This window comes from Podarcis filfolensis (assembly GCF_964270895.1).
Source record: "Podarcis filfolensis genome assembly, chromosome: 2".
Lineage (NCBI taxonomy): Eukaryota > Metazoa > Chordata > Lepidosauria > Squamata > Lacertidae > Podarcis > Podarcis filfolensis.
The window spans coordinates 61,180,578-61,701,007 of record NC_139605.1 but is presented as its reverse complement, the minus strand read 5'-3'; the positions used below and the strand labels follow the sequence as shown (position 1 = coordinate 61,701,007).

The window sequence follows — 520,430 nt, the reverse complement described above, 5'->3', positions numbered from 1 at the left end:
TTCATCACGGGCCCCCTGTGTCCAAACATTGAAAGTAGTGAATAAAGGTGCAAAAAGCATCTGTAAAAATGACTAGAAGCAAGTCTGACACCAGCAGGCAGCATCCTCAGGCAATTGGGGCTCCTGAGGATGCTCTGACTGGATGCTGTAACAATTGGGCCACAATGCCCAGGAGCAATGTTATGTCGCTCCATGCCTTATGGACAACCACAATGGCATCTAGCTGATGCTGACAGAGCTGCCATCACTATCACCACTGCCACCATCCATCTCTAGTATGCCCCATCCACCTACCACTCTTGTCCTGTGGAAATGACTAATGGCAGGAGGAAGATGGGTGCTGCCTACCATTCAAAAAGTCTCACGCAGCGGACACTGGCATGCTGCTTTAATTCTAGACACAAGGCGACCGCAACATCATGGCTAGTGATTTGCAAAATGTGATGCATATTACAGTGGGGCAGCAAAAAATAATGATAACCTAGCTTTACAAAAAGGAGGTGGTGGTCCGCAACAGTGCAGAGACAGGCAGAACAACGTAAACCAGCCTTCAAATTCCAAGTAGGTTGCCAGGTTTTTCATTCAGTCGGGTCTCCTGTGACTTTTAAAGCATGCAGAACAGGCCAAAATCATCACAGGTTTCCCTATCATAGTGTTGGAAGGGGCCCCCATTGCCATCTGGTCAACCGTCCCCCCGTACCACTAATAAAGCATCCCTGACAGCTTACGTATTCAAAAATACATAACAAAGGAGAGTTCGCCACCTTTCAAGGCAGCTTGAGCAGCTCATACAGTCAGAATTGCTCTTCCAGACCACCACCACCCCTTGCAATTTGAACCCAATGGTTCAGATCCTGTCCTCTGTAGTACAGAAAACCAATTCAATAATAATAATAATAATTTATACCCTGCCCATCTGGCTGGGTTTCCCCAGCCACTCTGGGCGGCTTCCAACAAAATATTAAAATACAATGGTCTATTAAACATTAAAAGCTTCCCTACCCTAAACAGGGCTGTCTTCAGATGTCTTCTAAAAGTCTGGTAGTTGTTTTTCTCTTTGACATCTGGTGGGAGGGTGCCACTACTGAGAAGGCCCTCTGCCTGGTTCCCTGTAACTTGGCTTCTCGCAACGAGGGAACTGCCAGAAGGCCCTCAGCACTGGACCTCAGTGTCCGGGCAGAACGATGGGTGTGGAGACACTCCTTCACTCCATCAAAGAAGCAACTACCTGGCTGTCATATCACCCCTTAATCACCTCTTCTCCAGGCTAAGCACAGCCAACTCCTTCAACCACTTCTATCCACCTTTGTGTCAGGAAACAGCTCAGTGGTTTCTACTTGTCCTGCGATTTGGGAGGCATGCAGGAGTCCTTACCAGAGCCAGAGAGATGAGGATCCTTTTGAAATGCCCCGAAGTGTCAGAACTCAGTGCATCTTCCAAAGACTTACTGTAGGCTGAAAAAAGAGTAGAGGAAGACATCATGATGGGGGTATTAGAAACATACGGCAGAGGACTGATCCTCATCCTACTTCCCACCTGAAGATCGGTTTTGTGCATTTTGTCTTTCCTAATTGTGATCACTGCATACTCACATATTGGCATATGGATGCACAATGCCTCATCTTCACAGGAAACATGGGGGCAAATCTCTCTCTGTCTCTCCCTCCCCCTCTCCCTCCCCCCCCTCACACAGTTTGTGTTTTTAAGTCCACCAATTCCTTAAAGAGGGGTCCTGCACCTCAGAGAACTTTACCGTCTTTATATGCTGTGTTAATTGCTTGGATCTCCTGGTTGTTCCGAGTGGCCAAAATTTCAATGAGAACACTTTCATCAGTTCCAGCCCCCTGAAAGGATTATAAAGACACACGACAGTTGTTAGAATATATTTCGGAGTATCTACAAGCAGGCTACCTATTTTATTTTCTTTTACAGGGGGGGGGGAGCACTGTCTAGAAGTGGCTACATTTCTGGATGCAAGGCATCTCACTGCTGGGGAATACCAGCCCTTGAGCTCACAGGGACCTCCAGAAACCCCCTGCAACTCCTCGATAAAAGGAGGGTGGTTCACGGCTTAGTCAGCTAGAACTGGAATCAGGAACAGCAGGTTATGCTAGGCCAGAAGAAATATCCCTAACAGTCTCACAAGGGCTGAAGAATCTCCTTGAGGGAAAAGCAGAGTAGGGGGTTCCCTACCTCCCTTTCTCCTCATGGAGACCTGAATCCTGGAACTAGCTTTTTTGAGGGGGGTGGGGGTGGATTCCATACTGTTTGATAAGGGTGAGTACCAAAAGGGAATTCCCAGTTTTAGTTTCCAAAGACGGCATGGGGAATTGGCCTCATTCTCTGGGGAATCTTGCTACAAACCTGGGCTATGTGACTCTGAGCCTCTATGGTTTGTAGCCCCCAGGGCAACAAGTGGACTTCCAATTCCCCCCTGTCAAACAAGCCTGCTTGTTCTGGATCTATACTGTAGACACACTTGGAACAGTTTCAACTTGGCCTGCTCCTTACGCATCATTATGTCCTTTGAGTACCAAAGCAAGGGAAAAGTTTCCTTTTCATCTCACTGACGCTTAAAAAGTATCAGTTAGGTGAGTTTCCATTCACAGAACCTAAATCAGAAAGAGAGGGGCCTTCCATGCACCCAGGGCCTGCTGTTATATAACATTAAGCAATAAAGTCACATTTGGGTATATATATCTTACAAAGCTACAATACCTCCATAGCTTTCTTCAGTTGCTTAGCATCATACTGCGCTGGTGTCATCATTAGTCCAAGAATGACCTTTGCCAAGGGCCCCGATATTTCAGATTTCAGGTCAGCTATCAGGTCCTGTCATGGAAAACACAGATCTGAAACCCTGAAGGACTGCTGCCCATCAGGCAGGCAATACTGAGCTAAATGGATCAGTAGTTTTGATTTAACATTCACCCATGACAATGCCCCCTTCATGGATCACTGCCTTGCCCCCTTCATGGATCACTGCCTTGCCGTGGCGAAGGGGCTTGAATAACTCAGAGAAGCTATGAGCTATGCCGTGCAGGGCCACCCAAGATGGACAGGTCATAGTGGAGAGTTTTGACCAAACGTGATCCACCTGGAGCAGGAACCGGCAAGCCACTCCAGTATCCCTGCCAAGTAAACTCCATGGACAAAAGCAACAGGCATATAAAAGTTATGACGCTGGAAGATGAGCCCCTCAGGTCGGAAGGCATCCAACATGCTACTGAGGAAGAGCGGAGGACAAGTACAAGTAGATCCAGAGCTGATGAAGCGGCTGGGCCAAAGCCGAAAGGATGCTCAGTTGCGGATATGCCTGGAAGTGAAAGGAAAGTCCAATGCTGTAAAGAAAAATATTGCATAGGAACCTGGAATGTAAGAACCATGAACCTTGGTAAGTTGGATGTGGTCAAAAATGAGATGGCAAGAATAAATATTGACATTCTGGGCATCAGTGAACTAAAATGGACGGGAATGGGCGAATTCAGTTCGGATGACCATCATATCTACTACTGTGGGCAAGAATCCCGTAAAAGAAATGGAGTGGCCCTCATAGTCAACAAAAGAGTGGCCAAAGCTGTACTGGGATGCAATCTCAAAAATGATAGAATAATCTCGATACGAATCCAAGGCAGACCTTTTAACATCGCAGTAATCCAAGTTTATGCACCAACCACTGGTGCTGAAGAAACTGAAATTGACCAATTCTATGAAGACTTACAACACCTTATAGAAATGACACCAAAGAAGGATGTTCTTCTCATTATAGGGGATTGGAATGCTAAAGTAGGGAGTCAAGAGATAAAAGGAACAACTGGCAAGTTTGGCCTTGGAATTCAAAACGAAGCAGGGCAAAGGCTAATAGAGTTCTGCCAAGAGAACAAGCTGGTCATCACAAACACTCTTTTCCAACAACACAAGAGACGACTCTACACATGGACATCACCAGATGGGCAGCATCAAAATCAGATTGATTATATTCTCTGCAGCCAAAGATGGAGAAGCTCTATACAGTCAGCAAAAACAAGACCTGGAGCTGACTGTGGCTCAGATCATCAGCTTCTTATAGCAAAATTCAAGCTTAAACTGAAGAAAGTAGGAAAAACCACTGGGCCGGTAAGATACAATCTATTTTTTTTTTAAATAATTTTTATTAACTGGCCAATCACATCAAATTAAATCACATCACATAGATTCCAAATTACAAAGCCAAATTTTTAAATTTTGTTGGGGGAACCCATACTTCAAGATCCAAAGGGGGATTCAGATCATCTTCTTATTACTGCGTTAATGTCCAAATCAGTCCCAATCAGTCCAAACAAAATTCATAATTCTATTCAGTCTTATCTTGGTGTTTCCACATCATATCTTGTTCATATAATTTCTATTTTTCCTTTACGATCTCTTCTGTTAGTCTCCTTAAGCTGATAAGCAAAATAATAATCCTGTGTGGATTTCCCGTTCCTCCACTAAGTCCAGATGGTTTCCATATATCTCCTTCGTAGATAACATCGCTCTTTCCATCATAAATTTGGCATTTTTCGCTCTTGAGTCCCACCGAGACGTATGTAAACAACTCTATTTCTCTCTTTCTCCTCCCAGACCCAAGAGCTCCAACAATGCCTCCCAAAATGGCGACGGCATTTTTAACTGCGTCATTCCAAAACTCTTAGCTTTCCAGCTTCGTCTTGAAACATTGCTTTGGTTCGAAAGTTTATCTCCACACAGCCTTAAATCCACAGCTTAAGTCCTTAGTTCCTGACTCATTTGGGGAGGGGATTCTTGTTAAATCACATAATGAAGGGCAGGTTGTTTTTTTTTTTCCCCTCCCCCCTCAAGTCATACCGTATCTTGACGTATCTTCTCATATTTTATTCTTGTCTTGTTATCAGAGATCTCTTCTGTCAGCAGTCTTTACTCCCCTTTTTCCTTGAAGCATGTGCAATTTATCTCGTCCAAATTGTTTCTTTTGAAGATGCTTGCAACTAGAAGCGCGAATCAGGGACGGCGTCCAGGAGTGCCGAAATCCCACAGGAGGGCTTTGTGCCTAGTGCCCCCACCCCCACAAATTCGGGGGTGGTATAGGGCACAGCAGGCAAGGGCCGTCCCCCCCACCATCCTGGGGGGGTTAAGGAGGCTAATTACCCCCATCATAGCCTCCAAATTGCCTCGTGTGGGTCGGAGAGATGTTATTGTCAGCCATCTTCCGATGCGCCACCTAGTGGCCCCCCGGTAAGATACAATCTAAGTCAAATCCCTTATGAATACACAGTGGAAGTGAGGAACAGGTTTAAGGATTTAGATTTGGTGGACAGAGTGCCTGAAGAACTATGGATGGAGGCTCGTAACATTATACAGGAGGCAGCAACTAAAACCATCCCAATGAAAAGGAAATGCAAGAAAGCAAAGTGGCTGTCCAACGAGGCCTTACAAATAGCGGGGGGGGGGGGGGGGGAGAGAAGGCAAGCAAAATGCGAGGGAGATAGTGAAAGATACAGGAAATTGAATGCAGATTTCCAAAAAATAGCAAGGAGAGACAAGAAGGCCTTCTTAAAAAAGCAATGCAAAGAAATAGAGGAAAACAATAGAATGGGAAAAACCAGAGATCTGTTCAAGAAAATTGGAGATATGAAAGGAACATTTCGTACAAAGATTACCATAATAAAAGACAAAGGTGGAAAGGACCTAACAGAAGCAGAAGACATCAAGAAGAGGTGGCAAGAATACACAGAGGAATTATACCAGAAAGAAATGGATGTCTCGTACACCCCAGGTAGTGTGGTTGCTGACCTTGAGCCAGACATCCTGGAGAGTGAAGTCAAATGGGCCTTAGAAAGCACTGCTAATAACAAGGCCAGTGGAAGTGATGATATTCCAGCTGAACTATTTAAAATTTTAAACGATGATGCTGTCAAGGTGCTACACTCAATATGCCAGCAAATATGGAAAACTCAGCAGTGGCCAGAGGATTGGAGAAGATCAGTCTACATCCCAATCCCAAAGAAGGGCAGTGCCAAAGAATGCTTCAACTACCGCACAATTGCACTCATTTCACATGCTAGCAAGGTTATGCTTAAAATTCTACAAGGCAGGCTTAAGCAGTATGTGGACCGAGAACTCCCAGAAGTGCAAGCTGGATTTCGAAGGGGCAGAGGAACCAGAGACCAAATTGCAAACATGCGCTGGATTATGGAGAAAGCTAGAGAGTTCCAGAAAGACATCTACTTCTGCTTCATTGACTATGCAAAAGCCTTTGACTGTGTCGACCACAGCAAACTATGGCAAGTTCTTAAAGAAATGGGAGTACCTGATCACCTCATCTGTCTCCTGAGAAATCTCTATGTGGGACAAGAAGCTACAGTTAGAACTGGATATGGAACAACTGATTGGTTCAAAACTGGGAAAGGAGTACGGCAAGGCTGTATATTGTCTCCCTGGTTATTTAACTTATATGCAGAATTCATCATGCGAAAGGCTGGACTGGATGAATCCCAAGCCGGAATTAAGATCGCCGGAAGAAATATCAACAACCTCAGATATGCAGATGACACAACCTTGATGGCAGAAAGTGAGGAGGAATTAAAGAACCTTTTAATGAGGGTGAAAGAGGAGAGCGCAAAATATGGTCTGAAGCTCAACATCAAAAAAACGAAGATCATGGCCACTGGTCCCATCACCTCCTGGCAAATAGAAGGGGAAGAAATGGAGGCAGTGAGAGATTTTACTTTCTTGGGCTCCATGATCACTGCAGATGGTGACAGCAGTCACGAAATTAAAAGACGCCTGCTCCTTGGGAGAAAGGCGATGGCAAACCTAGGCAGCATCTTAAAAAGCAGAGACATCACCTTGCCAACAAAGGTCTGTATAGTTAAAGCCATGGTTTTCCCAGTAGTGATGTATGGAAGTGAGAGCTGGACCATCAAGAAGGGTGATCGCCGAAGAATTGATGCTTTTGAATTATGGTGCTGGAGGAGACTCCTGAGAGTCCCATGGACTGCAAGAAGATCAAACCTCTCCATTCTTAAGGAAATCGGCCCTGAGTGCTCACTGGAAGGACAGATCGTGAAGCTGAGGCTCCAATACTTTGGCAACCTCATGAGAAGAGAAGACTCCCTGGAAAAGACCCTGATGTTGGGAAAGATGGAGGGCACAAGGAGAAGGGGACGACAGAGGACGAGATGGTTGGACAATGTTCTCGAAGCTACAAACATGAGCCTGACCAAACTGCGGGAGGCAGTGGAAGACAGAAGTGCCTGGCGTGCTCTGGTCCATGGGGTCACGAAGAGTCGGATACGACTAAACGACTAAACAACATGACAATGGGAAAGGAAAACGGGTTTAACCCCTCTCTCCCTGCATTGTTTTCCCAAGCTAATAGTCCAAATTGTCCTACATAAGACACATAATTCTATGCTTTGCTCTACACATGGCAAAGAGAAGGTTCAGAGGGATTTTCACTGGGAAAACAGCAAAGGCTGGAAAGGATAAAAACCCTCCACCCTCTCCAAGTACTTTGCCCTTGATCCACAACCCCATAAACACACATACAGTTATTCTATCCATTGCCTTTTCTTTTTTAAACAAGCAAACATTGGAATTCAGTTTCTGGATTTTCTACCATCTTGTCTAGTTACAAGTAATTAAAAGAGTCAGCTGCTTGGGGTGGGGCTTTTGACTTAAAAGTGGAATATAAGCAAGCAACAGAAAGATGATGGGTGATATTGAACTAAGTTTTAGGCAGATCAGACCTGCTGAAATTAACATGACCATGTTAGGTCCATTAATTCCAACGAGTTTACTCTGCATAAAACTTAGCTAAATACCACTCAATCCATTTTTGTGATGTGCTTTAATTTGCTGGAATCCTATGGGAAGAAGGGTGGTTCAGAAATAAAATAACAGGTGAGATTCACCTAACGAATCCTATTAATGGAAACCTTCTGAAAGGACTTCTGCTTGTGCAATGGGCTTTCCCTCCTCTCTTTGCCCCACATGCCCCCCTCAGCTGGTTCTTTGGTGGGTCAGAAGAAACCCTAGAACAGCACAAGGGTGAAGAGAGGGGAATCATTTCATCTGGCAAGCCAATATGCATGTGCAGATACAATGATTAGAAGAGTTGAATTTCTTCCATAGATTATAATAATGCCAAATTCCTGCTTTTAAAAAGGGATTTATTTATTTTTTAATGACACATCTATGGACATTGGAGGAGACAGCAGCAGATGAAAGGTAAGTACAAATAAATGGTGGTGGTGGAAAGACATACTGGGAAGAACAATAGTAAAATAGAGATAATGCTCTAATTACCCGGCCATAATGAGACTTGTATGCTTGTATGATTTCTTGCCTCTGGGTGTTACTCCGCTGTGTGACAACCTCAATGATAGCATCTTCATCAGTGCCTGAAACCCAACATAAATAAACTATGAGTCATCCAGTTTTTGACAACTCATGAGACTTGACTCTGTTTAGAAATAGTATTTATACTTGACTCCCACATTTTATCCTGGGGAGATACCAACTGACACAGTCCCACTGATACCAATCAAGGGGAGGGAAACTGTTCAAATGAGCATACACCAAGCTGAGATTTTGCTATTCATTCACTGGCAAGAGCAAACATCTTTTCGGGGGGGGGGGGAGAGAGAAAAGGCCAATATTTTCCAGCTTTCTACAAATATGTGAATTTGCTTGTACCATTCCCTCTGCTATTTTGCAAACTGTAAAAAATTGGATGCCCAAATGACCCTGCACAACAAACCAAAGGAACTATAGGCAGTAAACTTCGGTCTCACTCTGTTTAGGCTGAACCAAGATACACAAGAGCACAGAGATTTCTTCTTAACAGCCCCTACACTACATCTTGTAGATGTAGTGGCTCCTAGATACCATGTGGAGGATGCTTAAAGTAAATTGCCTCCAATGATGGACAACTCAATGCTGCAGGAGGCATTATTTTCTTTTCCATATAAAAAATAGACCACACAGCCAAAATTAAGGGATGCCATAGAACGTCAAGACCATCCCTTGGAATTGTCTAAGAGAGGGGTTGTTTACCAAATACATAAGAAAGGCCATACATATATATATTTAGCATCTCTCACCAGAGAATTGGTCCATCAAACTATAATGGGAATCACTGAAATGATAACACAATCCACTAGATATTTCATTTCATCACAGAGCAGTGAGCGAAAGGAGGTAAGAAGTCTCCTCTCCAGTCTCGAAGGGAGTTGCTCTGGAGATGTATCTTGTAGAACAGCCCTTCCCAACTTGGTGCCTTTCAGAGGTTATAATGCCCATCACCCCTCTTGACAATGTTGGCTTGGACTGCTGGGAGTTGTAGTCCAATAACATCTGGAGGGTAATTTGTTGGAGAAGGCCGGTGTTTTAAAAAGTGCTTAAAACACGTTTAAAAAGTGCTTCAGGTAGGACAGATCTCAGTGAAGAAATGTGGGCTTTTAAGACCCTCTGAATTTCCCCCTATCCTGCAAGCCTTGCACAGGATACAGGAGACTGATTTTCCTCACAGTGCATGAATGGCAAAACTCCTTTGCAAAGCCTTACATACCAAAACCTTTCATGGCTTTCCTTAGTACTTTTGCATCACCATCAGCATTGAAATCTGCAGCTGGATAAATGGTTCCTTTCAGCTACAGAAAAACAGAAACAGAAGTTTTGATTAAAACCATGCCTACTGAAGGGAAAGGGGGAACCAGCAGAAAGTTAAGGGCAAAGCAGTTATCCGGGATAGAGCAAGCTGGGAAGTTAACAATCCTCTTGTTTATTAAAAGAAAAATAGCCAAGCCGGGGGGAAAGCGTCGAAGTAATGGCAAAAAAGAATCTCCTAAAAAGGGCTACTGCTTTCCAGAGAAAGAAGGTGTAAAAAATAATAAAAAAGAAAAGAGACAGCATCTAGACACTTTTCATCCCCATGCATTTTCCAAAGTTAGTGGGTGGGAGAGGATGTCCTCATTCAGGTCGCCATTTCCTAGTAGGACAGCCTGGTGGCTTTTCTATGAACTGAGAACATGGTTCCCTCTTTCACATGCAGGGGAAGTAAGGTGAGTTCATACAGTCTGTTCCAGTTATGGCAATTGCCACAGGTTATCGCTACCTCTTGAGTTGCTTCTTGGCGTTAAGCAACTGTATAACATGAGGGGAAAATAATCTGCGACGGCTACAGGCTTAGTTAATAAAGTGATATCTGTAACTATCACATGAAACATGTGATGTGCGAATTCACCCTTTGAAAGAGATTAGTAGGTAACTCAGTATCTTGAATACTCCATAAAAAAGCAGAGTCTGCTTATAGCCAGATGTTGTTAAGAGGCACAGTGGATTGATTCCTTCAAGTTCAGCTCCATTAGCTTAAGGTAGCATGCATAAGGGATGTTTCTCTACCTTTTAGCATTGTACTTGCAGTCCTGAGACTGCACTGATGCACATCAGGGTAATGATACAGTAGGCACCTAACACAAAGCAACCTCATCAGGCTGTCCCCCCTCCCTTTAATCATACCAGTATATTAGTAGAGAGCTATTTCATGCCAGCATCTATTGGGAAGCAACCAGAATCTCAAGGGAGTCAATTCATAGACATTCACAAGACCAGGAGTAAGGAGGAAAGTTGCCATGAAGCCATATCTGTTAAAAATGCATGTTTTAAGGAGGTGTTTGGTTATAGTGGCAGCGCACTGAACAGGAAGGTTAACCAAGAGGCCTAGCAGAAAGGAGTCAGCAGCACGCAGAGTGAAGCAGCTGTGGTTTCGAGCCAGCAAAGGGCAGGCAGAAAAGGGGAGGAGCAGGTTCTGACCTCTATTTTGGCCCTTGCACTAAGCTCCCACATCTGATACGCCACCTGTGCAGCTTCAGGGAAGAACTCACCTGCAGCACTGAAAAGGGAGGGGATAGGATACAAGGTCTATGAACTTCATGGAGACACATGAACATACTATGTAGGCCTTGAATTAGTCAGCTGGTGCCATTCTCACCCACTCACCCCACTGGGACGGAAGAAAAGGTGTGGTTACACTTCTTCTTTGCATTTTAAATGGAATGCCCTGGCAATACCCAATTGCGTCCATTGCCATATCCCTACGCAGGATGGTACCAGCTTTATTGTGGTGCTGGGCCACTAGTGTGGGAACATCAGGAAGAACTTTCGGATAGTAAGAGCTGTTGACAGTGGCACAGACTCCCAAGAGAGGTGGTGGACTCTCCTTCCTTGAAAGTTTTTAGGCAGAGGTTGGATGGCCACCTGGCTTATGGGATTTAGTTGAGATTCCTGCATTGCAGGGGGTTGGACTAGATGACCCCCGAGGTCCCTTCCAACTCTACAATTCCATGATTCTATGGATGGAGGAGAGGCACATTTAACAATGACCATCAGTACACTTTGACCAGGAAGGAAAGGAAAGAATGATCCTCAGGGATGCTGAAGTTGCCCATCCCAGATACAGACTCTCACAGGCTTACCAAAATGAGACTGAAAAACCCTTGGGAGCCCTGCTGTATGAGAAACTTAGTGTACGATGAAAAGGTTCTTTCCTATCCCAGTTTGAAAATATGCCTTTCAACATTGTCAGGAGGTCACTGTCAAATAAATATATATACCTTCTCTCCCTAAGTTTTTTCTTAAAGAGCTTTACTTGTATTCAAAGGAATCTGCATGGTGGTCAACTTTTTAAAATGCTTCCAGCTAAGAAATACATGGTTTTCCCCATAGAAATTGAAGAGGAAATTATTCTAGTGTCCGATACATTTTTAAACTAATACTTGAGTAGTATTTTCAAAAACAGAACTTGAGCATCTTTGCCAATGGAAAACTCCTCCCTGTCTTTGTAGGTCTGTGGTAAACATAAAGTTTAGCAGCATGATAAACTAGGGTGGATTTCCAAGACTATTGTTTTAACTCATCAGGGGCTGGTACCCCACTCAGACAGTAAAACAGCTACTGACTAGCCTTGTTAAGAGAAATAAAAGTCACAGAGCAATGTTTAACTAGTAGTAGAGCTTACTCATCATCTCCCCCACACAGCTTCAGAAGCGCTTTTTTGTATTCACCAGATGTGTCACTCTGCAAAGGCAATAAAAGATGGTCGGTTTGAAATGCACATACACACAAGCACTCAAAGTATCAACTGTTATGGACAAACCATCCACAAGACAAAAAATTCCCAGTTAAGGTGGCCTAAAGTGTTTGGTAATTCTCCCATACCCACAGCAAAGAGCATGAGATTCAAAACTGCAGCTTAAGACAGAGGGTTATGGGAACTCTTTGTTCTGTCCCCAGAAGCAAATATGTTACAACACGCAGACCAAAGGCCAACTAGATGCCTGTGGGAAGCCTGGAAACAGGACCCAAGTTTTCTTCCATTTCAGTGTTTCTTGAACTAGAATTTTGTTTAGAAAATGAAAGAAAACCCCCAAATCCTTTAGTCATGAGGTGGATTCTTATAGAAAAGGGCAAATGAATGCCAAAAACATCAAATAGGCTTCTCAGAAAGTAAAGGTTAGCTCAAGCAACTCTCTAAGGTATGGGTGGGCAGGAGGCAGTTCTTCATCTACTGGCACATTGCTGAGTGATTTGCAGTAGATTGGCAAGTGTTTCTCACTCCCAAAATTTGTTAACAACCCCCAATTTTTTTAAGTGCTACTGAAATGAAGCTTGGGGAAAAACTAGGAATGAACTGTTGTGTGAATGATTACAAGGTCCGCCCTAGTACAGAAAACAAATTCCTGGCTTGATCATGTACTTACATTGAGGCACCCTGCTCCTGAATTTTATTTTATTTACTATTACATTTATATCCCACCTTTAGTCCAGGGAGCTCTTGCCCTTTTCTCAGAGTTTTCATTCCAACCTCCCTTCTATTTCTACACCTGACTCCACTGGTGGGTCTCAAGATTCCAGTGAAAAAACCACAAAGCAGATCCCACAATTCTGAAGTCTGTCCCTACATGCTCTAAGGCTATCCAAGCCTTTCTATGGTGATTATCTTTCCGAAGCATAATGTGAGGTATGAGAGATGGAGCAGGGAAATTCCGTTATGGAGCAGAAGGAAGGATTTCCTCCTCCCCTCATCTCTCCATTGTAGACCAGCTGCAATCCGGTATTTACCTCAATCATGTGATGCAGTGACTTCTCGTATTTAGTCCGGAATATCTCCCGGATGTCCAACATGTCAATCTCACTGCGTGACACCATGATCCGAATCAACGTGTTGTCCCTCGTTCCTAAGCCCTGAATAGATCAAAAAGAGTCACACAAAATATCCCAAAGTGGAGGTGGGTGGAAATCAGGGTTTGCTTAGAAACATTAATGAATGCAAGCACTGTTCCACCATCTTTTGCTTTTTTGTCTGATGTACATTGCCCTGGGCTCTTTTTTGAGGAATGTGATCCAATGAATGAATGAATGAATGAATCTGCTTTGAACAAAGCCCAAATGCGGAGGCCTAAGCACTTTGAAGGTACTTGGACCTCTTTTGGGTCAAGCTGTGTCTTCCCTGAAGTGGAGCTGTCATACAGTTCTGGACCCTTTGGACTTTGATGGCTGCCCTTTGACAGCCTGAGAACAATCCCTGGTAATGCTGACAATGAAGGTGGGTATCAGAACAGCTGTTGCTCCAATGGCCCATGGTGGGGAGTGAGCTTTCTCTCTCCCAGCCATTTTGTAGGAAGTGGGTTGATTCTACCCCCTATGCCTCTATAAGGGTTTTACAGAGTACTAAGAAAGCCTGTATCACCAAAAAGTGTTCCCCATTATCAAGGACACTGGAGATGAAAGGCTAATTCTAGAAATGCTGTATGTTTGTAGTGAAAGCTCTCTGAAATCCATATTACTCAAATATCATTAGAGTAGAGGGGAAATTGGGGGGGGGGGGACTACTGTCAATGGACAGTTATCTCCAGAGGCTAAATGCAAGTTAGATAGGTGGGAATTTAAGCCAGGACCAAAGTGGCAGAGAAAGGACTAAGCCCTTGTCCTCCATAGTCTCAATACTGACAAGCTGTTTTTAGAACAAAAACAACAAGACCAGTTAAATGCAGTAATATATTTAACACAACATCTATAACAAGTACAGTGCAACATGTAGATGATCACAAAGAATTCAAGAGGGGGAGAAATCCACTGTCCAAGGCTCCTGGAATGCCTCTCACCTTCATGGCTTTGAAGAGCCTGTCTGCAAAATACTCTGCTGTACTCCGGATATTCTTCACTGTGGAAAGAAGAATCAAGAGAGAGTGTTAACTAGAGGCTCATGCTCCCTGCCTGCTGGCTAGCAAAATGCGATCGCTTCCTTAGCCCTTCAAAACCCGGGCCAAGACACAAAAGTAAAAATGCTTTTGAATATTCAGAGAACACAACCTGTAAGACAATTATGCTGTGTAGATTGCTCCTGTTCCAGGTTCCAGCAAGTCAGCCAGACCCTCGTATTGGAAACTTCGTTCCATCCCTACCTCTTCTCTGTTCTGCTCCCCAACACTCTTTACCATTCCATGCTGACAAGATCAGTTCTGCCTCTCACCCTTCCTGCACACCTTACATACTGAAAAGTCCCATCCCTTAAATCAAGTCATGTGCCTAATCCAGAACTGAAGTTCAGAGCTAAAGAAAATTTAGGAGTCTGCCTTCTGTTAAAGCACACCCAACATCAACTGGGTTAGCAAAGACCTTGACATCTTTAATTTTGAATTGCCCCACAGATTTAGGCTGAAAGGGTCTGACCTTCAGAGTCACTTCTAGTCTGCCACACCACTTCAAATAACAAGATCTGACCCACTTACCTACAGCTAACATCAGTTTTTCAAAGTCTCCAGACAGCTCTCCCCGGATGCTCACTTCAATGGGCTTGCCAGAGATCTTCAGATACTCATCAAAGACTGAAAGCAAAGCATAGGAGAGGGATAGTCTCGCACACACCAACCTCTGGTTCACTGCTGTGCCCAAAGAAGGCTGCACTCTAGGTCAACCAACAGTCAATGCCACTGAACTGCCATGCCTTAAAAACATTTACAAGTATTCCAATGACAATAGTTTTCAAATTAAACTTTGGATTTGTTTGAATGTGGCATTTAAACCACAACGGCTGCATTTGCAGGAAATAATAATCCAAGAACCTTGGCTTCCCATAGACATCTGGTTGGCCACCACAAGATCCAGCAGGGCTTGTCCTAGGGTGGCTTACTAAATTATACTGTGCTGGTGCATGCAGCCTAATTGCTCCCTCGCTTATCTCATTTGTGTAAGCAGGGAAACAAGTCAGGAAGGGGATAGCTTAGCATTATGTCAGAATTTAAAATTATGGTTTGTTGTTAGCTTAAAGTTGCATCTGAAGAGGGAGTTGTGGTTTGTTGCCCTTTAACATGTTTTTCCCCCAACAAGCCAGGATCAACAGCCAGCCTTAAAACGAGGTTTGTTGTTTGTTTACAAATCCTGGTTTGTTAGGCAGAAACAAGCCACAAACTCAGGTTCAGATGTAACTCTTAAGCTCTTTTCCTGATTTGTTTACCCACTTGCATAAAGAGGGAACTGACTGCACGAGCACATTATGGCTCATTAAGTCAAGGTACCTGTCATTGTTACCTGCAAAGATGGTCACATTTAGGGGTCGCCTTATTGAGTTTTCTGCTCAGCACTGAACTTCTCCCCTAACCAAATAATTCATCCAACAGCAAAAAGTGTTCTTAGGAGCCAAGGTAGCATTATAACAAAATTGCAAAGAACAACTCTGGCAGAACCCCTATAAGGCCTCATCAGTTATATAATTCAGCCACTAGAGGGCAAGTTTATGGACTCCTGTCCATCATAATTAAGGGCTCATCCAGACTTGCCCTTGTCCTGCCATCCCCCAACCTGGGGAAAACCACTCTCAATCAGAGCAAATGTCAATCAGGTTTTCTCCGGATTGATGTCTGTGCCAGTTTATCACTAAAGAGTGGGTTTTCCCAGGGAAAGTGGAGGGGCAAGGGCAAAACTGCTCAGACTCGTGCCTAGAAAATATGAGACAAGCGGAAAACCACTTGGACCTGGACATGGGACAAGCAAAAGTGTGGCTGGGTCTTAACTGGTATGCACTCTGCGAAGACATGTGATAACTGGCTAAAAAGAAGTGTAAGATGTGGTTTTGTAACCTAGTATTTGAATGCAGTGCTCAAGCTCACCCAGCCGAAGATGTTGCTTGCTTCGGCTTCCAAGAATGTAAATGAATTCGGCTTCATCTGTGCCCCATTTTGCTTCCCCAGCGTCCAACAGATTCTTTTAGAAAGCACAAACACACACAAACACAACAGCAGCAGCTTAAAAACAGGGATCAACATGAAGAGGCAAGTATAAAAAAGTCCAGTTAACTTTGAAACTCTACAGGAATTTCTCTTAGAATAATGATGCATGCAACTCAAGAGGAAACTATTGGTGAATTCTCAAAAACAGTAAGCAAAATCTATCAGACTTATGCAATCAGCAAACCAAGTAATAATAGGACATCATCACTGGGTCTTACTTTCAACTAGATGCATTAGGACATACTGGGATGCTATTCAGTCTTTAACAAAACAAAAATCAAATTGTATTATTTACTACTAAAGACTTGAGAAATATGTTTAGCAGGAGATTTGCAATCTTAGTTCTGATCACATAACTTACAATACTTACAAGGAAACCACCACTCTGTGGTTCAAGTTGCTGGGGATATTTATCTTTTATATAAAAGTACCATAAACACCAGTAATTTCTAAACAGGAGCTTTCATAATACCTACATCCCAACAAGTATGTACAGAAGTCTTACAAAGTATTTGAAAGCAGAGCTGACTGCTTTCGGTGGTTCAACAGTTTGATTTCAATAGATGCAGTATTTTAGAACCAGAGACTCTACTTTGGATTCATAAACAAGACATCAATCCAGGAAATGATGAGTTCTCCAATTGGCTCAGAAAAGCATGAAATCGTTGACTGCAGATACCAGATAGGTGGAGAAAATGCACTGTTCAGATCTGAACCTCTCAGGCTAGGAGATGTCATCCCAGGGGTGTCTGTTTTTAGGTCTATATTACTGATGCATTGGGTGTGTGCACGCAGAGAGAACTCATATCAAAACCTGCAAGAATCACCTGGGCAATATATGGGCCAGATTTCCAAGTATACCTATTTCCCCTAAATCTAGATTTCTACCAAGATGAAGCAAAGTTCATTCTTTGGATCATCATTAATTGGGCAAGTTATCATGTAAAGTGCACCAACCTGGGCATCTTGCTGCACTAAGTCTTCACTTACAACATCATCTTCTTCTCGGGTGCCCTGTAGAAAGGACAAGGAATTGAACCCATTAGTACTGCAAACCATTTGAAGGGACAATACTGAGTGCAGGGGCCAACATACCTGAAGGAGGACGACAAGCATCTTCTTGAAGTGTCCAGAGGTGTCTGCTACAACATCTTCCTCCAGGTCCCTCTCATATGCTATGGGAATGTTAAAAAAAAAAGAGAGCGATGAGTTATCAAAACCCATGGCAGAAAGGCATTCATTAGCAGTAGGACTAGAGGGGAAAAATGGGGTCAAAAAATAAGGGTCTAGAGAAGTGGGATATATTGAGGAGAATAAAGCAAGGCAATGGAAGTTGGATGCAGGGTTGAAATGAGACTCCTATGTTCATGTGGCTGGGAGTTTGAGCACTTACATTTTTTAACTCTATTGGAATTTTTAAAACAAAATTATCCTAAGTTGTAACGAGACTCAGGCAGAAGAGGTAAGCAGCCCAAAGCAGGACTTGCCCAAAGCAGGGAAGTGTTTATAAAAGGTATAAATCCTTATAAACAAAGATGGAGGAAGAAACTCATTTTATTTTATGTGCCAATTATATGATACATTCACAATCCTATGCATGCTTGCTCAGAAGCAAGTCCCACTGTGTTCAATAGTTTACTCTCTGCTTCATCACAGGTATCTTTAATATTAGCTGGAGTCTGCTGAAAATCCAGGGAAGTGTCACAGCCCCTGCCCTCTATACTCACCATCCTTGTAGGCCTCCACTAGAGCACGTATCTGCTGATTGGTCCTAGAAGCCAGGATCTCAATGAGGCACTTCTCATCAGTCCCAATACCCTGAGAGTAAGGAAAACAAGTCAGCCGTATGAAATGCAGCACACTGCAACCCAAGAATATGAAATAACCCAAATAACCATCTCTGCAGATCAGTGTGAGCTGAATGTACTCACCAATGGAAAAATGATATCGAAAAGCACAGTGAAAAGAAGGCCAGTGCAGTCATGTGCCCCAAAAGCAATGGCAAACCCTAACCCTCACTCCCCCTTTACCTTGAGAGCATCTTTTATTTCTTTGGCATCAAAGTATTCCAAGGGCCTCATTAGGCCCACAATCAGCCGTTCAAATTTCCCAGTGAGTTCATACTTCAGGTCTGCAATCAGGTCCTAATAAAATGGCAGAAAAGACAGAGGAGGAAAGAGAGAAAACGAGATTGCTTCCTGGGTTCACTTTGTTAGAAGATGTCTCATTGGTCAGAATGGCCCTGTTGTCTAACAAGAAATTTCAAGGTTCAGAGTTCAAGGTTATTGTCAGAGCCAGGTCTACTTATTTTGCTAGATTAACACCCTTGTGGACAGAGCGGCAACAGGAAACTATGGCTTGTAGCCAACCAAGTTGTACTCAGAGAAGACCCACTGAAACTAATGGACCTAAGTTAGTTAAGTCCATCAATTTCAATGGTTCTGCTCCAACTATAACCAACATTGTCCTCATGTACACAGGGTTGTAGCCAATGATATATTTTAGGCTGCTTCCTTTGAACTGCCCCATGCTGTGTCCAATTTTAGAATCTATGGATCACATCTGAAAGGTATCCACTAACTGCGTTCCCCAAAAGTTAAAGAGATTTTTCATTAATCTCCCCAGCCGAGATGAAACTTGCATGTGGTAGTAGCTTGCAAAACAGAACAATCCCTTCTCAAACTTACCTTGCCATAAAGAGCCTTGTATGCCTGGCAGATTTCATGTCTTTGCTTATTGCTTCTGGATGTTATTAGTTCAAGTATGGCTTCCTTGTCACTGCCTGCGGAAGACGAAGAGGATGAGTCATGCCTAAAACAGTAAAGCTATACAGGTCCTATTTGAAACTATTATATATTTATTTATACCCTGACTTTTCCCCCTGACGCGACTCCAGATAAAAATAGGGACCACAGAAAATATAGGAAAAATGAAGCCAAAATCCTGTTAAGGTCACAGTAATTTTAAATTCAAGTGTGCAGAAGACAACTGTTGCAGGACACATACCAAATCCCTTCATAGCATTATAGAGGGCCTCAGCATCCTGGTTGGCATCAAAATCTGGATAATCCTTCACTGAACCCCTGTATCTCCCAGCCTAGAAACAAAGAGAAAAAGACAACGAGGCCGTTACCAATTAGGTGGCCCGATAAGGAAACAATATGCCATGTGCAGAATGTATACAATGGTGGCACGTGGGAGGGCATGTCCAGCAGTTGCTCCACACTTCCCCCTGAAGGATTTCACCACAGCTCAGAACAGAACAATACAGACTCCGAAGCAGCCAGGTTTCAAGTTGCATCAGAGCACAGGTCAGCCAAGGTGGCTTAGCTGGCGTGAGCCAACAGATATTCTTTAAGCTGCCAAGGCCAGACCTAGGTAGGCATTTTGGAACTACGGTGTTTGCCTCCACACTTTTGGAAATCTGGGAACCAAAATGTATGGCAAGACTACATCTGGTAACACCTGTCAGGGTTAACCTTTGCAAAGTAGATTTGATGTTGAGGCAGAGGTATTTAGACTGTTCAACGCATAAATAAAACCGCAATGGAAGTCAGTGGCAGAACCCTGCCCTTGAGCATTTGACGTTCCATCACAAGGACTGAAAGGAAGGATGCCAGAAGCTCAAGGCCAAACAAGCCTTCCCCATCTCTGATCATGGTGCTCAGGTAGTTTTGGGAGAAGACTATCGCCTCCCACAGTCAGAAAGTTGTGCATCATCTTTCAACGTACCCCACTAGACAAAGACTTAAAATCCTTCCTACAAAACTATTTTGGCTGCATGCAACACAGTTACTTTCCTTTTCACATGTGGTGCTGTGGCCAGTGTTTGGCCTCATATATGTATGGAATCAGATGGGGAAGCCTGTAAAAAAAGGTTTATGGACCTAGCACTGGTTTCCATGGCTGCAACTGCCACATCCATGGGAATTCCCATGCTACTTCATGAGTCACAGGTTCAGAGCTTCTCATGCGGGGAAGAAAATAATGGTGGGAAATGGGCCCCTAGATTTTGAAGAAAGCTTAAGAGATCTGAATATCTTAACTGCACAGGCAATTCCTGAAATCAGCTTCTTCTTATCCCTTCCCCCACACCGATGAGTCAGTCTGGCTTCCTGACAGATGGCCAGAGCCCTTGAAGTTATTAATAGAGGCGCTGCTCTGCCCAGAATTCTGCTCTTCAATTCATATTGCCAACTTGGTCTCACAATGACAGTTCCCTACTTGCACATCCACCCCTCTAGAAGTATCAATGCACAAGGAGCTGAGGCACTGCTGCCCATCCCACACTAATCTCTCTGGAAGAACCTTCTGAAATATCTGTCCTGAGATTCCAGGACTTATGACACATCACTTCACAATTATTCCTCTTTCTGGAGAGGGTTGGGAGAATGCTCTCATGTAACAAGATGTGAGAATGATAGATGTCATCTTCCCAGCATCTCCCACACACATACCCAACTGGTTGTTCAGAGGGAAAAACCTTGGCTAACTCTATTCACATCTAGCTCAGGGATTCTCAAGACTTCCCACCCCCCAGACCCACTAGAAACAGCTGGAAATTACTGAGGACCCCCAGTGACAAAATGGCAGCAGATGGAGGCAATTTGGCACAATCCACGCACAATTATCAACATCAGTTTCTACTGATAGCTAAACCAACTTTGGAAATGGCCAAATTTATTTGCCAGAGGGCTTTCCTTCCGGCAAGGAGTTGCACAGCTCAGTTTTCCTCAAGCAAAGTACAGACATTTGCTGTGCAGATTTTGTGAATCACCCTCTTTATTTAGGCAGATTTTGCTGATCCGGAAGTGCTAAGTGAAGAAAGCTTCCCAGTTCCACATCCCTTTCCAAGTTTTTTTCACTCATTTCCCATTCTCCTTTCACACTGAACTGGTTCCTTATTTTCCCTGCAACCACCAGTTTCCTTCACCCTATACATTCACTTCCTCCTATAGCGGTGTCCCTCGCTTATCTACTTCCTTTCTATTCCCAGTTTATTATTTTAACCACCACCTTTTCCCTCACCTTAATTTCCTTTACTACCCCCCTGACTCTTTGCCCTCATTCCCCCTGTAACCTCTCTGGTCCTGAACACCACTGCAAGGAGTTTCTGGTGCTGGCATGGCAGGCAAGTGAGGAGGCACTGGGCAAGAAGTGGTCCTGGTAGGTCCTGGCCCACTGCTTGAAAAACACAGACCTGGAGGATTTCAATCATGTAGGGATCACCAGGAAGTGCAAAAAGGAAAAGGAAAACCCACCCTTGAGAGTTTCCAGAGTCGCATGTGTCATGCGATATGTCCCTGAACAAATCCGTAAATAACTGCCTCACCCTCAAACTGGGAATTGGAAATATTGCCCCCAGGGTCCAAGTGCAACACGCAGTCTTATTACATTACACTAGCTCTGTGAACTGTGCCAGATTTCTGGACTAGCTGTACAAAAAGTGAAAAGCATTACTTCCGCAAAAGTCACTTGCATGTAGGGAAACCACATAAGCCTACGATAAGTGGATCACACTTCCTCCAACAGAGCCCAGAGCCTGTTACAAAGCATAACAGCTAAACTGCATCAATAAGTAAAAACCAATACGAAGCTAAAACACTGCCCTTTCGAACTGAAAAGATCTGGGTACACAGAAATGTCTTCAACAACAAAGGGGACAGGTGCAACTCCAAGGGGAGACGGTTGGGACTAAGACTTGGGAGAGCAGGGTTCAAACCCCCACTCAGTCATGAAGTTCGTTTAGTGACCTTGGGCCAGTCACCATCTCTTAGCCTAACCTACCTCACAGGGTTGTTGTGAGAATGAAATGGAGAGGAGAACCACATGTACACCATCTAGAGATCCTTGGGAGATAAAACTGGTATATAAATATAATAAATAAATCTGTACAAAGAAGGCCTTTTTTGCTCCTGCTCAAGGTTGAGATGGGATAAGACACATTTTCCCAGCTGCTAGGAAAGCACAACATGCCTAATAGTCCAGCTTTAAGAAAAGGCATGTGACAACAAATGTGTAACAGCACATTTGTTGCACTAGAAATTGATTGGGAAAGCATCTGGAATAAACAGATTCTCAGGAAACAGAATCTGCATGACCTAAGAAGCAGCTTCCAAGTCTTATAGTTTTGGCGTTCCATTTTCATGCATTTTTAGAAACGGATAAGACTCCCCAAAGTGCATCTGTGCTTGTCATAAGATCAACACAGATTCCCGTAACTTGAGTACAGAATGTCCTCCTTGTGCCATTCGTATGGTGTTTTTTTTTAAACATCACCTGCCGTAGAAAAGAGACTGTGTTAAGTTCTTAGGCACTATTATTCTACTGCTGACAGATGCCCCCTCTTTTTTGGCCACAAAGTTAGGCCTTTTGTTTAGCATTCAGCTGTGCTTTAACAAATTTCATTCCAACGTTTCATTATTCAACAGAATTACAAAAAACCAGCAACACAAACCCCAAACATTCAGAACCCAATTATGTTATAATACCAGCTTGGTATGGGGAGGAAAAAAGAAAAATACCTCCAGCTACAAGTTTGAAGTATTGGAACAAAGGTTGGTATGCATCTTTGGGAGGTCCATTACCTGTTTTCATGTTTCAGCAGCAGCATGCCCCAAGAACTGATTTTCAAGGATATAAACTGTATTACTATGCAGCATCTCCCTTGCCATGCACTCAGATCTCAGAATGAAAACTAGTATGTGCATTTATGAAGCGTAATCAACCCTCATGCTTATGAAAGCAGATAATATCTTAAGCAAGTCCTCTTGAAAGTTATGTTTTGGTTGTAAGTTACTTAACCAAAGAACACCAGACAAACAAACTAGTAGATGCTAGTGGTTCAGGGTGCATCTACCAACTGAGTTCCACAGTCCATAGTTCCCTTTGTCCTTGCTGATCCATATCGTTGATCAAGGAAGTGGTGGGCAAGCGCTGACTGCACAATCTGCATGGCTGTCCACATATGGAGCCAATGCCCACTATTCCACCAACTTTAAGCATTTCCCGTTTCTGAAATTGCCATATATCTTTAAAGGGTCGTTAACTTTCGGCCTGCAAATGTCTTTTTGTTTCCATCTTTGGAAAGAGCGTTAGGCAACAAAAAAGACTGCATGACAAGAATTGCCCCCTGGAAGGTGTGCCAAAAGCAGCAGCTGTGTGAGGCTTCCATTGGCACCTGCCCTGGGGGATTTCCTCTAAGACTCCCTGAAATATTTAGCAGGGTCCCAGAGCTATTCAAAGTGCATCAGAGGAAAGTTGGGGGGATGCCCACTGTGTGCTGTCAGAATGATTTTCTGCCTGTGGGGAGTTTCTCCTGCATGGCAGCTTCTGGGTTCTAAACATATGAAGTGCCAGGGTGCTTTTTTTGCAGCTTGTCACCCTGTGTGTCAATTAACTAACATAGCAGAAACACGGCCATCTATAGAATGAAGCAACATGGTATTTTTTATTTATTTAAAAAATGCCATCAAGAAACATATGACAATGGGCCAGAGATGGAAATGCACAGGAACCCATTGTTGCAGAGTACCAGAAAGGATTTTGAAGGTCCATTCAATTATCTCAGACTACACTTGCACCTGACTAAGCTTAGGCTGCAGTTTTTTCCAGAGAGATAAACGAAGATTCACTGCTAGTGGTGTATACACTAATATCACTTTCATCTCTAGAAAGTAGGTTTATGCAAGGTTTTGCTGTTTCTAAAACCCACAGCTCACAGCCCCTTTTTAAAGCATGGGCCAGCCTTTGACTACCTGATGCTCTCCAGCTGCTTTGGACTACAACTACCATCAGCCCAGTGACCCAATCTAGTAGGCTTAGGCTCTATTGCCCTTTAGATGATGGGTGGTACAGCTGAAGCCTTCTTTCCCTTGTCAATGCCAGGTTCAGCCCAAGGCATGCTTTCCAAGGTGCAGAATCCATATAGTGTCCTCACTCACCCTGCCCAGCTCACTGATGTCCTTTCACTGCCAACTGGTAAGCTACATATTGCTGCTGGTGTAGCCCAGTTAAATACATTTAATAAACTGTAATAATCCATCACATTAAGAGACATTCAAACCTCAACTGTTCCACGTGTACAAATGGTACAAAGCACTTGTTCTTCTATTTCCCCCCAGAAGGCATGCCACTATGATGATGCAACGTAGAATGAACTGTCTCAGAACACATTAAACCATTGGAGTCTTTCAAATTATGCCCACACGAAAAGAAGAGAAATTCACAACTGCTGGCATCCTTTTTATGGTGAGAGTGTTCATTTAGACTCAGAACCAAAGCATGTGTGAAAAAGAGCCTGGCCACATCATCCAGCAATACCCACTGGCCCATCTACCCTGACCAATATCCTCTGCATGACAAAAAAAATTATTAAGTACAGTACCAAGAGAAAGTCAGTTAAGTAGTATTACATTTAGACTGATTTCACACACAGATGTCTGGCACTTACTGATTTCACAACTCAGGAGATCTTTAAATGCCATCCTAGTCATGCAGGTGCCAGCTTTCTGGAAGCAGCATCCTTGTTGCTTGCATAATATTTAAGTGACCCAATCATGTGCAACCCAGTCAGGTCATTGGCAGCCTCACTCCTGTGTCCAGGTTGTTTAATCATTACTCCAGCAGCCACCCAGGCAAAAGCAGCTCCCACACATCTCAGGCAATGTTTCAAGGAAGATTTCACTTCAGGTTTATTTAACGTGGCAACCCCCTCTCTTTTTTCAACTTTTTAAATTTTGGACTGATTCTGTTCACAATGCTGAAGGCGGTTCCCAGCTCCTTATTTGAAACAGCACTTGTAACGAGTAGCCCAATTAATGAACTCCCTCGCTGCTTCTCCTTTTGCAGCCCTACTGCCTCTCTCAGCTGCCCCCACAGCAAACCGCTAAACACAGCAAACACCTAAAGCGGTGCACTCAGAACAAGGCCTCAACTCAGTCCCTCAATTAAGATGCCCTTGAGGCCAAATATCCCCTAACACAGGCTTCCTCAACCTCAGCCCTCCAGATGTTTTGAGACTACAGTTCCCACCATCCCTGACCACTGGTCCTGCTAGCTAGGGATCATGGGAGTTGTAGGCCAAAAACATCTGGAGGGCCCTAACACATCTGCTATGGAAGCCTCTAGAAATCTGAACTACATCTACTTTTATTGACTGAACGAACAGCGCTCCTCTCTTCCCCCCTATTCTGCTTCATTTTCTATTCCCCCCAGCTCACTCATCCTACTCTGCACTGTAGAGATTTCATTTTTGGAGTTTAGTATACATCTGCTTTTTGTTTAGCTCCAACGCTGGCTGCAGGAGGAAAGAATGTAAACTGTGCTCAAGATCGTATTCTCCGAAAAAAAACCACAGCTGCAAGGGGAAAGATTCGTTCCTTCACTCCTGATATCAAAAGCCTGAGTGACCTTCCCTCACTAGCAGGGTGTTGCAAGATTAGAAACAAGAGATGCCCACCTAGGTTATCACACCAAGGCAAAATTGTCAGTATGGTGGTTGTCACCAACCTGAAGTATCTTAATTGAGCAGGAACTGAAAATGCCTTACCTTTCCGCTGCTTGACATGACTTCTGGATCAGTGTTAACAGAAGAGGTGGCGGATGCTGCATAACAGAAGAAAAGGAGATATATTAACCATGTGGATGCCAGCAAAAAAAAAATCCTTTAATTTTATTACCCCAATGGACCTAAACTTCAGAATACTCCGCACGGGAAACACAAGCAGCTGCTTGGTCCACCCAACTCCAACTATACTGAGAGCAGGTCTCTAGGAATACCTTTCTGCCTCCCAGTGAAGCCTTAGTTAAAAGGGTCCGGCTGTTCAGCTGTCCCTCGACCCCAGGACCTCAGGGGGAAGAAATGACTCCAGAGACTTCTCAGTCGAAGAAAAGAGATTTATTCAGTAGCTCTGCATGCAGGGGCAACTCCTCACACCAGTATTAACAATAAACCACGATGAACAAAACTGTGGTACAAAATAAATATTCTAATTGCTCTATAATACAATATATATATATATATATATATATATATATAATTTAACATAAAAGGGCAGTACATCTTCTAGGAAAAGTCTAAACTCACTTAAATGTGCTTTCACTTAAATGTGCCATACTGAAGATATCAGGGGTGGAATCTGGGGCTTCTGCATGCAAAAGGTGTGCTCCAACACTGAACCATCCTCAGGGGATGCTCCTATGTAAAACTCACCCTTTTGGGGAGGGAGATATATTGAACTTTATGGTACATCAGAAACTGGCCCCTACAGCACCACCCACCAGTTTCCCTGCAAGATCATCCTTGGGCTGGGCTTGGTGAACATCACAGCTCTCAGCCACGACTTTGACGGCGGAGGGAGGGAGGAAGGCCCACATTAAAAGATTGTGAGCGCAGTCCAGATCGCCAATGAGTGGAGGCATTCCAGCTAGTAAAAATGTACGCGAGCTCCTTGCAGACATCTCATCTCTGCACTGCGGTCTGTCTACTGGGCTGAGTTCCAGTAAGAAAGTAACCCTTTAGTATTCGGGAAGCATGCTACTGAGTACCTAAAGCAAGATAAAGGAGCCCAGGGCTGCTTTGGGCATTATGTTTTAATATGTGCTTTCGAAATATTTCTTACATACAAACACATAATTTGGGCATGCAGTAAGATATGCACACACCACAGCGTAAATCAGGGGTCAGCAATTTTTCAGCAGGGGTCCGGTCCACTGTCCCTCAGACCTTGGGGGGGTAGGACTATATTTTGAATAAAAAAAGAACAAATTCCTATGCCCCACAAATAACCCAAGATGCATATTAAATAAAAGGACACATTCTACTCATGTAAAAACATGATGATTCCCGGACCGTCCGCGGATTGGATTTAGAAGGCAATTGGGCTGGATCCGGTCCCCGGACCGTAGTTTGCCTACCCATGGCGTAAATCGTACAGGTACATAACAAGGAGACCGAGATCGGTCACAGATCTCTGACTTGCATATATAATGGGAAGAACACCTGCCATTATATATGGGCTCTGGGTGGTGACACCATGTCCTCAGAAGCAGTTTGCTGCATGGGGCGGAGCCACTGCACTCGTTTCCCAGCTGCTTACAAGGAAGGAGAGGGGTAGGGTGGTGGTGGGACTGGTATGGTGCAAAGACCGGCTGGTCACAGCAGTAACCGCCTGCCCCCTGCAGTGGGCTCTCCATGAAGCTGCCCTAGAAGATAGCACAGAAGTTGCAGCTAGCGTAGAATGTGGCAGCTGCCAGTAGTCTCATATAGAACCCCTGTATCCATATATTCCTGATGTGTTGGGGGGTGGGGAGTTTGTTTCCCATCTGCATCCCATCGCCACATAAATTGGAGACATGGGAAAGAGCCAAGTAACACGTCTGTTACAGAATGACCCTCCCTTGAAGGCCCAGATAACACTAACATTGGGTATATTTTGCATCACATTAAAATCAGAGTGAGGACAATATAACCTGCCTTCTCTTTGCTGCTGCATCACACAGCTGGAGGGGAAGGGGCTGGGGCAGGAGAATAGTGCCAAGCAAGAGTGTGGTCTCTGCTTACAGTAAGTTGAACAAATCCTTTGCCTTGTTCACAGGCCCCACTATGAAGGACTATGAAAAGGTAACCTGCCTCTTTGCAGCTTTGGAAACACAGCCACAAAGCCAGGGATGCTGTTTCAACTTATCCCTAGTTGAAGGCTACATACATAGAGATTTGTACATGATCAGTGGTACTAACACTTCATCATTTGTCCTCGCAGACCCTACAAAAGCTGGAATATATTGAACAAAAATCAGTGTGAAGGGGAACGCATTGGGAACGCTGATGGTTCTGAGGCTAGATATGAGGTGGGGAAGCTTTTCAACCTGAGGGAACAAATGGATGCAACCATCACTTTTTATCATAGGTTACATCCGAGCAGCAATGAAGAAGGCAGAGGTTTCTACACAAGCACACATACCACACTGCCTTGCTTCAGGCAGGCAAGAGGCACTGTGTCACAGTTCAAGGACACATTGCAGCCACACAAAAGTACTCAAAGAGGATGTGGCCTGGGGAGGGGCCCAGGGTAGACGAACAGAAAGCAACCAAGACAAGATCATGAACGGCAGCAACTGACACACACATCCATGGCTAAGGAGAAATGCCTGTGGGAGGGGCATATCCATGCAATACTTTAGCCTGGATCAATAGCCATTCTGCACCTCAGTGTTTCTAAAAGTTAAGAGGACACAGTCCTATTGCTCTTAGTAGAATCTTAGAACGTTGTGGTTATGACAGTAATGCTTATTTGGCAAAATTTATACACTGATGGATTGCTTTAAAAAAAAAAATCTTAACATTGTGGTGTGCATGAAGCCTGCCCCATTTCCTGTCCCAGTAGCCAAGGAGCTCACATCCGGTGTATGCAAAATTTGAGTGCACCGTGTATAAAGTCTCCAGATTGAAAGTTTGCTTTCACCCTGCCATGAAAATGAGATTTCCCCCCTCCATCCTGGGGCCAAGGGAGCAGAGGGAGATCGCATACATTCAGACAAAAATGCACAGAATAATGACAGGAGTGAAGGGTGGCAAGCATACTTTGATGACTAATAACTCTACTTCATTTGACTCTGGAAAGAACAAGTGATGGGTACACAGTTCTTAGCCCAGACATTTTGTACCGACTCAAAATAAGAAGGGCACACCAGTACCAACCCCCCAAGTTTGTGCAGTGCTAGGTTTCCAAAGAACTGCAAGGTTTTCCCCCCATCTCTGATGATGGTGTCATTTTGTCTCCATGACAATAGCTTTTAAAGAACAAACAGACAAAGGCATTTACAACCAGCGGACTTCAGTTGCCTAAAAGCAAACACACGCTATTGAATGGAAAAGTGGTGAAAGAGAGTACAACAAGCAGCAAATGTTTAGTTCAGCAACACATCTAAGGGTGGTGGGTAAGAAGAAATTCCATTCATGCAAAAATGGGGCCTATATGCCATCCCTGAAAACTGCTCTTCAGGCCTAGCATTTCAGCCTTATTGCATGTGCATTATAAAATGTTCCAGTTAGCAGAAGCACTACAGCATTCTGTAGTAGATGAAGCTTCTGGACCAGCTGTAAGGGCAACTCCAGGAAGAGAGAATTACAGTAACCTAATATTAAGGTTACCAATGGATGGATCCCTCTGCCCAGGAATGGTCATCGCTGGCAAACCTGAATCTGGTAAAAGGTTAGGGAAGGCCTTTATTTTGTAGGAGCTTAAAAGAAAAACATTTTGAAAACACCCCATGACAAATGATTTACTAGAGCGAATGAATGAGATTGCAATGCATCCATGTCTCTGAATGGAAAAAACAGAATGAACAAATAGCCTGTTAACATTCTGAGAACTGTTAGAATCTCTTGAGGAAGCTGCAAGGTAGCCTGTTCTCTTCTTTAGTGGCTTCTTAAAAACTGCCTTGCCTTCTCCACTCTTGAAAGAGTGTGCCTGGTGGGTTAGACATAAAGGCAGCTTGCTCACTCGACAACCTTTCCTCACAACAGCTAGAAATCTGCATTTTCAGGTATATATTTTCCTGCTCCAAGAATCCAAAACAGAATGAGCTGAGGGCTATTTTTAAACACTGTAGGCAGTATGCTGTGAAGACAGTTATTAAGCACTAACACTCACACTGTAGCCTGCATCAGAAACATTTCATTCCCAATTTAAACGAATAGCCTATAGCAGAATCTGAAAACATCTATTCAGAAAAAAGCCTCACTGAGTTCAATGGGGTTTATTCCTAGATAGGAGCATAGAACAGCAGCCTAAAAGGCATTTCTGAAACAAAATGGCACAGGCAAGCCCCACCCAGTCCGAAGGTAATAAGGGCTTTTACAAGGCTGGGTAGATCTCATAGCTGTAGCACACATCTTACATGTGTCAAGGGCCTTCCTTTAAGACCCCAGTTGCCAACATAATAGAAATACTTAGGTTCTCAAAAACAGCAGAATCCCACACATGTTTATGTAGAAGTAAGATCCACAGGGCTTACTCCATTGTGCAATTGCCTTCAGGGTTGAAGAAGACTTAAAATCAATACACGAAACAGACTAAAAGCAAAATATTTTAAATGCTACAGTTTGTGCTCACATGATTTTTGAGAAACGACTCGTGACTATTTAAGCCTTAGCTCTCCAATCCTATTTTTGTTCAGGATAATACATATGTTCTATTAAAATTAGATCAGAAGTTACAAAAATGGTCACTGCCCACACCAAAAAAAGAAAAAGCCCCAATCTTTTATATGCTCTTGGACCCAGCCCTGCTTGTCCTGAATCATAAGGACATGATTTTCAAATGTAAGTAAACAGAGCATCAAAATAGCAGTATTCTAGACTCCTGCAACTTCTCATCAAGACAGGAATCATATATAAAACTTTACTCATATTTTATGAATTAAGAAAAGCAGAAATACCTCCCTCCCCACAGGAAAATCGGTAACAGTTTAAACTTTAAACATATGCCTAACATTTTATGCCAACATGTGTTTTGGGGGGAGTGGGTTACTTTGGAAAAAAGATTCTTACATTATTGATTTGCTACCATTTTCACTCTCTGGGTCCATAGCGCCAACATTCCTAATAGCATTTCGCCTTACAAATATGGATTAGCGTTATGAATACAGCTTTAGCGTGGTGCTCAACTTCTGCTCCTACGCTGCATCTACTGCTGTGCAAAGACTGTAGACAGATAGACATGGGCATAGCCAGGGAGGCAGGGGACATCTGCCCCTCTAAATCCATCAGAATCAATACAAATATGAGGTTCTGCCCCCCCCAAAGCCTGCCCCCCCAATCCTGGCTACGCCCATGCAGACAGACAAGACCACCACTGCAGCTCAATCCAAGACTAGTATTTGGGGCAGTGCTAGAAACTGAGATAGAAAAGCTAGGTGGGAAAAGGCACTAGGTTTTCAGTTGGCCCATTTTTTTCTTCTCCACGATTGCAAAGCAAATGAAGACAAGATGGGGAATTTAGCTAAAAATGGAACAAACGTTGTGCACAAAAGACAAGTCCTTTTAGAACAAAGACGCCATCGAGTGCCAAAGCAGCCTAAAGAGATGGGGCTGCAGTTTCACCCCAGCAAAAGTAGAAACTGAACCTCTTTGACTCAAATAGATCAGGCAGTTTGCCCAAACTGGATCTGCCCGGGCCACACCCACCGGCTTCTACAAAGAGCCAAGTCATTGAAAACTCAAGGCAAGTTTCCTAGCTAGTGAGGAGCTTGTATTATGCGGCTCCTGAGGGCTTGCATTGCAAAGCAGAAAGCCATGCTTCTTAAGAGAGAGAAAGTCTGGCTTTAAACGGGCAACGAAAGTGAGTGAAGAGATACCAAGGGACTGTTTATGTATGCAACAACAGCGGCAAGAATCCTTTTAGCCCCAAAATGGAAAGAACAAGAAGTAGCAACGAAAGAAGAGAAGCCGTTGAAAATGATGGTCTTTGCAGAGCTAGCGAAGCTGACGGGAAAAATCCGAAACCAGCAGGATCAAAAGGACTGGTGTGAATTTATACGATATTTGAAAGATTATTTTAAAGCAATTAACATCCCTAGCAGGGTTGACTGAAGACTTGTCGTGAGAAATATTCTCCTTTTTTATATTTATTTAAACTTTGAGGCATTTTGTAATGAGTGCAACTAGAATTGGAAAACGTAGACAATGCAATGATATAAAGGTTAATTTTGAAAGCCACGAGGCGGGAGGGAAGGAGGTCTATGAGCGGTAAAGTGAATCATAATGATGTGATTGTATATTATTAAATGGTAAATTAATAAAAATTATATAAAATAAATAAACGGGCAACGAAACGCAGCACCACACCATTCTGACGGGATCTTGGAGGGATGCTAATGTATTCCTTCCATCTCCCCCACCTCACCTCACCCCGCTCCCCTTTCCCAGCAAGCTAGGGCTGCCCCCGTTTCTTGCCCCCCGTTATTAACTTACTTCACGGGCACCGGGAGACCTCTTTTGCTAGAACCGTTAGGAAGAAGCGCCTCCGTCGGTGCGCAGCCAGGCCGCGGGGCACTCGAGACGCCGGAGGAAACGCTGACCTCGAAGCGCCGCAGCTGTTTCCTTTCCCTCGCCTCGGCTCCGCTCGAGTAGCGACGTCACGCGCTCCGGAGCCGCCCAGTCCCGGGCTGCCTCCCTCCCTCTCGCCCGCCCTGGCCGCCTCCTCAGGTGGGCGACGGAGCGACGCCGGCTGCAGAGGAGGACCTTGGCTGACGCAGGCGCCGCAGGGTGGTGGGAAGGGGGGACTCCCCAAATGGGGCGTCGTTTCAGCTTGCATCTCTATCCTGCCAGACGGTAGCGGCTGGATCACCTTGGCTTGGGTGTTTAGCAAAGAGAGGCAGAGGAGGGAGTTGCTTAAGGCTCAGGTTTATGCGCATTTACGTGGGAATATATTCTGGCGCACGATCAGATTTACTCCTAAGTAAACGTGTATAGGATGAGGTCGCGCTGTGGGTTAAACGACAGAGCCTAGGATTTGCCGATCAGAAGGTCGGCGGTTCGAATCCCTGCGACGGGGGGGGGGGGGGGGTGAGCTCCCGTTGCTCGGTCCCTGCTCCTGCCAACCTAGCAGTTCGAAAGCACGTCAAAAGTGCAAGTAGATAAATAGGTACCGCTCCGGCAGGAAGGTAAACGGGGTTTCCGTCCGCTGCTCTGGTTCGCCTTAGTCATGCTGGCCACATGACCCGGAAGCTGTACACTGGCTCCTTCAGCCAATAAAGCGAGATGAGCGCCGCAACCCTAGAGTCGGTCACAACTGGACCTAACACACAACTGGACTGGTCAGGGGTCCCTTTACCTTTAACTTAAACATGCATAGGATGAGGTTGCGCAGCTGCTGCTGCTGCTGCTGCTGCTGCTGCTGCTTCTTTGGCGATCACTCGTAGTCGAGTAAGATTGTCTTCCATGAACACGGTTTTATCAAAATAAAAAAAAATTCCTTCCAGTAGCACCTTAGAGACCAATTAAGTTTGTTATTGGTATGAGCTTTCATGTGCATGCACACTGTGGAGGCCAGGTCTGGATCCACACGTCCTTCCACAGTGGGGACATAGGTTTCTGGGCGGGAGTTGATCACGGTGTGGATTTGCCAAACCTGCCTTCCTCTTAGCACGTTTCTCCCTTTACAGTGGTACCTCGGGTTAGGAACTTAATTTGTTCCGGAGGTCCATTCTTAACCTGAAACTGTTCTTAACCTGAGGTACCACTTTAGCTAATGGGGCCTCCCGCTGCCGCCATGCGATTTCTGATCTCATCCTGAAGCAAAGTTCTTAACCCGAGGTACTATTTCTGGGTTAGCGGAGTCTGTAACCTGACACGTCTGTAACCCGAGGTACCACTGTATTTGGCCCTTAGGCAGAGGAAAGGAGCTGTATCAGTGCCCCCTGTCCCCAACTCCTTGACAGCTCTATCACCACTTCACACTCTGGGCGATCTCCCCGGAGCCTAAGCGGCACAATTCCCCCCTCCTGCCCCCCCCACATGCTGTGCCACTGAGCCCCCAGGTGAGTGTATGAGGGTGCATCCTAAAACATCATAGTTGTGCACCTAAAAAAAGTCACGTGTTAAGTCATCCTAAATCCCATTTCATTGTTTTTAGTGGGATATGCAACCTGATCCTATGCTTGTCCTCCCTTGCTCAGCAAGTCGTGTTTTATTCACTAGGGAAGTTGAAACCATAATGCTGTTTTAGTCATGGCATTAGTAACTTTTGCTGTCAAAAGTTGAGCTAGACCTACACAAAGAGCAACCTTAGGAACGCTCACCATTTAAATGCATTCAGTAATTGTAATTGGGGCTGGCATCGGCACCTGGCAGCCTTGGGCAGCTGGGTCTAGTCCCCATTTTAATTTCCACAATGTTTCCAGTGTAGCGTCTCTCTGGTGCCTAGGAGGTGGCCAGACTTGGCTGCTTAGTGCTCCCACTGCTTTTCTAGCATGATAATAGCAGAGGTGGAAGCAGATCCTAGGAACAAACGAAGAAAGGAGCAGAAGAAGGACACAATGGGGTCATGTGGCTCACATCCAGAACAGCTGCCATGAAACATAACCATCAGGCCATATATGGCAAAAATAGAGATTGACTTTTTCTTTTCTTTTTTATCCCACTTGGAACAGCTTCTTGTTCTTGCTCGGTGACATATGATCTCTCAGCAATTTTCTAAAGCAGCTTTCCCTGAAAAAAGAAGTGTTACAAAGCATAATATATATATTAAAGTCTCATATAGCATATGCTTCTCCTCTGTTTTCTGAACACTGGGATCTGCAAACTTCAAGGCCCTTTTCAGTGTGAAAGGCAGCCATTTCATGCTCATAGCCTACTAACTGGGAAAAGCTCCCCCTGTGCTTTTCAGGGTGGCTTTTGTTAAACCAGTTGAACATGAGTGCTGGAGCGGGTGATAACCCTATTCATCACGACGAGTGGCTTAGTCCAAGCACCGAACCCTGGAACAGGAAACTCAAGCAGATCTCTGTCAAGATGACATATTGCAGGCACCACTTGCCTTCGCTTCACTTTGCATAGCAGCTGCAACACAAGCTGTTGCCAGAGACACCCAGGCATGCTCACTAGCCCCCAAACAGCTGCCCAGACTTGCTACAATGGAGTCCAGAGACACGATTCCCTTTCCATCACTCTAGACATTTCCAAAAAGTCAAAAAGGCCTGACTGTATCAGTATTCTTTTATACACTTTTTTTGCCAGTGCAGTTTGGCAACAGGGTCCAGGAGTCACGCAGCCTGATCTTATGTATGACTACTCGGTGAATAAGCACCAATGGATTCCAGGGGATTCAGATGTGATCATTCCCAAGTAAATGGTAATGTAGCCTTCTTGAACAAGGTTCAAATGTTCCAGAATTCACCTTGAATTGCCTTTCTAGTTATTCTAACAGAACAACATGAAAGGCTTTCATATAACGGTGATACTGTTTATAGGATCAAAGCAGACAGCACAAGACAGTTTATTATTATTTATTATATTTACATGGTGGTGGTTGTTGTTTTACACTGAAGTGTCTTAAAGTGACTTACATAACAAGCAATGAAATAAAAAAAAAATGCGCATGGATTTTTGGACTCTCTCCAGGACTGCAGTTTTCAGAAAGCCTCAAAGTGCTTTTTCAATGAAAACTACAAATGAACCCTTTCTGTAGATTATTAGGTAAGGCAAGTCTGCAACCTGCTGGTCGAGGCAGGAAGAGCAAATGACCCATATTTCCCAGTCAATACAGTGGTACCTTGGTTCTCGAACTTAGTCCGTTCGACTCCCAAAACCGTTCAAAAACCAAGGCACGGCTTCCGATTGGATGCAGGAGCTTCCTGCACTCAATCGGAAGCTGCGGAAGCCACATTGGATATTCGGCTTCCGAAAAACATTTGCAAACCAGAATACTCACTTCCAGGTTTCAATCATTCGGGAGCCAATTTGTTTGACAGCTAAGCTGTTCAGGAACCAAGGTGCCACTGTATCTGTTTGGGAGACTGTAAGGCTTCTTTATACATGTCATTTCTTTTTGCCTTTGGGGACCATTTTCTGCAACCATTTTCATCATGGTTACCTGTTTCTAACGACTGATGTCATCTCACCCCAAATTAAAACATAGCATGCATTTACGTTGATAAAGAAATCATCACTTGTAAAATAAGCAAAGCATTGTCTCTCCCTTTTGCAAGGCCAACACATTGGTTAACTGTGATGCAGTTTCACAAGGCATTCCACAGTTTCTTTTTGCTTGCAAGTTACACCCTTTCATTGGCTGGGGTGATACTCATATTTATTGACATAATCTGCTGTGTGATGGGGGGAATTGTGTGAGATGAATGTGCAAGACAATCAGTGCTTTGTGAATAACTGCACACGTTTTCAGACTGCCCTCTAGAAAGCAAAACAAAATATTGGCCTCAAAGCTGTGCCTTATTAACAGCATTCTACCACAGCTTGGCCACCAAACATAACATGCTGAAAGTCGGAACAACTGTTATGCTACAGCAATTACAGCTCTACTCCCAAACGAACACCTTTCAGTTTAAAATAGTATACTTTAGAGTTTGATTCGAGAACCCTGGGGGCCTGATGAAAGACCAATCAAGGCTACAGTCCTAAAATGTATTAGTGAGGAGCCCCGTTGAACACCTCTGAACCTTCAGCCACATACTGCCCTTCATATGGGGGATGCACACATTGTACAATCAGATGGGAAGACAGTCATCAGGTGTATCCAGTCATGTGATGAGACATGTTTGCTCATTCTACATGGGTAGGATGTAGGATGCTGGCAGGGGTCATTATCCGGTATATATTTCCAAGGCAGGCAACCTTTCATTTTGTGGAAAGCAAAATGGGAAACTTCAAAGTAACTGCAACAAAAATAACATGTGGTTCCTCATCCTTAGAAATGTATCCTGATCGATATAGAAAGCCTACCAAGATATATCCAAAACCTACCAAGTGGCCAAAGGCCACTATTTTGAAATACAGTGGTACCTCGGGTTAAGTACTTAATTTGTTCCGGAGGTCCATACTTAATCTGAAACTGTTCTTAACCTGAAGCACTACTTTAGCTAATGGGGCCTCCTGCTGCTGCCGCGCCGCCGGAGCCCGATTTCTGTTCTTATTCTGAAGCAAAGTTCTTAACCTGAAGCACTATTTCTAGGTTAGCGGAGTGTGTAACCTGAAGCGTGTGTAACCTGAAGCATATGTAACCCGAGGTACCACTGTACCAGAATTGTTGTTGTTACTCTGAGTGAAATGAACTTTGAAGTGCCAGATAAGGGTGTTGTCAGGGACTCAGGAGCAGGAGCACTGGGGAGAGAGGAAATGGAGAGCGAAGGGGAAGAATCCGAGGGCAGCGTAGGGGAGTATGACAGTGGCCCGAGAGATTCCATGAGCTTCTCCAGCGAATCAGAAGATTCCCAGAAGGGGGCGCCGATGGTCAGGGCAAGGGGGGTCCCAGGGGGGACGCACCAGAAACAAGGAGCCAGAGGGGAACCCCAAAGCAGCAGTGGGGGATCGGGACCAGTTTCCCCACCAGAGCGTAGTGGGGGGGAAGAGTCACATGTGTCAGGGCCAGCGTCTCCTCCAGCGGGGAGAGAAAGTGACCTCCGCCTCCAACGGAGGGGAGGTCAGTTGCAGCTAGCCCCCCCAGAGGGGGAAGCAGTGACAGCAGCAGCAGTGAAACGGTCAGGAGAAAAGTTACCGGCTGGGCGCACGCACCAAGTTCAAATGTACAGGCGCGGGGAACAGCAGGAGACCCGGATGGGGAACCAGCTCCTAAAGCCCGCCGGAGGGAGGGGGAAGGCTCAGGGGACTCAGTGTCAGAAGAGTCTAGAAAGGGTGAGACCCCAACGGCCAGGCGGAACCAGAGGCGGAAGGAACAGAGGAAGAGGTGGAGTAAGGCTAGAGTCTTAAATTGGTGTCTGGGGGGAGGAGACTCAGACGGAGCATCAGCGGTCTGACAGTTGAGACGTAGAGCTGCGCGCTGCGGCTCTGGAAGTGAAACTGAACCTCAATAAAGACTTTTGTACTTAACAACGAAGCAGCGTTGGTCCTTTGTGAGCTGGGACCTTGGGCAGCTCTGACAGGTGTTTAAAAACAAGAACAACAACAACATCGAACTGATACAAAAAAGATTAGGAAAATAAGAAACTGGAAAAATAAAAATGGCAGATTTGCCCATCCCTACCCCAATGCCCTTTTCTCCTTTTTAAAATTTACTTGATCCTATTTTGCTTAATGCCTCAACTCCACTCCTTGCACATATGCTGCCAAATGCTTCCATTCACATTCTCAAAGGCCTCACCCTCTATATGCCAAGGGGAACCGAGGCGGAGAGAAAAGAAGATGGAGAGAGGACAAATTTGTTCAAAAGGGATGGGAGCCCCTATGTCCCGCCAGCCTGGGCAATCCTCAAATGTCAATTAAAGCTTTCCAACAGAGCACTGAGCCGCTTTGAATTTGCATGCAGCCGCAGGAGTGATTTGGAAACTGTTGGGGATGGGGTGGAAATCTGCATAGGTTCCCCATGACCAAAGTGGGGAGAGGAGGGCAGAGGTGGGTGGTTGGAGAGAAAGAAGGTTGGGCTACACATCTTATGAAATGCATTCAAATGAGGCAGAAACAAACCTACACAGTGACTCTGGATTTGCCTCCCTCCCTGCATTTCTGACTCTCAGCATGGAGCTGGTGCAAGTGTCTGGAAAAAGAGCAAAAGTAAGTAGATTAGTTTACAAACTGGGGCCTGGGTGGGGGCCAAGAGGCAAGTCATGCTTTTGCAATTCAATTTTGCCCTGCAAAAGTGCAAAAAGTGTGCAAAAGCACAATTTTCAAAAGTGTGACAAATGTGAGGAGAAAAAAAACTGAACATAGGAACTGGGAAAAGGGCTGGAGTAGGACTGAGGTGTCCTCCAAGAGAGGAGAACGATTCATTGAGAGCCAAAACAAGCGACACACGTTTTGAAAAGGGAAATCCTGAGAAGGGTAAGTGAATGATATTGTAAATTAATGACCTGAGTGTAAGTGCATGATTTTGTTGATTTAAAAGCAACACCTGGTTGGTGCTGTGTTATAATCTATGGTGAAAATGCTTTCTTGTCATTTTAGTTTCACATACTAAGAGAGGTTTGTGCATTGCCTTACATATTTGCCAGTTACACCTGTTAGCTGAATAATAATGCACATCAAAATTGGGATGGGGTGGGGCTAAAGAAAGGAATTCATGAACGGAAAATGATAGTAAACTGCAAGGGCCAGCTACGAAATGATTTTAGGCAGTTTCCAAATTAAGCTGGAATCCCAGAAGGGTTAGGATGCAGTGCACAGCCAGCCCATGGGGCAATAGCCAATGGACATTCCATGGACAGCCAGACTTAATATCTGACAGAGGAGGCAGGAAGAACAACATAGAGACATGAGCTGCCCTGATCAAACTAATGGAGTATGCTGAAATGGCCAAATTAACTGGAAAACTTAGAAATCAAGACCATAACAAATATAAAGAAGAATGGAAAATATTTATTGCTTATGTACAAAAGCATTGTAAGGAAGTTAATACACTAGCAGAATTTTTAAAACACCTTTAAGATTATGGAGAATATTTAAATTTGGAGATAATCAAAGATAAAGATGTTATTGACATGCATAAATTAAGACAATACAAAGGAACCAGGAGGGAGTAGAGCAGGCTTCCTCAACCTCAGCACTCCAGATGTTTTGAGACTACAGTTCCCATCATTCCTGACCACTGGTCCTGTTAGCTAGGGATCATGGGAGTTGTAGGCCAAAAACATCTGGAGGGTCGAGGGTGAGGAAGCCTGGAGTAGAGGGAAGTCGAGGGATTTGAGTAATTCCAAAACATGGATTTCATACTATGTGAATACAGTTGTTTGAAGTTTATTTTATTTTATGTTTTTATTTTTACTTTAATGTGATGGTTTTGTTTAATTGTGAAAATTAATAAAAATATGTATAAAAATAAGAAGAAAGACATGAGCTGCCTTACAGTTTATATTCTTTTTATTTAAAATTGTACAGCACAGCAATATGTTTAAGGAACAGTGTTAGAGAAATAATTTTTACCAAGAGACATCCAGTGTCATACAAATGGACTTCCCTCGGCTCTCCTCCCTCTGCAATCAGCTTTGAAACAACCACGTTTAGAATTCTGCAAGCTGGAGAACTTTCCCTCACAGATGCATTACAATGCGGAACAGTCTGAAGTTCACTGTTAGAATGTTATGTCCCAGGAGGCAAATGTGTGTTCTGGGGACATTTCTTCCCAGACTTTTCTCTGTGGGTGCTCTGTAACTGTGGATTACCTTCCATTTGAGGATTCATTGGCCTCTATCCTCCCACCTATTCACCTTTCTTTCTAGGCTGGCCACCAGTTATGTTATCTAACTCAAAACTCACGTCTGTTCTGAGTCTCTGGCACATTAGGCAGAATCTGTGGTGTGTAATATATGAAGGAATGATATGGTCAGCACCATGTCTCATCTCATTTGATTTCTCCACTTCAGTGGATCCAGTCCCCAGTTATGTGCCAGCTCTTCTGTTAGAGTACGCCAACCACCTCAGGCAACACATGCTGAGGGACAGTGACTGACGCTCCTTAGGTGTTCCTCCTGGTCGTCCTCTTGCATTGGAAGACAAATGTTGGCCTGTCCCAAACTCTCAGAACTAGCCATTACAGAAATAAAATTCAGTAATGAAAGAAGGCAGCCCAAATGGCTTCTGTGCATGGAATGGTGAGGGTGCCATCTTGTCCTTCATCTTGGGCAGAAAAATGTTTTGAATTGGCTCTGGAGCAGCCATGATCGTATAGTAGTTAGTGCTCTGCATTGTGGATTGGCCCTGGAGCCTGCCCATATACCAAACCAGCAATTTTCAAGTGTAATGAATTGTCCTGCCAATTTGCAACAAAAACCGAATTTCCTTAGCTCCTTAACTCTCTGCTAATTGCCTTCATTTGCCTGTCTCCTCCCTTCCACCTCATATATGGGCGGGAAATAGCCTTTAGCTAGTGTGATTATAATTTATCTAGGAGGACTTGGGTGTTATTTTTCAGGTGCAAGGTAATAATACCGGCTCCAAATTGAAAAGTACCCAATTATGTCAGTAGTGGTGGTGATGCAGATCCAAAGATGGGTGGAGGGTTCTCAGCATGTATGAACTGGAGTGTACTAGTCATTGTGTTTCTAAGATGTGTGAAGCAACAGCTCAAGAGTCCACTGGGTCACCCAGCAACGTTAATTCAGTGGTAGTCAATGTGGTATCCTCCAAATATTGTTGGGCTACACCCCCCATCAGCCCTAGACGATATGACCAATGCCATGGACGGTGCAAGCTGGAGTCCAACATCTGGAGGGCACAGGATCAGTTGCCTCTACTCTAAACCCTAAGGAATATGCAAGCCATGTGAACAACTAACCTTTTCATATGACTGCAAATAATTTCATAGTGAATTGCTTTGTTGTCAGCCTCCAGACTCACAGAAAGGCTATAAGCAGCAGATTATCAGATTTGCAGAGGAACAGCCTCTTGGATCCAAAGTTGCAGAGAGGTCCTAGAAGTAACATGTAGAAGAAAGGAATGTTGCACATTTTTCACAGCCAATGTGAAATGATATTAAGGTGGCAAGTGCTGTGGGAAGAGCTTTAGTCTGAAAGCCATAGCCAGGGATATCCAAAAGCTGAAATATGTTTAGATTGTACTTAAGAAAACTTAATTCCCAGGAAGTTTGTCCCATTGGACTCTGAACTGTATGAAGGATTACCTACAGAGTACTACTGTTTCAGGGATGTAGAGCTGGAAGTAGAGCGGATAAATCTGCTCTAGTTTTGTGGGTTCAGAGTAATTTTTTCCTCCTCCTTTCCTTTCCACCACAAGGAAAGTCATGTTTCAGTCTAAGTGCATAGGAAATCAATCATTCAATGCCTGTATAGATCATGAATCAAAACCATTTTGCTATTGAAGACTATGGGTGACAAGCTGGTCCTTGAACTAGTTGCATGTTAGTTAATATCATTGGGGAAAAGTCACCCTGTGATGGTCTGAACTGAACCCCTGATGATAATGCCATTAACTCATGATAGTGCCGTTTCTCTGAAGAAAGAGTTTCAGCCATTGGAGAGTGTTGCATTTTAAGACCGTGAAGAATATGCTTGCTGGAGGGATATTTTGCTTGCTATTTCATTCTCATGGACCTCAAAGGTCATCCAGTCCAAACCACAGCCGAGGCAGATTGTCAGGAAGGTTTGCTGATGTTGTTACTGTTTTTATAGTCGCACCAATGTTTATGATCTCTCTGGATTCTTTCTTTTTCAGATGTCGGTCTCGGATTCCGTGCTCTCCTTCTATCAAATGGTTTCCCGTAGAAAAAGAATAACAGCCGGTGCCTGTAGAGAATCGAACTTGCGTCGCTGCCTTTCCACCTCGGACTTAGTGGCTCTGGGTGTGGGCAGTACGTTGGGTGCAGGGGTGTATCTCTTGGCAGGGGAAGTAGCCAAGACCAGCGCGGGCCCCAGTATCATCATTTCCTTTCTGATTGCTGCTCTGGTGTCCATCCTGGCAGGACTGTGTTACGCTGAGTTTGGAGCCCGGGTGCCTTTAACCGGATCAGCTTATCTCTACAGCTACATAACAGTTGGAGAGCTGTGGGCATTCGTCACCGGTTGGAACCTCCTGCTCTCCTATATAATTGGTATAAACAAGTTTTGGGCTTCTGTGTTTTGATATCTACTGTGTGGTTTCATTGATAAGCCAAAGAGATGGGCCTAAGAAATAATAACTAGGCAGGCAGAACTTTTTTAAAAAAAAGTCGATGTGAGTTGAATTTGTAGCTCAGAGCATGTGTTATGCATGCAAAAAGGTTCCAGGTTCAGACTCTGGTATTTCCAGTAGGGCTGTGAAAGGTCCCATTCTTAATCCCTGGAGCACTGTTGACAGTCAGAGAAGGGTCTAAGGCAGCTTCATGAAAATGATTACGACAACCACATCCACTCATGCCCATTTCATCACTGGAAAACTTGGGTGGCATTCAACTAACTTTTTCTGTTAGTGCAAGGATTAATGCTAGGGCAAGGGGATGTGTGCCCCCAGATCTTCTCTGGAGGCTTGGGAGAACCCGCAGAACAAATTCAGGGGAGAGAACCAGAGAAAGTTCTGCTGCAGAAGGAGAAATCCTTGCACTGACGGACTGTTCACCTAAGCACAATGTTGAACGCAACCCCTAGACTACACACAGTGTGGATGGAAACAAATGCTGAATCTCCTGTCAAGAAATGATCCCTTATTTCTTTTGGGCCTCAGTGTATTTAGTCTGTGGTTTTCCAGCGATGGGCACAAGAACTTCCACTACCAATCGTTGGCAGCCAGTCATTTATTCATTTGAAATAATGATTAGCACAAAACCATGAAGAATCCATATGTGAATACAAAATGGCAGTAGAGGGGAATAGGTCAGTATACACTTATTTAAGATGACCACCCTCCAATGTGATACAGTGACAGGACATCTCTCGTGCAGAGGGTTTTTTTTTTACTGCAAATAATGTGGTCGTTTGAGACACATATTTATCTGGCAGATTTTGTAACCTGCCCTGATCCAATGAAGGTCAGTATAGAAATGTTTTGAATGATAAAATAAAATCCTATCAATGTCTGATACCTAAAAGTTGCTGCTCATTTGACTTCTAAGGGATCTGTCCATGGGAATCTTATATGATAGGAGAGCTTCCACTGCAAGTTCAAATCACGGTGGGTGCATCATTCCCAATTTGCAAAAAAGTGGGTTGAGTGATAGCACACTTAAGCTTTTTATTTTGTGCTTGTTATTTGGCATAACATAGGTGATGTGTCGTCTGGACTGTCCAAAATGCAGTGTTCCCTATAAAAGCAGGATGAGCATAAAAACTGCCCCCCCAATAAACTGAGATGAAAAGACAGAATGAGGAAAAAGAATTATGCAGCCAAGGGGTGAAATGGGTGAGCACGGAGGCAAGAAGAAAGACATGCTCTTTGTAGTGTCATATATAATGTATGTGCTGCCTACACAGCAGTTTAAGGCTGACATACTTCCTTTGAAAGAGAGTGCTAAAAGGGCACAGCTTCATAGTACACAATGGTCATCTTATACCTGAGAATGCTGCTGTTTCGCATGGACCATCAGAGGTCCATAAGCCTTGAAAAGCTGATACTTTATACCTGCGTACATAGAACAGCACACAGGGCCCTGCAATATCCCTCATTTTTAAGGCTCGATGTACTGTACCCATATTTGGCAGTGCTATTTTTAAACTGGCTGATTCTCTACAGGTACCTCCAGTGTAGCCAGAGCATGGAGTGCTACGTTCGATGAGCTCCTGGGCAAACGGATCGGCACCTTTTTCAGCACCCATATGGCCATGACCTCTCCAGGACTAGCTGAATACCCTGATATCTTTGCTGTTTGCCTCATTGTCCTACTGACAGGTATGTTTGTACTGATTTTTTTTTTTACTATTGTAAGGATCCTTGAAACCCACCCTGCACCAATTTTATTGGAGATTGCCCATTAAATTTTATACATGCAAGGAGTTTTTCCCTACCCACCATGGACTTAATGCAACTCTGACAAATTGGTTTTGAATAATACTAGCATCTCAGTATAGTTTCCAAACCCTGTAATTGTAACCCACAGTAGGGTCAGAGGAGAAATTAACTTTGGTTTGCATTTAGCTTACCTAATTCACATTTTCAGACACAATAAGCCCAATTCTGAAACAATACCCAATTTGCACTTTCTGAAGCCATTCATGAGCACAGCAATCCTTTCAAATTCACACTTATCCAAATTTTGCAGTGCAGTTTTCCAGCCAAGTAATGTGAAGAACAAAGTGTGTGTATAAATGCATGAATGACAATAACATCCAAGATGCATTATATATAGGGAAACTGCCTTGCAAAAAGGTAAAATTGCATATAAAAATGTTTATAGTAGGAAAAATTCTTGCAGAAATGCTTATTAATTTTCCTGAGAATTTCTTCTTAAAAGACATATGCAAACTTGCAGGAATGTGGCAAACTGAATTTAAGATTGGAAAAATGAGAAAATGAGAAAAACCAAAACTGGCCTATTCACCCATCCCTACCGACAGGTCTTTTGCATTTACTCTGTTGCTGTCTTTCTTGTTTCTGCTGGACTTGCCACTTGTTCTTTAACAGTTATCCATGGTTTCAAGCTAGGGTCTTTCTCAGCCTTACCTGAGCTTGCCAAGAATTGAACATGGGACCTTCTTCATGCAAAGTCCAGTAGTAAAGGACTAGAGGACATGCTTTGTGGAGCCAGTGTGGTGTAGTGGTTAAGAGCGGTAGATTCGTAATCTGGTGAACCGGGTTTGCGTCTCCGCTCCTCTACATGCATCTGCTGAGTGACCTTGGGCTAGTCATACTTCTCTGAAGTCTCTCAGCCCCACTCACCTCACAGAGTGTTTGTTGTGGGGGAGGAAGGGAAAGGAGAATGTTAGCCGCTTTGAAACTCCTTCAGGTAGTGATAAAGTGGGATATCAAATCCAAAACTCTTCTCTTCTTCTTCTTCTTTCCATGCAGAAGGTCCAATATTCAATTCTTGGCAAGTTCAGGTAAGGCTGGGAAACACCCCTGCTGTCAGATTTTCCATATGGTACAAGCAATTGCTCATATCTACTGTACTTTGCAAAGGACACTGCCTCAGGCCTCCATCCATAACAGTTGTGAGGCCCAAGCAATGAGACATTGTATCCATTGACTCCTTAGGTCTCCTCTCAGTTGGGGTAAAAGAATCCACCACAGTGAATAAAGTCTTCACAGCTGTCAATGTGCTTGTCCTTCTATTCATTATAATCAGTGGATTCATCAAAGGGGACCTGAAGAATTGGAAGATGAGCAAGAATGATCTGTTAATGACTGCTACCCTCAGATTTAGGTAAGAGAATGGCTACACAAGCTCTTGGGCTGCAGTAAACACAGGCCACGCAGGTTACATTTCTACAGAGAAGGATACAAATTATTCAAATATCTATTTGCTGTCCTTTCATGAAATCCCCAAACAGCTACCTGACTTTGCCTAATGGTAGGACAGATCCATGCCCACCTACCATTTTCCTGCCTCCTTTGCTGTACTTGTCTACCAACTATATCCAATCAGATCCTTCTGACATTGACTTCCTTTATGTCACCTTCCTTGACAGGAACCAATCCGGCAATGGAACTTGGGACTTTGGGGCTGGAGGGTTCATGCCCTATGGTTTCAGTGGGACCTTAGCTGGAGCTGCTACCTGCTTCTATGCTTTCATTGGGTTTGACTGCATTGCGACTACAGGTAAGCAAGAAAGAAGGCAATTACAAAATGTCCATGATTGATAACCCCATCCGGCAGCTAATAAAGAAAGGAGAAAATATCTGTTCACCTCACAAGGGAGCCATTTGTTATTAAAGCTCTCCTGTGTCCAATTCCCCTCCTAAGAGGAGTGGAATGTGTTGTGACTTAGGCGTTGCTGTTGTTGGAACAGAAACCCATAGGCAATCCTTTTGGAATAACCGGAGCACCATGTAAATCTTTGCTTAATCTCTACAGTGACAGGTTAACCATATGAGACGACGTGTGGATTTCAGAATGGTGTGACTTCTTGTTTTTATGTTTATCAGGGGAAGAAGTAAAGAACCCCACAAAAGCCATCCCAATGGGGATTGTTCTCTCTCTGCTCATCTGCTTCTTAGCCTATTCCGGTGTTTCAGCTGCCTTGACCCTGATGATGCCTTACCACCTTTTGGACACCATGAGCCCTCTGCCAGTGGCTTTTGAATACAATGGATGGAGCATGGCCAAATATGCTGTGGCTGTGGGGTCCCTCTGTGCTCTGACCACCAGGTAAGGACAGGATGTGCAATTTCCCCCATGCTTGCATTTTAAGTGTTGGAAGTGAGTCAATTACGTCCAGGGGTCCGGCACACTTCCCTGCGCCTCCTCTGACCCTTCCGAAGACCTTTGACTCAGCAGAGTGTAAAACACAGCGGATGTAGAAGCTTGAAACGTTCTGTCGTGTGGTGGCAATAACTCAGGCTGACACGCAGCTCTCCTTATCTTAAAGTCTTTATTCCGTACAGATCAACACATCGTAAATCTTCCCGGTGAGACGCAACTCATGTCGACTCTCTCTCACACTGCGTGCGTCTTTCTCTCTCTCTCTCAGAGATACTGGCCACTCCCAGTGTTCTATCCCCGCCCTCAGAATGTGAGGCGTCATCACTCAGAACTCTTAACCCTGTAAGTTCTGAGCCTCTATTAACACCCCCTCTCGAATCACGTTCTGAGGGGAATTCTGAGTGTTCAACACCTTCCCCATTGCTTTCCGCCCCTTCCTGGCATCGTTGTTAGGCACCTGTTGAACCTCACAAACCTCAGGTTCGCACTGTGCGAAACCAACCCACGCATTTGTGACCTGAAACCTCTCAGGTGGAATTCCCTTTGTTGCCCTTGAAGACCGCCTGGGCACAAACTGGGGTTCTTCTCCTGACCCACTGGGGCCAGCATTTGCGTCTTCCTCATCAGAAGACTCCCCCTCTGACTTGACACGTCTGTGAGCTTTCTCCATTATGCGCACAGGAGATGAGGGCTCACTCTTGGACACTCTTTTAACAACCTGTGGAGACGCCCTACTCTGTTCAGGGACCTGGTCTCCACCAGCAGGTTCGGGCTCTGGCTCTCTTTCCTCCTCAGAGTCAGACAGACAATCTGAGTGAACGTTAGAGCGCGCTTTGCGTCTTGCCCAACCATCCTGCTCAAAGAACTCAGCCTGTTTACTGACCAGAAGCTTGGTCTGATCACCTTCTGGGTATGCGAACCTCCACCCTCTGGTCGCGGGTTCATACCCACAGAAGATCATTTCCTGGTGCTTTGGACCACCCTCTTGCTGCAAACACTTTGGTACAGGCACTATGGCTCTGCAACCAAACGAACGGAAGAAATGCACCTGTGGCTTCTGTCCGTTGAGCAAGAAATATGGGGTGTCACCTACCACTGCATTGTAGCACCTGTTCATCGTGAAATTGGCCGTTTTTACCGCCTCCCCCCAAAAACTGTGAGGCAAACCAGAGTCATCCAGTAGAATCTCGGATGCTCGAACCAGGGCTTTACTCCTAAGCTCTGCCACGCCACTCTCTTGAGGAGAAGTCACCTTGTGACGTATCCCCCTCTGGCGAAAGAAACCCTTTAGAGCAGACCCAGTGACCTCAGAACCACGGTCAAACTGGAAACCTTGCACCTTGGTGGAGAACCTCTGTTCCACCTCCGCAACCCAATCTTTGATCAGTTGCGCTGCTACCTCCTTAGCTTTCAGCGTGAACGCCCATGCGTTCTGCGTATAATCATCTGTCAGCACCATCAGCCACTTGGCCTTGCCCAGACTTGGCTGTGGCATACCTATAAGGTCTGCATGCACAAGCTCAAAAGGCCTTGTGGTCACCCTCTCCACTCTGGGGTGGCTAAATCCCTTGTTTCTGGCTTTCCTGCAAGCCTTGCAATTCAAAGGTTTACCACATTCTTTTACCTTGCAACCTTTGGTGCACTCTGATAACATCTGGACGTCCTCACAGGACCCATGTGACATCCTCTTGTGCCACACGCAAGCACACGACACATGAGTGTGCCCCCTCCCTCTAGAGGTGATTCCAGAACAAAGAGGTTGTTCTGATTTTTCTCAACACGTGCCAGTTCCTTCCCATCTCTGGAAATTGTACAAACATCTTTTTCAAAACTCACAGAATATCCCTCCTGTAAAAGGCACGGTACAGACAGCAGGCTATGTTTTAACTCAGGGAGAACATAAACCTTCAATTCAGCCTGTAAAAAAGAGATAAACATGTTACAAACATGGGTTACACGGCCCTGTGAACCTGTAGCAAATCTAACTGTTTTCTCAGTGGAAACAGCCTTGCAGTTCCACATTTGTCCATCAGGTGGCGCTGATACCAAATGGGCATTCGCAGCTGAGTCAACAACCCAACGAAGCACACTCCCCCCTCTGGAGTTGTCCTTCTTTGTTGCCTTAGCAACTGCCTTCCTGCTGCCCCCGACCTTGGAGCTCTCGTTGCAGGTGGTGTTTTCCAAAATAGCCATCGAAGCAGTCAACGTCTCTTGTTTCTCACGCCTGCCTGCGCTGTTGCCATGGAAACCCGCCTGGTTCCCATGGGAAATGTCCTTGGGACCTTCCTGCCCTTTGTCTCGCTGTGGACAGCTTCTGCGCAGGTGCTCCGGAGAACCGCAAGCAAAACATCGCCTAGTGGAAAACTTTGCAAGTTTGCCTTTGGTCTTCTCTGCCCCCCCAACCTTTCCAGCAGCTCTACTTGAGGCTTTTCTGCTGTTGGGAAAATGGCTTTTGGCTTCCAGCTCTGTGGTTTCTCTGCAAACCCCTTCCAGCTCCTGCCAAACAGCCTGGGCACTCTCAAGACCCTTGGAATGGCCTTCCTGGCCTGCACCCCCAAACTTAGGTGCACAGCCTGCAGAGGAACAGCTTGCCACTGCTTTCCTCTTTCCAGCTTTCAGCAGCTTCCCAGCACACGGCTGCTCATCTCTCTGGCGTGTCAAAGCATCGCAGCAGCTTTCAGACACGGCTTCAGCCCACTTTGGGCTTTCTGGGCATTCCTCAGCCCCTCCTGGACGTCCCTCAGGCTGGCGTCTGGCCCCCTCTGATGTGGCTCCCACTCTTCTCAGTGCCTGCCACTCTCCCCAGGGCTCCTTCCCGTCTGCCTCTTCAAAAGGGACTGCACGCGATTCCTGGCTGTCTGCCATCTCTCCCCCGGGGCCCAGCTTACTTACAGGTACCTCCCGGTCCGGTAGATCTCAGCTCCTCCCAGCTACTCCTTAGCTGGCTTCTGGCTGCAGTTTCCCTTTCCCAGCGTCTCATCAGCTGGCCTTTGGCTGCTCCTCAGCCGATTCTCCCTGCAGTTTCACTTTCCCAGCGTCTCCCTTCGCTTCTGCTGGCACCAGCTTCTCCTTGCTGGCCTTTGGCTGCAGCCCTCTCACACGCACGAACGTTGCTTATCTTTATTGCTGATCTCCATAACCTGTTCTTTGGAAGTGAGTCAATTACGTCCAGGGGTCCGGCACACTTCCCTGCGCCTCCTCTGACCCTTCCGAAGACCTTTGACTCAGCAGAGTGTAAAACACAGCGGATGTAGAAGCTTGAAACGTTCTGTCGTGTGGTGGCAATAACTCAGGCTGACACGCAGCTCTCCTTATCTTAAAGTCTTTATTCCGTACAGATCAACACATCGTAAATCTTCCCGGTGAGACGCAACTCATGTCGACTCTCTCTCACACTGCGTGCGTCTTTCTCTCTCTCTCTCAGAGATACTGGCCACTCCCAGTGTTCTATCCCCGCCCTCAGAATGTGAGGCGTCATCACTCAGAACTCTTAACCCTGTAAGTTCTGAGCCTCTATTAACATTAAGGACATAAGAGGAACATTGCTGGATCAGACCAAGTGTCCATCTAGCTCAACAGTCTGTTTCCAGCAGAGGCCAGAGAGATACTTCCAGGAAGCCCACATACAGAGCATAGAAGCAACACCCCTCTTCCCCACTGTTTGCTCCCCAATTAGTGATATTTAGAGGTTCTGTTTATCTAACATCATACTAATTGACCTTGATAGACTGGTGTTCTATGAAGTCATCTAATTCACTTCCAGGGCTGTCACTGTATCCTGTGGCGGTAAGTTTTATAAATTAATGGTACCTTTTGTACCTTTTGGATCAATGTAATTAGCTGACCCCACACTCTAGTATTATAAGGGAAAAACACAGTAATCTTCCCTCTCTCATTTTCTCTCTCTCTATAATTCATAATTTCATAAAACTCTACTATCATGTCTGCCCTTGGATCCTCTTTCTACAAAGCTCTGGTCCTCTGGGTCATAAAGATTTCCGTTTTATGATTATGATAATCATAACATCTCTTTGTGTGTCAGGCATGTTTTGTGCACCAGCTACCAAGGTGCAAACATGATTTCACTCATGAGCAGAGATGGAGCTTTGGGGTACAATGAACTCCTAAGGCATTGCTTTGACCTCAAGATCTACACTTTGCTAATAGCAATTAATAGTTTTAAGACTCATTTCGACTGAAGCACCAGGTAGATCCTGGAAATTTGTTCTCTATGCTTGATAAAGGTCTGCTTTATTGTGTGTAATGCAAGGTCTCTTTACATCTTGTTGTACAAGAGTCAGGTAAAGAAAAGGAAGAAGAGGCTATGATCTTGAGAATTTTCTTCACTTTCTCTGCCTTCTTGTGTAGCTTGCTAGGTTCTATGTTCCCGATGCCACGGATTTTATTTGCTATGGCCAGGGATGGACTCCTCTTTCAATCTTTGGCCAAAGTGAGCAGCCGACAGAGCCCAGTGATTGCAACTCTGGTGTCTGGAGCTGTTGCAGGTATGCATGGGAAAAGGCTCTAACATTGACTAGACCTCAGAATGAACTTGCCACTAGACAATGGACTAAGAATCCTACTTTGGACTTGATCTAGTTTAAATATGAAATAAGGAACCTAAGAAGACCCCTGCTGGGTCATATTTGGGTGCACACATAGTCCAAAGCAAGTATGGTCAACGTTGTGTCCTCTAGATGTTGTTGGACTCCAGTTCCCATCAGTACCATTCACTGTGGTCAATTGTCAGGGATGATGGGATTTGGAGTCAATAAACATCTGGAAGGCACCATGTTGGTTTTCCCTGCTTGAAAGCAATACTAGTTGCTTTAAAAAAATGTCTGGAAACGGGACATTAGGCTAGCATTTCAACACAAGAGCAGGTCAGCCTGTGGGACTGAATGTTAGACTGCAAGAGTTCCTTGACCTTCCCCATGCCAGAATCAGGTGGATTCCAAGGTGTATCTCCATATGCTTCTAAAATGCAAGCTTTTCATTAGCGACTAGGGCCTGTTCCCCTGCTTGCTTTGCTCACCAGCATTATCTATTCCCACAACCCACCAACCCTCCCACTTCAACCCCTTCCTCCACCCTTCCCACTTGGCCAACTTCTCCTGCCGCTGTACCTAAACAACTCCCATCCACCCCAGGCATAATTCCTCGCCTCTCCTTGATCACATCTTCATCCTCTGGGTCCCTCTTCCTCACCTTGCCTTGGCTGTCTCCTGCTCACCTGCCTGCATCGCCATCCTCTGGTTCCTTCCTTCTCTCCTTGCCCTGCATATCTGTCCTCTGGATCCCTCCTCCTCTCTTCTCCTTTCTTGTGCCACCTGCCTGCCTGATGGTCTGGCAGCTCATCACACTGAAGTTCGCAGTGCCACTTGTCTGTGACTTCCTTATAATTTTATATATTAGAGAAAAACAGAAAGAGACTCCAGCCATGGAGCCCTTCTCCTCATGTAGAATGAATCAATTGAGCCATTTTTGTGGTTCCTTTCTAATATTGTCTTGGATTGAATAAAGACAAGGTAAAGCAATCATTTAAATGCTCCATGTTATAACCTCATATCTCAGTTTCAAGGAGATTGCAGTGGAGTGCCAAACTGGGCACATGAGAGACCACTTAGGTGTACCTTCCACATTTAGCTTGATGAAATGCTATAGCTGACAAAAAAGTCACTATGGATGGATTTATTTTCTTTTTCTCTTTTTTTCTAAACAAGATTATGTAAATTGCCCCTCTGTCAGGATGCTGTCAGCGGCTCCCAGCTGGTTGCCCAGGAAGTATAAAGACAAGGAAAAATTTCTTACTGTCCTTTTTTATTCAGTATTTACAGAGAGAGGCTATAGAACCCAGCTTCTTGGATAATGGTGATGTCCCAAGTGAATCTCCACCCCCTGTCTCTCCCACTTCCTCATTCATCACTTCTACGGGTGCTGCTACGTGCCTTTGAGCTCGTTGTTCTCCTACTTTTAAGGCTCGCCGGGTTCTGGGAGAGTGAGGGGCTGGGATGCTTTCTAATGACACCGTGTCAGCCCGCTGCTGTTCGGATTGTGCCTCCTCCTCCTCTCCCATTATTTCCCAACTTTCCCCCTCATCTACCTCTAAGCTGTGACCTCCCAGAAACCACTGTTGTAAATCTATATACTGTCTTCCTCTTCTTCCTCCCTGGGAGGGTCAGGATGGGGAGGTGGTCTCCACCATTCCTCCTCTGCCCAGTCCCTGACACCCTCGTTGAAAGGAGGTCCCCAGACCTGTATTCTCCTTGACGGGAGGGAAGCTCGCTGGGAAAGGGTTTCTGCAGGAGACCATATCTTCATCTACAAGGCTACAAGAATTAGCAGAAAATATTTGGTGGTGTTTTCTACAGGCCCTCTTCCTTCTTCTCACAGGTTTAATGGCTTTCCTTTTTGATCTGAGGGCCTTGATTGATATGATGTCCATTGGGACATTGCTGGCCTACACACTAGTAGCTGTCTGTGTTCTTCTCCTCAGGTAATGAGTTGTTCGTTATTTATTTCTCTCTGATGCAGATATGGAGTGCTCATCATGACAACATCCCATGTAATATAAATGTCATTCCAGAGAAGTAGCTTCATTGGTCTGTTTTACTTTAAAAAAAAAAGAGATCCTCCACCTATTGTAGGATAAATAAAACACCTTCTGGAGCTGGCTTCTGAGGTAGCTATGGTGAAAATGGAAGCAGGGCAGTCTTTATTTCAGATTAGTTAATCTAGAATACATGTCTGCGGCTCTTTCCATTATCAACACTGTCTGCACTCACCACTGGCATGAGATCTCCAACAGGCTACCCCTGATGAAATGCAGGGGAAATCAAAACTGGCTGGGTAGAATTTCAAACCATGCTTAGACTAGCTTCTATTTTACACATTTTAAACAGCCATGGCATTAATTCAGGGCAGGTCCTTGCCATACTGACAGTGATGCAATTATTTAGCAGCTGTTTAGTCTGCTTTGTAGCACAGCCTTTGGATTTCTCAACCACACACACAAGTAAATGATAAAAGAAGAAAGAACAATTCATCATAAAAGAGATTATTCATTCGCAAGGCACAGTCTGCAAGGCCTCCTTTGGCATCTCTTTGTTCAGAATCTTGTTGCATGTGAGTGAATGTCATCTTTACCTTCTCTGAGGCTTTCTTTGAGCTGGACATTCTTGGAAACCTTGCACTGCCAAGACCTTCTACTGTCAGCTAGTGATGCTGCAGATTCCACTGACAAAGCAACCTGGATGAAAGGCAGATACTAACTGATGTGTTCATTGATGTTTAACTTGCTTTGCAGGTACCAACCTGATCCCAGCTTCCTTGGCCCACCAGAAAAGAAAGGTACAAGCAGAATACCTTGGGTGGACCTCCTCATCCATCCTCAGATGATCCCGAACCACAGCTCCTCCACACTAGTGTCCCATTCTGTGCTTGTCATTGGTGAGTATTGGAGCATCAGTTGGAAGGGGGGGGGGAATGCAGTTTGCATTTACAGGCAAACTTGCCTGATTCAGGCTTTGGGAAATAATACCCGGCCGCTGTAAAATTTTGCACTTCTTTGAATTTTGCAGTGTATACAAGTTATGCAATGACCGAGCAATGTATACATCAATGCATTAGGTAATGGAAAATATAAATATTAGGAAAATGTGCTTTGTAAAAAAAATGTGTATATGAGGCAACTTTGCATTTAAAAAGGTACTATTAGAAGAAAATTCTCACTGAAAAATGCAGGAGAACTTTCATGAGGGTGTAACGAAAGAAATCACAAACTGATGTGGAAATTGAACTTCAGATTGGAAAAATAAGAAATGAGGTCTTGAAGTTAAGGGAGCAGGGTGAAACCAAGCAAGGAGCTGTTAACTATAAAGAATCGCCCTGCTTAGTTATTACAGGCCTCACTTGAAACAAGCACAAATAACTGGTTCATAACATTATCCGGTCAACTGAGCCTTGCCTTTATGATTAGTTCTCTTCCAGTGCACTTGTTGTGGTGCATGAGGTGGTCTTTTGTTCCAGGAAGATGCCCCCTGCTTCCTCACAGCATGGTTTTCAGAGTCCATTTTCTCTCCAGCTGTCCTAGTCTGCATCACATGTGTTCTGAGCACAGCAGGACTGCCATGTTTGTTATCTGGAGGTGCCTGGTGTGTCACCTGCCTTGTTCTCCTCTTCCTGGGGATTCTGGTGGTGTCCCTAATCATCTGGAGGCAGCCACACAGCCAGAAGACAGCAGACTTCACGGTAAGGAAGAGACTTCATAATTGACACTGCCTAGCAAGCCTCATGACTATGTTTGACGTGTTGTGAATGTTCACGGGAAGCATGCATCTACCTGGGAGTAACTCAACACATAGGATTGCACTATAAGGGTACGTAGAGAAATTCCTGTCAACAGGGGGTTTTCTGTGTGGGGTGAGATCCACTTCTTACCACCTTTGCTTCTGACCTGAGGGCTGTTTATCTGCTCCTCATTGTCCTCCTCTTCCCAATGCAGCCTGTGTATTGTGTGTGTGTGTGTGTGTGTGTGTGCATGTGCACGCCAGCTTGCCAATATCCTCCTTAAATTGTGGTAAACTGGGCACAGCACTCCAGGTGTGGGAGTACTTTTCTCCCTGCATGCTCTCTCAGAGTTACCAAGGGCCATAACAGGGAATAATATTCTTTTTCTACCGTTCATGTCTAATCTCAAAATATCTCTGCACGCATTTAGGTTCCCTGTCAGCCATTCTTGCCCATCCTCAGTGTCCTGGTCAATAGCTACCTAATGGTCCAACTCAGCGGTGACACCTGGCTTCGGTACATGGTGTGGATGGCTATTGGTAAGCCTTTAAGAAATGTGCCACAATTCAGGGAACTTCAGGAAATAATAATGATTTGGAAAGTAAGTGTCTTCTGAATTTATTATAAGGCAGTGCTACCTAGCTCTTACCAGGACTAATACAAGATGGGCATCAGGTTTGGCAGTGCCCTGACCACCACGGTGGGTATGTTTGGACCCCCTGCTCTTCCTTCTTTTGCCAGGATTAGGCAGCACAGCAGCAAAGATGCTGGTCTAGCTGCTGAACCAACCATTGCATTTTCTAATATTTTGCTCCTTCTCATGGAATTGGTTCATGCATACCTGGTGGTCACTTGATGACTGCAGTATCAGCACTGTAGCACACCTGAGGTGCAGCCAGGCAGCCGGGTATGTAAATTAAATAAAACTGATGTGTTTAAATGGTCCACCATTGATCTAATGCTAGAGACAGAGCTTTCACATCACACTGTATTGCCTCAAATACAGTGCTTTTCAACAGAGACAGTTCAGATGTTCCACAAGGCAAGTCAGTCAGCAAGTGCCGAGTACCGGTAACTAAGAGAAATCAAATTAAATCCATGCATGTGTGAATGAGTCGGTGAAGGAATTTGTGCCTAGAAAATGACAGTTACAGAAGAGCATTTCATCTATAGGCTGAATCAGGGGTAGCCAACAGGGTGCCTTCCAGCTTTGTAGACTACAACTCCCATAATCCCTGGCATTGCCCATGCTGGTGGGGCTGGTGGGAGTTGTAGTCCAAAACATCCATAGGGCACCAAGTTGGCTAACCTGAGCTAAATGTCCTGATGTGATTTCAAATGAAGGAGCTTTCTCTAATACGGATATATTTGTGAGGGGGAGGGTCTGTCTGGAGCATTGTTGGTTCACCTTGTCCTCTTATGTGCTGTAGGCTTCCTAATTTACTTTGGCTACGGGATCCACCACAGTGCAGAGAGATCCAGCCACAAAGATCCATCCCCAGAGAAGACAAAGCAGGCAACAAGTGACATGGATCCAGCTGTCACCTGGGAAAAATAACTCTGTGGTGTGGAGCAACTATCTTCCCTGGTGAAAGGACTTCATAAGAATGGGATTTCACCCTTCCCTTAACTATCTATAGATGTGTCTATTTGTAGCACTCCAACCTGGTGCTCTCCAGATGTTTTGGACAACAACTCCCATCAGCTCTGGCCAGCGCAACTTGCTGGGATTGATGGGAATTGTAGTCCAAAACACCTGGAAGGTATGAGGTTGAGGAAGGCTACTCTTGAGTGATACAAATAATTGGATACTCACAGTTAAGTAATGCATGCAATTCATATCCATTGGCTGAGCTGGTGTAGCATTGTGGCTGAGTTCACCAAGCTAAGTTACTGGATGCATGGAACAAGGTTCGCTGGTGCAACAGGACCTTTCCCTAACCCCTAAATCTGCTCCGCAGAGTTTGGGGAAGCCACGGAACAGGTTTAGCATGGACCAGGGGGAGAAGTCCCATTGCACAAGTGGATCTTGTTCTGTACCCCCATTTAGCATGGTTTCGTTAGACAAGCTACAGTTCCCACAGCTTTGCTCCTCGCCTCCCCAAATCTGCAATGTGGGGATAATGGCAATAACAGTGGCACATCTGGTTGTGCAGGTTTATAAACCATTCAGGAAGTCTCCCTGCTGCCCAGTTGGCATTGGCCTTCCAAGGTATGGAGAGTAGCTGAGCTGGCAGCAGAGACACCTCTGATGGGCCACATCCCCTCACTCCCTCATGTGATTCTAATTACATGGGGGAAGCTGAATACCCAAAGGGAACTCCACCTAGAGCCCAGCACCAAATACACACACTTCATAAAGGCAATCAAATGGATGGCAGACCCAGCCAATACTTGGCAACGGGTCTTTCCTAGGGCTACCAATTTCCAGTGAGGCTGAGCAAAAACCTGGCTGGACATACTGTACCTGAAAAAGAGAAGGACCTCCTCTTCCTCATGTTCCAGAGAGGGCAAAGCTGGGCACTGTAGTTTATCCCAAGTTTATGCACAACAGCCCTCTGTTTTCTACTGCTCATCCAGTTTCGTTTGCTGAAATTTGAAATGTGCTTTATCCCACAGAAGTGTCTGTAGTTGTCCGTTCCTTTGAGTTTGGGAGCAAACAATGCTAAAGTTGCATCAAAGTTTTTTTTCGACCATTACAAATCCCCCATTTTCACTCATCTAAAACTACAGTAATAAAAAGGAACTTTTATTATTGTTATCATTTATTATCTTACAAGTTGCAGCTTATTGATTGAATGGTGGTGTAACATGCCATTATTTACTTCAGTCTGTTGCTTGTAATGTGCCAAAAAACTTTTCCTGTGTTTTTTGTAGCCATTGCCCCATCAATTAATGAGCAAATATATTGCTACCATTTAACCTTCTGTTCTATTCATGCTCATTACCATTACAAATACTGACTTTGGGTGCGTTCAGGTATCATTCTACAACACTTGCCAAATTTTGACGATCCTAATGGTTTGTTTTAGACCATCAGAATCTGTATGTGTGGTTTCTCATTTAGTGTGCATGAAGCCAGCGACACAGAAAACCGAGAGAGAGAGAGAGAGTTTATAACAAATCAGTTTTTAAATTCTGAAAAATATATATCTGAAGGCTCTTTTTTGATCTGGTCAAATGGAAATCCAGGTAAGAAATAGGGGTGGGATTCACTTCATTGAGTCCAGTCAGAGAAAGCCCTGCTTCACTTGCTAAAAAGGAATTTCCCCTGCCTCCACCTCTACCCTTCTATACCCCAGATTAGCTCTGGGGTGGTCAGGAGTGTGAGGGAAGGAGAGGGAGGATCGTTCCATCTGGCCAGCTGCAATGCTTGCAACAACGAGTTGTCCACCATAGCGTGACGTTTAATTTCACCTTAGATATTCATGTCCCAGACTCCCAGTTGTATAGTCACAGCAATATACTGGTAAGCTGTGTCAGTGGCGTAGCGTGGGTTGTCAGCACCCGGGGCAAGGCAAGTAATTTGCGCCCCCTAACCCATGGATTTGTGCCCCCTAACCCGTGGATTTGTGCCCCCTAACCCGTGGATTTGCCCTAACCCCAGATGTTGCGCCCGGTGCGGCCGGCCCCCCCTGCACCTCCCACGCTACGCCACTGAGCTGTGTGTTTGTGTGTGTGTCTGTGCCAGCGTAACTCCAATTTAAGCAGAGTTTAAGACAGATTTACCAGTTATATGCGCATAATATGTCCAGTATATCAAAAGATCTGCCATAAGACATTCACTTTAAAGATGCTGTAAAGCATTCATATTTTAATTTTTTTGTTACATTTGTAGACTGTCCTTTATTCAAGGATCTCATCTTAGTATTCAGAGGATCTGATGAGTATCTGCAGCTTTACAGCATCTCTGGAGGTGTACTGGGAGGAGGAGGAGGGTGGGAGAATTTTGGTTCAGTTCCTATCTGGTCTAGGGTTCCTGAAACAATATGTATCCTAAAATGCAGCTATACATTAGTGAAAGTAACATAGAAGAAATGCATCGAATTAGGGGAAATTGCTTGGGGGAATAGTATATTGGGCAAAATATACAAAAATGTGTCTCACTATGAGAAATTCAAACTGAAACTCTGAGAAATTTCTATAAGGACTTTAAAAAATAAACAAATCTCATAATGATGTGGAAATGTGGATAAGTGAATATTGGAGAAATGAAGAACTGAGAAAACAGAAATGAAGAGACTCTTCCATCTCTAATGGAGAGAGGCACTGGTCCTCGCCTGAGCTACTTTCATTAAACCTAAGAAACATCAACTACTTTCTCTGCCCACCCCCCACTGCTTTCTGCGGAATGCATCTGAAAAGGGATCAGCCATAATATTTTGTAATTGGAAATTGTTGGTTTTAAGCCTGGAGCGCGTCTGACAGAGTGCTGCACTGAATAGGCCTATTCACCTCCCCTGTAGGATCCTGACCCCTTGCGGCATTCATGTGTGAAAGGGGTTTTGTTGAAAGGGGCAAGCCATGAGTTTGCTTTGCTTTGAAATCTCCTTCCTACCCTGTACTGCCCACCCCCTCGCCTTCCCCGCCCACCAAGGAGAACACTTTGGTGTGAGATTTCTTCTAAGCTGTGGAAGTTGCAGCAGCACGTAGCAACTTTGCCACTTGTAAATTGGCTGTGCAGAGACATATTTTCTTGTCTCTGGTTCGTCCCAGGATGAATTTCAAAGTGCTGGCTGTTTTGAGCTGTTTCACCCTCCTCTTTGTTTGGGGTAAGTCATGTTTTCCTTTGTCCTTTGTCCCTCTGTGTTCCTACGATTCCTCTCCCTTCTCTAGCAGAAAAATAAATGTTAAAATGCTCAGGGCATTTCTCCATTTCCCACACAAGGAATTTCTTGCGGGGAGCATGAACACCCACAGCCTCTCATTGCTGCTGTACACCAGGAGCCAATCTGGGGTAGAGATCAGCTCCTGAGCTTTGACCTGGCCTTGGACTAGATTGCAAGTGCAGATTTCCTACATGTCCAAACAACTGGGAACACTGCTATAAATATGGGAAGGGTAGAGGCATACCTAGGCTCCTTTGAACCCTTGGCAAGGAGCTGTATTGGCACCCTCCTACAGAAAATACCCACTTTACCGCAATAATCACATTAGAAATTACTACATTTTACATGACCCAAATACTCAAAGCATCCAGAATGAGGGCAATGCGAGGAGGAAGGGCAAAACAACCCCAAATGCCCTTGTGTCGTGGTGCAAGAAGGATAGGAAGCTTCTCCCGCTTTTGATCTTATCATTGCAGCATCACTGTGTTGTCACACAGTGACACTCCATAGTCTGATAGGTCCTTTTTAGGTACCTGCCCTTGCCCCGAACCAACCCCTAGGTACACCTCTGGTGAAGGGGCAGATCAGAGAGCAAAGCTACTCAGCAAACTTGCAGAATCAACATTCGCCAGAAGATTTGCTGAACATGATATATCAGGACCGTTTGAGAATGTCATGGTTTGGGTGGACTATACTTGCAGATACATGCATTTTGCAAAGAATCCAAAATTTTAACTGAGGTTTTTTAGAGCAGGAGAAATTCATTCTGCAGGCAAAGATAGGAAGCCTCCTTTAAGGCAAGATGTTCTGTGAAGCCCTAGGCTGCCAACTGGTTCCAGTGCTTGTGGGTCTCATTTGAGCTCGAGTCCAGAGAAGCAATAGCAGATGGTGTGGTGGGACCAAGGTACTTACCTGACCTCCTGTCAGGTGAGTCGCTGGCTGCTGCTTGCCAGGAGGGGCAAGGTGGCAGCAAGGTCTGTGGGGTGCAAATGTACCAGTGGAGCCAACTGGGGGCTCTTGCCCATGCATGTGCACCATGCCACCACCAGTTTTGGACTACAACTCCAGCAGTTTTGGACTACAACTCCCATCAGTCCCAGCCAGCACAGCAGCGCTGACAAGGGCTGATGGGAGTTGTAGTCCAAAGCAGTTGGAGAGCATGCACTTGGGAGAAGCTTAATATCTGTTAGTGTATTGTGTACAGTGGTACCTTGGAAGTCGAATGGAATCTGTTCTGGAAGTCCGTTGGACTTCCAAAACATTCGGAAACCAAGGCGCGGCTTCTGATTGACTGCAGGAAGCTGCAGTCAATCGGAAGCCGTGGAAGTCACATTGGACGTTTGGGTTCCAAAGAATGTTCACAAACTGGAACACTCACTTCCGGGTTTGCGGTGTTTGGGAGCCTAAATGTTTGACTCGCAAGGCATTTGACTTCCGAGGTAACTCTTTGTATTCAATTGGCAATAGTCCTGATAGGTGCGGCAAGATGACCTTCATAAATAGAAAGTTTAAAAAAATAGGATTGGTGCAAGAGACTGGTGACACCAGTCCTATATCATGTATATATGAAATGAAGGTTAAGGCCACTACTGTGATGTTTCATATAAATGTTTCTCTTCATAGCTGAATGCCAAAAAGAAAAGCCTTCCAAAGCTTTGGAGAAGGCAGCCACGAAGGAGCTGAAAGTTGGTGGCTCCAAATTTCCCAAAGTGCCAAGTAAAAAACTTAAACAGGGGACTCCAAAGTTTCTAAAGAAAAGCCAAGTTAAAGCCACGACTGTTCCCAGGGAAGGCAAGCCGACCATTCTGACCAGGGCAGTGGCGAAGGGGCAGTTCCAGAAGGTGTCCAACACGCTGGTGCTAAGAGCAGGCGAAGCCCTCGACTTGCGCTGCAAAGGAAAGGCGGTCAAATGGAGATACCCTCCCTACTTGGATGACGACGACGTGGAGAGGCGACTGCGGTGAGCATATTGATGGCAACTGTTTGTGTTGGGTAGATGTGACGTGGTCTTGCGTTCAGTGGTGAATGTGCTTATGGATGGAATGTCCCAGGTCTGGAGGGGAAAGCTCTTCCTTGCCTCATCTTCGCCCTTGTCTCTTTCAGAATCAAACACTTTGAGAGGCACAGTCAGCTGACCGTCGCCAATTCCACCGCAGCAGACATGGGCGAGTACAGCTGCTGGTCCTTCCAGTGCCGTGACAGCGAGTGTCGTGATGGAGAGGACAAGATGGGCAAAACATTCATCTTCTTCACAGGCTAGGCTTTTTTCTTGGTTTATGGTCGTGGGGGGTAGACCTCTTCCTCCCTGCTTCTGGTCTCCCCTTTCCTAGTCATTACAGTGCTATCTCAGGTTAAGTACTTAATTCGTTCTGGAGGTCCGTTCTTAACCTGAAACTGTTCTTAACCTGAATCACCACTTTAGCTAATGGGGCCTCCTGCTGCTGCCGTGCCACCGGAGCAAGATTTCTGTTCTCATCCTGAAGCAAAGTTCTTAACCTGAAGCACTATTTCTGAGTTAGCAGAATCTGTAACCTGAAGCGTATGTAACCTGAAGCGTATGTAACCCGAAGTAGCACTGTATTTCCTAAGACACCCCCACACACTTATGAAGGTCACTTGACAATACTGGGCAGGGCCAGAAGAAAACTGGGTGGAGCTGCAAATGTGAATATTGCGTCTGTGCTACTTTTAAACACACTTACAGCACCAGCAGCCATCCTCGGTCCATGCATATTCCATCAGGAGGGTGAGAGGAGGGCTGGTAAATGAAATGGCTGTAGAGGGGGTTGGGTATGGCCTGGAGATTAGTCCAAAGGCGCCATTTCAAAAGCTGGGAACCCTTTTCACTGAGAGGCAGCATCTTTTTTGACAAATGATCGCACGTGGATTTTATAGAGAGGCTATAGATGACAATAATGTATGGCCCTGCCCAGGAGAAGACGCTGTCTCTGCACATCCAAACGCCCCTTTTTGCTTCCCCCTCAGACCCTCAGGAGCTATTTGTGCCCACAGAAGATTACTATGAAGTGATTCAGCTGCGTACAAACCACCCCACCCTCCTGCCATGCCAGGTGACAAATCCAGCAGCCAAAGTGACGCTGCACCGGGAGTTCCCCCCCGAGAAAGTGCTTGTGGATGGACTAGACATCTCACATGATGTGAAGAGGGGCTTCATCATCCACCGCCCACAACCTTCCCATGCTGGCTCCCTCTTCTGCATGGCCAGTGTGGATGGGGTGAGGCAGATCTCCACAAAATACATGCTGATTTATGTGAACTGTAAGTTGCCTTAACAATTCATGATCTATCTCTCTATCTCCCAAGTGTGTGTATGTGTATAAGAGAGAGAGGGAGAAAGAAAAGTCCACCAATCTGCTTGCCTTTTTCATTTTAATGTTTTTTAAAACTCAACTTGTCAAATTCAGATTAATTCAGCCCAAACTGTCCCCAAAGGATATGTGGCTGCTTTAGAGATAAAAGAAGTTCATCTAATCCAGCAGTTATCAACCTGTGGGCCCCCCGATGTTGTTGGACTACAACTCCCATCATCCTTTAGCTCTGGCCTTGCTAGCTAGGGGTAATGGGAGTTGCAGTTCAACAACATCTGGGGACCCACAAGTTGAGAAAGGCTGAATCAAACAGTTCCATTCTTTTGCAAAAGGGAATGTGACTATGAGAATGCAGGTGTGTTCATTCTATCCAAGGGATGTGCTTATGATCAGGGAGATTCAGTCATGCCGATCAAGGGAAAGGAGTCTTGCTTTGCTGACCACAGGTTGCAAAGTAATGCCCAAAACTGATTCTAACCTAATTTAAAATGATTTATATATAACTCCCAGGCAATCAGGACCCAGGCAGAATCTGGGAGAGCCAATGAGAAGGGAGTGGGAAGTATTGTCACTTTCCATGACGTCCACTGAATGAGGCCTTTTTTTCAGGCAAGAAGTAATTCTGATTCAGCAGGGAGTTGGCGGCACCTGTCAAAGTTTGGAGTCATTATTCTATCAGTGACACCTTGATGCAAATCTTTGCCCATTGCTGGACTTGCACAAAGGCTACCAGTCGGATTTAGAAGGCTTCACAGGCAAGGCCTTGTCGCAGAGCATCACTAAGGCCAGAGAGAGTGTGGGAGAGGCCTCAGACTCAGTATCCACTGTCCCATTTCCATTCAGCCTGTGCTCCAAGTAGGAGAACTGTAGAATTTCGCCATGCCATGCCTATCTAACAACTCCACAAGGAGCAATGGGGCAGTGGCATAAACTGATGTCTATATGCTGATTTCTTTTGGTGTGTGTTTTATTTCCAACTCTGCAGATCCTTCTTCAGTTCCCAAGCCAGCTATCAGAGCTTCAGTGGCCTCCTTCCGTGTTGGAGACAATTTCAATGTCACGTGCACTGTCTTTGGGGAACCAGAAATTGCTGTCGATTTCACGTGGGAATATCCAGGACAGCAAGTAGGTAACAGGTTGCTGATGGGGTGAGTGGGTGTGGGATAAGAAAAGTGGCTTGTACTGTAACAGTACAGGTCTTTTAAGCCCGTCTCCTTTCCTGCTGATCTGTGGAATTTCCCCCTTAGAAATTGAACAAAGGCTAGCCCAACCCACAAACCTAGCCAATGAGAGTGTACAAAGCCAAGCTGAATAATGATTGGCCTGACCTCCTCAAATGAGTAGGCCAGAATGAAAACATAAATTGTTCCTCTGCAGATAAACACCAGGCAACCTTGTCATGCGCTTTGCTTGCACCTGAATAATTTCCAAGTTACAGGAGTGGGTGCCGCTAGAATTCCACACACTGGGAAAAGCCACTGCTAAACTCTCTTGTGCACTGACTACCATGTGGTCTGCCATGTTTCTCAAATAATGTCCTTTCTCACTTTCAGATTGGCAGACCACCCTACGTTCGCGAACGCACAGATTTGGTGCGACGTGGTGGGCAGGTGCAGCAGGAATCTGAGAGCATCCTTTACGTTGATGAAGCACGTGCTGTGGATGATGGTTTGTACACCTGCACTGCTGAAAATCTGCAAGGAGGCACTGCAGTGTCCACCCACATTCGCTTGGTTCCAGCCTCACCAGCCCCAAAGAAGGCAAAGTCTGGGTAACCGCCTCTGGTCCTGCATTGCTGAAAGTCCAGGTCCTACTGGAAATCCAAAGACTAGAGGCTGCCATCAAAAACCGAGGGATAAACAGTTGCCTTCTTTTATTTTGTCCTTTACCCTTTCATGTTTGACTCATTAAAGTAGCATGAATCTTTTTGAAGCAGAGACAGAGTACCTTTTTTGCTCGCAGGGATATTGTGAAAGACAGGAAAACGCTCAAAGATATTCATGACTATTGCCAGAAAAATGCTATCTTGGGAATTCTGGCTCTGTGTGAACATCTTCATTCACAGGGTCAAACAAGATTATTGAGATCTATGATCAGATGACACCTCTCTTTAAATGTTATATATATCAGCCTGGAGAGACTCCAGACGGGATTGAGACCATTTGTCTGGTTACAGAGGGTTAACCCTGCAATTTTCCCAATTAAGATCCCTGCCAGCAGCTATACGCCCTGTTACGGCATATATGCATGTACATGCAACAGCAGTTTCAAAGGCAGATATGCATGAGCAGAATTTCAGTAAGTAGGTGATTTATTTATTTTTTAAAGTCCTCCAGCACTACAGTCCAAATCTGTAATACCCACATCCATATCTACCCCGTAGGTCCTATTGGACAAAATGTAGAGCTGGGAGTTCTTGCCATCTCATCTGCTCTGGCCCTTGCGGAGATGGTAAAACCTTTATCAGGTAGCAATTTGCATCACTGAATGCTTCTTTAAAAAAAAAGGAAAGGAAAAAAGGCCTTCACAAAGAAAACTTAAGAGAGAAAATTAGAGGTAGAACAACCAGAGATTTTCTAGGAAGGCACTGAAGGCATTTTGGCAACATCAGTTAATTTTATTTTATTTTTATGACTTTACCCAGTTGTTTATGATGTCCATTTTCATTTGTACTTCTTAACTGGTTCTAAGTAACGTTCCAGGGTGCCAGTTTTTCCTCTCTAGGTCTAAGTAGCCAATTTTAGGTGCAGGCCCAGTGATTTTCCACTGAACTGAAATGCTCTTCACTATAAAGTTTTTTACTAGAGGCTGCAGAGTCTTCAGAAGCATCACCCATCCGAGAAGGGTATTTAAATTCTTTGGCTTGGATCCAAGTGTTCCATGTGTGTAGCAGTGGGCTCCTATAAACCATCTCCCCAGACTAAATAGCCAGATGGAGTAGTCAGGGCTGTATGTACACAGTTGTGCAGGTCCCAAGCATGTACTCAGATGTCCTGCTTAATTCAGAAGGCCCCACCTTCTATTGCATATGTGTAGGACCATAGCCATAGGAAGCTTGCAGTTACATGTTGGGAGGCAACTGAGAGAACAGCTTTCAGCCTCCCCCTCCCAATTCTCATGACCTCCCCACCCCACTTTCTGCAAGAGCACACACACACACACACACACACACACACACACACACACACACAACATTGTTGCCAACAATCAGCATCACCCTACAGTCCCATAATCAAGAAAGAAGGATATGTACCAGGGGACCAAGAAATAAATCAAGACGTTATGAGGATGGCAATGAAGGAGGCCAAACATTCCCCCCCCCCATATAAAGAACAAGTATACTTCAGAAATGGGAGGGAAAGTACATTTCATTCATTTGTACGCTGCAAGAAATTACATTCATTTTGCAACACTGGAAAATTTCCACCAGCCGCCATTTTACAACTTTCTCATGCTATTGCAGCAGGCTGAATAATATAATAATAAAACCTGTTATCATTAAGTGAACAAAAACACAAAACACCCTTCCCTGTTTGCTAACATAGAAATGAGAGCGCCAACGCCTGGATCAGATCCCCAAACTCTCATCAAAATAAGCACCCTCCTTTGTTAATAACTGTAAACAGAGCTCCTGCCCTTTGTCTCCTTCGCTAAGGCGTATTTCACGTATTTCATTAGCCAGTGATTTCAAGGTGCGCTTCTATGACAGAGGCCGCAATCCTCTACACACTTACTTGGGTGTAAGAATCAGTGAACTCAAGGGGGCTTACTTCTGAGTATACACTTTTAGGCTTATCCACTGGCCGCTTTGCAAAGTATTGAAAGCTGACATAAGTAATGGAGTGGGTCCTCTATTCTTCTGAAAAACAAGTGAGAGGTTTTATTCCTGTCATCCTTTCTTGGCCTGCTTCCAGCTCTGATTCTGGACTGGGCGGTTGAAGGCTTATGGTAAGAAACACCTTGCCTGATGGTGGCCACTACAAGGGGTGAGTCAAGAAAACCAGCTCAATAGATTGAAAGAGCCACCTGGTTAATGCTACTCTATGCTATTTGTATCACCTCCTAAAGGTGCCTGGCAGGGTTTGGATCTGGTGTCAACTCTGGCTCCCTTCCCTGGGACTGCAGAGCCATTGGGGAGTTTCTCTCCTGAGAACTGTTGGCTCAGAAGCCTTCCTCTTCTGTGCTATGTGCTGCTTCACTTCCAGGAAGAGTTGGCAGAGGTGCCTCTGCAGGCTGTCTCAGGCCTTCAAGTGCTCTGGGCATTATGCCTCTGAATACCAGTTGTTGGAAATCACAGGTGGGCAGAGTGGGGTTGTGTTCATGTCCAGCTTGAGACTTCTCACAGGCATCTGGCTGACCACATGAGGACAGGATGGAGGACTAGATGGGTCATTGGCTCTACATTCTTTCAGCTGGCTAGAGGCAACCCTCCAAAAAGTGTTGCTCTTGCCCTTTTCCCCCTCACAAGTCCTCTGAGACATACAGTACAGACCCAGCACTATGGTCACCAGGGCCGTCTTTAGCAGATGCGGCGCCGGGGTGCAAATATCCGCCCAGTGCTCCCAAATTACCACGGATGGTGTTGGGGTAGCCGTAGCTGCACACTGCCAGCCATGGGGGGCCGGCGCAACTCTCCCCCATGCCGCTGTGGGAGAGCGATCCCCACAGAGGCTTGGGAGGGAAGCTGCACGCCTGCTAGCCTTATGGTTGGCGGGGCGCAGTTGGCGGGTGTGCAGGGAAAGGGAAGGCTGCCGGCAAAGCTGCACAGCTCCCCCACTTGCTAGGGCGCCCTAGAGAGGCTGGCGCCCTGACGTGACGCACCACTAAGCTCTATGGGAAAGGCGGCTCTGATGGTCACATCTACATCCTATGTTCAACCCGTTCTTACACAAGTTTTTGTGAAGAATCCTGGGAACTGTAGTTTGTTAAGGGTGCTGCTGGTTACCATAGGTCTGTGTGGCCAGCTGTTGGTTTCTGCTTTCCTTCACTGTGCAGCGAAAGGGTTTGTCACGAGACAGGTGTTTACATTCCACAGTCTGTACTGTTGGAGTTTTCTCACGGGAAAGGGAGACTGGATGTGACGTACACTGGTTTCCTGTTTTTCACTGTTCTTTGCAGTTTCACTTTGGTGATTCTCTCCGAGCTGTCGAGGAGAGAGGATGCATTTCTCTGCTCCGGCAGAGGCAAGATGTCTTTCTGTAATATAATTGCTTTGAACTATAAATAAAGCAATATAGAGTATGCAGCACGTAATCCTCATCCTTCTGCTGTGCACGGGACTCTGCTTTAAACTAACACGTGGTTATGGGCCCAGAAGTCGAATCGGAGTGCCGGCAAGGGATCGGAATGCAGAGGGACAGATCGGATCGGAATCTGCTCTGCGTGTCAAGATGATTGATGAGGTATGTGCTACTGCTCCGGGCAGCCTGCCAGCTTCTAGTTAATGGCCTTATGGCTGGACTTTTAACTTTAAAGCCGTTTTGCTGGGAATAGGCAAAAGGCTCCCAGGCACAAGTTACTATGCTGGGGAAATCGAAAGTAACTTTTAAGTGCGCTTTTGGAATAAGGCAGCTGCAGCAGTGACGCAGCAAGATTTAAAGCAGCATATATGACGCTGAAGGCTAATGCCAGAGTCATGATGGCCCTTCAGGATGCTTGTGGGATTCCAAAGCTCAATAAGAAGAATTACGCGGACTGGGTTTTGTATGCAGAGGCAATTCTGCGGAAAGAGGGTTTGTTTGAGGTGATTACAGACAACCCCCCAGCTCCAGTTACAGATGTATGGGCAGCTAAGGATTCCAAAGCAAGAGGAACTCTTACATTGATAGTATCCCCGGAAGAGCTCTGTCTGTTGCGTGATAAGACCTCAGCCAGAGAAATTTGGGACGCTTTGAGAGAGGCTCACTTAAGGACAGAAGCTGGATCCACTATGTTTTACTCCAACATGAGCTGCAACAGAGAGGACTCAACTTTCCAGAGGCTGTGTATTCTTTCATGATACTACAATCTTTGGGTTCAGGTTGGGAGTCTGTTGCAACCCAGATTGCTGTGCAACCAACAGCTCAGCTAACAGTGGATTATGTTACTGCCGTGATTTTAAATGAAGCAGATCGCCGGGGTGCTAGCTGCATGGGCAAGGGGGAGTCTTCACAGACGTCGTCCCATAGTGCAGTGGAACCACCAGATGGCGCCAAAGCTTTGAAGGCAGTGAAATGCTACTCGTGTGGACGTCTAGGCCATATGAAGAGGGAATGCAGATATCCCAGGGCCAAGACAGAGCAGCGCAGCGAAAGCTCATCGCGCGGAAAAGGCCGAGGCAAAGGCAAAGGTCCGGTGTCAAGGACAACGCAGCACAAGGCTATGGTTTCACGCTTCACTCCAAAGGTTGCAGAGGTCCAGAAGACGTCTAGATCTTTCTTCGTTGTTGATTCAGCGGCGACCCACCACATGTGCAACGATAAGAGACTGTTTGTGTCTTTTACACCGCAGGAAGGTGCGATTCACCAGGCGGATGACCACACAATTCCCAGTAAAGGCTACGGAACTGTTGTTCTTCACAGTTTGGACTTATCGATACAGAATGTGCTTTACGTGCCAGATGCCAAACATAATCTGCTCAGCGTTGGACAGCTGAATGAGCGGAACATTGACGTTTCCTTCAAGAACAGGAAGTGCATCATCACAAAGAAAAATGATTATGTATTGCATGCTGAATATGTTGATCGTTTGTTTGTTTTGTATTATGATGATGTTGTGCAGGATGACACTTGTTGCATTGCAGGTTCTAACAAAAGTTTGCATGCAGAATGTATTCATGATTTTCATAGAAGATTTGGTCATTTGCATTTTGAGGCAGTATCTAAAATGCCTGCCTTGGTTGAAGGTATGACTATTAAACCCTGCAGGTACCACATGAAGTGCAAAGCATGCGCAGCAAACAAGGTAAAAATGGCTGCGAAAGGTAAGGTGTCTAGTAGGCAAGCTACGGAACCATACCAGATTGTTCATGCAGATTTGGTTGGACCACTAGCGCCCTCTTTGGGTGGCAATAGGTACTTCATGGTTCTCATTGATGCATTTTCCAGATATATTTTTGTGTACAATCTCAAGCAGAAATCAGAGGCTTTTCCTAGGTTCAAGGAATTCTGTGCTTGGTTGGAAAATGTGCATGGTAAGAAGATAAAGACTCTTTTCAGTGATCGCGGGGGAGAATTCACTTCTCAGCAGTTTGAAGCTTTTCTGACTGAGAAAGGAATTCAACACGATTTGTCTAGTCCTCGCTCGCCATGGCAGAATGGACTTGCGGAAAGGGCAAATCAGACATTGCTTCAAGGGTTAAAAACCTTGCTGCATGATGCCAATCTTCCAGAGAGTTATTGGGCCGAATCTCTCTCGTGTTTTGTTTACAGTTACAATCGCAGGTTATCTTCAGCGATTGGTTGTACCCCCTATGAGAAGATGTTTGGCAAGAAGCCATACATTAAACACATGAAAATTTTTGGTTCTGACATGTGGGTTCATTCACCACAAAATTCCAAGTTAGACAAGCGTGGATTGCATGGTATCTTTCTAGGTTATCAGAAAGGGTCTTACAGAATAATGATGACTGACTCTAAGGCAATTAAGCTCACGAGAAGTGTTGAGTACAATGCAAAGTGGGGGGAGAATGTGGGAATTTTCCAATGTTATCCTGATGACGGTGATGAGACTGAGGATAGTCAAAAGCAGCCACAACAACCCACACCCACTGATGAAGGTTCTGAGTCTGAATCTGAAACTGAATCGGGTGATTCAGAGGATTTCAAGAGTGCGAAAGCCTCTATGCGACCCTCTGAAAGCTCTGATCAAGAATTGGAGGAACCATTGTTCACAATAGGTCGTTTTTCTCCTAAAAAGGAAGAGGAGAGTGTTGAAGACTTAAGGCTAATTCGTAGGTCACAGAGAGCCACAAAAGGCAGACCTCCAAAGAGATTTGCTGATGAATTTGCTACGATAGCAGTAACAGCTGTTAAAAGCTCCAAGAAGGTATTTGAACCTTCTAGTTTCCAAGAAATCCAGGGTTTGGATTCAAAGGAAGCTGAGCCATGGTTAAATGCCATGAAAGCTGAACTTGATTCCTTAGAAAGGAACAAAACATGGGAGCTAGTTCCAGTAGTTCCAGGAATGAAACTGCTTGGAAGCAAATGGGTCTTCAAAGCGAAGACAGATCAAAATGGCAAGATAGTCAGACACAAAGCCAGATTGGTAGCCAGAGGTTTTGCACAGGTACCAGGTGAAGACTATCACGAGACCTACTCACCCACAGTGAGGTATGAAAGCATAAGGCTTATGCTCAAGCTAGCTGCAGAGGAAAATCTACACATTAGTCACCATGATATTAATACAGCTTTTCTGTACGGATCTCTAGATGAATCACTTTATATGCTTCCACCTGATGGCGTACAGGTAAAACAGGGATTTGTTTGTGCTCTGAAGAAATCCCTTTATGGTCTCAAACAAAGTGCACGGTGTTGGCACACAAAACTCACTGAAGTATTGTTTTCTCTAGGTTTTCAGCAAGGGAAAGCTGATCCATGTGTATTTGTCAAAGAGGAGGGGCAAAAGAAACTGTACTGTTTGTTTTATGTTGATGATTTATTATTCTTTTGGAAAGATGTCGCAATGTACAATAACGCCCTAGCTCAACTGAAAGAGCACTTTGACATGAAAGATCTTGGTGAGGTAAACAACTACCTATCTCTGGAAATAGAGAGAGATCAAGATGGTAACATTCTAGTACACCAGTCACGGAAAATTGCTGATGTGTTAAGCAAACTAAATCTGATGGATGCTAACCCTGTAGACACACCGATGACAACAGGTTATCAGATAGATGACACTGAAGAAGCATTTTCTGACACTACATTGTACAGAAGTGTGCTAGGCAAGCTAAACTTCATTGCCAGATGTTCAAGACCAGACATTGCTGTTAGCTGTAATTTGCTGAGCAGACAAGTCAACAATCCTAGTATCAAGGATTGGAAAGCTCTGAAACGCATAGCGCGGTATTTGAAAGGCACTATGCATTACAGACTGAGATTTAACAATCGAAAGTCTGGTGGTCTTGAGATATTTGCAGATGCAAGTTTTGGAAGTGACACTACAGACAAGAAAAGTACGTCTGGAGTTTGCTACATGTACAATCAGGGTCTGTTTGATTGGTCATGCAAGAAGCAAACAACAGTTAGCTTAAGTTCTTGTGAAGCCGAACTGAATGCACTGTCTTATTCACTTAAGGATTGTGAATGGTTAATACAATTGTGCAAAGATATGAAAATTCCTGTCAAATGTCCAATCCGGGTTTACCAGGACAACAAAGCATGTTTAGCTTTGCTGAAGTCTGAAGGTTGTAAGCAAAGCACAAAGCACTTGCAATTAAAGTTGCAGCATGCTAGGAAATGTATTCAGAAGGGACTCGTAACGGTGTCCTATATGCCAGGTAATGAAATTCCTGCTGATGTATTGTCCAAGATTGTATCCAGGGATCAACACTGTACCTATGTGCAGAAGTTGGGTTTGTACTGATATTGTACGAACACGCTGCCCAGTGATGTTCACAGAAAGGGGGAGGATGTTGGTTTCTGCTTTCCTTCACTGTGCAGCGAAAGGGTTTGTCACGAGACAGGTGTTTACATTCCACAGTCTGTACTGTTGGAGTTTTCTCACGGGAAAGGGAGACTGGATGTGACGTACACTGGTTTCCTGTTTTTCACTGTTCTTTGCAGTTTCACTTTGGTGATTCTCTCCGAGCTGTCGAGGAGAGAGGATGCATTTCTCTGCTCCGGCAGAGGCAAGATGTCTTTCTGTAATATAATTGCTTTGAACTATAAATAAAGCAATATAGAGTATGCAGCACGTAATCCTCATCCTTCTGCTGTGCACGGGACTCTGCTTTAAACTAACACCAGCACCCTTAACAAACTACAGTTCCCAGGATCCTTTGGCGAAAACCATGGCTGTCGTCTAAGAGTGCTTTAAATGTATGGTGTGGATAGATCTCAAATTTTGGACATCTTTGGGAAAGGGTACATTGGTGAGGCTCTGTGGTCCCAATAGCCTACAACAGCAAAACAAGAAGAATATTTACCTTTTCCCAACCCCTGCTGCCGCTACAAGCGACACATAACATGCTCAGCAGTGCTTACTCTCTGAAGAAGTGAGTTGTTCAGGGAGAGGGTGAGCAACCTCCTTGTATTCGCAGGGCTATATGAAGTTTCGTCTGAGGAAGAGCATAGCTCAGTGGTTGAAAACATCTACTTTACATGCAGTAGATCCCAGGTTCAATCCTTAACATCTCCAGGTAGGTCTGGGAATGGTTCTACTTCGAGGGCTGCTGCCGGTCAGTGTAGACAATATTGAGCTAGACTTATTATAACACAGCTTCCCAAGTTCTTTATGCCAAGTCGGATTACTGGTCCATCTAGTCCATATTGCCTATTCTGACTGGCAGCAGCTCTCAGGTAAGGATCTTTTCCATTCTGACTACCTTTACCTGGAAACTGGGATTGAACTGGGACCTTCTGCATGCATGTGCTTTTCGACTGACACAATAGCCCTACCCCCATGCCTCAGAATCCCTTTAGCAGCACTAAGGCCAGATCAGAAAAGTGCTGGCTTAACTACAGTACCAGAAACTCGGTCACTTCGATTATTTCCACCCCCTTTGCCAATTCCCTAAAATCCACACAGAATTTGCTTCATAACTTACATAATAAATGCAAAAGAGAGAGAGAAAATCACTTAAAAAAAATAATAAAGCGGGTGAGAGGTTTTCACCAACACACACATATGAGATATTTACTGTGATCACTAGTTAGCAGTTTCTCACTCCCACTTATCATCACTCTGTCATACAGTAGTGACAGATTTTCCAACTGATACCATACCAAAATTTTGTGGAAAGCCTCAATTAGATATTAGATATACACAAGCTAGCTGTGTTTCTCCAAGATAAAACCATTTCACTGCTGCAGACAGAGCTGCATTATACGTGAGGAATGACAAATAAAGGTTTGCCAAGACTGAGGGTTGGGTGGGATCCAATTGTTGGTTGGCCGAATGATGATTTCAGGAACTGAACATGTTAGCAAACAAATGTCACTGTCGCCAAGCCCTCCTGCAGAAGCGGAACCCACACCTTTGAGCTAGGCCTCCACAGCTCGCAACCCACTGGCTGTGACACAGCCCACCGGCTGTGAACAGTCTCCTAGTTTTGTCGTCTATCGGGTACTTCAAAAATGGGTGTGTGCATATGTCTGTGGGAAACACCTGGCTGACCACCAGACACAGGCGGTGGGGCTGCATTCGGCTGGGTGGCCCACACATTGCAGAGATCTGTGTGACGTTCTCTCAAGGCAACAACCAGCGGTTCACTGGTTTTTCTTGAGCGTCGCTACTGCAATGTGCCACTGTTTGTGTACTACATGCTACATTCACATACACAGTACAAACCACCGTTTCCACGCAGGGAAGTATAAAATGCTTCTTGATTAGAATCAAGACATTTTACACACCCTTTGTCTCAATTCAAATCATCTTTTCTTTTTTAAAACAAAAACCCATAAAATAACCATTACGTGCACCTGCTATCTATTTAGCCTCTAGTTTCTCCAGCCTGGAGCAACTTCCGTTTCTCTGCAACTACTAGCACTGCTTCATCACAACCAGTGGAGGGCACCATCTTCCTTTTCAGCTTCTCAAGAAGCTAAATTGCCTTTTTAAAAAAGAAAAAAAAATCCCTTGGTTTCCAAAGGCTTGCAATTTTAAGGCCATTTTTAATCTGTTGTTTTCTAAACTGACAAAGAACTCATAAAAGCAAGCAAAAATACCTTCTATTGAAAAAATATTTTTTTTGAAAGGAACCGAGCCCAAGGAGGTGCCCGTTCAATTCTCTCCCAAGCCGTGTCAGCAGCTGCTTATCTGATGCAGCAGTTTCAACATGGAAATGATGGCAGCCATGTGGGCAGGGATTGAACACATCATGGAGGAGGGTATATAAAAAAGATTATGGTCATCGAGCAGAGAAAATGACACAGCAGAGTCATTTTCTGGAGGGAGAGAAAGTTCTCCCATCAACGCAGGAGCTGATTGTGGTAGATAAGTAGCTCCTTTGTGACTGGGTGAACATCTAGAATGCACCTCAACCACAGAAGTTTGTATCCATATTTTTGCCCGAGTTCTCCAAAGTTTTGCATTTAGGAATCAAAATGCATGTTTGTGGTCTGCCTCTTCCAGCTCAGACCAAAACAGTTGTGGGCATGCAAACTCTGGTTCCTCCAAAACCTGGCAGATGAAAGGACATTCGGATCTGGGCCTGCGCCTTCAAACTTCCATTGCCTCTCTTCTATCCTATGGCTTCTTCTCACCTACAGCTTTTCTACTGAAATCTTAAATTGTGAGTCACTCGGATGCCCACTGTATCTCCGCCATTTCCATCATGGCCTAATATATATGAGGTAGCAAGTCTTGCTACCTCCCTGAGGGGGTGGGGTGGGGCAAGACCCTTAGTCAGTGCTTAGTGGCATACACAGAAACGTCTTGGCTAGCATTAAAGCTGACCTCTTTTTGTGTGTGTGTGGGGGGGTGAGGAGTACCCCCCTTATTCCTAAGGCAGGCCAGTTCAACCTCTTCAAGTGTCACAAAACAACGAGGCCACCTATGGGAGAAAATCAAAGCACACAGAACCTCCAGAACCTTCCTTGCACCCGAGTGCCACTCAGCATGAGAGTTCTAGGTCTAGTCGACAATAGAGAGGCCTAGAACAAAAGGAAGGAGCCACCTCTCCCCTCCCTGCCCCACCCCAGTCTTTCTGGCCTATCCGAATGCTACGTAGCGATGAGCGTTGCCTCCGTGGAGATAGGGAACGGGTGGGGAGAGTCGCCATTCAGCACTCGGTACAGCAGCTCTTCCTTCTCCCGATGAGCTTGCGCTCGCAGCTGCGACTCCTTCTCCAGGGACTCGCGGAGAGTGAGGAGCTCCTCGGACAGTTGCCTGCAGGGCAGAAGCACAGAGTCAAATGACTTTAGAGTCCTAGAACCGGTGGAGAGACGGAGGCTGATGGGGCCAACTTGGACATGTAGCAGGCAACTGCGTTTCCCCTCATCTTCGTCCCCAACTGTTTGCCGCTATGAAGACAGGAGGGAAGACTCCCTCTACTGAGATCAAAATGACAATCACAACACCCCCAAGTGGGGCCTATGGGGAGGGGAAATTCCATATTGGTGCCAAGCTTTGTGGAGGGACCAATCTCCATTTAGGCCCCGGGGGGAGGTGAAGAGATATGCCTCCACTTCCATAGAGCCCCCACTTCCCATAGGCTGTCTTCACAATGGGAATCAGGCTCCCTTGCCCCTGTAAGTAAAAATAAACACATAGCAGGCAGCTACACATCTTAAGTGAGTGACCCTCGGTTTTCATCATGCGCACTTTCTCACCTCTGTCAAATGAAGTGGGAAGATGTAATACTGTGGGGAAATGTAATGGTACTGAAATTAGGGGTATGGGGAACATGAAATGCACACACTACAAATGTTTTTAAAAAATGCTTTTATAAACCACCAAAGACTCCCTTAACAGAGCCCTCCCTCCCTCCCTCCCTTCCTTTCTTTCTATAGCAACTTTTCCAATCACAATAGCACACTAACACAGGAAGTTGAGCAGGAAGCGCATCAGAGAAGAGGTCCTCTCTAGCACACAGATTTGCTACTATGGTAGCTGGTTTGGCACTGCCACAGCTATGCTGTCTGTGCTGATCCTATCACCATTGTTGTAATTATTATTTTGATTTATAGGGTTTCTTACCCACCCTTCTCTAGAAGGCCCAATGGCGGGTTACAACAATATAAAAACACAATTATTAGCGTCACTTAGAACAATGTACAGTCTCTGGTGGGCTGCATCTGATTATGCAGGACAAGCACACTGAATCTAGGTCCTGACCCATAGGCTTTCACTGGGCCTTCTTTAGGTGCACCGTCCCAAGGGCCCTTCACCAAGGTGAAGTGGGAAATAGATGCTTACTGCAGCTGAAGGTCTCACCTTGTCACTGCCATGTGGTTCTGCATCCGAACTTGGAGATCTTCATTCTCCTGTTGAAGGGTTTTAACTTTCTCCTCAAGCAACAAATTTCTCTCCATCTGTAAGCAGGCCATGGGTGTGATCAAACACCAAATGCAATTGCAACACAGTTCACCCCAGCTACAAGTATTCCACGCATGCAATAACATCAAGAAATCTCCCAATTAGGTATTTTAAAACTTTGTAGTCTGCAAGAGGCACCAAACCTGGTGTCTGCCCTGTCTCTGATTGCTATGGCAATCAGTCTCTGCCAATTCAGGCTCATGTATCTCTTTTAGTTCAGAGCTATCTACCCATATGATCCATCTACCAAAAAGAATTTCAGTAGTACAGCAGAACCCCGGTTTGTTTTTCAAGAGAGTTGCAGATGCTCAGCTCACTTCACAAGCAACTGAGCTGCAGTGGTGGCCATTTTGGCCCAGTAAGCATTTTCTGAACATGGAATTGCTTCCGTCAAACACAGCCATGCTCCATCCACCTAGATGTTTCTTCCCACAGACCTTAAAGGATTAATACACCTATAATCAAGTTTTGTCTTTAGAATACTCTTTGGTCCACTCCAGACATCCTTCATCCATGATGATTTGTGCTCATGATGCTATCAGGAGAGTTTAATCCTTCCCCTTCTGCTGTGGTCCCAACAAAAATTCCCCACCTGAAGTGGCTAGTTGCACTAGAAGGGATGTTTCCACACTGATGTTGATGGGAGTTTCTCTCCCAGGATAACAGCTTCCAAGAAAGTGGCCAATATTGTTGGGATAGTAACAGGATGGGGAAGCATATGAAATGAACCCCAAGTCTTCTCATGCATTATGCTCCTAATCCCAATTAAAAGAATATTCTCCACAGCTGCTATCCACATTTGAACTCACAAATCGTGAATTTCAATCAAGACACTTAGCACTGTGTGTAATTTGGCCCTGGTCTTGGATCCTGGTCTTGCTGGGGGAGGGGGGCAGTTTAAAGGCCAGGATGCAGGACTTGGAATGTGTTGTCTTCTGCAGGAAGCCACAGAAGTCTGGTGATCGTGGTTCTGAAGGGTTTGTGGCCCTCCAGATGTTATTGGGACTCTAACTCCCATCAGCCCCAGCAGGCATAGCCAATGGTCAGGGATGATGAGAGATGTCATCCCCAAACAACTGGAGGGTCACAGGTTCTCCATCCCTGCTCAAGAGAAAGTGTTTGTGGTACTCAGAAATTAGCTAGTTTTGAACGGCAGACCACAAGGTCCTCTCTGCAAGACCCCACCAAGTCTTAGGAATAGCTATGAAAATGAGTACATCGAACCCACCACCGTTTCCAGGTTGAGCAGCTTTTTGTCCAAGTTGTGAATGCGTTCATTCTTCATCTCAATGACAAAATGTAGACTCTCTAGTTCCTGTTCCCAGAACTGGCTGGGACTCCCATAATCCTAGAAAACAACAGGGGAAATGTCAAAATGCACCCTTAACTAGAAAGCTGGCAAAGTAGAACTTCACGGAGAACTACATTAGCAGCAGCAACAACAACAAAACAACAACAATTTATACCTCACCCATCTGGCTGGGTTTCCCTAGCCACTCTGGGTGGCTTCCAGCAAAATATATTCATCAGATATTAAAAGCTTCCCTAAACAGGGCTGCTTTCAGATGTCTTCTAAAAGTCAGATAGTTGTTTATTTCTTTGACATTTGGTGGGATGGCATTCCACAGGGCGGGCGCCACTACCAAGACTACATCCAGGGACTCACTGTCTCCCCAGTCATGTGAGAGACTACGCCTACAATTCTAGATCCTATGGCTGAGAATAAACTCCATGGAACTCACTGGGACGTCTCTCTACCCATGATTACAATTGCACTACAAGGGCTAATTTGCTCATGCAAGTACATTATTCAATGACTCAGAGATTAGTGAGTGCACCCCCTCCACTGGGAAGCACTGCATTGAACAATGTTCTCCTTGTGGTGTTTTGTTCCATTACAACTGCTTTCACACATTCAAGTCATCACTCCATGTTGCATTCATTGGGTGAGAGATCAAGTATTGCTTTCACTTGTAGAGGTGTCAAGTGGACTTTATTTGTGCTTATGGTACGACAATGCCAAATGGATGCTTAGAACAGAAGTAGGGGTAAGCACTCTCCTCTTTCCCATTTTTCTGTTCAATAAGCATTGTTCTTTGGACCCATACATTGGCCTGGTTTGCACATCACACTAAGGACTCATCCACACTTCCATTTGCCCTACTGCTTCCTCTCGGAAAATCCACTGTTTACTGCCAAATCAGAGCAAGCATCTATCGTATTTAGAGCTAACGAGTGTGTTTTCCATGGGATCATGGAGCAAAGGCAAAACTGCTTGGACCAGTTCCTAGAAAGCATGGGAAAAGCAGAGAACCACTTGGACCTCTGCTTTCCAAGCATGGGACAAGCATAAGTGTGGACAAGCCCTAAGTTGAACCACAACTTAGCTGGGATGCACAAGCAGGGATTATCATGGTTGCTCTGCTCCTTCCTGGTTTGTTTTGCTACTATGCTGAGCTAAGCTATGGCTTGGCTTAGCAGGTTTCCTGAAACCAGGATCATGGTTTAGCTCCCCTTGACAAACCATGAGCCAAAAACCATAGTACAGGCTTTGGTTCCAACTTAGGGTTAGTCTAGAGAGAGCTAAATAAGTCCCAGTTCAGAGGACACACTAAGCCAAGCCATGGCTGAGCTCAAGAATGCTCAAGGAGGAGCAAAGCAGCCACGATCTCCTCACACATGGTTTTATGTTAAATCATGGTTTGGCTTAGCATTACATGTAAACTATGCCACCCATCATTGTCTTTGTTTTCCCAGCAGTGAGAGAAGGAGGTAAACTTCTATGTCTTGATTAATAAACAGGTGGAGAAATCCCATCTAACTGATCGTGGCTGGTTTTGTTTTTTGGCACCTGGATGTGTTTCTTATAATCTCTGCTCAGGATTGACTCTTCCACCCGTTTCATTTTCTCTTGGAAGGACTTCATCTGGGAACTTAATCTGTCTACAGTCTCCTGGAGAAGAAATATGAGGCAGAATAAATCAGTGCTCCAGCAAGCATACTGACCCAACCACCCTGAGCACGTGTGCACTATTCTGTATACATTAATAACATTAATTGTATTCCAACACATTTTAGTGGGTTTATAGCTAGTAACAGATATAACTCCTAATGGCCAGGTAGCTATTAAATCCAGCAGGTCCCAGCCAGGATGACCCGGAATTATAAGTCCACAAAATCTGGAGGGAACCATGTTGGCTGCCTCTGACTTGGAGCAATTACAGCGTGGCAGCACCTGCAAAGATGACTGGGACTTTTGGTAGGATTCGGTCAGGAGCACTTTCTCTTGGTCATGTGCTTTCTGGAGTTCTGCAAGAGAAACAACAGACTATGGTCAGAAGAAACCAGTGGGAGACACAAGCCCTGCTCCAATCTAGCCAGGGGTTCTCTTCAATACACAGCTGAGCACTAACACATCACACTGTTTGTCGCGAGTATATTCAGAGAACAAGAAGGACAGAACGTGAATGGAACTCAATCTTGAAATCTTTGTGGTCATGTCTCTCTTCCCTTATTTGCACGTACCGGTAATTCTAAGCCAAACCAAATGAGCAAATCCTGCACGATCTCTCCCAGACAAACTACAAGTGGCAAAACCACAATTTCAACATGTGGTCTGCCTGGAGAGAGCTAAACCAGATGATGGGACACTAAGCCAGGCCATGCCTTAGAGCAGCACAGCAGCGGAAGGACTAGGAAGGATTCTCGCATTCTCTCTCTCCCTCTCCCTCCTTCTGACAGAGATGCTCAGCATTTAGACAGAGAGGAAGTGAAAAATTAAATAAGCGACATAGAGAGCCTAAAATGAATATGGAGTACCCAGCAGAGAATTGAAGCTTAACAATGGAAAATTGATTTAGGAACACGTTACAACATGGCATTGCTGAATGGCAGGATGGAAAAAGTAGAGTCTCATGGACACACAATATTTTAACAGTGGTGTCTTTTCTTGCAATGCATCTATGACCAAAGTATTTCCAGAGGCCACAAATTCATTAATGACACTAACATTTAGTAGCTGGGAGCTGAGCACTTGGCGTGCCATTATTTCTGTAATCCTTCCTCTGGTCATTCGCTTTCCTCTAGACACTTGCTGTCTTTATTCCTTTTGTCAATCTACTTTCCGATTTGAAGATGCTTCCCATCATACCGCAGGGAGGGCACTTTCTTTCCCCATCCATGTTGCTGCTACTACAGTGGTGTAGCATGGGTTGCTGGTGCCCAGGGCAGGCAGGACAAGTGCAGAGGGTGAACGGAGCCCACATCCAACAGGCTCCTCGCCCGCTGCCTCCATCCACCTGCCCACTGGACCAACCTGCCTGCTGCCACACCTCAGCTGCCAGAGCTCCGTGCTAGTCATGGGGGTACCTGGTTGCACCCCTCAAAAATGGTCCCCCTGCCCCCCACGCTACACTTCTGTGCTATTGCCACTTTCGAAAAGGGAAGTGGGGCACAGCAAGGGAGCCATGAGGAGGCAACAACAATTCTGGGAATGCTTGTGGACAACTATGCCCGTGAACAAGTTCTTTCATACCTGGCCCAGTGGTGCTACAATGCCAACATAAAGCTCGCCAAGGGAGGGAGCAGAAGTAACTTCACCAATATTTGCTGTAGAAATGAGTTTCCAAACAGCATGTAGGATTGTCTTCCTTTCTCCCTCACTCTGACAGGGGCCCTGTGCCCATGAATATCTACCTGTCACATAGTACTGTAGTCTGTATCCAGATTAGGCCTCCACCACCAGGGTTGTGGGTCGGGAGCGGCCTTCTCAACACTGTAGTGAGATTTGCATACCATAGTGCAGGGGTGGGGAAACCACAGCTCTCCATATGATGTTAGGTACCGTAGGAACTCCCATTGTTCCTGACTGTTTGATAGGAGTTGGAGTCCAATGACATCTGGAGGACCACAGGTTTCCCAAATGCTTTGATGCAAACGGAACAAAGCTTACATGTTTTGCAAGCAGGTTTTTTGGCTCTCACCTTGGAGTCTCTCTTCCTGTTCTTTTTTCAGCAAGTCATGCTGCTCAGAGAGTTGTTGCTTGCATTGTAAATCCTTCTCCTTTTCTATCTGTGGGTGGGGGGAAGGCACAGGCAATATTGCAATACTGTTAACAAATAATACTTTACTGCCAGCATTCTGCATGATATTTCACATCCCACACAGAGGAGTTTACATCATTTTAAGGCTGGAGACAGGCAGCAGTGTTCAAGGGGCCTGACTGAGAAATGCTAGCAAGAAGCATTGTTTACTGACTGTGGTGTCTGCACAGGGAAGTCACCCCCTTATTGCTTCTAGTCAAAGAGGGTGGGCAGGTCTCAGAAGCATGACAATAGTGGCAAAACCCCATTTGACGTGAGACTATTGCAGGGCATGTCTACACCTCACGGGAAGAAACAGAGTGGTGTAGTGAGTGGACCATCAGTCTTGGATTGAGAAGTCAAATCTCTGTTCAGGCAGCGACCTTGGGCCAATCACTATCTCTCAGTGTATGGGATGGTTGTAGAGTGTGAATATCAAGATGGAGGTGGGGGCACTCGTGGTTGCAATTTTGAATGCCTCAGAAAAAGATGGAGTTAAAACTAATAATTTGATCATGATGATGGTGATGATGGTGTCACCTTCATTTCCCCCCTATTTTCCCCCTTTCCTCAGGCTCCATATCAAACTGGAGAACTGGAATATAGGAATATGGCAGAAAAAGAAAGGACCTGGATGTCAAGGATGTGATCATATGGCTAGAGTTGAGTGTACATATGCAGCCCTATCTTATATATGTTTACTTATTCCAGTGATATTTATTCCCAAGTTAAGTGTGCAGAGGATGGTAGCCCTGTGGTACAATCCTACACATGTCTGCTCAGAAGTAACCACCAATGAGTTTTAGGGGATTTATTCCCAAGTTAAGTGTGGAGCGAGAGAATATTCACTGTACGTCACTTTAAATTGTCATAATATGCACATATATTATGGCAAGGACCATAAGAATGAGCATTCAGTGAAAGGAATAGATGCTCTCCTACATCTGCATAGCGCTGTTGAACATTGGAAATGGTGGCAAACTGTGTTTCAGGGAAGCTTGTCTACCTTGCCAGTTTTCTTCTTGGCAAGGCCGCGATGGTCTTCCAATGCATCACCTCAGTGTTCTCTGAAGCACAGTTTGAATTCCACTGGCCTGTAGGTGATTTGGGAGGAGGTTCTAGCACCTGTTTCCTTCCCCTTTTCTAAGTGGTACATTCCATTCTATAGGCACTGAACTATGCAGATTCTAAAACTATTGCCTTGTTTCTTTAAACGGGTTCTGAATTCTTGTATGGAGATCACCACATCCATGCTGCTGACTTGCTGCCAGAAATCTGTCAGGGTAAAAATCTGTGCAGTCCAATCTTCCATACACATTGGCTGCCGGCTGAATACATTGCTGTTCATTCTTCAAGCAAGTAACCAGGATCAAGTCAAATCTCCAGGAAGAATCTAGCACCTTCTGAGGACTTGCTGACCTATTCGTGACACACTTGGCTATGTGAGTGCCTGTTGTTTGTTAGTGCAGGTGTAAAACTACACTTAACACCTGATCCTAGCAACATTCACTCAACAGAAAGTCCCACTGTGTTCATTGTGGCAGACTCCCAAGAACATGTGCATATGATAAAAGTCCTCTTGCTAGGAATGGACAAATCAGTCTAATTCTGGTTCATGTTGCTTTCACATGTGTTCATTATTAAGTCTGTTCCCCCCATTTTCTGCATTAATGAAATTCTTATTAAAATATGTACTTCCACTATTACAGGGTGGTCCAAGGGCTGCCTTTCAAAAAACCATTTCCCTTCTTGTTTTACAGGTACAGTCAAACCTCGGTTGTTGAACGCAATCCATTCGGCTTCCAAAATATTTGACAACCGAGGTGTGGCTTCCGATTGGTTCCAGGAGCCTCCTGTACTTTAGCGGAAGCTATGTTGGACATTTGGCTTCTGAAAAATGTTCGAAAACCAGAGCATTTACTTCCGGGGTTTTGGCATTCAGGAGCCAAAACGTTCCAAAATGGAGGCATTCAGGATACAAGCTTTGACTGTAATAGACTCTTCAAGAAAACTCAGCTGCCCCTGCAATTAGCATGCAAATGTTTTAATGGGGCTGCAAATGAAATTCAAGAGAATGTGATGGCCGTGCTGCTCCTTCCAGGGATATTGTAGGCGGTGGGGAGGATGTTTGCCCTCATGGGTCCATGGGGGCAGCCATCTCCCCCCCCCCATACAAAGTCCCCAGGATGGCTGGCACATCATCACATCCTGGCAGTCTCAGAGGCATTTGTGATTCCATTTTGAATGCCATCACAGCAGTAACTGGACTTTTTGGCTGCTTGGAACAGCTCAGCTGCTGCCTGCAAAGGAAGCCGGGAAACATTTTTAAAAGGCAGACCTTCTAGCAATAGTGTAAGTTAGCTCCCCACCACAGTTTGCAAAAATCCAAAAATCTGAGGGATAAGCATGCTCTGATTTGTACAGCAGCCCAGGAGGTATGGATCAAGCCAATTCAATAGGAAGATAAACTAAGGGAATTCCTCAAGCATCTGCATCCCTCCTTGTTGAATCTTAGATGCCTAAGGATCAATCAATCAGCTACTAAAGCTACAATCATATTTGGGGAAAATAAGCCTAACTGAACACAGTGAGAGCAAAGATTTATCAGACTGAACTATACGCATTAATTCACAATTTACATTTTGAATTCAATACAAAATACACTCAAGATTAAATGGCAAAAAATGTGTTGTGGCACTGTACATTGTGAATGACACATGCATATTAAGATATCCAGGTCTCCCCACAATATATTTTGAATGGGGAGCTTGACCCTTTCCTAATTTTTGCTTCTTGAGTTATTGCAGGGTGACCTAACCATTTCAGTGAATGAGCTGGCACATGAATCTTGTAATTTACATTCAGGGCTTTAAAATAAATATCTGCTCAAAACCAGCACACAGGCAAGACACTGCATTTTCATTTAGATAAGTTGGATTTTCAGGGATACCAACAGAACAGATTCAACATAAACCTTTTGAAACATGAAGCTCTTTTAAAATTGTAATATCCATTCCTTTCCCAGGGAACTTTACAGTTATTAACCAGTCAATTATCTGATTTTCTGCAAAATGGAAATACAGGGATAGCCATAAACAAAATAATATTTTTAATTATGTTGCTAAATAATTACTCGTCCACACATACGTACAGAAATTTATCAAAATTCTGTACCTGCTAACAAGACTTCAAGATCTGGTTTCAGTTAATGCTGACATTTAGTAAAGCTATGATTTAGTGGGCAATGAATTACACCAAGGCTGTAAGATACGCTAGAGATGAGTAATATAACAGCATGGGGCAATTCTTTACCACTCATTCCCATTGTGGTTGTGCACTAGTTTAGCATACACAACACTGTGTACCTGGTGAAGAATTAGTTGCACATTCAACCCACTGGACCTGCATGACTGCTTGCTAGTGTCTTGCTAGCGTGTGGTTTCTCCAAACAACATTTTAGGCTCTGAAACTGTGAGCCATTAGAATACTGCTCCGCAAAAGAGAAGTGTCTGGTCTGACAACGAGTCAGGCGTCATCGCTTCAAAAGGGCAAGAATAAGACAGCTCCAACCTGGATTTTAATGTCTTGGCTAAGTTTCTCAGTCTCAGCGCGGTGAGCTTCCTCCAGACACACTTTCTCCTCCTGGTGTTGTTGTTGGAGCCTTGTGATCTCATTTCTCTGCTTCTCCAGCAGCTCTGCCTTCCCTTTCTCTGCTTCCTCATGTAAACAGGCTTCTTCAATGTGGAGGAAAGAAGGAGAAAGCACGTGGACATGAGTGGCTTTCTGTAGTATTGGTTTGCTTCCACCCCCCACCTCCCCAAGCGCTGACTGTGTAGTGCATTAGTTCCAATACCCGGCTGACTTGCCATTCAGTGTGTTAATCTAAATTTCACTTCACACTTTGGAAGGGGCAGTTTTACAAATGCAACTGACGTACTTGCATTCCAGAGAGGCCTCTTGAGATATATGTGCCGGAGAGTGCTAGATATGGCCTATCCAGGATGCAGGCATGCACTATTTTTGGACTCCCTCTAGAAGAGAATTGGGATTAAGAGCATGAGGTGTGAACTGGTTTGTTTACAGGTTTGTCCTAAGGATTAATAAAGCAGTGTTTGTGGATCTGCGATGGGCCCCCAGAGCTCGCTGGCCCTTTAAGTAGACCATGACCCACACCACCAGACCCTAAAAAGGCAGTGAATGCTCAGAAGACTTTTGGGCATTGCCTGGAAATGCCACCTGTGGGAGATGATCACAACTGTGGAAGGATCGTGGCTGCCTTTGGAGTCCTTTCAACTAATATTTGTTAAGCTATTTGGTACAGCTTCCTTATTGGGCAACTAAAACTGGCTTACAGGGTTCATATTTAGCACAAAGGATGAACACAATACCATGTAAGTAATATGCATGTAGTGCTTTGAACACTTTAAACGAAACTTGCGTATATTAAGCACTTGCATCAAATAATAACATGGATGACTGATCAAACAGTTTTGCTCTTTCCGATTCTAGGAGCAGCAAGATGTTTCAGGGGAAAATGGCTCGCTTGTCTCCTTTTGAATAAGAGCCCTGGAGGGTTATAGTGTTTTGTAACATCTGCGTGTACTAACAAATATACAGGCTGAGCATAGACTGAGGCTCCAAAGTCTGCCGTTCTCACATCAAGGCTGCTGGCAGAACAGCCTGCATCCTAGGACAGTCCAAAGTCCCAGATCATGTCTCTTCTCTTTCTTAAAAGCGGCCGATTCACACAGCTTGCTGGCATCATCCTCAACCAAAACAAGGGTGGAAAGGTATGAGAAGACAGACATGCCCTCTTGACCCTTGCCAACTTTGCTATCCAAATTCCAGCTATTGAGAGCCATCAGCTAATCTCCTTAAAAAGGGGAAGATAGGTACCTGTCAAGATTACTCACAAACCCAGGTATTTAACAGAAAACTAGAGCTGAGCCAAAGTGTCTCAAAAGACATTTTCCTGAGAAAATTCCAGAGGGTTTACTTCCATCATCCCCTCAAAAGGGTGCTCGCTTTGCAGAATTCTGGCCAAATATTCTCTGCCATTTTTTGTGGAGGCCACCATTCCTTCTCTTCCCCCTTTCCTTCCACATGCACTGCCCTGCCCTGGAGCAACACCTGGGACATTGTGGAAAATACAAAATGGTGGCCAGGCTGCCAATACTTCTTCCTGCCACTTGTGGTGGTGGTGGCAAATAGATGATAGATAGATAATAAATAGATAGATAGATAGATAGATAGATAGATAGATGATATAGATATATAGGAAGGGGAAGAAGGTATTGCCACTGCTAGTGCTGAGCCCCTTCTCTGAGAAACTGTTGTAAAACTCCTCCTCCCTCTGGAGAAATTTGGTGACATGTTAAGTCCAATTTGTCTGCACACAAATAAGAGAACTTTGAAAGGCCATTTCCACATACAGCTCTACAAATAAAAACCATTCACCCATCTGAGTCAAAAATCAATGAGTTGAAAGGGACCCCAAGAGAGATTCTGCCCTACTGCTCAACAGCTACAGGGCAGGAATGGTGCGCCCAAATTCATGGTTTGTTTTGGGACTGTATTGCTTGTAAGATCTGCACTGTGACACAGGCCAGTGTGTGCTGGTTTGTAAGCAATGCCTTTGAGAGCAGAATGTCAGTCTGGCACAGTTAGTGGAGAAATGCACAGATTACTCTTTTGCTCAAGTAATTGGAGTAAACCTTGCTACTCCAATAGCGCTATGCTCTCCCTAAAACATATCAGGAGCATAGTTGCACATTTAACAGCTATAAAGGCAGTTATACAGATAAATGTTGACTCTTTTTACATCCTCTGCTGGAACCACCCTCTCCTTCAAGATATTGCTGCTTCCCCCTCCTGACTGGACTGGACTTCACTGTTCGTTAAATGGAGGTGTTGCTTATTTAGGGGAAATTCCTTGGCTAAGTGAGACAGCGAAGCTGCCAAAACTTTAGACCACGGTCAGTTTTTCACCTCACTCAACAAATACATAATTCATCTCAATAAATTCTACCTGCCTACAACAAGTAATATCAGGACAGGCTCGTATCATGGGCATCACACAGAATGTAGACTTATACGCTACATGGATGAAATTAGTTTCTCATAGGAATTTTAGAAAGTAATTCTATTTATGTTCCACCTGGGAGTAGCTTATGCAGATGCTGCTAGCATTACTAATGCTCTGTTGTTTAGGGAGAAACGTGCCTGTCCTGCTCAGTTCCTTGCACCTATATTGCCTAAAGCCTCAGTTTAATATGTACAGGGGAATCTATGTTATCCAGTGTTGCACAGTTGTTCCAGTCTAACTAAGCAGATCTGGATATATAAGAAACCTCCCAAACATGCATCATTTCCTGAGTCTGGGTACCACCTGTCTACACTGCGTTGCTTTTAATGAGATGCACATTTGAAAGTGAATCCCCAATTCATACTCTGGGACAGTTAGTCACTTGTAAATATCATTTTAAAATGAAACTAGAGCTGGATTTGATGGGCTGGATTTGCCTCAGATCCAGAAATCCTGGATTAAAATCCCTATTCCATGTTGAAATTTAGGGTGATATTTTGTTCTGTTTTTTTAAAAAAATATTTGAAATATTACAAGAAAAGAAATGTTGGCTAGCCTAACTGATTTTCCATTGCCATTTGTAAAGCCAGAATATTAAATAATCAGATTGCAGGACTGTAAAATGCTTGGTAAATGTCCACACCATCTATTTCCCTAGGATTTAATCACTGGCCATTCCGGCTGCTTAACGCAACAAACTGGCACATCCACCCAAAACAAGTCTACTCATCAGTTAACAGTCCAGCCTGTACACATCTGTCAGCAGACCCCAGACTACATATCAAGGCAAGCTGGAAGTTCTACCAGGAAAAGATCTACTCATGAATAAGCACCTCAGTTTGCTGCTTGTCATAGCAGGTGGAAGCACTTACCCACTGAAGGCTGAACTCATAAGTTACCATTTCTGAAGCCTTTGTTTCTGCAGCTAGATGTACCTGTCATTACCTTTTCATGTGTTCAGTGCCTGCCCTTGTGAATGCATGGCCAGGAATGGTTGGGACTCTTTACATATTACCAGTGCTATTTTCCTAGAAAAAGAGGTGCTGCAACCAGGGCTTTTTTTCAGGGGGAACTCACAAGAACTCAGTTCTGGCACCTCACCTTTGCCATTCTAAGAGAACGAGGGAGGTGTTCATAGTGAGTTCTGGCACCTCTTTTTCTAGAAAAATAGCACTGGCTGGAACTCACCAGGAACTCACCCTTGATCCCTTATACTGGCAATGGTGCTCATCTGAGGGGTGCTTCAACTGAGTTCTTGTGAGTTCCCCCTGAAAAAAAGCCCTGTATATTATATACCTTTAAAAAACAAAATAGACATTACTGATTTTAAAATGGAGAAGCTTCAAGATGCTTTATGTCTGTTTGTATCTTACCATTTTCTGTCTTCAGTGCCTTTAGTTCACAGGATGCCTGTCCTCTTTCATGCTGAATTTTGATCTTTTTCTGTAGAAAAGACACAAACAGGATCACATCTCTCTTTTTTTTCCATTCGTGAATGCTGAACCAAAACCGGGAAAGAACTATGCATTTCTGAGAAACCTTTATGCTGGCCGGTATTGGGACATTTCCTCCTGGTTTCCTGAGACACTAAAATAATTCAGCAATTCTTTGACACGGGAGCTGCGGCACAATTAAAATCTCAGCTCCTCAGGCAGACATGTGACCCCCCCACCTCCCAGAGGACTGCCCTAGTGTGCCAGGAACAGCTACTGCATTGAAGGGTGTTTCACAATCCACTGCCAGGCTTAATTTCTCTTAGCATGAGAACATGCCACTGTGGCAGAGGGTTGGTGGGGCAGGGCCTCGATTCACCCCAATGAACCGGCTGTCTGATGGTGTGAACAGGGGAGATCTTGCTGTGGCCTCGGACACTCCTCTTTCCTGCTGCCAACTCACACGATGAAGCAGAGAGAGTTAAAAGAAAGATCCCCTCATGTCTCGGAATGCACATAGATCATAACACCCACCCCACTCCCTTGAGATTTATGAACCTTCCTCCTCCTTCTACCTAGCTTTCTGCTTTGCATCCTTGCAGCTGGCGTTCCCGACTCCAAGCCTCCACCTTTGCAGAGCAAGGAGCACATTGGGCCCCTCGCTCCCTCGAGGGGAAGGAACAGCTGGAAAACATGAAGGAGGCTTAAAGAACTGACAAACAAGGAGTGTGTCTGGCATCAAACTGCACAGCGCTGGGGTGTGCAGAACACACTTTCCAACGGCCTTGCCATGCACCTCCCCTTCACCCGAACTTCACACCGCAGATGCCCCGTTCTGCAAGAGCAACTGGATGGTCAATCGCGACGTCAGGCAACTGGGGGAAGCTTAGTTTGCTACTCCTGCAGATCCACAGCTCTGGGGATGCTTTTTATAGCCAGCTCTGGAGCCTAGAAATAGCCTGTTCCAGGGCGCAGAGTGAGCGCAGGAATGAGAAGGGTTTGTGTGCGCATATTTTTTAAAAAAGGGGCAATAAATCACAGGCAATTACAAGGATAAAGCCCAGTCCTAATAACTCCTCCAAATATCTGGCACAAGCAAACCTCGCTTAGGCTGCCGTTCAAGCAGTTACATCATCACCCAAGGAATGCTTTGTTAGAGCGTCAACTGCTGCTACCATCCCCACTTGAGCTCTGGTCCTGTCAGAGTTTCCATCCCAGCCTCGGTTTTAAATAGGGGTTTATATAAAAATGGGATTTAGGACCTTGCTTGGTAATATGGACTTGGCAGTCCTCCTCATAGCCTCAGGCGGGTCAAGTTTATTTGCATTAACAACAATGGAAGAAGGAAAACAATTATATTTAGTTATTTCTAAATGGCCCAAGAAGGATGGGTTTTTCTCCCTTCCCCACTAACCCCAGCAGGCAAGGGGGCTCTTCACACATTCCACAAGGGGCTCCCTCCTTGATCACTGTTGTGTTTCTGTGACTCCAGGCCTGTCTTTTAGCAGCTTGACAGCAATGGTAGCTGGTGCTCAGCAGTGCTGGTGGAGTGGAAGGCCGAGAGACCAACAGTAGGTGGAAGCCGATTCTGGCTTTGTCGCCATCTTCCTCCCTGCTGAGTCCTACAGGGCTCCTTCACACTTTGTTTGCCCCACGCCTAGAAAGCACAGGTCTAGCTAGTTTTATGCTTGTTGTCTGCTTTCAGCTCAGGTCCAAATGGTCTTCTGTTTGCCCCACCGCTTTCCCTGGGAAAACAGTCTCTTTACTGAATTGGAGCAAACATCAACCTGTGGACAAACAGGTTGACATTCCTGGGTTTTTATATTATTATTTTGGTCATTCAGAGGTCACAGTGTGTCCCTAGAGATCTCTGCACTCAGCTCACCTCTGCATAGTGGGCAAGCATCCCACTATTTGTTTATATAATCCTGTATCTCACACTCAAAGACAGAGTTGACTAGAACAGGCAGGATTTTTCCAGGTGTTATCCATATAAGTATTGTGCTGGTCTCAATTTCGATTCATGCTAGTCCAAACAGCAAAGGTAAGGTAAAGGTAAAGGACCCCTGGATGGTTACGTCCGGTCAAAGGCGACTATGGGGTTGCGGTGCTCATCTTGCTTTCAGGCTGAGGGAGCCGGTGTTTGTCCACAGACAGCTTTTTGGGTCATGTGGCCAGCATCTGGTGCAACGGAACACCGTGACGGAAGCCAGAGCTCATGGAAACACCGTTTACCTTCCCGCCACAGCGGTGTCTATTTATCGACTTGCACTGGTGTGCTTTTGAAGGGCTAGGTTGACAGAAGAGCAATAGGAGCTCACCCCATTGTGCCATCAACCTTCCGATCAGCAAGCCCAAGAGGCTCAGTGGTTTAGACCACAGCGCCACCTGCTCCCTAGCAGACTGAGGAGGTGAAGTGGGTGAGCACAGGCAGACCTGTTCGTATTAAGAGTCCCAAATATTGTTACAATAGTACTCTTTTTTAAAAAAATCCTCACAAGGTTGGCATGCAACCTATTTTGGTACAAATTAAATGCAAGTCTCTGGTGCTTGTGAGATTTAAGGGAGCAGGAAAGGCCTGTCACCTTGGCCCCCCTTGTGTGGTGTAGTGGTTAGAGTGTTGGACCAGAACCTGGGAGACCTGGGTTCAAATCCCCACTCAGCCATGAGGTACATTTGGAGACCTCAGGCCAGTCACTGCCTCTTAGCCTAGATTACCTCACAGGTTGTGAGGGAGAGCCACCTTCAACTCCTTGGAAGAAAGGTGGGATATGTAATAAATAAATACCCCCAAGAGCAAGGGTGGAGAGGAAAGAACAGTCAGTGAATGGGTCTTTTGCTTCCTTCATGGACTACCAAAGGCATTGGGGTCTTTTGCCATTCATTTCTTCTGATCTCATATAGCAGGAATGGTGAATCTGTTGCTTTATCTATTGTAGGGCTGGAAGGGACCCTAGTGCAGGAATATGCAACTGCCCCATACAGGAATCGAACCTGCAACTTTGGTGTTGTTGGACTCCAGCTCACATCAGCCCCAGTCAGCACAGGGATGATGGGAGTTGTAGTTCAGGAACATCTGCAGGGTTATAGCTCATCCCTGCTCACAACTCCAGCCAGTATAAAGAATGCAAGAAAGAGCCACGGGTAAATTGGGGAGGGAGAATTAGTACAGCTCCTTTAAAACTCATCCTGGCACTTGGATTTTCTGCAATTATTTCGCAAAACAGACTTCGAAGGATTTGCTGTCCGCTGCTATGTCTCTAAAGGAAGAAGTTCATGCAAAATGTTTTTTGGGAAGCTACGGGCTGCAAAAGGACTTTAAAAAACATAATGATGTGGGCATCAGTGCCCAGGGAGACAAAGCAGAGAGTTTTGGGCACTGCTTGTTCTGTACATGATCACACTGTCCTACATTTGCTGCACTAACTACAAGAGCCAATCTCTGCCAGGTTTTCTCTTTGTAGAATGCTATGTATGCGGTGGAGGAGGAAAGATGTTTCAAGATATAAAATAGCTGCATAGCGTCTGCTTATAATCAAAGGTAGCATCCAAATTCAGAGAGCAGTAGAGTGAGGTTGGGCACTGCTTTGGGGATGGGATATAGATGTTAGGGAGTGCTGCAGTAACCCTATGAGTCTGGGTGGGTTGTTTTTTTAAATACAGTGTGTGTAAAGATAGATAGCTGGGTAAGAAAGAAGGGCACATGTATCTGTTGTGTGTATTACAGTGACTAACAAAAAAAGAGAGATTAATTTCTGATAGCAAAATGCCTTCCTCAGCTGCTCTGCCATGAATCAAAGGGTCCTGTCAACAGATGGTTTTTAAAGCATCAAACAGCACTTCAGACAAGTTTGTGCTCTGGGATCCTGGAAGGATGCAGGTTGTTGTTGTTGTTGTTTATAAATATTTTTAATTAATTAGGCAAGAATTTCAATCACATTCAGGAATAAATGAATAATGGGGAGAAATACAGTTGAATGAAAATGAAAATGAAACACACACACACGCAGTGCAAATTTGGGTTGTTTCATACACAATCCCTGGAAAAATAATCATCTTCTGTATCTGTGATCTCTGCAATGTTATTTGGAACTGAAGCAAGTTATCTTGGTTTAAATGGGTATCTCTGCCAGCTCCACCCACTATGCGTGGGGTTGAAGATTAAGACATACAAGGAGTTAATATGGCTTTTGTGGAGCTTTATAAAGCCATGATTTTCTACAGTACATGCATCCATACATGTTTTCTTCTGTGGCGCAATCGCCATAATTAAAAAAATAAAACGCATATGGCAAGTCAAAGAGAGAAGGGGAGAGCCTCATTCCTGGAGTTGCCTGTCTCCCTGACAATGTGCTGTTAAAGCTGGAAGGCTCCCAGTCATTTCCTTAGCTTTACAGCAGTGGTTTGGGAAGTGGTATGGAAGTTTTACTTAATCACAAACTTGGCAGAAGGCACGAGACACCACATGGAAAGCCCTTTCCCTCCAACTTGCTAGCCCTACTCTTTCTAGGCCAATGGTTCCAATTAGCCAAGAACTGCAGACTCCAAAACTTGGAAATTAATCAATACCCAACTGGAATGCTCTATTGATTAGATTTAGAGATGGAAGAAAGAACACTGGTTTTTGTGTGTGTAAATGTAGACATAACCAAACAATTACTGTACATGTAATGGACATGATGTAGGGTTAAACTTAGGCTGCAATCCTAACTACAGTTTCTAAGAACTACTTCCACTCTGAGCCCGGCTTTGGCTGGAGGGCAGGATATAAATAATTTATTATTATTATTATTATTATTATTATTATTATTATTATTATTATTTACTTTGCTGTGTAAACATGTGCTGATGCTGAGCACTTTGTGGATCAATCAGGCCCTATACTGTAATTAGTGACCAGCTTTATGAAATGTGTGAGCTTGTGAAACATTTAGAATTGTGCAGCAACCATCTTTCTTTCTTTTTTTTTTCATTTTATTTGGCAATATGGAAAGAAATATGGAATTAAAATTAAGTAAAAACATATGCCCTGGACCTCTGCGGATAGAACATTTAACAACCTCATGAACCCCAAACCACTGCCAAGTTTCATCTTTTCAGCTTGTCTGGTAGGCAAAATTTAGTTACAACACCTTTTATCCTATTATCATCATGGCTTAGGACTTAACATACTACCATATTTTTCGCGCTATAAGACGCACCAGACCATAAGACGCACCTAGTTTTTGGAGGAGGAAAACAAGAAAAAAAAATATTCTGAATCTCAGAAGCCAGAACAAGAGGGATCGCTGCGCAGCGAAAGCAGCGATCCCTCTTGCTGTTCTGGCTTCTGGGATAGCTGCACAGCCTGCATTCACTCCATAAGATGCACACACATTTCCCCTTACTTTTTAGGAGGGAAAAAGTGAGTCTTATAGAGCAAAAAATACGGTAACTTGTCCTGGCCCAATCAAGCTCTAGATTTCTGTTATCTGACACCCCAATATAGAGCAGGAAGTTATGGCTAATCCCAGTTTCTATATTATACAGTGTATACCTGTGAAAACACAGGCCCAGTTCTCTGTCTCAACAAAATATAGCACCAATTTTTAGAGCAAACAGAGTTGCAAAAGGTGCTTCCTTTCTGCAGGAACCTGTGTGTTCCTTTATGCTTCTCATTTCCCCTTTTCTCCTCAATCCCAGCTACAGCACTAGAAGTGCGCTTGACTAGGACTAGGGTTCAGCTCATCCACAAAGCACACCCCCAAAATTTGGCCAGTGGTACAATTAGGTAATTTTAGACTCTGGAGTGAATGGTTTTACCAGAAGGAAAAAGATTCTCCTTTCATTAAAAATATGAATTATAGTAGTACCTCGGGTTAAGAACTTAATTCGTTCCAGAGGTCCATTCTTAACCTGAAACTGTTCTTAACCTGAGGTACCACTTTAGCTAATGGGGCCCATCGCGCTGCCACCGCACAATTTCTGTTCTCATCCTGAAGCAAAGTTCTTAACCCGAGGTACTATTTCTGGGTTAGCAGAGTCTGTGACCTGAAGCGTCTGTAACCCGAGGTACCACTGTACTCTGCTGACTTCAAAAAATGCAGTAACCCAGCCCTGTTGCTGCGTCTGAGGCCCCTCCTGCCCATTCTACTCAATGGGGACCTGCCCTGCACCATACTTTACCCACCTCATTTAAGCCCAGATCTCCTCTCTTACTAGAGCAGGATCAGATTTACCGTAAATGATCCTGTCAGATTTGCTGTGACTCCAGACCTTCCAAGTGTCCCTGTTTTCCAGGAACGTCCCTGATTTAGAGAAGCTGTCCCGTTTTCTGATTTGATCTCAGAATGGAATGGGGCATCCCTATTTTCATCAGATAAATGTTGGAGGGTATGTGACTCCATTGGGTGGTTTCCCGGTAACTCATCCTGGCAGCGCAAGGATTACTGCTTCCTCCGCCTCCCACTGTAGGCACCCAGTGCCCTCCCCACATCTGCTCTGGAAACCTGCAAGTGGAGTGGGGGGAATTGTGCAAGCAGAAATCTTTGTGCTGATGAAACTGTGTACTTGGTGCCATGTTGCATACAACCCATTTTATTTATTTTACGCAACATGGTTTATTGTTTATTGTGGGTGTCTTGTGTGAGTTTATAACTGTGCTAATAGACTTTTCTGATTTTGTGACTTCACTGAGAGTTGCTGTGTGCACTGCTAAACAAAAAGGTAGCATACCAATCTCTTGAGTCCTGGAGAGGGCTCCTATGAGGGAATGTTTTCCCATAGGTTCTCACACACATAGAAGACTAGAACCTTTCCCCCTGACGTTCTGGGTTCCCTATTTCTTAAAAAAACAAAAAACAAAAACATGTAGGGCATTTTCATGTATGTGGCAGAAGTATCTAGGTAGCATGTGAACCTCCACCTACTGTCAGGAAGAGTCACCAAGAAACAGGCTTAATGCTGTTAAGTTCTTATTTCATATAAAAAAGGATTATTCACTTTGCAGACCCAGAAAGAGGGACCGTTTATCGATTAACACAGTGGTTTTCAACCAGTGTGCTGTGGCACCCTGGGGTGCCATGAATGATGGTCAGGGGTGCCGCAGGCAACACTGGTCTCTGTCCCTCTTTCCTTCCCTCCCTCCTCTGATGCCCTCTTGTGTCTCTGCCTCCCAAAGGCTTGTGTGGCTGTTTGTTACAGAAGCCCTGGCTACAAATTCCCCAGGCAAATGGGGGAATCCTCTTCCTAGGCCCCTGTGGAGGCACCTCTCTTTGGGGCGGGCAGGGGCTCAGAGACCAGGAGCAGTGGTGGTAGCTGTCCAGAGGACTCCCAAGGAGAAGGGAGAGGAGAGGAGGCTGAGGGAACACTCCACAAGGGCGGGTGTTTGGAAAAGGGTATGGGGCTGCAGGCTCTGCAAGCAAGGGGTGATCTAACTGGGCTCCTGAGCCCCACAAGGGTGCTGCAGAAAGAAAGTAGTTGGTCAAGGGAGCCATGGACTCAAAAAGATTGAAAACCTCTGGAGGTTAACGCAATTTGATGGGAAAATGAAAGTAACTGCATAACATACTAAAGGGTGGAGCAGCAACTCATAATATTTACAGACAATGTTTAACTCCATACTACCCATTATTATAGTTGTCCTCATGTGCTGCTTCTAAGAATGAGAACTTAGGCTTTGTGTAAAACACGGGCTTGCTGCTATGGGGTTCTGTGTGTGCGCGCATGTCTATAGAATACATATTTGGAAAAGTTGTTGTTTCATCTGTTCTCTATGCATTTGGACACTGCGTAAGACATCGCAACTAAATTTTGCATGATGGTGCCTGAGATCAATGAGCAGTTTTTTGTCTATGTTTGGATATAACTGGACACCATTTTTAGGGTTGCCGTATTTCAAAAAGTATAAAACCAGGACACCCTGAGAGTTGTTAAGCTTTACAAAACGCCAAAAAAACACCCACAATTTTTTTGATTGACAAAACACCACCTTTCAGAAATTCCACCAGTTCCGCCTTTGAAATCCCGGTAATGTCCGGGGAAATCTGGACATGTGGCACCCCTAACCATTTTGAAACATGGTGGTGTAACTTAACTTTTCAAAACTGTACTGATTGGGGGGGGGGTTCTTATAATTCCTGAGCAATGCATGTGACCTACACACATCTAGAGGAATTGATTTTGTTGAGTTCCCTTGGGATCACCTGCTGTGCAATCATGCACATCCCATAATGGTCCAGTCAAGGCTTCTAGTACAACTCTTGCAGCTTGAGTCTCTGTGCCTGTTTGCTACATTTTTAAACGAGTCACTGCATTTGCAATGCAGCTGTATTGAGAGAATGTTACGATATTCTTGCAGAAGACAAGAAGGTAATGGAGATGCAGAAGAGCAGCCGAACCCTCCACATATGCTAACAATCAGTCTCCATTTCCTGGCCTCTGTTCATGCCTCTGGGGCTGCAGTCCAGTAAACACTTCCCTGGGAGCATGTCCCATGGAACTAAATGGGACTTACTTCTGAACAGAGATGCATAATAGTGCACTGTTAGTGACTGTTTCCTCTTTTAGGACAGGTGTCTGGTTTTGACACAGGGTGTGTTCCTAACCGCAGTTGCAGATGGAAAGATGACCCAAAGGGAGGGACAACAGTAGAAGAAGTATTCCTTTGTCTGAATTTCTGGCTGCTTGCAAAGTAGGCTTCATATACTTTTCCTCCAAGATATGTATCCCTAGAGGAACCCTGGAAAATTCATGTATTCACCATCACATCTAATGTGCACCTCAATTTTCAGAACCTTGAAACCAAAAAAAGTACAGTATTTGCTGGCGAATGCAAATGTGCCATAGAATCTAATGTGCACCTTAATTTTTGCAACGTAATTTGGCCAAAAAAGGTGAGCGTTAGATTCGTTGTTATTGTGGCTTTTTATATTGGATCAGATCGTTGCTATTAATGTTTGGTGTTTTATTATGTTTTTATATGTTTTGGAGTTGCTTGGGTAACCCAGCCAGATGGGTGGAGTATAAATAAATTACTACTACTACTACTTCTACTATGATGCAACCTTGTTAATGCATATTCTTCAATGGATACTTGGAGGATGAATGTTACATCAGCATCAGCTCATATAAGTGGGTTAAAGGGTAGTTTTCCTTCAGACCTTTCTCAAATATATAAAGCTCACTGGACTGTTTTGTTATGACCATTGGCATATAAAATATTGTAATATATAACAGGTTTTATGTACAAATTAACTGCAGGTGTGACACAAGTATTACTTGGACTTGGACAGTTTACTAGGACACACTATTCAAGCAGTCTCTTCTGAACTGAGCTGCTTCTCAAACACTTCTTCTCCAACCCCAGAAGCAGCTCATTCAAGGCATTTCCTATTAAGGAAAAGACTGTGGGTTCTTCTTTTCCATCTGATCAGTCGTCCTCCAGATGGAACTCCAGTTCCCATCAGCCTCGGGCAGCATAGCCAATGATCAGGGATGATGGGAGTTGTAGTTCAGCAAGATCTGAAACGCCACAGGCCACACTTCTGCCTCATATGATAGTTACTTCTCTCTCAGGCAGACCACCATACTAATACAGAAGGTGAGAGAGCACAGCAATCAAAACATGGAAAGAAGAAAGAAGAAGTCGATAGCCATCTTCCCACTCTGAAAACTGGTTGGAAGTGCTGTCCATGTAGCAGTTGTTGAAAAAAACACACCTTCTGTTGACAATTTGTGGCCTGGCTTCTTCAGCTGCTTAATATATGCCTGGGAAGATCACTGATGATCATTCCAGGGGGGGAATTGTTGGGAATGGGCTGTAGCTCAGTGGTTAAGCACCTGATTTGCTTGCAAAAGGTCACAGGTTCAATCCCCAGGATCTCCAGGTCAGGCCAGAGGGGACTCCTACCTGAAATCCTAGAAAGCCACTACTCTGTCACCAATGCTGAGCTAGAAAGATAGACCAATGTTCTGACTTCCTATGCAAAGTTGATGATCAAGGCTACTATCACTTTAAAGTATGGCCAACCCTCACAGGTCGCAGCACAAAGAGATGGTTAACTGCAACCCAAGAATGCATGAAAAGCCCCCACCGAACGCCCTCTTATTCCCACACAATTATGCCCAGTGTTTCCTCTTCCTTGTACATTGTTCTAGCCTGCTGATCAGGTTCTGCTTCCTTACATTTTATATAACTTGTCGCATAGGGTGGCCACTTAATGCACCACCACAAAACCCAAGAGGATTCAACCTGAGGAGCCATTACTATAATGTAAATAGAAGTACAGTATATCTCAACATGGTGCTTGTGTGCCTCCTTAGTCCCTTGTCCTCACACCAACTGTTGCCGGCCACATTCTAGTAACCTGCTCTCCTGCCTTTGGGTTGTATCCCCTCAGGTTAAGATGACCTGGTCTGGTTGTCAAGATGAAGAGTCGCAGAGTAGACCCATGAAACTGATGGACATGACTTATGACCCAAGTTAAGTCATGCCCATCAGTTTCAGGGGTCTACACTCTATGACTCTTCATCTTGACAACTGAACTTAGACCATACAACCCTTAAAAGAGAGGACTTATTCAAGCAGAGGAAATGGCCTCTTTCAAGTCGAATATGTGGTCACCCAATGGTTGTAGTGTTGTCCTCCGAACAGTGCAATATGTTCAATCCGGGTCTGGGGTGGGGAAGCCAGGGCTCAGCCCCGATCTTCCAAGACAGCAAGGTATCTCCCAGCCTTCCTCTCCATCAGAGATCAGACTGCAAGAACAGAGCGTGTGTCGTCCTGTGCCAGGAGGAGGAATTCCACACCCCGATATAATGTGTCTCTGCAATGTCCTGGCAGCGCACAGCAGCATTCTTACTGAACACATCCCCACAGGATTCTGGTGTGCTGCACCAAGACAATCGCTTCCTTATCTTCTCACTCTTGGGAGAAACAAAAATAAATGACAGGAAAGGCTGAGGCCTACCAGAGCCCACAGGCCTGAAATGGCAAAGCAGCAGCTGAACAGCTCCACCTGAGCAGATTAACACTGGCTAGGATCCCACAGTCAAAACCTTCTCCACTCGGAGGGTATCCAAGGGGTGGTGGTGTAAGTTTCCAACCTCAATTCTTGCACATGTGCAAGAAGCACGGGCTTTAGGTTACTGCGTGGTCAGAGACAAAGCTTTTGAATAGCCCTCTCTGTGATGTGTGGGGAAGCTGCCTTCTACAGAGCCAAGCCATTGGTCAACAGAGCTCAGTATTGTATATAGACAGGCGTCTTTCTAAATCCTACCTGGAGATGCTGGGGATTGTTGAACCCGAGACATTTAGCGTGGACACTGTATTCTTTGTGCTACACTGTTAAAACCTTTTTATGTGCACTGGGCAATTTAGATTGTGATAGTTTTAGCTGGTTTCATGTTTCACCTCTCTTAATTTTATCATATTTTTGGTTTGTATTATAATATAATGCATTTGTAGTTTTAAATTTATTTCCATGCCACCGTAAAATCTATTATTGGACTCGGTGCAGTTTATAATTTTTAATATAAATAAATAAAATACTATCCTGAAGAAACCTCAGATAGGTATCGAATGTTGTTTGCTTCTTTTCAAAGGAGCCGTTTAAGTGAATTCATATTTCCCAAACCAGTACACAAACCCAAATGCAGCTGTTTTTCAAAATTCAGACTTCTCCAAATTTTGGCATGCAGTTCTCCAACCAAACAACATATATTGGGGGGGAAGTGTGCATATATTTGTGAAAATAATATACAAAAATTGGGGAAAATTCCTAGCAAAAATGTGTAGATTAGGAAAAACGCACATACAAATGTGTGTTGATTTTCACACTGACTTTTAAGAAGAACATTCACAAACCAATGTGGAAAGCTGATTTTAAGATTGAAAAATTGGGAAACTGACAGATTCGTCTAGCTTAGTGTAGAGACAGAATACTTTAAGATGATATTCATGGTGTGAAATTTGTGAGAAGCTGTCACTCAGATTTGCTCGGTGGAAGTTCTCCTAAGTATGGATAGTAGTAATTCGAGTGCATGGTATGTTCCCATTCTAGTTCTTTCCATATCTCTGAAAGTAATCTCCCAAACACTGTCCCTCCTGCTCACTGCAATTTTAAAATGTAGTGCAAACTGGAGAAAAGTTCTGACTGGTCTGATAGGAAATTGTTTGACTTTGCTTATAAGGGGATTAACGTACTTTGCAATACAGTTAAGCATATTTATTGAGTAGAGACAGGTGCACGCTGAAACAAAAAAGAAAAAAGGAAAGGAAGAAAAGAGCAACAGTCACAGATGTTCTTTAGTAAACCTTCCCACAGAATTCAAACATATAGAATAGCATGTTTGTCCTCTGAGATCTCTTTTTCCCTGAGAAATGAGCAAAAATGTGTGTCAAGAAAGGAATGTTTATGGACAGTGAAAGCTTATGAATATTTACTTGCAGAAATATTAAGTTATATGCTGGGGTTTGCCCCATCATTTTGGCAAGGCTTCATTTGAGCCAAGCTCACCAGGCTTCAGCCCTAGAAAAATGTGCTCATCGTGCCATATTGAAAGCAAGGGCACTTCTGAGCATAGGCAAAGCGTGTTTTCTTTGCCAGTCTGTAACAATGGCCCATCCCTTCTGCGAACAGAAGGCAGAGTTTTGTGATCAGTGGCTTGAGAATGTACATTTCTCTTAGAAATTATCAACGGCACATTGTGAAATCTGTTGTTATAGCAATCTGTCTGAATCAGGAAGCAGAAACAGTCACACCTGACCGTGGCAATCAGAGACAGACTTATTTAAACAACATGATTCAAAAGAGAATTCGTCTTACTTGGTCATGTAAAATGTCCTGAAATGTTGGGTATGTACAGCTACTCTGTAACCTTTATAGACAAACTGTGCAATCCTACACATGTTCAATGGGACTTACTCCCAGGTAAGTGTGTTCTGTATGCTGTTGTATATTATGCAGCTTTAATGGTCTATTCCAGGGTTGGGAACCTGTAGTGCAAGGATTGTATGTAGCCCTCAGCCTAATTTCATGTGGATAACCAAAGGGTGTGTGTGTGGAGGTAAGGCATGAGCATAGCCAAGGGAGGGCAGAGGGGCAGCTGTCCACCCCCCCAGCAAGTAAATCAATAAAAATACTTAACTAACTGAGGTTCTGCCCCTACTGACATGAAGCCTGACCCCTCCCCAACATAAATCCTGGCTATGCCCACGGGGTAAGGAGTGGCAAATAGAAAGGCAGGTGGCACTGTCTACTTTGAGCTTGGTGCCCACCTATTGCCAGCATGTGCCCCCAAATTTATCCTCAAGGCAGCTCTTGGAAGAAAAAAAAGGTCCCCAACACCAGAGAATATATTAAAATTCAGAGGACTAGGATGTAAACATTAATCAGAATATGCCAGCTCCTGAACAGCCAGCATAAATATTCCAGCAAAGCTGTGGGTTGTTTTGTGGCGGTGGTTTTTTTAACAGGAAATTGCCAATATCAACATTTTATCATACATTTCGCCATCAAACACACACACACACACACACACACACACACACACACACACACGCATGAGAACAAGAGGCTATTTACAAGAATGAAGACATTGTCCTGATTTCGGATTTTGAGAAGCTTGAAATGTACACCAGAGCTTCAGGGTAGCTTAGCCTGATCTCTCACTTGAGTTTAACAGCACACAACTGGAACGCAAAAAAGTACCCAAAACCTGTCTTTATACAATGCTGGATAGAACCTCACCTCTAACCCAGAGACAGCACCCTGAATCTGCACACTCCCATTCTATCTCCCAAACAAGCCTCACATTTGCTTTGACTTAAGCTGAAGATTGCCAAAACATCTTCCTTCTTTCTGGGACAATAATTGGGAAAGTATTTTATTTTCTTAAAAACAAAGTAGCAAAGGAGAATATGAGTGGAGATTTCCGCTGCCTTTCATGGAATGCACTCCCTTTTAAAGACGTGGGATCTAGCACTTGCCAGGAGCGACCCTGGAGATTTACAGGCAGATGCTTTGGGAAGACCACACATAACTTTTTGCCGAGTTTTCAGAAACTCAGCATATGACCTCGGCAACCAGAAGCGATTTAGGATACACGACCCACGTTATAGCCCCGGATCACTTGATCCAGAATTACTACCCCCACCCTACCCCACCCAGGGTCTAGTGTCAGCCAACCTGCAGGACCATTCATTCCTGCATAAATACGCGCGGACTACTTTCCCTGCGTCATCACCTATTTCTTTATTTGTGATTATTATATTATTATCATTTGGTTACCGCGCTTCATCTGTAGATCTCAGGGGGCTCACAACATAGAACTACAAGATAAAAAACACAAAATTCATAATAAAAACGAGAGCCAAAACAAACCACCACCCGGAGAAATCCTTTCTCCTCTGTGGCAGCTTTGCACACCCAACCTCCACCCTTCCACCCCCCAGGGAAAGGCCAGAGAACGAGATCGTTCACACGTGACGCGAGTTTGAGCATGCCCCACGTGTACACGCCAGTCGAACAGCGGCAACCCGGGTCTACAGACACTTCACAGCCCCCTTCCCCTCCCCAGGTACGAAAATCCCCCACACTCCTTCCAGCCAATCGCGCGTTCCCAAAGTTGCCCCGCGCTCCCCTCCCTTTCAGATTATACTTCGGAAGAAATCTCTTTGTTTGGAAGCGGCTGGAGGGCAACGCGCCTCCCCAGCCGCCCCCCTTCCCAAAGAAAGGACTTTAGTGACCGCTGGGCTCCAGCTTGGCTCCTCGACTTGCTTCTTTTTTGCGCGCGGGGGGTGCGGGGCGGGCTCGCGTCTCTAACTTTTCCTCCCACGCAAGGAGCCTTGTCTCCGGGGCAGTCGAGCACGGTGGCTCGGTTGCTAACTGCTCCTTCCTTCCTCTCTCTCTCTTTCTTGCAGGCTAAAAGTCTCTCTCCCCGCTCTGACCCGCTCACCGATTAGATGCGGGGTGTCTAGCGCGCCAGACCCGCTGCCCTTTGGTTCCCCTCCGGGTGCCTGTCAAAGGAAACCCGTCCGACAAAACTTCAACTCCCCTTAAAAAACTTCGCGCCCCCCGCCGCCGTTACCTTTCTTCCCGATTCGCAGCAGCCCATTTTGCTCCCCTTGCAGCCCATCCCTCTCGCAGCGCGGCGCGGGGAAAGCTCTCCGCGGAATGCCAGGGGTTAAGAGCCGCCGCCGCCGCGGGACAGGGAGGTCTCCCTCATCCCGCGCGCTGCCTCCTCCGACGACAAGACCCCGAAAGTGAACCTGACAACAGCCTGCATGAACTTCATGCGGAGACCGTCGCACGCCGTAAGTCTCCGAAGAGATGCCCCTTCGAATGGTTCCCTTGCAAAAGAAAGAAAGGGAAACTAGATAAAACTCCAGCTGCTGGAGAGTTAAGAGAAGCACCGGCGGTTGTTGATTATACGCGGGTGCAAGAGGGAGTCCGAAATGCAGGGGTTACTCCTCCTCCCAGTCACTTCCATCGCCAAAGAAGAAGAATTATCATTGAATCATCGAATCATAAAATTGTAGCGTTAGAAGGGATCCTGAGGATCATTCTAGTCCAAGCATAGGCAACTTGGCCCTCCAGATGTTTTGGGACTACAACTCCCATCATCCCTAGCTAACAGAACCAGTAGTCAGGAATGATGGGAATTGTAGTCCAAAACATCTGGAGGGCCGAGTTTGCCTATGCCTCTTATAGTCCAACCCACTGCAATGCAGGAATATATAGCTGTCCCATACCCGGATAGAACTTGCAACCATGCCTTATCAGCACCATGCTCTAAAATCATATCATATCTTATCAATTACAGTGGTACCTCGGGTTACATACTCTTCAGGTTACAGACTCTGCTAACCCAGAAATAGTGCTTCAGGTTAAGAACTTTGCTTCAGGATGATAACAGAAGTTGTACTCTGGTGGCACAGCGGCAGCAGGAGGCTCCATGAGCTAAAGTGGTGCTTCAGGTTGAGAACAGTTTCAGGTTAAGTACAGACCTCCGGAACAAATTAAATACTTAACCCAAGGTACCACTGTACATTTGTCAGTCACTTTATCTTGCCTGGAGCAACCCAAAGCAACTTACAGCCAAACAGACGGACAGGCAGTCAACAACAACAACCCCAGCATACAGTAGATATATTAAAACTGAGAGGAAAAAGAAGTAGCTTTTAAAAATCCCACCCACTTCCCGGGGCATAGCTAGCTGCTCCGGCACACAGAGTGGCAGGGCAGGGGTGATCCGCCCAGGGGGGCAGTGCGGCGAGCTGCCCATAGAGTCTGCCTGGCGGACGCAAGCCCCACACTGCCATTTTGGGCAGTGCAGGGCCCTGAGTCACTGCTTCACTCCCAGGAGAGACGCGTGGGTCGGGCGCGCTGCAGGACAGGCCCCGCATTAAGTGCCCCCCCCGTGGTGAGCCATTTTGTCACCCCCTCAGGGATAACACCCAGGGCTGCCGCACCCCCCGCACCCCCCTTCCTATGTCCCTGCCCACTTCTAAAAGGCAAGTAGTTGTAATGAATTAATTAATTTTATTAGTTTCTCTTTTTTGCCATGGTAACTCAAAGAGATTTATAATATTTTAAGGAAAATACAAACACAAACATGGATACATTAAAACCGGCATTAGAAGAACAATTTAAAAAGACAATTCTATTTTTTGTTGTTGTTAAACTAAATTAAAACATCCCACCCATGCAAAAAAGAAAAGAAAAGAAAAGCCACAAATAATATACGCCCTATGTATGCATGTAAACTAGGCCTATGTGTTTCATGGCTGGGTAGGGGTTTGGACGCAGGTCTCTCCACACCTACTGTGACATTCGAACCATTACACCACACTGGCTGTGATTTTATAGAGTTGGAATGGTCAATCCAAGAGTCATCGAGTCCAGCTCTCTGCAATGCAGAAATATGCAGGTAGCCCATATGGGGATCAAACCTGCAACCTTGGCTTGATCAGCACCACATTCTAACCGAGTGAGCTAACCGGAGTTTCTTCTTCTTAGATTTGTATCCTGCCTTTCCTTAAAAGCCCAAGACGGTGATGTTGCACTTTCTGCTTTTGGCCCCATTTTAAACAGGATATGAGTGGGTTGGTGGAATATATGCATTTGGAGTTGCATATGCCTGGCATCTTTTTTTAAACTGGGCCCTCAGCTCCGAAGCATGTACAGTTACAGCGCTATACTATGCAAGTATCTGCTCAGAAGGAAGTCCTGTTGAATTTAATGGAGCTTAATCCCAGCAGTAGCCATGAAATTAAAAGACGCCTGCTTCTTGGGAGAAAAGCAATGACAAACCTAGACAGCATCTTAAAAAGTAGAGACATCACCTTGCCAACAAAGGTCCGTATAGTAAAAGCTATGGTTTTCCCAGTAGTGATGTATGGAAGTGAGAGCTGGACCATAAAGAAGGCTGATTGCTGAAGAATTGATGCTTTTGAATTATGGTGCTGGAGGAGACTCTTGAGAGTCCCATGGACTGCAAGAAGATCAAACCTCTCTATTCTGAAGGAAATCAGCCCTGAGTCCTCCTGGAAGGACAGATCGTGAAGCTGAGGCTCCAATACTTTGGCCACCTCATGAGAAGAGAAGACTCCCTGGAAAAGACCCTGATGTTGGGAAAGATGGAGGGCACAAGGAGAAGGGGACAACAGAGGACGAGATGGTTGGACAGTGTTCTCGAAGCTACAAACATGAGTCTGACCAAACTGCGGGAGGCAGTGGAAGAGAGGAGTGCCTGGCGTGCTCTGGTCCATGGGGTCACAAAGAGTCGGACACGACTAAACGACTAAACAACAACAACAATCCCAGGTAAAGAGCTCTAGGATGACAGCTACAGAATCCCAAGCATCTGCAGCCCAAACACACACAAATAGTGGCTGACGGCCTTGCTCAAACCCGGCAACATTGCACAGGTACATACATTCCTCTTTCCCACTTGTGTGGTGTTTCCCGTCTGGATTTAAGGGCAGCGCTGCAGCGGGTTTTGTGGCATGTTGTGGTTTTGGCTGTTCCTCAGCCCTGCCGTCTCCTTTCCCTCAGAGCAGCCCAGTATTAGCTGTAATACGATAACCTTTTCGGATATGTTGATAGGGCGGGCTTCCTGCTTTCTGGGCAGCAGCATGGCAGGGAGTGTTGTGGTTACAGACTTCAGTTACAGCACATGTTTGTTTTTAAAATGTTGCCATTTAAATCGGGGGGCCCTGGGCGAGATTCGGTTACATCCCTTAAGACCCTTCCCTCAGTAAGAAGAATGGCAAATGCTTGGCTGGGAGGAATCCAGATAAATGGACACGTTTGTTGCCTCCTCCTTGGAAGGAAAAAAATATCTGATAAACTAGCTGGCTGTAAATAATTACAGGGGCATCCATATTTGCATGGTGCCTGGTACCTGGGATACAGTATATCCTAGTGTGCAGCAAAGGGTTTTTGCTGCAGAGATCTAGTTCATTCAGCTGGCTGGCTGTATCCAAAGACATGGAAACTGGGAGCCTTTGGCGTCCATCCATAATATGGCTCTTGAGGCAAGTGCACTGCTTTTCCAGGGATATCGTGAGCCTGTTCCTTCTCCTCCCACAAGTGGCTGGCTGGCCACTGTCAGAAGAGGATGCTGGACTAGATGAGCCTGATCCGGGCTTTTCTTAAGTTCTTAGGTTCTCCAGGACTTCTGGTACAATGCCGTCTGGGCCAGGGAGAGCAACAGACCTCCACTTTATTCTGCCTCTTCACACATGTCTTTGCCTGTGAGGTTCACCTGGCTTGAGAGCAGGCTCTTCCAACAAAATGTTGCAGCGCTCCGGTTAGCATCGCTCTTCGAGGATATCCCATTCCATTCACCTTCCCTGACACTCTTATTGCATGGTGTGATTCCTTTCGTGTGGTGCAATGGTTAGAGTGTTGGACTAGGACCTGGGAGAGTGGAGTTCTAATCCTCACTCAGCCAGGAAGCTCACTGGACGACCTTGGGCCAGTCAACGTCTCTTAACCTGACCTACCTCACAGGGTTGTTGTGAGGTTGAAACGGGGAGGAGGACCATGTCCACCACCTTGAGAGCCTTGGAAGACAAAAGTGGTATATAAATGTCAACAACAATGGCCAATGATCAGTCCCACCACTTTGACCATAATACAGCACCTGACTTCATTATTTATATGTATGATTTATGGGAAGGCGGAAGGAGGATGCCTCTTTCAGACTCAAGGTAAGTGGCTGACAGAGGAAACAGCTACTTCCTGTTGTTGTTGCTGCTGCTGCCTCCTCCTTTCCTCTCCACCCCATCTTGGATCCTGCATCTGAGGGGCATTCACATGCCTCTTGAACTCCCCCAGCTTAACAAGCAGATATTTAAACTCAGGGCATGTCTTGTTAGCAGTGCCCCACAATTTCAGTCTGGCCTTGGTGTGCCAAACCTGAATAGCAGGAAGCAAACACAAAGCAAATATCCCGGGAAAGCCGCTGCAGCTTCTAGCATGACACTTGCTATGTAAACTGCACAACCAGCTCTGGGCCTTCAAGTGCTACTGCTTAAAGAAGGGGTGTCCAACCATTTGGGGCACATTTGAGAATCTAAGGAACTCTCATGGGCAGCACAAAAACGCCATGTCACACGCAGAGGAAAAACTAGTGATGGTCAGACCAAAAATGAATAAACTAAAAAGCAAGACCCTCCCTACAAAAAATAGGCAACCTGCTCCCAAGCAAACAATCCCCAAAGACACAAATACTCATTTTAAAAATAAATTAAATAAATAAAAATAAAGATTGTAATCTGAGGGTGTTGTGGTGCCCATTGGCACCACCTTGGGAACCCCAGACCTAAACATACAAAGGATGTCAGATCAGAATTGCAAAAATAATGGGGGGGGGGGCTCTTGTGTCTGAAGTAATACGAAGTATCAGTTAGATGAATGGGTAATGTTTAGGCAAGACTGCCCAGACACCTTTACTGCTCATTTTAATGATCTTTAAGGGTTTTTAATTTTACAACTGTTTTCCTTAATAACTTTAATATTTCTAGTAAACCCCTTTTAGAGGTTTCATTATAATTAAGTGATATACTTAATTTCTGTTAGTTAAATAAAGTGCTGAAATAATGGCTTTGTGTGGGTTATTAACTATAGGAACGTGATGTCTTGCTCTATAATAAAATTGTAAGTCTGTTGTCATGCTGCATTTTGCATGGCTGCCAACAGGCAGCTCCAACATGATGACAGACTGGCAGGGAGGCAGGCAGGTGAGCAAGCAAGCAGTGTGGGAGGCAGGTGGCCCAGGAGAGCTGCTTAAAGGGAGGGGAGGCACTTCAGGAGGCACTTGGGCTCTCTGAAGTGCCTCTTAACCTCTGTAAAAGGAGTTGGGTCAAGTTATGAGGGAGGGGTGGTAGTGGTTTGGGACAAGCTGAGAGGGGATGGGGAGTAGGTGGGTGAAGTATAACGGGAGAAGGAGTTAGCCGGGTGCAGAGGAAGGGGGCTTGGCAGGTAGGGGGATTGTCAAGCAGAGCAAGCAGGGTGGCAGCCCAATTAAGAATGTAAGTGTATAATAACTACCAGAGTTCCACTTTGTCTCACAAAGTTCACAAGTATGGCAAGATGGAGACAGACATTTCAAGAGCACTTCAATTAGGAGCAAGGTGTGGAAACAAGGCAACCTTTTGTTGCCAGTGTCACTTGTCACTTCAGTGCTCAGTTGAATCTATGCTTCGGTTTGCGGAGATGGACTCCCCTAAGTAGGTTCAAATTGCCGTGACAGAGTGAGCTCCCATTGCTCTGTCCCAGCTCCTGCCAACCGATCAGTTCGAAAGCACACCAGTGCAAGTAGATAAATAGGTACCACTGTGGCAGGAAGGTAAACAGTATTCCTGTGCGTTCTGGTTTCTGTCATGGTGTTCTGTTGCACCAGAAGTGGTTTAGTCATGCTGGCCACATGACCCAGAAAGCTGTCTGCATACAGCCCTCGGCTCCCTCGGCCTGAAGCGATATGAGCGCCGCAACCCCATAGTTGCCTTTGACTGGACTTAACCGTCCATGGGTCATTTACCTTTTTACTTTTATATTCAGTAGCACAGATGCCCTTCAAAATTGGAGTCCTCTGGCAGCCCCAAGCAATTAAGTTGTGCTGCAGTCACCCAGATGTGGCTGCCAGGCATTGGTGGAGCAGGTAGTGACACTGCAAACCTTCATGGGACCTGATTCTTATCCATCAATCAAACTACTGTACTCTGCAATGTGTACAGCATGAGCAGCCTGAAGCTGCTAAACCAGCTGCCTGAGTATGGTACTCTGGAGTTTGGGGCCCCGCCTGCTGGATAGAAAATGGAAGTGCATTTCTATATGGGCTGGGAAAAGTTCCTTCCAAGCTCTTTCCTCTAGAATTGGAATCATTCGTTTCACCTAGCTGTCACTGTCAAGCTGCTGCATTCCTGTACCTGTTGTGTGGTGTTTTTTTTTTCCAGAAGTGGTGACTTGCAGCAGATTTTTTTCCTGACTTAGGATGCAATTGCTGCTCTCCGCGAACGAACGAAGCATCGCTGACGCATTTGACAGGACAAGCGGGCCATGCTGACACAGGCTGCACGATGTGTTTCTCCATTGCTTACAACCCGGAAATGATTAAAAGGAAAGAGCCAGGGTCATGAGCAGAGCGGTCAGGAGACGTGGAAGCCACTTGAAGCCACACCAAATGGGGACATCGCTGCTAGTTGAAAACTGCAATCCTTGATAGCACAAGGATGGAAGAATGAGGAAATCCCGACGAAAGAACAGTGGCAATAAAAATGGATGAGTTATGCAGAACTGGCTAAATTGGCATACAAACTGCGGGACAAGGACAACTGTGACTTTAAGGAAGAATGGGAGCTTTTTACAAATTCTCTAAAAAGACAACAAAATGAACTGGACTCCTTGGCAGGGTTTGAATAAACATATACAAATTTATTGGTTGATAACATGATAGATAGATAACATAAGGATATGTATAATTTTATAATATGTGCTGAGAGATCAGAGAGAGGAGCTATAGGAAGTCTCTGGGATGGGGGAGGGAGGGTGGGAAGGGGGGGAAATAATATGATATGTTTTGATAGTTTGCATGTTAAAATTGTTAATAAAAGTATTTAAAAAGAAAGAAAGAAAGAAAGAAAGAAAGAAAGAAAGAAAGAAAGAAAGAAAGAAAGAAAACTGCAGTCCTAAGCATGCTTCCTATGCAATAAGCGTCAAGGCTGGGATGTTTCATTAGAGTCAGCAGCAAGTAAAACTGAACGTGGACTGCAATAACGAATGTAGCACTTTGTCCCCAGTAGGGAAAACAGTAAGCAACCTTGCTGGAGACTGAATGCAGTAGAAACAGAGAGTGAGCAGCTGCAATCTTCTTTTAAAAAAGGAGACACCTGCATTAACACTTGGCATTGCCAAGGTAGTTTTACTTGACAATGGAATGGGTCCTCTGTTAGAGTCTAATGCTCACTGGGTACACAGGACACCAAGAATTGGAAGGGACAAAGCAGTGCTTTTTTCTAAAAAATTTAAAAAATGTTTAGGGGTACTCTCATTTTCCTACTTATATTGAAATACTGCCCCTCAATGAGGTCAAACTTAGAGTCACAAAATGTTTAGGGGTATGCGTACCCCTGCATACCCCTCAGAAAAAAGCACCGGGACTAAGGGCATCATCCAGACTGACCCCTCAAACCCATAACTGTATTATTTTTGTTATTTTCAGGCACGGCCCTGTCGTCCACACACTAGCATTCACTGGAAAATGTAAAAAACGGAACTTTGCTTTTCTGTAATGTCTGCAGTGACTCTTGTCCTAGTTGACCATTTAACCTGAGAAGAATTGGACTACTGCAAGGGATAATTCCAAAAAGCGTTTTGTGCTTGTCCAATGTCAATAGGCTCCACTAAAGGGCAGTTCTCACAGTATTATCTTTAGGCAACTGGTCAGCTGCCACGAGAACCTTATCACTGATATGAAAAGCTTCTAGTTATTTGTTCCTCTAGCTGACTTTCCCTGTCCTTGACACAGTCCAGTATTCATGTTTTCTTTTGGGGCTATATATAATTGCATCCTAGACAGCTACTTGTTCGAAGTCGGATCTAGGGGTGTGCGACTGGTCGCACCCAGCACGGAGCTTCTGGGGTGCCACAACTATTACATCCAACAGAAAGTGAGAGGTGGGGGAGGGTGCTGGGTTTTGGCACCGCACAGGGCACCACTGAAATTTGAGGTGCCGAGGTCCACCACTGACATGTTCTCACCTTTATCTCCTTGCCTTTGAAGGCTGAAGTACCCTTGAATTCAGCCCCCATCTGTGCTCAACGTTTAAAGCAGTATCATCCCACTTTATGCAGCCATGCCTTCTGCCAAAGAATCCTGGGAACCGTAGTTTTCTAAGGTTGTTGAGAGTGGTTAGGAGACCCTTATTCCCTTCAGAGAGCTACATTTCCCAGAGTTCCCTGGGAAGAGGGCTTGACTGTTGAAACACTCTGGGAACTGTAGTCCAAGTACATTAAGTCAGTCTGAACACTATCTCCATGCTTGTTGATACACTCTAAGAAATGTAACAGGTTCATGAAACAGGGGGTTGTGTTTGTTTGTTTTCCTTATGTATTTTGTGTTTTTTATATTGTGATTTTATGTTGTGAACTGCCCTGAGATCTATGGGTATAAGAATGTATACAAAATAATCAATTAATTATTAAATAAATTTGTTTTTCTTATGTATTTTGTGTTTTTTATATTGTGATTTTATGTTGTGAACTGTCCTGAGATCTATGGGTATAAGAATGTATACAAAATAATCAATTAATTATTATATAAATTTAAATTTAAATAATTAAATTATTTATTTATTTAAAAGGAGCTACAATTTCTGGAACTATTGCAATCCATCACTATTAGAGACCTCATAAGTGGATAAGTATAACTCAAAGAACAACCCTTTTTTCTTTTTCCCTCCCCCCCCTTTTCTTTAAGAGACAATAATTGGAAACTGGACTGGCCTAACTTACTTATTACTCTAACTTCTCTTTTTTTAAAAAAATAAATTTTTATTAGTTTTCCAACATAAATTAAAACACAATACAACTAACAATACACAGACAAACAAACATATAAACACGTATAATTTCATAACCTCTTTTTCTTAAACCTTATTTCAACGACTTCCCCATACCTCCCTTTTCTGCATCCCTATTTTAAACTTTTTCAGCAACCCCTAGTTCCAATTACTTATAATTCGCTTTCTTTAGTCCTTTTTCTCTTACCCAATTATTTATCACTGCAATTTTGTTTCACATTACCCATGACATTTTAGCACTCATTAATTTTACAACAGTTCTTAAGATAAACTTTAAATTTCTTCCAATCTTCTTCCACCATCTCTTTCCCTTGGTCGCGGATTCTGCCAGTCATCTCAGCCAGTCCCATATAGTCTATCACCTTCGTCTGCCACTCTTCCAGCGTGGGTAGTTCTTGTGTCTTCCAATACTTTGCTAAAAGAACTCTTGCTGCTGTTGTAGCATACATAAAGAACGTCCTATCTTTCCTTGACACCAATTGGCCCACCATGCCCAGGAAAAAGGCCTCTGGTTTCTTCACAAATGTGCATTTAAGCACCTTCTTAATTTCATTATAGATCATTTCCCAGAAGACCTTAATCCTTGGGCACGTCCACCAAAGGTGGTAGAAAGTACCTTCAGTTTCATTACATTTCCAGCATTTATTATTGGGCAAATGATAGATTTTTGCAAGCTTGACTGGGGTCATGTACCACCTATAAATCATTTTCATAATATTCTCTCTTAAGGCATTACATGCCGTAAACTTTATACCGGTGGTCCATAACTGTTCCCAGTCAGCAAACATGATGTCATGACCAATATCTTGTGCCCATTTAATCATAACTGATTTAACCGTCTCGTCCTGTGTATTCCATTTCAACAACAAGTTGTACATTCTTGACAGATTCTTAGTATTGGGTTCTAACAATTCTGTTTCTAATTTTGATCTCTCCACCTGGAAGCCAATTTTCCTGTCCTGTTTAAACACTTCATTTATCTGGTAATAGTGTAGCCAGTCTCTTACTTTAGACTTCAATTTCTCATAACTCTGTAATTTCACTTTTCCCTCCTCCTGTTCTATGATTTCCCAATATTTTGGCCATTTAGATTCCATATTGAGCTTTTTCACTTCCTTAGCTTCCATTGGTGACAGCCACCTAGGGGTTTTATTTTCCAACAAATCTTTATACCGAATCCAAACATTATATAGAGCTTTCCTAACAATATGGTTTTTGAATCCTTGATGAATTTTAACCTTGTCATACCATATATATGCATGCCAACCAAACCTATTGTTGAACCCTTCAAGATCCAAAATGTCTGTGTTCTCAAGAAGTAGCCAGTTTTTCAGCCAGCAAAAAGCCGCTGATTCATAATACAGTTTTAAGTCTGGCAGGGCAAACCCCCCTCTTTCTTTTGCATCAGTTAATATCTTAAATTTTATTCTGGGCTTTTTGCCCTGCCAGACAAATCTAGATATATCTTTCTGCCACCTCTTGAAACAATCCATTTTATCCACAATCTGCAATGTTTGGAACAAAAACAGCATTCTCGGCAAAACGTTCATCTTAATAACAGCAATTCAGCCTAACAAGGAAAGTCTCAAATTTGACCATATTTCTAAATCTTTCTTAACTTCTGTCCAACATTTCTCATAGTTGTCTTTAAATAAGTTCACATTCTTAGATGTCAAATTAATCCCCAGGTATATTACTCTAACTTCTCGGTCTTTTGGAATACTAGTTAACTACTTTTCTCTTTCACTGTTCAACATTGCATTTGTACATTTTATGTATTTTTAACTTATTGGAAGTTTTACTTTTACTTTTTATGTTTCCCCTCTGCTTTTGTGATAAAAGTGCATGTTACAGTGTGGGGCGGGGGAGAAAGCAGACAAAAGGGAAAGAGAAACTAAGAGAAGTCTGGGAGGGGGGGATAGTCTCACAGCTGAATAGACTCAGAATTTGCAAGTGTGACCTTGAACAACTCATATAATGCTGGGAACCAACAGATAAGAAATGTCTGGCAGGGAAAGAGCAACAAGGAAAGCCATTACTGTGACTGCTGCCAGATGGGCCAGTGTACAATTGGGAGACATAGGAGATAAGGGAGAGAAAGAGCAGGTAGATCCTTTTGCATTGCAGCTTTCGGAATTCAGGAAAGAGATCAATCAATCAATGCAAGAATTTACACAATTGGTTCACAGTGATATGGAAAAATCTAACTTATCATTGAAGGAACAAGTACATAGAGACATTGAGAACTCAAACAAAGTTCTGAAAGAACAGTTTGGGATATTGGGAGACAAGGTCACTAATTTGGAAACAAAAGTAGACAAATTATAAAAACTAAGAGAGGAGGTAGCAGAAGTAAAAGAGGAAAAAAAAGGGGCGTTGGGACTGATACAAGGGGTTCAAGAGAAACAGAATGACTTAGAAGATCAGGTTCTTCTTTTTCAATTAAGAGATAAAGACAGGACGCTCAGAATCAGAGGTCTTCCATACTCTGACTCTGAACCAATCTTAGAGACAAATGTCACACAGACAATCTCAGAATGGATGGGGGAAAGTAAAGACTGGTTGGATGACCTAGTAGAAAGCTGTTGTAGAATTAAATTGTTCCAAAGCAGAGAACGGAAGCAGCCAGGAGATATCTTGTTAACATTAGTGACAAAAGAAGTGAAGGATGCAATCCTTCAGAATAGTTTTGAGAAAGATCTCATGGTTGCTGAGCAGAAGGTAGACATTTTTAAAGAAATTCCACTGAAATTGAGATTAAGAAGAACAAAATATAGGTTTTTGACCACAGTACTCAGGAGAGCTGACATCAGATACAAATGGAAATTCCCAGAGGACATTTCCTTTACATACATGAAGAGGAGATACAGACTGACATCAGAATTTCAGGCAAGAGAGGTTTTGGACAAAAACAGGAGAGACTTAGACCCTAAACAAGATAGGGGAGACCCCTGAGCTGAGCAAAAGAAAGCTCTGGAACAACTAGCATTGGAAGAGGTAGCATCAGGGAAAACAAATATTGTAACTGACTTTGAAAATGGCCAATCTTAAAATATTGATTTGGAATGTAAATGGTTTAAACTGTGGAGCCAAATGTCATCAGATTGAGCATGTAATAGCAAAACAGAAATTAGACATAATTTGTCTACAAGAGACACATACTGCAAAAAAGCATAAAAGGATTTTAATTAATAAAAAATTAGGTATGTACTTCACCTCATCAGATAAAACAAAAAAGAGAGGAGTTGTTTTCTATATTAATCCTGCACTTGAACCCAAATTGATTCAGAAGGATGAAAAAGGCTGAATTTTAATTATACAAATCAAAATCCAGGGAGAGAAAGTGATACTGGTCAGTATCTATGCACCTAATGATAAAAAGCAATTCCCCCCCCAAAAAAAGCTAGAGACAGAACTACTTGAATTCACAGATCAAAAAATTATTTTAATGGGAGATTTAAACAGAGTTCCATCCTTAGATAAAGACAGATCAGCCAGGAAAAAAGAGACTAAAGAAGGTAAACTGTCAAAAACCCTTTTTTAACATGACTCAAAATTTAAATTTGATAGATATTTGGAGAATAAGACATATGTTTGATAAAGACTACACTTTTTACAGCCATGTACATGATAGCAGCTCGAGAATAGATTCTGGGAGGTTTTATGGGAGGGAGTGGGAGGGGGAAAATGGGGGGGGGAATTAAGGATGATATGTTTTAAGATAATATGTTTTGTTTAAATTCCTAATTAAAAATTTAGAAAAATATTTATTTAAATAAATAAATGAAATTGCTAAAGTCGTGATGGCTCTGCTTCAGCAATTTGTTCTTCTTTGTGCTTGGTTATTTTCTCTGTAACCATACTTTCCACCAGTTTTGTTTGTGCCCTTTAGATCTCATTTTTAAAAAAATAAATAAAAATCAAGATACAGGTGAAGATAACTATTATTCCGGGTATATGTTATCTTTTAATGACCATACATGTTATCTTTCAATGCCAACATAAAACTCTGAAATGTATAAATAAGCATGCAAACAAGTCACATATCTCTAGAAAGTACTCAAAGGACAATTGATAGGGCTGTAAGTCAAATTTACCACTTAGTTGTATAACTCTCATAGAAAGAGGTACATGACACCTACTCCTTATGCCTGTGTTAAACAGATCATCATTCTCTCCCCCAGAGAGTCTGTACCAAATAGCTTGCAAGCAGATGCCGCTGCAAATACAGGAATGCGTGGCAATGTCAGAGCTATGGACCAGCAGTGGTTAGAGTGTCGGACTGATGGGAATTGGGAAATCCACATCTGTAAGAACCACAGGTGTCCCATCCCTCCTCTACATAGAATAGCTCAGCTGTCCTCAACTTGGTGCCTTCCAAATATTTCAGACCACAGCTCCCATCAGCTCGTGATGGTTGGGGTTGATGGGAGTTCTAGTCAGAAACATAAGGAGGGCACTAGGTTGCGGAAGGCTGGAGCAGCAGACCCACTGACACTCAAGTTAGCCATGCCTATTAATTCAAATTTGCTTAATACAACCCTGTGTTTTAGCCCAGCTTTAGATGCATGGCTTCCTGCCCAACTTCTGTCTATTGAGTCAGTGTAACCAGGAGCTCAGCCTAGGCAGCCAGCACTGGCTCCATCTGGCAGCCAGCTGGGGCGTTTGTCAGCAAATGTATTGGCTGATGCTGGGCGTATGTACACTGTTATGATAACTCTGAGGATTAGGCCTGGCGGCCCACTGCTTCCCTGGTATTTCTCAGGCCCAGCAAGGACCAGAGCTTGGCAGTGCAAATCAACCCATGGTAGAGGGATTCTCTCCTCTGCTGATACCAAGAAAATGAAAAGATCATGCCTCCACAGAAGGGAGGGAGAGAAGGGCCGGTAGGAGATATACTATTTATTTCCTCCCTTTAAGCCTTTGTAGAGGACAAGCGAAGAAGCAGTTGTCATTGCCTGGCTGGTGCAAAACGAAGCAATGTGTTCCGTGAATACATCTCATTGTCTCAGTCCTTTGCAAATTTTCTCTCACACACAGTGATACATGGACTCTCTGACTCTCGTTAAGCCCAATTGCTAAATAAGGCTGTTGCAAACCCAGACCTGCTAAAAATAGCCAAGCGTTCTCGTGCCCTCCTTGACCTTCCAGATGCTCCCTCTCGTGCAGCCAGAAAATGTGGTTTAAAGAAGGAGAGCAATAGCTCTTCAGATGACTTTTGCACCTCCAAGGTCCTGGAGGGACATGCTCCCTCCCTCCATTCTCCTTTCGAGCAAAGTGCAGGATTTAGTACTCATCTGGTAGAGACAACAAGCTATGGAAAGCTAACATCTTTTTGCACTGCATGATTAGGTGTCAACAAGACTGTCCTTCATCTCGGAGTGGGGAAACCAGTTCTCCAGTTGTTGGAGACTCCAGTTCCCATCAGCCCCAGCCAGTGCATGGCCAATGGTTGGGGATGATGGGAGCTGCAGTTCAGGAGCATCTGAAGGGCCACAGGTTAGCCACCCCAGATTTATCTAATGCAGGAGCATTCCAGATGTTATTGACAAATAAACCTAAAGCAACCGACATACAGTTGTACCTTGCTTCTTGAATGTAATCCGTTCCGGAAGTCCATTCAACTTCCGAAACATTCGAAAACCAAGGCACGGCTTCTGATTGGCTGCAGGAGTTTCCTGCACTCAAGCGGAAGCCGCGTCGGACGTTCGGCTTCCGGGAAACATTCGAAAACCGGAACATTTACTTCTGGGTTTTCGAAAACCGGAACACTTACTTCTGGGTTTTCGGCGTTTGGGAGCCAAAATGTACGAGTACCAAGGCATTTGAGAACCAAGGTATGACTGTACATACATAACTTCTCAGAAATCTCAAGCTTAATAGGGCTTAATCTCAGGAAAGTGGGTAGTATTGTAGACTTACACTTTTAAGTTTAATACACAAAGCTAACAGTGGAATTTTAGCTGCAAAGTTCATATGTAGTGCATTATAAGTTTTAAGGGAGCAATCCGAAGGTGAGGATGGGTAGGAATGTGAGGAGGGCAGTGGTCTGGGGAGTCACTGTCACTCATGAGAGTTCCACCATTTTCCACCAGGAATCTGGACAACCTTTGACTAAATTTGTGGTGCTGGGCCTGAGAGACAGTAGGTGGATCCCCTTGGTGTATCTCCCTTCTGATTGCTCATGGATTTTGCAATACACATAATCTAAAAGGCACAATTTGTGTGCATGTATATAATATTCTCTCTCTCTCTCTTTTATGGCTGTCTCGAAAACAGTATGCTGCATTTGATGTTTATGGTCTTTAGACCAAATAAACTGAAGCAGAAAGAAAATAAATAAAAGCAGAACTCCAACATGATCGAGAGGTTGAATATGTGAGATGAGTGACGGTGGCATGGCAAGGTTGGATAAGAGGCTGGCTGAGTCAGTGGAGTGGGTGTAACAGCAATAAGTTACACCTACAGTGTGGGTTAAACAGGGCCTTTCCCATGTAAATATCATATACCCCCCCTCCCTCCTGTTAGTACATCATCAAAAGATTGCTTCAGTGCAATGTGTTCTGCACACCCAAAAATGCAGCTCACACTTGTTTCCCAGAGACTTCCACCCATAATAAAACCTTAATACATCTTTTACAGATAATGCAACAAACTCTTTGGTTAAATGTATGTGCCCTGAGGGGGGAAAAAACTGTGTGTAAGTTCCACATCTGATTCACATGCACCATACAGTTGCATAATGGCTTCCCATTTTATCAGAAGATTCGTTGGTCTAGCTCACCTGTCATTTATGAAAGATAATATTTTCTGATGGTTGTTGTTTAATGCTTTTTTGTGGATTTGGTTTTATGGTTTGGATATTTCATTTGCTGTAAGCCACTTTTAGTTTTTCTTTTCGGGGTGGGAGAAAGCAGGACACACATTTAATTATTTTTTTTTAAGTCTTCTGTTCATTCTTTCCTTATATACAGGGCAGTAACGACCCATGACTTTGACCTGGTGGGTATGGAATATAACAACAGCATTGGAGAAACTCTTATAGGCAATTTCATCCAGCCCAGTAGAGAAAGTAATGGGCCAGTCCACAACCACTATCCTGCCTATCCATCATTTTGATTTTGAGGGTTTCTTTAGGATTTTTTGGTGGAGGCATCCTAGCATGCCGCTCTCCAGCTCAGCTGGCTTCCTTCAATTATTTTTGTCTTCTGCTTTTGCTAAATTTCTAGGGGTATGTGTGGAATTTATATTCTGCCTTTCCTCCAAGGAGGTCAAGGTCAAGTACATGATGCCCCACTCTTGATTTATCCTCTCAACAGCTATATAGGGTGAGAGATGACAATTTGGTCCAAGTCACCTATTGAGATGCATCACTGATCTGGGATTTGAACCTGGTTCTCCCCCATTCTGCTTCTACACGCTAATCTTTATGGCACATGTGAAACCCTCCAGATATTGCTGAACTACAACTTCCATCAGCATGGACATATCTGGGGGGGGCAGGAGGAGCAGCTGCCCCCCAATCAAGTAAATCAATAAAAATATTTAACTAACTGAGGTTCTGCATCTGGAGCAACAAAGGTTCCCCACGTCTATGGTGCATTTCCATTGGAATATTCAGCATAACTAGAAAGTGGAGAAGTCAACAGAGTCTCCTCTACAGTTTCCTAGGCTCTCTAGTTCTCCAGCTGAAGATAAAGGTGGGGAGGAGAAAAGTGAATTAAGTTCAGTGTTATAGCATCTGCTTTGCATGCAGAAGTTGCATGCAGGTAAGGCTGGGAGATCCTTGCCTGCAGGGCCACACATGAGGCAGACTGAGGTAGCCGCTGTGGGAGAAAAAGTGTGCGTGTTTGTCTGGGGGCTAAATTAAATCCATGCACACCCACATCCTGCCGCCTGCAGTTTTAGCCAAATAATGCCTGCTCCTATAGCCTTCTAAAATAGGAGCAAAGGAGAATGAAGCAAAACGTGAGGGGGCTGAGAAGCACCTGCAATTCAGGCATCGGTACAGAGCCCTCACCTCTGTTGAATATGTGACAACAGCAACATTTATTCTAATAACTCGGCTGTTTATTGTTTACAGCTGCCCAAGTCCAGGGCCGGCCTGCCCATGCGGTAGACTGAAGCAGACGCTTTTGGTTGTGGAATCCTGCTTTGATGGCTATGGCACCAGCTTCCGGCAAGATCATATGGAACTCTTGTGAGATCTCATGAAACTCCCGCGTGATCTTGCGAGAACTTGCCGGAAGCCACTGCCTTATGGCCCTGGTAAGTGAAGCTTTGGAGGGAGAGGGCAGGTGTTGAAACCAGATGGGCCACTCCTGCCCAGGGCAAAGATCTCAGGCCAAAGAATTAAGCTTGGAGTTTATTCTGGCCCAACCACTTAACATAGGTCTCTGCCTCGAAAATAAAACAATCCTACTCAGTTCTCTCACATGACCTACTTATGCTGAGCCCTTCTGGGCTTGCCTCTTGAAGAGGCAGTATACAACACACACACACACACACACACACACACACACACACACACACACACACACATCTACGCATGTACCCTTGGCCCAGAAGTTGCTGAATGGCTTCCCACCCTTCCCTGTCAACAGTTGCCATCAGCAACAGTTGCCATCAGCAACAGCAGCCCACCTGTGGCAAGGATGGGGAAAGGTGTGGCTCCCCAGGTGTTGTTGGCCTCTGTCTCCCACCAGACCCAGTTACTGAGGCAGAGAGAGGAGTTTACCAGAGGATGCAGGCAGATTTAGCCCCCAAAGGGATGGTGGCCTTGAGGCCTGAGCAGATGCATCTTTACTTCCTCCCATAAAAGTGAATGACTGGAATTTGTGATGCGGTGGAGCAAAACCTGCTCAGCACACAGACAGCAGATGCTTTAGTTTTCATCAGCCAGATAGATTATCCTTTAAGAAATTAAGGTATTGCGAATTCAAGCGAACGAGGCACATTACTCAGCTTCCTTCATGATTTTTGTTTCTTAGCTTGAAGGGTTGCTCTATTTTTTTAAAATCTCTACTCAAAAACAAAAACACCCCTTGCATACACTACCTTGGATATCATTCCCCAGAATGGCAATGTATGCATCTTTTCAATGAACTTTAAGTAAATTATTGTTTGTAATTTGGGTCCCCTGCATTCATCTGTAATTATATGTTTATACTGCATTCCTATACATGTTGCATCAGAAGGAAGTCCCACCGATTTTAATGGGATTTACTTCCAGGTAAATGTGTATAGAAGTGTAGCCTTATTATTAACAAATGAATTATAACCAACAACCATTGGCCCTCAAACTAAAAAATAAATAAAAATCATACCCCAAAAGTGGGTCAAACCTGAAGTTCCCGTTTATAAGTACCACTTAATTTGAACAGGGCTCTCTCTCTCTCCCCCCCCCCCCCGACAAAACTATTTCTTAGGCTCTGGAATTTATGGCTACACAAGATGCCTTTGTGCGCATGCAAAGGGCCTTGGCCTCATCGCTCTAGAGTAGCCAAGCCACAGGTGGGATGAGAGGGATGCGATGCTCTCGAATGCCTGATCCCGACCTTTTATTTAATCAATGAAACACGGTCTGCGCGTGAATGGAAGCGCCTGCGTCCTCCTCCTCTCCCTTTCCTGCGTTATCTGGGGGAAATGCGCCTTCCATCCCAGCAGAGGGCAGAGCCGCTTCCCTCCATCAAGGGCATGCTGGGTGATCATTTCCCGGTGCCTGATCTCGAGGGGGGGGGGGAAAGAATCCCTCTTTAAATACGATTGAGGAAGGAGGGGAGCCTGTGTGTCTAGTGCCTGCAGGGGAAAGGACAAGCCGGTACTTGAACTGAGCAAGCGTCTTCTGCTACGCTTGCTTGGGACGGTGTCAGGTGCTTTCTGTCTCCGACTCCTGAGCAGCTAAAGTCCAGCGTCTCGTTTTGCACCCGCCCTTTCCGCGCTTGTGATCCGCCTGCTCGCTTCGCTTCCTCGGTCTCCTTGGCGCTGCGTTCAGTTTCAGCCTCGCCTTCCTGCGTTCCGGAGCAGACCCAGAAATGCCCGCTTTGATGCTCTCGCTGGCGCTGTGCGCCCTGCAGATGTGGCCAGCTGTGGTCGGCGGCCCTCCCCAACAGCGGTTCGCCGTGCTGGACAAGCACTGGCCCCTGAGGCTCACCAAGGTAAGGGGCCAGCTGTTCGGCATCTCTTGCGGGGTGGGAGCGCGGGGTGGAAGAAACACCACGGACAGAATCATTGCCCCACACAGGAAGAATAAGGATATAGTTCTGAGTTCCTCCCTTGCGGTTTATAAATCATTTAATGTGCCAACACGAATAGAAGTGCAGTTGCTGGAGGAGGGATTATTATTGTGGCCCATCTTTTAGTCCCTGCCTAACAGCCGTGTCATGCTTATAATATTTTATTCTCTTGTTAATTATGCTGCCTTAAATGTGCATTTTATATTTGACTTCTCTTCGCAGTGTTTTCTTTTGAAATGTTTTAGAGTTTGTTTTTTGTTAACTTTGTGTTAAATATGTATTCTGTAGTTGACCTCCTTTGTAGTGTTTTCTTTTGAAATCTTTTGAGGTGGTATTTTGGTTTCCTGTTAACTGTGTTGCTTTGACTGTACTTGATATCTGACTTTCTTCAGAAATGTTTGAGTCTGCATTGTTTTATTGATGTTTAATATGCTGTAAACCGCTTTGAGATTATATTTCTTAAAAATATAGAGCGGTATAGAAATGAAATAATAATTGAAATTAAGATTTTGGAATGCAGAACTACTGTAAAGAAAATCATCAAATCTAGCACGTGGGGGGGGGCAACTTTATCTAAATTATATAATTCTGGATTTGAATGATTGGTTTTAATTGTATTATAAATTGATACTGTTATAATGAGGCTATTATTGGATTGTAATTGAAAACTAATAAAACTTAATATTAAAGGGAGTGTGGGATGGGGGGTGTCGTTGTTAAATGGGAAATATTCGGGTGGGGGGCATGTCTCCAACGTTTGCACACTGGTGGTACCCATCTTGGCACTGGTGTGCTATGATTCAGTCCTTAAACTTCTGTTTCAATAGGCAGCCACAATGACTCTGCATATGCTAGGTTTAGTGTTTCAGTTAATGCTTGCCACTTACGGAAAGTGAATTAGATAAGTGTTAATTGGATAAGTGTTAGATGTTCATCAGTGTGATGGTGTGGCATTAATAGGTTTGCATAACATAGTCCAGGAATAATACGTGGCGCTCTAATTGGGCCTGCTTGACTCCGCCAGGATAATACTGTGCCCACTAGTGACAGGTGGAATGTGGAGGATTACAATCTGCCCAGCTGACGCGGGATGGATCAGAGCCAGTTATTGGCTTGGAAGGTTTTCAGACTGTAACGATCTGTGGTAAGCTCATCAGGCGTTATTGCTGTGTCATTCAGCGGCAGCATCTTGACCCAGGCGAACATGGCTACTTGCAAAGCTACACCTGGGTCATGTGGACTTGTACAAGTCAAGATGTAAGGTAGTAATTACAGTTACAGTGTACAACTTATTTGCACCAGGTTTTCCTGTGTGTCTGCAGCTGTTTGCGTTCCCATTTAATTCACAGACCACAGGACATTGCCCTCAAAGAACAGTACAGCGGTACCTCGGGTTACATACGCTTCAGGTTACAGACTACGCTAACCCAGAAATATTACCTCGGGTTAAGAACTTTGCTTCAGGATGAGAACAGAAATCGTGCAGTGGCGGCGCAGCAGCAGCAGGAGGCCCCATTAGCTAAAGTGGTGCTTCAGGTTAAGAACTGATCTCCGGAACGAATTAAGTTCTTAACCCGAGGTACCACTGTAGTCTCAATACTTACCCCCTGTAAATTTAGGTTTGCCCAAGATAGGGGAAAATGGGGCTCTAAACTGCTCCACCAGGGTCACAGGCTATTTGTTTCAGTGTTTGGGGGTGAGTGGATTAATGGTCACTTTCTGCTATTCTCCTTTCCATGCCTGCTGCTTCCTTAGTGCTTTAATTCCCCCCCCCCCCCAGCTGTGGTCATAACTATTTCCGGTGCTCTCCCGATCTTTTTGATCCCTCAGATTTGCAGAAAGCCAGAAAACTGCAGAAGCAAATCATATTTAAAAAAACATCACCAGATATATTGGGCAGCAATCCGAAAAGTGTGTGTTGAGTGTTTACAATCACTTTAATTTCTTTTCCAGCATGCCAGTAATGGAGAGTCAGGCACTTAGCCCCTCTCTCTCTCTCTCTCTCTCTCTCTCTCTCTCTCTCTCTCTCTCTCTGTTCCCTCAGATTTGCAAGAAAACTGTGCAAGCAAATTTACAAGTTGCCTGATGGTGTGCTTTTGCAAACTTCTTGAGTGGGGAATCTTTTTTTAAAAAAAGGCTCTGTGCATATGCCTTGTCAGTATTTAACTGGAGTAATAGAAGCAACAAATTTGAAGGCAAACACAAGCACAAAAGGGAAAGCCTGCTGTTATCATTGGGAAAAGAACAAAGTTGTTCCTCATATGCAAATTCACATGTGTGGGTGTGGATTTCTGTGGTCTAATTCAAACTGGTGGGGTAGGATGGGGGGAGAGTTAACAGCAGAGTAATGCTCAAGTGTGGACAAGCCCATGGATCGTAGTAACTGTTGGTAATAGGAAAATGCCCAAGGCTTTGCAGTTGAATGTGAATTTGAATCAGAATTTGCCTACACTCCCCAAACCTCCCATTGCTCAATATGCTGATCTGTCTTTCTTTCCATTTCATTTCAACCATAAAAATGATGTTGCAAGTGCAGTTAGATGTCTCTCTTGGCACTATGTGACTAAGCAGCGTACTGCGACTGATCCTCAAATATTATAGCTCAATTGGTAGAGCATAAGACTTGTAATCTCAGGATTGTGGATTCGAACCTCACGTTGGACAAAATGTGCATTGCAGAGGGTTGGACTGGATGACCCTTGTGGTCCTGTCCGACTCTACAATTCTATGATTCTCTATAGCAATAAGATCCTGAAGCAAGTCATTTGTTCTATCTGTTCAGTGCTGTGTATAATATAAGAGTTTCTACATCAAAAATAAGGTCCGTATAGTTAAAGCCATGGTTTTCCCAGTAGTGATGTATGGAAGTGAGAGCTGGACCATAAAGAAGGCTGATCGCCGAAGAATTGATGCTTTTGAATTATGGTGCTGGAGGAGACTCTTGAGAGTCCCATGGACTGCAAGAAGATCAAACCTCTCCATTCTTAAGGAAATCAGCCCTGAGTGCTCACTGGAAGGACAGATCCTGAAGCTGAGACTCCAATACTTCGGCCACCTCGTGAGAAGAGAAGACTCCCTGGAAAAGACCCTGATGTTGGGAAAGATGGAGGGCACAAGAAGAAGGGGACGACAGAGGACGAGATGGTTGGACAGCATTTTCGAAGCTACAAACATGAGTCTGACCAAACTGCGGGAGGCAGTGGAAGACAGGAGTGCCTGGCGTGCTCTGGTCCATGGGGTCACGAAGAGTCGGTCACGACTAAACGACTAAACAACAACAACAACATCAAAAATGGGGAACCTGCGGGCCTCTAGATCACTTCAGCTGGTGGTTGGGCCCTGCTTATATGCAGATGCTGAGAACTGAAACTGTGATCTTTTGCAGTCAAAACATGTGAAATACAGCACTTCTCCATTCCACGCCTTGAGTCCACGTGCTACCTCGGGAACTTGTTTTGTTAAGAACATTTGTTCCATGTCTGAAAAAAGAAATTTTGTAGAGGTCATGACAAGCAGAAGTGTTTCTTCCATAACCTAACTGTAAACAGCCCCCTCTCCAATTCGTTGTTTTTTTTTGCTACCTCTGAATTCCAGCTTTGTATTAGTAGCAACCTTCCCAAGACATTTAAACATTGGGACAAAACTTTCCTGTCTAGAATGGTTTGTTTTTATTATCTTATTTTATTAGTTTATGAATCACCTTCTACATAGGTCCGAAGGCAATTTACAAACATAAAAATAGCTGAGAATAATTTTAAAAAGAGTACCCAAAATAAATGGTGATAGGTTAAAAATGATACAAAATGAGCAATACAGAATTATGTGTACTCAATTCCTGTACTGGCAACATAGGAAGCTGTCTCATACTGAGTCAGACCATTGCATCCCATATTGTCTGGCTCTCCAGGGTTTCAGGTAAGGAATTGTTCCCAGGAGCTGATCTGCATTGTCAGAAATGCCACGTAGCATTTTTGGAAATGTGCTGCTTCAGAATTCAGGCATGCTATTATACGATGGAACTTTCTTCCGTTTCAAAACTTTTATGCCTGTGGGAAGCTAGCATAGAATCATAGATTTGGAAGAGATGCCCAAGGCATCTCTACTAAAGCATCCATGACAGGTGGCCATCCAGCCTCTTCTTCAGTGAAGGAGAGTCCACCACCTTCTGAGGAAGTCTGTTCCATGGTCAAACAGCCTTTTCCATCTGTGACCTCCGTGAAGTCCAAAATGAAAGGTTAGCTGTTTGGTCAAATGTAACCAGTTATAAAAGCCATGGGTATTCAGTACTTTAATTTACCCTTTCAAAAAAATTATCTTTGAAGGAGGAATGTCGTTCTTTAATTACAAGGGCAAACCAACGATAATCGTCTTGGTGAGTGGGGTGTTGTTCACTGCCAAAATGTTTCGGATAATTTCCATAACCAGCACTATAGTCCACATTTCACCAGTCACAGAAGTCAGTTACAGAGCTAATTGTAGCAATCACTTCAAAGTATATTGCGTAACTGTGGCTAACAAACTGTGTCGACATGCTGATGTGGGAGGAGGGTTGTACATTCTGAGCATATATCTGAGCAGGATGGGAGAAAGCCAAGGTTATCTTGCTTCTGGAATGCCAATGCCTTCCCTCCTGACAGTTCTACTTGCTTTAGGGCAAAAGCTAGGCCTGTTTAACAGGACCCACAGTGAACTTGAGAACATCAGCTGATGTCCCAGTATCCTGTCAAATTCTTTACTACCTTTTGAAGTAGTGTACTCTTGCCGATTGCTCAACACCAAACTACTGCCTTGCTCTGGATGTTCTAATTATCATAGAATTGTAGAGTTGGAAGGGACCTCGAGGGTCATCTAGTCCAACCCCCTGCAATACCGGAATCTTTTTGCCTAATGTGGGGCTCGAACCCACACCCCTGCGATTAAGAGTCTCATGCTCCACTTACTGAGCTATGGCAACCCAGAGTCTCTGCATTGACCACTCTTGAGGAGCACAGTAATTGTTTGTGGAAGTCCCCATTTGCACCAGCAGAAAACTGAAACCTCTTTTCAGTGTTGCACTGAAGACCTTACTGGCATGCCCAAACCTTTTTGTTACTCGATATATTTTCATGCTTTGTTTTATACTGTTGTAAACTGCTCAGAGGCTTGTGAGTTTGTTTTGCGGTGAAACAGTTTGTAAATGTTGTCAGATAAAACAAAAAATAATGCCCGGCCTTAGGCATGTTTTGGCAACGTGGCTTTTCATTTGCAAAGCTACAGTGGCATATGGTTGCCCAGTATTTTGGTCCTTGTTGGGCTACGTGGGTGGTCAAGGGACACTTTAGACTACGCTTCCTCAAACTCAGCCCTCCAGATGTTTTGAGACTACAATTCCCATCGTCCCTGACCACTGGTCCTCCTAGCTAGGGATCATGGGAGTTGTAGGCCAAAAACATCTGGAGGGCCAAGTTTGAGGAAGCCTGCTTTAGGCCAGCAGTGCCTCACTTGTGGCCCACTGGTTTTTCCTTGACTCAGCTCCCATCATCCCTGAGCATGGGCCATCCTGGCAGATGGGATTTGGGTATCCAACCGCCTCTGGAGGGCCACAGGATTCCCAACCCTGCTCTTAGACCACCACTTTTTAGAGAGAAAAAAATCTCAGCCGAGAGCCTCATGAGAACACCCTTCCATATCACTTATTTAATGTTAAACGTTGGGAGTCTGATCTCTGATAAAGGACCCTAAGCTGAGAAATGGGATGGGGGAGCCTTAGAAGGATACGTGCCTTTCTCAAGGTTGGTGAATCACTGAAGTTGGGCTGTACCCCAAATGGAGGACAGTGGGCAGCACACCGTGAGCTTCACGGAGTGTCTGAGGAGTGCTGCGGCTCCAACATGTAGAGGCCTGGAGTGCTGTGTGATGAAATAAGATGTTGGTGCTGTACTCTGTCAAAAGAGATCCTTGGGAACATCTAGGCAGGTGCCCTTGAGACGACAGAGGTTTTACGGGTTGGGGCCAAGGGGAGTTGCCCCAGTCTAACCAGTCTGTTCAATGGCTGAATCAAATGTTGGGAAACTCCTAAGCCCAAAAAAAGCACTTCTGGGAATGAGCTGGAGTCTCGACGACAGGCATGCTTGCCAGGTGTGCTGGATTCTGATTACAGAGCTTAGGAAATGGACGTCGCCTGAGGTGACCTTAAAAGTGCCGTCATCACCTGCAGATGAACATGGATCACTGGCATGCTTGCCGACAAAAGGGGAGGGGAACAGCCCTCCAATAGTGGTGGGAAATGAATTGAAGACCACCAAGGGCAAGCCTGCCCAGCCATCCAATTTTATTATGTGCATTTGTCTTAAAATCTGTTGGTTTCGTCTACTTTTGATAATTTTATTACATCTGCTGGTTTTGTTGCAATTTTTAAATTAAAGGTTTCGTGCCTTTTTGTTTGTGAGATTTTTGTTCTTGATTAAGTGGTGCAGAACTTTTGCCAAATAAAGCCTCTTCCTGCGGTATATGGAGGCTGGCGTAAGGCAATGGCATAGTCTGCTTGGTGCAGCATTGCCAAGTTTTCCAGTACTGTGACGCCTGGGTAGATAGAAGCTTGTTTGTGTTATCAGAAGACAGGAATGCAAGGTCCACGGAGCATTGTTTGAAATAGGACTCCCGCTTTCCTTAACCAAGGCCTGCTGGTTGGAAGATTCCCTCAAAAGTCTGCTTTGGAATCTTCCGCTACGTTCACCTTTGCTTTACTTGCTGAGTGTGATGCAAAGGGCCAGACTGAGTACCTTCCTCCACTTTAAGCTTCACACGTTTATTCTAACGTATTTTCTCCTCTAAACCCTTCAGATCCAAAACTTCGCATGGCAGAACTGTGGTCCCCCCTCTGATCCTGCTGTAATCAGGAGTTTGTCCATATCTCCAGATCCAGTTTCGATGCCGGGAGATGTGACAGTCAGTGTAGCCGCTGCTACCACTGTGGCCCTCACGTCACCTCTGAAGGTATGTATGTGGAAGGCCAGTGGGCCAAGCCAGGCAGAAGTGGTTCCTTCACACTGGGAACAGTTTCAGTGCTCTAACGAGGACAAACATGACGTGTTTGCAACTATGGGCTCCTCTGCGCTTCCGTTTGCCTCACTACTTTCTCCCAGGGAAACCCGCTGTTTCACACGGAGTCAGAACAATCTGCAATGGGGTTTTCCACAGGTTGCCGTTTGTTCCCATTTTGCACTAAACCGCAGGTTTACCCAAGAAAAGAGGCGGGACAAAGGGAAAACTGCTTGGACCTGTGCTTTTTAGGCATGGGACAAGTGGAAGTGTGGACTGAGGCCTATCTGGGACTGGCACTAGATTGCATTGGGGCATCAGGAATGCCAAATCCAGGTGTGGACCACAGCTTTCCCCGCTTCCTTCCTTTTTCTTCCCCTCCAGAGTTGTGGTCAGAAAGAAGAAGGACAGGCATGGGGAACTTGAGGTCTTCTAGATGCTGCTAGACTTCTGCTCCCATCACCTCTGACCATTGGCCGTGCTGGCTGGGGCTGGTGGGAATGAGAGCTCAGTAGCAGGAGCTAGCATGAAGGATATATTCGAGATTTACAGGCTTCTTTTCTTTTCTGTTTTTGTTTTCCAAGTAAAGGAATTTGATATGTAAGTGCATGTCAAGAAAATATGAGCCAAGAAAATGTGATCTGGGAAAAAAAGGACTTCACTAGAAGGGACGAGTCTCTCTCATTGACATAGCATCTCCGTCCGAGTCTCTGAATGGAGAACTGAAGTCATAGAATCATAGAGTTGGAAGGGACCCTGAGGATCGCCTAGTCCAACCCCCTGCAATGCAGGACTAGGCAGCTGTCCCATACAGGGACTGAACCTGCAACCTTGGCATTATCAGTACTGCTCTCTAACCAACCGAGCTATCCAGTCCTTTTTAAAAAAAAAATAATAATATTTATTGCTTTTAAAGATTACAGAAAAAGAAGAAAAGAGAAAATTTAAAGACAAACGAAGAAAGAGAAAAAAACAAAAACAAAAAAGTGAAAAAACACCACAATACAATACAGTATACAAATAATATAAACCCCAACCCAATCCCATTAAGCTAAACACATAAATAAATCTAAACAAAACAGTTTAAAATACATCTCTCCTTTTCCATATTCTATCCTTCATTTCCTTGTTTCCTCGACTTCCTCACATCTCCCTTTTTGTATTCCCATTCTTCTAATTATTTCAGCAAATCCTTTCCATCTTTCTCTGTTTTTTATCGTCTTGTAAATAGCATATTTTTTAACCTTATTTCCCTTTAAAACTAAATTACTTATCTATTCTTAACTTCTTCTAACATTTCTACTAAATCCATATAATAACATTCCACAATTTTTCTAACAGTCATTAATTTTGCAAAATTTCTAAATACAAGCTTTAGCTTCCCAATCTTCCTCCACCCTCTCCTCTCCCTGGTTTCGGATTCTGCCAGTCCTTTCCGTCAAACCCATATATTCCATCAACCTGGAGATCTTATGTCCGAGGCTCTTAATTCTTTTCCAAGTCCCTACTGCGAATCTTCTTCATATTCTTTGATGCTCAGGAGCAAATCTCGGGAAAACTCCAACCAAACAGAACTTTTGTTCCTTCTGAACAGCTCAGCCAAATTTCCATACTTGAAACTAAGGTCCATAGGGTATTTCAGAACGTATTTCAGGATTCCTCCAAGTCCATAGGCCCCCACAGCTTCAAGCTCCTCCAGGCCCCAACCCATGTCCCAAATGTCAGTTAATCCCTGGATAAAGGGGTCTTTCCAACTTTTCGTTCTTCAGTCCAAGCCAGGGTCCCATCCTCAAGCTCTGGTTTTTGCTAAAATCAACCATGCAGGGCCTCCATTTGTAATCCTCGATTTGCCTCTGTAGAACTGAGGATCCTTCTTGAGTTACTTTAAGTTTCACAACGGCATCTTTCTCCTTTTCCTCCACCATTTGTCTTGCCAAGATATTTTCCTGTACCAAGTCCATGTTGTTGCTTGCTTTTTGATTCAAGGTAGTCACTTTCTGTTCCCGGCTGTCAAGTTTGAAGATCATGTCATCTACGTTTTTGTGCAGCTGTTCAAGTGAATGCAGTCCCAATACCTTCTCCTATCAGCATTTTGAATAGTCCAAGGTCAATCTCTGATTCTCAGAAACTTTATCTTGCAGCTGGAGTTTACCCTGTTAAACTCCTGTAACAGTTTCACATGCTCCCTCTAGAGGGAAGCAGTTTCAAATTGTATCAGTTATTTCAGTCACAGAAACAGTTTCGATTTTCAGTTATTTTTCACCCTTTAATAAACTCAGAAGAGATCAATGGAAACAGTATCTTTCTAATTTTAAGTATCTGTCAAATCCGTTCTGTCAGTGAACCTTCCCCAAACGTCATCAGGCAGACCGTCCCCAGGTTCAGAGCAGTGGTAGTTTACTTTTCCCTCTCTCCTGCAGGTTCTCCCTAGGTCCACGGCTTCCCCCTTCTTCTCCTGCTTCCAAGGGGGGTTTGATATTTTTAACCAGTGGAATTTTAATCCTTTATCCAAAAACTTTCAGAGACTTCAGTTTGTAACGCCTTTGCTTCAATCTATTTACAAAAATGGGAGGCGGACTTCCTGTTTAGAGCCTTCCCGCTACTTTGCCAAATTAGAATATTTGAAGATCCAAATTTTCCAGTCTACTCACGGGTAGTTGTTTAAAGTCCAATTGTCCACAGGAAAAAGTCAGCGCTCTCCGGCAACAGCAATGCGGCTTCACTCCGTGAAAGAAGCAGTCGATTCAAAGCACCGCGCCACTCACCCCACGTCGCTCCGGATCCCCAAAACAGGGTTTCCCCACGAGTAGGGGAGGCGCAAGAGGTGCCAGCCGAATCCCAAGTTCACAGGCTTCTCCCACCTGTGATTTCTGTGGGTCTCTGCCTTCGCCGTGGCGGTCAGACCCTGCTTTTCATGGAGCAAGTTCCTCCCGATCGGAGGAGCTCCGCCATTGCCAGAGGCGTAAACCCGGAAGTCTCCGAGCTATCCAGTCCTGTGTTTAAATGGGAAATATCCCTTAGGATAAGGCAGAGGGGTGTGCACTGCCTTTCTCCCTGTAAATCAGCCAGCATAATACAAATCTTTAGATGGGACAGGGCTTGTGAAAAGCTCCTGAGGCATGTTTTCCCTAATAAGAGGTTTCCCTTCTCTAATGTGCTAATGTGGGGTAATTTGAGCCTAAAACATCTAGTCATTAGGTAGACATATGAACATTTCTACTTGACATGTCGCACAGGCAGGCTGAGCAGAAATGGGAGCTTTCTTCTGCACAACAATTCAGACCCCTTAACAGGCTGCGATGGCCAAAGAAACAAAACTGGGACAACCTAGTGTTGGTCACTCTCCAGAATCCCCTTTTTGAAATAGAAGTATGTTGTGCTGAGTTGAGGAAACCCCTTAGTCCTGTGGCTGGTAGGAGCTGGCCTTATGCTGAAATGTTACTGTGCGGTTTTCAGTGGGATCAAGTTCTGCTGTTGTGGGTATGAAGCACTCGAAATTCCTGCTATGCTAACCACCGCTGAGCACCTGGCTGCCTATCAGCAGGAACTGGGCTGGGCCCAGCCGCATCCTCCCCTGTTAAGCAACTGCATGACTATAGAATTGTAGACCTGGGAGGGACCTTGGGGGTTCAACCCCCTGCATTGCTGGAATAGGATGTTGAAATCTGTTTCATTTGCATGTGTTAAGTCTCAACCTTACCTCTTAGTGCAGCCAAGTGGGGTGGGGTAGGGGGTGGGCTTGGGGGCTTGGCAGAGAACCCTGGAAGAGGCAGTGTCAGTATTGAAATGGCCTCCCTTTTGGAAAGATGGTGATTATTTATAGAGAATACTCCTAACGCAGGCCAAAACATGCTGGTCTGTGTTTGTGGGTTGCATTGAAGCAACACATCTGATCAAAATCTTGGTAGCTAAGATATGTATACAGTGGTACCTCAGGTTACATACACTTCAGGTTACAGACTCTGCTAACCCAGAAATAGTACCTCGGGTTAAGAACTTTGCTTCAGGATGAGAACAGAAATCGTGCTCTGGCGGCGCGGCAGCAGCGGGAGTCCCTATTAGCTAAAGTGGTGCTTCAGGTTAAGAACAGTTTCAGATTAAGAACAGACCTCCGGAACGAATTAAGTACTTAACCTGAGGTACCACTGTATGTCAAATGCCTACACACAAACACCTTCTCTTTCCGGGCCCTAGGCCTGGAAACTTTGATTGTGTGACTTCGATGATGCAAGTCGCTTGGGCCTTTACCTCTCTTGCTAGTACATACCTTGGGTTAAATGTGCTTCAGGTTGAGCGTTTTCAGGTTACGCTCCGCAGCGACCCGGAAGTAACGGAGCGTGTTAATTCCGGGTTTTGCCAAGTTGATGGACTACATGGAACTGGCGGAAATGACTGGCAGAATCCGAGACCAGGGAGAAGAGTCTGTGGAAGAAGATTGGAAAAAATTTAAAGACTATTTACAGAAACACTGTAAAATTAATGAATGTTAGAAGGATGCTGGAATGAAGTTATATGGCTTTAGCAGAAATGTCATAAAGAATTAAGTAAAAATAGATGGGCCAGAGGGGAAAAAATAAGGTTAGATTGTGTTAAGATAAATTATAGGACAAAAACTGAGAAAGATGGAAAGGATTTGCTGAAATAGCTAACTGAACTAGAATACAAAAAAGGGAGGTGTGAGGAGGTCGTTGAAACAAGTAAATGAAAGATAAGATATGGAAATGTTGGATGTGTTTTTAATTGTTTTTGTTTTTGTTTTTGTTTTGTTAAGATAAGTAGTGTTTTTTGTTTTTCATGTATTGTATTGTATTGTTTTGCTTTAACCCTTTTTTTCTTTTTGTAATCTTTAAACTCTTAATAAATATTACTTTAAAAAAAATAAAAAATCCGGGTTTTGCCGCTCACACATGCGCAGACGCTCAAAAATGATGTCACACGCATGTGTGGAAGCGACGAATCACGATACACGCACGCGCAGACATGGGTTGCGTTCACTTCAGCATGCGAACGGGGCTCCGGAACGGATCCCGTTCGCATCCAGAGGTACCACTGTATAATTCTACTGGTGATTTTCAGAGCTGTCTTTAATCTCATGCTCGTGTTTAGTGGTGGTATTCCTGCTTTAGAGGTGAAGGAAACAGGAGCACAGAGCTCCTATGTGTAGAATTATAGAGTTGGAAGGGATCTCTAGTCCCCCTACAATGCCAAATTTACATCTACAGAATCCCTGAGGTCATCCAGCCTCTGCTTAAAAACTTCCAAAGAAGTAGAGTCCACCACCTTCTGATGTAGTCAGTTCTGCTGCTGAGCAGCTCTTCCCTTCAGAGAGTTAGGTTTAGTCAGAATCTCCTTTCTTTTAATTTGGATCTGTTGGTTCGAGTCCTACCCTCTACAGCAGGATAAAACAAGCATGTTCCCTATTCCATGTGACAGCCCTTCAGATATTTGAAGAAGGCTATCGTATCATATCTCCTCTCAGTCTCCTCTTTTCCAGGCTGAACGTATCCAACTCCTTCAACCATTCCTCTTAAGGCTTGGTTTCCAGACCCTCCTCTGCACACGTTCCAGCTTGTCTGATGACCTGCAGGGAAACTGATGCACTCCACTGACCATGGGATAACCTATAGGACTTAACTAGCAGGGAAGCCCTTCAGCCTCCTTAAAGACCTTTCTTATAAGCAGCTGCACACTTGAGCTTATATCGGGCCTTTAGGCTACCAATTGTTTTTTGCCACTTCCTATCCTGTGACAGATTCCCTGGACAGCTGCAGACATGGAATTCTTCCTGGGTTGGTCCAGGTGCCACAGCAAACCATGATTTGTCAAGCAGACGGACTTGGTGTGAGGGTTCGATCTTGGTTCCTTTCCTGCAGGGCAAGCACAAACCATAGTTGGCCCGTTAGGCCAAAATGGCAAACCGAGGTTGCCGCAAACCAGGAAAGGAGGCGGGAAATTGCTGCAAGGGAGGGAGAAGTGTGTGCTTGGGTGCTCAGTCCGGGCTCACATTTGTAATTCCAAACCGTGGTCTGCCATTCCATCTTGCCACAGCAAAAGCATGCACCTTTCTCGAATGGGCTTGAGATATGAGAAAGAAGGCTGTGATGAGTCTTTATAACCAAGTAGATGTAGAGAGTTTAAACGTGAGGCATCGGAGGAAGTGCAAGTGAGCTTCACTTCCTTTTACGAGGCTTCAGATACAATATGGAAAGAGGAGGTGACCTCCAAAGAGGAACCTGTGTGTGTGCGCGCGTGCGTGCATGCATGCATGCACCACCTGTTTCCCATTCAGAAAGCTGTGGCCTTTTGCTTCATTCTCATTGTGGGTGCCACCATTTCTGGGACCCCAGTGGACGCCTTGCCACCCCTCCATTTACACTGCCTTCCTGCATCTCCCCACAAGCTCCCTAATTTTATTTTATTTTGCAAGATTCCTTTTTTGAAACATGGGGAAGAAGCGTCACAAGAGGTAGCATGACTTGCTTGTGTTTTCCTGTCCAGTGCTGCTTTTTAGGACTCTGGCACAACGGGACAGGAATCCTCCTTGAGCTGGGGCTGGCGCACTCTCCCTGGTACCCGTCCTATTTAGCAAGACCACATTGGTCCATAATGGCAATTCCTAAAGAAGGACACTGTCAGAGAACAGCTTGCAGGAGAAAAGACTTGGGGAGGCAATGCCGGGTGCTTGAGCAGTGGGATCAGGTACACCCTGGGAATATCCTTACACTGCCTCTGGTTTTCTCAAACTCTCCATGCAAAGCGACAGGTCAGGCAAAGGAAAGCACGAGAGCCAGTGTGGTGTAGTGGTTAAGAGCGGTAGTCTCGTAATCTGGTGAACCGGGTTCGTGTCTCCGCTCCTCCACATGCAGCTGCTGGGTGACCTTGGGCCAGTCACACTTCTTTGAAGTCTCTCAGCCTCACTCACCTCACAGAGTGTTTGTTGTGGGCGAGGAAGGGAAAGGAGAATGTTAGCCGCTTTGAGACTCCTTAAGGGCAGTGAAAGGCGGGATATCAAGTCCAAACTTCTCCTCCTCCTCCTCCTCCTCCTCCTCCTCTTCTTTTTCTTCTTCTTCTTCATGGTTAAACTGTGGAGGCAGTGCTCACCACCAACCTGGATGGCTTTAAAAGAGGATTAGACAAATCCATGGGGAGGAGATGAGGCTAGCAATGGCTAATAATCACAATATGTTCTCCGTATACTGTCAGAGCCAGTATGCCTCTGAAAGCTAGTTGCTGGGGAGTGCAAGCATGGAGAGTGCTCTTGCCCTCAGGTTCTGCTTAGGGGCTTCTCTCAGGCATCTGGATGTGAGAAGAGGAATCTGGACTAGATGGGTCTTTGGCCTGATCCATCAGGGCTCTTATGTTCTGATGACAGTGAAGATGCAGCTGGGGCAGAGGGCCATGGGCCCACTTAGGCGCCACGGCAAATGCCTGAATTCTCCGATGTTGCAGAAAAATGGAACTTTGCTCATTGAGGGAAATGCCTGGAATTATTATACAGAGCAGCCTTATGTTCAGTGAGAGGAAGGAAAATAGCTAAGCTCAGCTGCTCCCGAAACATCTCTGAAAGCAAGAGAGGCCCTGTGAGCTATCATGCAGGTAGGGCCTGTTTTCGAACCAGTTGGAGCTGGGAGGCTTAATTAGGGTTGTTCCTTGCTTATTCAGCCAGGTTGCATGTTTAAACCCAAGTGTGGCAGAAGTACATGTGGAAAAGATCCAGGGGTCTTGGTGGACCACAACCTTAGCTTGAGTCAATAGCGTGGTGCAGCAGCAAAAAAAAAGCTAATGATCTTCTAGGCTGCATCAACAGAGGTCGAGTGTTCAGATCAAGGGAAGTCATAGTCCCGCTCTATTCTGCCTTGGTCAGACCACACCTGGAGTTCTATGTCCACAGATTAAGAAGGATACTGACAAGCTGGAACACGTGCCGAGGAGGGGAGACCAAGATGATCAAGGGTCTGGAAACAAAGTCTTATGAGGAACAATTGAGGAAGTTGGGTATGTTTAGGCTGGATAAGAGGAGACTGAGAGGAGATATGAAAGCCATCTCCAAGTATATGATTGGTTTTTGGTTTTTGGTTTTTTAAAAACCCTGTGAAGAAGCAGCAGGTAGTTTCAGATTGAGAGGGTTTAACAGAAGCTGTTTACCCCTTCACTTTGTCTGTTCAGAAATGCACCCGCATGCGCACACACCCATCCACATTTGTTTTTCTCTCATTGAGAGGGAAGATGCAGAGGGCAGAAGGAATTCTGAGCAGATCAGTGTCTGGGAAGGAAATGGTTAAGCAGTTCCTCTGTACACAAGCACACTTTGAAGCAGAAGCTTTTCAAGATAAAAGAAGGATGGGAGGGGGGTGGTGTATATCTGGGACAAGAACTTGCTCTAATGTGGCCATTCATTTGTTTCTTCTCAGTTTTACGTATTGCCTCTGCCTGTCGAATGTTGCGGTGTTGTTCTGTGTTTCTTTATTGTTGCATACTGCCCAGTAATCTGTTACAGTGAAGGTCAAGTCAGGGGGGGAAAGCATAAAGAAATCATGAATTGTTGCTCCTTACTGCCCTCTTGTGGTGGTACCTAAGAGCTGACTCCAATCAAAGCTGCAAATTAGAGCCCACTCAGGTGCTTCTGGGGACTGACAAGTTCCCAGCCTCTGGTAATAAGAGGTACCGTATATTGATGTTATCAATGGCGATGATGATGAGGCCAACGATGAGGGATAATGGGAGCTGTGGTCTTTCAAATGATGATGGACTACAGACTCCCCAACCTTGGCCTATAGGTAGGATGGCCAGTTGTCCAAGCTATAGTAAGCATTGAGCTGTGGGTGATTTTTGAGGAGGAAAGTCGGAGGTTAAATTAATGTTTGTGTATAATGTTTACTTCTAGGGAGAGGTTGTTTTGGAGAAGAAGATTGGCGATATGTGGATAAAGGTCCCCTGCGTGCAAGATCTTGGCAGCTGCACCTATCAAGATTTGTGTGCCATACTGGATCAGGCTATTCCTCCTGGCCAGCCATGTCCGGAACCATTGCAGTCTTATGACATTCCTTGCCATTGCCCCTTCAGAGCGGTAAGTTTAAGCTTCCCCCTCTTGGGAACCAAAGAAACAAATCCCACATGAGATGGGCAGCTGCAAGGCATGCCACCAAATTCCACATCCCTGTGGAATGTGCAGGTCCATCAGAGAAGGACAGGGGTTCCATACAGCTGATAGGCTTAACCAAGGTTTGCAGTCAAATTTGCTGCATGTCTAATAATCAAGGAAGTACGGGGGCAGGGCAGATAAGAAAGCTTATAGATACATCTCCATGTAAAGATTTGAAACCCCCGTAGTGCAGTGCACCTATAATTAAGCCCCATGTGCATTAAAAGAAATTGGGGGGGGGAAAGATGAAGTTTAGTAAAGGAATGATGGAGCTGGCTGTCTTTCCAACAGATAGCTGGGTTTACTCTGGAAAACCAATACTTGGAGCCTGAAAGATGAGTTTTAAAACGGCATTTCTCATGCAAGTTTTGCAGACCTTTAATTCAGTCCAATTTCTGCCCAACTCTGCTCCACATCTGCAGCCTGTAAACCGAAAAGGGGCAGCCTACGAGGTATTTTTCAGGGATGCTTTTAGCAGCTCCTTGTGTCCTAAGGCAAGGTTCAGAGTTAGTGCATTGCTCATATAGGGACATCTCTAGGCGGCAGCTTGGGCCTTATATGCGATGGAGTAGTCAGAAACTGCTGACTCCAGCTAACCCACGCATGCTTCTAGAAAAGAGCATCTTCTAGATTTTGACAGGCTTGAGTGCATTGGTTTGTATGTTTTCAGTTGTGCAAACTGGGTGAGCCTGCTGGCTCCCAGTGAGGGGCTGGAATATTTCAGTGGCCATACCTATCAACCTGTAATTTCTCCTTGATTTCATACTGTAAAAGATCTGCTTATTGAGTGTTACCTATTGGCACTGTTAGTATACCTGATGGAGGGAGCAGAAAGTGTTGGCTGATATGGGCTGACAGATCTTTGTGTGTGTTTTCTCCTTTCAGGGTTCTTACAACTTGCCTTCCTCCACCTTCTACATCCCCACCTTGGATTTGCCTCCCATGCTCACCAATGGGGACTACAAGTTCCAGGTTGTGCTGAGCAATGGTGACCAACAGCTGGGCTGTCTCAGGTTGTCGCTTTCCCTGCACTCTGAGAGCCGGTGGTATTGGTGACTACAACGCAGGCATCTTTGGGCTTGAGTGCCACATTTCTTACTCCCCCCCCCTTGAATTGCTAATACTGAGACTTCTTAGCTGCAACTGCTTTTATGATGGCTTCTGAGGAGGAGCCAAGATGATGATGTGAACAGCAGCCTCTATCTTTCGCTCTGCTTTTTTAAAAAAAAATTCTTAACTTCTGCTGATTGCTTTTAATCACTTGGAAAAACCACCAAACTCAATGAAGAAATGTTCAGAAATATTTTTTTAAAAATCAGAAATTGAGATGTCTGTGCCTAACCAGTGTTTATGCATTGGTTATCATGAGGGCAGCTTTCCCTAACCTTGGTCCCTTCTCCCCCAAGGCATTGTTGGACCAGAGCTCTCATCATCTCTAAACATTGGCTAGGCCGGCCGGGGATGGTGGAAGGTGTGGTCCAATAATGCCCAGGGGAGCCAGTTGGGGAAGGCTGGATCAGGACCACATCACCCTGGATATATATGCTACACAGGGGTAGGGAATGCATAATGGCTATGCGGATAGATGTAAGTGCAGCTTCTCAGCTTCGTAAAGTGACACATGCATAATCTTTATGCATCACCGTCCATAAGATTCCTCTACTTCCCCAGGGTCTCAAACTATGGGGTTGTGAGAATACTGAAAGGTTGTTGGGGTATTCTGACAGGATAGCTTGAGCAGACTCATGAAGCAGTAACCAAGGGAAGAAACCACACTTCCTGCTTTCTGCATCACAGATCAAAATAGCCAGGCAGGCTCCACCATCTCCTCTGTATTTACTTCTGCAACCCCTGCTTGGTCAAGGTGGCTCCTTCACTCTGCCATACACCAAGCACACTATATGATCAAGCAGTTCTAATCCCTCAAAAGGCCCATATCTGTTAGTCTTGTGCTGCCTTGTGCATGAGGACTAGATCCAAGCAAGAGAGTGGGACAATGAAGAGAACTAACCCTTCTATAACACACACACACACACTCTCTCTCTTTACACCTCCTGATTCCAAACCATATATGCTGTTTCATGCTCCTGTTTATCTTCTGAACAGAACTTTGGTGCTTGGTTAGAGAGAGGGGTTTTTGGTGGGATTTATCTGTTCAAGTTAGCTTCTGATAAAAGCAGAAGGAAAACGCTCAACATAAAAGATCTGTTATGGTATTTCATGCAAGACTCTTGGCAACATTTCTGGAAAAGGACCAAGTGCTTGCAGTGCTCTCTCCCAAGGTATCTGTGGACAGTTTGGGGACTGTTGGGCAAAGTGACAAATGTCCATCTCTGTGGGAATTTTCTCTTCTTGTTCAACTAGAAAACGAAAGATGCTTACTTAACTTCTATTTCCTAAGGAACCAATTAATCCCACAGTGATGGGAGTCCGGGGGGGCGGCGGCGGGGGAATCTCAGATCTCTCTTATTTTCAAGGAGATGTGCTCTGGATTGAAGGAGAACAAAAATTCTAACATTCTAAATGGTACCATTATGAACCAAGTAATCTAATTGCATGAATCGGCCAAGTAATCTGATGACATGAATATAAGATGTATAGTTGTTGTGCCCTATGGTGACAGCTTGAGTACTGTGTATAATTTCTGTGTTCTTTGAGGTGATGGACAGATTTGCCGAATACATATTGCATGTGCAGAACTGGTAAGAGACTGTTACAATGAGCCTGGACATCTAGACTAAGAATTAGTCATTATTCTGTGAGCTTGCTTGGTTGGTGCTCATGGAAACTCTTCCCTCAACCTCCATAATGTGGGATGGAGCCCTTGGGTGTGTTTCCTCCTTTTCTTTTCCTCCACTTGCTTCCCTCCCAATGAGACCTTAAGCTTGTAGGGGATTGTTTTAAGCCTCACACGTTTTTAAGGATTTGTACCTGTACTCCGGGTATACCACATACTTTGCCCTGTTTTATTACCCTTGTTGGTACTGACATTATTAGAACTCTGCCTGAAGTATTCAGTGGGGGTGTTAATTGTAGTAACCCTCCTTACCTTGTGCCATACTGGATAGGCCATGATGACTGTGCACTTTATTTCACAGTGCCATCTTGAATATCTGAACTCCCCCAAAGCTGGTCCTTCCATGTTCCAAACATACTTTTGTGTCTTACCCATCTCTACCATGCACAATGTCTTCTTGTTCCCCTCTTATGCAAACAAATATTGAGACTCTGGGGAAAATGCATTGCAACTTATAGAAAAGCAAGAGTCTAAAGGAAGAACTACCATACCATCATAGTCCTTCCAGCTCACTGCTGTCTCTAGTCCTAACAAATCATTCTTCCAGTCCACTTAAAATATCAGCCTGGAGGGCCTAAGTCCTAGTGACAAATCCCTTTGTCAGAGCTAGACTTGGCAAGGCAGCATTGCTTTATCGGCGTAGGTTTTCAAATATATTTAATGTGCACACGTCCAGAGTCATGGGGAGTGGCACAAGAAAATATATTGCCCTCTAGCTTAAAAACAACTCTTTCGTTTCCTCTTGCATCACACAATAACCCCACAGCCTCTTCCAAATAATTGCACCCAAATGCATCAATAAAAAAGTGTTTCCCCACAGCACTGCCTAAGAGGTTTGCACACAAAACCACTGCTGTGCTGTCTTGCAATGTAAGCTGTCTTGCAATGTAAGCATGCAGTTGTTATTGTGCTCCCCATGTTAAATTGTCAGACCTGTGCCCTGGGTATATGGCAGCCTGCTAGTATTACTCCATATTTTTATATGACCATGTTGCTAAAGTGCCTTGTAAGCCTTAAATAATAATGGCCGTGGTGTGTCCAGATGCTGGATATAATCACATGGATAGATGTATAGAAAATGACGGATGTAGCATATGTACCTGTGGAATGTATTACTTAGGAAAACACCTTTCATTCTTCAAAAAAACCTTTTTGAGCTTGCTACATTTCACAAATAATCACAATTTCCTACTGATTTCATCTGCATTCTAATCATCTCTTAAATTATCTGTACCCTGAATGCTTAGCAGCGGCTAGCTGATTTATTTTGTGGTATCCAACTTTATGATGGGGGGAAAAATCAAGTGGCCTTTAGTGTTGATGCCATAAGGGAGTATTGAATAAAATCTTTTTATTCCATAGCTGCTGTGTTAGTGTCTGATTGGTCTACGATTGTGTACTTATGTGGAAGTGTGGCCATGCAAATCTTTGAGAGGGTCACAGTGACACATGCTACAACACTGAATTTTGTTGACAAAGAACAAACGTTACAATGATCACATACAGAAGGAGCCCACAGCAAATTCAGAAGACATTGTTGTCTGGTCCTGGGTTCTTGGAGCTTGTCGAACTGGCAATTTGTTGTGCAGGCAGTTGTATTTATAGTTTCTTACCACAAGCTGCTGCCACATCTTTTCAACATGTGAATCCACCTAACGGTAAAAATGCAAGAATAGAAAAAACACTATCAACATGGAGCCAAAAATTTATCAATCGTCCCTATAGGATCCTTTCTAACTTACACTTTTCAGCAGTTGCGTACACCTCCGTTTTATGTAAGTTTTGCATTTATCTTCAAGTCTTCAAATGCAAGGCTCATTTTAAGACTGGCCTAACTGGTGTTGCCTAGGCGTAGTACAAAATGCACCCACGCTGGAATAATGCATCTTTTTTTCACTATTTCCTCTTATTATTATGCTAAAGTAGATAGGAGAGAAATGCTGAAGGTTGAGGATTGGAGTATTACTGAGCCTTGCGCTGGGTCTTTACCATTTTACCATTACTCTACATAACTACATCTGGATAGAGTGGCTGATAGTTACACAGATTATGTAGTCCATTTAGCCTCAAACAGGATATTCTTGTTTATATGTAGCAGTGAATACAACACTGTGGAAATCCCATTATAAGTGAATATGCAATGCGTACACAAGCTCAGTTGAGTCTCAGACCTTGAGATGAATGCTGCTTGGTGGTGGCATCTGAGGAATCATCAATTCTGAATTGGGGAACTTACCTGGAAAGCAGCTTTTTGTGACCATGGAATGCAGGAAGCTGCCTTCTACCAAGTTAGACCCTTGGTCTATACCTGGGATGGGAAACTTGTAGCCCTCAAGCTGTGTATGACTTCCAACTTCCATCCGTCCCAACCTGCATAGCCAATGATCAGGAATTATGAGAGTTGATCTGGAGAGCCAAACATCCACCTATCTCATCCAACACTAGCTGGTTTTCCAGGGTGTCAGACAGAAGCCCCTTTCCCCCGATAGCTGGAGCTTGCACCTAGCACTGTCTGCATGCAAAGCCAGTCCTCTACCACTGAGCTGCACCCCTTCACCAGTCTGGTTTGGTGCTGTAGTCCCAACCTGGAAGCTCAGGAAGTGTCCTGGAGAAAACACAGGTAAGCTCCCATGCCCCATCACCCTCTCTCACTGTGGAATGGGAGCAATGTGCATTGTGCAATTTGTTCTGGTGGTCAGCTATAGAATGAGGCAGAGCCCAGCACAAGACTAGCACCGAGCAAGCCTGGCCTGAGGCGAACTGCTCCCAGTTCTTGTAGATAAGGTAAGAAGAGAGCACTGCGTGGAAATGGCCAGAGCCCAGCCCTCTACCCAGCCTAAGCTTTGGCTTGCTTTCTTTGAGCAATCAGGGTGTGGTTCTGTTCTTGTCATTAAAGCAAGTTGCAATTTTCAGCTTCTTGCCTCTGTCGTGGAAGCCCTTTAACAGTCGTGAGAGAGAGTCAAGACTGCTGTTTACACACACCACACCTTTTAAGCACATATAATTTTGATAGAATATATATATATATATATATTAATTTAATTTAATATGTTTTAATTTTTAGCCATGTTCAATTGTTTTTAATGATCGTCTTTGGCGGTTCTTCTTTTTATCTGCAAGCCACCTTGAGTACCATGGGGGGGGGGGGAAGCAGGGTGTAAATAAATACATAACAACAACAAGTAAGGGGTAATCAATAAGTACCCAGAAATCTCTGGGGGAAAGAGGCCTGCAGCATTTGTTGCAAAACTCTTTGAAACATAGCTCAGTTGGTAGAGCATTAGACTCTTAATCTCAGGGCTGTGGGTTCAAGCCCCACGTTAGGCAAAAGATGAACTTCGTGAGGGTTGGGCTAGATGACCCTCAAGGTCCCAACTCCAGGACCAGATGCAAAGAAGGCGAAGGCGACGGCGACGACCCGGTGGGGCTTCTGCAATTGCCGGTCACCTCAAACGCCCCTGCTCTCGAGAGGCGCTACTTCCCACTCTGGGGCTGGCTAGCCAGCTTGGGGTCTCCAGCTGTTGTGGGACTACAACTCCCATCAGCCCTCGATAGCAGGCCCCAGTGGTCAAGGGTGATGGGAGTGGTAGTCCAACAACGGCTGGGGGGGGGGGGAATCCAAGTTTGAACAACCCTGGTAGAGTTCCTTTCTGGCGCTGCCCTCTAGGAGGCGCGCCTAACAGGCAGCAGCCTCGCCGTCCAACCCAGGCGATGCTCCGGCTTCGCCGCTGCGCACGCGCGTTATCCCCAGCAGCCCTCCTTGTCCGGGCGGAAGTGGAAACCGGCAGCTTCGGAGAAATCCCCACCCTGGGCTGGAAGAGTTCGGCGTGACGTCTGCGCCTCCGGCTGAGCCACGTGAGCATACAAAGCCGGTTCCGTCAGATAACCTGCCGCAGGAAGAGTCCAAGATGGAAAGGCGGTGAAAGGGGAAAGGCGGAATAAGGATCCTGCCTGCCGAGGTGGGGCTGGTGAGTGATGGGGACGATGGAGCGGGGGCGGGGAGCTCGCGCTTGGTCAGAGCGGGGATGTTTGCAAGGCTTGCGGGGAAGCTGGCACGGGGGGGGGGGACGGGCGCTGGGGGTTGCTGGGGCTGGTGCCAGCCTAAGTGGGCGCGGACTTAGCCTGGCAAAGGGGGCCACGCGCGTTCCCTGCTGCACGACGGGGAGATGCTAAGCCGGAAGATGTCTCCAGGCAGCAAAGTTAAGTGGTGTAGTGACTCGGCTCCAAGGATAGGTGCGCAGCCCAAGGGGTGCGCGCAGAGGTGTGGGCTCGAGCCTGTCAGGTGCAGCTGCATATGTGCTTGCGCATCAGTGTGGGAGGGAGGGATTGATTGGCCGTGTTTTTGTTTTTGTTTATTGTTATGATCTTGAATATCTTGAATAAGTACAGATCTGGAATGGGTCACGAGACAACGTACCCCAGAAAAGGGCATGTCAGAGGCTAGATCATGAGATGCATGCTTGGCGAGGACGAGTTATGTTGTTGGATTTAACGTTAAGCATGCAGATGTCATGGGTGACTTTGTTCTTTGCCAAGGATAACGTTTGGCTTGCCCTGCAGGGCTGGGGTGGGTGGGTAGCAGTCATTGGAGTGTCAGTTCAGGAATCATGAAGGAGGGAAACAAGAGCTGCTTAACAGAGGAGAGAAGGTTGCACTTGCGAATTGGGTAGGTGTCATTTAATTTTATTCTTTGTTTAATGCGCTTGGACGCTGCAACGTCCAAATTAGTAGCTGCAGCAAATGACTACACACGGAGATGTCATTTTCATGTTCTAAACAGAGGTTATTTCTGTTTGGGAAAGCGAGGGCCCAAGTGGAGGAAGTTGCATAGCAGAACTGGAATCCAGTTACCGGTACTTTGCAGTTGTTACGCAAGTTAGGTGGAAGTATCTGCTAAAAGAAGGTTTTCTTGCTGAGGAGCCAGTGTAGATTGGGAAAGCTGTGAAGAAATGTAGTCCAGCAGAGAGGTTGGAGCGGGCGGAAAATATATGGTGGATTTGAAGTGCCAGCTGAATCTCATAGACAATATCTCTCAGCAGTAAGTGCTTGGGATACAGTGCTCAGTAGAAAGACACTGCTAGGTTAATTAAATTTAGGTGAGAATGGGAGGAAGGAAGCATGCCCCAGGGACTGGGGCTGTCATTGAACTGCTGTCTTCTAGGAGCTACTTGAACACTGTGTGTACACAAGGGTGGTCATGTAAGTATGTTATGGGCAATTCTTCTCCAAGACTTTCTTTTTCTTTTTTTTTACTTTACTCCTTGCAAAATATTATTACTATTGCTGGTTTTGGTTTATCCTTAACAGTACAACCAATGAAGAAAAACAAGAAAAAGAAATCTCTGCAATGGACCATAGCAATTTGTAGTGCGATATAAAAGTAAACACAATTGGGGAAAAACTAAAGGAAGGACAGGGGTTGGGGGGGGGAGGGAGAGTCCAAGTCGTGATTAAAAGCAGTACAGAATCTGGAGCAATTCACAAGCTTGTGATTTTCCGTGGCAAGTAGATATTTGCATTCACTTCAGTGAAGGCCCCTGTGAGTGACAGCATTATCAAAGAATTGGCAAGGGGTCGTAACTCACTGGCAAATCCCAACATTTGTATGTGGAAGATCCCAGCTTCAGTTGGTATCCAGGTAGGACTGGGAAAAATAAATGTCCCAAACCTTGGAGAACTGCTTTCAGTTCTTTGCTAAGCTTAATGGACCAATCCGTGCTTATTTTCTGGGGGGACGCAGGGGTACACATACCCCTAAACGTTTTGTGAATCTAAGTTTGGCCTCATTGTGGGGCAGTATTTCAATATGAGTGGGAAAATGAGAGTACCCTTAAACATTTTTTTAGATAAAAAGCACTGGGACCAATAATGCAGCTGTTTTGCAGTACTTAGGAGGCAGTCACCTAGGAGACAACAAAGCTATGTAAACTTTTTTCTTTTTACAGTACTGTTGTCAAGATTGATTTTTCACTAAGGTATATGACCAGTTATGATGTCAATATCTTCTCAGGATCTCTCTGTTCTGTGATTTTTTTCTTCTTGCATCTGAGGTTGTAACCCTTCCTCCAGTACTTTTCCAGGTCTCACCTCCTCTAGCTGTTCTTGTTGATTGTAGTGGAATTGGCCTCTTGTGCTTCCTGCTACTCTAATCTAATCCATGCCATCAGTGGGGAGGAGACTTTTTCCTGGCTAGTTTCCCTGGCTAGTTTTCAAAAGAGAAGAACCCCACTACCTATTGATGGGGTAATTATAGGATGGCATTATGCCAGGGTGGATAGGAGAATAAGAGAGTGATTATCAGTGCCTTGCAGTACTCAGACTCTAATACCTAGTTGCTGAGTGTTCTGCTTCAGCTATGATATATCTAGTGGGATAGGAGGGAGTACACAGCTATTGCTGTGTAATTATCTGTACTTGGACTACTTTGTGCAAGAGTTTTCTTTGTGCACAACAGCTTGCAGCTTAAGTTGTTAGGCTCTGCGCAACTAGGGTTTGCTTTGTTATATAAAGGTTGGAAATTGTAGCCTTTTACAATTGCAAAAAAGGATAGAGTTTAGGGTCCATTTTTGGTGAATAGGCTGAGATTGCTCCATGTTTAATATCTTTTGGCAGTGGCAGGTTATTGGAATATTCTGAATGTATGTTAAATTCAGCTGAGATGGTGCAACAATTGTTTTGGGGAGAATTCAGTGATGAAACTGAAACTTCCATTCCATTCTGTGTACAGTGTGCATATGTGAATGACACGGAAAACTTATCTCTATACTATGCATTTGCATAGCTTGCATATTTCTGAGGTGTATTCTGTAGTACGTTTCTATTGCAGGTTCAAGATATGAGCTGTTGGAATAGAAATCCAGATAAATAAATTAGATAATTACTACTGGCACTGCATTTGCGTTACAGCAAGATAAGCCTATGCTGAAGAGTGAAAGAAACATATTAATATAAAGCAGAATAGGTGCCAGACAAATTCCTGCAGAACAGCAGCAAAAAATATCAAAAAACTTGCACCAGGCAGTCCAAAATCTTGACACATTTCAAGTCACATTAGAACTTATAATACCTAAGGGAAGTGAACCTACAGAAACTGTTGTTAATTAAATATATGACTCATTTGCTTCACACATTATGTGTATATGGAACTGTATGGGCTGCATGGACATAAAATAGAAAAAAAAATCTTTTAAATTCTTCTTAACCAATGGCTCAGATAGATGTACCGTAACGGAAAACCATGATTTGGTGGTACATGAATGAGTATTCCACTTTCTCATTCTTTCCTCTTTCTAGTTGTACAAACTATCATTTGGCTGTAATGGCAAACCGTCGTTTATCACTAACTCTGAATAACGGGAGAGAATTTATGTCTTTGGAAGGAGAGAACAGAGAATCACAAAATAGGTTTTTGATCCTCTAAACCGGTTTGAAGCACTGGGAATAGTAGGTCTGAAGCAAGGCAGTCCAACATGTGGCTCTCTAGGCTTCTTTTGGCAGCCCTTGGCAACATTTGACCACTGGCAGCCCTCATGCTCCCCTCCCAAAGTCAGGTAAGGAGGTGCTGGGCTTTGGGAAGGAAGCATGAGAGCTCTGACAAGGTCCTAGAGTCCTCCCACTTCCTTCCCAAAGCCTGGTAAGCACTTTTCTTTTTGGGAGGAAGGTGGGAGGGGTTTAGGACCCTGCCAGAGCCTTGCACCTGCTTCCCAAATCCCTGCACCTTGCTTAGCTGCTTTTGGGAAGGCAGCATGAGGGCATGTGTGTGTCAAATTTTGGTCCCGCTCCCCCACCCTGTGCGACAAGGCAATGCGTGGCCCACAGGTTCAATGGGTGTGCCTCCCTCTTAGTTAGTCCTTATTAGTCATGCCACTTATATGCATCAAGCCTACTGACATATTTGTAGTTTGTTGCTCCTAAAATCACAAGGAACCACCAGACTCGCTAAAACTGTTTTCTTGGAAATCAAAAACCATAAAAGCTTGGAGGGGGAGGGAAGCCAAGAAAGAAGTTCTCAATCTCCACAGTGAACTTCATTTCATCCAGTCTAAAGCAGACTGAGTATCAGTTATCATCATAGCTGTCAACGTTTCCCTTTTTTAAAGGGAAATTCCCTTATTCCGAATAGCATTCCTCGCAAGAAAAGGGAAAAGTTGACAGCTATGGTTATCATTTCCAAAAGAGAAAAAGAAAGGTGTTGAGTAGCATCTGTTGATGTTTTTTTGCATTTTATTTCCCAATGGAAAGGTATATTTTAGCAGCAGGAGGTGTCTAGGAAGAACAGGAATAGCTGAATTGACCTTTGCCAATCTGGTGCCTTCCAGGTGTTTCATACTACAGCTCCCATCAGCCCCTCTGTTTAGGGACAACAGCTCCCATCGGCCTTGCTGGCTGAGGCTGATGGGAGTTGTAGTGTGAAACAACTGAAGGACATCACCTTGGCAGAGGTTGAGATAGATCACAGTCTTCGTAGGTGAAAGTACTGTAGGATTTACCTGCTTAACCTAGAAACATGTGGGAGCCTGTATCTGATGTTAATCACTGCAATGTTTTAAAAAGGTACCCAAGTTGATCAGTGTGCATGGAAGAGGAAGCAAAACTTTCAGTTCTTTGCATGAACAGTTTCTTTTTCCTGAAATCTAAGCCCACCTCTTTAACCTGGGTGATAGAAAAAGCCCCCGCCCCCTTTTTTGGTTTTTCAGCAGTATCACTCGGGGCAAATTGCAGGATTCAGGAAATAGGTGCTGACTTCTAATGTGCCTCTTATTCTGATTGCGGGGGACGGGGAACCAACACAAATTCGGCAGCTAAGTTTGGATACCTGTACTGATAACGTTCAAGGTAGCGGCGATGGCTGAAGAAATCAAGAGTGGCTCTCTCGGTTTTGCCTTCAGGGGGAAAGTGTGGGTGTCCCGGACTTTGACAGTGTTACTATTTGACTCCAGTGATAATTATAGCTAAGTGCTGGTGCTAAAGCACTCCTCTGATCTGGAGTTCTCCTCTGAGGTTGCTCCTGTTGCAACTCCTCCTGCGTAGGTCAGGAGGTGTGCCACTATATAATAACTCTCCCTGGCAGCACCTGCTCCACGGGATCAGAGCAGGGCACTTGTGCTGCAGCAATGTCCCATCCAGAGAAACCTCATGCGATGGATGCAGCCCTGGGAGGAAGCATTGAGCTGGCAGGGGCTGTGATTTCTAATGCTTCTTCTCCCATAGCCACAATGTCCACCAGGCGGTTGCGCAGTGAAGACTACAATGACTACAGCTCCACAGAAGCGTCTCCGGATGGTAGCCCTCCCGAGGGCTTGAGCAACTTTTCCAGCCCGTCTTCCTATCAGCGGTTTGGAGAGGCAAACGGGACAACGTAAGTGATTGTGCTCTTCATCGGAATCTGTTTGCTTGCTGTTGCACAGACAAATTGCTTTCAATGAGGTGAGAGGGAGATAAAATTAGTGGACATTGCATCATGTAAGGCTTTATCCAGGACATAAATACAAAAAGACCCCTTAGAGAGTAATCATATGCACCACTTATGCATGGCTAAGTTTGCTAAGTTTGTTGGGCGTAAGCATTCAGACTTGAACCCAAATTCTTCTTTCATCTAGCAGTTATGTCACTTGTGGGTAAGTTCGGGCACTTCTTAGACCCTCGGATGCATGAATCCAGTCCACCAAGATTATTGTGAAGTTTCAGATTATTTAAGACCAGGGCTCTATAAATTTTCTGGCCCCTTTATTTCCGCAGGACTCCATGATTTGCAAGCACACCTTTTTTCCAAGATGCATTACACATCTACATTACTTCCTCTGGGCTACTCTGAACTTGGAAAACCTGCCCTCTGCCCACGTTCGGTGTACTGAAACCAATTAAAATAATGAGCCCTGCTTTGCTTTGCTCTCTGTTTATGTATTGGGTTCCTTGAAGTCCCAGGCTTGGTGTCCCTGATCAGTAACAGTTATGTGCAGGAGCAAACCAAGACTTTGCTGTAGAGAAATGCAATAAATTTGTGTTAGTTTCCAGGAGAAAAGGCAACGCTTCCCAGCCTCAAAAAGTATTTGATTTCATAGTTCTTCATTCAAATGACCGAAACATCTCTAACTTATATCGTATGTTATTTTGCTCTTTGCCCTGGCTATTGTTCTTATCACCCTTTTCCCACACAAAAGGAGTTTCAGGTGCAGCTGGTTAATCCGTTGAAGAACTTAGAGGAAGCTTCAGAGCTGGGTCCTACCTGCAGCCTGGAGTTTGTTTTTACAGCTTCAGTTGATTCACCAGTTGATTCACCTTTCCTGCAGGCTAGAGAGAGACAACATGGTAGCCTTACAAGTGATGTTGGACCACAGCATCTATAATCCGTGTACACTGTCTATGCCAGCTGGCGCTGATAGTTGTAGTCCAACAGCATCTGGAAGGCACCATGCTGACTATCCCTGCTGTAGACGAAAGATCTGACCGCTGTTCTGAAGGCTGTGATATGTCCTGATAGCATGCTCTGTGTACTCTAGAAATCTCAGCTGGTCTAGAATGCTGCCAGCTGCCAGAAGCATGTGAGACTAGTTGCTCATGAGCTACACTTCCCACTGATTTGTTTCCAGACTACACTAAATGTGTTTGATTGCTTAAAGCTTGGCCTGGGTTACCCTTAAAGAGTGTCTTCTTCCATATATTCTGTTCTACCTTGTGAGAGAAGACTAATGGGAATTATTCGGCTCTAAATGTAAGACCTGGAATAAGATTGTATGCCCCAAAATTCAGTTCTCTTGGTGGTTTATGCAGCTGCCTCTCTAGAGAGGCTTGTCTAATGCATCAAAACCTTATAAGTGTCTAGTGAAGATTCATCTGTTTTGCCTTCTTTCAAATGAACTTAACCCACCTCCATCTTTCCTACTTCTTTACCTTTTTTATTTTGTCCACATTATCTTAATCATGATGGTTCTTTGTTACTACGAAGTTTATAAAATATGTTAGTAAAAGTAAAAAATAAAAAAGATGTTAGTTGGCCTTTTATTTTTATTAACCACATCTTCTGAGTGGAAATAAACAAGTAAGTTCAAATATAAGTTAATAACAGCATCAGTTTTTCAGCTTGTCCATTAGTGCATCCTAATCCTTAATTATATCTTAAATTTTGCATGGAGTTTAAACCACAATTGAAATTAGTTTCTCAGATTATGTACAATTCACTGTCTCACTGGGAAGAAATAGGGAGACATAGGGGAGAAATAGGGATGCTCCATTGAACTTTATTGATGGCTTTCTTCATTTGTTTTCTCCTCAGATGGTTTCAAACCTTAATACACCTTTTGAAAGGCAACATTGGTACCGGCCTGCTGGGGCTCCCACTGGCCATCAAAAATGCTGGCATTGTGGTAAGACTTTTGCATTTGTTCCAGTTGCTCAGATTCTGTGGTCACTCTCAGCCAGCTTTTGTACAAGGCAAGATGACCTTGCAGGTTTCATTGTTTGACAAATGACGTTTGTGCTGATGGCTTAGGACAGAAGAGGGAACCTGTGGGGTTCCATATATTTTTGGACTACAACTCCCATCATCACTAAGATCTGAACTCTCGGTTCTAATCTTAGTTGGGCTACCACAGTCACAAAATAATCTAATCACTAGCAGTTGGTAAGCTGCACATTCATTTTCTGGTGGGCATGGAAGAATCACCAAGACAGCAAAGGTGAAATGAAATCTGTGGGTAACTTCTCCCCATTCCTTTTTTCCTTTTCTTCCTTTCTTCTATATCAGACTATGTATATTGAGATGCTGATGCATTTTCTGTGTACCTGTATCTGGTTACCGATTCACTCGCTGTGGGAGGGAGAATCAAAGGAAAGAATGGAAGAAATCAAGGGAGCAATTTCTTCATTAATTAGAGTTGTAGCATGGGAAGTAGTCCTTGACTGCTTTTAGCAAGCTCCAGCATCCTACTTCAATTCAGGCTGCAAGCAGAACAGAGAAAGCATGTACTAAGACTACCCGCCCTTTTAAATAAATGGAAGCCTTCAGCCACAGAACTGATTTCTAGCAATTTCAAAGGAGCCATCCAAAACATCTAAGCCAAAAACATTATCGGGGTTCTCTCCTTCCTGTTCTACTAGTAAGTCCCCACAGCAGCAGGGAAGTGCCTGTTTGTACATTATGCAACAGCAGCCCAGCCCAGCCTGAGCAACAGATCTACTCTCTGTTTTGTAACATTGCTTAGGTATTAGATGTATGTAGGCCATAACCTAAAAAAAAATTTCCTCAAGTGGGTGGAAATTATGCTCCCTAACTTTCTTCTAGGATATGCAATGTGGGCATAAGCAGGAGAAACTATCTGGCCGTGAGAGCTGCTAGACTCCCATTAGAGGTTCCTGGAAGGTTTCTTCAGCAGAGGTTGGATGTCCATCTGTCATGGATGCTTTAGCTGAGATTCCTGCATTGCAGGGGGCCTGACTAGATGACCCTCAGGGTCCCTTCCAACCCTGCAGTTCTGTGATTCTTCCAACACAACAAGGTTCTTCAGGGACACATAATCAAGATGATGAAAACTGCAATTAAGTTATGTTGCATCAAAATAGTTCTAATTTCATATTACGAGATACTGTATACAAAAGAATTTATGTTAGCTACACACAAGCTATTAGCAATATTTTAGCCACAAACAAGTTAATCTGTAATATTTATTGTTTTTAAATCCTAAGTGCTTGATACCGTAAATAACTTGAGTTAAAAAGAACAAACTCTACCCACGGGCTTACCAGCAAACAAGGCAATTTGGAAAAGGGAGTGGAAAGGACCGGGGCAGGTACGTAACTCTCCCAGTGAAATTGGCTGAGAGTGGCACTTAAGCGTGGCTGGATTGTGAGCTGCCTTTTGCACACGTCCTGTTTCCAAGGAGGAATGGTCAGATCAGAAAACAAGAACCAAAAGGAGCCAACAGAGAAGTCATAGAAGAAACTGAGAGCCTGGAACTTTTTCAGGTGAAAAAAGTGAAATAGGGCTGAAAAGAGTTTCTTCAGGATATAGTTGTGTTTAAATAAAGCAATAGGCATGCACAAACAACTAGTGCCCTCTCTACTTAACAGTGGAACCTCAGACGCTTCCATTTTGAAGCACCAGCACCTCTGTGATTGCGTTTGGTGCATGCACCTTCCACCCCAACCGTGTGAGGCAAAGAGCCTGCGCATTAAGAAGAGATTTCGTTCCCCCCTTCCTTATCCTTGTTCTAGTCCTCCTCCTTAGCCCTTGATCTATCAAGTGGCCGCCTCCTCCTGAGCTGCTGATGTTCTGCTGCTCTTGGTTTGCCCGTGAAGTGTAGGAAGAGCCTCTAACAAAGGGTCCTTCCTAGCCAGCAGTGAGCAGGAGGTGGTTGTCCTTCTTCAGCACTGCTGGCAGAAAATGGACTTTCCTCCTGCAAGTGGAAGGCTGAGCTGTGTGTCTTCCCAAAAGATGAAACCTATCAGTGCCATAATGAGGGGAAATGGCCTTTGCCAAGACACCAGGCCCTTTCCGTTCCTTTCTTGATTACTGTGGTAACTGGACCACTTGATGCCCATCTTCAGAGCTCCTCTCATTTACGCAGACCTCTATGCTCCATTCGAGTTGGTGCAACATAGTGGCTGAGTGACTAAGTTGTCAGTCAGGAAGTCCCAGTTCAAATGTGATTTAGGTCATCAACTAGTATTGAAGAAGAAGAGCCTTGCCAGATCAGACTAATCCAGCCTCCTCTTACCACGTTGGCCAACCAGCTGCCTGTGGGAAGCCCATAAGTAGGACTAGTGAACAAAAACACTCTCCCCATTTGTGCTCTTCAGAGGCAGACTGTCTCCGATGGTGGAGGCATAACATAGCCATCCAGACAAGCCAGATCTGGTAGCCTCCCACCTGCAATGTTAAGTTGCCACACAAGGTGGTGTGTAAGCCAGGAATGGGAAACCAAAGGCCCTCCATATGGCATTGGCCTACAATGCCATCATCCCTGGCCATTGGCCGTGGTGGCTGAGGCTGATGGTAGTCGTAGCAACATCTCCTGGGCCATGACTTTCCCATTCCTGTTGTAAGAATTACAAGATACAAGAACACACGCACATGCTATATTCTATCATTGTCAACCCGATGATGGTAAGTCCCACGGAAACAAACCTCTTGGAGAGCGTGAGCTTCTCTTTCTGACGAGTGGCTTCGGTTGGGTTTACTGAAATGAGAACTTGCATTTCTCTCTTCAGCCACAAGAGTGTACTCCTAACGCTCTTCTCTTTCTTGCGCTGTTTAGATGGGTCCTCTCAGCTTGCTTGGGATTGGAATAATTGCGGTGCACTGCATGCAGATGCTGGTTAAGTGTGCTCACCACTTCTGCAACAAGTAAGAAGAAACTCCGACTACTGTTATTCCTCAAAGAACATGAATTTGCCTTGCCTGTCAGTGACATCCCTCTTTATATTCCGTTCCCATTCTTTGAACGTAATGGAACTTGGGGCGGGGGACGGAGGACGCTGGCTTCCATTCCCTTCCTTCCATGACTGCCAGTCTGGGTAGACTAGTTGTACCAGAGGCTTTCAGGTAGGCTGCCACCAAACTCTTCTTAGGATCCTTCTATCCCTGGATGGGACAGTGCTTTCAGGGGGGTCCAAGACAAAATACTTAGGAGGGGAAGCAAAAAGAGCATCCAGCTTTTGCCTCTCTCCCTCTCCAGAGCCCAAGGTAGCTTGCCTTTCTCTGTCAAGGCCCACTTACTCTCTCTCTCTCTCTCTCTCACACACACACACACCTAACATGAACCAAGTTGATGAAAGTGTGTGACAGGCAAGTTTTCTTTGAGTCTCACTCAAGCCCACCCAAGACTTGAGGCCTAGCGTTGGGCAGCAAACAGTCTGAGAGGCTTCCAAATTGTCTTCATTTTCTCCCTTCTTGCTCCTTGCTCATGTGTCCTTTTGTCCCCTTTCTTTTCAAATAGGCATCAGAAACGATTTGTGGATTATGGCGATGCTGTGATGCATGGACTGGAAGCCAGCCCCGTTGCGTGGCTTAGGGCTCACTCCATCTGGGGAAGGTACTTGCTCACCTTAGTTGCTTTGCTGGAGGTGTGAGTCTGGGCGTAAGCAGCTTGTGCATGTGGAAGAGGCTAGGGAACCATTACAGCGACGTCTGGAAGGATGCAGCTCTCATCATTCCTGAGCATTGGCTATGCCACTTGGGCTGATGGGAGTTGGAATCAGACAACATTTGAAAGGACACAGATTTGACCCCCCTCAATCTCTTTAGCATCTTAAGTGTGTGTGTGTGGGGGGGTAGTGACGGCAGCGGGAGAGACAAATGTTCTGTTTAACAATGCTTTTAAAACATTTCCTTCATGGAGCGGGGAGGTGCTCATTCATTGCAAAAGTTCATGGTTGTGTCCCCACCCCCATGGTTTTTATTGTTGGCTTAATGATTTATAAGCATTATGTGACTTAGTTGCATTAAGCTGTATGTAACCCACCTGGGAGCTGCTCAAACAAATATGGCCTATAAATGCATGCTTAAGTAAAAACTGGCCTGTTTGGCACAGAATGTGTAGATCTCATATATTTGGCAGATGGTAGATGATTGATCAGGTATGTTGCATTTATTCTGCAAAGTTCTTGCTATGAAATCAGCTTTCTAAATATGAAAAACTTGACTGGGTCTTCAGAAAACATTTATATATTAACTTGGTAACCATTATAATAAAAAACATAAAAAACAAATCTACTAGTGCCATTGACGTCCCTTTTGGCAAATAAGCTTTCAAATTTCTGAAACCATGAGGGCTTTTTAAAAACTTGAAGTTGGAGTTCTGACACTAGTGCTGAATGCTGAATTTATCTATTTAGACCTGTGGTCCCCAACATGGGGCACATGCCCAGCAGGGGGGCAATTTGATTTTTAAGGAGGAGCAATTCAAGGAGTTATTAACAGTTAATGGCCTTTTAGGCTTTCTCCAAGTGAGTAGGAGTTCATTTTTGAATAATAAGAATTATATGTCACAGAGTGGGGGGATCTAGATTTTAGAAATGCTTGGTTGGGGCATGGCCAAAAAAGGTTGGCAACCACTGATTTAGACTGAATTGCTATAATTCATTATTTTTCAGGTACCTGATTGGTTTTTTCTTGATTATCACTCAACTGGGGTTCTGCTGCGTATATTTTGTATTCCTAGCTGACAATCTGAGACAGGTAAGTCTATAGATAATTTACTGGTTCTTTTGTCTACAGGCAGCATAGTTGAGAATTCAGGGATTTAAGAGATCTTTGCATCTTCATTACTGCTGTAATTAGTAGAAAATGCTAAGACTGGCAGAGAAGGGACTTGTTTCTACGACTAGAGCTGTCCTAGCTGGTAAAAAACCCCAACCCTTCTTATTCTCCTTTTAATTTGTGACAAATGCATGGCTTAGCTATGATATACAAAACTCAGGACCCTCTTGCATATCAGGCTTGGTCTTGCCTTAGACCTGTTGGATAATATGTTGCCCCTGTATTTGGCCTGGAATAGGGTGATGTACCCAACAGGCACCCTGTGGTTGTGTACCTGCACATGCAAATTATATAAACACAAGTTCTCTGCCTTGCTTGGGAAGCAGGGCCTTCTCTGCACCCTGGGTCTGGGATGCTCCCATGAGATCTTGTGGGAGCTCAGACGACCCGCAAGATCTTGTGAGAGCAACTGGAGCCATCACATGGAGAGATCCTTGCTTCCAAGCAAGTCAGGGTGCTTAAAAGCCCTTTCATACTGGTAAAATGTGGGTGGCGCTGTGGTCTAAACCACAGAGCCTAGGGCTTACAAATCAAGCAAAAACCACTTGCTTGTTAATCACCCATTCAACCTTCTTCTTCTTCTTCTTCTTCCTCTTCCTCTTCCTCTTTTTCTTCTTCTCTTGATCCTTAGGTGATATCTGCGGCCAATGGCACAACCAACGACTGCAGTGCCAATGAAACTTCGATATTGGCTCCAACTATGAGCTCCCAGTTATACATCCTGTCCTTGTTGCCATTTGTGATATTGCTCGTCTTTATCCAGAATCTCAAGTTCCTTTCCATTTTCTCCATGCTGGCCAACCTTCTCATGCTGAGCAGCCTGATAATGATATACCAGTACATTGTGAGGGTATGTACAAAGATCAGTGTGGAATCTCTTCAGAATTTCCCTGTAGCAATGGTGGCGCCATTTTGCAGGGCCTCCTGCAATTGTAGGTGAGCCATCAGAGGAGGTTCCTGCAGCTCCAAGGTCAGCACAGCCCCTTGGATGGAGTGTTTCCATTTTAATATAGCACCCTCAATGTACATAGTGCTATATAGAATAAGTAAACAACAAGACAGGTTTCTGCCTTAACTGGCTTATGATTTAAATTTCAACAGAGAATGGCAAGCAAAATGTGTTTCGCTTCAGTTGAAAGGTGAAGATGAAGAGGTTAAAAACCAAGCCTTTTTGTATTTTGAGGAGAATTCTGGCCTAGGAAAAAGGGCAAAGAGTTAGATTATTTTTTTAAGTTCAACAACATCTAGAAGGCTGGAAGCTCACCTTTCCTGATGTATAGGAAGAAGCAGAATGCTTTTGCTATGGGTTGAACACAAGGGGGCGGGGGGGGGGGGGGAGAGAGAGAGAGAGAGAGAGAGAGAGAGAGAGAGAGAGAGAGAACACTTTGTTAGGCCCAAAAGATTAGCCACCGCTAGTGTAGCAGAATTGATATTAGTAATGTGTTAGGCAAGTTTAGGAATAAGCATAGTGTTACATGGGCAAGTTCTCTTAATGTTGGTTGGCTTTTCCTTGCATTAGTTCTGTTGTGAGTAGGGTGTAGGAGTGGTAGATAGATATTAGATATTCTACATTTCCTCTCAGAACGGGTGAGATAAAAAACAAAGTAGCTATGTGGTACAGTTGATGCTTTGCAAGCAAAGGGTAGAATTCGATATCAAGCTCTTCCACTTCTGATTACACAAACTCACACACACACACACAGAGAGAGTTGCTGACTAATAACAACAGGGAACATTCCTCGGTACCAGGAAAAACATACGAGGTGGCCACACCACACTAACTGACCTTTCACAGAAATTGCTTCCTATGAGTTTCCTAGGAGGGTCAACAACACTCTTTAAAAATTAAAGTTCAGAGTCTGGGGGCAACTGCTTGGGGGCACCAGTGAAAGCCTTTGTGGGCACTGGGCTAGATGGACCAGTGGTCTCAGTTGGGATGAAACAGCTCCTATGCTCCTATCGGAACTCCCCCAAGGAAGTCTTTGGGCCCTTTTCTCTCAAATATAAATGACCTTTTCTCTTGCCCTTTGCCAGGGCATCCCAGATCCTTCCCATCTGCCTCTGGTGTCCCAGTGGAAGACCTATCCTCTGTTTTTTGGCACAGCCATCTTTGCTTTCGAAGGCATTGGAGTGGTAAGTCTTTCCCTTGTGTGTGCTTGGCTTGTTTTGCATAAACATTTAATTAGGGGTTTGGATGCAGCAGCTCCCTGGCGTGCTGTGAATCCCTGTAGCACTTAGGCATCAGTTGCTGAACATATGGGATGGCAATCTATGCATTCTAGTCATAGATATTTTCTTGTTGCCTCAGTTTTTGGAGGGAGTCCATGTTTCCCTTTGCAGGCTATTGATAAGCCTGCAGAAAATTGGTCTGAGGTACTGGGATCAAACACTTTTAGATTATTATTTTTTCTAGCTTAAAATTTGTATTTGCTGTTGTGACGCATAACTGATGTATGCGAGTTGACTTGCTTGCATAGCTTTATTTTCGTGGCCTTCAGAGCTGGCTTGCTAGAGGAAAGTGGGATAAAATGGAAAATGTTTGATCTCTCCCATCCTTCCCTTTATTCCTCAGGTAATTGTCTCTTTTTATGGAGCAGTGGTTTTAGCTTCAATTTAGTTCAGTGGCGATCTTGTTTCTGAGCTCCTGGCGCCATTCTGAGATGCATTAGCTGAAGAAGCATTGCATTCACAACAGTACACTTCTAATCAGCACTGGTTAGGTCACAGCTGGAGCAACTGAGTTCAGTTCTCAGTTCTCTCGTTGAGAAGTATGTCAACAAATTGGCCAGGGTTCAGAGCAGGCAAGGTGGTAAAAGGCTTAAAGTGCAAGGTGTATTATGAGACTCTGAAGGAAGTAGATATTTGTTAGTTGAAAGGGAAGGTATGAAATGGGTTTATACGATCGCTGTAGGGAGGTTGAGAGGCAAAGAGGTTATGCTGAGTACATCTAATCAGAATAGCACGGAATGTTCTTAACTGGAAAAGGTTTGCACATTTATAGAATCTCTTGTTCTGGTTGACTTGCACGTTTGTAGATTTGAGTGAAAAAGACTGCAACGTTTGGGTTGGTCTGGGTACACACTCAAATATCTAAATTCAATAACTAAAAATTCTGTTGGAAAACTGACATGCATCTTTGCTGTTTTGATCTTTGTTGATTGGTCCGCAGCTTTCTTTCTTTCTTTCTTTTTTAAAGAAAGCAGGATATTTAAAATATATACATGCATATATGGCGGAAATGCAATTTAAGTCATGTAACGTTATGAATTTGTGACTTGTAGGTCTCATCCATGATTACTTGTGTTTGGTTTTGAAATCTCTAAATCCCTTCTATTTAGAGCATCTCTGCTTGTTTCTGTTTTTCTTTGTAAAGTGCAGATTAGCTTATTGGTCTATGATTTCAGCAAGGGTCAGGGCTGTATCATGTATACAGTACAGTATACACAATGTTGAAGAGTCGTTTTTTCCTCTGACCTATGTACACTTGTATTCTCTGGAAGCAGCAGTTGTATTTGAGTCCTTGCAGATTGCTTCTTGTGTGTGTGTCTTTTTGAATCCTGTAACACAAGAAAAGTGTCTTACATTTATTTGGCAAGGGCTAGAATGGCAGAAAATGATTTTCAGACGGACTGAGGCTCAGTATTCTTAAACTGTTGAAATATCCCAATGGACTTTGAGCTTTTCATTATTGGTACACCAGGAAGGGTAGCTTTAGCTGTCCAGAACATCCGAACATGACCCACTAAATAAGGGGGAGGAATTTGAAGCTTTGGATGGAATGTTACTTAGCAACTGTGCTTCATGTCCTTTATCGTTATTGGGTCACTGTGTAAACATCAAAGCCCAAAGTCGATTAAGATTTCTTCATTGTTACAGAACATCCTGTACAACAATGGCAGTAATACGTGTTCCTTAAATGAGCAGTGAGAAGAAATTAAAACTTTTAGTTTTTGCAATCCTTTCTTCCACAAATAGAAGCCTGTTAAAAATAAGGTGCAACATAATTAGTGGAACATAAGATGCATCTCGTATGCCACCAAAAGAAACTTTATATTTAAAAAACTATATATTGGGGGCTGCCTGGGGGCTCAGTGGTACTCCAGAGGTCTTTCCCTGGTGACTGGATTAGACAGCTAACTGTTCAGTAGATTTATTGGTGGCTATAAGTTATCAAGATCTAGACATCTTCAGTGTTCAAGAGATGGTGTATTTTGTTACCAGATGCTGGGGATTAACAGCGGGTTGATACTGAAAATACATTTTTGGCATCTGGCTGAATCCTGAGGAGACTGGATTGATGAAATTGGTCTGCCCTGGTGCATTGTGTTATGTTTTTTGAGGTTCTGTGGCAGAATTCACGGGCTGAAGCATCGTTCGAGTGAAGAGTAAGATGACTTAAAAGATTTTTCTCTTTCCCCACCAAGGTGCTCCCTCTGGAAAACAAGATGAAGACCCCTCACCATTTCCCCATCATCCTCTATGTGGGAATGGCAATTGTCAGCACCCTCTACCTCAGCCTTGGAACCCTGGGATATTTGCGCTTTGGAGAAAACATCCAGGCCAGCATCACTCTCAATCTGCCTAACTGTTGGTGAGTTGAGGCAAGGGAAGCCTCTCTTGAATGACAGGTTACTCTTGGTTGGTTTAGAATGAAAATACGCAGATAGATGCTGAGGTGTAGGAAACAATTTGCAAGAGACCTAAGGCACTCACTCTGTGGCCAGAAGATGTTCAAGTGGAGTGCACTGTGTGTGTTTGTTTGTGTTTGTGGTCAAGCCTTCATGGGTTCAGGCTCCTCAAGAGTCATCCTTCTGCCCTGTGCTCATAGTCACTCTTAACAGTCCACTTTTCTTCCACTCATCTTTGTGTTTTGACTGAGATGATCCAGAGACTGGTTGTGGTGCTATAACCAAGCAGATACTTCCTGTCAAAAACTGATGATAGAGACAAACACTTCTGGGTTGCACTGGGTGTAGCCGTACAGGAGGCTAGTATCGCTCTGGGTTGCTGCCCATGGAAACATTAAACAGAGCAGCGAACACCTGTAATTGCAATACGTCATCTTGCTTTTGCAAGTGACCTGCCTCCTCCTTATTTGACTTTCTTAGGATCCTGTACCTGCAAAATTTCCTCCTTCCTTATTCACGTCCCTGAAAATCTGTTTACTATTCAAGTAATTTGACTGCCCATGTTGCCACATATTGGACACTGCCTCTTCTGAAAGTTCATTGCTGGTTATGAAACAGTGGCAATGACCCAGTCTGCAAGCACTAACTTAACTTAAATCCTTGTTTCTTTGATGCATGGCTCAATTCATGATGGAAGCTTTTGGGGGGGTGATTATTCTCCACGTTCCTGTGATATATACTTTACAGGCTACTTTGAACCTGAAGGCGCAGTGCACCATGGGGCATCTTTAAATCCAGAAACCCCTAAGGGGACTCGTTTGCATGTTACATTCTAGAGAGGTAGTTTAACCTAGTGTGATTCTTGGGCTCTCGAGCCATTCTCTCCCTTTGTAAGAAAGTAATAAAGGAACTGTTATGTGCCATATTATTGGATGCAAGATCTTCCTGACAACCTAATATTCTCCAGGAAAGCATGGAAAGGTTTCAGCTGGTTAAGGGAATACTGCATTCAAGTAAACACAACATGGTGAGTTTCAGTCACTACTTTGTCTCAGCAGGAAAGGGAGAGATGTATTCATGCCAGGTCAGGATTTCTTAATAGAATATAACGAGAAAAGAGACTCCCATACTTATTCAGACATTAGCTGTGCAATTCTTTGTGCATCTATGAGAACTTTTGCATCAAATGTTTGTTTTCAGATGGACCTGATTTTTGAAAGCAGTAGTCCATTCTTGTATTTCAAAGGATGTTGAAATAATCTTTCATCACTGCCAGTGATGCTTAAACTGGAACTGTTTCAGTTTCTGTTTGTCATCTGAGTTTTTACCAGCTAACACCTTGCAGACTTGTCCGTTACCAAATCAGAATGAAGGAAGGGTTGAAAGACAGGGATTGTGGTGCTCTCTAGTGGATTCCTTGCTCTACAACCTGCTGCTTAAACCTGAATCTTTCTGAAAATGAAGGGTAATAGTTTCCACAGCGCTTTGAAATCGGGAAGTGCAAAATACCACATTAGGTTAGCCTTGTGTGTTGCAGTGTGACACACTTCTCTTAGTAAACAAAGGCAATGCATGAAGATACTGTTCAAAGCCAAATGGGTCCAAGCTGTGCCACTTGTAGCATGCGGCATTAGGTCGTCTATGTCTTGGTTTTTAAAAGATATGTGTCACAATGAGATCTTTAAACACACTGGCTAAAAGGATGACGCCTAGGGCTGCCTTTTCATAGATAATAACATTAAAATTGGAATTCCACAGGATGCCCTAGACAAAGCTTTTGCTGGTTGCAGTGATTTATAAGCCCTCAGTGTCTGCATAGCTGCTTTATCTTTTGTGCAAAGCCCATTTCTAGGGACTAAGCAGAGCTGAGGTTTGCGTCAGATGAAAAAATATATAATTAAATGCCTAGTGGTGGCTGCTTTTGCTGACAGTCTTGGTTGCTTGTTCTTTTTTTTTTTTTTTTTGAAATTTAAAGGCCATGTTAATTGATCAATCGTTTTGTCGGCACACTTTAGAGTGTCGGCAATTGAGGTCAAAGAAAAGGGGTATGTCTCTCTTCCGCAACTAGTAGCTTAGGGCCTCCTGGCTGATGCCAGTCGGTCAGCTTCAGATGCTTCTAGGTGAACTCAGGTTTGCGTGAATCCACTGCTTTTGTGGCCAATAAGTCACCTAACATGGAGCATCTGAGGAAACTGCAGATACAAAGCTGAATCTCTCTTAACTACATTTTAACAAACTGAACACCACATCGGGCATGTTTACAAATTCTGTCAATGGTAGCTAAATAGTATGACAGCACCAACACTGATCAGATTTCTCCTGGATCTGACTTTTACTTTAGACTGTGATTTCAGATCTTGGGTAAAAGGGGACTCTGATTCACCATCATAATGTGTGTATTCGGACAAATGGTTTGTCATCATTTATTATGGGGAGCATCAGTCGTAGGAGGTTGCATGAGGTTGCAAAAAGTGCCTTGTAGTGTGTGACATGGCCCCCAAACTGGCTATACCTGGAGACAAAAATACATGCCCCCCAGCAACTTCCTTTGGCTGTGATGCTGGCTGGAGAGATTTGGAAAATAGCACTAAGTTAAGGTCAATTCCCGCCCCCCATCACTGCATTTTCATTGGTTTGGGCTGTTTCATGTTATAAAGGTGCCTGAGGGTGCTCAAAGAAGATCTGTTTTAGGCGTACCTGCGGCGCACAAAATGTTGCTGGTCTACTGCTCCCTGACCATTGGTCACATGGACTGGGGCTAATGGGAGCTGCAGTCTGGCAACACTCGCCTCCCAATCTAAATCCAGAAGTGCTGTAAGAAATCATTGCTGGGTGTTGGGGGTGGAGAGGTATGATATAATATAAGCTTTTTCTCTGCCAGCAGCACTGCTTGTGTATGTGGATTTCGGTGCTTGCTCTGAGCTCATTTTGTGCTGCGTATCCACTGCTACCAGCCTGCCACGCAGATGGGCAGGGAAGAACTCCGTAGGCAGAGTGGGCATGTCACATGACCTCCAGGCATGGGATGTGCAAAATCAGCACTTCTAATTAGGACTGGGAAGCTATGCTGTGCTGCGGAACACACCTTAGGGAAGTGTTCCATTGCGTTGCCAGAGCTTAGAAACCTTTTTTTGCAAGACAGGGAACAGACTGTTCAGTCGGGGCAAGGGGTGGGGATTGTGCTGAACATGGACTTTGAAGCCACCGAGGATTGTGCAAATTTCTGTTCCTGTCGTGTGGCAAGCAGCTGCATGGCATATTATTTCTGTTCCTTGCAAGGCAGGAACACTTTCTCCTCTTGTCTACTGTTCATTGCATTTGTTCAGATCACCAGAAGGCCTAGTTCTCTGGGTCCACATCTTTCCCATCAGTCAGACCTTATATGCAGCTCCTGTTGCTCCTCTTCTGGAGAAAATAGCCTAGAGCAGTGGTTCCCCATTAGCTAATTCAGGGCCGGATTTAGGTTTGATGAGGCCCTAAGTTACTGAAGGTAAAAAGGCCCTTTATATGTCCTGCTGTCCTTGGTCAACAACAAATTGTCTCTTTTTGTGTGTTGAATATATGCTGTATGGTAATTTATGGACCTAATAGGTATCTAAAGCCATTTGCACATAACAAAATATGTATTTTATCAAAGTAATTGTTGAACTGAAACCAGTGATACTTTAGGGAGCAGGCTAGCAGGCGGGGCCCATTACTTACATCATAGGAGCCTACACAACACAAAACACTGTTGCTGTATGTAGGTTTTATTTTATTTGTTTTTTATCTTATATTTTGGAAATGTACTTCCAGGTTTTTTTCCCTTTAGATTTTTTTGGCACCCCCAAGAGAGTGGGGCCCTAAGCTATAGCTTGTTTATCTTATTCGTAAATCCAGTACTGAGCTAATTACTGAGGAACCCCTATTTTTCAAAAGCCAAGCCACGTTCCCTACTTTTGAAATTTTTGATAACTCTGTGGTAGTTACCTCTGCAAAACATTTTTTTGAAGAAAATGTGGGATAGCCTCTAAGGATTTTAGGTATACTAAAAAACAGACTAGGACTGAGCAATATCTAGTTTTCAACATTGTGATATATCAGCAGCTAAACAGCAAAAATGACAAAAGTTTAGTTGTGGGGGAGGCAAGGAATGGGGCTGCAGACCCTTGGATGTGTTCTGCGGACCCCCAGGAGTCCCCGGACCCCTAATTGGGAACCACTGGCCTAGAGCTTTGTCATGCATTGCAAGCTGCAAGACACAGAGGACAGAGAGAGCTCTACATGCACAAATGCATCCCAATGTATGCTGAAGTTATTGTTTGAGTTTCAGAGGTTTGTCTTGTTATATAATCCATGCGTCAACTTTTACTTCTTTGTTACTTAGCCCTTCCTGAAGTCTTCCCTCCATAGATTTTATATCCTTGTTAAACATCTGTTGGATTCCCCTCACCCCATTTCAGTAATATATGAGACACCATCCTCTTTTTCTTTCACTTGTCTGGGGCCCATGTTTTCTAAATATTCACTTCCCTTTGTTTGTTTGTTTTTTTTAATGAAATGTTTATTAAGGTTTTACAAAAACAAATATACAAAAACACATAATAAAAAAAAACAAAAAAATAAGAATAAACACACAGAAAAAATAAGAAAAATTAAAAACAATTCCATTTTTCATAACTTAAAATTCATTTGCTTGTTTCTTTGACTTCCTCACACCTCCCCTTCTTGTATTCCCATTTAAATAATCAAATCAGCAAATCCTTACCCTCTTTCATTTATCTTATCTCTATAACTTAACATTTTATAACTCAGTATTTTCATCCATTATCAATTCATTTTTCCATATTCTTATTAACTTTGTTACTAATAACCCTTTTTCCATATTCTTAAAGCATTACAGCTGGAAACCACTTAATTTCTATCCAACATCATTCTAACATTCATTAATTTTACAGTATTTCTGTAGATAGTCTTTAAATTTCTTCCAATCCTCTTCCACCGACTCTTCTTCCTGGTCTCGGATTCTGCCAGTCATTTCTGCCAATCCCATATAGTCCATCACCTTCATCTGCCATTCTTCCAAAGTGGGTAAATCTTGTGTCTTCCAAACCGAGCGGCTTTCCTTTTCTGGGGGGCAGTCCGTTCCCAGGTTTTAGGCAGCAGATTTTAGCTTCCTTTCCCTCTTATTTTTGCAGGTAAATACACCTCAAACTTTCCCCCCTCCTCTCCTGCAAACTGGAGGGGAGACTGCTTTCCTGATGTTAAGATTTAAGTCTTTTTCCAAAACGTCCTTTCAAGTTTCCGCTTTACCGTCTCTTTGCTTTGATCTGTTTACAATAAGGGAAGGCAGACTTCCTGTTTATACCTTCCCGTTTCGATGTCAAATTAGCTTATTCTTTTAAATCCAATTTAATCCTACTCACGGGTAGTTACTTTCAAGTCCAATTGTCCCAGGAAAAAGGCAGCGCTCTCCAATAACAGCTGTGCGGCTTCACTCCGCGGAAGAAGCAGTCGACTCTCAGCACCGCGCTGCTCACCCCGTCCCGCTCCGGAGCCCTTAAAAAAGGGTCCCTTTGCAGATTGGGGGGGCGCAAATGGTGCCCGCCGAGTCCCCACATTCACAGGCTTCCCCCGCCTGTGATTTTTAAAGGGTCCCCGCTTTGCCGCAGCGGTAAGACCCGATCCCACGGAGCTAGTCCCTCTGAGACTCAGAGGGAATCCGCCATTAATCGATGGCGCTGACCCGGAAGTCTCCACTTCCCTTTGTTTGGTTTCCTTGACTTTCCATTCACTTTAATAGTTTCTATTTATATTAGCTTTATTTCTGTTTTCACTAGGATGCTAATCAAATGAGAATTTCAATTCATTCGCTTTCTTGCTTAGTTCATTGATAATACACATAACTCATTATGTGCCTTCTGAATTATTCATCTTAGTTCCAGTAAATTATGCGTTTGATTTTCAGTAAAGCAGTTGATATATTTACTTATTGTAATCTGACATTTCAGCTGATGCTGTGGATAGTCAATTCGTAATTAATTTCAGTTTGTTTGTCTTCACTTCGTAATTCAATAATCAAGGGGTTAATTAATTTGTAATCCAATTCATTAAGTTATCACTTTAGAGTTAGTTAGTAATTCAATTATTCATTAAATAATCACTTTGTAATCCAATTTATTGTTTTATTATTTCAGTTCAAAGTTCATTTGTTTGACTTGGCTTAGTAATTCCGTTCCTTATATGCCTATCACTTGTGTATGAAATCTTTGATCCACTATTTCCTTATCAGTTTATCATTAGTTAATTTATATCTTCAGCTTCTGTACATTCCTTGTTCCTTTCACCAAGTCCTAGTTTAACTTTGATCTTATTTCTTTCTTCGCTCCTGTAGTTCAATGTCCAGCTGCCTTTTTTTCTTCTTCTTACGGCTGCAAAGTATTTCTTTAGCTGCACGGCGTTCTGCCTTGCCACTTCACTTTTTGCCAAAGATGCCTGCCAAAGTAGCAAGTCCCTCTTGGGGTGCTGCACCCCAGTGGCTGCCTTGCTCTTTATAGGCCCCTGTTGGATCCTCAGGAAAGATGTCGAGGTGTTGCTACTGAACCCTCCTCTCTCTTGAGATGCCTGTTCTGACCAGCTGTAGTGGCTGAGAAGCAAGCTCAGTGCAGCATACATTCGGAAACTGCAAATAATCCGGAATGTGGCTGCCAGACTTGTGACTGGGAACGGCTGCCGGGACCATATAACACCGGTCCTAAAAGACCTACACTGGTTTCCTGAGCTCAGTTCAAAGTGTTGGTGCTGACCTTTAAAGTCCTAAGCAGCTTTGGCCCTATATATCTGAAGGAGCATCTCATTTAGCCTGGACACTGAGCTCCAGCTCCTCTCACACCGATGGCTCGCTTCCCTTCTTTTCGCTTGTTTGTTCTTTTCCTGACGTTTGATCGTTGCCATTTTTACGTAACACGCTGTCTTCCACGTAAACATGCTCTATGGGTAGCTCCTGAAATAGCTTGCCTGTGAGCTGAGCTGGTGAAAGTGCAAGCAGCGATGACGTCTGTATTGCATAGGACTTACACCCGCGCTAAAGCTGGCAAGTGCTTGGCTGTGGGAGAAAGGGAATAATCAAAAACTGTGAAATATTCGTGACTGAAACTGATAAAAAGCACTTTGAAGGTATGCTTCAGCTTTTCCGTTAAAAAAGAATAAAGTCAGGGTAAAATCATGCTTGCTGCTGCAGGACGGGACGAACGTCTTTTCAACTTCACATAGAAATTCCTCAGAAAGATGCAATGCAAAGGTTTTAGGTTACTGATCACAGAAGTAGTCGGGTGTGTAGTTACAGCATCTGGCACAGCTCAAACATTGGAGTGTGAATGGTGATGTTGTGGAGCTAGTAGCCTGATCAATTTTTTGGTGCTCTTTCAAATTTTCTCTTCCCTTCCCCCGCCTAATCTTCATGCTCGTCTTTCTTCATTCACTTGCCAAAACAATGTTAACGCATTTGGATGCTCTGTAGAGAAAAAAATAAGTATATGCAAATTGGGTTTTAATCTGCGTAATTGTGGGCATGTAAATTTGGCTTCCTTGACGTAATCGTTGTGTTTTCGGAGGGATTGTTTACAGTATGCATAACCCTTGGCATATGGCTCCAAATTATAGGTTCAAAACCCAGTGTTGGCTTGTGAATGCGGCTGATAGCTGGCTCCCTCTTTTGACAATGTGAAAGCAGACTTACAGAATGTTACAGCTGTTCTTGGGCAGAACTTTATTTTTTTGAAAAACAGAAATTGTGATTATTGCAGTCCAGCTAATCTTATAACCATCTTGGTCACTCCTCTTTCCACCTGCTCCTCTTTTAAATCGGGGAGGGAGAATCTTTTTCATCCTGGAGATCACATCCTCCCCTTCCAAGGGCCTCATCCTGTGGCAGGCAAGGCAGAAATGTGCAGCACGTTAAATGTAAAGTTTACCTTTGTACATTAGGCCAGTTTCTTCACACTCCTACACACACATGCCTCTCTCTCCTCCAGGCTAGAAAGAAGCTCTATTGGAGTTCAAGTCCAGCCAAAAAGCCCTCCAAGAGGGGGCAGAGTAGGCTTGGTGAAGGTTGTGAATCAATTAGGTGTGTGATCTGAAGAGAGTCGCTAAGGCCAAAGAGAGTGTGACCTGGAAGGCAACATTTGCCCCCCATCCCCAGGCCTGAGGTTCCCCATCCCTGTTGTAAGCAGATGAACCAAATAGGATGTGGCATTGACTGGCCTCACCCAGTGCCTTTCATCAATACTTCCTGTTTCATTAAAAGAGAAAAAGAACCCTGCTGGGTCAGACCAAAGGCCTGCTAGGGCCGCATCCTGTTTCCCACAGTGGCTAACCACATGCCTCTTGGGCATTCTGAACCACTGTTTATAGTCTACTGCCAGAATGGGTTTTTTATATATATATACCGCAAAGCTTTGTTTCATGATGCTGTGGTTAAAAAACATTCTGTAAGCCACCCAGGGAACAGTGGGCAGCTTTTATATGCAGTGGTACCTCGGGTTAAGAACTTGATTCGTTCTAGAGGTCCATTCTTAACCTGAAACTGTTCTTAACCTGAAGCACCACTTTAGCTAATGGGGCCTCCCGCTTCTGCTGCGTCGCCCGAGCACGATTTCTGTTCTCATCCTGAAGCAAAGTTCTTAACCTGAGGTACTATTTCTGGGTTAGCAGAGTCTGTAGACCTGAAGCGTCTGTAACCTGAAGCGTCTGTAACCTGAGGTACCACTGTGCATTTGTGGGCAGCTTTATATACAGTAAGCCCTCAACTTACACAGGGGTTATGTTCCGGGGATTGCATTGGCAGGTGGGACTGCCCCCTTTCAGCTCCCTTTTTAAAAATTTCAAAAATAATAATTGCCAGGTGCTTAATGCGCCTAAGATGCAGCCTTACTGTACGTACAGTGAGTAAAATAAAATAAATAAGCAACATGAGCAATAGTCCTCTCCTGCTTTTGTTCCCCAGCACTTCTAACCCTAAGCTTTATCTTCTATGGGTTTTTCTGCTGACTTTTTAGAAGTTGGTGGTGGTTGCCAAATCTTGTGAGCTCCATAGTGTGGAAAAAGTGCTTCCTTCTGCCTTTCTTGAACCTTTTATCCTTCAGTTTCATTGAATGGCCCTGGGTGCTGTAGTATTGTGAGAGAAGAAGGAAAACCCCTCTCTGTCCACTTTCCCTGCGATCACTATACATAACTAAGGTACAATTACCCTGAGCTGTGCACAGTATTCCAAATTTCAGTGCACTGTTGAGTTACACATGGACCTTACAATATTGGCAAGTTTTAATTCATCCTCCATTCACACACACTGCAGTTGCAGAGTATCCGGAAATCTTTCCTGCTCGTTTGTTTTCAGCTGTTGAGCCAGCCAGTAATGAAAATGCATAATTACATGCAGAACTTCAGTTCCTTCCAAGGATTCTGTTTATTTCTATTTTTGTTCTGAAGAACAAAGTACCCCATTCACCCTTCATATCTATTTCTTGTCTTTTAGCAAGGCCATCTAATTTTTCGGCGTTGATGGATTTCATCAGCACAATCACATGTCGTGGTCGGATGGCCTGCTGTTATCTTTGCTGTATCTACTTGTTTTGCTCTGAGATGAACTTTAGGAGATTGATTTCTGACACTTCACAGGTTCCGTTAATGAAAGTAAAATCCAAACGGAAGAGTCTATGAAAGAAATTAACCCTTCGGACAAACATCTGTACATAATGGGGAGACTTCCCAGTGTCCATTTCAAAGAAGGATCCTTAAGTTGTCTCCCACCAAGTTATAGACCCACTGTAGGTATACACATGTAACCTAAGCCCATTGATAGGTCTTCTCCGACCATGACTTGATTAGATGCAATCCCTTGATTTTTGCAACCCATGAACTTGTGATTATTTATGAAAGAAGAACTTCAGGGATTCTGAGATCACTTAAGGACAGATAGCTTTTCAGCATCCGTCCTCTTGACTCTGAAAAAGACATTACTTGCCCAAGGAAGTCCATGCCTCATCATACAGTAGCAAAGTCATTAGATCAGGGCAAGTGCCTTTCCGTGTTAAGCTTGGTCTCTGCAAAGCCCGGGATTGGAACAGTGTTCATATTCTCTCTCTCTCTCCCCTGTAAATGGAAATTGCATGCCAGAGTCCCTTGGTACTCACAGGATTAGGGAGGAGAAACATTCCAAATATGCTTTGTCGCTGGGTTGTGTTCATTTTTGGTTTTGACATGAATGCTTCACCTGGGAGGATGAGTGGATGTAACTCTTGGTTCTTGTATTATTTCTGCAGGTTGTATCAGTCTGTCAAGCTGCTGTACTCCATTGGGATCTTCTTCACTTACGCACTACAGTTCTACGTCCCTGCAGAAATAATCATTCCTACGGCCATCGCTCAGGTCCCTGAGCGCTGGGCATTATGGTGCAATCTGCTGCTGAGGGCATCCTTGGTCTGCGTAACATGTGAGTAAGAGATCAGAGTGGCTGTATATTTTCCATTCCATTTTGGCACGCAATAAGTGTCCTGAACAGGGGAATTGCAAAATTATGACTACTTATTCCACTTTTACTTAGTGAGATGGCTTTACTGAGGTGTCTGAAGCAAGTAATAATGATTGCTGCTGACAAGAAGTTACTTGGTGGTTTTTTTAAAAAGCCCTTGTAAATGTGAAGGGAAAGTTGCTAGCAAGGGTTTCCGTGACAAAAATCATTTCCATAACTTATTTTGAGTTGAAGCCCACAGATGGAGTCTAGCATATAGAGTTCCTGTCAGTTGGCAAAGGGGCAAGGCAGTTTTGAATCTCCATGGGGTCCTTCTGTGACCACATGAAAATTGACTCCAGAGGTTTGGGGGACCCTCCAGACCAATGTGGGAAGGGTGAATTTATTCTAAAAGCCATTGGCAAAAATTGTGTATATAGCATAATTTTAGAACCAGAGGACAAAACCAAGCATCTTTATGGGAAAATAAAAAGGGCTTATATGACAGGAATTGAATATCAAAGAATGGAGATGGAGATAGGCCAAAAACCAATCCAAGTTTGGTTTTCACAGATATAAAAGAGAACTTCCTTAAAACACAGTATCTCAGGTATCTGACACTACATAGACCAGGCATAGGCAGACTCGGCCCTCCAGATGTTTTGGGGCTACAACTCCCATCATCCCTGACCACTGGTCCTGTTAGCTAGGGATGATGGGAGTTGTAGTCCCAAAACATCTGGAGGGCCGAGTTTGCCTGTGCCTGACATAGACTATGCTGGATGTATTCAGCAAAACAGAAGATGCAAAGCTACATGAGCAAATTTTACATACATATTTGGAAAGCCCCATAATCTGGGTGTTTTGAAATACGCCCCCCCCCCAAAAAAAAAGAATTGAGGGGAAAATGTTCCATTGATGTCAGAATGGTTTATTAAAATCTGGATGTTCATAATGGTATGTAAATTAAAATACTGTAAAAGAGCAAGTAACAAATAGCCAGGCAAGTTTTGCTTTGACTTCTCTGTTCCCCAGCTTGAGAAGAAGTGTTGCTAGATAAAACTAATCTGGCAAATGTTGTTCATCACTGGTGCCAAGTGTCAGAATGGTGGAAGCCTTGCATATGCCATTTAAGATCCAATATAAGTTTATCTCCCAGCCAGTATCACTTGACACTACATACCGTCAATGTAATTGCTGCTGGATACAACCCAGAAGAGGCTTGTCATAAATGCTTCAGGCAGAGTTCGTTGCTGCCATAGAATATATCCATTTTCTCTTAGCCAACGTGCACTCATTCCTGCATGTGCACACAGATGCAAAGTACTTGCCTAACTGTGGCAGGGAGACAGGAGGAATCTAGAAAGGATCCTGCCTGAACCTTGTCTACAGATAAGTAGATGAAGAGTGGTATATAAATGCAATAAATAAATAAATAAAGTATTGAAAATTAATGTTTCCAAAGAAAACAAACTAATTCAAATATGAAATGCATGTTTAAAACAGAATAATTAACAAGAGAATAAAATAGTATCCTAAGCATAGAACGTATCTGCTGCTGTTGCTGCCAGTGGTGGGCGGTGGCTGTGGAAGCTCAGGCTTCATGACCTGGGTCTGTACTAAGAGACAGCCAAGATGGTCTCTGACCTCTTCAGCAGCCTCAGCTTTTGTAGTTGGAGTCAGTCAGGGCCCCTCCCTTCCAGGCCAGGTGGGAAAAGACCTGCATGGCCGGGAGCAGCTCTTCCAGGACTCAAGGCCAAGATGGTCTATAGTCTAGACCAGGGATGTCCAACAGGTCAACCTCGATCAACCCGTGGTTGTTAGAAGTGGATTGCGGTCTCTTTTTCGTCCGCGGGGGGAAGGGAGCATTCAGCCCCTCACCCTCCCTCTTTCCTTTATCTGTGCACGATTTCAAGAACGGAAGACGGAGTTTCCGCTGGCGGGATGACTTACTGTTTATCGAATTATGTCGCAGGCCCCTCCTCCAAAAGCGGCAGAAGTATTTGCTGTCCCCCCCTAAAAAATGCTCAACCACCTTGACCTGCACCCCTAAAAAATGGTTGACAATTCAGACTTGGCTCCCTAAGAAAAGCCCAACAACTTTGACCTGCACCCACCCCCCATGGGTAGATCATTGCCAGTTTTTTATTCTGTGAGTAGATCGCAGTCTCTTGGGAGTTGGACGTCCCTGGTCTAGACTAATCCAGTAAATGCTGTTTTATTCTAATGGGCACAATTAGAATCAGAAGCAAAATTCTGCAACAGAAACTGATGCATCAGTCCAAGGGTGCTTCACAGCTCCATTGGAGATCACAGATGTGCAAGGGTTTGAGCATTTGTGCTATAACTGAAGCTGCCATTACATCACAGCTTGCATAGAGTGCTCAAAGAGATTTCATTTTTGATCTAACGAAGCAGCTGGTTTGCAGGCATAGGTATTGTATTATATATTACAATGAGACTATCTAACCCAATGAAAAGAAATTTCACCAAAACAAAATTCCTTTTGAGGAGGATGAGTTAGGAGTGACACCCATGCCATGTCTCCACACTTCTTGATTTGGTGTTGTGGTGTTGAACAGGAAGTATAAGAGCAGCACTGATATCCTGAAGCCGATTCTGCAGATCCTGCCATCAGTTTATTTATCAGATTGCTCTCCTCCTGTGGCACAGATGGCTATAGCAGTGAGGCTTCAGTCCTCTCAGCACTTATTGCATTCATACTGCAAGTTCAGGAGTTCATGTTTTTGCCCCTTACAATGCACTTACATTTAAAAATGTTTAAGTATAGCTAGCTGTCTTCATAAAGATTTATCCCATTTCCAAGTTTATTTTCCAGCTATATTAATTCCTTCCTTTCCATGCTTATTCTCGAATGGCTTACTGTTCCTCCTTTGAAACTGAGCTGCAGAAAAGACGTGGTTAGCAAAAAGGGGTGTTAAAACTACTTGCCTTGCTTTCTTTTTTATCTCCTCTTTGAATCAAGTGTAATCTTAGAATGCGGACAGTTGTATTTTATAAGACTACAGTGGTACCTTGGGCTAAGTACTTAATTCGTTCTGGAGGTCCGTTCTTAACCTGAAACTGTTCTTAACCTGAAGCACCACTTTAGCTAATGGGGCCTCCTCCTGCTGCTGCGCCGCTGGAGCATGATTTCTGTTCTCATCCTGAAGCAAAGTCCTTAACCCGAGGTACTATTTCTGGGTTAGCAGAGTCTGTAACCTGAAGCGTATGTAACCTGAGGTACCACTGTATTCAACCGGGGAGATGGGTGTTTAACAGTTTGGCATGCTAGAAACCTGTATGTGCTGTACAACGGGAGTGCTTGTACACTTGTTGCTTGCTGTATGTGAAGAAAACTACACATACTTTCTGCTGGTGTAGACTTCACATCATATGCAAATTTTGACTTCATGAAAAGTAAACCATTCTCTTTAAGAAAATGCTTCTTAGTCCCCATCACCGTGGAGAGCTCTAAAAAACAAGAGCAGTTTCTGGCCCAAACTAGAGGGAGGTTGAAAATCATTTTTTGCATTGATGGAACAGATCTAGTAAGATACCCATTGCCTAAAGCAGTACAGAAATGAAATGAATAATAATAACTTGAGAGATAACCAGCACCTGCTAGGAATGTAAGACCAGACTTGAGCAGTGGGTAGGCTGCAATTCAAGTTTTGTCCTGAGTTGTGTTGGTGGCAGGATGATGACAAGAGTGGTACAGATAATTGGGCTCAGCATTCTAGTCCAGAGACCCTAGTTTCTAGGTCCATGGTGCCTTATGCTTTCATCTTCTCCTACCATGGACCCTCTATTTCTAACAAAAAAAAAAAAATCTCCTAAATGTAGCTCTGGTTTGGATGACTTATTTTTTTGTTCACACTTTGTTTTGCCAGGTGGACTGGAGATTTCCAATTCTGAAATAGAATCCTCTGATTTAGAAAGTAATCTCTTTGCCTACAGTCCTCACTTACCTGAGAGCAAATTCCCACCAAATTAAACTCAAGGAAACGTGTAGTCACTCCTGTCAGTCACTCCTATTACAGTGGAACACTGCTGTGCCCCTGAATGCCACAAGTGGATGGAGTGCTTTTGGGCTCATGTCCTGCTTTTGAGCTTCCCGTATGCATCTGGTTGGACACTGAGAGGGCAGGATCCTGGACTAGATGGGCCATTGGCCTGATCCAGAAAGTCTCTTCTTACATTTTTGTCAGCCTTGGTCGGAAAGCCAACAGGATGGTGGGTGGAGGTTCATGTAACTGAGAAAGATGGGCTTCGGCGAATCCAGAGCCAAACAAAAGTGAAGAGCAAAGATTTAAGGCAATGGCTTTAGGTAGCTGATGGCATGTGGCTGCAAGTGGTTCCCCCAGATGTGGTGATGGGGAAGAAGTAGACCTGTGCTGGAAAGGTGCTCAGGGCAAGGACGTTTCCATTCTAGAAGATATCCTTGTTCGGTTTTGTGCCGTCAGAGGCAAGGAAGTAAAAGTTTATTGGGCTCTCAGCAAGGATAAAAGCAATTAAGTGGGTTGCATGAATATTAATTGAAATGATCTCCTGGCCTCAGAGCACGTCTGCGTCACTGCTTGGGTGTCTGAAGAGAGGATGTAATTTTGGGTTTTGAAGTGCTAAGCAAAAGGAAAGAGAGGTCTAGTTTAAAAGCCCTTTGAATTGATATCTATGGAAAGCATAACTGTTGTCTCCTGAGGGCTGAAGAGCTGCAGCTGGGTAATTTAGTTTTGCTGCCTATCTGTTTTTATTTTTTTTAAGTGGGCGTTTAAAATCCTGTTTCCTGTGAGATGAGACAATTGGCTGAGTCATAAAGGGGCTCATGACGCTGTGTTTGGACAGGCAGCTAATCCGCTGGTCCTGCTGAGCACTCTCTGGTGGGAGCTGTGTCTTGAGAGGATGGAGGGAAGGTAGAGATGAAAGGGAGAACATGAATCTGCTTCTGCTTATTTCCCCTTGCGATCAGCATCTTCCTCCTCTTAACCCATAGCCATAGACTCTCCCCTTTGGAGGGCACCTTCAAAAGCTGTTTGTGCAGCCTGACCCTCCTGTGCACGCTTATTAAAAAAGTTAGGCCCTTAATCATGAAAAATGGGGAGCCCACGTTTCAGTCCTCCTCAAAACCTGCTTCCTTAAGTCACAACAAGCTTTTGCTTTGTAAGGCAGAATCTGAGAGGTGTGCTGTGGGTGGGGAAGGCAATTGTCAAAGTTTCACACAAACTCCTCCTCTGGTGTTTCCAGGTCAGGTTGTCTCTTCGATGTCACACCACACGCACTGCACTGCTTTCATATAAAATGAAAACAAGATTATCTTCAAAATGAGTTCCCACGTTGTTTTTGTTTTTTACCTGGACGTTTCTTTGGTAGATACCTGTGTGGATAATGTTGAGAAACGGCCAGACAATATTGTGCTCTGGCCCCAAGACAGCAGAGTTCAATGGAAGTTGCTTGCCCTCAACCCCCGTCCCCGTGAAATAGCTACCATTGAATAATTGTGGGGGAAAGGCACATTCTGTTGCGTTTGTGTTCTGGCACCATGATTGTAAGACATCCCTTAGAACACTGGGCTTTGGTCAGTGTCCAGCTGCGGATCTGGTAGGGCAGGACTTTGGAGTAGAAGACCAAAACTTCACTCAGCTTAATGAGGAAGAGGGCCCCCAAACAGAGCAGAGTTGGCTTGCCACATGTTGAAGTACAGTGGTACCTCAGGTTACAGACGCTTCAGGTTACAGACTCCACTAACCTAGAAATAGTACCTCGGGTTAAGAACTTTGCTTCAGGATGAGAACAGAAATCGTGTGGTGGCAGCGCAGAGGCAGCAGGAGCCCCCATTAGCTAAAGTGGTGCTTCAGGTTAAGAACAGTTTCAGGTTAAGAACGGACCTCCAGAACGAATTAAGTTCTTAACCCAAGGTACCACTGTAGGTGAAGTGATGTATCGTCCTTGCATACACTAAACATAGAATGTACAGTGGTACCTCAGGTTAAGTACTTAATTTGTTCTGGAGGTCTGTTCTTAACCTGAAACTGTTCTTAACCTGAAGCACCACTTTAGCTAATGGGACCTCCTGCTGCTGCCGCGCCGCCGGAGCACAATTTCTGTTTTCATCCTGAAGCAAAGTTCTTAACCTGAAGCACTATTTCTGGGTTAGCAGAGTCTGTAACCTGAAGCATATGTAACCCGAGATACCACTGTATGCATTTTTGATTTGCTGTTGTAAGCATCCCTAAGGCTGGAGGACAGTCTGTAAACACAGCAAATAAATCCATAAATGGGATCTGCCTTTGCCTAAGCTTAAATCCACTGCTACTGAATTGCGAATTGGCTCCTTCGGGACAATGTTGTGTAATCTGGACAAGTTAGCTTCCCTTTGCCAAGGGATACATAAACAGCAAAACGTGATTCCCAAACTCAAAGCCTCAGCAGCTTGTTCAGGCACATCCTAGCTGTTTGGGTTAGATAAGGGCTGTGACTTGTTTGCCTGCTTCTTTAAAATCGAACTCCGTCAGTGTGAAATAGCTTCATTCACTTTCCTCAGTTTCACAGTGAAGCTGAAGCTGCTGCATCTCTTGGAAGCTTCCACCTTGTCAGTCATGGGGAATCCGTGGCACAGCAGAGGTTGTTTGGCACCACTTCTCATCAAACCTTACCAGGATGGCTAATGGGCATATTATGGGAGTTGGAGCTCAATAACAGCTAAAGAGAGCACAGGCTCCCCATCCCTCATCTAAACAAAGCATTCATTGTCTTGCTTTGCAGTACAAATAAGTTCTCACCCCACCCCAATACCGCACCCCCGTGTCACCCATAAAGCAGCTGAGTTTTTCATTTTAAAATACTGCATTGTTGCTTGCCTCCCTCTCTCAATTTGATTTGTCCTAGTCCCCCAGGCTTATTGAGAGCGTTCTTCTCACTGATAATATGAAGCCTGCAGGAACTGGAAAAGCAACATCCTACTTTGAAAACACGCCATATTTTTTCAGGAAATAAACCAATTTCTCCTTCTCTCTGGTCATGGTGATTCTTCTCTTTGAAGTGCCCTACTTTCTTTGCCAACAAAAGCCCGCTTTATTATGGAGAATTCTCCTCTTTTACTGCTTCATTTTAGCAGGAGTTGTCTATGCCTTAAAATACCACAGAAGCATCAGGCAGCAGAATCACCCCCAGGTTACAACTCTAATAATAATAATAATAATAATAATAATAATAATAATAATAATAATAATAATAATCTGCCCATCTGGCTGGGCTCATATTACTTTATGAATTAAATTTATACCCCCCTAAAGAAGGCCAGGGTGGCAAACTCATGTGTTAAAACAATGCTATTAAAAGCATAGTAAAGACAATTATGTATATTCACAGAGATATTTTCAAGGTTGCCATGCACAGAAACTTTCAGTATTCAAATGCACGGGTAAACAGGAATGTGCTAATGTTACTTAAAGGCTTAAAAAAAGGTAAAAGACCCCTGATAGTTAAGTCCAGTCGCGAACGACTCTGGGGTTGCGGCGCTCATCTCACTTTACTGGCCGAGGGAGCCGATGTTTGTCCGTAGACAATTTTTCCAGGTCCTGTGGCCAGCTTGACTAAGCCGCTTCTGGTGAAACCAGAGCAGCGCACGGAAACGCCGTTTACTTTCCCGCCGGAGCGGTACCTATTTATCTACTCACACTTTGATGTTCTTTCCAACTGCTAGGTTGGCAGGAGCTGGGACCGAGCAACCGGAGCTCACCCAGTCGCGGGCATTTGAACTGCTGACCTTCTGATCGGCAAGCCCAAGAGGCTCAGTGGTTTAGACCACAGCGCCACCGGCATCCCACTTAAAGGCTTACCTCTGTCTTAATTCTCTGACGCAATTTGCCTTCAGAGCATCAGTGTCAGGGCTTCATTTCTGGATGCAACATCTGGACAATTAACATTGTGTACTGTGTGTTGTTTTGGCCAACTTTCAACCATGGCTTCATGCCTGTGCTTGTTTTGAGACCATTACCCGTAGCTTCCCATAACATGCAAACCCGCAAACTGTGGCTAAGTTTACAACATGCTGTGCCCTGGCTTGTATTACACCTCATGCATAGGATACAACAGAGGAGCAGCGAAGAAGTTAATAAGCCAGGGATTTTGGTTTAGTGTTAAATGCATTTTTGCTGTGGGTCAGCATGCACCACACAGGCCTCCTGCTAATATACCGCAAGCCCAAAAGAACAAATTATCTGCATCATATGCTCCTTGTTTGTGGCACTTGGTCATGCTGGCTGGGGCTGATGAGAGTTGTAGCCCAACAACAGCTGGAGGGCCACAGCTTTCCCTATCCCTGTATTATTTAATAGACTTGTTTACAGGCATTTTTATTTTATTTTAAGGAGTGTATCCTCGCAAAAGGAGGAGCATAGCACACAAACAAAAGAACAATGAATATGCAATACGAAAACACTGCTTAAAGCTTATTAAGAGGCCCAAGATCCTGAAAAACAATGGTCGGAGCATAAATCGCAATCAGCCTGGCATTATCATAAAACAGAAGAACAGCCCCACTGTTCCGCAGTCCAATTAGATTCAATCCATAAAAGCAGCAGAGAACAGATGAGCCCATTTAAACATTTGTCAGGATGGGACTTGTTTTATCTTAGATTTTTCAAGCAGGGTTGTCTCTCTCTAGACGGGTTTTTACATTCCTCCAAAACTGTTACTGCTGAGAGAAGAAGAGAGATGCGAGAGCAAGATGGCAGAGGTTTATGGAAGCTAATGATATACATGTTTTTGATAAGCTTTGCCTTTGTTGGAGCAAATTTGTGTATCATTTTATCAAATTCCCCAATATAAAAATGGTCTGGCTTATGTTTAGCTCAATATCTGTTTTCTTCTAACCTGAGTGCCTAGTTGCTCTTTTTTGATTTCTCATTTCCTTCAATACAATTTCTTCTTCTTCTTCTTCTTCTTCTTCTTCTTCTTCTTCTTCTTCTTCTTCTTCTTCTTCCTCTTCCTCTTCCTCTTCCTCTTCCTCTTCCTCTTCTTCTTCTTCTTCTTCTTCTTCTTCTTCGACCTGAAGTCCAGTATTGTTGGTCTTCAGGCGCAAATGAACTGCTTGTCGCATTTTTAAAAGAGAAGTCATAGCTTCTCAGCCTAACCTACCTCATAGGTTTGTTGTGAGGATAAAGTGGGAAAGAGGAGAATGGTGTGTGGCCGCTTGAGTTTCTTGGAAGAAAGGCAGGATGCATATGTAATAGTAGATAAATGAAGCTATAGAATACAGTGGTACCTCTGGTTACGTACTTAATTCATTCTGGAGGTCCGTTCTTAACCTGAAACTGTTCTTAACCTGAAGCACCACTTTAGCAAATGGGGCCTCCTGCTGCTGCCGTGCCGTCGGAGCACGATTTCTGTTCTCATCCCTGAAGCAAAGTTCTTAACCCGAGGTACTATTTCTGGGTTAGCAGAGTCTGTAGCCTGAAGTGTCTGTAACCCGAGGTACCACTGTATGTCAGAATCCTACATGAATAAATTCCAAAGACTGTCACTCCCTTACAATATTGCCTGCTCAAACTCCCTTACAATATTACCTGCTCAAATTCTTGTGCTGAGGGTGAGATAGAATGAGATGTGCTGCTTGTTCATACCTTATTGGCCAGAAGCCAGTAGCACAAGTAATACCTTAAGATCCTCAAGTGGCTTTTTCAAACAGAAGGGGATGAGTTGTCCCCAGAGACCTGTGATTGGGAGTTCCAGATGTTAAGGCTGCAAGGGTTTTATTTGGGGTTGTGAGCCTAGCCTCTGATGTTAGGATGGAGTGGTATGAGCAGCTGGCTGGGGCTGAGACCCAGGGGGCTGGTTGGAGCTGGGGAACGAGCCAAGCTGACTTCATTGGTGGTTCTTTAGTGGGAAAAGGCCCTGTTAGTCTCTAGCCATATCCTTCCCAGGCATGTATCCCCCTTGAGTATGAAGCAGCTGCTCTTACAAGTCTCTGGAGGTCCACTCACCCAGCCATTGCTCAGTCTTTGGGAATTTCTAGGTCTGGCAGGGAAGTCTTGGGGTTTGCTGTGCTGTGGATCTGAAACAACATCCCTGTTCATCTATGGATAATAGAAGGGGAGGTTGTTGGTGTGTGGGTCCTTTCAACCTAGACTCAAAACTTCCTCAAAGAACGCAGATGCTATGCTGCTCCCAAATGAGCTAAACTGAAGCAAGCAAACTTGTGCTTTAATCCAAAGCTCATTTATTTGAAATGTGACCTTTACCCTATCCATGCATAAAAGCTGTGATGGTCTTGAACATCTAAAGTAATGGTAGCAGTGTGGAATAGCATCATATGGTTCTCTTTCCAAGTGGACCATGGATTTCTGTAGTACTCCTGAGTAAACTTAAGAGTCTAATATATGGAATGTACAGTGGTACCTCTGATTACAAACACTTCAAGTTACGGACTCTGCTAACCCGGAAGTAGTACCTCGGGTTAAGAACTTTACCTCAGGATGAGAACAGAAATCGTGCGGTGGCAGCAGGAGGCCCCATTAGCTAAAGTGGTACCTCAGGTTAAGAATGGTTTCAGGTTAAGAACAGACATCTGGAAAGAATTAAGTTCGTAACCAGCGGTACCACTGTATTTCTAAAGTTCAGTGGCATGATAGATCTGGGGATTGAATTTCCAAATTGCCCAGCCTCTTTCCCACCACTGTACCATCTCTGCTGCTAGAAGGAACCTCTAGACTGGTTCTTTGGAAATTTTGTAGCTGTTGTTCACTGAATTGGACCATTTGCCCATCTAGCCGAATACTGTCTGTTCCGGGCGTAGCCAGCGTTATTGGACTATAGCCTTCATCATGTGCCCTACTAGAGTTGGGACCCAGTGGCCTCTGGGGTGTGCCCTGTTGTGTGCCCCAGAGTGGCAGCAGGTCTTCATGGTCTCAGGAAGGAATGTTTTGCATTACTTGCTACTTGAGATAGTTTTAATTAGGAGATGTTGAGGATTAAACCCAGGATCTTACGCATGCGAAACATTCTGCTGCTGAGTTTTGATCTCTTCCACTACAGCCTCCCTCTACAGCAAGGGTGCCAACTTGAATAAAAAATTGGGGAGGGGGCAAGTAAGCCCTGCCCACATAATTGAAAACATGATGTGGCACACCATTTGAATGGTAATGCCTATTTAGGGAGGCAGGCCCCTCAAATATTTTTTTGGGGGGGCGCAAAAGAGACCTTGGCCCCTAGGAGTTGGCTCCTGTGCTCTACAGTGCTGGATAAATCCACAGTTTTTTAAAAAATCAGCCACAGTGCTCTGTTTTCTCTTATACATTTAAAGTTGATGGCAACCTGTTCTGGCATCTATTTTGGCTAACAATAAATGTTTTCAATCAGATGCATTCCTAACCAAGTTTTTATTTCCTCTTGTTTCTTTGTGTCTCAGGTCTGCTAGCGATCCTGATTCCTCGACTGGGCATTGTCATCTCTCTGGTGGGCTCCATCAGCAGCAGTGCCCTCGCCCTGATCATCCCACCCCTTCTGCACATTGCCACCTACTATTCTGACGGCATGCATCCCTTGACCATTGCCAAAGATATCCTGATCAGTTTCATTGGTTTTGCTGGGTTTGTGGTGGGAACCTATGAGTCTCTCTTTGAACTCATCGTACCAACTCCCACCGCCGTCAACGCCACCCGTGCCTTATAAATGACACACTAAACCTGTGCACACCTTTCTGTTTTTCTTTGCTATAGAATATTTCGTCAGCCTGGCTGGATCCTGGTTTCCATTGTAGCAACTGCAGTGACTTGTTGCCACTTCTTTGCTTCCCAACCGTATTTATTTTGCTGATTTAAATGCAAGCGGACAGTGGAAAAGGCAGGACTCCGATCTGTGTCTATGCTTCTTTATGCACAAGTCAGGGGTGGTTGATTTAAGAACCTTCACAGCACAGTTATTAGTCTTTGATAAGAGTGGAATACTGTTGTCTGCGCCAGTGCTAGTCTGATAGAATGATGCTGAATGGTCTGCAGGGATCTTGGTTTATACAGTCTCCTCTGGAATCTAGAGAATTAATAATTCCAATACTGTCAAAAGGGCGACAAAGCCCTTTAAACATCATGTTACCATTCCTTGGGAAGAGAACCCAAGACCAAATGTATGGGCTGGAGGCACAAGATGCCACCACTTTGCTGATGCTAAGCAGGGTCAGGTCTGGTCAGGACCTGGATGGGAGGCCGCCTGGAAACCACTTGAATGCCACCTTGGATTCCATGACAGAAGTATAATGGGATTGATTGAAACAAACAAAAACCCTTGAATCTCTTTCCTGCTGTTCTGAAATGCTTCTGTCTGACAGCTTACTGATTGCATTGAGCTTCAAATGTGTATCTGCATTTTTGGGGAAATGACGTATAACTTGGAAGTGGCAGCAAGCACAGAAGAGGAGAGAAACCAGCAGAAGTCTGTTAGCAGTTTTTTAAAGTGGACTGCACAGATCGAAGAGCCTGTTGGTTATGTTCCCTTCTTGCTTTCTGCCCTGACCCCTTCTTCACCTTTGGGTTCATATCAGCAGGAACGACGGAGTTGTAGGTAGACTCATGCACAATAAAATACAGTGCACAGTACTTGAACCACTCTAATTGGGCTGCATGCAAAAGATGCCAGTTTCTGTTGCTTCTCAGCAGTACTCCATGGCAGGGTATACTTGAGACTCTGCGGTTTCAAGAATACTGGGAGAAAGGTGCATGTATGAATTGGGCATAGGATACGGTAATAATTTCAAAGAGGTAGGTAATATTGATTATAATTCACGGCAGGACATAGTCAACTGTAGGATATAAGCCACCCTCTCCTGTTTTGCAATGGAAGTTGCAACGAGCAGTTACTAAACATAGGTTTTGAAGAAAAGGAAGCAGTGACCATACAAAATGTATAGAAATCAAAGCTGTTGATGCTGTGCCCATGTATTGGGTCATAATTCAATGGACTCTAACTTTGCCTACAAACGAGAGCCATTTTACATGAGAGAGAAAAACAAACACCCATCTAGAGAGAGAGATGTGGGATGACTTTGACTGCCCCTCTTGTGACTCCTATGCACACTGTTGGAGCTTGCTGTTGAACATGACTTTCGTTTATTGTCATCTGTGCGGTCTTCACATGTGTACATTTTTTACTACCCCTGCTGAGTAAAATGTCCTATGTTAAAAGGCCCTGAAAAATTAACCAATCAAAGCCCCCCCACCAAAAAAATAAAGGTGTTGAATATGTACATGAAAAGTCTTTTTTAAAAAAAACCTTGCATTTTTTGTCTTCTACTATATTATTTCCTCTTCTGTTGATACCGGTTTTACAGTCACATTGCTTTTTTTATAACTGGTCTGGGATTTTTTAAAAATGCAAAACTTAATGTGCCAGCTTGATTTGATGAAGTTATTTTGTCTAAAATTCAATTTTTGCACATTAGCTAACCATAACTTGGAGTGCAGTCCTAAATATGTCTACTCAGAAGTGACTCTTACTGAGTTCAACTTAACTTTCAGTGTATGTTGCATGGTATTGTACACTTACTATTTTAACAAAGCCCATTTTAAACTTTATAGTGGAAGCAGACCAACTTCCTTTTTTAAAAAAATTGCTCAGAAGTATATTTTAATTGTTTGTTACGGCATTAATTTATTGAGTATGTAATATAACTGCTAAAGTCCTTGCACATACGTACAGCGTACATTGCAGTGTCTTGCACTTCTGTCTTGTTTCGTCAAGGCTTCCGAAGATTGCTGTATTTATTTCTCTGGGTGTAAGCCCTGTTGAGTTTAATGGGATTTGCTTGTGGGTAAATTTGTGCAGAATTGTACTGTTAGTTTCTCAGCTAAAGAAAGAAAGATATGATGCGCATGGCAGCTAGAAACTTAGAGCAGCTAAGCAATATGGCTGCCTTTACAGAACTATAAAACCCCAAATTTCAGGCCAGGGGGTTAGAAGTGGGAGATTTCATGAGTGCCAGAGATTACACTTCAGACATTGTACTTTACTGTTCATAAAATAAGTTTCTGAGATAGCTTTGCCCAAGTGTAAGTGTAAGCAAGTACTTATTCATACTTGCTTTTTAAAAACATTCCTTTAACACTCTCTCTCTCTCTCTCTATATATATATAGGCTTTAAATATGTAATCATGACACTTTATTTACTAGTCTCCAATATAAATCCTACTACCACTCTCAGAGAAATGTATAATGGCTTTCTATGCCCCTTCTTAATTCTCATAACTACTACAAATGTCTCCTTTCCTTTGAGGTAGACTTTAGGTTTACACTGGAAAAGCGTTTCTCTTCCTACATGGTAAGGAAGGCAGGAGTTTAGAGAAATAGAATTAAAAACCGGACAGATTCGCTTTACAGTGGTACCTTGGTTTAAGAACAGTCTTGTTTACGAACTATTTGGTTTACGAACTTTGCAAAAGCGGAAGTAGTGTCCCGGTTTGTGAACTTTGCCTCGGTCTAAGAACGGAAGCTGAACGGTGGAAGGGCACTGGCAGTGGGAGGCCTTTTTCGGGAAAGCGCGCCTCAGTTTCAGAACAGTTTCGGTTTAAGAACGGACTTCTGGAACGGATTAAGTTCGTAAACCGAGGTACCACTGTATGTATTACTTAATGCTGAGACATTAATTCAAATTACTTACGTTTTGCCCACTGGATCCAGAACCTCAGTGTGGGCACTTAACAGTGCAGAACCCCACAGTGTCGGTAGGTAGAAATTAGGGCACAATATTTTTAGATTATATTTTACAGAACACTCACACAGCTTTAAGTAAAAATTACAAGAGATAAAATTAAAATGGCTTTAAGCAGTAATTTCACAGTAGGGATTCCTTTTTCATGAGCTGGCATTTAGGCAGTCCATTCCTTGAAGACTGTTTCTGATTGTTTCGTATTAGTTTACTAGAATCATTAGGCTTACAACTCGTAGGGACTTTCACTTCCAATGTTGTATCTTAAATTTTAGTGTCCGATTAGTGTCTAAAGACTAGCAGCTGTTTGTTGTAGGGTAAACAGAACAAGGGAACTTTAAAGGGGCGATGAAGCAATCATCCGAAAACCTGAGCTGCCTTCGTTTAGCCCTGGAGCTCATCCAGCTTCTCAGTTGAGTGCCATTTAAACTATTTTGCAAGTCCTCTTAAAAATAGCCTGCTGGAAGAAGATGGCTTTTGCATTCTCTGGGTCAGAATGCTGCCCTCTTCCTTTCTCTTCGTATTATGAGGTGTCCTCCTTGACTTTCATCACTCCCATAATGTCCAGCATTGAATTAAACATTCAATTGAATTGAACATTCAATTCCACTGCATTTAGAAACATTTTAATCTGTCTTAATCTGTTACTGTAATGGTTCCATAATAATTTCTAGTCTATTTAAATATTAGTTGAAGTGCTCCTTTCAGTGGGAATAATGGTTCTACCTGACTCCTAGATAAATAAACTGCTTTAACAGCCATGAATCTTTAACTGGAGATTGTGGGGGGACACCACAGATTGATATCTGGATTACTGCTAAATATAACATGCATTGATTGGGTGATGGCAAATGCTCTTATCTTTGCAGCCTTGTTACTGTTACTATTATGGTGGTCTTTGGAGATCTATGGTTTATGAAGTACCCATTTTACTTGCTGTTCAAAGTACCATGCAGGTGAACCGAGGCCTAGTTGTGTTTTGTACAGAATGCAGACAATAGGAGATTTCCCAGAGGCACTGCACTGAACTGAATATTTTTGCCCTGTTAAACATTTCCAGCACCTTGTGATTAAATCCAGAGAAGGGTTTCCATGTCTCAGTTTATGGACAGTTGATATCTGGTGAAGTTTCAAAATAGTCTCTTGGTCTAGTTGAGACAATAATATGACCTTTCACATACTCTCTCCATGAAAGTCATCTGTATTGTTATTTCTGTGTTGACTTTGAAAAAGGATAGAAAGGGCATTTCAGTCTCAAACCAAATGTATGCTTCATTTATTTTTTATTGTTGTTTTAATACTACCATGGTGATCAGAGTTGTGGGAAAGATCCAAACGCAACTCAGGTCTTCCATTAAATTTCTCTGGGAGGAGAATTGCTGGCTGTGACCTTCATAAACTCACAGCAGAAGCTCCAAACTGGTAACCTTTTGATCTGCACAATGACATAGACAACATGGTTGCCAGATTGAAGCACAACATTTATCTGCCTCCTTATAGAAGACTATGGGAGAGCCTTGTTGCCTGTGCAGATCCAGCCTCTGGGATTACTTTGAAATCCCATGAGGTTATTCTGGGTTTGCCTAGAGGAGAATATGGGAATGTCTGTGCTCCTTTGAAGGACCTTCCTATGTTGTCTCATATTTTTTATATATATAATATAGGGCAGGTTCAAACAAACCAGTTTTTAGGGCAAGTTAAATTGGGGAATATGTTGATGTTTCTCAAAAATGACCAAGCAGAAGGAAATATATAGGATTATCCACAAAATGGTTGTGAAAGAAGAGGTAGCTTTGAAGATGGGCAAAGGGGTGTGTGTGTTTGTGTGTGTGTATATGGAGTCATTCATTATGTATTTATTTGTGCCTAAATTTGTCTGTTGCAAGCAAATATTTTGTTTGCTGCTACTGTGCATATCAAATGGAAATGCTCAGTTGTGTATGTGTGTATAATGGTGCTGTACCTGAATCATGTTCTTTACTGGATATATTATTCAATAAATTCTGTTTTTTACTTTATAAGTATTCAACAATGACTTTGTTTGGAATGTTTTTGGATTGTTTGTATACGTCTCCTAATATCTAACTTCAGCAGATTACTAATTTTAGTTATTTAAGCCTCTGTGGGTGAGGACTGGGTAGCTACACAATGAACTGGGTTGCTTTTTTAACCGGAAACTTGGTGAGATGTCCGATTTGTTTTACCTGGATTTTAATTGTCACTGTGTTTTTCTTTTTGTAAATAGCCCTGGAAATTTTGTGTATAACATAATAATAACAACAAAAATAATAATGGTATGATGATTTCTGAATATGAGATCTTGATAAGAAACATGGTTCTAATGAAGAAAAATAAACTCAAAACTGTCTAGTTCTCCTTTATTATGCTTTAATGATATGTTTACCATCAACTTTTGATGCACTGTTTTGTGAGAGGACTGTTTTCAGGCAAACAGTTCTCAGATTCTGAAAATATATTGGTTTTCGTCTCTCAGAATGTAGGTTTCTTTTGCTGATCAATTTACAGAAATGCTTTAGACACCGTATTTTTATGGGCTGTCCTAAAGCCATCTCAAGGTAACACACTGTTGCAGGAATGGACAACCTGTGCAATGCCTTGGTCCTGATGTTGTTGAACTACAAGTCCCATCATTCTTGACCACTGGCCATATTGGCTGTGGCTAATCCTAACCTCCTCCCTGCTCTGAGGCCTTGTTCCCACAGACAGTGTGGTTAAGAGCTGTACTGTATCTGGATTGAACCTGACTGCAAGTTGGGAGCTCATGTGATGGGATATTGCCCATTTTGAAGGAAGGAAAATTTAGATACATGGTAACCTAGTTCTCAAGAAGAAAACTAAGCTGGGAACCTTCTCCTTATATTACTTTTTGGGTTGGGTTTTTTGTTTGTTTGCTTGTTTGTTTGTTTTGTATGGGACAGCATTTTATCATTTTAACCCTCTTCCCACCTGCACTCTGAAGAGGAGTGCAGTCCACTGAGCGTGTACCATCTCATGTGTTTGGGATAAATACACTTAAGTACTTCTTGCATCAGTTTCTGTGTACTGGATTCTACTTCATCAGATGCATGAAGTGCAATACTCATTTGTGGTGTGTATATAAATGTGTGTAAAAAGGAAAACATGTAAAATTTGGGAATTTAAATGGCAATTAATACCATTTAGGGAAGCTTTTAATGTTGAATGCTGTATTGTGTTTCTAATATTTGATTGGGAGCCGCCCAGAGTGGGTATAAATAATAAATTATTATATTATTATTCTAGTGGTAATGCAATTGGGACTTCAATTCATGAAAAATAAGCACAGTCCTTTTCACAACTGCAGGAGTTGGTGATAATGCAATCTTTGAATGGTTGAGTAAACCAACCCACGTAGTGTGACAGGGAAACCAATGTGTCTATTTGTTTGAATCTGAATGATGACTTCCTGGTGCACTGCAGGTGTTGGTTTACTGAGAGTGAAATAAAAATAAGAATAATAAAAACTCATTTTTATATCTTCCCCGTTATCCATAAGAAATAGATTTGACTGATTTCTAATGAGATCTTTATTATTCATAACACCCAGTCATTTTTCCTCCAACTCCTCCCATCTCTCTCCTCAACTACTGTGTCCTCTTCAGGACAAACCTTTTAAGCCCAGACTTAATAGTTAACAGACTATAACGCCCATCTGTTTGGCTTGCCAATCAATATGAAACTGGAAATGACATCAATGGTTGTAAACTAGTCATCCCAGTGAATGAAACTTCTATATAAAACAAAATCCCAACACCTGGGCTCTTGAAGTCCTAGATTCCCAGACTGGGATAGCTTGGGAGGACTTGGGAATGTTGACACTTGAGCGTCAGTCTGAAGTTTTTGGAAACACACCAGCATCTGAGCATCTGTGTGTTCTTTGAGGTTCTGTTTACCCAGACAGCATAGTTGCTGCCTTTTAAACTACTCATGAACATGATGTTTCAATGCATGACTATATGTTTTTCTTCTTCTGAAGTTTGGATTTGATATCCCACTTTATCACTACCCGAAGGAGTCTCAAAACTGCTAACATTCTCCTTTCCCTTCCTCCCCCACAAAAAGCACTCTGTGAGGTGAGTGGGGCTGAGAGACTTCAAAGAAGTGTGACTAGCCCAAGGTCACCCAGCAGCTGCATGTCGAAGAGTTGGGACGCGAACCCGGTTCCCCAGATTACGAGTCTACCGCTCTTAACCACGACATCACACTGGCTCTTTTCTGCCCAATGAAACGAGGCAAGATTCTGTTTGATTGAGTTTAAAACAAGTCTGCAATTGGTAGCTTGAAGAAGCATCTCCTGTTCATCTCCTGTGCTTTTCGAATCAATGTCCAGAGATGACCAGAGTACATCCAATATTTCTCTTCCTTCTCCAGCTTGCTTTCATTCATCCCTGATTACTGATGCCCTGATTACTGATCCCAATGTCACTCTTGATTCTATGCAAGTGCTTCTTCCCAGTGTGTGGATCCTGTGTGCAAAGGGAGTCTTCACAGTCTCCCAACACACTGGTGATTTGTTTGTGTGAAGTAAATTGAAGGTGGCAGCAGAATTAAAGCTTTTAAAGTTGGTTTTATCCCAGCTTGGTGTTTTTTTAATTATTAGGGTGCATTTGCATCAGAAGAATAATATACATTTAAAGTGCAACTAGAGAATTACTCATGAGGCTAACTTTGCTCCCTGATTTCAGTTTATTTTCTAAAATGTGACATCACCTATAAAAGCAGTGCTTTATCACAAAATTTAGCTCTGTGAAATATAATGTAAGTTATATCATAGCATAATTGCCACGATCCAGTGTCTCTTAATTGTTTTTTTCTTATGCACTTCACACACTCTGGAGAGTAGGACTGCAACAACTTAAGGCTGCCATTGATCTCTCTCATTTTTCATTATGATCTCTCATTTAGAATTCAGAACATGGCACCACTGGCTAATAGTCTGTGAAATTAGAATGTTTTAGTACTGAAAATTGGAAACCCAATTTTGAGATTGGCACATTTAAGCTCTGAAGTGAAAAATGGAAATCATACTTCGGAGGTGTGGGAAGAGAAATCAGCAAACAGGGTTTCTGTGTCTCTGTACATCTTGGCCATGCCAGACATTCAAACAAGTGATTTTTTTCCCTCCTGGGGACTGAGTAGATGATGGGCAACAACTAAAACGTCATTATGCTTGCACCAATGATCTGAGAGGTGAAAAATTCCAAGGATTCCTGTATGTATGCAGCTTCACTTCATTTTTAAAAGGACCACACAAGGCTTACGGCATTCTCAAATATTTGCTTTTATTTACAAATATGCAGTTTTAAGCGATGAACTGCCACTTGTGCTCAAATCACATCACAAAACACTGTTCTCTATCATATTTTGGGGATTGGGGACCCCTTCAGAGTGCCAAAGAAATACCCAGCACTGACCTTGCCTTATAGTGGGCTGTATAAAACTATATTCAGAATGTAGGGACGCGGGTGGCGCTGTGGTCCAAACCACTGAGCCTCTGGGACTTGCCGATTGGAAGGTCGGTGGTTCAGATCTGTGCAACGCGTTGAGCTCCTGTTGATCTGTCCCAGCTTCTGCCAACCCAGCAGTTCAAAAGCAAACTAATGCAAGTAGATAAATAGGTACTGCTGCATCGGGAAGGTAAATGGTGTTTCCGTGCGCTTTGGTTTCTGTATGGTGACCTGTTGCGCCAGAAGCAGTTTAGTCACGCTGGCCACAAGAGCTGGAAAGCTGTCTGTGGACAAACGCCAGCTCCCTCGGCCTGAAAGTGAGATGAGTTGCCTTTGACTGTACTTAATCGTCCAGGGATCCTTTACCTTTACTTTACCTTTACCTATACTCAGAATATAGCCACTGAAATAAATGGATTTAACATTACTCATGTCCATTGATTACAGTGATTGTGCTCTGGGTGTGACTTAGTCTGAAGCAACTCACAGATTTCAGCTGCAGCTACAAGCTGCTTGCCTTTATGCAGACACTGGTTTGCATGGGCCGTTGCTGTGAGGGAGGAGATGAAGCCCTGATTCCAAAAGTTCTCCTTGCAAAAGAGTCCAGTGGGCGGTGAGCAATCTCCCTAGCAAAGGAAACATATTTGACTATTCTGTTAATGACTCCTTCCAACAGCCTGTTTACTGAGCATCCCGATTTGCTTACATAAAGCATATGTGAACATTAGGCTAGTCTTTCTAAGCATGCATCCCAACTTGTTTGTAGAGGGTTTAGATAACAAGGAGTATTCATCCCAGTTTGCTAGTGGGTTGTTAATACATCTTCTGATTAATTGTTCATCTGAAACTTTTCAATACATTTTACAGCCTCTTTCCTAAATGGGGTTTTTTTTATAATGGATTTTTTGAGCTAAGACAACAATTGTTTAACCCACTTTCATTATGCAAAACTATTTTTTCTGACATGTGCATTTATCCCGCCTGCAAAATAGTGACCGTATCCTAAAACAATCTCCAGTTTGGCACTTTTAGGATCTAGAATCCTAGAGGTTTGGAGGGGGCCTGTGAGGACACCCAACCCCAATCCTATAAACTATGAACCTAAGTAAAAATACCCATACCAAGTATCAAACCTCAGATAAACCAGTATGTAAATGTTATGCATCAAAAAACTGTAGCTCCCTACATGGGAAACCTCAGTGGAGGCAGTTCACATTGTCTGCTGCAAGTCACAAAATGCCGGATAACTGAGTGGTGTCCATGAATGTGTCAAGTGGCCTTTTGCAATGGCAAACAAGAAACGAGTCCGACACATGGGGCTTTGCCAGTTCTGTATGTCAGATGTGTGGCTTACTCTTCTGACAAAATGTATTTTTTGGTTATTTTTCTACAGTTCCCAAAATGACTTCAAAAACATCCCCGAGGAATTAGCAATCATCACATCATACTTTCCATGGGTTGATTATTTACACAGGAATGCCTAGTCTTGCCCTCAGATGTTGGGGAGCAGTTTGGGGCGGGGGGGGGGGGCGGGACGGGACGGGGCGGGACTGGACCACATGTCCTTCTATGTGACCCAGTTGCAAGATTCTTTAAGATTCTCCAAGTATGAGGCATAGCGACATCTTAGTCTATCATTTCAAAAGACTAGTGTTGCACGCCACCCCACTCTCTGAGCGATGCAAGAATCTAGAGCTTCTAGGCACTTACCAGAGGTCTATGTTTCCTTTTGAGGCACAGCAAAGACTATGGTGTGATATACCGTTTATTTACACAAAAGAGGTTTAAAGACTCTCTCATGGCAAATCTAAAAAAATGTGGCATAAACATGACAGCTGGGAAACACTGGCTTGTGAGCTCTCCAATTGGAGAACAGCCTTTACCAAAGGTGTCATGGGCTTTGAAGACACTCGAACTCAGGACACAAGGGAGAAACATGCTAAGAGGAAGGCACGCTTGGCAAATCCACACCGTGATCAACTCCCACCTGGAAACCAATGTCCCCACTGTGGAAGGAGGTGTGGATCCAGAATTGGCCTCCACAGTCACTTACGGAATCACTGTTAAGACCGTGTTCATGGAAGACAATCTTACTCGGCTATGAGTGATTGCCAAAGAAGAAGAAGATGGTGGGGCTCGCAGCATTGATACCCCAAAAGGGTCTTGCTTCTCCCATAGCTGCAACCTTGGATTCAAACAGAAATCAAACATGTGGCTCTGACCCTCTTCTCAGCTTGCTGCCTGCAACATCACTGCCAAAAGCCCATCAACTCTAAAATTCTGATCTTGTCTTCAAACTAACTCAGAGCTGAGGGAGGGGCCTGTCCCAAGTTCCATCTGCCACAGAGTCCCCTGTCTCTGGCTTTCCTGATGACCTATTACCTTCCCTATGTTTTTGGTTAATGGCTGATCTCCCAGGTCATTTCCTGCACACAGGAAGTTGGTATGGCCTGTTATTTTAACGCTTTGCCACATCCAGTGTCTGACAGCCAATTTTAATACTCCAGGCATCGATTAAGTTCTAGCACCTACCAGTCCCAGGAATTTAGGGGAATCTGGCACTCACAACTCATAACATTATTTTAGGAACATTTGTTGGCAACATATGTTTGGCATCTGTGTGTGTGTGTGTGAGAGAGAGAGAGAGAGAGAAGATTATGATAAAGTATTGCAGCCAATAGAGAGAGAGAGATTTTGATAAAGTATTGCAGCCGATTCCACTTGATTGTTGAAGCTTTGGCAAGCCCTAACAACCAGCTGATCCTTGATGCTTGCAGAGACCCCTGTGCTGCACTTTGAAGCCCCAACAATCAGCTGATAGTTGGGGCTTCAAAGTGCCTTTCAAAGGGTTCTGAGGGTGCAACCTCCTTTTTGCCCCAGCTGTGACTTTACACACCTGATAGGGCAAGGTGGAGGTTCCCCACCTCTTCTGTATACTATAGCATAGTATTGGATAGAAATTTGAAACTAGAGTTCCTGGAGGATGGAATTTTGCTCTGTTAAGAGGGGACACTCCTGGAGGAGGAATGGGGTCATGGGGAGGCTTGTTCTCACCAATTTTTCTTTCCTCCCCTGCAGTTCACATTCTTCTCTGGGCAAACTTCTGGAACAGGGTGGGCAGTGGTGGCTGCAGGCAAAACTGCAAATCCTCACCTCCCTCCCTCCCTGTGGTGCTACCAAGGCAGGACTTCAGGACAAAAGTCAAAACTCATTTTAGGGGGGAAAGGAGACTTAGGATACAAATGTGATAGGAGCGGGGAAGCAGAAAAATCTGGAGTTTGTGGTAGATTTTTATTATTGTTGTTGTTAAATCACTCCTAGGGCCTGAGAACCTCAAACTGATTTTTGGTTGGAATTTTTAATAGGGTTCAGCTGAAATGAGTTGAGCTGAAGTCTGAGCCAGATTCCATTGTCCAGTTATTGTATGCCTGGGAAGCTGATCTTGGCATCCTAAGGAAGAAGCATCAGAAGTATGATGTTCCCACATTGGCCTCTGGAAAAATCTTGTGCCATTAGCAAGAATCTGTGTGCTTTCTGTCCACCAGAGGGCACTTCACTTGGTTTCGAATGTGCCATTGGCACCTTTACAATTGACAACTGTGCCAGGAATAACACAGCCGTCCAAGTTGGTCTCCCCAGGCAATCAGTGTACAGTGTGAAAATGCACAATCTGTCAATCATTTGTTGAAGGGGACTTGAAGCATCTTCCCACAATTTCTTCTATTTTGGTTATGTTTTCCCAGCAGCCAAACTGCAAACAGAATCCTTCCCTCCAGCAAACATAGAGTCCTAAGAACAGGGAGGCATAAGACCCACTGAGTTCAATGGAGTTTACTCACATATAAGTGCACAAAAGATTGCAGTCTTAGTCAATCCATAAATCATTCCATTAAAAATCTAAAACCATTGATTGGCTGATTCCGATTTTTAATGGGATGATTTAAGTCCCTGGCTTTTCATAAAGATTTGAACTCTTCATGCCCTGAAACTCAACATAAGTTGAACATTACTTGTAGATTCTGGGATTAATTAGTGTCATGGTTTTCAAATCCTGATAAGCACACCCTCCCCCCAATTCTTCTGGACTTCATCAGATATTTAGAGAGCAATTTTCTACATCACTGCTGATCAAAGCTTCCATGTTCCAGTGCCAAATTTCTCCTCATGTCCTTGTACTGAAAATATTTGTATTGCCTGAATTCTGTTCTGTGGTTTTGAGATGGCTGTGAGAATAGAGGGGCTTGGTTTGTATTTTTAAACTGTGAGAAAAAACTTGGCTGACATAGTAATGAGATGTGCTTCATTTGAAGGTGGAGAGGTTACATTTTCCTCCCCCCTACGCACGGGTCCTGTAGCTTCCCAAGTGCCATCTTTTGCATTACGGTTAAACGCACAGAAGTTCTCTCCACCTCTGCATCTGGCCACTTTCCTGTAGGGATAAGCAACCCATGGCCCTCCAGATGTTGCTGGGCTCCGATTTCCATCAGTAGACCTTTCCCAGAGTGGAGTCAATAACCAGGGATGATAGAAGCTGTCGTACATCATCTGGAAGCCACAGGTTCCCCACTCTTGCTTTAATGGGGAGAACCGAAATTTTCCAGTTTTAATCATGGAAAACATGTTGTGTACTGTGACTTCCATAGCTGCTACATCTAGCTATCTATCATCTATCTATCTATCTATCATCTATCTATCTATCTATCTATCTATCTATCTATCTCTATCTATCTATCTATCTATCTATCTATCTATCTATCATCTATCTATCTATCTATCATCTATCTATCTATCTATCATCTATCTATCTATCATCTCTATATCTATCTCCACACGGGAGAGCCAGTGTGGTATAGTGGTTAAGAGCGGTAGACTCGTAATCTGGTGAACCGGGTTCGCTTCCCTGCTCCTCCACATGCAGCTGCTGGGTGACCTTGGGCTAGTCACACTTCTTTGAAGTCTCTCAGCCCCACTCACCTCACAGAGTGTTTGTTGTGGGGGAGGAAGGGAAAGGAGAATGTTAGCCGCTTTGAGACTCCTTTGGGTAGTGATAAAGCGGGATATCAAATCCAAACTCCTCTCTCTCCCTCCCTCCCTCCCTCCCTCCCTCCCTCCCTCCCTCCCTCTCTCCATCTCTATCATCTGTTTCTATCTCCATCCATCCACCCATCCATCCACACACACACCCTTTTGACAGGGAATCTGCCATGTGTATGACACGTTTGTTTGCAGGTGTGTTAACGCCACACCTGTTCCAATGCTCCTGCAAGATGCGCCGCCTGTCAACATTTAAGACAGTCTGATCCTGCACGTTTCTTTAGAAATGTGATTGGCTGGGCTCTCATTCCTAATCCAGGACCCATCCCTAGATCCTGTTCCATGTGTTATCATTTTTTAAAAGTTTCATTTGTTGCAGGGACCCTGCACACCAGCTAACATTTTCTAACTTGCAGTTGGCCACCTTGAGGTTTTTATTTATTAATTTATTTTAAAGAAAGGTGGGATGAAAATGTTATCTTAAAAAAATACTGCAAGTGTCCCAGGAAGTGAAGTTAAAGAGAAGGCAGGGAAGATGGGGGCCAAAAGAACATTTTCTCTGTTATTCTTTAGTGACGTGTGGGGATATATGTAACGGATAAAGGCAGCGAAACTTCCAGGCTTTTAGTATTGGAAGGGAATGCCGTGCTCTCTCCACACACAGAAGGACAGTTTCAGTTTTCCAGTCTTAAATTAGCCATATTTTTGCATCCCTTTGTGATTTCCCCCCTTAAGAATCCTTCACCCGCATTTCTCCTAATATGAATGTTTGCATGCAATATTCCCTAATGTAATCTGTTTTTTGTGTGATTTTCCCTAATAAAACACATTTTTGTATGTTATATTCACTAATCTGTGCATTTCTGTGCACACTTTACCCTAGTATATGTAGTTTTGTGCACATTGCTTGGCTGGAGAACTGCACTGCAAAATTCAGAGAATGCGAATTTTGAAAGATGGCAGTGTTTTGGTTTCTGTCTTGTTCCGTAAGGTGTGAATTATGTAAGCCCTGAACTGAATCGAACCCTATTTCCACAGAACACTGACACTCTTTGAAAAACGACAAAGCCCCTTATACGGTAGGAGGAAATGCAGCTGCTTGCTTTTCCAGAAGAGGAAGCAGATTCACAAGAAGACTTAGCCCAATCCAAGTCTTACTCTCCCATTTTCCCAATGTACAGGGATGGGACCAGAGCATCCACAGCCTCCATGTCACATGTGTCAATTAGCCCCATCCCCTGGAGACTACATATAGCTATGCACACCAAGGCTCCATCCTTGTAGATGTTCGTGCTGTAAGTGGACACCAGGGAGCTGGGACTAGTTTGCACCTGCAACATCAGAGGTGTGGCTACTCAAAGCATTCAGAGCAAAATTTCTTGTGTGTATAGAAATGCCCAGTGCAGGCTACAGAAAGAAATACACGTGCATTTAGAGTAGTGGGTTGCATTTTATATGTCAGAGGGCAAGAGAAGGCTTCAAACACTTCCATAACCATCTCCTCTCACCATCAGTCTTTCAGCTTGTTGGATAGGTCACCCTCTGTTTTTTGAAAAACAATTTATTGCATTCTGATCCGTATCCATGCGAGTTGTTTCAGCAGCAAATGTTCTTAAAGCCTGTTGCACCAGGATTGCTGGAAGCACCAGTCTTAATTCTTTCTTAGTCAAGGTCCTTGAACTTCGTTCAACAAAGCCCATTTTGGAGATATTGGATAGCTTCTCAAAAACCATCTCAAATGCTGTGGGATTTTAAGAATCAAGTGGAGAAACCAGCGAGATGTTCCATATGGAGAGCAGGTCAAAATTATTACAAGCATTATTTGCTAAGAATTATTTGGCTCAGCTCTTATCAGCCACCACGGTGATTTTACTGATAAGAAAAACAGGGCAGGTTGTGGGTGGGAGAAGGATCTAAGGAAACTGATGTTTGCTATGCCAACACAGCTCTCAAGTGCTACTCTCAAACCTCATTGAACAAGCCACGGTGAGCCACCATCGAGCATCCTGTTGCAGGCAAGTATCAAACAACTCTTTTGCAGATTACTTTGCTATCCGAGACCCAACATATCCAACCCATTTGAGCTTCAGTGGATTTCTTTCAGTCAGTTCTGCAAACCAGCTGGCAAAGGGTTAGTATGATTTTCTTGTACTCCTTTCGGAAATTATGATTCAGGGCTCCATAAATCACGGCGTTTAAGCAGCTGTTAAAGTATGCCATGAAGTAACTGCCTGTGAAGAGCCATTTAGGGATGGAAGGCTCCAGCGCTGGCTTCAGAGCCACGACAAAACCAATAAAGTTCAGTGGCGCCCAACAGATGGCGAAAAGCACAAAGACCATAAACATGGTGAGGAAGTTCCGGAAGTCGTGTGGCTTCATTTTGGGCCGGACGTCGGGCTTGACTCGCCGCCGCACCTGGAGCACCAAGGCCCAGATCCTCAGGTAGCAGAAGCTGACGATGGCGATGGGCAAGAAGAAATGGACCACCACCACCGCAATGGTGTAAAGGGAGCTGACGGACTGGGCAAAAGTGCAAGAGTACACCCGCGGGTCGTACCGGAGGGAGTCGACAAAGAGGTTTGGCATGATGGCCAGCAAGGTGAGGGCCCAAACACCCCCCACGTAGCCCAGTGTGTTGCCGAGGGAGAAGACCTTGTCGTACTTCAGGCTGTGGCAAATGTAGCAGTAGCGGTTCAGGGCGATGCCGGTGATGTTGAAGATGGAGCCAATGACACTCATCCCCATCAGGAACCCGCTGACCTGGCAGTGGAGGTAGCCCATGACCCACTCGTCGTGGAAAATGGCGATCAGGGCCAGCGGGTAGGGGTACAGAGCCACCAGCAAGTCTGCAAAAGCCAGGCTGACCACAAAGGCATTCCCTAGAATTCAAAAGTTGAACAGTTAAAGGCACTTGAAAAGTAACCATTCTTAATAAACAATTAGCAATGTTCTTTTTTAAATAAAAACTACCAGTGCCTGCATACTTGTACCCTTAAGCTTCTTGTCTATATTTGAAATGCAGTCGTACCTTGGAAGTCGAACGGAATCCGTTCCGTAAGTCTGTTTGACTTCCAAAATGTTTGGAAACCAAAGCACAGCTTCTGATTGGCTTCAGTCAATCGGAAACCGAGTTGGACATTCAGCTTTCAAAAGAACGTTCGAAAACCGGAACACTCACTTCCGGGTTTCGATCGTTCGGGAGCTGATTTGTTCAGGAGCCAAGGTGTTTGAGATCCAAGGCACGACTGTAGCTTGAGTTTTCATTCCGCTGCAGAAAAAGGGACTAAATTTCATGACAGCAGGAGTCATGCAGGAACAGAGAGCTGGCTCCTAGGATTGCAGAGTTGGAAGGGACCGTGAGGATTATCTAGTCCAAGCTGTTGCGATGCAGGAATCTTTTGTCCAATGTTAGGCTCGAACCCACAGCCCTGAGATTAAGAGTCTCATGCTCTAAAGACTCTCAGAGGGTAAACAGCCCACCCACTCAGTAAAAAATGGCCTGCTTTCACCCACAGGTCCTTGTCACTCAGCACAAAAACAAGAGGAAGGCATTTGTGCACTTGATGTTCTGGAATTTTATTTATAATAATAATAATTTTAAATTTATATCCTGCCCATCTGGCTGGGTTTCCCCAGCCACTCTGGGCGGCTCCCAACAGAATATTAAAAACACAATAAAACATCAAGCATTAAAAACTTCCCTAAACAGGTTTGCCTGTTTTATTTTAATTACAGGTTAAACGAAATAGCCCTCAATCAAAATGTTTTAGACGATGTATACTTGAGTTTCTGCCATTTCACAACTTACTTTGAATACTGAGATCATGGGCCTCTGGTATAAGTGGAAAGTGAAACAGAAGTGTGGTCACCCATGCTAATAATTGTGAGCGCCTGGTTCTGTTTCACTATTGTTTATGGCTAGAAAGCCCCTGCCATTTAATTGACACAAGGACAGAGAAGGTGTATTTATTATTCCAGATATGGATCTCAGCAGTAACCCCAGAGCTTATAATTCTGTGTTTTTCCCACCACCCCTTGTCTACAAAGCATTTATAAGAAGTGTGTCATTATTTTTGCTACTTCATATTAGAAACACTGCAAGCACGCAAGCTGTTTGCAGTGTCTACAGATGGACAAAACCAGCAAGAGAGCCCTACATGTTTATCCCCAAACAGAAGTGCAGCTGCTGTTTGCTGAAGCTGCTCACAGCAAAATTTCAATAGACTGAAAGGCTGTTTGTTCCAGACACCCTGGGTCAGGCACAAGCAAAACTAAGCAGAGAATGCAAGTGGACACGGCAGAGCCAGCCATATCCTCAGGCTCAAAAGCTTCAGCTGTGTTTTCTACTTGAAGATAACATGCAATGAATTCAAACTACTTGTGCAGAAGTGTGCTTGAGATATTATTGCTCAACGGGGTTTTTGTGTAAGCGCAAAAAGGACAGCCATTCCCAGCCAGGTGGTGCGACCAGTGGCTGCCCCATTTTATCTAGTTCAGCCTTCTCCAAACTGACGACCTCTAGATGTTTTGGATTTGCAACAGCCCCATTCAGAATAGTCAGTGATCAGGAATGATGGGAGTTGTAGTCCACAGTATCTGAGGAGGGGGGAGGGACACCAGGCTGGTCTGTTATCTTGCATTAACAGAGATTAGTGATGTTTCTATATCAGACAACAGCTACATAGGTGACGCTGCCCAGAAATTATCAAGTAACCTATGGCTTGTAGCCAGAGGTGGAGCAAGGTGGGTGCGGCCCATCCCAGGTGTCATCTCTGAGGGGGGGGTGACATCACTGCAGGCGGCACCTCCCCCGGGACGCTGCCGCTAGCTCCGCCTCTGCCCGTCCCTACGAGCACCGCATGGTGGGCTCTGTCCCTAGCCCCTATGGGTGCTGTGCTGTGCAACGCAAACCACCCCAGGTGCCCGAGAGGCTTACTCTGCCACTGCTCATAGCTTATCTCCTTAAATTCCCTCAGTGCTTGCTTCACGCACCACTGAGTCCACCATGCCCCACAACCACAAATTCAGTACAGTGGTACCTCGGGTTAAGTACTTAATTCGTTCCAGAGGTCCGTATTTAACCTGAAACTGTTCTTAACCTGAAGCACCACTTTAGCTAATGGGGCCTCCTGCTGCCGCCGCGCCGCTGGAGCACGATTTCTGTTCTCATCCTGAAGCAAAGTTCTTAACCTGAAGCACTATTTCTGGGTTAGCGGAGTCTGTAACCTGAAGCACATGTAACCTGAAGCATATCTAACCCGAGGTACCACTGTATTATGGGAATTCTGTCAACCTCCCTTCCCACTGAGGTTAGACAGGACCCCTTCCTGTTGAACTTCCCGCACCTACTAAGGTCTTCTAAAAATTCCAGCAGACATGTTAATTGAAGTCTGCTTTTATAGTTTTAATCTTTTCTGTATTTTATCCCTTGTATGCTGCTTAGAGATGCGTGCAGTTAAGTGGTATATACATTATTGAGTAAAATTAAATTATGCAAAGCTGTACTAAAACACCCTGCACTTGCCCCACCTTCATGTAGCTGATTCCGAGTCTCTGTGTTTTGGAGATCACTTTGAAGGCAACTTCAGACAATTTTGAATCAGGGACAGGGAAGCCTATGGCCAGATATTGTTGGATACCCCCAGCCAAGATCAGAGCCGTCTTTCCCATAGGGCTTAGTGGTGCGTTGTGCCAGGGCGCCGGCCTCTCAGGGGCACCCCAGCAAGTGGGGGAACTGCACAGCTTTGCCGACGGCCTCCCCTTTCCCTGCACAGCCACCAGCTGCGCCCCATCAACCATATGGCTGACTGGCTTGCATCTTCCTTCCCAAGCCTCCGCGGGAGGAGAGCGATCCCTGCAGAGGCATGGGGGAGAGTTGCACCCCCCCCATAGCTGGCAGTGCGCAGCCCTCCCACTATCCGTGGTAATTTGGGGGCGCTGAGCGGATATTTGCACCCTGGCACTGCATCTGCTAAAGATGGCCCTGGTCAGGATGGCCAACTGGACATCCACAGGGTCCCAACCCCTGATTTACAAGTTGTGTTTTCTAGAAAGCAGGACATCTTTCAGAAAATGAGGTGTCCTCAAAGGCATCTCTGATCATAAGAATGCCACCTTTCTGGATCAGCCCAAAGTCTGATGGTTTAAAATGGTATGAGGGTGTTAAAAATATCTTTCCAAAGCAAATCTCTCTAGTCTTCAAAAGAGAGAATTGCTATTTAGAATGATGGTATTTAATAACCAGGACACTTTCAAACCATCTAGCTATTTTGGGGTGAGATTCAATCACGCACCAGCTAATTCAGGCCGCACAATTAAAGTTGATTTTATGCTCTTGCACTGTGGACACTCTCTCCTAAAAGATTGGATTGGGACTGTGTGTGTTTTGCAATAAGGAAAGTTGCAGGGGAAATGTGCTGGAAAGTGTGGCTAACACACTTGTTTGGATGCATGGGCGTAGCTAGGATTTGTGTTAGGGGGGAGGCAGCCAAAGTTGTTCAGCTTTTTTTAGGAGATGCCCCCCCAAGTTGTTGAGCTTTTTTGGGGAAATATACCTGCCCCAAAGAGGACATTAACGAAGGCAGGCTTCTCTAGGGGAGGGACAGGCACAACCTCAGTTAGTTTAGTTCTTTCATTGCTTTTCAATAATTTTTGTGGATCTAGGGTTACGCCCATGTCAACTAATGTCCCTGCAAACAGTGCTCAATAAACATGCCACCTGCACCCTAGAAAGGGAGTTTGTTCAGAAAGCAGGTGCCCTCGAATGAACCCAAGGTGGCATCCTGCACTTCTTCTGACCAGGGAGGGTCCTGCTCAGACAGCAAATATCTGCATGCCTGAATAAAATAAACAAATGTCAGCACCGGGCTTCTTCTGCATTTCATCATAAATTGTGGGGGAGAAATGCCTCTCCAGAATCTAATTTGGTGCTACAAGAAAATTTATCTTGGAGATCCTGCTGGGCAGACACAGCGTGATATTCTGCTTCTGCTGGAGCGAAGACTCTCAGCAGTTTCTCAGACAGGCGGTGGAGAACGGGAACTTGGAACAACGAGGGCAGATTCTTCTGCATCCTGCTACCTTTACAGGCAGGTTAAAGAATGCGCAGGCAACCCCATCCCAGGCAAACCCCGGTCAGTTATGGTAGCATCTGAGGCTGGACGAGAGCGGTGCGGGATGCTGTCTCTGGGGACAGGTGTCCTCTGGCCAGCAATGCCATTACCTGCTTTCCTCAGCTTCTTGTTCTTGTACACGGACAGGATCACCAGCAGGTTGCCCAGAATGTCCACGGCGATGGTGACAATGAGGACGACAGCGAGGAGGGCCGCCACCCAAACGGGATAGGGACCCGCCTCTTCCCTTTCCAGGCGGGCAGACTGATTCTTCCGCGGCAGCCACCCTTCCTCTTCCATCCTCGCTTATCGGGGGTTGGGGTGGGGGGCGCCCACCACCTCCGATTTCCGGGCGGGGGGAGGTGATCGTGCAGGGCAATCGAGGGCGACCCCCAGCTTGAGAGGAGGAAGCTCATCGCACGGGGATCGAGGGCAACGCTTCCCAGGCTCCTGCCAAAGCCGGGCGCGAAGGCAGCGCCCAGCAACGCTGCATGGCTTCTTTGGAAACCGGCGCAGCAAACGCTACGGCCGGAGGAGAGCGTTGCGCGCCGCCTTGCAGAAGTCTTGTGGAGAAGTTGCTCGCGGCGGGGAGAGGCGCATGGCCTGGACTCCTCCTCCTTCTCGCCTCGTGGTAAATCCTGGTGACTCGCAGGCAGCCGGGTGGCTTCTTTGGAAAGACTCTTGCTGGCCAATCCACAACTCCGGGGTTTGGCAAAGACTCCAGGCAAGGGCGGAGGACTCGGGGAAATCTTCCCGGCTGATTTCGTCTGAGCGCTCCGTTCCACCAGATCCCGTCTCGCCTTTTCTTATGAGCCGCGGACGGATCGCCCAGAAGCTGCTGCGCCCAACGAGATCTCCCGGCTCCTTAGAGTCCTGCAAGCGAGGCTGAGCAGCGGGGAGAGCAGCTGAGAGTGACCGCGGGACACTTGGAGAGGAGGAGGAGTGTGGGCTCGTCGAGGGAGCCTCCTATGCTCCGCAACTGCTATGGCCACACTTCCAGTTCAGTTCAGGGCGCGCTCACGCACGGGAAGGACCGACCATCTGCCCTGCCCCTGCCTGATGCAGAAGGTGTGGGGTTCAATCCCCAGCGTGCCCAAGTAGGGCCGGGACTATCCACGGAGAGGCGTCGAGGCGCCTCTCGGCGCAGACAAACATTCAGCTGCATGGGACGGATGCTCTGACTGCAGAAGGCAGCTTCCGAGGTTCCCGCGGCTGTGTTTCTCCCCCGAAGCTGCTCTTTTCATGCACGAGCCTTGCCACAGCTGACCAACTCGCCTCGAATGGATCTGCCCCCATTCATACCCGCGACCCGCCCCTCTCCCTTTCTTGCGCACTGCCGGCCGCACTGGCAGGCTGGAGGGGACGCACGCCGGAGGAGCAAAGTTCTCTGGAGATGCGGGAAAGGCGTCGGCGAGGCGAAGTTGCCAACTCTTTGCCCTCTTACTTTGAGAACCACCCCATCAATTCTTTCTCTCTCCTCCCTCCAGAACAGCCCCGGGTCTGGCCCGAGGGGGCTACGATTCGGGGGTCTCTTTCCTACCCTCCTCTCGGCTCTGGACGCGTCGGAGGCAATGATGGACTGCAGCCCGCTTCCTGCGGTTATATAGGCGCTGTCCCTGCACTTGTTGCTGCCTGCGGACGCAAGTTCGGGCTATTAACTCCTTCCAGCCCGCGAGGCAGAGAGAATGTCTGGCTGGGGCTTTTCAAAGCAAGCCCATGTATTCCTATTGCTTTTGGTTGTTCGAAGGCTGCTCGATGATTACGTCTGCACACGTTTTCGATTTAGTGGGATATTTTCTTTGCAATGAATTACCACCTTTTCCTTCCTATTTACGAATTCCATCAAAAACATTTGAATGCCAGTGAGAGGATGTCATGAAGCCCACAAGTCTTTTCTTTCCTGAACATCTCCCCAACCCGCACCCCCGAACCTGATTTTGTCTGGTTGCCATTCATTCCTCTTGAAAATGGCTCATAGGTGGACTTTTTCATGGGCATCGATGTCATTGATCAGGACAACGAATTTGGCCAAGGCAGAAATAGCATTCTGAGCTTGGCTATAAGTTCCAAAACCTTCCCTGAACTGAAGTTTCCTCTTACCTGAAGCTTATAAAGTTCTCTTTGAACTGAATCTTGTGTATTTCAGTGAGCCTTGCTTCCAAAATAAGACTTTAGCCTTAACAACATAACATATTTCCAAGTCAGTGGAACTTACTTTTGGGAGTAAGGCTGTCATTCCATGCACTTGCCAGGAAGAAAGAGCATTTACTTCTGAGTAGACATGTCTAGGACTGAGTTACAGTCTTTTATGACCTCCTCCTGGAAGCAAAATTAGCTCCATTTATTATAAACCACAAATCTCCCCCCACCCCCAAATAAAACTATACCAAAGTTTTGTGCTAGTTTTACAAAATTACTGATTTGTTTCTGGGCACATGTCAAAATACTGGTTAGCCCTAAATGGCTTAAATCAGAGTGTTCTTGCGCTCTGGGTCTGGTGGTAGGTTTTTCCTGGGCATATGGTTGGCCATTATGAGAACAGGATAGTGGACTGCAATGAGCCTTTGGCTTGATCCACTAGGCGCTTATGTTCTTATGGTCAAATCTATGGGCACTTCTTACATCCAAGTATACCATATTGTGTTGTTCAGTGAGATTTATGATCTCCGAAGTATGTATAGGACTGAGACCTTTTGAATAATTGTGCTGGGATATTGTAGGTGTTGGGGGGGGGGACTTCATTTGGAAACAGAAGGTTTCCAAATTTTTTGCTAGGTTGTTCCTGGACCCCAATATGCCATGGAGTGGCTTGAGCGTTTCCCAAGCTGGTGTCCTACAGCTGTTGCTGGACTACAATTACCATCATCTCTGACCCTATCGGCCGGGACTGATGGGAACTGGGGTCCAAAAGCATCTAGACGGCATCAGCTTGGGGAGACCTGCATCACACACTACCCCACCCCACAAATATTTTCATGTGATAAAGTCACTGGCTAGCACTGGCTAGACACGGAGGGCTTGCCTTTTCCATTGTGCATCCGTGTCTTAGAAGAAGCAGAGGGCCAAACATTTATTTATTTCAGGCTTATTTAGATTTTTAGTTGAATGGATAATCTACTGCTTTCCTTTTCTAATTTCTGAACCTCTTTGAAGCGCCTATGAAAAAGTGGAATAAAAATGTTTGAAAACAAATAAAACTTGCCCCCCCCCTTTGAGATCATCATCAGAAGCTCTCCTAGGTTTCCCAACATCTTGCAGATGAAATGTAAAAATGTAAAAATGTAAATCTGTTGGCAGGCCTGGATTGACTTTCTGCATGAATTAAGAGTACCTTACAAGATTAATGTATCCGAAACAACATAGAAGAGGTAAAGCTTAGTGTGTAGTTAAAGAATGTAACTTGGGAATCACAATGGGATGACCGGAGGTCATGATCACAAAACGTCACATACAATAAGTATTAAGTTTGGAATGAATATTTTATTTCTCCCCCCCCCCATTGATTGCTTTGTGTCATGTTGTTTTTAAAACCAATAAAGCATAATAATAATAATAAAAAAACCCCAAGTTAGTTAAAACCTTCCCTTTTAGGATTTTTTTTGGGGTCACAAAATGGTTTCTCCCTTTTTAAAGTGGTTTGATTTCCATGATTAATGGTTGCCACATTTCTCTCTGCCCTTTTAGTGTTTCCCGGCTATTTTGTTGCATTTATTGCTGCAGTCAAATTGTTTTAGATGTTGCTAAGTGGGCAATCCTTGCCACCGGATCTGGAGCTAGTGTATTTGATCCCCACCCACCACCCACCCCATTGGAGAGGCCGTAATAAAATAAAAATACTAGGAGAATGCTACTACTAATACATTTTCTCACCTCTTGCCTTGGTTAACACAAACCACTTTACACCCATAGTCCACCCACAGTCCCACTCTGATTAGGGCTGCTAATCCATGCTGTTTGTCACCATGGGCTTCTTGAGGCAATGAATGTTTAAAATGAACAAGCTGGGGCTGTAATCTTAGACCTGCTTATTTACTCAGCAGGACTGATCTCTGAGTAGGCACTGGAGTCTGTAAGTACCGGTATTCACTGAAGTGGGTTGTGAAGTAGCAGCAGTCATTTGCAGCAAAGGATTATGAGAAAGGCACATGGACACTAGGCTAGGCTTCTTTTTCTCTATGGTGAAGCTGATTGGATTGCAGTTTAAGGGGACAGCTCAGTTGGTAGAAAGGGACGTGGGTGGCGCTGTGGGTTAAACCACAGAGCCTAGGACTTGCCAATCAGAAGGTCAGTGGTTCGAATCCCTGCGAAGGGGTGAACTCCCGTTGCTCGGTCCCTGCTCCTGCCAACCTAGCAGTTTGAAAGCATGTCAAAGTGCAAGTAGATAAATAGGTACCACTCCGGCGGGAAGGTAAACGGCGTTTCTGTGCGCTGCTCTGGTTCGCCAGAAATGGCTTAGTCATGCTGGCCACATGACCCGGAAGCTGTACGCCGGCTCCCTCAGCCAATAAAGCGAGATGAGCGCCTCAACTCCAGAGTCGGCGTGGACCTAATGACCTTTACCTTTACCTTACAGTTGGTAGAGCATGAGGCTTTTAGTCTCAGAGTTTGTGGGCTCAAGCCCCACGTTGGGCAAAAGATCTCTGCATTGAAGGGGGTTGGACTAGATGACCCTCATGGTCCCTCCCAGCTTTACAACGCTATGATTCCCTAATTTTAGGGGGCAGGGATTTGCTCAGTGGCCATGGACGGGAATCCAAGACCGAAGGAGACTTCCCTAGAAAGGCAACTGGGAGGAAGACAGTTTGGTTTGACCTCGTTTCCACAAGTTCGCCACCTGGGTTCTGCTTTTATAATCTTGGAACGCCTGCAGAGGCTTCTAGTTAGGAACAGATAAAAGGCACCCGTCTCTCACAAAGCAACCCAGTTTCTTACATTCAAAGCAGTAGGTCAGAGAGAGTGGCTGGGGAGGGAGGGAGGAAGGGAGGGAGAGAGAAGCTGTTCTAAAATAGCAATTTATTTCCCCCGTTTGTGTTGGCCAAAAGGCTGTGGAGAAATAACAAACCACTGGCTGCTCTTTTCAAGGCAAGCTTCTCCACTGAACTTGAAGGCTCTCTGAAAAGACATTTGCAGCGCACCAGGGTGTGAGGAAAGTGGGCAATGAGGTGCTACTTCCATCAATGCCATTTTCTTAGACAAAGCCGTTCCCTTCTTAAAATGTCCCTTTTCACTTGCAGCTGCACATCTCACTCAAGTGTTGGCAACTGGTTCAATGTCACTTCTAACCCTTCTTTCTTCCCTTGGTTAACTTGAGGAATTTAGGGAATGGGGGGGCAAAGAGAAACCTTGCAGAGATTACAAAGCAGAAGCTAACACAGTCTGATTATTGGTTTAGAATTCTTGTCCCAGAGAGCCTCACAATTTTGGGGGGCACAGAATCCCTGTGGAGACATGACAGGCGCCCCCTATCCATATTTTCTGGAAACATAAGAAATTTATTTTTGTTTCAGTGAACTTTTCCATCTGGATGAAAAGGTCTCTGCTTCAGGTTTTAAAACAATACAAAATAAAAGATACAAAATCTATGATCGTTGGGTTCTTCTGCTGTTTTTTAGCTGTTTTGTGGTATGTTTGTAAATTGCTTTGGGGTACATGTAAAAGCAATTTATAAATATTTACCACTTTTTAATTTTTTGCTCAGAATTCTCATAGGGAAACACCAACAGAAACCACTTCCCACGTGCTCTCCTTTTTCTCTAAAGGCAGCAAATTAAATGATTTTCCTGATACAAAAGAGTGAATAATCCATAATCACCGCAGCAGATAGTTGGTAGGGATGCCATAAGAACAACAACTAGCGGTTGCTACATTGCAATTACTTGGTTTTTCTACCTGAAAAACTCATTGTGGTTAAGACTTTGTAGTCAACAAGCTTGCAGAGAGGTTATTTCCATGTTGGGAAAAATATAAATAATGCCTGATAAGAGATGCTGACTTCCATTTTCTTAAGACAAGAGAAGGTGGGAGAGTTTTTTCCTATAGTAAGGTCTGCTGATTGCTTACTGATAGAGAAACTTTTGCCACTGCATTGTACCAATCATCAGGTGCCTTTTCAAGCTTTCAAATATCATAATAGAATAATTGGACAATGATGCATGTGCATAAGCAGTTTCAATGCATTTAACCAACGTGGAGGTACAGCTACATCTCAATGTACATCTGAGCCCTATTGAACTGGATGGATGCATTAATTAATTAATTAATTAATTTGGATGTGAGAAATTCCTGGAGGATAAGCCAATCAATGGCTATGAGCCATGATGGCTGTGTTCTATCAGCACTGGAAGAGGCAAGATGTCTCTGAATACCATCTGCTGGAGATCACATGTGGTTGTGGGCTTCCCATAGGAATCTAGATGGCTAGTGTGAGAACAGGATGCTGGACTAGATGGGCCTTTGGCCTGACCCAATAGGGCTCTTATCTTATGATTACAGTGAGGTCAAGGCCAGTGTCTTACTACTGAGCTGACTCAGTAGAGCTGAATGCTCCTGCAGTTTGTTTGGTTTGGGTAAAAATTCCATAGCCCTGTCTTTAGTGTGATCTGTGCTGATTGCTTGCTGCTGGACAGTTATCCAGTAACCCAAATTGATCTGCAAATAACACATTTAAAAAAGTCCACTTTATTGCTTTTGATAAACAAATGTCCATAATAAACTCTCACAGAGAAATATTTCATTTAACTAAAGATGCACAGTGCATTAAAGGTACAGGCCAGCCTTGTATTAAATAATCCACTCCACACCCAATTTGGGCTCTCTTTCCCCATGTTTGTCCGTCAGTAGCGTCACACGCATTCTCACACACATCACCTTGCACAAGTATGTCCATATGTATATCTATTTATATATATATATATATAGAGAGAGAGAGGAAATATACAGTTACATGCCCATGATTCATGGCATGTACTAAAGCTGATGCAGATGGAGCCAGCATACTCAGCATTTCCTAGGGCAGCAACGCAGTAACACAGGCTCTCATAAATTATGGGAATTGTAGGAAGATAGACTGATCATCAACCACCACCCTTGACTTCCTTGATCTGGTTAATATGGCGTTCTTGTGGAGGACGCCACTTACAGGTAACAGACAAGGCTTGTGGTACAAATATGGCACATTGCCTCTATGCCCTTTCCTAGTCTGCCATCTGCACTCATTACTTTCACTTGACCTCTAGTGCCAGTGACAATTTGTGGCCTAAGATAAGGAGACGATGCTTTCTGGGCAGCAACTCTTTCTCCTATAAAAATATAACTGTTCTCTTTCTTTCTTTTTCTTCCCCAGGCCCTTTTCTTTCACAGGGCTCGAGGGTGACAGGCCAATGAATGAACGGATGTGACAGTAGAGTCCCCCTCTCTATGAAAGGAACAAGGGGACATAGAACTGCAGGGCAGCCCATTCTCACCCGCCTCCTTTTCTCCTCGGGGAGCTTTCCGCCTAATGTAAACCTTTGATCCAAAGGCAGCACCAAGAGATTTCTCACTGCCACTCCAATGTTTCCCTTATATTTTACAATAAGCAATCAGTTCAGCCCTGATTACTGCTGCTTTGGCGACTGACAACCACAAGTGCCCATTGTTCTTTGGTTACAATGCATTCTAATGTGTTCTGTGTAGAACGTGTCCATGCAAGGGGTTGGAAGATGGCGTTGAAGTTCTCGGTCCACTTCTGAAGGACTCCCTATTACTCAGAAGATGCCAGTGTTCTCTTTGGCTCTCCAGATACAATCCAGCTCAAAAAACAAACAAGCTCTATTTGAAATCCATTCCAAAGCAGAAGTGGTTGTTGACCAGGGTTGTGGCACCAATACAAATTTTCATTGTAATAATGTGCATGGATGAGGCTGCTTAGAATACCACAGGAAGTCGCATGTTCCGGGAAATGGATACTCCAAAGAAAGTTGCCTCTCCTTCATTGTGCAGATGAAATTGGAAGTCCTCCTCGTTTCAAACACGAGTCCCACTAAAACATCACCTCCTCGCAGCTCCCATAGTCACTCTCCACCATGTCAGAGCCCTCGTAACTGGGAGGCGGTACTGGCTGAGTTCTGATAGTGGACGTAGGCCTCACCTCGCAGTCTGCGTAGGATGGCTGGGCCACACTGAGTCGCATGCTTACTCTCTTGTACCCACTGTCTGGGTGGTAAGGCGGCCCCTCGTTCTCTACGCGCTGAGAAGGGTAGTAGCTAATGGCAGTATATTCATTCTGGCACTGGGAAGCAGGTAGCTCTCCAGGAACAGGAGGTAAGAAGTCTTCCAGATTCTGGTTGCTGTAGCGGGGTGGTATTGGGGCCCGCTTGTTGCTTTGGTCAAGTGGGAAAGGAAAGCCACCATAAAGACCTGTTGTATCTGAGTCTACGGAAGGAGGAGGAGGCCTACGGCACGGAGAAGGTGGAAGAGGGCCTTGAATCACTTCATACTGATGGTACTCTTGGAGATCGGCTGGCTGGTATCTTGGAGGCCAGTAGGTTGTTTCTCCTGGGTACACTAGAAGAAAATCAGAAGCATGTTAATACCTCCCAAGGAATGTGTAGGCTTTTCTAGCCACCTCTGCACTTTATATCTAGAATTAGTTCATCATAAGAAGTTAGAATGAGCTATTTCCAAGGGAATACAATCTGTCACACTTGATCTTAACCAAAAGGCCGAGAAGCGATTGGGGAACACAATCCTTGAAGGATGAGGAATAATTTGGATCCTCACACAGTAAACTTCTCCCCTCCTTCACCTGTTGGTTTATATAGCCATTTGTATGTGTGGTATTGTCAAGGTGCTCAAATTAAATCTTCAAAGCCCTAAATGACTCAGGCTCCAAATATATGAAAGACCATTTCTTTCCTTGCAGGCCCTCTTGGGTGTTAATATTAGCAGTAGGGGTCCTTTTCTTAGTTTGACCATCCTCAGAATTTTGTGGGCAACACACTGGGAGAGGGCATTTTCAGATACTAAACTGTGGAATTAGCTCCCAGTTGCATCTGGAGTCTTCATTGTGCAGTTTTAGTCCTATGCACCTCTATACCTTTGACACTTGAGATATATGTTTTTAGACCCACCCCATTCTTTTGACTGTAAGTTGTTTTAACCAATTTCAATATTGTATTTTTAAATTGCTGTATCCCACCCTTATGGCAAATAGTGGGTAAGAAATCTTTAGCAGCAGCAGCATTATTCTACTCAGCCCCCTCAAGCATGGATAACCCACACGTTAAACATCTCACTAGACATCAAGGGGATGTAGCCAATGTTAGTTCTAAGAGTAAGGTAAAGGTACCCCTGACTGTTAGGTCCAGTCGCGGATGACTCTGGGGTTGCGCGCTCATCTCACTCTATGGCCAAGGGAGCTGGCGTTTGTCCGCAGACAGCTTCCGGGTCATGTGGCCAGCATGACTAAGCCGCTTCTGGCGAACCAGAGCAGTGCACAGAAATGCCGTTTACCTTCCTGCCGGAGCAGTACCTATTTATCTGCTTGCACTTTGACGTACTTTCGAACTGCTAGGTTAGCAGGAGCAGGGACCGAGTAACGGGAGCTCACCCTATCGCGGGGATTCGAACCACCAACCTTCTGATCGGCAAGCCCTAGGCTCTGTGGTTTAGACCACAGTGCCACCTGCGACCAACTGAAATGACTGATCTTAAATTAGTTATGACCATTAATTTAAATGAGTGTGCTTCGAGGACTTAACGTAAGCTACAACCGATTGCTATTCCGTTGTACCCGTCATGTTGTTATAGCACTGAATACTGAACAATTCTGTAACAGTATGCAGTGTGAAGTTTGAGGCACCTCTTGGCAAATATTTTTGCTGTTCGAATCACATTTAGTGGTGGATGGAAGAGTGCTGCAAGCAGGTTATACAGATGTATTCTAACATCTGACAGTGGGCTCTTGCTAACAATGCCACCCACTCCCCTTGGCTAATTCTTGTCAGTGACATGTAAGCATCATGTTGGGGCTGGGGCTGATGGGAGTTTGAGTCCAACAACATCTAGCAGGCACCCCATTGGGCTGCCTTGGGATCAGCGAGGCCTCTTGTTATTGGGCCAAACTTACCATGGAGATGCTGTTTCTAGCAGTAGCCCCATGTAGAGTGTATTGGGCAGTTCCATCATTTCACCATGGAAAACAGGTGGGAAGACTTCCCACCTCTTTTTTACCTAGCCTCTAGTGATCAGAACAGTAATTACCTCCCACATATTAAAAAATTCTGGGATCAAACATGCAGAATTTCTGTTCTGAACGTGACCATTCTTCATTTCTAAGCCTGTGGTCATCCCATCCTCCCTTATCCAAAATGCAATAGTGGTGGACCACAATATTTTCTCCCATTCTGATTGGTTATCTCATTAACCTTCCCTTTAATATGGCACATCCATCCATCACATTACTTTGTTACTGAAATATGTTGTTACTGGCATTTGAGACTCATAGCTGGCCTGTTTGACGGCCATGTGAGAAGTGAAAGCAAGTTAGTTTGATGGACATGATAGCCTCTGACACTGAAACTTGGCTGAAAAATCATGAAATATTTCCATCATGAACTGCATCAGAGCTCAGCTTGTCCACAACTCTGTCTATGTAATTAACTTCTTCTGCACAGTAATAAACTTGGATATATTATTGCCCCTGATTTAGCAATTCCCTTATTAAACACAGCTGCTTAAATATGATTTCATCTTATTTGCATGCAGCTTCTGATTGCAGGGGAAGGATAAATGCCATAGTATCCCCCCCCAAAAAAAAACTTATTGCCAAGCTGCTCTCTTTTTATAAAAAGGCATGTATAATCATACTTCACAGGCCCAGACAAAAGCACTGCTGCGTTGAAACAGATCGTAGGCAATCCAGTCTAGTTTTTGGTGTGTGAAAATGCCCTTTCTGACAGAACATCAGGATCCACACATTTCAACAGCAGGGCATACAAGGCTGCATGAAGATTCCAGGGATCAAGAGCAAAACCATGGGGCTGGAAGGAGCAAATATTTTGCCTACATTAATTTTGTCTCCTGAGCTAGTGGCTTCTTGTTGTTTTGCTGACTGCACACTCACTCTTTTCAGATAATACAAAAGCACAGATCAGACCATTTCCCCGTCTGATGGTTGTGTGTGTGGGGTGGCGGCAGCGGTAATCTTGCTTTGGTGTGATAGTCATAGAAGTAAAATCCTTTTACTCAGAGGGAAATCTGTGCACTGGTGTGAGAGATAAGGAAAACCTACCAATCAAAGATTATTATTTTTAACCCTCAAGTGTTGCATTGATGGAGGATGTGAAGGTAGCCTGGCTAGCTAGCTCACTTCTGTTTCTTTTAAGGGCAACGTTAAGTTCCCGTGCTTGAGGGGTTCAGAGAGGAAAGCTTCGCAAAAATTTAAATCAATTTTTTTTGAAAGACCACAAAATGGCAGGAGAAGCTTCTGACCACTGACGTAATGGGCACAGCCAAAGTTACACAATACTCACATCAACCCTAGCACAACCAATGATCTATATTGTGGGGGGGGGGGGCAAAGGAGAAAATATGTTTCCCCCAGAGACAAAATATTGTGTTTTGAATGGCAAGAAATGGAGGTCCCTGTGACAGAATGGCTACTGTGAGACAAAGACATCTCACACAATAACAACTGCAAGCACTAACTGCTGGGAAGGAACGTCATTTGGAAGGACCCCAACGCAGCAGAGGGAAAGGGGGGGGGAGAGAGAAAGAAGGTCAAACAAACCCATCTTTTCTCCAGCCCAGGTGCTCTTGATGACGGGCTCATTTTCAGGTGAGGGTGTGGCAATTGGGAGATTGGGGGCCACACTGCACACAATGGCGCCCCGCTGTTTCTGAACATGGTTTGTGTTGAAGGTCGCAAACTCCGATGTGACAGCAGGCTTGCCTGGGTCTAGTGCATCGAGATGGTGGTGGTGACCGTCGCTGAGGATGTTTAATTCAATGGGGGTAAGACCTTGAGTGCCAACCCCGACACTTTTGGATAATTCGCTTTTGGAGAGCAGGTCTGGGTCTTCTTTGGCCACAGGCTTGTGAGCCTTGACTTTGTGGCAGTAGAATTTGCGGATAAGTATAAATGCTGTCACCAAGATGAGGACACCTAACAGCCCAGCAGAAATCACAGCAATTTCTCCAGACCCCAAGATCCAGCTGGATGGACTAATTGTTGGAGTCACAATTTTCTGCGTGCAGAATGCTCCCTGGAAGTCGCCCGTGCAGATGCAGTGAATGGAACCATCAGAATTCACACAGCGCGCAGAGTTCAGACATGGGTTTTCCAGGCATTTCTCCGCAACTTTTTCACATCTGCGGAAGAGATGACGGAAGGCATCATTAGACAATGTGACATCACACGTATCAGAGACTCTACCTGTGAGATCATCGGGGAGTTACAGTGCCAGAGGAACAAAAAAAAACTGCATTCCAGTCTAGCTAAAAATGGTTGTGTCCATAGTACCACTGAAGAAACAATTAGGTATCTTAACTCATATTGCCTTCAGTGGAAGAATTACAATTAAGTGTAGCTAAATCCAGCCATCGGGATCTAATTCAGAAGAACTGATTCAAAGTGTATAGTTGTCAATATGCAAAAAAAAAAAAAAAGGGTTAAAAAAGAAGCTATTTTTGTAAAAAACAATGTTCTGTCCAGAATGTTCATTTAATTCCTTTTTTAAATGTTTTTTTTTTACTGTAAATATTGCTGGTGTGCTAACAAAACCATTTCCATTTTAATACTATAAAAGTTCATAATAGTTCAAAACTTTAAGTCATTTCTCTTCAGTGATAATCATTCTATAGCATGACCACACTTTGAAAACACTTTGGTGTATAACCTGCGTATAACGTGGTATCAAAGATAAAGGAAGAACAAATGTTCATAGAAGGCCAGACAGTCTCATGGTAATGGCATGGGAATGCTGGTGAACAGGATGAGAGGCCATAAACTTTATGAATGCCAGATTTTTGTTGGCCTATGTCATCCTAACAACAGCTCTAAAAGTATCCTTTTGACAGAGAGGCCCAGGGCTGGTGCCAAACTTCAGGGGGTCATTGGCACAACCCAGCCAATGTCTCCACCCCTCAACCTCCCTGCTTCCAGCCCCCTTTTTGCTGCAGCAGTTTGACCACCCTTCCCTTCCCCCTGCTCCCTACAGCCCCCTCGCCTACTTTTTTTTTTTTACAACCACTTCTCTGCCATCTGGGTACTGAGAAGGAGACAAAGGCATCCTTTTTCAGACAAAGAGATTTTAGGTAAAGTCATTGAGAAGGCCTCTGGCACTAATGTGCTTTGCTGTGCTGCAAAGTACTTTTACAACCTTTAAAGCTTAAAAAACCCACTGAGTTTAGAAAAGCCACAGTAGCAAAAAGCAGCAGCGGAAGAGGCATTTTTCTGGCCACCTCACCTACAATACCTGGCTCTGAGGATACCCTTGGACCTTTCTCAGAGCTCCCAAAAAGCAGGTGGGTGGAGGAGGAAGGGGAGCAGCTAGCTGGATGGGGGTCAAGCTTTACTCTCAAGTGAAGTGATGCCTACACATTGCCATCTGGGCTTGGTGGTGAGTGTTGGTCAGGCTGGTGAGATGCTCTTCCTAGCCCCGAGGCTTTAGCCAGAGCCTGACTTGGGCAATTGTTGGTGCTGTGCCTTGAGCAGAGGCGCCAACTTCTCAAGATGATTGAGGGGGCTCGACACGACGTCCTGATGTCACACGTGTGATGTCACGAGGAGCCAGGGGGTAGAGTTGAATGCCCCTTGAACACTGAGGGACCCCAGCTGCCTCAAAAAAAGGGGGGGTAGGCAAAAGTGTCTCAGCCCCTAGGATCTGGTGTGTATAGCCTAGGGAGATCCATAATTGGGTTCCCATAACCCCAAACATCCTGCTGCTCGCCCAAACAACTGTATTTGCTATGTGTGTAAATAATTTCCCGTTTAATTAATTAATAATAGTGACATTGATGGCAGGTAATAATAATGAAAATACATTACTCGGACTTCCGGGTTGGCGCCATTGTTTAATGGCGGATTCCCTCCGAGCTCCGGAGGGAATCGGCTCCGTAGCGTCTGGGTCTGGCCGCTGCGGCGAAGCAGAGACCCTTAAAATCACAGGCGCGGATGCCTGTGAACACAGAGACTCGGCGGGCACCATTTGCGCCCCCCCAATCCGCGACGGAGCCTTTTTAAAGGCTTCGGAACGGAGGCAGGGTGGTGGTGCTGAGAGGACTCCCTCGCCTACGGAGTGAAGCCGCAAGCCATTGACAGAGAGCGCCAACTTCTTCCAAGACCGATTGGACTCTAAAACATAAACCCGTGAGTAATACGGAGATTGGAACCTTAAAAAATTTTTTAATTTTGGATTTGGAACGAGCGGGAAGGGGCTAAAAAGGAAGTCCACCCCCCCTCTTGTAAACAATTTAAAGCAAAGGACTGGGCAGCTAAGGTCGAGAGAATTTGTCTTCTGTTTTCTAATGAAAGATCTTGACTTCACGGTTTTGACACGATAAGAAGATTTACTGGAGGATAAAAAGAATTTTGGGAGTTGAAATTTCACACCCCCCCGAGACCCGGGAACGTCCTATGAGAAAGCCTGTTGCATTGAAGATTTTGACAGCTGTCAAGTGAGCTGCTAGTCAGCTAGTTGTCAGCTGGAAAAAGAGAACATTGTTTCTGCTGTTTTTGCTGGTTTATTTGGTATAATTTGTTGAAAACAAGGAGGACTGTTACAAAATAACTGGACTTTTGGTTTTGAGCTGAAAGGAATACTAAGGAACTAAAATCCCCCTAGAGGGGTAAAAGGGACACTACATCATAAAAATGGCTGGAGTACGTAAATTTCAAGCAGAATTGGACAGAGCACTCGTTCTCTTGGGAAACTTGCAAGATGAATACAGTGCTTTGTCTACAGAGGCATCACTACTACACTGGACAGTAAACAACATTTTTGAGCCTGATAAGGACTTGAAACAGGAAGCCTATTCTACTGAACAAATAAATGAAACTGAAAGTGTAGATACGATGGAGCAATATGTGGTTTTTGAAGAAAATGAAGGAGGAGCAGGAGATTTGCAGGAGTTAAAGGAGAACTACAATATGAGGCCTGACATGATGACAAAAAAGGACAATAAAAATTGGATGTGGAAAGCCTGGTCTGAATGGGAGTCTGGAAAATGGAGAGACCCTCTTTGGAGGAGATCTGAAGACCTGAGGATTACAAATTTGTTGAAGGTGAAAGCTGGAGCTTTGGGGACATCTGGATCTGAAAGAAATTTGAAACAAGAGTTGGAGCACCCCATAGGCTTTGCTTTTAAGGATGGAGGACCGGCTAGAAGTAACATGGATTCTGTTGGGCCGGAGCCCCTCCGAGACTTGGGGCTTAATATCAAAGACTATCAAAGAGACCGGCAGAAAGGAGCTGAGAGAGATATAAGGGCCTCGGACGTGAGATCTCCAGGCTAAATAAATAACACAAAGACTGACGGATATTGGTTGGGGACTGGAACCGGGAAAAGGGTGGGAGGAGGTTGGGAATCCAAAGGGTACATAAGGATAATTTGCTTCTTATATTTTGTTAGTGGTAAGGAAATTGGGTAAATCGTGGAAGGGAAATTTTGGTCGACTTTAGGAAAAAGGTCTAAGAATAAATAATGAGGTATAAGTATTGATGTATAATTTTAATAAGGTAAAATTGGTTTTTTCTTTTTAAATTAATTGAAAATAAGGTTGTTAAAAATAAATTGAGGAAATGGAAAAAAGAAGTAAAATAAAATAATAGTATGTTAGAATAAATGTTTAAGCTAAGGTAAAGAAATAAGTTAAGGACTTGCTGAATTGACAATTTAAATTGGAATACAAGAAGGGGAGGTGTGAGGAGGTCTGAGAAATAAGGTTAAGAATAATAAGTAACAGAAACTTTATGTGTTTTTTTTATTTTCTTTTGTGTTTAGTTTTGAATATTATGTATTTTTGTGTTTTTTGTTTTGTTTATTTTTTGGTTTTTGTTTGTTGTGTGTTTCTTGAAAATGCTAATAAATATTTTATAAAAAAAAAATGAAAATACATTACTCATCAGTTATGTAGCCAAAGACCTACAGAATAACCTGATGTACTTGTACAGCAGCACCATCTAGTGACGATTTGTGCATTTTCCTCACACAGGCAAGATGAGGAGAGTTATTCTCCTTTTTCATGGTTGTCCTCAAACCAAAATTATTATAAATATTGACTGGCCTTTCCTTTTTCTCTGATCATCTGAGTGAATTCAAAGACCCGCCAACAACTTTTTGTTCTGGACCTAACCATGAGATCTACGGACTTCATATTTAAGTAAGAGGCTGCCACTGGTTGATAGTGAAACTCTACAGGCAGTTATTATTTTGCAGTGTTTTTTAAAAAATAGAATTAGGGTATCCATTCTGAACGAGCATGTGTGAACCCATCTAGCATCTGAAACATGTAAACCAACTCCTCTGACAGATGTTGCATTTCAGACGTGGCGCGAAAACTGTTGGTAGTGCTATGATTCTCTGCTTCTTGTGTCATTCAAGCACGGAGGGGCTAATGCTTAAGGGCCACACCTACCTTTCTCCCCAGTACCACTCTGGGCAATGGCAGGTATAGCCGCCTTTCTTGGAGAGGGCACAAGTCCCCCCATGCAAACAGGGCTTGCCTTCACAAAGGTTATCAGCAACTTCGCAGTGGTCTCCAGAAAACTGGATGGGGCAGATGCAAGAATAACCTAGTGACAGGAGGGGAAAAAATGGAAAAGGTTTGAAAAACAAGTGAAACCAGAATGACATTTTTTCATGTGTGGAATCAGGGAACCAGCCTGGAGGCAAAGGACAAGATAGGGCCTCCCACCCAATTCAATATAAAGAAGCTGGATGACAGTGGAATCCTACACCCTGCTGCCCAGCAATTTGATGATAGTGTTTCCCAGTGCACCTGAGGGTGGTAGAGTAGTTATGAGGGAGCAGGACAGCTCTGTGGCACATATTGCTCAGATCTGCAAAAGGGGAGAATGGTCAGGGGCTCAGGAGGAATATCAGGGCCTCCAATCTACCGCCTGAGGCAATTGCCTCACTCTGCCTTATGGTACGGCCAGCCCTGTGTGGAATGCACCATTGTTACAGCCATCCATTCCTGGGAAATAACATTTACAGTGCACCAAAACAAATGTGGAGTTGCTGGGGAAATCGGAACCGTTCACTGCTCAAACTACTACAGTAATTAGCACGGCAGTTGCACTACCTCAACTGCACCGGCGTCATGGGCACCTATTGGATAGTGCATGTGGAATCACGGCCACAAAAGACATTACTCTCCATTGCCATTTCGCTTACTATATTTTGCACCTTCCTGTTTTCTCCCAGCACAGGTGCCCAAGGGAAATGCACTTACAAAATGATCAGACGATGCTCAGATACCAATTCCGGGGCTGTTCTAGCTTATTGTTGGCATTCCAGAACACCCCAACCATGGCTACTGCGTTTATGCAGGCACACACTTTGTACAGGCATCTTCCCACCATCATACGGAGACCGTCATGCATGTCCCCAAGCATGCTGTCACCGCGTGCTGCAGAAGCGCATGTAAATCTGTGAGGACATGAACTTATACGCCCTTGTCTCTCTGAAAATTGTTGTCTGACAAGTGCACCTGAGCTGCTGATCTGACAAGACAAGAATTGTAAGCTTTTTGCTCTGAGCTGAAGGAAAGGAGGACGTGTGCTCTCCGCCTTTTGCTAACTGCTCACCTGTCAGGGCATGCAACTCGACAGCAGGCTTCAGGCAGAAATAACAAAAGGTGCACATGCCTACAGAAGGTGGTTCAAAGTGTTTCTCAGTGCGTGTCTCCCATTACCACACACTGCTATCCAAGTCACCTCCAAGCACCCATCAGTCCCACCACCACCCCAGGATAGGGAAAGGAAAAATCTCTACAAGCCAACGAGCACCTTTGCTGGGTGCCCTCCTTGCTTATAAAATGTGTGGCTTCGTCCCATGAGCATTAGGACGGAATGCATTCCACTGATGTGGACACCAGTGACAGAGATTTTTGTGGGGGGGGGGCAGGCCTTTTGTGGGGGGAGGGGAAGAACCTCAGTTAGAAAGGGACCCCTGACCATTAGGTCCAGTCGTGGACGACTCTGGGGGTTGCGGTGCGCATCTCACTTTATTGGCCAAGAGATCCGGCGTACAGCTTCCGGGTCATGTGGCCAGCATGACTACGCCGCTTCTGGCGAACCAGAGCAGCACACGGAAACGCCGTTTACCTTTCCGCCGGAGCGGTACCTATTTATCTACTTGCACTTTGATGTGCCTTCAAACTGCTAGGTTGGCAGGAGCAGGGACTGAGCAATGGGAGCTCACCTCATTGTGGGGATTCGAACTGCCGACCTTCTGTTTGGCAAGTCCTAAGCTCTGTGGTTTAACCCACAGCACCATCCCCCTATTGCCCTCACAGTTACAATTCCTAGAGTTCCCTGGGAAGAGGGGCTGAATGGTAAACCACTCTGAGCTCTGTGAGGGGAATAGTGGTTTCCTAACAACTCTCAGCACCCTTAACAAACCTCAGTTCCCGGGATTCTTTGGTGGAAGCCATGACTGCTTAAAGTGGTATGAGGTTGCTTGAAATGTATAGTACAGATAACTTCTGGGGTTACCATTAAAGCCATTTGTCCAAGGACCAGTGTTCACGTGTGGCCACCAGACTAGAGACAGCTGAAAGCCTAAGCAGCCCTGCTCAGTAGGCACCAGAACAACACACATTTTGCTATATGTGATTTTGCTGGGGAAGAAGGACTGCTTTAATTATGGTGCCAAACCCCTAAAAAGCCCTCATCTTTTCCTCTTCTAATGTGCTATCTTTCCACGTCTAGCCTCCCAATACACCTCCATTATAACCACCACTGCATTCTAATTGGAAATTATTACTCACCGACTTTGGGCCTGAGTACATGCATGCCTTCATAATGAATATGCCTCTCTTTGGAGTTCCCAACCCAATTATTTAAGCCCCTTTCCCAGTGCCACTCGCTTGCCTTCCAAAATACTCACAGGCCAAAACAGGTTCCCCTGCTCCTCCCATCCTGCCAGCCTAAACATTCTTGTTATCCAAATCTTCTTCGCTGGCCACAGGCTAAAACCTTCATCCATTCCACACCCTTCCCCCTTTGCAGCAATGCTGGCAAAGAGAAAATCCCACACTTTTCACATTCTTGTCCCTTGCACTGTTGATTTAAATGTAAAGGGGGAGAGGCTGATGTGTAGGAATTCAGCAGCTGCCATTTGTCTGGCAGCCTTGCAATAAGCTCATTGGGTGACTTGAGGCTAGTCCACCCAACCTCAGCTTAGGGTTGCTATGTGGAGAAAATGCCTTGAGTTCCTTGGAGGATACAAATATTGGGTAGGTAGGTAGGATACAAGGGCAGGATACAAATATTGGGTAGGTAGGTAGGAAGGTTCAGACAAACCAAGTAAACCTCTACTCCTGTCTGACAGTACAAATGGATCTAAAGACCAGACTCCCAAGTGCTTAAGTTATTGAAAGAAGGGACGGGAACAGAAAATTGGAGGAAGAGCTTTCTTTCTGCTACCTTTCCCCCCAGGCACACTTGAATGAAGGCAATGAAGCAGTTTGGTCCTTCAGTGATCAAATCATTTGGAATTTCCCAATTGACCTTATGAACTCAAGACGTTCCAGCTAGTGGGAATACCTGGCAACAGCGGCCAGCGTCACACAAGCCCAGTTCACCTGTAACACTGCCAGTTCCATAAACCATGGCTTAGGAAGCCCGGGTCAAGTCTCTTGCCTCTGCCTTCCTCTTCCCCTTGTGTGCTGGCTTTGACATGAAGATGCTGGCTTGTTTAAACCAGAGTTCCTTGGTACATTCCAAACAGAGAAGTCTGGTTTAATGTTGGTTAACCAATCAGGATATTAAGCAGATGTAAAGGAAGTGTGGGCAGGCAGTGTTATTTTTCTAAAAAAAGAGGTGCTGGAATTCACCACGAACACCTCCCTCATTCTCTTAGAATGGCAATGGTGCCCTCCTGAGAGGTACTGGAACCCATCTGAGAGGTGCCGGGCTGAGTTTCTGTGAGTTTCCCCTGAAAAAAGCCCTGTGTGCAGGTTTTATGCTCATTTCTGGCTTCTTAAGTCATGCTTTATGAAGAGGCAACGTGACATCCTAAACAAGTCAATGTCTCCACTATCGTTCATATTTCCACAGAAGCCATTTTCCTTAAATGTAACTAATCCCTGCTGTTATTTCTCTAGGCCAGCCTTCCCTAGCTTTGTGCCCTATGGATGTTTCAGAGTACAACTCCTATCAGCCTCAGCCAGCATGGTCAATGGTCAGGGATGTTGGGAGGTGGAGACCAAAACTGGAGGCTGTCAAGTTGGGGACGCTGCTCTATCCCCCCCCAAAAAACTTGTACATTGACCATTACTGTTATTAACACAGCTCTTACCTCCACCTTGTATCTCAATGCAGAGTCCATCATTGAGGCACGGGTTGCTTCTACAGGCACCGGTGTGTGGGCAGCATTGCCGAACGCCTGCCTCTTCAACAACACCCCTGGACCTCTTTTCCTTTGGTATGGCCACCAGGTTTCTTCCATCGAGCGTAATGGCATCCAGGCACCCTCTGAACCCATCAGTGACCCTCTGAGCCTGATGGTGCTGCACAAACCCTCCAATGAGCAGATCTCTTCTGGAATGGGAAGGGTTGCAGGCCTCGGGGAGCTGCAGAGAGGCATTTCCCAAGCTGTCAACAAGCAAACGGATGGAACTGCCTTTCACTTCCAGGAAGACAGAGTGCCACTTTCTGTCACCCACAAATTGGCTGGACGAAAGGTTACCGCTGAAACCACTCCGACATCTGTACCCAAGGAGAGGCACTCCATTCACAAGCTGCAAAACATACCAAAACAGGCATAGGTATTTGCTAAATAAATAAATAAATAAATAAATAGTGTCCATTTTGCTTTCTTGTTCTGTTTTTAGAGTCTGGGGCTGCATTCACACTATACCTTTAAGCACATTCTAATCTAAGCACGTTTCCCTCCTCAATGAATTCAGGGCACGGTAGTCTGCTAAGGATGTTGGGAACTGTAACTCTGTGAAGGGTTAAGTATAGTGCCCAGAATTCTTTGACTGGGGGTAGGGATGTGCTTCAAATGTGGTTTAAAGGTACAGTGTGTTCACAGCCTAAGCATCAAACACAATTTTACAGTGGTATTTTATTGTGGGTTCCCGCACCAAAACGATATAGATAAACCAAACAAAATGGAAACGTGAATCCAAAGAAGCTCAGAAAATACAGTACATACATTATAACCCAAACTTGCACTGTCATTAATTAAGATTGATTCTTCCTAGAATTTACAGCCATTCAAAATTCATAGTAATCATGCCTGCCATTTGGGCCTTAGATGATTCAGAAGTAAAGAAATAACACTGGCACTCGGGAAGACTTGACTGACGACTTGCCTACCAAATGGCTGTGTAACAACTCTGTTCTCGCCCTCTTGTTAATGCTATAGAAGTTGCTGCCTAAGCTGGAGCTGCTCTTTTACTGGCGCCAGTAGAGGAGTGTTGGCAGAATCCAAACAGCGGAAGGCAGCTGACAGTTTTGCACCGGGGAGAGTCAGCAGAGAAAACATAGAGGCAGAGAAAAAGATCGATTGTAATAGTCAGCAGCTTCTCAGCAAGATGGAAGCAGAGACCAGCTGCTCCAGAAGACCTATCTATTCAGCTAAGTTGTTGTGTGCACAGAACAAGGTCTCCCCCTCCATGCCTCCTAAATCTGCTCTGGAAGATTGGTGAAACCCTCAGAACAGGGTTTTTTGGGGGTGGGGGTGTCCTGCACCCCCCCCACTTAGTGCTATGTTGAATTCCACCCTGAACATTCATCCTGATTTGCTTACACAAAGCTAATGTGGGGGTTAGATTACCCGTTTTGATTTGTTTATGCAACCATGAGCACTGGTCCTGCATTCATCCAGATTTGCTTGTAGGAATGTGGGACGCCCACATTTTTCAATGCATTTCCCCCACTTTCAAAACCACAAAAAGTCTTATTATAAAGTGGATCTCTTGCGCTGGGTGTAACAGAGCCCCTTGTTCCACTTTAATTGCAAAAACCTAAAGTTAGAGCATGCCCTCGAATCCCTCCTACTAAGGGCAAAAGTTCTGTCAGCAGAAGCATTTTGGCTTTCCAGATGGAACTATCCCCCCTTTTCCACCACTGTGTGCTGCTCTAGACATTTTCCTGACTCTCCCCAGAGTCAATTCCAGGGGGAAGATGAAGGCAGAGGGTGCAGGAGTAGTGGTAAAGATCTGCCTTGACAACTGCTATGGTATAGTGACACATACTCAGTGGCGTAGCGTGGGTTGTCAGCACCCGGGGCAAGGCAAGTAATTTGCGCCCCCTAACCCGTGGATTTGCGCCCCCTAACCCGTGGATTTGCGCCCCCTAACCCGTGGATTTGCCCTAACCCCAGATGTTGCGCCCGGTGCGGCCCGCCCCCCCTGCACCCCCCACGCTACGCCACTGCACATACTGGAGTGGTTGTGGTGAAATTTCAACTTTACACAGATCTCAAGGTGGGGGGGGGGACCTACTTTCCCTAAGGATATCCTTTCTACAGAAATTATATAGTATGAAAAAGGAGCTAGTTTGTTGGATTTTGTTTAAAGAAAATCATTATTCTTAATGAGGTGAGATTACAGTGATTTTCTTTGGAATGAATCATTACAGTCAAGGAAATACTATACCTTACTTCCTTTCTAGAACAATATTTATTTCATTCTTCTTAAACATGCTATTGCTATTATTGATGATACATATACCCACACCAAACCTATAGCTCACAGAACACAAGATGAGCCTGCTGGATCAATGCAATGACCCATCTAGTCCAGCTAGGAATCAAAGCGGGGATCTTCTGCACGCAAGGCATGTGTTTGGGCATTGAGTTATGGTTCCTACCCTCTTATTAAGCCCATCCTATCACTTATGTTTATGGAGGGCTGCAGAAGAGTGCTTGCCAGAATGCCCTTCCCTATGGAATTTATTCTCCGAAAAGGCCTGTCTAAGCCCAGCCTATGTTTCGCAAGTGAAAAATCTGTTGCAATTTCTGCAAATTACATTTTACTGTCTTTTTTGTTTCCTAGTTAGGGAGGGGCTTCATACCTGTTTGATTGTTGGCTGTGCCTTTGTGCTATTTAACAGACCTTTATAATATTATTTTAATTTCATATGTTTTATACCATTTATGAGCCACGCTGAACAGCTTTGCTCACAGAATGAGATGTAAATAGCTGTGGAGGAAAGCTGTTGGTTTGGAAGATGTTGGGAGGGTGAAAGGAGGGGGGGGGGAAATCTGTTTCAAGGAGTGAATGATAGAACAACCGTAAAGATACAATTTGACCAAAGTTAATCACTTTAAGATGCTGCTGATGTCAGCCAAGCAGACTGCTTCATTCTCCCATTGAAATCATTAGGATTTAAATGTGCTTAGGACAGATTGTGCACTAAAGTATTAAAATGAGTAAAATAGCTGTGTGGTTTTTCTAAACTAAACAAATGGGGCAAGGGATTCAAAGATAATTTTAAAGTAATTTGTTTTCTCTGCTAAGTGCTGTGCTGTAGCAATGGCAAAAGATATATTAAAATTTTGTAAGTTACAAGCTCCTCTTTCTGCATCAAGGTGCATTAAACTCAACCAAGGACCATCAAATAAAGAGAAAACTGTATCTGGAGGGTGAAGTTCTTCCTCTGCTGCCAAGGGAGAAGCAGTGAGCACACCTTTGAATTCCATAAAGATTCTAAAAGTACAGCCAAAAAAGAAAGAAAAGGGAATGATATCAGATTAAAATGTTCCTGCTTCTGGCTAGATGTCTTGAGTGATGAAACTCATCAAGAGAAATATAAGCACATGTTGGTGCTTGACTAACTCTCTTCTTCTTTCACATGGGCTGTTCATCAAGGAGTAAGTCATGTAGCATGACCCTGAAAAAAGGCCTGCCATCAACTAAAGCAGGGGTCGGCAACATGCGGCCCACGAAGACTGTTTTACCAGCCCATGGGCCGCCCCCGAACCAAGCCGCCCACTTGGTGAGTCCCCCACACGCTGCGCTAAATTGGCGGGGGACTCGCCGAGCTCCACTGGAAATCGCGTCTGCACATGTGCAGATACCAGAAATTGCATCTGCGCATGTCCAGACGCCAAAAATAGCTCCTGCTCAGGCATGATTTTCAGTGTCTGGGCATGTGCAGAAGTGATTTCTGGTGCCACAGACATGCATAGACGCAATTTCTGGCATCACACTGCACCAGTCTGGCCCACGGACAATCTCCATGGGAGTGATCAGGCCCATGGCCAGTAAACCTTGCCGACCCCTGAATTAAAGCATAGGTCAATGAAGACTTGGGTCATCACCTCTAGGTTAGATTACTGCAATGAGTTATACGTGCGGCTGCCTCTGAAGACAGTCTGGAAACTTCAGCTGGTGCAGAATTCAGTGGCCAGGTTGCAAGATGGTTTGAGCATATAATGCCAATCCTGGCCCAACTGCACTGGCTGCAAATTAGTTTCGGGGCCTAATTCACAGGGCTGGTTTTGTCCTATAAAGCCTTAAACAGCTCAGGACCTCAATACCTCAAGGATTGCCTCTCCCCATATGAACCGACCTGGACTCTGTCATTATAATCTGAGGCCCTTCTTCATGTGCTTTCTCCATGATAGGTTTGGAGGGTGGCAACAAGAGAACAGGCCTTTTTTACAGTGGCTCCCCATTTGTAGAATTCCCTCCCCAGGGAGGCTCGCCTGGTGCCTTCGTACTTATCTTTAGGCACCAGGTGGAAACATTTTTCTTCTCCCAGGCCTTTGGCTAATTAAACAATCTACACAGCCTTTTAAACTGAGGGAGGGTATTGTTTTGCTTGTTGTTATATTGTGTATTTTTGTGTTTTTCTACTGTGATCTTCCTAAAACCACCAAGATACACCAAAACCACTAAAATACATAAAATAAGTGTTATCTGTCAAATCTGAATCATTACTAATAAAAACACAAGCTATGGATCACGTAAAAACAAAGATAAGAAGTTAATTAAAATTGTGGTGAAACAACTAAACGGAGACCTCAGCTTAGAGGCTGTGCCTGTGATAGCCAGCGCTAGGAAAACCTGTGGAACTGGATTTCCAAAAGTGCTAAGCATCTCTCTAATTCCACTGATTTCAGTAAGAAAAGCCAGAGCTAGACCAGGATTGAGGAATTGGGGGGATTCTGTCCCACAATAAGTGACACTGTCTTCCAGCAAAGTGTTTCAGCCAAAAAGATAAAACTATTAGGAGACGTGCAAGAAAAACAGCAAATAGATGCGCGAGGTGTTTTTAGCTCAGACTCATTGTGTAAACAGGCTAGATCATTAAAAGCTAATGAATTATGTGTAGTAATTATTATAAACTGTCATCAGACTACCTGAATAGCTATAATTAGCTAGTGCTTTGCCTATTCATCTTTATCCAATGGCTCTTGAGTGTTAGAAATGTAGGAGGCAATTCTGTGGCTGCCTTCTCCCCTTATGAATCATCAAAGGATATTCAATATTTCTAACCTCATGCCCGTTAAGCATGTTCTTTTTCATTGAATGCTGCGTAAGGAGACCAGACAGCCATTTTGTTGAGCAGTCATTTTTTTTTTCCTGCATGAAGATTAGTCAATGCTGGCTATTTAACAAGCATTCATTGCAATCTGTTTGCTGATGTTGCATCAAGGCAAGCATTCCTCACACCTCCCAGTGTCTTTTCCATTACTTTCCTTATCACAAGAAGTCTGATATTTTTGGGGAATAGGTTTATTGTGCAACCTCTGCAGATCCACCATAATTGTGCGATCTGAATGTGCAAATTTTGTCATGAAGATTAGCAGCTAGTCTCAACCTAATTCAGTTTAAGCAATTTTATGAATGTTGTTTAAGAAAGTGGGTTGTGAAGGTAAAAAGCCCCCATAGACTGTATGGATAATGCCTGTCCTTCACCCCCACAGTGGGGTTAACAGTAGGTTCAGGCTGAATGGGAACACATGGGGTGGGAAGGGGTGAAGTTCCCATTCCCTCAGTACTGCTCTGTTGATTAAATTAGGTGCTCAATATGTAGACAATCTCCCATGGCTGCTTTAATGGGGGGAAAGGGCCATAGCTCAGTGGTAGGCCATCTTCTTGTATGCTAGTTCAATCCTCAGCATATCCAGGTAGGGCTGGGAATATCTTCTGCCTGAAACATATTTCCTCCACCTGGTGATCTGTGGCCAATCAGTGTAGACAATACTGAGGTAGATGGACCAATGATCTCACTCAGTGTAAGGTAGCTTTCTATGTTCCTATGTTAACAGGGTGAGCAGATGACAGTCTCCTGCACCACATCAGTTTTGACCCCAAATGTGAGAAGCTTATTCATTCATCCAGATCAACCGCGTGGTCCATGACACTATATTTCAGCACATCTCCACTTGAAAGACATAGAAATGTATTGAGATAATTATGGCAGCCCGCTGGAATTGATGTGGCCAGGATGAGAGGAACTGAACCATGAACTCGGATCATGGTGAAATGGAAGCCCTGAGGCTTCCCAAGTTTGTAAGTTCATTGAACTGGCAGGATACCCTGATACTGAAAGCTCTGCATTGATTGCCAGTTCATTACCAAGTTAAGACTGGTATAATCTGTGTAAAGCCTGATGTCCCAAAGTTATCACATATTTGTTTAGCTTCTACACGAACTAAGGCCTTTAGTACAGTGGCACCAGGATTCTGGTACACTGCTCCTGCTGAAACCAGAGGGGCACCTACAATTTTGGCTATTTCATTGCCTGCTGAAAACAGGCAGTTGTAATTGGAGAATTAATTTGGTTCAGTGTTGACCATTTGTTCTGTATATTAAGATTTTATAATTCTACTATGTTTTAATGATTTTATCGTACACCACAATATTACTTTTATAAGTTTAGATATACTTCCTTAAATAAAGATGGAAACTTACTGACTTTTCAAGAAACCACAATGGTTGTTTTTTTGGCCTCCCCCTCCTTTTGTTGTTGCAATGTGAACCTCTACATATAGAATCAAAGAGTTGGAAGGGACCCTGAGAATCATCCAGTCCAATGCCCCACAATGCAGGAATATGCAGGTGTCCCTTGCAAGGATCAAAGCTGTAATATGGTGTTATACTGAGGTATATATGTAGGTGATCTACATTTGAGATGGGGAAGGACATTGTGCCTGCTTCCTTGGGTTGCAGGGTAGTGGTAGTGGAGGATGTAAGGATCCACAATTCCTACCTGCAGAACTGCACTATTTGTTCCATTGGTTGTGAGCAGGACGGCATGGAGCTGATGGGTTTTCAAGTGGAACTGCATTTGCCAATCCCTTTTACCTTGGTGGTGGTACCATATGTAGCTGTGTCCACTGAACTTCAAAGCTGTACCTGGAAACGAAAGTTTAAAAAAGGCTGTTTTCAGAAACAGGACATCATACAGTACTCTTCCAGTTCTATGCATTCTTTATCCTGAATATGATCTATAGTGATACTTAATCATAACACTTCACATTTATATGACACTTTTGAGTGCGATTTGGACATGCATGACCAGATCCATGCAATAAAGGAAGCCAATATTGCTACCCCCAGTATTGCAGGTGGATGGACTGAGAGAGTGTAGAATGCCTAAGTCTACCTAGCAAGTCATGGCAGAGGTGAGATTTGAACTAGGACCCCCCTGATTCAGAGCTCAGTTTCTTTAGCTGCAAGGCTATGCCAGCTCTGCTTCCCCAAGGCACATCACAGGGGTTTTAATGAATATCCTTTGCAATCCACATCACAAAAGTGCATCAGACAGGGAGTGGAGCCGTCAAAATTCTCATTTCCTACTGGATGACAGTCTCAAAAATTAATTTCCAGATGCTTTCATCTGCCCCTGCTGCCATAAAACACCTCTCTCCCATATTGATCTACAGCCACAGCCACTCTCAAACAGTTGGACTTTATCCCTGGTGGCGCAGTCTTCCATTGCGTCTTGAGACAGACAGATGCCATCAAAAGCCTATTGCACTGTGAAAACCACACCTAGTTGAAGCAATACTAGGTATAGCAGCATGTCAGGTATCTGAGAGGCAGCAGGGAAAGACCGAATTCCCTGGCCCACTGGTCCACTGCTGCTGGAGCAACAGTGCAAGGAAATGGGTATGTGGGATAGAAACTGGGGAGAACAAGGCAGGCAGGTAGATTTCACAGTAGGGCAGGGGGAAGGATTGGACTCTGTTGTGCTTCCAGTGACTACATAGGAAGCTGACTTCTTTGGAGTCTGGCGGTTGGTTGATCTAGCTCAGCTGATGGGTTGCAGATGTCCAGGGTTTTGTATGGGAGGGATTTCCAACCCTATCTAGGGATGCCAGGGATTGAATCTGGGACCACCTGTATGCAAGGCGTAGGCTCTACCACTGAGTTACAGGTTAGTTTGGGGGTGGAGTAGCTATTTTCTGAGTTTTTGGAAAGACATTATTTAGATGCAAGAAGGGTGTGTGTGTGTGTGTGTGAAGAAACAAAACATGCAGGGCATTCTACAATGTTCAAAAAGGACACCAACAGAAAACCCTGAACTACTTTCAAGGAGGTGGTTTATCAGAAGACTTTCTCACCATTGCAAGAACACATTTGTTCCAGACTGTGCCGAGGAGTGAGAACGCTGAGTCGGGCGGTACTGTAAGTGAACACCATGCCCGGGTCAAGCTGCATTGTCTCTCTGCAAGCACGCTGAGTGGTACAGCCCCCCTCCTGGCATGGGACATGAGTCACCTTCTTCATCTTCAGCCCTACTCGCTGGTCCATCTCTTCAGCTGACTCAGAAATCCGGCTAGCAAGGAAGCTGGGCTGGAAGAACGGATGATGAGGCTCCCCAATGGCCAGCAGAAGGTCCACTCCATTGGTAGCACCTGAAGGCTGCAAGCTAGCCATGTGGATGTTCTGCCGCCTTGTTTCGAAGAGGCTTCCCAGAAACCTTTGCAGGTTGCGCCAGTGATCACCTATAAACTCCTCAGGGGTGAGGTGGCGGAAGTGCAGCACCACCGCCTTATCCATAGCTTCCTGGCTGAAGGACCACACATGGATGTGGACGCTGGTTGTGGCTGCAAAGGTCCCATCACTGACAGTGACATTCAGGGCATAGTGACCATGCGGGAGGCTTTCGTCTGCAATTATCTTCCCATCTGTAGCCCCCACAGAGAAGTGTCTCTTTTCCGGCCCTTCCGACTCCAGAGTGTACAGCAGAGTGTCGTGAGGGTCTCGATCCGTGGCATGAATTTTGCCAAGAACCCCACCGCGGAATGCTCTTTCATTAGTACTGATGGAAATCTCTAGAGAGAGGGCTGAAGGTGGATATCTGCTTTGCTGCTTCACCTGGATGTTTACAAATGCAGATGAAGAGAGAGGAGGGATACCACTGTCTGTGACCTGTTGAGGGAAATTCAGCAGATGTTTACAACTTTGCACTAACACTTTTGCTCAGCGTGTTGCTAGCATGCCTCCGTCTCCTACTCAAGTCTCCTCCTCAAGGTAAGAAATGATGTAATATACAGTTAACGACTCACACTTGCATAAATAAAAGGGTTAATCTGAGTTCAGGTTGCCAGTGGGAGTGGAGTTTAGCAGGCTCCCAGCAGCCTTTTGTTTCCTTTCTCTTTGAGCTTCCTGGAAGAAGGAGCCATGCAGCCATGGCTCCCTGCAAGTGAACTGAATCTCCCTAAATGGAGATTTTATAACCAGCATCTTTGCTAACCCAACAAAGGAAGGAAAGAAACTTTTATTTTATTTTATTTAGTGCTTTTATTTTTAAGTTGTTTGGAACCATTTTTCCACCTTTATTTTACTTCTGGTAGATGGAGACATTTATGTTGCAACTTCTGAAATTCTGTGGGCAAAATATTCACTTACTTGCAAAGCTGAGTGTCTGTAATTTATTCAAGGCTAAGTATTTTGTGGGGGATGTTTGTTTAAAGGTGTGGGTTACCAAAGGGTCTTTCTGTGTGGGTTACCAATGCTGTTGTAGCAGTGGCATTGGGGAAGAGGCTATTTAACCCAAACAATAGTGTGCTTTTGCAATGAAAATACTCACTTCCACACTGCTGTTTGCTCTGTTAGGTACTTGTATCTTTCTCTCAACAGCACAAACAGCAGGCTACCTAATAGGTGCACTTTTGATATGAGAAATGGCCCCTTAGCCAGCATTGCTGCTCTAAAGAAACTGGTAGTTCTCCAGCCCTGTGGCTCCATTTCATCTATAAAAAAAATTGCTGGGAGAGCTACTCAGAATCCTCCCACGTAATGTGTGATTTGAGCCTAAGATGGATCTACCTGGACTTGCAGAAGATATTGTTCTTTTGTTCTTCTGTTCAGGATGGATGATGTCAGCAACACTCCATCCTGATTGATCTGGAATGCCTTTCCATCATTCCCTTCAGTGATCTGGAAAGAATATGGAGGACCGTTCTCTGGGGAGTCTCTGTCACTCATGATGAACTCCAGGACACTACTGCCAACTGGAGTGTTCTCCTGAAATGTTCAGAGAAAAAAGTTAGAGGAAGACCAGTTGTCTAGCTAGTTACAGAATGGCCAAGTTGGCTTACAGGTTCAAGGTTCATTTGCAGCTACAGCTTTGGTCAAAGGCCATCACAAAAACAGAAACAAAAAGTGCTAGGGTTATGCATGAGCAGAGCACGTGAGTATAATAAAATGTCCCACTTTGTATACCTCTTTAAGAGATATTTTGGTAATTATGCTATAAAGAATCTTCTGACCAAATGTAGATACGGCAACACAGTTAATATCTTCAAATCCAGTTAAACTCAAGGGCTATGTAGAAAACTGTGAAAGAATGAAATATTCCTGGAATTTCACCGGATTGGTTTTTTTTAATAATTACTGGAAATCTTGAGTTGCCTCTTAGGCTATAGGAAACCCTGTGATTAACATGGCAACTCTTAGGATTATCTTTGAAAAAGACTAATCGGGTAAGGCTGATGCTTTGGAATCGATACTTTACCTGAACAGTCACACTGTAATTGAGCTGAAAGAACCTGGGTGGGTTATCATTGACATCAGACACCCGAATGAGTACAGTGGTGTCATTGAAAAAAGGCACCTGCCCATTGTCAGTGGCTCGGACTTTGAGAGAATAGCTGGATATCTAGAAAATATAACGCATGTACCAAGGAGCTTGGTTATTCCAATACATATTAAATAATGATTAAGTAAAGTATCATTTATGGCCTAATATTATAAGTGCCTTCTACTTTACTAAGACTTACAGGGTTGATGAGTTCTAAGTCCATGTCAGTCAATCAGTAGTAAATTTGGATATGCAGTAAATTAAAATATAAACAAGGAACCACAGAAAGAGGGGAAGGGGAATCAAGAATGATTGTGATTTATTTTTATTTTTGTTCTGTATATTGTAAAAGCCTGTAAATAAAATTTAAAAAATAAAAATAAATTAAGATAACTTTTGTTTATTCGTTTACATTACCCTTATTTCATAAACAGAGATCACAACTCACAGATGGTGAAGCAAGGGTGGAGGATGTAAATGAGATTAGGCTGATACACCAAGTCAAGAAACTACAAATATGGGTATTCTAACCACTGATTGTTATTCTAACCACTGATTGCTCCTGCCTTCCCATTTAAACAGCAGCTCTTACTGCACATTCAAAGTAGCCTTCATATTGATTTCTATGCCCAGTGAATGTTAAGCTACCCTTTCTTATTGACTATCACATTTTATTAGTATTATGAACATGTTCGGCAGGTGGGCACCATTAACTTCCATTGTCATTTTGGAAAAGTTCCCCTTTTGTCTTGTGGATATGTTGCCAGTAGTTTAATTATTCAGTATTAAACCCTAACACATCTTAGCCTCACTCCTACTGAATCTGTCACTCACTTCTTCTCTGTCCAGGTGCTTGGCAATATGGATTTGTCCACCTTTGGGATCAATGATGAAATGGCCCAGTTGATTCCCTACCACAATTGAGTATGTGATCTGGTTGTTCATCAACCCATCCTTGTCATCTGCTAGAACCTGTAGGGAGAAAAAGAGCTGAGTTATTACCACCAGCAACCTTTAGCAGGAAAGAAGCATTATCTCGTAGACAACTTGTGAAGGTTTCACTAAAATAAGCAGAATGGGTGGGTTGGGTTGGCCTGATTGGGGGGGGGGGGGAGCATGGATCAAAGCCATGGGGCAGATTTTGTGTGTGTGTAGCCCTAGGAAATGATAGTCCTGTTTGGAGGTGTTGCTATTTCCTCTGTGTAATGCCAAAGCCCATACCAGCCTATTTAAAACGTGTCAAAGATTGGGCTGATCACTAATATAAACTCAGTGGCCTGATTCTCACACAACCCTAAATTATGCCTTGGCTTAGCTTTATGTGTGAACCCTGCTCACTAACTATGGTTTGTTTTGTGCCAGAAAAACCTCAATCTGAAACCATAGTTTGGTGTTGGTCTATAAACCCTGGTTTGTTTTAACTATGGCTTGGCGCTATGCATGAGCCCAACATTCTTCCTTAACCATGGTTTCTTTGGCCACCCAGAGGCTTGACAAGCTGCAAAGTCACAAGGCAAGAGCAGCTGGAAAACAACCCCAACTTTGGAGAAGCAAGCTATGGCTTGTTTGATAGTTTGCGGAACCACTCATGGTTTGTTAAAGATGTTAGATGCAAACCAGGCCAGTAATGGCTGCTTTTAAATGCTTTCTCTTTATGTACCATGTACCAATATGTACCAATATTGTGCCTGGTCTGATGATGATGAATGGAGATGGCTATCGGCTAATATGCCTAACAGCATCTTTTCCCACTGCCTTTTCCCACTTCTCCCCTTTACTGCATCCATTATTACACCAGAACAAAGGCTCATCTTCTAGTGACAATCCTGTGCACTGCCCACTGTGTTTTCCTCCACAGAGGCCATTAGAACACAAAACTATAGTGGCAGAGGCTGTGGCCAAAATGCAGTAGTGAAGTCCCATGCTATTTCTTACCGTGATCACCATTTCACCAACAGCTGCATCTTCACGGATGTCGGCAATGTATGGGTCTTGGCTGAACATTGGCACATGGTCATTTATGTCCGTGACGTTGATCACAACCATGGTGATGTCACTGAGAGAAGCAGAGCCCTTCCTTATACCCTCGATAGACAAGTAATATTCATGGCTAACTTCGAAATCCAGGCTTCCATTAACATATAAGATGCCTGCGTATAGATAGGGACAAGAAATGTTTTGAACACAGGACAACCAACATACTAGCTATACAAACTAAAGGGATGGGTGGCTACCTAACAAGAAAATATAACTATTTCAAATAAAGCAACATTTCCATTCAAAAGTGACCAAAATTTACTGCTGTATTTTTGAGTGAGAACAAAACAACCACTACTTTTTCCTTTTCCCCACCCTATAAAACCATCGCTCTGCATTGTTGATAGATTTGTCATCAGATCTGTATGGAAAGGGACCAGGGGAATTAACTGCAGAGTGCAAGAGAAGCACCAGGGATAGACAGGAGAAGCCAATCTAAAGAAGAGTGAAAGTATCATTGGCTTATCTTGTCTGCTGAGTAAATAGCCCACTTACCTGTGCTGGAATGGAGCCTGAATTTCCCATGATCATTTCCATTCATAATTTCATACTTGATCTCGGTGCCCTGAGCACTATCCCTTGTTAATGAAGACAGATTCAGAATCTCTGTGCCAACAGCCACGTCTTCCTGTACCACAACCACGTATTCCGTATCCAGGAACACCGGCAGATATTCCTTCAGATCCACTACTGAGACGGTGACAGTAGCAAAGGAGGAGAGGGAGCGTGGAAAACCCCTGTCTGTGGCACACACGGTGAGCTCCAGCGCAGTCACCTGTGATTCTTTTAGAGGCTTCTCCAGCCGGATCACACCAGTTGTCTCCTCTATTGAAAAGTGGCCATTAGCCGACTCAGGAAGAGCATAGACAACTTCTGCATTAAGACCTGGGGGGAAGGGTGAACCCACAAGAGACAGAAATATTACAGGAAAGATCATTTCATTTCCATCATTATTTAATACATGGGAAACAAGCATATCTAGCATCTCATTTCTTGTCTTAATAATCAGAGATCCAGGCTTTAACCTGGAGTAGGTGGCAGTGCTTCCTGAAAATAGCATAAATTATAGGTTTACATGGACGTTATAGATTGTGTTTTGTTATTATTTAATGAAGAGTGGAAGGTTACTGTGTTTAATTTTGCAAGTGCTTGCAGGTTAGGCGTATTGTCATGGCACAAAACGGGGCAAATCAGATTCTAAGATTCATGTTTCTTTGCAAGAAACAATTATGATCAAAAAGAAGTGGAATCCTTCCAGATGATATCATTTTTTAATAACTTTGGATCACCTGGGGGGTTAAATCCTCCATAATAAATGAGAAAAATGATCTGCAGCAAACTATAGGCAGCATGGGTGTTTCTGCTGAATAAAGATCAGGTTTTCCCATCTGCTTAGATTAAAAATATATATATATAAAACCATGCCGCAGATTTATAAGCTGATTGGAAACAGCAAATAACTGGTTTTGCAATGGCTTGAATAGGGAGAGCTTCTTCATCTCTGGTAGGAAAGTTTAAAAGTCAGAAAATTTTGGAAAATAGTAATTAACTTCAAAGAAGACGTACTTGAAATATATTATAATCCGAGAGGCTGAAGGCTTCAGGTATCTAGTTTCTGTTCAGTTTCAATTGCTCTAGTTCTGACTAGGATTAATTATGTTAGGCTATATAGAAATGAGTGACTATACAGAATCTGTGAAACAATACCATTGGCATTATAAAGTTACCAGACTGATAGGGTTGACATATTTTGAAAAGTAACATGTTGAACTTTTATTAGAAACTCACCGGGTTTCCCCTGATACTGTATTTTGCTGATGTCCCGAAAATCAGGACATGTCAGGAATTTTCCTGACATATGACAAGTCTACCAGATTGATGAAAGAGAGCTGTCTCCAACAGCCAATGGTCTGTAGTAACTAGATACATAGGCTATTTCACATCATTTACCTATGATACGACACAGCTACTCTAGACCTGGGAATTGTTTAATATATTACAATCACATATGATACACTTTTATATATTACTGTCATGCATGATACAATTTGGATCATACATTTTGTATTAGCATACAAATTTTTGCTCTTCATTATAATGTGAAAAGAGTCATTCTCAAATGACACACACACCCAAAGGTTTTCCACTGCAGAAAGAATTTCCCATTAATCTATCTAGGCATAGCTAAACTTGAAACTCAAATTTCAGTAGCATTTGATTTCCACATCATATTTGCACAAATCTGTCAATGGTCCATCAAATAAGTGCTTGCCTACGAGATGTCTTCCTAAATATCCTGAACTCTCAATCTCTCTCTCTCTCTCTCTTTAATCATTAAATTGCTTTGGGATGCTTCGTGGTTCATTAACAAAATAAATAAACACATACATAAATATCTTAACAAGATTACAGAAAACACTCAAGATACTTAAAATTAAGCTACTCATGAATGATATCTTTTCTTCATTTGCCAAAAACATTGATGTGATTGTACTATAAACTTGCAATAGACACCACATTTTGTCTCACCTTCATCAGGGTCCCTTGCGGAGACAACTGCCACGGGAGTCTTTACTGTGGTGTTATCAAAGACAGCTACAGCACAATGACTGGGAAAGAACCTGGGAGCATTGTCGTTTGTATCCTCTAGGTCCACAGTTATGCCCACCTGGCAAAAACGTCCTCCTCCATCTGTTGCCTTGGCAACAAGCTGGTACTTGGGCTTCAGCTCCCGGTCAAGTAATGAAGAAGTGGTCAGCTCCCCTGGCGTGGGAATGACCAGAATGAATAAAGACATAAATACGGGGCAAGTTCCATGGCATCCTGGGCTTTTAAATTGATAAAACATGCGTGCTTACCTAAACATTTTTTTAAAATGGCTCCAGGCTTTGGAACTCATATTTAATAGCCGTTAGCCTTTTCTGCTCTGCAGAGTTGCCTGAGTATACTGTTCTCTCTTGGACTGGTGCAGAGAATTACAGACAGCATGTACCAGTCTCTTTAGAAATAGACCTTACTAGATATTATATTACTGAAAAATCGCCTTCTCCAAGAGTTCATACCATGTGGGAATATTCTGAAAATAATATAAATTCAGGCCAGGGATGTCAGAAGGCAACAATTTCCATTCTGACGTGTATTCTTCACAATCAGCGCTGTTTCTATTCTGCTGCAATTCGGTTTTCAACAAATACTACATTATTTATCCCACTGTCTGCTCATGAACAAGATCAGCACAATTATTTATATAACATCAACTGCCCTTATGTAACTTAAATTCATTGCGGTATAAAGACAACATTAAAAAGTAATTAATTAGGCATGGTTTGTGGGCTTAAAGGCGTTCCAACAGAATTGTGAATGAATGCCAATTGTATTTTTTTGACAGGCTATACCCACGTGCTGCTCCACAACACATGCTGACTGGGGCTGATGGGAGTTGAAGTCCAAAACATCAGAAAGGAACCATATTGGGGAAGGCTAGCACACAGGGACAATATTCTGATCTCTAATGTATGTTCAAAGAGTGGGCATGAGAGTCAGGGATACCCCGGAGGGTTGAGGAAGATGCCCATCTTACCTGTATGGGGGTCTAATCTGAACTCATCTGCACCAGATCCATGGAGACTATAGGTAATTTGGCTATTGCTACCAACATCAACATCTGTGGCTGACACTTTCAAAATAGAAAACCCTTGAGGCACATCTTCTGAAACACTCTCTTCATACGGTGTCTGGAATGAAAAGAAAGGATGTTTTCAAGTGAAAGGACTGACTTCATTCCAAGTGAAATGCCTTGCTGAAGTGGTCCACTCCATTAACAGATGCTGGGATTCAGAATAGTGATGGAATGGTCATTTCTTGCATTAGCTGAACCTATCTAGTTCAACCCTGATGCCTAAAGTCAAGGCTATGCACCCACAGGCATCTGTATTGGCCTGGTTGACTTTGCTATAGCAAATGGTGAAGCTAACGAAATCCGGACCTAGAGAGAAGAAGACCACTGGAATCCTAAAGAAAGATACTTCAAGCTTTCTAAAAGAAGAATGAGCTACATATAGGGTATAAATACAAACAGCCAAAGAACAGCCTCTGCCATCCTTACCACATTGTGTGTCCTAGGCAGAGTAAGAAAGGGGAAACAGTTACAGAATTCCAAGGCGCATAGCTGCTCAGGAGTACCTAGCCTCCCAGTTGCGGTGTCACTGCAAGAGGGCAGTGCAGCAGGGAGATATGTGCTGTGCAGACGCAGTGCAAGGAGCACTGGATTGGCTCTGTTTGTGCACCCATGCAGTGCCACCCTCCCACAATGTCACCCTTCCCTCTCTTCCTCCTGGTAAGTGGTACTGGCACTGCTGCTGAAAGGCCAGGTACAGTGGTACCTCGGGTTAAGAACTCAATTCATTCTGGAGGTCTGTTCTTAACCTGAAACTGTTCTTAACCTGAAGCACCACTTTAGCTAATGGGGCTTCCTCCTGCTGCTGCTGCGCCGCCGCACAATTTCTGTTCTCATCCTGAAGCAAAGTTCTTAACCCAAGGTACTATTTCTGGGTTAGCAGAGTCTGTAACCTGAAGCGTCTGTAACCCGAGGTACCACTGTATATGATGGCACACCTCCCCGCAGACCTCTCCTTCAACTGTTAGTTAAATAAGGCCAGTGAATCCTCATCATCTAATACTCATAAAGGACCTTAATCAGGCACCCCCAAACTCGACCCTCCAGATGTTTTGGGACTACAATTCCAATCATCCCTGACCACTCGTCCTGTTAGCTAGGTGTGATGGGAATTGTAGTCCCAAAACATCTGGAGGGCCGAGTTTGGGGATGCCTGACCTAAATCATATCTAATCACTTTCAACCTAGTTTTTCTCTGGGGCGAGTTTTCAATGAGAGTGCAATTCCATGCATTTATGATTCCTTACACTACGCAGCTACCATTTTGATATCCAGAACCATCAAAAATATAAAGAGGCCATAGTTTGTACAAAGAGTGCAATTCTGCTCTGTTTTGCTATTCTCCATCTTCTCCACCTTGAACTATTTTATATTGCCTCCTCCTTCGCCCCCAATCAGGTACAAGGCAACAGAATCACAACACATGTCATAGTACTTCTAAAACAAGAGGAATAGGATGACTCAACACTGCTAACATGTAATTGCTCAAGGGATTGTCCCACCTTACAAGGTGGCTTCTCCAGATCAGCTTTGGTTCCAAATTGGCACACAGCTAGTGGTGTGGGGTTTTTTTCTGTGTGTGTGTGTGTGTGTGTGTGTGTGTGTGGATGAGGAGACACAACTTTATAGACATACACAATCACCTGCTTGCATTCAGGGCTGTTATCATTGACATCAAGGACTGAAATCTCCACTTCTGTTGCTGCTTGAAACTTTCCATCAGATACCATGACTTTGAGCAGATATTTTTCTCTTTCTTCCCTGTCCAGAAGCTTCTTGGAAAAAACCTTCCATTCTCCATCAACCTCAGCAACGCTGAACTGTCCCAAGATATCTCCTTCTGATAAGGCAGAGAAGGCATCATAATTGAAGACAATACAAAGTAAAACAAAAAAACAAAAAAACTAAGAGTTTAAGGGGAAGAGGTAAAGAAAGGAGACAAGCACCCTGACATTGCCATCCTATGCATGCATACTCAGAAGTAAGCCCCATTAAGTTGAATGGGACTTACTCCAACAAAGTATAGGATTGTACCCTGTGTCTCTTAAGTCTCATTCCTCTGTGTGGGATGTTTGCCCTAGTTATAATGAACACACTGCCCCACTGACTGCATCTATGTACTTGACTCTGAGCAGAATCAAAACTGCTATATTAAGAGTATATGGGCAAGATTCAGCTAATGAGCTCGACTACCAGAAGCCCACTTCTACGATGGGGCTTTCCAGTCGCCACCTCCCACGCCCTGAGGGAATCCCCCAGAACAGCATGAGGAGGAGAAAGGGGAGCATAATGTGGCTTAGGAAGGAGCCAGGGATTGCTTTGGAGTTCTCTGATTTCAAAGGGTTGTCCTTCCAGGCAATGTCGGCATGTAGTTTTCATGCCTGCACCCCACAGTACCACCTGATATGAAACATGTTGCATGACGCGGTCCTTAATTAATAAAGGCTATCATCTGATATTATCAGCTGCAGAGATTTCAGCAAGACTACCTGTAGGATAAGGTGCTTCTCAAAGTCAAGCAAACCTACCAGAAAACATGTTGTATTCTATTTTATCAAAATGTTAGGAGAGATAGGTTCTTACCAGTGATGTAACATGTGACTTGTCTGTTCTGCTCTGAAATATCATTGTCCACAGTTCTAAGTGTGGTGATCATTTGCCCAGGCTCAGCGTTCTCAACCACAGACCCTTTGTAGATTTCAGAGGTGAACTGTGGAGCATTGTCATTTTCATCAGTTATGGTGACCACCACAAGGGCTTGAGAAGAAAGCTGGTGTTTCCTACCATGGTCTGACGCCACAACAAAAAACTGGTAGGTTTCTTGAACCTCACAATCTAGCTCTTTAAGAGTCATGATCCAACCACTTTCACTGTCAATGGTGAAGAGCTCTCTGATGTTGCTTGGTTCTGATCCTAAGCTATAGCTCACTTGCCCATCACTTCCAGTATCTTGATCATTGGCAGTGACCTGAATCACAGTAGTTCCTGGTGGCATGTTCTCCATTACAAAGGCCCTGTAAGGATCAGCCTCAAAAATAGGCTTGTTGTCATTGACATCTTTTACATGGATGTTGATGGACACCAAAGAGACCAAGTCAGTATCCTGGTGTGAGCAGTGAGCCAAAACATCAATCTGGTACCATTTCATCTTCTCATGATCCATTGCCTTCTCAATAGTCAAGGTGCCTGTTCGTTTATCCAAAGCAAATATCCCCTCTTTATTGCTTTCAGCAGTGGTACCTTTCACCAAACTATAAATGACAGGGTCCTCTGCCACAGCACTAACTGATCCTATTTCGGATCCCTCCGGGAGGTCTTCAGATGCTGAGAAGGTGTATAGTGGCTCAGAAAACCTTGGCAAGGACACCTCCTTTGGAACAACTTGAAGATTCACTGGAACAACGGAATTCCAATTGGGAGGTCCTGCATCTTCAGCTTTGACTTTGAAGTTCACTGTCCTGTTTTCTAGCCTGCGGAGACTCTCTTTGACTTGAACAACTCCAGTTGCAGTGTTAATCTCAATCACATCCTCTGCAATAACTTCCTCCACTGAATCAACAGAGTAGGTGACGTCAGCATTCACTCCTTCATCAGCGTCATAAGCTAGTACTTGAATGACTGGTGACCCTCTGCTCACATTGGACTGGATAGACAAGATGTATTCAGAAGCTTTGAACTGTGGCGGGTTGTCATTTTCATCTGTGAGTATGATTTTGACAGTACAGAATGCCACTTTTCCTCCCCCGTCCTTGGCCATGATTTTAATAGCAACAACTCTCTCTGTGGAATTTTCTCTGTCCAACTTCTGCAGCGTTTCAATGCGTCCCTTGTCATCTATTGCAAATTTCTCTTGGCCAAGCTTGTTTATGATGGTGTAATCTACGGTGCCATACGGGCCATCATCTGGGTCAGTGGCTAGCAATTCAATCACTTTGGTTCCAACCTTGGCATTTTCAGCCAATACGGCTTCATATACATCCTGCTGAAATGATGGACTGTATTTATTTACATTTGTGGTATTGATGTATACTGGCACTGTGGTTTTAAACACGCCATCTGATGCAGAGACTCGGAGGTTGTAAAAAGACTCCAGGTCCCTTTTGCAACGATTCAGTGTGGAAATGATTCCAGAAGTGCTGTCAATGGTGAAATGCCTTTTCTCATTCCCTGAAAGGATTAGATATTCCAATCTATGAGTGTCCCCGCTATCAGGGTCAAAAGCCTGGACTTTTATCACAACATGGCCACAGGGGACCATTTCACTCACATTGGCTTCATAGTGAAGCTGACTGAACTTGGGTGGGTTGTCATTGATGTCTAACACGCTGATCACCACAAGGGCTTCAGTGCTGAGAGGAGGCATTCCATGGTCTGTGGCTCTCACTCTAATGCGAAATTCATGGTTGGCTTCATAATCTAGAACCTGAGTTGTTGTTATTTCACCTGTGCTGGCATCAACATTAAATAACTTTGACGCGTCTGAACGGTCTTCCAAGATCTGGTATGAAACCACTTTGTTCCTCCCTGAATCTCTGTCAGTAGCAAGGAGCTGTATGATGGGGGTCTGAGCTGGCAGGCCTTCGGTGACTGACGCAGTATAAACCACCTGAGAGAATTCAGGAGGATTGTCATTGATGTCTTCAACCTCTACTTCTACCATTGCTTCTGAAAAGGCACCCATTGCTGTGTCTGTAGCTCTGACTGTAAAGGCATGTTTTGTGTCAGATTCATAGTCTAGTTGGCTGGTGACCATAAGCACACCAGTCTTGAAGTCAATGTTGAAATGTTTAAGAGCTCCTTCTTCCACAATGTTGTATATTAAACGCAAGCCTTCAGGGCTCCGAGCCTGGATGTGGAGAACAGACGTGTAGAGTGGAATGTTTTCAGGCACTTTCACAGTATAGAAGAGACTTTGGAAGAGAGGGTTGGATTTGTCCCTCACCATGATCAGAACCTCTTCTTCAGCATACAAGGGAGGTTCACCGGCATCTCTGGCAATCACTTTTAGTATGTATTTATTCAAAGTTTGAAAATCAAGGGGTTTCTTGAGTGAGATGTCTCCTAAGTAAGGGTCAATCCGGAAATACTTGTAATCTTCTGCAAAGGAATAAAAAATGACTCCATTATTCCCCAGATCCGAGTCAGTGGCAGAAACCTGAAAGATGACATCACCTGGCTCAGTGCCGTCCTGCATAGCTATATAATATGGCACATTTTCAAAATGGGGTGCATTGTCATTAATGTCGTCCACATAGATTTTGAGCATTGCTTGAGACACCCTTGGCGGATTTCTAATGTCCTTTACTTCCACTGCAATATCATAAGTGTCTTGAGTTTCCCGATCAAATTCTACGCCCTTGGTCTGTAGCACTCCTGAAGACTGGATCACCCTGAACTTCTCTGTGCCATTCATGATGGAGTAGAAGAGGGGTTCATTCAGTTGATTCCCAATGACACCAAGAGCAACCAGAGTTTGGATATCTGTGGTGTTTTCCTTCACTGTTGCTGTATATAAATCTTGATCAAATTTTAAGGTGCTGTCTTGTGGTTCAATAAAATGAATCCTAACCATAGCACTAGCTGTATATAAACCATCTCCAGCTCTAACTGTGAGTTCATGATAGCGTTCTAAGGTGGTAGCATTCAGCACAGAGATGAGGCCAGTTGTTGGATGAATGTAGAAAACATGATCAGGATTCCCTTCTACTATACTGTAGGCTATCTCTGAGTCCGCATCTTCTGCATGTACGGTATAAAGCTCCATCCCGTGATGGACAGGAAGCCCTACAGAAAGTTCATAAATATCTTTTGTAAACACAGGAGGACAATCATTAACATCCTTGATATAAATGGTGACCTCAGTGGGTTTGGAAGCAAATAAATTTGGTTTGCCACTGTCACGCACATGGACATTGAAGTGATGAACTGGGACACGCTCGTAATCAATTTCTGCACAAGTAGTAAGAGTGCCCATGCTTGGATCAATTTTGAAAAAATCCAGTGCCTCTGGCTGCAAAATTTCATAGACCAACAAGGCATTAGCATCTCGGTCAGCATCTGACGCATGAATCACAAGCGGTGCATTGTTTTCATCCATAATCATACTTCCCAATGGAACGTTCTCATTGATCCGGCCAACAAAGGAAGGCTTAGAAAAGATAGGCACATTGTCATTCTCATCTATGACATAAACAAACACCAGAACATCCATAAATGCTCCGGCCATATTGGTGCCACGGATTTTCAGCTGATAAGATGAAGCCCGCTCAAAATCTAGATTCCTTTGTGTTGTAATAAGGCCAGACTGATAGTTGATGGAAAATAAGCCATCTTTATCTCCTTCTTTTACTTCATAGGTAACAGACGAAAGGCTCGTGGCTGAAACAAGGATGACAGGAGAGCCAATAACAGCAGATTCACTGATCTCTATAACGTACTCCTCCTCTGAAAACTGTGGAGGTGTGCCATGAGAGGGCTTCATAAAAATGTTCACAGTAGCAGAGTCCTTCAGTTGTGGAAACCCTTGATCTTCTGCCTTTACAGTGAGAACAAATCTCTCTTGCTTGGTCTGATCCAGCTTCTGGGACACTGTAATAATTCCAGACAACTTGTCTATAGCAAATAAGTCTCCATTGTTTCCTGAAAAAAGAAAGAAAGAATGAAAAACCACGTTTAAATTGCTGTTGTGTTTATTGGTTTTCGTCACCCATCTGATCACCCACCTAACATGTACCCATCTCATTTATTAGGAGATAGTTGCTCTTAAAAACACTTGTTGATGGGACCCGCCCCCCAATTATTTTCCCCTGTGCTGTTAAGACAGTGCCATATATATATATGTATATATATAAAACAGCCTTTCTAACAGTTAAAATGAAAGGCTTAATAGCCAGTTCTGATCTACTTTATTTGGAAGTAAGCCATTGCTTTTTCAGTGGTGCTTATTTCTGGAAAAGGACTGCAGCTTTAGGGACAAATAGCCTTACTCAACAGAGCATAATGGGAAACAATGCCTTCCCTGGCAGGCTACACCTTGTTTAAAGAGATTTAGAAATGTGAAACGGTATTAGCCGCGCATCAATTCAAAAAGTTAAACAGACTTTCATGCTACACTTAGGAGCTGCTGGCTTGGAGATGTAAGGCTGTGAAAACTGATAGGGAGCAAAGTGTGTTTGTGTTGCACTGCAGACCAGAGACCTGAACTCAAAGAAGAAAAAATGCTCATAGAAAAAGAATCACAACTCAGATTTGTTCAACATGTTGGCTAAAATAGCGGCCCATTTTTATTTTTAGATGCCACTTCTGTCCAGAATGAGCAGAGTGATACTGACCTGCTGAACATTTTATGATGTGTCCACATGGTGGGGGCGACAGGAGAATGAATGGATGAATGAATAAACTATAGTGCTTTGCTGGCTGGCATAGCTGAGCAAACAAGTGCTAAGAAAAATTTCCAAATCATACAAGCCTCATAAGATTGGTAAGCAACAATTATTTATGTGCCTTATGATCTCAAGTGATTAAATTATGGCTATAGCAGCTTTTGGAGTATATTTGATATAACATTTATTGTACTAATGGAATCGATTATTTAAAGTAGCATAGCCTTATGGTTTTAAAATGTTTATACATGGTATATTGAACCCATATGAATTATTGTTCTGTGTGTTTGGCTTTGCAGCACTATGTATAAAGGATGAAGGATATATATACTGATGAAGGATATATTTGGAAATGGGTGCTTTATGCTAGCTACTCCGCCATTTTTTTGCTCATTAGCATTTGGTGCTGAATGCACTATTATTCATATAAACTGAATTTTCAAATCAGCCTTTTTGTGCACATTTTTGTCTTTTTTTGCTTTACCAGGCAGAGAGCCAAAGAGCAAGCAAGCAGTGGCACCTACTCCTCCTCTTTCTTACAATCCCTGTAGTTTAGGCCTGAATGAGAGGCAGGTAAACAATCAGGTTGTAATGGTGATGAGAAGGAGCAGGTCTTGTTGGTGGGCTTCCACCTGTGGTGTGTGCCCTTGGCAGCTGCACAACCATCTGACTCTTGACTTGATGCTGGTTCTGCCTACTAATACAATGGGAATGTGGTCGATGAATTTGGAGCCTGTGGTTAGACTTGGGGAACCCAGAGGCACTGTCCTCAGCACACAGGATGGAAAGTGAAAGGATAGGGGCGGAGGAAGGACACAAGTCCTGCAGAACCAGGTCCATCTAGTCTAGCATCTTGTTCTCAGAGGTCAACCAGCACATTCATATGCCAGTCCACTCCAGTTCATGTAATTTTCTTGCTCCTATTAGTCTTGCATTTATAGCACACTGGGAAAAACCATATTTAGCTAGCACATGCCATTACACTCAGTATTCAGGGAAACACTTGCATTCATAGGCAGCTATAAATTGCTCGAGTCCCTTACCTGCCTCAAGGCAGTAGTGTATTTCAGCATTCACTCCTCGGTCTTGATCCAGGGCTCGGACTTGCACAACCTCTGTGCCTACTGGGGCTGCATCCAGCACTTCTGCCTTGTAATGGAGGCTGGAGAACTGGGGAGGGTGGCTGTTGCAGTCCTCTACGTGGATGACAATTCTGGCAAAGTCTCGCTTGACCGGGACTTCCTGGTCTCGCACCTAAGTGGCAGAACAGGTGGACACGTGAATGTCAATCTTAGAGAAAAGAAGGCATTCATTGCAATGTGACACTTCCCAGCTGCAGAATGCCAAATGGACCTGGGGGAAAGGGACAGTATGGACTTGGCATCGCAACCACTCTCATTCATTTGGATGAGCCACATCTCAGTCTCCTGATTCCAATGAGTAACTGCATGCAACAGCAACAGAAAAAGACTCCTTCCCTGCAAGTGCATCAACTCCCAGTTCACTGCTGTTCTGCTCTATGTGCACCTACGTGGTGGAAGGCAGGGGCAACCACAGACATCTAATTGGCTGGTGCTGTTGCACCATGTCCCAATTGGAGCTCAACCTCAGGAACTAATAAGAGCCTTCATTTGACTTCGGCAGGTGGGCAGGGCTTGGGTGTGGACCAGAGGGAAGCCTTGTTGGAGGTGGATGTAAACAGGAGCCCTGGGCTGTGGCTTCAGTACTCAGTGTCATCACCGACTTCCCCTCCCTCCCTCCTACAGTTTCAGGATGTTCTTTGGTCACTGGTTAAAAAGGTCACAGTTGGCCCATGACTGTGAGGTTATTGCCTTTCCCATAGCAAGAATGTATGTTTGTGTATGTTTATCTATTCCTTACTGTCACATTTTTGGCAGGGAAGGGCATTGGTGAGGATCCATAACTTATGGGGGGGGACTACCATAAGGGGTATTGGGCATGGTGCTTCAAGGTCTTCACCCTAGCTTGGGGGGCCATGGCCAATGGCCATATATTGGCACATACCCCAGGTTGCCATCTCGGTGGCCCTTGGCACGGTGGGCTGTATGGTGGCCTCAAGAGTTGGGAAGGGTGGTGGTGGGCTGTTCTTCCCAGCGGACAGATACTTACCCCATCCCAACCCAATATATTGACTGCAGCCAATAAAGTAATGGCCTTGCTTAACCCACAATAGTATCTTTGTGTTTTGGTCATTGCACCCTGGCACAACACCTAGCTGTGCACGGCAACAAGTACACTTTGAGTGAATTTGAGAAAAACTGCTGTAAGGCACTCCAAGCCCGTGGGATTGAGATGGATATAAATCAAATAAATATACAAGTTGCTTTCCTGTGACTCCCATACCATGACTGTCAGGGTGTGCAGCGACATGGATTGCGAATCAAGTGCTTCTGCCATCATGAGTGTGCCACTGCTTGGGTCCATCTGAAAAAGCTTCATGCTTCTGGGATCCACGCTGCTCTGAAGGGTGTAGATCAGTCCTTTCCCATGGTCCTTGTCTGTTGCACGGACCCAGGCAATTTCTGTCCCGGGAGGCGTGTCTTCTGGAATGTGAGCCTCATATTGATACTCCAAGAACTTGGGGGAATGCTGGTTAATGTCAATCACACGGATATAGGCCTGCAAGAGTGTGGGGAGAACATATGTAAGAGAGAAGGCAGGGTGGGGGCTGGAATGATGAGGTTAATTCTTAGACAAGCACAGCAATTTTGACGGAAAACTCTATTGCGGTTATTTTTTGTAGCTTTGGAAGTATATTCAGCATGCCAGAGTTAGCAGGCTTTGGACGTGTGCTCCCTGCCATGTGCATAAATGCATATCTAAAACTTGTGTTCCAGAGAGATTCTATGTGATTTATGTCAATGACTTGATGTGAGTCCAGTTCTAGGCTTGAGGTCTTTGGTGGACAACTTCTGCTCTGGATATGCTGGTTTCCTACAGGCATCTCATTGGCCACTGTGAGAACAGGATGCTGGAGGAGATGGGCCATTGGCCTGATCCAGCAGGTTCTTCCTATGTTCTTATGTGGGCTTACATGGCAGTGGGACCAGGTGACATAGGGCCACTGTTTTCATTCCCCACCATGTCCCCAAGTGACGGTACTTCAGGGGCATGGAGAGGAATTAAAAGTGCAGTGAGAACTGCTTGTGGTGCCTGTCTGGAAAAGAACATCAAGGGGGCACAGGGCAGGTGTCAGTGGTGGGCTCTAATAGGGTGCCCAGCTTGAACGAGATGACACTATATCTGAAGTGATGACCTCATGGAGGAAGGACCGCAGCTCAGTGCTAGAGCATCTGCCTTGCATGCAGAATTTCCCAGGTTCAATTCCTGCCATCTCCAGGACTGGGAATGTCCCATCTGAAACCTTGGAGAGCTGTTGCCCATCAGCGTAGACAATACTGAGATAGATGGACACTGCATAAGGTAGCTCCTGGTGCTCCTAAAATGGCATGGGGTATCCCAGCCAATCATATTGAAGTGTAGGCAAATGAAGCTGAGGATTATGAAGGTGAAGGATAAGGATAAGCAACAGCAAGGGGGACCGAAAAACTCAGACACCATTAATGTTTGGTGATAATCAGTTTAGCAGCACTGAATGTACGTACTGATTTCATAGAATCATAGAATCATAGAGTTGGAAGAGACCACAAGGGCCATCGAGTCCAACCCCCTGCCAAGCAGGAAACACCATCAGAGCACTCCTGACATATGGTTGTCAAGCCTCTGCTTAAAGACCTCCAAAGAAGGAGACTCCACCACACTCCTTGGCAGCAAATTCCACTGTCGAACAGCTCTTACTGTCAGGAAGTTCTTCCTAATGTTTAGGTGGAATCTTCTTTCTTGTAGTTTGGAACCATTGCTCCATGTCCGCTTCTCTGGAGCAGCAGAAAACAACCTTTCTCCCTCCTCTATGTGACATCCTTTTATATATTTGAACATGGCTATCATATCACCCCTTAACCTCCTCTTCTCCAGAATTTGAAGCAAGCGCTACAATTTAGAAACTTATGTGGTGTAGTTGCACTTCTGCTTATTTCATCCCAGGAAACTAACAGAATAAGGACAGGAATGACATGGTGGGGAAAGTGTACAATATATCAGCAGCAGCCTGGAAACGTATTTGCAAGAGCCTGGAAACGTATTTGTAACAGGAAAAAATAAACCCATCCTTAAGCTCACTGTCAAATGTTGCAAAGAGAATTTGGCAATCTCTGTCTATTTGATCCAGTTGTTTTTCATCGCAAACCACATCTTGGAAGGAGACGACCTGATGCAATCGCCTGCTTTCTTCAATGAAATCCAACTTGCCATGATTTTGCAAGAGCAGGTTCACCAACATACCCAGCAGTGATTGTCAATGCCAAAGTAAACAGAAGAAAAGTTCCTGGAGGCCGGGATTGCATGTCAGCCAAGGTGTCAGAAGATGACTCTTAGTGGCAGCAGAACAATGTTATAAAGACGTTGAAAATGCCATCAATCTACTACTGAGTCACACTGAAACAGCACCCTCAGCATCTGCTTCCCACCATCTCCTAGGTTTTACATAACTTTAGTGGCTATCAGTAAAGCAATTATCAGATTAAATCCCTGCTAAAAACCTTGTTTTCCCAGGCAAACATATGCACTTGTTGGCAGGAGTGAAAGGTGAGGTTACCTACCTGTTGGGAGACAAAATGCATGTCTACACTATATATATCAGGTCACTTTTGAATTCATTAGCTGTCATGGCTACTGGCCAAAGACCCCCTGAACAACAGATCTATAGCAAATAATTCTCAGTATCTTGACAAAAGTTACAATTCCCAGATTGCTTCAGAGAGACTCTGACAGCTAAACCAGTATCAAAACAGTTTAGAGATGCCTTTGGATTTGGATGTACACGTGCAAAGGAAAGAGGTGGATTGGTGGAACCATTTTTGGTCCTCACCTTTCTCCTGGACTTGCAAATAGGCCTTACAAATCCTGCCAGTTATGTGCAACAGGCAATTGCATTAGATGCAGAATTATTCTGACTGCTCAGACCTGGGACATAGAAATCTGCCTTACCCTGAGTCAGACAATTGGTTCAGCTAACTCAGTATTGGCTACATAGCCCGCCAGCAGCTCTCTGGGATTTCAGGCAGCGTTCTCTTCCAGGCCTACCTGGAGTTGCCAGGGATTGGTAATGAACTTGCCAATCTAATGAACTTAGGAAGCCTCAGGGCTTCCGCATCACCATGATTCAGATTCAGGATTCAGTTCCTCTCATCCTGGCCACACAGGGAAGAATGCTCATCAATCTCAAATGCCTGCCATAATTATCTCAATACATATCTTCATGTGAAGATGTGCTGAAATACAGTGTCATGGATGATGTGGTTGATCTGGATGAATGAATAAGCCCTTTGTTGTTTTGGGTCAAAACTGATGTGGTGCAGGAGACTGTCATCAGCTCACCCTTTTAACATAGGAAGCTACCTTCTGCTGAGTGAAACCATTGGCCCATCTAGCTCAGTACTGTCTACATTGACAGGCAGCAGCTCTCCAGGGCTTCAGACAGCCCTACCTGGAAATGTCAGGGATTGAACCTGGGAGCTTCTGCATGCAAAGCAGGTGCTCTAAGCTGCTGCCCTCTCCCATGTGGCTTAGAACAGCTCAACACAGCAGCACAATGACCAGGTAAGAGGAAACGGACCACAATCTCCTCTCTGACAGACTGCATGTTTGCTCATTTACATTAAGCAGTGGTTAGGCTTAGCTTTGCGTGCAAACTGGGCCCCTGAGTCTCCAAGTACTGTACCACAGTTGGCCAGGATCTGCAGAGGAAGGATTTTAAGAAAAAGTGACACTTTTGGTAAGTGTTCTTCTTCTTCTTCTTTTTTTTTTTTGCTGTGCATTGAGAAGAATTTGAGCATTGAGTTTGGGGTGTTTTCCCCAAGTGAGCTTGCATGAAAGACGGTGCCATTTTGCTAATCTACACAGGCCAAATTGGGAGCCCCTTATAGCACCTTATCCCCCAGTCTTATGCATATTCAGCTGAATCATGAATTTTTAGCATTTTGGCAAAGTAATTTTTTGAGAGAACTCTGTGTATGTTCTTATCCTAAGTTCTTATAAAAACTCTCCCTGAGAATACAGAAGGGTTTGGACAAGGCTTTGTGGCTGCTCACCTGTGTCTTGATGATGCTCGATCCATCAGTGACCTGCACTGTGAGGTTGTAGTTTGATCTTTTCTTTGCATCCAGGGTTCTCGCAATAACAATGCTGCCAGTGCTCTTCTCGATGTCAAAATCCATGTCATCATCACCACCTTAGAGGAAAGAGATAACTTAAGTAGATAGGGTAGGAGTTATGACGGAGGAGGCCAGGTGTCTGAATAACAGCATCTCCCCGGGTAGGCAGGGGTCCAAGAGGGAAAAAAGTATCCTTGCAGCTGGTAGCATTTACAACAAATAAAATATATCCAGAGGCAGGCAGCAGAATAGCAAAAAAGGTGGGTGGAAAACCTCTGTGAAAGGCTTCTATTGTCCTCATTGCATCTTTGTTTATTTTCCCTACGTTTTGCATAGGCTTAAGCATGCAATAATGCCTAGTTTGTTGTTGAAATGCTATACAAGGTGAAGGGAGCTGAAATTAACCAGTGGGACACAGAAGGGCATGTTTTGTTGAAAAGAAGGAATATTGGGAGAAATTGGCAGGGGAGAGGACATTTGCTGGCTTTGCTTCAAGGTGTGATGCTTAAACCAGTTCCTTTCTCTCTGTTGAGACTTGCTCCGATTCATGGATGAGTCCTGGGCAAGGACAAACATCTGTAAGATTTGCAGTGGAGCAAGCCACCCCAAAAGAAGATGTTTTGAAAGCCACTGCAGAGTTCTTATTCATTTCCCCACCGTTAGTTACAATTGGATAAGGACTTAAATAATGCACATTTAGCATCTGAAGACTGAAATAAGACAGAAAAAACCGCAGCTTTATTCTCCAATAGTCCATAAAACTAAAGAGCAGGCTACATAGATGATGAAAGGTAGTCAGCTTGAGCAACCTGCGGCCTACCAAATGAAATGCAGCTCACCACCACCAATAGTGACCAGGCAGAGGCTGCAAAATTGCGAGGTTACCTGGCAGGCCACAATACCCATTTGGTGGGCTGCTTTCAGCTTGGAGTGTCACAAGTTGTGTAAGGCTGACTAATCTATGGGTTATTTTCCAAGCAAGGTTTCTTAGAGCTCTTTGTGCTACACTGAGTTAGAGAATGTATCCTGCTTCTACACTAGGCATCATCTTGTGGAATAGTGATGCTGTGTTCCCTGACATCTGCATGACATCATGAGTGAAACACCCTCCCATTTTTCTCCTTTCTCTGCCTCACCCCATCCCCAGAGCTTAGAAAATATAACTTTTCAGCACAATTGGCTAGCTGCATAATCTCCCCACCACTAATTCACAGCTTTTCCTGCCACATAAGGCCTGTATAGACTGCTCTATTTTATCCACCATAGTCCACCTCTTTTCTCTGGGAATCAACTCTGTCATGTTAATCCTTCCATTTCCAAATAGCATTTCCTCTACAGCTATTTCTCCCCCCCACACACAAAAAAATGCAGGCATATGTTGAGGTGGGAGGGGGATCATGATCAGAATGGGAGTGATAGTCCATACTACAGTCCTGACAAATATCCCTTTCAACCAAGATGATCAAGGGTCTGCAAACCGAGCCTTATGAGGAACGGCTGAGGGAGTTGGGGATGTTTAGCCTGGAAAAGAGGAGACTGAGAGCAGATATAATAGCCACCTTCAGGTAGTTACAAAAGTCACATTGGGGAAGGGCCATAGCTCAGTGGTAGAGCATCTGCTTTGCATGCAGAAGGCCCCAGGTTCAATCCCTGACATCTCCAGGTAGGGTTTGGAGAGATCCCCTGCCTGAAACCCCAGAGAGGTGCTGTGAGTCAGTATAGGCAATGCTGAGCTAGCTGGACCAATAGGGAAACTTCCTATGGTCCTATTTGTGTTCCAGAGATCTGGAAGTAGATTTCCATGAAGCAAAACAGAAGCAACTGGGAAGCTTTGATAGAGGGTCACCATGGATGTGTCATGGATGTGTCATGTCATGGATAGAGCGCAGCCTTGATGCAGTAGAGATAGGAACTATGGCCATTTTCAAGAAGCTGTAGTTTCTGTGATAACAGAAACAGTTTCACAGATAACAAGGGGAAACTAAGATGCTATTGTATGAGTTCCTGAAATGGTGGAGAAAAACTATATGGAGTAGGTAAATGTAGTTCTGCTCGTACAGGCCACCTGACTTGACACTTGAGCACTCCTGGCTTGGGTGGCATTGGAGAAAGTAGTAAGCCTCCAAGTTTAAAAAACTATGTTTCAAATAAAATGAGGCAAGTAGAGAATATGTCAGAGGTGCTGAGGCACTGGTGGTCATCAGCGATCTCATGGGTAATAAGCAGTTAGGGAGTTAGGGCCTGTTACACTCACAAAAGCCTATCCCACAATAGCAGTTCCAACAACCATTAATGGGGGACCTGGGAAAGAATCTTTGGTCTGAGTACTCAGAAAAATATGTCCCTAAGGGGAAATGTGTTTGGCTCTCCTGAAGTAATTTAGGAAGAGCCAGGAATGAAAATGAGAGTGGAGCAGAGGCACCAAGATTTTAAAGAAACAGTGCCTTTATAGAAAAAGGAGCAAAAGGGAAAGGGATGGGGCCAGACGACGTCTGGAAGAAAATGAACCTGTAGAACTATTTGAGCAGATAGGTGCGGACATTGTCTGACTTGCATTATAAATCACTTGAGCAGACAAGTGGAAGGGAAGGGCGTTATAGCGCCAAGAGAAACTTTTGGCTTTGGAACTCAATGGCAGCTCTATGTGTGAACTCGCAATGTCCTCTGCTGTGACACTAGGGAAAGTCCACACTTTCTGGGGAAGCCTAGTCATCCTGGGATAGCTCAGTTGGGAGCGCATGAGACACAGGGTCATGGGTTTGAGCCCCACGCTGGGCAAAAAAAATCCTGCATTGCAAGGGGTTGGACTAGACGAATCTTGTGGTCCCTTCCAGCTATAATGCTAATTGAACAGTTGCAGAAACAGACCAGGGCTGGGGAACTAATGGTCCTCCAGATGTTGTTGATTCCCCATCCCTACGGAGGAGCCCATATACCACTTTTTCCACTGCCTAAAGCAGAAGGCTGCATTCTGTTTCCTTCTCACAGAACTGTTGTGTAGATAAAAATAGATAGCCACGTATCATGCATGCCACCCCAACCTGAGCTCCTTGGGGAATGGAGGGGTGTAAAACACAATTTCTAAAATAGATAAGGAAACTCCGCCAATGCTAGCTTGAGTATGCCAGCCAAACAAGGTAATGATTCAGGGCAAAGGATTACCCAGACCCACTGTGTGAAGGAGGTCCCATATTGTAAACAGTGTCTGATTTAGGAGAATAGATAAATACTGAGATTAAATTCCAAAGAAAATACCTGCAAGGGGACACAATGCGGGCAGACTGTCCCACACAAAAGTAAACTTTCCTCAAGCATTGTCAATTCTGTACTGTGTTGATTCTTGTCCTGCCTTCATTGTATTTGTACTCTATTATCCATGCCCAACTGCACCAGGCACAGAAGCATTCCTTGGAGGTGCCCTGAGAAGCACAATTCTTGCAGGTCTACAAATTATCTGCCTTCAGGAATGGCTTCACTCAACAGAGGCAAAACAAAAACAAACAAGCAAAAAACCCCAAAGCCCCAAACTAAACCTTAAGTCTGCAATGTAATTCCAGGAAATGGGAATTACACACTCACAGATCAGTACAGCTGAAAGATACATCAAAGAGCAGTCAGATGTGCAGGATACAAATGAAATGAAATGATCTTGGCACCTAAGAATTATTTCAAAAATCTATGCATTCCTGAAATTCTGCCATTAAATGTGCATGAAAACCTACATGAGCCTGGGGAACATCTTACAGATGTTGCAATATACTATAAAAAAGGTAAACCCCCTTCAGAACCATGAGTTCTTGAAGATGGAAGTAGGACCACATTGGACAGCCACCGGTGTCCCAATCATTAATCCGAGTGAGGTCCATATCTCCAACAAAAACAAAAATGCATTGATCATTACACTGGAATATCTACCTGGAATGGGTCTCTCTTAACTCTTGCAAAAATATACAGAAGAGATTTGTATCTTTTGACATCCTTCTAAATAGTGAAAGCATAGGGCATTTCCAACTAATGGGGGAAAATAGAGAAGAATAGGAATAAAACATAATAGGTTTTTATCAAGGGAATTGCTGAGCATTCATAGCAGCTCCCTACCAACTTAACATTTAAAGACTTTCAAAACCCCTTGTGGTTTCTCTCTCTCTCTCTCCTGTTGGTTTGTTTTTATTTTTATTATTATTTATTTTTTTTAAAAAAAATTAAATTTTTAAATTTTGTTGGGGGAATCCATACTTCAAGATCCAAAGGGGGATTCAGATCATCTTCTTATTACTGCGTTAATGTCCAAATCAGTCCCAATTGGTCCAAACAAAATTCATAATTCTATCCAGTCTTATCTTGGTGTTTCCACATCATATCTTGTTCATATAATTTCTATTTTTCCTTTATGATCTCTTCTGTTAGTCTCCTTAAGCCGATAAGCAAAATAATAATCCTGTGTGGATTTCCCGTTCCTCCACTAAGTCCAGATGGTTTCCATATATCTCCTTCGTAGATAGCAACGCTCTTTCCATCATAAATTTGGCATTTGTCGCTCTTAAGTCCCACCGAGAAGTTGATCCACGATATGTAAACAACTCTATTTCTCTCTTTCTCCTCCCAGACCCAAGAGCTCCAACAATGCCTCCAAAAATGGCGACGGCATTTTTAACTGCGTCATTCCAAAACTCTTAGCTTTCCAGCTTCATCTTGAAACATTGCTTTGGTTCGAAAGTTTATCTCCACACAGCCTTAAATCCACAGCTTAAGTCCTTAATTTCTGACTCATTAGGGGAGGGGATTCTTGTTAAATTACATAAGAAAAAGGAAGGCAGGTTTTTCCCCCCTCCCCCCTCAGTCATACCGTATCTTGACGTATCTTCTCATATTTTATTCTTGTCTTGTTATCAGAGATCTCTTCTGTCAGCAGTCTTTACTCCCCTTTTTCCTTGAAGCATGTGCAATTTATCTCGTCCAAATTGTTTCTTTTGAAGATGCTTGCAACTAGTGGCGCGAATCAGGGACGGCGTCCAGGAGTGCCGGAATCCCACAGGAGGGCTTTGTGCCTAGTGCCCCCACCCCCACAAATTCGGGGGTGGTATAGGGCACAGCAGGCAAGGGCCGTCCCCCCCACAATCCTGGAGGGGTTAAGGAGGCTAATTACCCCCATCATAGCCTCCAAATTACCTCGTGTGGGTCGGAGAGATGTTATTGTCAGCCATCTTCCGATGCGCCACCTAGTGGCCCCCCCTGTTGGTTTGTTTTTATTGCTGTGGGGAATAGTTATGATTACCACATATTTCCTGTGAGCTGCAAAGATGTGTTTTTGCCCGTTTGCAACACAAGAATTTTCATTTAAGGTTGGGAGAGTGCCAGAAATGCCATTTTACAAAGTGTGATGGGTAGGTAACGCAAGACCTGCACAATGCTTTTTGTGGGACAACTGCTTGAGTCAGCCTCAGTGCTGCTCCTTGCCAGCGCCAAGGCCTTGACTCTAATGTGCCTGCCATCTAAAATAAACAGCCTTTGTTCGCTCGGGGCATGTGCGTGCCAGATATCTGGGGAACCGAGGCAGCGTTTTGTCAGCCCAGAGTCACCCTCAGAGCTCATTTCCCAGCCGCATGCCACTCACCTGTGATATTAAACCAGAGCTGGCCGAGCCCAGCCTCCACGCTCATCACTCCCACCATGTGGTTCACTGGGTCTGTTTCCATGACAGCAAAGTTGAAATGAGGCTCATCAAAAGTCAGAGGCTCCGAGGACGGGAGGGGCTTAGGGATCCAGTTGACATGCAGCCTCACGCTGGAAGAGAGTGGGGGGCTGCCCCCATCAGTGGCCTTGACCTGCCAAGAGAGACACCAGCTTACATGCAGTGGAAACCAAAGTTTCTCATGCCAATGTTCTGAGTGAACCTAATAGGACATCAGCCTTTCATGGTTCTATTGCCAGAAGCACCACAAAGTGGGCAGCCTGCAGTTGCCTTTGCCTTCCTTCAGCTGGTAGGTAAAGTGTACACCTGGATGGCATCCATTTGCTTGACCCTGTTAACTTAGCAGGGTTCATGCAATACAAGAGTTTGATAGGATTTCTTTGGCATATGTAAAGCTGCTGACTCTGTAACCTACAGAGCTGTAGCCATACAGAGGAAAATAAGAAGACCCCTGCTGGACCTGACCATCTAGTCAAGTGTCCTTCTGCCCACAGTCGTCAGCCAAGATGCCTCCAGGAGGGATTGAAAATAGCAACCCTCTCTTGCTACTCCTCCCCAGTAACTGGCACCCAATGATGACCCACCAAACTGCTCTTGGACTACCCATGCAAACTGAAGAAGGTACCGGAGTATTTTGTCTTCTGCAACGTACATGTTGCTGTTGTTTCATGGCAGGTTTGGGCTAAATAGGTTTCACAGGTGCTTGATGTAATTATGTTTCCCTGAGATCTATGGATGAAGGGCAGTATACCAATGAAACAACAACCTGAATACCCTCTTTGACTACAAGGCCCTTAAATACTCAAGAAAAAACTACTGTCTGCTTCCATCCTCCTTGACTTCCTATATCTCACTCACCGTCAATATGTTGTACTCCTGGACAGGAAAAGCCTTTTTGGAGAAGACCATGCCTGTCACTGGGTGGATGCTGAAGACTCCGTCACTGTTTTCTTCAAGGCTGTAAGTGACTTGGCAGTTCAGTCCCTCATCCCGATCTGTGGCAATCATCCTGTAGACTGGCAAAGGAGTCTCAGACCCTGTTTTCTGTGGTAGATTAACCATGAAGAACTTCTGGGAAAATGTGGGAGGATTATCATTGACATCTGTGATGTGGATTACAACTCTACTGGTGGATTTCAGAGTTGGATCCCCATTGTCTGAAACAGAGACCTATAAGGAAAAGCCAAAAGAGTATCAGATCTGAAGCCTCGAGAAAACAGTTAATGCTCATGAAACCCAGATGTTTCCCTGCTATGGCAGAGGAGAAGACCCAAGGTCCTCCAGATGTTGCAGGATGCCTGTATGAATAACCAATGCTCTGGGATGATGAGAGTTGTAGTCCAGCAACATTTGGAGGATCTCCTAATATCTGACAAAGTCTTCTGGGAGTGGGTGAAGTGTTACAATGTGTGGTTTGCCTACATTGAGGGTTAAGGGTTGTATCCAATGCTGCTGTCACATTCAGACAACAGACCTGCTTGTTCCCCCTCTGGTCCCCTCCAGAGCATTGGGGGACCCTTTTGGAGCATGAAAGGACCAGAGAGGAAGTCCTGCTGTGTGAGGAGGAGACCCATCATGCAAGGTTGGATACAACCTTACAGAAGCTGCCTTACATTGAGTCAGACCATTGGTTCATCTAACTCGGTGCTGTCTATACTGTCTATACTGACAGTATTTTGTTGAAGAAATACTTTTTTTTCCAAAGCTAAAGAAATATATTTCACTAATAAATGCATTTTTATGTACACTTTACCCGAATTTGTGCATTTTTGTACCATTACTTTTCCGGAGCAGAGTGTGAATTTTGAAGGGTGCCAGTGTTTCAGTTTGTTCATTGTTTTGGAAAGTGTAGATTGGATAAATTTCCCTTTATATGCAAGTGGAGTCAAATTCCTCCCTTCTCACTGTCTGAGAGTGATGTAGTGTAGAACAGGTATGTCCAAAGTCTGTTTCGGGGGCCTAATCTGGCCTGCCAATCAGTTTAATCCAGCCCCTGTGACAGTTTATTTGCTGGGGTAAAATCCTAAAACAAATTTGAATCCTAAAAAAAAAGGCCAACTTAGGTCAGCCCTTTGGTCGGTCCTCACAGCCCTTCACTTCATCAAATCTGGCCCTCTTTGAAAAAAGTTTGGACACCACTGGTCTAGAACATCTCCTATGAAGGCCTCAGAACCTGCCACCTACTGCCTCTTAGCTCGGAGACTGCATTTCAGTACCATGTACTAATGAAATCTCCTAAGTGTCCATTTTGTCAAAAGGGGCAGGAAACCACTTGCCCCCCTTTACTCTGCAAGGGCTTAGTGGCAAGATTCCTGTTGCAGCCTTTCAGTTAAGAAGCTAAGCCAGGAGGTATTAGTGAGGCTGGCACTGGGGGCAAACCCACAAAAATGCAGAACAAGCAATTATCTTCCTGAGCAATTTGGAACTGATGGAATGAGTCCTCCTCTTTGGTGTGCTCTGACTTGCAAGGAAATGTTCTTTGAGGACTTAAAAAAAACAACACACACCACTTTCAAGTAAATAAAAGTAATTACAACTTCGTCATCACTCACCTCTAAGATATGCTCAGCCCTGTATTCGCGATCGAGCTGCCGAGATGTGGTATAAATCAGACCTGCCATGAGAGAAAAAGACCACGATCAGTTCCAAGAGCCCATGTGCTGCTGTGCCTCACTCACCTGCCATGCCAACGTGAGCCGATTGTAAAGGTGATGCTGCCCTGAAGCAAATCTATGCCACAAGCAAAAGAAGCTCATAGATTTTTTTTAAAAAAACACTTCCTGCCTCCCAACCATGGAAGTTTTCCATACTTCTTATATTAACCAAAATCATTTATTTCATTCCCTGGCACCTCCAACAAGTTTTCCCATTCATCTCACCGAATAATGCAATATTTGAGGCCCTCCACCTCTGGAGATGCCATTTCAGGCTTCAGAGTGGAAGGATAATACGAATACTAATAATTACATTTATTTATTTATTTATTTATTTATATTTCTACCCCGCCCCAGGGCCATCTTAAGCATATCCGGTGCCGTGGTGCAAAGCTCCCTCTGGTGCCCCCCCCATTTCCCAGAGTTTTTTAGGGAGGACGGCGCTGCCGGCAGGGCTGGAGGAGGCGGCTGGAGGGCGGCTCCTCTGGCGGGGAAGAAGCAGAGGCTGGAGGTGCCGCTTCCCGGCTCCGTTGGCTGCTTCATGCCGCGGTGGCCACCGCAGATGGAGGCTCCAGGCACGGCACTGCTTCAGCGCTGCATGGCAGAGGCGGGAGAGGGCAGCGAGCTGATGCCAGGAGGCGCCGCGTCCAGCCTCCGCCTCTTCCCTGGCACCCTCTAGAACTTGGCACCCTGGCGCCCCGCGCCACTAGCCTCTATGGGTAAGGCGCCCCTGCCCTGCCCATCTGGCTGGGTTTCTGGAGGACTGAGAGAGCTCTCAGTGGGACACAGGAACTTAGGTTGCTAAGTCAGTCCTCTCATTCATCTAGCTCAGGGTGCTGGTATTCGGAGGCATACAGCCTTTGAGGTAGAACATAGCCATGAGCTTCCCTGGTGAGAACATTCCACAGTCAGGGGGCTACCACAGAAAAGGTCTATCCTCTGGTTGCCGCCACATGTGGTGGAGGGTAGCGGTGATACCACCACCTACATCCTTAACTAAGGATTAATAATAATAATTTTAAAAATCGTAAGCCAGCATTTTGAACTATGCTTCCTTCTTTCTTGTTACACTTGTACCTCCTCAGTCCTATGGTCCCTACACTGAAAACAATGCCAACAAGCCTAGGGCAGGTGTTGCTGCATGCACATTCTGAGACGCACTTTATATTGCAAAAACATCGACTCCATTTTGAAGGCTGTAGATTTCAATCTTTCCTGATGTATGCATGTATGGTTAGCAGCATATCTTGTTATCTTCAGCTGCAAGAAGCTCTGGGAAATGTCATGGTTGTTGTTCAGCTTTCGCAAATGAAGTAACGCTACATGGAAAAAACCCAGTTGATGCTGTATTTTAGAGGAAGCTGACATGAGCAAGCTAACAGATAGGAGATAAGATCCAAGGGTGCCAGAAAGACAGATCAACATGCCTACTAGTAGGGATGGGTGAGTCCGTCAACTTCCGATTTTCTCAGTTTCCCCTTTGTCCAACTCTTACTCTCTACAAACGTTTGCGGGTTTTTAAAAACTCCCATGACCATTCAGCATTTTAGAACAAATTTCTAATGAACACATTTTTGCAGCACAAAATTTCACCTTCTATACTTCATTTTCGGATGCTATTTTCACTAATGCATGCCTTTTAATGCATACTTGATTTGGCTGAAGAACGGCATTGCAGAATTTAGAGAAACAAACATTTCAAGGGAAGACTGTGTTTTGGTTCACATATTGTTTCAGAAAGCGCAAATTAAGCAGGATTGCCTATAAATGCAAAGGGAATCCAATTTCTCCCTCATCCTTCCTTACTGATAACTGATCAGCCAAAGAGGTAGGCTTGACAGGCTTTAAACTTTATTATCCTTTGAGATTACTATAATTTCCTTAGCATCAGTGGCATTATCCTTCCCTCAGACTTCCAGGACTGATCTGCCCTAAGGATATAACAGCACCCTAATTATGGGAGTTGCAGTCCAACAACCTGTGGAGGACCACAGGTTCCCCATCCATGTCCTAGAGCAGTGTTTCCCAACCTTGTGCCTCCAGCTGTTTTTGGACTACAATTCCCACCATCCCTTGCCACTGGTCTTGCTAGTCAGGGATGATGGGAGTTGTAGTTCAAAAACAGCTGGAGGCACAAGGTTGGGAAACACTGTCCTAGAGCAAGTAGCTTTACAAGAAAACCAGACGATGTCTGTTGATCCTTGCTCCCTCGATATACTTCTGTTCTCTCTAGTTTGGTCACTGGCATCATGCCTCTGAATCACCTTAAGGCAAGAGGTTAATTCTAGACCCATTGTTCACTGATCCAATCTCTCGCTTCATTTACCTGCTATGGGGAAATATTCCTCTAAAGGTGAAGAGACAAGTTGTAAACAATGTGTTGACACAATCCGTTATTTCGATGGCAGCTTCTGCTAATCTGCTGTCATTTATAGCTGGCGGGGGATGGGGGAAACAATGTTGCAGGGGCAGGAAACAGGAATTAAAGTGAGGAGGGATTTCTTTTTATCTCAGGATACATGATCTAAGCAGGGTCAGCCCGCCTACATATCAGAGTGAATTGCACCATATCAGACGGCACCATGAAAATGGGGAGAGGGGTGGATGAAGGCAGGAATCAGTGCCTGAATGATGCTGCAACACGCTGTAAAGTATTGGACCTACCAAAGGGGATGCCATTTGGGTTCCACTTCAGTCAACAGCATGCAGTATGCTGGCACTGGGCCCAAGTCTTGAGGATAAAATATTGCACTTTAACCCAACAGACCAGTCTTCAAATCCAATTTTACCCATGATGACATATTGTTACTCCACTACACAAATACAGGTATTAGAAGTGCAGGAGGCCTGCCCTCCCCGACCTCCTCCTAGTAACCTAAATGGAGCTCTCTAAACACTAGGGACCTAGGATGAGCCCTGCTCGATAAGACCAAAGGCCCATCTAGTTTAAATGACTACTGAATACATTTTTGTTTAGGAAGGCTTTCTCTGAAGCGTAACCCAGCCATTGATGGAGTATTAATTTTATCGCCAATTAAATTGTTTTGTGGGGCTTGTATGGATGGTTTTATTGTTCTTAGAGCTTGTGTTTATGCGCTTTATTCTCTTCTGATCTTGGATACCACTTTGATGGCTTTATGCTGTGAAGTGGTCCATAATCTTGTATAATAATAATCATAGACTCCTGTGTCCTGTTCTCACAATGGCCAACCAGATACCCATGAGAAGCAGGACTTAAGTGCAACAGCACTTGCTTGTGATTCCCAGTGACAACTGCTATTTGTCAGGGACTGGGCAGAGGAGGAATGGTGGAGACCACCTCCCCATCCTGACCCTCCCAGGGAGGAGGAAGAGGAAGACAATATAGATTTACAACAGTGGTTTCCGGGAAGTCACAGCTCAGAGGCAGATGGGGGGAGGGAATTGGGAAATAATGGGAGAGGAGGAGGAGGGGAGGAAGTGGAGCAACAGCTGACGGACACAGTGTCATTGGAAAGCCTCCCAGACCCTCCATCTCCCAGAACCTGGCGAGCCTTAAAAGTAGGAGAGCAACGAGCTCAAAGACAGAGGGCACGTAGCGGCACCCGTAGAAGTGACAAATGAGAAAATGGGAGACATGGGGGGTGGAGATTCACTCGGGACATCACCATTATCCAAGAGGCTGGGTTCTATAGCCTCTCTCTGTAAATATTGAATAAAAAAGAATGGTAAGAAACTTTCCCTTGTCTTTATACTTTCCTGGGCAACCAGCCAGGAGCTGCTGACAGCATCCTGACACTATTCAGTGGCAATCTGCCTCCAACAATGGAGACATAGCCATCATGGCTCCTAGCCCTTTGGTCCATAGATTCCAGTTCATCCTCATAACTTCTATACAGGCCTGGCCTATGCAAGCTGTGACCCACCAAACTGAGCACAGTCCGTCAGTCACGTATAGTATAGCCTACAAGAGGCTTTATATCTTGTTATTACTGTTTCTCTGGGACTAGCGACAGCAATACAAGACACGTTAGTTGGGTTTTGGTTTGGCAGGTTGCAAGTTGCGCTGAGCAGCTATAGGCAGAAGACGATTCCATGGGAAAACAGGACATGCTATCCAGCTCCAGGGATTGTGATGTAAGTATTTGGAACAGGGCTTCAGTTAGCAGTCATTACTTGTTCATTACTTTCTCCCTCTGAGGGATTATTTGGATATTTGGCTTATGAACTACGTTTAAAACCAAAGAACACAATGTGTTACAACAAGACGAATTTAATGGACTCTGCATAGAGCCCACGTCTGGGCTGCTGTTTGTTTATTTCATCCTTACATCTAAGCATGAGCAGAAGATCCCAAGGGCAACAACGAAACTATAAAGGAATGTTTGCATTCCTCTTCGCGGCCATGAAGAAAGCTTCGGGCAAAGCACTTAAGCATGTGGTCTCTGAAGTGCAGCCCAAAGGTCTTTGCAAAATTGGGTCCTACATATGGAGCCAGGATGACTCATGCAGAGCAGAGAATGAACGCACCGTGTGGAGGTGCTTGTTGACAGCTGCCCCTTACAGATGTTCTAAGTGTGCAGCGTGAGCACACACAGGTGAGGAGGAGGCTGGCATCCTGGCAACAACTCCACCTCTTCCTACACGTATTCAGTCCACACACTGAAGGCCAAATTAGATGTGATGCTATTAATGTCCTCCCATACCAGTGTTCTGGTCCTCAGTGAGCTTTTGTCCTCATTGCTACAGCAGCCTGTCTTCTCTCACTCTAGGCCCAACTGAGGAACTCAAGGAAATGGTGGGACCACCTACTGCTGTTCCTCCTTCTCTTCACCCCAACTTCTTCACTAGGCTGGGCAGGATGGGCAGGCAGTGAGGAACCTGCTGGGGTGTCCCAGCATGCAACAGTGAGCCACTTCACTGAGCTGTGGGCCTTACAACTGCTTGAGGGAGCCAACCCCCTGATGCCAGCCATGTCCCCACCTCCTGGCCAGGCATCTTCTTCCATATTACCCTCCCCACCATCTAAAACCAACAGCTGAGGCCTTCCCTTTCTCTCTGTTATACGTGAAGCAGGTAACAACTAGAGAGAAGGCCCTTTCAGGCTTGGCACCCCATATACTGAATGTCCTCACCTGGCACCAAGGCTCCAAATCTTGTTTGTACTCTACGGTTTCTTGCATTTTGATATTTTTAATCCTGGAAACTAACCTGAAACCAACTTCAGCGAAGGGAGGTTTATAAATATTCTAAACAAATCAACCGACTGTGTGACTCAAGGTCCATAACATAATGGGCTTCCCCACCCATGAACCATATCAATTGAGGCTGCTAATTATGGCAAGAAAACCCACAGCATTTGACTCACTCATGACTTCCTCAGTGGGGGATGGGGAGCTCACCACAAGGATCCTGGTTTTGATAGCAAAACTAAAGGCAAATTCTCCATCAAGAGGAGCATGGGCAGGTAGAGACAGATTTGTGTGGTAATGCGAAAAGTGACTCACTGCGGTTTTGGTGCTCTGCAGAAGCTGAGTGTTCCTCCTATATTTTATGACCTCATTTACTTGTGAGTAAGCTTTAAAATAAACTAACAGAGCAATAAGAAATTGCCACTTTTCCCTCACTCACATTTGAAAAAAATAAATCAGAAATACATCACAACACCGATTGAAAGGGTTCTCATCCCAATTCCTATGGCTGCTGTGAAGCTAAATAGCTGAAGTTTGACAAAATTAAGAGCGACTATATATATATATATATTGCTGTAATGGAATAGTTTAAGCAATTGCAACAAGACCTTTAACTATTCGCTGTCTCTCAGCCTAATGTGCACCAGAGGGAAAACCATATACAACAGCTTGAGCTCCTTGCAAGAAAGGTGGAACAGAAATGTAATAATAAATACTAGTAAAAAAAGAAGCTTCACAGGACAGGGAGACAGCACAAGGGACAGGAATCCTAAAACTGGTATCATATGAGCTGTGATGAAGAATAATGCAGTAGATGACACAAAAGCAAAGAACTAATAATTTTTACTCTGCTGGATTGCTGGTATGAGATATGAAAAATATATAAAAAGGAAGAAAATTAGTTACTTCCTGAAATATAGCACTTTTATTCTTATTAACTTATTTTTAATTTTTACTCTGTGCTGGAGTAATGCAAAGAACAGGCTGAAACAAACAAACAAACAAACAAACAAAAAACCCTTAACAGAGAAAATGTACAGTGAAAGAGCCAAGTGTGAAGGCCGATGCACAATTTTTTTTAAAATCACCATCCCGAAATTATTGCTTTGCTGGAAGACAACTGGAGAGAACCCAAAGCATCCTGGAACTTTTGAATAATAAGAATAGAACTGGGAGAATCTGCAACTAATCCTTATTACACGGAGCCCCTTTGGGGCATTTGCAAGGGAGAATTGGCAGGTACTTATTCCTCCCACTACCAAACTCTTATTTGCAAATGTCTCCAGCCATTTTTTTACCCTAGCCACAATTAATTCTGGTTTAAGAGCCTGGAGAAGCATTTGCAGGGGAGAATCATTAGGTGGGAGAAGACAGAGCACCTACATCTTCTTCCTGATGCTCCCATAATGCACAATGACCACATGTTAAATCAGGAGTAATACGTCTGCCTTCCCGCCCCCTGCTCCCTGCTTTGGGGTTTATTTCCCCAATTTCTCTCATCCTGCTTTTAATTGTTTTGCTCCCTGCCAAGGCAGTTGTACTTTTAGAGGGAGATCTTGTTTGGCTGCCCTGTGATTCCAGTCCATGCCACACACCCCACTGATTTCCTTACAAGGTCTGTTAAACACCCTGTAATGAGATATGAGAGCAATTGTGGTTAATGGTTAATTGCACTAATTCCAAAATAGAGCTGTGATGCTTTTGCTCCTGCACACAAATATGAGATGTGTTGACATGGATCCATGTTCACAGCACATCTAGGAAGATGCAGTGACACGGAGCTGGCATTAAGGAGAAACTAATTAGAGTGAATGCGTTTTCTTATTTAACTTCCACTCATTTTCCTATAAAAAGCGAAGGGTTAGAAATACAGGCAGAGTGCAGCATCTAAAGCTTTTGTTTCCCCAAAGATATACACTTTTATATTTTGCCACTTTAGACAGAAAAAAACAAATTCTTTTTCGCTATTAATAAGCATGCTGTCCTTCTTCACTACACTTCACATTTTTAGGTGTACGCCTAAGATGTTTTAAATGAATACCTACAAATCTAAAGTGTGAATGTGACTAAAATATTTGGAAAACTGATGTCCAGAGCATAAACATTACTGTTTTATTTAGCTGGGCTTGGTGGTGGTGGTGGATTTAATGGAGGCGTCCCTCTATTTGGTTCTCTCGGCTGAGCTGGTCTCCTGCCAGTCCCTGCAGTGACCTTTGCCTTTTGCCCCCACTGAATGGGCAGGTTGGCAGAAGGCCCACAGGAAGTTTCTGTTAGAATTCCTGCTCCGTGATTGCAGTCATGGGATTTTTGTCTATCACATGATGGTGTATATTTAGACTCCACAAAGTGGGAAGTGATGGAGACAGGATGTTTGTGTTACTGTGTTCTGTGAAGTGGGACTATTGCCCTTTGTTCTTTCTATTTGCTGTCTGATGCTAGAGAGAGAGGGAGCCATGTTGCAGTGCTCCGTGTGTGTTTATATGTAAATAAAGTAGATTAGCCAAAATGCTGAGTTGCTGAGGTCTGTTACACAAACTGCGAAGACTCTGCGGATCCCTAAGTGTGCCAGTGTCTGTTGGCATTGGTTGCTGTGATGTTCAGGCTGAAGAAAGCTTTTGAAGCTCCTGAATGATCGACCAGGAGGGAGAGAACATGCCAGTCGGGCATGTGTCTCTGCCAGGGTCCTACTCGAGTGTAGGACGAGCTCCTGACAGTTTCCCTGCCAGCAGAATCCAGTGGAAAGCCCTGGGGAAGAGGTGGAGCTGAACCAACCCAGGAGCCACTGGACCTCACACTCTGGAGCTGGGGCAGGGATCAGCTCTGATCATCCAGCTTGCCACCTCCCACTGCGATGTGTGGCCAAGCTGTGAAGGTGACTCTACTGTTTCTCAAAGCGACAAGGATGAGGGGTGAAGAATGCAGCCCTACTTACTGTAAATAAACAAGCCTTTGGGTGGGTTTAGGAGTTAGAAGGCAGGCTTGACCCTCAAAATGTATTCATGAAGCAATATTCAACACATTTTCAAGTATCTGTGTACCACCATGAGTTAAAGACATTTTTGAAAGGCCGAGAGTCATCAAATCCCCTATCCATTGATGCTGCTAATGCTGCATTGGAGTAATGTAACATCTGTGCCCTCTGCCAAAAATCACCAAAAGGGAAATGACTAGAGCACTGGGTCTCTTAGAAACGCTGGGGCAATCCTTCCTATTAGGCTGTTACCCTAGTTAATAGGTAACCTGAGTGGTTTCATTACTAAACTCCTGAAAAGCCCAGCACCAAAGTGTTTATGTTGATCAATCAATTTGGATTACAAATGGACTGACGCCTGACTGTAGCTCTGAAGTGTCCTCCACACTCACTGCAGAATTGGATTCAGGTAGTCCTGTGTCTGTGTGCTCTACATACCGGTAATTCAAAGGCCTCTCAAAAGCAGTGTTTTCCAGTCACAGAAAAAGAATCCAGTAGTGTTTTGCTGATTTATAAGAAACTTAGAATCCTTCCTTGCTAAGCTTTCCCTGCCCACTCCCCAAATCCTGGAATTAAAAAGGTAAAGGTAAAGGGACCCCTGACCATTAGCTGACAGTAAATCTTAAGTTTGATCCGGGAGGTGGAAAGGGATAAATCAGGTGAGCAGGACTTGCTTAAACCAGGATGAGTAAATTATGAAGTTCATTCTTTCCCTGGCCGAATTAAGGTTGCTGATGTAAGGAACCCGAGAGATGACTGTGGTACAAACTCTTGGTTGTCATAGCTTCCTCTATGGAATTACAGGTGCTGCCATTTTGTAAAGGTGGTGGGTATTCTTTAAAATAATGTTTATTGTTTGAATTCTTGTTTGGTTTTTCTTACTTTGAGTGGGATTGGAAAGGAAATTCTGCATGCGCAGCAGATAAACGTCACAAATAAAAATATTCTGTTTCGGTGCTTCTGAGCATATTTGGAAATTCTGTGATTCTGCTGCGTTTTAAAAGAACACAATCGCCACATCGATATGTCACCTTTCCTCCAAGGAGACATCCATGTCCCCCCCGTTTTATCCTGCAATAATCCTGTTACACAAGTTATACTGAGAGACTGTGGCTGACTCAGGTCACCCAGTAAGCTTTATGTCTCACTGGAGATTTGAACCCAGGGCTCCCAGGTCCTCACTCAGCACTGTATTACAGTGGTGCAAATGGGCCCTGAAAGTACTTCTGTGTGTGCTGAACTGTCCTTTAGAATCCGCTCAGGCCTCAGAAAATGGTACATATTCTCCCATTGTGTGATGGGGAATGAGTGACTACACTTCATGGCAAAGTAACTGACCTGCATATGCTAGCAGATTTTGCCATGGTGTTTGTGCCTCATTTCTAAACTATGGGGGCAAAGCCTTTGGGTTTCTTTACTCCTGGTTTGGAGTTTGCTACCTATATGGCTGAGCTCACACGTAGAGAATTGGGAATGTATCGTTTCTGCCTGCAGTTATGGAATGCCTGGCTTCTGCTTTTCGTCAAGCAAAGAGAAAGAACATCCAGTCATGTCAGAACAGAAGCAGAAATATTAACACTGCACAGTTGGCCAAGCATAAAAAACCCCCCATTTCTCTTGGCAAAGGTGGAGCTGAGGACAAAGTCCTGGTCCAACCTTATTAGAACTTAAGGATTTAAAAGAATGCGAACCAAGTTACTGGGCATGTCTGTGTACGTTGTGGGAGGGGGGTCCCAACTAAATGAGGTTTAAGTGGTTTGCCTAAAATTTGCTGCTTTAGCAACAATTTGCATTCCTTATCCTTTGAACTCCTAGGGACTGAAAGTGTGAGAACATAATTCTCCCCACCCATCCAGATCCTGTAAATTCCTAAAAATTGCAGCATTTGGTTTAGGGTCCAGATTTTTCAGGATCCAGGTTGTGTGTTTGAAGAGGATGACCAACATGGTTTCAAAAAGAGCATTGCTCCTGACTCAAGTTACTCATCACCTGACATGTTGAACCTATGCAATTTCATAAGCTGTGGTCGACATCTTCAGAGAAGCCTAGACCAATGCAGATATCAGGGGCTAGTATCTTATTGCTTTCGGTTTGCAAGAAGCAGGTGTCCATAGCAAACACTTAAAATATGAATGCATATATGAAGTTAGTGGCTAACTGCTGCAAATTGCATCATGTCTTCTGCTACACATTGTATTACATACTGGGGATTGTGGGGTGGTGGCAATATTAAGCCAGCTTTTCACTTTGCTGAATAAGTGTGTAACTGGGATGTTACTTCTCTCTTAACCAGGGGTAGGCAACCTAAGGCCCGTGGGCCAGATGCGGCCCAATCGCCTTCTCAATTCGGCCCGTGGATGGTCCAGGAATCAGCATGTTTTTACATGAGTAGAATGTGTCCTTTTATTTAAAATGCATCTCTGGGTTATTCATGGGACATAGGAATTAGTTCATTCCCCCCCAAAAAATATAATCTGGCCCACCACATGGTCTGAGGGACGGTGGACCGGCCCACAGCTGAAAAAGGTTGCTGACTCCTGCTCTTAACCATAACCGATTTAACTTTGAAACTGTCAAGCCTGCATGTAGGTTGACTGTAAACAGTGCAGACTGGTACTAAAAGAACTTAACTGTGTGGAAGCAGTCCCCCTCCGGGGGGGGGGGGGGCATTTCAGAACATCTACTTGTCCATACACAGAAGCAGAAAGGGAGATAATCTGAGTCAGGAGTGGGCTTTTCTACATGTACCTTTTGGGTTCATTTTCCATCATTCCTAATTCCAAGAGTCAAATCCAGGAATGTAAGACTTGATAATAAAAGGCAGCAGATTATGTTTTGGAACAGCCTGAGCATGCAGAGGCTTGCTGCAGGAGGAAAGGTTAGAAATCCAAGTTCTCCAGTTACTACAAAAGCCTTCGATCCAGTATCATCCACTATTCTTCTCGCTGAATGCATCCGTTTCTTTAGAGATCTTCTCTTCCAAGCATTAACTGCCGTTTGCTAGTATCGCATAACAGGAGTCTCAGTCAGCAATGCAGGGCCTGCTTTTAATGCCCTTTATTCTCTCTCTCTTTCTCTGTTTGTGTAAACATATCCTTTGCATTATGAGCAAACTTCATCTCCAAGTGTGGAGCCTTATGTAGCTAAACTGGCATTATCTTGTGCGCAAGAAGGATGCGTCTGTTGACAACAGGCTTTAGAGGTCTCCGAGATTTGTAGAAGATGATTAATTCTTCAATTAATTAAAATAATAGAAAGAAGCCCTCTAAGAAAGAGGGAGCCCAAATGGCTCAATGTGGGTGGCAGCTGCGTCCACACATTTTATTGCCGAATCAATGGAGATTGCGCACTTGGTTTTTCTACAAAGTCCACCTACCATATAGATCTACTTTGCATTCCTTTGTCCCTAAAAAGTGGTTCTTGAGAAAAGGGTTTCATTCCAAAAATAAAAGCTCATTGGAGATTTAATTTTGTATCATCTTGTGTCCATCTGAATACCGATGCAAGCGGTCCCAGCTGCCCAGTGATGTTGTGGGTATGCATATCACAGTCACCAATTCCTTCTTTGTACACCTGGGGGTGTGCAGAGAAGAAAAGGTGTTGTTAACCTAATCGTGGGGATGGTATCAAGGAACCACACTCACCCTTGCGGACAGCAGCATCTAGAATTAATCCAGATTGAAAGCAGCATATTAAGGCAGAGCATCAATAATTCTGGATTGAGAAAAACTACATATTTGTGCCTCAAATGGGTTAGTGTAGACACAAGCTGAGCATGCTCAGTAGCCATGGAATGCTGACAGGGGTTGTGGTGGTAAAAGAACAACAACAACAACAGGGAAAGGGGAAAGGGAATGGAATATCTTGGAAAATGTTCTGCAACACATCTCTCTCCCTCCATCTTTCCCTCTCTTAAAAAGGAAAAGAATAAACCAAGGGTAGAGCAATGGGTGTAACCTACCAAATCAGGAATGAAACCTAGCTTAAAGATGAATGATATAACAAGCTACTCTTCACAATTAGCCCTGACAAGGCCTGCGGCGGGAAAATGAGCAATATGTGGTTGGAGAAAAAGACGAGACTAGCCAGTTTATGGCTAATCCATAATGTGTAGATTAATAGATCTTGGTTAAAGTGATGCCTGATGCAAAGAAGAATTCTGAGCAATTTCACCAACCAAATGACAGCATAATACACAAAAGCTGAGCTACCCTTTGAATCAGGAAGCGCCCAAAGAAAAAAATGTGACCTTGAAAGGATGCTGCTGCACTGGCTGGTCCTGGTTGTCATTCCAGTCAAGCATGTGTTCCAGAAGGGAGAGTTCAAGAAAATAAGGTGAAGGGGCTTGCGCTCTCACTTGTACAAAGAGATGCATTGCGGCTTAATGAGATTGCCTGGAGAGTTCTCTAAGTAACCCAACATTGTGGAAGACAGCTTGGGGTTAGTTGATGGTGAAAGAAAGGCATTCTGTACATGCCCAGAAACCTAAAACAGCCATTTTATTATTATCTAAGAATCACACAGATTTGACAGCAGAAGCTCTTTCGTAAAGAGTTGAAGTGTTACTAACATTTTATAAGGTTTACCAAAAGAAACATTATAACTGTGTACCAGACCTATTTAATTAACACCGCATTTTTACACCAAATCTTTTGTTTTCAATATCTTTAAGCAGGAGGACCCTGGTATTATTCCTGGATACGTGAGTCTGAGGCCCGCAAACTGCCATAGACTGTGATCCAAAGACGTGTGGGTAGATGGAGCTTTCTTGCTACTTTGTACAGCTCAAAATCCAACCTGTTGCTGGGTTTCAGAAGCAGCTGGCCTTCTTGGCTGCTTGAGCTACAGCAAGAAAAGCTTCAAAGAAAATTCCAGCTGAATGCCTGGTTCCCGAGCACACGTGCAAATGGCTTCTTTGGACTGTAAAAGCTCCCCAGTGAGAAAGTACTTGGCAAAAGCTCAGCTGGGCCATCAGCTCAGGTAGGGAAATAAATCCATTGCCAGCGGCAGGTAGTTTGAAGTGTCACAAAGGAGCTGCAAACTGCTGCCGTGTGGCGCATTCCCTGCGCAGGATTTCAGCCAATTCTGGCTCATCTCCCAAAAATCTATCCAACTTCCTTAGCTGACATTGCCCTTTGCACATGCCTCTCCTTCCCTTATGCCTTCCACACTTTAACAAATCCCTCACATATGTAACTAGGGTCATCATTCCTCTCTCCTCTCTTCTAGCACTTTAACTATCTAGAACAGAACTAAAGAGAGAACAATAAAAACATAATACTGAAACTTCGACATTTCATGTGGCTGGGTGGAAGCCCAATGTCTTGTCAGAGCTCAAGAATTAAAAGAAATAATGCATTCATACAAATCTATGGTGTGTTCACACTTGGAATAATAATAATGATGATAATGATAATATAATAATTATTACATTATATAATTATTATAATATAATCATCATCATCATCATCATCATCATCAAATATTTTAAACTTCCCTAAACAGGGCTAAGTAGGGAGTCAAGAGATAAAAGGAACAACTGGCAAGTTTGGCCTTGGAGTTAAAAACGAAGCAGGGCAAAGGCTAATAGAGTTCTGTCAAGAGAACAAGCTGGTCATCACAAACACTCTTTTCCAACAACACAGGAGACGATGCTACACATGGACATCACCAGATGGGCAGCATCAAAATCAGATTGATTATATTCTCTGCAGCCGAAGATGGAGAAGCTCTATACAGTCAGCAAAAACAAGACCTGGAGCTGACTGTGGCTCAGATCATCAGCATCTTATAGCAAAATTCAAGCTTAAATTGAAGAAAGTAGGAAAAACCACTGGGCCAGTAAGATACAATCTAATTCAAATCCCTTATGAATACACAGTGGAAGTGAGGAACAGGTTTAAGGATTTAGATTTGGTGGACAGAGTGCCTGAAGAACTATGGATGGAGGCACGCAACATTATACAGGAGGCAGCAACTGATGGGCATTTGATCTGATCCACAGGACAATCTTTGTGTAGCAGGTTCTGGGGTGTGCCATCACTTCGCATGAAACCTTCTGGCTATGTAAAAAAATATTGACTTTTATTCTATTATACGCCATGCTTCTCAGGACTGCTCATTTTACAGTTAATGGAAACAGTTGTTGAATTAATTAATTCTTATGGATTTAACAGATTTATTGTACCCTTGCTCTGGTTTGGATATGATTTTGATCTTTACTTGTTTCGTTTTTTGATATATTATTCTTGGCCACATTGATTGATCCTTCTGATATGTTATGGTCTACTTTTATTTCCCTTGGGAAAGAGAAGCAGGTTGTAAGCAATAGATGAAAAGAAATCAAAAGACAAAGCAGTTTAGAAGCAGTCAATGAAATGAAACTGAAAAGATACCAGGCATGCCAGCTACTGGCACTAGTCGTGGCAAAGGTTGTGCCAGAGTCTGCATGCTCCTATTTAAATGCTGTAAATCACAAACTACAAAGGAAGTTTTGCTGCCTGAAGACAACATGGTGCATCAACAATTCTCTCCTACTGTCAGCCACAAACTCAAAACTAGGGAACTATTCCAATACACTTCACCTATATCCCTAATATACACATACAGCAGCCCAATTGGGAACTCATCGTGCAGTGAATGAAGCCAATGTCTCTAGCATTGCGTCACTTACAGCAGGAGTGCTTTGTTTAAAGACTGGCCCAACACCAGACCCAGAAGACTACTTTTCAGAGGCAGTTTACATTAAACACTAGTAGGATTTGAACAATCTGGATGGATCTGTTCCCTAAGCTAGAGATGACACAGACATAATGGAGGCGAAAGGCTGAGTTGATACCTCCTCTGCTAACACTGACAAAACAAGGGAAGTGATAGACACAGCTCAGATTTATAGAAATGGTAAAGCAAGGGGAATTTAGCTAGTGTTGATAGCGGTTTGCATTGAATACGAATGCTGAAGCCTGAGCTTCTAAAAGGCCATTTCTTTTCAGTGTGACTGCTCTTGATGCACAAACTGACTCCCAGTTCACACAATAACAACAGTGGTTTTGGGTTGTTGTTTGTTAATTCAAGAAAGTAACACCCTGGGACTTACTTTAATTTATTTATTTTTATTTTTGTGATTGTCAGCTGTTTTAATCTGTTGATTAACACTGTGTTTCAGTTGTTGTAACCTATCCTAGGACCTTAGGGGAGAAAGGGCAGGTAATAAATTACAACAACATTGACAACATCTGGAAAGCCACAGGCTCCCCTTGCATGGCAGGAATGAATTCTCAATAGCCTAAGACCCACATTCAGACAATAGTAGCCTATTCATGTTTTATACTCATTGCGCTGAAAAAGCAATGATCTATATTTTTATGTTTTCTCATTCATCTATCTTCCACCTGCTCCAAGCGAGGAAGCCAAGCAAGAAACATTTGTTCCCTCTAGACATCTGAACATTTTATTTGTTTGTGGTGACCAGCAGTGGGGGGTGTCTTTGACAGAATTGTATTTTCTAATAAGCAGATGCCATAGTGAGATCGAGTCTTAGAAAATGGTGGGCATTACCAGACTTTACTCCTTATAAAACAAACCTCATACACATTAGGAAGGATTAAAAAACAAACACAGAATCTGCATGTGTTTATTCCTTACCTGTGACAGGATTAATGGCGAAGAATCTATTATGGTTTTCATTTATGATGTGGAAGGTCAGCTTCCCTTGGGAGCCAGAATCTGGGTCAGTAGCTTCAACCTGAAGGATGGAGGTGTTGGCTGGGGAATTTTCCATGACAGAGGCATAAAAGATTGGTCTCGACATCTGAGGTGGATTGTCATTTACGTCAGTGACTTCAATGTAAATGTCAACCACAGAAGACAGAGGGACTGATCCTCTATCAACAGCTAGCACCGTCAACCAATAATGACTGTTGGATTCTCTGTCTAGTGGACCTGTGGTAAAGATTGTACCTAAGAGAAATAAAAAAAGGGGGGGATATATGGATTCCACAATTAGAAATATATATATATATATGTATATAATAATCCCTTTCAAAAATTAAAGTGGATTTCTTACTCCGAAGCCCTTTAAAGACAAAGTAGCCCACGCTTCCTCAACCTTGGCCCTCCAGATGTTTTGAGACTACATTTCCCATCATCCCTGACCACTGGTCCTGCTAGCTAGGGATCATGGGAGTTGTAGGCCAAAAACATCTGGAGGGCCGAGGTTGAGGAAGTCTTATAAACACAGATAATACTAGCATTTTTTAAAAAAAAATATGCTGGCAAATGAAAATTTCAGGCCAAACAACCCATGCCATTTAAGCCATTCTTTCTATCTTGTCTAGTGTCCTATTATTATTATTATTATTATTATTATTATTATTATTATTATTACCTGTGTCCTTTTCAATATCAAAGACAGCCAAGCCTGTTCCCTCTCTGATGAAATACTGGATTTCTCCATCTTTCCCTTTATCGCTGTCTTGCGCTATCACTGTCATCACCGATGTCCCCTCTGGTCTGTTTTCCTTCACCGACCCTTCATACACGAAAGAGGCAAAGCGAGGCGGGTGCAAGTTTTCATTGACGTCCAGAACATCAATCTCAATATGACAGAGGGAAGAAAGAGACAGGGGCATCCCAGCATCGCTGATTCTCACAGTTAGATTGTAAGAGTCCCTTTTCTCATAGTCCAGCTCTTTTTCCAAGATCAGGGCCCCTGTAAACTCATTCAGGTGAAACATATCCTCATCATCTCTGAACAGGCTATATTTCAGCTCTCCTCCAGATGCAATATCTGGATCAAAGGCTTCTAGGAACAGCAATGTTGTCCCAAGGGGCAGGTCCTCAGGAACCTTCACCTTATTCAAGGCTGGGATGCAGCGTGGAGAATTGTCATTTACATCTTCCAAAGAAATAACCAGATCAGCCACTGCAAAGAGCTGCTGGCCTGTTAGTGGCTGGTCTCTGGCTTCAACTTTTAATATGTAATGAGGACACGATTCTCTGTCAAGGGGAACAGTCACTGCTACTTCACCAGTGATGCTATTGATGTCAAATTTATCAGAAGGTGCCAGAAAGGAATATTTCACTCTCCCGTTGTCATTTGTATCCGCATCATCGGCTTTCACCACGGTGATGGTTGTGCCTATTTCTACATCCTCTGGTATAGTAACCGAGTATGTATGTTGCGAAAATTTAGGAGCGTTATCATTTGTATCCAGAATGTTTACCGCTAGCAACTTCCAGGAAGACTTCTGAGGAATGCCAAGGTCGTACACTGTAATGTTAAGAACGTAGAAACTTGTTCTTTCATGGTCCAAAGGAGAGGAGACCAGGAGGAGACCCGTTTCTGTGTCAATGTAAAAGCGGCCATCCTCATTCCCAGAAGATATTACATAGACCATCTTTCCATTAAAGCCGGTATCACTGTCTACAGCTCTCAGCTGTGCAATGGTTGAGTTGACTGGGATTGTCTCCATTATATCAATAGATCTTGGGAAGGCATCATCGAACTGTGGCGCATGATGGTTTATAAGATGCACATTCAAGGAGGAATCTTCATCTGGTTTTTGCTCTGGAGACTGGGATTCAATAGAGTGGATCATGCTCTTAGTTAGTTCCTTAAGGACCCCAGTATCCTCACACTGAATGTCTACTTGGGTATCCTGGTAGACCACAGTGATATTTACATAGGTTGGGAAAGCAGAGTTTTCTCCATCTGTGGCTGTGATTTTTAAAGAGTAGGACGTTGCTAGTTTATCATGGAGATCTCTTAGAGGAGCTCTAAGAGAAATCACCCCAGACACAGGATCCAGTTCAAAAAGCTGCCTCTCATTGCCAGACATGATTTCATATTTGATGGGCTGAAGCTCGTCATTATCAATGGCTGACACTGTGATCACAGAGTGGCCAACAGGTAAGTCCCATGGAATACTTGCATTGCAGTTAATCTTCTCAAATGCTGGTGCATTATCATTCATGTTATTCATTCTGAGGGAAACAAAAACCTCGGTCTGAAGGCGAAAAGGAGACCCCGAGTCTGATGCCCAGACACGCAAATGGTACAACCTCTGCATTAGCTCATAATCCATTAACTTGGAGATGGAGATGACACCTGAAAATGGGTCAATGGCAAATGGAACAGCTCTCTGGTTGGCTATGGTATATGTGATGAAACCGTTCTCCCCAGAGTCACTATCTGTAGCCTTCACAGACAGGATGCTGGTGCCCAGAGGCAGATTTTCATCAAAGCTGCCGTGGTACGATGGTTGGTTGAAGCTTGGAGCATGGTTGTTGCAATCAATAATACTAACCAAGACAGTGGCAGAGACCTCACTGTAACTTGTTGTAACTTTGAGTTCAAAATGGGACTGTTCCTGGAAATCTATTAGTTTGTCTGTAGTTATCAGGCCAGTCTGAGGGTTGATTTTAAAGCTTGTGCTACCAGAACTGGGTTTCAGAATGTATTTTAGATTTGGGAGAACTGGACTAATCTGAACCATTGCAACATGACTGCCAGGAGGTGCAAATTCACTGAGCTGGACATGATACAGATCTTTTTCAAATCTTGCAGAGGCGTATTTGGAAGGTGGTATTCGAATAACTACAATCTGAGAAAGAAGAGGTGGCTTGTTTTTGTCTTTAGCCTGTAGGCTGAGATTAAAACCATGTGGGTTATCGTTCCAATTGATCTCTCTGGCTGACACTATCATGAACTCATTACTTCCCACATAGGATCTAATGGATTTGAAGTGCCTCCTTGGATCTCCAGCCACAATGTCAACTGAATCTACCCCAGCTCCTGATCCATCTACTTCCACACTCAACGTAGCATAAAGGAGATCCTCAGGCGAATTGGATGGCCTCACCATCACTGATGTTATAATGGGGGGTTTCTTGATAGATGGCTCCACCTGGATTGTAAGACTGGCCACGTTTCCAAAGCCACTTCCTTCAGAGATCTTCTTCATTCTGTCCACAGCCAGAACCTTTAACTGGTGCTTCCCCCTGTGGGTGGAGTTCAGTTTCACAGCAGTCATAATTACCCCACTGGTGGGGTGAATGGAAAATAGTGGTGACCTGGTACTAAATGCATAATAGAACTCTGCATTCTGACCAACATCAGCATCTGTGGCACTGACTGCACCAATGGAAGTTTTCAGGGGTATATCTTCTTGGATGGTGACTTTATAAGAGGGTGGTGAGAACAGAGGCTTCAGGTCATTTCTGTCAAGGATGTGGATCAGTACTTTGGCCCAAGCCTCATAGGCAAATGTTTTCTCCAAGGCTTGGATTATTAACACGTACTTGTCTTTGAACTCCCTGTTCGGCCGCTCGGTATTACCACTTTTAGTCCTGATCCTCAAAAAGCAGAAATCTCCCACAATATGCTCCTCAGTTTTAAACAGGCCACTCGTGTCCCCAGAAGCAATCTTGTATCTGATGTCCCATGCTGGGTCCGTGATGTAAATGCCCATTTTGACATAGCTCTCCACATAGGTTTTGGGAGGGGAATTTTCATAGACTGTTGTGTTATAAAGGGGATAAGTAAAGTGCAACAGGGAAGCATTGCCTTTTTCTGAATTCCCTTCACAAGCCAGAAAAGATGTCAGGCACAGTGCAACAGTCACGGCGAGCCTCCTTGTTCTGATTTCCATTGCAGGCCCTAAAGGAAGGAAAACAAGAACAGTGAGGAGGCGGAATTGCCAAAGGGAAAACAAGGTACAGAAAAAAATAATACAGAGCCTAAGCTAAATGCAGTGGTGACCAGCAGGATGTGGTTGGGCTGTGCTGTTTAGCTGACTTCCTGCCAGTTACTGAGAGGGAGACAGGCAAGGCAGCTGGGAGGTCAGTGTGGTGTGGGTGCAGTGGCGGAAGCATCAGATTGGCTTTCCCCCTGCACCGCTCCAACCACCTCACTGCCTCACCCATCTCCCTCTCATTTCACTCCTCCTATACCCTGGTCACATTTCTGTCTCTCCTGTGTCAGAACCTAGCTTTTTATTATTATTATTTAATCATTTTTTTGATACAAACAACAACCGCAAAAGACACATACAACAAAAACCATAATAACAATAACAACACAATTTGACAATTCAGATTTGAATACCTATGACTACACCTTTTAAAACAATATTTTCCCACCTCTCTCTCTCCTCCCCCTACTTCCCACCACTATCCGCCTTATCACTTAAATATTTGTTCCAGATTTCTTCATATTTATCCATTCTTATCTTGCGTTGACATGCAATTTGTTCGTATGTAGCTAATCTGTCCATATTATCAATCCATGTGCTCAATGGAATCTTTTTGGGGCTCTTCCAATTCATCAAAACAAGTTTTTTTGCTTCTAATATAGCACGGTACATCCATTTTTTTGACCCCTTGAAATCTCCAATGTTTCCAAAATATAATTTAGAATTAAATTCAATTCCCCTAAATAACCATTTTTTTTATTACTCTTGCTATAAATATCCTCACCTTGCACCAAAATGATCTTATCATCGGGCAGTTAATCATCATATGTACTAGGTTCGCATTTTTACTCCCACATCTCCAGCAGATGTCTGCACTTGGTGTCAGAACCTAGCTGCCCTCTTTCCCTCCTTAACACATGTTACAGATAGGTAGCCGTGTTGGTCTGCCATAGTCAAAACAAAAAAATTTTTTTCTTTCCAGTAGCACCTTAAAGACCAACTAAGTTAGTTCTTGGTATGAGCTTTCGTGTGCATGCACACTTCGTCAGATGGTATCTGACGAAGTGTGCATGCACACGAAAGCTCATACCAAGAACTAACTTAGTTGGTCTTTAAGGTCTTTAAGGTGCTACTGGAAAGAAAATTTTTTTTTTGTTTTTTCCTTAACACATGGCATGCTTTATGGCTGGTCTCTTCAGTTACACATCATTTTGTTAGTGCTATTACGGATATCACAGAGGAAAGGGCTTAAGGCTAATCATAATACTGAAAATATTTTTGCAAAAAGACAGGTGAATGCTTTTTAAAATTTGCATTCAGGGATGAAAAGAGAGAATATTTACATACATTTTGGGTTAATTATAGCTGCCTATATCTACCCTGGATATCCCGGGAGATCTCTATCAGGTGCTGCTCCTTCCTGTTTTAAATTAAAAATCAATGATCAAGTACCTGCCAGATGTTTGGCACTATCCTGCCTTAAACAAGGCAGACTTGTTCGTCCAGACACTTTTTCAAGATCCAACATCCAAAAATAGTTTGCTTTTCACTTTAAGTCAAACGTACGGTGCACATAGCCATAGCCTCAGTTTGTAACTGTGCTGGCTATGTGTGTATGAGTTTCACTTGTGGAGATGCTTTATTAAACTAGATACAGCGGTACCTTGGTTGTTGAATTTAATCCATTCCATGGGCAAACTGGCCAAATACACAGATTGTCTTTGCGTATGCACCTGCATAGCCCCAGCCTCACCCTGTCTCATCCCAATCTTCTAACTACTTAGGCTGCTATAGGATATAGAATTGGGCTGGGGAGGGAGGGAATACACATATTTTGCCAACCAAAATGTCACAAAATTGCATGCAGTTCTACAAAACTCTTTTATCAGACTAGATGGTAACAAAGCAGCAGCAACAACAGGGATACACACACACACACACACACACACACACACACACGCGCAAAACACACACAGTGTATCTTGTAGTGAAGTCATTTGTCTCCATTTTGTAAGAGGCCAAAGGTGAGGTCAGGAAGGAGGCAACAGTCAAGCAAATGAGGTCTATTTGGTTGCCATTCAGGTTGTACTAGGGAGCAGAAACACACAATGGCTGTTGCCTTATCTAGGCAAATGCCCAAACAAGTCGCAATCCAGGTCTGTCCTCCATCCTTAGACAAAATACACAGGTTCCTTTGTAGGTGGGCAACGAGTAAACAGAAGAAACGAAGGAAGGCATAGATTTTAGGTGGAGTGCTATAACCCCCCCCAAAAAAAACCCCAATCGAAGCCTGATTGAGTAGCTTTACCTAACAGTTGGAGGGAATATAGATGCTTGAGATGTCAGGTATTGATCGTCAAATTGACGATCTCTCTTGGGAGGTTGTGGACTCTCCTTCCTTGGAGGTTTTTAAGCAGAGGTTGGATGGCCATCTGTCATGGATGCTTTAGCTGTGATTCCTGCATTGCAAGGGGTTGGACTTGATGACCCTTGGCGGTCCCTTCCAACTCTACAATTCTATGAAATTTATTTGATAGAAACCAATGGTCAGCAGAAAAATACAAACAGCAATGAAGTACATTTTTGAATTCATGGCCCCTAGCATGCAGGACTCCTTTTGACATTTTGTCTAATGCTTTGGGCTGCTTAGGGAAACATAGAAGCTTTATATGTAGTGTATCTATTTCTATCAACAAATAGCAGATTTGCTCCCTATACTGTTATAAAGGAAATTCTTTGGGAATTCTACCCCGGGAGAATAATACATGAATACATTGCAAGGAGCATAATGAAATATTTTTTTCCACCTCTCCCTGGATGCAGATAAACAGGCATTCTGGCATATGTCCCATCCAAATATGCTGTGGGCATAATTTGAAATCTCAAAGCTGTAAATGCCTCCCTCAGCATGTCAACCAATTGCTAAAAAAAAAAAAAAAAAAAAGCAATCTGGAAGACCATAATCTGTTTTCTCAGAATGATAAAATGGTGAGAACTGCATAGTTTGGAGATGACATCTAGCTAATAGAACCTCCCACACTTTAACTTAATTTATAATGCACTGTTTTTCAGCTATAGGAGTAGCAAACTTGGGGGCATTAACAACCAGTCCATATTGGATTATGAGGGTTTTCACACTTGTACAGCTCTATTAGGGACACGGGTAGCACTGTGGTCTAAACCACTGAGCCTGGGGCTTGCTGATCGGAAGGTCAGCGGTTTGAATCCCTGTGATGGGGTGAGCTGCCGTTGCTCTGTCCCTGCTCCTGCCAAACTAGCAGTTCAAAAGCACGTCAAAGTGCAAGTAGATAAATAGGTACTGCTCTGGCGGGAAGGTAAATGGCATTTCCGTGCACTGCTCTGGCTCACCAGAAGCGGCTTAGTCATGCTGGCCACATGACCCGGAAGCTGTACACCGGCTCCCTCGGCCAATAAAGCTAGATGAGCACCACAACCCCAGAGTCGTCCTCGACTGGACCTAATGGTCAGGGGTCCCTTTATTAGAAATTTGCTCCAAATGACATGCTTTTGGGGCGACAGTGTCTGGTATATTCTGCTGTTTCAACCAATACAGAAGCAAAGCAGTATGATCTGTGGCCTGCCAGCTACTGAAAGAAGGGTTCACTTCCCCTCAAAGATGCTTGCCAACCCATATGCTGAGCAAATAATTTGAGAGAGACAAGTGCTCTTAGAGAAAAATGACAGGTTTGGGCTCTGAGAACAAAAGGACGGACACACACACACACACACACACACACACACACACACACACACACTGACTGCTTATTCTAAGCCAGAGAGCCATGATTTTAACAGTGCGGTTCATGTCACAACTTTAACAGGGTTGAAGAGTCAGGGAGCATGCAGGAACTTGTTTCTCTTTCTCTTGGTTCCTCATCTGCTGATCCTAGAAAGAAGCCATGCAAATGCTGGTGCCCTCAAGTCCTGTGAAGCAGGAAGGATTTCATGTCTCATACAGTAAACAAAATGAGCAGAGGCTTCATATGATATCAAAAGGGACGGGTCCTGCTGTGGAAGTTTAGGTAGTCAAAATTGGCGTCAGGGCTTCTGGTCTTTCACAGGTGGTCTCCTTGCCCAGCAGTGGCCAGCTGGTGACAGCATGAATGCAGCGCACTGATGTGATTGGTGGGTATTCACTGATTTTGCAGTTCTATATTGTTGTGATCGATTCATTGTATTTACTGTAATGTTGTTCAATGCTTTTGGTGGGGCTTGGGCCAAAAAGCAGTATATCAACCAATCTGTTTGTTACAGCCAATGACCACTATGCAAAAAGCAGTAATATAAACAAACCATACCACAACATGCCCTAACATTTCACAAGTCATGTGAACCAGCTTGTCATGTGCCAAGGCTCTAGACCACGGGTGTCCAAACTTTTTTCAAAGAGGGCCAGATTTGATGAAGTGAACATGTGTGAGGGCCGACCAAAGTGGTTGAGCTTTTAATCCACAGGGGGTGGATTAAATCGGTGGGTCAGATTAGGCCCCCGAAACAAACTTTGGACATGCCTGCTCTACACCACCTGTGAGCAAATAAGTTCTCTGAAGGCAGTTGGGGCTGTGCCCACACCATACAGATAAGGCATATTTAAAGCACACCCCCACCAAGAATCCTGGGAATTGTAGTTTGTGAAGGGTGCTATGAATTATAGCTCTGTGAGGGGTAACCACAGTTCCCAGGATTCTTTGGGAGGAGGAAAGGAATGTGTTTTGAATGTATAGGGTGAATGCCACACCTTTTGGGATAAAAAATAAAGGTGCCAATCAAGCAAATCTTGATAAAAGTGGGTGCCTTGGACCTCACTCAGTGCAGCTGTTTTAACAATGGTGTGACTTTTTCTCGGCCATCAGTAATCAGGCTACTGAATTTTGCACTAGATGGAGCTTCCAAATCAGACACGCATAGAGCGCATTACAGCAAACCAGCATCGATGCATGGAGAACATCAGAAGAGCCTGCTGAGTCAGGCCAATGGCCCATCTAGTCCAGCATGCTGTTCTCACAGTGGCCAACCAGATGCCTTTAGGAATCCCGCAAGTGGAGCTTGAGCATAATGGCACTCTGCCCACCTGTGATTCCTGGCAACTGGTATTCAGAGGTACCACTGATGGTGGAGGTAGAACATAGTCATTATGGCTAGCAGCTGTTGAAAAGAAGCAACATAGACTACACCTTCCAAGGACAACATGATGGGGAGATCAACAAAGGAACAGAGGAAAGTTTTTTATACTGAGCCACATTATTGGTCCATTGAGCTCCATATTTACACTGACTGCCGGCAGCAGCTCTCCAGGATTTTAGACAGGGGACAGTCCCAGCCCTACCTGGTGATGCCAGAGATTAAGCAACTGGGGACTTTCTGCTTGCAAAACTGTTACTCGGATGCGGGTGGCGCTGTGGTCTAAACCACTGAGCCTCTTTGGCTTCCCGATTGGAAGGTCAGTGGTTCGAATCCCCATGATGGGGTGAGCTCCCATTGCTCTGTCTCAGCTCCTGCCAACCTAGCAGTTCTAAAGCATGCCATTGTGAGTAGATAAATAGGTACACACTGCGGTGGGAAGGCAAACGGCATTTCCGTGCGCTCTGGCTTACATCAAGGTGTTCCATTGTGCCAGAAGTGGTTTAGTCATGCTGGCCACATGACCCAGAAAGCTGTCTGTGCACAAACGTCGACTCCCTCGGCCTGAAAGTGAGATGGGCGCCGCAACCCCATAGTTGCCTTTGACCGGACTTAACCATCCAGGGGCCCTTTCCCTTTCCCTTTCCCTTTTTTTCTGCCCTGAACCATGGCCCGAACTAAAAAATGTTTGGGGTCATTTCCTACTGACAGATGTACACTACAATCACTACAAACACTCTGCCTAATACTATCCTTGCTTTATTGAAGCTCAAACCTTGAAGCATGGAATGGACGATTTCACCTGCACAACAACATGAAGGGCTTCATCTTCCACAAAATCCTCTCCATATACAAACACACTTTCCCTACCATATCCACAAATGTCAAAGAACATTTTGCTTTTCTTGGACCCCAATGTATTTTTCAGCTACTGCCAACTATCAAGCTTAATGCAGTTGCATCAAGCCCAACTACAGTGGTACCTTGGGTTACAAACACCCCGGGTTACAGACACTTTGGGTTACAGACTCCACTAACTCGGAAGTAGTACCTCGGGTTAAGAACTTTTCCTCAGGATGAGAACAGAAATCGTGCAGCGGCGCGGCAGCTGGAGGCCCCATTTGCTAAAGTGGTACGTCAGGTTAAGAACAGTTCCAGGTTAAGAACGGACCTCCAGAACAAATTAAGTTCAAACCAGAGGTACCACTGTATTGCCAACTGAGTGGGTCCCACAAGCCCAAGCCCAAACAATAGTTTATGCTGGCATACTTTCCTTGTCCTGCTCCCAGCTTAATGGAGAAGAACATATATAGCTCAGAACAAAAGATCTGAAGCTGCAGTGCCTGCAGTTTGAATAGTAGAAGGGAATTATGGGCTGGGCTGGGGGAATGCCATATAAGCTATGGTGTACTGCAGACATCAGGTGCAATTAATTAATTTTGGGTTCTATAACACACCTTTAAGGTGGGGAAGGGATGCTCAAGGTGTGGTCTGTCTGGTACTTTGCCTCAGAAGCAGCAGCAGATGCCTACAAGGCATCCTGGTGTTTATGAGGGAAACAAATGCACAGAAGTACCTTGTGCTTTCATCTCTGAGGACTTCAAAAAAATTTCTCACTTTGGGACAATGGGTGCCAAAACTTTCTCTAGGAAGTACTCAGATCCATTATTATGAGCTGTTAGCAAGGCATTGTGGGTAGACCACAATCTCCTTCCCTAACTTAATACTGAGAGTGTGGAGGTGGTCTGGCAAGGCTGCAGAGGGCGCTTTTCATGCTCCACATGCTACTTTGTGTGTGTAGGCCATGCAGAAAAAGCATCAATCCATAAGGTACATCCACTACATTGTATTTCGGGAAGACTGCCTGAAGTCGTAAGTGAGTGAAAGTTTAGAGCAGCAAACGTAAAATGGATTCACAAGGGTCTGGTAATGTGAAAATGAATAGATAGTTCATGGCTGGAATCTAGCATATAGCGTAATGACAGCTTCTGCTCAGCTGTGTACTATAAAATGAACAGAAAGCAATGCAGTCTTTGATCACATCAGTGTTAAAGTAGGGAAAATGAGTATTCTTTTATGAAAGCAAGAGATGTACAACTGGCAAACTGTGGACTGGATCCAGCTCCCAAAACAGTTGATTCCTGGCAGGTCTACCAAATTTTAATCAAGGTGTGGTGAAACGATTGCCTACAGATTAACTCCTAAGAAAAACAACTATTTAAGTGGTAAGAGGAAAGAGCCCACAGGGAGTGTGCCTCTCTCTCTCTCTCTCTCTCTCTCTCTCTCTCTCTCTCTCTCTCTCTGGGTTCCTTATCTAATGCCCTAGCAATATGTGCACAACTGTGCACGTCGGAAACTCCTAGAATGATCAGGAACTCAATGCATACAATCCCACTCCACCAAACATACATACATACACGCGTGGAAACAGCTTGAAATACTGTTCATTAAAAACAGTGCTACATGATCATTCGGATTGTGCATTTTTGTTCAACTCCGATTCCTCCTTTAAAGAGACAATGACTATTGGGGAGATGATGTGGAGCAGTTTTGCTACACTGGCACCAAGGTTATACAATATGTATCCTAGCAAGAACTACAAATGCTTAAACTGAAAGGTGTTTTGATTTCATCTCGACTTCTGAAGGATTTGTGTGGTATCCTGTGCTGAATTCTCTGTGGGTCCTCAGAAGAAATATAGGCAGGGGCGAGCCTCACAGTTGAAGGAAGGAAGAGATATTGACTAATATTTGTGTATCCTTTATGTTGCAAGCCCACCTGCCCCGATGAACTGTAATTCCCAGAGCCCCAGCTCTGTCTCTTTTATTTTTAAAATTAAATTTCTAGTATTTGAATAACCTTAGATATGAGGTAAAATGTACCAGCACTATTCTCATCCTTTGTGTTTGTGTGCTCCCCCATCAGTCTTTTACTTTGCCCCCAATACCACCACAAAGCATTCCTGTGGACACCCAGGTATCTTATTTTGTTTCACAAACCCAGGCAACATTAGGGTTGCCATATTTCAAGGAGTAAAATTCCGGACTTTGAGCTTTTTGCTTTTTTTTTTAAGGAATTACCCAGAAAAAGGCATTTCCTGCTTCTGTCGGTAAAATCCTGGACATGTTGCTGATTTCCTGATATTCCCCCGTATGCTATTTTCACCGCTTTAATCCCCAGCAATGTAGACATGGGCATCTACCCACGATGATGAGCTTCAATTCAAGAATTTTCAGAGCAGGATTCTGGGATCTATCAGAAGACCCATATTGGCTCCACCTTCCAGACTTTCCGAAGGTTGTCTGAAGACCTTCGCAGCTCAAGTAGGCAGGAAAGAAGGAGGCTCGGAGGCTGCCAAAACAAAGGAACCGGTTTGCAAAGGCTTGCTAGTCATCTGCAGATGCTGGGGCCAGGCAAGGTGCTGATGTTTGATACAGTAACTGGTGAGAAAAAGCAGAGGAACAGAGGTGTGCCCAAGACAGAAGCGGGGAGCCTCAGGCAGGTGTGCCTGCTATACTGTGTTATGACTGGCTGGACGGAGAGAGGGGTGGGGTTTTGCTTTGTGGCCATACTAGAACCAGCATTACTAATCTCCCCACTTTGTCCTTGCTATTTGCTCTGGTGGTTTGGGAATCCTCCTTGTAATAATAAATTGGTAAGAAGAAGAAGAAGAAACACCAGCTACACAGGTGGTTCCGTGTTAAGTGCTGGTAGGTAAGCACCAAGAGATATCTGCCAAATGACTCATGATCCTCACTAAAGGTTTCAGGTTCTTAAATATAAGTACACTTCCCAAGCACCTCATTATGTTTTTAATTAATTCAGCATTTTAACTGAGCAGCCATCTTGGTGAGCTTAAATTAAAATCCCATTTGACTCTACATTTATAAGTCTGGCTACGACATATTCAAATGAAGAGGCTGGCACAAGGGTGAGGTTCTGGAGAGGAATTTCTTTGAAATGTGGGAAATATTACTGGCGACCAATAATTATATATTGTGCTCAGGGACTAATTCATCCATCTGGAGTTTAATGAATGCGCGCGCGCACACACACACACACACACTATTTATTTTCTTGATAATGTAAAAATATGTTGGCCTTTGATTCTTTGAGACCTGCAGCAGCAGCAGCAGCAATGAGGACACTGGCAATGCTCTCTATTTGGGTGTCTTCTATTAAAAATGAAAACAAAATGGCTGCAGAACCTGTCCCAAAACAATACTGGGGAGTTATCCCATACAAACCCCAGTAAAAGAAACTGGAACATCGCAAGAGCACTACCAACCTTTTTGCACTGCTTGCAGGTATAATGAGGACGGGTGATACTAAAGGTACCCCATTCCCTCTGCTGCCCTGGTTTCTACTTCTGCTTCTCTTATGCCATCCATGAAATTGTGAAAGGGAGGGAAAGGAAGTTATATTATTACTACTGCAACTGTTGCTGCTAGAAGTATAAGTGCCTAAAATTAACTAAGTGCTGTCATTGAATTAAAAACAAGGCAGCTCCTGGTCCACGTGCTTACAATCTAAAAAATTCAGCACACAGGAAGAAAAAAGGGATGCTGGCAAATAAGAAAATAAACTCCAGAAAAATAATTATTTATGTAAGAGGATTGAACTGATAAGACTGAAGTTCTGTGGAACTGTCTTTGGACCTGTTCATTTAAATGGGGTGTAGTTTGACGCAATGCACACTTCATATGAACTGCTAGACCATTTATATTATAGTTGCTTCAAAGGAAGGAACAGTGATGTGTGCAGAGTAAATTCATTCTTGATCACCTGTAAGTCCTTATAAACGCCATCTCCAACTCCTCGAAAGATTCCATCAACAATGTCTCCGAAAATTTGTACACATCACTTGGGAAGACAGGCAAACTAATACCAGTGTACTGGAAGAAGCAAAGATCACCAGTGTTGAAGCAATGATTCTTCAACATCAACTTCGTTGGACTGGTCATGTTGTGCGGATGCCTGATGATCGTCTTCCAAAGTAACTACTCTATTACGAACTTAAAAATGGAATGCGTAATGCTGGTGGTCAACAAAAGAGGTTTAAAGACTGTCTCAAGGCAAATCTAAAAAAATGTAGTATAAACACTAACAACTGGGAAACACTTGCCTGCAAGCGCTCCAACTGGAGAACAGCCTTTACCAAAGGTGTCATGGGCTTTGAAGACACTCAAACTCAGGACGCAAGGGAGAAACATGTTAAGAGGAAGGCACGCTTGGCAAATCCACACCGTGATCAACTCCCACCCAGGAACCAATGTCCCCACTGTGGAAGGACGTGTGGATCCAGAATTGGCCTCCACAGTCACTTACGGACTCATCGTTAAAACTGTGTTTCTGGAAGACAATCTTACTCAGGTACAAGTGATTGCCAAAGAAGAAGAAGAAGCCCCAACACACCTGTCTCCATACATATCCCCTTGCTAGCCCATTCACTGGGCAGCCACAGTAGTGTGCATTTTGCACCTTGCACCATGATGCAAATATGGATTCCATGATGGTGTACATAAACAATTTCCAAACTCCCTGACACAACATTAAAGGCAGCATCATTCATTCAGCAAAAATACATCTGAATTGAGAGGAAACCCTTGTCTGTTGAATTGGTAAGGATTCCATAGAAATGCGGTTTTCCATAAATGTGCGGTTTGGCAGAGCCTAAAGAGTGAAGTTCCTTCCTTCCTCCACAGTGGTACAGCTTTTGCCCCAAGAGTAAAGACACAACTCCTTACTCATTTGACATTTGACATGAATATATTTTGTTTTGTAGCATCCATATTGTTTGATTTGAGATGGAAAGAAGATAAAGTCCCTACCAGAGAGGAATGGCAAATCAAGCCATTGGAGTACGCCAAAATTGCAAAATTGACTGAAAAACTCAGGAACCAAGAAGACCAAAAAAATATAATTTATCTAGGAGACCACTGCAAGCAAATGAAAACATTAGCAGGATTCCAATAACACTTGTAATGTAGCAAATGTCATGGACAATATGGAGAGAGATAAACTATGGATTATGAAATAATATGCAGTAGAAAAGGTTGACAATAGGAGCCATGGGGGGGGGGGGAGTCAGGAGATTCAGAGAAATCTCTAAATATGGATTTGTATTTTGAATTGGTATAATTCTACACTTGTAAAATCAAATAAAAATTATTTCCAAAGAGAGAGAGAGAGAGACAGGAGGAGGAAATGAGGATGGAAAAATTGTTTGATTTTGGTTAGAACAATTTTACTGTTCTACTTGCTCCCATCACTGTAACTGTTTTGCTTGTTGTTATAAGTGTATGACTATATTGTTGTGTAACCGTTCCTTGGAGCTTATGGTGAAGGATGGGTAGGAAATCTCGTAGGAAAATAAATACTGGACGTGACTACACAGTCTGGATAACCCCCACCATAAATTCCCCTTGACCTCTCTCCTGACTCCCTCAGCCTCGCTTCCATTTTTGCATATGCTCCGTAATCTCTGTCCCAGTTGCCTTTCTGATCTTTGCACTTTTACAGCCCCAATAAAACTGACCCTTTCTTGACTTATCTGTGGAGCTGGAAGAGTTATTTCCCTCCCCCTTCGTCTTCATTCTTCCCTGTAACCTTTAGAGAGAGGGTAGGCATGTTGCTGCATGTGGGTCTTGTGTGGCAACAACATAGGCAGCCTTTGTCCAGGTGATTGGGAAAAGTGGGGGAGGAAAAGGAATCCCTGCCATCTCATGCAAGGAAGCGAGCCAGCATTGCCCAGAAATTTGCTACTGTGCTCACCACCTGGCTCCCTGATAGCATTACCTGGAAGCTGCCTCAATAAATGGGTGAATAGGAGAAAACAAGAGGGAATACTCCACTAGACCAAAGAACAGGGATGGGCAAGCCTGTCAATTTCAGTTTCTTCCCCTTTCTTATTTTTCCAAACTTAACGATCAGTTCTCTGTTTTTCCACACTATTTTGCAAACTTTTTTTAAAATCATGAGATTTAATATAATTTTACAATTAAAGCAATTTTCTCCTAATATTTCCACTTTTATAGGCCATTTTGCCTAATGTACACCTTTTTGCAAAGCAGTTTCCCCTTATGTAATGCATCTTTGTATGCTATTTTCACTCGAAAGTTTTGCTTATATGCACACTTTACCCTAGTTTATGCATTTTTGCAGACATTAATTGGCTGGAAAACTGCACTGCAAAATTCAGAGAAGTGCAAGTCTTGAAAGATGGCTGGGTTTCACTTTGCCTATTGTTTCAGAAGGTGAAAATTAAGTAGGTTTGCCTGGAAATCGGAACTGAGTCAAACTTCTTTCCCCATCCTTACCAAAGAACATGTGCATATATGAATCTGTATAACTAAGTTAATAGAAACAGAGAGCTGGGTGGCACCCAACCCCGAATTATAAATCCAGAGTCAGAATATCCGCAGCAGACATCTCTGCTTGAATATCTCATGAGAAGGATCCCACCCTATGCAGCACAGGGTAATTAGTTCCCTTATTCTCTTATCATTAGGAAATTTCTTCCAATGCCTCAGTGTGTACATCAGTGTTCACTCTGGATGTGTGTACACATGAACATGTAACATGTGTTTATGAGACTAACCGGCAAAGCTTATATGATATGAATATGCATAAAAGGACTAGGACTGAGTACACTTCCTTGTTACATGTATATATGCTTGCAGACATGGGTTTGTGGACACATTATACAGGAGGAACTGGATGAGGGTGGCCCTGTGGTCTCTTGGGCTTGCCAATCAGAAGGTTGGCGGTTCACATCCCCGCAACCGAGTGAGCTCCCATTGCTCTGTCCCAGTTTCTGCCAACCTAGCCATTCAAAAGCATGCCAATTCAAGTAGATAAATAGGTTCCACTGCAGTGGGAAGGTCAATGGTGTTTCCATGTGCTCTAGCACTCATCACAGTGTCCTGTTGTGCCAGAAGCGGTTTAGTCATGCTGGCCACATGACCCAGAAAGCTGTCTGCAGACAAACGCCGACTCCCTTGGCCTGAAAGTGAGATGAGTGCTGCAACCCCATAGTTGCCTTTGACTGGACTTAATCATCCAGGGGTCATTTACCTTTTTCTTTACCTTTTACAGGAAGAACTCCTCTCCTTGTCTGGCCCCTTTGAATTTGTTTGCAGACTTTGATGAAAACCTGAATAACAAGGAACTGATTTCACACCTTGATCTCAGTAATCTGGATTATTGGTATTCCAAGACCTGGCAAATCAGCCTTCTTGAAAAAATCTCACATAAAATTTGCCCAGAGGTGAAAGTCCACTGCTTTGCCATTTGGTCTAATTTTATTTTATATGTGAGTACAGTGTGTCAGGTACCACATGTCTATGTGACTGTCTGAATTTAATGTTAAATATTATTCAATTCAATAATATTTATTTCAATATTATTTTTATCTTCTTTTCTGAATTTTTAAATTATTATTTGGACTATGGAACCCTTTATAGGCCACACATCCTTTTCTTCTTGGTATGTTTTATTATTGACTCAATTATTTACATAGCTGTATTCACACCCTTTTTTATTGGTAATGGTAACAGTTTATCCTTAAAAAAACCTAATTTTTCTTTCATTCCTTCTTTTTCTGTAACTTTTTTGTTGTTATTAGAATTCATTTTAAAATATCTGGAGAAAAATACAGAAGAAATCTTTCCCTGCCCTGATGTGGAACAGATTCACCTTTTAAGAAAATCCCAACTTTTAGGTTAACAGAGGACTGCAAGGAAGAAGACTGAAGTAGAAACAAAGCCAGCTCTTAAACTGAATGCTGCGGCAAAGGGGAGACAACAGCCTGTCAAGAAGAAAAATAGGGTTTATTCTGTTAATTGTGGTCAAGGCCAAGGTTACTCAGATGCCCCAGGCATAGACATTGTGGTGCAGAATTTGGCTTGCTGGGAATCTCAACAAGTTTCTAGTTCCTGTGGTTATTGAGGTCTCTTTTATGTCAGGGAAGTACCTAGTAAAGGCTGTGAAACTTGAAGATGTGTTGGGCAAAGCTGCCGGTGGTCAAGGGATCAGTTGGGGATTTAATTTCCTTTGGTGAATACGTTTGATGATAATTTTTTGGGTGCAGAAAAAGTCTGACCTCTGATAAAGTGCTTATCAGATACTCAGGTAAATAACAGGCAGCCTGAGAAAATTCCATTTTATACCATGATTGTTGCCCTATCTCAGTTTGAATAGGGGCAACAGGGGCTGTTTGGGTGTGATTCCCTTGTCCCTGGGTCAAGAAAATTGGGAGTTCACTGAAGCCAGTTTCTGGTTCATACAGAGAATGCTCAAATTAGTATCAGTTTTGTACTGGATTCCATTCTCCCAGGGATCATCTTTCTAATAGAGTATGTGGGTTTCTAATATCAGTGTCTTTCCATGCTATCTCCATCCAGATCAAGGGATAGAGCAGATAGGAATATCACAAGCATGGACAATAGGAGCTTTCTTTCTAAAGGCTAAAAAACAAGGCAGAAGGGGGGCAGGGTGTGTTTCATTTATAGTGAGGCTGGGAAAGTAAGGATTAAAACGACTCTCTCTGTATGTTGTGGTCCTGATGAAAGTAGGGAGACTTGCCTACTATTATAATTTTAAAAACCTGACATGCTTCCCAATGGCATGTTTAGCATCACATGTTGTTTGGCCATCTGAATGTAGAGCAGATGTAGACAACATGGTGCCCTTCAGATGTTGTTGGACTACAACTCCCATCATCCCTTGCATTTGGCCATGCTAGCAAGGGCTAATGGGAGTTGTAGTCCAACAACATCTGGAAGCCACTCCAATGGCTGCTCCTGGTAATGTATGCAGTGTTTGGTGTCAACTACAAAAGTCTATGCTGACCTGAAAAGCTCCCCAACCTCTCTGATGCCTGTGAAGTAACTATCTTTCTACACTGTATTTTTTTATTTGCAGAGGGTGAGGAGTCTTGCGTGCTGTTTTGCATTTTGTGTCACTTCTCTCCCCACTTAATTTTCTTTGTAAAATGTCACGACAAACAAGTTTCAAATTCACTTCTTGATTTTTCATGGTTATCTCTATATCAGCATGCCATAGCAAAGTGTGTTTCTGTTGACCAAGTGTATTTGTGAACGCTTATCCAGGATTGTATTTACAATGGATTTGGCGGGGGTATGCTTTTTTGGGGGGGGTGTATGAGCTTTTGGGGGGGAAATAGACTCAATTGGATGGAGCAACGCAGGCAAAATGTACAGTTAACTGCTTTCCTAACAGCCTTTGAATCGCAAGTTCACTTAAAACAAAACAAAAAAACAACAACCCCCAAACCCAAAAATGTTGCTTTTAGAGCACTGAAATATTTTCCTAATTGCCAAACAGCCTGGAGCAACATGATACGGGTAACCATTTAAAACCTGGAGTGTTGAGCTTTTTTGTTTGCAATTCTTTATTTGGAATGGCCCCTGGCTATTCCACCCGTAATTGCAACACATTTCTTATGGTTGGTAAATATAGGGTAAATATAAGTGCAAATATACACTTTACATTCAATGAGTGTACCATCTGTGTACCTGTGCACACAACAATTGTGCTGCCCAAATCAGCAAGTGTACACTCTTTTGCACAAGCACTTGCACATGTGTGGAGACAGCTTGAACCTGTGTTCAGTGAAACATGTGAACAAGCCGTATATGATTTTGAATAAAGGGCTAAGCCTGCAATCCCTCAAACCGCCAAAGCAGTTGTTGGGGGAGGAAAGTGGGGAGAGGTTCCATTGCGCTCACAGAAGTTTGGCCAAGCTGTTTTCCTCTAAAAGCTTTCTCCACTGCTACTGAAAAGATTGGGAAGGGACCTTACACTGATGGCACTGGCATGCATTGGGATTGGAAGAGCAGAGAAGCAGCAGGCAACTTTCCTTTAAAATGCTCTATGATGTGAATCAAAAGGGACGCGGGTGGCACTGTGGTCTAAACCACTGGGCCTCTTGGGCTTGCTGATGTGAATCAAAAGGGACGCGGGTGGCACTGTGGTCTAAACCACTGGGCCTCTTGGGCTTGCTGATCAGAAGGTTGGCAGTTCAAATCACCCCGACGGGGTGGGCTCCTGTTGATCGGTCCCAGCTTCTGCCAACCTAGCAGTTCGAAAGCACACCAAAAAGTGCAAGTAGATAAATAGGTAGCACTCCGGCAGGAAGGTAAACGGTGTTTCCATGCACTGCTCTGCTTTCAGTGTTCTGTTGTGCCAGAAGTGGCTTAGTCATGCTGGCCACATGACCCAGAAAAACTGTCTGTGGACAAACGCCGGCTCCCTTGGCCTATAAAGCGAGATGAGCACCACAACCCCAGAGTCTGCAACTGGACTTAACTGTCAGGGGTCCTTTACCTTTATGATGTGAATCAGGGCAGTTTCCCCCAAACGTCTTTACGATTCAGTAAATCTCTCCCCACCCTGCACCCAACCCAACCTACAATCAGATACTCTAGCTCTCTTATGAATATCATGGGCCTGGCTATGCTTCAGGGTGGAGGGTGCAATACCCCACCCTTCAATTATAGGCATTTTGATATGAGTATTGTAAACATTGTGAAGGTTCTTTTTGAGAAGTAGGAGTCCTATAAAGTAAACAAAGAGGTTTGCGCTGTCATCAGAAAAACTGTGCCCCAGGGCAATAAAGACAGATAAATGGATAAATTAGCAGATTAGATAGCAGAAATGTCATCGCTCTGCTTGCACATGCCTGCGTGGATGTTTTGGTTAGTTGCGGAAGAAGCTCCAGTGACTTCCGCTCCTTCGGGCCCAACTCTGTATTGTAGAAGTACAATTGCTACTCTGCTCAGTTCAGACATAACGTGAGTCACATTCAGATGATCACACCTTGGTTTAATAACCTAAGATATGAACAAGCCTTGTGATTCTGCATGTAGCCACTTCACTCCTCCCTTTGTGTGGGTGAGCAACAGGCCAGGAAACCTTCAATAGCAGGGGTGGGAAATCTCAGGTCCGTAGGCCAAATAGAGTCCTCCAGGCCTGTCTTGAAGCTGTCGTGAAGCTGTCGTGAAGCTGAGGCTCCAATACTTTCGCCACCTCGTGAGAAGAGAAGACTCCCTGGAAAAGACCCTGATGTGCGAAAGACTGAGGGCACAAGGAGAAGGGGATGACAGGACGAGATGGTTGGATGAGATGGTTGGATAGAGAGCCAGTGTGGTGTAGTGGTTAACAGCGGTAGTCTCGTAATCTAGGGAACCGGGTTCGCATCTCCGCTCCTCCACATGCAGCTGCTGACCTTGGGCCAGTCACACTTCTTTGAAGTCTCTCAGCCCCACTCACCTCACAGAGTGTTTGTTGTGGGGGAGGAAGGGAAAGGAGAATGTTGGCCGCTTTGAGACTCCTGAAGGGGAGTGAAAGGCGGGATATCAAATCCAAACTCTTCTTCTTCTTCTTCTTCTCGAAGCTACCAGCATGAGTTTGACCAAACTCCGGGAGGCAGTGGAAGACAGGAGTTCCTGGCATGTGCTGGTCCATGGGGTCACAAAGAGTCGGACACAACTAAATGACTAAACAACAGGCCTGTCTTTCTGGCCCTCAGGACTCACCGGCTCTGCTCCATACTATCTTCAAGTGCTTTTGCCTGGAATTAGTATGTCCTTTTGCTGGTCTGGATGGAGAAATTTGTGTGGGTGTTTGTTTCAACACTTTGCATGGCTAGAATGCCGCCTTACTGTACAAAGATAAGAGCCACACCTCCTGTCCTCCCCCCCCTACTTTTGCCTCTGGTTCTGCCCACCACTGGAAGGTTGACCATATAACCCTCAGGCTAAAAACTGTTGCCCACCTTAAACTACAGTTTCCCATTTCACCCAAACCAGGAAGTGATAGTATGGCTTTGGGATGAGACAGGTTTGAAGTTGACTTCAGATCTCCTGGCTTCTTCAAAAGCTGCTAACCATGGTTTCTGAGTTTAGATGAAAGAAGAGACTACAGTTAACCAAACCGTTTCTGATTAGTTTGACAGCTCACACAAAGGGAAGAGTGGCGTGGCTGCGTGGGAGCATAAGACTAATTCATTAAGCCAATATATGATTATCAAAACATGGCTAGTGACTCTTACATGAGTTTCTCTGGAGTAGCACATCACTCCTTGGCTCAGGTGTAGCAGCATTCATTTCCAAGTGGTATTTTAAAAAACCAACCCAATGGCAGCCACAATTTATGGTGTGGTCTGTTTTCAAGCTGCTTCAGTGGTATAAATTTCAACAGCAAGATGATCAGCTCTTGGATGGAAGCACCAGTTTACCCAAATGTCTCTTCTGCCTATTTTGTTGCTGGAGATTACAGAAGGTTGGTGGTTCGAATCCCCACAACAAGGTGAGCTCCTGTTGCTCTGTCCCAGCTTCTGCCAACCTAGCAGTTCGAAAGCACGCCAGTGCAAGTAGATAAATACAGTGGTACCTCGGGTTACAGACGCTTCAGGTTACAGACGCTTCAGGTTACAGACTCCGCTAACCCAGAAATAGTACCTCGGGTTAAGAACTTTGCTTCAGGATGAGAACAAAAATCGTGCTCCTGTGGCTCCTGTGGCGCAGCGGCAGTGGGAGGCCCCCATTAGCTAAAGTGGTGCCTCAGGTTAAGAACAGTTTCAGGTTAAGAATGGACCTCCAGAACAAATTAAGTTCTTAACCCGAGGTACCACTGTAGGTACCACTGCGGTGGGAAGGTCAATGGTGTTTCCATGCGCTCTGGCACTCGTCACAGTGTCCTGTTGTGCCAGAAGCGGTTTAGTCATGCTGGCCACATGATCTGGTAAGCTGTCTGTGGATAAATGCTGGCTCCCTTGCCTTTGACTGGACTTAATCATCCAGGGGTCCTTTACCTTTTTACCTTACTGCAATGTTTAAATTGAGCCTCAGATGTTACAGGGGGGTTAAAGGACTGCTCTGTCAATTTAAGGACTAAGAACTAGGCTGCATTTTTATGCCTCACAAAGCTATGATTCCCAGCACCCTTAGCAAACTACAATTCCCAGGATTCTTTGGAGGAAGTTATGGTCTGCATGCAGCCCTATAAAAGGAGAGACCAGCAGGGGCCTTGAAGTTGCCCATCTTCAACAGTTAGCACCTGCTTATCAAGAGCATCCAAAAATTGGTCTCTGTAAATTCATCTTCACACCTTCACTTTCTCTCTCATGTGGCATTTTGAGACCAGATATAACTCATGCCAGCACTGATCATGGAGACATCTGTCGTTCTTCACCTTTTCCTCTCCTTCTCATTCCAAATGTGGAAATGGCAAAGTACATTTTTGCTTTCCAGACACACAAACAGGATCATACAAGTCCAACTGATTGGGAAGGAAAATAATCAGAGGTAATATATCATCTGATCATTACTTATTACTTGACATAAACAAGCCTGACAGTTATTTATGCTGCTAATAGTCAAAACACCACTAATACTTTATAATAATATAGTAGTAAAATACACTGTGAGTCAGGGAGTCTCTGAACTCTGCACATTTTAGGGAAAGAGGCCTTGCTGCTTTCTTTTGAATTAAGCTAATCCGGGGGGGGGGGGCCTTTCAGATAGACTCCAACTCCCATCATCCCTCACCATTAACCATCCTGGCAGGGCTTGTTGGGAGCTGGAGTTCAAGAAATTGGGAGGGCCACAGGATTCTTCAGCCCTGAGCTAATCAGTCATTACAATTACCTTAATCATCATCCCACCTGACAATAAGGAAACTGAGGCACCAAATAGTAAAGTGACTGGTGAAAACACAGAATTACCGTATTTTTTGCTCTATAAGATGCACCAGACCACAGGACGCATCTAGTTTTTGGAGGAGGAAAACAAGAAAAAAAATATTCTGAATCTCAGAAGCCAGAACAGCAAGAGGGATCGCTGCGCAGTGAAAGCAGCAATCCCTCTTGCTGTTCTGGCTTCTGTGATAGCTGCGCAGCCTGCATTCGCTCCATAGGACGCACACACATTTCCCCTTACTTTTTAGGAGGGAAAAAGTGAGTCTTATAGAGCAAAAAATACGGTAAGTTTGAGAATCTAAATGAAAAGATTCCCCCGTTATTATTTTTTCCACAACGTATGAGCAGGACAACTGCCGTTCACTGTTAGTTTGGATTTCATGAGATGTACTTTGGAATTCACGGTTGTGAATTTCCAACTGGAAAAAACCCAAAACACCTGGGAACATATGAATCTGTCTTTTCCCAGGGCAGAATGCTTGTCCATCTCGCCCAATATTATCTTCTCTGTCTTTTCAGGGTCTCAGGCCAATGTTCTCCCTATCAGCTACCTCTTAATCCTTTTGGCTGGAGAGGCCAGGGGGACATTCTGCAGGCACTACATGTGCTTAACATTAGGCTAGGCCTGCCCCCGCCAACTGAGTTTTCTTTAGGTCCTATCTGCACTCTATACCACTTTAAACATGGATTCCCTCAAAGAATCCTGGGAGCCAATGTTTGTCTTAAGGGTGCTGAGAATTGTTTTAGGTGACCCCTATCCCCCTCAGAGCTATAATTCCTGGAGTGGTTTAACAAGTAATTGCTCTTCCTGTGGAACTCTGGGAAATATAGCTCTCTGAAGGGAATTAAAAACACACATCACAAGCGGCATAAAAGTGATGTACAGAGGATTAAAAGCCTGGGGAAGTAAATAAAGGACATTTCCTGGTGCCAAAATGACATCAAAGTTGGCACCAGGCGAGCCTCCCTGGGAAGAGTATTACATGGCTGAGGTGCCACCGCAGATGGCAGAGGAACAACACTAAAACTAACATTTTTGTCAACAGACCCCTCTTGTTCTGTGAGACACGGAATGTGTATTAAAAAGGGGTTGAACTTGACTTGGTAGCCTTAATAAAACTAAAAGTCATGTGCATGGGCCAGTAAAATTTAAGCACTTTTATTTACTACTTATTTGTATTAAAGAGTCAATCACATTCTCAAATCTTAACTCCGGCTTGATAGTGGGCCATATTAATTTCTCGTTCTCTTTATTCCTTTGACTTGTTTCTTCTCTGTGCTTCACTCAGTTTCCTCACAGTACAGTGGTACCTCAGGTTACAGACGCTTCAGGTTATGTGTTTTCAGGTTACAGACATGCCAAAACCTGGAAGTACTGGAACAGGTTACTTCTGGGTTTCAGCACTCGCGCATGCACAGAAACACTAAATTGCACTTTGCGCATGTGCAGAAGCGCCGTATCACGTCATGCGCATGCGCAGATTGTAAACTATGGGTTGTGAACACTGCAGGTTGCGAACGTGCCTCCCGCATGGATCACATTCGCAAACCGAGGTTCCACTGTAGTAGCCTGGGCTATTTTGCAGTTCTCCTCTCCCTTCTCTCAGTTGGTCTCTTAATCTGACCCCCTTGGGTAGCAATAGGCACAAAGATATAGAATGAGAATAATTTTCTGTCTTCAAACATTTCAGTCCTGACCTAATTCATCATATAAATTGGTGGCTGAAAAGCAACTGTATTCAACTGATTCATCCTCTTAGCGCAAGGATTACCGCTAGCACAACCTACCTACCTACCTTCCTTCCTTCCTTCCTTCCTTCCTTCCTTCCTTCCTTCCTTCCTTCCCAACCAGCCTACCATATTTATATCCCACCTTTCCTCCCAAGGAGCTCAAGATGGCATATCCGGTCCTGTTCCTCCCTATGTTATCTTCACAACCACCCTGTTTGGTAGGTTAGGCTGAAAGACTGTGACTGGCTGGAGGTCACCCAGTAAGTTCCATGGCCAAGTAGGTATTTGAACCCAGCTCTCCCAGTTCCTAGTCCAACACTCTAAGCACTACACCACACTGGCTCTTTCCCTCCTCCTGTGCATGCCCCACACCTTCCCCACAGGACTGGGGGGGGATTCCTAGAATAAATTTAGGGGGATGTATCAATGTAGGTGGGCTGACTTCACTTCTTTTAAATGGGACCATTGGGGACAGAATAAAAATATCACATAACAATGTTAGTCCAACATGAAAAGAAATCCAAATACCATTACCAAAGTTAACTAAAAGGCACAAATGGTATCATGAACACTGTGGCACATGTTCAGACATCACATGGAGTCATGATTTGGCATGGCAAGAAACAACTGCAGCAAGCCTTAGGGTCCCACATTCCCTTCAATTCCCACTTCTGGTGGGGCCACAAAGAGGCGCTCAGAAACATTTGCTTCATAGTTTGGACAAGGGACGTGGGGGGGCGCTGTGGGTTAAGCCACAGAGCCTAGGGCTTGCCGATCAGAAGGTCGGCAGTTTGAATCCCCACAATGGGGTGAGCTCCCGTTGCTCGGTCCCAGCTCCTGCCAACCTAGCAGTTCGAAAGCACGTCAAAGTGCAAGTAGATAAATAGGTACCGCTCCGGCGGGAAGGTAAATGGTGTTTCTGTGCGCTGCTCTGGTTTGCCAGAAGCGGCTTAGTCATGCTGGCCACATGACCCGGAAGCTGTACGCTGGCTCCCTCGGCCAATAAAGCGAGACGAGCACCGCAACCCCAGAGTCGGCCATGACTGGACCTAATGGTCAGGGGTTCCTTTACCTTTACCTAGTTTGGACAGCACACTAAACTATGGTTAATCTACACATGACAATGCCAGAGAAGAAAGTGGAAAACTCAAGGCTCATTGAAGCTCATTGCTGTCACAGTAAGTAAGTGTGATGTCTAAATAAGGCCTATTTAAAGACAGAATAGCAGCTAAATCAACTATTGGTCTTATCACTTGTTAGCAACCCAAGTGATAGCCATGTTTGACAGTTGCAGCACAACCATCAAAGTCTTAGATCTGTTAGACCACAACTCTTAGTAGTTTTATCTCTTCTTAGCCAATTCAATGTCCCTGAGAGACTGTGAAAAAAGTTTCATATTTGATTGCAGTCCTCTCTCTCCCTGATCTTATATTAATAAGAATGGTTGAGTCCTCTTCTAATTTCTCTGCCCAGTTTTCCTTGGTTGAAGGACACAAAAATCAGGTATTATGGCATTGGAACAACTTCCATTTCAGACTCTACAGTATCTATGGTTTTATATTCCAGCAGTAGCATTGCAACAAATCTTAGGATGCAAATAAAACTGTGATGGATTACCTGTGAAAATATTTGCAAATACTGAAAAACACCTTGAAAAGATAGCGGTTTTTCTTAAGTTGTACAAAACTATGGTAACTTCTGGTTTAAAGGTGATATATAAATGATTTTAATAAATCAGTAAATTTGTTTGAAGACAATAGTGTCAGAATGATAAAGGAGGACAGAATGCAAAGAAAGGGGCATGCCATGTGCATCTCGTATGTGCACTTGCCCCAAATTTTATAACAGGCCTATAGAATCTCTTCTCTTAATCAGAGTATTTCTGGTGATCTGCTCCTATGAACTCTCCTCACACAAATCTCCTCACACAAACTGCCATCAAGATCCTCCATTAATTATCCGTTTCCCTCCTTTGCAGGCAGAAATACTCCTGGGCTACTCTGGAGGAAAGCCTAAGAATCACTTTACCTTCTGTAAGAAATTTCTTCACCTACTTTCAGACTTGGGATCCAAATACACCTGTTGTTTTTTACCTTGCAGTTTGTGGAGCTAGGTGAAGCCAACAATCTTCTCTTTCTGTTTGTGGTCAGCTTTAAGACTCTGTCACTGCCTGTCCTGTATCTTCCAGACTCTTCATACTGTTAAGTTTATATATGCAAAGAGGTGAAAAGGGATGAGGTAATGAACTCAGCTGTATTGCATAGGAATGCTTCCAAGGGCCTATTAAAGCCACAAAGAGATTGATGCCTACAGTAGCGATGGGGAACCTGTGCCCCCCCCCAAATGGTGCTGGACTACAACTCCCATCATACCTGACCATTGTTACCATGGGATATCAAGTCCAGCAAAGAGGAAGGGGCAGGATCCTCAGCTCGGGCTGGGGCTAACCATGTACAAGCAAGGACAGAATCCTGTGCATTCAATAAATGTGTAGAAAGGGGCATTACAACAGGGGCAAATTATTTTCCTTCTGCACAAAAAGCAAAAGTTCTTCCTTCCATTGGCATAATTAGTCACAGTCTAGCCAGTCACCTTAAGAATGTCATCATTCTATTAAATGTAAAAGAAAGCTTGTAAGATAATACCAAGCCTCTGGGGTGGCAGTTTTGACTAGAATTCCCTAGGGTATTACCCTCTTATATGTTGCTGTAGAGTAGCCACAAATATTCTGAATAGACATGTGTTCATCATTGCTCTGATCCTCAACAAACCATGATCCACTAAGCCAACCATAGCCAGCCATAGATGGTGGCTCACCAATTAAGAGAGACAAAACATGTCCTCTGTGCCTCCTGCCAACACTGGTCGATTTTCAGTACTAGCTAAAAACTTAGTTTTTCAGTCAGGCTTTTAATCATGTGGGTTTTTGACACGTTGGGCCACTGATTTTTGTAGTAAGGAGGAGTAGAGGTTATATGGATTAATGTTTAAGGTGCCTTGAATAAATAATTAGAATTGTTGTACTGTTAGTTTGATTTTATATTGCATGTACCCCACCCTGAGATCACTTGTTTGATGAAGCACAGATTGAAAACTAATTAAATAAATAGTTCTATCTCTTATTGCTATTTATTTAGAGTGGAAGGCTTTGAAAGATCACAGCCAGGCCAGATAATGAGACTGTTTCCTTTGAAGAGGCACGCAGTATGGACCACGACTTCAGTCTAACAAGCACACACTTTTAATTCTTCAGTATCTTCTATCTGTTCTATCTACTTAAGTAAAGTAGCTGGAATCCAGAGATAAAATCCCAGTAACACTTACTGAACAAACTGAACAAAAGAGTGTATAACTTGAAGAGAAAAAAACAGAGAGGTTTTGTCTTTTAGGAGCTAAACATATAGAAGAAAAACTCCTTCAGAGCTACATAGCCAGTCAAGGCATGTGTTACCTCACCAGAGATCATGCCATGTTCAGTGGTTGCTAAGCAGCATCTCCACCCCCCTCTTGGTTAGCTGATGTAATGCTAACAGAATTAACCCTTACATTACAAACTGAATGATTCTTACTGTTGCATTTCCAACACTAATTCCTGGACTGTTTACACTGAGAGAAAGCTGAAACACACACACACACACGGCTTCTGCACTAGCACAACTTGGGCTTACGATCCCACCCACCCAAGATTATCCTGATGACCTCTTAGCCTTTCTATTGAGAGCTGCAATACAACCCCAATTGCTTTTATAACATATGACAAATGTTTATTCAATACATAAATTGTTCAGACTGCAGCAAGAATCCACCCCACACTCATGGGAAGCTCTGTTCATGATCAGATCACAGGGGTCAGCAAACTTTTTCAGCAGGGGGCTGGTCCACTGTCCCTCAGAGCTTGTGGGGGGCTGGATTATTTTTTTTTGGGGGGGTGAACAAATTCCTATGCCCCACAAATAACCCAGAGATGCATTTTAAATAAAAGCACACATTCTACTCATGTAAAAACATGCTGATTCCCGGACCGTCTGCAGGCCGGATTTAGAAGGCTATTGGGCCCCGGGCCTTAGTTTGCCTACCAATGCTTCAGAATAATCAAATGAAACTTTGTTGCATAGCATGACAAAAGTTTGTAATTACAGTATATTGGGACAAGTTGTTTGTTGTTTGTTGTTGCAACAATTGCTTTCTCAAAATGTACCTGAAATGAAAACATTAGTAGGATATATTTGAAACAGTTGACAGCAACTGTCCCAGTCTTGCTGTGAATCTCCACATCAACACCAATGACTGCCAGGAATGTGTGGCAAGACCGGCATGAGATTATGCAGCCTGACTGATCTCCACAGTAGGCAGCAGCATTCAAATGTTATAGCCCCAATGTCAAATCTCAGCATACAAAAATAGCCCTGGCTTCCCATTCTTATGGCAGTGACAAGTTAGTCTGGTTTATACCTAACGCTGAGCTATGATTTGCTTAGGCAAAGTGTGGCTTGTTGGAATGTCCATACCCAACACAGCAGTCTAGCCATGGTTTCTTTGGCCACACCACCCAAAATACTCACCAGCTTGATTTGTGGTTACAAGGATAAAAAGCTGGACAGCAAATACAGCATTAGAGAAACAAGCTACAGCCTTTTTGCTAGTCTGTGGACTTGGTTTGCACATAACACTAAACCAAACCATGCCTTAAAATGAACAAGCAAACATGCACAGCTCCCAGAGAAAAGATTGCAGGCACTTTGCTTCTCCCCATTTATGTTGTTGTTGCACTGTACTGAGCTAAACCATGGTTTGGCTTAGCATGTCTTCCAACCTTGGGTTTGTGGTCTTCAGGCACACCACAATTTGAAACCAAGGTTGTTCCTATTGGACTGAGGCTGAAAGCCCAGTAGCTTGCCTCATACCATCAAGCACAAATAGCCTTCCACCTGAGATCCATAGCAGGGATGGGAAACCTGAGATTCTCCATATGTTGGTGCTCCTATCATGCTTGACCATTAGACGTGCTGGCTTCGGAAGGTGGAACCCAACAACATCTGCAAGGCCACAGCGTCCCCATCCCTACTCAATAACATTTCCTCTGTTTAGCTTTTCAACGATTTCCACCATCTTGCTTAAAAGTGTCCAACTGTCTTAGATCTTGATATTTGGTCAACTCCTTCCAAGTAACAGCTTCTCTGCTCCACTGAGCTTGCCCTTCTACTCCATCTCTTTAGAAAAACTGCAAGAGAATTTGGGAGACCTGCCTGTTCAGCAAAACTGGGCTTTTTTCTAATAGCACACAATGGCACCCACTTTTCAAGAGATACCGGCCCCTTTTTAATTCTATTACGTCCATGCATCAGTGAAGGCTAAATTGTGCTGACCGCCATGTGGAAATGTGCACATCACATGTGCATGCACTCTCACACAAGCATGCGTTTCAGGATGTACAGGCACGCAAACGAAAAGCCCTGTCTGTAGCCAACCACTGGCACCAACGGTCCTGTATGGTTTGCACTGGAGCCAAGAGCCACTTACAACAGAGCATAATGCAAAATGCATTTGTTGCCTGCAGCAGATGTTGGATTCCAGGTGTATGCAAACTTATTCCTTGTTTTCTCCCTCTGTTTACTTGGCCTACACATCCGAAATGCTTCTCGAGATATATCTTATCAGGACAAAACTATCATTCTGTGGAACATGTTTGGCACAATGAGAGATGCACCACCTTTGCTATGGAATAGTTCCAAGCATGCATAAGCCATTTTGCGCTCACCGCGTGCAAGCGCTTTACCGAGTTGACACGAACACTTTGTGATCCAGAAGATGGTACAATAAGTTCTGCAGGCTCAAGGAGAAACTGGACGTGTGTTCTTGGACAACCCTCCCCCTCCCCACCAATGTATTTTTGTGTCGTGAACCACCCTGAGATCTGCAGATGGAGGGTGGTGTGCAAATTTAAGAAACAAATAAAAAAATAATAACAATGCAACATTGCAAATCACCATTGCAAAGTGAAGGGAGCTTGAGGGTCTACTGTTCAAAGTAAGCAAAGGTAAGAATCTACCCTCAAATCCTTACAGATACGCTCAGACCATCAGCACACCTGAAGTCTCTACATCTTACACCAGGCAAGGGAAACCTTTTTGGATTTGGTGGCCACATTCTCTTTCGGTCATCCTTACAAGGACCACAGACCAGTGGTGGCTGCGACCAGAGACAAAAGCTGGCAAAGCAACAAATGCACATTTTACCTGTACAGTAAGTTAGTTTCTGCACACACTCATACACCCTCCTCTATCCTCCAACCTGACAAGCAAGGCGCATTATCAGAGCTCAAGGGTAGACTGCAGCCAAGCAAAACACAGGGGGGACGGGGAGCAGAAGCCAAGGAGGGGGTGGCCTGGGGAGAGTTGCAAGGCTCAGTCAGAGAGGCCTGGAGGGCTGCATTTGTGCCCTAGGCCTAAGGTACCCCTCCCCTGTCTTACACAAACTAGAAGAATGTATACAGTGGTACCTCAGGTTAAGAACTTAATTCGTTCTGGAGGTCTGCTCTTAACCTGAAACTGTTCTTAACCTGAGGTACCACTTTAGCTAATGGGGCCTCCCGCTGCCGCCATGCGATTTCTGTTCTCATCCTGAAGCAAAGTTCTTAACCCGAGGTATTATATCTGGGTTAGCGGAGACTGTAACCTGAAGCGTCTGTAACCTGAAGCGTCTGTAACCCAAGGTACCACTGTACAAAGGCAAAATTAAATGAAAAGATGGTTCATGAAGCTCTTCCCAAACTACTCCTAATTCCAGCACACTTATCCAGTGCCCCTAAGTGAGAGTAGACCGATTATGGCACCCAATAAGCATTGGCAAGGCTGCAGAGGCAAGCCAAATGACTTCAGCATGACTAAAAGGAAAGGGTGGTGCTGGGTTGTTGGTTTTCTTTAGCAAAGTAAAAAAACAGCATGGCTCACAATCTTGAGCTCTCTGTGGATGTTTTGATTATCCGTAGCATTAGGATTTACCTCATACATCTGACTATTTTTGGGACAGATTCCTCTCAGGACCACTTCCTAGATTACATGACAGCAGCACATATGTGCACAGCGGGGAGTAGAAATCAATCTGCGTTCTTCAGCACATGTGCTTGCCTGCACCATACATGAATATGCCACGTGCTGAATTCCCTTACCCACAGAAATGAATGCGCTTTGGTCCACTTAACCAACTCTTTGTTAAATTCCAAGCTACATTTTATACATGTGCAAAGTGGTGCATACCACCTCTGTCGCATCACACAGCCCTTTGCAACACAGAGAGCTGGGAGCAGGATAAAAATAGTAGTAGACTATGCTTGATCTGAGTTTTACAGCCAAGTATCACAAGGGACTGAGCCGTGCGATGCAGCAGTTAGAGAGTTAGGTTGAGACATAGGAAAAGTCCGTTTCAAATCCCTGCTTAGCTATGAGACTTACAGGAGAGCTTTGGGGCAAGTCTCTCATTCTGCCCGAGTGATAACATGAGCTACCACAAGATTTGCTGTTCTGAACTCATTGGGGATAGTGTGGATGAGATTGATAGTTATGCAATGTTTATCATACTCTTATGGAGCTGTGATGTACTAAAACAGGGGAGAAATGGATGTTGGAAAATAAGCAATCCTCAACCTAAACCAACTGTTGTTATTCAGAATCTATGTATATATTTTTCTGCACATTGCATAAATTCATTATATTGTCACTTTCTTCCTCATATCAAGAATTTATGTATGTAATAATAGGAACATAGAAACGTGAAATTGCTTATACTGAATCATACCATTGGCCCACCTAGCTCAAGACTGTCCGCACTGACTGGCAGCGGTTTCCCAGGGTTTCAGACTGGAATCTGTCCCACCTGGAGATGACTTGTCTGCATGTTTCAGATGGAGGCATTACTGGGTAGAGTAAACATTGGTCACACTACATCTAGCCCAATTGCAATGCGTTTCAGGCTCAAGTGGCAATCGAGTCTAATTTATTGTATGAGCTTCAATTTGTCTGTGAATAGTGGAAAAACAAAGAAAAGTCTCACAACCTCATTGGCTGTCTCACTTGCCTCCACCCAGTTAAACCAGAATGCTTTGGTCTAATCCAGTTTTCCTCCATTTAAATTAACAGGGTTACTAAACTGTCTCTAATCCAGATATTCTAGATAGGCTAGGCTGCGCCTCCTCAGTACCACATTGTCCAAAAAGCAGATGCTATTGAGCAACTGATCTTTGTCCTTATGGCCTCTTGCTGTTCACCTAGTCGACTTTTAATTCCCCAAGGAGGTTAATTATCTGATAACTTCTGCTCCTATGTTACCTTTGCGTGTTACCTTTGTTCTGTCAATGCTGGTCTCCATCTCTCTCTCCCCTAACCTCTATCATTCACTCTCTGTGGGTGCTGAGAGGAACAGCATCTACACCACGGCTGACTTCAGTTTACTTTAGAGATTGATATCTAGGGCAGTCAGCCATACGAAGGCAGACAAAGAATCGGGTTATCTGCTGACACATATGCACGTTCACCAACAACATGCACCCGCCTGTGAGAAAAGAGAGCAAACTGCAAGGCCTTGGCATCGCTGAAACATCTGTTCAGCACTTCCCACAACTAGAGATCTGTCAAGGAGAGCAGCGCTGAGATTGAAGGAGGCAGGAAGGTGTAAGGGACCACCTTTACCATAATCTTCAGAGCAGAGAAAGACACGTGTGGCAGCAAACTCTCTTTTTGATGCAATTGTTCTGACACAACTTCATTTTAAGTTGCAAGTTCCAATGAAACATTCCCAACAAAGGCACAATATTGATGAAAAAGTTAGCTAAGATAGCTGTCATATGCAAACATACAGAGGGCCATAAAACCCGACTTGCATACTATCTGCGTGATTCAATCACCACATCCACCTTTCCCCCATATAATCATTCAATTCGTAACTAGTCATAACAAATATCCCATTGTAAATTGTCTCAGAATTGGACATCAAAGAGAAATACTCATCTGGGCAGTTACTCCTAGGCTTCCTGTTCAAGCCAGAATCACATGGGCAAGCAAAAGCAAACGGTTTAAACGTTCCTATTAATCTGGGTGATGGATCCAACCCTAAAACCATTTAGGCCCTTGATTTTAGACCTTGGACTGCATGACTTTCAACAAGCCTTTTAAGTGGAGATTTTCCCCAGTCTGCATTTGTCCTGGAATTGCTTCTAATGTTTTAAAAGCATTTTTATTGTTTTATCGCGTGTTGGATGCCACCCTGTGCACCTTTGGGAGGACGGGAAGGAATATAAATGTAATAATAAATACATATTTCTGGGTCGCACTGGAATCAATGAGAGGAACCAAGAGATAAAGTAACATTTTGATTTGTAAACTAGTCTTGCTGATAATGATACATGGCACTATACATTCCAAGGGTTCAAAGCACATCACATTTATTATCTCGGTAATCCTTAGAACGACCTTGAAAGGTAGGCCAGTCTTCTGATACCCATATAAAAGACGGGAGGCAGAGAGAATAAGCGGCTTGCCTGATCCTGTGGGATTTCATGGCCCACTCCTCATACCCTTGCCATCCAATTCAAAGCACATTTTCTTGGAGAGAAAGCTCCTTGACTACAAAGGTGCTTACTCCCAAACATGAATCAGATTATAGCCTTAACCACTGCATCACCCCAACAGCTCTCTCTTACATTTTCTCCTTTTCCTCTCTCATAGGAAACTGTCTTGCATGAAGTTAGACCCTTGTTCCATCTAGCAGTTACTCACTCCAGAGTTTCATGCAGGGGTTTTTCCTAGTTTCCTAGCTGGAGGCATCAAGGATTGAACCTTGGATCTTTCTCATGAAACACATGTGCTCTGCCCCAGAACTATGGCCCTTCCTTCTCAGGCAGTGATGGCCAAACTCTGCCCGCCAGCTGTTTTGGGACTATAATTCCCATCATCCCTGACCACTGGTCCTGTTAGCTAGGGATGATGGGAGTTGTAGTCCACAATCCTGTTCTTTCTGACAACTGCCTTTTGATGCATCCCCTCTGCACAAAAAACCAGGCTTGTTTCGAAATGACACAAAGAAGGACCTAGCTGCACTTTCAGCCGGCAATGTGCACACACTCAAATAACGAAAAAAGTGCTACTTGCCGAGCAAAACTAGGGAAATCCTCCGTCAAACAAGTGCTACTGTCTTGAGAGGCTTAATCCAACACGGGTTTTTTAAAAAAGAAAAAGAAATGTGTACATGTCTCCGCTATCAAAGTTGGTGCTATACAGCACATTTACCAAAAAGAGAGAGACCTAAATCAGATTTGTTCAAATAGAAGAAGAATATAAAGGAAATGCTTTAGGAAATTTGGAACACGCGCAAAGGAAAGTTCACAACACCATATTCAAAACCAACAACTTGTTGCCTGTTTTCTGGCTGGATGAAATGAATAAACTGCAGAGAGAAGGGAGGAAAGGGTGCCCCGACGAGTCTCCAAAGCTCGGAAGAGCAAAACTGAAACGTGCACCACCAGTTTGTACTGCTCCTCGGCTGCTCACACTCGAACAGAAAGTTTCGCCGCAATCATGCCCAGCTCCCAACCAAAAAGGCCTTGGCTTGCCTGTGGGTTCAATTCCCCTCTTGCGCAAGGCAAGGTCCAGGACGTCCTCCGCAAAGGTGGGTTTCTGATGGTACCCCGTGCAATAATAGAAATAAATATGGTAGCGCTCCCAAGCGAAGCTGCCCGCGACTCACCTTTACCTGGTTGTTGCAGGAGGCGATGTCCTCCTGCAAGCGTTTATCGGCGCTCTCTTTGTCCAGCTGGGTCCTCCTCTCTCAAGGCGCTGTGCGCGGCCGGCTGCGGAGGGCGCATGGCGAGCGCTGCTCCGGCTGCCGCTTGCAAGAAGTTGGGCTCAGCAGAAGTTCCAGGCAGAGCGGCGCGCCCGCAGCCAAGCAGCAGGAAAGACAGTTGCCAGGCAGGAGCTGGGGCTGCGGGCAGGCGCGCCTCTCTTCCGACCCCTCCTCCGGCGGCAGGGGGAGGAGGAACCGAGCGCGCCAAGCAGGTGGCCAGGCCTCCGCGCCCGCCACGGTGTGCTCACACCCCAAAGGAAGGAAGGAGAGAGGAGAAGGAGGAGGTCTAGCGAAAGGAGGGGCGCGCGAGGGTGCAACGGGGGGAGCAGATATATTGCAACCTGGAGAAGTGTGTGTGTGTGTGTGTGTGTGTGAGAGAGAGAGAGAGAGGGGACAGCCCTCAGATTCCCAGTTTTCCGGGTTGTTGTTGTTCTTAGGTTTCTAGCATTTGCAGAGTTCGAGATACAGTATGAGGCAAAATGTACAGGTACAATTCTTCTTGTTTTTCTTAGAAACTAGCCTGCTCTCCCCTTTCAGTATGCTGTATTCCCCCACCAAGACGTCCCCAAATTCCTGCAGATGCGCATGAAAGGGATACTTTCTTTCCACACTGTTTCCTAATCAAATGCTCCTCCTCCCCAAGTATTTTGTCATACACGGGTTATACATAAAACGTTCGTTCAGTGTCACCGGTGGGATGCACCAGATTTAGCCTTATGAACCAGTCCATCTGATGCAAAGAGCAAAAGATCTTATGCTACATGGCCATTTGGTCCTATTGTTTAAAATCTCTCCCTCTGTACATCCACATTTCATGGGAGAACATCCCTCGAGTTCTAGATGGGGTTGCATTCCTTCCCTTGAAGGAGCAGGTTCGTAGCTTGGGGTTGCTCCTTGATCCATCTTTGCCACTGGAGGTGAGGGTGGCCTGAAGAAGAAGAGGAGGAGGAGTTTGGATTTGGTATCCCACTTTCTCATTCCCGGAAGGAGTCTCAAAGTGGCTAACGTTCTCCTTTCCCTTCCTCCCCCACATCAAACACTCTGTGAGGTGAGTGGGGCTGAGAAACTTCAAAGAAATGTGACTGGCCCAAGGTCACCCAGCAGCTACATGTGGAGGAGTGGAGACGCGAACCCGGTTCACCAGATTATGAGTCTACCGCTCTTAACCACTACACCACACTGGCTCTCTGGGGTGTGTGGGTGGCCTGGGACAGCTTTGTCTCGTGTTCCTGCTGTGCCATTTCCCGGGCAGAGACATCTTAAGCCACAGTGAGCCACACATTACTTACCTCAAGACTGGATTATCGCAATGTGCTGTATGTGACTCAGCCCTTGAAGTTGGTTCGGAAGCTGCAGCTGGTGCAAAATGCAGTGGCTAGGATGGCCAGTGGTCCATCCTAGCATGCCCTTTGCTAAAGGAATTGCACTGGCTCCTGAGCTAAGTCCTTGTGACCTCATCAGGTCCTGGACAACTTAGGACCAGACTATCTGGACTGGAGGGAAAACAATTCCAATACAGATGTGGACTGGGAAAGATCTCAGCTTAAAAGGCTTGCTGAAAGAGGAAGGTCTTCATCAGCAAGGCAGTGCCTGTCTAATATTCATGGGGAGGGACAGAGGTGGACTTTGATCTTTCAAATTTCAGCAGCGTCCTCTATGAGGCAAAAATAATAATAATAATAAATGCCACCCCATGCTTCTCGCCTTCCATGCTGCTCAATTCCCTACGCCATAGTTGCGATGCCCTATGGCACCCCCTAGGCTTGGTGCCCAGTCACGCTACCCTAAATCTGCCTGGGGGTGGAATTCCAAAGGGAAGGTGTCACAGCACTAAAGACCTGATTCCTACGTTGTGCAGAAGTGATCTCCTGTTAAGGTGGTCTTTGCAGGAGGCCCACACCTGCAGTGGGCAGGGATTGATTGGGTGTATAAGATGTGAGAAGATCTTTTAGGTACCATTGGTCCCAAGCTGTACAGGGCTTTTATACATTCTCCTGTCCTTATCCCAATAAAGGTTAACCAAAGCAGATTCAGTCCTATAAGCAGGCCTAAACCTGTTGTTATGGTTATTACTGTTGTTTGCTTAGCAGCCTCTGTCAGCATTCCTCACTGGGCAGCTGTGGGGTGTGTGGATTTTCACCTTCAGGGTTTCCAATCCTCCCTGGATTTTTATTTTCTTATTATTTTATGTTCTGCAAGGGTCAGGGTTTTGCTGATCCTGATCATACCTCTGTTTTATGCCTGAATGGTGCTGTAAGCGTATGAAATAGGCAAGAAGAATAGATAATTAGCTAGCTAGCTAGATAAGTAGATAGATGATAGACAGGGTTTCCATTGGACCTCGTTTATCTTTGCACATGTGTGCACAGAGATGAAGGAAGAAAAATGAATGGCTTCAGAGATGGAAAGAAGACAGAAGTCCCTACCAGAGAAGAACGGCAAATGACGTTGTTGGACTATGCCAAAATGGCAAAACTGACCAGGAGGCTCAGGAACCAGGAAGACCAAAACTTTAATAAGGAATGGGAAAAAATTATAATTTACCTTGAAGACCACTGTAAGCAGCTGAAAACATTAGCAGGACTGCATTAACTATGGACACAATGGAGTTGTAAATTTTTGGGGGGTTATTTTTAAAAAGATGCAGGAGAAAAGGTTTAACAACAGAACACATGGAGGGGAAGGTGGGAAGTCCAGAGATTCGGGGGAATCTTGTAACTTTGGATGTGCTATGGTATGATTATAAACTTAAATATGTAAAATCTAAAAAGTTTTTTTTTAAATGAATGGCTTCAGTTAAACTTTCCACCTGCTACTCTATCCTGGCATGGATAGTTGTTTGTTTGTTAGTTTGTTTTTTGTGTCTTATAGATGTTATATGTATCTTTAAGGAATGTTGCAATTTAAATGCAAAACCTCACAAGTCAAGGCGCAAATACGACAGGCATTATATAGAAGTTTCAGTAAAGGGCATTTGATATTAGAAGTGGATCAAAACTAACAACCCGCCCCTTTCATTTTGCAATTCTTTCCATTGCAGGAAAAGAGTCTGAAGAGAGTCATATGCGAACAGCTGCTTCTAACCTATGGGGCTTCCCTCAGCTGGCCCTGTGCTGTGCCTAGGGCAACAGAAAAGGAGGAAGTGAGTGGGTAGATCTGCATGCTTGGGCAGAGTCTCCAGAGGCCTCTAGGTGCCAGCATGCATGGATGATGTGTCAGCAAACCTTGCTAGCACTTAGAAGCTTCTGAGAGGGTTGCATGGTGCAGGGCAGGCCCTTTTCTCTGCCACGTCTGTGGTTCTCACTGCAGACTCCTTTTGTAGGGGAAGATGAAAGACCTGAAGGAGTCCTGGCAAACTGAATCATGTCAGTTGCAAGCACCTCCCCACCTCCCCAACATTGCGGTCAGTCCCACAGAAACCCTGTGACCAAATTTGCCACTGTGCTAGGATTTAGCTGTACTAGAAAGAGCTTTCCCTGCACATCAAGATACAGAAGTTGCCCTCTGCCCTGCAATATTTTTCATTTGGACGCCCGTCATCCGCATTCTGGTTGTGGTCTTCAAGTCTGTGTGACTTGGATGGTGACGGGAGAATGTCCTATTGGTTGTCTCCTGTCGTCAGTGCCTTCCTCCACCTTCGCTTTCCCTTCCGACTCTCATTCAGTTTCAAAAAGAGGAGAGAAAAGTTCACACAAACAAGAAACGTGCATTTTACAGGGAGCAGAAATGTTTAACCCGATGAATTAATATAATAAATGAATTCAAAGCGGAAAGGAGGAAAGCTCCTTGAGCTCATTCTCCTGACCAAATGGAGGCAGCTGACCAAAAGCATCAGAGCTACTAGCCGTGATGGCTATGTTCTGCCTCCACTGCCAGAGGCAGGGGGTCTCTGAATGCTACTTGCTAGGAATCAGAAGAGGGAAGAAGAGGGACCTGCCTTGTGGGCTCCCTTGGACATCTGGTTGGTCACTGTGGGAACAGAATGCTGGACTAGATGTGCCTTTAGCCTGATTCAACAGGACTCTTAATTCTTCTGTCCACCAACCCACCTTGATTTTTTTATTATTTAGGTTTACATTTATATCCCACCTTTTCACCATGGAGCTTAAGGTGCCATGCACAGTCCCCCCCCCTTCCCTGTTTCATCCTCATAATAACCTTGTGAAGTAGGTTAGGCTGAGAGAGCATGACCAGTCAAAGGTCACCCACTTCATGGCTGAGTAGGGATTTGAACCTTAGTCTCCCTGACCTTAGCCCAACACTCTAACCACCATATTGTACTTGAATGAGTCTGCCCCTGTGGCTTGATGGAGGTAGAAACTGTCTCCCATGCCTTGTTATGCTGCCATTTCTACGGGGATATACGCTTGGTATTTATTACCCCAGCTATGCAAAAATCTCCAAATGAATCCAAACTTCAATGTCTAAAATCCCTGGTAGAAGACAAGGATCCTGAGATCACGTTAAGGGTAGCCAAAAAGATTGCCATAAAACTTAGGGAACAAGCTTAATAATGATTAAGACCTTAAATGATAATTTTAGGTTATATGTTAGTGACTAAGTTTTAATTTACCGTATTTTTCGCTCTGTAGGACGCACCAGATGATAGGACGCACCTAGTTTTGGGGGGAGGAAATAAGGGGGAAAAAATTCTGAATCCCAGAAGCCAGAACAGCAAGAGGGATCTGGCTTCTGGGATAGCCTCTTGCTGTTCTGGCTTCTGGGATAGCTGCTGGGATAGCTGGTCTAGCTTTGCGCGAAGCCTCTGCAGGGCACAGGGAGCCTTCATCCACCTTCTGGCTTAGCCGTGCAGCCTGCATTCGCTCCATAAGACGCACACACATTTCCCCTTACTTTTTAGAAGGGAAAAAGTGCGTCTTATAGAGCGAAAAATATGGTATATATCTTTTAACTGTTGCTATATCTGTATTGTCCCTGTTATGTCTAATTGCAAATTCAAACGTATCCCTATCGATTTATGACTTCCTTGATATTGTATGTGGGCTGGAACTGGTCTGTGACCAAAATAATAAAATTCAGAATAAATAAAATTCATTTATATCGTACTTGCTCTCTGGCTCTTCTGTGCCAATCAAATAAAATCCAGTTGTTGTGGGCTGTTCAGCATTGGAACAGGCAACCTCTGGTGATGGTGGGCTCTCATTTGATGGAAAAGAGAAGGCTAGACAGCCATCTGTCAGGGTACCATAATTACATCCTACATTGTAGGACTGAGCAAGGGGTTGGATCAGATGACTTCAAAGCTACTTTCCAGCTCTTAAATTTGATGGCGCTGAGAAAGCAATAACAAGTTTTGAGTCCTACCACCTTTGATTGCTTTCATAGTTGGGCTGGTTTTAAGAGGAAATTGTTCCATCCATGTGTGGGAGTCGGTTTGATTAGCAGCAACTGACTGCAAATGGCAGGTGCTTAATTAGAAGAACATCTGCTCAGCTGTTGGCACAATTCATATTTAATTAATATTAATATTAGCAGAAAATAGAATTTGAGAATGAAGACACGGAAAGGAAGTTAGGAGAGTGACTGAGTGACAAGCATTGCATTCCTGCTCCCTGCTTTATATAGAAAATCCCAGGCCCAAAACTGTAGACTGTAGAACACAAGATAACAAGATATAAACTATGTAGATATAACTGTATAAAAACAAGAGTCTTATAGCACCATAAAGGCTATAAAATTTATTGTTCCATGAACAATTCACTTCATCAGATGCACCTCTATTCAATAAAATCTGCATAATCCATGTACATATGAGACAAGCAGCAGATCTACACCATACATTTGAAGTACAGTGGTACCTTGGTTCTCAAATGCCTTGGTACTCGAACACCTTTGAACCCAAACTCAAACCTGGAAGTAAGTGTTCTGGTTTGTGAACTTTTTTGGAAGCCAAACGTGCTCCGTTTTAAGTGTTACGCTTTCGTTTTGAGTGCCACACTTCTGTTTTGAGTGTTACACTTCCAATGTTAGTGTTATGCTTCTGTTTTGAGTGTTATGCTGAGGTCTGTCTGTTTTTGCTATTTATTTCGCGTTTTTGTTTTTGCAGCTCTTTTTCTTTTTTCTTTTTGTGACTGTGTGGAACCCAATTCAGCTACTGATAGACAGACTGATTTTGTGACTGCAGTACATTGTTTATTGCTTTCGTTTTATGGATCAATGCTCTCATTAGATAGTAAAATTCATGTTAAATTACTGTTTTAGGGGTTGTTTTTAAAAGTCTGGAATGGAGTCATCCAATTTGCATTACTTTCTATGGGAAAACTCACCTTGGTTTTGGAACGCTTTGGTTTTGGAACAGACTTCCGGAATGGATTAAGTTTGAGAACCAAGCTACCACTATACATCCATTGCACATATAGAGCACATGACTTCTCCCAAAGAATCCTGGGACCTGTAGTTTGTTAAGGGTTCTGCATATTGTAGCTATGTGAAAGGGAAGCTACTGTTCCCAGTTATCCCCGAAGAAAGCTGTGTGCTTTAAATGTGTGTTGGGTGTGCCTTAAATGTATGGTATGGGTCTGTCCAAGGACATGCATGTGTGAATGTATGCCCACGAAGCAGAAACCCTGGTTTCCAATGGTATGCACAGGCAACAAAAGTAGATCCTCATAGCTTCATTACAAAGGGGGGCATATACATAGAATGCATGCTGATGATTCCTACATTGGAAGTATATCATGTGTGAAGTGATCCTGATCATTGATCTTCCTTCACCAGCATCACTTTCCCTCTGGCATTCTAGAGAGTCCAGTATAAAGAAATGTAAGTGTTGCTTCCTAGTCCCACAATGCAGTGCATGCAATGACTTTATGCTGAAAAGGATGAAGTCATCCGTATACGAGGCCATCTGGAGCCACGATGACTTCAGGAACTCGGTGAAACAGAAGGCTTCATGCAAGTTGGGATTGCCAACGTCATGCTGAGGGGGAATGTCATCACTCCTCGAAACAGATGGGACCCTGATGGGAGAAGAAAGATGCTCTGACAAAGTCTGGTAGAGCAAAGACCTTGGTGGGGATGCAGTCATGCATGCAGTGAAGTTGCTGGCACCAGCAGCAAGGTGACACACAGTCTCTCTTATCTCTGAGAGTGAGATGCGACAGGGTGATGGACCATGACCGCTGCTCTCCCAGAGTGGGGTAGATGGGAAACAACCCAACTGTAGATGTCACCATCAGATGACTTGGCTACGGGTTATGCATCTTACTTGACTAGATCTCACTCGTAAGCCATTAGCTCACCTTCAGCCAATCAGCCTCCGTCTGCTCTAGAAACTCTTATGTCATCTCCATCTTTTGGCACTGGGAGCTGTGTTCCATCCCTGCAGCCCTATTTGGGATGCGCCAGCCAGAGAATCAAAAGAGAAGGAAGCAGGAAAAGATAAAAGTTCCACAAATGTCCTTGTGTCAGCATGCTGAGGCTCCAGGAATGAGATCATTCTCACCTATATGCTTCAGAGGATAATGAAATCTGCATGACGGCTCAAGACAAGAGTGGCAGAAATTACTTTGGGGGCCCAATTACAGCATTATCTGAGTTGCTGAATAATTCCATTGTTCATCTATGTTTTATTGATTGATTGTTCTTAGACCTCACCCTTCCTCCTGATGGAGTTCAGGGTGGGTAACAACAATGTTAGAAAGTGCATAAATATTTTATAAAAGCTGATGCTGATAGTAATCTAATATAGTCTCCAGGTGATTTACAAACAAGATCCAAATACAGAATTAAAAACATAACAAGAACCACCTCAACAGTAACAGTAAAACAGCAACAACAACCCAGTACAGACAGTGATGTCAGTTGGATCACTGCTGCTTACCAGGAGATAAAGGGAAGCAGGTGAGGTCACGGTGAGGTTGGCACGGTGCAAACACACAGACTGAGCCAATCTGGCATTTCTGCTAGTACATTTTCACTGCGCCAACTTCCTCACCACCTCCTCCTCTGCCTCGCAGTGACACAATCAACTAGTGGTCAGGTGAGAGATCAGCTGCCACTGGTTCTGTATGCCCACCACACATTTAAAGCACACAGCTTTCTCCAGAGAATCCTGGGAACCACAGTTTCTTAAGGGTGCTGAGAATTGTAGCTCTGTGAGGTGTAAACAACCGTGCTGAGGATTCATTGAGGGAAGCCATGTGCTTTAAATTTGTATTAAATGTATGGTGTCACTGCAGCCTTTGGCTCTCTGTTAGCAGTTGCCTAGTGCATCATCAGCCAGTCAAACTACCGTATTTTTTGCTCTATAAGACTCACTTTTTCCCTCCTAAAAAGTAAGGGGAAATGTGTGTGCGTCTTATGGAGCGAATGCAGGCTGCGCAGCTATCCCAAAAGCCAGAACAGCAAGAGGGATTGCTGCTTTCACTGCGCAGCGATCCCTCTTGCTGTTCTGGCTTCTGAGATTCAGAATATTTTTTTTCTTGTTTTCCTCCTCCAAAAACTAGGTGCGTCTTGTGGTCTGGTGCGTCTTATAGAGCGAAAAATACGGTACCTGAACTGTTTCCACCCTCTCTGGTTGTTCTAAGAACGTCGACTTTCAGAACTTGTGCCAAACATGCTTTTTTCCTCTTCCCATCCTCCTCCCTCTTTTCTGCTGTACCTTTTAGATTATAAACCTGAGGACAGGGTGTGGCTTGAGTGTCGTTTCCCCCCCCCCCACTAATGAACTTTTCGTGAGCCTTTTTGGCTGAAGAACTTGTGCAAATGCTTAAAACCAAGCTATTGATTGGAAGTTTTTTTGGGGGGGGAGAGTGATGTGCATAAGAACTAATTCTGCTCCATCATTATTAAAATGAATATCATCTACCCTTAGAAGAGGCACACCAAATAATATTAAAGCAAATATGAGGCGGTTGGTCAGGAAATATTCAGAATGATATAATTACATGTGTGTAGAGGACAAATGTATAAAAGATGAGAAAGGAGGAGAATGTTTCAAAATAATTGGGAATGGGCAGGGGGGAAGGTGGGGGTTAATACTGGCACAAAGAGAGGCAGGCTGGGACTTCACCTGTGCAGCACAGACAAGCAGAGCGAAGGGTTGGTGTGCAGTGCATGTTCCTGCCTGCCATCCTGCATAAACCTGATGCCTTGGGTTATTTGACGCTGGCAGCTTACCCCAAAGAGGCTGGAGTTTAGCTAAGTCATGGTGGCTCCCACTGCATAATAATTATCCATCTGAGATGGGTTATGAAGCAGTGACAACAATAAGAGCGCTTTTGTTTTTTGTTTTTAAAATAGCAGACTTCGAAAATATATGTGACAATGAAATGCCAAAGGAACTTGAACTTTTCTCCTGCAGGTATCTAGAAAAGAACCTTGCAGCAGATGCAAGCAAATGTTAAGCACCAAGCGTCATAACCAGATATATATTTCAAGCTTTATAAGGAGGTAAATTGTCGGCACAGCTGGACACATGTTTATTCAGAAGTGAGCCCTGCTTTGTTTACCAGGGCTCACTCCCTTACGTGAGGTTGATGGGACTAACTTTTTGAGTAGATTTGCATAATATTCCTCTAATGCAATATCAACAATCTTTTTCAAAAAGTGACGGATGCCAAGCAACCGCGTGAATTGCATTAATGCTGTAATTTAATTTGGAACAGCGAGCCGCAGATGTAAAAAAAAAATGTAAGAAAGAAATCTTGACATTGGGCAAGATGTGTCATTTTAAAAAGAAAAAAAATGTAGTCTTTGTATGTACTGGCATGTTCCTAGATCTTTAACTTAATAGAGATATGATGCTTTCAAGCGTATCTCTGAAATCATGAAGCTTTCATTTTCTTAAAGACAAAACCTGTGAATCTCAAAGTCTGGTTTCTACTTGAGCCATTCTATTACTATGTGAGTGCTGATGTCATGTAGAAGGTAAAGTGTTGGGATTCAAACACCTGCTTGGCCACAAAGCTGACCAGGTAGCCTTGGGCTCGTCCCTGTCTCTCAGCTTATCCTACCTCACAGGGTTATTGATAAAAGGAAGACCCATTTATGCCACCCTGAGCTCACTGGAAAAAGAACTGGATAAAAATACCATCATCATCACCACTGTATACTTCATCTTACCTCCTGCAGCACAAAAACCTACCTACAGCATTAGCATGTTTACTGATGGTGCTTTTGCATCACCTACAAACATCCTACGATAAAAGGATCTATTGTTAAATAAATGTAATGTACCACATATCATTACCATAGTTTCACTGAATGTGTGGCATATGAGATTATAAGATAATAAATAAATAAATAATTGTTTCCAGGGCTCTTAGCCATACAGTGGTACCTCGGGTTAAGAACTTACGGTAATTCGTTCCGGAGGTCCGTTCTTAACCTGAAACTGTTCTTAACCTGAAGCACCACTTTAGCTAATGGGGCCTCCCACTGCCGCCACGCCGCCAGAGCACAATTTCTGTTCTCATCCAGAAGCAAAGTTCTTAACCCGAGGTACTATTTCTGGGTTAGCGAAATCTGTAACCTGAAGCGTCTGTAACCTGAAGCGTCTGTAACCCGAGGTACCACTGTATTTCTTTAGCTCAACCGAACTACCTTCTACTCTCCTGAAGCCAAAACAGTGGAAGGCATTCCCTGCTCTCCCCAACCCCCAATTTTGCCATTTCTGTTCTAGGAAATGGTGGAAAAACAGACCTGCCCAAGGCGCCATTGCTTCTGCTGTCTTGTCCACAGTCTTGATGAGCAGCTAGAATCTCAGGGTTCCTTGGGATTCCTTGACCTTTGGAAATATGGAAATAGAGGGCATAAATGAAACATCCTATCATGGGATGAGGGGGTGCTTTTTCATGGGATAAACATCCAAAATAGAGTCATCCAAATTTCATTTCCTCTATTGTTGTGGGCGTTTGGCTCCTATTGTTGAACCGCATGATACTGTCATTCTAACAGCTAACCCTCTACCTGTGAGTCATCCTCTTTCACTGCGAATGCTTTCTCACACAGCTTTTGAGAGACAGAGAGGAAGATCCTCAAATTGCTCTGTTTAACATGCCTCGTTTATGTAATGTAAGTGTGCAGTGTATCCATATATACCAAATAGCACTGTAAGCATATAATAGTGTGTACTAAGAATGTAAATGCATAGAAAACAAATTAGCCTAATGATAACCCAAGGTATGCATAGATACTGAAGCATGGGAAATCCAGCAATTGGGGATATCTAATCCTCACAAAGCGGCATATATTTTGCTTACACCAACTGTAACAGGCAGGTTCTCTGGGCGTGTGCAGGCATGGCGGTGCATCCTCACTATTGTCTCGCTGCATTCCCTTTGCACCGGCTGATGGAGTGGCCAAGACGTTTCTCAACAGTGCTGAACAATGTGCACAGATTCTTGCAAAACTGCCCAAAGGGCAAAGCGGTTCTTCTTTGCTGAACTCAGCAGTAAAACCAAAGCTTGTGCATTTGTTTGGGAGTGCAGGTGACTTCATCGAACGCCACAGAGACCTCTTATGCAGAAAGAAAGAGAAAGAAAGAGAGAAAGAAAGAAAGAAGAGAGAGAGAGAGAGAGAGAGAGAGAGAGAGAGAGAGAGAGAGATATGAGAAAAAGTATGCTTTCAGTGATTGGCTCTTAATCCTTTTCAGATCTACAGATGTTGTTGTTGTTGTTGATAGTATGTTCCCTACTAGCTGGGTAACCATTGGGAAAGACAAAGAATGAAAGACAGAGAATGCCTCCATCCCACCCCTGCTTAGACATTTTAGTGACATGCTATTGCCTTAGCACAAACTTTGGATACCCAAGACTAAAATGTATATGTAGCCTGACAGGTAAAGTACATGTTAAAAGATCAACACTTTCCTTCAGAATTCACAGAAGTGGTGAGCTGGAAAGCTGACTGGGTATTTGAAGGAAAACATGACTACTTATCATGGACTTGCCCTTCTCAGCGTACACTATACCAACCTTTGCCAACCTGGTGCCCTCCAGATGTTTTAGATTACAACTCCCATCAGCCCCAGTCATTGTCTCCTCCCCCCTGCCCTCTTCCCTCTTCCTCTTCTTTCCATTGTAGTAGCCCAAGGTGGCTTGCATCGAAAATAAAAAACATTCAACCTAAAAAATAATAACAGAACAAAACGCAAACAAAACAGGCACAGCTGCTAAACATTATCAGTTAATGCAAAACAAGTAGAGAAAATAAAATCAGGCCATGTTGGCATCTGTCTGCCTCAGGAGACAATGAAAGAGTGTGTATTTGGGAGTGAGGTCAAGCTGTTGGAAGGTTACAGAGCCTACTGTGGCTGTAGAGGCCAAAGGCATGTGAGAATAGACCTTGTGAACTGCTAAACATGGCCCTGGATGTTTCTTTAACTGAAGGCTGTAGTATAACTCTAGGGAAAAACCCCAAACCCCGGGAATAAAAGGGTCTTCAAGTGACAATGGAAAGCCATCAAGGTGGGATCCAGTTGGTTTTCCACTTGGTTCTCCTGGGACAGGGCATTTCACCAGCGAAGATTCTGACATGTTTCCACCCACCAGCCCATGTGATTGCTTGGACAGGGTTCTGTTAGCGGAAATGGTCCTTTTAGTAACTTAACGCAAAGCCCTTAGGGCTTTCCAGTACAGCCATGTCATCCTCACAATACTCTAAACAGATTACTGAGCTACCTTCAGGGATCGGAAGAGCAAAAGGATTGACTCACTGGTGGCTGCTTCAGCATGCCATATAGTCCCAGTTTATCCCGCTTCTTCCTTCTAAGTGTATCTGTCAATAAAGTGCACAAGAACAGGGGAGGAGAGCATGATGAAGGACTGTGTTTTACCCAGGTATTAAGGGTTCACATAAAAAAAGAGGACATGGTTATTGAAAATGTATTGCCTTAGCTCCTGGCCTTCTGCTGGATTAACAAATTAGCATTTGTCAATCCTACTTTAGTGGATGACGAATGTGCCATAATTTAGGTCTGCTTTCCTTTCTAAACAACATTCCCCCTCAGTCTCCCTCTTTCACATTAGCTTATGAAGAAGATACATAACAACCAGTGCAATGCAGATAAGCTTTATGCAATGCAGATATAGCATGTATATGGAAGTGTATGTCTACAGTGTCTTTGGGTGTGGCAAGGGTGGGCTCTACTGTTAGGCAGAGGGAGGTGGCTGCCTGAGGTGTACAGAACCGTTTGGGCCATAAGGCCCTTCTTGCAGCTCCTAAACTAGCCTCCTTCCCTCAGGTGCAGTGAAGGAGGACAGCCTGTTGCTGGTGTTAAAATACGATTGATCTACCAGTCTTGCCAGCTTCTGTACATGGAATTGGAGGGGTAGGGGTATATCAGCATCTTGACCTCTGCCTCAGGCAACAAAATGTTTTGAGCCAGTGCTGGGTCAAAGAGCCAGTGGCTTCTTCCTGGGAAAGGTATCAAAAGATCTGGCTACAGATCTTTTGAATGTGAAGGGCCACATCTGAGATGCAGGCAATGGCAGTACATGGAAGTAGGGAAAATAAATAAACACCGGCTTAGGCACTTTAAGAAGAGATGCTGTTTGTTAGGGATTGTAGGGAAAGACCTGCCAAGGAAACTGAAAAATATTTTCATGTATGCAACAAAGGCGGCAAGAGTCTTAATAGCACAAGGATGGAAGAATGAGGAAATCCCGACTAAAGAACTATGGCAAGAAAAACTGATGGATTATGCAGAATTGGCAAAACTGACACACAAACTATGGGACTTTAAAGATGAATGGGAACCCTTTACAAAGTACTTAAAGAAGCAACAAAATGAACTGGACTCCTTGGCAGGTTTTGAATAAACACTCACAAACTTTTTATTGATAACAGCTAGTTAGATAAATTAAGGATCTATACAATTTTGTGACATGCAGAGAATAACATTTGTTGATAAACCAGAGAGAGGAGCTGAGGGAAGTCCAGGGGGGGGAGGGGGTTACTTTATGGGGAGGGGGGGGGAAGGGGGGAAATTAAGGATGATATGCTTTTTGATAAAATGTCTTGTTGAAATTTCTAATTAAAAATATTTTTTTAAAAGAGTACTCCCCCCAAAAAAAAGAAAAGATGCTTTATTTATTTATTTATTTATTAAATTTCTTTATATTGAAAAGAAGGTCAAAGTGATATACAAAACAGAAACAAATACAATAGTAAAGGTAAAGGGACCCCTGACCATTAGGTCCAGTCGTGGCCGACTCTGGGGTTGCGGCATACAACTTCTGGGTCATGTGGCCAGCATGACTAAGCCGCTTCTGGCGAACCAGAGCAGCGCACGGAAACGCCGTTTACCATCCCGCCGGAGCGGTACCTATTTATTTACTTGCACTTTGACGTGTTTTCAAACTGCTAGGTTGGCAGGAGCTGGGACCGAGCAACGCGAGCTCACCCTGTCGCGGGGATTTGAACTGCCGACCTTCTGATCGGCAAGTCCTAGGCTCTGTGGTTTAACCCACAGCGCCACCCGCGTCCCTTAAAATAAAAAACCAATTAAAGAAACATTTCACGATTCTGAAATTAACAGTGGCAAAGCTGGGTTTATCATTTTACATCAAGTCCCTGTTATAGCTGGAAGTGAATCCATTTTTGATGTGCTGAGGCACCATTTCATCACACTTTTTTAGATTTAGATAGAGCTGCATGCTAAAAATGATAGCTCAGCCTCCATCAAAGGAATACCAATCTAGATATTAGGAAGATACAAAGAAATGTGGGTAAGAGAGGTGTGGTCTGCAAAATCCATAAATCAGAGGGGCTCCATATTAATTATCACATTAGGCGCCTGAGTGACAAAAAGAAAATATCAGATTTGGGTTTGTTTTTTTAATGTCAATTTGGATTCTCACAAATCCTCTTTAATTGCTCCATTTAATTCATTAAAGGATTACAACTAAGGCTAAGGGGGGGAGGAACTAAATAATAAGGGTGGCTCTGGCTTTTTGGCAACTCTTGTAGCACTCTTCCAAACAATCAGTCAAACACAATAGAATTTTTGAGGAAATTGTATTTGACCCTTCCATTCATTTGATGAAATAGGCTCTTGCTCACATATCTCCATGCTTCAGTAAACTTGTTATTCGTGTATAGAAAGGTTATACCACACCAAAGAATCCCCAGAGAAGCCAACAATATACTATAAATGACAAGAAAGCAGTATGAAAATGGTATTTTTGACAAGATTCTGTAAAATATAATAATCAAGAGATTTGTCAGTTCGTAGTCAATAAGGTCGAAACCAGCAAAGACATGCTAAAGCAGCTTTTGCTGACTTGCTGCCATCCAGATGTTTTGGACGTCAACTCCTTGGGCCAGAGAGCCTCAAGTTGGCAAAAGCTGTACAAAAAAGGTGGGTGTTTCACCAAAACTGAACAAAACTGGCAGAGCTGTTTGGGGCTGGAGTTTCACTCTGCAGAGAACCTCAACATGTGGTGGTCACTTGCACCTCACTAAAAAATATGAAGCATATCACCAAAATTAAGAGAACAACAATTTACAATAAAATAAAAATTCATGTGCTAATTGATTTGTGTTCAAGGTCTTGCTATTGGTGTACATTGCCCTGTACAACTTTGAATAAGGATACCTAAAAGATATTCTCATCCCTTATATCCCCAAACAATCACTGCACCCTGCAGGAGAGGGCTTTCTGTACATACAATCTAATCAGGGGGTCCATTCCATACAATGTTGGACTTGGGCCTTTAGTATTGTGGTGCTTACCCATCAGAACCTCCTTTAGATTGCTGTGATAGCTCAGTCTGTAGAGCATGAGACTTAATCCCAGCGTCATGGGTTTGAGCCCCACATTGGGCAAAAGATTGGGCAGGGGGTTTGGACTAGATGAGACCCGCGTGGTCCATAACAACTCTAGAATTACATAATTCTATGTATCAGTCTGGTGCCTTTTCTTTTAGCCTGTTGAAGACATTCCTTTTCCAACAAGTGCAGATTTTTATCCCATTTGGCATCCATATTGCGTTTGAAATTGTTTTTACATATGGAATGGTTTTTAATTGTTTTTGTCCACATAATTATTTTAATTTTTGTATATCTGCAATTGTTTCTTCTGTTTTTCTTGTCCCGTAAAATCACTCAGAGATGCTTCTTAAATATGTTGTTAAATATGTTTCTGAATAGAACTTGAGATCTTAATCATAAAGAGCTGTTGAGTCATTTGCTTTCGGCTGCATGAGCAGCTGTAGCTCAGAATTGGAAGAATACTTCAGAATGTAAATATTGACCAGCGTGTTAGGATATTTCCGTTCCACCTTAAAAGGGAGCAGGATGTTTGTATAACAGCCTGCATAAGTTCCTGTCTCACAGGATGTTTATGCTATATGTTCCTTTCGTTTTCTGCTGTTCTTGCCTGAGCAGTCGGAGCAGACGGTCATGTCTTCTTTTGTTCTGACCTACGCAAAATAAACTGTAAATATGCTGTCCTGCTGTGCAACTTTTGCTGTGTGAACTCTGCTGTTAAGAGTGTGCACTAAGCCAGAGGCTTAGTGTCGCTAAATTGCTGATACTGCGTGACTACGGGAGGTCGATGGATCGTCCGGCACCGAGCTTGGGTGGACTCTATCTCCCTGGCAGTATCCCAACAACAGGTTATGGGCCCAGATTCACGGCACTTGCAGGAGAGTAAGACAGCGACAGACTGCTGAAAGGTATGTGTGGGAAAAGCGAAAGCAGAGGCTTTTCTGTTGCCGCGGCAGCCTCTTTGATGTCCGGCTGGCCTAATTGGCCTGGGAGCCGAGCCAAGCAGGCCTCAAGATTTATGGGTGCCAAGATAAGGAGTCTCTGAAGTGAAGAAGACTCACGGCTGGCGTTAAGAGGTGGAATGGAGTTTTTCCAAGCCTCTGAAGCTGCTGAGTGCCCAAAGTTAAATCGGGACAATTATGAGACCTGGGCAAAATGGTGTGAGAGTTTGCTGCGTCAGTTTGGGTTGTGGCATACTGTATGTGAAGCCCCTCCAGTTCCTCTGACAGGGAGATGGGAGGCTCAGAATTCGAGAGCCATAGACGTAATAGTCTTGTCCGTCTCTCTGGAGGAAATTGCTACGCTAGCTGGCAACACGACTGCGCGTCAGATGTGGAATGCTTTGAAGATAGCCCATCTGCCAGTCATCCCAGCCCAGAGTTTGACTGCATCGGAGGTCCTGGCTGTTTCCCAGAATGCGAGTGAATGCAAGGATGCCGAGGGCACCGGTTGCAAGCTGCAGGGGGAGCTGACTGTGATGTCATCCCAGGCAGCATTCCAGCCTCCAGGGGGAGCCAAGGAGTCGGCAGCTGAGAGCTCTGTTTCCCATGGGAGCCAAGGTCAACTTTGCAGAGGCCGGAAGGCCAGAAGTAAACAAAGGAAAAAGCCTGCAGATGGCCCGAAGCAGAAGGGGGGTGAAAGGCCCACGCCAGTGGAAAACAAGGCTTTGTTTGCTGGCACAGCTTCACCAAAGGCTAAAGGCAAGTCTGATGGCCAGGAGCAGGGGGGCAAGCTGCAAAAGCCCACACCAGTGGAAAACAAGGTTTTGTTTGCTGGCACTGCTTCACCAAAGGCAAAAGCCAAAGGCAGGTTTATTGTGGATTCAGGATGCACGCTCCATATCGCCAAAGACCGCCATCTGTTCATCTCCTTCACACCTCAAGATGGAGAGATCCACCTGGCCGATGGAAGGACTTTGCAAGCTGCAGGAGTTGGGACTGTGAAACTTGCAAGTCTGCATACTACCATCAGAGATGTACTTTTTGTTCCAGGAGCTGCGGACAATTTGCTTAGTGTCCCACAGCTCAATGGGCGTGGTTTTGAAATTACATTCAAGAGGACTGTCTGTGTCATCAGAAAAGGCAAAGAGGACTTTTTGCATGCAAAGTTGTTGGATGGTTTGTTCTGTCTAACTTATGATGACAATGCTGTTGTATCTAATGCTGATTCTTGTTGTGTTGCACAAACTAACAAGGTTCTTCATGCAGGATGCATTCACGATGCACATAGAAGATTTTGTCACCTCTCTTGGCAAGCGCTAGCCAAGATGCCTGAGTTGGTTGAAGGTTTGGACATCAAACCTTGTAAATTTCACATGAAATGTGTATCTTGTGCAGAGAACAAGGTGAAGGTTGCTCCAAAAGGCAAGGAGTCTAGCAGGCAGGCTTCCAAACCCTACCAGCTAGTTCACGCAGACCTGGTTGGGCCTCTAGCGCCCTCTTTGGGAGGAGCAAGGTACTTCATGGTTCTAATTGATTCTTTTTCCAGGTACATTCATGTGTTTATGCTCGAGCAGAAATCGCAAGCATTTCCTAGGTTCAAGGCATTCTGTGCTTGGTTGGAGAATGCTCATGGTAAACGTATTGGCTGTCTGTTTACTGATCGGGGCGGGGAGTTCACTTCTCAGCAGTTTGAAGCTTTCCTGACTGAGAAGGGAATCCAGCATGACTTGTCAACGCCTAGATCGCCATGGATGAATGGGCTTGCGGAGAGAGCAAATCAAACGTTGCTGCAAGGAATAAAAACCTTGTTGCATGATGCCAACCTCCCTGAGAAGTTTTGGGGGGAGGCTCTCTCGAATTTTGTTTACACTTTTAATCGCAGACTGTCATCACCTATTGGCTGCACTCCCTATGAGAAAATGTTTGGTAAGAAACCTAACACCAAGCACTTGAGAATCTTTGGTTCTGACATGTGGGTACACACCCCACAAAGCAACAAGCTTGGGAAGCGTGGGGCACATGGTTTGTTCATGGGGTACGAAAAAGGTGCATACAGAGTATGGATGACTAACTCTAAATCCATAAAGTTCACAAGGAGTGTTGAGTACAATCCTAAGTGGGGGGAAAATGTGGGAATTTTCCAGAGTTACCCAGAGGAGGATGAAGGTGATGTGAAGAAAGCAGATCATGCTGAGAAAGCTGAGGAAACTAAGGATGATGATCAGAGTTCGGATTCCAGTTCAGTGGGCGGCGCTGCTGCTGCTGTCAGTGACAGTGATGACACAGCAGACTACAAGAGCGCAAAGGCCTCAGTCAGACCGTCTGATGCGTCTGACAATGAACTGGAGGAACCACTGTTCACCATTGGTCACTTTTCTCCTAAGAAGGAGGAGATGAGTCCAGAAGACTTGCGTCTAGTTCGCAGGTCTGAAAGGGCGACCAAAGGCAAACCTCCAAAGAGATTTGCTGATGAGTTTGCTAAGACGGCAACTGCTGTTCTTAGTAGCTCAGAGAAGGTGTGGGAACCTTCAAGCTTCAAAGAGGTCCAGGAGTTAACCTCTAAAGATGCTGAGCCTTGGCTTAATGCCATGAAGGCTGAAGTTGATTCCTTGAACAGGAACCAAACTTGGGAACTGGTACCGGTAGTCCCAGGAATGAGACTGGTTGGCAGCAAATGGGTCTTCAAGGCCAAGACAGACCAAAATGGCAAGGTTGTCAGACACAAAGCCAGATTGGTTGCCAGAGGTTTTTCACAGGTACCAGGGCAGGATTACCACGAGACCTACTCACCCACGGTCAAATATGAGAGCATTCGGCTGATGCTCAAAATCGCTGCGGAGGAGAAACTGCATGTTTCCCATCATGACATAAATACAGCTTTTTTGTACGGGATTTCGGGGGAGGAGCTGTACATGCTTCCACCTGACGGGATGCAGATACAGAAGGGAATGGTCTGTAAACTGCGGAAATCCTTATATGGTCTCAAGCAGAGTGCCAGGTGTTGGAACACAAAACTCACTGAAACGTTGCTTTCTCTAGGTTTTCACCAGGGCAAAGCTGATCCGTGTGTGTTTGTCAAGGAGGAGGGGCAAAACAAACTGTATTGTTTATGTTTTGTTGACGATCTTCTGATGTTTTGGAAGAATCAGGCTTTCTACCAAAGCACCCTAGCTCAGCTGAAAGAGCACTTTGACATGAAGGATCTTGGTGAGGTATCCAACTATCTTTCTCTGCAGGTGGAGAGGGACCAAGCAGGTAATTTTCTGGTACACCAAACACAGAAAATTGCTGATGTATTAACCAGGTTGAATTTGGTTGATGCAAACCCAGCAGACACACCGATGGTGACAGGTTACCAGGTAGACAGTACTGCTGAAGCGTTTTCGGACACAACGCTGTACAGATGCATTCTAGGCAAGTTGAATTTCATTGCTAGATGTTCAAGACCTGACATTGCTGTAAGCACTAACCTGCTTAGCAGACATGCTAACAATCCTACTGTTCAGGATTGGAAAGCTCTGAAGCGCATAGCCCGGTATTTGAAAGGGACTATGCACTACAGGCTGAGGTTCACCAATCAGAAGACTGGAGGTCTTGAAATCTTTGCAGATGCAAGTTTTGGAAGTGACACCACGGATGGTACAAGCACTTCTGGAGTATGCTACATGTACAACCACTGCCTGTTTGACTGGTTGTGCAAAAAGCAGACGACAGTTAGCCTAAGTTCCTGTGAAGCAGAACTCAATGCTCTGTCATTTTCACTCATGGATTGTGAATGGTTGATGCAACTGTTTAAGGACATTGGGGTTTCTGTGAAATGTCCTATACAAGTGTATCAAGACAATAGATCGTGTTTGGCTTTGCTGAACTCGGAGAGTTGCAAGCAAAGGACCAAGTACTTGCAGATTAAGCTACATCGTGCAAGAGAGTGTATTCAGAAAGGACTCATTCAGGTGTCCTACATGCCAGGAAATGAAATTCCTGCTGATCTGTTGTCTAAGGTTGTTAACAGAGAACAACTTAAGGTTTACGTACAAAGTTTGCAATTGGGTTGAACCACAGGTACTACAGGTTACACGGAAAGGGGGAGGATGTTAGGATATTTCCGTTCCACCTTAAAAGGGAGCAGGATGTTTGTATAACAGCCTGCGTAAGTTCCTGTCTCACAGGATGTTTATGCTATATGTTCCTTTCGTTTTCTGCTGTTCTTGCCTGAGCAGTCGGAGCAGACGGTCATGTCTTCTTTTGTTCTGACCTACGCAAAATAAACTGTAAATATGCTGTCCTGCTGTGCAACTTTTGCTGTGTGAATTCTGCTGTTAAGAGTGTGCACTAAGCCAGAGGCTTAGTGTCGCTAAATTGCTGATACTGCGTGACTACGGGAGGTCGATGGATCGTCCGGCACCGAGCTTGGGTGGACTCTATCTCCCTGGCAGTATCCCAACACAGCGGTACCCAGAAGTTTGGCAATGTGCTTTCTTAGAGAAATTAACACAAAAATTAAGAGGCAGTGGAAGACAGGAGTGCCTGGCGTGCTCTGGTCCATGGGGTCACGAAGAGTTGGACACAACTAAACGACTAAATAACAACAAGAGTACTGGGGGTGGGGAGGCAAAACATAAATGACTTATTCAAGAAGATATGGAAAGTGTTTATTGACTATGCACTATGTACTGCAGACGATGGACCTTTAGAATTTTTTTGTCCCTTCATCTCAAAACCTGGTATAGAAAATCTAAAGCATAAATAAAATTGTAAGATTTTCAGTAAGTATAGTTATTGAGCTGTCTTAAGCCTGTTATATTAATACTCACTCTTTGCATCTATTTTGCTTTGCTTTCTCTTTGCTTTGTATTTTCAAAAAAGTTCAATCAAGAAATATTTTTTAAAATAAGAAGTGATTCATAAACAGCATAGAGAGAGAGATAGAGAGAGAATGATATGAAAATTTAGAAACAATTACTGTAATTTAAGTAGAAATACAATACACCTCACCATAATAAAACGGATTGTGACTAGGTCATGGGGAGGCAAACTAAGGCCCAGGGGCCGGATCTGGCCCAATCACCTTCTAAATCCAGCCCGCAGACGGTCCAGGAATCAGCGTGTTTTTACATGAGTAGAATGTGTCCTTTTATTTAAAATGCATCTCTGGGTTATTTGTGGGGCCTGCCTGGTGTTTTTACATGAGTAGAATGTGTGCTTTTATTTAAAATGCATCTCTGGGTTATTTGTGGGTCATAGGAATTTGTTGATTCCCCCCCCCAAAATATAGTCCGGCCCCCCACAAGGTCTGAGGGACTGTGGACCGACCCTCTGCTGAAAAAGGTTGCTGACTCCTGAACTAGGTAGACCTTGCTTCTGCTGGGTCAGCTGTGCAGATGCTAATGGTTGATGGGCAACTTCCAGGCCCCTGCGGCTGTCCCTTCTTGTGGTTCCGTATCTTTAAATCAGACTTGGACAGGATAACCCTTCAAACAGGAATGGCCAGCATGATGGGGCAGTGCCACCTTCTGAACATTTGACGTAGCTGCCCCAAACCTTGATGGGAGTGGGTAGCGTAATGGCAAGGTCAGGGCTGTGTGGGTGCGTCCGTGCGAGAGCTTGATCAACTCCATCAGCACTCCTGCACAGCCCTGATCTTGCTGCCGCCATGCAATCACACCAGCCAGATACTTGGCAGTGACACTGGTGTCAGGAGGGCGTCTCTGAAGTCCCACATTGGCCACTCCTGCCTTCAGATAAAGGACACCTTCATACAGAGAACTGTCTTCTGCCTGCCCTTCCAACAGAGAGCTTTCTTTTGTAAAATAGGACACCCTACCTTGGTATATAGGATGTGTGGTATCCCACAGATCTAAATCTCTAAGACCATGTACTGGGCCAGACTATGGTCTCTTAGCAGGGGTGGAGAACCTCTAGCCCTGTGGGCCAATCTTGGTCTGTCAAAGTTGCCTTGCAGTGATGGGGAGAGATAAAGATCTGAACCCTCTAGGCTACAAAAGTTTCCACATCTCTGGTCTATAATATAGCCTAGCATTGTCTGCTCTGACTGGTACTCTCCAGCAGGGAGAAGTCTTTCCCATCACCTTTTGCCTGATCCTTTTAAGTGGAGATGCTAGAGATTGAGCCTGGGACCTTCGGCATGAGAATCATGTGTCCAACCACTAAGCCATAGTCTCTCCATACTCCTGTCTCAGTGCTGACTGCAACATTCCTCCGTATATCCATTCCAGACAGGCTTTACCATCCTCTACCCAGAAGTGAGTTCCACTGCCTAAGCCTATACTGGACCTTGTCCCTAGTAGAGTCATATTCCACATTCTTAATAGCTTGTGGAATTAACATACTTTGCCTACTTAATTCTTCTTCTTCTTTATCCAACGGCCTCTGGAATGTACATTTGTTTGGAATATGCCAGCTGCTTGCATTTTGCAGCAATAACAGCACATATTCCAATGGCAAGCTTTCCATTTCAGCAAACCCCTTCAACTTTTCAATATATTTTTTTTCTTACATAGCACAAAATGTATTTTGCACTATAAGAGCCTTACATTATCAGTTTGTTGAAACGCCAGGAAATTAAAAGGAGAAACAAGAAAAAAAGAGGGACACTGTTACATCTGGAAGTGTTTCCCTTCTGTAGAGAGTGTGATTTTGGTCAGAAAATTTGGCAAGGAAGTACGAGCTTGCAATGAACTCCCCCACAAAGGGTGCTTCCGGGGTGTGGGGGCTTATTGTGCAATGCATGCTGCTCATGCACATAAGTGTTGTGCAGAATCCACATGATGTCGTCATTGTGGGATATAATCCATTGGTACAGTCAAATGCAACATTCCTTACTTCCCTAGAGTGGGCACAAGCAGGGGGACATCCAGTCAGTGTAACTTCCTGTTCCACTGATCTGGAGCTTCCTCCCCCTGCATGTGACCTGGGAGATGGGCGTGGCTCTGGCTGACTCCATAAAAGAGCAGAGTCAGGAAGCCATTTTCTCTCTCTTGATCTCTTGCTTGCTGCTCTCTTATTGCCACACTGCTCTCCTGCAGCCATTTTGTTCTCTTAATGTGATTTTGTTGTCTGCTGGCTCTCAGCCAGCAGCACATGAGTTCAGTCTCCATATGCGATGAACTCACTGTTTGTGTAACTACTAAGAGAAGCCTGCCTTTCAGGGATCAAATCGTAAACTGAAATGTCAGTTAAACTTTTTGTCACTTTACTTTAAGAGGGATTAAAGGGGACACCAGGAAATAATCTTAACTAAGAGATTCAAACGAATCTGCAGACTAGCTTCCAGCTGTATTGAAGGGAATCTGCTCTGCTACATCACTTACTAGTGAGTGAAGGAAGGATAATACTTACTCAATATATCCTTTCCTACTACAGTGGACTCTCAGGTTAAGTTACCTTTGGGTAACGTAATCTTCAGGTTGTGAATGCAGCAAACCCGGAAGTGGGTTTGCTGCTTGCGCGTGTGCAGAAGCGGTCTGTGCACTTTGCACGTGCGCAGAAGTACTCTGCAGCACTGTGTGCGTGTGCAGAAACAGTCCTCCAGTTACAAAATTTTCAGGATATGGCTGGGCCTCCGGAACGGATCCCGTTCTTAACCAGAGGTACCACTGTATCTTTAACATTCCCACTGTCATCATCAAAATGGAAGCCCATCCTATTTTTAAAGTTGAATCTGGATTTCCTGATTCTGTACCAAGGAAAATTTGGTAAGTGAAAATACATTTGCAGTTTATTGCTGGTATGGAAGCTCATTAGCACGTTTTCCTGTCAAATCTGCAATGATGTTTCAGTGGGTGGCCTCTAACACAGCACCACTCCTTCCGTTTGCTCCTCACTTGAATACATCGTGGCCATTTTGTTTCCAGCAGCCAAACAATACAATCTAGCCTAGTAGTCCTGCCCTATAGTATTACCAATCATCAAGCTATATCAACCAAAGCAAAACACCCTTTTGTCCGTTTATTTTATTTATTCCATGGGAGTCTTGCTTTCTTTGTAGCGATTAAATGTAAAGCAGCAGCAAGAGTTTACTTAACCATCTTTTTGTCTTGCCCAGAGGTGATGAAATGCAGTTTAAAAGACAACAGGGTTGAAGCCAAATCAGAGGGAAAGCGATCTCACGCCCTTCTGCAAGCGGAAGACTTAAAGGAACATCTGGTTAAAGGATGCTGAGATCTGGCATTTTGTGCCTTACAAAGTAAGGACCTTGGAAGGAGCCGCTCTTTTGCTAACCCAAAGTTCAGTTGCATTAATGTTCAGGGGCTTTATTACCAAACCTCTTTGCTTGTGTAACAAATGCATCTTCCTTTTTAATTTGTCAAGATATCATTAGACCCATTAATTTCAGTGGGTCTACTCTGAGTAAAATACCACCCTGTGCAGTGCTTCCTTTAGAGAGAGATCACTGTTTCCCAGCACAATCTGCAATATGTTGTATTTTGGAAAATCTGGGCCATTCTTTCACAAGAAAGCATGTTAATTGTTGTTGTCACACCAAAGGATGTTGTAGGTGGTGGTGTCCTTGGCTAGGGTGCAAGGGCTTACTAATCTGTAAACTCACTGCAGCTTCCACACACAACACTATGTAAGCCACACCAATTAGCTAATTGTTGGTGCTTGCAAAGTGCTGTTCATGTGGCTTTGCAAACTGTGCCAATCTCAAGGATACCTACAAAGCCCCTTTCAACCCAGCTGCCTCACACCTCTATCTGCTTCACACTTGATGTCATATATCTGAGGCAGGTGGCCAGAAAATGCACACAAGCTAAATGGGTGGGAAATTATGCCAGTGGGCCAGAGTTTCTCTAATTTCTAATGAAATGGAACTTTGAGTGTTACCAATAGCACTACAAACAATATCAAGTACTCTTCTTTCTTTTCTTTGGCAATCACTCGTAGCTTAGTAAGATTGTCTTCCATGAACACAGTCTTAACAGTGAGTCCTAAGTGACTGTGGAGGCCAATTCTGGATCCACATGTCCTTCCACAGTGGGGACATAGGTTTCCAGGTGGGTGTTGATCATGGTGAGGGTTTGCCAAATGTGCCTTCCTCTTAGCTTGTTTCCCCTTACATCCTGATTTTGAGCATCTTCAAAGTCCATGACACCTTTAGTAAATGCTGTTCTCCAATTGGAGCACTCGCAAGCCAGTGTTTCCCAATTGTCAGTGCTTATACTGCAATTTTTAGATTTGCTTTGAGTCTTCAAACCTTTTTTGTTGACCACCAGCATTATGCTCTCCATTTTTAAGTTTGGAATAGAGTAGTTGCTATAACTGAACAATGCACATTTGATATCAAATGCTGCCAAACGATATGAATTGCTGCTGCATTTTAACTCAGATATTGTCACCCTGGTTTATCTGAGGGAAGATTCTATAGCTTCTTATCAGTCAATCATCATTCCACCCTTCTTAGTGCTTTTCTCCTGGCACTTTCCTAACCATAAAATACCTGCTTCTTCCTGAAAGTGGATTTGTTGCGACAGAGAGCCCACTCTGTAGACAAGCCCAGCTATTTTCTCAGCCTTTCCTTAACTCTGCTTGTCAAGGCCACATCCTTTGTGTGGCAGCATTGCTAGCCTAGCTGAGCCACGTCCCTACATGCAGGTTCAGGTTCAGTGAATCCTTTTGGATCACAGACCTTCCAATATTTCCCCAGTGCCCAGTAGCATTTATTAGAAATGAATCATGCAGGAGTGGTGCGATGGTTTGATATGATCAGGATGGGAATGGGGTGGGGGGAACCGCAGCAAAAGTTATCAGATGCAGAGCAAGAATTTATGCTGGGTAGGAAAACCCCGCTTGTAATAACTGTGGGGCATGAGTGTCTGGGAAAGAACTTCTCCTAGACTCAGGGCACAGGCGTGGGTGTCAAGGTCCCTGCCAGAGCACCTGGGCATTGATTTGTGTTCAATATATGAGCTTATCGTCTTGATTATCGTGTTTTTTTTGTCAATTGCTGTTTCCTTGGAATAGCTCTGAGAGTCACAGCTGCCAATGCAGTTTACTGAGAACACCCTGTGTCCCTGTTCTGCATATCACATTGCCTGCAGGTGGTGTCTGATGGGAATAAACAACAAAAGTGGCACTGCCATACTCCCACTCTTGGCTACTTTAAGTCTCTTCCACGCTAACTCCATTTTCTGGGATTACCCTTTCTTCACTCAAAGGTTATGGAGAATTCCAGATAACTTGTTGGCAAATCATTATACGTATGTCAGTTGTCCTGTATGTTTGATTTGTGGCTGTTGTTGTTGTTGTTGCTGCTGCTGCTATAAAGCACAATTGCCTAGTGCCTAGCGCTACTGAGGCCTTTAAAGGCTATTGAGTCTTCCAACAAAAGTTTTCCATTTACAGGCTGAGTCAGTTTTCTTGCTTCCTGTTCAGTATAGCTGGGGGGATTCCTTATGGGCAGAGCAATCTAAACCTCTGATCTGCTGTTCTGGAAAGGGTTTGGATGAAACAGAGGTCTCTCTCTCTCTCTCCCTCCAGTTCTGCTTAGCTGTGCTCCATCACTCTGGAATGTCCATGCATGCCTGAAATGCAAGCAGAAGCTACTGTTGGCAAGATCTCTATGGGCAGTAGCTGGTGTGTACCTCCAAAATGGGGCATTTGAGGAGCAAAGAAGAGGAGGAGATGGGCTGTCCAAGGACCTGCTGGATCCTAAGCTGGTCCAGCTACCAATGGGCCCAATTTGGGCCTCTCTGCTGCACCTGTTTGGATCTGGGGCAGCAAAACTCCAGAGCTTTTCCTGTCCCCAGTTTCTGCTTTGGCTGGCATAAGGAATGGTTCTCCTCCAGATGCAGTGATGTCTCCACCATTAAGTTCTTCTGCTGTTGCTTAGCAGAAGTTTCGGCTTCTCTGCTTATCAGCTTCTGTTCCCCAGAGTATTGCTATTTTGCTATAAAAAGAAAACAAGAACAAATAACGAAAGGTAACCCCAAATGTAAAACAAGAAAAAATAATAGCAATGAAAGGAAACCACTATTTAAGGTCTCTCCCGCTTTGGGAATAACAAGCTGAATGGATAAGGGGAAGTTTAGGGACAATACATCACTAATCCTCCAGCCATGCTGAACAGGAAGCCATAAATGAGTTATTGTCATACAAGAAAAGGGTTACTATAACACTATAATCCACACACCTGTGTGATGCTTTCATCCATTGGGGGGGTTCCCATACAGGAGAAGCTGGAATCAGCTTCTGGACCAAGGGAGTCAATTTTGTGCAAAATGTAATGTTTGTTAAGGGGAAGGGGGAGAAATCCATTTTAAAATATGGGACTCAAATGTAGGAAAATGGGAGCATTCAGATAACACTGAAATGGATTATCCAGAATAAGTAAATGGGTTAAATGCATGCTGTTTCCATCAGATTCTTTTCATAATCAAGTGCTAAAATGTTTACATTTGAACAAAAATGAAAAGTAACTTCTGCATTTTAGTAATATAGAAACAACATATTTCTGCCACATAAAGTTGCCATATTTTTTCTTCTCTCAGCCTGAATCCCTTTGGGCACATTCGGAATTCCTTTTCTCCAAGAATGGGCATCCTTCCTGTCAGGGGCTCAGGAGCAGGAGCACTGGGGAGAGAGGAAATGGAAAGCGAAGGGGAGGAATCCGAGGGCAGCGTAGGGGAGTATGACAGTGGCCCGAGAGATTCCATGAGCTTCTCCAGCGAATCAGAAGATTCCCAGAAGGGGGCGCCGATGGTCAGGGCAAGGGGGGTCCCAGGGGGGACGCACCAGAAACAAGGAGCCAGCGGGGAACCCCGAAGCAGCAGCTGGGGATCAGGACCAGTTTCCCCACCAGAGCATAGTGGGGGGGGAAGAGTCACATGTGTCAGGGCCAGCGTCTCCTCCAGCGGGGAGAGAAGGTGAGTCAGGGCTGACCACGCCTCCATCGGAGAGTGGGGGAAAGGAGGGGAGGTCAGTTGCAGCTAGCCTCCCTGAAGGGGGAAGCAGTGACAGCAGCAGTGAAACGGTCAGGAGGAAAGTTGCTGGCTGGGCGCGCGTGCCAAGTTCAAATGTACAGGCGCGGGGGACAGCAGGGGACCTGGATTGGGAACCAGCTCCTAAAGCCCGCCGGAGGGAGGGGGAAGGCTCAGGGGATTCAGCGTCAGAAGAGTCTAGAAAGGGCGAGACCCCAACGGACAGGCGGAACCAGAGGCGGAAAGAACAGAGGAAGAGGTGGAGTAAGGCTAGAGCCTTAAACTGGTGTCTGGGGGGAGGAGACTCAGACGGAGCATCAGCGGTCTGAAAGTTGAGACGTAGAGCTGCACGCTGTGGTTCTGGAAGTGAAACTGAACTTCAATAAAGACTTTCGTATTTAACAACGAAGTGGCGTTGGTCCTTTGTGAGCTGGGACCTCGGGCAGCTCTGACACTTCCTTTTTCTTTTCTTTTCTTTTCTATAATTTTTATTAAATTTCTTTTCTCATAACAAATATCCAGTAACATTGCTAAACATACATTTTCCAATTTCCCCCCTTCCCTGTTGACTTCCCTCAACTACCGTTTCTAGTTTGTTACATAAAATGATACATTTTGCTCTTTGTATACTATATTATGTTATCACATTATACTTCTTGTTCTCAGTAAATAAAATTGTAAATGTTTATTTAAATCCTGCCAACGAGACCATTTCTTTTTGTTATTTCTGCAAATATATTGTAAAAGGTTCCCATTCTTTTTCAAAGTCCCTTTTGTCCTTTTCATGTAGTTTGTCCGTTAATTTTGCAAGCTCTGCATAATTCATCAACTTTTCCTTCCATTGTGCTTTCGATGGTACTTCTCCAGTTTTCCAATTTTGAGCTATTAAGATTCTTGCCGTTGTTGTAGCATACATAAATAATGTCCGTTTTGCTTTCAGCAATTGTTGTCTTAAAACACCTAATGAAAAAGCTTCTGGTTTTTTAACGAATGTCATTTTAAACATTTTTTTTAAATGTTTCCTTTTTAATCCTTCCTTTTCTGTCCAGATTCTGTTGGGCACACCCCAACCTTTGGTATCTCAAGCGGCATTCATCTTGCGAAGTCACAGGTACAGCCCCGCCCCCTTTTCCATCACCATGGCTATGCCATATAGATGCATGCACAGTACAAGCCATAATTCCCATTCAGTGTTCTAATGCAGGTGTCAGCAGCTCTGCATCTTCATGCACAAATTGACTTTGGTGGAATCTCTTCAGGCTTTGCACTCCCCCATTTCAAGCAACAGACCAAGAGAATAGCATTCTCCTTCCACCTGTGCAATTCTGGCTGGATGACATGCCTAGCACCATGTCACGGTATGCTACAGTAGTTGTACACTCACTTGCACAATCTCCTGTCTGGCATTGTGATCACGGCAGACCCCTCTTGAAGTAAACCGAGATGAAGGCCTCAGAATGAAATAGCTGGTGCTATTAGTGCTTTGCAGAAAGGAAGAGCTGGGCATGTTGCTACAGTTCCCTCCCTTTGCCACTTGCAAAACTGACATTCACGTACAAGACAGGCAGCAGAAACCTCAAAACAAACCAGGACTCGTTGGGGAGGTGAGATAGAAACAGGGAAACATGAATGGTGTGTGTGTGTGTGTGTGTGTGTGTGAGAGAGAGAGAGAGAGAGAGAGAGAGAGAGAGTGTGTCTCCTGCTAGGTCCACAACTTAATGCCAACAGGTTGGCCCTGTCACCATTACCTGGTTTTTGTAACCCTTTCTACTCATAAGAACATGCTCATGTAAACTGTGCATTAAAAAGGTACGTCAAGGTGTGTTAGTGGTTCAGGGGCCTAAAGGAGATGCTCTCAGATCATGATTTAATAGCCTTGGGAATTTATCCAGCAACAATTGCCTTCTGTGGATTATGCCACCCAGCGTGCAGCTTTGACTGGCTTCCCTCTCAAACTCCTCCTACCCTAAAGCATTTTCTCCAAAACAGACCCCAGATTCACCTTTTGTGTGTGTAGAACGGATGAAGGATTGCATCCTGCAGAATCAAGTATGAACTTGCAGGGGAGGACAGAAAGAGAGATAAGGGCCGGTAAAATATGTAAAAAGGGAAGTTGTTCTGCAGTTCCTAAAGTTCAAGCAGGAAAGGTGATCCAATGCAGAGTGTGATGCTTTTGCTAGCAATGCTAGATTCTTTTGGGCATCCCCATCTGAATTAATGCTGTGTGCTGAAGGCAGGGGCTCTCAGCTGGTCTCAGATGGAAAATAATATTGCTTCAATAAAATGTGCCCCTTCTGGTAGTCAAATTGCACATTAGCACAATTAGACCTTCACTGGGATAATGTTAAATATTTTGCGATGAATGATAACCTTTTCTTTTAATATGAGTCTGTTATTTGTTCCTCCAGTCTTAGGTAGTGCAGTGCTTAAATAACATGCAATTACTCCAGCGAACCTTTTTAGGAACAATGAAAGTACTGCTGGATATTTAGTGATCATGTGTCTTCTTCACCGCATCTAGAGATCTTTGGAATTTCCTAAAAACTGAACCTTCCAAAACTCTGTCCCCAAATTAAAACCACAAATTTTGGGAGGCTGTTTTACATCTTATTCTAAGCAAGGTAAACACACTGGTACCAGTCTAGAGAAATCTGTGTTCCTTTGTTTTCAATGGCACTGAAGTGTGACTAAATTTTTTTGGACTGATGCCACCTCAGGACAGTGCATAATTTACACACTGTGTTGTTGGAGACGGTATGTACTGGCTGTGCAACTCCTGACTTGTTCCAGAAATGTGGTTTTGTCTGTGAGAAAGTCACAGAGAAACTGGATCCATTGCCTTGGTCTGCCTTAGCTGATCTACCCATTATACAGAATGTGGTGGTGAACTGAGATACTAAAATTCTGGACTGCACCATTTCATTCTGCTCTCTCTGTGTGTTTGGAATTCCCTAGATGCAGTAAAAGAGCTTTCCAGGGAGAAAGGCTTTTTGTGTCCTAGTTTATTAAACTCAGAGAGCTTTAAATATGAATGAGGTTTCCACAAATTCACCCTCAGTGGAATTCTGAGACAGTGCAGAATTCTACCAACTCTTCTCTGTAGAACAAGACTCACATCTGTACTTTGAATATTGGGGGAAGGCTAGAGAAAAACATGGGAGAAAGGAATGCCTATGGCTATGCCTATGTTCAGGGCTTGTGTCTTCAACATCTCTTTCTTATGGGGTGTTTCTCTGTCTCCCCGGTAGCCATTCATCCATCCCAATTCCAAAGTGTTTTCTCGTCACTTTCCAAACCACAAAAGCCCTTTGTTATTTTTTAAAGTGGATTTGTTGTACTAGGACAACAGAGAGCTTTAATCCACTTTAATTGTGCAAACCTTAAGTCTGAATACCTCCCAGAAAATACTGATACTTTGGAGACCCCCTCCCTTGCTTTTGCTATACTACCTTGTATAGTGTACACTACCCTGATCGGGGGAAAGATAAACAAGGTTTATACTAACTTGTTGGAGAGAAATTGGACTCATTTAAAGGTGAAGCTACCTAATTTGCTCCTTCCAAAACAAGATGTGAACTGAAACACTGCCATTCTTCAAAATTTGCACTTTTCTGAATTTTGCAATGATGTTCTCTGGCCAATTATTGTGTGTACTAGTGAAAATGACAACTTTGCAAACTGAGGTAGCAATATGGAGAAGCGAATTTAAGATTAGGAAAGGGAGAAATGGAGAGAAACTGAAATTGACATATATCCTTAACTACATTGACATTTCACCCCCCCCCCTTCTTTGCTACATTTTTCTCATTAGCTTTTAGGGAAAGCTGTGGGCTTTGTCACGTGAGATAGGGTGCTGTTGTCATTCCCCCCCCCCCTTGCCATTTATGTCATGTACATTTGCTAAATATGAAAAGCAATGAAACGCTAATTTAACAAAAAGGAAAGGAAAAAGAAAGGGTTTCAGGGGTCGGGACAGTGCAGTATGTGTTATTCCTTCAGCTCTCTGTATAGGTTGCTGGAATGTTGGCACTGAGTGTGTGCCTTTGTCAGGAATGTACCTGCCAGCTTGGCCAGCTTCATTCTGTATTGGGGAGACAGGATCTCTACAACTTTGTTAGTGCACGTCAGTGTGTTGTAGGAGTGGAATGCCGTATCACAGCCTTCACCAACCTGGTGCTGTCCAGATGATTAAGGCTACAGCTCCCACCAGCCCCGGTCCGTGCTGACTGGGGCTGATGGGAGTTGTGGTCCAAAACATCTGGAGGGCATCAGGCTGGCAAAGGCTTTCATCCATGATTTATTGTCACAGAGCCAGTCAGCAAAAGACACAGTTAAAAGCTGGAGTGGACTCTTTATGAGCAAAACACGGTATTCACAGACTTAGCTAAGTTTCAACAGCTCATGCCCTGTAGGTCCTACTCCCTGAAATCAGTTGCAGAGACTAAAAGCGCCCCCTGCCAGTTGTCTGTGTCTTCTCCTCCTCTTTGGGGCTACTTGCAAGCAACCTGAGACTGCGCCTGCATGCAGCCTGTCTTTGCTACTCCCATTTCATGCCTCTTCTGGTTCTTGGAGTCGGCAGGGAGGGGCGCTTGTCACAGCAGGAGGGGAAGACACTCATGACTCTTCACCAGGCTGACTTATCTCTGCCTCTTGGCCTCCCTCCTCCCGCTATCCTGCTCCAGCTTCTGCCTCTGGTTCTGGGCTTCTCTCTGCCATAGACTCTCCCGGCTCACTTAGCCCTGTTACCCCTTCAGCTTCCAACACCTCCTCTGCTCGGTCTTCTTCAAGCCTTCTTCCCTTGGTAGTTCCTCACCCCATCTGGTTCCTCCCACTTATTAAATCTAAGTGCATAATGTGTGTATTCTGTATGGGAAAAGGAGCCTTTAACTGAAAGGTAATATTGAGATGGAAAGGTGCCAGAATACACAGAGGAGCTTGTGTGAGTTGTCTACTGCCATAGTATGAACTTCTTCCTGTCCAAGTTGTGTGTTTTGTCTGATTCCCAACCCCACCCCTGGCTGGAAAGTGATAAGGCTCTGTGAGAGGCAGCCAAACAGCTTCATAAGCGTCCTCCAACAGCTGTCAGGAATTCTCTTACTGTATTGTTATAGTTCCAGTTGTGCAATATTGGGGCGGTAACCGTTAAGCAAACCTGCAGTGCCTGAGCAAATAGGAGAATTGAGTAACCGGAGATCATAACTTCAAGGCCGCTTATTCTTCATGCAACGCTGTGAAGTGTGACATACCCTGAAATGTGTTCTTTATGATTCAAAGATATTTTAATATTGTTTTATTGAGCTTATGAATCAGATCCTGGCTCTGTATCCCTCACATTGCCGGAAGGGCAAGATTATGGGTCTGCTAAACTTTATGCGTTTTTGTATTTCTGACTATTGAAGCGGAGAATACAAAACTGAAATACGCTGTTCTCTAATAATCTGGCAAAATGGCCCTTAGAGGTGGCTCTTTTCCTGCATCATTATGGTGTGAATTAGAATAGGAATGGGTGGCAATGTTATGTGGGAGTGCAGTTTATATTTTTCCAGCTTTAGAATACGGATGCTGAAGTTAAGATGCTGAAGTCTAAGAACCTAACAGCCATGCGATTTTTCAATTGACTTGCATACAATCCAGGACAAAGCACCACCTTTTGGAAATTCCCTCCAGGCATCAATTCCACCTTTGAAATCACAGTAATTTCCAAGAAAATCTGAACATATGGCAGCCCTACCAACCAGATGCTTGTAGCACGCCCACAGACTGGACCTAAGAGCAACAGTGCTCTCCCCACTTAGGATTCCCAGCCACTGGGATTCAGAGGCATACTGCCTCCAGCAGTGGAGACAGAACATAGTCATTGTGACTAACATACCCTTCAACATTTTTCTGATTAAAATGATGATATCCTAAATAATAATAATAATAATAATAATAATAATAATAATAATACTTTTATTATTTATATGCCAGCCATTAAACATTTAAAAAACTGCCTTCAGGTGTCTTCTAAAGGTTGTATAGTTACTTATGGCTCGGGGGTCGCATGGACTACTATGACAGCCTTATCCTCCATGAAATTGCCTCATCACCTTTTAAAGCCAAATGCGTGGCCATCACTCCATCCTGTGGGATTTAGGCCCCATTCATTGCTGCTGGGGCAGATTTGAGGGTAAACCATACACAGCACGGGTCTGTCCTTGTGGTTCGTTGGAAGTTGAAACTGCTTCACATGTACTATTACGTTGTTGTCTTTATGAGGATATACGCTTGACTTTTATTACATCTGTTTTGCAAAAGTCTAGGAAAGAATCGGAATACCATAGTTTAAAACTACTGCTTGAGGACAAAAAGCCCAAGACTACATTAAATGTAGCTAAATTCTGTGCGTCTGCAATCAATCGCAGGAAGCAAGTGGTATCCCATAATGTCCAATCCCCTAAATGTTAATTACAGGGGGCACGCTAACAATTAATTTTAATTTTTATATTTAAATTCTTGTTATTGCATATTGTCCCTTGTATTCCTGATATTTTTTATGATCTGTGATATTGTGTGTGTTGAAGCTGGTCTATGACCGTATTAATAAATTCATTCATTCATTCATTGCTGCTGTGGCAGGGTCATTACTGTGTACATTACAATTTGCACACGGTAAGGGTGTTGTAGTTGTAGCAGTAGGCAAGCGGAAACCACGCGACTCTCTCAGATTGTGTGATTGTGTAGCATCACAACGACATTCGTCCAGGGCACATGGGCAGGAGAAATCATGGGATCAGGACAACGCACAGGGTTACCTCCAAAGTGGGTAAGTTACCTCTACAAATACGGAGTCTCAGCTACATAGAGATGGGGGGTTGAGTGAGTAGTCATAGCAGTACAGTGGTAATCTGCGAATAATTTCCCCATTTCTTGACAACCTAACTAATTAGGTTACTTAGCTTACTTAGTCATGAGCTCTACTCGTTTCAATGCCAGTCTTTCCACAATAAAAAAATTCCTTCCAGTAGCACCTTAGAGACCAACTAAGTTTGTTATTGGTATGAGCTTTCGTGTGCATGCACACTTCTTCAGATACCAAGCTCATACCAATAACAAACTTAGTTGCTCTCTAAGGTGCTACGGGAAGGAATTTTTAAATTTTGTTTTGACTACGGCAGACCAACACGGCTACCTACCTGTAACTAGTCTTTTCACACTTCATTTAACTACCTGGAGAGTCTTATTTGTCCCATGGTTATTGGCAAGCATGTCTCCCATATTAGTTTCAAAGCAATCATGGTTTGAAACTGCAGTAATGTGCATCAATGTTTTACAAATATATCATTTTTAAAAAAACAAAACAATTTATTATTTATACCCTGCCCATCTGGCTGGGTTTCCCCAGCCACTCTGGGCAGCTCCCAACAGAATATTAAAACAGAATAAAACATCAAACATTAAAAACTTCCCTAATCAGAGCTGCCTTCAGATGTCTTCTAAAAGCCAGATAGTTGTTTATTTCCTTGGCATCTGATGGGAGGGCGTTCCACGGGATGGGTGCCACCACTGAGAAGGCTAAGGAAAACTTGCTCCAGGTTTCCTGCTATAGAATAAATCTAAGGAAATATATTTGTATATGCAGTGGCAGTAGCAGCTAGTTTTCAAGCAGACTTTTTTTGCACACAAATCAGGCTACTAATACTCTGCATGTAATACATAGACTAGTATGGGGAACATATCGTTTTTTAAACTACAGAGCATCCATTCAGCGGGAGTACTCTGTGGGAGTAGGAAATTATGTGGGTTTCCTTTTGCAGAGAGTCAGCAGTTCCAAGGATTTTCTATTCCAGGTAGAAAACAATTCATTAACGGGATACACATTATAAAGGGATTATGAGTAAATGCATTTTTATATGATACTGAGGGAATGTGACAGAGGCTTCAATGAACGTCGTAACGTTTACTCAAGCTGTCTCCGTGTTTTGCAACAAGTAGGCACAAGGTGAGGTTTGTGGCAAACTTATCTTAGAAGCATCAGCGATGAAATGATAATTAACTGGCCAACCTTCACAGAAGCCGACCGAGACAAAATACAAGCATTCTGATCCATCAAGGATTACCCACATGTGGAAACAGGCTTCTGCACGTGGATCCCCTGTGTGAAAATGGTGTGGTTGAGGTACAAGGCAATTCGGAATCTCCATTCCAGCTGAAAAACTTGGACTAAGCGTCTAAGGGCTTCACTTGGAACAACAGCAAACCATTGCAGAGTCATAGCAAAAGTATAGCTGTGACTTGAAGCAAACTATCAAGCTTCTGTTTATTTATTTCCTTGCCTTTTCTTCAAGAAGTTCAAGGAAGAGCATACATTGTTATCTGCACCAATTTTGTCTTCACAACAACCCTACAAGATAGGTTAGGCTGAGAGGTAGTGACAGGCCGAAGCTTCGTGGCTGAGTAGGGATATAAATCCGACTCTCCCCGTTCCTAATCCAACACTCTAACCATTGCACTGCACTGTCTGACTTCCTGATAAAGAACTGACAGAGTAAGTGTAGTGTAGTAACTAGCCTGCCAGATTGGGAAGGCCTGAATTCACATCTCTACTTAGCAATGAAGCCTGTGGGAATCTCTTATGCAAGTTGCTGTATTGCCTACCTCGTAAGGTTGGTGTAAGGGGAAAAAATGAGGAAAAGGAACTTTCAAGGTTAGCTCTTTGAGGCAGTAAGTCAACCTTATGAGACGAACATAAAATTGTATGTCATCCCCTAGCACACGGTTGTAACATCTGTGCTGACATTACTGAACACCTGTTGGGTGTGAATGTAATGTGGAAGGTACCAAATCCAATCTCACCACCAATCCAGGCAAGTGTTTGCCGCTGTCAAAGCTGTCTGAGCCAGACATCAGTTAAGGGGATATATTTACATGAAACTTTTGAAAATGAGACCAGTTTAATCTTTCCCCCTTATCCTCTGTCAGTCAACTAAATATCCTCTGTCACTAAGCTAAACATTGCTACATCAACCAGGTGGATGACAGTGTTAATTCCCTCCCTCAAATGGTCCTTTTTCTATATTTCCATATCCCAAGTTGCATTCTGACAATCTCTCGGTTGTCTTGCTCCTTTAACTACCTGTGCATTATTATTTCTTAAACTCAGGCGTGGTTGCTAACATCTAGTTCACCCCAAGTTCTTGGATAAATATGCATTCTTTGCAAAAAGCAAACGCCTGCATCCAAATCTATGCACTATGCTCATCATCAGTGACATGCGGGCAGTTTCTCAAAATAAATGTTTACGTCAATATGGTTTTATAAGTTATCCGTGCTCAGTTATACGTACCTTGATCCAATGACAACGAACTGTGGTTTGTTGTGAGAAGAACGTGCTGCAACAAGCTTCAGATCTGAGGAATCCTTCTTTCCCCTGCAACATGTATGAAAAGAAACTTCTGTTCAGAGTTTGTAACAAACAGCATTTCGTTAGAATACCAAAACTGTGGTTGGTGCAAACCGTTATTAGGGAGGGAGAGTTGACGGTTGGAAATCTTTTATTAAGATTTTTCATAATATAGTAAGATTACAACTACAGAAAATACAAATCAAATAAGTAAAATCTTCTCTTAAAAGTAATTATTGGTCCTTACTACCCACTGGGGACAGTAGCTGCTCCCAGTTCCCAGCTGGGATCTTTCCTTTCTCATTCCAGCCTTTCACCCTGGGAGACTGACATTTTCCAGGATCCTCCATCAGCCATCTACCTCACTGATGAGTATACAATCTCTCGACTTTAACAAATGCCCCAGACATAGGACTCTAAAGAAGGAAGAAAGAAAAAGAAACAAAGAAGAGAAACAGAAAGAAGAAAGAAAGTGACAATAGAAAGGAAGGAAAAAGAGAGTGAGAAAAAGAAGTATGAAAAAGAAACATCAGCAAAAGATACAAAAGGAAAACTTTCAATTTTCTATCTACCAATTACATTAAACAACAAAGAAATGATTATTTTAAACATTTGGTCCATGCTAACATCCATCGTCTTCAAACCCCCCACCCGAAAAGTTCAAGGTAGGTTACTGAATTGTTATTTACCGTACCTCCATTAATTCTCACCACCATTACTTATTATTGAATAATAAATTCTTCCGCCCACGTCCATTTAAAGCCTCCACTAGGATCACATGTTAGGCCAGTATTTCATATTTTCTCTCTTTCATTATATATCCACTAGTTCGTGTGCAGTTCACTATGTTCAGTTCCATTTCCTGTTGTATTTCCAGGAAATCAGAAAATCAAACCAGGATCAAACTATGGATTAACATCAAGTTTTTGAAACTAAGCATGGTTTATACAAAAAAAAAGTTTCTTGTATTTGGATGAAGTGGGAAACTGGTCTGTTATAGAACCCTGATTGGACACTTTACATCTCCGCTCTTGCACAAGGGAAAGAAATGGGGAGGGGAACATACAATCCTGAGGTTCATTGCAGTAGATTCCACGATGATTGTTACATTGCCTGAATGCATTCAGTGATCCTTGAAAATATAGGAGTCCTGGTGCTCTTTCAGTGGTATTGGCAAGAGCTTAAAACTGCCCTTTTCATTAATAGGGACAGTTCTGTGTATGAAGGGAATGTAAACACAGAACTGCCCTCCCCCTAGAAGTTACCGTATTTTTCGCTCGATAACACGCACCTGACCATAACACGCACATAGTTTTTAGAGGAGGAAAACAAGAAAAAAAATTCTGAATGAAACAGTGGATGTATCATTTTTGTGCTTCATGCTGTGGCCACAGACATGTGATCTGACGGTGAGTTTGTGGTAGCCCAGTGCAAAAACCCTGAGAATCCATGTGGATCTGTGCTTTGTAACCACGTTTTTGCACCATTGCAGCCCCAGGCAACAGTGTGTGTGTGATTTTTTTGGTGCAGGCTGTAGCCATGGACATGCTATGTGATCTGATGGTGAATTTGGGGTGACCCAATGCAAAGATCCTGAGGATCCATGTGGATCCGTGCTTTGTAACCACGTTTTAAGTGGGGAGGGAAGGAAAAACACAGAAAGGACAAGGAGCACGAGAGTGGTGCGCGGAGAAGCAGCTGGCTAACAATGCAGGAGAGGGATTTAACGGGAGGGAGGAAAAGAAGGCAAAAGTTTTCCCCCACCCACCCAAGCCAGCCCTCTCTCTCTCTGTCTGTCTCTGTCTCTGTCTCTGTCTCTCTCTCTTTTTCTTTCTCTTTCTCTCCCACCTGCATTTTCCGGCTGCCTGTGATGCTGGACGCAGCAGCAGCAGCAGCGGAGCACGGAGAGGAGGAGGTGGTGGCTGTCGGCTGCGCTCCTAGAGAAAACAGTGGGCAGTAAGACCCTGAGGCAGAATGCAGGAAAGCAGCAACCTCCTTTTTTTAGCCTTCCCTCCTCCGCGATCTGATTTTTGCCTGATTTTTGCCCCTGTCGGCTCCAGGGACCACACATTCGCTCAATAACACGCACAGACATTTCCCCTTACTTTTTAGGAGAAAAAATGTGAGTGTTATAGAGAGAAAAATACGAATAATTGCAGAAAGGCTACTTTCTAAGGAGCCCCATCTGTGAAGTCGACATGGCACTCTGTAGCAGAGATCAGCAACATGGTGAGGGTTCATTGCAACTGGAAATGAAATGACCATGTTGATGTGCAGGTGTACAACTCTAGAAACAGTACAGACTTTAACAGAGCTCTACAAACAAACACACACACTCACACACACACCCAAAGCAGGCTCGACTTGTTTCCTGATTTGTTCAGGCTTTTCATGTCTCAAAAGTGATAATTAAAATTATGTTTGAAAGTTCTTTTGTCTCAGGTGTATGACATCTCACTAATATTTCAGAGGTTTGTGTGTGGCATAGCTGTATACTGGAGGACATTTCAAAAGTTGGAGGAAGCAGAACTCTTCAGTTGCTAGTTATGAGATTCCCAGGAAATGCTAGACTTCTATGTAGCTGACAACTGTTTTTTTTTAAAAAAACTAAACTAAACCAAACTAAACTAAACAACAACAACAACAAACCACGACCATTTCTGGGCTTTTAATAGTGGAAATGTAGGAAATGGGTGAAGCCGTTTGTGCCAGGGAAACCTTCACCTGTTAAATGCAAGCATAACAGGCTCCTGTCATTTTACAAGTTTAAAAGTTTGACATTTCTAGAGTGAGATAGTGTATTACCAGTTGCATGTATGTATAATGCTTAGATGTGTGTACCATTTACAAGATTCAACTTGTATCTTTATCCGTAGCTTTGAGAAGCAGCCTGATGTTTCAGAGCTGCTGTGTCTTTCCCATTTGAGTCATCATTCAAGGCTGAATTAGATAATTTAAAATGGAGCTCTTTCCACCACCACCCCTCAGTAAAATGAGGGAATATAAAAACATACATGACATTATTGACAGACATAGAAGAGATTTAAAAACAAACAGACAAAGAAAAAGTCTATAACTTCATTACTTGTCAGAATGAGATGCAAGTTCCAGGCATTGTTATTCCTCCTGAGGGAATGAAGCTTGCAAAATGTTGGGATTAGAGCTGCAGCTTTCACTCTCCTGCAGGAACAGACTTTACTGTTTTGGGGGAGAGTACAGCGAGAATCATAGCCTGAGGTAGTGTTGCTGGGGGGGGAGCATGGATCCCTAAGAAAGACCTGGATAGGTGAAATGTCACTCTCCACAAGAAGGATTTTATTACCCCAATGGTCATTGGTAGGGAGTGGAGTTCTGGCTCCTCCTTACAGATTTCTGGGATCCCTGGGATGGATTGATGTCTTCCTTGCATAGGGATCGATCCCTTACTTACCTAAGGGAAGGGGCTCATGGAAAACAGCATAAATCCTCAGACTGAGATGTCACCCTCCCAGCAATGACACTTCCCTCCCCCCCAATGGTCATTGCTGAAGGCTGGGGTTTTGCCACCCCCATGGGTTTCTGGGATACAATAAAACCTCTCAATTGACTTTCATAGAATAACAACAACAACAACAACAACAACAACAACAACAACAACAACAACAACAACAACAACAAATTTATAGCCCGCCAACTCTGGGCGGCTCCCACCAGAATATTAAAAACACGATAAAACACCAAACGTTAAAAACGTCCCTAAACAGGGCTGCCTTCAGATGTCTTCTAAAACTCAGATAGTTGTTTATTTCCTTGACAACTGATGGGAGGGCGATAGTACCGAGAAGGGCAATAGTACTGAGAAGGCCCTCTGCTTGAGAAGGCATTGATCTGCATGAAAAACAAAAACCGTTTTTAATCCCTTCCCCAAATCTCTAATTGAAGTGCCCTGAAGAAAATAAAACACTGTGATTGAGAGCTGTCTATCAAAATGAAGGATTCCCTTTCTTCCCTTGCTCATACACCAGTCATTTCCCCATACTTACTGGTTTATTTTCAGAGCAGAGGACGCAAAAGCAGGTGGCAGTGAAAATTCTTGGACAACTGAAGCCACAGAGCTACTCATGAGCTTAAGCTGTTCCTGATCTTGTTATTGGTGTACTCTGACTTCAGAACTGGAGAACCTTCACCAATTTGCCTCATAACTTGGGGCCCGCACAGAGCCAGTGCACACCCCGATATTGCTTAGGCTGGAAAAATGGTACTGACAGGGAAGCCATGCTGGCATCTGTGCAGGCTGGAGAGAAACAAGTCTGTTTAGGAAGACAGCCAAATAATATAATGCGGTATACTCAATGCTAGTCCTACTTGGAGTAGGCCCATTGGAGTTAATGAACACGACTCTATGTATGACTGCCATTGGCTGCAACCCAATGTTTTAGTCCTACTCCAGCCAAAACCTTAAAAAAAAAAACCTTCCCAAAGACAAATACAGTTAACCTCAAATGTATGATTTCAAATGCTTTAAATAAAAGCTGAGACCGGCAAGATCAGAATTAATCTACCTGGATGAAAGCTGAAATACTGCCACTAATCCTCAACCTGGCATACAGGCATCGACTTGGTGTGCGTAGACTTAATCCAGATCAAAGAAAACCCTCAGAGCTGCGTTTGCTCTCTGAGACTCGCATTCTCCACCCAAAAATGAGATCTTCCAGATGGAAACATTCAGGGTTGCTTCACACCAGACACATTTCCTGCATCCATGTAGGAAAAAGCTTGCACAGGAGGCGTATACCATGGCAGGTCTTTATTTATTTATTACTCTCATGGTGTCTGGGCATGTACAATGGTCCCATGTGGTGAAGCACCCCTGCTCACATGACCTCTTGTCACTTGCATCATTGCCTCCTGTGGGAGAGAGTTCTGTCGTTTGACCATGTGCTGCATGAAAAAAGACTTTATTTTATCCATCCTGAATCTTCAAACATTCCAATGATCAGCATCTCTAAACTCATGAGCAGTCCATGCAACTGCACACAGATGTGAAGCCTCATGGGGTAGCCTTTTTTTAGAGTCTTTTTAAAAAAATCAGTTATTTAACTTTTCCTGTTTCTCCCTCTCTACTTAATCTTAATCAATGGAATGTGAGACTTAGTTATACATTCTGACATCCCAAAGATATTTTCTTCTATGTACCAGACAGTTTATAGCTGCACACTGGTTGATTTCAACTAAAGAGTGTAGCGCAATTTGCCTGGGATCTTCTTCACCAACCTGTTCCCTGGGAAAACGTGCTGGAGTAATAAACCCCTGCAGCCAGCAGGACTAAACCCTCTGCTCACCAGAGTTCAGTCCTGCTCAGTTTGGCTATATGCACCTGGTCCCCTGCATGCACAAGCACAGCAGAGTGGGAGGGCTGTTTGAAAGCTCTTTTGCAAAGAGCCTTGTGCTGCTCTTTGAACCTCTGGAAACCATAGGTTCTTCACAGGTGATTCTTCAAAAGTTCTTTATAGGCTACATTCCACAGCCCTCTTGTGCATTGAAGGCTGCAATCCTTCATACCTTTACTTGTGAATAAGTCCTCTTGAAAACAGTGGGGGTTGTTTTCAAGTAAATTTGCATATTAGAGTACAAACTCAGTCAGTCTGCTGCATTCACAAACAATGGTAAACCATGGTTAATAGTTTATCATGCAGATTGTTCCTGCTTTAATCCTCCCTGCTAGAGAGCAGGAGCAACCAACCATGATGCTTTTCTTGGCGCTATGTCTGAACTGGAGATGGTGGTTTGTTTCATTCCAAACAAACCATTGTATGAAGCCAATAATTTTTCTTGGTTTACCAGTCATTGATTTATTTCAGTGAAACAAACCATGAACCTTAGCTGCAACGTAATGCTAAGTCAAGGATCTTGACGGGGTGATGAGGAGAGAAATCTGCATTCATGGCAAACCATTGACCATGACTTACTATGATGTGCAAACACAAACCATTGCTGCTCACTGAAGCTGGTTTGTTGAATTCTGTAACTTCTGTTCAACAGCATTGTGTTGTTCATGGGAGATGATCACTTGTGATGATGATGATGATGTTTACTTTTCTTTACTTTATTATTTATATCTCGCCCGCCTTACTTGGTTTCTCCATCATTCTGGGCTGCTCCCAACAAAATATTAAAAACACAATAAAATGCACTGGAAAGTAATATATGAAAACAGACTCTTACACATCTATTATTCTGGAACCATACATTAAATTAGCAGATGGTGCAGAAGCCTGCAAAACTGCTGGTACAAGAAGACAGAAAGGAAATGAGCTTTGTAAAAAATGAGTTTTGAAAGTAACATCCTGGTATATCACAGCATGGCGGCTGTGTCTGAGGGCATAATGACATATTATATACAAATGTGTGCAGCAGAGTCCCGCTGACTTTTTTGTTTAAGACAAGAAAAGCTACTCTGCACGGGTGAAATTTGGACCGGAGAAACAACTACCCAGTTGATCTTTTAAAACCTGTATTTAATCATTGTGGTGATTTAATCAGTATTTAATATTACGGGTGTGGCATTCAACCCAATGACACACCCAAAACATGTTGGTTTTCCCCCCTACGAGAGCAAGACCTGAGTTCTGCTCTTTGCTTCAGGCTGCATAAAGGTTAGGAGTGAAGGGAGTTTGGGTTGGAAAGGCCATGGCTCAGTGGCAAAGCATCTGCTTTGCACGCAGAAGGTTGCAGGTTCAATCCCTGGCATCTCCAGGTAGGACTGGGAATGTTGCCTGTCTGAACCCTGGACAGAATAGATGATACTGAGCTAGATGGACCAAGGGGCTGGCACAGTATAAGGCAACTGCCTGTGTTTCCTGGCCCCCTTCCCATGCATCTAACCAAAGGTGTGAATGGAGCTGCACATGGACACAATCCTTTGCTTTGTAAGTGCAATTTGGAACCGTGATGGTGCAAAGCTGCACCATAAGTAGAAGAAGCTGCATATAGTTGCATGCATGTAAAAGTCCATTCATGCCTTCCACAGAATGTTCAGTGCACAGAAGAGATCAGGACAGGGCAGAATGCATCAACTCATCTTACTTCAATATGTTCGGTGATTGTACTTTGAGGGTTAGAATGATCAAGGCTCTTCTTACAACCCAAGTGAAATGCCTTTATGTGAAAATCCCCATGGGTTTTAAGAGACCCTACTACTAATAAATATGCCTATGTATTTTAAAATGGCATCAGAGGAGAAGGGGAAGTCCTCACTTCTTCTTCTGAAATCTTGTGTTTGCAGATAAATGGATGGAAATGCAACAGAAGGAGTCCGTTTTCAGCATATCTGAAGGATTCTGTTACTGGCATGCCTCTGTTTGTGAAGAGCTCCCCCCAGAGATTTTTATAGAGCATGTATAATTAAACAATGACACACATTCTTGCATACAAACAAGCTATTCCCAGTTATCCATACCAGAGTTAGGATTTTTCTTTAGCCGCAACGCTGGTGGGACATCTTCTTCAAACAGGTGTGTTCCTTAGCAGCCTATCAGTGGTATTGTCCTTCAACAACCATGTTCAGTATGGTTTTGTTTGTTTAATAGGAAAGAAGAGCAAGATATGATTTAATCATATGAACATCTCTCCTCTGGAACAACTCCCAGGTGCTAATACTCTACTGAAGAGATGAGGGACCTGTGACCCTCCAAGTGCTGCTGTACTACAATTCCCATCATCCCTGACTACTCATAGACCAGGCATAGGCAAACTCGGCCCTCCAGATGTTTTGGGACTACAACTCCCATCATCCCTGACCACTGGTCCTGTTAGCTAGGAATGATGGGAGTTGTAGTCCCAAAACCTCTGGAGGGCCGAATTTGCCTATGCCTGTCATAGGCCTTACTGACAGCAGTTGTAGTCCAACAACAGGTGGAAGACCTCAGTTTCCCCACACCTAACCTATTGTAACTATGTATGTGTACCTGAAATAATAGCATCTTTCCCTCGCCTCTAGTTCCTCTACTCTTTCCCTCGTGTCTTTTTAAAAATTGGCTCCCTTGGGGTAAGGACTTGCCAGACCTGTTCTCTGTAAAGCACGAGATACGCAGAACAAGGATAGCCAAAGTGGTGCCCTCCAGAGGTTTTGGACTACAACTCCCATCAGCCCCAGCTAGCGTGGCCAATGGTCAGGCTTGTTGGGAGTTGTGATCCAGCACCATGTTGGTTGACTCTGAAATAAAACTAGATGGTAATAGTCATAATAATAATATTATTAATAATAATAGCTTTTGAGGCAAAAATTTGAAGCTGGTGGAGTCATGTCTGCAAGAGCTGCTCAATCATCATTTGACTGTTGAAGGGGCAGAGGATGAGATGTAACAAAATCTCAACAAATTAGAAAGCATGGGAACAAGAACATTTTCGGCTGGCTTAAGAAACAAACAAACAAGAGGGAACTTGTTAGAAAACAAGGAGGAATGAAAACCTGTGTGTTTTGCATGTATTTATGGTGTGGGTAAACAAGGAATGAAAGGAAATGTTTTGCTGTAACATTTTGAAAGAATGAAAAAGAGTCAACATCTTTAAAAAACAGTCACAGCAGCTTATGACATTATTTACATTATGACATTATTATTGCTATTTACTCAGGGCTGGTAAACGGTTCCTGACACATTAATAGACCAAGTTTTGCTTGAGTTCTAATCGTTCCAATGACTCCCTTCCCTCTTTTTCTTTTTCTTCCTCCTCCGCCTTTTTGAAATTGGTGACCCTTGCCTCCTTCATAACTCCATTTTTAAAAAGGCAGTAAAAGAATCACACCTGCATGCTGGTCCTTGCCTTTTTAGAAGTGGCCTAGCCTAGCCCTAGGCTTGAGATGCTTCCACTGCCACCCTGTGCCACAGAAGTAAGGGTCTCTTACTCCCAGGGAGGGAGGGAAGAATCTACCAATTTTGGTTCTTTCAGTTTTCATTTTTCCAAACTTAAATTTGGTTTTCCACATTTCTGCAGCACCCTTTTTTAAAAAAATCCTCCTGAATTTTAGCGCAAATGTCTCCCAATAAACCCTTTTCTGTACGCAGTTTTGACGAATGTACGCAATTTTGCAAGCAGTTTCTCCTAATATAATGCATTTCTGTATGTTATTGTTGCTAATATATTCACTTTTATGAACACTTCTACCCAATGTATGCATTTTTGTAAGCAACTGCATCACGAAATTCGGATCAGTGTGAATTTCAAAAGGATGGCTCTTTCTCACATTATTTCAGAAAGTGCACATTGAATAAATTTGGCTTTAAATGTGAATTGAAATGAATTTACCCCTCATCCCTACTCCTAGGGAAGGATAGGTTCATAGTTTTCGGCCCTTCTATTGAAAGTAGGAACCAAGGGAGTGGAGAGTGCTCTTGTGTTCGAATCCTGCTTGCAGATTTCCCCCAGGCATCTGGGAGGCCAGTAGAGGGGACACTGGCCTGATCCAGCAGGCTCTTCATAGGTCCTTAGTGTGCCCTCTCTTCCAACGTGGGACTCAGCAGCTGCTTGTGTTCTGCAGATTCTTTAAGGTTGTGCCCACACATGTTAAAGGTGCAGCCAGAGGCAAGACAGCGAGAAAGCCAGCCACAGTCGTAGCTTGCCCTGTGCTAATAGCAAAGGATCTTTTGTACTCCAAGAGCAGCTTAGAGTTTAGTGCTATATATGTGTGTTTGTGCAGGCATGTGCGTATTAACCAACTGAGAGATTATACCTCGTATAGTGGCAGTTTCACCTTGAAGTTCAGAACTATGAGGGCTGGGTATCCACCCAGTGTGGGGAATGGAGGGTGTTCATCCTGTATTGCTGTATGTTCACTTCATCCAGTCATATTCTACTCAGCACCTCACTCCCACCCTGATACTAAGCATTGCAACTGCTCGGAACACACAACTGCTTGCTGCCTGTTTAAACCCTGGCTTTAATGCTGCAAAATAACCAGCGACATGCAGCACATGCGCGCGCGCGCGCACACACACACACACACACACACGCAGAGTGCTTTTTTCCTTTAAAAATATTTAGGGGTACTCTCATTTTGATTCAAGAAAATCACCATTTTATAGTTCAAAGCAGGAAACATAAATACAGTAAATGGACAAAAGTACACACACCATTTTTATTAAATATTCTGTTTTACAATTTAAAATGCCCATTTTACATCCTTAAGATATCAGTCACTTCCCTTCATCTCTTCCCATGGTTCATTTTACATATCATTAATCCCTGCATATTTTACAAAAACTATACCATTCAGTATTCCATTATTGCATCCCTCAAAACCTATTTACGCTGTTGACTTAATCTTAATGCTGCAAGTACTTTCAGCTGTACACCATTATTTCCCATATGGTGAAAAAACATTTTCCAATCTTCTTTAAACGTATATTCTTCTTGTTTTCTTATTCTATATTTTATGTCCACAAGTTGTGCATATTCTGTCAACTTAAGTTGCAGCCGCATGCAGTATTCTTTGTCTTGTTGCCCCTCCCTGCCCTCCTCCCTTGGCTGCTGGAGGCTGTCTGCCCCTGGACACCAGTTGCTGAGAATCCCAAGAGCACTGTCATGCTCAGGTCCTGCTTGCAGGCTTCCTAGGGGCATCTAGTTGGCAACAGTGAGAACAGAATGCTGAACTAGATGGGTCCTTGGCCTGATCTAGCAGGGCTTTACTCTACTAAGGCTTGTCTAATCCAGCATCCCATTTCTCAGAGTGTCCTGCCTCCAGGACACAAGGGCAACATCTCTTTCCTGCTGTTGCTCTCCAGCTAATGGTTATGCAATGCCACCTGCTTTTGTACACAGAGGTTTTATACATGACTAATAGCCATGAATATATTTCTCCTCTGTGAACTTGTCTACACTCCTTTTGAACCCATATATCACTCAACCAATCAATAAGCTCAATCTCACTGGCTGCGTTTCATCCAAAAAGGTTGCAGATCAAAGGAAGCCCAGCAGCAAAATTAAATAACACACTACTGTAAATGGAAGGGACGCGGGTGGCGCTGTGGGTTAAACCTCAGAGCCTAGGGCTTGCCGATCAGAAAGTCGGCGGTTCGAATCCCCGCGACGGGGTGAGCTCCCGTTGCTCAGTCCCTGCTCCTGCCAACCTAGCAGTTTGAAAGCACGTCAAAGTGCAAGTAGATAAATAGGTACCGCTCTGGTGGGAAGGTAAACGGCATTTCTGTGCGCTGCTCTGGTTCGCCAGAAGAGGCTTAGTCATGCTGGCCACATGACCTGGAAGTTGTACGCTAGCTCCCTTGGCCAATAAAGCGAGATGAGCGCCGCAACCCCAGAGTCGGTCACGACTGGACCTAATCTCGTTTTTTGACAGAATTACAACCCTGGTAGATGAAGGGAACGCAGTGGATGTAGCCTACCTTGATTTCAGCAAGGCATTTGACAAGGTGCCCCATGATATTCTTGTAAAGAAGCTGGTAAAATGCAGTCTTGACTATGCTACCACTCAGTGGATTTGTAACTGACTGACTGACCGAACCCAAAGGGTGCTCATCAATGGTTCCTCTTCATCCTGGAGAAGAGTGACTAGTGGGGTGCCACAGGGTTCTGTCTTGGGCCCGGTGTTATTCAACATCTTTATCAACGACTTGGATGATGGACTCAAGGGCATCCTGATCAAATTTGCAGATGACACCAAACTGGGAGGGGTGGCTAACACCCCAGAGGACAGGATCACACTTCAAAACGACCTTGACAGATTAGAGAACTGGGCCAAAACAAACAAGATGAATTTTAACAGGGAGAAATGTAAAGTATTGCACTTGGGCAAAAAAAATGAGAGGCACAAATACAAGATGGGTGACACCTGGCTTGAGAGCAGTACATGTGAAAAGGATCTAGGAGTCTTGGTTGACCACAAACTTGACATGAGCCAACAGTGTGACGCGGCAGCTAAAAAAGCCAATGCAATTCTGGGCTGCATCAATAGGAGTATAGCATCTAGATCAAGGGAAGTAATAGTGCCACTGTATTCTGCTCTGGTCAGACCTCACCTGGAGTACTGTGTCCAGTTCTGGGCACCACAGTTCAAGAAGGATACTGACAAACTGGAACGTGTCCAGAGGAGGGCCTGGTCAAAAGGCCTGGAAACGATGCCTTATGAGGAACAGCTAAGGGAGCTGGGCATGTTTAGCCTGGAGAAGAGGAGGTTAAGGGGTGATATGATAGCTATGTTCAAATATATAAAAGGATGTCACATAGAGGAGGGAGAAAGGTTGTTTTCTGCTGCTCCAGAGAAGCGGACACAGAGCAATGGATCCAAACTACAGGAAAGAAGATTCCACCTAAACATTAGGAAGAACTTCCTGACAGTAAGAGCTGTTCGACAGTGGAATTTGCCGCCAAGGAGTGTGGTGGAGTCTCCTTCTTTGGAGGTCGTTAAGCAGAGGCTTGACAACCATATGTCAGGAGTGCTCTGATGGTGTTTCCTGCTTGGCAGGGGGTTGGACTCGATGGCCCTTGTGGTCTCTTCCAACTCTATGATTCTATGATTCTATGATTCTATGAACGGTCAGGGGTCCCTTTAACTTTACATTACTGTATATGGAATGATAAAGCAGATAGCGGCAAGGGAATCAGACAATGGGTCCATCTAGCTGGCTGGCTAGCCGTCTTCTGGAGATTGAACCAAGGACATTCTTCACGTAAAAGAGATGCTCTGTCATAGAATCATAGATTTGTAGGGTTGGAAGGGACCCTGAGGGTCATGCAGGAATCTCATCTAAAGCATCCACGACAGATGGCTACCTGACCTCTGCTTAAAAACCTCCAGTGAATGAGTTTTATCAAACATACTGACGCAGTAGCTCAGTCCGTAGAGCATGAGACTTTTAAACCCAGGGTCAAGGGTTTGAGACCCACTTTGGGCAAAAGATTCCTGCATGGCAGGGGGTCCAACTAGACGACCCTTGTGGTACCTTCCAATTCTACAATTCTATTATTCTATAAAAAAGCATCCCGTAATTCATTAGATCATAATAGGGGGCAATAAAATTAACTCTCAAAATGCTAGTAAACAATGAAACCTGCTCTTGACAGTTGCAACCATTCTCTTTCTCCAGCTCCCCTATACTATCAAAGCGCCCTGATAAAACCTCAAAACCCATCAAATAGATTCCACTCACTCAACACACTTCCACTCACACAAATTCCACACCCTTCAACACACCCAGGCCTCAAACAACCTACACCTGCCTTCTGTTAACTTTTGTCTTTCCTTTGTTAGTTTTCCTGATCCTTATGTTGAAGGCTGCTTAAAACACAGTGGCAAGAGCATATTTGCCTTCAGAGTTTCCATTCTCTGTGTGACGACCGTTCATGATCAAGGCATCTGAATGAGTCTGGTGATTCCCACAGCGCATCAGAATGAAATCTGGGACAATGTAACACAATGCACTGCCGTTACTCGAAGTCTGAGAAGATGGCCTTTGCACTTTGCACTTGAGATGTGAAATTCGTCCCATAAAATCAAGGTACAAATGGGGTGGAATGCCTGGCTGCACACCTCCTGCCTTTGTCTTCCACATGTTGGAGGAAAGGAGGATTTGCTGTGCTAGGCACCATGTCAGCCTGAAAAGGCATTAGCATTTTCTCCTTCATATGCTATTATAATCTTTGGGTTTCAGGAGGAGGAATTTTCAGTGGCAGCTAGGAATGCATCTACAGGCTGTGTATATGTTGCCATTTACTCCGGCTCCAGTTTTTTGCTCCACTAGTGTTCTCTTTCTATTCTGCTCCTCCTTTCCTCATCTTCTATATCCCTTCTGTTCTGAGTTACCTTTCATCTGCCTTTAGGCTTTATTTAACAAACTGTACATGAAGTATACACAAAGACAAAGAACTGAGGTTATTGTGTTTAATAGGTAAAAGTAAAGGTGAAGGACCCCTGGATGGTTAAGTCCAGTCAAAGGTGACTATGGGACGCTCATCTCGCTTTCAGGTCAAGGGAGCCGGCATTTGTTCACAGACAGCTTTCCAGGTCATGGGGCCAGCAGGACTAAACCGCTTCTGGTGCAACAGGACATTGTGATGGAAGTCAGAGTGCACAGTGGCTTAGACCACAGTGCCACCCGCATCCCTATGTTTAATAGGAAGCAGTCACTGGCCGATCGAGGTCAATACTGACTGCACTGGTAGTGGCTCTTGAGGCTTTCAAACAGGAGTCTTCACTAGAGATGCAAGAAATTGGACCATAATTCCCAGAGTTCCCTGGGAAGAGGGATTGACTGTTAAACCATTCTGTAGATCTGTGAAAGGAATAGAGGTCTCCTAACAATTCTCAGTGCCCTATGGTTCCCAGCATTATTTTTGGAAAAGCCAAGGCTGTTTAAAGTGATATGATACCACTTTAAAGGTACAGTGGTATCTCTGGATGCGAACAGGATCCGTTCTGGAGCCCCGTTCACATCCTGAAGCGAACGTAACACGCGACTGCACGTCTGCATGTGCGCGAGTCGTGTTTCACCACTTCCGCGCATGCACGTGACTTGATTTTTAGCGTCTGCAAATGCGCGAGAAGCGAAACCTGGAAGTAACGCATTCCATTACTTCCGGGTTGCCGCAGAGCACAACCTGAAAATGCTCAACCTGAAGCGTATTCTTCCCGAGGTATGACTGTATAGTGAAGATAGGACCTGAGTTCACATCTAAAAGAGAAGATCACCATAATACAGAACTTATTTGCTTTTCAGATGTTGGCTGCCCTCTTTGTGTGGGATTCCCCCCCCCCCCCATACATTATAACAGAAACAATTTTCAAATTGCATCTTGGAACACTGATGTAGGCAACGTGGTCTGTGACCTTAACAGAGCCAATCAGAGCACATAAAACTTTAAAAAGTCCATTTATCAGAACAAGTGCATCACGTGCTAATGTAAAAACAACATAGAGTCTTGTGGCTCCAAGATGAGCACTTTTATTACGGCGTGAGATTTTATGGACTGAAGCCCACTTCGTTAGGTGCATTTTTAGCTGTTTACTGACATCTTGTGGCCATCTTGGACGAAAAGGCAAAACTGCTGCATTACTCCCCTTCTGAAATTAGGGAGGAGCCACGGCTTTGCATGCCGAAGGTCCAATATTCAAGCTCTGGCATCACCAGCTAAAAGGATAGCAAATCATGGGAGACCTAGAAAGTCACTATCAATCACAGCAGACAAGGCTGGAAGAAATGAACCACTGCGGTCATACTCGATATTATACAGATTCATGGTTCAGATTTGTGCACAGCAAATCAGGTGACTGTGAACTGCAAAGTTCCTAGTTTAAACTGCCATAGATCCAATGTGAGAGGAAGTTAGACTTGTGATAGACTATATGGAACTGGCGGAAATGACTGGCAGAATCCGAGACCAGGGAGAAGAGTCGGTGGAAGAAGATTGGAAGAAATTCAAAGACTATTTGCAGAAACATTGTAAAATTAATGAATGTTAAAATGATATTGGATTGAAATGAAGCAGCCTTAGCAACAAGGTTAATAAGAATATGTAAAAATGGATTGATAATGGATGAAAATATAAAGTTATAATATGTTAAGATATAGAATTAAGATAAAAATAAAGAGGGTAAGGATTTGCTGAATTAACCATGTGAACGGGAATACAAAAAAGGGAGGTGTGAGGAGGTCAGGGAAATAAGTAAATGAAATCTAAGATATGAAAAGATTGATTTGTTTTTAACTATTTTCTATCTATTTACTTTTTCTGTATTTCGTATTATTTCCCCCCCCTCTTTTTTATGTATTTTTGTACTTTTTGTATTTTTCTTTTTTTTCTTTTTTACTTTGTAACTTTTTTCTCGTTGTAAAACTTTAATAAATATCTTTTTTTTTAAAAAAAGGAAGTTAGACTTGTGGTGCCTCTTGCACCTCTTAAATCAGGAGTGCATGGCACTGAGACAGAGGTATTTCAATAAAGGTTGGATGGTTACCTATCAGGGATGCTGTGGCAGAGGATTTCAGCAGGGGGCTGGGCTGGATGATTTTGGAGGTCCCTGTCTAATCCAAGATTCTGCTATCCCAGCTCAGTAGGGATACCATTCTTGACTGTGCAGACACTGAGTGTAATATCCACAGTTACAACTATTTTGTGGTGTATCATGCACCCAATACAAATCACAGTGTTTTGGGTTTTTGTTTCAAGTGTTGCTGAATTATTACCAAACCCTTGTTGCTAATCAACAATCACAATGCTGAGACTGGAAAAAAAAAGTCAGAACTGAAAATCTATGCAACTGGCATTTCCGGAGAAGTTGCTTGGTGTTGACATTCATCTAAACTGTTGTTTTTTAAAAAGTTATTTTTATTAAAGGCGTTTCATAGTTAAGAGTCCTTTCTACAGGTCAGTTGCATTCAGCATGAGACGCTGCTGTCATAGACATTGTGAGGTCGGCGGGGGAGAGAATCGGGAAGAGAAGCGGGAGGGAGGAAAAAAAAGGGGCAGCGATTTTTAACTCTTTTGCTTAGTGCATTTGCAGAGTTTTTGTGTCAGTGTTGTGAGGATAGGTTGGGGAGCTCTGCAAATGCACTAAGCAAAAGAATTAAAAATTGCTGCCCCCTTTCTTTCTCCCTCCCGATTTTCTGCCCCGCCGACCTCACAATGTCCATGTTCACTCCAACTGTTAATGCAATTGTCATCAAGCTGAAATTGCCTCCCTCTGGCCCAGCAATTTTTTTTTTTAAATACATATTTATTAAAGTTTTACAAAACAAAGAATTCATCATTTCAAAATGTATCATTTCCATACATAAAGCTCAAGAAAAACAACAATATATGACAGAAAAAAAATGAAAGAAGAAAAATAGAAAAACAGAAAAAAGAAAAACACTCTTTCTTAAATTTATAAAGTTCCATGCCCCTCTGTCTTGACCTCCTCACATCCCCCTTTTTTGTGTTCCACTTTACTCCAATCAGATTCAGCAAATTCAAAACCTTGTTTCAGCCATACTTAATGTTATATTCTAATTATTATGTCCCCATTTTCCATTATTTTAATCCGTACCTCATCTTATAAAATATGACATAATATTGTTCTGTTCATAACCCCTTATCCTTTTTTTCTTAGATTCTTCTTTTCACACACCTTTGGCCAAAGTCACACAAACCCTGTTGCTTTTACTTCCCACATCCTATTGACACTCAAAGATTTTACAGTGTTTTTGTAGATAGTCCTTAAACTTTTTCCAGTCCTGTTCCATCGATTCTTCTCCCTGGTCACGAATTCTGCCAGTCATTTCAGCCATCTCCATATAGTCTATCACTTGCGTCTGCCATTCCTCCACGGTGGGTAGATCCTGTGTCTTCCAATATTTAGCTAAAAGTATTCTTGCTGCTGTTGTTGCATACATAAAGAATGTTCTTGGCCCAGCAAAATTACACCTCGCTCTCATTCAGAACCTTTTCCTCCTCAATCCACCAGGGGGACCTCTTCAGCTTCCTCCCATGCTGCTGCTTGCTTCTCCCATTTTTTTTTCCTCAGAGGCAGGCCGACCCAGGAGCAGCCAAGGAAGGAGGGAGGGAGTGGGGTGCAGATGCCTGGCAAGGTTTTCATCGACTGACGGGGTGTGTGTGTGGAGTGAGGGAAGGAGCCTGTCTGGTAGGCTGTTATTAGCTTGGACTCTGGGAGAGATGCAGACTGTGCTCAATCGGATGGAATGCTGCCCTTGTTCTGACTGCTGATGGAGATAGGGAAGGAGCCCTAGGATGTGAGGGAGCAACTGGTGAGCAGGTTATGCGATCGCTCTCATCCATTGTCTGCATTTCCTTTCCTCCATTCCTCAGTCAGCAGTGGGAGTGTGCATGGAGGGAGAGGAAGGGACAGATCTCCTATCCCGCTTTGTTTTTCTTTGTGACCTTCCTCAACATCCATGCCAGTTTTTAAACTGGAGAGAACCCATGACGGCACGATTGAACTATCCTGGACCCAGTTGGAAGCCTCTGAGGGGTTTCTTGAGGTGGAACTGAGGAGGGCTGCTATGGCCTGAGGAACAGGGACAGGAAACTGAAATGGTCTCTAGCTGGGCTCCAACATTGCCCAGCAACCTGAACTAGCAAGTGGCCTTGCTATTACACCAGACTTCAATGTGTAGAGTTCAAGACTCGTTCACTGCACCCGTTTGAGTGTGCTGCTCCATGTCAATCCACGCTTGTCTTTTGTGTTTGCCTTTTCTAATGAACTTGGTTATGGCATCTCTTTACTTCTTTGTTTTAACATATAACGCCTTATCTCTGTGGGCTATACCTTACCTGAAAGTACCGTAGGTTACATGTAATAACAAAAGATGAATGCTTGTGCAGACAGCAGGGCTAAAAGTATGAGGGGGAAGACTTTTCATAAAATGAACATCCTCTGACTCCCCCCCCCCCCATTTTAACTGAATTGTGCCTCATAGCCTTCTAAAAGCTGTAGGTGGTATCCAATTAAGTCACCCTCAAAGCAGATCTGTTGAAATGAATGGACTTAAGTTAGTCCACTGATTTCAGTGGGTCTTCTCCGAGTATGACTAACCTTGGATACCACCCAATAGCTTAGAAGGGAAGTGGGCTTCCTCTGCCCCCTCATGTAATTTGAGGTCTGGTAAACAGAAGTTTCTTACTAGCATTCAGTGGCGTAGCGTGGGGGGTGCAGGGGGGCCCGGCCGCACCGGGCGCAACATCTGGGGGTTAGGGCAAATCCACGGGTTAGGGGGCGCAAATCCACGGGTTAGGGGGCGCAAATTACTTGCCTTGCCCCGGGTGCTGACAACCCACGCTACGCCACTGCTAGCATTAGCTCTTCAATAGTGTCCCACAAATTTTTGTTCAGATCAAGAGGGGAAAGAACATATGGACCTTGTTCTGCTTTAGATGTTATTTAGCATGCATGCATAGGTGCTCAGGAATCGGGTTAACTCCTAAATCAAAATGGATATTATATGTCACATCAATAATCAAATTAAGTCGACCTATATTGTCTTTATTGGAGGTTCTCAAATAAATGGTAATCTGTGCGCTCCATTCAGATAGTCTAGTGCATAGTCAAGAATATCTCTACTTGACCCTACATTTGATGCTTTTTCAGATTATTGCGATTGAGGCTCCTTTTGACCAAGGGCCTGGCCTAGGACCTGAAACATTCACAAAAAAGTGGTCTTTGGCCTGTGATTTCCACAATGCAGCCCTGCTTTGATTATGAGGATGTTGCCTCTGAAGAAAAGAGGTTGTTAAAACATGCATTGATATGTGTGTGTCTGGCAGGGAGTGTTCCTCTGAGACCACCAGCAATTTTTGAGTGGTCTGAGGGACAGAAACCCCCTTTGAGAACCATTGACTGCATCTTAGGACCACTCAGCTGCAAAGAGGACCAAGATCACCCTTAAAAACAGAACAGAATGGCAGGCAAATCTCAGTCCTACCAGTGAACATGGCTTAATTTCACTCTGCTCAGCTTATCACTCAAATGATATCAGCTCCGTCGAGAGCTAAACGCTTTTGATTTGTAGAGCCTCAGAATGATAAACATACTGAAATGAGGGTTGTTGGTATGCAAGCTATGTTGCAAATATGCAAACTATGTTGCCCTGTCTCAGTATCCAGCCAATTTCCTGCAAAGGTCCATTGCACTCAACCCAGCCATATTATGGATGATGAATTGGTCCTGTTGAAATACACCCCAAGCTGAAGAACACAACCTGTGCCCTTCTAATTCTGGAGCAGATGTCATCCCAAGGCTTACAAATTACCATCCTAATTCTGCAGATACGTAACTGTTGAAAAACATGGTGCGGTTTAGCTATAAGCAAGACTAGTGAGTCTTCTCTCTCTTACAATTCAGTTCAATTCTTACAGCACTAAATATTTGTTGCTGCTGTTGCCTGCCAGATATTAGACATATAGTATTGTACTAACATAGCTTGAATTATAACAGCTGCAACATCTTTGGCTGCATATCTACAAAACAGATGAGTCATCCATAAGTGGGTCTCATATTTCCTGCTATTGTTTTGCTTCTACTCCACTCAGTTGTGTGCCATTGCTTGCTCCGTATCTGGAGATGATAGCTCCTGGCACAATATCATTGGCAACCATAATATGATCTTCATGATGGCTGAGTGATACAGGCAGTATCCCCTCATCCAAAATATTTAGTTGCTGATGCAGCAGCTTGTTGATTCAGAACACTGATACAATCCCACAAACATTTCTGGTTGAATGGTTTATTCATGGCTCACTGCTGGCTGAATTTTTGAGGTTCTAACAAAGGGGTCCCGTATTTAGCTGAAGAGATGCCAGGAATGGCCCTAATGTTAGGCAAGGTGGAGCAGCCACCTCAGACAACAGTTTTGGATGGGGTAGCATGGAAAGGTAGCAAATTGTCAATTATTTTGAATATTGGATTTACAACTGGAGGAAGGAGAATCATGAGGACTTTGGGGCTCAGTTCTGATCTGTCTCTGAGAGATGTGCAGTGCTGTGGTGTCAACCAGCTATTTTAATTTAAGCCTTATACATTCTCTTCTTTAGGGTCATATATATTTACCCACAACTTAGCGAACCCCACCCCAAGTTCATAGTCTGTGGTAGTCCTACTCAGAGTAGACTCATTAAAACTAATGGACATGACAAACTTAGATCTACTCTGAGTATAACTTACTTGGATCCAACTTTCAAGTGTGGAAGCTCAGAGACTTAGTGAACTGATTCCTCAGAGACACCTAGGAAAGCCCTGGTGTTCAGATTGCAGCACACTTGGAAAACTGGAGTTGATGTCGCTGGGCGGAAATGAGCCGTGACAGTTTTATGCCCTCGACTAACTAGTAGTGGCATCATGGTTTCCTGCGGTCATGGGAGTTCTAAGCTAATGCTTCGGCATTCTGCACTGCCCAAAATAACCAGTCTCCTGTATTTATGACTTGGGGTTTGTTTTCCTTTCCAGGGCTGCTTAGCAAGCATGAAAGCCCAAGGCTGGAGAACATGAGATGAAACCCTGTGTGAATTGCAAGGTTTGTGTGTGCCCACCCTCCTGGAGTGACTTTTCATGACATAAGCGGCAAAGCAGGAAGCGCAAGAAAAGTTGTGCTTCCTGTTGCCACGACTGAAGTGGAACATAAGAGCCTCAGAAGAGCCCGGCTGCATCAGGCCAAAGGACCACCTAGTCCAGCATCATGTTCTCATGGTGGCCAGCCAGATGCCTGTCCACTCATCTGCGATTCCTGGAAAATGCCTCTTGACAGTGGAGGTCGAACATAGCCATCACGGCTAGCAGCCATTGATAAACGTAACCTCATTGAATCCTCTTTTAAAGGCATCCAAGTTGTTGGCCATCACCACATCCCCTGGAAGCAGATTGTGGGAAATTGCAGTCAAACATAACCATGCATGAGTGCTAGTTAGTGCATGAAGGGGTCAAAACAATAGAGGTGGATTACTAGACTCGGCTCGCTCCTGCTCCTTCTTCTCCAATGAGAGAGGAATTGAACCTTCTCTTCCTAGTCTCTCTCCACACCATGCAACTGACCAAGAAGGGTGTCTTAGTTTTGCTCCAAGCTTAGAGCATGTGTTTGAAGCAATCTTTCTGTATCTTCTATCCAAGAGTATTCTGCCTGAGCTCTCTTTGCTGCTGCTTGGATAAAGGCATGAATCTGACCTTTGGAATATTTCTTAAGCTAAGCATTTTAAACTTACGGTACTTAACAGTTTGTGGTCTGTTCAATGAAAGCAGGGTAGAAAGAGGGGAGCACTTTGCAAGCAGACTAAATATTTTGTGTTAATTTAACTATCACAGCTTCTCCCAAAGTGTCATGGGAATAATATCTTGGTACAGGAGCAGAGAATTCTATGTCTGAAGTCTCTAGCCACCTAAGAAAAACAGTTCCCAGGGTTCATGGGTTACAGAAATCACGGTTTAACCAATTCAAATCCTGAATATAGATTGTACATTAAGACATAACCTCCCAGGGCCTAAGATCTCACCTTTATTCAACAGGACCGACATAGAACTGATTAATCTTCTAGCCCATACTTCAGTGCCATGCTCACCTGTAGATATATGTCTTTCTTTTTTACTAAATGTGTCAAATGATCAAATCTAGGATAAATGGCTTTTTTTCAAACGGTAGACTGTGGCACAAGTTTCAGCTCCTGGCAGATGGTTGGAAGTGACCCTCCTGAGATGAGGGTCACTAGTAATATACTGAGGGCTACAGATTCATTTTTGATCTCATATAGCGTGGTGGTTTCAAATAGCTACTTTTTTGTTGTTGTTTGAGAAAATTCCTCATAGCTCACACTGCGGCAACATTCTTGTACAACTAAGATGTACAGAGTACATTAAGAAATAAAAGTGACTTCTCAGCCTATGAGACCTAACTATTTGTTGCTACTGAAGATGTTCTTATTAGGAAGATACTTCCCCTGAGTTTTCTCAACCCAAATGCAAATGTTTATTCATGACACACCTCCCTATGAGTAGAACCATCATGTGCAAAAGGGGTGCTTACATGTTATGTTCAATGTGTGTGCACAAACAACCAGTCCATGTGTGGCCTGTAGTTGAGCTGTACACATCAGTGAATGTAAACTTGTAGAGAATGCTTGTACACGCATCCAGCTTATCATGTAAACAGGCCTAGTGTTATTCCTCAGAGGAAAATGGGTATTTTAGAATGACCACAGACGACTAGGAGGGAAAGACTTGGCTTAGGGAAATGTGCTTTTGCTCCTCAGAATGGATTTCAGTGACAAACAAACCACAGCAGGGAAAAAGACTACGAAAAGAAAAATAAGCACCACCAAACACAGATAAGCACCAAATCTAACTTTAAAAGCATGGTAAAGACAACAACAAAGAATACAGTCACTGCGTAGCAATGAAGCAGGTAGAATTTTCTTACTTTTTATTTTAAAAGGTGGGAGTTAACAAGACTTCGTTTCCCCCCCCCCCCTTGCATCTCAGTTGCTCTCTTGTAATCATTCCTTTCAGGTGAGTTGGTGCCAGATTCGAGAACTGCAGAATTCATAAAGTCACCATTTTGGATTTTGTAGACCTTACCCAACTGCACGCTTTTTCCATCCTACTAGTAACTGAAATCTGGATCTCCTAAACTTTCATAAAACAATTGCCCCACTACTTGACTTTGTATAGCCCAGTCTCCCAACACCCTTTTTGGTACACTTTCCTTTACTTGCCTTCTAGAAATTAGGGAGTAAATTGGTCTGGAGGTCCTTAGCCTGAGAGTTAAATAGCCAAAAACATGTTAAGATTTTGTTTCTTAAAAAAAAAAAAAGTTAGAAAAAGAGAGGGCCAGGAGAAGGAAGTCAATACTTTGAACAGAAGCGGATTTGTTTCACTGTACTGATATTATCGAATCAAGAGGTCAACAGAAACACACAGATGAGTGCGTGAGCAGAGTAATCTAGTGGTATAGATTAGGCTACTAACAATTTTCTGTTTCTCTTTTTCTTTTAGCACCGTTAATATATAAGTTTAGATCTATATTAGCACCTTGTCCCCGATAAAACAACCAAAAAACCCCCAAATTGTTAAAAAAAAAAGAAAAGAAAACATGGGAGTTGTAGGTAACAGAAGCAGAAGCTGCTGAATTTAGATCACGAGATCCTTGTCAATATCCTCTGCAAGAGAAGAAGAAAGGCATGGTGTAAGAACAGGTTGTGTGTGAATCTGTACAGTGTGATTCCCCAAAATGTATGTGAGTGTTTGTTGAAAAATCCACCCTTAATCCCTGCCTGCCAGCCCAGCTAACCACCCCTGCCCAAACCAGCTGCGCCATTCGCCTGTTGACATTCCTTCCACATCCTGTTATGAGGCCCCTATTCCCCTCAGAAATCTGCAATTCCCAGGAGTGGTTTAGCAATCAATCTATCTTTCCAGGGAACTCTGGGAATTGCAGCTCTGGGAATAGGGGTCTCCTAACAACTCGCATCACCTTTCACAAACTACAGTTCCCAGCATTCTTTGGGGCAAGCCATGGCTGTTTAAAGTGATATGATACTGCTTTAAATGTACAGTGCAGATGGGGCCATAGTTCTCTGCAGGATACAGCCCTACTGAGGGAAGAGTGCTTGGTAGGGGTGACCTGAGACATCCTATTAATGCCTCCATGGTGGGGGTGTGAGGCTGCGGAAGGGGTTCCCCTCAAGCAAGAGCCCTTTTAAAGCCTTGCCACTGGGCAGGGAGAGGGGCAAACCCCGCAAGGCTTCTTAAACACCTCCCTCTTGCTGAGACTCACTGCGAGCAAGGCGTTCTGCAGAAGGCCTCTCTCCACCCTTAGGGGTCCCCAGCAGCAAAGCTGTGCAGCACAATACTGTGCCGCCCTGCTACCACCACTTCCCTTACCTGGGTTACTTTTTCGGTGGCTGCCTCTTGCATTTCTGCCGCCTGAGGCAGCTACATCACCCCACCTAATGCTTGGGCCGGCTCTGAAGCTTAACCAGAGTGTTGACCTGGTCCCACTGCCAAAGTTAAGCAGGGTTAGCCCCACAAGCTGTCTAACAGGGTAGGCAGCCTGACAACCAAAGGTAAGCTGCTTTTAGTTCATTGGAGAAAGATTGGGGTACAAGTGAAATAAAAGAGGCAGGCTGTCAAGGAGTTCCAGAGTAGATCCCAGTGCTCATCAGGTGTGCCACATCAGGTGTGGGCTAGTTTAAGAAGTTGCTCTGGTTTCAATCCTATAATCACTTACCTGGGACTAAAACCCATGGAACTCAGTGGGATTTACTACTCAGTGGATGTACAGAGGACTGCAATGTTAGGCATGGCTAGCTCCTTTTGTGCTTTTATTTCTGGTGTATCTCCCTAGTGCTCTTGGTCTGGAATCATCAGGAGATGTTTGCAATTGGGAGCCCCACCCCCTTTCCTCTAGTGAAGTCCCAATGATGCCTTAGCCCTGGTGTGCAGCATACTTACTCTCCTTAATGCCAAAGCAGCTGCCCCATTCCTCAAGAGCAATGTACTTGTCATTGTCTAGATCACATGTTTCAAAGAAGCGGGTGGTGCAGTGCTCCATGGGGATGAGGGGAGCTCTCAGTGGGGCCAGCTCAGTGTGGGACAGATACCTGAAAGGAGGAGCATCAAGATGGTCACAACAACAACAACAACACCATAAAATTAACATCAACCGCAGTTTTCACTAGATTGGCAGAAAGGACAGAGGCAACAATCCCTTCGCTCTGGTCCTCCACTCCCACCCAATCATACCCTTCCTTTATATTTTGAGGCTCATTCTCATGTCAATTCAATAGGAAGGCTTCTATGTTCTGGGTCCATTGCACCAATTAAGACAATGAGCACATATCTGTGGGCTTAACTTTGGGCTAGGTCAATCCAACACTGGCAATTCAAGCCACTGGTGCCCCCATCTCTTCTTGTGCCTGGCAGCAATTCCCCCCTTTTATATTGGACTGAGGCCTGTTTCCTAGTCATACATTACCCAAGCTTCATGGAGGCCAGTTTCCTGTATCTGTGACCTATCATAGAATCATAAGAGTTGGAAGGGACCCAATGGGCATCTGCTCCAACCCCCTGACTTGTGCCAGTCTAGTAATGTATGAAAGGAAACAAAAACTAATGTAGGAACTTTCCATGTGCTCCATTCTTCTCCTGTGATTTTCTCATTTCGTACATTACTAGAGCATCGCGGGACGCAGTCATAATGCACCATGCCATTTGTAGAATGTATGGATCAGGCTTTATATACCAAAGATATCTTGTTCTTTGGGAAATCTCTCTCATTTTGTGGAGTAGTCTTATCTAAGAAATGGAAGGACCTGCAAAACATCTCATTACCCAAACCTGAAGGACATTATGTGGATTGAGAATGCCCCGAATCAGCCCTTTAAACGGATGGGCTGCACTCTCTATCCGTTGATACCAGACACTCCTTTTCTGTTTTTAAAAGTTAAATTTAGGAATCCTGAGAATCTGAAGGATGTACTGCTTAGCAGGCTGAAAGCCAAATGCTTGATTTGTGGCACAGTCATGCAGTAAGGGAAGGTGCCCATCTTTCATAGTAAACACCACCCTGACCTACTGCTAACAAAGTAGCTTTTCAAAGAGCTGAGTGCAGGCTATTTTGCACCTAAGATAAATAAGGGACTTGGTTCTTGTATCCTAGGCTATTTATTATTTTAAGCCTTGCTTGATGAGGGCTAATGAAGGTTATAAAAAATAGAATTTTGCTTGTCATCTAATATGAATGTGACTTGTCTCTGCTAGAGTTTATCACAGGCCAGGGAAGTGGGTGGGTACATACCCATCGACAGGGTGCTGGTCCAGCTGACCAAATTGCCAATGCACAGGGAAGATGTACATGTTGTAGTTCTTCTCAAAATCACGGGTCAGCAGTTCCACTGTGTGGTCCCCAGCTTCCAGGCGCTTCTCATTCTCATGGATCTTTTTCACCTATTCATCAAGATACAATTTGCATTAAAAAAGAAATTAGTCTGAAGCTACCATCAGAGCCTTTCTCTTGGGGTAAAGTGGGCAATAGCTTGTATTTCATCCTGAGATGGCCAAAGAAGAGCCACAGAGCAGTGAATTACTGGCGGAAATGTACAGGAAGGGGGGGTTGACATGCTGTCCAAGAGAAGTTTCCATCTGGTGGAATACACCAGCATATGAAGGTAATGCAAGACACACAATGGCTGGTGACACAGGAAAGGCTTTGCAAATGGCATGCTGCGCACCACATTTGAGCAGCTAAGGTCATGTCATGCATTGTGTGGCAGAAGAACCAGACTTGCCAGAAGCATGTGCTGGGTGTGAATCTGTTACAGATGTAATCTTGGCTCTAATGGGTGCACTGGTGAGAAACACATGTTTTCAAAAACAATTGTTATATTCATATGTTATATGTTTAGGCATACACTTAAATAATATTAGGTGCATTTGGGGGGTGGGGAGTGTTTTCTTTAATTGGGTGGGCTGCCTATATTCAGTAATGTGTGATGTGATATGATGTGTTGGCCTTGGTGTGATGGGGTGGTAGATCCATAACCATGAAAAATAACAATGTAGGAAGACTCCACCTTTGTGCACCATGTAAGCTATGGGGATGGTTGTTTATGTGGAGCTGTAGCTCACCCTGAGTTTCTGCTTCTCGGTCAGGAGGTTGTTGTCTTCATCCCGCTCATACAGGGTGACCAGCACATTCTTCAGCCAGTCACGCATACGCAGGGGGAATTCACTCAGCTCGGTGTCGAGGCACTCAGGAATGACTGAAACCCAACCAGAGACCCATCAGCTCATTTACAGTCAAGGACAAGCCATGTTTATTGTCTTTAACCATAAGTCCATTTCAATGAGACACTGACTCCACCTAACAATGGCCCATAAATTATTAGATAGTGATACGCATTATAGCAAAGAGAGCCACTGCATTCAAAAAGTTTGCACAATTTTATTTTTGCTGACAATGCAAAAAAGGGGCCCATTCTGCAAGTTTCTGTGGGGATGCCATTCATCCCCATAGAAACCTCCTCAAAATCTCTTCAAGCCAGTACTCTCTTTCTGCACCCTGACATCAGAACCAACTTTAGGATTAACCTGAGACAATAAGCAGCTTGTGGATTGATCCAGGTTTGTTTGTCTTTGAACTTTTTACCTTCTTAAGTTTTTCATTTTGTACAAAATAGGAAAGTATAAGCTTGCCTTTCACAAGCAGCAGAAAATAGCATTCCAGGAGGAAAACATTTATCTAACTCCATCAACCATCCATGAGTTCAGTGCTTAAATGTCTGTGTTTGTTAGTTTGTTTAAATTAATCTAGGACTTACTTGACTAATGGCATATTTGTTAAAATGCTAGCTATCACGTTAATCCAGTCTGGAGGAGAAGATATTAAAGTATTTATTTGTGTTGGTTGCAAAGGCTGCTTCTTGCCTTAAACTTAGAGACCACTTGAAAATAAAAAAATCCTGCCAACACTTAACACAGTTAAGCCGCCTTGACCACACTTTCTGTGTTCTGACCTGATCTAACTCCATCCCATCTGGGCTGGTGATATGTTTACAATTTATTCAACATGTTTGCCTGCATGCTTAAATGAGAGGTTGTTAGTTGCACAAGGCATCCATAGTGGAGCCCCTGGAAACAGGAAATCATCACGGCCACTGAAGCAACTGTGGATACCTTGAGCTAGGGCAAGGACAATGCCTGCAAAATAGAAGCTGTCTCATTCTACAGGCTTGTGGTTAGAGATAGACGTAGAAAGATGCTGGAGACGAGAAGGCTCTTGAATGAGTACTTTATCACTTGTTTGTCACCTGGGGTGTCATGTAAGAGACATCACAAAATCCACTGAAAGCCTATAGCAGAACTTTTCAGCATTGTAAATAGACCATTTTCTATTTACAGGATCACATTTTCTATTTACAGGAAATAGGGGATCACGTTTGCCTTAAAGTTAGGGACCAAACAAAGCTGAAGGCCAACACCCAACATTGCAGAACCATCTTGATCATGCATTCTGTGACGATCAGACCTGAGGAACTGACTATGTCATTTTCTCCCCCCTGTGAAATCTTACACCCAAAATAAGCTGCAATTATGAAGCATGCAATGAAATATGGAAACTTTATAAAACCTGTCTACCAGTGAGCAGGGTGATGGAAATCTTGGCTAGATAGAGATCAAGGTTGTGTCTTCAGATGTGTTGCTGTAGCTGAGCAGCCTACAGAGATTTCCTAACTATTCCTGCTTCTTCAGGTGCACATGATTAATGGAGTCCAAGCCACCTTTTTCTGACAGAGACCAAGTTCACATGTAATGCTAAGCCAAGCCATGGCACAGCACAGACTAGCAAATGTGTAGGTTCCCAGAGCCGAAATCTCAACCACAGCGCTCCTCCCCTGGTTCTGCTTTTGTCTTATTACCTGGGGCTAAGTTGAGGTTTGGCTTAACATTACAACCAAAAGCAGGCTTGTGGTTTGTCTCACGATAGACAAACCACAAGCTCTAGGCAAGGTTTGTTCCTGGTTTATTGGACCAGTGAACACAATGGCTGAGGTAACCAAGATGGTAGGTGCCATGCCTTTGGGCTGACCTATGGGTCCGTTTTCTCAGCACATTTCCCAGAATCTGTCACTTGACTGTTATGAATGCAGGCACATTCTGTATTGTCACAGAATGACCGAAGTATTTTTATTTTTTAAAACTATTATTTTTATAGTTTTTATCTTTTCAGCATGTGCTAGTGTTGCACACCCCATGAATGAACAGTCTTCAGGATGCCCATCATTCAAGCCTTATTTGTGACCCATATTGATCATGTAGATCTCCATGTATTTCCATGCTAACATAACTTGATGTCGTGTTTTTGCTATTCCTTAGATCACATGGATGCCGGAGCCGCAAATTCTGAAAATATAGTTGAATATAGGCTAGATGTAGCCAATGTGGTGCCTTCTAGATGATGTCATGATACAGCTCCCAACAGCACTAGGCAGCATAGTCAATGGTCAACGATGATGGGAGCTGTAGTGCCACAACATCTAGAAAGCAGGTGTTGATTACAGTGGTACCTCGGGTTACAAATGCTTCAAGTTACAGACTCCACTAACCCAGAAATATTACCTTGGCTTAAGAACTTTGCTTCAGGATGAGAACAGAAATTGTGCTCCGGCGGCGTGGCGGCAGCGGGAGGCCCCATTAGCTAAAGTGGTGCTTCAGGTTAAGAACAGTTTCAGGTTAAGAACGGACCTCTGGAACGAATTAAGTACTTAACCCGAGGTACCACTGTAGTTGCCTTCTGAATGGATTTTGTTCTGCTTCATAAGGATGAAAACTCACATTTGCAAGGTCCAATGTAGTCCAGGTGGAGCTTGTGTCCTTTCTTGGTTCCCTCCAAAGTGCATTTGGTGGCAAAGAAGTGGCAAGAGGTGTCATAGGTCTTGTTGTCAGTGCCACATACCTTTGTGAAAAGGGTTAGTTGCATTAGAAAGATGAAGTGCTCAAATGCAGCACTTTCTCCCCATCTAGGACAACATCAATAACCTTCCAGAGCTAGACAAGCTCAAATGTCTATTAGGTATTCATAAAGCCTCTACTTGGCAATCCTTATCCAGCCCATAACTCCACTTTTGATTCATTGAAGGATTGGACTGCAACCCTGGATTTGATGGGGTCAGCACATATTTGTCACTGCACTCCCAAGTAATTTTCTTTCCTGGCAGCTGCATGTAGATGTTAGAGTGTCAGGGTCAAGATGGCACTCAACAGGGCAAAGTCCAGGGGGGATGGAGCTGCTGTCCTCCAGTAATGCCCTTGGCACTGACCCATCAGGTAGGGGAAGAACTATTGCCAGGCAGGGCCTCTCACTCCATGTGTCATGGGCTGTTGAGGAAGACTTGATAGTCAATTGTATTTAACAAAACCACTGAAAGATTCAGAAGAATGACAAGCTGCACTCATTCTGTCCAGTGGCATGGTGGCCACTCTCCTGTCATTGCTCACATACCTTTCTCAGTAATTCCTGCAGCTTCCTTTCATGCAGCTGGGCTGGATGACGTGGCTATTTACCAAACTTGCAAAACACCCTTCATTGGTAGCATGGTACTTAACTATGTGATATGCCCTAACCAGAAGTTACAGATGTTACTGGGAGAAACCTCAGAGATGCATCAGCTGCTATGCTAAAGCTAAGATATAACTGAGGCTATAAGCAATCACTGTTCCCAAGACCTCCACTTTCGTCAGTTTGCTCTGTTGGCCTGACTTCACTCATCTTCTCTGCTCACCTTCTCAAACACTGCAGTGCTGGCTGGGCAGCTGGAAGGATCCTGGCACACACACATAGGGGTGTTGTTTTCGTCCAGTTCACAGACTTTGCCATGCTTGCAGTGATAGTTCTGGCAAGGATCTAAGCGAGACCAGGGAAAAAAGCCATTTTTGAAGCCAAAACAGTGTCAGTGGTTCCTCAGTATAAAAAGAAAACCCTGGAAAACTAGCCATGGAGAGATATACTCAGCCTTTTCACCAACAGTAGTGTCTGAGCCATCCAGCATAGTGTTTGCTTGGCTCATCAGATGTAGGATAGCCTAACATATTTATTTTATGGAGCAAGGCATATAGTCCAATAGTCTATGTTTGTCTCTAACTAGGGCAGCACAGGAATAACCATAACTCCTTAACTGATGTATTGGCGTTAAGTTGCAAGTGTCAGCATTCTCTTCTGAAAGAGTGATACCTTACTGCCACCATTTAATGTACTTCGAATCTTTCCCAAGCCTAAAAAACAGATAGATATCTGGAAACACACTCTGCATGGCTGAAATTGAGTGAGAACCGGCCTCAGAGGGAGCATGCGGTTCACAGACCATTTCCTTCCCTCTGTGGTCCTTTAAAGTGATACCCCTTGCAACTTAAAGCAGCCTATGGAGAGAGTTGATGCTGTTGGGTCTTCAGGATGTAAGATTGGGAGGGCAGGACTTAAATGACAGTAGCAAGAAACATCATGTGGCATGAGCATACTAGGGCTGCTGCAGCAACCCCTTTTCTTCAGTTTTTTGCATTTCTATAAAATATGCATTCTTATATATAGGGCTGGTCCACCCTTGAGGCAAGGTGAGGCAACCGCCTCAGGTGGCAGGATGTCAGGTGCCAAAATGTTTTGGGCTGGCCCTGCTTATATTATGTGTACATATAAAACATTGCATGTCTGCAGGTTTAAAGTATAATATCCAGAGTACTGCTTACTTTCAGCAACAATCTCCTCCACATCCACAGTGGGCTCTTCAAACTCTCCAACCTCCACCTGAACGGGGTTGATACCCACAGGTTCCTGGGAAGAGAGGTGGAATAAGGTCAGTTATTGTTGTGTTCTGGTTGATGACAACCTGGAAACCTTTTGTGACATAGAAACCATACCCACTAAAATAGGCTGTTCAAAGAGAGACTCACAGCCTTAGGAAGCCAAAGGTCAGGGAAATGTCTCTAGAGTTAATTTCCTTTCATGAAAGAAGAGCCAACTTGAGGTATTATTAATAATAATAATTAAATTTCTATACAGCCCTTCACCTGAAGATTACAGGGTGGTTGAAAATGCATAATAACAAACAAAAACAACACCCCCTCCAATTTAAAAGGCCATAGATTGTGTTATTAGACAAAGGCCTGGGAGAAGAGGAATGTTTCTGCCTGGCACCTGAAGATATGTAACAAAGGTGCCAGGCAAGTCTCCCTGGGGAGAGTATTCCACAAATGGGGAACCACCACAGAAAAGGCCCATTCTCGGACTTCCGGTCAGCGCCGGCGCTTAATGGCGGATCTCAACCGGAGCTCCGGGAGAGATCTGCTTCGTGGGTTCGGGTCCTGTCAGCTACGGCGAAGCGGGGACCCTTAAAAATCACAGGCGCGTTGCCTGTGAACTGGAGACTCGGCGGGCACCTTTGCGCCCCCCCGACGCTGCGAAATAGCCTTTTTAAAGGCTCCGGAGGAGCGGAGGGGTCTTGGAGCGGTGCTGAGAGTCGTCTTCACCCAGCCTGCGAAGCGAAGCCGCGTCGCCATTAGCGGAGAGCGCTGACTTCTTCCCGGGAAATTGGATTAAAAGAACAACTATCCATGAGTAGGATTGACCGCTAAAATATAACTGGACACTAAAAGTAAAGGAATTGGGCACCGAGACGGACAAGCACTAAAAAGGAAGTCTGCTTTCCGTTCTGTAGCAAGATCAAAGCGAAAGGCATTCTAGCTGTAACTGCTTGAGAGGAAATTTGCAGGATTAAAGAAATCCACCACCAAAGCAAAGAACTCCCCCCCCCGAAGGCAGGAGGAGGGGGAAGAAGATTTTAAAAGTGTTTCCCTGCCAATTTAAAAGAATTGGATTAAGTATCGCTGCTCTTTAACCTGGGATCGGACTGCCGGAGAAAAGGAACCGGCTAAGGACTGTTGCTATAAGAAGCTAAAAAATATCTCAAATTGACTTTGGTTACTTTCAATTTGAAACACTGTTTCTCTGGCATTACAAAGTTACTTACAGGACACTATTGACTGGGATCCCCTTGAAAAAGGAAAGAAAAATTGAAAGGGATTAGGAAACTTTTATTCTTTCTTTTTTGAAGAGTGTGGGATTACTTTGAGAAGTATAGAACTGACTCTACGCCCCCTAGAGGACCTACAAATTGTTTCAGCAACAAGTGGAGTTTAAAATTTGAGAACTTTGTTTGTGAGTTTCAAAGTCTGGGAATGACCTTGACTAAAAGACTTTGTTATGGCAGATGGTAAAGAGAAAGGGGAGTTACAAGAAACAACCTTGAGATCTGGCAGACAATACAAAATTGACACTTACATGCAAAGAAGGGCTTCTGTAACAGGAGCCTCTGGAACTATAGTGGCTGCAAAGCCAAAAGCGAAAGCAATGTCTACAGAAGAATCATTTGCCAAGGTATTGGAGAAGATAAATGACTCTTTGGAGGAACTAAAAAAGCAAGGTGCGGAGACTAAATTGCAAGTTGCTGAAACTAAAGTACAAGTTGCTGAAACAAATAAAAAAATTGAAGAAATCTCTGGGAAAATTGACCTAAATACTAAAAGTATAACTGACCTAGGGAATAAAGTGAACTCAAATGCAGAAGCAATTGGGAAATTATTGGAAGATTCATCTACAACACGAAAGATAGCCGAGGAAGCTAAGGAAATTGCAACTGCTGCGGAGGAAAAATTTCCACCAGTTTACAAGAAATTGGATGAATATGAACTGGCACTCTCTATGCAGGATATGCAACGCAAGGAGAGGAACCTGAGGATCAGACTTGTGCCGGAAAAGGAAGGAGAGAACTTGGTGGATGATTTGACAAAAGAATTTTCTGACTTTTGGAAGCAGGAGCTGAAGAAAGAAGATTTTAAGATAGAAAGTGCATTTAGATTGGGAATAAGACAGAAGAGAAATCGACCCAGAGATTGTCTTATTACCTTAAGATCAAAGGAGGAGCGAGATAAAATATTGAACCTGCACTATCAAACAGCCCTTCGAATTGAAGATTTTTTTATTGAGATCTTTAAAGACATCCCTAAGAGTATCTTGGACGCAAGAGGACATTATAAAGACCTGGTGACACTGCTGAAGAAGAACTGCATACCATTCAGGTGGGAATTTCCCCAAGGCTTGTCTTTTAAATATAAGGGAAGGAAGAGAAGAATAAAGACTGTAAGTGATAAAGACAAGTTCTTGGGAGAACACGAAGAAGACCTACAGAAAGAGACATTTCCAGGACAAGGGCATCCATCACTGGACACGAACACGGTACCACCGACAGACGAGGAACAAAAACAGGGAGCTGTAGGAGGAAGGAGTAAATAATCCCATCATGGCTCTGCAACTTCTAACCTGGAATTGTAATGGCTTAAATATTCCCAGGAAGAGAAAAAATATATTTCATGCCTTAAAGAAAGACCAATTGGACTTGATTTGCCTACAAGAGACCCACGTGACAAGAGCACACAGAAAATTATTAATAAATAAAAGATTGGGACAGGAATTTATATCTTCAGACAGAGTAAAAAAGAGAGGAGTGGTGATCTATGCAAAAGAAAAATTGCAACCGAAACAAATTTTTAAAGATGATCAAGGAAGATATTTGGCAATTGAAATTCAATTTCAAGGAGAGAAGTATTTGATAGTGGGAATCTATGCACCAAACGAAGGGAAAGCTGAATTTTTTAAGAAGTTGCATGAAATTTTGATGGACCATATGGATTACAACTTAATTTTGATGGGAGATATGAATGGAGTGGTTTCAACAAATATGGACAAGGCACAAAGACAGGTAATAACAAAAGATGGAAGACTACCAAAGACTTTTTTTGAAATGACTGACAATATGGACTTGATTGATATTTGGAGAACAAAACACCCATTAGAAAGAGAGGGAACCTTCTTTTCTGAAGCCAAAATGACATGGACAAGGATTGACCAAATCTGGGTGACTAGCAGTATGGCTCCGAATATAAAAAAAGTAGAAATCTGCCCAAAAACTTTCTCCGACCATAATGCTGTAAAGATGGTGATGAGGCAAACAACAACTGGTTCCTTCAGATGGAGAATGAATGACACCTTATTTAGAGACGAGGAGATCTGTAAGAAGGCCCAAAAAACCTTGAAAGACTATTTTGAAATCAACTTAAGGTCTGAAGTAGAAAAAAGAATAGTTTGGGACGCAAGCAAAGCCGTGATGAGAGGGTTTTTGATTCAGCAAAATACTCTAAAGAAGAGAAAGCAAAATGAGAAAAAGGAGAGAATTTTGGAAAAGATAAAAGAAGGGGAAAAACAATTAAGATCAAAGCCAAAATCCCAAGAGATTCTAAGAGAAATCAAATTTCATCAAACACAATATATGGAACTGATGAATCAAGAACTAGAGTGGAGAATTAAACAAATGAGACAAAAGACTTTTGAATCTGCTGATAAATGTGGCAAGTTACTGGCTTGGCAAATAAAGAAGAGACAAAAACTCAACACGGTAACAAATATAGAAGTGGAAGGAAAAAATATAAGCAACCCAGCGGAAATTAGGAATTGTTTTCAGAACTACTTTAGACAACTTTACACACAAGGGCCGCAAAAAGAAATGGACATACAACAGTTCCTCGAGGAAAACGGGCTGAAAAAGGTTTCGCATGAAAGTAAGATAATATTGAACCAGGAGATATCAGCACAAGAAATAGAAGATGCCATTCAAGGCATGACGCTGGGCAAATCTCCTGGACCGGATGGACTGACTTCCAAATACTACAAAGTTTTGAAAGAAGGGTTGATACAACCTTTGAAGGAAGTCTGCAATGAGATTATGGAAGGGAAAAGGGCACCCGATACGTGGAGAGAGGCCTACATTACACTTATACCAAAGACAGAGACTGAAAAGACCCAACTTAAAAACTACCGACCCATCTCGTTATTGAATGTGGATTACAAAATCTTTGCTGATATTTTGGCAAAAAGACTGAAGAGAGTTTTGATGGAGGAGATTCACGGGGACCAAGCGGGCTTTCTCCCAAAAAGGCACTTGTCGAACAATGTAAGGAATATAATTGACATTTTGGAAAAGCTGGAAGTGAACATAAACACTAAAGCTGTTCTGATATTTGTGGATGCCGAGAAAGCCTTTGACAACATTTCTTGGAGTTTTATGTTGAAGAACCTCCGGGGGATGGGGGTAGGCCAAGGGTTTGAAAATGGTATAGGTGCAATATACTCTGAACAGAAAGCCAAACTAATTGTAAATAATGTGGTTACAGAAGAGTTCAAGATTGAAAAAGGGACACGTCAGGGGTGCCCTATCTCCCCATTACTTTTTATATCGGTCCTGGAGGTTTTGCTTAATATGATTAGGAGGGACCAGTTGGTTAAAGGGATTCAGGTCGGAGCTAAACAATATAAACTGAGAGCATTTGCAGATGACTTAGTACTTACATTGCAAGAGCCAGAAGCTAGCACGAAAAGAGTTTTGGAAATAATTCAAGAGTTTGGTCAAATGGCAGGATTTAAATTGAATAAGTCTAAGACAAAGGTTTTGGAGAAAAATTTGACACAGATAGAAAAGGAAAGGTTTCAGAATGAGACAGGGTTGACTGTGGTTAAAAAAGTGAAATATTTGGGTATAAATATGACAGCTAAAAATGTGAATTTGTTTAAAGATAATTATGAAAAAACTTGGAGAGAAGTGAAAAAAGATTTGGAGATTTGGTCCAACTTGAAGCTTTCCTTGTTAGGCCGTATTGCAGCTATAAAGATGAATGTATTGCCAAGAATGTTGTTTTTGTTCCAAGCATTGCAAATAATTGATAAAATGGATTGTTTCAAGAGGTGGCAAAAAGACATATCTAAATTTGTCTGGCAGGGCAAAAAGCCCAGAATTAAATTTAAGATACTAACGGATTCAAAGGAAAGAGGGGGGTTTGCCCTGCCAGACTTTAAACTTTACTATGAAGCGGCAGCTTTCTGCTGGCTGAAAGAATGGCTACTTCTTGAAAACACAGACATTTTGGATTTGGAAGGTTTTAATAACATTTTTGGGTGGCATGCATATTTGTGGTACGACAAGGTTAAAGCACATAAAAGTTTTAAAAATCATATTGTCAGAAAAGCACTACTAAATGTCTGGGACAGATATAAAGACTTGCTGGAAAATAAAACTCCAAGGTGGCTGTCGCCAATGGAAGCTAAGGCAGTTAAAAAGTTAAATATGGAGTCCAAGTGGCCAAGATACTGGGAAATTTTGGAAAAGGAAGGGGACAAATTGAGATTGCAGAGTTTTGAGAAATTAAAAGGGAAGGTGAGAGATTGGTTTCACTACCATCAAATTAATGAAGCGTTTAAACTGGACAGTAAAATTGGCTTCCAGGTGGAAAAATCAAAATTGGAGACAGAACTGTTAGAACCCAGTACTAAGAATTTGTCCAAAATGTACAATTTGCTGCTGAAATGGAATACACAAGATGAAACGGTTAAATCGGTCATGATTAAATGGGCTCAGGACATTGGTCATAATATTTTGTTTGCTGATTGGGAAAAGTTGTGGACCACCGGGATAAAATTTACGGCATGTAATGCCTTAAGAGAAAACATTATGAAAATGATATATAGGTGGTACATAACCCCAGTCAAGCTTGCAAAGATTTACCATGTGCCTGACAACAAATGTTGGAAATGTAAAGAAACTGAAGGTACATTTTTTCATCTTTGGTGGACCTGCCCGAAGATTAAGGCATTCTGGGAAATGATCTATAATGAACTTAAAAAGGTATTTAAATATACTTTCCCCAAGAAACCAGAGGCCTTTCTCTTGGGTATTGTCGGCCAAGGGGTGTTAAAGACGGATATAACTTTCTTTATGTATGCTACAACAGCAGCTAGAATACTCATTGCGAAGTACTGGAAGACGCAAGAACTACCCACACTGGAAGAATGGCAGATGAAGGTGATAGACTATATGGGCTTGGCAGAAATGACGAGCAGAATCCGAAACCAGGGAAGAGAAGCAGCGCAAGAAGAATGGAAAAAATTCAAGGACTATTTAAAGAAATATCATAAAGTTAATGAAAGTTAGAATGATGTTGGACTGGAAAGTAAATGGTTACTATTAGCAATGGTTAAGACAAGGAAAACAAGGAAGAATAGTCTAAATTTAAATTAAAATAAGGGAAGATTTGCTGAACAATCGATAAGAATTTGGAATACAGAAAGGGGAAGCATGAGGAAGTCGGGGAAGATAGGATATGAAATTAGGACATGAAATGGTATATGTTTCTTGTTTTGTTTTTGTTTTTGTATGTTTATGTTTGTTGTATTGTGTTTATATGGAAAAATAAAAATATTAAAAAAAAAAAAAACAGAAAAGGCCCATTCTCATGTTGCCACCATCTGGCCTCTCATGAAGGAGGCACACAAAGAAGGGCCTGAGATGATGATCTGGTTTGGTTCATATGGGGAGAGGTGGTCCTTGAGGTATTTAGTATACTAAATGCCAATAGTGAGTTCATACTCTAAAATGTAGCCAACTAGCACAGGAATCTTTGAGGAAGATTTGGAGAAGCACAATTTTTAGGGAGCGAACTATAAAAGTAGGGGAAGGGACTCTTGAGCAATTCAGTGAGGACTGAACACGCTCAATGGGCACAGCTGGTTGTTGTGGGTGGAGGATACAGAAAACAGGGTGGGGAGGGGAAATGGAACGGAATGGGGTGTCCTAGGAGAGGTATGGCTGACTGGTGGCTAGCTGGAACCCTGAACAAGAGCGCTCCACACTGTGACTGAGTTACAGGCCCCACCTCTCAACAGGGCTTCCAGCTGCAGTTCCGTTCCTCTTCTGATCACCCTTAAATTTCAAGCAAGCAGTCTGAAAGCTCTTAACTCATAATAAAATGAATAAAAAGACCAATCTTGAGAAATGGTGGTCTGAAGCAACTATCTCCAGAAGGATAGCTGTGTTAGTTTGTTTTAGCAAAAAAAAGAGAGCAAAGAGTCTCAAGGTACCTAAAGACTAACATATTTATTATGGCGTAAGCAGATTGCAGTCCATTGAACGTATATGCCATAGAAAATGTGTTAGGTTGCTTCCAGACCACCTGTTTGCTGAGCATCCATCCCAATTTGTTTGGGTGGTGGTCATACAACTTCCCATCAGTCGTTATCCCACCTCTTCCAATGCATCTGCTCCCACAAAGCACATAAAAAGGGGGGGTATTGCATCAACTCATACCTCTATTGTAGGGTCCTCTACTACTTCCATCTCCTCTGGTAGAGCATCCTGCTGCAAGGAAGAAATAAGGAAGTCAGGTGTGGATGTGTCTCTCATCTTAGCTCTACTGCAGGGTTTCCCTCAACCTTGTGCCTGAAGCTCCACTCCTACTGCAGTGATCAAACACACACATGTACAAAGCTCCTCTGCCACCCTACCCAAGTGCTGCAACCAGCAGGAAGAAAGTGTGAGACCTTCTGCATAATGCTGCCCTTTACCACAGTTAGAACCTAGCAGGCCCCACTGAAGTCTGTGGAGCTCCTTGCCTTGCTTTGGAATGCAGTATTGCCGTATCTCATTCCTTAATAGACTTGAAGCCACTCAAGTATTCTTGGCCCAATTTTATTTAAAACATATACACACTTAGAATTCAAAGAGTTAAGGTCCGTGAATTCCTGTTGCTCACTAACTTGGGCACCACCCAATGGACTTTGCCAGCAACACTTACAGCACACCTGTCCCTAAGGCGCAGTTTTGGCAGTGACTTTGAAAAGAATCAAACTTTTGAATATAGTCATCTGAGAAGGATGGATTCTGGTGTGTGTACATCCATGCTTGTTCTGACTTAGCCTGAGTTCACACAGCAATTTATTCCATTTCCCTAACTGCAGCCAATCAGAAGCCGCGATTTGGTTTCTGAATGTTTTGGAAGTCGAACGGACTTCTGGAATGGCTTCCATTCGACTTCCAAGGTACTGTACCTTGTTCGACTTCCAAGGTACTGTACTGTCAAAATGCGGCAATCCTTTTTTTGTATGTTGGCCCTGAAACTCACCTTTCTCATGCCTTGCCCAATGGCAATCCTATAGCAGGAGGGGCAGAAATTCATTCTAGGAAACAGGTTTTAAAATTTTATTTGATCCCATTTCAGTACTTACCGGTGCTGCCAGGGCCTTGCCTGCCAGGCAGAAGAGGAAGAAAATCCAGGCCCGCATCTTTGTTTGAAGTCTGGAGAGAGAAGAGGAAACATTTGACTTATATTTGGGTGGGGATTGAGTATTATATTCTACTGTATTAGTTTTTATGAAAATTATGGGCTTTATTGCACGAGAGTCAGTTTATTATTTTCATTTATTGCTGTTTATTCCACCCTTCCTCCAAGGAATTTAGGGTAGCATGCTTGATCCTCCTCCAATTTTATTCTCACAGCAACCTTGTGAGGTAGGCTAAGCTGATAGATAGTGAGTGGCCCCAAATCATGGTGAGCTCAAATGAGGATTTGAGCCCTGTGCTGAGTAAAACATTGTAACCACAACACCATGTTTTCATGTTACTGTTTCTTCTTACAGGAAGAAGAAGTAAGGGTAGATAAGGCTTTTGACATAGTTGATGCTGATGACCTGCAAGGATGCTTCAAAAAAGAAAGAAATGGGAGTAATGAAAATGACTTGAATTTAAAGCTGAAGTCTTCTGCAGAACAATTCATGAACTTGATTAACATTAGGTGATGGAAGGATTATACCTACAGTTTCCTCCCTTCGACAATACATAGAATCAAAGAATTGTAGAGTTGGAAGGGACCCCAAGGGAATCTCAACTAAAACATCCATGACAACTGGCCATCTAACCTCTGCCTCAAAACCTGTAATGAAGGGGAGTCTCCTAAGGGAGTTGGTTCCAATATAGAACAGCTCTTATTGTCAGAAATTTCTTCCTGGATTTTTAGGCTGAAATCCCTGACCAAGCACATGCCCAGTGAGTAAATTTCATTGAACTTGGTGGCTTTGTGGAGCCTGTTGTAAGGCTAGATGCCACAATGACCTCCATCCACTTACTTCCTGGGCCTAGCAAAGCAAGCCTTCATTTTGACCCCTTACAAGCAAAGAAGGAAAATGCAGCGGGAGAGGTGGCAGAGAAATAGAAGGCAGAGACATTATTTCTGGGCTGAAACCTGGCATCCATAATTTTTACCTGTTAATGTTTCAGTTATAATCTCTGTTTCAGACTTTGTGGGTAGTAGGGGGAAATAAAGGAACTAAAATGAGCTTTTTCCTATTAACTACATTGCAGAAGTGTGCATAACAGATAAACATAGAAGAATTTAAATATCATTTGGATTTAAAAACAAAAACATTGAAGTTTTACTGGGAGCCAAAAATATTTCAGAAGGGGAAAAATAAGGGTGGAAAAGTGGAAGTCAGTGTTATTCTCTGCATCATGTAATGTCCAAACCATCTTCCTGCTGGTGCAAAGTCCTATCTTTCAAACGCAATAGCATTAAGGCATGTCCATCCTTGCCCAAGGAAGTTCTTGCCAGAAAGCACTGGGGAAGCAAACTGAGGAAATCCTGAGTGATTAAATTCTTTGCTTATCTGCAGTCTGGCATACAGCAGAGGCTGCAACTGCAGAATCTTCTTCTTCTACAGGCCTATATATTTGCTACTGAGAGTTTTCAGACCTTCACCTATTTTCCTAAGAGTAGAGTGTTGATACAGATGGACAGTGCTCCTATATGGAGCTATCTTGTCTACTCCAGACGCAATTTGTAGAACTTGAATATCTATGTCCATGAAAAGTGGTATGAACTGCGAAGAAAGGGGAATCTCTTGCTGAGCCTAGCATGCAGGCAAGAATCTGAATGTGTTGACTGTAAAATGATATATGAACTCTTTGCTAATCTGAAAAACCACTCACAGAGTACTAGTAGGTACAAACGGGTGGGCATCTGGAAATCCAGACCAACCGATAAAACATGCTATTGCCAAATGCCTTTTCAATTGCTCAGATACAATCTATTGTTCAGTGATCACTTCCTGCTTCTAACAAAGAAGGGAAATCCAGGAGAATATGGAATTTGTATTCACAATAAGATTATGAGACTGGTGTGTGCAGTTCTCTCACAACCTTCCCTATTGGTAACAGATTCATGTGACAGATGTATGACAAAATATAAAGACAACACTGGCAGTGGTTTTTATTTTTCATTTGTAGTGCAAGCCTGAGTGAAATATTTATCTAACAGTGAAATATTTTCACAAGCCAGAAGTCTCCCAAGTCTTAAACTGCGGAATATAAAATTCTGAACTCCAACTTAGTACTTTCAAAATTTGAACTCTGCAAAGTAGCTCCCTGTCTACAAACAGATTTCACACCTAAATGCAACCTCATACAAAATGTGGCTGATTTCCCTCCACCTCTCAATATATTGCAGATCTAATATGAATGCATTTCCTGGCATTTCTATGGCAGGTTGCAGCATGCTCCCTTTGCGCCCAAAATGTGGAATCGTTTTCCAAACATGTTGCCTTCAATGCACTACAGAAAGGCTGATGTCTGAAATTTCCACCTCAGCTTTTATTTATGCCAAATGTAGCAGGCTTTAGCAATATTTACACTGTAACTTTCTAAAAACGTTCATGCTGCAGCCTCCAGCATGTTTTGCATGATGTATTTTTTGTGTATATGGTTAGATCATGGTAAGAGAAATAGAACCATTCATGAAGATGCAACATGGTTTCATGCAAAATCATGGATGTGCCTGACAGTTCATCATTACAGACACTTTTTGGTGAGTATAGAGTAAGGCAGGAGTAACCAACTTTGTGCCCTCTAGATGCTTTGAACTACATATCCCACCATCTCTGACCAGGCTGCTTGGGGCTGATGGGAGTTGCAGTCTAACAACATCTGGATAGTACCATGTTGGCTATGTAGGGGGCCTATTTCCCATTGACTTGGCGGCTGTCTAATGCAGACAGCTCTTTCCTCTGCCCCCACCTCTTCTCCTGCTGTTCAGTACACCAAGTCCTTTCCTCTTGCCTTTATTTGCTCTGGAGGCTGGTGAAAGCATCCTTCGTCACTGCCAAGACCTGAAGCTGAGGTCAATAGCTCTTCCCCTTTTAAATGGCATTTTTGGGGTGGAAAAGTACAGCTGCATCTGGCTGTTTCCCTCCTCCTGGATCTACAAGGGATTTTCTTGTGCTTTGCTTAGCGGGGCTCTTTCTTGCCTTGCTTCCGAGGTCCACTGATGACCAAGGTCCGACAACTTCGCTGAGGTTCAGCAGTTACGAGCCAGGTGTCAAGGGGCTGCTTTCAGAAGACAACACCCCTTGAGCCACCCTGGTCAATATTGGATGAGGATCTCAAGTGGTGTTCCTTGCCCCAGAGAATATCAGATTTCAAGGCCCGGGGCTGTGCTGAGGTATAGGAGCCCATCTGACAGCAGGCCAGCAAACACTGAGAACAGCCACTGTTGTGCTTGGAGGTAGAAGGGACATGGATCAACTCTCTGAGCAAACAAGCTTTACATAAACGTCTGTCGCTGGAGACAGGAAACAAGTTTATTTGAAAAACAAAAATGTCCAGAAATGCCTCCATAAGAGACTTATTTTTTGTCTAAGAGGAGCTGCTTTGGCTGAGGCCGTCCAGCCGTACCCTTGGTACTTTGCGATAGAGGTGTCAAATGCATAGTGTGATGCTCTCGCAATGAAGACCTGTATAGCAGCCATCACACGGCTATCTGTGGAAAATCAAATGACTCAAGGCATGCTGCTGGGGCTTAATTTGAGCCAGACCTGGGGCTCACAGGGGCTCAACCCATGAACATGCTTCTCAGTGCCAAGACTCAAAGTTTGGATCTGCAAAGTGGATTAATGCACATGCATTCATATCCTCATGAATGCAGACGCAATCCCCCTTTTCCAACACTTGTTTCACAGGAGTAGGTTGGAACACAGAACAGATGCAAAAGCTAGTTGTCCAAAGGAACAGAACTTCGAATAAGGTTTAAGTGGCATGGTCACTATCCCAGTTTGAACTACAGAAGAACCAGATTCTGTGTTTAGTTTCAGCCAGGGCTTGCTGTGTAGGCTGCGGTTGGTATCTGGTTCTATAAATGGTGCTGACATTTGATAAGGATCCCATGATTTTCTTTAACTGGAGTGATTTCTCTATATATCCCATGGGAGGAAAAGACAGCTTCTCAGCATGTGCAGAGTCCCGCCCCCCAAAGAACAAATAAATCAGAGCTGCACTCCTGTCCTGCCGAAGTGTTGTCTTTTTCCCATGATCTAATTGGGGTTGGGAGTCATGTAGGAAAGTGCAAGGACAATGATGTCATCTGCTGGGGTGCTAGGGTACTTGACAAACTCTCCTTGCAAGTTAAGTGACATGACAATAAAGCTTTCAAGCTTGTTTGTGTCAATTTAGCACAGTCAGAGAAGGAGGAAAATAATCAAGCAGAGGATGGAAACATCTTTCCTTTGGTTTGGGGTTCTTACTTCATGCTAGCGGGTTAAATGGCAACACTTCTTTGCAAGATGGTTCACGTTTCTGATTGACATGGCTATAAACTTATGCATGGTTTCCCTTATGCATAGTGCTTATTACCAGGAAACTACATTGGATTGTGGTCATATTCATTCTAACCAATTTGGTAATATGCTATGTACTTCTACATTTTGATATGTGTGTGTGTGTGTTGCACACATTTATGCACACATAAATATAGGGATCAGTGCAGCTGCCTGTACTTTTGGACACTCCTTTAGGGTGTGGCTATGAAGGTTGTCATGATGAGCTCTTCAATATTTGCCACTACACCACTGCATCTGACACAACAATCCCAGGGAAAGCTTCTTGTGAAAGGGAAAGCGCACTAGGTGGCAGTTTGCATAAACTCCCTGTCCTGGCAATTTCCCTTGGGTGCCATGTGTACCTCTTTGTTGCCTTGTGGTCTATAGTCCACGAGGAACAGCGGAATATTGAATCCCCACTTTAAATCAACATTCAAGTCCACATTATACCCAGAATAGGCTTGAAACTGGTAGCTGCTGCAGAGCTAAGGAAGGTTCCCACCAGGGCATCTCCCCTGAGTGCCCCCCCCCCCCCGGTGATATCTGGAATGCAGCACATAGGCTGTTGTAAGGGTTTCTTTTGTCCTAGCTGACTCCACCATTTTGCCTTGCTGTCTTTAACGCCTAGAGTCCATTGCAGAACACATACATCAGGCCACCTTTCCTTGCTCTTTCCTTTTGACATATGTTCCTATGCAAAACAGCACCTTACGATGATAATGAATAATGAGAGCAGGGTTACTTAAAAGAGCTTTGAAAAGATGTGATCATCCTATTTCCACACCAGCAATTTAGGTGGCTTTGGTGGCTGCCTTTTATCAACTGCATATCTCAAGCATCTCTTAGCAGATATTCTCTTCTCTCCCCTCTCTCTAAGATTAGCATTGGTGGCTTCCTCTGGACAGTATAGACTGCTTTCTCTGCCTTTCCCCAAGGAAGGATAACGTTCATTACCCAGCATTTGAAATGACCACAAACTCAATTTTCTCTGCTGTCCTCTTTGTTCACATTCCATCTCATTTAAAGGATGCGGAGTCATGGACCAAGGCTAGAGCCTGCACCCCTTTTCTCACACCCTTCATACTAACTACTCTTTCAACCCTAATTTGACATGGTGGGGATATTAACCCATGTTGCCAATTCATGTCTCTCTTAAAAAGCGATCATAGTGTGCACAGTCTGTCTGCTCACTTATCCTGAGCCTTTTCTTTCTGAGAAGAGCTGTGCAGCACCTATCCATGTAGCAGCATTATATGAATATGGCTCAAATGCAGCATTTATGAAGGGATGCTTCTAGTTGGGTCCTTCTGTTCATGGCCAATTCATTGCTCCAGCAAAAAATTCTGTGAATGGACTGGGAAGGAAGGTAATTATCACTAATTCCCACTTTTTGCTGTTGCCCTCTGTTCTGGAGAGTTCAGCAAACCCTCTGGTGCAGATTTGAGAGGGTGCAAGAAGCCTTACGAGTGTTCAGATAGAGCCAAATGTTTCTTCAGGATCGGCTTTTTATCAATCAGTTAAGTTGACTGGTATGGTGCTGTGGTCTAAACCACTGAGATTCTTGGGCTTGCCGATCAGAAGGTCGCCAGTTCAAATCCGTGCAATGGGGTGAGTTCCTGTTGCTCTGTCTCAGCTCCGGCCAACCTAGCAGTTCAGAAGCACACAAGTGCAAGTAGATAAATAGGTACCGCTGCGGTGGGAAGGTAAACGGCATTTCTGTGCACTCTGGTTTCAATCACAGTGTGCTGTTGCCCCAGAAGCGGTTTAGTCATGCTGGCCACATGACCCAGAAAGCTGTCTGTGGACAAACGCCGGCTCCCTCGGCCTGAAAGTGAGATAAACACCGCACCCCAGTCGCCTTTGCCTGGACTTAACCGTCCAGGGGTCCTTTACCTTCTACTATGGCTTGACCAGGATCGTAAACAAAACGGATCCCTTTTGCAACTGTTGCTCATGCAGAAAGCCTTCAAACCGCAAACCAAGGTTTGCAGATGAGTACCATGAGTGAGCGGTTTGTGCTTGTAACTTGCAATCCACAGTCAGTCACTAACATGGGAGGAAGCCCACTGAGCCAGGCTGAGGGAGCCTTGGGCAAATGCTCAATGATGGTCAGCCTCCTCTGTCACCAGGCCCTGGCAAGTGTACCTGGTGGCGGTTGAGGCGCAGCAGCACCAAGCTGAATTTCTCACAATGCCTGAGAGTAACCCTACACTGACGAATTAGAGGGAGTTTAAATAAAGAGTGGGCACAGCTATCTGGCCTTGCTTGAAGTGCTATGCCAGATTTTTAAAAATATATAAATGAAATGGGGGGCTGTGTGATAGCTATTTCTGCAATGGTAATACTTTTAAAGTGCAGCTTGCTGTTTATAAAAAACCCCATAAAAAGTTGTTCAAAAATAAATCAATGCAGCACAGCTTGCTTTTAAACCTCATGGAGGAAAAGGCTATCCATAGCGGCTGACCCTGGGGGCTGCATTCTGCCTCCATGAACAGAATGCAAGTTTGCTGAAAGCCACAGAAGGGGAGAGTGCTGCTGTGCTAGGATCTTGCTTGCAAGCTTCCCATAAGCATCTTGTGGGTGCTGGACTAGCTGGGCCACTGGCCTGATCTAGCAGGGCTCTTCTTATGCATTTAACCCTGTCTTGTTCATCTTCAGGGAAACTGATCGCATCACCATTTCATTTCCAATTATTAAACCCAAGTAGCAATTTACAACATTAAAGACTGTCTAGTAACCAGTGGCATGGGGGGGAATGGGGGGTGTTGCCCTGAGCGAACAATCTGGGGGGGCATTAACCAGGAGCCCCCCACCCCACTGAGATCCCCCTTGCACCCTGCCAGCGGCAGGGACTGGACAGCACAGAGGATGAAGATCACCTTCTGCGCCTGCCCAGCACAGCAGAGTTTGCCCATCGGCGATAGGGGTGGGGGAGTGCAGATGGTGAAGTGTGAAGGGCACCCTCCACACCCTGCTCCCGCATGGCACGTGAACACCCGCCCAGCGGCATCAGTGGCAAGGGCTGGATGAGCATGCTCTGCTCCTGCCTGGGGCACATGCGCGCTCATGTTCTCTGGGCGCTGGCAAAGGGCATTACGCCACTGCTAGTAACTCCATGTTTCAGCAGCCACACTAGCTAAAAGCTTACAAAGATGTAATACTATGAGCGAAGAAAAGCTTGGGTAATGGTTGGGTATTATTATTATTATAAGGAGCTCAGGATGGAGATTCTATTTCTGACTCCACTTTGTATTGTTAGGCACACACATTAAGTCCTCCCTTTCCTGCCGGCAAATGGTGATCCCTTTCATTTTCTCCTCTGTAAAAACAAGCTGATGTTAGTCTGCTCTGGCAGAAGCACTGTATAAATTGTCATCATTTTAAGAACTCATTCAAGAGAACTACCCAATAATTCAGCTCCCTAGTATCAAATGTGTGGCTTTATCTGGAGAGAAAATGATACATGTCAGAATATCCAAGGCTTAAGGGCAGAGGAAAGCAGCAGGTAATTTTCACCGTAAAGATAAGGGGAAAGAAGCTTTATAGGACTGTAATATCAGGGATATGATCTAGGTCTTTATTGCTACTCCTTAGCTGCACAAGCTAAATACTTTCCAGTCTGAATTAGCAAATAGTTTTTGAAAGAAAGAAAAATCACATGCACCTTTATGATATTTAATGTGCTGCCTGGGGCATAATTCTCATTGGGGTGATAAACCTGAGCTTGGGGCTGTAGTTGGGACAACAACAGCTCCGTATTGTGGGGTGGTGTCTCTCAAGTAAGAGGGCCTTAAAATGTTTTGGCTTAAGAGGACTTGTACATTTGGGTTCCTGCAAGGACTAACTATAGCCATAGCTGTCAACTTTCCCCTTTTCTTGCGAGGAATCCTATTTGGAATAAGGGAATTTCCCCTTAAAAAAGGGAAACGTTGACAGCTATGGCTATAGCTTTACTTCACTCCCTGGTGTACTGAGGTGATCTTCCATTTCCCGGGGAAAGGGATATCTGGCAGCAAGGAAGGAGCAAGAGAACAATTCTCTCGTGTTCATTTCAGTGCAGACAGCGCTGACTTCTTGTCAGCATTTGTGGAGACAAAAGTAGCACAAGGAAGTTGTGCTCTGCTCTCTCTAGATTTCCCTCCTACCAGGAAATAAGAGACTGCTCCAGAAGTCCCTGTGCCATCTCATGGGCCTCTGGGGAGATGTCCTGTATCTCAGCAGAAGTGGTGCCCTGCCACAATTGTGGCTAATAATAATAATAATAATAATAATAATAATAATAATACTTTCCCCTCAGACTGGGACTCAAGACAGCTTACAGATAAATGGATGGATGGACCTGACTAAATTCTAAGTCCTGTCTGAGATATCCAGCACTGGAAAGCTGGGCTTGCTTTGCTTGTAATTTTCCAGTTATTTTGGGTCATGTTATTTTATGGATTCTGCGGCACCATGATGAAAGCAAGGCCAGCTGCTCAGCATTCATGTTGTCAGCTACCAGCAGTCTGTCCCAAGAGGAAAGTGGCCGGAAGTCTGGCCTGGACGGAAGCCCAGATGCTCACCACCTGTGAAACCCCTACAGTTCACCCCTCCTCCAGTGCAAAAAGATATCAGCAACTTTCTTAAGTTATAAAGAATACCTAAACTATCAAGTACCGCACAAAGCTAACTAAAGGCTGGTTTGTTTAATCATAGCCCTTTGTTTTAAGATATAAACAGCTGGCATGAATGTAGCTGACATAAATAACTGTGTGGGCATAATTGCTGTTCTTTCGCTATACCATTAAACAGTGGCTGTCCCAGAGTTGGGGCTCTGGAAGATTTACATCTTAATCTGGAGTTGCAGGGAACAGACCAGCAGCTAGACTGGTGATTGGGAGTGGCCGCTGAGACCACATAACACCGGTGTTGAAAGACCTACATTGGCTCCCAGTATGTTTCCAAGCACAATTCAAAGTGTTGGTGCTCACCTTTAAAGCCCTAAACAGCCTCGGCCCAGCGTACCTGAAGGAGTGTCTCCACCCCCATCATTCAGCCCAGACACTGAGGTCCAGCGCCGAGGGCCTTCTGGAGGTTCTCTCACTGTGAGAAGCGAAGTTACAGGGAACTAAGCAGCGGGCCTTCTCAGTACTGGCACCCACCCTGTGGAATGCCCTCCCAGCAGATGTCAAGGAAATACACAACTATCTATCTGACTTTTAGAAGACATCTGAAGGCAACCCTGTTAAGGGAAATTTTAAATGTTTGATGTTTTATCGTGTTTTTAATATTCTGTTGGGAGCCGCCCAGAGTGGCTGGGGATATAAATAAATTATTATTACTACTACTACAGTGGTACCTCGGGTTAAGTACTTAATTCGTTCCAGAGGTCCGTTCTTAACCTGAAACTGTTCTTAACCTGAAGCACCACTTTAGCTAATGGGGCCTCCTGCTGTTGCCGCGCCGCCAGAGCACAATTTCTGTTCTCATCCTGAAGCAAAGTTCTTAACCCGAGGTACTGGGTTAAGCGGGTTAAGCGGGTTAGCGGAGTCTGTAACCTGAAGCATATGTAACCTGAAGCGTATGTAACCCAAGGTACCACTGTACTACTACTACCACCACCACCACCATAGTTAGTGGTAAAGACACTTGCACAGAAGATATATTCCTTTACTTTACGTATTCCAGAACTGAGTTCAAGCATTGAACACACAGTCCCCAATGGAGCCCTGGCTGATCCTCTGCAGAAGCCAAGCTCTGGCTTTAATGATAGCGAGTGAACTGAAATACTTTACTGACATGAAGATGTGTGTGTTATGAGATACCCTCTGCCATAATAGATTGAAACGTCAGTTAAGGACATCTGGGGAGAAGTCAAGAGGCGCTCTGTTGTGTCTTTCTACATTCCTTCTTTTTGGATGCTGCATAGAAGGGCGATTCAGAACCGAAAGCAGCACTTCAAAAAATAAACCTTTGAACTTTTCCGCATCTAAAATTCTGCAAAGGGGAAAAGTTCCAGCTGAACACATCTTTTCCTTTCCGTGTCTCAGGCCATAAAGGCCTTGCATCTCCTGAACCAAAAGGCCCTGAAAGGGTTGCCATGGAAGCCGACATTCCATTGTGGGAGAGTCATACAAGAGAAGAGCGCCTTTCCCCCACCCCAGTAGGCGGAGCTTGGCAAAAGTTTGAAAAGTTGATATCTCCCCACCCCCCACCCCCAATCTCCTGCTTCTGCCTATGTGGCAGACAATGGCTTTGTTTGAACTGATTCATGGACTGTGCATGCATTTTCCTTAATCCCCTCCGCACACACACATAAAAATTTCTCCCCTTCAACTTTACCACCCTTCCAGAGTCACAATCCATTGCATTTTTGTTATATTTCCCCTCGTCCCCCACCAATACGCACACAAATAGACTGCTCGGAGCAACAGGGCACTTTCCTATCTGCACCAGATTAAACTGCTCCAGGCGCTTAGATTGCACTCTGCAATTCAAAATTAACTGCCTTTTTCTTGGCAAACGTTTTGGAATAAAATACTGTTCCAAGAGGGAACAAACAAAAAAAAGAGCAGCTGAACTATTCTCTTGGGTCAGAGCAGGGGAGGCAGTGGCTGCCTTTAAAGGCAATGAAATCCCTTTTAGCATCCACTGTTGTGTTTTTTTTAAAAAAAACAACAACAAAACAAACACAAAACCCCACAACATTCTGACTTGAAATTCATCCTCTTTCTGTACTGCTGTCACTCTGCCAAAAGCAAATCAGTGAGATAAATAAAGACAATTGCAGGGGGTAGTATACTTTAAAAACAACAACTTTCTTCTTCTTTTGATGGCCTTTTTCTGGAAAGAAAAATATCGTTGGGCTAAATGTGCCAAGATAACGTTCTCTTGACAAGTTTAGTTCCTTAGATGCTCGTAACCTGAAGTGACCAATGACAGGCTGCATTCCATGTGCCAGACCTAATTATTATTATTATTTTTAGAGGGGAGGAATTAAATTGTGAAATCCTAGCAACAGAGTAACAACTTGCTTGAAAATTACTGTCATCTCCTTCCAATAAATAAACACATATTTATGGCGAGCAGCGAAAAGCAATGAAATAAGCAGCAAAATCCTGTTCTTTCTGAAATGTCATTGAACTAAGCCTATTAACATGCTTCAGCTATAAGAGGGGTGGGAATAGCTTTCGAACTGAGGAACAAAAGTAAGGTGCAGCAAGCAAAATTCTCAAGAATGGAAAGTCAAGAAAATGCAAAAAAATATTCCCACACATTAATACAACTCCCCCTCTCCACCAGCACTGTTAATTCATATGCCGATGTTAGATCTTGGCAAACTGTGACCCGCTTGCTTAGTATCATAACAGAGAGGAATGAGAAAGAGCAGAGAATGGAAAAGGAGGATTTGATGCCATACCTCAAGGACAGGGCAGTGGAGCTGAGAAAACTTCAGCCTCTCTCAAGGGTCTGAAGGAATCTAAGTGTTTTAGAAGGAGGCAACAGGAAACCGTTCCGAGGTTTGCTGGGCTGGGTTTCTGCTTGGCTGGCTCTCTTTCTCCTCCTCCTCCTCCTTCTCTATTTTCCAATTCTGTTTCTTTCTCTCTACAGTGGGCTGGCTCTCCCCCTCCCGTCCCCCTCCCACCTCGTCCCCTTCTTCCCGAGTACCAAAAATATAATCTGAGGCTGCAGCCAAAAACTAAATGATAGACCAGAGCAATCAAGAAGTGGCGGAGGAATACACTGCCTTTAGGCAGCGGAGCTGATGGAGAATCATAGGCGAGCGCCACATTTGTGGCAGGCATTTCAGGATTCCAGTAAAGACTCTTTTGTTCTTCCCAAAAATATTGTCAGCTTTACGGGGCGCTGCCCAGTCCTTCCTGTTCATACAAACCTTGCAGACCGATGGAGATGGCTGCGTATTGGTGCATAACCTGACTGAAGCAAAGGATCCAGTTGCAACTATTCTAGGGAAAGGACAACAATAGTGCCATCAACATTAGCACCAACTCCTAAGGCAAGCAGTGTGACAAAGGAATAATAATAATAATAATAATAATAATAATAATTTATTATTTATACCCCGCCCATCTGGCAGGGTTTCCCCAGCCACTCTGGGCAGCTTCCAACCGAATATTAAAAACACAATACAGCATCAAACATTAAAAACTTCCCTAATTGCTATAATGGGAATTATATCATGAAGCACACCACTGGTTTTTTTTTTGCTGGCATTCATAGCCATCTTTTAGTGTGCGATTGGCACATATTTTCCCTACACTGACATTTATCTATTGAATTTTTATTCATTTATTGCTTTTCTAGCCTGTCTTTTCCTCTGAGGAGCTCAAGGCACAAAAACCCTGTGAAGTAGGTTAGGCTGAGAGGCAGTGACTGGCTCAAGATGACTCAGCAAACTTCGTGGCTGAGTGGGGATTTGAACCCTCATCTCCCAGGTCCTAGTCTGACACTCTAACCACCACACCACAATGGCCCTCACCAGTCAGAGCTCTGTATGAAAGGACAGACTCTCGGTCAGAAGAACGACAAAGTGCATACAGAGACTTTTAATCCATGTGGCAGAATTAATACTCACGGCTGCACTTCCCAACTCACAGTGTATCTGTTTTTTTCCACAGTGAAACTTACACATCACCCACACAACTGTCCCCCCTAAGCCTGCTTCTGAAAACAGCAGCCCAGCGTCACATTCCACAGCATGGAACTCAACTTTCCTTGCATCCTGCTCTTATTACGCTAATTCTACGTCCCTGCTCGGCTATGATGTGCTCAGGATAATGGCACAGGATGACAACATATAGCGGAGGTGAAAAAATGAACACAGGGTACCATTTTTGGCATCAGCCCCTTAGGATATTGTATCCTCCCACCTACAGAACAGGGAAATCGTCTTGTGTGGCGTGGCCTTAAGTGTATACGGGAGAGTCTGCATTGTTAAGAGACGGAGGGATCCGTCTGACCTCGTAAACCTATTCAGGGCATGTTCACATATTGCAAAGAGGGTGGCAACAATCCAATGTAGCTTAAGTCCATTGATTAAAAGGGGCCTAAGCACAGTAATTCTGTGTTGGGTTGTGGCCAGTTGGGTGGTGAGTGACCTCATATTGGTGTGAACAAGAGGTCCTACAGTTATTTGATTTTTCCTGTATTGTTGTATTGAAATGCAAAATCAAAGAACTGAGCAAAATAATCGTGGAAAGCATATATGATACCTCGAAGCAGAAGGGGGGCCAAAGACACCAGTAATACAATCCAGATTATTATTATTATTGCTATAATAGGAATTATAACAAGTCTATGAAAATAAAAACACCATTAACATGGATATCCCTTTTTTCCAGGGAGATAAGCTGAATTTCCAAAAAAAACTTAGTTTGTGAAACACAGCATTTTATAGTATTAACCACAGCCATTTATAAACTGGGGGTTGGCGGTGAGGGGATTGGTTGTCATCTGCATTATTAACATTCTTACATTTATATATTGATAGAATGCAACCTAGCCTTGAGTAGAAACTCTCCAACCTTTTGGCTGATAACCTAAGAAGAGTCTCACAGTATCCGGCCAAAGGCCCATCTAATCCAGTATCCTGTTCTCACAGTAGCCTGTGGTAAACCCACACAAGCTGGACCTGGGGGCAACAGTACGGTCCCCACTTGGTGTTCCCAGTAACTGGTTTTCAGAGATACCCTCTTTCTTGCCTTCCCTCATGCTAGCAGAATTTAAGGAGTCAGCAACCATCTTGTCTGCATATTTATAATTTCAGAAATCTCAAGCAGTACAATGCCTGTGAGTTTTAGTGATTCCCCCCTGCCCACCCCCAAAACCCCACTTCTATTTAAACTTGCCCTTTTTCTTTTTTTTTCTTTTTTACATCAAAAACAATAAATACATTAATTCACATCAGTTGTTTCACATCTTACTCTTTTTCTAGACTTCCTTCAGTTATTCCGTAAATCATTCGTGACTATCAAATAAGTTACGCATTTCTTAGATTTATATTGACATTCTTTATATCTTTCTATTTGTTCCCTTTAGCCAATATCCCTTAATTTTTCACAGTGCTTCTTTAAATCCCCTTAGCGTTATCTGACCATTACATATACATTCCAGATATTCCACGAATTTCCCCCAGTCCTCGATGAAGTTTTGGTCTCTTAAGTATCTGATCTTTCCAGTCAATTTATCCAACTCAGCATAATCTAACAATTTTGTTCTCCATTCTTCTACAGTCGGTAATTCCTGTTGTTTCCACTTCTGAGCCATTAAGACTCTTGCCGCCGTCACCGCATATTGAAAAAACTTATGATCTTTTCTTTTTATCTCATTTCCTAATATTCCTAATAAGAAAACTTCTGGTTTCTTTTTAAATGTGTATTTTAAAATCTTCTTAAGTTCGTTATATATTTTTTCCCAGAAGTCTTTCACTTTTTTACATTCCCACCACATGTGGTAGAAAGAACCCTCTTTATCTTTGCACTTCCAACACTTATTGCTTATCTTATACATTTTAGCTAATTTTGTAGGTGTCATATACCATCTAAAAAACATTTTCATTACGTTTTCTTTCAATTGCATACATGCGGTGAAGTTAAGCCCCTCTTTCCATAGCTTTTCCCAATCCTCAAATTGTATATTGTGTCCGACATCTCTTGCCCAGTGTATCATTACCGACTTTACCTCTTCCTCTTTTAAGTTCCACTCTAGTAACAACTTATACATTTTGGATAAGGTTTTTCCGTCATTATCTATGATTTCCCTCTGAAATTTAGAATCCTTGTCCGCATACCCATATTCTTTACACTCTTTTCTAAACATTTCGTTAATCTGAAAATAGTGTAGCCAGTCGTGTACATATTCTTTAACCTGCTCATATGGTTTTACTTTCCATTTTCCTCCTTCTATAAATAATAATTGGCTGTATGTTATCCATCTACCTCTCATATTTAATTTCTTTACCGCCATAACTTCTAGGGGAGATAACCAGTGTGGGATTCTAGGTTCTAGTAGGTTTTTATACTTCTCCCATATTTGTGTTAGGGGGCCTCGGAAGATGTGGTTCTCAAAACCCTTGTGCACTTTCCTTTTTTCATACCATAGATAGGCATGCCATCCGAATCTATTGTCGAATCCCTCCAAATCAAGAAGTTCTTTATTTTCTAATTTAATCCACTCTTTCACCCAGCAAAGGCATGCTGCCTCGTAATACAACTTCAAATCCGGCAGGGCAAAACCTCCCCTTTCTCTTATATCTGTCAACAGTTTAAATTGAATTCTGGGTTTTTTGCCCTGCCAAATATATCTTGATATAGCTCTTTGCCAATTTTTAAAAGTCTTATTTCCCTTAATTATGGGGATGGTCTGAAATAAAAATAACAATTTCGGTAGCACGCTCATCTTAATTGTAGAGATCCTTCCCCAGAATGACAATCTCATTCTTCCCCACACTTCTAGATCCTTTCTTATTTCTTTCCATACTGGCTCGTAGTTATTCTTATACAATTCTATATTTTTAGATGTTAACCATATTCCTAGGTATTTAACCTTTTTAACCACCTCTATTTGTGTCTTTTGCTGTAATAATTCTATTACACTTTGGTCCATATTTTTCGCAATCATTTTTGTTTTTTTCCTATTTAATTTGAACCCTGCCACATCTCCGAATTGTTCCATTTCTTCCATTACCTCTTCTACTGTGTTTATTGGCTCTTCAATCATAATTACCAGATCATCTGCGAATGCTTTAGTCTTATATTCTGTTTTGCCGATTGTCACTCCTTTTATTTTCTCACTTTGTCTAATAGAGTTCAGAAGAACTTCTAACACTATTATGAATAATAGTGGAGAAAGCGGGCATCCTTGCCTCGTTCCTTTCTGTATTTTTATCTCTTCCGTTACTACATTATTTATAATCAATTTGGCTTTTTGTTCTGTGTAAATTGCCCTTATTCCGTTAAAAAATTCTTTACCAACTTCCATATGTTCCAGATTTTTCAACATAAAGTCCCATGCTATATTGTCGAACGCCTTCTCCGCATCGACAAACATCAATATGGCTTGCTTATCAATCCTGGCAGACAGATATTCCATGATGTTAATTATATTTCTTATATTGTCTCTCATCTGCCTGCCTGGAAGGAAGCCTGCCTGATCTTTATGAATAATTTCTAATAGTATGTTCTTCATCCTCTTTGCCAAAATTCCTGCGAATATTTTATAATCCGTATTTAGCAGTGAGATCGGCCTATAGTTTTTAACTTGGGTTAAGTCTACATCCTGTTTAGGGATAAATGTAATATGTGCCTCCTTCCATGTTTCCGGGATTTCTCCTTCTCTTAATATGTTGTTCATAACTTCTTTTAGTGGTGTCATTAAGGTAAGTTTTAATTCTTTATAATAACACGCGGTGAATCCGTCTGGCCCTGGAGCCTTTCCCCTTTTTAGATCTTTTATTGCTTCTTTTATTTCTTCTATTTCAATTGGGGTATTCAGTTGTTCTCTTTTATCTGTCGGGATCTTCTGCACTTTTTTATCTTTCAGAAATCTTTCTATTTTCCTACAGTTTAAACTTGCCCTTTTTCCATAAGATTTCGGTAAAGCTTTTTTGTGATACAGTAAGTTAAAAGAAACTAATCTAGGTAAGAACACGAACAGAGAAAGAAAGAGAAAAGGAAACGCAGAGTCCTCTCTCAAATGTAGCTCTTAACCTTTGTCTCCCACAGTAAGCAGTGGGCCCTCCCAGCTCTCACCTGGGAGATTTCCTTTCCTCTCCCAATCTCTCATCCTGGGAGATCTTCCCTACCCTGCCTCTCACCCAGGGTCCTTTCATCCACCTGCCTCCTTCATATGTGTGTAATCCTTGGACTCCAATAATGGCCAGAGCAGAGGACACCAAAGGAAAACAAAAGAGAGAGAGAGAAATAAATAGGATTTCCAATTTTCTATCTGTCAGTTACATAAAAGAAATTATTCAAAACATTCACTCTAGAATGGTTCTACTTTCTGTTAAGCAATATTTCCCCAGTCTTCAGACTCATGTGTCCCAAATTCATACATTTTCCTTTTCACACAAAAAGTCCAAAAAGGGGTTCTCCCATTATTGTTATTAACAAATGTCACCAATGACCTCTCTCCAATCAAACATATCAGCCTTGCCTCCCATAGTTTCAACAACCATTTCTCCATACTAAACAATAATAAATCTTTCCATCTCTGTCCAAACAAGTGTCTCTCTGCTGTGATCATACATAGAGACACTGGCCTTCTTGAAGGCATTTACCTTGAATTTGTTTTCCAACATCAAGGCAACAGCAAAGGAAGCGGGCAGAAGAGGTAATGTAGGCACGGTTATCAGTGATAGAAAGATGCTCACAGTAGCGGGTCAACACTTGCTTCAACATTATCAATCTGCATAGGTTAGTCAACTACAGCAAAAACTTCAATAATTATAGCTTACATAGTCATACAGTGGTACCTCGGGTTACAAACGCTTCAGGTTACATACGTTTCGGGTTACAGACTCTGCTAACCCAGAAATAGTACCTCGGGTTAAGAACTTTGCTTCAGGATGACAACAGAAATTGTGCTCCAGTGGCACGGCAGCAGCAGGAGGCCCCATTAGCTTACGTGGTGCTTCAGGTTAAGAACAGACCTCCGGAACGAATTAAGTACTTAACCTGAGGTACCACTGTAAATGGAAAGTTTTGACTCTCTGGAATTCCCGATTCAATTACAATTCTTTTTTCTTGTGAGATTAAAGGCAAACCAGGGAGGGGGGAGAATTCCCTCAAGGGAGTCATAAATGGGACTGAATCATATGTAGTCCAGCTGTCAGGCAGCCTGAGCATGACCTCTGTGGCCAACAGATAGCTCTGAGATGTCTACAGATTGAGCAGCAAAGCCTAAGTACCAGTAGTTGGAATGCATGATCTTAGTCAATGGGGTATCAATTAGATTATTCGTGATACATATTCAAAAGGATGGGATTGGTGACTCCTAGGTTCCAGTAGCAACTTTCCATATGTGTTGTTCTTTTTGTGTTTGACGCTGTTACTGTATAACAATGGTGATGGTTCACAAACCCCATTTATGATATTTCATAAATCAAAAGCAAGAGGCATCATTGTCTTTGAACAACTCATTCATAATGCTACCAGGCATATCTCTTAAGAATTTCCATGGCAAAGAACTTTCAAAGAAAAAGTCCTTTTAGGACTCTTGTTTATCAACACCCCCCCCTCGTTTTAACAAAGACTTCATTTTAAACAGTGAGAAAATGTTAACTCTGAAAATGAAGGAGCATTTTAGATAAGGTTGGGAGGAGAAGGTTGGTCCATCAATTACTGAAGGTGAGTGGAAAACTGTTGTTTTATTTAGGGAGGCCATGTCTGACACACCCATCTGAAAGAGAAGGTATACAAATTAATTGGATTGTTGGTATTTGGCCCTGGAAACCAGAAATGTGGACTGGAGCAGCATCCTGGTTTCTCATAGTCATGTTCTCATTTTCAAACGTTTGGGATTCAAATAAACTGGGACATTCGGAGAATGTTTGTCTATGATTTACAATGAGTACTTAATGGCCACGTAGATGGGGTGTGTGTGTCATGTTCAGCTTGGCCTAGAGTGTGTGAGAGCAGTCTTCAACCAACTCTTTTTTGAAAAGAGTAAGCATGAGTGTATCTAAGGCCAGCTCAGCACAGGGAACTCATGTAGTCCCAGCGCCTGGTTTGGGCTCCAACGTACAACCAGAAGTGTGGGAATCAAACCTCAGGGCAAAGAAGACATGAGGCGGCAGTGTGTTGCTTGCATGTTGCCACGTGTGGCCTGTAGCATCCTTGTGCAGCTCACCATTGATGACTGAGACATTGGGATAGGATGTGCACAGATGTTGTGTGGCTTAGGTGTGCAAAAACAAAACAACCTCTCCATCCTGGAGTGCAATAACTTGGCCGGCCCTTTTGCTAGCCCCTAACTGCTGCATTTTCTGAGAATAGCTGGGAGTCAAATACCCAAGAAGATTATATGTGGACACTGACAGGGCGATTTTATACACACCTACTCAGAAGTAAAGCCCATTGAGTTAAATGAAACTCACTCCCGTCCAGTATGCATTAGTTTGCCTCTCTTCTGCCTAAGCTTGTGCCTCTCTTTTTAAACACTGCCATCATCCTTATGCCTTTTAACAGTAGCTATAGATATCTAGAAATTTAGCAGTCCTTGATATGGCACAGATGGACAACCTGTGGACCTCCAGATGTTGTTGAACTACAACTCCAATCATCCTTGACCACTGGCCATGCTGATGGGAGATGAATTCCACCAAAGTTATGGGGGGAGGCCACAAATTCTCCATCCTTGCTGTTATGGACATAAGAGATTTTTTGAAAAAGCTTTACCAGCAACTTTTCGGCACATTGGTCTGCTGTTAAAGGCACAGGAGCTGATCCAGTTTAAAAGGTGGCAACCGGCTTAGATGCTTCTGTACAATTCCCATTCCTGCATTTCAGTCACTTGCTTCAGCAAGGCTGAATGTTTTCTGCGGTGGACTAGTTATGCCTTCCAGCCTCGAGGCATTGAAATGGTGCAGCTGCTGGGACTTGTCCTGTTAAGACAAAAACATCTGGAAAAGTTTAAAGAGTGGAACCAGCTCGCTTTCTGCTTGCAACGTGGCAGCTGCTTAAATGCTCTGCGTTCTGGCCTGAAGCGAAACCTTCCCTTAAAGAGCACCAAATGACAGAGCCAGCGAGATAATTATAACTGCAACTTCTTTACATACGTGGCAGCTGAATGCAGAGCATTGACAAAAGCAAAAAGGAGCAATTGCATCAGAAAAAGGGAGATAGAATTTAACCAGGAACCCTCCCCTTTGCAAGTTCCAGCACATGGATGTCTTTGCAATTACGATTATCCAATGCAGAAAAGATGCTGCACTGAAGCAGCACCAACGCCTAGACCCCTTCCAGCCCCTCCACTTTCCCTGCACAAAGCTAAGCTTGGCTTTCATGTCCTTGGGAGGAGCTGCTTTGCTAGCAAAAGTGGGGGATGCTTGTGGGATTGGCTAACGTCTTGGCTCTTAATAGAGGGGGGAACAAGGAGTTCTTAATAATAATCTAAGTGTCCTTTGCTTATCAGGTAGATTGCTATCCCCTTGTATTTCACTTACAAATGTAAGTATGTGTACTAGATGGGAGTAGCTGTTTTCTGTGATAGCAACAACTGGGGCTTTTTGTTTTCACAAATGTGCCTAGCTTGTACAAGTGTGCAGAATTGCAACAGGACTCATGCAGTGATTTCACTGCAGTCAAGCACATGCCTACTCAGAAGCAAGGTCCACTGAATTCAATGGAACTTTATGTATTGGATAGAAGTCTTAAATCCTCAAATGATGTGCAGCAGAGAATTGAGCCCTGCCTCCATGTTGCCTGGGAAGCCTTTATACTTAACACAGGATCACTAGGGATCTGGTTGCTGCTCAGCTGTGGAGAAAATAAATTCCACATGTGCTCAGAATCTATTATATAATGTCACTTGTTCTGATCTAACCCCAGCATCAGAAATGGGCTCCATTACTATGCTCTGATGAGCTTTGGGTGGAGGAGCCACAGTCGTGCATGTTGTTAAATTTTCATGTTTTAATTGTCTCATTACTTCCCACATACAAAAACAGCCGGAATTCTAAAATTTGGTACATGCTAGCAAGGTAAGGAGATCAAACCAAAAGTAGATGCTAGTCCTATTAGGTAGAAATGCAGCCCATAGTGGCCACCAGTATACATAATAGAGCAGTGTTTCCCAACCTTGGGTCTCCAGCTGTTTTTGGACTACAACTCCCATCATCCCTTGCTAGCAAGACCAATGGTCAGGGATGATGGGAATTGTAGTCCAACAGCAGCTGGAGACCCAAGGTTGGGAAACACTGTAATAGAGTACTACAGCTATTAAATAAGTACCATTGGAGAATATGCCACATAGTAGGCTGAAGAGGGACCTAGAGACATTTGCTGTTATGTCCTTAATGCATTCTTATGCTTTGTGTGTGAACAGTGCAGACACATGAATTATGGGCCCAGTGCATCTCATTCTAGATACAGACAGAAACAAGTTAACACATGTAACTGGGGAAGTTTCCATAAATCTGACAGAAATTTATGGTACTGGAGGGAAGAATCCAGAAATGCATGACTTAACTGTGAATCATGTTCCCTCAAGAGAAACCCTCAGACACAACTCGCTCCTTGAGACAGTTCACTTAATGTTTTTCTCCATGATACACATAAGGAAAATGTGAACTGACATTAACTTCTGGTCTTGGAGGTTCTGGGGGCAGAGCACTGAAACTATACTCTGCTACCCTAAGACCCAAAAGTAAACCAAATTCCACCAGATGGAAGAGAAGAAAATGTTTGTGACTAGCACAATGGTGCAATGGTTACCTTAAAGCAACAACAAAACATCTAGAAATGAATATATTGCCACAGACAAATCAAGATAAAAAGGCTTCATTCAATGCTAGTCATACTCAGAGTAGACCCATCAATGTTCATGAACATGACTTCCTTAAATCTATTACCTCCAATGGATTTACACTGAGTAAAGATACAACTCAAAGAGAGGATGTTCTAACCTCTTTCCCAACCAGTCTGGCGTTGAAGCAGGGATGGTGAACTTGTGGCCTTCCAAATGTTCCTGGACTGCCATTCCAATAATCCCCAACCATTGGCTATGCCATCTGGGCCTGATGGGAGTCGGAATCCAACGTCTGGAGGGCCACAGGGTCACCAACACTTGCCTTAAACGAACTAGAGAGCTCCCTCAGGATCAATGGTATATTTAGAGGTTGTGAGAGTGAAGTAACCACATCAACTGTCCCGAGACCTGAAAATACAGGGCTAGGAAAGAAGATTTTTCATATTTAGAAGTGAACCACCCTACGTTCACCACCACAATTATGTGAAGTTTTAAAACATGCAGATCTTCATAAAATGGGAAGCAGATGTTGCATTGTGTATGAGTGTACACATGCATAGAACTATATCCTCCTTACAGCTCGCCAGACACTCCAAAGGGCTCACAACATTATAATGATGGTGTTATGTACTGAGTTGAATAGGATCCAAACTGCAGCAGTCTGATTGGTCCTAGAACAATAGGATCCAAAAGGCAGCAGTCTGATTGGTCCTAGAACAATAGGATTCAGAATGCAGCAGTCTGATTGGTCCTAGAACAATGCAGCAGTATGATTGGTTGGCAGGAACCACCCAATCATGCTCCAGATAGAAGTGAATCCACAACCTGATTGGCTTACAGTAGAATTCCGGAATTAGCCAATCATGTGCAGCCCATTGTGTAAATAATGTATATAAAGCAGATACCTTGAGGGGACTTTCATTCATTCCTCCTCACCACTATGAGCTGAATAAAGAGCATGAAATCACTTTGCGACTCTGAGTATATTTCAGATGGAATGAGCTGTTTCCGTATTGTTGACATTCCACCATGTCATTGAATTTTATAAAGACCAGAACAACGCAGAAGAAGCAAGAGGCTGCTATGTGGATGCACATAAGTGGTGTTCACAGGATGTATGGAAGAGGGCTGGTGCTGAAGGAAGGATGAAAAAGAGGAAGTTGGAGCCATTCTAAGGGTGGTGGTGCAGTCGCTGATCGGAATAACCAAAATGGTGACTGTGGGCTCAGGCAAAGCAGAATTCTAGCACTCACCTGATCCTCCCATTGACAGTGACTCCCATAAACATTCTGGGGCCACAAACAGTTGAGATTACAGATTTGCAAAATTCACAGGGTCCTGCCTGTGAAATGTGCACTCTGTTCGTTTTGCCAGCAGCTCTTTGGGGTTGGATAGTATATCGCTACAGTTCCTATTTTGCAGATGGGAAAGTGAAACTTAAGCCACATCTGTACCATACGTATACCACTTAAATAGCCACGTCTTCCCCGAAAGAATCCTGGGAACTGGAGTTTGTAAAGGATGCTGAGAGTTGTTCAAAAACCTCAGTTCCCTGCCCAGAGCTATGATTCCCAGGATTCCCTGGAAAGAGGGGTTGGTTGTTAAAATATTTCTGAAAATTGTAGCTTTCTGAGGTGAGTAGGGGTCTCCTAACAAATCTCAGCACTCTTCACAAACTACATTTCCTGGTTGTCAGGCTTCAGGGAATTAGCTTCCTCCTCCATGGCAGTAGATAAGCAGAACAAAGGAAAGGAGTCTTCTTACCAGTTTGAAACCTTAATTATCACAGTGAGAAAACAAAGAACACATCTCCTAGTAATGGCGGTGCTCCCAATTAAGGATCCCACCCCTTTCTGTCCCTTTTAACCTACATCACTTCTAAGTCTTGTAATCTGACCTTGTACCCTCTGTGCTTTCTGTTCTGCCACTTTCTGAGCTCTTCTCGACTTTCGGGAAGGCAGTGGAGGAATGCTGTACAGAGACTGTGAATCTGTTAACCCTCTCCCTTGACCGAAGAATGGTACACTCCTTCTATCTGAGATGGTTGTCCTCTTCCACTGAGTGTGCAGCTTCGGGAGGGATGCACATGGAGTGGTGAGGGAGGAAGGGGACACCCGCCTAGCCAGCCAGATCAGCTGAATCAACCCTGGCAATCAATGGGGTGACAGATCTCGCAGCCAGATCGCCCTCACATCCTGTTAACCCTCTCTCTTCCAGTGTTTCTTCTCCTAGCTGTTCCCCATCCAGTATTTCCCAGCTTCTGCCTTCTGACCTGTGCCCCTCTGCAAATCAGTGTTCCAAATCTATACTGCTCCTCCTGCTCCTGGGAAGATTCAGGATCTGGCTCAGGGGGAGGGGAAGGCTCCCACGATTCCTCCTCAGTGCAGCTCTCCTCAGTACGGTCCCTGACACTGGGATTCTCTGGGAGGAAAATATTACTTTTAAAATGCCATAAGAGTGCTTTAAATATATGCAGTGGTTGTGGCCTAAGTGTAATGTGCAAGGCCAGGTTTGCTCAATATAAAGCCCACAGGCGGCTGGGACAGTTGTCTGGCTCCTGGGTGGATTCCAAAATCCCATTGTGTCAGCCCTTTGCCACATCACTATGGAAACATCTAAAACCCACCCAAGCTGACCACATCACAACACCTGCATTGCTCCTCCTGTTCCTGGCTTCAGAAGTGCATGTTAGGATTGGATCTGTTTTTCTAGGCTAGAACTGTTGAGTGGAAATGGCCCACCTCATCCTGCTGTCTTGCAATTAGTCACTAACTACACTACTAAATACTGAGAGCTGGCTAGTGTCTGTATGTTTCAACACCTTCCCTTCCTGTGCATCTGCTGGCTGTAAAAAACAGGGGACATGTGCATGGCTTTGAATGGGTTGTGGTGTTGCAATGGGGTTATGCAAGTCTGAAGATCCGCTCCCCCCTAGGAAGGAAGGCCATATTCATCTGGAAACTATCACAGTGGAGCTCTTAATAGACAGCCAGCATTAATATTTGTCAGTAACTGTAGCCAGTTTTAAGTTTGAGGAGTTAACACCGACTCTTCCGCAAATGCTGATGTCACAATCCAAAACAGAGTTAAGTGTGCATAAGCCCTTTCACTTTGTGTGTGTGTGTGTGTGTGTGTGTGTGTGTTATGCTTGCCTAGCTTTGTGCTGGATTGTGGCCTGTGTTTATTTTATCTTATCGATTTTATACATTCCCTTTTCTCCCCCAAATAGCCCATGGTTGCTTAATACAACCTAAGGAAATATAGAAAAAAGTATATCAAAACACTTTATAAAATATTTCCATTATCGATCAACTTGCCTGTTTAATGCGCAATGCATGACATTTGCACAGGTGTTGCTAGTGTAGATGATTTGTTAGATTCAGGCCACAAAACCAATCGGCTACTAAAAGGACTTTTAATGCCTTCACTGATAAAAGAAGATGCTTGAAGTAAGACTTGATCTTAATTTAGTGGGGCAAGAAAAGGCACCTTTAATTTCATCATACAGGACAGGAATCAAATCAAATAAAGACATGCAATTTTTCTGCAGCACTCTCTCTAAAAGGGGGTGCGGGAGGAGGCTTCCAAATGAAATTCTGAGTCTTTTGCTGGATAGAAGGGGAACGGTTTCATCCCTCCTACATCTGTTTCTGCCCAAGAGATATCTTGCATCTGGAGTGGAAAATAGGCCACTCAGTACACAAGCTGACGTGTCAAGAAACTGGCTCACAGCCTTTCCTCTTGGGATTTCAGAAACGTAGGTTTAATTCTGCAAACTTTGGTCCAAAAAGCAAGGAGAAAAGAGCATTCTTTAGTGATAATTTTTTTAGAGAAGCCCTGAACATTCTGGTACTTTTCCCGAACCCGTCTCATTTCTTGTATTTTCCTGAGTGAGGCCACCAAATGAAGTAGATTCATTCAGCATCATGGAAACTTTGAGCCATGAGTATATTTGCTCTGTAGCATCCAGTAGATGGCTTAAATGCAAAAGGCATAAGGGTTTCTGCAAAGGCAACACCTGCCTGGTAGTGAAGGTGGCAAAAGAGCTTTCTTCTCCACCTCCATTGCATCCTCAAGTAGCCCATCTGGCAGAACATTTCTGAGAGACACACAAGGCTGATTAACATGTATCATCCTGGTAAGCAGAAAACAAAATGGAACGCATTTTGAGGATAAAATTGCTCACCTCCCTAAGGACTTAGAGCAGGGGTGACTGGGAAGTGGATCCTGCAAACCCCTGCCGATGTTCATTTGATGACTCCTGCCCATTGCAATGAACAAGATTAAGTTAGTCATGTCTGCTAACTTCTTTTTTTTAATTTTATTTTTTTCATGCTTATTTCCATGCTTATTACATACAAAAAAACAACACCGATATGTCTGCTAACTTCAGTGAGCCTGCTCTCGAGTAGGACTAGCAATCCTATGAAGCATGCAATTCAGAAAAACCACACCCACCCACCGAAAACAGCAGCAAAAAGCTACAGCAGCATGACTAACAGAAAAAAAATCTCCATTGCAGTCAGTCAAAATCTTGGCAAAATAGGCTTGGCACCCCATCCCGTGTGCTGGGAAAAGCTTCACCTATTTATTTCTGCTTGCTGTGCGGTTCTCTAAGTCCTGCTGTTAATAACAATAAAAAAGATTTTGTTCATAAAATCCGCACTCCTTAAGCCCAAGCATCTCCCTTCTCATGGGCTGTCAGCTCCAGCGCCACAAAAGAGCACTTTCAACAGGAAAGCCCAGGCCAGATATTCTGCCAGCGCCACATCTTTGTTAGTTTTGGCTCCTTCTGTCAACGGAGCTACTGAATGTAAGGTACGAAACCAAAAGGAAACCATGGAATATAATCACAGTGGCACCAGACATTTCCAGAATAGCTCCCACTCCCAAAAGCCAACCAGACGGCCTACTTGAGGGCTGTTTCGGTTACGGTGAAATCTGGATCTGCTCCACAGAGTGTAGTCAGCTTTATTGCCTTTTAAAGAAATGCTCGCTCTCTGCTCTCGGGGCTTATGTAACGGAAGGACTGCCCGCTAAAGATGTGCATTGCAAATCAAAACCAACCACTTTGAAAAGAAATCCAGACATATCGGCTCGATTTAGTGGGTTGCCTCACTGCTTATTGAACAATTACAGAGCCCATGGTTCTTGACACATTAAGCCAGGCATAGGCAAACTCGACCCTCCAGATGTTTTTGGCCTACAACTCCCATGATCCCTAGCTAGCAGGACCAGTGGTCTGGGATGATGCGAATTGTAGTCGAGTACAGTCTAGTTTGCCTATGATTGCACTAAGCAGTCCACAGAGTGGAAGGGGGAAAGTGCCAGGGGAGATGTTAGCCCCTTTCTGGCAACTTCCAATCAATGCAGTGCAAAAGGCTGTATGTCCTTCTGCCCCTCCTGTTGATTGGCTGAGCTGGGAATCTGAAATATACTCAGAGTCGAGAGTGGATTTCATGCTCTTTACTCAGCTCATAGTGGTGAGGAGGAATGAATGAAAGTCCCCTCAAAGTATCTGCTTTATATACATTATTTACACAATGGGCTGCGCGTGATTGTCTAATTCCGGAATTCTCCTGTAGGCCAATCAGGTTGTGGATTCACTTCTATCTGGAGCTGGACTGGGTGGCTCCTGCCGACCAATCATACTGCTGCGTTGTTCTAGGACCAATCAGACTGCTGCATTCTGAATCCTATTGTTCTAGGACCAATCAGACTGCTGCATTTTGGATCCTATTGTTCTAGGACCAATCAGACTGCTGCAGTTTGGATCCTATTCAACTCAGTCCATAACACCATCATTACAGCAATCCTCTTTATTGCAAATCTCCCATTCCCCCCTTCTTCAGGATGCACATCCTTCCCACTTTGATCTCCCTGTCCCCAAGTCACAGACAAAATCATTCCCATCTGTATTTGTTTTCGCAGCTGGGACCCGGCAGCCACTCACTTTGTTTACTTGACTGAAAGACTTAAGAGCCACTTCTCCTCCTGCCTCAGAAGTGGCTCTGAGCACGTGGCAATAATAAACAGAAAGAATATTTTAAACCTAATAAAATACAGTGGAACCTCGGGTTAAGAACTTAATTCATTCTGGAGGTCCGTTCTTAACCTGAAACTGTTCTTAACCTGAAGCACCACTTTAGCTAATGGGGCCTGCTGCTGCTGCTGCACCGCCGGAGCACGATTTCTGTTCTCATCTTGACTCATTCTTGACCCGAGGTACTATTTCTGGGTTAGCAGAGTCTGTAACCTGAAGCATATGTAACCTGAAGCGTCTGTAACCTAAGGTACCACTGTATATGTGATTTATTTTAAGCTTAAGGCTTGTGCTAACTCATTGTGACAGAAATGTTAACACTAATTTCTGGTAGCACCTTAGAGACCAACTAAGTTTGTTCTGGGTATAAACTTTCGTGTGCGTGCACACTTCTTCAGATACACATCTGTGTGTATCTGAAGAAGTGTGCATACACACAAAAGCTTATCCCCAAAACAAACTTAGTTGGTCTCTAAGTTGCTACTGGACAATTTTTTATTTTTTTAATTTATTTTGAATGCCTCAGACCAACACGGCTACCTGCCTGAAACTAAGTTCTTTCTCCACCCGGGTCATATTCTGTAGTCTTCTCTTCAGCTAATGTGCTTTTAACCTTTCCATGTGGCAAGATGGCTGCCAGATTGATCTGTTTCTCAAAAAATATTGTAGCTGAAGGCTTGTCGGTGTACCACATCATGTCTGGCCATGAGACAAAGTTGTCCTAAGAGGCCATCTGTACATGGTCATCTGTAAAGTGCTTTGAATTAGAGATGTATGCTCAGGGCTAGCTGACTACAAGATGAAGATCCCCTGCTTATAGCAGTTCCAACTCTACCATTCTATGATTCTCTGATCTATTTCAAAGTTTCCCTAGGGATTGGAATTGACTAACCCAGAAGCTATACCCCTGGTCTACTTAATTTCACCCACACATTGACTTGTATGGGGAAGCAGCTGGAATTAGGAAAATGAAACCAACAGGCTTTTGCTAACCCGGTGAGCCTTTGATAACACACCTATATAGTTGGCTCACTACTTACGCGAGGGTTTGGTCCTGGGGGTCCGCATGCAAAAGCAGAAACCCCAGACCCCCCCCCCCCTGCCGGCAAGGTGGAGGGCTGCTTACTGGGCTCTGGGAAGAAGGTTTGAAGGCTCTGGGAGCATCCCAGGACCCTTGTGTGACCTTCTCAGAGCCCAACAAGCAAAAAAAGCCCTGCTGGGTGTGTGGGTGGGGAAAAGAATAAATATATGGAGTATGGGAATGTTGGGTTTTCCCTCTCTCTCCATTTATTCATTTATCCCTCTGTGTAAGGTTGCATATGTAAAGTATATGCAGGTTGTGGGCCCACTGCACGTGCAATAAATAGCTATGGCTTCCCAGAATGTTTCTAGACAGTGAATACACGTGTGTGATCATCACAAGGGAAGATTGAGGCACAGATTGTGCTTCCTGCATGGAAAAGCAGACCTTTATACAACTGGATCTCAAGGACACAGGCATACACCCCTTACTCTGCACCACAGCTGCTTTTAAGATCCCTTTGCCCATGAGTAGACAAACTAAGGTCCAGGGCCCGGATCCGGCCCAATTGCCTTCTAAATCTGGCCCACGGACGGTCCGGGAATCAGCGTGTTTTTACATAAATAGAATGTGTCCTTTTATTTAAAATGCATCTCTGGGTTATTTATGGGGCCTGCCTGGTATTTTTACATGAGTAGAATGTGTGCTTTTATTTAAAATGCACCTCTGGGTTATTTGTGGGGCATAGGAATTTGTTCATTATTATTTTTTTCAAAATATAGTCCGGCCCCCTCACAAGGTCTGAAAGACAGTGGACCGGCCGCCTGCTGAAAAGTTTGCTCACCCTGCCTGCCCTTTGCCTGTGTTTCACAGTGAGTGGATAAGTGTATAGCATGAGGAGACCACTGTCGAAGGCATGGACACTATGAGGGAAAAGACTGAAGACATTTTAGTTTGTGTCTTGGCTTGCATGAGAGTGAAATAGTAGAAGACGCCCATCAGGCTGAGTTTTCCCAGCCACTCTGGGCTGCTCCCAACTGAATATTAAAAACACGATAAAACATCAAGCATTAAAAACTTCCCTAAACAGTGCTGTCTTCAGATGTCTTCTAAAAGTCAGATAGTTGTTTATTTCCTTGACATCTGGTGGGAGGGCGTTCCACAGGGCAGGCACCACTACTGGGAAGGCCTTCTGCCTGGCTCCCTGTAATCTCACAGTGAGGGAACTGCCAGAAGGCCCTCAGAGCTGGACCTCAGTGTCCAGGCTGAATGATGGGGGTGGAGACGCTCCTTCAGGTATCCAGGGCCAAGACCATTTAGGGCTTTAAAGGTCAACACCAACACTTTGAATTGTGCTTGGAAACATACTGGGAGGCAATGTAGGTCTTTCAGGACCAGTGTTATATGGTCCCAGCAGCCACTCCCAGTCACCAGTCTAGCTGCCACATTCTGGATTAGCTGTAGTTTCCAGGTCACCTTCAAAGGTAGCCCCACGTAGAGCGCATTGCAGTAGTCCAAGCGGGATATAACTAGAGCATGCACCACTCTGGTGAGACAGAGAAAAAAGGCCAACGCGCAAGAGAGCACTAGGTGACCTTGGCCAGTGGAGTTGCCCTGGGCTCCCTGGAAGCTATGTGCTCATTAAAAAAATTGAAGACAATTCACGTTTGTGGATTCTTACCGGGTTTTTTGTTTTTGTTTATTTTGACTAGCTAATGGACCAGCTCAGGATAATAATTTTCTCAATGTTATTGAGCATTCGTTTTCTTACAAAACAGACCAGGCACACTTCCAGACTGTCACTATTTCCAGGAGAGATTCAATCACATATTGGATCCTGACACACCCTCTTCCCCCAAAATTTGACTTTTTGCGATAAGGAAATTGATTGGAATAGGCAGCAGAAAGTGTGGGTTAACACTTGCTTTGATGCAATATTCTCCAACCTCCCCACAAACAAATCAGAATGAATACTCATGACTTAGCCAACTAAGTCTAATCTCCCTGCAAACAAATCAGGATGAATGCTCAATAAACAAGCCGTTTGGAAGTGCTCCAAACCCATTTACAATTGGATGCTTTGACCAGCTCTTTCGCTGCTACTCTCCCTCGTACCTGACAAATTCCCTAATTAGACTTCTGCTTGCAAACCACTTTCCTGCCCACACACACACACACACACACACACACACAGGTCCTGTCTTATGGCTATCACAGTGTATATCTGTATTGGCGTTGCCAGCCCAAGATGGGTAAGGTGCTTTTATTGGACTTCCCTAATATAGCAGCTAAAATCAGCATGTCAGCATCATCTGAATAGGTTTAATTGATGAGGACACTAATAAACGCGCCGGCAGGTGAGCAAATATTTTTATTTTGGAGGATCACTATAACCGGCTCAGGAAGACTGGTCAGGACAAAGTTAAAAATAAAAGACAGGAAAGCTCAGCTCTCCCTAGCTATGGAATGCAAAAGCACCACCAAGAGCTGTTGTGTCGCTTCCCTTTGCTCCAGCAATTTTCTCCGAGCTGGCTCCAGGCTTGGCTTCAAGCTCCCACTTCAGAAAGAGAAGCCATTCACACTGTTTTTGTTTTTGGTTTGGTGGTGATTTTCTTTTTTGGGGGGAGGGCGGTGGAGGTTCAAAAAACCTGAAAGCAGGCATGGAAGAAAACAAGTCAAAATGAGATGCAGAAATGCAGTTTTTGTGGCTGAATACGCTTGCAAAAGGTCAAGCACAGCCCTGTGATCCTTTGGTTCTTGTTTGCCTGAGAGATAAATTCATCCCATTTCAAGAGAGCCGATTAGCATCTCTGCATCAGGAGTGAGCAGCTACAGCAGGAAGTATCTTTGAGGGCGCAGGATTTCTTTCACAGGGGACAATGGCCGATCAATAGCAGTGCAGCTTAGGAGCCTTGTCAAGGGTCCAGCTCTTGTTGACTCCGAGTGAGGTGCTTCAAGCTCTATGGGAAACCTCACTCAATATGTTTGAGCTGCCTATTGAGACCATCCAGGCTGGATTTGCTCAATAAATGTTAACCTGTAAGATTTCTGATTCCCAAGCTTTCTAAGCCAACAAGCCACTGTTAATCTTGACATTTCTTTTCACAGTCCATGGCTGCATGTATTTATACAGCTCAGCAGTCTAACTTTTGGAGATGAAGTAATTCCAGTATGGAGGAACCTTTTCCTCCTCTACTATTTCCTTTGCCTAAGGGCAGTGCTGTGTGTGTTTGTGTGTGTGTGTGTGTGTGTGTGTGTGTGTGTGAGAGAGAGAGAGAGAGAGAGAGAGAGAGAGAGAGAGAGAGAACTCAATAGTATGAAGTACAGTCACCTCTTTTATGTTGCCCATGGCAGCCATTTTGTGTTGGTGCCCACAGTACTTTTGTCAAGATATGACAGGGGTGCCAACTTGAATAAAATATGGGGGGGGCAAGGCAAGCAAGATCACATGATGCGGTGCACACACACCATTTGAATGGCAGTGCCATTCAATACTAAAATATTTTAGGGGGGCAAAGACCCTCACAACCCCTGGGAGTTGGATCCTCTGAGATATGATTAATACCTCCCAGCACATCATTTTTAACAAAAAAAGAAGCACTGCCTAAGGACAACATTTTTTCATGATTATTAAAAGAGGAACAAGGAGGAGCCCTCATAAATTTTTTTTGCAGATGGGCACAATAAAGTAAAGCTGGATGACACTGCTTTCTTCATAAATTATCTACACATCATCCCGCTAGGGTACTACAGCGTTATAATGTCAACAGAGCCTGCCTTTGAGTCCCTCCCAGTCTCACTCACATGGCCCAGATGTGCTGCTATTAACTCACTTACTGTCACCTGAGGATTATTTAAAAGGGAATTGGGAAAGGCATTCTTGTTTTTCTCCGTGGGCCTCTTCTCAGCTCCAGAAGAACAAAGTGTCCCTTTCACACGCTGGCTAGCAGTTTCTCAATGCCCACCTGCGAAAAAGATGTCATGATCCTAATCAGAAGATTGTGTTGCATCAGGTCACAGTGCCACATTTTCTCCGCTGTTAATGGTCCGCCTTTGATCCACAGTACCTTTCTGAGGATTCATGAGAGGGATATTGTCTATCAAGGACTATTAAAGAGCAGATTCAGTATTGCTGGACTCAGGGATTGAGAGCCATGCCTCAGCAACTTTTTAAAAACAACAACAACAGAGAGTTCAGTTTGCTTGCCAAAGTCTCTTCATAATTCAGTTGCTCTCCCTGCCCCAGCCCACCCCACACAACTTCTTCAGCTGGTAACTGAGGAAAGCAGAATCTAACTGAATGGTCCTAGCTGAAAGTAGGGATGGGCAAATTGGTCAGTTTTGATCTTTCTCGATTGCTCGTTTCCCCCAGTTCTCTACATTTCTACACCAGTTTTCCTTTAAAAATAAAATAAAATAAGCAAGCCCTCATGAAAATATGTTAGAATTTTTGTGTGAATTTGCTGTATGTATTTTTGCAAGCATTTTTGGCCAAATATACATATTTTTGCAAATCTGTTTTTCCCAATATGATGCATTTTTGTATGTTGTTTTCAGTAACATATGCACTTATAAGCACACTTTACCACAGTGTATGCATTTTTTGGTGTGCATTACTTGGCTGCAGGGCGAAATCTGGGTAAGTGTGCAATTTTGAAGGGCAGCGCTGTTTCAGCTCGTGCATTGTTTAGTAAAATGCAAATTGTGCAAGCTCACCTTTCAGTGCCAGCTGAATTGAAGTTCTCCCCTGTCCCTAGCTGAAAGAACATTCAGATGGCACCCCACAAAATGAAGTTACCACAAAATAAAAACAAGTTAGGCTATAGCAGTAGGACCTGCAACAAAAGGTTGCAGCATAGAGTGCTCTCTGTACAGGACTCCTGGTCCTCCAGTACATTTTCCTGCCCCCTGGTTTTCTTTTTCTCCATCACAGTCAGGCAGGATTCTGCGGTTAACGGGTACTCTGTGGCTGCATATGCATTGGACTTGCACAGCACATTGAGAGCACATTCTTTCCCTCAAGCATTTCTGGGCCTTGTCCTTTGTTAAGAGTTGCTGGGAATTGTAACTCTGTGAGGGGTAGACTACAGCGCCCAGAATTCTTTGAGCCCACTGTTTGCTCTTTTATCTTTTCAACCGCCCTGAGATCTTTTGATGAAGGGCCGCGGTATCTAAATCAAATAAATAATAATTTTGTGCAATTGCTTTTGGCTACCTCAGCAGCAGCACTTACAGCGTGAACTTCAGAAACAGAGGGAATCATTTTTGGTCTTCAGCATCTATCCTCGATTTTTTTATAGAGTTAAGCCAGCTCTACATTCCCCCCATTAATAATCATTGCATGTTTACGTTTTGTTGGCGAAATGATCCCTGGGTTTATTCAGACGTAATGCCTATTTGCCACTCCTCCCTTAATTAAGAGGTAGTCAACATGGTGCCCTCCAGATATTGCTCAGCTTCAACTCCTAGTCATCAGTCCTAGCCACTAATGGTCAAGAATGATGGGAGCTGCAATCCAGCAACATCTGGAGAGCACCACATTGGCTACCTGTGCCATAATCCATGTAGAAGCAAGCTCCCATGTTGGCAGCCAATGTGGATAATATGCCTCTTCATGTCCATCAGGGGCGTCTTGCCCATAGAGGTTAGTGGCGCAGGGCGCCAGGGCACCAAGGTCTGGAGGGCGCCAGGGAAGAGGCGGAGGCTGGGTGTGGCACCTCCCGGCATCAGCTTGCTGCCCTCGCCAAAGCAGCGCCATGCCCGGAGCCTCTGCCTCTTCCCCTCCAGAGGAGCCACCCTCCAGCCCCGCAAAGCTGCCGGCAGTGCCGTAAAAAGGTCCGCAACTCTGGAAAACGGGGGGGGGGGGAGCGCAGGAGGGATCTTTGCACCATGGCGCTGGATATACTTAAGACGGCCCTGGTGTCCATCATCTATGTCTGCTGAGTGATGCTCAGCTGAGTCCCCCAGAACTAGCTGAAAACATCTTTGAATGCAGGTGGAGATGTGCTGCTCTATCTGGGGCCACTTGTTGGAAGTGAAGATAGATAATGCCTCTCTCAGCTGGAGCACTTGTGTAATCATACTCCCAGGGACCTGTCTACATAACTGCGTACTCCACCAGCTGAAATTTCTGCACACTCTCCAAAGGCAGGCCTGTATCTACTGTACAGAGCAGATTTCAAAAGCACATTAGGTGGTAAGTATTGATCCTACAGTGGGCATGTAAGGAGAGCCATATATTCCCTGAAATCTTCCCATTCACCCTTAAAAATCCATACTCCTGCCTTGTTTTCCCCACACTCTGCAACCAAAGCAGCGTTGCTGGTTACTTTACAGATGTTTTTAAATAGCCTGAGCTTTTCAGCTCCTATAATTAATGGTTTATGGGTAAATGGGGCTGGGAGAGAAGAAGTTGTATCAATGCACTCCCACTGCCTGGGAAGTGAATTTCCAAAATAACACCACCCAGTATATACGAGGCTTTGATTGTAAACACTGAATCACAGAATCATAGAAATAGGGTTGCCATATTTCAAAAAGTAAAAACCAGGACACCCCAAAAGCAAAAAAAAAAACAAACATCGAAATTGTTGAGCTTTTCTTAGGAAAATACAAAAGTTGTTGAGCTTTTTAAAAAACAAAAACACTAAGATCCAGGACAAAGCGTCGCCTTTCAGAAATTCCCCCCAGATGCCAATTCTGCCTTTGAAATCCTGGCAATTTCCTAATAGAAATGTAGAGTTGGAAGGGACCTCGAAGGGTCATCTAGTCCAACCCCCTGCAATGCAGGAATCTTTTGTCCAATGTGGGGCTCAAACCCATGACCCTGAGATTAAAGCAGCGGTCAGCAAACTTTTTCAGCAGGGGGCCAGTCCACTGTCCCTCAGACCTTGAGGGGGGCCAGACTATATTTTTTTTGGGGGGGAGGAATGAATTCCTATGCCCCACAAATAACCCAGAGATGCATTTTAAATAAAAACACACATTCTACTCATGTAAAACATGCTGATTCGCGGGCCGGATTTAGAAGGCGAGTGGGCCAGATCCAGCCCCTGGGCCTTAGTTTGCCTACCCACGGATTAAAGAGTCTCATACTCTACTGCAGCCTTTCTCAACCTGTGGGTCCCCAGATGTTGTTGAACTACAACTCCCATCACCCCTAGCTAGCAAGGCCAGAGCTCAGGGATGATGGGAGTTGTAGTCCAACAACATCTGGGGACCCACAGGTTGAGAACCGCTGCTCTACCGACTGAGCTATCCCTTAGATAGCGGGAGCAACTTTGTGCTAACTAATAAATCCTCACGGCTGGGGGGAAAGCCACTCAGGTGACAGGAAAGGATATTAAGAACAAAGAGTCTTGTAGTACATGCCTGTTCTTCCAGAAAGATACTGATTTGTGGAAATATCAGCAGTTTGCTTAGAAGCTGCCGGTCTTACTCAATTCCAAGTGGTAGATTTTGATGTAGTTGCGCCAAGTCTGAATGTCGTGTGTAGATCCCAAGGACGCCAATTGTGTGGAGTTGAGTCATGATTGTTGGGGGAAGAGCAGCACTACTTACCTGATGCTTCCAACACATAGACCATTGCCAGAAAGTAGCAATAGTATAGGATCATAGCCCATTGCTTGAAACCAGCAGCCCTACAAAAGACCACTGTTTGGAAACAGCAGTCATAATGCGTGCCCAATCTTAGTCTTGTTCCCTTAGAAGTAAATACCTAATTACAGGGGGAGCGTGGCCCTCGCAGGCCCACATTTATCCCTTGTGGCATGTGGCATGATATCACCACTCTCAGTGTTTCCCTTCTCCTGAGGAGTGCCGAGCATGATGATGACATGGCAACTGCTGGGGATGAAACTGTGTGATGGTGGACCCCATCTGTGAGGTGCTGGGCCCTCAAACATTGCAGCAAATATTGCAGGAAAACAGTTCCCTTTCCATGTTGCTGCTGCTGCTGCTGAAGTAGGGTGTAGCTGTGGTTCCAGGAGATGGTAAGAATCCACTATTACAGTTCTCTATTGCCCTTTCCCAGAATTACAGTTCTTGGAGAAGACAGAATGACTCAAAGCCAGTTTTAATTTTGTAGTAGATGTGGTCAGAAAACAGAAGGCAGCAGGTCCCATTTCAGGACCAGCTTGCACCCACTTTTTTCTTGGGTGGCAGACATAACTGAATGATAAATTAATCCTGGGTCCTTCAAATAATATAACTATAAGCCTGTTCATAAGAGTTGCCTATCGATTAGCTGTGCATTGGCTTCCCTTTGTTAGATTTGCTTGCTCACAGTTATAATCCTCCACAATCTGTTGCATATTTGTACTAGCATTTCCGGGATGCCTCTGTATTTCAACAGCTGCTTGGCGAATTCCCTCAGTGCTACAGCTGGTCACTCACCCCACCCCCATCTCTGTTGCCGCATAAGACCTTAGAAAAATAAATAAGGACTTTAAAGGAGCACAAGAAAGCAAGACGAGAGTATTAAAGGGGTGGAGAAATGAGGCAAGAATAGCCAAGGCAGCAACAAGGCATATTTTGTTTCTCTGGTTGCTTTTTATGGAGCGTTCCTCTTGATTTCTTTGTACACATGTTATGTGCCATTGTGTCAAGCAAGTGTTATTCCCATCACAAAATCTGACTGCAGGCAATGGCGGATTTAGGTATAAGCTAAACAAGCTATAGTTTGTGCCCCACTCTCTTGGGGGCCCCCAAGAAAGGTAAAGGAATAAAATTGGATGTACATTTCCAAAATATAAGATAAAAAACAAATAAAATAAAACCTACCTACAGCAACAGTGTTTTGTGTTGTGTAGGCTCCTATTTGTTATGTGCAAATAGCTTTAGATACCTATTAGGTCCATAAATTACAATATAGCATATATTCAACAAAAGAAACAGTGACAATTCGTTGTTGACAAAGGACAGCTGGACATATAAAGGGTCCCATTACCTTCAGTAGCTTAGGGCCTCATCAAACCTAAATCCGGCCCTGACTGTGGGGCATGTGTGTGTGCAGAATGCATTTGTTCTGGAGGAGTCCCAAATCAACATTAATTGCACAACCTGAATTCGCTGATATGGAATTGAATCTCATCCACCAATAGAAACAGTTTGGAAGTTCTCCCTTTTCAATATTATTGCCCCGCCCTGCTTCAGGTGATGGCAGCTTGAACCACAGCACAATGAAATGCCCATAGATGCCCACAAACTACCTTATTCCTTATATACCATGCAGGTCAATGCATTCTGCAGATCAGTTTTTCCTAAGAGTCCCAAACATACCAGAACCCCCTTCCACAGGAGCAAGCTTTTCATTGTGGCTGCCCCTGTCAAGATATGGCAGGTGCTCACAATTTGTACTTTCCAGAAACAACTGAATGCAGTTGACAAACATTTCCAGTCAGATGAAAAGGACTCTGGCTTTAGATGTTCATTGTGTATTGTTTTTAAATCTAATTTCGGTTATTTTTCAACTGTTTCTAAAACTGTTTCTTTATGTTTGTAAGTCGCCTTGACACACATGTAGAAGGCAACTTACAAATCCATAAGAAAAATAGAAGATTGCTATATTAAATTAAAATCACTGTTATCTTCTCATCTTCATCAGAAACCAGTCTAAACAAGATTGGCCCTGTGCCTCCATTACACAACCTTGATACAACACTAGAGACTCAGCTATACAGCTGCAAATAAAATGTTTTGAATGTGTTGTAAAGTGCAGTATACAATTGTGACACTAGATGATGACCTTGAGCTAAAACAGTCTTTAAAAAGCATTTTCACAATTTTAACACATGTGTAGATTCCACCCCAGTCACAAACAATTGGACTCTGTGAACTCTTGTGTTTATGACTTGGACCACAGATGGTGGCCTCCACTATCCACTGTTAAGGTTGTGTGAAAGTCTGCTTTCAGTCCTGCTTTCCTAATCCCGAGCAGCAAATCTCTGTAGGAAATATTTCTGCCCATTCAGCAATTATGGGTTGTTCCACATGTGGTGCTGTTTCTTCTGTTGTTGTTGTTTAGACGTTTAGTTGTGTCCGACTCTTCAGGGAGCTGAAATTGCTGGCTTGGGGATCTAATGAAACATTACACACAAATGAAACCAGTTTTTAAAAGAAAAGGAGGGGACACTTTAGTGAAAAATAGTGGCAGGCTCTCTGTGTGTCGTTTAACTCTTTCTATGCATGCCACTATCTCTTCCCCAGAAGTTCCACATCTGACAAATACAGTGGTACCTCGGGTTACGAACACCTTGGGTTACAAACACTTTGGGTTACAGACTCCGCTAACCCGGAAGTAGTACCTAGGGTTAAGAACTTTACCTCAGGATGAGAACAGAAATCGTGCAGTGCTGGCGGCGGCAGCGGGAGGCCCCATTAGCTTAAGTGGTACCTCAGGTTAAGAACGATTTCAGGTTAAGAACGGACCTCCGAAACGAATGAAGTTCGTAACCAGAGGTACCACTGCATATGCTTATAACCCCATTGGAGGAACAGTGGCTTTGAGTCAAAATGGAATAGAGAAACAGTGGCTCAGGAAAAGGCTAAGCACTGCATTTGAATTGCTTCTTTGCTCAAAATTGCCCATACCTGAAGTGGCTTGTCAGTCCTCCAAACAATTCAAGTAATTATGCTTATTTTGATGTAACAAAATAAGTTAGGCTCTGGTTCTTTTTTTACATGCACATGTAGAATCATGGAATTGTAGAGTTGGAAGGGACTCCAAGATCATCTAGTCCAACCTCTTGCAATGCACAAATCTTTTTTGCCCAGTGTGGGACTCGAACCCATGACCCTAAGCTTAAGAGTCTCATGCTCTACCAACTGTATTTTCACATTGGGCTGCATAGGCCTACAGCTGCATTAATGGTTATAGGTTCTCACATGTGTGCTTCTTTGGCAGTTGCACTGCATCATGGGCACTGTATGCTATATCAGGCTTCCTCAACCTCGGCCATCCAGATGTTTTGAGACTACAATTCCCATCATCCCTGACCACTGGTCCTGCTAGCTAGGGATCATGGGAGTTGTTGGCCAAAAACATCAGGAGGGCTGAGGTTGAGGAAGCCTGCTTAATATCAACCAGTTGAACTCAGGAAATAAACATTCATAATTTTAAATGCAACTTGGAATGAAAATGTTTTTCTATGAGGTTACATTAGATGGTTCAGTACTACATAAGTGGCATATATATATATATATATATATATATATATATATATAATCACAAAGATATAGGTACAAGGAGAACACATAATAATTGTTGTCATAGTACTAAAACACACTCTGAAATTCCTGGATGCAGAGTTGATGAAAACACTACAGAACTGGGTGTCGGTGATATCAAAGTGCTTCTGCGATTAAAAAAAAGCACAAATGGTGAGCTTCTGTTTTTAGTGGAATTCAGAGGCAAATGTAATTCTGATGAAAGAAAGGGAAACAAACATGGGTGGCCATTGCCATGAAACCGCCATCAACAACTGTCCTCATAAATTAAAAAAAGCCACTTTATTAATTGTGCCCAGACAGTAAGATGAACAATCAGGGGCAAAGGAAGAGCTGGCTTCCCCACCTTTTCTGATATCTTCTCTTCCATCATCTTTTGTTCCAATCTGTATTTGTCAGGATATACCATTAATCAGTGCTCTTTTTCTAGAAAAAGAGTTGCCACAAACACGTCCCTCATTCTCTTAGAATGGCAATGGCTCCCACCTGAGAGGTGCCGGAAATTAGTTCTGGCGAGTTCCAGCTGAAAAAAGCCTTGCCTTTAATTAATATATGTTGCCAGTCTTGCATATTGTAGCTTCCTGATAGCTAAAGAGCAGATATCATACCTTAGAGCTGAAATACTAAAGGAAAAAGACAGGGCGGGGGGGACAAACGCCACAAAATGAACTCATAATATTGCAGCACAAGACAGTGACACCACACACCAAGGGCCTGAGGCGAAAGATTCTGGTTATTAGAGAGCTGGAAGAGGAAGAGGCTAACTAAAACCTGTCACACTAAGAAAGAATCGGGAAAATTACATATGCAGTAAAGACAGGCTTTCCGAACCCATCAAGAGATAATGGCAGAGGAAAAGAGAACTGTGGGTCCTATACTGATGATATGTTATTGGTTCTGAGAGGACAGTTCTGGAGCAGTGTGGTAGCTATAAGCCTGTAAAGGAGGACAGATTCCTCACTCTAAGCATTCACTGCCTGCTTATAGAGTATGCTGAGATTCTAGTGTAGTTCATTAAGCAATGAAATCTGAAGAAACTTTTATTATTATTTTTATTTTGGTGATGGGCAGGCAGCAGGATTAGACCACCCTGATCTTTTCTTCAGTTGATGGGGAGAATGCTTGGAATTGGAGGGGAGTGACTGCCAGGCTGACTACCTATTTATTTAAGGATGTTTATATATGGTTTATCGAAGCCTCTAAGTGGTTTACGTGAAACACACAGTAAAATCACAAATAAAATCTGGAAAATGCACTGGAAAGTACAAAATAACACTTGCTTTGGCACCTCATCTAACCTCCCTGCAAACAAATTGGAATGAATGCCTGGTAAATAGCCAACATTGTCCCTGAAGACAAATGCTCAATAAACAGCACCTCATATCCCATTTAATGCAGGGAGAAGTGAGAGCCAAAAAAATAGGGCTGTATGAAGTCCCCAGGTGTCCAGCTGCCAAAACCATTATCATCTTAGAATCATAGAATTGTAGAGTAGATAGGGAGTCTGAGGATCATCTAGTCCAGGCATCCCCAAACTTGGCCCTCCAGATGTTTTGGGACTACAATTCCCAGCATCCCTAGCTAATAGGACCGGTTGTCAGGGATGATGGGAATTGTAGTCCCAAAATATCTGGAGGGCCGAGTTTGGGGGTACCTGATCTAGTCCAACCCCCTGCAAGGCAGGAATGTGTAGCTACCCCATACGGAGATCAAAATTGCAACCTTGGCATTATCAGCACCACACTCTAACTGGCTGAGCTCCTGTGCCCTGCAACTGCGATCCTGAACATATTCCAAATAAGTGTTTAGCAGCAGGCTGCAAGAACTACTTTAAATGTTGCTACACCAGCAAGCAAAGTTAAGCCCTTTTGTTTGTGTGTTTTGATTTCATTCTCCTTCCTTGGAAGAGCCACACTCTAATTTTAGCGATGAAGGGCTTTAAACTAAATACCCAGTGTTTCCATACATTTACGGTTAGCCAGAAACTAAAAGGAAAAGCTGTTGAATAGGTAAACAAGAGTGAACTAGCTGTTAACTCAAATGATCCAGTGGAGAAACTGAGCGCATGAAACCCAGAAAGTTTCAAAAGATTGATTCTTCGGCAGCATTAATGGACATGATTCTGTCACACACCTCAAATGCTCTTAGTAAGGCTTAAACACATAATAAGGATGCTTTAATGCTGGAGTGTGTGTGCGCGAAGGGGGAGAGATATGGCCACAATCCAGGGTAGAATTATGGACACTTGGACTGCAGTCCTATACATGCTTAGCCAGGAGAGTAAGTTTAATTGAATTCACTAGGAGTACACATATACAGAATTATGCTGTTAAGTCCCATTGCCTGCTTCAAGGAGGCAGCAGCAAGACCATTCCTTCAGAAGTCCTCCTTGGATTTGGAAAATCTAAGCACAGTGGTACCTTGGTTCTCAAACTTAATCCATTCCGAAAGTCCGTTTCCAAACCAAAGCGTTCCCAAACCAAGGCGTGCTTTCCCATAGAAAGTAATGCAAAATGTATTCATCTGTTCCAGACTTTAAAAAACAACCCCTAAAACAGCAATATAATATGAATTTTACTATCTAATGAGACCATTGATCCATAAAATGAAAGCAATAAACAATGTACTACAGTCACACAATCAATCAATCAATCAGTAGCTGAACTGGGTTTCACACAGTCACACACACACAAAAAAAGAGCCACAAAAACGCAAAATAAATAGCAAAAACAGACAGACCTCAGCGTAACACTCAAAAAGGAAATGTGGCAATCAATACGGAAGTGTGGCACTCAAATCGGAAGCGTAACACTCAAAACAGAGGACATTCAGCTTCCGAAAAAAGTTCACAAACCAGAACACTTACTTCCGGGTTTGCAGTGTTTGGGTTCCAAGTTGTTTGACAACCAAGGCCTTTGAGAACCAAAGTACCACTGTAATAACTGACCAGTTGCCAGTCTCCCCTTCTTGGGCAAGGTTCTTGAGCAGATAGTCACAGGCCTGATCTAGGAAACTGATTTTCCAGATCCATTTCAATTGGAGTTTAGGCCCAGTTTTGGCACAGAAACTGCTTTGGTCACCCTATATGATGACAAAATGTGTCCTTGTTAATTCTCCTCGACCTCTCAGCGGCTTTCGATACCATCAACCATGGCATGCTTCTGGAGCGGCTGTCTAAGCTAGGGATGGATGGCCCTGCTTTGGGGTGGTCCAACTTGGATGGTCATTTCCAGAGGTTAATGCTTGAGGAACCCTGCGGAGCCTTCAAAGTTGAGTTCCTCAGGGCTCAATTTTATCCTCCTTGCTGTTTAACATCGACATGAAACTGCTGAGTGGCATCATCCAGAGTTTGAGAGTACGTTGCCAGCAATATGCTGATGGCACACAGCTCTACTTCTCATTTACACTTGCAGGTGTAGCAGTGAATGTGCTGGACTGTTGTCTTGCCTTGGTAATGGACTAGATGAGAACCAACAAACTGAAGCTCAATCCAGATAAGACCGAGGTGCTGTCAGTGGGTGGTCCACTAGACTGGATAGATGGGAGGTGGTCTGCTCTTGATGGGGTTACACTCCCTCTGAAGGGGCACGTATGTAGCTTGGGGTTACTCCTGGATCCTTGGCTCAGATGGCCTCACATGGCTCAGATGGCCTCAGTGGCATAGAGTACCTTCCATCAGCTTGGGCTGGTGGCCCAGCTGCACTCCTATATGGACAAGGATAACCTAGCTCCTGTCATCTGTGCTCCGGTGACCTCTAGGTTAGATTACTGCAATGTATGATACATGGGGCTGCCTCTGAAGATGGTTCGGAAACTTCAGCTGGTGCAGAATTTGGAAGCTAGGTTCTGCCCTAGGCAAGATGGCTTGAGTATATAATGCTGAACTGCCAACTAGTTTCTGGGCCCAATTCCAAGTGCTGGTTTTGCCCTACTAAGCCTTAACTAAGACTGCAATACGTCAAGGACTGCCTGTCCCCATATGAACCTCCCGGACCCTGCAATCGTCATGCGAGGTTGCTCTTCCTGTGCCTCCTTTGCTAGAGGGTGGCAGCATGAAAACAGGCCTTTTCTGTGGTGACTCCCTGCTTGTAGAATGCTCTCCCCAGTGAGGCTCACCTAGTGCCTTCATCACATATCTTTAGGCATCATTCAAAAACATTCCTCTTCTCTCAGGCCTTTGGCTAATTAGAGAATCTATGGCCTTTTAAACAGGGGAGAGTATTGTTCTTATTTGTTACTATATGTATTTTTTTTGTTTTCATATTGTAAACTGCCCTGTGATCCTCCATTGAAGGGCAACATCAAAATAGGTAGATGATAGATAAGTGTGCCAAAGGTTGTCTTGGAAGATGGAGTGTGTATATGTGTGTTTTAAAGGACAAGGAAACCTCATCCACAATTTCTATTGTGATTATGTGGGGCGGGATAGGGGGGAGATGAAATGAACAAGCCACTCCCCAGCTATTAGGTTTGTTTTGGTTGCATTTCTCAGAATCACATTTCAGATTCATTTTACAGACTCTCGTGGCATTGCGACAATTGTTATTGACATTTGGGACTGAGATAAAGAGGAGGAAATTGCATGAACTGATAGCTGGGAAAGGGTGTGGGGAGAGAAGAGAGACCCATCTCTGTAGCTAGCACATCTCTCCTTACTCAAGATCTCTGTTTGGCAGTGTATACTGTTGTGATGGAAAATGTTATATATAGTTTCCAAACAACAACCTACTCCTGAGACCTGAGGGAAATTAGCTTAGCTCTCCAGAGACGTGCTAGCTGTGGGATATTAACGCAACTATTATCGCTTATTTGCTCACAGCACCTCCTCTTGGATTTTTCCTCAGATGCTCTATCTTCTGTCACTGATTCCCCATTAAAATGGTGCAGGCAGCGTGAGAACATTTCCCCACTCCTCAACCAAAAAATAAAAAGGCCGTTTCTATTCTTGTCTTAATATTAAACTGAAGTGACCACAGACATTTCTGGCTCGTTTCTTCTCAATAGCAGCAGAAAGAAGTGCAGATGCTCTTCTGGAAGTAAAGTGGTACCTCGGGTTACATACGCTTCAGGTTACAGACTCCACTAACCCAGAAATAGTACCTTGGGTTAAGAACTTTGCTTCAGGATGAGAACAGAAATCGTGCTCTGGCGGCACGGAGGCAGCAGGAGGCCCCATTAGCTAAAGTGGTGCTTTAGGTTAAGAACAGTTTCAGGTTAAGAACGGACCTCCGGAACAAATTAAGTACTTAACCCGAGGTACCAGTGTACAAGGACAAAGACACACTACATTTGCTTCCTACCTTCCTTCCAGGAGCACAAGGCAATAGAAATGAGGTTCTCCCATTTTTATTGGCCCACTATCTTGGGCAGGTAGGTTAGGCTGAAGAGGCAGTAACTTGTTTAAGGTCACTCATCAAATGTATCCAAGTGTCACTCTGCATGTAAGACAAGAGATTTCACCTCCCTGACATGTCTGACACTCGATCCACTATGCCACACAATTGCTATGTTGCCATTGGAGAATTTTGGTCCAATAAGAATATGTTTGGAACCTAATGACCTAATACCGAGCGACACCATTGGTCCATCAAGCTCAGGATTGGCCCCAATGATTGGCAGTGGGTCTCCAAGGTTTCAGGTGGGATACCCCCAGCCCTTACTGGAGATGCCAGGGAATAAACCTAGGACCTTTTGCATGCAAAGCAGATGCTCTAGGTCTGAGCTACGCTCCTTGGCACCCAATGATGTATCCTAGCAATGCTCAGTTCATCTCTTTAGAATATTATCTCATTGGTGGACTGAAATAAATTATCTCACGATTGGTACTTATTTTTAAAAGTTAGCCCCTGCCCCACCAAAAAGAAAACAGGGCTTAAAAGATATATACTAAGAGCCACGGTGTTTACTTGAATATAGCAGATCCAAGTTTTATTACAAAGCCAAAGAGAAGAAACACTACAGCTGTAGGACAGTATGTGGGACATCTGCGGTCAAAATTTCTCATAGTCCTTCCCCGCCAAAGGCCTTCTTCTTCTTCTTCTTCCCACCCTTCCCCTCTTCTCCAACATCTGGCAGGGCAACTGTGGTCAAAGGAAGATTGACAGAAGTGTAAACAGCCGCCTTCGGACTGAAGCCATGTTAAGCGTTGCTGCAAAATAAAGGAAGGGGGGAGAGAGTTAGGCAAGGGCAGCATCTGCTGGTGGGACCTAGAAGGAACATCCATTTTAAACAAAGGCTGCTTTGGGGGGCCCTCAGCCGGTTACTGCAGGCTACTACAACTGCTGCTCCCCCTGGTGTGTGGAAAGCAGGCAGAAATCTTTTCTTGCGGCCTATAATGTGCTTGCTGTTCTGCTCCTGCTACCCATCGCTGCAGTTCCTGGCAGACAAAAGGTGGCGGGAAGAAAGGAAAGTCCTTGGTGTGCTGGCCTTCACAAGCAGTTTGGCTGTATATGGATTGGTGGGTTACCTACCTACCTACCTGACTTGTGTGTTTACAATTCCTTCCACACCTTGTTAGAAGGCCCCTATTCCCCTCACAAAACTGCAGTTCCCAGAGTTTCCTGTGAAGAGGGATTGATTGTTAAACCACTCTGACAATAGTAGCTCTGTGAGGGGACTAGGGGTCTCCTAATAACTCTCGGCACCCTTAACAAACTACACCTCCCAGAATTCTTTTTGTGGAAACCAAGTGACTGTTTGAAGTGGCATCATGGTGCTTTAAAGGTATGGTGCGGATGTGGCATTAGCATGCCTGCATTCTAGTGCGCAGCAAATGCCTACTAAAAACTCAGAACCTGGAGTGGTAGGAGGGCAGAACAGAATCTTCAGTAGTAAAAGCAGATAGGCAAATAATATTTTACAGATCTATTTCTCTCCACCCTGGTTCTCATGATGAGCAGCAGCTGTGTTGTGCAAAGCAGATTGTGCATCAAATAATTCAGTTTTGCTGTGTACAGAATCATTATTGTGGCACAGGATTTTGATTTTTTTAGTGCGCAGAATTTTTTTTAAGAGAAAAAGGCATGCAGAACTAGGCCTAAATATAGCCAAAATAAAAATCTTGTCCGTTTAATGTGAGTCGGACCGATGTTCCCTGTGTACTTTGGAAGGACTTGAAGTTATTAGGTTCTGCTGCTCTCATGCAAACATGCCCCACTCAATCCTATCACTATAAAGTGTTTTTGTGTGAACAACCGGTACGTTCAATGAAGGCTTAAATTTTCACAGTGCACAAGGAACATTCCTACAAAAAAACCCCAACTCGTTGTTATTGTTCCCACACTGATGGAACCACAGGGCAGCCAGCAGTTCTGCCAAAACACTGGCAGCGTGCAGAGGATAATTTTTGAAGCTATTTTCTCCTTAGTGCCACGGTGGCAACAGAACCAAACTGGTAGTTCGCTAACCCTACAAACTTAATGGGGCACCCTTGTAGGTGCTGCTGATGGTGGAGAAGCCCGTTAATTCCTACCCCAGTGCTAAATGTAATTCACTTCTGGTAATTCAGGGCCAATCAATGGTGTGATAGTAACCAGATAGGCTCAGAAGATATTTCTGGACTAGGCAATGTCATTCTCAGGAAAAGTTAAGGAAGTGTTCAAAAAGAAGGGAGCTCTTATCTTGTTTCCCTCTCTCTTTATATGCTGATATGTATTTCTTATTTCACATAACCAAGAATGAAGTATTTTTAAAGAGTTTAAAAACAGGTTCCCAACCTTGAGAAAGAGTGAAGGTTTGGGGAAGGACAGAGCTCCGCCCATTACAAAAAAACTATGCGACAGGGTTATCAGTTTCACACCAGACCACAGTGCATGCATATCTCCTGCAGCACACTGCTGGGGTAATCTTGGGTCCCCCTTTCTTACGAAGCAATGCAACTTGGGGAAAAAATCAAGTTTTACGAGACACCACAGCAAGTCAGAAAAATGAGCATCAGGTGATGGCAACTGAAGGCCACAGGTTGTGGCCTCCATGGCTCTGCAAAGCTTCATGGCCCAATCAAGATATACACACCCAGATGAGCTAGAATAAACTGGCACTGTAAAATCAGTTCCACAAATGGATCCATGGGTATAGACTATGAAGCCAGTTGAGGAACCTATGGCCTTCCAGATATTGTCAAGTAATAGTTTCCATCATCTTTTTTTCTGGCCATGCTGGTTTGGGTCCAATGGGAGCAGAGCCCAGAAACATCCCTCCTTTAAACAAGGCTGAAATCCCACTGATAAGATCCTCGGGAGTCGCAGGATTCAGTTGCCCCTGTCCTTGCCAAACAGCTGGTTTGCGGGGTTTCAAAATGCCTGGCACACACAGTCGCAGATGATTTACGCACAATCTGCTGGATTTGAGTCCTAGCTTGTATACAGCACCAGCTAATCTACTTCAAAAGAAGAGGCCGGCTTCAATAGACATAAAATATCGGGGCTTGCAGGGAAAGTTTTTACATATGGCACAGGATCTATCTCCTCCTCTGATATTATATATAAAAGAGAACACGTGGCATGAAGTCATCCAGTTAAGAGTTTCCTTGCCCTCACTTCAGTCCAGTCTATGAAGTCACTGGAGGTGGGAAACTCTTAGCAAGATTTCTGTCACATCATACATTTTGTTTCTTATACAATGTGGGGGTTGCTGTTTTCAGCACACTTTTCATCTTGAGCATTCTGCCCTGAGTGGCTTAAGAGTATTCCTAGCAACTGACCTTTCCTGAAGCACAGTAGCCCCAGCAGCCAAGCATGCCTGTGTGGCTACTTGTCTCCAAGGTAGGAGGCATCCTTCCCAGTTTTCTTCAGGGTGTTCAGTAAGGTGTCAACACTGTGCTCTGACTCTATATTCACCTTCTTGTTGGGCAGGTCGATTTCAAACTGAACACCTGAAAAGAAAGGACACAGCGTACGGAAGCAGCATTGGAAATTTGAAGTCTCCTCCCCACAATTTATTCTTCCACCTTCTTGAATGAGTGGCAATGTCAAATGGATAGTCTATATTAACTTGCAGTACATCCATCAGTTGAGGCGGGGCTGTACTTTATATTGTGCTTATTTACTGTATTTACAAATTTGTAATCTTCACTATGAGAAAGCTATAGTAAGATGGAGTATAGGAATAAAATCATCAAAAGAGCCATGAAAACATCTTAAGCATTTAAAAATAAGTAAAAGATGGTTTAGTCTGATGGTAGAGCACAAGGTTTCACAAATTTGGGCCTCCAGCTGTTGTTGGACTACTGCTCCCATCATCCCTGACCACTGGTCCCGGCAACTAGGGTTGATGGGAATTGTAGTCCACCAACTGCTGGAGAATCAAGTTAGGGAAACTCTGGTAGAGCATTCATGTAAAAAGGCCTCAGCTTCAATCCCCAGGATCTCCAGATAGGGCTGGGAAAGACCTCTGTCAGAAATCCTGGAGAGCAACTGCCGGTCAGGTTAAGAAAATACTGAGAGAGATTGACCAATGGTCTGACTCTGTAAAAGGAGTTTCCCATATTCCTCTCCAGGTAGCAAAGATGTGATGTGAAAAAGCCCTGCCTAAGACCCTGAAGAGGGACGCGAGTGGTGCTGTGGGTTAAACCACAGAGCCTAGGACTTGCCGATCAGAAGGTCGGTGACTCGAATCCCTGCAACGGGGTGAGCTCCCATTGTTCGGTCCCAGCTCCTGCCAACCTAGCAGTTCGAAAGCACGTCAAAGTGCAAGTAGATCAATAGGTACCACTCCGGTGGGAAGGTAAACGGCGTTTCCATGCGCTGCTCTGGTTCGCCAGAAGCAGCTTAGTCATGCTGGCCACATGACCTGGAAGCTGTACGCCGGCTCCCTCGGCCAATAAAGCGAGATGAGCGCTACAACCCCAGTCAGTCACGACTGGACCTAATGGTCAGGGGTCCCTTTACCTTTACCTTTTAGGACCCTGAAGAGCCATTGCCAGTCAATACTGAGCGAGATGGACCAAGGGCTTCTCTGTATTGGGCTTTTGTAGTGAGACAGATGTTTCCTTTAGAATTTCACCCTTACTTCTCCTTCCATTAGACTATCTTCCCTTAGGAAGGGCCATATGCTTTGAATCCAAGATGGTTGGGAGCTGGATTCTCCCTGGCTGCAACATCAGTTGTCTGCAGCTGAAAGGCGTTCTCGTGAAAGAAGAACACCTTGCACATGCTAGCTTTCTATACCAAGGGAACATTTGATAAGGAGGAACATTATCAAGGCTGGTGGTTTCCTACGGGGAAGTAACATCGGGGTAGGAAACTGCATGGAACCACATATGGGGACTTCAGGCACACCCCACGTTACATATACACAAAAAGGCACCATGCGGCTTCTCAGTATATATGCCGACAGAATGAAATGCAGATGACTGTGAGGCACATGAGGTTCATTTCTGTCCCAACGTGGAAGAAATTTATGTGTAGCAAATCCTTTGTGTGGGGGCAGCCTTCAATGTCTTGCAACAGTTATGCTGACACCAACAACAATGGAGGACAGGAGATAAGACGCTTGCTAAGGAGGTAAAGACAGCAGCAGATTCAGCTCTCCTACTGCAGAGCAGAAGCAACCAGAGTTATGCGTCAATGATTTAAATGAGTTTTGGAGTAAGCCTTTGATCTTGTAAACAGAATAAAGTTGACTGGACAACTGTCTAGAAGAGGAAATTACGCAGTCCTAAGGGACACGGGATGAAAGTTAAACATTCCAGCAACAATCAATATTTAGTTACTGACTAACTACCTCTACAGTGGAACCTCGGGTTACGTACTGTCCTCCTTACGAACGCTTTGGGTAATGAGCTCTACTAACCCAGAAGTAGGTCTCCTGGTAGCGAACTTTGCCCCGGGATGCGAGCAGAAGTCACGCGCCAGCGGTGCGGCAGCAGCGGGAGGCCCCATTAGCGAAAGCGTGCCTCAGGTTAATCACGGTTTCAGGTTAAGAACGGATCTCCGGAATGAATTAAGTTCGTAAATGGAGGTACCACTGTATTAGGAGCAAAGTAGCAAGCCCTCTAGAAGTTGCTTGCTACTTCAGCTAGGGCAAAGAATGAAGCAAAAGCTGCACATCATTTAAGTGGCTCATTTAATCTTTTTAAAACCCTGCAATGAAAATACGATATGCAAAGATGAATGCACTACGAGTTGGAACATTTTCTAGCATGCTGCACTGACAACTGCAAACCAAGTTAGAAGGCCCTGGCTCTGGTTGAGGCTAATCTAACTTCCTTAGGGCCCTTAAGGTCCTCCGCAGGGCATACCAGGAGAGGTGGTCCTGTAGGTACGAGGGTCCTAGGCCGTGAAGGGCTTTAAAGGTCAAAACCAGCACCTTAAATCTGACCCTGTACTCCACTGGGAGCCAGTACAGCTGGAAAAGCACTGGGTGAATATGCTCCCATGGCAGAGACCCTGTGAGGAGCCTCAAACAATGCAAGCAGGAATACTTTAAGCGTAGCGCTAAGTGCAAGAAGAAGCCTTGAGTGTTCAGTCTTGTGGTCTGCCAGGTACCACTCACCTCCCAGTTTGTTGAGAACACGGGTGACGGCATTAGAGCACCCTTCACAGGTCATGTCTACAAAGAATTCATGTTTCTGAAATTGCAAGGAGAAAGAATGGAGAGGACATTGAAATATCTTTCGCTGAGCAACTGCACAATGATGTTATAAAAACTAGTTTATTAAACAATAACAAAAGTTAGTATCAAAGCTTGACCTTAACTGCTTGGGTTTGGATACCTTGTGAAAATGTTGAAATTTATGCAATAAATAAATAAATTTCAGGTTCATGTCAACTGGAGCACCCATAAACCTGTGCTCCATAGTCTTTGAGCGTATGCACATGAACATAACTTGCTGAGACTTTGTTTAAATGTTGGGATCAAGTTGTAGATGCATTTTCTTTAAGAATACATTGTCAGCCAAAATGATGTCCTCCTTTCCTTCGGTCAGGGTGAATTAATTTGAATCAAGGCAATTTAAATCACCAAGGTGGGTGGGGGAAGGCTGATTTAGGAAATTCTATTGGTACTTCATGCATTTCCTAAACAATTAGGTAATTAACACTACATCTACATGGAACAGTTACACTACTATTTTATAGTATTGCTGCTTTCTGAATATTATTTACTGGAACAGTAGGAGATAGTTATTGCCTTTGAGTCCTACTCATGGGGTAGGTATCTGAATAGCCAATGCAAGCAACAAGGTACTAGATTAAGTAGGCATTTGTCTGATCCAACAGGACTCTTTCTTGGGGGTGGTTGTGTCTTTTTTTCACTTTTGCTTTCTTTCCTGCCTTGCCCCACACCAGAAACAGAAAGTATTTCCACACAAGAACAGAAAGTAGCTAAAATCCGTTACAATCAAAAACACACTTGACCTGTAATGTCTATTTAAAGACAACAAAGGACCCATTCTCCCCACCCTGCAAAAAAAGCAAACAGCTTCTTTTCATAAGACGAAAAGGAAATGTCCTTATTGATAGAAAACAAATACTACAGAGCAAATCGCAGAGCTAACACAGTTAAAGAGATAATTCGGGTTGATGCAGTCGATGATCAGCCAGGATGGAATTTTCTGGGTCTGGAATGAAGTTCAGAGATGACTAGATACTTCATTGGTCCTAGAATCAAGGCCATAATAACGTCTATTGTGCCATATTAATATTTGGCCTCAACATATTTATTTTTCCTGCTTTTCTGCTTATGCAAAAGAACAGTTTTAAACTATTTGCTTTATAGAGGGCCGTTCCTTCAGTCTAAAAACATTTGTGTGTTTAATTTGTATTTCAATTTTAACTAGACTATCTTTTTTAAAGAGACATTTACAACACTGAGTTATAAAATAGCCATTTTATAGTAAACAACAACAACACCCCTCAGTAGACAGGTTAACAGTACTTTTTCTCTTCATAGTATGAAGTATGTACCCAACCCAGGATGTTTAAAAGTTGTGGCAGAACTTGCACCCCTCGTAAACAGCCCAGCCCTGAGAGAATTGTATGTCCCTGTGGCTAATTGTGTAATATTACTGGAGTCTACTGGGGGAGGGCAGGGAGAAGAGGGAGGAGAAAAAAGAGCCAGATCTTGCATTACTAACCAGTTTTTCCTGGCACCTCTAAAAACACAATTCATAAAGATGAAACTGGAGAGAGGCCTGAAATCCAAACCACATAATCTGTTGTATATCAGGGATGGGCCAAACAGAACTGGATGACATAAGATGGACCAAACCCCTAGAATCTTTCCATGGATTCAAGTCACTTACATCTTTGCTAGAAGCTGAAAGGTTTATTCAAAAGAGACACTTTCACTAAAGTAAGGTAAAGGGACCCCTGACCGTTAGATCCAGTTGTGACTGACTGGGGTTGTGGCGCTCATCTCGCTTTGTTGGCCGAGGGAGTCGGTGTACAGCTTCCAGGTCATGTGGCCAGCATGACTAAGCCGCTTCTGGCGAACCAGAGCAGCACATGGAAACGCCGTTTACCTTCCTGCCGGAGTGGTACCTATTTATCTACTTGCACTTTGACGTGCTTTCAAACTGCTAGGTTGGCAGGAGCAGGGACCGAGCAACGGGAGTTCACCCCGTCACAGGGATTCGAACCACCGACCTTCTGATCGGCAAGTCCTAGGCTCTGTGGGAGACCTTAATACAACTTGTTCTTTAATGCGTCACTTGAAGATCACAAAATGTTCTTGAAGGGATCCTCACGCTCCGTTTAAAATGTATTCTTGTCCTTGCATGTGAGGGGCACTGTGTGCAGGATCCTATACCACTATCAGGCCTTGCTCAAGGAAGGAGGCACTCACAACCAAGCAATACACAAATTAGCAGTCCTGTTGTAACATCAGCTCCTAGGGATCAATTCCCAACGTGATCCTGTGAGGGTGGAATACAAGGGCTGGCCTTTGGTTTTTCATAACTGCAGTCTCAGAGGCAATGGGTTGCTGCCATCAGAGGTTACCCATTGGGATTGCGATGAAGAAAAACAACAGGAGATGGTGGTCAAGGCTTCAGGCTTAGGGTTTATATTATATTATAATTATTTAAATTTCTATACCGCCCTTCCTCTAAAGCACAGGTATTACTCAGAGACAACCAGACTGCTGGTGGGAATTGTGGTCCAAAACATCTGGATGGTGACAGGTTGGCGAAGGTTGGTCTTATCACTGATATGTGTAAGAGGCTTTGAGAGACTTTTTTGTGCTTAAGAGAGGGATAAAAACACTTTAAACCTTCAGCCCCACAGGTGAAGCAAAACATACAGCTTTGGCTCCCATTTCTTTGCTGTTGGGAGCCTCCTAATTTGCTTTCCCCTATGTGGGTGGCGCTGGGGGTTAAACCACAGAGCCTAGGACTTGCCGATCAGAAGGTTGGCTGTTCGAATCCCCGCAACGGGGTGAGCTCCCGTTGCTCGGTCCCTGCTCCTGCCAACCTAGCAGTTCGAAAGCACGTCAAAGTGCAAGTAGATAAATAGGTACCGCTCCGGTGGGAAAATAAATGGCGTTTCCGTGTGCTGCTCTGGTTTGCCAGAAGCGGCTTAGCCATGCTAGCCACATGACCCGGAAGCTGTACGCCGGCTCCCTCGCCAATAAAGCGAGATGAGTGCCGCAACCCCAGAGTCGGTCACGACTGGACCTAATGGTCAGGGGTCCCTTTACCTTTTAACTTGATTTAAAACTCACAGCTCATCATCAGTGTGATCTACCTGGCCTGGCAAACCGTGGGCCCTCATGGAAGACATACAACTGGATCAAGAGAGGTGGTACACACAGCAGCAGGGAGCAGAAGTTTAAGAACTGCTATAATGCGTGTGTGGCAAAACCAGCTTGCAAATCTGGTGCCAACACCACTTCACAGTACAGTGGTACCTTGGGTTACATACACTTCAGGCTACATGCGCTTCAGGTTACAGACTCTGCTAACCCAGAAATATTACCTCAGGTTAAGAACTTTGCTTCAGGATGAGAACAGAATTTGTGCTCTGGCGGCGTGGCAGCAGCGGAAGGCCCCATTAGCTAAAGTGGTGCTTCGGGTTAAGAACAGTTTCAGGTTAAGAACAGACCTCCGGAACGAATTAAGTACTTAACCCAAGGTACCACTGTATGGGTGTAAGCCAGGATTTTTTTGGGGGGCGGGGAGCAGGCCTTATGTTAGGGGGTTGGGTGCAGAACCAAGTTACAGTATCTGCAACACAACTGATCAGTTTGTTATTTTTATTTATTTACTTGATTTTTTGGGAGGGGCAGCTGCCCCCCTGCACCATCCTGACTATGCCCATACTGTACCTCACAGTACCCTAAAACTACTTGGAGGTTGTTTTTCCTGCAATCAAGCGCTTTATAAACGCTAGCAAACTAATAATAATAGTAATAATAATAATAGGAATAATGATGACAATCCCTTTACAACCAGCATTTCTTCAGTGACATGACCAAGGCCGCCAAGGGAAGCCTGTGCCAAGCCGTAGATCCGGTAACGCCCCGATCCCAGCGCAGAGCACCCCGCGCCTTGAGCAGCACCCTTATACATCGTCACCCCGTTTTGCGGGAGGGGCGCCTCCCGAGTCGCAACGGGGCCGAGGGCGGGCGTCTTTCAAACTGGGCCCGATCGTTAGGAATCCCCGGAAGGCGAGTCCTTCTCCTCCTTTTCCCGGCAGTATAAACGGCAACGGCAGATGGATGTGGGGAAAGACTGATGCTGCGTCCGGAAAGGGCAACGGCGCGACTGCCCAGATCACCACCCACCGGCATGGCTGCTGCTGCTGCGGCGGCTGCTCCTCCTCTTCTTCCTCCGAAGCCTTCCTGGCTGCTGCTCAGCGGAACGACGCGGCTCCCTCCGCAGCCTCCGCGAAATGAAAGGCCACCAAACCAGCTCGCGCCCCTCCCACTGGCCGGCCACCCCTCCTGCGTTAAGCCTTCTCCGGCGGAGTCGGAGTCGGAGTCGGGAAGGCGGGGGGAAGGCGGGGACGCGCGCGCTCTTCGCACTTTGCGCCGCTAGGAGGAGAAATTCCACGAGTCTGTAGCATCTTAGAATTGTCAGAGGGAGAAAGGGACCACGAAGGGTCATCTAGTCCAATCCCCTGCAAGGCAGGAGGACTCTTTGGCCCAGCGTGGGGCTCGAACCCGCAACTCTGAGATTAAAAGCCTCCTAAAGCAGATTCTTCCTGGGTATAGTAATCAGTGCTTTTTTCTAAGAAAATGTTTAAAAGGTAAAGGGACCCCTGACCATTAGGTCCAGTTGTGACCGACCGCTCATCTCACTTTATCGGCCGAGGGAGCCGGCGTACAGCTTCCGGGTCATGTGGCCAGCATGACTAAGCCACTTCTGGAGAACCAGAGCAGCGCACAGAAACAATGTTTACCTTCCCGCCAGAGCGGTACCTATTTATCTACTTGCACTTTGATGTGCTTTCGAACTGCTAGGTTGGCAGGAGCAGGGACCGAGCAACGGGAGCTCACCCCGTCGCAGGGATTCAAACCAGCGACCTTCTGATCGGCAAGCCCTAGGCTCTGTGGTTTAACCCACAGCGCCACCTGCGTCCCAAGAAAATGTTTAGGGACACTCTAATTTTCCTAGAGTGTTTTAGGGACACTCTAATTTTCTAATTTTCAAACCTATCCATTCTGAAGGAAATCAGCCCTGAGTGCTCACTGGAAGGACAGATCGTGAAGCTGAGGCTCCAATACTTTGGCCACCTCATGAGAAGAGAAGACTCCCTGGAAAAGACCCTGATGTTGGGAAAGATGGAGGGCACAAGGAGAAGGGGACGACAGAGGACGAGATGGTTGGACAGTGTTCTTGAAGCTACCAGCATGAGTTTGACCAAACTGCGGGAGGCAGTGGAAGACAGGAGTGCCAGGCGTGCTCTGGTCCATGGGGTCACGAAGAGTCAGACACGACTAAATGACTAAACAACAATTTTCCTACTCATATTGAAATACTGCCCCTCAAAGAGGCCAAACTTAGATTCACAAAATGTTTAAGGGTATGTGTACCCTTGTGTCTCCCCAGAAAAAAGTAATAATAATAATAATAATTTATTTATACCCCACCCATCTGGCTGGGTTTCCCCAGCAACTCTGGGTGGCTCCCAACAGAATATTAAAAACACGATAAAACATCAAGCATTAAAACCTTCCCTAAACAGGGCTGCCTTCAGATGTCTTCTAAAAGTCAGATAGTTGTTCATTCCTTGACATCTGATGGGAGGGCGTTCCACAGGGCGGGTGCCACTACCGAGAAGGCCCTCTGCCTGGTTCCCTGTAACCTCCCTTCTCACAGTGAGGGAACCTCAGTTTCCGGGCTGAATGATGGGGGTGGAGAGGCTCCTTCAGGTATACAGAATTGACCTACACCCGCATGGACAGCTGTGAGTCCAAAATGACTTCCAGGCTGCACACCTGGTCCTTCAGGGGCACAGTTACCCCAGTCTGGCCTGCCTTGTTGATTTAATTTTTTTCCACTTTGCTGGGTTGTGATACCTGGATAGTCACGCCCACGCACAGTTCGCAAAACTGATTAAAGAATTTTTTTTTTTGGTACCGCAAGGCTTTATTCTTTAGAAGGAGAGATGCTACTACCAATGCCACAGTGTTTAAGGACAGGTACCTGGTGCCATCTGCTGGAGATTTAATACTTGCCACATCTTCTCCTGTGATCATTCTGGAAAAAGTATGCATCTCAAAAATTCCTATTTTTTTATTTTTAAAAATGATATCTGGTCATGGTGAGTAATGGCGATTGATTATATATTGATATTTCTTGGCATTCTGAATTTTTTTTAGTTTGGGGTTGATGAACTCAATGAACTCAAAGCTTGGGAAACCTTGAACTAGATGATAGCAAACAAGGCCCCCCCCAACTCTATGACTCTGTGAGCAAGTTTGTTTAGACTCCATGGGATTGATTTTGGAACAAACATGTCCAGGATGACGCTCTACAAAAGCGAAACTTTTTCAGCCATTTCAGTGGTACCTCTGGATGCAAACGGGATCCTTTCCGGAGCCCCGTTCACATCCTGAAGCGAACGCAACCCTTGTCTGCGTGTGCACGGATCACGATTCGCCACTTCCACAAATGCATGTGACGTTATTTTGAGCGTCTGCGCATGCGCAAGCGGCAAAACCCGGAAGTAACACACTCCGTTACTTCCGGGTCACCGCGGAGCCTAACCTGAAAACGTTCAGCCTGAAGCACATTTATCCTGAGGTATGACTAATATCCTTCCCAGGAAAAGCTTTACCTCCTGACTTTGTAAGTTGCAGGCTCTTATTTGAGGCATATAGGAGCAGGACAAATGAAAAAGTATCAACTTTACTGACAGAAGACTCTGTTAAGGTTACTACATTTTTTTCTGGCCCAACGCCTATGTCCTTAACAGCTGTGTGACAAGCAGATCCTCAAGAAGTGGTTTGCTCCATCACTGTATTTGTATGCCAGGGGAAATTGCAATTGTTGAATTCTGCCATTCACACAGCTGTCAAAGGCACATGCCAACAACAACAACAACAACAACAACAATTTATTATTTATACCCTGCCCATCTGGGTTTCCCCAGCCACTCTGGGCAGCTTCCAACAAAACACTAAAATACAATAACCTATTAAACACTAAAAGCTTCCCTAAACAGGGCTGCTTCAGATGTCTTCTAAAAGTTTGGTAGTTATTTTTCTTTTTGACATCTGGTAGGAGGGTATTCCACAGGGCGGGTGCCACTACCGAGAAGGCCCTCTGCCTGGTTCCCTGTAACTTGGCTTCTTGCAGTGGGGGAACTGCCAGAAGGCCCTCGGCGCTGGACCTCAGTTTCTGGGCAGAATGATGGAGGTGGAGACGCTCCTTCAGGTATACTGGACCGAGGCCGTTTAGGGCTTTAAAGGTCAGCACCAACACTTTGAATTGTGCTCAGAAACGTACTGGGAGCCAGTGTAGGTCTTTCAAGACCGGTGTTATATGGTCTCGGTGGCCGCTCCCAGTCACCAGTCTAGCTGCCACATTCTGGATTAGTTGTAGTTTCCAGGTCACCGTCAAAGGTAGCTCCACATAGAGCGCATTGCAGTAGTCCAAGCGAGAGATAACTAGAGCATGCATCACTCTGGCAAGACAGTCTGCGGGTAGGTAGGGTCTCAGCCTGCGTACCAGATGGAGCTGATAAACAGCTGTCCTGGACACAGAATTGACCTGTGCCTTCATGGACAGCTGTGAGTCCAGAATGACTCCCAGGCTGTGCACCTGGTCATTCAGGGGCACAGTTACCCCATTGAGGACCAGGGAATCCTCCACACCCGCATGCCTCTTGTCCCCCCAAAACAGTACTTCCGTCTTGTTAGGATTCAACCTCAATCTGTTAGCCGTCATCCATCCTCCAACTGCCTCCAGACACTCACACAGGACCTTCACCACCTTCACTGGTTCTGATTTAAAAGAGAGGTAGAGCTGGGTATCGTCCGCATGCTGATGAACACCCAGCCCAAACCCCCTGATGATCTCCCCCAGCGGCTGCATGTAGATGTTGAAAAGCACGGGGGCGAGGACAGAACCCTGAGGCACCCCACAAGTGAGAGCCCAGGGGTCTGAACACTCATCCCTCCCCCACCACTTTCTGAACACGGCCCAGGAGGAAGGAGCGGAACCACTGTCTAACAGTGCCCCCAGCTCCCAGCCCCTCAAGACGGTCCAGAAGCATGTTATGGTTGATGGTGTCAAAAGCCGCTGAGAGATCCAGCAGAACTAGGAAACAGCTCTCACCTTTGTCCCTAGCCCGCTGGAGATCATTGACCAGTGCGACCAAGGCAGTTTCAGTCCCATGATGAGGCTTGAATCCCGACTGGAAGGGATCCAAATGGTCCGCTTCTTCCAGGCGTGCCTGGAGTTGTTCAGCAACCACTCACTCAATCACCTTGCCCAAGAATGGAAGATTTGAGACTGGGCGATAGTTGGCCATATTGGCAGCATCTAAAGATGGGTTTTTAAGAAGCGGTTTGATAACCGCCTCTTACAGCAGGTCTGGGAAGGCTCCCTCACAGAGAGAAGCATTCACCACCCCGCGAAGCCCATTGCCCAGCCCTTCCCGGCTAGCTTTTATAAGCCAGGATGGGCAAGGATCAAGGAGACAGGTGAATGGTTTCATTAAAGATTGAAATATTGGTTATTATGCTTTATAATGTAACATTGCATTTTGTAATGTATCCTTATTTTCTTTTGCCTGATATGCCAATGGTTCGAAAGTGAACTCTGAAATTTTTGTCCTTCCTTATTTTTTGACTATTCTTATATTGTTTGGTTATGTTTCCTGCATAATATTTATTTTTTGGGGGTGTTACATTTCAAAATTATGCTAAGGAAAAACAGACTTTATAGTTACCGTAATTAATGGTGTACTAGGAGTGATATCATTGAAGTCAGTTGCATTGCTCTTGTGGATGACTGGCTCCCGAGCCTCTGTGTAAAAGGACACTTTTTCTCCTTGTGGGCACTGCCTGCCTCCTCCCAACCTTTCTCCCTCCACAGTAACCAAGGCAACTCTGTTTTGCCCAGTCCCAAAGGTGCTTCTTTAATGTGTTAATGACTGACCATTGTTTCATAATGGCTTGAACTCAGCTAGCCCTGCCAGGTTAGTTTGCATAGGTTAACCCCAGGAATTCCCATGTTTGGCACAGTTCAGGAGAGCTGCTGCAGCCTGTATTTTCCCTTCAATGTCCTAAATACAGTATTATCTAAATTCTACCATTTTACTAATTTTTAACATTCACTAACTCTAGATCTGTAAGAGAGTGATGGTAGAAACTTGGGGAATTAACATGTTGGGTGTGTAAGTTTTCTTCTTCATTCATTCTGAGGGGCAGGTGGGGCTCATCAACCTGGGAAGGTAGCCCATCTGCGAGAAGGAAATTTCTGATCTTAAACCTCCATTGCCTTGCAGGACATCTTCTGGAGAAGTAAAGGCTAAGGAGTAAACCCTACACAAATCCAGAGTGCAGTCCCTAAGATGGTTGGATGGCATCTTACATGCCTCCTTCTGGCAACTCCTGCAGCCAAGCTGGTGCCAAATGTATTGCTCTGCTTTCCTTTGGTCCACATCAGTGAGGCCAAGAGGGGGTTCTTGTTGTCTGGGCAGCCCAGCCCCTCCATACACACCACCCAAGCTTGTGCCCTAGGAAGGCTACTTCAGTGTGCTAGCACAGAGGTTTGACCTCATCCCCAAAGGCTCATTCCATTGTCTCTTGAGACAGATGCCAACGTTCATATATATTAGTTTGCATGTTTGAGCTGCTCTACTGTTCTCAATTTTATTTATTTTTGGTAGAATCGAAACTTTTAAAAAACAAAGTGCACATGCACCTATCTGGTCCCATACACAGTTGGTATAATAGATTCAACAAATTAGAAGGCATGGACAAACGCAAAAGGGAAAGCTACTAGTATGAATAGGAAATACCAAAGTTGTTCCTCATACACAAAATAATGTGTTGGTGTGTGCTACTCCAGTCAAATTTGAAGAGGGGGGAAAGGGGATTTATAGCTAAATAATGCTCAGATGTGGACAAGTCCTATGTATGTACTGTTGTAAGTTCTTCCCTTTGTTTGTCCTGAATCTCTCACCCTTCACAGGATGGCTCCAGGTGGTAAACATTTTATGAAAGAGAAAAGTTCTCCCTATCCACATTCTTTCTGCCATGGACAGTTATATAAACTTCTGTTATGCCCCCCACCTAAATTCATAGTTTTTTTTCTACGCTAAGAAGCCTCAACATTGTAACCTGTAACCTCTTATAGGAGATGGCTGAGCCTCCTGATAGTTTTAATTCTCATTTTCTTTATCCTTTCCAGCTCCCCAACATCCTTTTTTGAGATGAGGCGACCAGAACAGAACATCGTACAGGCAGACGCATACAACAAAAATATCAATTTTGTTCCTTGCTTCTCTGTCTTCTAAATGGTAGTTCCAGACTCCCTATGAGTCTCTCATTTTGCATGAGAGACATTGCTGACTCTAGTGTCTAGGCTTGCCACCATCTTCGCTCAGAGAAATTGTGACTTCTGCGTGACAGGCAGAAATCTATGTCATGCTTTCCCCCCGGCAAAAGTGCCAGGGACAGTTTCGTGTGTGCTTCCCCCCACCCCAGTAAAACAGCTCTCCATGAAAGGGAGGCACCTCTTCTATTTAACCTGGAACCACTGTGTTAGCAGATCTTTTCAGAGGGCCTTGAGATCGGATTCTGACCTGGCCTGAAATGCATTGTTATATTAGTGAGCCCCACAGTTTTCCTGCTGTAACAACTTTCCCTTAGAAGGAAAATCATTTTCATCTGCAGGGTAGGGAGAAGCATAATGAACAGGCAGGGATCAGTATTTTCTTTCTCTGCTAGCCTTTGCTAGCTCAGCTAATTCATAAAGCCATCCAGATCTCTTCCTCCCTCTCCCAGTTTAGCTGCACTACCGCTAAAGAGAGGTGTAGGAAGATACTGTTTCCCTGGAATTATGGATGACTAGTTCAAGAGCAGGGAATGTGTTGTGTGCGTCACCATGGCTGTTGTTTCAGGCTGGGTGCAATAAGTTTCTTCCTCGAAGACTAGCTGGGTGTGGGAGTTGGCTTATTGAAAAAGAATCTCTCTTGTTTGGTCATTTATTTCATATCAGTTCTGCAAAAGCTTTGCCTAAGCCGCTGATTTATGAGTTGGCAGCTTGCACAGTGGTTCCACTTTCCTAAATAGCTAGGCAGAGGGGAGGACTAAAATCTGAGAATGCCAAAATGCCAGTTTAGTGACTGCAGTTCTCCTGACACAGGGAGAAGGCGTCTTTAGAGAGCTACTCTAGGAAAAGAGAAAGTACTGTAAAAGGGCTTCAATATTTCCATCCTATTTAAATGAAGGCTGCCTTTATCTGGGATTCAGTGCTCACTGTTTTAAATCTATATTATTGAGGTTCCGTAGGAACAACCTCTAACTCTTATCCTGAAAAAAAATATCCCCATCCCTTGTTTTCCTTTTGACACAAGTGGATGAGGTTAGCAGGCATACCGACATCTCCTTAGTAGGTAAGACCTGCCAAATTATAGACAAATAGATCCAGAGGGGTTTTTTTTTTGTAACGGACACCTTCCAAAATTTACACCTCTTCTAACAAAAGAACAATCTCACTTTCTTGTTTTTAGCAGAATTAGATCCAATTTGCAAGCAGAGTATCTCCTTCTGAGGGGATGAATCCTGCCAAATTTCAGTTAAAGTAGCACCTTTTCCACCTGGTCTGGGAGGGTGAGGCCCTGACTGACTCCAGCTACAAAAGCTGAGGCTCTTGACCAGAATCCTGGGCAGGGGTATTATTTAGAGGTTTTTGTTGGGAAAGGGTTGTTGTTGCGGTCAATTTTTTGTGTCTTTATTTTGTATCTTATGATTTATGTGGAAATTGTTCAGTTGTGTTCTTTTTGGTGTTTTGTTTATTATGACTACTTTTGTGTTGTTGTTTTTAAACATAACTACAAACATATGTTGTAAGCTGTCTTGAGCAAGGTATTGATTTTGGAAAGGAGACACACAAATGAAATTATTGATTGATTGATAAAGGCAGCCAATGTAAACGTGCCAATAGTGGTTGCAGTTTCCAAAATGTATTCAAGCGTAGCCCCCACATACAGTGCATTGTACTGATCTAATCCAATGTGACTGAAGATACTCATGTTATGACAATTAAAAGGTAAAGGTAAAAGACCCCTGACAGTTAAGTCCAGTTGCAGACGACTCTGGGGTTGCGGGGCTCATCTCCTTTATGGGAGCTAATTATGGGATTATTAAGGAAGGCAGCTGATTTCAAGTACTTATTTTTAGAGTGTGTGTAGTTTTGGGTAATTAGTGGTGTTTGGTAAGGGGGATTATAGTGGACAATGCGGCTTTGAGAGGTTTAAGAGGAATCTTGAAGAAAGGGGTTTTTGTTTCTTTTAAGGCAAGGTGTGTTTCTTTAACAAGCCCGAGCTCCTCGCCTGCCCGTCATAGGGTAACGTCCTTCGTAATTGGACTGTATGCCCGGTGCCGCTCTGGAGCCACGCCTTTCCTCACACGGGGTTTCTAGGCCTCAGCTTCCAGGGTTTCTACTGTGCAGCGCACCTATCCTTGGCGGGCAAAGTAGCCACACCTCCACAGAACCTTTCTCCTAATAACGAAAGGAGCGTCGCCTCATTGGCCTTCGTCCGAATCGGCGATGACCATCTCCGCCTTCAGAAGTCTTTCCGCAACAGCTATTGACTAATGCGGACGTCAGTCCTACTAACCGGCTTTGCGCTTGCTGTGCCGCGATTGGCCTCTCTGGATGTCAACCGCCTCCCCTCCCTCCCTTACAGCCTATCGTTCTCCGAGCGGGGCATCGAGCCGGCTCCTAACTGGCTGCGGGCTTGCCATAGGGTTAGGTTGCGCGCCGGGTATATTTAGCCGGTGGCTGAGCACGCTGTTGCGCGAGGTGCTTCTCGTCCCCTTCGGCCTGCCTGCCCGCCTTGTACGGAGTGAAACCGCCTCCTCCTCCTCCGCGTCCAGCTCCGCCTCGCCCGCAGGTTGGTGCGGGAGGGGCGCAGAGGGGTCACGTCCTTCACGGGGGTCGAGGGGGCCGCGTACCCCTGTGGCGTCTCCGCCGCCGCCACCGTCGCCATAGACACGCGGGGTCCCGCCGGCTGCGGCGGCGCTCCTCCCCCTCCTTGTCCCGCGCCGCTTTTCGCTCCGCGGCCTTCAGCCTCGGGGCGGGAGCGGGACGCCGGTGGCGGGTGGGCAGGCGGTGGGGGTGCCCGCTGAGCCGAGGGGGCGCTCGGGGCTGACGGGCGTTTGCCTGGCCGGCCTGGCGGTATATTGAGGAGGGGGGAGAAAGGGGAGGTTGGGGCATAACGGGGAGCGGCGAGCGGGGCTCCCTCTGCGTGGCCGAGCCTGAGCCGTTAACAAGCCCTCTGGGTAGCAAAAGCGAGGCGCGTTAGACCCGCCCGTGCGGGGAAGTGCGTGATCTAGAAGAAGTGGGCAGAGAGAGGAGCGGCTGGGCGGCTGTTAACGGGTCGCTGCGCTGGCCTGCGAAGGGAACTCGGTGCTGGCTTAACGACGAGGGTCTCCTTTCTGACATGCGGAGGAGGCGGCGCCCAGCCAGGCCCCCGCGCGGTCCTCTCCCTCCCTACTCGATTGCTCGCCCCGCGCTATGAATAACTAACTAGGAAGGTTCCTGATCGTGCATGTAAAGCGGCCTACAAAAGGGAGGGGCGGGCAGGGGGAACGGGACCCTCTTGAAGCGCGGTTGCCGCCCTCCCCGCGCTTCTCTCGCGCCTCCAGAACCTCCCACCCACCCCACCAAACAAAAACCCGCGAGCTTTGTGAAAGAGCGGAAATGCACGAACGGTGCTCGTTCCACCGGTGTAGGGGGCGGAGGAGGAGGAGGAAAGCGACGGGAGGTGCGAGACGCCACTCCGTTCACTTGTCCGCGGGAGTAGCTGCGTAGGAACCGGAGCATAATGGTGCTCCTTTTCAGTGGGGCAGACGCTTGTGAAAAGGGGCCGCGGAAGTGAGCTGTGCTTCATTGTGCAAGCCTAGGCAGACGAAGCTGCAAGCTTTTGTCCCTTGCCGCACGCAGCCTGCTTTTCCCTAGCGCGCAGGCAAAAAAGCTAGGCTGTAATATAGAGAGCTAAGTAGCTTTGTTTTAAAGTGGCGTAGCCTTTCACTTGAGAGAGGAGATCGGCAGTGTTTTAAACAACCCTGTGCTGTGGACGCCTAAAAGCCAAAAAACAAAGCCCTCCCAACAAGTTTTTGCCTGTAAAAAATAAAGTAATAAAGGCAGAAAAGTAAGGACAATTGCTCAAGGTCAATCTTGACGTGTTCATAGAAACTAGATTAAGCATGCCTGGAGCTTCTAGTAATTTCCAGGATCTTACTAAAAACTATTGAAATAGCTTTAATGGGAATCGTTCACGGGCATGTTTTTCTGATAATTGAAATCTGGTCGTGTCAGGTGGCTGCATCATAATCTATTGCAGAGTATTTGTAGCAAGTAGCCATGTTTCCAGTTTGTGCTATTTTTGTCTGCCTCTCCCATGGACACAGTTTAGGAAACGCAGGCAGACTACTAAGCTATAGAAAAATGCCCATTTATTAAGAACTACTGTTTTGGGGGCACTTGCAGGGCTCTGGTCAGTCATTAAGTAAAAGATAATTCTACTGCTAAGGTGTTCTGTATGGCTAAGTGGAAAAATACCATCATGTGTTCCCATAAGGTTTCACAAAGATGCCAGCCATTTCAAATTTGCTAAATCCATAAATGAGACTTAAATGAATTTATCAATTGCTTGGCATCAAATCTTTTTTGCACTTCTGTTTGTAGCAGCCAAAACAGCAATGGTAAAGTTTGCATTGTGCTGTCCAGACATGCTCTTCTGTGTACTTAACTGGAAGTGCTGCTTGAACTATTATATCTAAAAATAGCAGACCCTGGTGGTAGAATCCATTTTAGACTAAAATATTCACCTGGTGTACTGAACTTTTTGTATTTGAATAAAACAATCTCAGGAGTTTTAGATTGTATATGTAGAATCAATATGGTCTTGGGTAATGAAATGTTGGATTTAACAGATTCCTTTTTTGGTTGTTCATACACTAATAACTTAAAGGAGTTAATAATAGGTATTCCCTACAGGTCATTTTTAAAGACAAACTACATGAAACAAACTTCTGCTTTCTTTTATATGGAGAAGACTTACATATTTCAGATATGCTACTGGCTTATTGACATTTAAGCTAAGGATACCTTAACAAAGACAAACTAAGAAAATAAGGTAGTCGGATAAATTTCCTTACAATGTACTTCTGCTCACTCACCTAGACTTATAAGTCCAGGAATAAAACAAGCATGAAGACAAGAGAAATGCCTTGATGGGCCATTTTGTGGTGGATTAATGCTCGCTAAATTTACCCACTCATAGTCTGCTGCTTGAAAGTTGCAGTAGAATTTTAGAGTTGTGATGCTCTAAACTAGGGGGTGACAAACCTGTCGTACTCCAGATATTGCTGAACCAGAACTCAAACCATTCCAGACCAAGATACTGGTTTTGACAAATAAAGATCTGAATAGCTTAGGCTCAGGTTACCTGAAGAAGCTACTTTCCTCAAACTGTATGGGCTTTCAGATCAGAGGAGGCTCTTCTGGCAGTGCCATCACTGAGTTGAGGTCAGAGGATACATAAGGTGGCCAGGAAGGCCTTTTTGGCAATGCAGCTCCATTATAGAGCATCCTTTCCCTTGAGGTTTGGATAGGAACCACTGGAGTGAATTTTTATATTCTTCCAGGCCATCCAAGTTACGTATAACTACATTCTACTATCCCATCTCAGATCCTTGCATTGTTGAATTGTACTGGAAAATTTTAACTGTGTGTTATTGGCCTATTGTTTTTAAATTGTAACTTGCCCTGAGATCTTCTATATAAAGTACAGTGGTACCTCAGGTTAAGTACTTAATTCGTTCCAGAGGTCCGTACTTAACCTGAAACTGTTCTTAACCTGAAGCACCATTTTAGCTAATGGAGCCTCCTGCTGCCGCGCCGCCAGAGCATGATTTCTGTTCTCATTCTGAAGCAAAGTTCTTAACCTGAAGCACTATTTCTGGGTTAGCGGAGTCTGTAACCTGAAGCGTATGTAACCTGAGGTACCACTGTAAATAAAATTGTGGCCCTACCCTCTACACTGCAGAACTCTGAGCGTTGGTAATACTTAACTGGAACTGATGGGGATTGAAGTTCCATCAGCATTTGAAGGGCATAAGGTTTCCTATCCCTTCACTAAACTGACACTGGCTTTTTAAGATTGGGGGAAATGTAGGGTTGTAGTGATCGATAGCTAATCCATAGATAGCCAGGAAAAGCAGCTACAAAATTACAGTAGGTTTGAAAATTATACTCCTGTTCAAACTAGAAAACAACACATACATTTAATTATACATACATGTTCTTGATTATACATACATAAATGTATTAGTATACTTTAAGCTGCTGAACAAATATTTAATAAATTTATACACCGTTTGATTGCAAAAAAATCTCAAAAGTGATTTACAAACGATTAAACAGTAAAATAAAATTCACAACCGTACTTTAAATCATACATACAAAAGTTAAAATACTAAAACAGATTAAAATTACCTCAACTTTCTATGGATTTGGGTACACATGTCTAAACAAGAATGTTTTTAGCAGGCATTGAAAAGAGTACAGTGAAGGTGCCTGCTTGATCTCAATATGCAGTGAATTCCAAAGTGCAGGGAGTGTCACATTAAGTGACCAAGTTCTTACAAATGTGGAATGTGCATTATGTGACACCTGTAGTAGTGTCAATTCTGCTGACTGAAGAGGTTGGGTGACACATGGGGATAAGGTGCTCTTGTAGGTAAACTGGTCCCAAGGTGTTGAGGGCTTTATGTACCAGTAGTAGCACCTTGAACTTTGCCCAGTAGCAAATTGGCAACCAGTGCAGATTTCTGAGCATAGGTGTTATATGCTGACAAGGCGTTACTCAGTAGTCATGGTGCAGCATTTTGCACTAACACCAGCTTCTAGATCAAGCACAAGGGAAGCCCCACATATAGAGCGCATTGCAGTAATCCAGTCTTGAAGTAACCAACACATGAACTACTGTGGCAAGACTTTCCTGGTCCAGGAATGGCTGTACCTGTCAAACCAGCCGCGGTTGGTAAAAGGCATTTCTAGCCACTGAGGCTACCTAAGTCTCAAGAGATAGAGCTGGATCCAGAAGCACCCCCAAACGGCGAACCTGCTGTTGAAGAAATAATTGTGAAATATGAGTTTGAAAAAGCTTTTACATAAAACTGTTTAGGATTAACTACATTTTTACCTCTCCCCACATGCCAAACAGTTTGCATGTGACAGTTACTCAAATTCATAGTTCTGAATTCAGTTTCATTGCTGAAATGTTATTCTGTGTTTTAAACGTGATATCACCCATCTTCAGTGGTGTTTAAGTCAAAACCACACTTAAGTACAGACTGGGCAGTTTAAACACTTTACTGGATCTTATGCACTCTATAAAATAAGTCTTGAGTGAAATCCAGAAGGTGCAAATCAGCTTAGCAGTTGCATTTCACTTCTGACTATTTGCAAACCACTATGATTTACATTTAGGTAAAATAAGGAATTTTAAGGATTGAATGTTTTCAGCACCTTAAATGTTAACATTGCCTAAGAAAAGTTACGTTAAATGTTTAAAGTATTTCTTACACGTTACATCAACATCTTTACAACCTTGCAAGCCCTGGGGGGGGGGGTCCTCCAGGTGTTTGTGAACTATGACTTCCATCATCCCCAGCCAGAAAGTTATTGGGGTTGGTGAAAGTTGCAGTCTCTAACATCTGTAGAGCCGCATATCTATCACATCTACTCAGTGTTAGAAACAGAGATGAAGGCTAGGAGCTAAATGGCGCCTTAAACCTAGGTAATAGGTGTGTGTAGGTGCGTTTTTTTTAATACCAAGAATACAAAGCTAAAAATGAACTTCAGCTAAAATATGTTCATTTTTCACATGGTTTAGTCCTCCCCTGCCCACCCCCCTAATATTCTTAAGAGGGTCTCCTCCAGTCTTCAGAGAGTAGCTGGAAATGGGGAGGCAGAAAAGCTCCACCTTTCCTTCCACTATGCAGTTTTAATCTGAAATCTTAGGCACAATATTGCGCTCAGAAACTGTTCGTGCTAATGAAATTCCCTGTCTCAAAATGCGCCTAGAACAATGGGAGTTTCGAACACTGCACCTGCTGTGGCATCAATATTGGTATGCCAGAATAATAAAACACTTGTATTTGCACATGGACTTTGACAAGTGGCTTTCTTTGACGTGAGCCCATTTCTAGACTTAAAGGTGAGTATGGGATGAAAGCATGCTGGTAGTAGCACTGTCTTGATACCCAACAGGAAGTTCAAGATTCTCTGCACAACAGTGATGTGGGTTTGCTGGAAAGTTTTCTGATGCCTAGGGCAGAGGTTTTCAAACTTTTTGAGTCCATGGCTCCCTTAACCAACTACATTCTTTCTGCGACACCCCCGTGGGGCTCAGAAGTCCAGTTATGTCACCTCTTGCCTGCAGAGCTGGCAGCCTCTCACCCTTTTTCGAACACCCTCCTTGGTGGAGTGTTCCCTCAGTCCTCTCCTCTCCCTTCTCCTTGGGAGTCCTCCAGACAGCTGCTGCTGCTGTCCCTGGTTTCTGAACTGCCCCCCCCCCCGGTGCTTCCCAGAGCACCATTCGCCTGCAGAGCCTATAGCCAGGGCTGTTGCAATAAACAGCTGTACAAGCCTTTGTGAGGCAGACACATGAGAGGGCATCATAGGAACGAGGGAAGGAAAGAGGGACAGAGGCCAGTGTCTTCCGCGGGTGCCACAACACACTGGTTGAAAACCACCGGCCTAGGGGTAGAACACTTCCCATAGAAAAATAAAGAACTACATCAGTGCTGCCCATTTTTGAGAATTACTGTGCCTGGGATGGATAGGAGATGTAGGACAAATCCTTCTGTTAGTTTTCTAGTACTTGTGAATAAATAGGGTATGTATGTATTTTTTTATTCTGCTAATATGTGTGAAAGATGGGAAGCAGTAAGACACGCCGTTGGCATCCATCTGTCTTGAGAGACAATAGAGTGCACCATCTGAAAAACTCCTGTGTAGAAGTCTTGGCAGCGTATGTGGAAGTTCTCAGCTGTCCAGATGACAACGCCACCTCTGCCACTCCCAGCCTTGCTGATGTAGTTCAAAGGAAAGCAAAACAGTACATGTGGCACTAGCTTGGCTGCAGGAATTGCCAGAATGAGGCGAGCAAAATGCCATCCTACTGCCTTGGGGACTCTGGATTTGTGTAGGGTTTAGTTCTTAGTTCTTTCCTTCTCCTGGAGATGTCCCACAAGGTAGCGTATAAGGATTTTTCCTTGGGAGTTTACTCCTGAAGCCTGTCTCATGAATGAGTATAGCCACATGGCGGCAGAGGTTTGAGGTCAGAGTTTAAGGTCTCCTACATGGGCTACCTTTCCAGGTTAACAAGCCCCATCTATCTTCTGATTTTCTTCAGACATGAAGGGAACAACTGATGCCCAGTTAGCTTTCTAATGATCTCTGCCCAGTAAACCATGGTTTATTTGACTGAGAGCCTTGTGCTTCTGTTCTGCTCTCCTTTCTCTTGTGTGTCGCAGCTGACAATGTCTGGGGTTTGTTAAATCATAGTCTTCCATTATATCTGAACTGGGAAACTGGCTTAATCTGTTTTCAAACCATAATCTGATCCTGGTTTGATATCTGAGTTTGTAGCCTGAGATTAAGCTACAGTTTCCTAGTTTGCATTTAATAAAAAGGTAAAGGATCCCTGACAATTAAGTCCAGTCGCGGACAACTCTGGGGTTGCGATGCTCATCTCGCTTTACTGGCCGAGGGAGCCAACATTTGTCTGCAGACAGTTTTTCCGGGTCATGTGGCCAGCATGACTAAGCCGCTTCTGGTGAAAGCAGAGCAGCACACAGAAACACTGTTTACCTTCCTGCTGGAGCGGTACCTATTTATCTATTTGCACTTTGATGAGCTTTTGAACTGCTAGATTGGCAAGAGGTGGGACCAAGCAACGGGAGCTCACCCTGTTGCGGGGATTCGAACCGCTGACCTTCCGATTGGCAAGCCCACAGCGCCATCTGTTTACACCACAGCACCACCCATCTCTTTGCATTCAATAGGATGCTGCTATTTCAACATGTAGGAGAAGAGAGGATGAAGCTTGTGGTGTAGAATTGCTTCTCAAATATATTTAAATAGTTTGATAGGATTTTGTTTAAACTGGTCCTGATACAGTACTTTTAGTTTCACTGTGTATACTAAGCACATGGGAGGGCTTGGGTCAGTGCTACAGAAATAATAGTTGAACCAAAGTACTGTACATGAAATCATACCAGCTGAACATATGGACATGTGCCTCCTCTTCCCATATATGTTTTCTTTCCAGCGGTACATGTAAAGTTTTCTGGAGGGAAAATGTTGGTTTAACTTGTGCAAGTTATCCTTGAAATAAGGTGGCTGCGAAATTGGCTACAAAAGCAGCAGCTTTGGGGCGATGCATTTCCCTTTGTTCAATCCTTGGGACTTGTTTGGCTTCTCCCCCTCCCCCCAAAAGACAGCACCTAGAATTCTATGTGCAAACATTTTCTTTTTTTCGTAAATATGTGCTGCTTTATGACTACATATTTCTGGTCATCAATGTCTGAGCTAGCAAAAGAATCCAGTTGTATTGCTCCCTTTCTTGTTTTTATTAGGTAGCAATTGTTTAAGCTAACCCTGGCTTAAGAGAGGTTTTTACTTTGAGTGCAATACTGATATGTGCAGCTGAAGATGCTTACAGCCACTGAAAATCCAGAAATCCACAGTTCAACCATTATATAATGGCAGCTAAACTCATTCAAAAGCCTGCCAGAAGATTAGTCATACAAAGATCAGGACAGATACACTACTTAGTCTTAGCAGGTCTGAATGTGAACTTGGCTCCATACATGCAGAGCCACTGCTGCAAGTGCTCTGCTTCTAGCTGCAGGATATCATACCTCAGGTAATGAAGGGGACATAAAACAGGGCTTTATTTTCTGAGTGCAACTAGTCCAAGTGATTTGAAGGGTTCTTAACACAGAAATTAATATTCTTTTTAAAAAAGAAACTAATACTTTTAATTGGGCTCAGAAACAGTAGTATCTGATGAAATTGCTGTAACACAGGTTGAATGTGTATTAGCCAGTATTCAGTAGAAGGCACACAGTAGCATTTTGCCGAAAGGTTTGCTCAGATAGATCTGACTCTCATAGTTGGGGTAGTCAAAGTGAGGTCTGATTTAAATGTCTGAATTATGCCAGCTCATCATGGTTTGTTCTCAGATAACAAACCATTATGTGATGCCATGGTTTGTTGGTTTATAAACAATGACTTGTTTGAACTATGATTTGGTCTTATGAGCTAATCCAACTCCTTTGGTTTAACCATGGTTTTAAATTGTGGTTTGGTTAGCCACAGCAAATGCAAAGCTACAGAGGCATGAGTAGAATTCTTAGAGGGAAAGGATATGCTTTGAGTGTGCTTTAAAGGTATAGTATGTACAAAGCTGAAGATGGACCAAAGATCCGACTCAGAATAAGGCAGCCTCTTAGGTTTTTGAAATGAAAAGCTATATATAAATCACCTAACTAATGATCAGTACTTTCTTTAAAGAAGGAGAAACCTTCCATTTCTCCAGGAAGACATTCATTGTCTTGGCTAGAAGACCATTGTTCGCTGACTTTCACCAACTCTGCTGTTCAAGAGCCAAAGTACATGTGGTGGTTTTCATAATGGCAAACTGTCAGCATTCACGGGGGATATATTCAAAATTGATCCAAGCAACTCATACTTCTTTATAGACTAGCCTGGCATTGTCACATCTGTAGCTCCAACAAATTGAGGAAAAATGGAACTTCTGAGTAGATGTGTGAACTTTGTGGTACCTGTAATTGACACCTCAAAGATTTTCTTTGCTTTTGAGTTATTTAATGTCGGGACCCCCATGCTAAAGCTTAAAAATAGCAGGAATCAGTCAATTAATGTCTTAATATTTATTTTCTTTACAAATAACAATATAGTTTTTTTTTTAAAAACCCAACAACATTAATCTTAGAACCCAGGAAAGCAAATTCAGTGGCCCAGTTGGCACACGACAGTAAATCATTGTTAAAAGTTAAATGTGATATAGCAAGAATGTGCAGAATACTAGTTACAAGGCATGAGCACTGGTTGACATATAATGCCAAGTCAGCTTCTCGCTTGCTTTCTCTCCAGGGTCCTGTGGGTAGAATTGGAAGAGGAGTGCCACAGTGCTGTGAACCAGCATGCTGCTTGCTTTATCCCAGTGTTTCATTTATTGCTTAAAGCAGGCATAGGCAAACTCGGCCCTCCAGATGTTTTGGGACTACAACTCCCATCATCCCTGACCACTGGTCCTGTTAGCTAGGGATGATGGGAGTTGCAGTTCCAAAACATCTGGAGGGCCGAGTTTGCCTATGCCTAGTTTAAAGTGACACGAACCAGGCCTTTCTCACATGATATAAAATTATTCAAAAGAAAACAAGCTCCTAATAATTTATGTTCTTGTATGCTGCCTCACTTCTGTGAATGCACAGTTCAAATGTTTTTTGTCAGTAGGAAGGTGCGACTCAGTATAAATGTTGGGAGGGAATTTTTGTTGTCAGTTTGGCTAGGAGCCAGATAAAAGTATTGGGTCGCAATGTTTCTTGCTTGGAGCAATATACAATAGCCATCAATGCACTCTGGAATGGTGTTTCTCATGGCATTAAATTTGTGTAAGGTAATTGTATGACATCACACACTCTAGGGATGGCAATTCTAACAGTTCTGCTACCCAACCATCAATATTAAATATAACTTTGGATTTCTAAGTTATTGAGATTAGTTTCTTAGCAACTAAGATCACACATTGAATCTAAGCCACATGCATCTTACTTAAGGTTACTCAGATGAAGGGTGTTGGTCCTACTACTGGATTTACCTGTTTTTCGTTAAAGTTTGTGGTTTATAACACTTTATCCTTGAAGGCTTCTTGTGGACTTACTCGAGTTGGAAAAATAAAGATACATTATCAAATGAACAAAGAAAACTATACTTAATGTGATTATTATTATTTTTTAGACCCCCCCAAGTCAAATACCATTTATGCGTGTTAGATTGCCCTCTTATTTATTAATAGCTCTTACCAAGAATATGTAGGAGGTTAAGCTATTGGACTTAAGAGCCCCCCCCAGTCCTCTGGGAGTATAGGATCCCCCAATTCTGTTTGTGCAAAGCATATGGAACCCAGCTCCACTCTTATATGACAATATTTTTACTCTGGAGAAAATAGACAATATTTCCAATGAATTAAAATCAGTTCGGTGTTTGAGATGGTGTAAGCCTCAGGCACAAACACAGAGATTAGGAGTGCCATCCCTGTACATGTCTACTCAGCTACATTGACTTAAAGGGGGCTAATTCTTGGGTGAGTATTCAACTGCAGCCTGAGATTAGTCCTACATATACTTACAAGGGAGTAAGCCTCATCCAGCACAGTGGGCCTTCATTTTGAGTAAACATGCAGAGAATCAGGCAGTAAGAAATGTTTAATGTGGTTATAGCATCATTATTTGATATTAAGCAATTTAGTTTGTAAGTCTTTGAAATATAATAGGTCTTGAGTATGCAGTAATTGCTAGACTGTGAAATGTTCTCTCAATCAGGCTTGTCATAAAAAAGGGTGACCTTCAGTTCTGAGTATCTGTTGGAGCCAGGTTAGTGAGTTACAGAGCACGTAAAGATTGAATTTCTGTACATCAGCCAGTGTCCTTCATTTAGCCCAAGGTGCAACAGTGGTAAAAGGGAGGCAGAACTAAAACAGTTTGTTCCAACTTCCAGAAGTAGGTCCAAATCAAGAGATCTCCAGAATTATTCATATTGGCTGGGGTTGCTCATAGTGTCTGTCTTAATAGTGGGAGATTGGAAAAGCAGAATGAATGAGAAGTAGCTGAATATGGGAAGTCATATCTCTCTTGCTTTGTAGATAAGTATATGTTATACAAATTTTAGACAAATTGTAGTTGGTTGAATGCAAGAGATGATGACCAGTTGTGCCATGTGAGCACCTAAGTGTAAAGTGGTACTTGTGCTGCCAAAAACAGCATGGGCACTTAACCTCTGTGTGTCCCTGAGAGGAGGTCTTCTGTTATTATGTGGTTAGGAAAGGTAGCTGTGGTAGGACAGGTGGTAGCATTGGGCAATATGTTGATATATCCAAAACCAATTTGAAGTCCATATGATATCAGTTTCATAATTTAGACCTGGCATATCGCGAATCATGATGTGTGTTAGGGCTGAACAATGTATTGCTTTCAGCATTGTGAAATATCACCAGCCTTATTGTAATATACCGATATATCAGGATGTCTGAAATAAGGCTCTTAACTATGTAGAGGTGCAGGAGGTAATGTCCTGACAACTGCTACTGTTTAGGAGTCTAAAATTGATACATTTTTACTTACCTGTAACATTGTTACAACTGTTATTTTATAGTACAAAGCGACAGGAATCATAAGAGAAGCAGTGATTGGCTTCACGGTTTTTCCCACATCACAATTTTTTTTACATAGCGCACACATCGTGATTAACAATATATCACTATGTTGAATATTATGAAACTGTTACCATAATGTGGACTTTAAACCGATTTGTTGACTATGTATCAATACTTTGCCAAGCCTTAATGTGTGTGTGTGTGTGTGTGTGTGTATGTGCGCGCACGCACTATGCAAAAATCAAATGCAAAACCCATGAAGCCAGCCAATGACTACATAGTTCCATCCTTATTTCAGGCATTGTGATATTTCAGTATATCGTGATGTTTAGCTGGTGATATATCACAATGTGGAAAACCAGATATTGCCCAGTCCTATTCTGTAACTTACATGTAGGGTGAAATTTAATCGTACAAAGTGTGCATGGTCATAAGAACCCTCTATAGCTTCCAGCTGATTCATTCATTAATAGGTGACAGAAATAAAGGATTCTTGGATATTTCTCGGTTTGCAACATGACTGAAATGAAATGTAGCTGTGAAACAAGTGAATGCTTCCAGGGTTTTTTGTTGAGTTTGTAGTAGGGTAATTTGGGTATAAAATGGCTATACTGTACAAGAAGAGTTGTAGACTTTGCTCATCTCCCTTTAAGGAGATGAGCTCAAATATAGCAGCTTTGATCACATGATTCCCCTTCCTCAGTCTATAATAGGAAGGGCTTAAATGGCTGGACCTCTTTTAGCCTGGAAAAAGGGTCTTTGTAAGGTGACTTTGGCAGATGTGCAATGGGGACTGAGGAAACAAGCATTAGGGTGTCAGTGGATTTGCTGAGCTTGATATTTGCCACTGTTTTGTGAAGCCACATACAGCAATATACATTTTTCTTACTCTGCTTTTATTTGTGGCTCTTTATAGTTGGGAATCATAGTAGGTACATAGGAAATTAACTTAATTGAGTCAGATGATGGTCCATCCCATTGGCCCACTCATGGGATTCCTTCCCAAGCTGGAGATTCAGGTACTGAACCAAGAACCTACTGTATTTCATGAAAGCATGTGCTTTTCTTTAAAAGCGTGCCCTTCCCTTTAAATGTGTTTTTGTATAGGTGTTATTTCCTTGCTGCAAGAGATTATACTAGTTTTCCACAATTCTGAGTTGCTTGTGTTAATAATTCCAGACATATAAAAACATTAAACAGTCACCAAACCTGGATAACTCTTCTTCAACGAAAGAGAAACTTAACATACGTATTGACTGTTTTGTAAAGACGAGACCAGGCCATTGAAAAATCCAGAAATCCGGAAGGCTTAATATTCTGATTCCACTGTCAAGACTGCAATATTTTATCTTGAAAAAATCCCCCCTCCCGCCCATCACCACCACAACCAGCATGCCTTGGACTGCTGTGTGAAAGTGTTGAGTAATGTATTGGAAGTAAATGACATGCTCTGCTCTCTCGGTCACAGACCTTTGTTGTGCTGCTAATATGTGCACAGACTAATATCACTCCTTGTGATAACTCAGTGTGGTAGATGATTGTTTCCATTTTAAAAACTCAGACTTGTAGTTTTCTAAGACCACCAATATGTTTATATTTCTTGGAACATGGAAGGTGTGCCCAAATTTAAGGCCTTGTCTACTAGGCCACTCTGACTCTTCCCACAACATCTGTGTGTGATATTATCTATTTATTTGATGTATTTATATCCACTATTTTCCCCAAGTTTACGATATATTGCTTAGCTGGTAGCTGAGAGATAAAGGTTCAATCTTCATTTTATTTTAGCCAGTTTATTCCCCCCCCCCCCACTTTTAGACTGCTTTGTATCCAAGTAGGATCACAGGGTTTCTCCCAATACAGCCATAAGACAATAAAACATCAACTTTAATTGTTTTACTGGTATTTGTTTTACTGATGTATGGGATGTTAGGGGAGGGGGTAGTACCTCTGGTGGGGGACACTGCTCCTTCGAAGTAGTTCACCAACTTTTGGTCCCCACAATGCACTCAGCTCTGCATGTAAATAAAGGCTGTGGCAGATTGAGTGGATCAGACAAATAGTGGGTCTAGCTGTCAAGAGGCGGTTTCTGCATTTGCTGTACAGGGAAGTGAGGGACAGATGGGGCTTGTCAACCTGGAAAGTTGGCCCATCTAGGAGAAGGGAAACACTGATCCTAAACAGCAGCTGCCTTGTCTTTGGGAGAAGAAAAGGCTAAGGAGCAAACCCTACGCAAATACGGAGTGGGGTCCTTAAGACTGTTGTATGGCACCTTGTACACCTCCTTCCGGCAACTCCTGCAGCCAAATACCATGATCATGAAGGTGAATGTATTATTGTCTTTCCAGTTCAGTCATCAAGAGTACCTTCTTACGGACAAAGCTCCAATGGCAGTTCAGCTTTTAAAGACCCACCCCACTCCTGACCAAGGAAAGCCCTGTTTCTCACTTTTGGCTGGTCAGGTTCCTTCTGTGCTGGATGAAGATAAGAACATGGTCTGCAGGAATACATTTGCCCTTGCTAGGCTGCTTATGGATGTGCAGTGGGATGGGCTAGTGAGTGATCAAGTTTCCCTCTGTGTTCATACTACACATGGGCTGAAAGAGCATAGGATTCAAATTTATGCATTAGAATATGTGTACTGTATTGTGAGGGACGCAGGTGGAGCTGTGGGTTAAACCGCAGAGCCTAGGACTTGCCGATCAGAAGGTCGGCGGTTTGAATCCCCGCGACGGGGTGAGCTCCTGTTGCTCGGTCCCTGCTCCTGCCAACCTAGCAGTTTGAAAGCATGTCAAAGTGCAGGTAGATAAATAGGTACCACTCTGGCGGGAAGGTAAACGGCGTTTCTGTGCGCTGCTCTGGTTCGCCAGAAGTGGCTTCGTCATGCTGGCTACATGACCCGGAAGCTGTACGCCGGATCCCTCGGCCAGTAAAGTGAGATGAGCGCCGCAACCCCAGAGTCAGCCATGACTGGACCTAATGGTCAGGGGTCCCTTTACCTTTTTACTGTATTGTGAAGTGGCTGTTTTTCAATGGAAAACAATTGAATAGTTGACTTTAACAGATGTACTGTTATGGAGGGGAATGATCATTCCTATAAAACAATGTGTTTTCAAGTGAAGAGCATTGTTTGTGTACAAAAAATACAACATTCCAGCTTACTGAAAGATGGGTGAAGGAATGATGGTGCCCAAATTTTGCTACTGCAAAAACCTTTTTGTGCACCTTACCCTACTCTGCTCTGGACTCCACTGTTTTCTTGTGGGGGGTTGTTTGTGAGGTGTGTGTATGCGCGCGAAGAGTTTGGCAAAATGGGTGGGTGGAGAGCCAGTCAAGTAAAAAATTGGGTTCCTGGATAAGAGGTATCATGTCCCAGCTTATTGCTTAGATGACTTACTGTATGTAAACTTAAAGGTCATTGCACCTTTTCTTGAAGCCTTTCAGTTCAGCTACTGAAGTCAGACAAGGTTAATGGGAATTAGTACAGCCATATATAGCCTCTTAAATTCTACAAGAAGATTTACTTGCTCACCACTAATTTTCTGCTGCTATACTTGAAATTTTGGGCACTTTTTTTTTATATAATCACCTCAAAAAGCTATATTTGGATTATTGTCTTGTTTCTTTTCCCTACCATTGAAATATTTCAAGTAATTTAGCAGTGTGTGCAGTAAATTGGCAACTGTGTGAGAAATTGGTTATAGTTTATATAAGCTTTCCTTGGCGAAGATGAGTATTGGATATATTTTCACAAATGTTTTGGTCTTCAGTTTTCAGTTGACCAAAGAAATGGTGATGGAGAAGCCAAGTCCCCTGCTGGTTGGGCGGGAGTTCGTAAGACAGTATTATATTCTGCTGAACCAAGCACCAGACTTCTTGCACAGGTAAAGTCTCCTATTTGAATTAATTAAAATAATATTTCCGAATCAGGGGCGCTGTTGTACAGAAATACTGGCTCCTCTTCACAAGTTTAATTTGCCAAAAGCAAAACAAAAATTATGGGTGCAATGAAGACTTTGCAGATAAACTTCTACATCTCTTCTGTTCTCTGTCCTCCCCGCAGTTTAAATTTGAGCCGGAGTTGTATATGCTCCTGGACCAGATTCCCTCTTCTGTCACCACTGTAAAGTAATAAGTTGATATTCAGTGTTAGTAATATTCAGAAAAGACTCCTTGAAATCAGTGGTCTTTAGCCTATTGATCTCATTGAGTCTTCTCTGAATATGATTTAGTTGGATATTGCCTATAATCTTTGGAGTTTTAACATTCTTCTCGTCACTCGCTATTCTTGCATTGCCCTAAAATAGTAATAATAAAACTACATACAAAAGTAGTTTCCAGGTTGGTTTCTTCCATGGAAGTTGTAGCTCCTGGAGGATCAGCGAAACCTCAGTCTCATCTTCCCCTATAACCCAGCCTCCGGGCAAATGAAATGCAAATATAAGGAGATAAGACATGCATAGGCAAACTCGGCCCTCCAGGTGTTTTGGGACTACAGCTCCTATCATCCCTAGCTTAAAAGGTCAGGGATGATGGGAGTTGTAGTCCCAAAACATCTGGAGGGCTGAGTTTGCCTATGCCTGAGATGAGAGTTCCTTGCGAAGACCACATCAGGCTACAGGCAATATGTGGACTGCATCATCTTAATTTATTGAACAGTGAACTACACAAAAAGCAGAGCTCTTTTCTACATACAACAGAGCTCTTATGCAAACAACAAGAGGCTTCTAATGTGAAAGTGCTGCTTAACAAAACAAGGGACTCAGGTGGCAAATTTCATAGAATCATAGAATCATAGAATCATAGAGATGGAAGAGACCACAAGGGCCATCGAGTCCAACCCCCTGCCAAGCAGGAAACACCATCAGAGCACTCCTGACATATGGTTGTCAAGCCTCTGCTTAACGACCTCCAAAGAAGGAGACTCCACCACACTCCTTGGCAGCAAATTCCACTGTCGAACAGCTCTTACTGTCAGGAAGTTCTTCCTAATGTTTAGGTGGAATCTTCTTTCTTGTAGTTTGGATCCATTGCTCCGTGTCCGCTTCTCTGGAGCAGCAGAAAACAACCTTTCTCCCTCCTCTATGTGACATCCTTTTATATATTTGAACATGGCTATCATATCACCCCTTAACCTCCTCATCTCCAGGCTAAACATGCCCAGCTCCCTTAGCCTTTCCTCATAAGGCATCGTTTCCAAGCCTTTGACCATTTTGGTTGCCCTCCTCTGGACACGTTCCAGTTTGTCAGTGTCCTTCTTGAACTGTGGTGCCCAGAACTGGACACAGTACTCCAGGTGAGGTCTGACCAGAGCAGAATACAGTGGCACTATTACTTCCCTTGATCTAGATGCTATACTCCTATTGATGCAGCCCAGAATTGCATTGGCTTTTTTAGCTGCCGCGCCACACTGTTGGCTCATGTCAAGTTTGTGGTCAACCAAGACTCCTAGATCCTTTTCACATGTACTGCTCTCAAGCCAGGTGTCACCCATCTTGTATTTGTGCCTCTCATTTTTTTTGCCCAAGTGCAATACTTTACATTTCTCCCTGTTAAAATTCATCTTGTTTGTTTTGGCCCAGTTCTCTAATCTGTCAAGGTCATTTTGAAGTGTGATCCTGTCCTTTGGGGTGTTAGCCACCCCTCCCAGTTTGGTGTCATCTGCAAATTTGATCAGGATGCCCTTGAGTCCATCATCCAAGTCGTTGATAAAGATGTTGAATAAGACCGGGCCCAAGACATAACCCTGTGGCACCCCACTAGTCACTCTTTTCCAGGATGAAGAGGAACCATTGATGAGCACCCTTTGGGTTCGGTCAGTCAGCCAGTTACAAATCCACTGAGTGGTAGCATAGTCAAGACCGCATTTTACCAGCTTCTTTACAAGAATATCATGGGGCACCTTGTGAAATGCCTTGTCAAATTTAAGCAATCTGTGAAAACCTGGTTTTTTATTTGATTTAATATTTGTATTCCACTTTTCCAACAACAAATGTTGAGCTCAAAGTGGCTCACATTAATCACAATAACTTTTTTTAAAACTCTAAACATTGCATTCATTATAATAAACAGTATAGCATATAAATAAAGCAAACAACAGCAACAAATTAATCAAAACAGTACAATTCAATAAGCAAGTCATAGTAGCTCATAGTGTTGCCACGGTGCTTCACAATCACATGGAACCTTACTCCAGAACAACAACCAACAGGGCACAGCAAATCCATTTGTTATCAAACGCATTGTTTTGCAATACTGCAGTGGATGGAAGCCTAAGTGACTATGCGAACTATAGACACTTGCATGGAACTATACATTGAGAAAACCATGTGGGGTGGGCTGGCAGGGTTGTTGAGTGGTGGTCAGCTTCAGATGTGCTTGGAGGAAAAGGATTATCTGGCTTCATTTCAATCTGGCTTTGGGCCTAAAATCAGAACCGAAAGAGCCTTGAGGCACAGGCTGATGACCTTTAGGACCTTTACCAGAGAAGAGGCATCAGAGGACTACTACTCAACTCCTTAGCAGTTGACTGTAGTATACTGCAGGGTTTCATCATGTCCCGCATGCTTTTTAACATCAATATTATGGCACTGGGGAATAAGGTCACCAGTAGTGATTGGGAGCTGAGTGCCACCAGTATGTAGATTGTTACCTGCAGGGAACTTCTAGTTAGCGGTGGTGGTCAGGTAATCATGATAAAGTTGGGATTGTGTTCCTTGGAGACAGACAGTTAAAAGACTTGTTATTGAAAACGAGCAGCTGCAGAAACTGGTTTGATAACTTCCATCAGCCCACATCGAAACAAAAGATTGCTTACGCCTAAAGTCAACAATATGGCTAACATTTTAGTGCTGCAAAGGACCATGTGATGGAATTGTACATTGATGAAATGGATGTAAATTGCTCTTTCACAGGTTCTATGGAAAGAATTCTTCTTATGTCCATGGTGGCTTGGATTCGAATGGAAAACCTGCTGATGCAGTCCACGGGCAGTCTGTAAGCATTTGCAAAATCGTTTTATGATTGACTGAGACACAGTCAAGATGCAGTGCAAAGTGAGGAAAAATACCTTCAAATTAGAAAGTAGAACTTGAGGAGGTGGGAAACTAGCATCAGATTTCTGTGCCAGCTATGTGAATTCTTAGTCCTTAGGTATTCAGTGAATGGACTTCGATTGAAGTAGATATTTGCTAGATTTCTATAGGTCATGTATTTTCAGGTAAGGTGGCATGAGTCTTTAAGAATGGATGCTGGGATGTATATGTTGGTTAGCTTAATATGTGCCCCAGGAAAACTGGTGGAAAGTTTTGTTGCAGATAGGATAATCAAGCATATAGAAGTACAAACCTTGCTGAAGTGGGAGACAGCATGGCTTCTGCAACAGCAGGTCCTGTCTCATGAACCTATTAGAGTTCTCTGAGAGTGTCAACAAACTTATAGAGGTGATCCAGTTGTTATTGTGTACTATGACTTTCAAAAAGCTTTGGACGAGGTACCTTACCAAAGACTCATGAGTAAGCTTAGCAGTCATAGAATGGGAGGTCATCATAGATAGTTCGATGAAGATGTCGACCCAGTGTGCAGTAGCTGTGAAAAAGGCAAATTCCATGCTAGGTATAATCAGAAAAGGAATTGAAAGTAAAACTGCCAGTAGCATAATGCCATGATACAAATCTGTGGTGCAACTACATTTGGAATGTTGTGTCACCTCACCTCAAAAAGAATATTGTAGGGTTGGAAAAGATTCAGAAGAGGGCAACCAAAATGATCAAGGGGATGGAGCAACTTCCCTGTGAAGAAAGGTTGAAGCTTTTGGGACTTCTTAGTTTAGAGAAAATGCGAGTAAGGAGTGATGCGGCATGGAGAAAGTCGATAGAGAAAAGTTTTTTCTTCTTCATAACACTAGAACTTGAGGACATTTAATGAAGCTGAATGTTGAAAGAGTCAGGGCAGATAAAAAGAAAGTACTGCTTCATGCAGTGCATAGTTAAACTATGGGACTCGCTCCTACAGAAGCCGACGATAGCCACCTACTTGGATGGCTTTAAAAGAGGATTAGACCTAAAAGAGAGGTCTGTCAATGGCTTTTAGCCATGATGGCTATGCTCCGCTTCCTGTTTGGCCACTGTACAGGATGCTAGTGTACACGGGCCATTGGCCTGATCTAGCAGGCTCTTCTTATGTTCTTAATAATTAAGTCCCTTTTTAAATGAAGAAAGCTTTCATAAAATAGAAGACTATTTGTTGTAAGAAGGGCAAGACTTCAGTTAAGTCAGACTGCAGGTAGTCTGGGCCTGTTAATGTTTCAGGTTTTTGTTTTTTTAAAATTCTTTGCTTTACAGTACTAAACTCATGACACTTCTAATTCATCTCTGCTTGAATCCTTAAAGTAGCTCATACATATTTCAATATGATTTCTGTAGGATATCCACAAGAAGGTCTTGTCGCTGAATTTTAAGGATTGCCGCACGAAGATCCACCACGTGGATGCTCATGCCACTCTGAATGATGGTGTTGTTGTACAGGTCATGGGTGAGCTCTCCAATAACACACAGCCAATGCGGAGATTCATGCAGACTTTTGTCCTTGCTCCTGAGGTATGTAGCCTGTGAACCAGTGTGTTACTTTATATCAGTGCAGTGGGATTGGGGATGCCAGGAAGGTTCAGTTGGCTCCCCTCTGTCATTGGCTGCAGAACTTCTTTACTTTAGAGTCATTAACAACTGTGATGCACTTGTATTTGGATATGTGGCTCTGCCAGAATAAGCCTAGCATTTGTGTATGTGTCAAGTCCTTTTTCTGTTCTTGTTGCATACCATAGACAAAGGGATAATTATCAGCATTCATAACTGAAAAGCACTATTTGTCATAAGGCCTGGTTCCAATAATTTCTAAATAAGAAATCTCTAAATGTATGAGTGTGACGGCTCCTTAAATTTTTGCTGGCCTTGGTAGACTCATTGTCTTAATACTGACGTCTCACTGTTTAGTTGGCTGTGTTGGTTACTAAAAATCTCTGCTTCCATGATAATCCTTTATCATGATGTATATAAATTTAGTAAATCATAATAAATTATGCATTAAAAGCTATTATGTTTTTGTCTTTAAAAACTGTTTTTTAGCTTTCTTCTGATCATTGATACTTTGAATGAATGCTTTTTAGTTGAGTAGAGCGTACTTCTGAGATGGTTCAGGAAGTAATGTTCATGTAACAATTGAAGTGTCCCTCTATATTTGTAGCATTGTGCAAGTAGGTAAAGCAGGGTTAGATTGTTTCAAACATAAGCAAGGTGGGTTTGTGCTGCCAGATTAAACATGAACACCGTGTTCATAGTACACTGGTACTGAATGCAGTAGACTAAACTTCCTTTTCTCCTTGTGTTGTCTTCAGGGTTCTGTTGCGAACAAGTTTTACGTCCATAATGACATATTCCGTTATCAGGATGAAGTTTTTGGTGATTTAGATGCTGAACCTCCAGAGGGTAAGTACCAAGACTGTCAATGTGTTTTCCTCCTAAATTAGTTCTCTGTGATGAAAAAATGATAACACGATTTGCCCAGTCAAATTCAAGTTGCTGACAAATAATAAACTTAGTATTACTAATATATTTATATCCCACCTTTTCCCCAGACTGGGAGCCAACATCAGAGCACGCTAAAACCTTAATAGCAACAGTGCTAAAACTTGAGCCAGCCAAATTTTATTTACATCTATATAAGAGTTTTTAAAGTTACCAAATGTAGGAATTTGATCTTGGTCAATAACTGATGAAGACCAGTCTTGAGAAGTTTCACTGCCATTTTTATGTAATTTCAATCCCATCCATAAACTGTCACTCGCCTTATCTAAGATGGCTCCTGGTGTGAGCTGTATATGAAGAGACTGTTAAGTAGTATGGCAAAACAGAAGAAAAAATAGTGAACATGTCACTGGAGGTATGGCCTTTGCTGGTCATGGTTTAGGTTTACTACTGGGATTCACTACTCTCTTCAGCATTTCAGTCTTCTGTAATTGCCATGCCAAGACATAGAAGCATATTTGCTGGTTAAGGGGCTAAAACCAGTTCTTAACTTCAGCAGCTGTCATTCATACCTTTTGTAACCCTGTGCTGTGTACTTGCTTGAAGTTTAGAAGCTTCAGTCAAAACTGTGCCTCTGAAATATTGGATTCTTATCTCATTATACATGACAAAGCCATTTTTCACCTTCTCACCCCTTGCTTTTTCCTGTAAGACCTATTGCAGTCGTTAAGAGTCGTCAACAGGCTCATCACAGCTGTCTGCCATCACCCATTCCCACCACCCTTCTGAGTAATACCCCTCCCCACCTTCTCACTATATAGAAGGATCTGGCAACTTCTGTTTCGGTGTATCTGAAGAAGTGTGCATGCACACGAAAGCTCATACCAAGAACTAACTTAGCTGGTCTTTAAGGTGCTACTGGAAGGAAAAAAAATTTTTTGTTTTGACTATGGCAGACCAACACGGCTACCTATCTGTATCTGAAATATGTGTTGAGCATTGATCAGCTGTTTGTGCAATGATGTGAACAACTAGATTATTAGCATTCTACTGTTGCTTATGTATATATTTGGTTGCGTACTCTGTTTTATAATGTACCTGGCCTGGTATTAGCATAGTTGGAGGGGGGCAGGCTATAAATCTTAATTATTTAATTAATGTCAAGGTAAGGGGATATTTCAGCTAACTAAAATCAAATTTCCCCATGCCTAATATGTAAAACATTGAGTATATTTGCAAGTGGCTGACCAGGAATGCAGAGTTTGTCCCTCCTATACTCCTTGCTAGCGAGCAGGAGCAACGAATCAAAATTCTTGGCCTAGTGTTAATGTCCAGATTGGGGCTTCAGTTTGTTTCACTCCAAACCAAATCTGAAGCCAAGGCTTGTTCTTGGCTTACCAGTCATAATTCGTTTGATTGAAACAAGCAACAGTCTCCAGTTTTGACAAAACATGAAGGTAAGCATTGTGGTGTGCTAGTGATGTCCTGTTTGCTAGTGAAGAGGAGCGAGATAGAAGCAGTTTGCATGTTCATGGTCAACCATTAGCACGGCTTACTATAACATGAGAATGCAGCCACTGTGTGTACATTCTGACTGCAATGTGGAAATTTGTCCTGTACTTGATCGGTGTAAAATCTTTTTTTTTTTTTACCTCACCAGAATCTGAGGAGGAAGCAGAGGAACCTGAGGATAGGCAACAGACTCCTGAGGCAGTTGCTGATGATTCAGCAGCCTATTATGAGCAGTCTGTCAGGTAACTCAGACACGGTTGCAATCATAACTATGCTACTGCTTCTAACCAGTTTGCCTATAACTGCTGGCTGAAATGTAGGAAGGAGACCAGTATTCTGTAGAGTACTATTTTTTCAGACTATAAACCTAATCTCATTTCTGTTTTAATAATGGTCTCCTGCAGAATCAGTGCTGCCCAAAAAAATTTTTAGGGCCTGATCTCAAGACTGTTCTTCTAACAAGTGTCCATCAATATACACAACAATGCTGCAGTCTTTTTGCATAACTAAAAGTCCACCAGCCCTTTCTTAAAATTTACTGAGGTGGGAGCATTGAAGTTCAGATTTCTAGGGGAGTGTGTGTGTGAGAGAGAGGACATGAATGAGTATAATCCATACTGATTAAAAAGGGAACATTGCTGACTTAACGAAGCATTGTTGTATGAGGGTTCAGATTGGATGGATGCTTGTTTGTAGCCCTGGTACTGAAATAGCACAATATTGGGATTCCATTTATGGTCCTGGTGCTTGAGCTCCGCAAATGCATTGTTACCATAATGAAAATATTTTTCCACCAACAGCAATGACTTGGAGGAACATTTGGAGGAACCAGTTGCAGAGCCGGAACAAGAAGTTGAACCTGAACCTGAACAGGAGCCTGAACCAGAGGCTCAGGAAGAAAAAACTGAGCCAGCGCTGGAGGAAGCAGCACCCGAAGAGACTGTAGAGAAGAGTCCTTCTCCAGTCCCTGTGGACCCTGCTCCCGTAGTGCAAGAGGACTCAAGGGTAACATGCATGATTTTAATGATGATATCCCCTTTCACATTTACTCGTGTGTATTTTTAAGTTTGAAGTGAGAAAGATTACAAGAGCTGTCAAGACATTCAAGATAATTGCTGTGTACTCACATTTAGTTGAAGAAAAGGCAGTTGTATCTTAGCAGAAAGTCAGTGGCAGGTATCTTGATAACAAGTACAGTTCAGACTGTACTGTAAGTTGCCAAGTTGTAGAGCTTCAGTCTTTACAGCATTCCCTATATCACATTGTAGCATAAGAATTGTATAAGTCCAAAAAACCTCTCTCTATTTTTTCCCCCCATAACTGCTCTAAGTAGTATCTGGAAAAATACTCTTAGTCTATTGGGTTTCTTGCTGGCAAAAAGAGCCTGACAATAGCAGCCATTCATAAATTGTGTAGGTTTAGCCATTTGTAGACCTTTAGGACAGTTTGTAAGACACACCTTAAGTTTGCATTCCAGATATTGAAAGGAACCTTAATTTCCAAGGATTAAATACTATTTATATAAAGGCTCTCTATAAATAGCCTTTCTGCTTTCTTGATTTTTTTTGTACATTTCTAATATGTTTTTGTGTGAGTTCAGTTTATAAATATTTTAAAGACATAAAAATGAATGGGCAATCTTTTTTTCTTCTAGTAGCCACAGGCCGTGGGCTTTGGGGGGCTCTATGTGCTCCAGCTACCCATGGATATGGAGTTTTCCTTAGCATGCCAAACAGCATGGTTGGGGGAGTGCAGTTTCCAAGGATAGAAACACATCAGGGATAACCCTCACGGACATAATCACACTCCCCCAGGCCACCAAACACCCGTTCGGGCTTAGAAAAGTGCAGTTTCCTAAGGTAGAAAGGTATGCAGGGAGAGCCATCCTGTGAAAGCAGTGCTCCCCTCAGCTTGCCATGCAAGTGAGGGGCACAATTTGGTGGCATGAATTTGATTGGGGGGGTGCAGTTTCAGCAGTCACAGCAAAATCTACCGAAAGCCTCTAAGTAAGGTGCAGTCTGCCCACATGCTGTCTCTGACAAAAACATTTGTGGCTGTAGAATTATTTGAAGAAAGATGTCAAAATTTGTACATGTGCAAGAAACTTTGTAATTTTGAAGAGCACAGATACCTGATGTTACTCAGAAATAATGAAATCTTGTTTTTTCCTGTTAGACATCTTCATGGGCATCTGTAACCAGTAAGAATCTCCCACCTAGTGGAGCTGTTCCAGTTTCAGGCATACCACCTCACGTTGTCAAATTACCTGCATCACAGGTAAAAATATACCAGCCAACTAATGAACTTGAACCAGGATCAACAACTGTCAGGTTAATTGCAAATTTGATAGTATTTCAAGTAGTAGAGCGTTATTTTTACTTTTTAGGACATGATCATTTTTTGTGGATGATGCAGTCATCTCTTTCTCTGCAAAATCATCCTTTTCAGGGGAAATGTTCTTGAAATTCATTGCTTGGCATGCGATTTCAAGTGAAAGGGCCGATAAATCTTCCTCTATTCTGGCATCTGAACTTGTGTTTTTCCCTTTCCTTGGGGTTCCCAGGTTTAGAATGGTTATGGTATGAGGATGCTGACATAAAGCTTTGCTTGACTTAGATCAGGGGTCAGCAAACTTTTTCAGCAGGGGGCCGGTCCACTGTCCCTCAGACCTTGTGGGGGGCTGGACTATATTTTGAGAAATAAATAAATAAATGAATTCCTATGCCCCACAAATAACCCAGAGATGCATTTTAAATAAAAGGACACATTCTACTTATATAAAAACACGCTGATTCCTGGACCGTCTGTGGGTCGGATTTAGAAGGCAATTGGGCTGAATCTGGCCCCCGGGCCTTAGTTTGCCTACCCATGACTTAGATGCATTACATTTGTGCTGGTCCATTTTTGCAGCCCCGTCCTGAATCAAAGCCTGAATCCCAGACTCCGCCGCAGAGACCTCAGCGAGACCAGAGGGTGAGAGAACAACGGACAAATATCCCACCACAAAGAGGCCCTAGACCAAGTAAGAAATCTGGTGTACTTGGTAATAACAATATAGCTACTAAAGCAGCGCTCACTGTTGGAACAGATAAAGTCAACTCTTGTGATACTCAAAGATGCTAAACTATATACAATAAGAGTGTGTCGTAAGAGTTGGAAAGAATTTGGGAATAATTTAAACCAGATGCTTTCAAAGTCTGAAGTGCCACAACTTAATCTTAAGTGGACACTTTGGTCTGCTTACATGCTTTGAATGGGAGCACCAAGTCACTCATTTCTTGTGTTTTATTTGAAGCTTTATTGTCTATTGGCAAAAGATGATGAATGAGTTACATCTATCTTTTTTTAATTTAAGTGCGGGAAGGAGAGCCTGGTGACATGGAAACTAGGCGTATTGTGAGGTACCCAGACAGTCACCAGCTGTTTGTTGGGAATCTCCCTCATGATGTGGATAAGGCAGAACTAAAGGATTTCTTCCAACGTAAGTCTTGAATATTGCTTGCCTAGTGGTGGGGATTCAGGGTTGTGTCTAAAAGTACATGCCTATTTCTACAGAACAGTCTAATGTGTGATCAAAGAAATTGGAAATTCTTTTGCAGGTTATGGGAATGTTGTGGAACTACGTATCAACAGTGGAGGAAAGCTCCCTAATTTTGGATTTGTGGTGTTTGACGATCCAGAGCCTGTTCAGAAGATCCTTGCCAATAGGGTACATTAAATGATATTTAAAGTGATAAAGGTTATACTGAAGTGTACTAAAAACTGATGTTTTGAAATAAAGCAAACACAAAAAAACCAAGAGAAGCCAATTAGAATGGCTTCTTCCTTTAACTTGGGGATGGCAGCTGAAGTGGGAATAGATAGACAAAGCTGTTGGTGCTCTTGGCTAGAGTACAATATTAATTTGCAGTTACAGTTAAAATAATGTCCTACACAACAGTTCCAAACTATCTTTGCCAAATATGGGTGGGGTGGGGGTTGAAAGAATTCACAACTTGAATAAACAAAGACACTGCATTTTGGGAGATCAGGATCTTATTTTTCTGCAATGTCTGTTCCGTGCAATAATTCACTTCAGTGAATTATTGTACATATTTAGCACTTTCTTACCTGTTCATTGATTCCACTTTACCACTTTTTCTCTTCCAGCCGATCATGTTCAGAGGAGAAGTGCGTTTAAATGTGGAAGAGAAAAAAACGCGAGCAGCCAGGGAGGGTGATCGTCGAGACAACAGACCCCGTGGGCCTGGTGGCCCCCGTGGGGGGCTGGGAGGTGGGATCCGAGGGCCTCCACGTGGAGGAATGTCTCAGAAACCAGGATTTGGCACTGGAAGGGGCATCGGGCAACGCCAGTGATTAATGGATGACATGATGAGACAAACCCTTCTTCCTGCAGATTTGTGAATTTCAGCCTTGGGTATCTTGGAATGTGGCCCTACCCTGTTATAGACTGCTACGTTTGATACTATTTTGGCCCATTTTGTTTGTGTTTGGTTTCGTGATTTTTTTTTTTCTAGTCTTTGTCCCAGATTCCAGCTTTGTGGAACAATATTTCGGGAAAAAGTGGATTTTTTTAAGAAAAGAAAAGAACTGAATCCTTGCTTGCTGCAGACATGTGGACTGGATTTTTTTTTTTTTTGTACCTGTTGTTTTTCCTAATGGAATGTGTGGCGCTTTTTTTTCCTCCTTACTGAAATGGGGTGCGCTTCAGTCAGTGGAATTAACCTTTTCAGCTGCATGTGTTCAGGAGCCTATAGGAAAAACTAGCACGTGACAAACGTTTCAAGGGCAGGGAAATCCGCCACCCCTTTGGGGGGGTGGGGTCACATGACCTGTTGGACCTTGGTCTGGAGATGTTGCCGCTTAAAAATTGACATTACCCTTTCTCTGTGGCGCTGTAAAAGTGGAATAAAGGGTATCAATAGAATGCTCTCTTTTGGTACATGATCACGAAAAGGAATTCTCACTACTGTTTTACCACTTACAAGGATTGCGGGATAGGTTTTAAATGTCTAGAACTTGACTCTTTAAAACACTGTTCCTGAACTTGTGATATTTTTTTTTTTAGGGAAGTTTTTTTCATGTTTAGTTTGTATTTGTATTAAAACGAAAACAAAATTGTTGTGCCTTCTATTTATCTCTCATTCCAGTCTTGGCAAATTGTTAAAAAAAATAAAAAAGTCTAGATTTGCTTTATCCAGTTTTTGGAGTATGTTGAAGTCTTTCAAGAGATCTGTTTGTCCTTCATGTCTCCTCATGGGTATATATGTTTTTTAGAGTTGCACGTTTTGTTTTTTTAATAGCCTCATGGAATTCTGTAACATTTTATAATACTTTCTGAGGGCTTCCCAACTATGTATTGATACTGTCATTAGCTCTGAAGTGAGTGCCTTCCATATGTGACTATGGGAAACGACACCCTAAATCTTTACAGTGTGTTATTTTTACAGTATGCACATATGCAGTATATGTAGTATGTTTCGATGATGTTACTCATCATTGGCTTTAAAATGCCATTCAAATAAGGGTGAAATGATTAAACCCTGGTTCTGATGATAACCTTTATCACTGTGATATATTCATGGTATTGCATAAGCTAAGACATCTGTTTCTGTTGAATGTATATACAGAATAAAATAAAATGCAGAAACATCATTGCAGCTGTTGGAGTTGCTGATGGTCTTGCGCACAATTTAATGAGAACAAGGCAATGTGCAAGGCATCTAGGTGAATAACTGGGACTCCCAGTTTAGAAGCACTCTGGCTGTGATGTAGGTAGGAATTGGGTCAGTGTTGTGGGCCAGAATTTTAAATTGCATTTAATCCAAACTTGCCTATTTCACACAAATACGATGGCACAGTTGTGGTGTGCTGCAGTTGAATTATGCAGTGTTTGCATTCTGCAATTGATAATGTGAAGAAATGCCAAACCTCAGAAGACTTTTAAGCCATTTCTGTTAAAAGTCAACCTTTTAGCTTTTTGTTAAACTGTTTCAAGCATCTCTGTAACTTAAGGACTAGAATTTTTTAAATGGGAAATTAGGGTCTGTGTGATTTGAATAAACCCAAAAGTTTGTTTAGAGTATTTTATTGCTTAATAAATTGACTATAAAGTTCAAATAATTAACTTGTGGATCCCATAGACTATCAAATGTGCCCAAACATCAGTTAAGGTAAGTAACTTGTTTTTTCAATGTGCTACACAAATGTGGTGTAGTGGTTAAGAGCGGTAGTCTCGTAATCTGGGGAACCAGGTTCGCATCTCCGCTCCTCCACATGCAGCTGCTGGGTGATCTTGGGCCAGTCACACTTCTTTGAAGTCTCTCAGCCCCACTCACCTCACAGAGTGTTTGTTGTGGGGGAGGAAGGGAAAGGAGAATGTTAGCCGCTTTGAGACTCCTCAAAGGGAGTGAAAGGCGGGATATCAAATCCAAACTCTTCTTCTTCTTCTTTCAGTGTTTCGAGCTGTTACTTCTGCTGATACAGAATAGCTAGTCCCAATTCAGCTTGAATTCATTAAGCAAAGTAATACTTTTATAAATCTGCATGAGTCCACTTTGAAGCCCCAGCCCTAGTTGGGCTTTATTATTATTCTGTGAAAGGTCCTTTGGTCAGGAGTAGGATGTGTGCTTGGCATGCATCAGGTTCCAGGTTCAGTCCCCTGTATATGGGGTATGGTGGGGAAAGTGTCCTGTCTGAAACCCAACAGCCACTGCCATTCAGTTTTGATGATATGCTGGATGGACCAATAGTCCGACTTTCCATTGTTTTGAGTTAACTAAATTTATTGAGCCACTTCCTCTGGCTTTGGAGATCTCTCATAAATAACTTCTTCTTGTTTACTAGCTTCACTCTGCTAGCGTAATGTGTGATTCAAGAGATTATCTGAATCTGAATTTCTCTATAGTCTCTCTTGCATTTCACTCTGCAAAGCTGAGAGTACTATTCCAGGAGATGCTTAATCACTTCCTGCTCAAGCTTTAAAGCTTTTGTAGCTAATAAGCTGTTTGGTATAGTGCATATAAGCTGTACTATTCTGAGTTTGGCTAGTTCCTGAGAGTATATGGAAGGTGTGAGACAGTGGAAAAGTTGCTCTCTGTAGTTAATTATTCTAGCTTCTTACAGCACAGGACATTCATAATCTTGGATCTGATGTAGTACATTCAGTTAATGGGATGTGATTAGTGATAAGAGAGGACAGTTTTGAACTATCTCAGTGTTTACAATATAATGATGGATTAACAAAATGCTTTTAACTAGTCAATAAAAATGTTTAAATCTCAGGGCGTTCTTTAATAATTGTGTACTAAATTTGCAAGCTGATGCACATTACAAGCCCCCCCCATGAAAATGAAACCACACCAATATGTAGTGACTACTTTGACCCAGAATGTTTGACCGTGGTTGTATTTTGAGGCTCCAAAAATAACAAGGGACCATGGGACCTGTCTCCAGTGGAACTACCTGTGCTACACAGGGGCTTAGAGACCTATGACCACTGCTTTATCAAAGGCTGCATCTATTCCAGTGCCAGTCGTAATAACACTGGCAGTTCAGTTTAACTCCATTGACTGGAATTGTTTGTTTCATATTGCTATCATTTTAATTGTGCTAATTCCTGCCAGGCTTTATTCTAATATATACATTATATTTTTATCTTGTCTGTTTTAACATAAGCTACTTGGTTTCAATACAGAAGCAGCATTCAAGCAACAAAAAGGTTTTCTCCTGTTGTTTAGTTGTGTGTGCTCTTTCCCCCCAAACAAAGTTTTATCAGGGGTTTTTTTTTTTGCCAAAACATTAAGAAAACAGCATGGCAGAATTCTTACCAAGATTTCCAGCTTTGGCACAACTGGAAATTGCCAAGTACATAATTTTCATAACAATACTATAATGGTCTCGCCAAGAGCCATCCCCGCTATAGCACGATGTGAGTCATTGGGCACCGATAAAAAGGTAAAGGGATCCCTGACCATTAGGTCCAGTCGTGACCAACTCTGGGGTTGCGGCGCTCATCTCGCTCTACTGGCCGAGGGAGCTGGCGTACAGCCAGCATGACTAAGCCGCTTCTGGAAACCAGAGCAGCGCACGGAAACGTTTACCTTTCCGCTGGAGCGGTACCTATTTATCTACTTGCACTTTGACGTGCTTTCGAACTGCTTGGTTGGCAGGAGCAGGGACCGAGCAACGGGAGCTCTCCCCGTCGCGGGGATTTGAACCACCGACCTTCTGATCGGCAGTCCTAGACTCTGGTTTAACCCTCAGTGCCACCCGCGTCCCATTGGGCACCGATAGGATGTGTTAATTCTGTTAATTAAAGCTGATGAATGACAATCGTATCAAACATTACCCCATTCAGCTACATTTCTGATGGATTGAGTGTTCCAAGGAAGCTGCGTCGTATAATTTGACCCACCACCCTTCTTTTGGAGGCCTTTCTGCTGCCTTCTACCATCTAGCTGCCTCCATCTGAGCTGCTGTTGGCAATACTGATGCTAGTTCCTTATGGTACAACAAGGGATTCTGATTGTTTTAAGCTGAGAGCAATGTTAACATCAGGTCTTGGACCAAAAGCTGGCTGACTAGCTCCAACACCGCAATGCAGAATTGTTTTACTTTGATGCCGTCCCATCGTAGGTGCATAAGTGTTTTTTCTCTGTATCTGTGTCTGTGCTCCTAACGGCATCTTTAAATATTGATCTAAAATACTTACATTGTGCCCCTTAATCTCAAGATCTCTGGGGAACAGTCTCTTCAATAAAACAGTACCGCAGAATAAAAATCACACAAACAAGTAGAACAGGAGACATAATTCTTAACTGAACACCAATATCCAAAAGCCTCTGTTCAACAGCAACATAAGAGGCCAGTGTGAATTCAAGGGTCGGGGAGTTCAAAGACTGGTAGCCACGGAGAAGGCCCACCTGTGTGATGCATCCTCTATACTGTGGAGCTGCTTAACTTCCAGCCAAAGTGGGGTACTCCTTCAGGTAAGAAGGTCCCAACTTGTTCAGGCTTTTCTGTGTCACTCACAAAGTCTTGACTTTGGACTGGAAACATACTGGCACAAAATGCTGTCCTTGAAGGACTACTGCAGTACAACTCTTTACTAGTGGTTCTATGCAATAGCTGTGCTGCTGCATTTTGCATTGGCTGCAGTTTCCAAGTAGTCTCTAGAGCACATTGCAAGGGTCACCAAACTTTTTGATACTGTGGGAACTGGGAAATTTGAGCAAGTACCATGTGACCATTATCTATAGTTTCTTCGCTCCCCATCCACCTGCGGTCAGAGAAAGTGTGTTCACATCTGTGCACATGTGCACACTTGGGCTTTCCATGGGGTCTGAGTGAAAGTGATCCAGTGGGACTAAAATGGATCCACTTGAATCTGCATGATTTTATACAGCACTGCTCTATAAAAATCACTTCTGGTGCTTGCCAGCACCACAAATCAAGGCATAGATGCTCAGATTTTCATGGCTCACCCCCTGAAGCACCCCACTCCCCCCTCTTAGTTGCTCCATACCCTCTAGTCTCTGCCCCTTTCCACTCTTGGTTACTCCACTTCTGATTTGAGCCTTGAGAAGCACATAAGTCACAAAACAGAAATTGGGAAATCTGAGTGTCGTTCTTTGGACTTCAGTTCCATGTATTTTTAAAGAGGAGCGGGGAAGATAATTACCCTCACCCCCACATGATAAATGGGGGAGTGGCGAGAGGATCGCAGAGACTTTGTGGACATCAGGAAAAGTCTAAGGGTGTTGTTGCGCCCATGGGTGCCATGCTGGAGATCCTATTATTGCAGCAATCCAGCCAGGAATTGGAGCATAAATTATTGAGGCCAGGCTGGCAAACTGGCAAAAAGTTTCTTCATGCCATTGAAGAAACTTGAGGCTCCAGTAACAGTAGAAGTCAGGAGCAGTCTTGGCCTATGAACTTGCTCCTTCAAGGAGAGTGCAACCTTGTCAAGAATAACCATTCACCTGATTCCCAGACCCAAGAGACACAACATCTCTTGTTTTATCTGGATTTAGTTTCAATTTATTAGTCCTCACCCAGTCCATTACAGCAGCCAGACACTGGTCCACAACCTGATGCCCTCAGGTGAGGTGGCACCTGCATACTGATAACATCCAGCTTCCAAAGCCCAGTTGTCTTTGCCCAGCAGCTTCATACAGACATGGACTGAACAGCACTGTGGGCAGAACTGAATCCTCTGGGACCCCAGGATCAACCGACACAGAGTTGAACACATTTCTCGCAATGCAATCTTCTGGAACTGTCCTTGTAGGTAAGAACCAGGTCTTGTCCAATAAGATACCATTGTCAATGGTATCAAAAGCGGTTCACGAAAATCCCCTGTCTCAGCCCATCTCCACCTCTCCTGGAGGATACAATCTGTTAGGGCACCCAGGGCCATTTTGGTCCCACATCCAGGCCGAAAGCCTGACTGGAATGGGTCTTCTTTGAGGAAGTCTGAAGTTGAGCAGCAAACACAAACCATATGCTTATTTTGTCTGCTGAAAAGGCAGTATACAGATTGCCTGATTACCAGTGTGGAGAGTGAGGCAGCATATTTATAATAGTCAGAAGAACATTGCTTAAGAACCATAGTTAGGTCTTGGGCTGACGCCACCGCAGCCAGTAACACACAACAAACAAAAATGTCAGAAAATGTTTATTTTTGTTTTTAATTGGAATTGGCATGAATGTATGGTTGAATAAATATACTTTTTATATACACTTAACAGAAATTTACATTCCATCTTCAAACTGCTGAAATAGATTTTTTTTCTCTTAAAATTTATTTTTACAAGCCAAAAAAATAATCTGCCATTGATATCTGAATGTTTTCTTTTTCTCCTTGTGTGTGTTCATGCAAGCTGTACTTCATATAAGTTACAGGTTATCATGATGTAAAAATGTTTACTCTTAAGGAAGCAGTTGCTTTGTTCTCTGGGTCCGATGTAGCAAAACACATCCTTAATGGAGCATTAAGGCCATACCAATGGGACACATACATACAAATTTCACATAGAAAAGGCAGGGCAGTCCTTCACTTCCTTATAAAACGATAAGCCACATCGTTTACTCAGACTGTGTTTCACATTGACTTGATTTCATTTTTTTGGAAGGTCCTTCAGTTGAGGAAATACCTCCTAAAGTGCATGTTTTCAGTGTTCAAACAATTCTAGATTGAAAATATTGGCATTAAAAACAAACTCCCCCCCCCCACTGCTTTATTTCCCACCTGAGTCGTATTTTTGGGTGCAACTGATAGTTGGCCTAGTGCTAACTTATCATAGGCAGGACTTGTGTACTGGCACTGTCAATTTGCTATTACTTTAATGGATTAAATGTGACTATAGGATTCACTTGACTAAGGTGCACTTCACACATACGGGGAGAGAGATACATGGGAGCAGATTCCCTGTGGCCTGAGTAAGAATGTGCATATCATAGCTATGTGGGTGGGACCCATTGCATGGATCTTTCTTACCCAATTGTGTCCTGGCTGAGTGGGAAGGATCTGTGTGGTTTCTCAGTCCATGTGGCGGTTTCATTGTGTGGACAGGCTCAAGGAGAAAGAGCTCCTATGTTTCTCTGTGTTGTTTGTGTGTAGGAGACCTAATCTGGAGTTTGATATAAGAAAGCTGGGCTGAACTAGTTCATTTCATTCGAGACCCGACTTCCCCAGTCTGGTGGCCCCTGGCTGCTGTGGACTCAAACTCCCATCTGCATCAGCCAGCGTGGGATGATGGGAGTTGGATGATGGGATGATGGGAGTTGGAGTCCAGCAACATCTGTGAGGGCCACAGCTTCCCCACACTGCCCAGCAAAGGCTTTGTAATGTTTTCCTAGGCTTTGGGGCACATGATAACTTCACCACTTCTATGCTATGGATTCCCAGTGATGTGTTCCTGTTCAATAGACTGGATCTGCTCTTTTATGAATGACTTGGGCCACGTATTATGGAAGTATCAGTAGGGTGAGTTTGTTTATATAATCAGTAGGGTGAGTTTGTTTATATAAAATACAGTTTATATAATATACAGTGGTACCTCGCAAGACGAATGCCTCGTAAGACGAAAAACTCGCAAGACGAAAGAGTTTTTCGTTTTTTGAGTTGCTTCGCAAGACGAATTTCCCTATGGGCTTGCTTCGCAAGATGAAAACGTCTTGCAAGTTTGTTTCCTTTTTCTTAAAACCGTTAATACCCAGGGTGCATTGCTTGAAGAGGTGCAGTTCCGTGCTTCGCAAGATGAAAAATTCGCAAGACGAAAAAACTCGCAGAACGATTTAATTTCGTCTTGCAAGGCACCACTGTATGGCACTTCATTTGAGGGGAGGAAACATGGTGCTAGAGGGAAGAGATCTTTTCCCAAGCTATACATTTGGCACTGCTTAACAAATTAATTTCAGGTCTCACATTGGTGTGTAACACACTCTTCTTCCCAGAACTTTAACAGTTCCTCTGCTGTAGAACTAGTTCAGGTTGAGGTTGAGTATTAGAAAAAAACACCTTTTGAATTGAAAGAAGGTTTTCTCCCCACTCCCCTCAGCTTCAGTTCACTAAATAAACAAAACGCCTTGTAAAGTGCACAACTTGCAAGTCTGTAATCCTGCACAATGAGGTACCTTGCAGGGGTATGTTTCTGCATAACTGACTTGCATATTTTGCTGCAAGATGGAATTGGTCCTGAAGTGCATGGGGTTAGAGTCTTAAGGGTATCTTGAGTAAAGGAGGGGTGCTGCTGGGCCAGACCTGTGAATGCATTTGGAATAAACATACAAGGAAGCAAAACAAAACCATCCTGCCAATATAAGAATCCTCTAAGGGCTGTCCAACAGGTTGATTGTGATCTAATGATTACGGAGCGCCCCTGGTTGATCCTGGTTGACTGCGTGACCCTTAGGGGTCACGCCCCCCCCAAATAAAAATTAAAAAAGCTCAACAACCTTGGTCAATCCAATGGATAGATCACTTCCAGGTTTTTTTTTATAGTGGGAGTAGATCGCAGTCTCTTGGGAGTTGGATATGCCTCCTCTAAGACAAGGCTATATTAGAAATGTCTCCTTGACATATTAGTCATATAAATGCCAGGAGCTTTTTATAGGGGAGAGGTGGCTATCAAACTCTGTGATGGGGTATGGACCAGCAATTGGGTGAGGTTCCTGATCTTGTCATTTGGCTCGTTGTTCCTGATGCTAGCTGTATGGATTTGATCTGAAACCGACTCAACCCAAGTGTCACTCTTAAACTCAGAGGAAGTTGCAATACCGTGTCTCTTCACAAAGTGCTCATGAACAGCCCTACATCCACTGGGATGTTAAGCTCCTGTGTATTTTTGTTCTAGTTTGATCATAGCTCGTATTTCATTGTTGTCACTCTTACCTGTTATGGGTGAAATCAGCTGATACAGCTGCTGCAGAGATGGGGAGAGAAAATGGAAGCCCCAATATTTGAGCAGAAGTTTGTTTTACTCATGCAATGCCACTATAGATTGTGACCTACGTTGCTGGGTTTTTTTGATGGGCTGACTGGAACTGTCCTACCTTTTGGTATCAAAGTTGTTTCCAGTCAGCTGCGAGAGTTTCTCAACCCTGTAAATTCCTCCTGAAAGCTTTTGAGTATGCCAGGCATAGGCAAACTCGGCCCTCCAGAGTTTTGAGACTACAATTCCCATCATCCCTGACCACTGGTGCTGTTAGCTAGTGATGATGGGAGTTGTAGTCCCAAAACATCTGGAGGGCTGAGTTTGCCTATAGCCTGGAGTATGCCATAACTGAATAGGTATGGTATGAACACGAAGTAAAAAGTTAACCCCTAAATCAAGCAATAAATCAAGTAACAAGCCTTCTGGGGGTGCCTGTTCCAAATTGAACCTCATTTAATTCAGTGGGTAATAATAATAATAATAATAATAATAATAATAATATATTTCTAATGCTGCCCATCTGACTGGGTTGCCCCAGTCACCACTCTGTAGCATTGCTCAGTGCTATTTTTTTTAGAAAAAGAGGTGCCAGAACTAACCATGAATGCCTCCTTTGTTCTCTTAGAATGGCAATAGTACCCACCTGAGAGGTACTGGAACTGAGTTCCGGTGAGTTCCTGTTGGAAAAAAAGCACTGACATTGCTCAAAGCAAACAGACAAGGACCTTATCTGTACCCGGATGAGAGCCCTACTGGAGACACTGCACAAGTTGGCCCTATCTGTCTCATTTCACAGCTCTTCTGAAACAAAGATGGATTAAGGTTGCAGTTCTATACATAGGCAGCCCTGTTAATGTTTTATTGTGTTTCTATATTTTGCTGGAGGCATGCTAGCTTGGGAGGTGCGAGGCAAGCCACGTGATTTTCAAAGCAGTATCTACTCCATGCCCTTTAACATCTGCCTCACTCTGCCTAATAGTGGAGCCAGCCCTGGACTGTAACTCAACTGAATATGCCCAGTGTGACTGTGGCAACCCAGTCAGATGGGTAGTACAATAAACAAACGAAGTAGCTTAATATCATTAGTTTATGGACAGATCACCAAGAGGCTGCAAGTGGATGGGATTGTAATCCATGAAACTGCATTGCCTCTTGGATCTGCCTTCTTCCTTAGCAAAGGCAGGCTGCCTTGCATGGCCTCACTTCATGCAATTTAAACCAATTTCAAAGCAAGCTTCTGTACTCAAGAAGCCCTGAGTGCTGGTGCTTTATAAAGGGATCAGGAGATTTCGAACAATATTCTCAGCGCCTTAACAAAACAGTGCCCACAGATTACATATTTTTTTGGAGGGGGAGGCCATGACAATGAAACCAGATGAATGGTGCAATGTAAACATGCCCTAAGCAAGCATGTGATTGGTTTAGGAGTAACAGGACTGGTAGAGCACATCATGCAATACAGTGCTTGGATGCCTAATTGTGGCCAGTGTCTATTAGGATTGATAGGGTAGAAGGCAGAGAAGCCAACAGGAGACAGAGACAGAGCCAGTCACAGGCAGAGCCAACTCATTCTAGTTTTCTCCCCATCTACCTCCTGAATTAATGCAAGGATGATATGAAGACTGCGAAGGAGGAACGTGACTGGACAAAGACAGATAGGTGGGGAATGACCAAAGCCAGGCTGCGATTGCTTGGGCAGTATTCCATTCACCCTAGTGGAGCAGCCTCCACTGGTTCATTCTCGCTGTTGCAGCAAGGTAGATGACGCGGAAAAAGGTTCACTAAGACTGCAATCCTGCATCTGCCTACCTTGGAGGAAGGCTCACTGATCTCAACGGAACTTATATCTGAGCAGATATGTACAGGCTTGTGCTGTTACTAAGATGCCTTCCAGGCCCCAGTACTCCCAGCCCCACACTTTTTCGTGTAAGTAGAATTGCAGAATTTTAGAGTCATCTAGTCCGACTCTTTGCATTGCAGGAACCACAGCTAAGTGCTGCATAAAGGAGAAACAGGAAAAGGATACGGATTGGGATGGAAGGCAAGTCATTTATGTTTAGGAAATATGGGATTTAACACAGGTGTGGGGAGCCATTGGCCCTCCAGCTGTTGCTGAACTACAACTCCCACCAGCCCCAGCAATCATGGCCAATGGTCAGAGCTAATGGGAGTTGTAGTTCAGCAACACCTGGAGGGCCAGAAAGTTCCTGATTCATCTGGAGATGCTTGCCACAAATCCAGATATGGGGCAAGTCAGTTGTGGTAAAGGCAGGTTCTGTGACACAGAATTACAGACTCACCCTGCCTGGCGTTATCTGAGTATGTCTACTGCATCGCTCTCTTTCCCCTTAGTTTCTTTTGAAACTGGCAGGTAATTCCCCCCCACACCTTTCTCAGTTCTTCAGGAGCTACTCAGTCAGAATACTTGCTGTTGTTTAACAAAAAGGGTAGAGCTGCCTGCAAAGGGGAACAGCTACAAAATCAATTCGCTGAAGCCAAGTGATTACCGTAGTTTGAAATTGTGAGCCTCTGAGCTGTGCCTGAGTTACTGCTGACGGTGTCCGCAGAGTGCTTTGAAAGTATAGCTTGAGGGGAATATGCCCTGAGCAAAATTGATTCTGTCTGGAGGACAGACAGTGCTGTAATAGGCCAGAGCAACAGGGAGAACTTATTTAAGCGAGGAGGGCTGGACACCTTCAATTATTAAGCACAAAGTGTGGCGTTCGCATCAAAATTCGTGTTTTATGTTGCAGTGAATGGCTGTGATCTGCTGTTCTAAGTGATGTTTTCCTGGATACATGCTGTGCGAGTGTGCACATGCTTCTGCATGAGAGATCTATGCCAAACTGTGAGAGTAATGATATTAACCCCCTCCTATTCTCACACATGAACATTTGAAAATGGTAATCAACAATTGGGAGTCTATGGCCATCTGTCATGGCCACCCATTAATGCCACCTCTCCTGTCCGTCAAGCCTGTTTTCAAAATCTCTTCCTTGAAGTCCTTGGCCACCATCTGATACTGACACCCCACTGACACTAACCCTAAGTACCAGAAACTATTGACACATATTTTTACCCTGTTACTCCTTTCCTTTTCCTCCTCCTGTAGAAATTTAGATTGTGAACGACTGAGTGTTTTTTGTTTTTGTTTCTGCTCATGTTTTTCTGCAAAGTGCCATGTACGTTGTGGTGCTATAGAAATAATGCAGTTAATTTGACTCTCTACTTTCATTGAAAGATACAGACAAGATTCTCTAAGTATTCAAGGCCAAGGATGGGACAGCATTGCCTTAAGCCAGTCTTTCTCACCCTTGGGTGCTCAGATGCAGTTGGACTACCACTCTCATCATTCCTGATTGCTGCCCCTGCTGGCTATGAATGATAGGAGTTGTAGTCCATCAACATCTGGGAACCCAAGGCTGAGAAAGGCTGCCTTAAGCCCTCAAAAATTAGTCAGAAAAGCACAGTCTTTCCTTCTGAAATGGGATTTATGTTTTGGATAAAATAACTACATTAGATAACTCTACAGCACACATAAAATGTCATAGATTTCCCCCCAAAAAACACTGCCATTAGTAGATTGAAACTTTGGCTAATTTTTAAAGAAAAATGTTGGTGAGGAAGGAATTTTTTAATGAAGGACTGAAGAGTCTTGACAATATTTGTAGAGGAGGATGGAAGATGGTTAGCTTCCCACATGCACAAGCACAATCCTTCCATATTGTGACTGGGCTGGCAGTGTAGACCAGGGGAGGGAGGGCTCCTGTTTACTTGATAGATCGACTTTGGGTTGTGGTTTTTTTTTACTAGCACACTGATATCCACAACAAGAGGCAGGTACAAAAGACACATAATTAGTATTAAAGAACACGGAGCATCCGGAAATATTCTGAACCTAGGCATTTTATTCAGTATCAGAACTGAACTGAGGCCGCAATCCTATCCCACAAAATTCCACTCCTAGTTAGCTTTCTTCACTTCAGAAGCCTAATTTTGGTGAGGATAGATTGTTGTGCTGCTCATGTTAAAAAATCAGGAGTCAGAAATATTCCAGATCTACAGAAAATCATTCAGAGATCTACCAGTAGAGCCCATGAAAAGCAAGAATGTTCTATTGTAACATTATATTTTTTTAAAGAAAATTTTTTAAAAGAACTCCAATGCTTTTAATGGCAACTCATTATTTTCTGAACGTGGGTGGGTGACAGATTTCTTAACATCTTGTGATGGAAAAGCCTTTCTTTGATCTACAGTAGCGTAAGGTCCAGAAAAGTTCTGGTTTCCATCATACTGTTAGTAATGTTCATTAGAATCTTTGTTTAAAATATTTCTGCTTTTAAGGAGGACCAGAATATATATATATATTTATATATGGTTCCTGAGAATTATTACTACACACCTGATTTAATTTTTTTAAAAAACCTTTGAATGAGATTATCCAAACAGGAACCGGACCCAGAATTAGCCCCTATTTGTGTGTGCAGCACCCTTATGTTCATGCAGATAGACTCCTGCAAGGGTAGAGCTACACATTAAAGCTGGACCAAATATATGGTAAGGGCTAAAAATCTGTATTATAAATGTCAATAGTGTGCATTTTGAGTCGCCACAGATAAATGAAACAAATATGACGTTGTCTGGACCATGAAAAGTGAAATTTAGATCAGGGTGTCAATGTTTCTGTATATGCACTGTAGCCTCCTCTCCTCTACTGCGTGCAGTGCATTTTGCAATCCCATTTCATGTCTACCTCTTGCCCAGGAAAAGCCCTTTTGATAGCGATTTCCTAGGCCTGCAACTTCACATACATATAGCCTCAGACTCCCTCATTTCAGTCAATTGCCAAATATGGCCTACCAGCAATCCTAGTCTTGCTTTAGCTTTGTTCACTTGATTTAAGCAGTTGTGTGGTCATCACCAAAACTCTCGCTCCTCAAATCCAAAAGGACTATTCTTAGTATTCAGTCATGACTAAAACCATAAGCAGAGCCCTGCATAATCAGGCCAGAGGCCATCTTCTTCAGCATCCTGATCTCACAGTGACCAAGCACAAGTCTGCAAGCAGAACCTGCCTACAACTGCATTCTCCCTACTTGTGATTCCCAACAACTGGCCTTCAGAGACATATTGTCTCTGACAGTGACAAAGGAGAACACAACCATCATGGTTGGTAGCTTTTAACAGTCTAATTCTCCATGAATTTGACTCTGAGCCAATGACCGACTCCGCTGCTTCTTCAAAATGTGAAACACTCTTCGTGGAAATTAATACTACTACTGGTATACCTCCAGTGTTATCAGCATTGGTCTTAAAACGTGATCTGTTTGAGGCCTATTGAAGGATGAGTCCTTCTTTCAGCTTTTAAACAGAAGTCGCAGACAGCAAGCCAATGGTTATGCCAGGGACCTGATTAGCAGACAGGAGATATTTCCTTTCTGTCCCTCTGCCAGCAATTTCCATTTGTACCGCCGACTCTTATCTAATTGTTCCCTACCATTTACAGATACAATAAAACAGCTCAGTGAGAAGAGGAAGGTCAATAAAGAGTAATGCCATGAAAAAAGGACATGCACAAAAAAAGCTCATTATGGGCTGGAGCTGCTGCGTGTCCTGTCAGCCTCGTCATTAGCTATTTGGAACTCTTTCTGAGGTGAATATAGTCGGGCTGCGCTGAATCACGCATCTGATTTGAATTTCATTGCAGGTTTTTCTAAGCAGAAGAGTGAGATGGGGGCTCAGGCACAGAAGGAATGACTTTGTGACAGAGCAATGCCAGTTTTTTATGGGTAGTAGAGCTACATGTTTGAGAGTGCTCTCAGCAAAGTATCCTCTGGTGGGCCACCTCCAGCATGGCATCACCCAAGGGCCCCCTTCCCCAACTGTGTGCCCTTCAGATGTTTTGAACTACAATTCTCATCAGCCATGGCTGGGGGAGGCTGCTCTGGGACACTGTGGGAAATTGAAACAATGGTTAGTGCCAGTTGCTTGGGGCCCAAGTCAAGAAATAATATCAAGGGGAGGGAAGGGACAGGCTCTATTAGGACATTGGAGGGCCTAGTGACTGCCTGAGGATACTGGATATAGATACAGTGGAACCTAGATTTTCGAGCATCTCACAAGCTGAACAATTTGGAACTCAAATGCCGAAAACCCAGAAGTAATTGCTTTTGTTTTTGAATTTGCCTCGGAAGTCAAATGGCTTCTGAGATACATTTTTCATTTTCCCCCATTGACTTTGCAGCCAGCCCATTGATCTTCAGTTTTTGAATTTTTCGGAAGCCGAACGGTCTTCTGGAATGGATTACGTTTGAAAACTGAGGTTCCACTGTATAGATAAGAGAGAGGGGGTGGGATGACTTTGTGTGTGTGTGTGTTACAAAACAAACAAATAAACAGGGAAAAGTAAATATAGCGCCTCCACTTTCAGTTCGTAGAGTCGTTTCACAGTTTGTTTACATTCGGTATGAGACACTATTGTCATAGACACTGTGTGGTTGGGAAAGGAGAGGGAAGAGAGAGAGAAGGAGGGAAGGAGAAAGATAGGGAGGGAGAATGATATTTCGTTCCATTGTAGAGAGTTTGTGCAGGGTTTTTGTGTCAGCGTCACGTGGGTAGGTCCTTTGTTTATATATATATTTATTTTTATTGGCATTACAGGATTGGGGGGGGGGGCAGGTCCAGAGCTTGGTTGGTTGAGTTCAATTGGTTGCAGTGTGGTTGGTTGGTTTGTATGTGTGTGGGATGTGTGTGTTGTTGGGTCAGGCTAGCCATATTGATTTGTACGCTGTTGGAGGGGGGGATAGGTAATTGTCTTGTTCTGCTGCATATGAGATAAAGGGGAGCCACACTGGGGTGAAGGCGCCCTCCTTTGCTTGTCCCTGTGCTAGTTTAAGTTTGTTGATTAACTTTTCTAGTAGGGCTGTTTCCCATACATTTTGGTACCAGTGGTCTAAGGAAATTGATGCCAGCCCTGGTGGCGTGAGGGTAGGAAGATGAGCAAAGAATTGAATACTGTTTCCAATGGGACTTGCAATGGCTTTGTTTAGAAAAAGATATGCCCAAACCCCAGAAATGTAAGCACTACTGATAAGAGGGAGAGCATGATGGGCCTAGGCTAGAATCCAGGGATGCTTTAATGACTCTAAAAAGTAAAAGAAAAAAAAAGACTGCGCAATAATTTCTGTCTCAGGACTAATCGTAATACCCTGAAGGATGGCGGATTGCTGTAATTATCTTTCAAAATAATGAAGTGGCTTGATAAATGCAGTGGAAACCTTGACTTCTTCCCGTCTACTCTCTTTAGTCAATGGTAAGGGCACCCAAAGAATAGGACTTTGTGCACTGAGGGGCATCTAATCCTGCTACTGTTGAGCAAAGTGGGACAATAATTTTTGGCTAGAATGGAGGCTGTCCAAAAAAGAGGAAGGATTTTTAATAGTAAACAAACAGCAGATTAGAAAGGATATCTGCCAGTCTAGGCAAAGATCCCATATAACGGTTGCTTATTTGAATTGGAGAGGATGGTCCTGTCTTGGCATAATAACACTGCAAACGACGTGAAATTAAGAAGAAAAACACCTCGATTATAGACGCCCACATGAGCTGCCATAGTGCAAATAACGTTTTGGTCCTGGGCACGGATGCGTTAGCTAAAGCAATGCCACCTTGATGCTCATAATCAAAACTAGTGTGTGATGCTGCATTGATAGCAGTGTTCCTGGGCCAGTCTAACAGATCCTGGGAAGCCATGTATAGGTGGAACATAACAACTCTTCTTCATTGGCAGCATCAAGCAAAAACTTTACTGGACATTGACCTGCTCCCTTGGGACCAGCAGCAAGTAGAAGGGTCACTGACTCCTGCTACTCTGGTAAGGGGGCAAGTTTCAGATCCACTGAGACTCTGAAGCCTGATTTTATGTGCACCACCTTCAGGGCATAGGAATGGGATGCAGCATTCAAACTTCTACCTCAATAAAGGATGGGTGAATAGGACCTCCCAAAATTCTCTAAGCTATTTGAGGGTACTAAAATTGAGGCATTGGGTGGGGATATTGCCAGATATTCTTTGAGGCTGATAATGGGTAAAATTATCCAACAGGTTTTCCTCCAAAAATTCTCTTCTAAGGAATTTTGTCTCACCTAACGTGGAATGAAATGCTATTGTAAGTTCACATTGGTGAATGGAAGAAAGCAATAGGCTAAGAGGGGAGGATTGGAAGGAGGAGGAGTAAAGGTTACTGCCTCCTTCAAAAGTATTAAAATAAAAGTAAACAATATTAAAATTAGATCCACAGTAGCACCCAAAGTTTGTGGATAGCGAAACTGGGGAGTCATTTGACCAGAACAGTCTCCAAGGAAGATCTGGAATTTTCCACTTTTCTAGGAGTTTGATAAAGCCGCATCCCGCCCTTTTAGGTCCTTTCTAAGAAATTTCAACCTAGCCCAAATCTGAATTGATTAACGAAAAAGTCTTTGATAATGCAGAATGATCTGTCCAGCAGAGATGTGCGATGAGGGCTACTTGTGGGCTTTGGCAAAGGATGGGCAAGTCTGTCCATTCTGGTGAGTCTCAATTTATCACTTTTCCAATTTTAATTAAGCTTTTTCACATTTCTTCATAGAAATTCATCAGTATTTCAGAGCGAATTTCTCTTAAGAGATTTGTTTGAATGCAATATGCCTCAAATGCACTTTTTCTGTGTGTGCAAGCAAATTGGTCCAATATTATGCATTCTTGTATGTTGCTTTCATTAACACTTTTTAAATGCATACCCCACCCTCGTATATACATTTCTGAATGGATTACTTGGCTGGAGAACTGTACCACAAAATTCAGAGAAGGGCAGATTTTGAAGGATGGCTGTGTTTTGGCCTGAGTCAGGGGTGCCAACTTGAATAAAATATTGTGGGGGCCCAGGTAAGCCCCACCCTGCATAACTGATCACATGACGCAGTGCACACACACTATTTGAATGGGAATGCCCATCAACTTTTTTGGGGGGGGGCCCCAGTCCCTTCAAATATTTTATTTTGGAGACCGAAGCCCCCACGGCCCCTGGGAGTAGATTTCTATGGCCTGAGTAATGCTCTGGGAAGTGTGAACTGGGTATCTCTTTGAGATGTGAACTGAACTGAATTGCTCCCATATCCCTAGCTTTGGCTATATTGAAACAGGATGCCTTCTGCAATGTGTTGCTAATAATCCAGGGGCATTTGCATAAGTGACATTCAGAAAGTCTTTTGGTCTAGAATGCTGAAGTTGCTTACACAGACAAGGGAGCCATTAAGAAAAAGGAAAGGGCATCCTTCTCAGGGGAGGTCTGGCATGAGTGGAGATTTTACAAAATGAAACAGGTCTGTGAAAAGGAAGCAACATACTATAGTACCCCACCACGCCCAAAATAAATGCGGGGGGTTTGGGATGGGTGGCAGAACTCTAAGAAAAGATAATGACTAGTCAAAGAATAGGATTTAGCCATGCTTTGCCCTTCCGTCAAGCCATCAGAGTCACACCTGAGAAAAATTGGCTCGGTAAAGAGAAACCCAGTCAAGCAAGTCTGAACGGAGAGCAGGCAGGTAGCCGTGCAAGCCATTGCTTCATGTGTCTTGGTTTGTAGCGTCTGTGCCAAGGTGAACATCAACTCCAGTTCACATGAGAAAGAATAAACGGTGGGGGAGGCACCAAGGGATTTTGTGTTTGTGTTGCACATGTGCGAGAAGCTGTAGCTGTACACACTGCCCTCATGTCAGAGAGAGGAAGAAGGAGAACTCCTCCATCTGCACACAGACTCCAGACAACAACCAGGTGGTGAGCCGGCTTCCTGAGCCCAGAGCTTGTGCAATGGGCTTCCATTTGTGCTGCAGCAGATTCAGCAAGCAAGCTCAACGCCAGTGGCAATTGTGGGCTGTAGACAAGACTCTGAGTGCAGCCCTTCGCATGGTAACAGCAGCTCAGCTATAATGCTTTGGATTTCAAAGGGACATGTTTATGTTTGTGTGCACATGTGTACATGCTTTCTTTGGGAAGACAGCTTTCTGAATGAAGAGGAAGGAAAGAACAGCCTGCCACCAGGCTTTCAGGGAGGCCTGCAAATGCCCTGGGTTTCCCTTATAATCTACCCCTCCTGCATAGAACGGCATTTCCCACCAGACACTTTCAAGCCACAGGGCCCATTCCACCATTTAATTGCTCTTTGAGTAAGAGGGCATCAGCGGGTCTTCCTCACCCCATTTTGCCTTTGCCATGAGAAAGAGAAGAAAAGACAAAGCGCTTGATTTTGCCACATCATGACCTCTTCCAGCCTCGCAATAATATATGCTTATGGGAAGGAGCTTTCTGGGTAAAGGCTGTAATTTCTCAGCAATTTCAGCTATGCTTTACTTGTGCGCTACTCAGGTTTCCTCGGTCTCTTCCTTACACATCCCGTGTGTGGCAGACCTGACCCTGTGTGTAAGATGCCTCTAGGAGCAGCTCCATGTGTTAGGTTAGCTGTGGGGAAAACCAGCCTTGCGCTGGAGTTTCCTGCATGTGTCTGCACATGTAAGCACATCAGTGAACCCTCGCTGGATCCAAGTTGCACATATGTGTCAATGACGGCCATGCTTTATGCGTTTGCTACAGGGGACATCAATGCAAGAAAGAGACTGGCGTTGTCTACTACAGCAATTGAAAGGTGGAGAACTCCCCTGGTTTGGGCTATTCTTCTTTGCCAATACAGGGCCAACACTGAATGCGAATTGATTGTCCCGCTGAACCTGCTCACTAAATCTTTTTTTCATGTTAACTTTCTAAAGTGCAAGAAAAGGGGAAATTAATCCAAAAGCAGCAAGCTTGTGTCTGGAAGATCCGTACTGAAGGACACTGTATCTCTATCCTTCCTCTTCTCTTTCACCCGTCCTCACCCCAAACACTGACTAAACATTCAGCTGCCCCAAAGGGCTCCTCACTGCCAGTTTTAACTTCCCCTGTGGAGCTGGTCACATCCCCCAGTCCATGTAAATGTGCATGGCCTTTTCTTCTTCTCTGCAACGTAGCAGCGATGGAAGCCATACGGGGGGGTTGGGAGAAGAAATGCACAAATGGAGATCTCGCTCGTGTCTTGCTAGCCATGAAAGCTAAATGCAGCACCAAAGAGTTACAAAAATATAGTTGGGCTAGCAATCCCACTGGAAAATTACTAATGCTATGAAATGTCAAAAAATAATGGTCATCTTTTCTGTATAGATATATATCATTCTTTCCCATAGCCCACCCCAGGTTTACCAATTAAAATTAATTTTCTGTTACTTCTATTTACACACACACACCACACACACACACACCTTCTTTCCTGTAGTGCAGAATACCTTCCTTATGTGGGTTCATTTTAAAGCCTTAGCTTTTCACAGTAACAATTTGCTTTTGTTATTTAAAGAAACATGGCGAGCATCTTAAGATTAATGGGTTTTTGTTTTTTAAAAAAACCCACATTGCATCATGACTCCATGATCACACTGAGGTGAATCTCGCTGAAGGTATGAGTTGTGACTGAGTGTCTTTGTCCCCAAAACACAACTCCTACCTCTTGCAATTTAAGAACTGGAGGCGCAACCAGCTTCTCACTGAAATCTATGGACACATCTCCAAAAGGATGTTCAAGGATGTAAGTTACAATTTTAGATTTAATGCCATGAATTTGCACCACTCTCTGAAAGGATATAGGACTGTTATCTAGCTATCGATATATATCTATATAATATAGGTTCTTTTTTCTTGGATCATAAAACGATTGCTTTCTAATATGCAACTTTGGCACTCCTCAATCTCTCCCAGTGGACCCTGACTCTTCCTTTCTTTTCTTTTTTTAAAAAATCCCCTGGCCCAACTCATTCCATCTTCAAACCATACACGAACAACATGGGGCAGTATACAGTATATGACTTTTTTCTCTTTTGCTTGTCTTTTTTTGTTTTTTTGCTTTTTTTTTGCGTCCTTGCTTAGAAACTGGTATGGCCTTACAGAGCAAGAGTCTGGTTTAAGCGTAATTGCAATCCTCTTGGCACATGGAATCATGAATCATTCCATCGGCTTTAGAATCTAAGCTGTTAATAGGCTAAAAAAGGATTTATTTTTGCATTATAATTAAGCATGAATATATATTTAATATATTACACTGCTTGGACTGCCGCCGTAGCAATCCTAAACTTCCCAGTGCTGTAAAACAACTTGCCCCTCCCGTAATCTTACCCCACTCAAGTTTTCGAAAGCTTTCTTCCCACTGCCCACCCCCCGTAATATTCCTCAGTTCATATATTTTGTTTTAAAAGTCACCCACTTTGTTTTTGTTTTTTAAAATAGATATTGCCACATTCTTAAATTCATGCATCACTGCATTGCTATTGCACGTAGTGTGTATAGAGTAACCATCTGTCTTGCCTTTAACCACCATCCATCCTCATCTTCTTGGAATTCCACCTACGAACCTTGCACCCCAGCTCATGGCTTGTGGACATCTTCCCTTCGGACGATCTTGTAGATGATCCAGTAGAAAATGTTGAAGATGAGGAAAGCCATGGGGAAGCCGATCCGCGAGATCTTATCTATCTTCTTGGCCCGCTGGACGAAGAGCTTGCGCATCTCGGCGTCAGACTTTGAAGGGGGCGGCGCTGGGTTGGCCGTGTTGTTGTTGTTGGCTCCCTTGACCGAGATGCCGTCCTTGGCCTGAAGGCAGGCGGGCCCCATCCCATAGGCCGAAAAGTTGAACCTGCCTTCTCCGGTGTCGTCCTCCTGAAATATATTAAACATAGGGCTCTACTTACAAATAAGATATAGACAGTGCACCCTTGCTATAAGGCTCTCCTACCACAGCTCCAAAGTCCCTGGGGACAGGTCCCTCTTGTGAGGCCTTGCTCAAGTTGGGCAACCCCCTCTTGGAGAGACCAGCCTTATAGATGGGTGCAGTACAATGCACAGATGCAAAGCAGGGGATCCATTGGAAAGTGGGTTGACCTGCCTTTCCTTCGGGAACCGTTCCTTGTCCTCAACAAGATATCCCCTGTTTTGCTTCTGCCCCTCCTCCCCATCCATACCTTCTTTATTCTTGGCTTGCCCAGAAGGAGTGGGCTCCATGTAACTCATATAGCAAAAGTGGTTCCATGTGGATTTCTACCGAGTTACATGGACTTTGAGCAGAAAAGGCTCATCCTTTAAAAGATACTTGCGTATAGCATCAGTTTTGATGGCCGATGCTCCTCTCTGTCCCTTTGGGGCTTTCCCTTTCCACTCTGTTTCCTCCCCCAGTCTCTTGCAGAGATCCTCAAGGTCATAGAGGCACAGCTGCAGGCTCAAACTGGGCTAACAGTCATCGCAAGGGATTCTGGGACTGGGTTCTGCCGGCTTGTGGGAATGTGAGTGGAGCTCACAGCATCCTCACTGAACTTAAGAACCCAATAAAGAATATTTTATGCTTCTATGAGCTGGAGAAAGGCTACGTTCAGACTGACCTGCCTATTTTCGAAAGAGTTAGTTTTTTAAAAATAATAATAATAATAAAAATAAAGATAGTGAGACATCACCTACAGGATGTATGAATATATGTTATACTGTAAACTGCCCTATGCTCCTCAGATGAATTTAATACCATATTGGCCTGAATATAATCCTCACTCCCCCCCCCAAACTCCGACCGTTAAAAGTTAAAGTGCGGCTTAAATTTGTAACCTTACAAAAATTGGCCTTTATCATATTGCTGCTGAAACAGATATCTGGTAAAATGGAATGGGTGTGAGTGCCTGCGGAATTTTAAGGGAGTGGCTTATATTTGGGCCAATACGGTAAATTATATAAATAAGAATTCTTGTCAGGGCCAGGAAAAGAAGCCAAATAACTGATGGCCTTTAATTCAGAATATAAGGCAGCTGTGATGATGCTCTGAACACAAAGGTCATTTAGCAATTCTACGAGCTCCTGGCCTAGATATTAGCATATAGAAGCCTCTGTTTTTCAAGCTTTCTTAAATATCAGTACACACAGAGTAGGACATCCAGTTTAAGACTCTGCATTCATTATCATGGGTGAAGCAGGACCTTTCCAAGTTATATGCTGGGAAGCAGTTGGAGGAAAAGGTATGGTGAAATTTGCCATCAGTTAACCTATGGACTTTAATTTAGACCAAGTTCCCTATGCATGGCTTTTCCTTTTCCTTTCTTTGCAGAGTATCTTTTAAGAGCGGCCTTGCATGGTATGGATGAATTGTACCGCCACAAGTTCACAGCAAGGAAGTATGAATGGAGTTGAGAGCGCTTTGGCAAATCTGAGCAAATAATACTGAATGAAGTTTTGCTTCGTCTGGAGTTCGCTGCCAGGCATATGACTTACCTATGGAACCGTTTAGTCTCAGGAACAGGTTGGATCTGTCAGCGCATCATCCCTGTTTCCCTTTCCTCCCCCCTCCCTCCCTGGGGATAGCACTGGCTCTCTACAGTCAACACCAAAAGCGTGGGGTCTCTTCCTTAGCTACCTGCTCTCTGTTCACCATGTCTCCTTTTATACCTTGAGCTGGCACCATGCAAGAGGCTGGTTTTGATGTTTCCAGTGCACTCTCTCAGCTATGAAATGTTCTAAAGGTGGTATTCAAAGAGTTATCCTGTTGAGTTTTTTTTTTTTTACTTTTTCCAGACTCCCTTCACTCCCATGCGCAGAAATAACACAAAGTGCTTTGGAAAGTGTGGGTTTCAAAAGCAAAGGGAACTGCTGTTCAAGTTGATAAAAAAAAAAAAGTCCAACACCGTATGGATGTGCAGCACTAGGCGAGGGAAGAAAATCTCTGAAATGTCCCTGTCTTTTCACCTTTGCTATCTGGAGGTTTTGCTCCCTCCTGGGCTCATTTCCTGTTTTCATTTTTAAAAAACCACTAACAGCTTCATATCATTGACAATTTTATTACTGGCTTGCCTTAGAATCACAGACTTGGAAGGTACCACAAAGGTCATTTAGTTCAACCCTCTTTTTGCCCAACGTTGGGCTTGAACCCATGACCCTGAGATTAAGAGTCTCATGCTCTACCAACAGCTATCCCAGCTCATTGTATCTTTGTATTTGGCTTGCAGGTTTGTGGCACTTTTTATTGTTTTAGTAGGTTTGTCAAGATTTCCTTTCATTCCCAAATGAATCATTCTTGTGCTTTGTAGCCTCCTTGATCCTGTCGTTTAACCATGCTGGCATTCAACATCCAGATGGTCCAAAGAATGTATCCTGATGAAAAAATATTCCCAGGGTCTAAGAAAGCCTCCCTTTCTTCCCCTCTCATCCTTCTTCCTGGGGAAAGAGAGAAAAGGGGAGGTGATCTTATGCTGGTTTAATGGATAAAAGGAGAGAGATAGGAAAGATCACAGCATCTGCCTGCCAAGAACAGCTGCTCTCAGTGCTAGGCAGTGTTCTGCACTGTGTGTAGGTGCTGCCTGCTTTCAAGTACTTTAATAGATCTGTATGCTACTCCCCCCTGGGGAATTTCCATGCATGCATAATATTTGTCCTCAATTAGAACCAAGATAAAAGGAAGTCAGGAGTTCATAGAACTATTATTTCTACAGTTTTGGCACTAAACTATAAAAAGAGATCCCAATTTATTTAATAGGCAGATTTAGATTATGGTGACACAGGCAAATGTGGGTTATCAAGTTATTAAATGGAATTTGCTATTTTAATTTACGTGATAGATGAAGCGTTGAAAATTACCACCCAGTTAAAAGAGAAGGGGCGAGTTAAGAATTGGGACGGGAGGCAGTCTTTTAACCTCAAGATGACTTGGGGGCTTTTCAAAGGTGGTTTTTTAAAAAATGTACTGTCTGCCTATCTTTCTATTTTAAAAATAATAATAATAAAAAGAATAAAATCTTGCTCTGGCCAGCAGGTGGCAGCAATACGAAGCAAGAAACTTATCTGTATCCCAAGAGTCACATTCTGCATTTTAGCCATACCACAAAGATAGACTTCTGAAACTCACGGGGGTAGCTCAGCTCAGCTCTAAGGACTTAGAAAAATCTATGTGGAAACGGTGGGTATATTTACATTTGGGAAGGTAAAATTGAAGCCCATTGTAATATTAAACTCCCACGCACCTAGTCATCCCACCAGCCAGTTTTGATATTTTTCAAAGAAAAAGCAGCCAGGAGATCTGGTACAACTGCTTCCTCTCTCGCCCCCCTGCCTGCCCGCCATGTCCAGTGTTCTGGCACAAGATTCAGGAGACTAAGTGTACAGAGTGATATTAAATCCACACCTTATTCAGAAAGAAGAAAGAGAGAAAGAAAAAGGAAGAGAGAGAGGGAGGGAGGGAGGAAGAAAAGAAAAGAAAAGAAAAGAAAAGAAAAGAAAAGAAAAGAAAAGAAAAGAAAAGAAAAGAGGCAAGCCTCAAGATGGTAATGAAAGGTAACAGAACTTTAATGAAATGATAAATCAAATTAATTGTCCCTGTGCATTTTGATTGAAATATTCATTGAGGAAGAAGAATGGTTGAATTATATTTGAGAGATCTTGCCTTACAAAAATAACATTGTTCAACTTTCCGTTTCATTACAAGTTCCCTTTATTTCCCAGTATCTTTTTCAGGCTAGCCTCTTTTTTTCCCTTTCTCTTTTGTAGTTCCAGCCAACCCTTCTCCCTCTGCAGAAAGGCGACAGGCCGCCAGAAAAAAGAAGAAGCAAAGTACCTTCACAGAATTTTTGTGGCCAAATGGTAGATTGCCACTCTTTTCCAGCTGCTCGGTGGGATATTTATTCCCTCTTCTCCATTTGCTTTCGGCTGTTATGAAGTCACCCCCACAAACCCACCATGAGTGAGGCAGGCAAACAGCAAATGGCTGGAGTGGTAGCAGGAACACGTCAAGAAGCTGCCTTATGCTGAGAGTCACACCCTTGGTCCAGTGTTGGCATTCATCTGCCTTGAGACAATAGAGTGTGCCTCCAGGGGCAAATAAAAACAACTAGAGAATCACAGTGCCTGCTGTAGCTGCAGAGACTGGTAACTCATAACTGCTGCCTCCTGTGTTGCTTTTGCTGTGTTAGCAGCACCAAAGTGACCTCTCCAGGGTGCAAACATGGGCAGTGTGTATGGAGGTCCTGGGCTGCCCAGACAACAAGACTCCTCTCTCGACTTCGCTGATGTGGACCAAAGGAAAGCAGAGCAATATATCTGGCACCATCTTGGCTGCAGGAGTTATCAGAAGGAGGCGTATAAGATGCCATCCAACAATCTTAGGGACTATACTCCAGATTTGTGTAGGGTTTACTCCATAGTCTTCTCTTCTTCCAAAGATGTCCCGAAAGACAACGGGTATGAGAAGCCTTTCTCATGAATGAGTATAGACACAAGGCAGCGGAGATTTAGGACCAGAGTTTTCCTTATTCTAGATGGGCTACCTTCCCAGGTTGATGAGTCCATCTACCCCGTCCTCCACTTCCCTCTACAGCGGGTGCAGAAGCTGGCTGCTTCTTGATTCTTGAACTCACACTTGGTTTCCACCACTCAATCCGCCAGACCCTCTAGCTAGCTCAGTAGTATCTGCACAGCCTACCAGCAGTTCTCTGGAATTTCTACTTACAGCCCTACTTACAGATGCTGGGGATTGAATCGTCTCTGTGTAAAGCAGTCACTCTGCTAATGAGTTATAACCCTTTCCAACAAGCTGTCTCCTGCAAAATACTTTGCAAGTTATCGGAGCCCAAGGGCTAATGACAATATAAAGAGGAAGCTCTGCGCACAGCTCTAGCTTCTATGAAGCCAAAAGAAGAGGTCTAAATCCAGTCCTTTTTATTTCACCTCCCCTGCAACCCACTCTGGTAAAGCCTGAACAAGACTACAAAGCACCTGTTTCAAGCTGGTTGGAACCCTGAACAAGAAGAGTTTGGATTTGATATCCCGCTTTATCACTACCCTAAGGAGTCTCAAAGTGGCTAACATTTTCCTTTCCCTTCCTCCCCCACAACAAACACTCTGTGAGGTGAGTGAGGCAGAGAGACTTCAGAGAAGTGTGACTAGCCCAAGGTCACCCAGCAGCTGCATGTGGAGGAGCAGAGATGCAAACCCGGTTCACCAGATTACGAGTCTATTGCTCTTAACCACTACACCACACTGGCGTAGAACTAGAGCATGCTAAGGGCTGGGGGATATACTGCAACGTTCTGCTGTAGTCTCCACTTGCTGTTTTTGTCTCATATATGTCTTGCCCCATCAAGACATTTCTTTGGAGTAGGTTCAGAGTTGGGGAGGCACAAGGAGGCCTACCAAGTTCACCTTACTCAGCTTGAGGCCAGTCACTGACAAAGCGCATCCATACAGCTTAGCATAATTACAGATGGCCAGTCAACCTCTGCTTAAAAACCCTCCTTCCTTGGAGGTTTTGAAGCAGAGGTTGGCTGGTCACCTGTCCTGGATGCTTCAGTTGAGATCCCTGCACTGCAAGGGGTTGGACTGGATGACCCTTGGGGTTCCCTCCAACTCTATGATTGGGCAAACCCAACAGGGAGCTTGACTGGTGAGAGAGTTTGTTCTACTTACCTTTATATGGGAAACTGGCTACTTCAGCAGTGCAGTTCTGAGACCATTCGTGGTCTCCCAACCCAGCTAAAGAAAGCAGCATGGACCCATGAATGATATCGCAGCATGTGAAGCAATGCGGACAGCATGACCCGGAGAGCTTCAGTTACAGGCACAGGCTCTTTGAATCGGTAGAGTTAACTTTTTGCAAAACTGGGAGAGCAAGCTGAATGTCAGAGAAGCAGTTACTGCATTGGCCTTCTGTTTTGGTAGTTTCCCATCCATTCTCAAATGCTTCTCCCAAGCCACCTTAATATAACACATCATGGGCCGAGTTTTACCCTTTACACAGTGGGCAGCTTTATAATTCCAATAATGGTGACCATTGGTGAGTAGCACAGCATTTGAAGGGAAGGTGTTTGCCTGCAAACCAGGCCACCCAGATATCTTTGGGCTACAGCTTCTGCCATCTTTGGCCATGCTGGCTGGAACTGATGGGAGATGGAGTGAAATAGATGACTATATCTGCCCACCGTGCACCAGAGAGCATTGATTGGCTGTAGCTCCTGGCCCCTTCCAAAGGATATGCAAATCTCCCTTTCAAATATGGCTGCCGGGCTCGTCTTATTGGCTCATCGCCGACGTGCTCCAATCTTGCCTGCCCAAATGAAATGGTCTCCAGTGCCCATTCTCGATCAGGCCAGCCTTGCACCAGGACCCGTCCATTTCAGCTGTGCTCTTCTACACGGCTGCATCGGCTCGCGTATCGCTTACCTTATGGTGCCGCCTTCTCCTTCTAAACCTGAGCAGTTCCTTGTGCTGCCGGGACACAAAGTTGACAGCGGCGTACTCCAGCAGAGCCGAGAAGACAAACAGCAAGCACACAGCCATCCATATATCAATGGCCTTCACGTAGGACACCTGGGGGAGAAGAGAGGATGAGGTTGGCAACTGGAGCCAGGCGCTCTCCAGCCAGGTAGACCGGCAAGCCTAGCAAAGTCTGCTCCAAGTTAGCGAGCTGGGTTGGTTCGGTTGCATCGCTCTCTGCTTGAGGGAGGGCCAAAGCTAGCATAAATGCCCAGCCACTTTCAACATTCCCAATATTTGTTGATTCATTTCCCCTAGTACCCATTCTCTAGTACAACTAAAAGCCAATCTACACATTCTGCTAACCACATAGCTTTGCCTTTAATTGTAGGAAGAGATGGGTTTTTTTCCAAAGCACTAATATTCAGGTTTTTTTTGTGGGGGAGGTGAATCTGGATTGAGACTCTAGTCGAAGGAATGGGTTGGGGGCTTTAATCTTTCAAGACCTTCCATAATGCAGACCTCTGTTGCTCCTGTTCAGCACATCTGCAATTTGCATTGGACCCCCCCCCCCGCACATTCACTTTTCTGGAAACTCCTCCCCCTATGCAAATTGCAGGCATGCCCTCCTACAATCTGGATCAGGTCCATAGGGAGGAGCAATGGGTTAAAGCCCTTTACCTGCTTATTCGGATCCTAATTTGTAACAACTCAACCATGCATACAGACTGGCAACTTGTGTAACCAGTCACTTAATGGCACAGATATTGAAATAGCCAAATATTCTTCCCATGTCTCCTCCTCATTCCACTACCCTGCCTTTCCTCTGCTATCTCCCTTGGTGGGCCTGTTTTCTGTATTGTCAATCCCACAGGGTAGAGATCCATCTTCTTCATGCAGTGCTAGGTGGGTGGCCCTATAATGTATTTATTTATTTACCAGAATGGATATAGTGCTTGCTTCATAGAAGACCTCTAAGCAGTTTACGAAGGAATATAAAACATGTTAAACATCATACAGTGGTACCTCGGTTTATGAACTTAATCCGTTCCGGAAGTCTGTTCTTAAACCAAAGCCGTTCTTAAACCGAGGCGTGCTTTCCCTAATGAGGCCTCCTGCCGCCGCTGCCCTTCAACTGTTTGGATTTCGTTCTTAGACTGAGGTAAAGTTCTCAACCCGGGACACTACTTTCGGTTTTGTAGAGTTTGTAAACCGAATCATTCATAAACAGGAGTGTTCTTAAACCAAGGTACCACTGTATTCGGTTGGTACATAATATAAAGCCTGGTAATACACACACACACACACACACACACACACACACACACACACTCAGACTATTATTATGTCAATGGAAATGGACTTCCCACTCCTGTATTTTGTCTTACAATAACTTGCCCCATGCATTTCAAAGAGATTTTCATCTCATACCCCATTTCACCCATAATACCTGTCTTAGTTTACTTAAGACAGCTGTATCCTACTGTCCTACACACCATTCTCCAGGCACTTGAGAAATCATCCCGTATTTACAGTCCATTTATCTCACTGTCTTATAGAACAAGATTCCGCCCTTTTCTTTGGATCAGGTGTGGGGAACCTTTGGCCCGCCAGTCGTTGCTGAACCACAACTCCCATTAGCTCTGGCCATTGGCCCTTCTTTCTGAGGCTGATGGGAGTTGTAGTTCAGCAACACCTGTGGAGGCTAATGGTTCCCCACACTCACTTTAGGCACTATCCCTTTTAATACCGGTGAGGCAAATATCTCAGGGTCTAAACACAATCTTTCTACCCAAACAGAATGGATAGCTTTTGACCTTTGCTTGCAGTCTCCTAGCACACACAGGTCCACGCACAATAGGCAAAGTCCCCTCTTGTCCTTCGACAGAGAGCGAATGAGTTTGAAACATTACTACAGGATTTAGACAGCACTGAGATAGAAAGGAACATAGGAAGCTGCCTTGTACAGTTATACCTCATGTTACATTTTTTCAGGTTGCGTCCTGTGGTGACCCGGAAGTACCGGAAAAGGGTTACTTCTGGGTTTTGCCACTCGCGCATGCGCAGAAGTGCTAAATCATGCTTCGTGCATGTGCACAAGCACCAAATCGCACTGCGCACCTGTGCACATACGGTGCTTCAGGTTGTGGGCTTTTCATGTTGCAAACAGGCCTCCAGAATGGATCCCATTCGCAACCAGAGGTACCACTGTATTAGTTGGACAACTGGTCCATTTAGCTCAGGTTGTTTCAGAGTAGCGACATTCCCAGAACTATGCCAGAGATGCTGGGGTCTGAACCGCAGGCCTGTTGCATACAGAGTAGATGCTTTGCCACTGAAGCATCACAATTTTCCTGCAATACGGAACCTACTGTATATTTATCAAGTTTCCCCCATGAATAATTCCATTCTTCCCCAGAAATTTCCATTTGTAATTTTGTTGCCTATTTTCTCTGCATATGCTGGGTTTTGCTTTTTTTAAAATATGCAACAACAGAGCAAGTGCTTCCTTTGACTTTTTAACTTGCCTTGTATGGGGCCCAACCATTTGCCCCTCTAAGATCAGTACTGGTAGTGTCTCTCCAGAGTTTCAGACAGTGGACATTCCCAGGAGATGCCAGATATCAAACCTGGGATCTTTTGCATGCAATACTGATGCTCTACTGCTACTGCTGAGCTACCAGTGTTACGTCCTTCAATTGTTCTTCTCTCATCAGTCCTGGCTGAAAGAGAGCGACTGATTTGTACATGCTATATTGTACACAACGGTGGTCTTACATTGCTCATATGCTGTTGAACCTATTGAAAGGATTCAATCTTTTATCCAATCTTTAAACCATGGGGTATTCATGAATTGTAATAGCCTATCTTCCCTTCTTTATTGAACTAGGGGTCAAAAGGAAGTGAAGCTATAGGGGATCGTGCTGGTGTTTCCTAAATTTGTCTTGGGATATGATGGATGGCACTAAATAGATAATAAACAATGAGCCAGACAGTCATTTATGTCTGGCTGGAAGCAGGAATTTAATAGGAGGCTAGAATCTCAAGCCTATAATGATGGTGAGATTTCTCATGAGAGAACCATAACTTTCCTTTGAGAAGATGGTGTGGTTGATGCATCTTCCTTTTTTAAAAAAACTTCTTTATTGAAATCCATGGATATCATACACATTCTTAAATAGTGCTAATAATAATAATAATAATAATAATAATCATCATCATCTTAAATAATTTTACTGTTAAATATTAATTTAAACTTATACTTATATGTGCTCTTTCCTTATATTTTCTAAGCAAAAATAAACCAAAGTAGAATCAAGTAAACTAAACCATATTAAAATAGACTTCCCATCATTTTCCGATGTACATAACATTTACAATATTGAATGTACTTATACTTACTACCTTACTCTTAATATATTTTCTAATACTTTCTTATATCGGACCATTTATCCTTATTTATTAATATTTGATTTACACAAGGGTCATTCAAATGCTGCCATAGACATTATATCGTTATTATATTTTTGTAAGGATTTCTTAAACATATCCCATTTTTGAGTAAATTATTGTTTTGTATTTCCCCTTAACCTATTTGTCAATTGAGCCATTTCTGCATAGTCTAGTAACTTATTCTGCCATTCCTTTACTGTGGGTACTTTCTCCCCTTCCTAGTTGATGCACAGACTCCTCATTCACCCCTCATCTATGAGAATTATGCTTTGATTTTTTTAAAATATATTTTGTGTCTATGTAAATGATTGTCTTTATTTCTTTAGGAAACTCAGATGACTGTGTTGGTTTTTTCTTTCATTCTCCAGATGGTCTCCCTAGCAAGGGAATGGACAAATCCAGTCAGCTTCAGTGATCTTATATATATTCCCTTAAAGCAATCAGGATTAAAAGTCCCATGCTGAATGTTACTGTTAGAATTCCTGCTCCATGATTGCAGTCATGGGATTTTTGTCTATCACATGATGGTGTATGTTTTGACTCCACAGAGTGGGAAGTGACGGAGCCAGGATGTTTAGATTACTGTGTTCTGTGAAGTGGGACTATTATCCTTTGTTCTTTCTCTCTGCTGTCTGATGCTAAAGAGAGAGGGAGCCATGTTGCAGTGCTCCGTGTGTGTTTATATGTAAATAAAGTAGAT

General features: G+C 43.9%; 12 protein-coding genes across 24 annotated transcripts in view; 5 read left to right on the top strand and 7 right to left on the bottom strand.

Moving 5' to 3' along the window:
• ANXA6 (annexin A6) overlaps positions 1-32,467 on the bottom strand; it is a 38,870-nt gene extending 6,403 nt beyond the window's left edge. Inside the window, exons 1-19 of the mRNA XM_083603978.1 lie at positions 32,266-32,467; positions 25,840-25,895; positions 19,296-19,386; positions 18,977-19,071; positions 18,320-18,433; positions 18,017-18,107; positions 17,385-17,464; positions 17,247-17,303; positions 16,170-16,263; positions 14,793-14,888; positions 14,166-14,224; positions 13,123-13,245; positions 12,020-12,078; positions 10,816-10,894; positions 9,572-9,653; positions 8,308-8,402; positions 2,719-2,832; positions 1,754-1,844; positions 1,375-1,454 (exon numbers count right to left, since the gene is read on the bottom strand). Coding sequence (XP_083460104.1) covers positions 1,375-1,454; positions 1,754-1,844; positions 2,719-2,832; positions 8,308-8,402; positions 9,572-9,653; positions 10,816-10,894; positions 12,020-12,078; positions 13,123-13,245; positions 14,166-14,224; positions 14,793-14,888; positions 16,170-16,263; positions 17,247-17,303; positions 17,385-17,464; positions 18,017-18,107; positions 18,320-18,433; positions 18,977-19,071; positions 19,296-19,386; positions 25,840-25,857 — 1,518 coding nt within the window. The 5' untranslated portion in view covers positions 25,858-25,895; positions 32,266-32,467. The remainder of the gene's footprint in view (positions 1-1,374; positions 1,455-1,753; positions 1,845-2,718; positions 2,833-8,307; positions 8,403-9,571; positions 9,654-10,815; positions 10,895-12,019; positions 12,079-13,122; positions 13,246-14,165; positions 14,225-14,792; positions 14,889-16,169; positions 16,264-17,246; positions 17,304-17,384; positions 17,465-18,016; positions 18,108-18,319; positions 18,434-18,976; positions 19,072-19,295; positions 19,387-25,839; positions 25,896-32,265) is intronic.
• Positions 32,468-38,385: 5,918 nt separating this feature from the next.
• On the top strand, positions 38,386-57,746 carry LOC310757974 (cationic amino acid transporter 2-like). 5 transcript variants are annotated; one of them, XM_083603849.1, is made up of 12 exons: positions 38,386-38,538; positions 42,151-42,526; positions 44,140-44,295; positions 45,598-45,766; positions 46,032-46,162; positions 46,489-46,711; positions 51,134-51,270; positions 53,159-53,261; positions 54,072-54,214; positions 54,849-55,015; positions 55,485-55,593; positions 56,485-57,746. In XM_083603849.1, the coding sequence occupies exons 1-12, from the start codon at positions 38,425-38,427 to the stop codon at positions 56,610-56,612; spliced, it is 1,956 nt and encodes a 651-aa protein (XP_083459975.1). In that variant the 5' UTR covers positions 38,386-38,424; the 3' UTR covers positions 56,613-57,746. The 5 variants fall into 5 exon arrangements, with proteins under 5 accessions (XP_083459975.1, XP_083459979.1, XP_083459976.1 ...); XM_083603850.1 differs by lacking the exon at positions 38,386-38,538 and adding an exon at positions 40,070-40,116; XM_083603852.1 differs by lacking the exon at positions 38,386-38,538 and adding an exon at positions 40,078-40,302.
• A 1,893-nt stretch (positions 57,747-59,639) lies between these two features.
• On the top strand, positions 59,640-66,955 carry LOC310757989 (platelet-derived growth factor receptor-like protein). The gene is made up of 6 exons (XM_083603899.1): positions 59,640-59,826; positions 61,507-61,843; positions 61,987-62,138; positions 62,869-63,162; positions 64,198-64,337; positions 64,766-66,955. The coding sequence occupies exons 1-6, from the start codon at positions 59,772-59,774 to the stop codon at positions 64,985-64,987; spliced, it is 1,200 nt and encodes a 399-aa protein (XP_083460025.1). The 5' UTR covers positions 59,640-59,771; the 3' UTR covers positions 64,988-66,955.
• On the bottom strand, positions 65,506-105,689 carry CCDC69 (coiled-coil domain containing 69). Of its 3 annotated transcripts, none has more exons than XM_083603918.1 (11): positions 105,059-105,689; positions 89,930-89,999; positions 86,042-86,205; positions 82,373-82,460; positions 80,626-80,699; positions 80,242-80,343; positions 78,619-78,738; positions 77,289-77,386; positions 73,157-76,241; positions 66,466-68,176; positions 65,506-66,303 (listed from the first exon to the last, which is right to left on the bottom strand). In XM_083603918.1, exons 1-9 carry the CDS (start codon positions 105,104-105,106, stop codon positions 76,076-76,078), a joined length of 930 nt encoding a protein of 309 aa, XP_083460044.1. In that variant the 5' UTR covers positions 105,107-105,689; the 3' UTR covers positions 65,506-66,303; positions 66,466-68,176; positions 73,157-76,075. The 3 variants fall into 3 exon arrangements, with proteins under 3 accessions (XP_083460044.1, XP_083460045.1, XP_083460043.1); XM_083603919.1 differs by lacking the exon at positions 65,506-66,303 and having other exon boundaries at positions 66,563-68,176; positions 73,157-73,584; positions 73,863-76,241; positions 86,042-86,202; positions 105,059-105,331; XM_083603917.1 differs by lacking the exon at positions 65,506-66,303 and having other exon boundaries at positions 66,563-68,186; positions 73,170-76,241; positions 105,059-105,309.
• Positions 105,690-123,429: 17,740 nt separating this feature from the next.
• GM2A (ganglioside GM2 activator) lies at positions 123,430-144,614 on the top strand. Its single transcript, XM_083603949.1, has 4 exons — positions 123,430-124,216; positions 131,117-131,269; positions 140,199-140,381; positions 141,342-144,614. Exons 1-4 carry the CDS (start codon positions 124,094-124,096, stop codon positions 141,510-141,512), a joined length of 630 nt encoding a protein of 209 aa, XP_083460075.1. The 5' UTR covers positions 123,430-124,093; the 3' UTR covers positions 141,513-144,614.
• Positions 144,615-147,015: 2,401 nt separating this feature from the next.
• Positions 147,016-191,698, top strand: LOC310757982 (proton-coupled amino acid transporter 1-like). Of its 3 annotated transcripts, none has more exons than XM_083603882.1 (11): positions 147,016-147,221; positions 152,464-152,611; positions 154,526-154,616; positions 157,506-157,594; positions 158,187-158,282; positions 159,343-159,427; positions 160,140-160,358; positions 161,543-161,641; positions 163,933-164,099; positions 174,435-174,604; positions 186,030-191,698. In XM_083603882.1, exons 2-11 carry the CDS (start codon positions 152,469-152,471, stop codon positions 186,290-186,292), a joined length of 1,422 nt encoding a protein of 473 aa, XP_083460008.1. In that variant the 5' UTR covers positions 147,016-147,221; positions 152,464-152,468; the 3' UTR covers positions 186,293-191,698. The 3 variants fall into 3 exon arrangements, with proteins under 3 accessions (XP_083460008.1, XP_083460009.1, XP_083460010.1); XM_083603883.1 differs by lacking the exon at positions 147,016-147,221 and adding an exon at positions 147,431-147,919; XM_083603884.1 differs by lacking the exon at positions 147,016-147,221 and adding an exon at positions 149,099-149,176.
• Positions 191,699-201,477: 9,779 nt separating this feature from the next.
• On the bottom strand, positions 201,478-211,177 carry LOC310756215 (melatonin receptor type 1A-like). Of its 2 annotated transcripts, none has more exons than XM_083599919.1 (2): positions 207,060-210,199; positions 201,478-202,716 (listed from the first exon to the last, which is right to left on the bottom strand). In XM_083599919.1, the coding sequence occupies exons 1-2, from the start codon at positions 207,247-207,249 to the stop codon at positions 201,938-201,940; spliced, it is 969 nt and encodes a 322-aa protein (XP_083456045.1). In that variant the 5' UTR covers positions 207,250-210,199; the 3' UTR covers positions 201,478-201,937. The 2 variants fall into 2 exon arrangements, with proteins under 2 accessions (XP_083456045.1, XP_083456046.1); XM_083599920.1 differs by lacking the exon at positions 207,060-210,199 and adding an exon at positions 210,820-211,177 and having other exon boundaries at positions 201,486-202,716.
• Positions 211,178-213,607: 2,430 nt separating this feature from the next.
• FAT2 (FAT atypical cadherin 2) lies at positions 213,608-318,151 on the bottom strand. 2 transcript variants are annotated; one of them, XM_083603753.1, is made up of 24 exons: positions 318,002-318,151; positions 282,357-285,629; positions 281,615-281,929; positions 265,727-265,788; positions 264,033-264,344; positions 263,097-263,307; positions 257,420-257,559; positions 253,614-253,889; positions 252,293-252,503; positions 246,451-250,506; positions 245,511-245,707; positions 243,772-243,925; positions 242,721-242,954; positions 240,687-241,076; positions 240,090-240,304; positions 238,989-239,126; positions 238,089-238,232; positions 237,401-237,598; positions 235,690-236,500; positions 234,333-234,478; positions 227,458-227,899; positions 223,568-223,724; positions 218,720-219,300; positions 213,608-215,493 (listed from the first exon to the last, which is right to left on the bottom strand). In XM_083603753.1, exons 2-24 carry the CDS (start codon positions 285,619-285,621, stop codon positions 214,970-214,972), a joined length of 13,179 nt encoding a protein of 4,392 aa, XP_083459879.1. In that variant the 5' UTR covers positions 285,622-285,629; positions 318,002-318,151; the 3' UTR covers positions 213,608-214,969. The 2 variants fall into 2 exon arrangements, with proteins under 2 accessions (XP_083459879.1, XP_083459880.1); XM_083603754.1 differs by having other exon boundaries at positions 218,882-219,300.
• Positions 318,152-378,948: 60,797 nt separating this feature from the next.
• SPARC (secreted protein acidic and cysteine rich) lies at positions 378,949-408,263 on the bottom strand. Its single transcript, XM_083603920.1, has 10 exons — positions 408,022-408,263; positions 396,207-396,276; positions 395,290-395,340; positions 387,791-387,875; positions 386,833-386,954; positions 385,886-386,006; positions 383,180-383,313; positions 382,350-382,498; positions 381,005-381,153; positions 378,949-379,710 (listed from the first exon to the last, which is right to left on the bottom strand). Exons 2-10 carry the CDS (start codon positions 396,261-396,263, stop codon positions 379,682-379,684), a joined length of 897 nt encoding a protein of 298 aa, XP_083460046.1. The 5' UTR covers positions 396,264-396,276; positions 408,022-408,263; the 3' UTR covers positions 378,949-379,681.
• Positions 408,264-442,282: 34,019 nt separating this feature from the next.
• On the bottom strand, positions 442,283-452,280 carry ATOX1 (antioxidant 1 copper chaperone). The gene is made up of 4 exons (XM_083603977.1): positions 452,105-452,280; positions 447,875-447,950; positions 445,083-445,253; positions 442,283-442,529 (listed from the first exon to the last, which is right to left on the bottom strand). Exons 1-3 carry the CDS (start codon positions 452,108-452,110, stop codon positions 445,129-445,131), a joined length of 207 nt encoding a protein of 68 aa, XP_083460103.1. The 5' UTR covers positions 452,111-452,280; the 3' UTR covers positions 442,283-442,529; positions 445,083-445,128.
• An 8,413-nt stretch (positions 452,281-460,693) lies between these two features.
• G3BP1 (G3BP stress granule assembly factor 1) lies at positions 460,694-489,597 on the top strand. 2 transcript variants are annotated; one of them, XM_083603885.1, is made up of 12 exons: positions 460,694-460,896; positions 476,250-476,363; positions 479,394-479,475; positions 480,903-481,076; positions 481,871-481,961; positions 483,661-483,754; positions 484,313-484,517; positions 485,688-485,789; positions 486,423-486,534; positions 486,868-486,993; positions 487,091-487,221; positions 487,662-489,597. In XM_083603885.1, the coding sequence occupies exons 2-12, from the start codon at positions 476,269-476,271 to the stop codon at positions 487,866-487,868; spliced, it is 1,419 nt and encodes a 472-aa protein (XP_083460011.1). In that variant the 5' UTR covers positions 460,694-460,896; positions 476,250-476,268; the 3' UTR covers positions 487,869-489,597. The 2 variants fall into 2 exon arrangements, with proteins under 2 accessions (XP_083460011.1, XP_083460012.1); XM_083603886.1 differs by having other exon boundaries at positions 460,708-460,896; positions 487,112-487,221.
• A 13,992-nt stretch (positions 489,598-503,589) lies between these two features.
• Positions 503,590-520,430, bottom strand: part of GLRA1 (glycine receptor alpha 1) — a 90,318-nt gene continuing 73,477 nt past the window's right edge. The window contains exons 8-9 of one of the 2 annotated variants that reach the window (XM_083603887.1): positions 516,245-516,391; positions 503,590-509,746 (exon numbers count right to left, since the gene is read on the bottom strand). In XM_083603887.1, the coding sequence (XP_083460013.1) occupies positions 509,432-509,746; positions 516,245-516,391 (462 nt within the window). In that variant the 3' untranslated portion in view covers positions 503,590-509,431. The remainder of the gene's footprint in view (positions 509,747-516,244; positions 516,392-520,430) is intronic. The other variant, XM_083603888.1, reaches the window with a different exon arrangement.

What these genes read in the sequence shown, in the direction of transcription:
- LOC310757989 (XM_083603899.1), top strand. Translation starts at nt 59,772, where the DNA reads ATGAATTTCAAAGTGCTGGCTGTTTTGAGCTGTTTCACCCTCCTCTTT. An exon ending in CACCCTCCTCTTTGTTTGGG is followed by an intron (nt 59,827 to 61,506) that starts GTAAGTCATGTT and finishes TTCTCTTCATAG; the next exon opens with CTGAATGCCAAAAAGAAAAG. An exon ending in GACGTGGAGAGGCGACTGCG is followed by an intron (nt 61,844 to 61,986) that starts GTGAGCATATTG and finishes TGTCTCTTTCAG; the next exon opens with AATCAAACACTTTGAGAGGC.
- CCDC69 (XM_083603918.1), bottom strand. Translation starts at nt 105,106, where the DNA reads ATGGGCTGCAAGGGGAGCAAAATGGGCTGCTGCGAATCGGGAAGAAAG. An exon ending in GGCACTGAAGACAGAAAATG is followed by an intron (nt 86,206 to 89,929) that starts GTAAGATACAAA and finishes TCCACATTGAAG; the next exon opens with AAGCCTGTTTACATGAGGAA. An exon ending in ATTATAAGAAACACATCCAG is followed by an intron (nt 78,739 to 80,241) that starts GTGCCAAAAAAC and finishes GTTGTTTTCTAG; the next exon opens with GATTATGGGAGTCCCAGCCA.
- G3BP1 (XM_083603885.1), top strand. Translation starts at nt 476,269, where the DNA reads ATGGTGATGGAGAAGCCAAGTCCCCTGCTGGTTGGGCGGGAGTTCGTA. An exon ending in ACAAAGAGGCCCTAGACCAA is followed by an intron (nt 486,535 to 486,867) that starts GTAAGAAATCTG and finishes TTTTAATTTAAG; the next exon opens with TGCGGGAAGGAGAGCCTGGT. An exon ending in AGAAGATCCTTGCCAATAGG is followed by an intron (nt 487,222 to 487,661) that starts GTACATTAAATG and finishes TTTCTCTTCCAG; the next exon opens with CCGATCATGTTCAGAGGAGA.
- LOC310757982 (XM_083603882.1), top strand. Translation starts at nt 152,469, where the DNA reads ATGTCCACCAGGCGGTTGCGCAGTGAAGACTACAATGACTACAGCTCC. An exon ending in GGAGAGGCAAACGGGACAAC is followed by an intron (nt 152,612 to 154,525) that starts GTAAGTGATTGT and finishes TTTTCTCCTCAG; the next exon opens with ATGGTTTCAAACCTTAATAC. An exon ending in GCTCACCACTTCTGCAACAA is followed by an intron (nt 157,595 to 158,186) that starts GTAAGAAGAAAC and finishes CTTTTCAAATAG; the next exon opens with GCATCAGAAACGATTTGTGG.
- FAT2 (XM_083603753.1), bottom strand. Translation starts at nt 285,621, where the DNA reads ATGGAAATCAGAACAAGGAGGCTCGCCGTGACTGTTGCACTGTGCCTG. An exon ending in AGCACCTGGACAGAGAAGAA is followed by an intron (nt 238,233 to 238,988) that starts GTGAGTGACAGA and finishes TATATTTTCTAG; the next exon opens with ATATCCAGCTATTCTCTCAA. An exon ending in CAAATAGTGCAGTTCTGCAG is followed by an intron (nt 227,900 to 234,332) that starts GTAGGAATTGTG and finishes TATGTTTTGCAG; the next exon opens with CTTGTGAATGGAGTGCCTCT.
- GM2A (XM_083603949.1), top strand. Translation starts at nt 124,094, where the DNA reads ATGCCCGCTTTGATGCTCTCGCTGGCGCTGTGCGCCCTGCAGATGTGG. An exon ending in CCCTCACGTCACCTCTGAAG is followed by an intron (nt 131,270 to 140,198) that starts GTATGTATGTGG and finishes GTTTACTTCTAG; the next exon opens with GGAGAGGTTGTTTTGGAGAA. An exon ending in GCCATTGCCCCTTCAGAGCG is followed by an intron (nt 140,382 to 141,341) that starts GTAAGTTTAAGC and finishes TTCTCCTTTCAG; the next exon opens with GGTTCTTACAACTTGCCTTC.
- ATOX1 (XM_083603977.1), bottom strand. An exon ending in TGTTCTCAACAAACTGGGAG is followed by an intron (nt 445,254 to 447,874) that starts GTGAGTGGTACC and finishes CTTTCTTTTCAG; the next exon opens with GTGTTCAGTTTGAAATCGAC.
- SPARC (XM_083603920.1), bottom strand. Translation starts at nt 396,263, where the DNA reads ATGCGGGCCTGGATTTTCTTCCTCTTCTGCCTGGCAGGCAAGGCCCTG. An exon ending in GCAAGGCCCTGGCAGCACCG is followed by an intron (nt 395,341 to 396,206) that starts GTAAGTACTGAA and finishes TCTTCCTTGCAG; the next exon opens with CAGGATGCTCTACCAGAGGA. An exon ending in CTACATTGGACCTTGCAAAT is followed by an intron (nt 383,314 to 385,885) that starts GTGAGTTTTCAT and finishes GTTGGGTTTCAG; the next exon opens with TCATTCCTGAGTGCCTCGAC.
- LOC310757974 (XM_083603849.1), top strand. Translation starts at nt 38,425, where the DNA reads ATGCATTCAAATGAGGCAGAAACAAACCTACACAGTGACTCTGGATTT. An exon ending in AGAAGACAGCAGACTTCACG is followed by an intron (nt 55,016 to 55,484) that starts GTAAGGAAGAGA and finishes GCACGCATTTAG; the next exon opens with GTTCCCTGTCAGCCATTCTT. An exon ending in CATGGTGTGGATGGCTATTG is followed by an intron (nt 55,594 to 56,484) that starts GTAAGCCTTTAA and finishes TATGTGCTGTAG; the next exon opens with GCTTCCTAATTTACTTTGGC.
- LOC310756215 (XM_083599919.1), bottom strand. Translation starts at nt 207,249, where the DNA reads ATGGAAGAGGAAGGGTGGCTGCCGCGGAAGAATCAGTCTGCCCGCCTG. An exon ending in CAAGAAGCTGAGGAAAGCAG is followed by an intron (nt 202,717 to 207,059) that starts GTAATGGCATTG and finishes TTTGAATTCTAG; the next exon opens with GGAATGCCTTTGTGGTCAGC.